At 48.0% G+C, this 576716-nt stretch overlaps 5 protein-coding genes and 1 long non-coding RNA gene across 21 annotated transcripts; 3 read left to right on the top strand and 3 right to left on the bottom strand.

Moving 5' to 3' along the window:
* The first annotated feature begins 91407 nt into the window (after positions 1-91407).
* Positions 91408-130159, top strand: CTNNB1 (catenin beta 1). 4 transcript variants are annotated; one of them, XM_070391539.1, is made up of 16 exons: positions 91408-91589; positions 116398-116458; positions 116890-117120; positions 117320-117573; positions 117685-117923; positions 118011-118212; positions 119539-119683; positions 122948-123051; positions 123130-123468; positions 123706-123864; positions 125751-125870; positions 126653-126803; positions 126893-127014; positions 127931-127991; positions 128860-129080; positions 129561-130159. In XM_070391539.1, the coding sequence occupies exons 2-15, from the start codon at positions 116446-116448 to the stop codon at positions 129066-129068; spliced, it is 2349 nt and encodes a 782-aa protein (XP_070247640.1). In that variant the 5' UTR covers positions 91408-91589; positions 116398-116445; the 3' UTR covers positions 129069-129080; positions 129561-130159. The 4 variants fall into 4 exon arrangements, with proteins under 4 accessions (XP_070247640.1, XP_070247639.1, XP_070247637.1 ...); XM_070391538.1 differs by having other exon boundaries at positions 129402-130159; XM_070391536.1 differs by having other exon boundaries at positions 128860-130159.
* A 3103-nt stretch (positions 130160-133262) lies between these two features.
* On the bottom strand, positions 133263-386011 carry ULK4 (unc-51 like kinase 4). 4 transcript variants are annotated; one of them, XM_070391530.1, is made up of 38 exons: positions 385674-385749; positions 383423-383616; positions 382063-382162; positions 380088-380227; positions 376559-376721; positions 375533-375634; positions 374676-374759; positions 372759-372834; positions 369730-369822; positions 367659-367777; positions 367450-367519; positions 366539-366635; positions 365805-365909; positions 363332-363392; positions 361328-361509; positions 360457-360503; positions 356650-356728; positions 345776-345883; positions 343950-344033; positions 338938-339099; positions 330422-330604; positions 322412-322539; positions 315303-315439; positions 313822-313943; positions 313361-313417; positions 305510-305561; positions 305310-305404; positions 298777-298828; positions 298538-298682; positions 286303-286395; positions 266761-266809; positions 246886-246991; positions 221848-222014; positions 218857-218955; positions 199877-200062; positions 144609-144707; positions 136885-136970; positions 133263-134429 (listed from the first exon to the last, which is right to left on the bottom strand). In XM_070391530.1, the coding sequence occupies exons 2-38, from the start codon at positions 383558-383560 to the stop codon at positions 134366-134368; spliced, it is 3930 nt and encodes a 1309-aa protein (XP_070247631.1). In that variant the 5' UTR covers positions 383561-383616; positions 385674-385749; the 3' UTR covers positions 133263-134365. The 4 variants fall into 4 exon arrangements, with proteins under 4 accessions (XP_070247631.1, XP_070247632.1, XP_070247633.1 ...); XM_070391531.1 differs by lacking the exons at positions 144609-144707; positions 385674-385749 and adding an exon at positions 385942-386011; XM_070391532.1 differs by lacking the exons at positions 133263-134429; positions 136885-136970; positions 144609-144707; positions 385674-385749 and adding exons at positions 193777-193825; positions 385942-386011.
* Positions 386012-402940: 16929 nt separating this feature from the next.
* Positions 402941-406942, top strand: LOC138992670 (uncharacterized). Its single transcript, XR_011468118.1, has 2 exons — positions 402941-403388; positions 406332-406942. It is a non-coding gene; the product is annotated as an uncharacterized lncRNA (long non-coding RNA).
* A 48935-nt stretch (positions 406943-455877) lies between these two features.
* TRAK1 (trafficking kinesin protein 1) lies at positions 455878-546690 on the top strand. Of its 10 annotated transcripts, none has more exons than XM_070391527.1 (16): positions 455878-456144; positions 477057-477251; positions 506699-506775; positions 514066-514182; positions 514959-515059; positions 515916-516024; positions 518318-518396; positions 519621-519751; positions 520609-520683; positions 521177-521314; positions 523677-523753; positions 525747-525983; positions 527503-527819; positions 533933-534280; positions 540961-541063; positions 543877-546690. In XM_070391527.1, the coding sequence occupies exons 3-16, from the start codon at positions 506725-506727 to the stop codon at positions 544673-544675; spliced, it is 2682 nt and encodes an 893-aa protein (XP_070247628.1). In that variant the 5' UTR covers positions 455878-456144; positions 477057-477251; positions 506699-506724; the 3' UTR covers positions 544676-546690. The 10 variants fall into 10 exon arrangements, with proteins under 10 accessions (XP_070247628.1, XP_070247629.1, XP_070247621.1 ...); XM_070391528.1 differs by lacking the exon at positions 455878-456144 and adding an exon at positions 470303-470368; XM_070391520.1 differs by lacking the exon at positions 455878-456144 and having other exon boundaries at positions 533933-534088.
* Positions 546691-554406: 7716 nt separating this feature from the next.
* On the bottom strand, positions 554407-559335 carry CCK (cholecystokinin). The gene is made up of 3 exons (XM_070391048.1): positions 559270-559335; positions 558076-558309; positions 554407-554823 (listed from the first exon to the last, which is right to left on the bottom strand). Exons 2-3 carry the CDS (start codon positions 558287-558289, stop codon positions 554684-554686), a joined length of 354 nt encoding a protein of 117 aa, XP_070247149.1. The 5' UTR covers positions 558290-558309; positions 559270-559335; the 3' UTR covers positions 554407-554683.
* Positions 559336-569096: 9761 nt separating this feature from the next.
* On the bottom strand, positions 569097-570010 carry LOC138992333 (GATA-type zinc finger protein 1-like). Its single transcript, XM_070391057.1, has one exon. The coding sequence runs from the start codon at positions 570008-570010 to the stop codon at positions 569126-569128; it is 885 nt and encodes a 294-aa protein (XP_070247158.1). The 3' UTR covers positions 569097-569125.
* Positions 570011-576716: the final 6706 nt, after the last annotated feature.

Raw genomic sequence — 576716 nt, 5'->3', positions numbered from 1 at the left:
CGGACACAGTCCCGTTGCCTACACCTGACCTGCACGCTCTTCCACGCATGATGCTGTGACTCCTGTCTAGCACACACACTTGCGCATGGATGAGAATGCAGGGAGAGGAACACTGACCGGACATCTGATGAGCAGTCCTAAAATCGTAGCCTTGGTCAGACATGGACCGAGGTTTGGCCAACAATGTTATTAAAGGTGTGAATACTGATGCTTTTCAATGGGACGTGCACTCCCCAGTGCTATTATCACACTCCTCCTAACCTCCTTCCCTCGCCTCGCCCAGCTCCCTATCCACCACAGCTGCACTCGCATTTACACACCCCACCAGGCCAGCAAAGCATTGGAGTTTGTGAACATCAATTTCTTGTGCCTATCGGAGAACAGAAATAATAAGAGCGTTTCCTATCCTTTCCCATGTCACCGCCGCTCTCCCAGGAGATATTGCACCGGCAGTGAGGGCTCTGAGAAGCTTGTCCTTCCTACCGTGGATTAATTGTATCCCGATGTAACACAGGAAGAACTGGGCTTGGAATGAATAGACCTGGCCCCAGATGCCAGCTCCATCCTTGGCTTCTTTATCCAGAGCCTCCAATTCTTCATTTACTTTCAAGATTTTGCGGTGATCAGCAAAAGCGTCTGGCACAGGGGAGCACACAGCGGGAGCTCAATAAATGCTAATTCCTTCTCTCATCCTGGTGCAGAGTCAGCCTAAACCGCTCTCCAATTTCTTCTCCGAGGAAAAGATCTCCTGGGCCCACCCAGGCTGGGCTGTGGTGTGCAGCGCCTCATTAAGAGATGTGAAGAGCCTGGAAATCGAAGTGCCATAGAGGACACGGAGTGGGGCTGCCTATTTTGTTTCGTTTGCAATCCCACATGACCGTGGGGAACAGCACTATGAACAGGGCAACTGTGACAGCAGCACAGGTCAAATGCAACTGCCCTTCCAAAAATGCCCCCATTTTGGTAGCCCCCATTTTTTTTTCTAATCAAGGCAAAGATTTCTCAAAAAAACTAAAATAAATCACACAGCAAAGAAAGCCAAAGGAATGTTGGTGCCTGTCCCTAGAAGCCACATATATCTATTTTTGGTTCCCAGTAAAGCCCAGTACACTGTAATTAGTATAATAACATGCTCTCTGCCATAAGGACACATGACACAGATGACCCCGGGTCCCCATCTGGGCATAGGACGTGTGCTGTGGGTTGTTTTGTCAGCTGTGGACCTGGATTCTTTGTTGGTACTCTCTCATCTAGTTCGGTCTGTAAACCAGGCATTTGCAGGAAAGGGGGGAAAGATGGGTGTGGGGTCAACCAGACCTCCGAGGAAAGAATACTGGGTAGACTGGAGTCTGGGGGCCTCATGGGTAAGAGGAGCATTCATGGATAAGAGAAGTCACTTCTGTAAAGGCCAACTGGCCCCTGACCCCTTCGAGAGTCAAACCCTTTACGTTGGCCTTTTCACCTGAGGCTGGTGGACTCAGTGCAGGCTCCCTGCTCAGCCACTTCCTAATCTTGGGAGCTGGCTTGTCCTTGGGGTTACCCTCCACCCAGGACACTCTAAAGTGCAGCCTCCTGGTGAAATGTCAAATATATACTCTCAGGCCCGCCTCCTCAAGCACAGTAAAACCCAACTACCCACAGGTAGGCATCCACAGAACACTCAACAGGAATGAAAAATGCAGGAAAAAGTGTCAGGTAAGCTCAGGTGTAAAGCTTTCTGAATACCCTCTAAGGGATAGCACTGTCCAGCCACCTGAACATTCCCTGCTTCCCCCAGCCGTCTTGATTGTCTCTCTGGTTCCAGTCTGCTTCTTTCCCACCTGGACTGGGTTTTTCCTATCACGTGACCCAAGCTTTCCAATATTACATTTAAATGTTCCAACTCTTTTGGTCCCTGCCTACCCATGAGTCATGAGTCTCTAAGCCTCAGTGTCATTCTGCTTGTTCTGGGGAAAGTACAAAGAAATCTCTTACCAACCTCAATGTCCTCAGTTGTAAAGTGCAGAGGATCTCGTAGGCCCCCTTCAGTTCAGAAATTCTAATCCTAAAAATGGCTTGTCCGATTGTGAGTAGCCTACCAACACTGGATATACATGTATGTGGTATTTGTGTGTGTTGTATATAGACATGTAGAGACAGGTAAAGCCATCATAACCTACAATGTTAAGAGATGTGAAGAGCCTGGAAATCGAAGACCTTAGTCATACACTATGTAGCATTCAATCTTTATCATAAACTTGAGGCGGGCAGGGCAGGTGTGTTGCTACTCACATCCAGATCATCTGCTATTAGGGCTGGGCTGCCTTGGTGACCCCACGCTGCATTCCTGGCAAGCAGAGGTACTGGGGGTGTATGTGCCTCAGAGAGAATAGATAGGTGGGAACTCCCCTAGGTTCTCTGAGCTGGTATCAGGCAGCAGTTAAGAGCTTGGGCTCTGCATTGGACTGATCCGGATTTGAGTCCTGGCCCTCCCATTCAGTGGCTGTACACTCTTGAGCAAGTTACTTAACTTCTCTGAGCCTCAGCTTTATCTTCTGTAATATGAAGGAATTAATAATATATACATCCTATTGAAGTTATGAGGATTAAATGACTTAGTCCATGGAAGGCTTAGCATAGATATGGTACACTAAGTAATATTATTATTCATCTTGATACTAACATGCACTGATCCCCAAAGTGTATATGGCTGCATATGTTTAGAATTGTTTTAAGTTTTAAAACCCACTAGTAATACACCATTCCTAATGAAAAGCATAAACCTGAGGTGAGGTTAGATGAGCAAGTTCAGAAAAGACACTTGAGAAAGCTGATGGAAGGCAAGGCACCTCTTATAAAATTCTGTGGTCTTCCAGATTGTAGGAATGCCCGTGATTCATGCATAGCTAACACAGAGCAAATCGTATGTCCATAAACAGAGCTGCCCACAAGGAATGGCTCACATGTCCCTTTGAAGGAGCACCAATCTCATAAAAGACCAAATGAAAGCATGAACAATAGCAAGAACCTTGGCTTTCAACACACGACACATTTCCAGCAAGAAGCCTGCTCTAACCGCTTAAGAATCCAGCTGGAAAGGTCATTAGGGGAAGTGGGGCCTGCAGCCAGGTCAATCCAAGTAACCTTCATGCTGAGAGCTCCGCTCCTTTGCAGGCAGAAGGTTTGGGATGAATCTGCTTCCACATCCGAGATAACCAGCTGCCTGCACATGGTTCCTGGGGAAAACGTCTCCCAAGCTCAGAGTGAATGAAGCATTTGTGCCTTCATGAGGGGTTAAGTAGTAGGTTCCCAAGTCCAAATACAATGGCCTCTTCTTCTCCAATGCCCACAGAAGGGTCTCATTCCATTGTGTTTGCTTGTTAAGTGCATCTCCTGGAGCCCCTGGGAGCCTTCTCTCGGCGACATCTAGGTTTTCCAAACCTGTTTCATCTTTTAGAGAGAAGTGGGAGGGTGGAGGCTTATGTATCTCAGGAGGAAAATCTACGGAGAGATGGGATGGACCCAAGTGAAGAACTCTGGCCAAGTCTGGGGAGCCCTGAGTTTTGGCTCTGTCTCTGGCCTGAGTGATCTTCGTGTCTGTGGCCTGGGTTTTCAAGCTAGACTGACCCTCCACTGTGGATGTGCTCTGGGGCAGTGCCAAGCTTTCAAGGTGGGAAGGGAAGTTGACCCTGCAGCCCTTCATACTCTCAGGCTCTGCTGCCCTTTCTTTCTCTGGCCTAATCTATAAAGCAGGAGCCTGGGCAGGCCTCTCCAGGCCATGTCTTCTCAACATGAATGGCATTGTCCCTAAGGGGGTAAACATCGGCTCATAGGGAGGAGTCTGTGTGTGAAAACTTCTGACACTTTTTATGTACATATCTATTAAATATAGTACATAAATACCTATGCAATATAGATATGCAGGGTGTAACATAAATGTTAATGCCACCCGCAGCCTATCTCATTATTTGGGGTTCCACAGAGGGAACACTTTACCCTGTTTGTAAAGCTCTTGAGACCAAGGGGTCACCAGACACCCTGTTTCTTCAGCCAAGCTCTGGCCTTAAGCAAAAGCCTCTACTCACTTTTTAAAGACTGTGCCTGTATCACGGAATGCCCTGATGTTCAGCCCTGGTGAGCAGTGGGATCTGCCCATGGCACCCCCCGCCCACCCTCCACCCCCTCCCACTCAGTAGAAGCTATTCACCATCAGACAAATGAGCCACCTTCAGACAAGGAGTTAACTCTGGGAAGACACAGTAAGCACCTGCACCTTTAGCCCAAGTCTCTGCTGGGCAGAACTATGACATGTCTAACCATTTCTTAGTGGGGTCTTACATTTAGGGTAACCAAATGGTTTATTATCCAAACAAGGACACTTCTGACAGGGTGCTATTAATACCCACATCTAGATAAAACTGTATTTAATTGTAGTAATTCTTTCTCATGAGACCCTTTCCGAACTGTAACATTGGCAATGCCTTGTTTCAGGGAGTCCTGGGTATTATGAGTATTATTGTGGTGACTTCTAATAGGAGGACGTAAAAGCTATTCATTCTGAGATGTAGCCCTCACAAATGTAGTCGTAGTCATCATATTTGAGGCTCTGTGACTTTTTGCTGTTACACTGCTGGTGTTTGTAGGCTGAGGTTTTGTGGCCTTAGAGATAGGAGTTGAAAGTTTCTTTGTTCTTGCAGAATGCTCATCTTTGGCTTGTACAGGTTTTCTAAATGAATGAACCTTCGATTGAACAGTTTGGCCACGATAGGATCCAAGCACAGGTTTCTTGAGCACGTTAGCATCTTGCTTTGGTTTTCCTGTAGTCCCTTGTTTCTTTTTATTATTGTTTTTAATGTGAAACGCTTGGCTTAATGTCATACGTTGACCTTGGTGATCATTTGTAGTTGGTAACAACTGCAGAGTTTGATTATTATTCTCCAAGTTACATGTATCAGTGGCTATAGTTGAATTGGTTAATTCATTAGCAGGTTTTAACGGAACACAATTGTTCCCCATTGTTACATTATTTTTGCTCCTTGTAGGTCTATGGACATTTTCTTTATCAGCCATTTTTGTCTTAAGTTTCAGAACTTTTGTCTCTTCTTGGACCAGACCCTCAGATGTCATCATTCCCTCATTTCTACTACTCTGAAGGCGACCTGGGCCCTCTGACTCGGGGGAAGCTGCAGGTCGCCTGGAACCACTGGGGAGCTAATCGCAGGGAGACGCAGGAGGATGCGTCTCCTCGACCTGGGGACATTCTTGACATTGAGTTAATGGGGACGGAGAATGCTAAGTGTCCTGCAATGCACAAAATAGCCCCAGAAAACAAGGAGTTGTCTGGCCCCAAATGCCAGCTACTACTGAGAAATATTGATTTACATGGTAGCATGATGGTCATTGTAAATCATATAAAACTCAGGATGACAATCTTAAATGCCTCCAGGGCCCGTCAGGGATTGAAGGATATATGCCCCTTCCTAAGACATTCAAATTCAAGTCTTTAAAAGACACTCTCAAACAAGATCACCTATGCACTGAATTTGGCTTTTGGTCTCCAGCCTGTGACCTTTTAATAAAGGTTTACTGATCAAGAAAGATGCTTATCATATAGTATGGGAAAACAAAAGGCTGCTAACCCATATGATCTCATTTTACATATGTACATATATGTATATAGATAAGTATATGCACACAAGTATCTCTTCATGTATACACATACATATAAATGGAAAGTGATACATTCCTGTGTGTATGCATATATATGTATATATATGTATATATATATATATACATATGTATATGTATATATATATAAATGCATATATATGTATGCACATACAAAAATTCTGGAAGAATATGGAATGATATAGGGCAGCGGTTCTCAACCTGTGGGTGACGACCCCTTTGGCGGTTGAACGACCCTTTCATAGGGGTTGCCTAAGACCATCCTACATATCAGATATTTACATTTTGATTCATAAACAGTAGCAACATTACAGTTGTGAAGTAGCAATGAAAATAATTTTATGGTTGGGTCACAACATGAGGAACTATATTTAAAGGGCCAGAAGGTTGAGAACCATTGATATAGGGGATGACAAAAAGAATAGACAACCCAACGCTTCAGTGTTTTCCCTTTAAAGTTTTCTAGAGCTATGGAGAAATATGCTGCTCTGAGCAGATATTGGCAACAGCTTAGGATGGAGGCCTCCTGGGAATAGTCTATGAAAAGAAACAGCAGCCACAACTGTAGGGTCTGTGCCTGTGATTGTCATCACATCCCAAATGATGTCTCCTAACCCTCAATCAGGCTTCTGATGGACGTAAATCCACAGCCCGGGCTCAGCCTGCAGACCCACAGGAATTGGAGCAATGTTGAGGGCTGGGGGTGCAGACGGGGACAGAGGGGCAGGAAGCAGGAACGAACTAGATGCAAATGAGCAAATCAGTCCCTACTCATATGTTCTTCTGGGGAAAACACATACCCTGGCCACCAAGACAATCATTTCTGGGCTCAAAAACAGGAAGGAATCCACTAAACACTACATCGCCAGCACAAAGAGCAGAGATGGTTTGCCAAGAGCACAGCCCTGTCCTGACCAGGACATCAGCTAAGCCTTTAAAGGCGGGACCCACTGCCAGGTGCATGATTTCTGAGCAAAGGGGAAGTCCCACCTGCCCCAGATCTTCTCAGATGGCTCTGGGATGATCTTAACTGAGGCCTGTACCTGGCAAGAAGGCATTGGGACGGTCTCCTCATTCAGGTGGGAGGACGCATCTTTTCTAAGCTCCTCAGTTACACTAGGCTTCCCAGCTCGACCTCCCAATCCTACAGGTTGCTGAGCCCTGATCACGGACTATCTCATTTAATCCTAACAATGACCCTGGGAGGCCAGTATTGCTGTTCCCACTTTACTGATGAAGAAACTGAGGCTCAAAGAGGTTAGTCAGTGTCAGGTTTCAAGTCTAGTCTTGTCGGTGCCACAGTCTGCCTTCTATGCTTTTCCATCCTTGCACACCTCCGAGGAATGGCAGAAGGAGCTAGGATAGATCCTCTGTGGTAGGGTAGCCATGGGTGCTGTCTCTCCTTGGGGATAATGTCCAAAGATATGAGGGACTATGGAACTAGGCTTTTGGAATTCATCAGCTCTGCCACTGACTTAGCCATTAGCCAGAAATGTCCCCCTATAATAGCTAGTAAAATTAATTAAAAGACAATAAAATTATTTGCACTGATTGCTAAGTGTAGGGAAAGGAACACACATCACCATTTCAGATTCTCAGACCCCATCCAACTTTGTTAAATAATGTGTTAGTATCTATTGCTACATAACAAACAACCCCAAAACTAACTGGCCTAAAACCACAGCATTTATGTAGCTCACACGATATTGTGTAAGGTCAGTCCTCACTTAACGTCATCTGTAGGTTCTTGGACTTTAAGGGAAACAATGTATAATGGAACTAATTTTACCATAGGCTGATTGCTATAAACCAGAGTTGAGTTCCTACAGCATCTTATCAATGTTATAACAAAATGGCATTATTCAAGAACCTGCTATCCTGGCATTGGGGATGGGCTCAGCTGGGCGGTCCTTCTGTTCTTGGCGGGGCTCCCTCACACATCTGCAGTCAAGTGTGGGTCAGCTGTTGGTTGGCTTTGCTGGTATTCACTGAGCCCTCACATTTCTGAGGCCTGCCCTGGACAACTGGACTGACTCATTTCCTATCCATTTCGTCTCTCATCGTCCAGCTGGCTAGCCTGGGCCTGTCCACATGACTGGACTGGTTTTAGGAGAGAGAAGTCCACAAAGCCTCTTGAGGCCTAGACTCAGAACTGACACAGTGTCACTTCTGCCACTTTCTATTGGCTACAGCAAGCCTTAAAGCCAACCCCGATTCAAGAGGTAGGGAAACAGACTTCACGTCTTGATAGAAAGAGCTACAAAGTCAGAATGCATAGCAACACGGTTACGTGAAGGGGGAATACTTGTGGTCATTTTTGCAAATGATATACCACAAGTGGATTAACATAAGCTCTATTAGTAATCACTTCATGCTTCCCTAGATGGTCTTCTCTACTGCCTCTACCTCTTCAAGCTACCCTGAAGAATTGGAGGGAAAAGGAGGTGGGACAACTGACACCTGAAATGAACCCTAAAAGTGGTGAACTATGGGAAGGTGCTGTGTGGAATGGGAACATCATGAGCAGTAAATAAAAGTGGGGACTAGCGTGATGTGGGCTGGAAAGCAGAGCACTTCTGTGCTTATTTACTGCCACACTGAGCAGCAGGGGCAAGCGCAGCCTCTGAAGAGTGGGGGAGTGAGAGTCAAACCATGGAAGATGTAGACACACTTGGGAGGTAAGGAACTGAACTATAGGAATGTCCCCTCAGAATGACAAAGTGGAGACTCAGCGAGAAGGGAAGTGGGCAGAGCTCTTCCAGCTGCAGACACCCAGAGGGCTATGGGGAAGACGGAAGACGGAAGTCCAGTGGCTCAGCTGAAACTCAGGCTCACACGGGTGCCTAGACAGGACCCTGGAGTATGGGGCCATGGCTCCTTTCCTCCTGCCAAAGACATGGACCTGCCCTCCAAAGTGGCCTTCAAGGGAAACCTGGCTGCTTCCCCCCAGAGCCAGGCAATACCAGCTCCTTAGGGAGATCCTGTTAGTTCCCTGGAAGTGTTTGCCCAGTGCACCAATTTATCTTCATTGTGATTCGGCCATTATTCACGGCATTCCCACGGGTGCAGCACCAGCTGGAGCCAGACTTGGTAATCGTTTCCTGTCTTATCCTCAGCAATTGTGTATTACATTCCAGCTGATGGTATGTACACTGACATAAATTGTTCACCAATAAACATGTCTCTTAAGAGCCTTATTTATCTCTGGGAAGCGTCATGAAATAATCATACAGATTCATCATGCCATCTTCTGCCCGTAGACTTTATAGGCGATTCCCCATTAACTTTAATGGGGAAGGTTGTTAGGTGTCTTTCCCCCCCTCCTTTAGCATAGATCAAGGTTAGTGCATGGCCAATAAAAGACATATTTTCAAAAGACCTACTGGGTTGTCCCTACGCACCTTCCTAGTGACTGCAAGAGTGTCTTCTCACAGGATGGTTTCTCCCATGTTGCTGCCTCCACAGTAGAACATCTTCCCCTCTCAGCTTTCTACCCCAGCCCCCACTTTCCAGTTCATATTGGTCTCGTGCTAACAAATTCTTCCTGCCTTAAAACTCCACCATTCTTTTCTCTGCTTTACCCAATGTCCATCTACTCACTATTACCAGTATAAATCTGTTCCCACTGTTTCCACCTACAATCCTGGCCCGCCTTCTGTCGGTGCGTCCAGCTACTGGACAGTCCTTTGTCCTTGGTCTTCCTCTATGTGCACCTGTGTAATACGTTCTGATCCTTTAGGCTTCCTTCCTCAGTTGGAGTAGGTCACTTTCTACTTCCTGATTTCTGTTGGTTGGTTGGTTGGTTTTGGAATTGGCTCTTATATTAGCTAGGGTAAAGGTGAAGCTGCTGTACCAAAAAGACCCCCAAGAATCTATGACCTAAAAAATATTGTATTTTCTCTCATAAAGCAGTTCTAAGGGAAGTAGTGAGGGGTAACTGCTCTATATGATTATCTCAGAACCTTGGCTTTCTGTATTTTTTGGTCCACAGTTCTTGGCTCATGGTCAACGCCAAGTCCTCGGCACATCTGACATCAGGATTTGAGTTTGGGGGGTAGAGGGAGAGGAAAAATGTCTTCTCTTGTGTGGCATTCACCTGGCAGTGGTACTTTCACTCACCTTCCCTTGGCCCATACTAGGTCCCAGAGGTACATCTAGCTGCCTCATATCTGACGTAACTTCTGCTGCTATGTATAAAGTAAGGGGAGAATGGATTCTACGGACCTCCAGCATTCTCCCCACAGTTTGTGCTTGGTTGGGTTACTTAAAACTGAACTGCTTGGTATCACACATAGTCAAAAAGAGATCTTTCCTCAGAATAAGATTTGTGTAGAAGAATGAAGTATAAATCAAAGAACTGGGTATAGATTCTGCCACCATGCCTTATATTTCCCTCAACTAAAATACTTTCTTTAAGATTAATATAAGAAAAGGCCTCGACAAGTATCACATGATCTTACTTATATGTGGAATCTAATGAACAAATTAAACTGACGAACAAAACAGACTCAGAGACATTGAAGCATGCAACAGACTGACATTTCAGAGGGAAGTGTGGGGTGGTGGGGTGGGAAGGAAGAGATGAACCAGATAATTTATGTGCATATATACATAACCCATGGGCACAGAAAATAGTGTGGTGAAGGCCTGGGGAAGGGGTGGGACTGGGGTGGAGGGGGTCAATGGGGAGAAAGAGAGGACATCTGTAATACTTTCCACAATAAAGATAAATTTTAAAAAATAAAAAATGTTCTCCAACTTTAAAAAAGAAAAGAAAATGCCTCAATAGAAAGGGGTCATCCTGATTCTTTAGCACACACAGCATAACGGATCCATCAGCAAATACTGTGGGTTCTTCCTTGACGATGTATTCAGAATCTAAACATTTCTTCACCTCCACTACCAATCCAAACCACCATCAGCTCTTTCCTGCTTATCTCAGTCGCCTGTTAATGATTGGAATTCTGCCCTCCTACAGTTTTGCTCTCAACACAGCAGCCAGGGCAATCCTTTTACAACATAAATCAAAACTTGACACTGCCCAGCTCAAAATCCTCCAGTGACTTTCATCTCAAATCAGGAGTAAAAGCCAGAATATTTACAATGATCTACAAGACCTACATCTGCTCTTATCTCCTCCCAGTCTTCCCTTTACCCCCCCTCATCATTTAGCACCCTTCTTCCTGCTCCCCACCATTTCCAAATCTGCTTCAGCCACACTGGCCTCCTTTCTTTTTCTAAAGCATGCCAACCACAACCTGCCTCAGGACTTTGCACTGGCTGTTCCCTCTATCTGGAATGCTCTTCCCCAGATACCCATATGTCTCCCTCCCTCACCTCCTCCAGGTCAAATGTTATCAGTGAGGTTTTCCCTAACTAACCCATACAAAATAGCAACCCCACGTCCAGTTGTGTGCTGAGAAAAGTTTAACAACCAGTTGTTCCTGAATGGTAGTATTTAATGTGTGTGATATAAATACTTCCATCATGGCCAATGTCAAGCTGCCAACAGGAGATAATTAAACATGGGCTGGAAAGAGATATACACACAAATTTCAGGAGCTGGTACACATCAGCTCCAGGACACCATTGCCCACATTTCTCCAGCATTCTCTGTCCCTTTACCCTATTTTTGTCTCCTTGGCACTTATCACTGCCTGATATATTATTCACTCATTGAATTGCTTGTGAATAATGTGTCCCTGGAAAAATATGATGAGGGCAGAAACTATATCTTCACTCATATCTGTACCATCCAGAATATTTTAAGCACTCAAGTAATATTTGTTAGAATGAATGAATGAATGAATGGCAAAAAAAACATAGACAACTCCTGTTAAGAGAAGACACATTATAATCAAACCTATGGGGAATGTTCTTCCCTGCTAGATGCACTAATTGTCTAAATCAGTGCTCACCAGCAGGAGGAGGAATGCTGTCCAGAGAGCATGGAACAGTAACTCCGTAATGGAAACAACTGTAGGAGTTAACTGGACAGAAAATGTGCCACACTAGAAGAATGTGGAAGAGAATCAAATCTGGCAGGAGCCAGAGGCAGCCGGGGAGACTCCAGATCTGGTTTAAGAATCAGTGAAAACAGATTCAGAATCAAGTTGGTGTTGTAGGGATGTTCTAAAAAGCTAAGGCCAGCAGGGCATGGTGGATTGCAGATCCTCCTGGATGAAAGAGTCCTGTGCAGGGAAGACGGTAATGATACAGGAAATGCACTTGAAGCACATGTGGGGTACTAAGGTTTAGCTATAAAAATGAATAATACAAATTTGAATGGCAACAGCCAACATGAGAGAAGTTGGGAAAGAAATAGTACCATGATACATAGCCAGTAACATTGGAAATTGGTTCAATCCTTTTGGAAGATAATCCATGGTAAGAAGAAGAAAAGATGTTCACACCTTTCAACCCAGTAAGCCCATCCCCTATATTTTATCCAAAGGAAGAATTTAATAGGAGAAACTGACTATAAATAAACATGTTCCCAGAGCAGTCACCATCACAGACACAAGTTGAAAATTATCTAAATGTCCATTAACAGGGAATGACTAAACAAATGATGGTCTAGTAACTCAATGGAATATTTGTCATAAAGCTCTGAAAAATAATTATGAAATCATATAGCAACACTAATGACGCTTATGACATGATGCTGTTGAATGAGCACCAGACTGCATGGTGTCCATTATATTGGTTTCAAATCTTTAAAACTATATTCACAACATGACTAAGACTGAAGGGGAATGTGCAAACGTAACTGTGTGAGGGAAGGAGATTTTCTTTCTTTTTCTAAAATTGCCTTAATTTAATTATTAAAATTTTAATGTCATTAAGCTTTTGACAATAAAAAAAAATTACACACAAAAAATGGAGGGTTGAGGTGTGGGAAGAACACCCCTTGTCTTGGTGGCTGGTCGCCTTCTGCACGGAGTACCATCCAGCCTGGTCACCTGGGAGCTACAGCTGTCCTACCTATCGTGGGGGGCAGAGAATCACTGGAATATTAGGTTTGGATGGCCTCTTGGGGTTCTAGCAGTCCCACTGCATTTCCTGCCTATAAACAAGGATGACAGCTTAAGACAATGAACTTCATCAGGATACTTCCGCCTCCCAGGCTAAACACAGAGCAGCAGCCCCAGGCTCCAAGGTCAGGGTGAGAAAAACCCAGCCCTCCTCAGCTAGCAGCTGCGGAACCCGCTGCCCCTGGAACCTCTGCTGCCCGAGGAGAGCTGGGGGCTCCTAGCCGCCCTTTAATTAGTCTCTGAGCCTGCAGGCCCCTTGCTCTCAGAACCACCAGAGTGCACAAGTACAAGGGGCATAATTTCTTCATTTTGCAACTTGTCTTTTTTTAATAGCTCAAACTCCTCCGTACCCCGTGATAAGAGCCATACAAGCTCACAGAGACAATACTCGTCCAGGTTAAATCATCTATTCCCCTGATTCTGGGCAAAGCTACATTTTAAATTCCCCATAAAAATAGTTGTCGGCCTTCACCTTAATCTTACCCACTGAAAAATACTCTCCAACCTCCTGCAATCATGCTCATTTGAAACGCAAAGCAGTGTCCCACAGCTCCACCGGTCTGCAAGTCCCAGGAATTCAATTCCTCCTACTCCACTGCAGTTGTACCATCCACATTCCCTTTCTTCCTGTCAGAACGATTCTCGCCTTCTTCACCACTGTGTTTAAACTTTACTCATCCACTTAATCTTCACAACATTCTAGGTAATAGTTATTGGTTTATTACTCCCATTTGACAGATGAGGAAACTGAGACACAGCAAAGTCACTGGTGCAAGGTCGCACAGGGCGGGGCAGAAGGAGGATCTGAGCTACTTTAGCAGTTTGATATCAGGACCCGCCCATAGCCGCTATGTCCCCTACCTTCCTGTACATAATTATTGACACCGAAGAAGAGAAACACAGCATTCACAATGGAAAAGTTGCCCAAATTCAATTTGCCTTCTAAAATACGTCTGAGTTGCTGATGGCCAGCCTTGGGGAAGGCTGAAAAGCTTCCAGCAACAGCCCAAACCAGCATTTCTTTCAAAGTGAGCCTCAAATCCAGCTCTGTGCTCTGGGAGGAAAGTGGTGGATCTCAAGTTAAAAAAATAAATTAGTTTCATTGTGAACCTTCAACTTCTCTAAATAAAAAGTCTTCGTAAAGAGAAAGCGTGGCACCCCGGTGATACTCGTGGGGCGAAGTCACCCTGTTGTGGGGCCATCTAACAGGACAGATCACAGAAGCAGCGCAGGACAGATCACAGAAGCAGCGCCCCTGCCTGCGGCAGCGGTGGGCGCAGGGGGTCTGAATGGAGGCTGAGAGCTGGGAAGTAGCCCAGCAGCAACAGACGCTGGAATTACCAGCAGGAGGCGCCCCACCCCCGCCCCCGGGGTCTCCCTGAGACATCTAGTCCGGTTGGGGTCCTTCCGCAGGCGGCAGGGGCGTACAGTCAAGTGCAGCATAGTGACCTCTCAGTGGCCGACCAAGTGCGCATGTGCAATGGTGGTTCCATAGATTATCATGGAAAATTCCTACCGCCTAGTGACGTCAGCTGTTGTCAAGTGCTGACGTCGTAGCCGTGGTAACGTGGTAACGTCGCAGTGCACGCATTCCTCAGGTGTTTGTGGTGATGCTGGTGTAAACACACCTGGGCTGCCAGTCTGTCAAAGTATGGACGATTATGAACAGTACATAATACACAATAATGACAACGAACGACTGCTATTGGTTTATGTATTTACTGCGCTATACATTTTAGAGTTATTGTAGAGTGTACTCTTACAAGAAAAAAAAAGTTGCCATAAAATAGCCTGCTGGGTTATGCTGGCTACAGCCTCATACATCAGGAGTTTACTATGTCCTTTAATGACATCATTTTCTCTTGTGCTTGATTTCATTGCATGTTGATTTGTGCCGTACATGCTTGTAGTGTGGGAGCAGTAGGCTCTACCATGCAGCCCAGCTGTGTAGCAGGCTAGGCCATCTGGGTTCTAGACCCAAGTCTATGTTTGCACAAGTATGAGATCACCTAAAAATGTACTTCTCAGAGCACATCCCTGCTGTTACGTGGCGTGTGACCGTGTGAAATTACGAAAGTGAAACAGATCTCACCATCAATGTAACTTCATTTATACACACAGGACTGTGAGGAAGGAGGAATTCCCAGGGCAGTCCTAAAAAACAAAGCGAATCACAGAGCTTCCTGTTCAAAGACCTCTGCTGTCCCCACGAACCAACCGAAGAAGCTCTGACTCCTCTCTTCGGGACACAAAGCCCTTTGTGATCTGACTGCTGCCTCCCTCTCCATCTCAGCATATATGGGGAAGACTCTAAGTCAGTAGGCAAAGTAACCCTGTGTCTACATAACAGAAGTCCTTCAGGAATCCTGCCAATGCTGTGTGTTAAGAGACTCGGGGCCAGGTGACCGAGGAAATGAAAATGAACTTGTGTGAATGCTGGTTGAAGCCAGGCTTTCCACTGGCCCTGACTTCTTGTGCCCCAACGAACAAGACTGTGTTTGCACTTGCAACCCCACCCTATGAGACTAGGACTGTCAGAATTTCCCTAAATCACTCATGGGAAAACTCCTTTGAAGCATAAATACTAGTTTTTCATTCAAGAAACTGGGAGAATTGGGTTGAGCGTTGACCTATGAACCAGGAGGTCACCGTTTGATTCCCTGTCAGGATACAGGCCCAGGTTGCAGGTTTGATTCCCAGTATGGGGCGTGCAGGAGGCAGCCGATCAGTGATTCTCTCATCATTGATGTTTCTACCTCTCTCTCCCTCTCCCTTCCTCTCTGAAATCAATACAAATATAATTTTTTATAAAAAAGAAAGAAACTGGGAGAATTGGGAGATATTAACGAGCTGGGTGGTATCCCTTTACTATGTCCCTATCCTTGCCTACTATGTCACTGCCACCTTCGGCAATCCCTCAGTCCCTGGCTGCAAGAGGACCCCTGGCCTTCCCCGCCCCCCTGCTCCTCCTCACTTTCTTCTGCCAGGATCATTTACTAGGCCAGTTGGTTCCACCTCCCTGGCCCATAAAAAAGGATGGTGTTCAGAGCACCAGCCGTTTCTATGAGGCAGGTCACCTCACTGAGTCATCCCTCACTGTGTCATCGAATACACCACATTCTGACACTTGCTCCCAACAGCGTTGCTGGCTATTCAGGTTTCTAAAAAGGCTCCTCTGGGAAATTTATTTTAGGGCAGACACAGAATTGCCTGGCCTTCTCCGTATTTTAACAAGGTTTGATACAGAAGCTTCAAGAAAAGAGTTCGGAATGGGCTTTTTCAGTCTACCCCAGAAGACTCGCCGCTCCGAAATGAATGCGTCCCTGGAAATTAGCCAGGAAGCCCCAGGCCAGCGTTCCTGGGAAGGCCTGCCTCCTTGGCACCTAGGGAATGCAGTAGGATTGCCTGAGGATGAGAGTGGGGGTGCCAGGGCTGGAATTCCTCCTGTGGGACAATCACCTCAGGTCTGGCGTGGTAAGCACCAGGAACAACTCAGACTCGGGCACACCTCAGCAAACGGTGCCTTGCTTCTTCGGGAGGGGACCAGGTTGAGGCAGGTACAATTCCCCTTCCCTGGTCTGGCTGCAGGACATGAAACCACTCATCTAGAGAACCAGCGGCATGCCAGTCACAGGTAGGCTTGGCGCAGGGCCCCCGAGCACTCCCTGGGCAGTGGGTCTTTGGCCATGGTCCTCAGAGCCTCAAGTTATATCTTCCCAGGGTTCCTGTCATCAACTGGGCTCCCTGTGGACACCTGGGGTTTGAGAAGACCCTCCAAGACCTGATCTGTGCCTGGCTCTCTTCTAATTTCTAGGGGGTCAATTGCTCCTCCTTGCAATTCCTCTGGAATAAAACCAGCTATCACCCAGTATTTTGATGTGGGAGAGGAGTTGACTCTCTGTTGCACCCCAGGAGCCAGGCAGGCATGGAGCTGTGTGCCAAACCGAGCTTCCCCTGAGCACTCCACAGCCACCTGACTAACAGCTAGGAAAGAGGGATGCCTGGCAGTGGGTGTCAGCCAGGTGTGACAGGGAGCCACTGGGCAAGGCAGCAGAGAGACAGCCAGCGCGGGAAGGACGCCAGGCAGCCAGGTAGAGGGCCAGGCCTGCTAAGCGAGCCTGGAGTCAGGAGCTGAGCCCTGGCTCTGAGTCAGCTTCTGGGACCAGACAGCAACACCTGGGGACAGGGACAGGGGCAAGCAAGGGCAAGAGCTATGCAGAGCCCACTCTAAGCCCGGGGCACAAGCAGAAGTGACCAGAACAGGGCCTGGGGCTGGGCAGGCTCGACTCCCATTCTCTCCAGCCTGAGGGCAGAATTAACAGGGAACCTCCTGGGCCTGCAGGGGGGTGACAAGGGGCCTCCTTTGAGGAAGAGAGACCAACTCCATGCGACACTAGCCAACCATCGGAGGGGAGAATCAGCCCCTGCATGGGACAGACAGTGACATCTCTTCCTGTGCCCACATCAGTCCCCTGTGCCTGGACCAGCCATGAGTGTTTGAATTCTCCAGAGCACCTGGGTGGGGAGGGGTTCCCTCATCCACGAGAAGAAGGACGGCACCTCGGAGACCCTCCTTGCCTTCTGGTCTTTTAAGGAGTGAAAAATGCCTGAGGCTGTCAGGATGGCAAGACAAATACCAACCTAAGGGTGAAATTGTGCAAAACTAGGATTTTGAAGGGAAAAGGCTCTCTTGTTTTCAAGGTTACAGAACTTTCATACCCAAACTAACTCTGTCCCCAAAAGCATCCCTCTGAAAAGCCATACGCAGCTTACACCTGCTGACGCCATTGCCGGGGATGTTCCGAGACACCTCCTGTGGCCCCTTCAGAGACCAGGCTCCAAAGAGAAGCAGCAGCATTGCCATAACACCGCACCTTGTTGTCGCCCAAGACTGCTTTCCCCAGTATTTTAGTCGGGACGTTAACGTTACCAGGGTGAGAAAAGCCGACTCAAATTCGTTTCCCTTTGTTTGTTTTTCCTAGTTTTCCTAGTTTCATAACTTTACCTTTTATATTTAAGTTTGTGATCCTTTTCCGGGTAATTTTTGTATAAGGTGTGAGACATCAAGTTGTGTGGTTTTGGATTTGCCTAAGGGTGTCCATCTAACGCTAGCACCATTGGTTGAGCAGGCTATCCTCTTTGGAATCATTTTTGTACCTCCGTCAGAAATCAGTCAGGCAGGTTTGTGTGGGTCCAATTCTGGGTTCTCTGTTCTGTTCCATTGATCTTTACGTCTATCCCTCCAAAATGACCAGGCAGTCTTGACCGGTACAGCTACATAGAAGTCCTAACAATAAAGACGTATTCCTCCCATTTTATTCTTCTTTTTCAAAATTGTGTTCGCTATTCTAGTTCCTTTGCTTTTACTTAAAAATCTTAGAAGAATCTTCTGTATCTAAAAATAAATCATCCTGGGATTTTGATAGGAAATGTGTTAAAACTAAATGTCAATTTGGGGAGAATTGACATCTTCACGGAGCTGAGTCTTCCAATCCGTGAACTATGTGTGACTCTCCATTTATTGAGATTCTCTAATGACTATCGTTAGTGTTTTAGAGTTTTCCGCATACAAGTTCTTTATGTGTTTTGTTAGATTTGCACCTCAGTATTTCATTTTTCGGTAGTGATTAAATGTTACTGCATTTTAAATTTCACATGATCACTGCCAGTGTATAAACATGTAGTTGATTTTTCTATGTTTATCTGCTATCCTATGGTTTTGCTAAACTCACTGAGTAGTTTTACGGGGTTTTCTTTCTGTTTGTTTGGTAGAGTCCTTGGAATTTTCTACATAGACAATCATGTCATGTGCAATAGGAACAGTTTTATTTCTTCCTTTTCAAACTGTATGCTTCGCCCCCTTTTCTTGCTTTATAGAAATTCCAACACAATGTGAGAGGCAAAAGCCAATGCCATTGCCTGGTTTCTGAACTTAGAGGTAAGGCATGCGGTCTTTAAGTGTAAGGTTAGTTGTAGGGTTTTTGTAGATGCTCTTTTTCAAGTTGGGGGAGTTCCCTCTATATCCAGTTTTCTGAGACGTGTGTTTTTGTTTGTTTTTTTAATCACAAATTCATTATTGAAGTTTGTCAAGTTCTTTTCCTGCATTCATTGATATGATCATGTAGTTTTTTTTCTGTAGCCTGTTAATATAATAGATAACACCAATTGATTTTTTATTATTGAATCATCCTATACCCTTAGAATAAACTCCACTCCATTTTGGTATATACTTTTTTCATATATTACTAAATTCCATTTGCTAATATTTTGCTACAGATTTTTGCATCTGTGTTCATGAGCTATATTGGTCTATAGTTTTCCTTGTAATTTTTTTGATTGGTATCAAGATAATGCTAACTTCATAGAATGAATGAAGGAATGTTCCCACCTTTTCTATTTTCTGGAAGAAATTTGTGTAGAATTGGTATAAATGTTTGGTAGAATTCTCCAGTGAAACCATCTGGGCCTGGAGGTATTTCGGGGAGAGTTTTTAAATTAAAAATTCCATTTCTTTAAGAGTTAAAAGGCGATTCAAATGATCTATTTCATGGTGAGTGATGTGTAAGAGTTTGTGTTTTCAACAAGGTGATCCATTTCCTCCTCCCAGTTGTCAAAATGATGTGTGTAGAGTTGCTTCCAGGGTTCTATTATTATCTCTGATGCCCACAGGGCCTGCTGATAGCCTGGTTTCATTCTGGATATCGATAATTTGTGTCTTTTCCCTTTTCTCATTTGTCAGTCTTGCTAGAGGTTTATCAATTTTATTGAGTTTTTTTTAAAGGACCCTCTCTCTTTGTTTTATTCATTTTTCTCTGTTGTTTCTGTTTTCAATTTTACTGATTTCTGCTCTTCTCTTAATTATTTCCTCCCTGCTGCTTGCTGTGGGTCTGTTTTGCTCTCCTTTTACTAGAGTCTTTTAGTGGGGGCTATATTACTGATTTGAGATTTTTCTCTTTTCTAATGTATCTATTTGGTGCCATAACATTTTTTTCCCATCACTGCTACAGTTGTGCCCCACAATCTTGATATGTTGCATTTTCATTTTCATTCAGTTCCATATATTATTTTATTTCTCCTGGTACTTCCTCTTTAAACCATGGATTATTTAAAAATGTATTTTCAGTTTCCACATATTTGGAGGATTTTTCCATTATCTTTCTGTTACTGATTTCCAGTTTGGTTTCATTGTGGTTGGAATTATTTTCAATTTATTTTCAAATTGTTGAGATTTGCTTTAATGGTGCAGGATATGCTCCATCCTGGTATGTGCTCCACGGGCCATTGAAAAGGAGGTGTAGTCTGTTGTTTGGGTGAAGTGTACTGTGAATGTCTATTCGATCCTTTTGGTTAATGGTGTCAGCATCTATTGATTGTCTTTTTTCATTCATTCGAGATTTTCCTGGTCTTGGTAGTACAAGAGATTTTCTATTGAAGCCTGGACATTTTCCTGTTATGTTGTAAGTCTCTGGTTCTTATTTAAATCTTCTGTTTTTGTTGGCTTAGGGGCGAGAGGCCTCACTACTGGCCAGTGGGGATGAAAGTCCTGGCTCCCTGCTTGGCCTCCCTAGCACCACCCCTGTGGGAGGGCGTGGGATTCCTTGCTCCAGCCTCCCGGGGGTGCAAGTCTAGGCTCCCACTTGGCCTTTTCTGGCATGGGTGGTGGTGGGCCGCACCGTTTTCTCTGTTGTTTGGCTAGAGTAGAGAAGTTATTGTTTGCAAGGTTTCTGTCTTGCCAGTCCGCCTCTTTCCTGTTTTGTGTTCTCTCTCTCTCTCTCTCTCTCTCTCTCTCGATTTAATTGGGGCTTTTACAAATCTGGACTCATTGGTGTTTCTGGGCTGCTGACTTCTTTAGCTCCAACTGTGGTGTCTATAAGGCAAAAAAATAAAAAAAATAAAAATGAACAAACAAAAACCAGAAAACTCATCAACATATCACTCCTCCAGTCCTGAGACCCCCCTAGCTACTCCTCTCCACCTTCTGGTCTCCTGGTATTTGTTTCATATAGAATGTTAGAGGGAGATGAAGTCCATGTCTATATCATCATCCCAGAAGCAGAATCCAATGAAACTCTCATCATTCATGTTCCTTCAGTCTTTTGTCTATGCATTGTTTAAGAACGTGAGAATTTTCCGTAATACGATTCTGCTTTTTAGAAAGTTAGCATTGTAATGTAAATATGGTTTCAGTGGTTGCAGACTATCCTATCATATTGATATCATGCAATTTCTTAGCCATTTTCTCCTGAACTATTTGAATCGTTGCCAACATTGCCTTGCGTAGTTCCTTCAGCCCTTCTCTTAGTAAATATGGGACAAGGGCCCACTGATGCAGATACCACTATAACTAACATTTCTGTGTATAAAACACGATTTCTTTATTTGGGAGGTATTTCTATCCCAGGATAACATTCTAGAAACGGGGTGACTGAGGTAAAAGGGAAGCATATTGTACACTGTATACTGTTCAGAGCACAGCTTGGGGTGTGTTTACAAGAAACGACAGTGGACTTGTCTGCAGCGTCTGGATGCAAAGGGGCCCGGACACTTTCACTCCCGGTTCAGCAGGAGGCTGAGAAGATCGCCAGCTGACCTAGGGCAGAGGGACCACCGTGGTCCTCCCCGCAGGAGCCCTCACCCACCTGCAGGTCGGGCACCACTCATGGGTGTTCGTGTCGTAGCCACTCACCTCCAAGGAATACTCATCAGCTCCTTTATTGCTCCCATGCTATTCTCCTTAGCTTTATGGGGATGCGTATCCCAGCAGTAAATCGTGGTAGAGCATTTATGTGTGCTGTGCTTAAAGGTTTGACAGCCTCCCTAAGCCATGACGAAGTGAGGGCTTGACCTGCGCGGTGCAGATGCGCAGCCTCTCGCCGCCTGTGGGTCTCTACATGTAAAGGAGCCAACATTAAAAATGGAGGTTCTCGCCGAGGCCGGTCTGGCTCAGTGGATGGAGCGTCGGCCTGCGGACTCAAGGGTCCCAGGTTCGATTCCGGTCAAGGGCATGTACCTTGGTTGCAGGCACATCCCCAATAGGGGGTGTGCAGGAGGTAGCTGCTCGAAGTTTCTCTCCCATCGATGTTTCTAACTCTCTATCCCTCTCCCTTTCTCTCTGTAAAAAATCAATAAAATATATCTTTTAAAAAATGGAGGTTCTCATCTGCCCTCACCACCCGTCAAGTGCTCCAGAGCCCACGTGGCCGGCAGCTATGGTGTCGGACAGGGAGGGGGACAGAAATCTCCCAGCAGCATGCAGAGTCCCAGGGGACGGGGCTGCCTCCACTATTCCTCTTGGAGCTCAGCTGTCCCAGGAGGCTTGGTTTCATCTGACTTTTTCCACAAACGAATTCAGACTTGGAATGAAATCGCTCCTCCTCCTCATGGAGGACATGCAGGAGCGCCGGCCTGAGGGGGCCGGCGGCGATGATCACTCACAGCGACGGAGGACGCACCGGGTGCCAGGCTCTCTGCTAACCCTGGCACCTCCCCCTGCCCTGAGAGGTGGGCACTGTTCTAAGCAGAAGGAGAAATTCAGTGAAGAGCTTTTCCCCGTTCGCTATAGGTAATTTGATGGGGAGAAATGCTTTGCTTAATATGCTGCTCAGGGTCGAGAGAGAGACTTAGAGATTATGCCCAAGAAATAAAAGGCACCCATCGAATTACTCTATAGTAATTTGGTTTTCTTCGAGGGAGCAGGCAGAGCGTAGGAAAAGGCATCATCCTCAGGGTATGAGCCTGAAGTGGTCATGGAGCGCCTCGATCCCTTTAAAACACCTCAGGTGATATAGAGCAGAGCCCCCCACCCCCAACCCTACCCCCATACACAGGGCCTGGGGGCAGCAGCCTTAGGAAAAAGGAGAGGCAGTGTGGCCTGGTGTCTCCCAGACAGAAAGCCAGCGATCCGCTCAATGCTGGATGCCCCTTCTCACTGGCTGAGAGCTTGCTCAAGCCTCAGTGTTCTCACCTGCAGTATGGGCACAGCACCAGCTCATGTGGACATTTGCTTGAAGCCTGCATTGAAGGAGGGACAGCGGCTTCAGCAGTGCCACCTCCCAGGTCACTCCGAGCTGCATGCCTTTGTGGCCTAACTGAGACGGGTGCCAACAGAGCCAACAAGATGGCATTTACACTCCATGGCCACCTGGTGCAGACCACGCAGCAGAGAGGAGGGGCTTGCCTCTGCTCTCCAAGAAGCCACTCCAACGGTGGCTTCTAAGCCTGGGGCTGGTGGCTCACCCAGGGCTGCTGGGAGAGCACACAGGATGAAGTCAGCCCTGCGGGGACTCCTCTCCAGCACCCCCCCCCCCCCCCCGCCCCAAATCTTGCTCCTAGAGCTGAGGAGATGATGGGAACTTGTAGTCAGTGAAATGCTTGGTGCGTCCAGGAAGCAGCGAGGTGCCTGCGATTCTGTATTCTGCGGGGTGGGAGCCCCGGTGTCGCCCGAAATGCTGGGCTTTCAACCTGTCACGGCAAATAGTCAGGAATTAATACACCAACTCCTGACTCTGGCGGCGCAATTTGCCATCGAAATTGTTACCTTCCGCCGACGGGTACGTAAACCAGATGAGCAGGGACTTCTCAGCAGCCGGTGCTCCCCTTCTTCCCCAAGAAGAGGGAGGGAAAGAGGCAGAGAAGGGAGGTGGCGTTTCACAGATTCCTGCTGTGGGCCGAGCAGGAGCCAGGCGCTCGCTTAGCAGGTGCTGCCTTTTATATCTTTACGGCCACCCCGGGAGGGAGGAACTGCCATCCCTTCCCCACCAGCCAGCGTGCCAGTGAGGAGAGTGAAGGTCAGAGTCACTACTCAAGGTCAAAGAGCTGGGGAGTTGAGGAGTCCCCCTCTGCCTTGGTGGTTCTGGCTCCAGTTTCAGGCTTCTTCACGGACTCAGGTCTCAAAACAGTTCCAGGGGATGGAGTCCACGCGGGCCTGTGGCCGGCCCACGACTGAAGCGGGACCATGGACAGACCCCAGGGACATCCTTTCGCCCGCCCTGTGAACCCCACCCCCAGCAGCTGTGGTCCTTGGCTTTGAACAGCCACACCTGCCCCTCTCCCTTAGGACTGTGAGGGCTCCTGCGGCTCTCTGCTCACAAGAGCTGAAAGCTGGGAGTTTCTCACCTCCCAGGTGGCCCTGCGCCAATGACCGGCTGACTGGGGACCATGAAAACCCAGCTCCGTGGCCTGGAGTCAGGACAGACTCTGAGGTGTGACCTGCAGAGCACGTGTGGACCCGGTGGAGGCAGGGGCTCTGCCTGGGCTCACCGTCTGGCTGGGCTTCCACCCTGCGCTGCTCCCCCACCCCTTCCTGGTGGCCTCTGGGAGCACCTCCCTGCTACATCCGTTCCCACGCATCCCTGACTCACGGTCTGCTGCTGAGACGCCCACCCGACACGGACAGGCAGCCGGCCTGTCTCTGGGCCAGGGCTCGCTGAATGGCTGTCTTCCCCTTCATGAATAGTCCTGGAGGCCAATGCCTCTCCTTCCGCGTCCACCAAAGCGCCTGCCATTGAATCTTTGTCCGACCCATGAGTCCAATGGGTGCATTTGGATGCATAGTGAGTCAGAATTTTAAAACCTCACCTCAAAAAAGTGTCTGCTAGCCCTGACCGGTTTGGCTCCGTGGATAGAGCGTCGGCCTGCGGCCTGAAGGGTCCCAGTTTCTATTCCGGTCAAGCGCATGTACCTTGGTTGCGGGCACATCCGCAGTAGGAGGTGTGCAGGAGGCAGCTGATCGATGTTTCTCTCTCATCGATGTTTCTAACTCTCTATCCCTCTCCCTCCCTCTCGATAAAAAGTCAATTTAAAAAAAAAAAAAAGTGTCTGCTCTTCCCAAAGAGACAACCAGCTTGGGGTACAAGTCAGTCATGTCCGTTCTGTTCTTCAGTCACTCAACTCCCACCTGCCCAGCTCATTGGGAAGACAGTTCCTCCTCGGGTCCTGCTCTGTCTCCATCTCCCAATACCCCTGGGCCTTCCTCAGATGGGAAGGTCCATCCAGCTTTTAAATGCTGGTGGAGAGAGAACCAGAGTCCGCTCGCCATCACTCGTACTATGGCTTCTGTGGCTGCCACGTGGTCCTTCAGGGCTGAGTGGATGCCCCTCTACTGGGTCAGGGCCACAGTGGCCACGCAGGCTGCAGCCCAGCTCCAGGGGTGCTGTTCCCACACACAGCCACGTGACAGCGGGATGTGAACGTGCAGTAAGCAACTTGTGCGACTGCGCACAGCGGCCTCACCTATGCAAGGCTCCGCATGGGTGGCAGTTCTTTAGAGCTGCGTCTCGCTCCCCTCCCCGCCTTCACCCTCCCCGACCCCCTGCTGGTGAGCCTGGGGCAACAGCCGGGCCTCCCTTCCTCCTTGGGGAGCTCACCTCTTGGCATCCTCTGGCCAAGGGGCCTCAGTCAGGTGACCCAAGGCACCTTTGAGAGCCTGACACCTCTAAACACCAGCCGCTTGGACCACAATCAGTAGCATCCCCTCTATTCTCCTGTCATCCAGCTCCCACCTTCTCATCTCTCCTCTCAGCCCATTGTAGACGGGATTGTGTCCTCCTCAAAATTCAAACGTTGAAATCCTAATCCCCAGAACCTCCGAAGGTGACCTTCTGGGGGAGAGGGTTTGGAAGGCGTAATTAAGGTCAAATGGGTCCTGTGGTAGGTGGGGCCCACCCCAGCACGCCTGGTGCCCTTATCGGGAGAGGAGACTAGAATGCAGACATGCAGAGAGGAAAGGCCATGGGAGGGCACAGGCAGAAGACAGATATCTACAAGGAGAGAGGCCTCGGAAGAAAGCAAACCTGCAACACCTTGACCTCAGACTTTTGGCCTCCAGAGCCGTGAGACCATCCATTTCTGTGGTCATCGGAGCCCCGCAGTCTGTGGTCCTCTGTGGTGGCAGCCGTAGCAAACAGACAGAAAGCTCCTTGCAAACTTTCCTGCCACCTTCCCTCCGTCCAGCTCTGCCTCCCCAGGGGTATTGGGAAAGATACCCATCGGGTGTCCGCCCCTGCCCTAGGACATGAGGGCCTATTCGCCTGGCATTTTTATGACCAAGAGAAACTGTTCTCACATTCAAGGTAGCTTCCTTCATCCCCCAACTAGAGAAGGGCTGCCAGCTTCTTCCACCATGTTCCACAGTCAAAGCCACCCCACCCCCCAGCAACCCACTCCCCGATTCAGGTCTAAGAGCTTTTACTCTTGCCTTACTCTGTGAAGGAAGAGTTGGTTCTCCCAACGTTGAGCGATGAGTGTGGTAACAACACCACTTATTTCTCTGTTTCACCTTCTGGAATCGGAGAGGAAATCTACTGAATGTTATTTAAAAAAAAAAAAAATTTTTTTTTTTTACCTGCCTGGAAGGAAGTCACTACTCTCATACGCAGAAAAGTAACATGAATATTATGTCCCTCACGTTTGGAGCTGTCTCAAATGCCTAAGGGACTTCCCCCAGAGAGATCCAAAGCGACACTGGACCCCAGAGATGGGAGTCACTGCTAATTTGGTTCCCTCGGTCACATAGGAATGGAAGGGGGTGGCATGGGGAGAGGGAGGCTGGTGCTTCCTCTCCGTGCACAGGGCTGCAGCACACTTTACATTTCCCAAAGGCCATAATTATTTCCTGGAGAAGAAATTCAAATGACCCAGATAGTTAATTCAGTGAGATTGGCCCAAAAAGTGTTTACTTAAAAGGCAGTTTTGTGGAAAAGAACATCACAACACAGTCAGGGCTTGCTCTCATTGTCTGAAAAATGCAGGTGCCAGAGCCAAGGCTGAAACCTGTTGTAATTAGAGAGAGCAGGAGGGTAGGGAATTTGGGAGGCAGAGAGAAGGAGAGGGAGAGACAAAGAGAGGAAGGGAGAGAGGGAAGGTAGGAGAGAGGGAGGGAGGACAGTAGGAAAAGAGGGAGGGAGGGGAGGAGGGAGGGAGAGAAAAAGGGAAGGATGGAGGGAAAAGAAAGAAGGGAAAACAGAGAGAGAAATTTCTCATGAGCTACCCAATGTGATGACCAGGACAGGGCTGTCCATGAACCCCCTGACTCCAGCTGAGGACAGGCCTCAAAGACTTAGACCCATCATAGACTCTCGGTGAAGGTCCTGGGCACACAGCGAAGGTCAGACACACTCAGCGAAGGTCAATCACACAGTCTGGCCAATGAGAGTTCGAGGACTCAAGGCAACATGAAAAAACAACAACAACACATCCTACCGACCCATAATTTGAGGCATTATATTTCTATCCATAGGAAAGTGCATAAAAATGTTTATTCAAATAGGTATCTGTGAAGGCGGGTAGGTATGTAGGATTTAAGTCTGAAGGGAAACCTTTCATTTCCTAGGATTCCAGTCTATTTGTGTGCCATGTAGAGGAGCCAACATTTTTGCAAATCCAAGAACAGAGCTGGTCTGCCAGCGTCTTCCACACACTAAACCAGTCCAACTCCTGCTATGGCGACCCTAAGTGTCAGGGACCACATAGGATAGAAGCTCAACTCTCACCTCACCCAGCTTCCGTTTCCTCCTCTGCGGAGCGCAGAAGCACGAGGGGCCTGACTGAGAACGTTGCGCATCCAGTGCTGCCTGGAGAGGAGGCCACAGCAAAGCAAGAACACTTCCACAGCCTCCTCGGGGCTCCAGGAGCGGGCCGGGTCACCGAGAGGAAGGCCGGGTCTTGGTGTTCAGCCTGCACCTTCCCACGCATCCAAGTATTAAAAGCATGGCTGGGAGGTCAGCAGGACCCCGGTTCCACGTGTCAGTCTGCCTCCCCGGTCAGCACACAGGCTCCTTGTCCCGCACAGGGCACCTCTGTGTGTCCTCGGACCTGGGCACAGAGCCGGCAGGCAGCAGACCCTCGACAAATATTTGCAGATTGTCTGCGGGGACGAGGCTTCACTTAGGCCAACTGCGTCACAGACCTGCCACCTCTCGGCCTGTGGCCACCTTTCAGTCCTTGACGCCACAGACGGTATGGACTTCTACCAACTGTGGGTGAGAAAAAACCCTTTTCCTGGGTCCCCCAAGGGGGGAAAAAGCCCAGGTGGGTCTCTGGAAGGCCAACAGGCCACCTGGAGGGGCTCTGTGGACACATCGCTGACCTGGCCTTTCTGGAGACGCCGAGCAGGGTCGGTGGGAGCTGATGTTCCTTGCTGGCGGGGCCATGGTCACTGGGGATGTTCGCAGCGGGGCCCACAGGAGAAAGAGCGGAAGGGAGGGCAGGAAATCCCTGCAGAGCCCACACTCTGTGATGACGTGGAGCCCTGGCCACGCCCGGCCACCCGGCAGCTCCAGTGGGGAAACAACTTCCTTTTGTGGTCTGGCCCTGGCCGGCTGCCAGAGCTTCAACAAGAGCCTTGTGATGTGCACTTTTGAAATGTGTTGGTGGCGCGGAATGGCATGTCTAACTCGTGTTTAATGGCCGTCAGCCTTTACGTCTCTTTCCCACGCCCACGGATGCAGACTGGCTGCCTGTGGGGAGCGGTGGTGTCCAGCCGTCTCAGTGGCTGACCATGTGGCCGGGGCTGTCTCAGGTCACACTTCCTTTTGGCCTTAGCCTTGCCCTCAGTCAGGCCATGGGCGTGGCTCCCTTGGAGGAGGATGGAGAGAAAGCAAAGGAAGCTGTACTTCCTCCAGCTGCTGGACATGCTGCGTCATCTTTCATCTTAGTGTGATGTTGTGGCCTCTGTTTTACAGGTAGGAGAGCTGAGGTTCAGAGAGGTTAAATCTTTGCTCAGGGCAACACAGCTGGAACATGGGGGAGCAGGGCCTCAACCCCAGCCTGTCTCCTACGCCCGGACTCTGCGCAGGTACGCCACCCCCCTCTTAGGAGGACCATTCTCCCCAGGGTCCTTCTCCTTCGGGACAGAGGTCCACTGACCACACCCGCCTCATAGTTAACCACTGGCAACCGGAGCCCGAGAAGGGCCAGGAGAAGCAGGTCAGCTCACTCGAAGCTCGCGGCTAGCTACAGGGCATTTGGCTTGATCTGCGTTGTCAATTCTCCAAGAACAGAAGCTATTGGGCTTATTCTTTCCCCACTGTTCTTGTTGTTGTTTTTCTATCGCTTATTCATTAAGGCGGCTCCTGCCCGCCAGTCCTTGTGGAGACACACTTTGGCTCCAGCCAGGGCCCTGGGTGGTCTCCAGGAAACCCAGACCCGGATGATGTGTGATGCTTTCTACCGTGGCGACGCTGCCCTGTACGCTCCCTCGATTCACACCAGCTGGGAGGAACGGCTCCAACCACACCGCCCGTCTTGGGCTCAGTTCCCCGAGAAGATTAGACTAGGCCGGCGCTAGGTTCACCTGGGGGTGAGGGTGGTATCTCAGAAAGCCCCAGGAGGGTAGCAGGGAAGTGAGATGGGGAAGGAAAGAAGGGCCCTGTTAACAGGGAGTTGTTAACCAGCAGGTCACCCCTGTGGGCACTGCGGTTCTTTGGAGACCGTGTGGGACACTCCTCAGAGTTGTGCCATCCCAGGGACCAGGAAGCGGGGACCTCTATCTGCCAGTCATTGGGTAGGACTGCTCCCAGACAGGCCAAACCCTCCTGTGGTCCAAGTCCTCCGGCAGAGAGAGCCCCTCAGACCCGAGATCAGACCCTGGCAGCCGGTCTGGGGACGGTGAGTGCCACGGGGATATGAGCAGGGGCGCCCCATGGCGGTGCCGGGCCGATCCCAGGAGTACAGGACCGAGCTCTCGCCCGCTTTCCAGGCTCCTCCTGGTGGGTGTCCATGTGGACGATACTGCAGCCAGAGCACCCTGTCTGTCTGCACACACACCTTCTCGGCATCTCAGGCCAGGGGGAGAGGAATCCGGGGTCAGCGCCCTGGTCAGGGGTGTCTGAGCGAATCTAGTTGGGACACTTGGACTTGGAATCAACCAAAGGCCAGCCTTCCAGCAAGGAAAGAAGGTGGACCCAGAGAACCTTCCCTGCACTGGGCAGAGGAGCAGAGGCTCGGCGGCCGCTGGCCACGCTGAAGGCCTGCAGCAAAGGCCTGCCAACGCCTGCCCGAGCCGCAGGACTTGCACGCTCCCCCTGGGAATGGTCCCCGAAAGCAAAGCTGACCACCAGGAGGGCGGGGGCACGGGAAGAATGGGTCTCAGAGCCTCGGGAGGCTGCTGTGCCCCTGCCTTCCCACCCCCAGCAAGACACCCAGGGCCTCCTGCTCCTCCCCTCCCCTCTGGCTGTGTCTGTCCGGCTTCTCTCTGCTTCTCCCTGTGGGCTTCTGCCTCCATTTGGTTTCTCTTCCTGCCCCCACCCCTTCTCTCTCCCAACTCCTTATCTCTGTGGGCCACTAGGTTTGTGAGGATGCCCAGGAGTGCCTCTCTCTCTCTCTCTCCCTCTCTCTCTCTCTCTCTCCGGTCTCTGCCCTTTCCCTGGGCTCCCCTAGGTTCCCCCGCCACCCCGCACCGTCCTCTGCTAGAGACTTGTGCACATCTCCGGGGAGACTTGGAGTTTCGTGGTGGAAGCTGTTGTAATAACCAAAGGAAGGACCCTGGCAGGGTGCACGCATCCAGGCAGCGTGCAGGCGGCAGGCCGGCCTGCCCGGCCCGTCGGCGGCCAAGGACTGCGCCCAACGCCAGCCGCCAGCAGCCCTACCATTCACCCGCCTCCTGTCAGCCCTGATCAACATTTCAAAAGCCCAGGCCTACAGTAGGTTCCTGTACTGCGCCAGGGCTGCGCCTGCCACGGGAGACAGGCCGCATTCTTCTCTCCGAGCGAGCGAGCGAGCTATTTTTAAGAATGCCCCCCACCCCCTCGTTTCCAGTCCCCATTCCAGCCCAGGCGCTGAATTAGATTCTTTCTTCGTTTTGCAGGCTCCCCGTCTCTGTTATTATATAAAACGGGTTCAGCCCTTGAGGAGTTGGCATCTGACACCCGCAGCTTCGGAGTCCTCAGAACAGGGGAGGGAAGGAACCAACAGAAGGGAGGGGAAGAAATGTTCTGTTTCCGCTCCAGCGACAGGAACCGTCAGAGAATTAAACGGCAACAAAGTATTTGGAGTTCATCTTTAATATTCCCAGGAACTTGCCACCTCCTCCTTCGATCCCAGGGCTGCCAAGCTCCGAGTGATGCTGGTGCCGCTCACAAGATATCACACCTCCGATTAGGCTCTAAATAAAAAAGTACCCACCACGGGGAGTTCTTAGTGATTAGACTGAAAAAAAAGAAAGGAAGGAAGAAATTTGAAGTTGCTCATTGCTATTTACAGGGAAATGACTGAGCGGTGAGCTGAGCCATCCTTGTTGCCAGTCCTGCCTGTTTTCCACAGACCCCGCACCCTCTGATGGATCTCTCCCTTCCCCGGCCCCAGGGCCAGGGGTGGTGTCTGACGAATGTCAAGGGATGCAGGTGGCATCATAGGGTGAGGTGGAGAGAGGCAGGGTGCCTGCCGCCCTGGCTTGTGCGCCCCCCCTGACAGCGGCCACTCCCACCCCACAGGAGAGGAGCCAGGCTGTAAACGCAGATGACCAGGTTCTTCCTCTACGTCGTCCGAATGTGGGTTCGTCCAGAGGTGGAGCCTGAGACCAGGACGCCAGTGGGGGCAGTGTATCGGGGAGGGGACCCCTGGAAACACCTGCAGGGAAGCACAAAGTGATGGAGAGCAGGCAGCCAGCCAAGGGCCTGTTGACAAGCAGGTCACCGCCACGGGCACCTGGGGCTTCACCCTCCTGGGCACCTCTGTGAGCCAGTGCAGAGCCCACGTCTCAGACCTATTACACCAGAAGGGCGAGGGAGCTGGAGCATTTGTCTACCACTCCGGCCCGTCCTTGGCTAGGGCTTCTGGAGGAGGGGTGCCTTCTCACACTTGGAGCTTGCGCACACGGGCTGCAGGGGACACGTCCAGTGAGGACGGTAACTCTTGGAGCCCCTTGCAATGGTGCGCCAGAAGGCATGGTGCCCACAGCCAACCTCAGGGCCCCAGATCACGCGTGTGGGGGTCATTCGCTTCACAAGGAAGAGTGGGGATCTAAACTTAGGATTGAAATTCGGCCCTTCCTACACCAGTGCTCTTCCTGTTGGGTTTCCAGGCACCAAGCCACAGGGGGTCCGGAGGTCTTTGCCCCAACACCTGAGTCACAGGGGGGTTGATCAAGGAAGGGTTTCTCCTCATTTTGCAGGCAGAGTTGCCCAGGCCTAAAGCCCCATCCTCACCCCAGACTGCCTGCAGGACTTCCTGAAGCTGCCGAATCCTTCGTCCTTTCCTCCAGCACCTGTGGACCAAGAGCCTCATCCAAGCAAAGCAGAGCATGAAAGAGGAAGGACATGAGTCACTCCCCACCTGCCTCCCTGCCAGGGCTCCTCTCCCATTGGCGTTTCTTCCCCAAATGAGCAGCATTTGCAGAAGCCCTTATTGTTACAGGGCACGACTCTCCCTCCTGGCTCCACGTTCCAGAAGTGTAGCACCCAGACCCGCCCTAAAGGTGGCAGATGCTCAATAAGCTTTTCTTAAAGGCATGAATGAGTGCCATTGACACTTAAGTTAGAAATTCTTTTGGTCCCCCATTACCCACAGAATAATATGATTATTCCAGGCCCTTTCCAGTTCTACCCACCCAAAATTCATGCCTTACTATTCCTCTTTGTGGGGCTATTGGTCATTCGGCCAAAAAAAGTCACCATTTTCAGTTCTTTGGGCTCTGCATGTGCTATTTCCTCTTCCCGGAATACTCTTCCCCTTTCTCTGCCTGTTAAAGGGCTACTCCTAACACTTTAAGACCCACCTCAAACATCCCCTCCTCCGTGATGTCATTCCCAACTCCTCTAAGCGGTAGGAGATGACCAAATAGGCAGACCCAGCATGTGTTTGGGGCAAACAGAGACAACCAATAGCTCTTTTAAAAACACTGTTGACATTTACAAAATATAAAACAGCTAAGTACCCAGTAGGGAAAATGATCTGAACTGGTTTGGCCTCGTTTTAAGGAATCGAGCTTGGAGCTAAGGGCCTCTGGAGACCTTATTATTTCTGGACTTCCAGACATTAAAATCATTGATTCATTCATTCATTCAGCACACTGTGCAGGGCATCATGCAAGGTCTATGGCCTGGGAGATGCAGACACTCATGTGGCCTAGGCCCTGTCCTCTAGGCCACACACTCTAGCAGTGGTTCTCAACCTGTGAGTCGCGACCATCGGAAAACACATATAGCATATCAGATATTTACACTATGATTCATAACAGTAGCAAAATTACAGTTATGAAGTAGCAATGAAAATAATTTTATGGTTGGGGTCACCACAACATGAGGAACTGTATTAAAGGGTCGCGGCATTAGGAAGGTTGAGAACCCACTGCGTAGGGGAAGTGGCCAGCATATTACAGATCATTAAGATACTGTCCGGTCCTTGACCATTGAAAGGGCCTTCTCTAGAAATATAAATAGTGACAGTCATGGATTATAACCCCCAACATAAATTAGATAACCAGGAGTCCACAGTGATATAAATAAATATTTGCATAAATAAATCAATGTCAGAGGAGGGAAAGCTCTTCCTTACAGTAGAATTCTAATTAATAAATACACAAGGAACGATGGAAAATCAACATTTGTCAACCACCACGTTCATAATGGATGTAAGCCATAATCAAATGCTAATGCTAAAACTAGTGGACAAATGTATGCTGAGAAGCAGGATATTTGCAGACGCCCCCTTCAGTGGTCAAAGCTAGCATCGCCAATAAGCTGACACCGTGCTCCTCCTGATACGATGCAGAAGGGCAGACTATCACTTCCGTGGTATTTCTGCCAAAAATGCATAACTTCCATCCAATCACACAAACCCATGTTAAGAGACATTCTACAAAATGACTGGCTAGCATTCTTCCAAAGTGCCATGGTCATAAAAGGCAAAGAAAGACTGAGAACGTGTCCCAGATTAGAGGAGGCGTGGGAGACAAGGCAGCTAAACACAATGTGGGCTCCTGGACTAGGAAAGGATATTAGTGGGACCATTGGCCAAAGAGGAATAAAGTCTGTAGGTGGGCTAATAGCGTTCTGTGGATGTTAATTTCTTGGTTGTGATCATTGCACTGGGTCATGTAAGATGTTACCATTAAGGGAGGCTGAGTGATGAGTATGCAGGAACTGTGTACTATTTTGGCAACTTTTTTCTAAGTCTTAAATTATTTCAAAATAATAAGTCAAAAATACATTGGGGAGAAAAGTACCTGCTCTGTTCCCTCACCTCACATTATCGCAGCTCTTGGGGATTGTTTTGGAATATTAGTTTTACTTATTTCCATCCCCACATGCCTGTAAATATCTCCAGGGACTGCCTAATTCCCTCTGGGATCCCTGTGGAGCTGGTACGCTGAGGTTTCCCAGCATCCCCTCCTCCAGCACCCATTGCTTGCACTGTGGGGACTGTTGCTTGGAGATGGAAAGGAAGCTGTAGAGAAAGCCTGGACTTAAAAAACAGTGCTGCTTAACTATCACCATGCCTTTTATGATGAGGAAAGTCAACGCAGAGGTAGTGTGATTCGTAGGTTATCTGAGAACTGGCCACAATTCTCCACCTTCCTCTATCCATGTCCCTTTGCACTGTAATGTTCTAGATCCTCTGTCCCCTCCCCTGGAATCAGTGCTGACTTTGTACTTGCTAGGACCAACAGGCAGCAGAAGTGACACTGAGCCAGTTTTAAGCCAAACAAAAGAGGCCTTGCATATTTCTGCTAATCCTCCTGGAACCCTGCCCACCAGCAGTGAAGAAACCTGAGCTAGCTGCTAGAAGATGAGAGGTCATATGGTGCAGAGACAAGCCAACAGCCAGCCAACCACCAACCAGATGTGTAAATGAAACAATACTTGATCAGTGAGCTTGCCAGTTGACCACAGACTCTTGAGTAAGCCAAGACCAGAAGAACCACCCAGCTGAACCCAGTCCTAACTGCTGACTCACAGCACCATGGACCAAGTAAATGATTATTGTTTTAAACCATCAAGTATTGGCATTGTTTATTACATAGCAATGGATAACTGATATAGGTAGCTGACTCTTATATCTCTACATCCTGTATCTCTATAACTCTAGGCTCAGGGATTAATACTGATTATCTTCTCCTTGCCTTAAATAGACAAATGCAAAGACATTTTAAACAAAGGCAAGCGCCAAGAAAAATAATACCAGAGGGGTCTTCTCTCCTAAGAGAAAAAATTTGACCTCTCCCCCCAAAAGAAAAGGAACCCTTAAAAAGCAGTCTCACTGGATAAGGAAGCAAAACACAGTCAAGGTCAGCTGGCAACTTCTAGTAAGGGACCCTTGATGTATGGGGGGAGCTGCAGGGCCAAGGAGGCAAAGGGGATGTTGGTGGAGGAAGGTGGTTGGATAGTCTCCCTGCACAAAACTGTCCACACCTCTCCCGGAGGGATGGCCAGCACAGTCTCTAGAGGCTCAAGTTGCATGAAAAACTCCTAGAGGAGTCAGATAGGCTGGGCTGAGGTCAGCACAGTGGAGAAATGCACCCCAAAGGGCTTTCAGAGGGCAGGAGGGGGACATGGGCTGACGAAGGGTTGGCAAGGATGAGGTAGGAGGGTGCATCAGGGCCGCCGCGGTCACCATGGCAGGCTGGCAGGCACCAGTCACAGTCACAGTCACGGGGCCTCTGGAGCCTGGGGTGCCTCCCAGAAGCTGGAAACAAGATGAGCAAGACTCTCAGGAGATGGGACAACTGGCTAAAAGTCCAGGTTAACCCCACCAGGAGCTGGCTTGGTTGAGCACCCCTCAGTCCATCGCATGTGCCGCGGCCCCTCCATGGCAGAATCCAAGGGCAAGGCTGAAGGGACTAGGTGGGCCTAGTGCAAAGGGGTTGAGGTTCTGGATAGTCAGGTGTACCTCCTCCTAGAAACGGGACTGTGCATGCTGTAGCTGTCCTCCCCAGGGAGAGGCTCCGTCACTGCTTCCATTGAAATAACTTTCTAGGCCCCAAGATGGAGCCCCTCCTGCCAGGGGCACCCCACATCTGCAAACCAAAACCGAGATCATGTTCATGTCCATGTCAGTGCTCGGCCCGACCAGAGATGCGGTCTATCCAGTCAGCTGATCCCCAAGCGCCACGCCAGCTCCGGGCCTTCTCACCCCAAGCAAGGCTGACCACGTGGTCCAGCCAATCAGGTATTTTCTGTGTTTGTCTTCCTTGTTCTCTAGGAGAGAAAAAAGCAGGACGATTCCTTCTTCCTGTCTCCTGGGTCAGGAACCAGCCTGTCTTTACCTGCTGGGGACACGGGTTCACTTCCCAAGCTGACGGCAGCTCGTCTCTGCTCCCAGGACGTGCCTCCTGGCCCTGCGCACAGAGGAAATCGCCTCTGGTGCTCCTTCCCCAGCTCTGCCCCCTCCCAGCAGAAGAGCCCTTTCCAAGAACTGGCTGTCAGAGCTGAGGCCCACAGCCCAGCTCACGGATCATGAGAAAACAGTGCTCATCCAATGGCAGACTGTCCCAATATCTGAATCGAGGAATGTCTGTGTGCTTCTGGGAGGAAGAAGAAGGAAGACAGGGGGGAAGAAGGGGGGGAACAGTCAAGATACATAGAATAGTCACTAATTCTTACAGCAGGCAATAGACCACACAGAGGGAGGCGTTCCTGACAAAGGTCATCTCAGCGGGCAGGAAGGACCCGCCCACACCCCTCACCTGGGTCTCCTTCCTGCACCATCCCAGGCCTCCTCTGTGCCACCAGCCCGCTCCCCGGAACGCCGCATGCTGCACTTGGCTGGGAGCGAAGGTTGGGTGTATGCCAGCCCAGCTCAGCTCTTTCTCTGTTTTCCCCACAAGATGTAAGACAGCTATTAAAATAAACAGCAGGGCTCTCAGCCACACACCCCCTTGTTAATGCCCATGATTAACCCTGAAGGAGCCAATAAAGGATAACCCTGTCATTAATTGATTAATGACGATCTCCCACTCCTGAGCCTGAGCCGTCCTGCTCCTCCAGGCCACCATGAAGGGTCTAATGCAGTGGTTCTCAACCTTCCTAATGCCGCGACCCTTTAATATAGTTCCTCGTGTTGTGGTGACCCCCAATTTCATTGTTACAAATTGAACATAATTAAAGCATAGTGATGAATCACAAAAACAATATGTAATTATATATGTGTTTTCCGATGGTCCTAGGCGACCCCTGTGAAAGGGTCATTTGACCCCCAAAGGGGTCGCGACCCACAGGTTGGGAACCGCTGGTCTAATGTGAGCTGGAGGGGGAGAGCTGCAGTCCCTGGAGGCCCATCTGCTTTCAGGGGCTACCCGTGGACAGGTGGGCGTGAAGGGGGCCAAAGCTGATCCTGGCAGAAGGCAGGAACGGTCTAGGGTGGCTCAGATCCGTGCCAGGCTCCTTATCACTGGAGAAAGACCCTTGTTCACATGGTCCAGGCCTCACGCGTCCACGGGCCATGCCGTCACCTGCACCTCCCACATGAGGCCACATCCTGTCTTTGATCAGAAATACCCATGCAGTAGGTTCAACCCTGAAACTTGCTTCGTCCCACAGGGATGGAGCAGACTTTCCCCAAAGAGACAGAGCCTCCTCACGCCACCGTTTACAGGGGTGTCCCCCACGAAACTGAGAAGCCTCACCTAATGCTCCGTCAGACATCAACCCCTAAGAAGCTGTCCCTGAGACAGGATTCAAGGGCAAGTGGTTCATTTTGGAACAAAGGAGAGTGGGAAAGCTGGACAGGAAAGGAAGAACAGCCGGTAGATGGTGCCGTGTTGACCACTGGACTATGGGTCACCAGCGTTTAACCCCCTTGGACAACTGGGAGCTGGTGTAAGAACACAGACCTCAGATTTTTCTCAAATTACCTGGGGCATGTTTACACCAACTCCTGCAGTCTCGGCTGAAGTGTGTGGGGGTGGGAGGAGAGGGAGTATTAATTCTCAGCATGTACAGCCTTTCACATGGATGGGTCAAGTGGGCTTTGGTGGCTAGAGGAAGCCTTCAGGAAAAGCAAGGCAGGCCCCAGCAGCTGGGAATGAGGCCAGCACGCGCTGGAGAGTGCAGACCCGGAGAACCAGCAGGGAGACCCAGCACGCCTGCGCAGGCCCCTCCGTGTGAATTACATCAGCAGTGAGGACTTTAAATAACACTGAACTTGCACAGGCAGGTGGGGAAGGAGCCAGCGTTTCCTGGTGAGGAAATGGGGGCTCAGGGAAGTCCTGTGACTTGTCCCCGATCATACAGTTGATCCAAAATTCCAAATGTTTGTGACTTGATCACTTGGCCAGAATGAAGAAGTGGGGAACAGAAGGATGGGCGTGGGGTGCACAGAGGAAACCCTCAAGGACATGTATTAACTACCACTTACTGAGCAGTTATTATCTGCTTGGCCTTGTTCTATGTGCTTTACCTGATTTTTCTCATTTACTCTTTATAATACCTCATGAGGACAAGACCATTATCTTCCCCACTTTACAGATGAGAAAACTGAGGCCCAAGACCATACAACTAGGAAGGGATAGAGCTGGGGTACCAACCTGGGCAATCCGGCTTCAGAGTCCATGTTCCTAAGACTACCCTACCCTGTCTTGCTATATTCCTAACAAGCTTGCTCTTAGCTGTGCCTGCTCCAAGACTGAAGCATGATTCCTAGGATCTTTTGGCATCAGCAAAGAGGCCATAGCCAGTAATTCCTAAACCATCTAGCTGCCCAACTTGCCAGAGGCAGCAAAACACATAGACAGATCTGGCTCTGGGATCTGTAGTCTGGCATTTGAATTCCAAGTTCTCCGTTCAGTCATCCCACCAGGATTTTGAGGGGCAGCCATGTGCCTGGCACTGTACTAGGACCTGGGGTTACAAAGATGAGAATGGTGAGGAAAACCAACTGGAATTTCTATGTCTAGACAGCCAGTTAGGTATGAAGATAGAATAGAGACACGTTCACATAGAATGACTCAAACAATTTATCTACCAAGTAGCCTTTGTTAGAAAACTCCTGAAAGATGTGTCTTGGCAAAATGAAAACATAAATCCATAAAGAGAAGGAGCAACAGATAAACTGGGGGGGGGGGGGGGGGGAGGGCAGTGGCAAGACAGAATAAACAGATTCAAACGTAGAAAGAAACTAGGATAGAGGGGGACAAAGAGAAGAGAGCAACAATAGAGGGCTGGAAGGAGAATGATGGATTTTTTTATTCATCTGAGAGAAATAATGATGAGACTGGCAGAGCTGTAGAAATACCGGAAGGGGTAGCAGATGGAGGAATTGCCTCGGATACACAGAAAATTAAACAAAGGGAAAAAAGAGAGCATACAAGCTGACACATCCAGAAATAGTATATTTGATTAAAAGGAACAAACTTCCAGTTCTAAGATAAATATGTCGTGGGGATGTAAAGTACAGCACGGTGACTATAGTTAACAATGCCGTATTGTAGGGGGATAAATGCCGATGGACGGGGTCTTGACTTGGGGTGGTGAACACGCAATACAGTGGACAGATGACCTGTTGTAGAATTGTGCACCGAAAACCTGTATAATTTTGTTAACCAGTATCACCCCAATAAATTCAATTAAAAATGCTGTATTGTATATTTGAAAGTTACTAAGAAAGTAGAACTTAAAAGTTCTCATCACAAGAAACAAATTGTAACTATGTGTGAATGTTAACTAAACTTTTTGTTGTGATCATTTCCACAATATACACATATATCAAATCATTATGTTGTACATCTAAAACAAATACAGTGTTATATGTCAATTATATCTCACTTAAAAAGGGGAAGAACAAATTTCTTTAAAAAAAAGAAACACTGCCGAAACCGGTTTGGCTTAGTGGATAGAGCGTCGGCCTGTGGACTGAAAGGTCCCAGGTTCGATTCCGGTCAAGGGCATGTACCTGGGTTGTGGGCACATCTCCAGTGGGAGATATGCAGGAGGCAGCTGGTCGATGTTTCTCTCTCATCGATGTTTCTAACTCTCTATCTCTCTCCCTTCCTCTCTGTAAAAAATCAATAAAATATATTTAAAAAAAAAGAAAGAAACAGTACAATAATATGATGTATATAATAATATACATATTACTTAGGGCAAAAAAAAACCTAAGAGGTTAAATTGGTTATTTTGGGGATTTGGGGACCAAACAGGGGCCAGAGAGGGAATTCCTACTTTATATTTTAAGTTTTATAGTTCTATATAATTTTTCAACCTATTGACTTTTTCAATAGGTAGAATTTACTTGAGATGAATTTAAATTTATTTCTTTAAAAAGAACACCCATGCCCGGCCGGTGTGGTTCAGTGTTTGAGCATCGACCTATGAACCAGGAGGTCACAGTTCGAGTCCCATGTCCGGGTTGTGGGCTCAATCCCAAATGGGGTGTGCAGGAGGCAGCCAATCGATGATTCTCTCTCATCATTGATGTTTCTATCTCTCTCCCTCTTCCTTCCTCTCTGTAATCAATGAAAATATATTAAAAACAAAAAAAAGACAGTCAGGAAAGAGTGGAAAAAATTTTTGCTGACTTTCTTTAAACTCTTGACCCAGTGGGAATATGTGCATCTCTCTTTATGCAAAACTTTTATTAAGAAGTCAATCTCTCCCTACCCTTGCTACATAAACATTGAACAGATCCTTAAGAATACTGGTCTGCCGGAACCGGTTTGGCTCGGTGGATGGAGCGTCGGCCTGCGGACTGGGGGGTCCCAGGTTCGATTCCGGTCAAGGGCATGTACCTAGGTTGCGGGCACATCCCCACTGGGGGATGTGCAGGAGGCAGCTGATCGATGTTTCTCTCTCATCGATGTTTCTGGCTCTCTATCTCTCTCCCTTCCTCTCTGTAAAAAATCAATAAAATATATATTTTTTTAAAAAAAAGAATACTGGTCTAAAGGGCTGCTAAGTGGACAGTCAGGCCAGGGCACCCACTTGGGCCAACGAAGGCTAGTTTTGCATGAAAAGAGAGGGCACCATTATAAATAATGATCATGAAAAATTATGGCTGATTATTGGGGGCAAACTGGACTTTCCTCTGTCCCTGAACTGCCGCCCTTGACCAACTCACCAGTGGCACTTGCGGGAGTGTCCTCAGCTCCTTAGATGTGCTGAGGCCGACAAAGACCCAGATGAGTCCTGGGGAGTATCCACACTGGTAGGAATACAATTCCAAAACCAGCCCGGGTCACGGAGGAGATCATTTCGGAGAGGTGCTGACACTGTGTCAGATCTGATAAAGGAGAAAGGAGTCCCCAAAGCTGTTTAAAAGACAAACATGGCATTCTTATCCCCGGGAAAATACAATTTTTACAAGGTAGAGCAATGTCTCTCTCCAAAATGTTATTACATGGTAAGATGGATGGCTATCTGAGAGGAAATGGGACAGATCTCATGTAAGAAAGGAGGCCCTTAAAATTACTTCTCTCTTTTCCAGGCATTTTGTTTTCCATCAGGACACCAGGGTGAAAAGGAGTGCTGAAAAGATCCTGGACAGAACCTGGCTACAGAACTTTGCTGAAGAACCTAGACAGAACATGGCAAAAGAACCTGGCGACAGAACCTGGCAACCGAACCTGGCTGGAGAATTTGGAAACCCTGGCTGGAGAACCTAGCAAGAGAACATGGCTACAGAACTTGGCTGGAGATCCTGGCTAGAGAACCCAACTCTGCTGATGAACTGAACACTGCCTTCATGTCATTCCTTCTTTGCCGACTCCGTCCACACCTTGGGGAACCCCTGGACCCACTGGGGTTGGACCCCAGCAATGTTGGAATGATCTGATTCCCATACTCCTGGGAATCCAAAGCTTATCAGATAAGGAAGGAAAGATTTTAAGAAATCAGTTAAAGAAGAGGATTTTTTTCCTTCCTTCCTTCCTTCCTTCCTTCCTTCCTTCCTTCCTTCCTTCCTTTCCTTCCTTCCTTCCTTTCCTTCCTTTCCTTCCTTTCCTTCCTTCCTTCCTTCCTTCCTTCCTTCCTTCTTTCTTTCTTTCTTTCTTTCTTTCTTTCTTTCTTTCTTTCTTTCCTTCCTTCCTTCCTTCCTTCCTTCCTTCCTTCCTTCCTTCCTTCCTTCCTTCCTTCTTTCTAGTGAGGCAATATCTTTAAATTTTTCAGTAAAGTTTCAGCAGACCCTGGAGTGTCTAAAGTCAGGGATCAACTGACAGTAGAATTGACAACAGAATTTAAGAGGCTGATTCCTGAACCTATGTTGATGTATGAAAATGGTTATAATCCCAAGTCTGTTAAAATAAATATTTCCAAATCACCATCAAAAAAAAAAAAAAAAAAAAAAAAAAAAAAAAAAAAAAAAAAAAAAAAAAAGAAAAGGAGTGCTGAGTCAGGCCAACTCCCAGAACCATGACTCAGCCTCCCCGGCCTTGACCTGGAGAGCAGAGAAGCTCTGAGGTCTGTCCTGCGGGCCTCCCTGATCCTCAGATCGGGGTGAGAGTGTCTGTGTTGCCACAAAATGTGGAATCCTTCTGTTCGAGAGCCCAAGTTCAACCAAAGGCCAGCACTGACCACGGGAAAGGCTGATCCCCAGTAGCTTCGCAGCAGCCGGAAGCAGCAAAAGGCGATGTGAGTTCAGACAGGCCCAACGTTGAAGGCCCTTCTCTCCCGATTTTAGAAATAATCACCTCCCCCTCCTGGTTTCCCCTCTCCTGTCGCTTGGCTGAATTCCAGAACTAAAGGAAAACCTGCATGTGTCTCATCCAAATATTGCTCTTCACATGCTGCTGCTACAATGTGCAATAATACTTGGTGAGATTATATTGCTGTAGAAATCCCTCTCGTGCACATTAATTTACTTGACCCTTCAAACTACCCAGCGAAGTCGGCAGGGCATTTCATAGAAAACTGAGGTGCAAAGAATTTCAATATCTTGCCTGAGAATACCCAGTAATAACTATTAGAGGAAAGGCCATGTTATTTCTACCCAGCTTCTCTCCATAAGGGAACAAAGTGGATAATAGCAAATACATATAATAAAATAGTGCAATAAGCAGCACAAACAGGAACAGATAGGAACTGAGGTAAGAGATATGGGCTGGGAAGAAAAATATCATCACAAAGTCCTGCACAGTTGCTGTAAGTCAAGATATCCCGGCAGTCTAAGTGAAGAAGGAAACAAGGTTAGTCACATAGTTCTGGTTATAAATGATGAGCCAAAGCCGAACTCCAGCATTCTACACAGAACTTCCCTGGAAAAGACTTGGATCCATTTTCTAATCCCAAGAAATATCCTATTCAAACCTGCCCTACTCGGGAACCACCTGGAACCACCAGCTAAGGTCTCACCCCTTGAAATACACAATCCTGTCGCCGGTGCTGCACAGGTTCTGAGAACCATGGCAAGGCTCAAGGTCAAAATTTCCCTACCTGAGTCTCAAAACAAAGGTGGATCTTCCGAATGGAGCCACCAGTGCTTTTTCCTCAACCTGCTCGAGAATCAGTTCCAAAGTCGTAGAGTCAAGAAATGTAGGTTCCATCACAGTAGAATTCTATCAAGGATTCCCCCTGAAAAGGGTGGCGTCTTGTTGACATCTCAAAGACTTGGGCTTCCATCTGCAGGTAGGAAATATCGCTCCCCCCAGTTCTCCTAAAACAAGCCAGACAGTTACATGGGCATCTCCTGTTTACACTGTCCCAGCCGTCTTTCCTCCTCCCTTGCTAACAGAACTCAGTTTGTCCTCTGGGGTCCTATTGGGGCAAGAGTTCCCACCACCCCTTTTGGTGGAGTAATGGGGGACAAGGCTCAATCAAGATCACTGGGATTCTTCTGGAAATTAGAATTTTGAGTGGAGAGACACAAAGCTGAGATCAGATGGAAAGACCCCAAACAAGATGGCTCACCAGCTTCCGACAAAGATTTTCATGTTCCCATAGCCTGCCTGCCCAGCCTTTTCTACGATTCCGTCAACTACCCAACATCCTTCCAATAAATCCTTTTTTAAATTAAACTAACAAATGTCCGTTTCTGTTGCTTACTATCAAAGAACACTAACAGATACATAGAGAAAGGCCAACTCTTACTACAAGCCAATGCAATGTAAGCAAACCAGCAGTGCTTATCAGAAACACCTGCAGGGCTTTCCGACAATTCACATACGCATTCTTCCAAAGCTTCCCTGGCGATGCTGATGCCAGCGCACCATTAAGAACCCCTCCTTCAGTGGGTGAGACCAAATAAACCTGAGCTCTAATCCTGGACTTTCTCTAAGTGACTGGGGCCAGCCCTTAACCTCTTCAAATTTGTTTCGCCATCAAGTGGGTGAGGTGGCAGCTGTGAGACAAAAAGTGAGTGGGGATGATGCTGGAAGCCTGCCCACCTAGAGCGAGGACCACTCCTCTGCAGTGAACTGTGGCCAGACCTTCCAGCTTTGCAAGAGAAGCCAGCATGCTGCATCATTTGCCGGAAACAGAAGGTAATCATAAAAAAAATAACTACAAGCAAAACAAAATTACTGAATTTCCTCTGGAAATTTTGCCTGCTTCAGGCTCTGAGCCTAAGACTGCAAAGAGATTCGAAGGATGGAGTAAAGGGTTTCCATGTCAAATTGAGGCTTTCTCCTTCATATAATCAATAAGAATATTGATAAAGACATGCCTTTGTTATGGTGTGACCCGATGCTATCCAATGCTGGGTCTATTGAATAGCATTGGGTGGTGGGACCCCTTCCCCTTGTGCAGTTGTCCATCGCATTGACCATTCTCGAGCTTCCGAATCTCCCCTCATGCCCAAGTCGGACACACTCGCTGGTGAGATTTCTCTGCCTGCTTTGACACAGCCAACTTGGAGGACGTTTTTCTGCCATCTGACCTGGAGGCCACTGTGAGCCAGCACTTTCTACATCATTCCTCACTCTCCATCTCTTCAAGTTTTCTGCCTCCTTCCTCCACACCTGGGCCCCTCACCCATCCCATGCAGGGTCCAGGATCTTCTTATCACCTTTTGCCCCAAAGGAGAGGAAAGCAAAATGCCCAGCCATGACTGCCGAGCCCAGGGGGGTATTGTCACCTCCGCATGGAACAGATGGGCTACTCAAAGGGACCAACTGCCCAAAGTCATGCAGGACACAATTGGCAGACCCGAGGGGCGTTCACTCAGCTATTCATCCAGTATGCACTGCAGCGCTCTATTATATTCTAGGCATTTGTTCTAGGGATGAGAGATAGAGTCGTGAAAAAAAACAACAAAAAAACAAACAAAAAAAACAAGCAAAGAGCTTGCTCTCCAATAGCAAAAGAGAATGTGGGATGCTGTCTGGCTGTGGTAAGTGCTGGGATATGAAGCCCAGCAGGTGTGGAGATGAGCTCCGGGGACAGTAGGTAGACAGGCAGGCCGCTCTGAGGAGGTGATATTTGAGCACGGGGCCTGAATAGTGTGTGTGCAGGCCTCTAGGGGAAGAGCATGCCAGGCACACGGGGGAAAGCCCGAGGAAGGAAGGCACTTGGTGTATTGGAAAAGCAGCAAGAAGGCCAGTGTGACCGGAGCAGAGTGAGTGAGGGGAGGAGACTTTGGAGATGAAGACAGAGCATTCATAAGGAGCTGGATCCTGTCAGCCAGGTCATAGGGCAACAGGAAGGGCTTCCACTAAGACAATGATACATTCATTTCGGGTGTACGATAGAGCAACCTGACATTTTTATACCTTAAATGTGGTCGCCTCACCAAGGCTAGTAATCATCTGTCACTCTGTAAACTTATCGCAATATTGTTGACAACACTGCCCTTCTTCATTCGCACTCACCCCCGAGCCCCTCCCCTCTGGCCACCATCCCTTTGGTCTTTGTTGCTGTGTGTCCATCAATAGATAAAGAAGATGTGGTACATGTATACAATAACATTATGCAGCCACAATAAAAGAATGAAATCTTGCCTTTGCAACCACATGGATGGACCTAGAGGGCATTATGTTAAGTGAAATAAGTCAGAAAGAGGAAGACAAATACTGTATGGTTTCACTTATATGTGGAATCTAAAAAAACAAAAACAAATCAAACAAAACAAAACCAGATTCTGATCAGGTCACCAACTACATTGCAAAAGGCAACTCCAAATGTAGCTGCCTTTGCATCCACCCAGGGCACTGGCAGAGAGATGCTTAAGCAGGTGGCTTGTCTGGACCGAGTGTGCGGCACATGGGAGCAGCGCCTGGTTTTTCTGGGGATGCTTGTCCTCACATCACTGGGGTTCGGACCCGAGGCTGCCAGGAAGAGCTAGCATCTCACAGAAAGCTAATAAAGCTCTTGAGCAGGGAGGTGTCATTGTCACAAACCCATTTTTAGAAGCCAAGCAGTTAATCAGACATACCAGCTAAGTAGCTGAGCTGTGCGAGGAGCCGCATATACATATCTTGCTGGGAGGATTAGAGAGAAATTGCAGAAGGAACATAGCTGTTCCCTCCCCAATGCTTTCTGCAGCGAGGACACAGCAGCCCAGGGCCCACCCTACCTACAAGTCACCATATCCCTCAGGTAGCTGGCAGCTTTCCCACTGCCTCCCAGCCACACAGAGGTGCCCTGAGCATGTCCTTCCTACTGGGCAGGTGCACCTCTCTGCTCAATCTTATGTCCTGTGGGGGAATCTCCTTAGAGTTGGAATCTCAGTCCAGCTCCTGTTGTAGGCATCTATTGCTGTGAAACAAACACCCCAGACTTAATGGCTTGAAACAAATGACTATGATCTCTTAGGAGTCTGTGGGCTCAGTGGGGTAGCCCTCCCTTGGCATCTATCCTGTGGTTCCACCAGATGGCAGCTGGGGATGTCTGAAGGCTCAGCTGGGCTGGACGTCCAAGTGGCCTCACTCACGTGGCTGGAGGTCAATGGTGGCTGTAGGCTGGGAGCTCAACTGGGGCTGTTGACTGGGGCCCCTACAGTATCTGCCCCATGTGGCTTGCGTTCTCACATCCTGGAGGCTGGATTCCAAGAGGGAGCAAGAGACCCAAGTGGAATCTACTGGGCTTCCTATGACCCAACCTTCATAGTCAGAAAAGCACTGTGCCGCCCTCCTCTAGGTAAGCGGGTCTCTGAGTCCAGCCCAGATTCAGGGAGGGAAACTAGCCCCTCCCCCTTCAGGGGAGGAAGGACATGTGTGATGGGGAAGGGAGAAATCAATGGAGGTTACTTTGGGAGACTCTACAGTACAGTTCCCCAGACACAGGCCACATGTAGGCGTGTGACAGCGGAAGTGCTCCCAGGAGCTGGGCAAGAGAATAGGGGAAGCAGCTCGGGGAACAGGAAGAAGCCGACCCTGGGAGATTTCAGGCAAAGTTCCCGTCTCAACCTGAATCCAGAGGTGCGTGCTGGAGTGTAAGCTACGCCTGAGAGTTCCACCCAACGTGAGAGAAGGAACCGAGCCTTCCTACTTCTACCACCGCCGGCAAAGGGCTGGTGGCCACGAGGGGACATTGCGGGTGTGAATATCGAACACTTTCCTCTCCCTACATGTGGACAAGGTGGCTCCAGTAGCCCAGGGCAGTCCCCTGAAGTCCCCACAGCTGTCCTGAAAAGTAAAAGTGCACAGATGTCGGGGGAGGGTGCATAGAAATGGTAAAGGGGCTCATGCTGACCTGAGCAGAGGACCTGCTCTGTCTGCTACCACTGGCTCAGGCAGCTTGGGGAGAAAATGGGGACGGTAAGGATTTGTCATTAGCCTATCAGCGTGCTTTAGCTCATGTCACCCTCCTGAGGTGGGTCCCGGAATCCCCATTCATGCAGAGAAAACCAATGCTCGGAAGGATTAGGTAACCTTCCCACGGAGCAAGATCTGAGCCCAGAACCATATGGCCCTGAAGCTGGTCTCCTTCCTTAAACCACACTAAAGTCACAGAAAAGTAGGAAACTCCAGCTCACTGCTGCCGCTCACCACAAAGTCTTGCTCGGATGGCCTTCGGGTAAAAGGCCTGGTTTCCCACCAGCATCTCACAAAAGCGCACCGTTCACAGAAGGCACCGGCGTGGGGGACGTGGCAAAGTCAAGCTGTTCTCAGAGATGCTGAGTGCTCTGTCCTCCATCTAAAGCGGCGGCTCTCCATGTGGGGGGTGGGAGGGCGCCCCCCAGGGGCAGTTAGCAATGTCTGAGACATTTTGGATTGTCACAAAGTGGGAGGTGGGGGGAGGCACTGCTATTAGCATCTGGCAGGTAGAGACCAGGGATGCTGCTAAACATCCTCCGATGCACGAGGCAGCCCCCACAAGAGGACTGTCCCGCCCCAAATGTCAGTAGTGCTGAGCTCGGGAAATCTTTTTTTAAAATTGATGAGAGAGAGAGAGAGAAACGTCTATGAGAGAGAAACATCGATTGGCTGCATCGTGCATGCTCCCTACCAGGGATCAAGCCTGCAAGCTGGGCATGTGCCCTGACCAGAATCCAACCTGGGACCCTTCTGTACACAGGATGACACTCAACCCACTGAGCCACACTGGCCAGGGCTGAGTTTGGGAAATCTTGATTTAAACGCACAAGAACCTCTCTCTAACCAAGCTGAACATCCAAGAGAGTAGAGGGGGGAGGTGCAGAGATTCTTCCGACTTCCATGTGACTCAAATTAACAGTGAAAACTGAATTTTAGATGGTTGGTCTTTATCATGGACTGGCTGGAGTTACTGAGTCATTCTACATTCTATACTGTGGAATGATAACGACCCACTGACTTAGGACATCCTTGTGCCAAAAAATATCTAACCACCTTCTCAAGGGGGAGAGAAGAATGGTAGCAGATGACATTTAGCAACTGTAAAAGTGAGAAAATGGGGAGCAGGCGATGTTGCCATCATGCTCTGCATTCTTCGCGTGCTGGTCTGTGGTTTCTTAAACACAGAATCCATTCAGAGAGAGAGAGAGAGAGAGAGAGAGAGAGAGAGAGAAAGAAGTGAATTGTGGCCATAATTTCCTATGACTGATCGTATTAAACATACTTCAACATCCAAACAACTATTTTCTTTCTCAGTAGTTGCCTTGGGAAGCTGCACAGTTATTTCTTAAAGTATCTCTTTTCTTTCAAATGTGGTCAAATACACATCATAACATGAAGTTTACAGCCTGAACCGTTTTTAAGTGTATAGTCAGCGGCATTAAGTACATTCACAGCGTTGTGCTACCATCACCACCATCCATCCACAGAACTGCTCTCATCTTGCAAAGCCGAAACTCTGCACCCATCACTGATAACTTCTCATTCCCTCCCCTCCAGCCCCTGGCAACCACCATTCTCCTTCCTGTCTCTATAAATCTGACCACTTGAAATACCTCACGTAAGAGGAGTCATACAGGGTTTGTCCTTCTGTGACTGTCCTTTATTTCACTTCGAATAATGTCCTCAATGTTCCTTCATGTTGCAGATTCAGAACTTCCTTCATTCTGAAGAGTCAATAACAGCCCACTGCATAGACAGACCACAGTTGGTTCATTCATCCTCTGATGGACACTTGGTTTATTTCCACCTTTTGGCTACAGTGACTAATGTTGCTAGGAACGTGGGTGGATAAATATCTCTTTGAGTCCCTGCTTTTAATTCTTTAGGGACTATACCCAGAGGTGGAATTGTTGGCTCATATGGTAGTTTTATTTTTTTATTTTTTTATTTTTTATTTTTTTTATTTTCCTCTTAAAGTATTACAAAGGGTATTACATAAGTATCCTTTTTCCCCCCCCCCCCGCCCTTGACAAACCACTACCCTCCCTTACCCCCCAGTGTCTTATGTCCATTAGTTATGCTTATATGCATGCATACAAGTCCTTCGGTTGATCTCTTACTCCCCTCCCTCCTGCCCCCCAACTCTCTCTGGCCTTCCCACTGCAGTTTGACAATCAGTTTGAGGCAGCTCTGCCTCTGTATCTATTATTGTTCAAAAGTTTGTAATGGTCTTTATTATCCATGAATGAGTGAGATCATGTGGTATTTTTCCTTCATTGACTGGCTTGTTTCACTTGGTAGTTTTATTTTTGATTTTTTTTGAGGAACCACCATACTGTTTTCCATAGTGGCTATACCAATTTACATTTCTACCAACAGTGACCAAGGGCACCAATTTCTTCACATTCTCACCAACACTTGAGATATATATATATATATATATATCCTAATAGGTATAAGGTAGTATCTTATATTTTTAACAGATCGCCCATTGCTCAAATTACTTTTGGACTCCATCCTTTAGAAATGCATTCCAGTGAAGCTTTGAGCAACAGAAGAAAAAAGTCATTACTTCAGAGTCCTATACCTTATTTATAATCCCAGTCTTTCTCACTTTGAAAAACGACGAGAATTTGCCAGATTTATCTCTGAACAAATCTAGGTCATTTCTTAACATCAAATCCACTCTCAAAGAACCAAAGTTTGTGAGATATTACCTTCAGAACCCAGCTTTAGAATGTATTCAGGTTACAGTTTAGAATAAGATTATGCCCAAGGTTAAAGGAGAACTTGAAACAGTCACTGTTCAATTCAGCCTTCAGCCATGTGCACAATAGTCAGTATCTGACTTTAGCCAAGCTTTGGTTAACCTCGGTATTCAATGGATCTTTTCATTTTGACATTACTTCTGTTTCTGGTATCGAGTTGCTAAATGTGGCACGCCCTGTACTGGGCAATGGGAATATAAAAATAAATAAAACAGTTCTTGCTGGAAGGCACACTGATCTGGTGAAAGACAGCCATGTGGGCAAAGGATTACAATCAAGGGCGATATTCAAAATAGTTTACAACCAATGGGACATAGGCCCTCCTTGACCAATCAGAACAGACTTAGAACTGGAGCAGGGACCTGCTGGGCCAGGAATTAACCCGTTAGTTGCTGGCTCATGGGACCATCCAGAGGTCCTAGAGAGAGAGGCGGAGGGCTGGCATGGGGCTGGGGTGGCGTTCTCAGTTCTGTGTTTGAACACCTGGTGCACATCAGCTGAACAGCAACAATGGTACAGTGCAGGGTGGGAGGCACACCCGGAGGTGGGCCAGAGGAGGAGGTTGCTAGCTGTACAGATAGATGCTTGGGAGTTCCACCCCATCCCTTCATCCCACCAGTGATATCAGCCGTGACTACGGCGGACAGTCCCACAAGCTGACAGTGTCCTACCTCCAGCACCACTGTCTTTCCACTTGCAGCCTCAGAGCTGTCAACACACTCCAGCTGAGCCCAGAAGTGAAGGCACAAACACACCCCGAGTCAACCCTTAGCCAGAGTGGGGGAGGGGGAGACGTGCTGGAGAGACACCCGGCCTCATTTCTTTCAGTGGACCATCCAGGCAGGCTCTCTGGCCTTTGCAGTCCCAGGAGCTAGCTAGGCCTCCGCAAGGCACCGGTATGTCAGCTCTTTCTCTTTCCTGTCCCACTCTCCCTGCCCTCACCCCTGAGTCCTTATCTCAGGCTCTGCTTTTGGAAGAACCCAAATCAAGGCAAGAGGAATCCATGAAGGCACCACGGAGAAGACCAAGTTCAGGCTGCCCATTGCTTCAGGGTCGATTAGGGCACAGAGATCCCAGACCCACAGTAACCTCCGAGCGTTTGACCTGGTTTGTGGTGAAAGCTTTTGTGAACACAAGGCCGCCCAGCTCCTTGCAAAGGCCTCGCCATGTGGACCACCTAGTGCTGTCTTTCCCTAAATATGTGCCAGCCTCCAGGTGGATGCAGTGACAGGGAAGAAAAATGGGATGAGCAAATGGAGTTCTAAAATCTTATGGGCAAAACTGTTATTGACATATTTTTATACTTTCTGAAATTCTTGTTCTCCAAAAACCGTATTTTCTTATTTTATCCTTATCTTTCTTTGTTACCCTTATCGTCCTGACATTTTTGCTTGCTCATCCTTCTTAGGACCAATTTTCATCACCAACTCGAAGCCCTGTCAATTCCCTTTCCTTCCCGTCACTCACGCCCCCACTGCCATCTCCTCAGCTGAGACCTCATCCCCGCGTGATGGCCAACAGCCTCCTGCTTCTTGCTCCCACACAGTTTTGTCTCTGGCTCTCTGGTAGCAAAGAGCAAAACTGTACCCTGCATGGTCTTGGCAAGAGATCCTGCGCACAAAATGAGATCATATTCTGTGCAGAAATTGGTTTTGATAGAAACTCTTACTCTACAAAGATCTGATCTTCTCTCAGTCAAGCTTCCACACAGAGACTGGAATCTAGTCTAGGCAGGTTAAGGAATGAATTACTACAGGATATTCACAGTTTATAGGATTACTGGGGGGACTCAACAAACAGGTTGAGCTTTCCAAGATGACTCCCAAAGCCGCAGGAATAACTGGGCCACCAAAAGAACTGCTGCTTCTCCTATAGTCAGAAGACATTGGAGACATCACCAGTGCCACAACTAGGAGATCACCACACTTACTACGGCCCACACCATCAGAAGCAGGCCCTACCTACACCCTGCCTCTTGGCATCCTCAAAGATAGTAGCTGGACCTCAGGACCAATGTGAACGGCTCCACAAGCATGCCTGGCAACAAAAAGAGCAGAAGCTAGGTACCTGCTCACTTCATCTCTCTGCACTCATGTCAGTGCATCTGATAAGTCAAATCCAAATCTTATATCCAAAATTCAACCTGCAAAGGAGTCTGGGAAATGTAGTTCTTGGCTTTCCAGCTCTGCAAGAGAGGAAAACACTAGGAAAAAAAGATGGGAATGACTATTGAGAGTCAGCCCATCATATCTACCACGAATCGATAGATATATTAACCTTGCCTCTGATCTGCACCTCACATTCACACAAATTTGAATTATCTGTGCTGTCTCATATTTTAGAATTCATTTTGGTAACTACAATTCACACCAACTGTCAAAAAATTAATGGTTTATAATTTGCAAATGAATACTTCGGTGCACAAAGGCAATATTTCACAAACTTTAATAGAGAATTATTACAGACCCCTGGTATTGATCAAAATAGTCTTTATTATAATGTTATTTAAAAGGTAGAAACCCGAAAATAATATAATACTCTCATGGTTACAAAAGCTTTAAAAAAAAACACTATTAAATTTAATCTGCAAATTAAACACAAGCAAAACTCTAAAATGAATGAAATTCAACTAGCAACATTCCTTTAGCATGATTAACGATGTTGTGTTGTTCAAAGTAAATTACCAATAGTAGGAAAATTCATTTGCATGTTTTACATTTCACATGTTAATGGCCTGTTTCTTTTGATTTTCGGAGTGATGGTCCATTGTTTTAGTCACTCTCCGTATCATTATCATTATTTTTCCTTCTTAACAACGAACTCATTTTTAACCACGAATTTTTAATGGGCCTATCAATTTAATGGAGCATTCCCAAATAGAGTGCTGAAAATTTAAAGCACCATTTAATGGAATTTTCTTCCGTGCGTAATTACTAATACACTTACTGTTAATGAACTGTTGTAGAAAGAGGTAGTGCGTGCAGCCCAGCCCCGTGCTGTGAGTACTGTCCCAATGGCCACGACATGGGCTCTTGGGGGTTCTATCTGCCTAGAATACTGTGGGGATCACTCCCACCTCCCACCTCTTTTCTTTATATGAACTAGCATGAATCCTTACTTCTTGTGGGTTTGCGTGAGTTTTACTTGGTACCAAGTTCATAAACAGAAATATAAACAGGGATAGTACCTGGTTAGAACAGTTCCTGTGACAAAGGGAACACCTCCCTACACCCACAGGGAGCACCCTCCACCAGTGAGGAACAGGGGTTCGTGAATAAATAGTCCCACTTCCACCCCTGTAGCTTGAGCTCCACCTGCCCACAGAAATGACCTGATCATTAACTCCACCTGGGTCCCTTCCCTGTCTCACTTCCCCAAGCCCCTACGAGCAAGTCCTAGATCTGCTTTTGGGGGGACTCCAACCGAAGACAAGACCTCAAAATGCACTCTGCAAGTGTTAGGATGACCCTGCCCCTATGACTCCACACTTTTGCTGAGGGCGCGTAGGGCTGGAGGCCACCCCAGGGCCCAGCCACAGAGGATCTAATCCACACTCCCGCAGCTGTGACAGATCATACTGTTTCCTCAACGTAATGCCCCACTGAGCTGCAACTGCAAGAACCAAAGCAGGAGAAAGGAAGAAAGAAAAACCCCACCGGACAGTCCGCTCCCGAGAAAGAAATCAAATCAGTGTCTGTGCACTGCACCTTCACAGGCCACGCCCGTGGCTCCTATTAAACGAGAACGAAACTGAGTGATAATGATCCTCCCTCTCCAGGGGCTCAGACCTGGCTGGGAGGAAGAACTTGGCAATGCCAGCAGAGTGGCCCCCAAGGCAGGAAGGCAGTGCCTCCAGGGACCCTGGGCAGCACTTTCTGGTCCTCGGTGCAGATTCCGCTCAGCACCTGTTGTCCCAAGTGCTCCCCGGGAAAACGGAGCCACGCAGGGAACCTGGCCTTTAGCTCATCACTCCCCCCAGCTTTTGAAAGAAGCCCCGTTTATCAGAGCTGCCTTCCTGGGGGCAAACACCTCTGAGGAGAGAAGTGGCCTTGAGGTTGAGCTTTAATGCTTCAAATACTGCCTCCATCTAGATCTGAAAGTTTGGTTTAACATTTAAGTCTGCGTCCATGTTCTAGAAAGCAAAACAGAGAGAATGGCGAAGGGCTAAAGAAGAAAGCCTGCTCCATCCTAACTCCCCTCTTGTGTCAGGGCCTGAGCAAGGCCTTGAAAGGGGGGGCACATTTCCATCCACAGGCAAGGAAGCTGCAGGGGTAGAACCGAGCCAGGAGGTGGAGGAAATGATGCAAAGTGAGGTTCTGGAAAGTTCCTTGTAGGGATGGTGTGCTGGATGGGCGGGTGGGGAACGAGGGAAGAAGGGGAGCAAGGGAACTCAGGTGGCTGCAAGAAGGATTTAAGCCTCAGGAGCTGGGTGAACCTGAGTCCCTAGCTGTGGCCTTTAGGGGCTCACATCACCATGGGGGGGCCACGTTCCCACCTGTATCTAAAGAGCTCTTGACGTTTAGCTCGGGAATTAAATGAAATGGCACCTCAGTGCGAGGCAAATAGTAGGTGCCTGATAAACATTCGTTTCTTTGTCTTCCCCGATTACTCCCACTACTCAAGTCACCTCTGCCTGCCAAAGGTGCACGACTGGAACTGTGACTCCACTCATGGTTGTCCCAGCTCTTTAACTTCAGCCCATTTCTGCATGGGGCGGTCCATGCAGGAAGCACATAAATGTACCAGGCTGGGGATGGCGGTGCGATGACCAGACTGGAAATTTCAGGTCAACATGTAGAAGCCTGTAAGGTTCTACCTCCCCTCCCGGTTTAAGAGAGCGCACTGCTCAGATCTGCTAGAAAGACTCCTCTCATGTATTCATTATGCCCCCCACTAATTACACAGAAGGGTTCGGCGGCATTATGAGGAGGGCTGGGCGCCGAGCAGCCAGAAGGAATGATGATCTCCTGCTTTTGCTTCATACTTGAGTCCAGTCTGAATTTCAGAGAAGAGCTGGACAATTCTTTCCTTTCTTCTCTTCCTAATGGGGGTGGGGTGGGCTGGTCCAGCCCTGAGCTGGTGGGCCAGCTGCAGGGGTGATGGGGCTGGAGGTGAAGGCGGGTAAAAGAGGAGCATCGGCGTTCCCTGTCTCTAGGCCCCCGCCACCTGTATGACGCACTCCCTAGTTAATAACAGGCTCCGGAAAGAGCCAGCGGGTGGGACACTTCCCACTGCAGGGGCATCCCTAAGTAAAAGGAAAATGGGCATCTGAACATGGAAGCAACGTGGTATCGATTTTGCAGGCACCAGAGGGAGAGAAAGTCTAGAGGACTTGGGAGCCCAGCACTTGGGCCCAGGCAAGGGCCTGCCCTCCCCACCTGAGGAGCTGCCCTCTGACGCCAGCAGCCCCTACTCCCTCCGGAAACCTATCAGGCCCAAGCTCCAGAGGAGCCCACCCCCCCAACTCGGGGAAGTCTTTAGCCCTTTGAAGCCTCCCCAGGAGTAGGCAGCAGGAAAGGCCTCAGGTCCCCACTGTCTGTGGAAAGCGGCCATCCGGAGTCATGTAAGGACAGTCCACCCCTTGGACCCCCTCGAGGCTTTGGCCCCGCAGCCTCCTCCCCTGACTCCTGTCTGCTGCTCTGGACCAACGAATCTGTAAAAAATATGTGTGGCCCAAAAATATGTGGTATTTATTTACAAGGTGGTGCTGGTGAATAGCTCGCTTATCCTGAGGAGAATAAAATGGGCCAACTGAGTGGCTTCAGGGTGTTGGAAAGAGTCTAGTGGAATCTTTTAATATGTTTAATAGCATTTTAAAATAATCCAATAACACGTTTATTGTAGAAAACTCAAAACCAAGAACTCTTCTGCATAAAGGCGCGTACGTGACCACAGGGGACGTGTACAAAGATGTTCTTTGCAATATTGTTTGAGATAGTAAATAAGTGGAAGCTCCTTAAATGTCCAGCCAGGGTTAAGCAAAGGAGGATACCCCCTTGCAGCATGGAAAGAGGTTAATGAAAGAGTCAAGTGAATGATGAAGAGCGAGAACTATATACATGGTATGACTCCACGGATGGGAAAAGTACTTTAAAAATTTTTATGCGTTTAAAACAGAGAAAAGAGTCTGGAAGGAAACATACATAGTGGATATTTGTCATCTCCAAGAAGGAGACAAGGAGGGGTGAGAGGAGTAGAAGCCTTTATTTTAGCTTATATTCCTCTGAATTCTTTGAAAGTTTGAAAGTATTACTCGCCTAACTCCGAATAAGGAAAATGAGAAAATCCACATTAGCAATAAATAAATAAAAACCATGCATAATAAAACGATGCAGAAACCTAGAGATGGCCTGGTTGGTGTATATATACTCCACCAGGTTTCATGGAGCAAATGAGATTGTAGTCATAGCTGAAATCTGTCTCTGAATAATATATCATGGGCATCTTTTCAAGTCTATCAGCAGACATATTTGTAAGGGCCACCTCATATTCCATTGCACGCATGTACTATATTTATTTAAACAATCTTCTATTTAAAAAACAACAACAACAACCCCCTATTGCTAGGCATTCAGATTGTTTCTAATTTTCTTTTTTTTCTTCAAACAAAAACAATGCAGCAAAGAACATCCTCCAGGCTAGGTTGTTGCAGAATTATTTTCTTAGAACTAATTCCGAGAAGTAGAGTTGTTGGGTGAGAAGGTAGGTATATTTTAAGATTCCGAGCACACATTGTCAGATTGCCCTCCAGAAAGGTTGCAAGGTCTCCCACACCTTACCCACGAAACTATGGAAATGGAAAACGCTTTAATAAGTTTGGTATCTAGAGCCATTGGGTGGCGGACCCTGACCTGAACAGACAACAAGGCAATTACAGCCTTAATGTATTCCATTTCATATGAATATTTCATGTAGACACACAGATGTGTGCATTGCCCTAGATCTTGCAGGGAATGTAATGTACTATACCATTTACACGTCATATCGCCTTTTTACAAATCCGAAAACATCTAAGTTCCAACACACTTCTGGCCCCGGGGGTTTTAGGTAAAGGGCTGCGGGCCGGTGTTCACTGATGCTTCCCCGACTATATATGCGCATGACATTTTCTCCCTGTGCTCACCGGTTTTCCATGGTACACGTCCTTTTCATCTGCCAGTTGGATTTTTAAAAATCCTAAGTGAGGTGGGCACTTTTCCTGAGTGACCTGGCCATGGGATGCCCCCTTGCCTGGCCTGTCAGCTCTTGTCTGTAGTTCTGGGGCCCAGCTGCCCTTGGGGAGGCCTTGGGCCGCTGGGCCTCTGCCATCTCTTCACGCCCCCTACGGGGACCCCTGGCACAAACCCCCGCATCGGCTCCTTCTCGCTGTCAGGGGGACTTTCTCACCCCTCTGCTTCCTGACTGCAGTTGTCGCTTCCAGCAGGTGGGACACCAGCTCACACAGCTCCTGGATGCAGAGGAAGAAGAGGGGTCCCCCGGCAGAGACGGGGCCCCCTGGTGACACTGCTACCTCAGGAAGTTCTCTTCTCTCTAGGGGGTCTGGACCCTGAAACGGGTGCTGAGTTGGCGTAGATTCTAATGAAGCCTCACACCGACCTCTGGCACTGAGGCCAGCCCATCCTGCCAGCATCACTCTGCACATGGGGCTCTCTCAGACCATTGTCATGTACACCAGGCAAAATAGCCATGAAATGATACCTAGAGACAGCCAAGGAGACTGATCCCAGCAGTGTGGTCCCAGTGGACCACCTGGCATCGTTGAGGTCAAGAAGGCTATAGGCGACCCAGGCAGGCTGACTCAAGAGAGCACCCAGGGAGAGAACCAGGGGCCAAGCTATGCCAGCAGGAACGTGACACCCACATTCTTGGACCGTCATAGCTGCCCCAGGTCACTTGAGGTTGGTGGCTATGCCTGGCTCAAAGGTGTGCTTTTCCATCTGCCCCCGGCAGATTCCTTCTTCCAGCCAGGGCCCCGAGCACGTCACGGAGTCACCCGCAGGCTGGGCCCACGCATCAGGAGCACAAGGGAGAGGCTGCCGTCAGAGACGCATCTCAGAGGGTACAGCCGGGGCCTGGGGAAGGGACATCTGAGTCCCCGAGACCCTGCAAGAGCAGCCGCGGTGGATATAGACAGTGACAGCCAGGCAGGGTCTTGGTGCAGAGCCTTCGAGAGGATGAAATGAATCCAGATCCTCACAAACAGTGTAGGGAACCATCTCAATGGCCAGGACCATGAAGCAGGCTTTGGGAAGTGGACCAAAGGGATGGGCAGGTATTTCTAAACACAGTATATTCCAGTTTGCTGCAAAACAGCGTGCCCGGTTTCCCTGGCAGCAGGCTCCGACATCTCGTGTTTATCTCTTAATTGCATAGTTTTCTTTCGTGCTTGATTTGATGTCTTGGGCAGTAACATGCTGTACAGGCTTGTAGCCTAGGAGCGACAGGCTCTGCCATACGGACGAGGTGTGTAGTGGGCCAGGCCAAATATGTCAGTCATGGAATTCTTCATGGTGTGACTATCGGTAGGTAACTATCTCCTTTTTTAACTTTTCTCTATTCTTCCCGTTTCCGATGTGTTTGGTTTGGACGGGCTTTGTGTGGTTTTCTTTGAGAAGGTGTTAGATCGCAAGGCCCTGCCTCCCAGGGGCTCCTTGACCCCTGTACAAACCTGCCTCCTTGCCCTGAGCAACCTCACCTGAGGCATATGTGAGGAGATGCGGCAGCTAAGCCCCCACACGCCCTGCGACACCTTTCTCCCTCTCTGATTGTTCACAAGACAAAAATGATCATATGTGGAATCTAATAAACAAAATAAACTGATGACCAACAATAGGACCAGAGACATAGAAGCATGGAACAGACTGTCAAACCTCAGAGGGAAGGCAGGGGAGGGTGGGTGGGAAGAGATCAGCCAATGAACTTGTATGTGTATATGCATAACCCATGGGCACAAACATTAGGGTGGTGAAGGCCCGGGATGGGGGGCAGGGGCGGGCTAGAGGAGGTCAATGGGGGCGTGGGCAGGGGCAGGGGGACATAGGTAATACTTTCAACAATAAAGATTTGAAAAAAATAAAGTAAAATAAAATGAAATTTTCCATGGTAGCCTACAGCCTCTGCCGTTACACACAGGGGCCACTGGAAACTTCTCAATGGCAGCCTCCCCACCTCCTCTTCACATCCGGGTCTTGAGAAAAACACGCCTGGAAAGGGCACGCCATGCTGTTATGACTGACGTGTCACTACAGCGACCACGGGCAACTGGGTGGTGAGAGCAAAGGTGATTATTATCCTTTTTTCTACACTCTTGCTATAATATGAATTTTAAAATAATTACATAGATATGTTATATCGCCATACCAAAAAAATAGTTTTATTTTTTGGGGGGGGAAAAAAGTAAAATCACATTGCTGCTCCATGCCCCGGGAGAAAATTCAGCCTCTTTTCACAGCTCATGTGGCCTTATCCTTGCCTAGTGACATTTAAAGGATTTGGTTGAACAGAATGAAATTGTTGTGTGTGTTTTTGGCAAAAATGGTCAGTGCTTGGCAACTTTATGTGGTTGAACCTACCCAAGGCCCTCATCCTCTACTGCGTGCTGCTGTTGCCTTGGCCTGCAGAACCCAGCCCCTTATCACTCCAGGGTCCCCTCTCTCCTTCTGCCTCTTCCCCTCCCTAAAGGCTACTCTTTCTGCAAGTCTTGAGTCTCCCTGTCATTTCTTCCGGGTCGCCTTGAATACTGGATTAGGATCCCTCCCGTGAGCTTCCCAAACGTCCTATCCTCATTCACTCTTTTTTTTTCTTCACTCACTCAGCAAACAATTACTAAGCCCCAACTGCATGGCAGCCAACATTCAGGCAGTAAGGACACAGTATAAAGACAAAGTCAGTGACCCCTCAGCCATACTGGACTGTAATCTCATCTACCCCGGCTCTTATTTCTAATCATCCTTTGAGGTCAAACTCCACGTCTTGTGCACCATTAAACAGCCACAGCTCCGTGTCCCTGGCACGTCACAATCATTGCGTGTTGAGTGAAAAATGAATGAGTGCCTCAGTTTCATCACAGTAATGTACAGTATAACTTGTCTCTCTTTTGTTCCAGTTTTTAAGGCTATCACTCTTCCAATTTATCTTTGACAAAGGAAACAGCTGATAAAAGAAGCCCTCCTTTGTTCTGGATTTCCTGGCCAGGTCCTGCAAGTCCTGTTTGCTTTGACCGTGTCTGGAGTGCTTGCTGGGTGAGGTCAGGGAAGGGAAGGCGAAGACCGCCTGCCTGTTGTTGGACTCACAGGAAGCCAACCACAAGCTCCCGCTGTGTGAAGGGCAGGGGGATGGGAGGAAGAGGGGAATGAGTGGCCAGCCAGGACAAACCCCACCTGAAGAGAAATGTGTATAAATGCCCAGCAAACGCAGCCCATGTGTGTTTAGGTCACCGAATTCCAGGGGAACCAGAGGACAGAGGAGGAAGCTAATACACCAAGCAGAGTTGGCACTTGCCAAGATCACAGAACCAGGCCACAGCCAAGCTGAGTCAAACCCGAGCCTGCTACCCCGAAGGCCTTGCATTTTCCTGGCGAGGCGGAGATGGCGCGAGGGGAGGCAGGCTTCCACTCCACTAGAGTGGCTTTGGGTGATGAATCCACCCACTATTATTTACTGAGCACCTATTACGTTCCAGCACCTGTCGAGGGAGGCAGTAGTTGGGGAGGCAAATTCCCACCCTTGAAAAGCCCCACGATGAGAGTGATCCAATTTGTGGTGGCTGTAAAGTTGTGCAACTTGCCTGAGTCAGAGTCTGAGTCTGAGGTTCTGGCAGCCTGTGGAGGGGGAGGGGGCCTCTTCAGCCAGCCCCTCCCAGAAGCACAGGCTGGGCTCCTGGAGTCCCACCTCCTCGGGGTGGAAGCTCTTTGTTGGCAGAAGGAGGCAGGAGTCCTGAGAACCGAGAAAACACAACCAAGGGGGAGGGGTTATTCCGACGGAGCACCTACTGTGGGCTCTGTGCCAAGGCCTACAAACTCCGTGTCCTTTGATCCTCAAAACAATTCTCCTCAGATTAAGAGACCGAGGCCTCAAAGAGAGGATTGTCAGGACCGAGGTCTAGAGTGTGTGCTGCCAAGCCCTCATCACTGGACTGCTGCCTTACCTTCATTCACTGGGATCCCTGGGCTCAGGACTAATGAATGTAAGGGAGCTTAGCCCAGGAATCCCAGCCACACCTTCCACAGCAGTGGGCCAAGGCACCTGGAGTTTGTTCACATTGGCCAGCACGGATTTTCCAGAGCGGTTCTGTCATCTCACACAGTTCTATGAAACAGCACTGACCTAGCCATGTTCTATCATCTCACACAGTTCTATGAAACAGCGCTGACCTAGCCATGAGAGCTGGCAGCTCATAGAAGCTCTGTTCCAGCACCCTCCATCTTCCACTCTCACCCTTTCCAAAAACAACCATGGAGCAGGGGACGTAGTAGGTGCTCAAATTGCTGAATGAATGGGGAAGGTGTGGCAAGAGCGAAGAGCAAGAGGGAAGCGGCTGAGGAGGTGGTGGGCCTGATTTATTTGAGGAGTGTTCACTACCTGGTTGAGGGCTTGCGCAGACCACAAGATCCGTCCTTCGTCACCCATCCCCACCCATAAAAACACAGAAATGAATGGTGATATAGTTTATTGGAGCAATAAAATCCATACCTACGCATTACGCCTTCAAATGAGTCATGTCTGACAGTGTGTGCTCACCGTAAAGCACTTCAACCAGCCCCACTGTGATCAGCACTGATGGGGGCAAGAGCACCTTTTGAAAGTGAATGTTTTTGTTGTTCTGCTTAGGCCAGAACTTGAGAGCTAAAATCCTGGAGTTCCTGTAACCCAGTTCCTTTAAGGTGCAAGTGCGGAAACTGAGGCCAAACAAGCAACCAGCCCCTGATCACACAGCTAGGCTATTCTCCTGCCCACTTGCCACCTGGAATTTAGGCCGGAATTCCTAGGGAGCAGACACCTCTGGACAGAGTAAAGGGACCGGGCAGCAGGAAGCTCAGGTACTTAGAGAGCGAAGGTGGAGAACCAGGAGCAAAATAAAGCAGTAGGTGAGGAGCAACCCCAGAGCAGTAGGGTCAACCAGAAGCACAGAAGGAGGGAAAAGCAATGAGCAAAATTTGAAGTTGGGCAGCATCACGTGCTGGCGAACAGGAGGGAAAGGGGCACGCTTATACACTACGGGGGGGTCGCATATCGATAGTGCCCTTCAGGGGCACTTTAGCGTTGTCTGTTAGACCTTAAAATGTGCATCCCTGTGATTCAGCCATCCCACTGCCTCTCTGGAAACACCAGCCGCTGTGCACACAGAGATGTGTACAGGGGTGTTCATGGTAGCCTTGCCTATGACCGTGAGAAACTAGAAAGAACTCAAATGTCCAACCATGGAGATGGTCGCATGAAATGCAATATGTCTACACTATGGACTACAACGAGGCAATTCAATAGAGGAGAGAGGATGCACCCAGGATCACCACAGCACATGCCAGAGCTTTGAATGAATTAGAAAAAGATGGTCCCTTCTGGGTAAGCAAATGAGAGAAAGGCGGCCCTTCCTTGAGCTAAGCTGGCGGATATGGGCTGAGCTTTGGACTCCCTCATGTTCCGCACCCTCAACCCCCCAGCTGTGCAACCAGAGCGGTGACTCTGAGTCCATAACAAGCACCTGTTGAAAGGAAAAGCAGGTTGCAGAACCGTGTAAAGCAGGATAGCTTTAATACAGCTAATCACACATTCTTCATGTTTTCTATAGGGACACAGATGCCTGACACGGATGCTATGAGTGGAAAAGGAACTAGAGAGGCCCATATCCTCCTGCAATAGTTTTTACCTCTTTGGGGCGGGAGGGGACACTGTTGGTCTCAGTGGTCTTTAATCTTATCCAAAGGGTTTTGGTTTCCTTTTTCACAAGGAGGGCATATTTCTCTATAGTTTTTAAGTTAAAAGCTAAAAAATGGAAAGGTGGGCCTTTGGGGCAGAAGGAGAAATTGATGTCATCTAGGTGATACCCACCACCACTAGATTGAATGGCACACTGTTCTGTGGGCCCAAACCCCACATAAGTCCATTCTGGACCTTAATTATGACCTCAATTTCTGGGCTATAAAGATTCAGCTAGGATGAAAGAACTTTATAAAAAATCAGTGAAAAAGTAAGCCCAGTGAGGCTGTCTCTCTCAGAGGCATGCCTGCAGGCAACCTTGGTGACATCAGTCCCAAGACTCCCAGCTTTGTCCCCAAGAGTGAAAAATAACTGGAGAAAATGGAGGGAAAGTGTGGAGCCTCTTTCCCCATTCCCTCCCAGAGGCAGCATTTCTCCCAAAGCAAGAAGCACCTTGATAGTGAGAAAGTCAACACACCAACTTGGGCAAGATCAAAAGGACTGTCCAATGACCTTGGGGGCTTCATCACAGTGCAAAGAAGGTGAGGGAAGTTGACTGGTCTTGAAATTGTTTTTTAATGGTTTGATTTCACGGTCTTCTTGTTCCTTAAGTACCATTCATCTTCCTCCAAATCTCTACTGGGAGCCTCATATGGCTTGGCAGCTCAATTTCCTCTCCATCTACTGGATGAGACAAAGGTCCCCTGGTCACTTATTTAGGGAAAACACATTGGGAGGAGCCATTGGAACCTGCACCACCGGGTCTCTGCACCCCTCTCTTCCACATGGATAGCCCCCATGGGAATGGATTTATATCTCAAAACACTTGCTGCTCTTGTCATCTCCATTCAGAAGCAAGCCTTGTATTGACTGTCCCTGCTTTGAGTACGGTTTAATTATCTCTTAGAACAATTGGCCACTCAGCCAAGAAGACTTCACTGAAATGACAATGATGTTTGGCTTGAATGAGCAACTCTAAAGGAACGAAGAGTCCCAGCCAGTTCCCCATTTCTGGGTCTATCTTCCTCCTTTGTGCGTAGACCACCCACTGTCATACCCACCCACCAGCCAGTCTATCTGCCCCGGGGCACCAGGTGGCATTTCTGTGTGGGGCACTTTCTGCCCAGGGAGGGCCCCCTGTGGCATTTTCCAAGTCTCTCTCCACACAAGAGAGATTTGGCTCTCACAGCAGAGCTATAGTTTCTCTTCCAGGGATTGAGAGAGAAGGGAAAATCTGAAATGAAAGGGTAGCAAACAGAATGATGAAAAACCAAGTCTAAATTAGCATCTAAAAGCTGTGGCCGTGAAGGAGGAAATATTGGCTCCAAGCTGATATGTCTGTCAGCATAGTCTTGCTATTAGTAAAGCTCGAGTTTAGACACATCTCACAATGAACTGCAGTCTGGCCTCCGTTTTAGCTTTTGCTCCAATCTCTCCATCTCCTCAGGGTTGCCTGGCATAGTCCAGCCCCTTTGTCCATGTTCCTGCTACTTCTGGGACCGCGACTGTCTCAGGTGCTTCTCCCAGGAGTAGATCCGAGCCAAGGATTCAGGGGAAAACAGTTTGCTTGGAGAGTGATCTCAGGAAACCCTGCGAGGGAAGTGGGGATGTCAGGGAAGGGAAAGAAGTCAATCTCAAGGGAAGGGGATGGAGGAGCAAGAAAAGATTAACCAAACAACTTGTATGCATATGTGCATTACCTACGGACACAGACAATAGGGTGGTGAGACCTGGGGTGGAGCAGGAACCGGGTGGAGGGGGCACAAGGGAGGAAAAAGGGGGACATCTGTAATATTCTCAACAATGAAGATTTTTTTTAAAAGGCTGTGTCATCAAGCAGGTTATTGCTGTGGATGAGGGAGGCTCCGTCCCTTTTGAGACTCTGGGCCAACAACACGGACCTCACTTTCAAGTGGTCCCACTTGAGGGGCAAAGAAATTGGGGCCTTTACCCTCCAACTCCCACCCACCTTTGCTGAGGGCCTCGCTTGGGCACCTATTTCCTGCCTGCCTTGCACACTCCGGAGAGAAAGCCTCAGGCCACGAGTTGACTATGCATGCAACTGGTACCATACCCTGGAGGGTGAATCCCACAGAAACTGCTATAAGTCTTTATCCCCCTTTTGCCGGACAAACTCATTTATCTCTCAAGGGCCAGGTGAAATGTGACCTCCTCTGAGATGTCACCTCCTTCCTCACCGTCTCTCCACAGGGAAAAAGTGAATAGCTTCCTCCTCCAAGCTTTGTTAGCACTTGCAAAACCCTTCAATTAAACCAGCAACCACATTTTGTTCTGTTCTGTTTGTCTGATCTTCTTCCCAAACAAATTGCACAATTTTAGTTGTAGAGACCAAGGCTGAGCCATCCAAGCGGTATCTTAACACATTTACCCATTTATAATTTGTGTTTACTGAATATCAACTGTGTGGCAAGCAAACAAACAAACCACCCCCGCTCCACACACACACACACACACACACACACACACACACACACAGCAAAAACACAATGTCCCTACTTCCTCAATTTTAACAGTTGTGTATATGTGTAGGTCAAGAGTTGCCCACTAAAAACAAAAACAAACATGTCAATAGTGATAAATACAATGAAGAAAAGCAGAGCCAGGTATGGAATAGAAACTAAATGTGTGGAGGGGTTTCTTCTCTATGGGGCGGCCGGGCAAGTCCCCTGATAAAACAGCATTTGAATGCTGGATGCTGGGTGAAGTGAGGGAGTGGTCTATAAAGATATTTGGGGGGAAAAAGTCATCTGGGCAAAAAGGATCATATATGCAAAAGCTCAGGTGTAAAAGCATGCTGGGCAGGAAGCACATAGCATGGAGCCCGCTCCTGGCTAATTGAATGGCGCCTGGCCGTAAGTTCTACCTTCACGTAGACCACTCCCTCACTTTTGAGTTACAACCCTAAGTCACATAGCTTTTTCTCACAAGGACATTGGATTGGCTCACAGGGTTGAAAGCATTTTACAGGCTGACCGGGGTACGTTTTGGGTGCTAAAAATGATGTATGACATCCTTCATGGATGAACACAGACTGGGCCTTCAGAAACCGCCGATGTTCTAGCTCCCATCCTTAAGCAGAGGCAGCAGCAGCCCGAGTGGTTGTATTTTAAGGAGGTAACAGAGGATGGCATATTCCAGAAAAGTATGCCATCAGCCTGCATGCACATTAAGAAGCACATTTGGGGCCCTGACCGGTTTGGCTCAGTGGATAGAGCGTCAGCCTGTGGACTCAAGGGTCCCGGGTTCGATTCCGGTCAAGGGCATGTACCTCGGTTGCGGGCACATCCTCAGTGGGGAGTGTGCAGGAGGCAGCTGATCGATGTTTCTCTCTCATCGATGTTTCTAACTCTCTATCCCTCTCCCCCCTTCCTCTCTGTAAAAAAAAATCAATAAAATATATTAAAAAAATTTAAAAAAGAAGCACATTTGGGGTTGCAAGGACACTAGTGTTTTGTGTGCCCAGCATGCTCTATCCTTCCTGTGCAGAACTGTACCTTTCCTACTCCCAAGCATTAAATTGGAGGGAGGGGCTTGGTGACCGGGTCATGACCCCATGAGATAAGTACTATCGATGTTCCCATTTAATGGGTGGATAGCCCAAGGTTCGGCAAGATGAAGTCTGTGCCCCAAATCACCTAGTTAGAAAGTCACAGGGTCAGGGGACAGAATAGATACAGAGGAAATGAAGCTGAAAAGTGTGGGGAAGTTTGTAATAAAAGGAAAATGGAGAAAAGAGACGGTAATAACAATAGCAACTTGACCTCTGGTTGTGCAGAGTCATTTTTTAAATATACTTTTTAAAATAGGGAGGAAGGGAGAGAGACATCAATGATGAGAGAGAATCATTGATGGGCTGCCCTCTGCATGCGCCACGCTGGGGATCGAGCCCGCAACCCGGGAGTGTTCCTTGACCTGGGATGGAACTGGGACCTCCTGGTTCATAGGTCGACGCTGAACCACTGAGCCACGCCGGTCAGACTGGTTTGTGTGCAGAGTCCTGAGCACACTGCCAACATAGAGTGTTTACACTCCAAATGGCAGTTATAACCATAAATAACCTAAAGCTGTACAAATACCTGAAGCTCTCCTTCTAACACTGTGAAGGTTGTCCCCTTTTATGGGTGACAGCAGTGAAGCAACTTGCCTACAGTCAACAGGCACCCCCCCTTCCCCCACCCATGCTCGGTCCCAAGGACCCAGCTGCCTCTTGACAAAGGGCACAGCGAGGGGAGGCCTGCTTTCTCCTTCCCGTTCAACCGTAACATCGCATCTATCGTGAGCTCCTACGACCAAACTTCAAAAAATCTTCATGCCACCCTCAGTGTTTAGTCAGTATCAGCCGATGGTTATTTGCTCAATAATTTTCTTTAAATCAACCTAATGTATTATTTTGATAAACTCAATGAGAAGAAACTATTGCTTTTTTATAAAAGAGCGAAGAACTGCAATAAACACATAAAAACAAACACACTTTGACTAAATTCAGATATTAATGTCTGAATTTAGCCTGAGGCCTGCTCTCTCTGTGTTAAAATAGAAGAAATACTAAAGGAACTTCTTTGTAAAAAAATAATCCCAGGTGGGAGGAAGGAAGCAAAGGAAGAACTACAGGGCACCTACCAGGGTAAATAGAAAAACTGTTGACTATTTAAAGCAACAATAATAATACCATATAACATACATCAAAGTAAAGTATATGAGAACAAGAGAAAAAAACCAGGAGAGGAATAAATGAATTTAAATCGATATAAGGGTCTTGCATTGTTCAGGATGTACCGAAAGAACTAATTTAAGGGAGACTGCAATAAGGTAAGGATGCACTTTGTAATTTCTGGAGTAAACACTGAAAGAATAATACTAAGACCCAGAACACAAAAGCTAATACAGGAGATAAGATGGGAGGCAGAAAGGAAATTAGCAAAGGCGTGTTACCGAGGTAACACCAGAAAAGAGGCCAGCACCAATCTGAGACTTCAGTAGGTCTGAAAGAAACTTGGAGAGAATATAAGCTTTGGGCTTTGAATCCAACGTTTTCTAAAGCCGTACCCACGGCCCACCTGAAATCCTCTCCGTCGTCCCCAACAAAGAGGGTGCCGAGCTTTGGCATCTGGTCTACCCAGTGGATATGACAAGGAAGGCCATTCCATTATCAGGAATGGTGCTTGGAGTCAAGTGCCCAGCCCTTCCCCCTTTTCTCTTGGGACAAATGTCACAGCAGAATTTGGCTCTACATATTGTGTATTAGAAAGCCAGCCACCACGTCTAACCAGAGGACTTCCTTCTAAACAGTAATTCCCAAGTGAGGGTGATTTTGCCTGCCAAGGGGTGTTTGGCAATGTCTGAAGACATTTTTTGGTTGTCATAACTTGAAAGAGCAGGATAGCTACTGACATCTCGAAGCCGGGGATGCTGCTAAATATCCTACAAGGCACAGGACAGCCCTGAACAACAGAGGATGATCAGGCCAACGTGTTAGTGATGCCAAAGCAGAGAAACTGCTTTAGGGCACAGCTAGTCACAACACCAAACTGGACGCTGAGTCGGAGCCAAGAGGAGGGGCATTGGCATCGTGGGAGCACCTGCCCTGAGCTCCACCCTGGAAGGAACGGCCCAGCTCCACTTCCCTGGGCCGGAATCAGATGCATTATGAACACCGAGGCTCTTAGAGAGTTTGATGACTGATTCTAGAGCACAGAAAGAGCTCTAGGTTCACAAAGATGAGGTCCTGGAAATAGCGTGAGGATCTTTCCTCACATCAAGTACCAGAGAGACAGCCTTGTGGACACAGTAAGACAGATAAGAGATGTTGCACGTTCACAGGTCCTACGATGAGTAAATAAATGGCATCCCTCTCTACAGAGGACCCCATGGTCTACCTTGTGCCTTAAGCAAGTTCTCAGGGAGACTGAGTCGCTTTACCCATCTTTGTTTTGCTTGCCTGTGCGGGAACAGCCTGCTCTTTCTTTGGCTACAATGGATGCCACCTTCGCATACTCACCTGTGATCTGCCACCAGGCACAGCTGCCACCCTTGCCTCCTCCTTCGCCAGAGCAGAGGCTCCTGGAGCCAGTGTGCTTCCTCCGTGGTAGAGCCACGCCTCAGGGAATGCTGCCCTCCCGTCTCCTGCTGACAGCCGGGCGCTGCAGAGCCTCAGAGGCAAGAAAGCAGAGCTCCCCAGAGGCCCGCTCATCCCTGGCAGGCATCCCCAGGGATTCGGGGCAGGCAGAGGATCCTCGCAGGGCCCCACTTCCCTCCCACCTGATGGTGGCATTGCAGGATGCGGGGAGGGAGGGGCAGCCCTGTGCAAGGCCAGGGAACCAGAGGGGAGGGCTAACAACTCTGAGACTGCGCATCTCCCAGCCTCTGGCCCATCGCTTCTCCTCCAAGCTGTGCAGCGCAGCAGCCTTAGACAGTGCAGCTGGGCCCCTGAGGACCCTCTGCCGGGCAGTCCATGGCCACACTGAGGCCATGCTGATTTGTTACTCGGTTGTCTGGATGGATATCAGAGCTGTTTCTGTGCTGGAGGTAAGTCTTCCCTCCCCAACACCTCCTCCTCAGCTGAAACTAGCTAACCTAGTGTGACTTCACCGTGCTCAGGGCCTGTATCTACAGGGAGGAGCCAGTGCCGGGGCCTCCCACCAGCATCTTAAACTCAGCTTATCTTGCTTCAAACTTGCTTTTCATCCTGCTTCAGCCAATGCTATGTTCAGGCCAGAAACCTGAGACCGCTCCCCAGCGGGCCCCATTCACCAGCACAGCGGATGACCTTTGACCTCGCTTACACCCACTGCTCCTCTTAGCCCCTCCGCATTCGCATTGCCCCGTCTTGGTCTACATGGGTCTTCTCTTACCTGAGACTGCGAGTCTCCCACTGGTCTCCCTCGCCTCCTGCCTCCTGGTTGACTAGATGACCCTCTACAGCAGCGGTTCTCAACCTGTGGGTCGCGACCCCTTTGGCGGTCGAACGACCCTTTCACAGGGGTCGCCTAAGACCATCCTGCATATCAGATATTTACATGACGATTCATAACAGTAGCAACATTACAGTTATGAAGTAGCAACGAAAATAATTTGATGGTTGGGTCACCACATGAGGAACTGTATTTAAAGGGCTAGAAGGTTGAGAACCACTGCAACATCTTCCCTTGTGATTTTTCAGAAATGTAGTTCTGATCCCATCTTGCAAGGCTTACCCTAGCTTCCAGAACACTCCAATTCCTTTGTGCTGGACAGAAAGTCCTATTGGGCTCCTCCTTTCCTCTCCAGCTCATCTCTAACCAGTCAAACCCCGGGAAGCGCAATAATTAGGGGAAGCCAATCACAGAGAGAACAAAACCCCATGCCCAGGAATGAGTGTGCATGTGAATTTAAACCTGTTGCCAGGGCCCTGCTAGGGACGGAAGGGTGTGCGCTCTGGCTTCTCAGAGACGGCAGCTGCGTTATGTAGGTTCCATGTCTCCCCTCTGATGTGGAGAAAGCCTCGTCACCTCCTGCAGACAACAGGGGGTGAGACCATAGCCCAAAGCATGCTGGACAGAGGGGGGGGCCCTCAGGAGGAACTGTGGGAGAGGAGTCGAGTTAAATGTGAGGACCCGAACTCAGGGGCAGAGAGGGATTCTTAAGGGGGCTGATTCCTTAGAGCGGGGACCCTCCAGCTGCCTTTGTCATCCTGTAGCTGTTCTTCCACTGTTTGGCTTGGTTTTAAGGTCAGTGACACTGTACGGCACAGGTTGTACCTCTGAGGGCACGGCTATTCCTTCAAAGTGGTTACCACGGCCTTCCACGCGTGTTTCTCCCTCGCCGCGTGGCAGAGCTGGACGGGCAATGAACCTGAGAGCGGGCAGAACGCTCCGAGGGGACGTGTCTGCAGGAGAACACGGCTCCCTGGAGATTTGTGACTTTGTTTTATGTTTTCATGCTTCCTGTCAACATCCCAAGCGGCTGTAGTGACCGATGGGAAGGAAAAAAGGTGGGGGGGGGGGGGAATATTCCAGGTAGTGGAAATAGCACAGATTTAAAGTCTTAAAGTGAATACACACTTGTTTAGCAAATGTTTACTGAGCACCAACCACACCCCTCTGGCTGATTCCCAGACAAATGGAGTTCAAGGCCACATTATATGCAAGGACACTCTGAAGGCTCCTCAGTGCCTGCCCTTTCCCAACCAGGGGGCAGGGAGCGACATCCTAGTGGAACCCCAGTTTGTGCCAACCCCTTCCCAACCCGCAGTAAGGCTCCAGAAAAGCTGGGAACGTGAAGGAGGTGCGGAGACAAAGACCTGTTCTTTGCTCTTTTCCGGTGCAGAATCCTGCAGGTCCCCAAGCTGCTGGCACAGCGACACACACGTTAGACGTGATCCTGGCCCTGCTCGTGTCTGCCCGGCCGGCCTCCTTTCTCTGAGACCAGGACATTCTACCCAGAGGCCACCGAGAGCCTCTGGCAAAATAGCCAAGAAGCCCGAGAGGTCCACAGCAGGCCCTCCCATTTCCACTTTCCAAACTCCAGCCTCTCCTTTGAAATAAATGGATTCAATACAAAGGTACAAAATGGTGGAAACGCTTGTTTTTAAAGGCTGATTTCATGCCCCCCCTCCCCCCCGCCAAAGGCACTCTTTTGTTCTTCGGGTAATTTTTACATCAGATGGGCAATAACAAACTCTAGGGCAGACTCATCAAAGGAAAGTGGTAATTACTAACTGTACATTTCATTTTGTTCATTATTTTGTTAACACCCGATTCTGAAAAAATGCTCCTTCTGAATGGGCTGGAAACTGGCATAAAATGATCAGCAATAAAGAGACTGTTTGACACAGAAATAGGTTTCTGACCCGCCAGCTGCAGGAAGTGTGTGGGACCTGCTTTGTGGCAGCCAACAGCACCTAACCACGCCTGCCTCCAGGTAAACGAACATTTTATAGCCTAAGGACTGGGTTATATTTTGCTTCGCAGAAATGGACCCATCTTGTCTTGGTTGGGACTCCATTTGGGTGGTGGTGTCAAAAAGTGGGCTTGGGCCAGCCCCCAAAGGGCAACAAGGAGAGGGCTATCCTAAGGGTTGGCTGGGGGGCCCACTGACTCATCCCACATTATGAAGGACTTCCTAAGTGCACAGGCTTCAGGAGAATTCAAATGTGGGTAAGCGGTGGGTGTTGGACACTCTGTATGCCTCCCAACATCCTTACAGCCCCTTCCTTATCTTTGGAGAAATTCCCTGGTTCGTGAGCCCATGCCTCCTCGAGGAAGAAGCTAGAAGCTCTCTTGCCCGGCTACCTCATTGCTAAGGTGCGGGCAGGAGATTTGGGTTTCCCCAATCAGACACACCCACAGGAGACCCTGTGGAGCAAGTGCCGTGAAGTTGGTGGCCCATGGAAGCCACTCTGCTGAGCAGAGCTGCAGAGTGTCTGGCTGCCAGTGACGGAGATCCCAAGCAGCATCCAAGCCCCAGACTCAGTGGTATGAACACAACTTTTGTGTCCTATTTGTGATAGAATCTGGCTGCTGTTCTTTGCTGCTGGGCTTCAGGATTGTTCCTCTGGGCCTTTTCGATTCTATGAGTTATCTAATAGTCAAGTTTCTTTTCTGCTTGAATGGGCTAGAATGAGTTTCTGATATTTGCAACTGGGAACCCAGACCATGATCATAGCTCTGTAAGCTGCAAAGGACAGAAGCCCAAAGGAAATTTGCTGGGTTGTGGAATAACAACAATGGGGAAAAAATAATCCAGGAGTATGTAGCTTCACGTATGGTTAGATCCAGGGATCGGGACCAGCTACCTAATTTTCAGGGCTCAGTACAAAATAAAAGTGCAGGCTCCTTTTCCAAAATTATGAAGACTTTCAAGATGATAATGGAAGAGCATTAACCCAAGGGCAGGAGCCTTCTAAACAGAGAGCCCTTTGTGACCGCACAGACTGCATGCCCATCAAGCTGGCCCTGCCTGGCGCTCAAACAATATCACCAAAGAACCCAGAACCTCTTGGTTCTGCCAAGCCCCACCCGATCCTGTGCCTGCGCATGCACTACAGTATTCCAGGGGGAAAGGCCTGTCTGGATTCATACAGTCAGTGGAGACGCACAGACCAGTTGTACCTATAGTGAGAGTTAGGGCTCCAGGCATGCTGGCCACCAGCACACTGATCAGCCTGATATGTCAACTATAGTTTTAGTTCAAGCCCTCAAAGCAGCCTTGAAATGAGGGTTGGTATGCAGGTCATTCCTAAAGGAAACGCTGCCCTGGCCGGGTAGCTCAGTTGGTTAGGGTGTCATCCTGATACACCAAGGTTTCGGGTTGGATCCCCAGTCAGGGCACATAAAGAATGCAAAAATTAGTGGAACAACAAATCAATGTTTCTCTCTCTTCCTCCCTCTTCCTTTCTCTCTAAAATCAATCAGATTTAAAAAATGCTGCCAGGGAGACCTGTAAGAATACAGGGAGAGGATTTTGAAGACGGTGACATAGGTAAACGCCAGTATTCACCGCCTCCCACAACCACATCAAAATTACAACTAAAATACAGAACAACCATCATCCAGAACCGCTGGAAAGCTGGCTGAATGGAAGTCCTACAACTAGAGGAGTAGAGAAGAAAGCACACTGACACTGGTAGGAGGGGTGGAGATGTGGAACAGGCTGGTCCGGCACCCATGTGTGCTGCTTTTTTAATCGGGAGGGAGCTTGACTGCCGGAGGCCAGTCCATCCTTGCTGCTTGACGCAGTCGCTGCAGGAAAGAGGCATCTGCACAGCATGTGTTTCAGTGGACCTGGCGTATGTAGCATACTGTTTTTAATATGTTTGCTCCCTTTAGCGCCATGTGTTTTAACCAAGGTCACCTCTCCGAGAAAGGTTGTTTCCCCAGGTGGGGATCTTTCCCTGAGGTTAGGGAGGGGATACAACCCCTTAATTAAGTGCCAGGCGGGTAGTTAAGCTACATGGTCTTTACTCCCTGGAATGGAGATGAGAAACACCTTGTAATAGAAATTGACAGGATTAAAATCGGCTGGTATAAATACGGATGTAACAAGACAATAAACGTCAGATCCTCATCAGTTCCTGACCAGAACTCCGACCAGAACTTTGGCTGGAGATCCTGGCTATAGGTCCTGACTAGGCTGCTGACCAACTGAAGGCTGTCTTCGTGTCATTCCTTCTTCGCCGACTCCGTCCACACCTTTGGGGACCCCTGGACCTGCTGGGATTGGACCCCAGCACTTGACTCTGCAGAGGCGCCCAGAGGAGCAAGGGGTCCCAGCCCCACACCAGACCCCCAGTCCAGGGTCCCAGAGCAGGAAAAAGAATTCCCTACAGGCAGTAAGGACTATGGGCTGTAAAAACCAGTGCGATTGGGGCTCAATGACACAGAGGCTGCTGGAGACCCAGCTGTTCCTCTTAAAAGGCCAGCACCACGAACTGAACTTACAAGATCCCACTTCCTCTGGGCTCCAGCACCAGGGTGAGGCTCTGGGGAACTGGATTGGCTGACATCATGGCAGGAACTTGGGGGAAGGCTTTCTCCCAGACGGAGGTGCTCCAGGGATCGTTGTTCCTATGCTGGGAACTCCCCAATTGCAGGGCTGACTGGCAGCCATTTCTGTTTGCTCCGCCCTGGTGATTCCCTAAGACAGGGATCCTCAAACTACGGCCCAAGGGCCACATGCAAATACAAATATTGTATTTGTTCCCGTTTTGTTTTTTTACTTCAAAATAAGATATGTGCAGTGTGCATAGGAATTTGTTCATAGTTTTTTTTTAAACTATAGTCCGGCCTTCCAATGGTCTGAGGGACAGTGAACTGGCCCCCAGTTTAAAAAGTTTGAGGACCCCTGCCCTAAGACCTGACCTCATCCAATTTACAACCCCACCCAAGCTGCCTGCAGCAGCTTTTGCATATGAATGGCCTTTTCTTGCTCAGGGTAAAATCTCTCAAACAAGCTGCAGCTGGGTCAGGGAGCCCCAAACCTATCAATAAAAACAGTGGTTCTCAACCTGTGGGTCGCGACCCCCTTGGCAGTTGAAAGACCCTTTCACAGGGGTCGCCTAAGACCATCCTGCATATCAGACATTTACATTATGATTCATAACAGTAGCAACATTACAGTTATGAAGTAGCAACGAAAATAATTTTATGGTTGGGTCACAACATGAGGAACTGTATTTAAAGGGCCAGAAGGTTGCGAACCACTGAATAAAAGGCCCAAGACTTGGGACCAGCCTGCCTTGCTTCACAACTGTTCCTCATCTGGGCACTTCCACCAAATACAAAGAGGAGAAATTTCAGACCTCTCTGTAGCTCCTACTGGGTGGCCCCAGGCAGTGGCTGACTTTGCACCTCCCTGGAGACCCAGGAGTCAGTGTACCCAGTGGTCAGTGTCAGACCATACCAGGCTACAACTCTACACATCCATAAGTGACAAAGCCCCACTAAAGCAAGTCCTGCTCCATAAGGGTGTCCCCTGCACAGCAGCTATCCCACTGTAGTCCCAGCTGGTCCTCACAGCCAGTTGGCCTGGAGGTCAATTCCTCCCAGTGACACCAACAGCAAACAAGTCTCAACTACAACAAGACTGTGCTTACAGCCCACAAAGGGGTGCACCTAGAGCTCTCAGCTCAGGTGACTGGAGAGGCTGAGCCACCGGGCCCTATAGAACACCTACTACACAAGGCCACTCTATCAGCTCTAGGAGACATAGCAGCTCTACCCAATACATAGAAACAAACACAGGGAAGCAGCCAAAAGGCGGAGACAAAGAAACATGTCACAAATGAAAGAAATGGAAGAAAGCAAATTACTGGGTATAGAGTTCAAAACCATGGTTATAAGGTTACTCAAGAATCTTCTAGAAACCTCCAAAAAAATGGAAAAGAACCAGTCAGAAATTAAGCATACACTGACTGAAATAAAGAATAATACACAGAGATTTAACAATAGAGTAGAGGATTCTGGGAATCAAATCAATGATTTGAAATTTGAGGAAGCAAAAAATAAACAAAAAACACCCAACCAGAAGAACAAAAAGAAAAAAGAATCCAAAAATATGAAGAGAGTGTAAGGAGCCTCTGGGACAACTTCAAGCATACCAACATTTTGCATTATGGGGGTGCCAGAAGCATATACTATAAAACTCAGATTCCCTATTTTGAAATGAATGAATTGCAGAACAGTGTCTATAAGAACTGTATGAGCTGCTGAGTCTGTCAAGGGAATGAACTTTGCACAAAGTCTGCTCATGTCTTTTGACACCTGCACTTAGTGACAGGTGACTACAGGTGGCTCTTGAGAAACGCACATCATTAGCTTCATTAGGGATCGGATCCTAGAAGAATAGGATTAAGTGTTAATCCTATTAACAATAAGTTGTGAATAAATTTTCATCACAGCTTTGTTGACATATAATTCACATGCCATGCAATGGTCCTATTGAAAGTGTACAACTTAGTCCTTCTTAGTATAGTCACAAAGTTGTGCAACCATCACCACAATCAATTTTAGATTTTCATCACTCCAAAAAGATGCCCCAGCCAAGCTGGCATGGCTCAGTGGTTGAGTGTCAACCTATGAACCAGGAGGTCACAGTTCAATTCTTGGTCAGGGCACATGCCAGGGTTGTGATCTCAATCCCTAGCAGAGGGCATGCATGAGGCAGTTGGTTGATAATTTCTCTCTTTTCATTGACGTTTCTCTCTCTCTCTCCTTCTCCTTTCCTCTCTGAAATCAATAAAAAAAATATTTTTAAAACGATGCCCTCATATCCATTAGCAGTCATTCCTCATCCCCCAACCCCAAAGCCCTAGTCCCACGCAAAAAGTAGATCGGACTTATGTTCCTAATTTCCAGAACCATCCACAAAGCCTTATGGGAAAGAGTAGCTCTGGAAAGTCCTCCATTGTACGCATGTACCTGGGAGACTCATGTCTCTGGAGTGTGTTTCTGATTGGCAGGTTCAGTGAGTGGCAGATCAACAGAAAGGAAGAAAAAGGGAAGCCTGTGACAACTCAATGGAGCCAGCCAATGAACGGCCCACTGATGGTGTCACAGCTCAGGAGAACGTGAGCGTGTGCATTCATGGCTATCCTGAGAGGAGCACACGAGGCAGAGGTGTGAACTGTTTCCTTCCTGAGCACCAAGGGGATGTCAGGTCATGCCCTATGGGGTCCTGGATCTCCAAATGCAAGCTTGAGGAACGCAGAACATTCCTTACACAGGGAGCTGGCCCTGCCGGTTACCCCAATTTATGCACCATCTGTAAAAAAAGCCACCTTACCTTTCAGAAGAAGAAAAGGGCAAGGGAGTACCCAGCTAAGCATGTTAGGAAATCCTTCAGAAATAATTTAATGCTACTAAGAAGGGATGTCTGTCTGGCCATATTTTCATTCTTCCAACAGAGTCAAAGAGTGTAGAAAAAGTCACCTATGGGACCCAGGGTTAGTAAGTCCGTTAAACATACACCCGCGTGTCACTTTGCTATCGAAAAGTGTGGTGTACGTGTGGAGTTAGGTCCATTAGGTAAACACTCATTTGAAGACCGTTTTCACTGGAACGTAAGGATAAGGCCCTGAAAAGAATACATTTTTCTGAACATCACACCGGCCCCATTAGGAGAGCTCTGTGATCACGTTATTATGTGCGTTGTCTTCAAACAGAGGCTTCCCGGTCTTTCTCACCCATAAGCAGAAAAAGTCCTCTCCATGCTCATTATCGGGCTCCGGGAGCCCGTTCCCTCTGATGTGCCTCCCTCCCTCACTTTGGAGCTGTACTTCCTGAGATCTGTCATTGTCACCTTTATTATAATGGAGTCTTACAATCCCACAGCTCGGGACACTCGGGGGAGGAGTATTCTGATGAGGAGGGTGGGGGTGCCCGGGGGAGACGTCTGTGATGGAAGTTTCCACAGAGGCGACACTGAAGACTGTCGGAGAGAATGGAGGACAGGTAGGGAGGTGGGCCCTTCGCCACCCAATTTCACTGCCCCGGTCTCATGTAAGAAAAACGCCAGGAAGGCCGAGGAGAGAATCCATGAAAGGGGGTCTTGGGTTATTCCCATTGCTGCGAGCAGGACGATTCCCTTCCCAGGCAAAGCAAACGGAGCCTGGTACACAAAGGGGCAGTGGAGTAAACAGGTCGAGGTGCTGATACATTTTCTTCATATCAGATGTGGGCAAAGGAGCTTAAAACTGCGGTGGGCAAGGGGTGTGACATCCTTTCTCACATCCAGCAGGGCCTCGGGGGGAACCGTAGGACCGTGAGCCAGGCTAATAGAACGTGATGGCCTTCTTTCAGTCTACTCGGCGAAAAGAAGGCCAGAGATCCGGGAGCCTGAGTCGCCCACACGAGAGGGTAGAACTGGGCTCAGATGTCATAAAAGGCACCAGAAGTACAAAAGCAGTATTTTTAGAGGCACCCCTAAGAGATGACCAAACGGATAGGCAGCAACAAATCAGAAAAGATTTAACTCTTCCAGGTTGCCTGCTTTGGCCAAAACAACAGAATTTAATCAAGTTCATGACTAATTTGCATGACAGTTCTATAGATGTATGGATCAGGCCTACATATCTAATCTATCACCTATCCACCATTCATTTCTCTATTATTTTGATATATTTCTCCCTAAGAGTGAACAACTGTCAAGAAAAAAAATAAATTTAAAATAACGACAGCAATGTGCTCAGTTGCAGAAGAACCCCCCAAATTTATAAATTTTTTTGTGGCCCTCTTAATCTTTTCCATGGCTCTCTGAACCTGTAATTAAAAGCACGCTGCAATCTTAGGAGGGATTGGGTTCAATGCCAGGTGAAAATGGCACGCAAGTTGCCCTGCCATTTTGAACTGAACAAAAGAAAACAATTAAGAGTTATGGGAAAGAAAGAACATATGCACTTTTCGTTGAGATAAAATATGAGCTCAGTAAAGAAAAAAAAAAGAGACAGGGAGCTATTGCAGATAGAGAAAGGCTGTAAAGCAGGAAACTTTCCCGCTAATGGCGTAGTAAAGGCCAAGTTAAGAGGAAAGCCAAGAGACCCATAATCATTTGCAAGAGGAAATAGGTTGGGGCAGTGAAATAGGACACCTTGCTCTAAGTAACCCAAGGGCAGTTTCAGAGAGGTGGGTGACTCCAGGAGAGTCCACAGCACAGAAAAAGCACAAGGAAGGTAAAAGTTGATGAGCACCCAACTGGAATAAGTTCCAAGTGGATTAAAGGTATGAACCTAAAACATTTTAAAGTGTTATTAGGAAACATGGAATTCTTCTTTTATGACTTAGAATGGAGGAGATCATGTCTTAGCATGGCTCAAAATGCAGAAGAGACCAAAGGAAAGATCAATTAATTTATCTACATAAAAATAAACACTGTGTGGCAAAGAAGAAGGAGGAGGAGGAGGAGGAGGAGGAGGAGGAGGAGAGAGGAGGGAGTGGGAATGAGAAGGAAGAGGAGGAGAAAAAAGAAGTAAGCCTTGACTGGTTCAGCTCAGTGGATAGCACGTCGGCCTGCGGACTGAAGGGTCCAGGTTCGATTCCCGTCAAGGGCATGTACCTTGGTTGCGGGCACATCCCCAGTGGGGTGTGTGCAGGAGGCGGCTGATTGATGTTTCTAAGTCTCTATCCTTCTCCCTTCCTCTCTGTAAAAAAATCAATAAAATATTTTTTAAAAAGAAATAAAAGATTTTTTTTAATAAAAAAGACAAACAACAAGCTGGAAAAAAAAATATTCTTATTACTGACAAAGCACTAAGCTTACCATTATAGAGAAATTTTATAGAAACTGAAAAGAGCAAAAGGCAAAAAATATGACCCTCGGTTCACAGAAACAGAAATCAAAATATCTCAGAGGTATGAAAATATGCTCAGCCTCATACATAAGAAAAATGTGAACTCAAATTACGCTGAGATATTATTTATGAAATCCCAAAAGTTTGATGATAGACAGTAAGGTTTTTCTCCCCAGAAGCAGAACTGAGACAAATATTTTAGTGTAAGTCATTTATTTGGGAGGTGATCAGAGGAAACGTCAGTAGGGAAGTGAGGAGGAAAGGGAACGAAGTTATGACAGGGCGTGTTACCCAGCCAATTGCCGGTGTAGGGCACCTGGGTCTCAGTCAGGGAACTATGGAGATGGCACACAGCATACTGCAGTTCTCTCTCTAAGGGTGAGAAAGCTGGGCTATTGTATTTACCCACCAACCCCCTGACCATCACTGGTTGATGGCTGCCCGTGGGCATTAACTTTTAGGCATTTCTGCCCTCTCCATCCCCCATGCTCACACACAGGCTAAACCTGCTTCCTGAAGCCAGAATAAGGCTCTGGGCAGACAGCTGCAGCTGACTGGGTCTAGGGTGTGGGTGGGGCACAGCAGCTTGCCCACACCCTCCATTGATGGCACTGCCAGGAACAGGCACTCTCATACACTGCTGTGAGAACGGACACTGTTACAACACCTTTGGCAACTGGGATTGCCAAGTTATTGGCAATCTGACAACATCTAATACTGAGTCTTTTCTCCTGGTGCATATACCCTTTGACTCAGCAGTCCCACTCCTGGGAATTTATCCCAGAATAAAGATTTGCACATGTAGTAAATGACACAGGTGCAAGATAATTCACACAGTCCTACTGGTAATGACAAACACTTGGAAACAACCTAATATTCACCAATGAGAATGAGCTGGTTAAATAAATTAAGAAGATATATATATATATATATCTAAAAATATATATATATATAAATATATATCTATATCTATAAATATATATATATAAAATATTACTTAATTCAATATATTGCTGTAATACATTACTTAATTCAAAAATTAAATTTAGAAATGCTGATGAATATCTGGGGGCATGGAATTATGAGGTACTTCTTCATTGTGATATATTTCTGACCTGTTTGAATGTTTTATGTGGTGCATGTATAGCTTTGCAATATGAAAAAAAAAATAGTAGTGAAATAATGACCAAATACAAACTAGGGAGACAGAGAAACAGTTGAAAGTAATCAGAATGGCCTGGCTGGCGTGGCTCAGTGGTTGAGCGTCGACCTATGAACCAGAAGGTCACATATGCCTGGGTTGCGGCCTCTACCCCCAGTGTGGGGCGTGCAGAAGGCGGCTGATTGATGATTCTCATCATTGATGTTTCTGTCTCTCTCCCTCTGCCTTCCTCTCTGAAATCAATATAATATATATTTTTTATATAAAAAAAAATTAATCAGAATGGAAGGTTTACTGGACCAGGTGTTGAGCTGTAAGCAATAGAAAACAACTGGCTAGTTGAGGCCAGAAAAGAATTTGCTGGATGGATAGTGGATAGTTCACAAAATCACTCGGAAGGTAGAAGCAACGGGCTCCTAATAAAGGTAGAAGCTCAAGGAGGCGAGGCCGCGATACCCACAAACCCAACCAACAAGGACACTATTGTCATCACCCTCCTTGGACCTGCTTCTCTCTGCTGTCTGCAGGGCACAGGAAGTCAGCCCACAAGTTCCAAAGACGGCACCAAGAAATGGCAGCTTCTAGACATCAGGGTAAGGTGTGAGGCCCGTCACCAGGCAGAAATGTCAAAGCAGATGGCCCAGAACTGGGCAAGTGAGGACATCTAAGAGACTGAGCTTGGAGGCAGAGCCCTCCACCACAGCTGACCAGGGGAGCAGCCGGCAGAGCGTTCCAGCAGGGAGCTGCCCAGGAACCCACAAAAAATGTCCATGACATTGGTTAGACCCAGACAGCAAAAGCGAGTTTGTGACCGTAACCAGTCTGTAAAGAAATGCCGCATTCCTCTTACCTTTCCTCATGGCTCCAAAGGGTCAAAGATAGCAGAGGGCGGGGTGGGGGGAATGTGAGAAGAAGGAGTCAACCTGCCCTCTTCAAAGCTCTACCTGGGATCGGAGGAGAATTTTACCTTCAGCTGAAGATAGAAGTGTGGCTCAATAAACAGACACCATATATTGCAACTTAACGACCATAGGACTTTGTTAGCTGACAAAGACCATGAAGGCCCTGAGCATTCACTTCATGTGGCACCCAGGGCAGGCCCACCCCATGGAGGAGGCTTAAGGGGGTGCTCAGGGTGGAGTGGACAAAAGTCAAGCTGCCTTTAAGATTACCCGTTGCAAGTCCAGTGAAGGGACAGTTGCACAGAGAGTGGACATTACTGCTACAGTCCCTGAAGTAATGAAGTCTGTTTTGGCTTTCTTGTGTCATCTGCTCCAGTTTCAAACCCCCACAGAGAAGCATCTGATTGGCTGAACTGAGACTTCATGCCCACGCTCCAGCGGCCGCGGCCCATGTTGTCCACAGTGCTCTGCCTGAAGAATTCACGCGAGTTAGGAAAAGGGTTTGAAAGTGCATAGACAAAAACAAGACAGGTGCACTGCAATGGGAGATTGTACGTTCACTGCTAATGGGTACTGCACTGTGCTAGGTGTGTGTGTGTGTGCGTGCGTGCGTGTGTGCGCGCGCGCGCGCGCGCGGGTCAGGGACTCCAAGAAGATTCCAAGGATTCCAAGAAGAGAACACAGTCCCACTATTATAGCAACTACATCAGGAAAGTATCTCATTGTTATCTAGAACCTTACAGTTTACAAAGCTCTTTCATGTCTGTTTCGTTTGATCTTGACAACACCACAGTGGGATGGCTCTCCAGCGTCCACCCTGGCGCCTGGCATGTAGTAGGTATTCGGTAAATGTTTGTTCAATGGAGGAACAAGTGAAGGGGTGAATGGGTGAGAAGGAATTAGGTCCACTGGTGAGAGCACAGGCTTTGCAGTGGGCCAGTTCGGCACGGCCCAGGGGCGCTGACTGGGATGATGGTTCGTTATCTGCGCGCTGTGCAATATGGTAGCCACGCAGGGCTACCGAGGCTGGAAATGCGCTAATGAGACCGAGGGGTGAAATTTTCATTTCCTTTCATTTTCATTCCCTTACATTTGAATAGCCACAGGCTGCTAATGGCTACCGCCCTGAATAGCACCGGTCTAGAGTTCAAATTCCAGCTGATAACCGGAGTCAACTCCTTCATCTCCCCAGATGTGACCTGGGGGAAAATACTTTACTGGTTGTGATGGTTAAACGAGGTCTCACGTGTGAAAGGTGAAGTTCACTGGGATCACTGTGACCCGCCTGGCCACTGCTGTTACTGCCACTGCAGGGGGGCGGGGGTTGCGGAGACCAGGAGGGTCAAAGAGCCGTCCGGGTCCCACGGCTAGAGCGTTCTGCTGTGAAGTTTGCTCCTCCTGCTTTGGGACTGCAGTGGCTTTCTAACCAGATGCCCCAAACAGGCACTGAGGATCGTCTATGCCCTGAGAAGTGAGTCTTCCGCCTACGTGTGTGATTAGTATTCAAATTCATGTAAATTCCACCGGGATTAATAAAAACATAAATTTGTTTAAAAGCATTTCTGGCTTTAGAGCAGCTTTTGGTCATTATGAGGATTCCTAATCAACAGACACGGAAAGTACAGCTATTATCCTGTGAGGTATCTCAGGATCTCCTGACCCTGAAGAGGTATCCTCGTCCACTGTTGAAAATGCGAACATCTCTTTGTTAGAACAAAATCAAAGAAAGGGAAGACTTGGGATACAAAACACACAAAAGAGTTAAATATCAAGAGAAAATGGTGATGGGAGAGACTCTATCAACCAGGATCGATTCTAGGGACATTTGCTAGAAACACGAATGGTGGCCTGTTGGTTGTTTTTTTGTTTTGCTTTGTTTTTGTTTGTGTGTTGTTGTTTTTTACCAAAAAGGGGTTTCTTTAAAGTCAGTTAATAGAAAAGACCAATGTGTAATTCACTAAAGGATTCTGCAACAATCAGCAACTATCAGAAATAAAGCTGAGTTTAGTTTTAAAAAATGAATCGCACACACGCAGAAAGGGTGAGACAATGCTTGAAAACAGATCCTGTAAAAGACTTCAGGATTTTAGAAGCGAGGTCCTGAGTGGGGTGACTATAACCAAAAGGTGCCCACGAGGATCCCCTGGGAGAAGGAAAGAAAATATTACAACTCCTATATGGACTTTTTATCTTAAAAAAGAAGCCATGCTTCGTAGATATTTAACATATGCACGGACAGAAGTACATGGATTTCATTTAAATAAATATTCATCTACAGGGCACATACCCAAAACTGTTCCATTCAGAAGACAGCATCATTTAAATGCTTTAGAATTTTTTTGTTGTTGTTCTGAAGACAAACAGCTCAGGATAAACCTGCAGTACGATGTAATTATTAAAAACAAGCCGACAATGGAATCGTCGTAGCTCTATCAGTTAGCTTTTCCTATGTAACAAACCACCCCAAAACAAGCTGGCTCACAACCACGGTTTTTTACTGTTTAAAACCTGCCCAGTGTCGCTTGTACTGACAACCTAAGAAAGCTAAGTCATGGGAGGAAGGCTTCAAAGAAGCCGGTCCCTGTGCTACGCAAAGAGAACATTTGTAGGAAAGAGGAATGTGTGTTAGACATTTACTACCTTGATTCCTTACAGCTCAGATTCTAACACAACTTATAGTGATCAGTAAAAAAAAACAGTTTGAATAGACAATCCCTTGAAGCCAGAGAAATTAAAGCACTTTTTCCTTTTCCCTACCTGATTTTGTAATGACAGAACTCCATGACTTCAGAGTTCCATTTGTGTGGAACGACAGTAGGCTGGCAGACAGATTGCTGCAAAATCCCAGAGACGTGTATGTTCCATACTTGTCCACTTTTCTCATTTTTATCAAAGAATCGGCTAGTTCTTTTTCCTCCTTTGAAAGGACAAACAATATGGTCTTTGTTCTTTTTTCTCCCCACCCCTCCCAATTCAAATTCTATCATGTAAATTCAAAATATGAGCAGATTTGAAAATGGATTATGAAGAAAGAGCTGTAGTATAAACAAAAGGAAAACGGAGTGAAGTCCATGTCCGTCACTGCAGGAGATGTGGGGTGACAGATGTGCGCTTACCCCTGCATAGAGAATGGAGGTGGCTCAGAGCACTGCTGTCCCCCGGAAAGAATTATATGAAATAAAATATATTTCGAAGAAAACCCATGCAAATGCAGTGTCCCTTCTGAGTAGAGCTGCAACAGTGTTCTGTTTGAATAATTTTATATCTTCTCCTAGAACTAAAATTTTTACAAAGTTAAATCAAAATCCCTGCATTGCACAAGAAACTTATCCAATTTACTGTAAGATTTAGAATGAAAACTTAAGATCACACATACAATAAATTTTAATAACCAATACCCTTGAAAATGATGCAGTTTCTATTTCCTAGCTGTTGAACAAACAACCGATTAAGGCTGCAATGAAAACAAAACTGTCATATCCTTCAGTGGCATTCCTGGGAGAAAAAATCAGAAATGCTGATGTCCTTACTCTAAGAGAATTTTGAATCAAGTAGTTTTTTTTAAAAAAAAAAAAATTCAATCTGTAAGTTCCTCCACTTTTCTGGACCCAAAGTTACTTTTTGCTGAGTGGAGCAAAACAGAAAATGGACATTTGCTTCTGGCACTGTGACCTTCTCCAGGCCCTTGTCCGAGCTGCCCTGGTGCACACCCCTTGTGATACAGCCAGTGACATTCTCCATCAACACTCAGCGCGACAGCGCGAGAGAGTGAAAATCTCTCTCTTTCGCACCAATGAAGACTGCCACACTACAAACACATCTCCCTCTTCTGGGAGATGGATGATTTTTAAAAATATATATATTAATTCAGATGGGCAACTGCTCAACACTGTTATTTTCCTTCCAGCGATACACGTAAATACATCTAATTTTTGTTTTAAAACCAACAGAGCTTGCAAATATGATAAACCACCTCCCTATTTTCTAAAAGAAATCTATAGCGGGTCCATCTGTTTTCCAAGACTTAGCATGAAACCTCCATTTGTTTCAAAATGTCACACCCGCCACCTCTGTGCATACACACCCATACACATACGCACCCGCTCCAAGTCCACACGCATCCACTGGTGTCTACGCTACTTGAGATACGTTGGTGGGGATTGGGGGGAAGGGGCTGGGAGGATTTATTTTGTTTCAATAGGCATGCATAATATTTACTGAACAAGACATTTTGCTCTGGATTTTGCTTTTGTATGTGGGGGGGGGGGGTGGTCCTAATTGTATTTATACTTTCATGGCATGGGTGACTCAGTTCACAGCAGAGGCACCTGCTGCAAATTAATTTGTTGTAGCACATTAATTATCTCATAGCTTCTATTTAGGCTGCAGCTGTTGCTATTATGTTAATGATATTTTTTTTATCACCACTGTATACAACAGGTTATGGCAAATAATAGAAATATCTCCCTTTTTGGCTGCCCCCCTCCCCAACCCCCCACGTTTCCATTTGTCTATGTGAGAAGGGAAGACGGAAAGAAATTTAGGCAAATGAAGCCCCAAAGCGCACTGTAATTTTCTATCTCTGAACCGATTTGTAAGAGAATGGGTGAGTGAAATTAGCAAAGAATCGCCCCACACAAAGATGGCGCGTGCAGAATTTGTGAAAGCGGAAAAAAAAGGCGACGAAGGAGCAGCATGAGGGACGAGACACCGCATTGCTGGGGTGGTGAGTGTTTGGATGGGGGCGGGGGGGATGCTGCAGTTTCCATGAAATAATAAGGTGGGGGAAAAAGGCATACAAAGAGTAGGTTTTTCATTGTTTGTAAAATATAAACACAGATGAATTCTGTCTTTGGTTTGTTCATGCTTTTCACTCTGCACAGCAGGGATGTTCTTAAGAAGTTGCCCTCTGCGAAATTTCACTAAATGGGAACCGTGGACCCTGCATGATGGGATTATAATCACACCAGCCACTCCTTTTACATAATTTTTTGTTTAAGATCCAGTAAGGCTCCCTGTTTTTAATATATAGAAAGCAATAGACATGCCTATGTTGATAAACTGAGGGCGTGCGACCCTAGAGCCTAGTGCCAGCAAAGACAAAAAACAACAACAACAAAACAAAACAACCACCGGTGATATCACATCTACAAATCTCAATGGATTCAAAAACAATATGAAAATTTTGAGCTGACAAGAACATGTCTGCTGCCCGCGGTCCCTGCACTGGCTCACCATGTTGCCTATTAACCGAAAGATCAAAAATTATCGATTTCATGGCGCTCCGTGCTCTGGAAAGAAAGGCTACTTTAAAATTTGCATTGTGTAAGAAATGAGTTAAAAGAAAAGAACCTTTTTTTTTTTCTTTCCTGAACACTTTGGAATGTGAAAATGGCTTGTTTTAATCTTATTCACGATTTACTATAATTCCATTATTTTTAGCAGCTGGAGTCCAGAAATGATTTTTTTCGATGAATTTTAGGATTTTGCCGCAGTATACATCTGCAGTCCCAGAATCCTCGGGTAAGTTAATCCTTCTTGTGATGGGAAACGCCTTTAACCTTCTGGTGAATGAAATATCTGCAACCATTTTGAAATTTTTAATAGAGAGGGTGTGTGTGTGTGTGAGTGTGTGTGTTGGAGGGGTATGTCTCCACGGCATAATGTCTTAGCAATGCAGCGGTATCTGTTTCAGTTCTTAGAGACACCGAGAAACATACACTTTGTGCTTTTGAATATCACGGATGATGTCCCCACTGCTTCTCCTTCACACTTTCTGTGGTAGCCATTAACGTGTACTTTCGTATGGCAAACTGTTGTGTCAAATCAGTGAAGGCCTGGAGAACACCCAACTCCGATGATGAAGACTGACGCTGCTGTAACTGAAGCGGCCATGAGCGTCCCTACCACGGCTGCTGCCACGGCCACCACCATGGCCATCGCCTCCCACCACCTTGGCCGCCCCTCCCTCGCCCTGCAGCGCACACCAGATGCGAGCCGTCCGCGGTGGCTCTCCGCCGAATTTGCCCAGTGGGTTCCTAGATGACTTGTGTGTGCGAGAATAGCCAACCATGTAGTCTGACGAGAGGTATTTACAACTCCTTAGCCTGTTCGGCTGGAGAGAAATCCAAAGATAACGCCGAAGCCTGAGATGATGTATTGCAAATCAAAAGCTCCAACCCATAAATAGCCCACTTGGTGAACTGCTAAATGCAAAGCGGATCCTGATTACTGTCCAGTGTTTGCAGGCTGTCAAAAGAAGCATATTTAACTGGCGTTCTTAGAGAGTCGGGGCTTATTGTTTATAAATGCATGGAGTAATTACTTCGTCTTACCTTTCTGCTGGGAGAGGATTCTTCCCAAGGAGATGCGACTATAGCGTCCAGAGGAGACCACACCCTCCTTGCCCTGTTCTCTATTTGTTTACTTTCAAGTAGGGCTGAATAACAATTACAATTATACAGTAATTTAAGGGAACTAATTAAAAGGAGCCAGTCAGCCCTGGCCTGGGGGCTCAGTTGGTTGGAGAGTCATCCAGCACACCACAAAGGTTGTGGGTTCGACTCCTGGTCAGGGCTCATGCCTAGGTTTTGGGTTTGATCCCTGGTGCATATGGGAGCATATAGGAGGCAACCGATCAGATGTTTCTCTCTGTCTCTCTCTCTCTCTCTCTCTCTTCCTCTCCTCTCTCTCTCTCTCTCCTTTTCCCTCCCTCTCTCTAAACCTATCCTCCAGTGAGGATTAAAGAAAAAGAAAAAAGGAGCCAGTCATCCATTTTCTTCTCTCTATAGGAAGCTCACTGTTTTAGTGTTCAATAAATGTTTCATGAATAGATTTAAGAGTTAACTATGCAAAAAAAAAGTGAATGGGCCTTCTTTAAAGTGCTGCTGGCTGGATTAACGTTCCTGTCCAAAATGCAAAAACCATCTGGGCATTTATTTCTTTGCCTGAAGGTCATGTGAACGCGTGTGTTTTGGAGAAGGGACACTTTTTCCTCAGGTTTTGTGTAGACGCTGCTTGATGTGCCAGGGGTCTGATAGCATGATAGTAATACTTCCTCTGCTCAAATAGCTGGAGACACTTTTGGTTTCTAGGAATAAAGCCTGAAATTAAGAACCATTTGTCCTTTGCATTTTCACAAAATGGATTAACTTATATCAAACCTAAGTTTGATATAAGGAAAAGGCATAGAAGGATAACCAAATATTTTTTATGAAATGCATTGCTCAAGGCCAATTTTTAAGAATAATTTTTACAAAATCTCTTATTTCACAAACTCATCAGGTATTTTGATGTTCGTATTTTTCATTAGTTTAATGACAGTAATTGCCTTCATTTCACAGAAGTTATTCATCTCATATTTTTGGTAAGACAATTGGAACAATTTCTATTTTGAGAGAAAGAAATAAAAATTCTGAACAATTTGTTTAATTCAACTAATTTGTTTTAATGCTAGTCATTCAGTAATTCTTCATTCAGTACAGTTAAATTTGATGGGAAATCAGCTTGTTGCATTGTTGCAAATTTTATATTTCCCTTAGTGTGTGTTTGCTTAAAGCATTATTAGGGATTTAAAATTCTTCATTCTAAATCTAGATTAAGATATCTAAATCACAGAGGAATGTTTCAATTATTTTGGCACCTAATGAGAAATACAAATATAAAAATTTTCATTCTGTAGATGTTCTAATAATGTAAATATTTCTTAACCAGCTTTAACAGTGTTTCTTATTTAGCCAAGAGAAAAACCAAAAAGCAAAAAACAAAACAAAACAAAATCCCCCAAACCAAGAAAACCCTAAGACACAAAAACTGAACATAGAAAAAGGGAACATCCGTAACAAACAATCTTCAATTGATTAATCAGACATCTGATTTTAAGCATATGACTTTAATAAAATCAACGGTATATCCCTTAATTCTGTGTACGAGAATTAAAATTAAGGGTCTGGACCTGGGAATATTACTTACACTTTTGAAAACACTTATATTAGAAATACTCCTTTGATGAAATGGCTTTTCTGCTCGATCTGTTTGAATTATGACTAGCTGAGTTAACCACCACCATCGGCCACACTTCCAAAGAATGACTAGCGAAGATACAAAAGCGAAAGCCACTCTAGACAATGGACCTCATGGAACATCATCTTAGTGTGTGGACTTTCTTCCACGGCAGAGGCTCACGTGTGCTGTGGTGATAGGCAGCAGTAGACATTGCCACTGTATATAATAAAATATCTTTAAGATGAGAAAAAAGAATTATTTAAATTATTTAATAATTTTTAAATAATTATTTAATTATTTAAAGAGCATTAGCTAAGCCTAAAACTACGTATCTACTCCATGAATGAATAGGTTTCCTGCCTGTCCCTATGTATAAAGACCTATTGTTTGCATGCATTAATGACAGGGATAGAAGCCTCAAGGTAACTTTCACCCTTGCTTTTTGTACTCTCTCCCTTGTTTTGGAGGGGAAAAAAAAAAACAAGCAAGCAAAAAAACAACAGACTAGAGAAAGTGAATCAATAATTGTTTCAGCTTTGATAGATGTCAATCTTGCTGGATTACAATGAAGACATTTCCAAGGGACATGAAGACCCAACCTCGGCCTATTAAAACGAATTAGAAAATGTTTTTGAAGAATAGAAAATTAGTTAAAAAAAAAAAAGCTGCCTAATCGCTAGCTCCTTCCACAAACAACATATTTTGATTTCTCAAAAAATGCACCTCCTCCAAAGAAAAATCCCCCCCCCCCCAAAAAAATCTGTTGATTCTTAGCACAGTGGCACCGGATAAAAATGGAATCTACACGAATTAACCCAACTGGCAGGGCTCTGGAGCTCATCCGCCTCCACCACTCATTCAGTCGCAGGAGGTCCTGCTAAGGACTTGTTGAATTGCGGGCTGAGCGCCCATTCCGAGCAGAGTTCACAGCCTTGGGGAGTGGGGACAGCGGGCGGTGCGACCGCGGGTGCACTCCCAGACACAGGCTGAGCACCCAGCTGGGATGCGGGACCCACGATCCGGACCGTGGGGGGTGGGGTTGGGGGGTGGGAGGGGGTGCAGCTGGGCAGAGCCACGTCCTGCAGCGGGTGTGTGGCCCAGACCGCAGCGGCGACGGCAGCCCTAACCCGCCGGAGTCCCCGCGACCCGCAGGGCCAGGAGCCGGGCGGGCCGCGCATTTCCGCGTCCTCCGAGGACTTGGGGTGGCTCCCCGCGCGGGCCCCCCGACGATCGGGGCCGAGATGTGGCCTCCCGCGGGCTGCGGCCAGCGCGCAGCAAGCCCAGCGTCCGCTCTCACGGTCGGGGCACGCGCAGGGCCGGGGCGTCGGGGTCGGGACAGTGGCGGATCCCGGAGGCCCCCTCCCCGCCCCTCGGACTCCCCCCAGCTGCCCCCGGGTCCCAGGGCCCGGCAGCCGCGGGGCTCCGTACGGAGGGGCGCCCGGTGAGTGCGCGGGCGCCCCGCCCGGGCCCGGAGCGGTGGGACGGCGGCGGCGGCTCGGCGGCGCGGGGACTACTTTCCGGCGCCCGCGCCCCGCCCCTGTCCTCGCGCGGCGGATCGCTCCGCGCGGCCGGCGGCGGCAGGATACAGCGGCGCCTGCGCGACTTATAAGAGGTCCTTGTGCGGCGCCATTTTAAGCCTCTCGGTCCGTGGCAGTCGCGCTAGACCGGCTCCGGCAGCGGCGAGCGAGGGGAGGCGGAGACGGAGGAGCGTCCGAGGAGCAGCGCCAGTCCCCGCCGAGCCGCCACCGCAGGCCGAGGACGGCCGGACGCCCGTGGCGGGAGGAGCCTGTTCCCCTGAGGTGCGCGGCGCTCCCTTCCTTACCCGCCGGGGCTGCTCCCGCTCCCTCTTCGGAGCCAAACTTCGTCGCGGGCGCGCGGTCCCGGCAGCGGCCGGGAAGCCGGGCCCGGCGCCGCTCGGAGGCCCGGAGTGGGGAGCGGGCTGGGGGCGCCGGGAGGGGCCGCGCCCGGGGGCGGAGGGCGGCGACCGGGCCCGGGTTCCGGTCGCGCGGCTCCTCGGGGGCCCTGGGGGGCGCCGCTGGCGGGGAGGGGGCGCCGCGCGCGAGCGAGGGCGCGTCCGGGAGCCGGGCTGGCCGGCGCGGGGGGCTGGGGCGGGGGCCGGTGGTTTCCGTCCGGGGCTCCGGCCGCGGCCGAGTTTGGGGGAGGGACCCTGCGCCTCGGGATGCGCCGGGGCCGGGGTGGGGGGCGGGGTGGGGCCGGGGGGCTCCGCCTTCCCAGCGGGGAGTTGGGGTGCGGGCGCGGGGCCTGGGACGCCACCCCAAGTCCCCGCTGCCGTGGGGATGGGGCCGGTCGGTGGACTTTTCTCTCCGGATTCGGTGTTTCGGGCTTCGGGACGAATGGTCAGGAGTGTTCGAGAGGATTTCGTCTTTTCGCTCGTGCCCAGCCTGTGTGAGTTTATTGAAGCCGCAGCAACTTTAAGCCTTGGGCTCCGAGGGGAGCCACACTGAGTGCAGCGGGGCGATGCGCCGGGAGGGTGTGCACCCCGGGGTCCGGGGTCCGTGCAGGTGGCGACAGCGGCGCGCCCTGCACCGGGGGTCCTCGGGGGTGGGGGTGAGACCCGCTGCCAAGCAGGGCGGGGGCGACTGGCGTGCTGTTCCTCGTCCGGTGCCCCACGGGGTTCGGCCTCGGGCGGCTCCGAGCATTTGTTCGTGGAGATGACTTTGCTCGCGGGGTCTTGGAGCCGCGCAGCTGGGCGTTGAGAGCCCGTTTGCTTGGCGGCGGAGCGAATGTTCTCCCCCCTCGCGACGCAGTTGGCGAAGTGAAATCCCAGCGCCGCAACTTCTTCCTCCCGTGTGTTGTCTGGTGGCGAGCGAGGACGTGGGACGGAGACTTTCCAGGTCCCGTCCTCGCCGCCCGCGGCTGAATGCGCTCGTCCTGAACGCGTCGGCGGCGGCGTGTCCGACGGCGTGTCGCCGTCCGTCGGTTCCCCGCTCCCCGTCGCAGGGAGCATTGTCTCCGACTTTGTGTCTCCCCGACGCCCGTGGCCGCCCCTCCCCCCGCCTGGCGCTGAATGGAGGGGGCCCGGCCGCTGGTATGCAGAGGTCGGCGGGAGGAAATCGAGGAGTGGCTGCAGGGAAACGCGAGCGTGGTGTCGCCCGGAGCAGGGGCTGAGGCTAGACTTCAACTTGGAGACGGCTCTCCTTGGGTAAAGTCGAGGCCGGGGTGTCGGGTCGCTAAGTTACGGAGTGTTTGGTCTGGAGTTTAGAAAGCGCTTCTTTATTGGCACTGGCGCGCACGCAGCACCTTCCCCTGTCTGCGTGGGGACCAGCCTTCGTTCTAGGAAATGTTCGGCGTGGCTGCAAGTGTTCCTCGCGTGATGCTGCTGGTCAGTATCCGCTTCCTTTAGGGACAGACTTACACTTGGGAGGCTGCTACTACACTGATTTTACTTTTACACGAAAGTCCACAAAATCTGGACTTGGAAAAGTACCATTGAGGTTTATTTGATAATATCCTTTCGCACAATGTGATTGACGTGCACCCCGTATTCATTATTTTGACCGAGTCTTTGTTTTGAAGGCCTCATGCAAGGACAAGGCCCTGAAGTGATTGCAAAAGTAACTTGAAAAACTTGCAGATCATTCTGTAGGATTAAAGGAATGCTGAGACTGAGTCTGAAGTCCTTGAGGGGAAAATAAAAAACTGCATTAGGAAGTTTAGTGTAGCATGTAATTTAAAGTCCTTGTCGAGTCCCAGGCCTGAGATTTTCCCAGAGGTCAGAACAGCATGTTAAATAGCTTTCAGGAAAAACCAAGTTTGTAAAAATAAGGTGGCTAGCTTAAAAAATGAAGCTTTAAACAACAGTATCGATGTGTCAAGAGGCATTCAACAAGCTTTCTTTTGAACTCATTATCTGACTACTTCCTTTACCAAGATTATAATGTAGAAAAATATATATTCCAATATTAAACTGTGAATAGAGCTTCCTATTGTTAATAGTGGTCATTGGAATAAAAATTGTCCATGTTAATGAAGTTCTGTTTTCATAGGTAGTTAGTTCCTCTCCCTCAGCAAATTTCTCAAAGGTATTTTGAGGTGTGGTTTATAGGAGGAACTATCTGCAGATATTCTTTTTTGTTGTTGGGAGAGGTGGGAAGAGGAGTGTAAGTATGTTTAGACTATGGACATGGAAAATTCAAAAGTTTGAATATCTCTCTTTTATAAGTTATAAGTAGCTGTGAAAATAAAACCCCAGAAATGGACTGTATAAGTATAATCAGCCAATTGAAACTTTAGTTATTGAAGAAACAAAACATCTGTTGGGTCATAACATGAATTTGTTTCTCTTTCGTGGTTTACTAATTACTGATAATCAATAATTGTAGATGACTAGGAAGGTAAATGTTATTAAGCTTGTACTTCGAGCTTGGTTGGAAGCATGTGTGATTGCTAACCCAGGGCAGAAAGGATGAGTGCGCAGGGCGAACTTCTAGTATCGGCAACTCTTTTGTCATGCTGCATGTTGATTTGTAATAATTGTTTTTGAAAAAATTAGTTGTATTAATCTGGGGGGGGATTGGTATCCTTTTTCTTGGGAATACAATATTTTTGTTGAAACAGCTTTTACTAAAAACATTTTTATACCATTGAAGTACTAGTATGTGGTAAGCACACACTAGGAGCTGCTTCTTAGCCAGAGCAGGTAGCTATTGCCTCCTGTTACCCCTCATTGAAGGGATCCTAATTTGCAGAATCGGGGCTCATTCTTTAACAGACTATTGTTTACATAATATTGTTTTAATTATGAGTGTGATAGATTAATTAGGATATTGGGCTAAAATAAATATATATCTAATTTCCACAAAAGGAAAATAGGTGATTTGTGTTAATTGAAAATTAGTAGGACTTAACGCATATAGTTTTTCATGATGTAAACTCAGGAGAAAGTTCTTCATTTCCTTTGTTAACTTAAGAATGCTGCTTTTGTGTTTCATGCAAGACTGAGCCTGACTTAGTTTGAAACTTAGATCCGGCTGTTGAGACCTGAACCCTGCTATCCTTGAAGTATGTTTATAATCTGCTTTCTCCTGAAGGAAAAAGCTGCTTTTAAAAGAGAAAATCAGTCACATTAGGAATCCTTTTTTTTAGAATCCAACTACCTTTCTTTGAATTTTTAAATTGTGGGCATCTATTCTCTTAAGCGACATTTCCCAACTCCCAAAGTCTCTCTCGAACCTGATGGCAGCAGAGTGTTAGGGCATGTTTTTATTGCATGCTTTGGTCATGTTGAGTGCCCTCCAGTGGATATAATGTAATGCTTGTGATTTTCCCCCCTAGTAAGTTTGTGTGGAGTATATTTATGAGTAGTTATGAAGAGAAAGCATCAGTAAGGAACCTTTTGAATTCTAGAATAGTAATTTATTCATATCAATGCTCATTAAAAGGTTGGCTTGAGAAAATGTCATCTAAACCAATATTTGCAGCAGAAAGGTCAGAGTAAAATTAGGGATTAAAATTTTATTTGTCACTTTAAATAGGCAGTTCAGCCTAAATATATAACAAACAAAAAAACTCAATAATTTGGGAGTAAAACTTAATGTTTAACCATGTTAATGAATTATAGAAACAAATTCTCAGAAAAAGTTAATGAAGTGAATTACTAATTTGTGTAAAATGAGTTACACAGTAAAACATGAGTCAGTGCTTAGCTCATTTATATTATTGATGAATATATGTCTGTATTCGACTCTAGATCAGCGGTTCTCAACCTGTGGGTCGCTACCCCTTTGGGGGTCAAACGACCCTTTCACAGGGGTCGCCTAAATACATCCTGCATATCAGATATTTACATTACGATTCATAACAGTAGCAAAATTACAGTTATAAAGTAGCAATGAAAATAATTTTATGGTTGGGGGTCACCACAACATGAGGAACTGTATTAAAGGGTCGTGGAATTAGAAAGGCTGAGAACCACTGCTCTACACAGAAACAGCTAATTGAATCAGCTAGAAGAAAATGCCCTAGTGCATGGGTGGGCAACCCCTGGCACGCGAAACCCTCTCTTATAATCTTCCATTTACAATTGTGAGTCTTTGTTCTCAGTGATGAATTTTGTTAAGTCTCGTAATAGGAGTAGCCTGACGGATGAAAGTAGTAGCTCGTGCATATCTCTGAAGGTCATGAAATATAAACCTGATGTAAAATCTCTGTCATCAGTGATGCAGCAGCACAAGTCCCACTGATAATATCAAACGGAGTCAGAAAGTTTTCTGTCGGACTATCAGTGTACATGTATACATTAAAAAATAAATGTATTTTTCATCATCATATACTGTGTTTTTGTCACTCGAATGAATTTTATTATTCAAGGTTCGCATACATACACCTTAAGAGATAACAAGTAGGCGTAACATGTTCTCAAAAAATTAGGGTTGGCACGCAGAAGAATTTTGAGTCAGAGATTTTGCTGGTTTTGGCACGCACTCACAAAAAGGTTGCTCACCCCTGACTATAGGGTCTCATTTGTATGTAATTGTGGGCTGTGGTGCACCAATTGTTTTGTTTTAAATAATAGTTTATGCATTTTTAGAGAGGGGGGGGAGAAACATCAGTGTGAGAGCACAACATTGATAGGCTGTTTCTGCATACCCCTACTGGGGATGGAACCTGAAACCTAGGCTTGTGCCCTTGACCAGGAATAGAATGGGTAACCTCCTTGTGCATGGGACAGTGCCCAACCCACTGAGCCACCAGCCTGCCCTGTCAAGTTTTCAATAAAAACCTTTCTCTATGGTTCTGTGTTAAAGCTCTTGCTAGTTCTATTGGTAACATTATTTTTTGAAAATAGTTATCTCTAATTGGGTTCTGATTAGTAATAAGCATTAAACCTATTATAAATTAAGCCTTTGGAAGTCAAATGGTCATTTTATGAAAAATTCTCAATTTAGATTTATTTTTCTTTGTTATATGGGCAGTTCAAATGAAATTTAAAAGTTGAGAGAGTAGGGAAGGAAAATGAAGTCTTACTGCTCCATTTTGCTCTTGGAATTGAATATAATTTTGTGGGATCACTGATAATGATCTTTGACTAAGAAATGTATCATAGATATTTTTTAACAAGGAGGCAAGAATGTCTCAATTGTGTTCTGTAAGTGATTATCTCAGAGTGGATTGTGGTCCTTCATAAAGGATCATATTTGAGTAATGTCCAAGATGATGCAGCATTTATTGTCTCTGAGTCGAATAGCTTCTGTTTTAGTTTTCCAAGATTTTATGAGATAGGAAAATGGATTTGAAAGTTCTTCAAAAATTAGGTACATAAAGCTTACCTATAAGGCATGTATTTTATTTATTTATTTATTTATTTTGAAATTGGCTTCATTAATATAGCGTACATCAACTTGACATTTATAAGTGACTAAAGTAAGATTCACAAACTATAGGATTGACCTTATACTACAGTGGAATGGCTACTCAGTGTCTCCTGGGCCAGGCAGGTATGGGGTAACTAGGACTCTGTTGATTACAACAAATTGGAGAGCACATGTCCCATCTAAGCAGCCAATCTTTGGCAGCTCCCAGCCATTGTGTGGAAATATAGATGGAAATGTAGTTCATGTTGCTACATCATCTGGTTTTTTCTCTAAGAGAAGCAGGAAATCCAGATTAATGTGCATTGCTTGATTTGCACATGTTGGTGAATGAAATTCATGTTTTAGGATGTTATTCAGCATAAATTAAATACACTATTGGCAGGAAGATACCTCCAGTTTGTAACATTTGGAGTTCATCTTTTTTAATAATGTTTCTAATAAATGACAGGATAATATGATTCTGTGGATTTATATAACTTAGGAAATAACATTTTTAATAATTCATGTTTAGGCATTTGGAAAATGCCTTGTATCAATCAATTATAGATTGGGAACTTAAAAGTAGGTTCATATTAACTTGTTTGTGAAATCTGGGAAACCTGCACTTTCAAGTTTAGAAATTAAGGTGATTTGGGTTAAGAAAAAGGAGAAAGAAATAACAATTTGCTCATTACTTGATCATCTTAAGGATCGTTTTTATAGTCTTTTTTTAAAAAGTGGTCTCAAACTTAATCTGTGAAGACACTTAAAATGCTAGACAAATATTTGCTGTGTATACACCATCATGTCAGCCTGAAATTTTATTGACATCTTTAAATCATATTCTGGTTTTCAGCCAAAGTCTGTATTTCTAAGACAAACTATTATCAGACTAGACCCAAAATTTAAAAACCAAGTTTAGATAATGAAAAACTAATTGAATATAAATTTTGCTTAAATTAATGACATATTGCTATTTGGTCAGAATAAATTTATGCAGTCAATTAAATAGATTTTGGTTAAGTCTTTAGCTGCTAGAGCAAAGTTTTTCATTTCCAGAGTTAGAAGAGTTGGGTGTTTAAGTGGACTGGAAATGCAAACTGTAGGCCAACACTGGTTTTAAGAAGCATCATCTGAAACTAGTGTTACAGGCTGCAGTTTTTATATGATACTAGAGGCCCGATGCACGAAATTTGTGCAAGGGGCTCAGGCCTCACAGCCCCGCCTGCCTTGGCCGGCCCTGTCAGCCCCGGCTTCATCCTGAAGGTCGCATGGATGGTCATTCTGCTGTTCTGTCTAATTAGCATATTAGCTCTTTATTATATAGGATGGTGTAGAATGCAAGCAAAACCAATCAGTGGACTTTCCACAAAACATTTATCCCAGTGACACTCACCCCGTCATCTGTCACCCAATTCTCGTGTAACTTGACGGAGGTACTGAAAAGTTTCTTGTAATATTACAGAAATTTCCTGCCTCTGGTTTCTTTTGAACTTGTTGAAAAGTCTCCTCCCTGTCCCCCATAACAGTTTGAAAAGTGTGAACAGGTGGATGATGCTGGGATGAAACTGCTTCATAGCTCATCCCCTTTGCTCCCCTCTTTATTTCCAATTTATCAGTCCTCATGTAGACAAACCATATCTATAATTTATAAATCTTCACTAATATTCTCATGGTTTTAGTTGTAATTTCGTAATTTACATGTTGTTGGACTGATATTTTCCTTTTATCTGATTTGTGACGGGTGTGTTAAAGCAAGTACAGTAAAACCTCAATAAAACAATGCACATGGCTGGGGCGTGGCTTCGCACACGTGGGGACATGGGCCAGCAGGTGTTACAGCTGCTGCAGAAAGCCACTCCCTGAGACAATAGAGCCAGTTACTGCTCTTGATGCATTGTGACCCCGTGCTAATCAGAGAACATTATTTATGAGCGGTGACTGGGATTTAAATATGTAGACTATAGCTGTAGATACATAATATTTGTTTATGTAGGCAAAATTACTATAGTGTTTTTTCCAACATATGGCCTATTTGCTAAAATTTGTTAAAAATAACTGAATTAATAAAAAAATAACTCAATTTAGTTATAAGCAAATCTTGTTTAAAAACATTTTAAAATTAACAGGGTGTTAATTTTCACATATAACATACCAACCTGAAATTTTGTTCATTAGATCTGAGGTCTGTTAAACAAGGTCTGAAAAATCAAGGGTTTACTGTAGTTTAAAAAATTTGGAGTGGGAAAGATGATATTTTTAACCTCTTTAAGTTCTTTCATATCTATCAGTCCTCATGGTAGACAAGTCTCATCTATAATTAATCTTATCTTAAATGCTGGTAGTTGATCTGGCTAGGAAGTCAAAGATGTGCAAAAGCTGAAGGGTTAGTTTAAGAAACTTCTTTTAACAGGGTTTTATGGTAGCTGAAATAATTGTGACATATGTACAATGTATACACACTGAATTGTATGTTAGCCATATAAAAGTGTTAGAAGTTAGATTTACTGCAAAAATTTCTTGGGAATTTAATTTGAAGATGATCTTAAATGATTGTAGTAATTTACTGCTTAGAGGGGTGTGGTTATAAACTGCCTCCCCTTCCAATTTAACTATAATTAAGTGGTTTGGGGGTAAGGGTGTAGGGAGTGAGTCTGTCTTTGAAGTTTTGCATATACTCAATGAATGCCACATGTATAAGGGAGGAACAAGGGTTTCTTGAAAATATTTTTTAATCCAACTAACTATAGAGGTTTCTAAGTAGAGTTCCACTCCCCCGTGTAGACAGTGCTAATGTGGAAACCTGAATTCTTTTTTGAGTTACTGCAAGAATGTAGCGATGTCAAAAATGATTTATATCTAATAGTTCATTTAGATACAAAAGTAGACAATGTTATGTAGGAAACATAGTATGCAGACATAACACTACAGATAGATACGTAAATTTAGTTTTCTGGCATTTGGCTTAATTTTAAGGTTCATTTCGTGTGTGTTTTTTAATACATTTTTATTGATTTCAGAGAGGAAGAGAGAGAGAGATAGAAACATCAATGATGAGAGAGAATCATTGATTGGCTGCCTCCCGCACACCCCCTCCTGGAGATCGTGCCCACAACCCAGGGAATGGAACCTGGGACTCTTCAATCCACAGGCCAACGCTCTATCACTGAACCAAACCAGCTGGGCCATTTCGTCTTTAAGTCCAAAGATTTTTATCTGCTCATTGTCCTCTGTTGGTCACTATTTCTTGCCTTAATTCTGCTGTTATTTTTCCTGGATCCTGTGTCAGCCATTCTTTTCCCACAGAAATAGAAATAACAGGCTAGAAGTTCAAAGGGTTAGAAGTCCGAAATACCGAAAGCCCATGGGTCACTCATGACGTAGCATAATGATAGTTAAAATAGTATTGCTGATAAGTTGGAGCTGGGAACTAGTAAAGTTGGATTTTTTTGGTAAGAATACTTACTAATCATGCTTGAAAAAATGCCAAGACTATATGGTAAAGGGCCTCCAGTTTCTCCTACTGGTGTAATGCACCTCAGATCATATTACATTTCTCTAGAAAGGTCTAAGAAAGACTTTCTCTCTGCTCCTCAAGCTAGTTCCCTTTCCCCAATCAGACGCTAGGCAGTACCTCCTTTACTTTCTTATTCTCAATCTGCACTGAAGGTCCATCTTTATAAATGGAGGAAGTATATTCTGGTCAGAGGTCAGTCCTGATGTATGTGTTTTAGGGACTTTGTTCCTTTAGTTGTACCTTGCTCTTCTGTATTCTCCTTACCTCTAGATTCTATTCTCCATTTGCTATTTTGGTCTCCATCTCCCACCTTTTATCATCTCCTGAAATCCATTTGTGTGTTTTTTCTAGAACTCATAGTTGTCAGCAAATCCCTTTTATTTTCAATCTACTTCCCTTGCAGTTCTCAAGTGGTAAATGTGTTCTCTTCATGCATACCTTTTTCTCTAGAATCAAGAGGTAAAGTGTCTTCTTTGTTCCTCATTGTCACTTCTTGACCATTCTTTTCCAGATATTCAAGCTCTGACTCTTACACCTTCAAATTATATCACCCACTCCCCTGGATATTCCCTTCCTTCCTTGAACACTTAATAGCTCCTAGCTTCACTGTCACCTTTATTTCTGTCATAATTCTTGGTTCTTGGTGATTTCAGGGTCCATGCAGAGCACCACTACTCAGAATGTCATCTGGCCTGTGAACTGTTTGTTACCAGTGTGAATTGCTATAAGAGATTTGTGCCAGAATTTAAAACACCAATGTCGCTAAGTTCATGGTTTAGTTCATTAGTTCACCTGATTCTTCCTCCCTCCCTCCCTCCCTCCCCCCTGCCCTCTCTGTTGCAAGACTTTTTTTCTTTTGATGAAGGAGGCAGTCAGTGTATCAATTTATAATGTGGCACAAGCTCATTAGGTTGTTATGGTCTGGCACTTTGAGTAACAGGGATACAGAAGATGCTTCCAATATTGTGGCCTCTTTTCCTTGATTTCTTTCCTCTGCTGGTCTTACTCTTCACTCTGATTCAACCACACATTCCCATTGTCATATCCTAGAATACTTTGACTTTTACCAATAATTCCTCCCCTCTCCAATCCCATTTCAAGTGCCCCACTCTTATTTTTCCAGTAAATACTTCAATTCCAGCGGTCCATCAACCCCGCTGGAACCTATAGTCTGTCTGTCTATCCACCCATCTAATCTTTTCAGTATCCCTCACTTCAACCCAGCTGAAATTTCACCTTGAGTTATAATCACTTTCTTATACACACACTCAACAACCTGTCTCTCCCTGGCTTCATGCCCAGAGGTCCCTGGGCTATATTAGTTTACCCTCTTTTATGACTATACTTTTTTCTCTCTTCTCAAACCTTCCAACACCTCCTCCATCATTCTCAGTCTCATCTTACGCCACTGCTTTCTATTTCACTAAACATATTGAATAGGAAAAATTCCTGCACGCTTCCCTATCTGTGACTGTGTTCTTAACCTTCTCCTCTGTCACTGGATGAAATGCAGTGTTCCAAGATAAGGAGAGCCAGAATGTAAGCTCAAAAAAGGGATTTTTTGTCTGTTTCCTTCACTGTTTTATTCCTAATACTGAGAATCATGGCACATAGTAGTTGGTAAAGTAAATGTGTTGAGTAAATGACTTTTAAATCTTATCACCTCATTGTGGATCATTCCCAATAGCAACAAATATATTCTATGACTTCCACACTGAGGCCCTCCTGTTCACCCATTTTACTCTATCAGATTACTCTCTTATTTGGTGTGTGGCACTTAGTCATAGTTGCAAGTAGTAATGTTTGTTTACTTGTTTTTCCTACCCTCCTCTCAGGGACTTCTCCTGATTTTGTATTCCTGGTACCCAAAACAGTGTCTAGAAGTTATAGGTGCTCAATAAAGGTTTGTTGAACAGGTAAATATTCTAGAACTGGGTAGTCTTTGTTTCCCTCTATCTAATGCCCATTTTTTTCTCTGTGCCCTTTACAGCTTGAAAAGGATATCCTATGGATGGTCTCTCTACTTTGTTTTTTTCCCCTTTAGTTTTTTCCATTATAGCAAAAAAACCAGCTTTTTAAAAACTCAAATGGGATCTTGTGATTCACCTGTTTAGAGCCTTTCCTGGACTTCCAGTGGCACTGAGAATAAATAAATGCATTTCTTGCCAAGGGCTAGAGAGCCCGTGTGACCTGCCTGTTTTCAACCTTACCTTGTTGCACTCACCCTTTCCCATTATAGTTGAATCCCTCTGTCTCAAGGTTTAGTTGTTAAAAGATGGTCAGGTCTTTCATGATGCTGGGCTTTTTGCACATGCTATTTCTTGTTTATGGAATATTCCTGCTCATTACATACTGTCTCTTTTGCATCCTTCTTCAGGTCTCAGTTTGAAGGTTACCAACCTCAAGAAGCCTATGGGGGCTCAAAGTTAAGACCTTTCACTTGTTCTTATGTCATTCCATTCCCTTCTTCCACTTGTTACTTATGCACTTACCGTTTTTTTTGTAATTGTTTATTCAGTTGTCTGTCTCCTTATCAAGAACACAAGTACCATTTCTGTTTTAATCACCACTGTATACCCAGAATCTATTATACCTCCTCCTGGCATGTGGCAGTTGCATAAACATTTGTTGAATAAATTAATGAAATCTGTACATACATTGCATTTATGCTATTGGAATTGCTGTGTCCTGGAACTATTGAGTAAATACAGGAATTGTGGGAAAGCTTTTTTGTGGAACAGAAAAATCTCTTTTGATTGATATCAGAATTTGGTAAATTGAGAAAACAATATCACCACAAGGGTCATGCATATATAGTGCCAGGTTATGACTCATTTATTGGTGTGTTTTTGGAATCACAGTGGAAGAGAGATTTAGAGTTGCCTCTTGAAGTTCTTTGTATTGAGATAATGAAAGCAGGCACATTTTGAAAATAAAAGCTTCCTAGCCAGCTAGCTCTACTTTCTGAAATACTCTATTACTCTTCCTAAATATAAGAAAGCCTCATAATTATGAGGTCTGTTACTATGGTAAGGCTGTCAAAGACAGTAAAATGTCCGTCTCCTTGTGAGAGTAACATAAACTTGATATGCCTAGCCCAGTGATGGCGAACCTTTTGAGCTCGGCGTGTCAGCATTTTGAAAAACCGTAACAACTCTGGTGCCGTGTCACATATAGAAATTTTGTGATATTTGCAACCATAGTAAAACAAAGATTTATATTTTTGATATTTATTTTATATATTTAAATGCCATTTAACAAAGAAAAATCAACCCAAAAAATGAGTTCGCGTGTCACCTCTGTCATGCGTGTCATAGGTTCACCATCACTGGCCTAGCCCATGGGGACAGAGGTTGTTGAAGATTAAGTAAGGCTCTGTGTTGTCTTAATGAATAGCTGCTTCTAAAGGAGCTGGTGCTTGGGTTACTCTGTGGTACCAGGTTTTTGGTTGTTTTTTGTTTTTTGTTTTGTTTAAACTTGGGTTACTATTGTTATATATAGAGTGGATCATATAGTTTGTCTAGAGCTTTGCCGGGGTAGCCATGTCAGCAACATGTATGACGCTTAAAAAACAAAACAAAAACAATGCCAGCCCTCACCAGTTTGGCTAAGTGGATAGAGCATCAGCCCTTGGACTGAAGGGTCCCCAGGTTTGATTCCGGTATTAGGCATGTATCTCATTTGCAGGCTGGATTCCCCGACCCTGGTTGGGGCATGTGCGGGAGGTGACCAGTCGATGTCTCTCTCATATCAATGTTTCTCTCTCTTTCTCCCTCCCTTCCACTCTCTAAAAATCAATGGAAAAATATCGTAGAGTGAGGATTATCAAACAAACAAAATAAAATACAATGACAGGGGTCCTATCCCAGCTTTACTGATATAATTACCATGGGGATGGAGCCTAGTCATGGGTATTTTTAAAAGTTACATTCGATTTATTGGAAGGATCTGATTGCCAGTTTAAAGGGTTCTTCAAGCAAGCTTGGAAATCTTTACAGTAAATAGTAGTCCTCCTTACCTGCAGTTTTGCTTTCTGTGTTCTTGGTTACATGGTCCAAAAATATTAAATGGGGAAATTCCGGAAGTAAGAAATTTGTGAGTTTTAAATTATGCACCCTTCTGAAGTAGTGATGTAACCTTGCATTGTCCTACTCCATCCTGCCTGAGACATGAGTCACCCTTTGTCCAGCGTATCCACTCTGTATACTCTACCCGCTTATTAGTAACTTAGTGGCCATCTCAGTTATCAGATTGATTGTCACAGTATGGAGTGCTTGTGCTCAAGTCACCCTAGTTTTATTTAATAGCTAGAAGCCCGATGCACGAAATTCGTGCAAGAGTAGGCCTTCTCAGACCCTGCTTCGTCTGGAAGGTCGTTTGGATGGTCGTCCGGTCGATTTACATTTTACGCTCTTATTATTATAGATGGCTCTAAAGCTCAAGATTAATGATACTGATAATTTGTACATGACAAAGAGAAGCCATAAAGCGTTTCCTTTAAGTGTAAAAACATGAGAGTTCTCAGCTTAATAAGGAAAGAAAAAAATTGTATTCTGAGGTTGCTAAGATATATGGTAAGAACAAATCTTGTATGTGTGAAGTGAAGGAAAAAGAAATTCGTGTTGGTTTTGCTGCATCTCAAACTGAAAAAGTTGCAGCCACTGTGAGTGATAAGTGCCTAGCTAAGGTGGGAAAGGCATTAAATTTGTAGGTGGAAGACATGGAAAATGTGTTCCGATTGATAGCAACTCCTTGGGCCAGAAAGCATTGAGCCTATACGAAAACTTCAGCAACGGATCCCCTGAAACAAATGAAACCAAGTGATGAATAGGTTTGGACTGAGAAATATAAAAATTACTGGAAAGACTGCGTCTGCTGATGAAGAAGCTGCTGCCACATTTCTGGCAGAGTTGAAGTTTAGTAACTCTATGGTTTCAGGCATCTACTGGGGGTCTTGGAACTTATCCCCTGCTGATAAGGAGGGATTAAATACTGTATTGAGGCCATATTCTGGTTTACTACTTTCCTGGTTTTAATGGCCTGGTATTTTTCTGCAAATACATGATCTTGATGTGGCTTTCGCATGCCATTTGTTCTCATTTATCTTTTACACAAACCAGTTTTTTAAAATACTGTAGAAAAAAGGTGTTTGACCTCTCTTGGTAATATATCAACCCACTTAAAAACCCTTTTGCTTACTAGTGGTCACATTTAGGTTTAATGTACTTAATTAAAATATAAATTAACTTGCCTTTAGTTTTTAGTAGAAGTATGTATTAAAACACTTGGAGTGCGGGAAACGAGTTAAGTCGGCTCGCGTGAATTGCGTGTACTCCGCGGGAGCCGTCTTAACTCGGTTCATATAGATTTGCGGTGGAGTGCGGGAAACGTGTAAACTCGGGCCGATTGTAACTGCGTATTACCAAATATTTGTTTGTTTGCCGTTCACAAAGATACCTACCTGCGTATGCGAACCGTTTCATACCCATTGGGGTAATAGGTATCATAAAAATCCCTGATTTTGCGCGGGAAACCTAAATAATTGCCCGCGCCATCTTATATTTTGGCGGGAAATTCACCCGACACCGTAGTGTTAAATAGATGAGGGGGTTGGCTAACTATTGGCCATCAACTGTTTTTGTATGATCTGCAAACTAAGAATGGTTTTTATGTTTTTTTTTTAATGGCTGATAAAATATCAAAGGAAGGATAATATCTCATGACACATGAAATTTCAAGGAACTATATTTGCAATTTCAGTGAATACAATTTTATTGGTGTGCATAATTGTGGCTGCTTTGTACTATAACAGCAGAGTTGAATAGTTGCAACAGAGCTTATGCTCTACAAAGCCTGAAATATTTACCCTCTGGCTCTATACAGAAGGTTTGCGCTGACCTCCCTTCTAGATGAGACACTTTCTTCCTCCACGAGTCTTTCATGTTCCTAAAGGCACTTACGAAGTATCTTAGGTTGTATGTAATTGTTGGCTCTCTAACTCATATTACATTTTATTTGCTCTACTTTTTGAACATTTTTCTTACTGGTACATTCAGTCCCTCAAATCTTTAAAAGCTTTATATGTGCTTAGTACTTTGGAAACAATGAGGAACTAAAGGTATAGTCCCAGCCATCCCACAGTTCATTCATTGAGCTTAAATTTTTTTTTTTTAATGTCAGCGTTCTTGGTAAAAAGTGGAGAAAAGGAATATCATTGTTTATATGGGATATAAAGCAATGCATTACTGCTAGAAGTCATTTGAGTCCCTGCCATTAATTATGCCTATATCCTAAACCTAGAGATTAACATCTATAAACTTTCTTGAAGTAAAATCTTAACATTTTCTTGGCATAATATACTCATGTTTGAAAATTCTACATTTCTTGTCAGCAGTAGTACTATAACTAGGCACAAAAGTAAAAGTATGGAGTTGGTAATCATTCAAATCTTAGCAATATACATATATGTTTATTTTTGTGTGTGTTTATGTGTTTTTGCTGTGGTCACTGTTCAGAGAAAGTAGTTCTTTAGTAGTACATATGATACTTTTATCTAAAAATTGCTAACCCTTCTCTTGGATTTATCTGCAATATTGACTGTTAAATACTATTTGCCTACAACTTTTGGGGGTATGATTTGATTAAAAGGGCACATGATTGAACTACACAGACCTGGGTTTGAATTTCAACTGAGCAGTTTATTAGCCATACGCGTATATTATATACTCTTACATTAATTGCTGCTAGTCAGTTTTTTCATCTGATAATTTGGGAAATTATCAGCAGGGGAAGATTCAATAAGATAACATTAGGCTTAGAACTGAAGTTGCTAGGCATTTAATTGTGCCACCTTGTTAGATATGTCAAGGGTGAAATTAGATGGTTACCTAATATTACAAGGCGCAACATCCTAAAATTATGTTGTGAAAGATACTATTTAAGCCCTAACCGGTTTGGCTCAGTGGATAGAGCATCAGCCTGAGGACTGAAGGGTCCCAGGTTCGATTCCGGTCAAGGGCACGTACCTTGGTTGCGGGCACATCCCCAGTAAGGGGGTGTGCAGAAGGCAGCTGATCGATGTTTCTCTCTCATCGATGCTTCTAACTATCCCTCTCCCTTCCTCTCTGTAAAAAATCAATAAAATATATTAAAAAGAAAAATATACTATTTGAAACTATAAGTAATTTGATGAGAAGGCTGGCATTACTTTGTAATGCAGTTGATTCTTAGAATACTGCCACTTTAATAGAATAAGAACTGAATGAAAATCTATGTAAATAACTAAAAAGTAGGGAATCTATAAAAGCATAATATGCAAATCGACCGAACAGCTGAACAACCTTACTGACGAAGCCAGGGCTGTGAGGGCCAAGCCCTTTGCATGAATTTCGTGCATCAGGCCTCTAGTTCATTGATATTAAATACAGTGCCATTTGCCTAAATATAAAAAAATTGCAATAAGTTTTATTTCCTTATTTTTAGAAAACATTGGTTATTTTTTAAAGAATAGGTCCTTTTTTCTTTTAGCAATTTGTTTTTGCCTTGAGGTACTAATCATTGGCTGAGTAGTTTTGCAGAAAGTCCATTTTATGCGTAGGAACATTTCCTTAATGCTGTCTCTCAGAGTTTGGCTAACATAATGGGGCTAAATGATATAAAATATTTTCTTAGACAAGTATTTCTAATATCTAACATATTCTATCCATTAGGTTCTGCAAATATATGCAAAAACTTTTAAAGTACGCAAATCCTTTAATACATATATGTTGAATATTTTTTCAGTGTGCCCTTTTTCATTCTTTTTAATGACTACAATAGTGATCCACTATGCCCCCTCACCTGGATGATTTATAGTAGCCTCCTAACTGGTCTCCCTGTTTTGCTTTTGTTCCTCACGGTCCTTTTTTCCCCCATACAGATGCTAGAGTAAACTTTAAAAAGCCCAAATCACAGGTCATGTTACTCCAGTGGCTTTCCAGCACACTTTAGATTTTATTTTACATCTTTATTGATGTGGTTCCCACCTCTCTTCATGGTTCCTTAACTTACTGCACTGGTAACCTCTTACTTAGTACCTTTATGAAACAGCTCATTCCTTCCTTTGCACTTGTTCTCTGCATGGAATGTTCTGCCCCGTCTTTACCTGGCTAGTTCCTCCTCCTCTGCTCAAATGTCCCTCCCTCCCTCATTACCCACTCTACCTAGACTAGCCCTCCTCCTCCGCCAGTCACTGTATTCTCACCTTGTTTATTTTCTTCACAGTAGTTCTCACTCTTTAAATTGTTTTGTTTTTATTGCCTAGCTCTCCAACAGTAGAATGCAGACTTTACTAGATGTATGACCTTGATTCTTTCTCTCATTCACGGGTTATTGCAATGCCAGTAACAAAAGATGCTTAAATATTTTTTTAGTGGATGAATATATAGTCCACTTAATGGATAAATTATTTCTTATTCATTCCCCTGTTGATAAGTACTAGGGTAATTTCCAGCCTTTTCTCTGTAAATGCTTTACTGTGCAGACGTCTTGGCATGATTCTGTAAATATTTCTGCAGAATACATTTCTATTATAAAAATGGATTTTTTTTTAAAGCCAAAGGGTATTTACACCTACATTCAATGGATAGTGCCAGCCCACCCTCCAAAAAGTTTCTGCCAGTTTCACTATATCCTTATCAGCTATGGGCATCATTAATCTTTTCCATCTTTATCAGTCTGATAAGCAAAAACTACATGAGTTTAAACTCTTATGTGTATATTTATTGTTTCTTTTCTTTGAAATGATGTTTCCTGCCTTTCCCAGCTATTTTTTTTATATTTGTCCTCAGATCTGTGTATACATATGAATATTAGCCTTTAATCTTATTTTATGTGTCTTATGTCCAGTGTGGCATTTAAAAAAATTTTACTGGATTTGTGACCGCCCCCCCCCCCCCCCGGACTTAAAATTTTTATACACATACACACACCTGCCTTTTCTTTTTTGTTTTCAGAGTTTCAAGTCATGCTTATATTGGGCTTTTGACCATGGTTTTATTTATGTATATACCACCCTTGCTTGTATATATCATATTTTATCTCATTTATTTTTTACATGTAAATATTTGACTAGTAATAGGTTTAATTTTAATATAAAGTAGGATGAAAAAGTAATCCAACTTTCACTTATTGAAATATCACCTTTTTCATTTATTAAATTGCCACATTATATCTGGGTGTTTTCTGATTACTATAGTTTTTTATCCGTTCCTACCCCAATACTGCTATTCTTTAATTGCCGATGCTATTGATTTATATTGTGTCAGTATCTGATATAGAATTGGTTCCATCTTATACGTGTTTGAGGCTTTTTTTTTACTGTCATACCTCCATTCCAAATGTATTTCAAAATCATTACTCCTAAAGAAATCTGAGAGTATTGTTGGGAGTACATTGAATTTATAAACTAAGAGGAAACTAACATCTTTATATAGGACAAAGTTTTCTACTCAAAAAGACCTTATTATTGCTATTTTGAATGAAATCTTTTTGTAATTATATTTTTCTGACTATCCTGTTTGTATTTAGGAAAGTAGTTTGCATATAATTTAACTATTGCTTTTATTAAAAATGTAATTAAATTAAGAACTTTTCTGTGCAGCCTTATTCACACTGTAAAATCCACATAAAATGGGTATAAAGTGTCTTTAAAATGTTAACAAAAAGTGTTCTCAGCTTGAAAGTATTTAGCCAAGCATCATGTTGTGAACTCATTTTGAGAAACAGGATTCTCAATTCCAAGATGTGATAGCAACAAATCTTTCCACATAGCTATATTGCTTTATAAAATATATCTGTAGCCTGTTTAGCCTTCTATGACTGTTCCCTTTTTAGGGAAATGGAAATATTTTATCCTCATATTTGAGACTCAGGTTTGTGAGGTTTAGATGATTTGAGAAAATGCACATAAAGTACTCATGTCTTTTTTTTTTTTGTAACTCCATTTTGTTTTAAAAGATTGAAGTACAAAGGTTATTTTAAAATCATATTTGGAGTTTATTTTTATCTGAAATGTTCATATACAGCTATTTTCTTATTTTCATTGTTATTTTTGCTATGCAAAGTATAGAGAATAATGTCACAAACACCTGTGTACTCACCACCCATATTAACAGATGTAATTTTGCTGTATTTGTTTCATGTTTTTTAAAAAAAGCAAAAACTGCTGAAAAGTTGAAGCCATCTCTGATACCCTTTTCAGCCCTATTCCCTTTGCCCCCAATTATTAGGAAGTTAGTATGTATTTGTACTTTTACTACCTATGAATTGTTTTGTTTTTTTAACCTAAATGGCATACAGTTATGTTTGGAAATTATAAAAATGTTCCTGTGTAGAGAAAGGCTATTTGGTATGTACCTTGAAGTAGCATGTTTTTTAAAATATTAATATATACTGGAGAAAATCTGTCTGCTTTTTGTATAAAGTGAAAGTTTGTGGGGTTTTTTCTGAAGGATCAGGACTATTTTAGGATTGTGTCACTGATCATAAATTTATTGGTGAGACTAACAGTATATCATAAATGTAAAGGATATTACCATAATTTAATTATTTTAAAGAATAAAATCATATTCTCAGACATACACAGTTGGCCTGAGTGTGTTATATTAGTGATCATTGAAGAGAATTCTTGAGTATGCCCTAACTGGTTTAACTCAGTGGATAGAGCGTCGGCCTGCAGACTGAAGGGTCCAGGTTTGATTCCAGTCAAGGGCATATACCTTGGTTGTGGGCTCGATCCCCAGTAGGGGGTGTGCAGGAGGCAGCTGATTGATATTTCTAATTATCTACCCTACCCCTCTTCCTTCCTCTCTGTAAAAAATCAATAGAAATATGTATTTTAAAAAACAATTCTTGAGTATAACATATACATATACTCCATAAAAATATGAAAGAAGATTACATAAAAAATCTGGGAAGCCAAAAAGCTACATATGTGTAGCAAAAAATTTTTAAGCATTCCATTTTCTCAGAATTCAGAAAAACTTGCAGTAGGGTGGTGACATATACATTAGATGGCTGGACAGAGCTATTAAAAAGTGTCTGAAATAACAGTTGGTGCTGATAAGCCCTTGGTAAGCTGGCCATGGGTACAATAATACCTTCTGTGAAAATTGTATCAATTTATGCTCCATCAGTATTTTGGAGCTATGTATCAAAGGCCTTAAAAGTTCTTGCCCTTTAATCCAGTAGTTGAAGCAATCCCTGGGTGAGAGAAATTAAGAGAATTATTTGTATTGTTCAGCATTGTTTGAATAGCAAACGAAATGGGCAAGGACAAACTAAATATTCAAGAAGGACACATCATATGCTATACTACAGATGATAAGGATTTGATAAGGGTCTACAATACATGGAATTGATTTTTATATTAAAAGGATGCCTAACAGTAAGTTTAAATACCAAATATATCAAAATGTCATTGACTGCATATCATTATGGTAATGGCAAAGGAACATTTAATACTAAATATATATATTACTTTATGGATAAGATAGAGAAGAGAATAAAATGAAGAAAGATCATTTGGTGAGCATTCTAATCCTTTCTAGCTATAGACAGTTCATGATTCTAATAGTCATTTTGCACCTACGTATTAAAAGATAATGCCAAAGGCATTAATGTTAGGTGTTTTGGAGGAACAAAAGTATTATTAGATACTAGAAGCCTGGTGCACGAATTCGTGCATGGGTGAGGTCTGGCTGGCCCGCCCCGATCGGGCGATCGAGGCTGGGCAGGTGGGCGGGGGGAGGAGGGTGGACCACGGGAGGTTGGCCGCCGCCCCCGCCCCCGATCTGGCCAGTTGGCTGGCCGCAGTGCGTGTCATAGTGAATGGTCATTCTGGTCACTTAGGCTTTTATATATATAGATGTATTTTTTATTGGCCAATCTAGGAAGACTCCTCTCAGAACACATGCAGAGCTGAGGAGAAAAGTAAAAGCATAAAGGAAACTAGAGTGAGTTATGACTTAAAAATTAAGAACTTTATTTAATCCCTGAGGCTATATCAAAAATTTACTATGCTCCTGAGCTAGAGTTGCATATTCTTACTTTAAAGCAGAATAAACAATTGGCTTTGGGTCTTCCAGTGCAGATTATTGGAAAAGTGAATTTTTGGCATGAACTGCCAGTATGTATAAAACTGGTTTTTATAATAGAGATGCTTTGTTTTTATATAGCAAAGTTACTTCCAGTGAGTAATCCTCAAACTTCTTGAAATCTTAGTTAATCTTAGTCATGGGAACTGCAGAAGTAACTTTAGTTTGAAATCTGTATCATGTCAAGAATTATCATGTGGACTTTGACAGAAGCCCACTTAAAGCCGATGGTGAAGTAGAAGCTCCAGCCCTCCTCGTGAAATTGAGGATCAGTTAGTCATGCTAATCTTGTATAATAATGTGGAATGGGAGAAAATGTCCTTAATTCTTATAGCTGCATGAGGTACTACTGTATGTAATTTACTTTAAAGTCATTCTATAGGAAGGCACAAATATGGCATGATATTAATAGTTAAGTATAGGTGATGTGGGTGTTCATTAGACAGTTGTAGCTACTCTTCTGCATATTTGAAAATTTCCATAATAAAAGAAAAACCTGGCTTGCTTAAGTGTTCCTATTAGAAAAGCTGAAGGAAAAATTACTCATGGTAGTACTTTGAGTAAGGTATGGTTCAGGATGAACTTACTATGTAGATAGAAATTATTACATATAAATGATATATATTTTTAAACCTTTATAGAGTTTAAATTAGAAATAGCAAGCTGAATTTTGAGGTTTTCTTTACAAAAATATATAATTGAAAACATATGTTTAGCAAGAATTAAAAATAAAAGGAAGAATGCCTGTGTCCATTACCTCCTTAGACTGGATAAGTTGGCCATCCTGGCACCCTCTTCCATTTTCTAAGCACCACTTGGTGATGACAAAGCTGGCAGAACACAAAGTATTCTGTAGTGGTCTGTAGTTAGTGGTCACTTACCTCAGGGAACATTTAATAAGTCATAATTTTTAAGCATTTCCCCCCTTTATCGTTATTGGTACTTAATAGACATTTCTCATTTTGTTTCATAATTCTTTCTGGAATACCTATTAGATGAAGCTTTGATTCCCTGGATCCATCTCCTTATTTCTTTTTCATATTTTGTGTCTCTTTCTCCTTTATACTCTAGGAGTTTGTTTTTTCACTTTCAGTTATCTATTTAACTTTTTGAATTTTAAATTTATTCTCTTCAAACTTTGTGAGAGTAGTAAATTGAAACATTCTGGTTTTTTCTCTATTTTTCAGTTGTCAAAAAAAAAGTCAGTTTTTCTTTGTTGAAGGTTTTCCTAAGTGTTCGGCAAGCCTTGCTTAAGTGGGAGCTTGTTAGGCCCTTAATGATTGGCAGGGTGTAGTGGAGGGTAGCTTGGCTGAGAGCTCTGGAGGGCTTTCTGTTGGGGCAAGATTCTGCCTTGGTTCTCTCTGGACAGTATATTTAATTTCCTTAGTAGATAATTCTCAGGATTTTTGTAAATTTGAATTTATCTGTAGAGCAGTGTAGGGAATGACGTGGTATATACTGTTGCTTCGGGAGAGCTTCATTTTCACTCCTATGTACTTCCCCTCTAATTGACACCCTCCCTCAATTCCTAAAGTTGCAGTGAAGAGCAAAAGTAATTTTCATGTATTTTGCATAAATTTTAGAATGCTATAAAAATAATAGTATTGAGAAGACCCTAACATACAAATGGATATTGTAAGTTTTGAACAAGAACTTGCTTTTTTCCATAAAAACATTGTAAATCATGGTCAGGTTACTAGGTCAGCCCACATAAATATGGCTAAAATATGCTGCCTTTGCAACACTAACAAGGAAACAATACTATCAATATTTTTTCCTTGAAGCCAGATATACCAGAGGGCTTCTTAAATAGCTGCACAGCCTATACATGTGACTAGTTGGTTTCTGAGCCCTGTGGTATTGGCTAAAGGAGCAGCTCAGTATAGAACATGTTTTAAATCCCCTTTCCCAGAAATACACTGGGAGCTGCAGTAGGGACCCATTTTCCTGAGAGTTGGAAAAGTGACTAAATAGCCAGTCACAAAGATACCAGTGAAATACAGCATCAGTGGACAGAGAACCTGGGTTCTTTCCAGCATAGTATATCTGAAAGTGTAGTCCGAGGATCATTCGCTGCATCCTAGAGTGTTAATTTAAAATGCTGGTTTCTGTGTCGCACTCTAGCCCTAATGACCTACAACATTCAACACATAATCCTGCTGAGTAAGTTAGAGTTGACCCGAGGACAACATGATCTTGAACCACATACACACTTACACACTGACTTTTCAGTTGACCTGCACAGTTCAAACCTGCATTGTCCAAGATCAGATGACAAATAGGAATCTACCTATAGATGCCGACTTAAGTTATATTCAGATTTTCAACTCTGCAGGTGGTCAGTGCTTCAACCCCCTCATTTGTTCAAGGATCAACCGTATTTTATAATACAAGATTCTTACTGACTGGAATCACTGAACTTTTACTCTTTTCTGTCCTTCACTTTGCCTTGTATATAAATTGTCAGTTGTTTCTTCTGTGGACATTGAAACAATTCTGTCCACAATTCTTGTCAGCTTTAAGTGTCAAGTGATCTGTGTGGTGGTAAAAATCTAGTTCTGGAAGAGCAATTTTAGGGATAATCAATACATGCTCCTTTACCTAAGAAAATAGGACTTTAGAGGGCAGTTTCAAATTTCCTTAAACATATTAAACTCCTTTATACATTGGTACAAACCAGTTCACACTTAAATATCTTAGTCCACATCTTTACATGTTGGTAACTCCAATAATTAATATATAATGAAGATGAACTTGTTTAGGGACAGACTTTGTAATGAAGTTTTATTGGGATTATCTGGCTATGAGCCCTTACATTGCTCTTATCTGCAAATAGTTCCCTGTGTGATTCATTGTTTTCCTAAATATTATGCAATAAAGCTAAAATACAGACATAGATGCTAAGATTGTTATACATGTATATGAATGATTACATTTTTATATTGATCAAATAGCATTACAGTCAGTAGTACTTGTATTTATAATAAATCATTGCTACAAATTTAAACTTAGAAAAATTTTACTAAAAATCATGCTTTTGGTTTGAGTTGCAAACTTTTCATTTGAAAAATAACTTCTTAGTAAAAAATCCATTGCTCTGATTCAGTCAACAAAATTACTTTCTTGAAGGTATTTTAGATTGATCATATTATAACAGAAAACAATTGATCCTTCAAATGAAAATGTGATGTTTTTTAAGAATCCCATTGGACTCCTGTCCAAAGAGGGTCTATGAATTTTTCAGTGAGAGTTAAAATGGGAGAGGCCTTTTGGAACCCAAGGAGGAGTTGATTTTGAATAGTCGCCTCCTACCCTTGGCTTTCATTATTAGAGCTCTTATGCTTTCTTCGTGATCTTCAATAATTATGCTTTCTGACATCCTGAATATCTGTAGTTTGTATTTCTATAAAAGGAAGTGCTTGTTAAAGAGGAGTTTTCACTCATAGGTTCAGCAGTGATAGAGCTGTGGTTGAGGTGTCTGAGGAGACCATAAGGTCTGTGTTTCACTGTGTCACGTGGTAAAAGATGATTTGTGGCTTTTTGTGGCTCTAGTCCATGATGATTAACAAGCCATCCTAGTGACTTATAATTATTAAAATCAAATTAATTTTAAATCCTAATGACTTCCGCTTTTCTCTTCTAGGGTATCTGAAGTACACCATACAACGTTTTTGAAAATTTTGCGTGGACAATGGCTACCCAAGGTTTGTATAATGAGCCTTTAGTTACTGAATTGGGGCTCTACTTCGTTGCCATTAGCCCAGTCTGGCTCAGATCCCCCTTGCTTTCCTCTCTCCCTGCTTACTTATCAGGCTACCTTTTGCTTCATTTTCTGCTCACTCCTAATGGCTTAGTGAACTAGCAAACAAGCCACCAGCAGGAGTCTAGTCTGGATGACTGCTCTGGAGCCTGGATGCAGTACCACTCTTCACTGATTCAGTGAGTAACTGTTAGGTGGTCCCCTCAGAGTGTAGATATTTCGTCACCAAGTGAATCCTGGCTATCATTCTTTTATTCTTGGCTGTCTTTCAAATTTAACTTTATTTCTAAAAATATTTCAATGGATCATATCACAGATTTTTTTAAAACTAAACATTCCTGTGGTAGTAATGCTGATACTATTTGGTTTTTATAGCTGATCTGATGGAGTTGGACATGGCCATGGAGCCAGACAGAAAAGCGGCTGTTAGTCACTGGCAGCAGCAGTCTTACCTGGACTCTGGAATCCATTCTGGTGCCACCACCACAGCCCCTTCTCTGAGTGGTAAAGGCAATCCCGAGGAAGAAGATGTGGATACCACCCAACAAGTCCTGTACGAGTGGGAACAGGGATTTTCTCAGTCCTTCACTCAAGAACAGGTAGCAGGTAAGAGTATTACTGCGTTACTGGGAGTCACCATGCAGCTTTGAGAATTAGTTACTCTACAAGCTAAGGTGTAATGCTAGCTTAAAATGGTGTGGTAAAGAAAAGGGAGTGATTGCAATGTCACCTTCACTGTTTAGAACAGCAGATATTCAGGGGATGCTGAACTGTGGGTAGTGAGTATTGAATTTACCCTTTCCAGATATTGATGGACAGTATGCGATGACGCGAGCTCAGCGGGTACGAGCTGCTATGTTCCCTGAGACATTAGATGAGGGCATGCAGATCCCATCTACACAGTTTGATGCCGCTCATCCCACCAACGTCCAGCGTTTGGCTGAACCGTCACAGATGCTGAAACATGCTGTTGTAAATTTGATTAACTACCAAGATGATGCAGAACTTGCCACACGTGCGATCCCAGAACTGACAAAACTGCTGAACGATGAGGACCAGGTTAGCGATGACACGGCGAGCTTTTTAATCTGCTTTGAAGGAGTCGCAGAATGTCTACCTAATGTTCGTGTTTGAAGACTAATGCTGTCTCTTAATTCCTGTACGTTATAGGTGGTGGTTAATAAGGCTGCAGTTATGGTTCATCAGCTTTCTAAAAAGGAAGCTTCCAGACACGCCATCATGCGTTCTCCTCAGATGGTGTCTGCTATTGTACGTACCATGCAGAATACAAATGATGTGGAAACAGCTCGTTGTACTGCTGGGACCTTGCACAATCTTTCCCATCATCGGGAGGGCTTGCTGGCCATCTTTAAGTCTGGAGGCATTCCTGCCCTGGTGAAGATGCTAGGGTAAGAAAACGTGGTCAGAATGTTCGAAGCTTCAAGGAGAAGAATGCAATCACACCATTTCTGATGAGGCTTTTTTCTTCTCCTCAGCTCACCAGTGGATTCTGTATTGTTTTATGCCATTACAACTCTCCACAACCTTTTATTGCATCAAGAAGGAGCTAAAATGGCAGTGCGTTTAGCTGGTGGGCTGCAGAAAATGGTTGCTTTGCTCAACAAAACAAATGTTAAATTCTTGGCTATTACAACAGACTGCCTCCAGATTTTAGCTTACGGCAATCAAGAAAGCAAGGTAAAAGAATGTTCTAAGTGTCGTTGTCATGAAGCATTGGAGACCCCCAATGTCATGCCCTCTGTGGACTCTTGGGAATTCATTGTATGCCTCACCCTTAGTATAGATCCTAGAAAAGTTAAACATCTCGGTTTCTTTAAATATTTGAGTGTCTTTGTGTAAAGGACTGAGCCAGGCAATGGGGATATAGCAGGCAGGCTTCCCTTATGCAGTGGTTCTCAACCTTCCTAATGCCGCGGCCCTTTAATACAGTTCCTCGTGTTGTGGTGACCCCCAACCATAAAATTATTTTCGTTGCTACTTCATAACTGTAATTTTGCTGCTGTTACGAATCATAATGTAAATATCTGATATGCTATATGTGTTTTTCCGATGGTTGCGACCCACAGGTTGAGAACCGCTGCTAGAGCTTTCATTCTTGGGTGGGAGATAGACACTGAAATAATAGCCAAGTTACTATTTAATTCATGTGTTAGGAGAAAGTAGGGGCTATGAGAAAACATAAGTGAACCACACCCAGTTCTGAGGGTTCAGGGAGTCCTCTTGGAGGAATAATAGTTGAGTTCAGCTCTCAAGGATGAGAGAGATTGACTAAGTGAAGATCATGGACAGGAAATGGCATCTTTGAAAGTCCTACTGAAGGAGGAACATGACTAATTTTGGAAATTCAAGAAAAGCAAAAAGTGACTAAAAGCAAAGGTCTGAGGTAGAACTACTGAGATAGAGTAGGTCCCACAGAGCCTGGTAGACCATGCTAAAAGAACAGTGTGAGGCAGTCAAGTAAGTTTCAGCAGAGGCATGAAGTGATAAGATTTGTTTTTAGAAAATTGGGGTAGAGTTGGGAGGTTGGAGTATGTAGGGAAGTAAAGGGCAATAATGGATGCTTATGGTATATCATCTCTTTGTAAGGTAGATATGATTAGGAAAAGCAATGAACCAAATCATTAGGAGTTTAAGTGCCTACTCTGGTATAAATTTTCAACAAATGAGCTTTGATGTAATTTTCATAACTGGGCATTACTGTTGCATACCAACATTGTTTCTTTTTTTCTCTTTTCTTTTTCCTTTTGCTATGATTTGTGGGAAGAAGAAAATCGGGCCAGAGTTGCTATATTCTTGGGAGGACTAGGATGCCTGAATTTGAGTGGAATGCTATAGAAGGAGGGGTAAATAGGACCTCAATATGAGAGTATGGGTTATGTGGTCCAGGAATACATAGGAGTCAATGGCAAGCTGGCTGAAATTTTTGTATAGTAAGGTATGTTGGTAATATAATATGGCAGATTCCACAACTAACTATATATATATATATATATGTCCTTCTAGCTGATCATCCTGGCTAGTGGTGGACCTCAAGCTTTAGTAAATATAATGAGGACCTACACTTACGAGAAACTACTGTGGACCACAAGCAGAGTACTGAAGGTGCTGTCTGTCTGCTCTAGTAATAAACCAGCTATTGTAGAAGCTGGTAAGTATTCTTGTCTATTCTAAGTTCTCATGTGCATAGCATCTGCAGTTCTAATTAGATTACCTTTCTTAGGAAAAGGTAATAGAACTTAACCTTAATGGGCTGCAAGTAGATGGTCCTTATTCAGTTTGTAGCCAAGATCACATTCAGGCAAAGTTTGTGTTCTGCTACACACCTGCATTGGTGCTCTTTAAGCCTAGTTTAGGCAGAGTTCTTACTAATCATAGAAAATGACAGTGAATACTTGGCTTGATAAAAGTTGTTTTTAATTTTGGTTTTGGGCAAATCTGCATTGCTAGTAGACCTGTGAATATATAGGAGAAATTATGTTACAACATGTTCTATTCGATTATAGTTGTATGCAGCAAAGTGGTTTTCTTGATTTGCTAGTGGATGCTCATGAGCAGTGTTTTGCACTGGTATTCTATAGACAGTGAGCAAATGTTCTCATATGAAAAACAGTTTTTTTCTTTTCCCTTTAAGTATTTTCAGTGGAGCAGCTTGTATGTGTGCATGTTGGTGGCAGAGGAAGGGAGTAGGTAGTCTACACTAGGGCCTCTTGCTTTTCTCTATAAAGAAACAGTTACTCTTCAACTACCTAGCATCCTTTTTCCTTCCCATAACCCAGCTAACTACATGTATCTGGATTCAGACCAAGCTTCAAATTAAAACTGTAAGAGGAAAGATGTAAGGGCATTTAATAGAAAAAATTGGAAGTGCAGGGTTGGAAACACCCATTTTCTCACTTGTTGAGATTTTACTTGAGAATCTATGGGAGAGAAAGGTTTTATGATTGTTCAGGATAGCTGCTGGCAGTGCAACAATTGGCCTGGAGATGGACAAGTGTGGCTGGGTTCATAGAACAAGGATGTAAATTCTGCTGGCTATTCCAGAAATACTTGGAAAAATACAGAGTTTTAGACTTAATTTAACCAGAATTCCTGTGGTATTGAATCTGGAAATGTATGTGACTGGAGGCCTAGGAATATTCATTTTAAGAAGTTCCCCCAGTTATTCTGATGTTCTAGTTTATTCTAAAAATATTCAGTAGTACCTGTGTTTCAAGCACTATAATAAACACATGGTTTCCATTGGCTAACAAAACATACAAGTCTCTGTTTATTCTTACTGTCTAGTGAGGTTGATAGAAATACGCAATGATTACAAATTAGAATGTGTGTTATGAGAAACAAGCAGCAAATAGGAATACAGAATTAATGGGGTGGGGATTAAGAGAAAAGATTGCTGCATCCAGCTACTGAAGAGTCTGTATAATGAAAACTTAGTAACTGGGATGAATTGCTAGGTTACTGAGGTTGATGAGCGAGGCTGGGTCATACCGGGAAGAACTTTCTTAGCCCCTATAAGATGTTTATTCATGCTTTATTTCAGCTTTGAAACTATAGGTGTAGAATGTTGAGGCCAGTTTGGAATGCTAGGTGGGATTCAGATTCCAAAGGGTTCCTTAACGTTATGCTGAAGAATTTGGCTATTATCTTATAGATAAGCTATTGATGGTTGTTGAGCAGTGGCATAGCATCACAATGGGGTGTTTGAAATATTAACACTCTGGTGTCGGGTGAATTTCCCGCCAAAATATAAGCTGGCGCGGGCAATTATTTAGGTTTCCCGCGCAAAATCAGAGTTTAAAATGCCTATATCTTTTGAAGTATGGGTTCGATTGAAATGGGTATGAAACGGTTCGCATACGCAGGTAGGTATCTTTGAAACAAATATTTGGTAATACGCAGTTACAATCGGCCCGAATTTACACGTTTCCCGCACTCCACCGCAAATCTATATGAACCGAGTTAAGACGGCTTCCGCCGAGTACGCGCAATTCACGCGAGCCGACTTAACTCGTTTCCCGCAACCCAAGTGTTAATACTACATTGTATGACAGTTTGGATGACAGTAGGCAAGCAGACCAGTCCTCTGAGATGTATTACAGGCTTCTTACAGGCTTCTAGGAATGAAGTAGTTTGGTATAAAGGACAACAAAAGATGAATGTTTGAAACTTATGAAAGAATACATGCAATGTGACAATGTAGGGGCTAAAAGTGTAACCAGAAGTGGTATGTGGTGGGGAGATCATGAATACCATGACAATAAATGGAACTACCAGAATAGATTGTTTAATTTGAGGAACAAAACCATTAAAGAAGGTGACATACTCAGTGACTCAGATGTCAGTAGATAGCTGGAAATGTGTGGTACTAGAATACGGGGAGACTGGGCTACAGATTGGGGAGTTGCCTTATTAGTTACGGGGGGGAAAGGCCTCAGTGAGGAGGGAGCTACCTCAGAGTCATCTGCATGGGACTTTAACCCTAGACCTGCTGAATCAGAATGTGTGTGTAAAGTCTGGTGGGCATCGAGTTAAGATCCACTTTCAGAGTTAAGCGTTATAAAGAAGGAGGGAATGAAGTCTCGGAGGGAAAGAAGGTAGAAGGGAATCTAGTCACTTAACAAATACTGAGGGTCAGCCTTGCTCAGGTCACTACTTGTAGCTGGAGCTACGAGGAAGGAACCAGGTAGGGATGACCTTTGTCTTGTTGGGGAGGTAAACTCAGAGTTGGGATAAATACTATGAAGGAAAAGTACAAGGTGCCATGAGAATTATGGCAAGTAGGTCTAACCTAATTTGAGGAAATAAAACATACCTGAAAAATTAACAAGGAAACAAGAGAAAGTATCTCACCACATTCAGAAGTGATTTTAGTAGGAGGGAGATGAAGTTAAGCCAGCATGTGGGGAATTGAGCTTCCATTAGACACCTGCCAGTGTAAATGTTCTTCGTTAGGGTCCTAGGTGAGGGAAGGTTGTGAACCTTGAGAGTCAATGCCTTTATGCCGTCCCCAGTGAAAGTGTTCAATGCATTCTTTCTGATTCTTCTTACCTAGGCATTTACATGCTCAGATGTCACCTTCATCTCGAGGTTACCTAATTATCCTAAATGAAATTGTAATCCCTTACCTTGTTTTTTCCTATAGCACTTAATATCATCTGTCACACACATTACATAGTTTAGTTTATTAATTGTATATTTGTTTATTGTTTGCCTCCAACTAGACCACAAGCTCTATGAGATGAACTGGCAACTGGACAGTATCCTAGAAAATAAAAGGAAATAAAGGGTTTAGATGGAAGAGGGAATACACTTTGGCAATAAAGAGGAACACCCTCCAAGACTAGAGAAGACACGTAGTACTGATAGAATTGTTAGCTGATGGCATTGCCTTAGATCTTTTTTCATCTTCTAGGTGGAATGCAAGCTTTAGGACTTCATCTGACAGATCCAAGTCAGCGTCTTGTTCAGAACTGTCTTTGGACTCTTAGGAATCTTTCAGATGCTGCAACTAAACAGGTAAATTCTGGGTAAGCTGGTGCCTTAGTGACAGAGTCAAGATGAGTGTGTACTGAGCATCTGTTTCTGTTTCCATAGGAAGGGATGGAAGGTCTTCTTGGGACTCTTGTTCAGCTGCTGGGCTCAGATGATATAAATGTGGTCACCTGTGCAGCGGGAATTCTTTCTAATCTCACTTGCAATAATTATAAGAACAAGATGATGGTGTGCCAAGTGGGTGGTATTGAGGCTCTTGTGCGTACTGTCCTTCGTGCTGGTGACAGGGAGGACATCACTGAGCCTGCCATCTGTGCTCTTCGTCATCTGACCAGCCGACACCAGGAAGCAGAGATGGCCCAGAATGCTGTTCGCCTTCACTATGGACTACCAGTTGTGGTGAAACTCCTACACCCACCATCCCATTGGCCTCTGATAAAGGTAATTTGCCAAAGTAGGTCACAGAATTAAAAATGAGCCACCTCTAGCTATTGGATGGTTGCTCAGCATGAGGGGTTGATGCATAGGAAGTATGGCGGGGATGGGGTTCTGAAGTGTTGGTGTAATCAGTGCTACTTTTAAGTGATATCAGTAATTTTAGTGTGGTGGGAATTTTAGGCTAGAAAATGGTTTTGTTGAGTTGTATGCCAGTTCTTTGTTGTTCTTTCTTATCTACAGGCTACTGTTGGATTGATTCGAAATCTTGCCCTTTGTCCAGCAAATCATGCACCTCTGCGTGAGCAGGGCGCCATTCCACGGCTAGTTCAGCTGCTGGTGCGTGCACATCAGGATACCCAGCGTCGTACATCTATGGGCGGAACACAGCAGCAGTTCGTGGTGGGTAAATCTTAATAGTGACACCGGACATAAATCCATCATTTGCTTCCTCCATTCTTTCCTGCCTGAAGGGCTGTTTGCTAATGGCCTGAAAAAACTGACATGTTTCTGTGGCTGCTGAGAAGATAAGTGGCCCCTAGTGATGTTTCCTATGACATCTCCTTTGCATCTTTGCATTATTAGGCTTACAGAGGGAGAGTGAGTGTAGGTACTTCATGCAGTGTTTTCTCATTTCATCCATACAAAGGCTTACTTCTTAGGAAGTAACAGCCATAATTTGAATTTAAGTCTGTCTGATTTCAGAGCCTCTTCTTCTCCATTACAACATGAGTGTTACCTTACAAATATTTAACACACCATTTACTGTCTTTTCCAAGGGTGGTTTAAACTATTTCCACAGACGTAAGATTGCCAACAGATTTTAAGAATAATAGCATTTCTGGAATCTTTACCCTTAAAGCAGCGGTTCTCAACCTGTGGGTGACGACCCCTTTGGCGGTTGAACGACCCTTTCACAGGGGTCACCTAAGACCATCCTGCATATCAGATATTTACATTACGATTCTTAGCAACATTACAGTTATGAAGTAGCAACGAAAATAATTTTATGGTTGGGTCACAACATGAGCAACTGTATTTAAAGGGCCAGAAGGTTGAGAACCACTGCCTTATAACTTTTGATGCCAAGTTTGCAGTCTTAAAACTAACTTCATTACAAGTAAAAGACATTTGTGAACCCTCTGAATTTAAGACTCAGACCTTCAGAGAGTTCTCTTCTTTAATTCAGTTACTTTAGGAAATAAGGATGGACCTTCCCCTAACAGATTTTGAGAACCCCTTCTTGCTAGTTGCTTTGTGTGTGCACTCACTCGGGGGCTTTGGCTTTCTCCATTCTTTTGGTATTGGCCTGTGTCTGTGAAGTGGCTTATTAAAGTGCAAAGGTACCTTTTATTTTCAATCTCTTTAGGAAAAAAGGTTTTGTTCTAAAAAATCAGTTGTGCGTGGCTAGTGTGGCTCACTGGTTGAGACTGGACCCATGAACCAGGAGGTCATGGTAAAAATATATTATTTTAAAATACAGTTTCTAAAAGTAGCAGAATTATAACCTTTTTTATTTTTTTTTTTAAATATATTTTTATTGATTTCAGAGAGGAAGGGAGAGAGAGAAACATCAGTGATGAGAGAGAATCATTGATTGGCTGCCTTCTGCACGCCCCCTATTGGGGATCGAGCCCACAACCTGGATGTGTCCTTGGCCCAAATTGAACCAGGGACCCTTCGGTCCGCAGGCCGATGCTCTATCCACTGAGCCAGACAGGCTAGGGCATTATAACCTTTTTTAAAATTCAGAAACAGGGAAAGCACATAGCACTTATTTTGCAAAAGCTAACGTTCTTCTCTCATACAGGCCTTCAGTTGAATAGTCTGGGGAGGTGAGGCGTGGATTTTCTGCTGGCAGCTCAGTAGAATTTTAGTAGTTGGTGATAAAACTTTGCTAAGTTTTCACCAAATATACATAGGTGTATAAAAATGGAGCATGTGAAAGAAAACATTGACATAGTCTGAGCATTGCTTTCTCGCCTTTCAGTTTCCCTTTTACCTAGAGTGGTGGGTGCCCTCACTGCAAGAAAGTTCTCTGTGGGATTCAGAGGCGTATGGAAGCACTGTGTGGGGAAGGGCTGCTGCGTGGACTTAATGCTACCATGAGGCCCCTTTCAGTGACACTCAACTTAATGGAATCCTCCTTTATTCCTGAACTGCAAATTCCTGAAAGCTTTGGGTGTATGGTGTGACTAGTCTAGTAATTGCTACTCAGAACAGAAAATCTTAGTTTAAAACTTTAGGAAGGAGAATGCCCTATTTATTAACCATGTTTCTTTTGGTAGGAGGGCGTCCGCATGGAAGAAATAGTTGAAGGTTGTACCGGAGCCCTTCACATCCTAGCTCGGGATGTTCACAACCGAATCGTAATCAGAGGACTGAATACCATTCCACTGTTTGTGCAGGTATGTTGGTTTTAAGTGAGGTGGTGTAGATTTTGGTTGTCATGATATTTCAGGATTTTAACAATAAGCAATTTTTCAGGAAATTAGAGACCAAAATAAGAGTACAGACATTTCATTTTTGTTTATCACCATTCATAAAACAACAATACTCTGCCCATGTCCCCCTGCCAAAGCATGAAAAGTAGAACCTCAACGTGTGAGGTCCTTTATGTGGAATACATTTAATTTTATGAAAATTCCCTTCATTAAACACTTTGGAAAATAATTTAGAGAATACGGTCAAGTGCTACATAATGATATCTCTGTCATCAGTGGTGGTACCATAAGATTATAATGAACTGAAAAATTCCTGTCACCCCATGATATCGTACTGTTACAGCACAACATGTTACTCACGTGTTTGTGGTGATGCTGGTGTAAGCAAATCTATATATACCATTGTGTTACAAGTCCCCATAGTATTCAGTAGAGGAACGTGCTGTATAGGCACGTGGCCTTTCAGTAGAGGAACGTGCTGTATAGGCATGTGGCCTTTCAGTAGAGGAACGTGCTGTATAGGCATGTGGCCTAGGGGTGCAGTGGGCTGACCATCCAGGTTAGGGATGTGCTCTGATGTTCACATGCACTGCTCAGACTTACCCCTTCACTAAGCAGGGTATGATGATGCTTTAATACAAGTAGTGCAAACGCCATTTATACTCACTTGGGATCGTTTGTACCACAATGTGGGGTGCTTGCTGTGCTTTAATTTAATTAGGCTTTCATGTGTGTTTTCTCCTTAGCTGCTTTATTCTCCCATTGAAAATATCCAGAGAGTAGCAGCAGGGGTCCTCTGTGAACTCGCTCAGGACAAGGAGGCTGCAGAAGCTATTGAAGCCGAGGGAGCCACGGCTCCCCTGACGGAACTGCTGCACTCGAGGAATGAAGGTGTGGGTAAGTAGAAGAGGAGCCAGGACCTCCAGCTGGTGCGTACAGTGATGCCTCCATTTTTCCTAAGAGCCTTTGTTTCTGTCCTCTCCTAGCAACATATGCAGCTGCTGTTTTGTTCCGAATGTCTGAGGACAAGCCACAGGACTATAAGAAGCGGCTTTCAGTGGAGCTGACCAGTTCTCTCTTCAGAACAGAGCCAATGGCTTGGAATGAGGTAGGCAGTGCGAGTGCGTGTATTTGGTAGTTGGCCAGAGCAGTTCATGTTTTCCCTCAGAACACTAAGTATATGTGCATTGTTGCCGACTGTCCTTAGCTTGAATAGTCGTTCATCATGCTATGTGGGCAACGACTGAAGGAGAACTACAGCTTTCAAAAGCCTGCTCAGAACGAACTAACTGCTGACTTAACCTTAGAATTCACAGGGAGGGAGATGAAAATTCTCAGAGTAAAGAGGCAATCATTAAACACTGTGAGTTGGGGGTCATTTTGTCACTACATTTCTGGCTGAATTTCTATGAATTTTAGTGTATGTCCTCCACAGTTATTCATTGAAAATTAGGACTGTCAATTATGGTACATAGTAATATACAGTTGAAGGGAAAGAGATCCTACATATTATTGGTTAAAAAGAAATGCCAAACAGTGAGTGATGTGTTACTAGGTTTTTAACAGGCAGCCTTGACATGTTCCAACTTGAGCTCTGAACTTCTCCACCCACCTCCTCCCCAAACCTGTTCTGTCCTTATTTTCTCCATCTCAGTTCATTGCAGCTTCCGCACAGGCTCAAGTCCTCTCATGTCATATGTCCTGTTGGGGGGAGACACTTTGCCTGTTTTGTTTTCTGTTGTATCTCTAGCACCTAGAACAGTGCCTGGCACATAGTAAGCACTTAATGTATATTTGCTAAAAGGATAACTTCGTGGATTTTTAAAATAATGTGTGCAATGGGAAAACATGTTTCTCTTGAGTATCAGTGGTTGGTCTTCGTGGAGTGGAGTTTGACGTATCTATTACATACTTCTGTATTTTGAAGTAATTCTGTATTTTCTAAGTATTTCGGTAATGTTTAAGAGCATACTTTAAGTTGAGAATCTTCATTTTGCTTCCTTGTTTTGTACCTATTTATCTAGACTGCTGATCTTGGACTTGATATTGGTGCCCAGGGAGAGCCCCTTGGATATCGCCAGGATGGTACGTGTCTCATGTTTCTCGATTAACTCTAGATCAGGCTTTATCAAAAGAGCTAGTTTGCTTACCTGGGAAGCCAATGTTGGCAGGAAAGCAAGCAGTGGCAGCAATTAAAGTCAGTTCTTCAACAGTATCACGCCACCAACACTTGTCTCTCCTGCCGGGTTTCTGCTTATTCTTTTGTGTGTGTGTGTCGTCAGAGAAGCTCTGTTACTGGGGTCTACAACCCACCCAGGAAGTGAGAGCGTGGGAAACTTGTGTCCCCAAGCTCAGGTCTGGGTGGGGTATTTACCTAGTGGTATGATCAAGTTTTTCTGAAAAGCTAATTCAACTCTTGGTAATGGAGATGGAGCATGGGGTAGACTACCAACAGCTATAACTATTCATCTTAAATTTGTTTTTCATAAACAACTAAAGCCCATAGCTTCTTTCCTTGACAGACATATAACCTTTAAGATAACACATGTAGAAGTTCCATTGGAAACGATGTCTTGCATTTTCTCAGTACCTTTGTGGGCATCCCCTGGACTTCTCAGCAGCTAGATCTGCCAGGCTTCCTTGTTGCCTCACCTCCTGCCCATGGCTTCTTGGTGCCTGGGTGGTCGTGTGCAGTGGGAGCTGCTCTTCTTCCTGAGGAACTTGTCTCTGGCTGGGGAAATGCAAAACGTTGAGGGTGAACTGAAGGCGGGACTAGCACTGCGTGGGTGGCCTGGCCTTGGGTGATTACTTGGCTGAAGAAAGCTAGAAGATGGAAGGGGCTAGAGGAGTGCTTTCCAACAAGTACATAGTCCTCCGACGTCCCTAACCTCAGTGGTAACCTCTTTCTCCTCTCACTCCCTTGCCCGTTTTGTTGCCACCCGGACTCCTGTAGATCCCAGCTATCGTTCTTTTCACTCTGGTGGATACGGCCAGGATGCCTTGGGAATGGACCCAATGATGGAGCATGAGATGGGTGGCCACCACCCTGGTGCTGACTATCCAGTTGATGGGCTGCCAGATCTGGGGCACGCCCAGGACCTCATGGATGGGCTGCCTCCAGGTGACAGCAATCAGCTGGCCTGGTTTGATACTGACCTGTAAATCGTCCTTTAGGTAAGAAGTTAAAAAAGCCAGTTTGGGTAAAATACTTTTACTCTGCCTACAGAACTTCAGAAAGACTTGGTTGGTAGGGTGGGAGTGGTCTAGACCGATTTGTAAATCTGCCACAAAAAAACACACAAAACAGCTACATACATACTTTGAAAGGAGATGTCTTGGAGCATTTGAATGTTCTCAGATTTCTGGTTGTTAACGTGGTCATGTGTGGAAGTCATTAACTTTAATGTTTTTTGCCACAGCTTTTGCAACTTAATACTCAAACGAGTAACATTTGCTGTTTTAAACATTAATAGCAGCCTTTCTCTCTTTATACAGCGGTATTGTCTGAACTTGCATTGTGATTGGCCTGTAGAGTTGCTGAGAGGGCTCGAGGGGTGGGCTGGTATCTCAGAAAGTGCCTGACACACTAACCAAGCTGAGTTTCCTATGGGAACAATTGAAGTAAACTTTTTGTTCTGGTCCTTTTTGGTCGAGGAGTAACAATACAAATGGATTTTGGGAGTGACTCAAGAAGTGAAGAATGCACAAGAATGGATCACAGGATGGAATTTATCAAACTCTAGCCTTGCTTGTTAAAATTTTTTTTAATATCTGTAATGGTACTGACTTTGCTTGCTTTGAAGTAGCTCTTTAATTTTTTTTGCAGTAACTGTTAGTTTTTTAAGTCTTGTAGTCTTAAGTTATAGTGAATACTGCTACAGCAATTTCTAATTTTTAAGAATTGAGTAATGGTGTAGAACACTAATTCATAATCACTCTAATTGTAATCTGAATAAAGTGTAACATTGTGTAGCCTTTTTGTATAAAATAGACAAATAGAAATGGTCCAATTAGTTTCCTTTTTAATATGCTTAAAATAAGCAGGTGGATCTATTTCATGTTTTTGATCGAAAACTTTATTTGGGATATGTATGGGTAGGGTAAATCAGTAAGAGGTGTTATTTGGAACCTTGTTTTGGACAGTTTACCAGTTGCCTTTTATCCCAAAGTTGTTGTAACCTGCTGTGATTCAATGCTTCAAGAGAAAATGCAGTTATAAAAATGGTTCAGAATTAAACTTTTAATTCATTCGATTGTGTCACCTTTTTTCCTTGTTAGCAAATGGTGTTGTGAGGGTAACAAGTATATTCGCGTACATAGTGAACTCAGTGGTCAAGGTAGAGCCTTTACCTTAGATGGGAACGTTGGCCAAGTTTCTCCAGCAGTGGCACCAACAATGGTTTCAGCTGTAAACACGGATTCTGACCTTGAGTGAGAGGCGAGATTCCACCTTCTCCAACTGAAGGACTCTGGGCTTAGACCCTGTGGCCAAGACTTCACCTGGCTTCTGTGTAATCTTACCCAAGTGACCAAAAGGCATCTATCTAGTCCTTGGGCTACATAGAGCAAAACTGAAGCCAATGGGAATTCCCCACCCCACAGTTACTGTCTTAAGAATGAAAAATTAACTACCTGGGCTTTAGACCCCAAGCACCTTCACATACGTGTGACTCATTTGGAGAGGGGAATTCCTTCAACTCCACTTTGAACTGATAATTAAGTTGGTTTGAGTGTAGATGTTTATCTGAACATAGACCCAGAATGGGCCTTTCCAGCTGCCTGCCAGGTGAGCCCGTCATCCTGGCGGTAGGTCCCCCAGCTTTCCTCCCTTAGGGCAGAGTCAGTAGACCTGTTAAGACTTGTGATTTGGTCTTTTAAAAAGAGTGGTTTGTGCTTAGGGAGGGCTGTTTCTGATTTTCTGTGGGTGGCCATTTGGATAAAATTGAAGTTAATGCAGAAAAACCACGACCAACAAACTATCAATTTTAAATAAAAACAATATCGGTGTTTTTCTTTTGCCTCAAGCTCCAATATGACTGGTAGGGCACTGTGTGATCACGTGCCCAATAATCGCTTCCTTCATACATGAGAGTGGCCATCCTGCAGTTAAAAACGATACCTTTACACAATAGTTTGACGATATCTCATAATATTAAACAAAAGAAAGTCATAAATGCATACTGAGGGGCTACACTGATCCAAAAAAGGGCAGTCTATTTTAAGGAACTCATCCATGGATGGGAAAACTGAAAAGCAAGGAGTTCTTAGATTCTTACACAAATCAGGCTAGTGGTTACCTGGGGATGGAGGTCACAGGACATTCGATCCCACTGCACTGAGCGGAAGAGTGACGCTTCATGTTGGAGTAGATGCTTTAGACACGAGACCTTGATCTGGTTATTTGAATCCTTGACAGTGAGAGATCTTGAGGTGAATAAGCTTTTTAATTCTTGTTTTGGTTACTGTAATAAAAACAAGATCTGACTTGTGTTGTTTGGTTTAATTAGCAAAGCTGAGTAGATGGCTGTGGTGGTTTTGTTCCAGCAGGTGAGAATCGCACTGCTTTCCTTGACTTGAGTGGATCAGCCCCCCAAGGCAGTTACAGAATGGAGGGGTGAGGGTGGGGCAGGGCAGAAAAGGTTGCGTCTCCTTTTCTCCTCGCTCCTGTGTGCCCACTCAGCAGGTGAGAGGGGGTGACGGGCCTCCCTGACGCCTCCCAGAGGCAGCAGTGGGCTGTAAGCCAGTCTCCCTCCAGGCCCCGCAGCACTCCACTCCCTCGTTCTAGGCCGAGGCTTCTTGCTTTTGTTCCCACACTTCTCTTCAGCTCCACCGAAGCTGGAGCCTAATGGGGCCTCCTAACCTTTGTCCAGTCTGTTTCCATCCCACTCCAGACAGCCCTCCATGGCCAAGCCCCTTTCTTTGGGCATTGGTAGCTCCTCCCCCACCCTCCTTCCCAAGGCTCCTACCTCAGTCGCTGCAGAGATCCGAGTGCAGAGATTTATTTCTGCGTCCTGTGTGTGTTGCCAGGGGAGGGAGGGAGACGGGCGTCTTGCTTCAAGTGGAGGCAGGGAGACCTTTCCTCTCCTCACCTTGGACAAGAGCCTGAGCTACACTACAGTCACAGAGCTGACCTGGAACCTCGTCAGGTAACAGAAAACCTCATGTAATAAGGAATGCCAGGAGCTGGACGCATCCAAAGAACCACCAGGCAGTCAATTCTGTCGCTGCACCCAGCAGACCTACCTCAGCTGCCCCCGTGACTCTCTCTTCCTCTCTGACCACCTGGAACCAGTCACCCAACGGTTCTTCACAGGCACCGTCCTCGGACATTCCTCTCAGGCAAGAGTTGGGCAAGGTCATGCCGCGTTAGGGTGTAAGTCGAGGGGAAGGCGGAGGTCCTGTGCAGCCACTCCCCGCCCGAGTGCTCTCGGCTGCCGACTTCAGTGACACCAGTCGTCCCAGTAGTGTGTCAGTTGACGAGCAAATAGCTGAGGCTTGGAGGTGGTGGGAAGGGGAAGCCAGCAGGTACCTGGGTCTGGACCCCTTACCACTGTCAGAGTCCTGTGAGCTCCAGTCGGGCTGGGGCCAGCTCCTTTCTCAGCACTGCAGCCATCCTGGGAAGCCAAGACGAGGGCATGGGCCTCTCGCCTGGAGAAGGCAGGGAAGGGTCTCTGCCGCCTCCCAGCCAGCCTGCTCTCGCCCTACCTCGATTGCATTATACTGTGGCTGCTGCTTCTCGTTTGACACTGTGAGAAGAACAAAAAGGATCCCCTAGGTCAGAAGGACAGAGCCTCACACAGGGTACAAGGCTTGGCATGGGCCAGCTTCAGTGCCCGGCACCCTGGGCTGGGCACCTTGGAGGGCAGTAGCCCTGCCGGGACCGTCAGCTCGTCCTGCTGACTGAGATGCCCTTTTCTCAAACACGCCGTGCTGTGGGCTCGGCCAGGCATGGTCAACTCAACAAGGTTTGGGAACGTTAAATCCTACCTAGTTTACTTTAAACAGCAAAGACTCCTCCCTGCTTGATGGAAAGGGGGAAGTCGCTTTTCCATTCTCTGAAATGCCTTCTCTGAGGACTCTAGACCCAGAACTCAAGTGGTTCCCCAGGGAGAACAGGTTGTCTGGGAAAACAGATTTGTGCCTGCTCCCTGGGCCCCGGAGGCAAAGCAGCTGGAGCCAAAGGCCAGGCCTCTGGCTGCTCCTTATGTTAACTCCCCACCCCACCCCACCCAGGAGCACAGGCCATTCCAGCCAGGCCAGACCCCTCGGGATGCAGCCTCCTCACCATGGGCAGTAAGTAGGCTGTGAGCAATCAAACGAAACTGCCTCCTGCTGGGGGGGGGGGGGGGGAGACAGCCTCTTACACCCCAACTGGTTACAGCCAAGCTCTGGACACCCACAGGGGACACAGGGCTATGGAGTCAGTCCTGAGGTCAGCCAAGCAAGTAGATGGCCTGAAAGGAAGCGGAGAAGGCTTGCTTCGCAGGTTGTGGTGGGGACTGGCAGACATGCCTTTGAGAGCTGGCACAAGCTGCTTTCTTTATAAAGCCCAATGAACTTGGCAAACTACCCGATCACTGTGGCACAGTGGGCCTATGACCTCTGCCTGCCCCACCCGCTCTGCAGGGGACAGCCCCACCTAGGCAGGGGCCATGTTTATTTGGGGCGAATCCTCTCTGAGCAGTACAGTCCCACAGATGGGAGAAGGGTAGCAGCTGTTGGCCTGGTCTAGCCCTTTCCTTTTGCAGATCAGACACAGGCCCCAGAGACAAGGGGATGCATCCACTTGCTCACCTGGTCAGAGCTGTCCAGGACCCATCCCACCTTCCAGGCCAGATGCCTCGGCCCAGCACCTCTGCACTGTCCACCAAACGTTTTCATGGGCATGACGCTCCCAGGAGGTTCTTGGCATGTGTGTGAGGGAACATAGGGAGAGGCTGAAGAGGTTCAAGGATTTGGGAGTAACTGGTAGAAGTTGGGGGGACAATTCTACTTGGATGTCATCCACCCATCCTGATGGGCAGACCTTCCCGGAAGCCAGCGTTCCTGGAGCACTGGCATTTCTGCAGGCAAACTCTAACTGCCTGTGCCTGCAGGGGGTTCTGGGACTCAGTGTGTCCCTGAGAGGAAGGACGGCCAGGCAGGTCAAAGTGGGGGGAGACAGGCTAACCCTTCCCAAGGCTGGCTGGGCGCTGCCTTCAGTCTCCGCAGGCGGGCTGGCCCGCGCCACACAGGAAAGGACGTTCTGAGCCCGGGGCAAACCTGGCTTCCCGGGTGCCCCCAGGACGAGGCTCTATTCGAAGGCCGTTTCCAGGGCCCACGGTGAGGGAGAGCACCACGGCGCAGGCTCGGGCGTCAGCTGGCTTTATTGGGTGCGGGGACGGCTGGGGTGCCGAGCGTGGCGGGGGCTGGCCTTGCCTGTGCAGCCGAGGTTGGGCCTGTGTTCGGTGCCTTCTCGCCTAGTGTCCAACCGTTTGGAGGATTTCCAGGGCCAAGGAGGCCACCGCACTGTCGGCAGACGAACTGTGAGGAAAACAAAGTCAGGCTGAAGAGCCGCCTCGTTCAAAGGGGCTGGTGTCCGATGCACCAGCTGCTTCTCCTAGGGCGGCCCCTCCGCAGTATCTAGAGACGCAGAAACCGTGTTCCCAGGCTGAGGTGCGAACCCGTCAGCCGCACCCCCAGTGGGGCTCAGAACTGGCCCCACCAGCACCCCTAATCGAGGCTTGAGCTCCTGGCCCACCAGCTCTCAGCATCTGAACGCCCTGGGCCAGGTGCACTGATGCTGAGCTGTCAGACAGCAGCCAGACTCTGCTCAGCCTGTCCCGGGTCCCACGGGGTCCCGCGGGGGGGCCTGCCTCCAGCTGACTTGTACCAAAGACCGAAGATCCCAGACCCACCCAAAGGCTGACTCTCCTGCTCCGTGTTGCCACTGGCTGGCCCATCAGCCATGAGTCTTGGGTGTCTTATTCCCATAGGTGTGGATGTGCAATTAAGAGCTTAACATGGAGACTTTGTTACCAGAGCAAATTGAGACACATTTAAGCCTGTGCGCTAACAACTGTTAGCAAAGAAAGAGTGACACATAGCAATGTTCACCTTGAAGTATGCAATTAGCTGTGGCACCTCCCACTACACAGAAATAGAGCTGTTGTCAAATAATCAGGTGGGGGCTGCATAGACGGTGGGCCCCCAGGGGACAGGGCAGGAGACGGGGCTGCACAGCCAAGGTCCAGAGGGTCTGCCCTGCCCACTGAGCTGCCCCGGAAGGCTCAGCGACTGGCAAAGGGCACGTCAACCTGTGGCAGAGCCAATCAGAACCGAGAGCACTGCCATTCCCTCCTTGGTCACCATTAGAAAAGCCTTTCTTCAGCCATCAGAGCAAAGCCCAACCTCCCACCTGCTTGGAGTGTTGGGGGCCGGGGCGGGGGCGGGGGAGACCACCAGCCCCTCGGAGCCCTGAGCCTCACTTGACATTTGGTCAAGATTTAGGTGCATTCTGCGGCCGCACTGGCCTGGACCCAAAGGCAGGCTGAGGGCCTATTAGGAGAGTCCCACAGGCAGCTGGGGGAAGGGCTCTCAGGAGCCGGCCACCAAACTGTTTGCTCAAGGCTGGGGTCCCTGGGGGTGGCTGTGTGCACAGCCCGAGTCCTTGTCTGCACCTCACACCAGGGCTGCCATGGTGAGGCGGGGCCTCCCTTCACGTCAGCCTGCTCTTCCCTCACCCACAGGAACCATGGGGGGTGGGTAGCCCAGGAGGTGGTGTCCCCCTCCCCTACCCAACCAGGATTAAGTACAAAAAGGATGGAGGGAGCCCTGCTTCCACCACAGACTCGCCTCGGCAATCACATGTATTTCTTCAAATTAATACCATCCGAAAGCACCGAAAACAGACTTCACAGAACCCTGTGGTGCTGACAGCTACCAGAAAATGTGCAGTGAAGGCCTTCAAGGGGCGGCCTTCTGCCCAGGGTGGGGACGGACAGCAGCGGGGGCTCAGGACTGTGGCCCCCACACCTCTGGCTACCTCCCTCAGCACAGGGATGTGGCCTGAGGGAGGAGGGGTCACTGCATTCACTGACCACTCCTCAAACCTCCCAAGCCCCACCACTTGCCAGGCTTGGTGCCGCCACACCGGTGAGCGGTGAGCCGTGAGACTGCCAGCCGGCGGGAAGCATGGAGGCCTGGGGACAACTCTTTATCCCTGTGTTTCCCCTTGTCACTTGGCACTAACATTCACATAAACAGTATAAGCTCTCCCCCCACCAGCTGCCACCACCTCTCAGGTGCAGGGGTGCGTGTCATTGCAGAATGAACCCTCCCTGCAGCACTCACCCCACTGAGCATCCGCATGACGGTGGGGCTGGCGCTCCTGGGTGACAGCGCTGCCTGGTCTGCCCCTCAGTTCTAGAATGTTCTAGACGTTGCACAGCTGGGGAGTGGAGGCAGAGCTAACCTCACACTCCGATTCTCTAGATTCCAGGTTTTCCTTCTGGCCAAGCGGGGCAGCCTGGTGCTGCCGGGCAGGCTGAGCTGTCGGTTCTGACCCCAGCCCTTCCTTGACCTCCAGTCCCTCTGCCAGGTGGCCCGGGCTGGCATGGGGGTGCGTGTACACAGGCTGGTTACCGACCACCTTATGAGGTTCATCACATCTCCCACCTGTTGTCCCCTCCCAGCTAGTCACAGTCCACTCCCCCCGCTCACCTCTATCCCCTATAGATGTGATATTGGGGGGCTTAGATATCCTGATTTTTACCCCTCTTCCTGTTGATACCCCTCATTTGGACAGTGGGGGGTCCCCAGGGGGTAGAGACACAGCGACCATGCTTCCCCCGCTGGGAGGGACCTCAGTGGCAATGACCGAGTGGAAGACGGTGGTCCCTGGTGTGTAGAGGGAGTGGGGGGACAGACGGAGAGAAAAGAGTGCGTCAGTGTTTGCTGAGCCCAATAGATTGCACGGGCCCTTCCTGGGCCGACTCACCCGCCAGCCGGGGCCAGCCGCTCCAGCGCCCGCAGGAGGCTGCCCGCACCCTTCAGGCTCTCCAGGTGCTTCTCGTTGGAGGTGACCTGCAAAGGCGGGAGAAGACAGTGGTCGGTGGGCCCAGCCCCGACTCAGCCCACTGGGTGGGCACCCTGAGTGTCGGGCTACCTGTGGCCTTGGGGAGCAAGCCTCAGGCCCACCCCGCAGGACGCTGCTGACCATGGGGACAGAGGCAGACGGTGGTGGCCCTTGGGGAGTCTCGGGCGGGGGATGTGCCCGGTCACGGTGGGCTGCCTCAGGTGGCACCGGACTTTCGGAAGGCTCTGTCACCTCCTCTTTCCCACAGCCACGCCTTGCACGGTGAGGTCACCGGGGCTCAGGGAGATGCAGGGGTCACCACGGCAGGACCTAGGGAGCCGTAGCCTATCGTCCTCTTGGAGGCTGGCCCCAGGCTGGCCTCAGGTGACCCCCTGCTCAAGTGTCCTTTCCCCTTGACCGTAGCAGCCCAGGCTGGACTGCCTTCGCCCAGTTCTAAGAAGAGGCTGAAATTTCTTAGCCACAGGGACAGGAAGGTCACGGGGGTCATTAAGCTTGCAGGTGGACTCTGCACCTGCGCCACCCCACTCCCCACGTGTGCCTCACCCACTGCCAGCTCAGCTGTATGGGATGGGCGTGCTTGCTGCAAAGACCTGCATCTTCAAAGAGCTGCATGTAAAGGCCCTGAAATCACACCCGACTGGGTGAGCTCTAGAGGCTGCTGTCCGGAAAGCCAGCTGTGGTTCACTTCTGCCTGAGGTGAGCACAGGCTTACACTGGCGGCCGGGCCCTTCGGTGAGGTTCCCCAAAATGTGCCTCAGGCAGGTCCGCTGAGCTGCATCCACACCCACTGCCCTGCCCAGCCCTCCCATGGGACTGTGTGCTCCCATACAACCGCCCAACAGGTTCCAAAGAGACAGTAAGACCGCATTTACTCACAAGGCTAGTCAGAAGGTGCAAATGGAAAATACAGTGAGAATCACACAAAGGAAGGGACTAAAATAGCATCACCTGAAATGGACATAAGTGTAGGCATCAACAAAGCCAAAAGAATTAATGGAAAATTATGTGATTTGGCCACTTAATGGGACTCTTATGAACAACACCAACTGTTGTCCTGCACATAAAGACGAGTTAATTAGAAAATAAAAATTGTAATCAATATCAGAGACTCCAGTTCTGGCTGAGAGAGAAGAGACATGCTCCCCTGCTCTCCCTCCGAATGCAGCTATGAAACCTGGACAGAGTACACAGCTCAGCTACTGGAGAACAGTGAGAAGCAAACAGCGACAGGCAGGCGGGGAAGGACACTGGATCCCCTTCTCTCCTTCCAGGAAGGCCAGCAGGACTCAACCAATCCAACCCCCGGAGTGAGCACTGGGGGCGAGGAGAGAGCTCTGGAGAAGCCCGGCTTGGGGAAGGGAGAGGAAACCCCAAAGCTCAGAGAGAGGAGATGAAACTCGGGCATTTTCCTTCCTTCTCCTCAGCTCTCTGGTGGCGATAACGGCGGTGGGGGCGGCAACAGCGGCAGCCGAAACCCTCTTCTCTGTCCTCCCACTGCTTGGCCCACATACAACAATTGTGGAAGTCAGCAGTGTATGGCCAGACAGAGAGTGGGAGACCCAGGGAACCGGGAAGAGCTCGAGAAAGCAACCCCATTAACTTATTTATGAGTTCCTAGGCTCACCCTTAACTTGTGCTTGCGTGGAACTGGTCCAAACAGCACACCCAAAACTCTGAGAACTGAGCTAACAAACCTCTGCCCAGACCCCAGCCTGACCCTTGGAGGACACACAGGAGAGATCCGATCAGCATTGCAAGTGCTTTGAATCTGATATTGAACTTACAATTCCAAGCTGCAGCCTGAACCTAACCAACATAACTGCTTACTAAAATAAAAGTATCAATATTCTCTGTAGGGTTTCGACACGACACAGTGCCTTATAAAGTAATATTTAAAACAGGATAAAATCCAAAAGGTGGGCATCCAAACAACCACAGAAGTCTCAACTCACATGAGACAAGACAATACGTAAGAAAATGACACAGATGTTGGAAGTATCTGACAAAGACTTTAAAGCATTATAAAAATGCTAAAACAATAACATTTGAAATAAGTATTAAAATAGACTATAACACTCTTGAAACAAATATTAAAATGGAATAGAACAGTATGAAAACAGAATAAAGTATTAAAATAAAATAGACTATAAAAATTAGAAAATATAAAAGAGAACCAAAAAATATATATTAACAAAAAATAAATAAAAAGCCACACTGAATAGACTCTTCAGCAGAATGGAAAGAGGCAGCGAACTTGAAGACAGATCAATAGAAACATCCAACCTGAGCAACAGAGGAAAAAATGTTGAAAACACAAAGGACAGAGCCTCAGGGAACTGTAGGACAATAACAAAAGGTTTGTGTCACTGGAGCTCTAGAATGAGAGAACCGCATAAATGGATGAAAAGGTATTTGAGGAGATCATAGCTAACACTAGTCCAAGTGTGATGAAAGACATGAACCTATAGATTCAAGGAGCTGAGAAAATGTCCAACAAGATATCCAACGAATCCACACCCAAGCAGTTCATAATCAAACTTGAAGCCAAGGAATGTTGAAAGCATGCAGGAAAAAAAAAATGATGCATTACTTAGAGGGGAACAATGATTTGAATTACTGTGGACTTCTCTTTACACTGAGATCAGAAGAAAGTGACAAAACATTTTTAAAGTGCTAAAAGAATTATCAAACTAGAATTCTATATCTAGTAAAATATTATGGAATTAAAGTGAAATAAAGACATTCTCATATGAAGGAAAATGAATGGAGGCAGAACTGTTTTAAAAGAATTGCTAAAAGTTGTTTTGCAGAGAGAAAGGAAATAATACCAGGAGGAAACCTGGAACATCAGAAATGAAGGAAGAGCAACAGAAAGGGTAAATACCTGAATAAATGTAATAGAATATTCTCTTTCTTTAAAATAATGCTTGATGATAGAAAAGCAAAACATATAAATTGTCTGATGGGGTGCTGCTGTACATAGATATTTTAAAAACCCTGAAGCATATAGGGGGAAGGAGCCTATAAAGTGTTATGGTTTCGATATTACAATTAATGATTATAAGAAGACTGTGGGAACTGGGTGGAGGGGAGTATGGTGGGAAAAAAGAGGAACCAATGTAATAATCTGAACAATAAAGATTTAAAAAAAAAAAAAGACTGTGAAAAGTAAAGCATTTTATAATCCCAATAGCAACCACTAAAAAAAAAAAAACCTTACACAGGGATAGTAAGAAAATACATTAGGTAGTAAAAATATAATAGATTATAAAATGTAATGCTAGTAAAAATAGTTAAAGAGCTTTATAAAAAGGCAAGAAAGAAAAATGGGGGAAAAACAGACATCAAATAAAAAGGTAGATTATATCCTAACATATCAAGAATAGCACTAAGTGAAACAATCTAAATGCAACAAATAAAAGAGATTTTTTTAAAAAATATATTTTATTGATTTTTTACAGAGAGGAAAGGAGATAGAGAGTTAGAAACATCGATGAGAGAGAAACATCGATCAGCTGCCTCCTGCACACCTCCTACTGGGGATGTGCCCGCAACCCAGGTACATGCCCTTGACCGGAATCGAACCTGGGACCTTTCAGTCCGCAGGCCGACGCTCTATCCACTGAGCCAAACTGGTTTCGGCATTTTTTGAGTGATTAAAATATTACCCAAGTATATCCTATCTATAAACAATTTAATTTGTATACAGTATGATAGATAAAAGGATGAAACATATACTATCAAATATGAATCAAAAGAAGACTACGTTACAATCAGGCAAGGTAGACTTCAGAACAAAGAAAATTAGGGATATATAACATTGATAAAAGGATTCTGTTAACAAGAAGTTATAACAATAAGTGTGTATGTTTCTAACAATGGAAATTAAAAATACACAGAGCAAAAACAGGAAAACAGACAAGTCCACAATTGTAGCTAGAAACTTAAAAATTACTCTCCTAGTAATAGACAGCATGAGTACACAAAAAATCAGCAGGATGTAGAAGGGCGGAACAACACTATCAATGAGCTGGATCTCACTGACATTGTAAAGCACTAAACCCATCAATGACAGAACATACATTTCCCCCCAAGAATCCAGGAATATTCACCAACATGTACAATATTCTGGGCCATAAATGTTAATTTAAGAGAACTGAAACCATATGAATTATTTTTCTGATCATAATAAATAGAGAGCAATAACAAAGATAACAGAAATATCTCCGATCACTTGGAAATTAAATAACACACTCCTTATAATCCTAGGATCAAAGAGGACAGACATCCCAAGAAAAATGAGAAAATATTCTTAACTGAAATTAAATGACTATGTAATATACCAAAATATGTGGGATACAGCTAAAGCAGTGCTTAAAGGGAAATTCATAGTACTAAGTACTTATATTAAAAAAGAAAGGTATCAAATCAATAATCCAAGCTTTTGTGTTAATAAACTAGAAAAAGAAGAGCAAGACATATGCAAAGCCAAAGAGGAAAGGAAAACAAGAGCAGAAATCAAGAGTAATATGATAAATGTAGACCCAAATATATTAATATCTACATTCAATGTAGATTTAACAAATATTACAAGTAAAAGACTAAGATTTTCAAACTAGATATAGAGAAAGTAAGACAGAAGTATATGCTGCTTACGAGAAAAATACCTTAAATAGGAGGGCACAGAATAGCTTAATGTGAAAGATATGCTACACAAGCAATAGCCAAAGACATCTGGTGTAGCTACTATCAAAGCAGACTTTAAGGCAATAATCATAATGACAGATAGACGCATTTTATGTTTATTCAAAGATCGATCAACCAGGAAAATATACCGAGTCTAAATTCTAAATCTAATACCAGCCTTAAAATCCACAAAACAAAAAAATGACAGAACCAAAGTGAGAATTAGGCAAATCCATAATTATGGTGGGATACCTTTCAATTTCTCCAGTAGCATGCCCACAAAAATCAACAAGGACATAAAAGTTTTATACAAAATATGAACAAATTTGACCTAATTTACATATATGTAGAGAAAAACACCCACCTAATAACTGCAAACTATATATTCTTTTCAAGTGTTTATGGAGCTTTTTCAAAATATACCATATGCTGGGTCACAAAGCAAGTTCTGACAAAGTTCAAAGGTATAAATCTAAACAAGTGTACATACTATATTCATGGATTGGAAGACCCAGTATAGTAAAGATATTTTCTCCAAATCTAGGTTTAAAGCAATTCCTATCAAAATTCAAGCAGGATTTTTTTTTTTTGTAGCTATTGACTAGCTGATTCTAAAATTTAAATCTATAAGTCTTAGGAACTAGAATAGCTAAAACAATTTTGAAAAGGAGAATAAAGTTGGAGGAACCAACTGACTCACTATATAGCTACGGTAACCGTCATGCTGTGGGGCTGGCAGAGAGACAGCTACAGAGATCAGTGGAATAGAGTCGAGAGCCCAGACATAGATAATTGAGTGAAGGACAGACAGGCTTTTGAACAAATGATGCTAGAACACAGAGGCACATGTGTAAAAACATGAACCTGCACACATTTCTTACAATTACATAAAACACAATCCAAAATGCATCACAGATCTGAATGTAAAACACAAAACTACAAAACTTCTAGAATAAAATATGGGAGAAAATCTATGTGAAATTGGGTGTGTTGATGAATTTTTAGATACAACACAAAAAGCAGGATCCCTGGAAGGAAAAAAAACAACTGACAAACTGGACGTGATCAATATTAGAAACTTTGTTCTTTGTAAAATACTTACTGATAAGAGAATAAAATAAGCCACAGATTGGGAGAGAAAATATTTGAAAATCATATCCTATCTAATAAAAGGCTAATGTGCAAGTTGACCGAACGGCAGAATGTCTGGTCTCTATGATGTGCACTGACCATCTGGGGGCACATGCTCAATGCAGGAGCTGCCCCCTAGTGGTCAGTGCGCTCCCACAGGGAGAGCACCGCTCAGCCAGAAGCTGGGCTCACGGCTGGCTGGCGAGCACAGTGGTGGTGGCGGGAACCTCTCCCACCTCCACGGCAGTTGGACATCCTCCGAGGGCTCCTGGACTTCAAGAGGACGCAGGCTGGGCTGAGAGACCTAACCCCCCCTACCCCCTCCCCAGTGAATGAATTTCATGCACCGGGCCTCTAGTATCTGATAAAAGACTTTTATCCAGAACTTATAAAAGAACTCTTAAAATTCAACAATAAGCAAGCAAATTTTTAAAATAGGCAGAAAATCTGAATAGACACTTCACTAAAGAAGATATGTAGGTGGCAAATGAGCCCTTGAATAGATACTCAATATCACTGGCCATCAGGGAAACATGTTAAAACTGCAGTGCAATTCAGCCACATACCTATTCGAAAGGCTAACGGTTCATAAACAGACGGTAACAGACGATAACAGACACCAGTAGGACCACAGCGAGTCCCCCTTCCTGCTGGTGGGAGTGCAGAACAGCACGGCGCTTTGGAGGACGGTTTGGCAATTCCTCATGAAATTAAGCACAACCTCATCCTACAACCCAGCAATTATACTCCTGGGTACCCGCCCACGTGAACTGAGAACTGATGTCCACGTAAAAAGCTGCGTGCGGAAGTCCACCGCAGCATACACCCTGGTCACTAGAGAGCGAAAGGAACCGAGATGTCCTTGGACAGGGAAATGGAAAGACAGCGAGGAACGCACGTGTGCTACCTGGTTTATACGTCTGATTGGATCTGCAGAATGAGATGTGACTAAAGATAAATCTGGGATATTCTGAGAAAACAGGAGTTCCCATTTGCCTTGCTAAATTGTTTTGTCCTCCGGCACCAGCTTTCTGCAATTAGTCAAGTTTGCAATATTCAGATTCCAAGTGGCTTTGAACGGAGTGATCCTTAGGCGTGAATTTCTCCTTTCTCCCCGAGTTTGGCCACTGAAGCGTACACATTGAGATGGACACCAACCTTCCTTCAGAAGCCCCCGCTGTATCCACCACACAGTGTGGCCTTCAACCTTCCGTTTAAACTTGCCCGAAAGCCAAATGGCGGCTCACCTACTTCTCCTTCGAGCTACATGTTGAGCAGAGAGCGTTGGCCGCACACTGAGACCCACAGAGGAATCTCCTTGCCATCGGCAGGAGGCATGCTCCCCGCGGGCCTGCGTTCATGGCTAAGCGACTCCTGGACAACCTCTCTCGGCTGAGGCGACTTTCAGAAGTAAAGGACGCAGGGGCTGGCGGAGGTGCCCACACAGTACCACTTCCTGTGGTTACGACTTTCGTTGCTAGCGGCCCCGTCGTCCCCACAAGCCACGGCAAGCGGCAAGCAAACTCGATGTTATTTTGCAGGAAGGTGCGACTGGAGCAGAGGTTCCTGGGACGCTGAAGAGTCCACAGCGGGGTTGTTTCATTATTTTAAAACCTTCAGGTGGCAGGTGGCCGTTTCCTGCAAACAGCCCTGCCGGCCTGGCGTTTCTCTGCTTTATGCCGAAACCCGTCGACCGGATGTGGAGCCCCGGCGCTACCTGGTGCCGCAGCCGAGACGCCTGCCCGGGAGCCGCCCGGTGAAACCCATCCGGAGGGAGACGTGGGTCCTGCCAAAGGCGTGCGGCTCACCTGCTGCCAGGACCGTCCACAGCCTGGTCTTCTCGGGGGAAATGACTGGAGCGTTGAAGCTGGAGCCAGCTGGGAAGCGGGGCCTCCCCTCCTGTGAACCTGACGGACGACACACAGAAAAGCTGCTCGTGTGTTTGGGGTAAATATGTCGCTTCATTCAGCCTCCCACACGGTGACCTGTCAGTCGGCATTCAGGCATCGCACGTGTAACCGGAACTCTCAAAGTGTCTAGAATTATCCCTCGTTTCCCACCGGGATTTGCACCCACCTGTGGGGACTTCGGCTTCCCAGGTGCACGCTAACCACAGGCGTGTCCCATGTCCTGATGGTGGCAGGACCCTGACGCCACAGCCTCTTCCGTGTGTAGCTGAGGCTGCAAGGACAGCGGGGACAGTGGCCTGTCTGGGACAGGGACAGAGCGGCCACTGAGGGACAGAGCCAGGCCTGGTACCCACCCACCTCATCGGAGGCCTGGAAAACGTGTACGTCAGATGTGCTGCACCGTCCATCACCATGGCCCGTGATGGATCCGCATGAGCTCCATCCGTGCTCCGGGCGAGCTGCTCCGTGGAGAAATGGTCTGGGGGATGCGAGCGGTGGCTGCACGCGAGTCAGGTGTGGGCAGGCCGTGGGGCCTCGTTCGTGGGCGTGTCGTGATGGAGGTCTAGATCGCAGTGGTCCTGAGTGCGTGTGGCTAAGGAAGCTACGTTAACCCCGGTTTTCTAATCACGAGCTCCCCCGGACAGGCCCAGGCAGCACCGAGAGATGCAGAAAGAAATCGGGGGCCCACAGGGACCCCAGGAGGGCAGCCCAGGGGCCTGTTGGCACCGACACAGACTTCACGGGGGAGAATTACTTTAATTCCATGGGCTTCAGATCTCAGGAATACAAGTAAAAACAAGCAGGTAACTATGACAACTCTACTTCAGAGAGTTTAAATCCCCAAAACAAACCTCCCCACCCAGCCCCTTTATTTTGTTCTCTTAACATATACTTTGCCTTCTCTCCAGCTGAGGTTCCTCTGTTACTTCAAAGCCACTTCTACCCACTGCGAATCGAGACATGCTACCCCCTGCCACGGACACCGGGATGGGATCTGGCAGCCCCTCCCCTCCTCTACCTGCTGCTGCTCATTCTGGCCCCTCCAGAAACTTCCCCAGCTGCTGCCAGGGCCCCACCTTTCCCATCAGATTAGAGCGAGTCTGGAAGAGCACAGCCCAGGTGCTCAGCATGTCTTCCTGGGACGCTGAGGGACCCTCCCGCACAGCCCTCGGCTGCCTCGCAGGGTCTGTGCCTTCCCTGGGGCCCTTCAGAGACGTAATGTTCCTGCACAAAACCAAGTGAGGCCTGTCCGACCAGGGCGAGCCGCGGAGGCTGATGTAAAAGACATGGAGAGGTGTCCCCAGGGATTCCTGTCTCGGGCCTGATCCCCAGGGAGTGACGGGGCGCCCGGGGGAACTCACTCTGGGGCATCCCAAGGGAAGAGGTGGGGTCTTGCCAAGACAGGCCCCGTCACAAAGCCTGGCTCCCCCAGGTCTGGCCCCGATCCCCGTGAACAAGGTCATCTGGAGGGGACTGCACGATACCGGGCTAAGGAGCATCGTCCTGGTGACCAGGTGGCCCACCGTGGCGCCTTCTGCCTGTTCTGCGTGAGGCCCAGCTCGGCTGGAAGTCGCAGTGAGACCTGGCAGCACGGGGCCCTGGGACATCGTGGCATCGGAACATGGCGACTCCTCGGGGTGAAGAGGGCTGCGCAGGACAGGGAGACAATGACGCACAGAGGGAGAGCCGGGCCCTGTCTGGCTGGGGAAGGCGAGATGGCGCCTCCTGCAGGTAAGGAGGAGGCTGCCGTTCTGCCCGGAGCCCAGGTCCCCAGGGAGTGGCTGGGCCTGCAGTCTCCCGCAGTCCCTCCTGGACTTGGAACAGGGCGAGCAGGGCAGGGTGACGTGAGCACCCCGAATGCTCGGAGGCAGAGGCGAGCTGCCTTCAGTGAGGACACCCGTGGGAAGGACTTTTCCTCCTTCGAGTGACTTTTCTCTCCTCCTGGGGTCTGCATGCTCCCCAGCATGGCCGGACAGACACCTCCCTCCTCCACCTGCACCCGTGGCACCTGCTCTCCGGAGGCCCTGGCGGGAGCCCCTGAGCAGTGGATGTTTTTCCTTCCCGCGCCATGTGAGACAGGGTTATTTTCTAGAAGAAAATCACCCACCTCCCTTCTTCCTGTCAGGCCAGCCAACTCCCTCGGCTCTCTGTGGGGCAGTAAAAAATCCCCTCTCGCTTAGAAACTGTTCATAATTACACTGGTTTCTGGCCATTAAGTCCAGTAAGTTTCAAATGTAAAGACAATACTGCTGGTTTGGGAAACCTTTAGCCTGACCCAGCCAACGACCCAGCAGAGAGCAGCTGTAATTGGCAGAGTTAGGGAGGCAGACCTCCAACCGGAGGCATTTCCCCAGAGGACCCGCCCCCGGCGCCGAGACTGCGGCACGACATGCTCCCCGAGGCGGTGGCCCTGGGACGCCAACCCCGGACGCGCTGAGATCACCTCCTCAAAAGGGAAACTGTTCGCGTGGCAACTACCCACGTGCGACGGCGAGTGTGAGAAGGCGGGTCCCGGGCGGGAGGGGCCGTGTGCGAACCTGAGCCACAGGCCCCTCGGCTGAGCTTGGGAAGAGTCTGCGTTCACACTGAGGCGTCTGTGCGGAGGGATCACTCAATTTGGTGTGTGCGCGCGCGCGTATCCGTGCGTGTCCGTGTGTACACATGGGTGTGCATGCGTGTGTGTGTGATGGTGGGGCTTTGAGATGAGGGGCTTAATAGCACCGGTTTCCAGCTCTTTCCCTGGACTACATATTTCAGGGGGGTACGGAGGGGAAAATAGAGCGATTTCAGTCAGCGAGGCTAGACAAGTCCTCACGCCACCGAATGAGGACACGCCGCCCACCGAGCCACTCTGCCGGGGCCCGGTCACTGTGAATAAGGACGACAGGGAACGCTCACAACACAGTTAAGTAAGAAACACCAACTATACAAACACGTGGACGTGAGTACAGGTACGGCCGAAGTTTGAGGCCTCTGGTGGGAGAAGAAAATTCACACCCCGACCTGCTCCCGAGGCCCTCGGTCTAGCGAGAGGCGGGCGGAAAGGGGGTCCCACTCATTCCGAGGTGAGCGCCCCGAGCAGCCCGGTCCGCTCCGTCCAGGGGCCCACGGACACCAGCTGGTGTGACCCTGCACGTGCCCGGCCCTGCTTAGATTCAGGGGTCAAGTCAGCGCCTCCGCAGGGAGACACAGCCTCCTGGGGCTCAGGGGCAGGCGCCTCGGGGCCCCCCACCAGCTCAGCAGCCTCCGCGCCCGGGACAGGACCAGCGGCAGCGGAGAGCTGAGTCTGAGCTCAGAGCCTGTCACCGCCTCTGCCTGGCGCGTCCTCCACGTCACCCGACACTGCTGGGACCCAATGAAGCAAGCGGGGCGGCGCGAGTCCCCACTGGTCACACTGGGAGGAAGTGACAGGGGAAGGAAAAGGAAAGCACATTTGTTCACACGATTAGAGCCGTCAGGCACCACTGAGTGAAACGCAGGCCGATGGATGGAACCCAGGCCGATGTCGGACCACTGGCTGCACGCTCCCTTGCGGCTTGACTTCTGTTGAGGGACTTGATCAGACACTGAGAGACGCCACGGGAGCATGTTAACAACGATCGCTGTGAGGAAGTGAGCAGCTCCTCGGAGACGCCGCCCGCCCTCCTCGGGCCGGACCACGGAGAAGGGAGGGGATCCTGAAGTCCCTGGACTTCCACCTCAGACAGACCGGTCAGTGGTCGGCTGACCCAGAGCACCCATCATGCACAGCGGGTTCTGACAGGCGCTGTGTGTGTGTGTGGGGGCGGGGGGAGGGAGGGCGGGGATGGGGTTGGGAGACTCCCAGCAGAAGTCAGCAGACCCAACATCCCGCTCTGGACCGAGTCCGAAGGACCACAGCGCCGAGCAGAACTGGCTGCCTGGGAAACAGCGTCTGGACGCGTGTCCAATTGGCCAGGATGATACTGACGGAGGCAGGTCAGAGGCTCCCGGGACCATCAGAGCCGGGCAGCCCTCTGTGCCAGGTCCTGGCAGGCTCAGCGGGCCAACCTCCATGGCCCTGCCCGCGTCCTCGTGGGGACCCAGGGGGAGTGGGACAGGGAGGGGAAGAGTGGCCGGTGCTGGTGACAGGCTTGGGGCCCGGCCTCAAGGGAGCTGTGCCCCCCGCCCCTCCCCCCCGTGGCCGTCACGCCAGCGGCCTCTGGGCACCCCAACAGGGATGCAGGGCTTTGGTCCCAGGGACTCCTGGTGGGTGAGTCTGGAGCACGGCTCAGTCCACGTTCACTACCCCCGAGGCAAGACCTTGCTGTGCATGACACACCCGCCTCGTGAACCAGCAGTTTCTAGCCTGGCTGGGGGGACAGGCCTCGTGCTGGCCCTGGGCGAGCACTGGGGCCTCCCACACGCACTGGTCAGGGCCCTGCCGCCCGCCGTGGGGACCTCTCCACCAGCCCAGGCCTCCCCACGCAGGGTTCTTGGGCATCGTCTGCCTCCTCGACTCTCGGCTCGGCCTCCTCAACTCCAGGAACCTCCTGGCTCCATTGCAGCTCGGCCTCCACCTGCCTGGCCTGCAAACTCTCGAGGCCGTCAGCTCGGCCGACCGCAGCTTCATCTCCCTCGGCGCTGCCCCGCGGGACCCCTGCCTTCCGCAGCCTGCAGGCCAGTGCCCGGGAAACGCCTGCTACACGCAGTCTTTCTGTGTTCCGTGGGGAGGGCACATCGGCGCCCATCGCTCCATCTTGCCTGCAGTGGGTCCCTGCGTAGTCACCTGAGTGCTCACGAGTCCAAAGCTTATCTGGCCGTCCCCGGGCGGTTGGAAACCGGCGTGCTCTACGTTTCCGTCTCTGTTGCCATCCTGAGGGGGCACAGCAGGCGGACGGCCAGCACCACCCTGCAGCTCAGTCACAGGGGTCACAGTTTTCTTCAAAAAGCACAGGTAATTATCTAAAAAATAAAAATTAAAAAAGCCGGGGGACTGACTCATGGACTTAAAGATGGGTGGCAACCACGGGATCTTAAATCTTACTCATGTTTTGGCACAGATGTAGCCGAGTTAATTATAGGCCTGGGCCTAGAACACAGGACTGTAACTAGCGTGAACCAGAACGGAGTTCTGCTGGACTTGGCTCACGGCAGCCACGCGGAGTTCTGAACCCTCGACAGGCAGTCGGTACCGTCCCAGGGGGCTGGGCTCCCATTTGTTGGGAATCCTGTGTCTGTGGCTTGCGGCCTCCTGTGCCCAGGGCTCCTCTGTGTGGCAGCAGCGGAGGTGAGGGGCGGGGGAGGCCTCCACCAGAGCCTCCCAGCTCCGAGACCAGGACGCGTGCTCCATCCACGGGTGACACGGAGATGCCGTGCTCGGCACTGCCCGCCACTCTGGCTCCAAGGCCCACGTGTCGCTGGTGCGGAGAAGAGCTGACTGGGTCGTACACACCTCGCTGGAACGTCACAGGGAAACCGCACAGCCCGGGGCTGGGAAGAAGCAGCTTCCCTACCACTTCCTACAGGGCTGAGGGTGGCGGGGGGAGGGGCGGGGGACAGAGCAGCAGAGCTGCTGATGGGTCCTTGGCTGCGTGGGCTTCGGGTCATCAGGCCCGGGAGCCACTGGGAAGCTCTCCGCTCACCCCCTGCCAGGTCCTGACCAAGGTGTCAGTGGCGAAGAACAAGGCAACAGCACTTTGCTAGGGGCTGCAATTAAGCGTGGGTCTGGGCTTTGCTTTTGAAAGTATTTGTCTGATTTGACCTTATGTTTAGGTGATTTGGAAGCAAACCATTAAGTACACAGAAACAACATCAGATCAAAAGATCAAACTTAAAAAGATGCCTCCGAGATCAAAGCCTCCTGCTCATCTTGGCTCCGGGGGTGTTTCTCAGAGGGAGAAAACATCTCTTCTAAGAAATATTCTTTTCAAGGAGAGCTTAGAATCTGGCTTTGAGGGACTGGCCACGGGGCGGGGAGACACAGGGCGGGGAAGAGGCGGCAGCGGCTGCGCGTCTGGACAGGTTGGTGCCTCCGTCAGACGTTTGGCGGCTCATGAGAGAACAGCCAGCTGCTGGCAAACGTGCTCAGACTCCCTCCTACCACCTGCAGGGTCCAGGCCCAGGTGACTCCGCCCCAGGAAGCCTGTGGCTCTGCCACGCCCTCCCTCCAAGACGGACCCCGCTGCCGCCGCCGCCTTGGCCCCAGGAAGAGCAGGTGGTCGTGAGCTGTCCTCACTGGACGTGGGCTTGGCCGCAGCTGCATGAGGGAAGGGACATCGATGCAGAAAACACAGCCGGTTTCCGAGCCCCATTTCAGGACCCAGCGGACAGAGGGGTACACCCTCCCCCTGGCCGAGGGGAGAAGCTTTGGGGGCTCCTTCTCGGTACGACCGCTGCAAGGGCTGCCCACGTCCTGCAGCGACAGTCCAAGGAAGCAGCTCGTGGAAGGAGGATGGCGACTCGGAGGAGGAGGAGGAGGAGGAGGAGGAGGAGGAGGGGGAGGAGGAGGAAGAGCCTGCAGAGCCTCGGGGCCCCCTGGACCTCTGGACCCTCTTCTGTGAGATGTAATGCACTTCCTGCTGGAACCACTTTGACTCGGAGGTCCTGCGATTGGCTAACGTCATCAGCAACTAACACCGGGCCCTAAGAATGCTCCGAGGGACCTTAACGTACTGTCCCAGGATAGCTTCCGCCGAAAGCTTGCCAAACCCAGTGTGCCCGGCCTGGAGGCTGTGCTCCCTCGGAGCAGAAACCCTCCTCCAGTAATTCTCTGAACGGCCAGTGTCCAGATGCCCTGGAATGTGATGGTCACGGACGGCGAATTTTTGAGTCCCGCTTTGTTCGGTTCACAGCAGAGCAGGCCCGCCCTGCCTGCCCGAGACCCACAGCCTGAGCACACTGTGGGTGTGGAGGGGCTCTGTGTCAGAGAGCTGGGGGGGGGGGGGGGGGGGGGGCGAGGACACCTCCTTGGGCGTGGACCTTTCTCCATTAGAGCTGCGCCTCCCACACATTAAAAACGTTTGGTTATTTAACACATTTAAAGTGTTTTGTTATTGCTGATGTTATGGCAATTATAAACCACCCACTAAAAATGTTCCTATTGCAAGCACACGCCATCACCGGAGGGCGCCGGCCCTTTGAAATCGGGGGTGCTACCCCGCTTCAGGTGCTGGAGGGGGAAGTCGCTGCACTCGAATGACCGGAATAATGGATGGGACCCCAAGGCCACTCTGTCCTCCGAATTCTTCATTACATTTTACCACTGTCTGGACCCGGTACCTGCTGGCAATAATAATAAATACTGTCCACAGCTCCCTCCGAAATGTCACATGAGTGAAAACAGCCACGAAATGCAAGGCGAGTTTAACAGGCTCTGGGGGCCTGAACACAAACATTTTATACGACAAAAGGTCAAGGCCGGGGCGAGCTTTCACCGGATGAGCCCGAGCGCCTGGGGGTCCTGGAGACAGCGCAGGGAGCCCTGGGGGCGTGCGGCCCAACCTCTCCTCGCTGCTCAGGGCATCCGGGCAGGTCTGCAGGGCGGACGCCAAGGAAGCGGCCAGTGCTGAACACCAGACCCAGGCCCCGGGCCTCCTCTTCTCCACGCGTGCGACCGTGTTTGGTACGAGATCGGGTGAGGTCTCTGCTATTATAGATGGTGGCACACGAGGAGGACACAGCTAAGTTATTAAAGATTCACCACGTACCGAGCACCTGATATCCCACCTCCCTTAACCACACAGCAGCTGGACAAACAGCAGCTGGACGCATAGCACCTGGCGACCTAAATAAGCTCCACTGAGCAGACGGGGAGGGGAGATGGAGAGGGAGGTTAAGTGACCTCCAGCTGGCAAGTGGAGGGCGCGGGCTGAGCCTCTGCTCTTCCTCTCGGGGTTATAGTTGCATCTCTTCCAGGCTCTGTCACCTTCCACGGCTCCCATTCCTCAGCGAGCCCTTTCGAGCTCCGTGGACCTGCAGAACCACCGAGCTGGCCTGCAGCTGCCCGGGATGCACGAGCCCAATTAAGACCCACAAAAGGTCAGCGGCAGCTCCCAGCCTCAGTCGCTAACGTAGAATCACGCGCCATGAAAGTGGCTGGTTTTGATTCAAAGTTTGGGGGTGACGGGCTAAGGCAGCAATACGGAATTGTATCTGGAGGTCTCCGAGGAATCTGGAAGGGAGGTCCTTAGGTCCTGTGATCCTCTGCTCAGGAGGAGCGGTTTGTAAACCCAGTGGATACACTATTTTTGTGACACTTTTACTTTGAACCATTATAGCCCACATATTTTTCCACCTTGCTAATCTGTATTTATGATGATAATTTCTAGTGACTACAAAATATTCCACTGACGGAGGCTAATATAATTTGCCTGATCATGCCCACGTTGATGGACTTTCGGATTACTTGTAAGAATAAATAATTTGACGCATATACCATGTCTCCTGTTCCAGCCCATTACTGTGGGATAGAGTCGTAGGGCCAGGATTGCCGAGTCAAGCTTCTTAGCTGTAACAGGGCCCCTGAAGCAGAAATGCAGGTGCCTCGCCCACGGGCTGGGCCAGGTCTCGCCGCCACCAGCAGAGCCTGAGCACCAGTTTCATCGCACACTTGCCAGCACAAGATTTATTTTCAGGAGGTACAAACCGAGTCGGTGAAAAATGGGAAAATAAGGCTTTGGTTACATTTCTCTGACGGGTGGAAGCCTGGGGCACCCGCGGAGCTGTCTGATTCATGCCCGCTGGGGCACCCAGGCTGGCATAAAGCCGCGAAAATGCAGGGAACTAAGGAAGAGGTAAATGTCAGTTAGCCAGTATTTATTTCTGGGACATTCACGGCAGCTCTAAGTGATAAAAACAAACGGGTATTGGCTCTTCTCAAACAATTTTTAGATGGGAAACCTTTATTACTACAGAGAAAGCATTTGATGATGTCTAACTTTCCTCTAAATATGTGTTTATAACGGGCATTATTTAACACAATCATGTTGAAGGGATAGCAATAAATGGGTAACAAATAAACTCTACAGGATTTGCAGTAAGTTCTCACTGATTTCTGGATGGAAGTTATTCTGAGGTTGAAGAACACTTCCCAATTAATACGAAGGCCTTAATCAAGGCCTAGCGATGCCCGCACAGCCACACCCAGGCACCGAGGCCCCGTCCACGTCCACAGCACACACGGAGGTCCCAGCCCGGAGAACGCTCTGGTGACACCCTCCCTCCCGGGCATGGCGCCGGCGCTGTGTGGCTAATAGTCGGTAAAACACCGACGTTTATCAACAAGTTACTTTCTCTTCTTAAAAACAAGTAAGAGGCTCTGGGAATGCTATGCTCGCCTGCTTGCTTCCGGTAAGCTTTTGAGTGGCCAGCTAAGGACCAGGGTTATGCTAACACTCCAGGACCGGGCCTGGCTCTCAGCTGACCCCATCTGTGCAACAGCAGAAGTCCCCGGGATTGTAGCTGGGAGCCACGTGGGAGGGCAGGAGGTGAGAGGTGATGACCAAGAGGGGTTCAGAGAGCCCCAGGAAATCTAGGGAAGACCTGGGAGGGGCCTGGATCTCCTGCCGTCATGACAAAGGGGTGATACGCCTGGATGTGGATGTAAGGAAAGGGGCACATGTGAAGGCCTGGGACAGGGGGCGGGGGTCACTTGGTAACCTGGGTAACGTGCGAGCGATCTGCCTGGGTTTCCTGCTGCCACAGCACATGGACTCGGCCCAGCAGAAATGGGAACTTTAACGTGGATAAACCTAACACTCGGGTTCTTGGAAGCAAGCCCCTGAGATGAAGCCTCGCTGACGGAAGCAGAGGAACATTCTGGGGGCTCACAATTTTAGGGGGAGCTGGAAGACTTGACCTTAAGCTTCCAAGGACAAAGCCCGCACCAATCACCACCACTCCAGCCGCCTCTGACCAGGACTCAGGACCGGCTACTGCTGCCTCTGCTTGGTAGAGCCAGGAAGCCAATCTGGCAAACTGGGATCCCTGCTCCTTATGGCACTCGCTCCTGTGTCAAAGTGTCCGGTGAGGAACTGTGACAGGTGGAGCTGAGGGCTCCTGTCGGTGTCGTGCAAGGGAGGCGAGAACAGAGCACAGAGTATGATACTACGTGAAGAAAGACGCACAAGGCCACAGATTGGATGATGCCAATTATATGAAATATCCAGAAAAGAGAAACCTACAGGAACAGGAAAATCTGTGGTTGCCAGGTGCCAGAGAGAGGGGGTGGGGGGAGGGAGAGGGAGGGAGGGAGGGAGGGAGGGAGAGAGAGAGAGAGAGAGAGAGAGAGTGAGAGAGAGAGAGAAGATGCGCCTGCTAATGGGTATGAGGTCTCTTCCTGGGGTGGTAAAAATGTTGCAAAACTGACCGTGGTGATGGTCGCACAGCTCCCTGAATATATATTTTAAAAAACTCCACTGAGCCCGGCCAGAGTGGCTCAGGGGCTGGTCGTCGCCAGAAGGTCACTGGTTCAAGTCCCAATCAGGGCACATGCCTGGGTTTTGGGTTCGATCCCGAGTAGGAGCGTGCAGGGGGCAGCCCATCAGTGTTTCTCTCTCTCACTGATGTTTCTATCACTCTCTCCCCCGCCCCTTCCTCTCTCTGAAATCAGTAAGAACATAAAAAAAACAACAACCCACCGAACTGTACATTTTAAATGGGTGAGTTGTATGATACGTGAATTATATTTCCACAAAGGTGCTATTTACCAAACACACACACTGGTTTGCTGCTCCCCTCCCTCCAGCTGCCGTGAAGCCCATGAAGGCAGGAACCGCCTACTTGGTTCACTGCTGGGTCAGCGCCCACCAGTGTCGCGCCTGCGCCACTCGAATCTTCACGTGAACGAGTTACCATATTGGAATACCTCCCTCTAGTCTTCCGCTCTTTTCTCGTGTATTTTTCTATGCAATTTAAAAATATTGATATTATATCAGATTATATTTTAATGTTTCGAAAAACATTAAAATTCTCTTTAAACATTCTAAGGTCTGAATGATTGTGTATTTTAACATAAAATTGGCAATTACATCTATTTTTTCCAGTAATTCTAATTCATCCCTCTGATTTTGGAATACTGATATTTCACTTTTAAAGTGTTTAAGCCAGTGATGGCGAACTCATTCTTTTTGGTTGATTTTTCTTTGTTAAATGGCATTTAAATATATAAAATAAATATCAAAAATATAAATCTTTGTTTTACTATGGTTACAAATGTCAAAAAATTTCTATATGTGACACGGCACCAGAGTTAAGTTAGGGTTTTTCAAAATGCTGGCACGCCGAGCTCAAAGGTTCGCCATCACTGGTTTAGGCCCTGCACACTGACTCCTTATGAAGTCAATGACCCGACACGAGGATTTGCTGAACTTCTGTGACGAAGGAGGAGGTGAACGATCTATTTCCAGCCTCGCGCCCCGTCACCACACACAATTTTAACGACACACAACCACTTTTCTTCTTGGTTAAATACGCATCCCCTGAAGCACAGACTACTGGTTGTACTACAGTGGGAGTCTCGGGATAAGCCGCGGGCCCTGAATGGAACTGTAATTCCCACGGCTACATTGACCACAGTCCAGAAGGTGTTCCGAGTGTCCCGCAGCTAACGGCTGTCCAGGCCGCAGACTGGGGCCCGGTCACCACTAGAATGGCTTCCAGTGATTACAGATGGGAGGTTCACTCTCTGGTCCTGGGAGGAGAAGAGGGGGTGGGGGAAGGTGACCTTGGCCGCCAGCTCCTCTCCCGTGACATCTGCTTACTGTTAACTCAGAGGCGCTGCAGGGAATTCCCACTTGACCCCACCTTCCTGCTGATGACCCTTTATCTAATGGGCATGTCTGTTTCCCAGGGGCGAAGGTAAATTATTAATGAGTTTAAAAGCAGAAATTGCTCTCAACTGTTTCTTATCTCTTGAGGAAATCCTAATGGAAGAAAATATAGGTGAAAAAATAAGACAAATTTTAGGTCCTAGTAAATAAGAGGTCTTTGCGTGCATTGTTTTACCAAACACATCCTGGTCTGTGGTCAAAGCAAGTGCGTATCCAGTCTGCCAAGGCAAATCCCATCAGACAGACCACCATGTTCATTTTTAAAATATCTAATATTTATTAGGTGTTTTACCACGTGCCTGATACTTTTCTAAATACTTTATATGTATCTTGTCCGTGATCATCCTAGGAACCAGAGAAAAGAGGCATTGCTACTGTGTCCAATGAACAGATCTGGAAACTGAGGTCAGAGAAGTTAAACAGCCCCCCGCCCCCCACCCCCAAATCACGGAACTAATAGTGGTGGAGCTGGAGTTACAATTACTGCCTGAAGAACCCAAGCTTTGTCCATTGATTCTACAGTGGTTTCTTCAAGTATATAGATACAAAACTATCTCATAACCCAATAGAACTTTGTGGTAATATAAATATGCTCTATTTTAACTGTCTAAGGCAGTGGTTGGCAAACCGCGGCTCGCGAGCCACATGCGGCTCTTTGGCCCCTTGAGTGTGGCTCTTCCACAAAATACCACGTGCGGGCGCGCATGTACAGTGCGATTGAAACTTCGTGGCCCATGCCCAGAAGTTGGTATTTTGTGGAAGAGCCACACTCAAGGGGCCAAAGAGCCGCACGTGGCTCGCCAGCCACAGTTTGCCGACCACTGGTCTAAGGAATTAAACAAAAATAAACGTGTAGTTTCTTTAAATGACCAGATAGTCTGCACAGGATTGGGGAATCTGCAAACTGATCTCCGATTCCAGCTCTGTCACTTACTGGTTATGCAACTCACAGGAAATTCTCCTGGTGCTGTTGAGCCAGTTTTTCCCACTATAAAGGCACAGGTTTCTCGGGAGGATTAAGGGTAACGTGTGTACAGCAACCATTTCGTTGTGGGCATTCGACTCAGGGCCATCAGTCTTCTGAAGAGATCACAATCCGGGGGAAGTCCTGTGTGAGCCCTGCCGTGTGAACCCGAGGGGGTCACTTTCATTACCCTAATGACGGTGGTGAATGTCCAGATCACAACACCTATTCTAATCACAAGAAGAGCAGCAGAGGAGTAGTTAGGTCCCCCGTTTCCGTGGGACCCCAGGAAGCAACCGGTCACCTTGTCCAATCCCACCACCCAAGGCTGGGCACCAAGATCCGCTTTTGCCCACCACCGTGCTGGGCAGGACTCCTCCGTTGTGAATACGCCCCTGAACTCTCTCCGAGAGCCCCGACCTTTACATAAGCCGCGGAGGCTGCTCTGGAACGGGTTGTAAGGTTCGCTGATTTAATGCAAGTATATCTTACTGTCCTTTTTTTTTTAAGGCTGGAAACTGTCCAAGGTCTTTCTGGTTCTAACTTTAACCCTTCATCATTTCCTCCCAAGATCTCGTGTTCCCATTCCTACTCCAGGGGGTCCTTTAAGAGGAGAGGTGTTGGCTAGGGTGGTAATGGGCCTGCACAGCCTTTCCCAGGCTCCAGTGCCCTTCAGACGCTCAGCATTCCTGTGAGAAGGGCTCGGGGCATAAGATATTCAACACGCTGGCATGCAGCTGGCAGACAGCCGCCTGCTCCCTCACCCCAGTGACCCCCACTCCAGCGAGTGGGCCCCAGAGGCTGGACTGGGGCTGCAGGTACACTTCCGTTGCAGTCCCTATCTGGACTGATGCAAATGGTGTTTCGTACAGTGATGCGCCGCCACGACTGGAACCCCTCTAAGATCGTCTCTCTCAAAGCACCAGCTACCGGCCACCTGCGTCAGAATCACCTGGACCTGCCTGCAAAGCAGGTGTCAGCGCCCCGCCCCCGACTCCATGGACCAGAACCCTCGGCAGGGGCCAAGAACCTGCCCGTCCACAAAGCTCCCATGAACAGGAAAGTTTGAGAACCGACGGTTAAAAAAACAAAAACACGGATGCTTACTTCTAGCCAGATTATCCAATGCTCAGCACCACCGCTTGCTAGATAGACTACATCGCAAACGCATCAGAACTACATTCAAGAGTTCTGCTTCCCTCAAGTGAGAAAGAAACAGAAATAACTGTGCACCCAAGACTTACAGGATGACATTGCCACCATGAAGGTGAGGAGGACGCACTGTAGGCAGCAGTCTTTATGACTGTGCACTCGGGAGACTTCTCCAGCAAGGCTCCCACGGTGCTAACCAAAGGCAAACAGTTGCTAGTTTCATGGTCAATAAAGGACATCACAGGCAAAGTTAACAAACATGACAGGCACGGAGGTAATATCTGCCATGGTTAGATCTACATACAAATATCTGGATATAAATCTATGCTGTACCTGCACATCAGCCAGAAGAAGCCACGGATGGAGGAATGGGGAGAGGATATGAACAGAAAATTCACAGAAGCACTTGTGGGCAGGGAAAGGCAAATTGAACTTGCAGTGATATACCACTTTCCACGGAGCAGAATGGATATAAAGGGTGTGCTGAAGGGCTGATGCTTCAATCCCTGGTCAGGGCACATGCCCAGGTTGCCGGCTCAATCCCTGCTGGGGGGCGCACAGGAGGAACCCTATCTATGTCTTTCACATGTCGATGTTTCTCTCTCTTACCCCGCCCCCCATGACTCCCTCCCCTACAGTCTCTCTAAAAAAAATCAGTGGAAAAAACATCCTTGAGGATTAAAAAAAAGAAGTATAGTGTTAGGTGGAAAAAAGTTTTAAAAAAGAACAAGATCAATAGCACACAATCATTGGTGTAAATTAAAACCAGACACCTACATATATAAAAGAGCTCGGTGCATGAGAAGATATTGAAGGGGAGAAGAAAAATAAATAAATCTTGACCCTAGCTGAAAAACAGCCAAAAATCAGAGGGCCTGGGCACCTAACTAAAGAGAGAAACTTTACATTCAGCTCTAAGACAAAGGAAGGAAGATGCAGGCTAATTAGCGCCCGCAGTTGTGCTTTGATTAAATCCCCCGTGGCCTGGGCGCTCCTGTTCCACAGAAAGCCAGTTCTGCGCCAGCCGGCCCGGAGCGGAACCCGGAGCCTGCAGCCAGGCGCTCAGCCGTGCCCGCTGCCCCTCGGGCAGGGCTGGCTGCAAAGACACCTGCACACCTGCTGAGGATGCACCCCCACCCTTGCCCTCGCTCTCAAGAGCACTAGCAGGTGGAGAAAAAGGCAGGGCCAGGGTAGGGGTGGCAATAAGGGTTTTGTTTACCGAGTCAACACAAAGGAGCAAGCAAACTAAGCTGCAATCAGGAGCACCGAGGAAGAGAGACTTCAAGATAAAAACAATAGAAAAACGGGAGGAGAGTGGTTTGAAATGCTCCCCTCTCCTGTGGGTGTGCAGGTCAGCTACCGCCCTGGGTGCATGGAAGGGGAAGGCGACAAAGCCTGCGCCCGGCCATCTCGCGCTGTTTTGTGATCCGCCGCATCTCGGTTTTGGTGCTTTGAGGGGTTCAGACCGCGTGTCCCTGCGGGATGAGCCAGCAGAAGCCCGGCAGCCCGAGCTCCGGGTTCTGAGGTTGCGGTTACTCCCACGGGGGCCTTCCTGTCGACTCAGCCAGAAGATTCTGAGACTCTCTGGTGTGCCCAGCCTGTGCTAGGGACGCAAGGGGGACACAAAGAGGACGCGGGCGTGGCCACCCCTGGGGAGGAGACATCCCGTCTACTGTCCAGCAGTCAGCAATCAATGCTCTGCAATCAGAACGCTAAACTGAGGGAGGGGGGCTGAGCCATCTGCTGCATTCATGAGATCCTCAAACAAATCCAGTGCACGCCCTGAGTGCCCACTGTGTGCACAGGGGTAGACAAAGGCCTGCAATAGAAGACCCTGCCTTCACCTGGCAGGGGACATTTACCAAAAACTCAATAATCAGAGAAAACAAGGAGGTCCCATGAGGGATAGCGCATACAGGCCAGTTAGGGGAGCGACCACTCCCACTCAGCATGCGGACGGCAGGGGGCTGACCGCTGTGGAGAGAGCAGGCGGGCAGCGGGTCTGGAAGGAAGGCTTGGACCAGTGGGGAGAACAGTGGGGAGACTGTGTAAGCAAAAGCAGAGGTTTGAGGCGAAGGGCACCCTCTCTGCCTGGGCCTCCACGTGCCTGAGTTTCCTCTTTATTTCACCAACCGCCCCTGGAGGGCACGGCCTCCTTCCCCTGCAGCCCTCGTCTGGGGACTCCTTTGGTTTCTTGTTTTCCAACCTGCATCTCAGGGCAAACCCTACGTTTCCCTCCTGAGCGGAGGAAGCCTTGTGCTGAAAGAGGAGGTGAGAAAACCGTGAGCGCCGCGAGAGTTCAAACAGGGTCGTCCTCGCCAAGGAGTCACTGCCAGCCCAATGAGCTCACTCCCCGGCAGGGAGAAGGAAGGACCAGTCAGGCCTGTCATGGTGGTGAGAATGCCCCTCATCTCCTCACAGCGGAGCCTGCACTTTTCTGATGGTGCACATGATAGGCTTGTTAGAAAAGTCCAGCTTGACACTGCACGCTTGGCCCCTATGACTACAAGGTGAGAATTGTGCCAACCGTCTACCCCAAATCCACAAGGGAAAGCTCTTTTCAAAAAGTGACAGGATCAGTCTGGTCGCTCAGAACAGTGAGCGTGTCTGAAAGAAGCCCAGGAGGGGCGGGGTCCTGGGAGCCGGAAGAGTTCAGATGAGCTGCAGGTGGACTCGAGATAGAAAACACTTTCCCCCCAAAATATTTATATTTGAATTATTCATTGCTTTCAAAAAGACTTAAACTCCAATTAAATATTAAACAATTAGATTTTATGTTATAAGGTAAAGCAGATACTGTCAATGCAAATACCCTTAGGTAAATTCTAGATTCTAGAATTTTTACTGTCTTGGTTGAAAAAAAATTTTTTTTAATTAAAAAAAATTTTTAATTGATTTTTATTGAGAGAAGAAGAGAGAGGGAGAGAGAGAGGGAGAGAGAGAGAGAAACATCGATGTGAGAGCAAAACATAGGTCAGCTGCCTCCTGCACACCCCTTGCCAGGGCCTGACACCACAACCCGGGCATTAACCCGGGCATTAACCCGGGCCCTGACTGGGAATCCAACCAGAAACCTTTCGGTGCATGGAACGATGCCCAACCAGCTGGGCCACCTCAGCCAGGGCGGAAAATGGTGCTGAGACACTGAAATGGCATGTGAGAAGTTCCTGCCACTAAAGCAGGTATAATACTTAATGAAAGAATGGGTTTTATTTTATATATAAAATATAAATAGATATAAATATACACACACACATATATAAAAATATATTTGAATATATATACAGGGTGGGCAAAGTAGGCTTCCAATTCTGAGCATGCAAAACACAGAGCTTATTCTTGTGTTCTTTACTAGTTACTGCATTATTTTCCATATGAACAGCTGTAAACCTACTTTTGCCCACCCCTGCACATACATGTGTGTCTGTATCTATCTATGCAGATATATACAATAATGCATGTATATACGTAGTAAATAAAACCAGGCCTTTGTCATGCCCAAGTAAAAATCACTGTGCACAGTGGCCCCCACACCTGCCCGCCCAGCCTGGGACTCCGCTCAGCACACCCGGCCTCCCCCAGAGCTGACGGCGCTGCCCTCCTCCGCAGCAGCCAATCCAGCATTCTGCTCACAGAAGCACCATCACCTCACAAATCAATACGGACAACGCTTCAAATTCGATTCTTAAATACAAGTTTGCAGCTAATTCCGGCAGGAATTTCATTATGAACGGAGGGACCATTTAGAATCTGTGATGGAAACGCCTGCCTCCTACAATTCCCAATTCTCTTCAACTAAATTATGCTACATTTGTTGGAAATGTAATCATCTTAAGTTTAAGAAAGTTACATTTACATGCTTGGACATACCCTAGGAGAATTCGAGTAGTAGGATAACGGGGTATGCTGCCTCCTCTGTCCACAGAGTAAAAAGCACGAATGTATTAGGCCAACGGCAGACTTCAGGCAAAGGAAGCTACAGCCAATAGGGAACAAGGGCGGGACTCTGGAGCAGAAGAAAGCTCACAGGAAACCTGTATTTGGTGGTCAGGAGTAAAGGCCGCTTCATCCAAGTGGCGAGGGCGTCCTGTCTCGGTACTTGCGGAGGCATTCAGTACGTTTTTGTGAGCTGTTTTTAGTAAGTTTCTTCTCTCTCCGTAAGTCGCTTCGCCCTGATTGGTGTGGATGGACCCGTTTTACTATGTCAAGGTCGTTTAGGAACGGTTCACCCCGACAGTGTCTGATGCTCGGAGAACAGCGGACAGAAGCACTTGGCCAGACCAGCTGTCGGAGGGACCACCATCCGGAAGCAGCCCCCACACCAGCTAGCTGAGGAATAACCACAAAGGACAGGTCAGTGCCGGATGACACGGCATGGTAAGCCCACCCTTGGGTAAGACTTTTAGTGAGGCCAAGAACTTTTGCGTTAGGGTGATTTTATTTTTTCCTTTTTTTTGGTGAAATGAGAGAGAGAAAAAAAGATGTTTGGAAATAAAGCCCTGGCTCTGGGGAGGGGAAGGGAAAGGACAGGCTGTCCCTCCTCCGTTTACCCTCACACCCTGGACACTCGGTGGGAGACGCGCTGGACAAAGTCCGTGGGACACGCTGTTGAGGATCAAATGACACCAACTCCCTGGCCTGTTCAATGTACCACATTGTAATAGTGCACGTGAAAATATTCTTATTGATTTCAGACAGGAAGGGAGAGGGAGAAAGAGAGAGAAACACCAATGATGAGAGAGAATCACTGATCGGCTGCCTCCTGCACGCTCCACACCGGGGTTGGAGCCATAACCCGGGTATGAGCTCTGACCGGGAATCAAACCGTAACCTCCTGCTTCATAGGCTGATGTTCAACCACTGAGCCAGGCCAGTCGGGCTAATAGTACACGTTTTAATCACACCAATGGCCACTTTTCGTTGCTTTTCCTTTGCGTGTTTTTCTGCAGTCTCCCTTCCTCTTACATCCATTCGTCCTTTCCTGCACCAGGTCCCTGGCCACCTGCCTTCCCTGTCATTCCTGGAACCCACACCCTTCCCAACCCACCCAGGGAGGCTGCTTCGGGATCCCCAGCTATTAGCGTAATTAACACCTTTTCACTCTCCTGCAGGCCGTGGTCACCTTTCCGGTGCGGCGATTATGGAAATAAGACATCCATGTGTGTAGATGTGTGCAGTCATTTCTTAACAACCACACACCTGAGAGGTGCCAGAGGAGGCCCGGCTTTCAAACCCACTCGAGGACGCAGCGATGCTAATTAGGATGATAACTGGTACTTAAGTGGCGCCATCCTGCCCCGGCAACCTCCCCTGGCACCCAGGCGTACAATTAGCAGTCACGTCTAAAGAGTGACGACATCGGGACCGCGAGAGGGATCTCTTCCAAGAGGGACGCGGGCGGAGGAGGAGGTAAGGCGTGTTGGCACTTCTCCTGCGGAACAGCCTAGCCCAGTGAGTCAGAGGGGACGGCGGATGGAGCCCGGCTGGCTCCCCGCCTCAGGTCCTTATACCACTGACGGGATGGAGACCGGGTGCGTCTGAACCCAAGGCCAGGGGGAACGGGGACGAGCCAGATGTCAGAACCCCGCAGGCTGCAAAGGGATCGGGAAAGTTAGGGGTGGCCACCCTAGAAAGACACAATGAAGAGGATGAGTGGGGAATGAAAGACAGAGAACCCACCCCTACTGAACACGCTGAGGCTTCGCGGCCGCATAGGCCAAAGAACAGTGTTTGCACACTCCGGTCCACAGAGCAACGCGGCTTCCAGAGACGGCGATGTGGCCATCAGCGCCACTAACCAAAACCCGTGTCCGGGTCAGCGAGAGGGCAGACCGGCTGCGTGCTCTGCTGTCAGACCACAGCCAGAGAAGCACGGCGACTTCTGGCCAACGCATGTGCAGAGGGACAGTGACAACGAGACAGCAGGCAGAAGGCCAGGCACTGGGAGGGTCTGGAAACCAGGCGGAGCGGAGCCGGGTCAGCCAAGAAGCCGTTTCAAGAGGGGGGGTGCCGACAGCGCAGAGGTCAGACTGCACACACGGATGTCCCTGGAGCTGCGCTACAGACGAGGCTGGGCCTGAGGTGACACGGTGCTGGCGCGCAGCATGAAGCTCTGCTGGGGGAGTACAGGGAGGAGGTTACACGGAAGGCATACGTGTGCTAGTGAACCCAATACAATTCCTGGAAGGTGCTGAGCTTCCTGATACGAGCTTTGCTCAAGCAGAAACTGGACAATCCCTCGTAGATGCTGGGTGGAGGCCCTGATGCCCGGGCAGAGGGGAGGCTGAGGCAGCTGCTGGGACTCAGCCAAGGAGAGCAAGCCGGGCATAGAGGGTGGGTCCGGAGTGCAGAGCCACAGCCATGCTCCTAAGTGTGTGAGACACAATCTTCCTTGGCTCCCTATTCCTTTATCTTCTTGCTTTAAAATTTTTTAAATATTTAAATTAGTTTATAGTAAAACGAGAGGCCTGGTGCATGAAAATTCATGCACTGGAGGAGGGGTCCCTCAGCCCAGCCTGCCCCCTCTCACAGTCCGAGAGCCCTCAGGAGCGGGAGGCGACCAGGCGATCAGGGGAAGGCGACGCCCCCATCACACCTCTGCTGCTGCCACTGCCGGCAGCGCAAGCCTCGGCCGGCCCTGGTTACCTGAGCCTCGGGTAGCCCTGGGTGGCTGGGGGGCTGAGGGGACTGGGGGACTCCAGAGGCAGGCGCGTGGCAAGGCCAGGCCCGCCTGCCGCTGGCAGGGCTGAGGGACTGGGCGCTGCCATCTTGTGGCTGTGGGCACTGCCATCTTTGAGCACATGGCAGTCAATTAGCATATTCCCTCCTTATTGGCTGTGGGCACCGCCATCATTTTGCGATGGTGTGAGGGTCAATTAGCATATTCCCTCTTTATTAGACAGGACTTTTCTATGTGTCATTCTATGAAATTTAGCATGTTAATAGCATGTTCACCACTCCCCCAGTCAGGATACAGGCTGATTCCATCACACACACACACACACACACAGCCCTTCCACTTCCCCGCTTCCCCAAACCCTGGTAAGCAGTGATCTCCCCATCACTGACGTTGGTAGTTTTGAGAATGTCGGATAAGTGGAATCACACTGTAGGTAACCTTTCGACACAATGCCTTTGGGTTCCTTCCAAGCTGCTGCACGTACCAACAATTCAAGTTCTTAAAGAATTATAAGGAATTTCAATTGGCTACGTTGGCTACTTAGAAATCTCAGGTTTTTCAGGTTTTTCCAAATATCTTGGCTCAAGCTGGAGAGCAGGGAATTCAGTGTAAGGAATTTATAGAACCTGGTGCCTCTGGTGATTTTTTTCTCTCTTTATGAGTGTTTAACCTCAACGGAATGTGAATTCTAAAAAATAAAATAAACACACGCTTACTATAAAACTCCAAATACTACAGCTCAATACATAAATACATAGATAAGGAAATACAATCTTCTCTCGATAACTTTTACCATTGGAGGGATACATGGTGAATGGTTTGATGCCTTTTTGGTACACTCTTTTCTAAACTTACATTATCATATGTATTTAATGCTTATAAAAATGTGAACTCACTATAAATACAGTTATACAACCTGATACCATAACATCTTTTCCTATCAATAGATTTAGTTCCACCTCATTATTTCAAAGAACTAAATTGTATGCCTTTATACAGATGGGCCAACATTGACAAAATAGGTTCCCTCCGGACAAACATTCAGACTGTTTCCAAGTTTTCACTAACACAATGCGGCAAGAAACACCTTTGCTTATACAGCTTAGGATAGTGATGGCGAACCTTTTGAGCTCGGTGTGTCAGCATTTTGAAAAACCCTAACTTAACTCTGGTGCCGTGTCACATACAGAAATTTTTTGATATTTGCAACCAGAGTAAAACAAAGATTTATATTTTTGATATTTATTTTATATGTTTAAATGCCATTTAACAAAGAAAAATCAACCAAAAAAATGAGTTCGCGTGTCACCTTTGACACGCGTGTCACCTCTGACCCGCGTGCCATAGGTTCACCATCACTGGCTTAGGATTTTAAACCGTTCAAATGAAAAAATAAAACTCTTCGGCAGAAAGAGTGTCTATTGGAAGAGCAAATTAGATTTGACAAAGGGAACTGCACTTGGGAATAAAAAAACACAGGAACACGTGGGATTATTAAGACACAAGAACCAAAATTAAAGTTCCCTGACCTGTATGAGCACGGAGGAGTTCCAGATGAGTATCACACAAATCGGCCTCCTCGCCACAGGCCAGGGCTCCTCTCACAGTTCAATGGTTTCTCCCTGAAGCTAAGAGCTGCTTCCTGTCACGGATTTTACAATCCTGCCGTCCAGCTTTCTGGACTCAGTGCACTCGTCGATGCCACAGTGACCGGGACCGGCCAGCTCAAGGGCGCTCTGCGGTCCCGCATCCCCACGCGCCCACTTCCCCCATGTTCCCTTCCATCAGCGACTCCCAGCTTCCCTCCTCCCCACGTGTCCGGAGAGGGATTTCACTTTCTCCAGGAAACTGACCTCAGGCTGACTGCTTTTTATGGGTTTTGCAAGTGATCTGACATCCTGAGCGCCTTTGGACCTTCCCCAAGGCTGGCCACGGCTCCCACCTCCCACTTGGTTGCGCAACGCTCACCTGGGCGGTTCGTGCAGGCTGGACCTCAGTTTGGTTAGGCCTCACTGTCCCTGTTCTACCAGCCCATCCAGGAACGGGGTCAGGACCACCTGAGCACGGACAGGCCATGATGCGGTGAGAGCGTGTCCATCATCAAGGTGAGGGGTGACGGGAGTCCCGGGCTCAGTGCTGAGTCACAGACCGAGCGACGGTTCGCCCCTAAGTCATCTAAAAACTCCAAAGCCCCTTCGCCTCCAGCACTCAGGCTTCGGAGGCCTTCTGTGCCCCAATTTCACTTGGGCCTTAACAGTCCCGGGCAGTAGAGTGGGAGCCCACACACACAGGCCGGCACAGACACAGCCGGGCGTTCGGGCTTTTACTAAGCATCGCTGTGAGCACGTGGCTACAGAGGTCGGTGAGAAACGAGGTGAGGAGGCCACAGGAGGCCAGGAGGAGGGCCTCGCTGCCAGTCTCCGTAGGGACTCGCAGAAGATGGGCAGTTTAGCCTGTGACACTGCAGCTTCCCAAAGACTATAGGGACTGCTCACCACACCACCCCTCCCAGAAACAGCCAAGCAGCCTGGGGGCCCCACTCGTGGGCTGTTATTAGACTCTTTCAGCCACCACGGGGGTAAAAGTCGGGCATTGCCCCCCAGACAGAGTTAGGGACCCGTTAGCTCTGCGGGTCTGACCATCCGTTAGGGTAGGAGTTAGCCTGGACTGTGTCAGGCAGGACTGTCCACCGGGGGACGGGCAGCTCTTTGGGGCCACACCGAGGAAATGCACCGCAGCGATGCGTGTCGGGGCTCATCAAGAGGAGGATCATTTGGGAGCGTCGATTCCACCCGGGCAAGTACTCCCGCGTTCTTGACAGCTAATCTGCTCCAATCACCTAAAGAAAATGGAGTGTTCTTGGGATGACAATGTGCGCCATGAGAATAAAACCAGGCTGTTTAATATTAATTCCATGCCTGCCTTCAGAGCCTTGGGGGGGAAAAGTGAAAACATGGAAAAATGTTGCTCCTCTGCTCTGTCTTTGGTCCACGTCCCCACCCCCAGGTACCAAAAGTGTCATGTAGGATTCCTCAGGTCCTCCTTGTTTTATATTTACTCACACACTTTATGAAGTATTTTACAGATTCAAGGCAAAAATGAACTTCTTCACTGCAATCCACTTTCCTCATCTCTCCCAACACCTTTGCCAAACTCGGAGTCTCCGAAGTTGTTTGAGACAAACTTCTTAGCACTCTGTTTTACCCATTTGCACGTAATAAAATTTCCCTAATAATTCAATTAATCTCTGCTTGACTGACTGACAGTAACTTCAACTCTTCCTTAGTAAACAGCAAGTGATCAATGAATATTTGTTACTAGGGAGTGAGTGGATACATGATTAGGAGGAAACATACAAAAACTATAACCAATAATTTCTCTGGGACTATGGCATAATTTTTCTTTCCCCTTAAATGTCTTTCTAAATTTTCTATAAGCTGAAATAAACAGCTTTTCTTAAAATATATTTTTATTAATTACAGAGAGGAAAGGAGAGGGAAAGGGAGGGAGGGAGAGAGACAGAGAGAGAGAGAGAGAGAGAGAGAGAGAGAGAGAGAGAGAAATATCAATGATGAGAGAGAATCACAGATCGACTGCCTCCTGCACGCCCCCTATTGGGGATTGAGCCCGCAACCCGGGCAAGTGTCCTGCCCAGGAATCGAACCGTAACCTCCTGGTTCATAAGGCCATGCTCAACCACTGAGCCACACTGGTCGGGCTGAAATAAATAGCTTTTAAAATAAAATAGAATGTGAGAATGTGTATGTTGCCACAGTACAAGGTCATGGAAGCTCATGAGCCTGCCTTTCGGACCCACTGGACATCTGACCACGGCCACTGTTTGGCCTGAAGACAGGGCTGATTCCTCCAGGAAGAGGAATTCTCCAGCCAGGGTCGGGGGGACATAAAACACAGACCAACAAGCCTGCACGTCCATTTCAAAGCTGGTCCACTCCCAAAGCACCAATTAACTACAGAGCAGGCCTGGGGCCACATCAACACTGGGAACTCCAAACAAACACTCAATGAGTTTAGAAAAATTCTACACAATAGTCAGGTCCAAGCAAGAATCAACTGCACTTCGTCATGATTAATGGCACTTGGAGGTACAGAAGGACAGTATTTGGGGCGTCCGCTCGCCCCCAGGACAGTCTGGGTCGGAGGCCAGACATCCCGGCTGCTCAGTGGACCGACCTGCACTGCGTGGCTCTGAGTGAGTGGCCAGGTGGCACTAGGCAAGATCAGGGCAGTTTAAGATCCTTTCTCGACGAAGGTTGGTACCAATCTTTAAACCAACCTTAGTCAGTCTTTAAAAATATTTTATCATCAATTCATCTGGAATTTCTGAAACAAATCTCTTTTTCTCCTTTCTCCAAGCAAAGCATTGTGCACTAGGGCCCGAGGGCAGGGTGCTGGCACCCTCTGGGTGACTCATGCGTGGCCTTGACAGATCCAGACACCACGAGAGAGAATCTCTCCTGAAGGTTCCATTCCGGACTGTATCGGCGTCAGGATGAACTGTGAGGACACCGGGAGACGCTTCAGCTCATGTCGCTGAATCGAACCATGCAGACCAGTGGGGCCTGGGCCATTTCAATCTGCAAACTGATCTCCAGTGAGGTCTATGGATGCTAACGTTATAAGAGCAGAACCCGACGGTGCACACAGCCTCAGCCGACCCGCATTCGCAGAGGGAACCTGAGCGTCTTGGCTCCCCTCGTTTCTGTGATACCTGTCACATCCCTTTCGATGGAGATGCACCGGAAATCCCCAAAACACACAACCAGAACTGGGGAGAAAGCCAAGATCACAGGTATTTCACACCCGCCTTGCCTGCATTACCCTTTCTCTGCCGTGGTGGCTGGTATTTTTCCATTCCCCAATCCTTCCTATCTTACCTATGGGTAGCTGAGAGCAGTGCCGTCCTGTGATCATCTTCATTCCTCTCTGTCTAACACAGCTGCTGTAGTTTCCTTCCGTGACCCAGGCAAGGCCTGACCTGTGCAGGACCTGCAGACGGGCTCATCGGGCCCCTCGCAGCATCGGCGGGGAGCATTTAAATTCCGATTCCGGGGCACCGGGATTAGAGATTGCGATCCCGCCGGTCTGGACGGGGCCTAATTGACTCGCAGCAGCTGGGCCGTGGACTGGCTCTCGGGAACCACTGGTCCGGGTGACATGCTTAGCGCCAAAGGATTAAAGCTTCCAGGCCTGGCTTTCCTATTTTAATGCCAGGTCCTATTTATTATAAGATGCTTATATCTTGAGAGGAGACTAAAAGTTCACAGGACAGGACAACTAAGGAAAACCCCCCACACACATGGGCATAACTGAGGGTAGGAGAAGGTCACATTTGCAGAATTGCTTCTTCCCCTCTAATCGTTTATTAGAAGTGTGTTGCCATGGTGATGGGAAGAGGCCTGAACATGGAGGTTTGTGAAAGGGGCTGCAAATTGGAGAGGGCCTGACCTACGGAAATCTTTGTTAAAATTATGTCTGACTTGGGTTGAGAGGCTGCCTCATCTGCTGTCAGAGGGAGGCCTGTCAAGTCTCTTACGGTTCGATTGGCCACTCGGTTCTGTTTCTCCCTGTCATGTTGGGGGGACCCCGAGCCTTGACGGCAGAGAGGGGGAGTCCCACCAGACAGCCTAGGTTCCTTCCAGCTCTAAGTGTCTGGGCCTCTTTGATGACTTTGGAGGAATTTTTTTTATGAACTATTTTCCTGTCTAGGCCATGAAAATAGATCAATATAAATAAATATACTTGAAGAAATCAGTACACCTGCTTTAAGCATCTTTGGAGGCTTCATACTTGTCCATAAAGTCATGTGACAGTGAACCATGGGGGGGGACACCACGGAGGGCTCGGCACCCCCAGTTCCCCACTTCCACACGCCCAAATGGCATGTGGCCACAGACCTTGTGCTGCCACAGACCATGTGAGTCATGAGAGAATTCTGGGTCTTTGGAGTTTACTGCCTACAGAAAGGCATCTGAATGTGTATATTAATACATGAGAATGGACTGAATGCTCAGGGAAATAATTAAATACAAATAGTAAAAAAAGAAAGTTTCATATGTAACTGACTTATGTTTTAATTCATCCTTTGAAGGAGGAGAAATAAGGAAGATTCAAGGGGGACAGAAAACTGAACAGGGCTCTGAATGTCAAGACCAGAGGGGAAAGGACGGTCAAATGATGGCCCGTTTCCCAGGGACGGAGAATGAAGGCAGGATGGAGATGTACAGACGGGAGGGTGAGAGAGGGAAAGGTCCACAAGCTAAATTAATATCTATACAAATGAGAAACAAAAGTTTGACAATTCTAAATTGACATTTAAAAGGTGTGCAGCAGTGGTACAGGATCCCTTCTTTATAATAGTGCTCTTTGCAAGACAAGTAGAATGGATAATTACGTCAGGAATTGACAGTATTAAGTACTCTGAGCTAGGAACTAAGCAAGGCCTTTTACCGCTGGTTAACTTCTTAGTAAAATGGTCTGAGTGGGAGGAACCCCACCTGAGGACCTGGGACTCACAGACTGAGGACAGAGTTCATCAGTGACTCTGAACACTCATCAATGTTTATTTCCACGCATTCAGTAAGTTCCTCGTTAGGTAAGAATAGCTTCACATGATCAAGTTTCATGGGATTGGAAATTATTAAAATATATCTTGGTAGTTGCTGATGTTTCTTGGGAACAGACTAAAAATACAGGAAATAGAGAAAATGAAAGACTTTTTCCTGTTTTGAAAAATGTCCCAACCACTAAAGACACAGATGTAAGAAAATGTTGGCCAGAGATGTACTGGTGAGCAAAGAGTGGTCTTGCTGAAGAATCCTGCGCCTGGTGCTCACCTGGGCTGCGGGAACCGGTGGTTACACAACCGACACGTCCCGGAGGCAGGAGGAAAATGAGAAATCTGGGTGTCAGGAGCGTGGGGACAGAAAGGAAGGTGGATTTGTCTCTGAATGTCACCCACATTCTCCTCACAAACGATCTCTTATTTTAGGTTCTTAAAAAAGTGTCCATCCCTAGGTCCTAAGCGAATATATTTTTAAAAAAAAGGAAAGGAACACCTCGACATGAGGTAACCCAGATAAAAAATGCTCTATGTTCTTGTAAAGAAATACTCCACCTGAAACAGGAAAAACGGTCACCTGTTCTAGAACAAACAAGGCTTTCAGAGAGACAGACAGACAGACAGAGGGAGGAAGGAACCGGCTATGTCAACTGACCACATGGATGGTCTTGGCCTTGGAGAGCACAGTCCCTCCTCCACCTGGACTCCCCTTCCCCGCTGGAGACCAGGCCGGGGGAGGGCAAGTGGGAGAACCGGGCTCAGGTCACCATCTCAGCGACAAGACAAGCCGAGCCCCAGCCTCAGGCACTCCCCACAAAAGCACCCCAGTGTTCTCAGCTGGAAAGCCACCGCAGTGGTGCCCTGCGGCCTACGTAAAGGGCCCTCCTTACTCAGTTCAAAGCTTGTCAGGAAACGTTACAGACGCTGATGTGAGTAATCTTCTAGCCCCTTCCGAAACCTCCTCCATGTTACCCGGGTCCGGCTCAGGAAAGGAAAATGGGCCTCCCGAGGTCTTGCTGCATCCTGGGAGCTCGGGAGCCCCCGCTATCCCTGCCGTCCGCCTACAGTACGTGGGTACACGCACAGGAAGCCGTGGGGTTGCCGGCCCATCGTCCTAACCTTGACAGAGGACCGTGGAGGAGTGGGAACCAAGCTGGAGCTCTGCTTCCTCATCCCTAGAACATGTGTGTGTGTGGGGGGGTGGGGGCACCTGCAGCTCCAAACCGCTCTATGACCGGATCTCCCACAGCCCTGCTCAGGCCTGAGCCCCACTTCCTCGAGGGGAAGCCGAGGCCACATAATGAGGCAACAGCTAAGTCGGGTGTCAAATCCAGGTCTTACTGCTCAAAGTCCTAATGACAATTTTTTAATTTTGAATTTCGTATTTCTGGGCTCTAAGGTATATACTTACTATATTTATTTAAAAACTTCATTTTGGTAAAAACCGACCTTGTTTTAACAGACCCCTGTGTGGCTGGGGCTCGGGACTAGGAGTTGCTGCCCCCTCACAAGGACGGGGTTCTCTACTTCCCCGTCCTGCCGGTGGGGTGGGCTGCCCCCCAAGGGGCACACCAGTACCAACCACACTTGCTCAGACTGGCATTACATGCAGTGCCCAGTGGACGCCACATCCATGTGCACACAAGTGCAAGCGTGTACGCGCACACAGGATTCTGAGCCCGAGACCCAGCATCCGCCCCCACCACCGAGCACTGCCCAGCACTTCACAGCTCACAGGGCACCTCCGCATGGGGTGTCGCTGTCCTCACTTCCGAGGGTGGGATTCTCAAGGCCGGTCAGCGGCAGAACCAGCCCCCGGGATTTATGTCCAGATTTGGCTCCTCTCCCACTGCATGGGGTCCAGCTAGGCCCCCAGCGGCTGTGCCTTCCTAAGAGAAACCCCAGAACCTCAGGCAGCAATGGGCACGGCAGCCCTGGGAGCTCTGTGCTGAGGGGCCCGGAGAACCGTGGGGAGAACTGGGAGCCTTTCTGCCCAGCCTCATCCCTGCAAACCAGAGGGGAGATGATGGGCTAATCCAGTTCCCAGAGCCACGCCCGCTCCTCTCAAAGGCAGAGAGGCTCTCGAATGGAACAAAGCAATTTCCTTGCCAAGAGAGCTTTTATGTTCACCTTCAAAACAGCGTTTCTGCTTTGCAGAGAGCGCCTTCAGAGGGACCCCTTTGAAAGGGAGGACGGAAATAAGGGAGAAAGTGTTTGGGCTCCCATTTTTCTCCAGGAGGATGAGTGCCTCGACATGAGGGCACTCGGCATTCCATCTCCTTTTCCGACTGTGCGGCCCGGGCCTGGGGAGGCTGCTGGGGGACGGCTGGAGACGCTGCTGCTTGGAGCCCAGCCCTCGATGTCTGCCCAAGCCCAGGTCAGAATCCCTGCAGCAGCCCCAGGTTCAGAAGGAAGTCCCCAGGAGCTGAAGAAGACCTGACAAACCTTAACTTCTGGATCCTGCGGGTTTGTGATTAGCAGGCCTTGCTTGCAGTAGCGGGCTTTGCCTGGAGTAGCGGGCCTTGCTTGGAGTAGCGGGCCTTGCCTGGAGTAGCGGGCCTTGCCTGGAGTAGCTGGCCTTGCCTGGAGTAGCGGGCCTTGCCTGCAGTAGCGGGCCTTGCCTGCAGTAACGGGCCTTGCCTGCAGTAGCGGGCCTTGCCTGCAGTAGCGGGCCTTGCCTGCAGTAACGGGCCTTGCCTGCAGTAACGGGTCTTGCCTGGAGTAGCGGGCCTTGCCTGGAGTAGCGGGCCTTGCCTGCAGTAGCGGGCCTTGCCTGGAGTAGCGGGCCTTGCCTGGAGTAGCTGGCCTTGCCTGGAGTAGCTGGCCTTGCCTGGAGTAGCGGGTCTTGCCTGCAGTAGCGGGTCTTGCCTGCAGTAGCGGGCCTTGCCTGGAGTAGCTGGCCTTGCCTGGAGTAGCGGGCCTTGCCTGGAGTAGCGGGCCTTGCCTGGAGTAGCTGCCTTGCCTGGAGTAGTGAGTCTTCCTTGCAGTAGTGGGCCTTGGCTGGAGTAGTGGGTCTTCCCTGCAGTAGCGGGCCTTGCCTGGAGTAGCGGGCCTTGCCTGGAGTAGCGGGCCTTGCCTGGAGTAGCGGGCCTTGCCTGGAGTAGTGGGTGTTGCCTGCAGTAGCTGGCCTTGCCTGGAGTAGCTGTCTGAACGCCTCCCTCATTGGCCTTGCTACAAACTCCCTCCACTGCCCACCAGCTGGTTAAAACTCGGAAGACCACTGTTAAGATGCCAATGTGATCTGACGAGCAAAAACCATTAGGGAAAACCCCCAGTTGCCTGGACATATGTACCAGGAAGCTTCCGGGTGCCCCGGGGGGGTGGTAGGAAACAGGGGCCATGTGTGCTGGAGGCAGAGCGGCGAGGTGGGGTGCCGGCTGTGGGCAGGGCCCAGGGTGAGGTGCTGGTGGACGTGCCAGAGCTCTGCCCAACGCCCTGGGTCACTGTCCCCAGGTCTGGGTGCCGTCACAGGCAGGCACCAGCCCACCAGCCGTGCTGCCCAACTCCCAGAGCCTGGGGACTGATGCCCACTAAAGCTCTTGCCAACGGCTGCCTGGGGTGCCAGGTGAGATGGCCCAGTCCTGGTCTTGAGTGGGGACAGATTTGGAGGCGTCACTTACATCAGTGTCTGCTGTGGAATCAGGGTGAAGCCAGGGACCTTCCCCAGGCCTGGGCTGAGGTCTCACCCTTGTATGGCTCTCCCCTTCCACGTCCTACTCTCCCACCCCCTCCATATGCTTCTTGTCCCCACGACCTCATCTCGGGCCCTGCTTCTGAAGGAGCCACCCCAGGACAGGGCTCCTGACTGGGATGGGCCCATGGCTCGGGGCTCCTGGGGGCAGGGGAGGGGACGCAAGACAGTCTATGTCCCCTCTTCAGCTGTCTCTGTGGCCACCCCTTGGGCAGAGGTGGGAGTTGGACGCAGGCATTAGAATTCTCCGTGCGGCTGGCGGAAGGCCGTGCCCACCAGTGCATTTAATCACATTCCCAGCGAAAGACCCGTCGAGCCCCGCTGCCTCACACTCGTGGGCAGCGGGCCTGGTACGCGGCTGCTGTTTCTCTTAACAGTGATTAATATTATTTGCATAAATTTGTAGAGGCACTTATCACAAAGGAGTAAAGTAGCCACCTAGGCAGTGCAGGAAAATCAGCATAATATTCACCAAAGAAGGAAATTAAAAAGGAAAATGTCACCGAAAACTTGGGCTTATCAATCTTCATTCTTCCCCTTTCAATGTTTCCCTGCTGCTTACATTACATTTGCATAATTAAATTGCTGGGAGCGTGCGTTTTAATTTGGATGGAAAGCCTATATTATTTCTACTGTGTAAAAATTATTTGATGTTTGATTGAGTTTTTAATGCTCACTCTTCAAATTATAAAGACAGAAAAAAAACAGTTTTGTTTTTCTGTTCTTTTATTTTTTTCTTCCAACCTATTTGACCATGAGAAGTTCGGATATTGTTAGAAAGTTCCAAGTGCAGAAGTAAGGCCAAACTAATGCTGGCAGATACAGGCCTAGTGGGGGTGTGGTGTAGGGTGAAGTGGTGTGGGGTGAAGTGGTATGGTGTGGGGTGGGGTGGGGTGAAGTGGTGTGGGGTGGGGTGGGGTGAAGAGGTATGGGGTAGGGTGGTGTGGGGAGGGGTGGGGTGTGGTGAGGGTGGGCCGAGGGAGGGTCCAGGCCAGCCTGTCCAGGCCCCAGGGTCCTATTTTGGCTTTCCCACGAGTTAGCTGTGTGACCTTGGGTGGGGGGTCAGTTCTCTCTTTCTCATTCATTCTCTCAAGAAATACCTACTGATGTCTACTAGGGCCAACAAGGGCACCTAGGTCTGCACTGCCTCAGACAGCAGTGAGCAGCTACATGCGGCTATTTAACTATGGGTCTAAACCAGTGGTTCTCAACCTTGGCTGCACATGAGAATCACCTGGGAATCTTTTTAAAATCCTGATTTCTGGGCCTCATCCTCTGGAAATTCTATTTCTTTGTTATTAATGTTGTGGCCTCACCCCATAACAAAGAAACAGAATTTCCAGAGGATGAGGCCCAGAAATCAGGATTTTAAAAAGATTCCCAGGTGATTCTCATGTGCAGCCAAGGTTGAGAACCACTGGTCTAAACTAACTAAAGTGACGCTCCTCATCCCCAGACGCGTGTGCAGTGGCTCCGGGACTGGGCAGCACAGACAGAGCATCTCCAGCTGCAGGACGCTCCGGGCAGCGCTGGCCGAGGTGACTCTGGGGTCCTTCACCCACTGGTGCCCACAGGGCAGGGCGCTGTGCGGAGGAGGAGGGTTCCTAGGCTGAGGAGGGGACCAGCACCCCACGTTTCCTTTTCCTGTAAAGAAGGATGTTGATACATGGAAATGGAGATGATCACAGGCAGCTCAGCAGGTGGTGAGGAGGGGCGAGGCGGTGTGCCAGGCCAATGAGGAATATACAGCAGTGACCCAGAGGGATCAGGCTTTGCTCCAAAGACCTTATGCTCTAAGGGGGAAACAGAAGGTTTATAAAAGCACAAAAAAATAAAAACATGGCACGTTGTAGTTGGAAATTGAGTTATCTGATGGAGAAAAAAAACTCATTACTCAGAGAAGATCCAAAATTAGTATCCCATATTGCTGGCTCCAACTTGTTCACTTTAGGGTTTGGACAGAAATAACTTGTGGTAAAAAAGCAACAGCAGTCTCCTAGTCAACTCCATCTTCCTCACGGAAGTAATGGTCTAATAGAGGAAGAGACTGCCCAGAGAATTCAGAATTTATTGACGATCTGCTCTAATAAAAGTAGGTTCACATGTTTTAATTAACCAGCTGATGCTTCCCCTGAATGAGTTCACTGTTATCAACAGGAATTTAACACTTGCCAAGAGAACAAAGAAAAAAAACATGATGCTTGAGGAGCCCACAGATAACTAAATGAACTGCAATGTGCATTAGAATTTTTCCTCATATTGTTTTAGAAATGAAATGGAACCTGAAGCATCAGTAAAATAGTCTAATGTCAAAATAACGTTTCCTGAACTATTTAGAAACAAATGTTGCTATATTAGAAGTCAAAGAAAGCACACGTTTTTAGCAGATGGGCCAAGTGAAGGAATTTATGCAGAAACAATGTGAGCATGGCCAGTGGTAAGAAGCGGAGCAGGTGGACTAACCCGCCATGCTGGCTGAGGACGCTTCCCTCTCTCCATTTAAGTTCCCGGTCGAGGGAGCCAGGAGCACGTGGGGAGCAGACTTGAACGCGCTGAGGGTTCAGAACCAAGCTCCTCTGTTTGAGTTTTCACGCGTGGAAACGGGCTACGCGCCCGTCATGTCGGAGATGTGCAGCCACGGGCCACCTGGCAGCCACAGGAAGAGACCAGAGTGGAGGGAGGGACTGCCGCCAGGCCAGTCCATCTCAGGCTCCATCTCGTTCCCATCGAGCCCGAGGGTCCTGCCAGGTTCCCCTGGTCCATGTCACAATCAACCCTGACGCAGAGGCCCTGAATAACTAGGACTGAGCTACCGTTATTAGAACTAAGACCGTATAAGAAATACACACACAGCTACTGTCTGACATAAAGTCAAATGAACAAAAAAGGTGAACCACGGGCAAGCTGTGGTCTGGTGTTCACCTGCATCCTCACGCGTTCCCACCGCACGACCTAACAATGCATGAGCCTCCGCAGAGGTGAGCTCAGCAAAACGCTGCCCGTGTGCCCGGCAGTGCCCGGAGTGTGCGGGGAGAGGGAGAGAAGCTGGGCGGGGCAAGGAGAGGAACCCGCTGTTTAACTTCTTCAGGCTTACTTCAAGACTTTCCAGGTTTTTAGATTATGTTAATTTTCACTGTGAATGACTGTTCGTAACTACCGTAGAATCAATGAGAAAGAAGTACCTTCTTGTGTGTGTTGTGGGAATTAAAACAAAATAGCTGGAAAAGATGACAGCAAGCAGAGATGCTAATGCCCTTGACGTCTCTTTTCCTAAAATAAGTCATTTATAAAACACCTCCAAGGACGTGTAGGGCTACAGGGCGGCCGTGACGACAGAGCCCGAGTCCGCACTGGCTCCGAGGCTCTGCTGCAGGCGGACCCACCGCTCTTTCTGCCGAGCCCCCGACTTGAAAGGCTCAAAAGCCTTCACTGGTGAGTCATCGCTCAGGATTTATCTTCAAAGAGCGCCAATTAAAGAAGTCAGTCTCAGAAATCCCCCCTTTTTAGACACAGGAACAAGTATTTAGGAAAAGAATCATAGGATTCACAAGGAAAGATTTATACTTTTTTTCTGAATGGAACAGGCTCTAGCGGAGTTCAAAGGCACCTCGTATCAGCTTTAAAGTTTATCCCAACAGTAGACTCAGCCCCCCAGTCACACCCTGCTACGGCCTTGTCACGCACACACAGCTCTCAGGGCTTCAGCACGCACATGCCTCTTCGCTTTCAGGCAAATCACAACATAAAAGACTCTTATTTTGCATGTTTCCAGTACAGAGTTCAGAGTCTAAGAAAGGGAGACCTGCATTGCAGCAAACCAGATGGACGTTTCCTCGCAGCTCTCAGACCCCAGGGAGCCAGTCCTTCCCAGGTCAGGCTCTGGTTCCTCTCACCAACTTCCTTCCTTCCTCCCTCCTGCTCCCACTCATGCATTTCACCCTCCATCTAAAACTCCCGCTCCTTCCCTATGCGTGGCTCTCCCCTTTCTGCCTCCACACGCTTGCTCGTGCTGTTCCCTGCATCCGGAATGCCATTCCCTCCATATCTGCACACCCAAGTCGTACACACGTGTTTCAAACTCATCTCAGGCAGCACCTTCTCGAAGCCGCCTGCCCCAGCATCCCCGGGAAAAGGGGCGTCTCCAGCCAGGGCGTCGTTCGGGCCGAGGACCACGGGCTGCCTCGCTTGCACCATCTTATTCTGGGCTCGTCCGAGGGAACCTGGTGCACGGCGTGATTTACTCGGGTACCTGTTCCCTCCGTGAACAGTGAGGTATTAGGACCACACGAACAGGCTGATTTGCTGATAAGTTAAAAAAGGAAATGGACCGAGAGGAGGCAAAAAGAATAGGGTCTCAGGTCTGAAAGAGGAATGTTCTGGACGGGTGCAGCCTCCGCCGCCAGCAACACGACTCAGGCCCCTGCATAACCCGCGGCGTCCTAGAGAGCGGCAAAGGCACCCTCTGCACGCCTGCGTGCCGGTGCTCACGCAGGGCCTCACTCACACGCTTTGTTCTTTCTCGAAGCCCGAAGCCGTTCTAGAACGAGCGTACTGTCATCCCCGCTTTGGAGGAGTGGGGACCAGAGAGGCTAAGTGAGCTCGGAGAGGCACAAGCAGCTGAAATTCCTTCTGCCTCAAAGTCTGTGTCCACGCCTCCTGCTGCCCAAGAACATCGGATTCTAAGAGAGAGACATGGACCTGAACACACACACCAAGCCCAGGGCAACAGGGTCCATGTACGGGGGGGCCTGTTGTACATTTTACAGCAGGAGAAACCGAGAGAGGTCAGCAGAAGCCCCTCAGTCCGCGTCGCGCATTCCACTTCCCGGAGAGCTTCCGCGCCCATGAACTCACACCCTGTTGGTTCAGCATCATTTAAATCCATCAGATGTAAATAAACGGGGTCTGGCGGGGCCCTGCCAGAGAGGGCCAGGGTCCTCAGTCCTCCGCGTCACGGCGCTCGGAAGGCTCGGAGACCCGGGAGCCAGAGCGCCTCTGCCCTGAGCCAGGCTCTAAGACACGGGCCACACAGCGAGGGGCGTGGCGAGGCTCTCTCGTTCCCAGAGCTGCTGTGAGCACATCTGGAGGACCGGGGTCTCCAGGGGCCAGGCCAGGCTAAAGGCCAAACTCCCCCTGCACTCACCACAGTCCCCTGCTCTCACGGTCCCCTGTACAGAGCTTACTTTTCTCCACAGCAACGGAACTATCCACCCATCCCTCCGTCCGCATCCAATATAACTCCTAGAAGGGCCTGGCTTGACCAGGGGCAAAATAAGTACCTGCTGCGAAATGTGTGCTCGGACACGGCAGACCCGGGTCATCCTTAGGGAAGCCTGACCTGGCGGTTGGGGGGGGGGGGGGTTCCCGAGAGCTGGCCTCGGTCCACCCCACGTGGGACGACATAAGCTAGACACCAGCCCCACCCCGGGGACCCAGGCTTCCTCGGGGCCAGCATGGAAACGCCCCCTTCACCAACCCCAGCCTCTCGGGCAGACAGATGAGAGGGACCTTTAGTGGCAGGAGTAGTAATGGCAGTAGTATTACTAGTAGCATTAATAAGCACTGACTTCTAAAATCCTGCCCCTCGGGTAGAAGCGAACTCTAAGGAAAGGCAAAGTCAGGGGTCAGAAGGGACAAACTGAAGTGGGGTCTTTTCTACACTCAGCTCCTTTATCAAGTATAACACACAACGGACGGACACCGCCCCCCCGCCCCAACCCCCGCCCAGGGCTCTGGGCACACAGGCTGCTCCTTGGAGGCGGTCTCACCACGAAATGCGGGGCCCCTGCTATCAATGAAACAGCATGATTTTTCTTCATGTAATTTTGTTCCTCTGTAAAGTGAAGGAAATATCACCACGGCAGCCCTGTCAAGGCCACACATATCTCTTTGAAAAATAAGACGTAGATTACTTTATCCATCTTGCCATTATTAATATGGACATAAATTCTCTAAGCCATTCCATGGGTATATTTCCAGGCACAAGGTATATATTTTATAATTTAATACCCCATTGTGATAAATGCAATTTGTGAACGTCATTCCTTCACAAACACAGACCTCTCCATATTTTATGCAAACCTCCCATCCATCACATTCAGCGATTCTCACGCTTAACCTAAGGAGATAATAACAGCGTAAGTGGAAGGAATCTTCCTATAAAATTCCAGCCTGGCTGTCTGTCTCTGCAGAGGGGCGGCGCCGTCCTCGTCTTGTGTTTTTTATTCTGTTTTAGGTCCTCGGCCTTTTAAAGAATACAAGTGATGGATCCGGTCTCCAGATCAGTGTGCAGGAACAGAAACGCACGCTTTCATATAATTGATATCATGTCATTGGAAGTGTATTTCCTTAACATAAACACTGTGGAGAAATGATCTTTATAGAAACTTATGTCTTTCACTGTCTTTCTTATGTGCTTATTATGCATATAAACCAAAAAGTAATCCGAATTATGAATAAGCTTCCATTTGAAGGCCTGCAGTTATTTAGCTTGAGTAAGAAACTCAAATGATGGCTTGATGTTTGCTAGCCAGAGGGGGGGGAGTGTGTGAGCGTGGCTTGTGTGTCTGTGTGTGCATGCATGCATGTGTGTGCATGCATGTGTGGCTTGTGTGTGTGCATGTGTGTGGCTTGTGTGTCTGTGTGTGCGTGCATGTGTGTGCATGTGTGTGTGGCTTGTGTGTGTGTGTGTGTGTAGTGGGTGTTTTCAGAGCGGCCTAGGCTGGGCTTGCATCAGGCAGCTCCAGAATCAGCCAGCAGTCTTTGCGGTGAATCATGGCTCACTCTCGACTGTATCTTTCAAGAAGTGTCTTTGTGTTTGGCGAGGTCTGCCTCGCCGGGGCTGCCTCTGTCATCAGAGAAGATCCAGAAACTCGAATTTCCACTTTAAACTCCCTGAGCTGGAAGAGCCCTCAAAGGAGCTGGGTGGCGTTGGGAGGCGCGCAGACTTCCTTTGCAGAGAAGTCGGCGAGGCTTTGTCCTGTGGAGGCTGGGCTGCAGCCTCCTCCCCGGCCTCCTCCCCCAGCCCGGGAGGTTCCCAGACGCTGCTCCTGCCTCTTCCGGAAGGAAAGCGCTGGCACCAGAGCTGGGGATCTCTCAGGAGCACTAGGCCTGGGAACGTTGGGGCCTGTGATGAGAGATTCTTCTCCTTCATGTTGCAAAAATCAAATAAAACGTAAACATTCATGGGATAACGCCTCCTTTCTGATGGCTCTCAGAGGGTCTTCCTTTTCGCCCCAAAAGGCAGGGCTGCGACTGCATTTGCCACCCCATCTCAGAGCTGCTCTCTGCAAAGCCAGCAGGCTTCTGGGTAGCTGACATCCTGTGCCACCACGCCAGATCCCTTTAGAAGCTGAGGGTCCAGACCTCGGCTCTCCTAAGAGACAACAGCGCAGCAGGACATACTTCTGAGGGGTGGTCGGCAGAGGCCCGTGCAGGAGCCTGTGGTGGGAGAGACTGATGGCCCTTCCTCCTTCACAGTCGGAGTCAAACCAGGAGCCAGTGGATGAAAGCCGCGGCCTGGCCCCCCGGAAGCACACCAGGAACTCCATCCAGCGGCAGCTGAGGAAAAGTGGCCGGACTGCCGACGCTGAAATAATGAGGCGGCAGCAGCTCCAGGCTCCGGGGTGGATGGCATTGGACCGGGCACGACTCCGTCCTTTCCCCTCCATTCAAGCTGCAGACACACCCCACCCGGGGTCTGGGATGGCTACGTGCCTCCCCCGCCCCTTACAGGTAAGGCTTCTTCTTGGGACCACTCCAAGCTCTGCCTTTACAAATGGAGCCAGCTCCTCGCAGAGAAGAGGCCACGGCCTGGGAACCCCGCCACCTTTCAGGCGTCCCTTTCAGGCCGCCAGTCTCGCAAGTGACTACTGATCCCAGGGGAGAGGGTCTGCACTCCCCTCCTCCGGCCACCTTCCAGGACACGGTCATCTTCCAGGACACATGTCCATCCTCAGCGGAGACTGCTCCCAGCAATGAGAACCGCTCCGGGAGGGGAGGGGAGGGGACTGTCCGTGCTGCAAAGGCCCCGGAGGATGCAGTGCAGAAGCTGGCGCAGGACATCGCGGCATTAAAATTTCATGGGAAGAAGCAATTAGGAAGAATGTCTGGAAAGACTCCTTTGGGTGCATAAGGAAAAGAAGATTCACAAGCGCTGCTCCCGTGTGGGGTGGGAGTCTCCGGACGGTTCCCACGGCGTCCGGGGACTCCCCAAATGCTGTGTGGTGACCTGCCTCTTGCCCAGCGGTCGCCAACCTTTTGGACATCACGGACCACCAGTTGGCGACCGCGGCTCTTGCCCATGCCTGGGAGCCCTCTGAGGTCAGACACGACAAGGAACTCTCTGTTGCACTTGCTGCTCGTGAGTCGGGATGAGGCAGCCCGATAGAAGCTGCTTATGAAAGGGCCCTGGAGGCCCAAGAAATGGCTCGGCTCAGGGACAAAGCAGTACCTCTGCTCGGCTCGGGGACAGAGCAGTTCCTCTGCTCGGCTCGGGGACAGAGCAGTTCCTCTGCTCGGCTCGGGGACAAAGCAGTACCTCTGCTCGGCTCGGGGACAGAGCAGTTCCTCTGCTCGGCTTGGGCACGTCCACCAAAGAAGCTGTGAGCACTAACGGAACCTGCTTTCCAAATCTGTACTCATTCCAGCCACACATAACTGTACACAAGAACTACCGTGCAGTCCTCCAGCTCCACACTGGGCCCCTGACCCACCCCCACCTGGGGTCATCTCTTTCTCTTCCCGGGCACGTGTTGTTACAGAATTTACCAGGCAACTGAAAAATACGCAGGAGCACCGGAGGCACAGGAAAAACCCACTTATTTCCAGACATTGCACATGTACCGGTACAGTGACTCAGGGGAGTCTGTCTCTCTCCAAATCCTGAGTCAACCAACATGGAGGAAGCTTTCCCTTTGTACCCCTTTGGTTTCTTTGTCCCCCAAATATGGATTACACTTCCGGACCTTTCTCGGGCTTTGCAAAAAGCCCCTTGTGCTGGGATGGGGGCAGTGAGACCATATCTCACGGCCTGGCCTGGCACCAGCACGGATAACTCCGTCTGGGGTTTGTATTATTTATGGCCCCTCTAAAATGGGAGTAAACAGGTCTTGCAGGACCAGACAATTAAAGGGGCAGTGGCTAGACTATAGGCTAACAAGAATGTGCATCAGGTTAATGGCACAGATTCAGATTGCTAGCCCCCTCCCCCCCCCCCCCTCCCCGCCCCTCAAAATGTCTCATTTTCCCCATCAGTGTCAGAGCTCCGTGTGTTCCTACTGTGTATATCATTCCTGGAGGAGTGCTCTTAGCCCTCTCCCCCTTCAAAAACTTACATTTGCCCAAGAACCAGCCAACTTTATGTTGAGGATAAAGACAGCATCTTTCCAAGCGTGTATGCCTACGAATGGGAGTGTGTTCCCCAAGGAAACTCTAGCTGGTGGGATTTCAGGGACCGTGGATGAGTTTCAGGGAGACGCTCTGAGGTGGAAAGGTATCCCCAGTTCTCCTCTGGGATCCCAGAATGGCGGCTGTTGGTCTGCCCACATCTAAGACCTGCCCTGGGAAGAGAGATCCAATCCCAGGTCGAATCCCAATCTCCAAACCCAAGAAGGCCCTTGGGCTGAGCAAGCGCCCTGCAGAACCTAACTTCCGCTTACAGCCAACTACTGAAGACAGCGATGTTTTATGTCATCCTCTCTGTGGGTGCATACCTCTTAGAGATGTGGGGTAGAAAGTCTTCAAGGCAGCATTCATAACCAATCAGCGCTCCCTTATTGTAGGAGGGCTGATTGTCAAGATTGCTGGTTGGGAAAAATATCGAGGACGGTCTCAAATCAAACCGTACAATCAGCACTCGTGTCTTATGCAAATTGGAAGATATTCTCTTACACTCCATCATAGGGACTGATCACGCTGGCACCGCCGCACACGGAGAGCATCTGCCACTCGAAATTTAGAACAATAATTCACCGTCCTGGCGACCGTGCGTCAGCACGGATTAGACTTGTCATAAATTTATAATGATTTCCTATAAAAACATTACATTTTCATAGTTTCACGAAATGACAGGGTAGGGCTGGTGTAAATGTTTAACTAGCACTGTCTCGTATTTCACACTTTGTTTATTTCATTACTGAGGATGCTAAAATGAAAACCGCCAGCTTAAAATGCCATCAAATTCAAAACAGGAAACTTGGGAACAAATACTGTATGCAAACCGGATTTCTAGCCCCAAGGCCATCCCACAGCCTCTGTTAGATAAACACCTGGATGTTTCATTTGACTATCAAGGGCTTTTTCCTTACAGCTCCTGTAACTTGTTTATCAGGTGCACCTTGGTGAGATGAAACTACAGGTCATGGCCCCCGTTAGTGTCCATGTGGGAAGGCCGCCATGGAGGGGCCCTGTCCCGCGTGTACTCCACGTCATTGGCCCTACTGTGACGCTACGTGCTTTTTCTACAAAGGAAAGAGATTCACTCAAAAACCATCGGCCCTTTTTACTGTGAGACTGAGACGCGACAGTCACTGGGCCGTGTCAGCCACACGGGGACCGGAACTGCCTGCAGGAAGGCGTGTGATGTGTCATCTCGTGCCCTTCACCTGACAGTCCCTCTTGTCTCCGAGTCCTCAGTGATTCGGACCGTCCTCTCCTGGTGCAGCCGCTCCTCCAGGTCTGAGGGTGTGGTGTTCCGGATCACAGTGCCAGGCACGGTGTGTCCTTACAACTTGTTAGCCGCAGACGAACCAGACTTAAAACTCTGCACCAGAAAGGCAGCGGTGGGCACTGTTCTAACTGCTTCTGCAGAAGTAACTCGTCTGATCCTCACAGGGGCTCGGCGCGAGGGGCGAGCACTCTTAGCATCCCCCGTTACCGGCGAGGACCCTGGGGCACAGGCAGGTCAGGACACCCAAGGTCGCGGGGCCTGCAGGTGAGCTATTCTGGCTCCAAAGCCGAGCTGCTCACCATGACGCCTCGCTGCCTCTTGCACCGCCTCCAGCAAACACCACGGGAGAGGGGGCTCCGCAGGACAGCTTACGGCTTGAGTCTGTCCAGAGATGAGCAGGCGCACAGTTTACAAAAACCATTCATTTATTTAAACAAAGTATATGCCCAGTGCAGTTCGAGGTGCCAGGGATGTAGTGATGCTAAAAACAAATTCCTTGTCCCTGTAGCACTTATGTCCAAGTGGGGAGGATAAACAATAGAAAATAAGCAAATAGGCAAAATGCCAGGAAACCCCGAGTGCAGCGGGGAAAGAGAGAGCGGGTCGGGAGGCAGAGGAGACAGGGTCGGGGGCGCCCGTCATTGAAGCTGGCCAGGGTGACACCTGAGCAAAGACCTGGAGAAAGCCACGTGGGCTTGGGAAGAACCTTCCAGAAGAGGGCACTGCACATACACAGGCCTGGAGGTACAGGTGTTGGGTGTGTCTGAGGACCAGTTGATGCGTCTAGATTGGCGAGAGTGGGGGGAGGGGAGGTGCAGGAGGGAGGCCAAATCCCAAGAGCCGAGAAGATCAGGACCGGACCGGATCCTCCCCGCAGAGGAGAGCTTATCTCCCTGAGCTGCTGGAAGGATCGCCGGCCGCTGTGCTGAGAGCCATGCAGGAAGCAGGAAGTTACAACGATTCACCTGGGAGGCACTGGATGGGGCGGGGGTTGGAGGTGGTCAAAGAGGATCCTTTCTTGGTCTGTGTGTAAAGTAGAGCCAAGAGAATTTGTGGACACAGGAGGGTGGGGCGAGAGGAGGAGTGTGGGAGGACTTGGTCCCTTGCTGCCTCTGGGCTCTGCTCCAAGGTCCCCTCCTGCGGAGCCTCCTTGCCTGTGAGGTCCGACTTGAGACGCTGAAGCTGCCGTTGACCTGGCCACCCTCCAGCCTGCGTGCCCTGGGGCCACGGAGGAGCCTGCTTCCAGAGGCTGGGCTCTCCCTGGCCATGCAATTAAGCCTAACAAGGCACCAGGAGCTCCTTGGGGGGCACACAGAGATGCCCACAGTAATTGGCAACAGGCCTCTGTTCCCCGGGGGCTAAGGATTACGTGCTGGCAGCAGGAAGGGCCACGAAGGGTCGAGACCTCGAGGGAGGCCAGATGGGGTCACCAAGCATCATGCATAAAGCATTAGCAGCTCTGCCGGCTGCTCCCAGCAATCCCGAAGGAGCACAGCGAGGACCCTCCCTGGTCCGGGGGAGCGACAGGAGGCCTGCCCTGTGCTGGGAGACCGCGGGCCCGGGATGCTCCCCCACACCTGACTGTGGCTCCAGTAGAGCTGACCCCAGAGCTCCGGATTCGCGCAGAGGAAGCAGTGAAGACGTGCTTTCTGCAGGGGCGTCCCGGTGCAGCGACCGAGGCCTCGGCAGAGGAGTGTCAGTGGCAGGAAGGATGTGCATCCGCAAACAGAAACGGCCTCCACCGAGGAAATAAGAGGACGAAAGCCAGAGTCTGGTGGGGACACGTGCTGTGTCCTGGAGGCTGAGGAAGCCGCCTGCCATTTCCGAGGTACGTAACGGTGTGCATCTGTGCACCCGGGCCTTGGTGACTTTCTCTGTGCTGATAACCCTGCACGGCGCTACGGTAAACCCTTCGATAACCATCTCCTGTCATCTTCAGACAAGGGCCCTGACCAGGTCAATTCGCACTCAGCTCTGAGGTATAAGGGACTGGTCCAAGGATACACAGCAGGTAAAGGGCAGAGTCCAGGTCTGAGCCTATGTCCGTGGGTCCTCTCTGAATCCAGTGCCTGGTACCGACTGTCTAAACGGCTCACTCAATACTCCTCAGCCCCACTCCCGGCCTCTGCGCCTGGACTCATCCATCAGCAGCGATGTTGGCCCGCCTGCCCTCCCCCGACCCGAGCAGGCCGTCTGCCCACGTCCCTGCATTATTCATGCACTGGTAGGTGGATATCATCGCTGTAACTGTTACAGTGTAACCGACAGGAAAACACGGTGCTTCCTGCCAGCCGGGTCACGGGTCTACCTAATCAATATCCTCTGTCTGAGGCTTCTCTTCCAGTGCCGCTCCGAGTCTCGTGTGAATTCTTTACTGGGTAAGCTCGCCTTCAGAGACAGAAACCATACACACACACACATGTCGATTTTGAATGTCATTACCATTTTTAAATACAAGAAAATTGAAGAAATAAAAAGATTTTCAACAGTGGATGTTACCGGACTTGCAGAAATAAATTGACAACACAAACTAGACTCCAGTCCTCTTCCCAGCGAACGTAACTGAAAGCCTTCGCAACTGGCTAAAGACAGGCGGGACCCAGAAAGGAACTGTCTGGGACCCAGGTCATCTGCGGCTTCAGTAACTGTGCGTTCTGGGCTGTCAGAAGCAGCCTCTGGAGCAGGGGTGGGGAACGTCCGGCCCGCGGGCCACATGAGACCCATGAAATCATTTGGTCTTGCCCTGCCGAGGTCTTAGGGGCGAGTTATTAAGTATCTGACCAAACAGAGCAGCTCATCGTTAAGCTGATAATTCTGTGCGGCCCGAGGATGATGTTATAAATATCCAAATGGCCCCTGGCAGGAAAAGGTTCCCCACCCCTGCTCTTGAGCTTCTCAGATGTGCACCTGGGACCATGTCCAAACACCAATTCCACGCAGCAGGCGCAGGACGGGGCCCGAGACTCTGCACTGCCAACAAGCCACCAGGCAAGGACGCCGCGGCGGGTCTGGGGCCACATTTTGAGCAGCAAGGGGTCAGAGGTCTTGCTCACTCTGTCACACCATCAAACCACCCCTGCGATGGTGCTATTTCAGCAGTTCCGCAGCATTCTAGAGTCTGGATCCAGATACCCCCAGTGTCTGCTCTGGGCAATTTAGTTATCTTCCTAGGGCATGCCATGAGCGAGGGCTTCTCCACGTCACAGGAAACAGTCACACTTCCTCATGCAAGAGGGAGGAGGAGGGAATAAACAGAAACTGACAATCTGTGACAGGCCGCCTGAGCTTGACCTTTGAGGAAACAAACTCAAAATACCTTCGATAACCAGCACATTATTTCCTGTCCTAATGCTTTCACAATTATGTGGGCAGAGAGTAATATGTAACATGTAATAACTCCATTTTCTGATGAAGCCAGGAAATGAACATAACACAGGAATGAAAGTGAGGAAGAGGAGGAGGTTGATAATCATGATGATTGGCAATAGTTACACTGAGAAGTTACCGTATGTTTCTGTGTATAAGACGCTATTTTTTTCCTAAAATCGTTAGACTGAAATTGAGGGGCATCTTATACACTGAAAAATACCGTATGTTCCAGGCACATGCAAGCACTTTGCTTTCATTGTCGTGTGACCCCCCACGACAATCTTATGGTAGAAATATTATTTCTGTTTTTTATATTAGGAAACCGAGACTCAGTGAAGAGAGATTACTTATCCAATGAGATTTATGCACTGGTGGGGTCCCTCAGCCTGGCCTGCGCCCTCTCGCAATCCAGGACCCCTCGGGGGATGTCGGGCTGCCAATTTTGGCCTGATCCCCGCAGCCCAGCCAGGCCGAAACCGGCGATCCGACATCCCCCAAAGGATGTAGTAGTGCGCAAAGTGTCAGGAGGCCAGGGAGGAGCCTGAGCTCAGGCCAGGCGCCACGCTGCTCCCACTCATTCCAGCCCCACTGTGCCTGCTGCCACTAGGTAAGCTCGCTGAGCGGCGCTCCCCCCACTACCCTTGCCCCCCCCCCCCCGCCCCCCGCCCGTGGGAGCGCACTGACCACCAGAGGGAAGCTCCTACGTTGAGTGTCTGCTCCCTGGTGGTCAGTGCGCATCACAGCGAATGGTCAAATGGTCAACGGGTCACTTAGGGTTTTATATAGAGAGATAAAAGAGGGGGGGGGGGCTTAAACCCAAGGCTGCCCAAACCCCCACATCTCTTCACCACGAAGCTACCTGAGCTCCTTCATCTGGAATACAGAACAAGCTCCTATCTCAATGAAAGGAAGACGACATCCTTAGGCTATATTAAATAAAGGCTTCAAAATAGAATCAGGACAACTGCTTCTCTTGATTAAAGACACAGATCAAGCTGGACTGAATCAAATACTCCACGTCGCAAAGGAATCAGTCAGGAACCACTTGGGTGGTTGTTCATCTCAGCAAAAGGATCCGTTGAGTACACATCTGAAAGGCTGCACAGGTTAAATATTCTAATCTAGAAGAGACGACAGGCTCTCACATGGGGCTGACAAGGGCACCATTGCAAAAAGGCCAGAGACGCTCTCAAAGCAAAGGCAAGCAGCACCCGCCCCAGCGAGCCGTGAGGTCCAGAGAAGGAATCCCAGGGAGGACTCGGGGGATGTCAGCGTAGCTTGGCCAAGCGTTCCCTCCCTCTTCCTGTGCCCAGGGTATTTCATTCGGGTGGCTCACCAGACCTCGGTGCGTACATCTCCCAGGAAGGGCTGTTGGGTTTCCCGGATCCAATGGCCACAATTCTTAACATTTCTCTCCCTGTGTTCAGGAAGGACTTTTTAAGTTGGTTTCACAAATAATTCACTTGGTTTTGCCAGAGTTTAATCTGTTACTGAATCCCTCTACTGGGTTTTAAATTTGAAAGTCATGCCCTGTTTATGAATGTAATAATCGTTCGAGTCTCTGTGAAGATACTAATTAGAATTCTTTTCAAAGTCTTGTTTCTCATGTTTGTTTTCCTGTGGCCATTGGTGTTTCCGGTTCACCAGCGGCCACTCCTGGACTAGACTTTCCTTAGATGTCCGGCGATTTCTGTCTGCTCAGCATCATAGATGAAGACCGATAGACGTGAGCACCGGGAGCCTGAGGAGCTGCCTGGGGAATGTTTAAGATCTCCCTTTGGTTTCCTGGGGGAATCTCCTCTTAAAGTGGATGCTGCTGAGAGCTGTGGGCAGTTTTCCCCTGGGGTCAGTGAGAAATGGAGGGGAAATAAAGACTTAGATTCAGAGGACAAACAGGGACAAAAGGCTGAGCATCCACTTGGTGGCGGGCAGTGGCTCTGGGCGGCCGGGCAGCCCAGCCTGGAATTCAGTGACTCTGTGCACCGAGGGGCCCTCGGGGAGGAGCCCGGCTGAGCGGGGAGGGGCCGGGCCCTTCCTCTGAGCCCCCAGGGCCGGAGCCCGGATTCTTCCAGAGCTGCTCAATGCGCCTGCCTCTTTGCCTGCGGTGGGGTCTCGTAAACTAACTGCACCTTCTGGAAATTTCCCAAGCTAGGCATCTAGGACTGAGACCTCTCCCTGTTTTCAGTGAGACTATCACTTATTTTTATACTTATTTTGATCATTTCAATGGAATCTAGGGAGGCAATCAAGGGAAAGAAATGAACTTTTCACCATCACGATTTAAAATCTCAATTCATTTAGAAATAATTATCAATACATGTGTATGTGTTTATGTGCATGTGTGTATACATACATACATGTCATGTGTCTATCTAGAAATAAAACAAAATGTTAACTATGGTAATGTATAGGATAATAGTGTAAGGATGACTATCTACTCCTGGGGGGGGGGGGGATTAATACTGTGATTTTTTTTAGAACAAATTCACATACCATTTTAAAGGGTACAATTCAGTGGATTTTAGTATATTCACGAAGATGTGTAACCTTCACTACAACCAGTTTTAGAACATCTTAATCATCCCCTAAACCCTGAGTCCATTAGCCATCACTCTCCACTCCCCTCTCTCTCTCCCAGCCCCTGGCAACCACTACTCTCTCTGTCTCTATAGATTTGTCTATTTTAATAGTTCGTATCAGTGGAATCTAGTAGGTCATAGAAATGAAATCGTGCAGTATGTATGTTTTGTGTCTGGCTTTTTAAAAAAGATTTTTATTGATTTTTAGAGAGAGAAGGGGAGGGAGAAGGATAGAGAGATAGAAACATCAATAAGAGAGAAACATCATCCGATCGGCAGCCTCCTGCAGGCCCCTTACTGGGGATTGAGCCCGAAACCCAGGCATGTGCCCTGACCAGGAATCAAACTGGTGACCTCTTGGTTCATGGGTCGACGCTCAACCACTGAGCCACACCGCCAAGCTGGCTTCTTTTACTGAATGTAATGCTCTCAAGGTTCATCCATGCTGCAGCATTTGTATCCCACTCCTTTCTGTGGCTGAATGATAGCTCATTGCGTGGATATACCACATTTTATGTTTCCATTCATTAGATGTTGAACGTTTGGGTTGGTTCCACCTTTCTGGCTATTAAGAGCAATGTTGCTATGAAATTCATGTACAAATTATTATTACTTTATAATTTAAAAAAATACAGCTTCAGAAAAATTACAAAAATATCTTTCCAAAAATGGTCAATAAATCAAACTTTTGGCTCATGCAGACTGGCTCTGCTCCCATTACTCTAAAGCATATGGTTTAGTGTATGCCTACAACACCTAATAGTGCAAATACCTGGACGGAATAAATTAACTAGGAGCAAGCAGACATTCTTGCATCAACTGGTGGTCAACTAATAAATCTAGTCTCAACATGGTGGAGGCACACGGATGTATGTTAACAATTTCTATGGTTTCTATAATCATTGTTTCAGAGCAGTAGGCCTTCCTTTTAAGAATATCATCTTAGAACATATTTCATTCGGTCACATGCAACATTCAGAAAACAGTACTTGTGCACTGAATTAAAACAGGCCCAGACCATGAAATGAGGGGCGGCGGGGGAGAATCTGTTTTGCTGCCCCCTCATAGACTGCAACCTTTAGAAAGGGATTATTTCCATTACATTTTCATCAGGGACTAGCAAAGAAAAGTATATCATGTTATTACAGAGCCTGGAAATGTAATGACTTCCAGGTTGCTAAGCAACACTCAATGTTAAAGGCCCCAGTATCTGTGATCTCTAGAGACACTCTCAAATTTCATTAAAACCTGCTCATAACCATTACCACAAGGTCCAAGTGGAGTTTATAAATAGGCTTCGTTTCTTGACATAATAGTGGAGGAATGGAAAAAGAAAACAAAAAGCAAGAGGCATCAAAACTTCTGTGGTGCTTAAAACCAAATATTTTGGACACCCAATTAGCAAAATCTATACAGCTTCTAAGGGTGTTTCATAGAAAGAAGCCAAGTACTATCCATTTAGAGTAAATAAGTTATTTATTATCTTGGAAAAATGGTGCTGTGTAGAACTTTGAGACCTTCTTTGAAGAAAGGATAAATACGTTCTGTGTATAAATCGAGAAGGGAGCCCAGGGTAATTTGAAATGATGGTCCAATCATTATTTGCTGCAAGGAAGGTCATGATCGGGGTACGCTTTCACCTGAAATAGGAAGGAAGGATGCTGCAGGAAATAATTCTGAGGAACACTTTCAAACTATTGCCTTTAGCAATGGTGCTGGGCAAAGTCAATCCCCGGAACAGAAAAGGTTACGGCAGATCGAAATCACAACACCCCCGCCCCCCCCCCGCCCCTGTGTGTCTCCCCAGGGTGCTGATCGAGATGTTGGGCTCAGCTCCCTAAGATGGCGAAGAGACCTGGCTTCTCGTACCAAGAGCACACCCTGGTGCTCTCCCTGCTGCAGCTATCTGTGGATCCCTCGTTCCCAGCTCTCTCTCCTGGTCTCAGCACCACCTGGCAATATCCACGCCCACCGAGAGGGTCCTTCCAGCACCACCGTTCTTTGGTTTTCCCTCCAGTGACCACCACACAGACACTCACTGCTGGGGCCATTACCATTACCTGGCTGCCCTCCGGAACCCAATTCAAGCTTCCCACACACTGATCACCACTTCCCACCGTCCCTCTCTCCCGTCCAGACCTCTCATACTTGCAATTCCAGAACTACAGATGCAACAGCCGACTAGGATGTCTGACTGCATCTCAAATATCCAAGTCCAAAGCGGAGCTCCTCCTTCCCCCTCTCCCTCCACACCAGCTCCTCCCGAGTTTTGGCCTGGATGGATCGGAACTGTCTACGGCTGTTCTCCGTCTCACAGTCCATATCCCATCGGTTGGTAAATTCTACTGGGTCTACTTTCAAGATCCAAAACATGACCGCTCCAAGCCACGGTCAGGCCTCTCCCACATCGCAGGAACCTCCTGCATCTCTCTTATCCCTCACCCACGTCAACGACTATTCTGAACGCAGCAACCGGGTCACCCCACGCCTCTACTCAGAACCCTCCGAAGGAGACACTCACTGCACTGTTCCAAAGTGTTCACCACCAGACATCTGCCTCAGGCTCTCACAGGAGAGAAGGCCAGGAACTAAGACAACAGCAGTTCGATTCAGACTGAAATTTGGCTTTAAAAAAGCTTTAAAGTCATTTTTTGACCATTAGGGAAATTAAATATGAGCTGGATATTAGTGACATGACATTTTTACTAAGTTCCTTGGGTGTGGTGTTATCTTAGGGGCCAAGTGTCACAATGCCTTTACTTCCACATGATTCTTAAAACACACAGATACCCAAAACCTAAGCAATTTTATCACCCAATAAATTCAATACAAAATAAAATTAAACCATCTAAAAATTAAAAAACCACACAAATAGAAATAAAAATATCGCGGCGACACCACCTTGTGTGAATAAACTATATGGACACTTGAAAAAATATGGTAAAATGATAACAATTCTGATTATTCTTGATTACTCAGGTGTTCAAACTACTCTTTCAACCTGTGTTGTTGAAACTTTTCATCATAAAAAGTGGGTACAGCGTCATCAATGGCAGTGGGCACTGGAACTAGAAGGCTCGTTAGAGAAGACAGGGAACGGATTTTATTTGACAGAAGAATTTCAGGAAGGGGTGGGGGTGAGGGGGGGTTGAATCTCTTAAGAAGTCAAAACAGAAGGAAAATGATGCTGCCTGGGGCCACCCACAGGGACTGAGCGAGGAGGGGGTGCTGGCCTGTTCACCGGGAGCTTCTGCGGGGGGCGGGGAGGAAGTGGGGAGACCCCTTCACAGCGGGTCGCTAAGGAAGCTTTCTCTGCCACCTGCGCATCCTCTGCCAACTTGGGGCAACGCTGCACACGCTTCCTCCGCCTCTTGGGGACTGTTTCCCTGCCGGCCACACACAAGCCTCAGTCCTGAGGGCCGGCTCCATCCCCCTGGCCGTGTGCTTCCCGATTCCATCTTGCTCAAAGCCACAGAAATGTTTCCTCAGGGAGTGAAGTAGGAACTACAGGCAGGTACTACTTTCCATTGTTGGAAATTTACAACGAAACCATTCAGAGTTCCCAGGTGTTATGCCCAGATTTCAAGATCCTCATTAGACCACACCAGGGAGCTAGCCGAGTCCGATGCAAAAGCAGAGAATCTTTTATTCGAACTAGTTCGGCTCCCCAACCACACTCACCAATGCAACGGTAAGCCAAGTGGCAGAGAGAGACCTAGCCCGGCGTGAAGAGGAGTTTTATAGGGGGGTGGAGTCAGGGTAGGAGAGGGGACTGTGGGCCCTGCCGATTGGCCAGGCGCAAGTCGGTGTCTTGTTCCTGGGTGTGGCTAGCAGAGGCTTAGACTTCCGGGAAGAAGCTCCTTGCCAAGCACATGGCTGCCCCAAAATGGAGGACACAGGGTAAGATGGAGGGCGTAGTCCTTGCCCTTTCATCAGGGAGCTTGTGACTATGGCATCGCTGGCACAGACAGCTTCTCCGGGGTAACAAACGGTGCGTGTGAGTCAGGGATCGATTCTGGGACAGGAACTCATCAGAGCATCCTCTCTGAGAGGCAGGAGCACCTGAATCGGGGCCGGTTCCACGAGAATTAATCATGTTCACTTTTCACTCCTTTGGGTACATAGGGTTTCTTTTTTAGGCCACTGGTTTCACACCCATCTCCCGCCCCCTTTGTTGTCCTTTAAGAAAATAATCAAGAACAGGACTTAAACCACCAGGAAAATAAGCTGGAGAGAAAGAGGCATCGTCTTACCTAAGTGTTACATACCTCAGGGAAGGAATACCTCGTTACCTCTCTGCTAGAAATAGTCCCTTCGGATTCTGAGTCCAGACTCGTTCTGTTTCTAACGCTGAATGGCTGCAGAACTCCTACTTACCCCATTTGGCCTCTAAAGGCTTTCCTTTTCTTTTTGTAAAATGTAATTTTATTTCAGAGAGAAAGGGAGAGGAAGAGAGAGAGATAGAAACATCCATGATGAGAGAGGGAAACATTGATCGGCTGTCTCCTGCATGGCCTCTTCTGGGGATCAAGCCAGAAACTGGGCATCTGCCCTGACGGGGAATCGAACTGTGACCTCCAGATTCATAGGTTGATGCTCAACCACTGAGCCACACTGGCCAGACTAAAGGCTTTTCTTTACATGAAGAAATCCAGCAACGGAACATCTCTGTTCTCCCGGTGGAATGAAAAGGACCAGGGGACCTACACGAGCATCTAAATTTTAGATTCTAAAAGGAAAGGGAAGTGAGCACAGTAAGACGTGCTGAAAGCCACCAGGAAAAGAGTCTCCCAGGGCTGGATGCTGGTAATAATCTTTCATACTATTCACCCCGATCGCACCCCTGCTGCAGGGTAGCTGGGCGGGCAGCGGGGAGTCGGGACATCAGTTACCATCGCCTCTGCCTTCACAGTAGCCAGGGGTACGCGCTGAAGCCAGTTTTGCAGAACAAGGCTGTGGTGGTTTCTGCGCAGTCGATGCGTGAGTGCAGGAGTAAGGCAGCTTTAATTAAAAGACAAGCAGCTAATCTGCAATCATCACTCTGGGAAAACTCCCATTGATAGGGAGTTCAAGAGAGAGGCAGACTGGGGAGCACCTTGCAGGATGATTTCCATCACAGTTTTAAAGCTACAGCACAGAGTATAATTATAGAACCGCCGACTTCCTGGCAATGACAATGGATAATTAAACTCTGTGGATGTTCTAAATACAGACTCAGTGAGGAAGCGCACCCTGGGGGCAGCACCATTAGCACCGAGTAAACTTCCTCAGTCTTTCATCTGTTAGTGAACATTGCAGTTTTAGAAAGAAAAGCACAAAACTGGGACTTGAAACAGGTATTTCAAGAATGGTGGTTACCGGGTGCTGGGGGGACCGGAGGGGGGGGGGGGGGGGGGAGTCATTGTTAAAGGGCGGGGTTGCATCTGGGAGGAAGGGGCTCTGGAGATGGATGGTGGTGATGGTTGCACAGCCATGTGACTGCACTTAATGCTCCTGACTGAACAATTAAAAATGGTAAATTTTATATGAATTTTACCATAATTTTTAAAAAGAGGTAAGTTGTTTCCCCATAAATGGGTAAAAAGTCACTTACATTCAATTTTTCTTCCACGAACACCATCTACCTGGTCCTTTAGGCAGCAGGTCAGAAACTCTAAGGACATCATTTCAGGCAGTAAAATAAACTAAAAGGCGGCGGCGTCTGGTTACTCTGACCAACTTGGGGTCTAATTGGCTTGCTGCATGATTAATGCGACCAGTATTTTAGAAAATGGTGTCATTTATTTCCAAGACAGGCCCATAATCGCCTCTCTGCAATCCTGAAGCGCTCTGACACCCAAACTTGCTTCCCTAAGTTTGGATCAAGAACGTATTTGGTGGCAAAACCTGACCCGAGCCCGCACGGGCCCACAGAGGCTGCGTTTACCCACCCGCTGCGCACACGCACACACGGGCTGCGGAAATATTCCCCTGGTGGACAGCGTCACTGCCCCATCGTTCCACCTGAAAGGGCGCCGTCTCACATGTAGTGCAAGCGCCACGCCACAGCGATGGGAAAATTACCCGTTTCCTAACAAACCTGGTTCTGAACGTTTCAAAGAAGAGGCAGTGGATCTCTATGAAATTAATCACATCCGATTTAGATCAATATTTCCCAAGCATTGATCATTCTCTACCAAAATCACCATTTTGCCAGATCCAGACATCACTCGTGTTATTACATTCCCTAGTACTTGCCCTCACGGTGACTCAGCTTTGTTTATTTGAATAAAATTCCAATTTTAGAGAAATATCTCTAACTGTAAAAGCCGAGTTTCTGAGAGGTCTACCCTGTGGGACAAAGGAGATTCTGAAGAAGCCCAGAGGTGTTAAAGGCACAGGAGTGCCAGACCGAGACTTTCACCCTAAATCATCGGAGAGACAAAGAAAATGGAAAGGGAACCCCTGCCTGCCCATGTGACTCAGTGTCCCCTGGGCCAGGCTGGTGCGCAATCTCCTGTCTCCCGTCACCACTCTGTTTCTCAGGGAATGGCTCGCTGAGACGGCAAGCCTTGTGGGGGTGGGGGACCCGGCTGTACAAAAGCATAAAGTAGCGGCGGGGGGGGGGGCGGGGGGGGGGCGGGGGATAAACTCTGTGTCCCACTTCCAGGCTGTCACCACAACCCGCCAGGCAGACTGAGCTGGGCCATGCACCGCCATCTGTTTATCAAATTGGCACCAAAGTTACCCTGAGTGCAACCCCCTGGCTCATCCATAGCTGCGCTGGCCGAAGGCCTCCTCAGATGCCTGTGTCTAGAAGCGAACAGACCGACCAACCAGAACATGAGCCAGACCAGCAGGACCCTCAGCCCTTCATACACTTCAACAGCAGCCACTGCAAAGAACAGCCTTCAGAACCAGCAGAGACAGATTTGTTAGGAAAAGAAAATCAGTCCGTCTTCAAAAGTACCTTCAGCATCAGCTCCCGGAGCACAGACACGGGACAGCAGGGAAAGTCTTCCCGCACAGAGGACTGAGAGTGAGGAAATCTCCACTGTGCAACTACCAGGAATTTAAAAATAGTAAGTGTACACTGACTGAATGCGGTGATCAAAATGACCATCACCCGCCAGGGGCAGACAGACACCATGAGCCTCTGAAGGTGCTGAACTGAGAAAGACAACATCCGTTCAGGAGTTTTCCTGAATCGAACGGACGTCAGACAGACACAAACTGACGGTGATTCCGCAAAACACCCAGCCTGCAGCCTCCCAAAGTGTGATGAAGACGAAGAAAGGTTGCAGGACTTTCCAGATTAAAGACACGTGTCTACCAAAGTACGTGCTCCCAGCTGGGTCCCACCCAGAATAAAAGGCTGCAGAGGGCATGGGCGCCGCTGACAGAATCGGGATATGGAGGGCAGGGAGGTAAAACAAGGGCATCAGGTTAAATTTCCCGCTTTTGATGACAGTGGGTAAGTGAGAAAACGCCGGTTTGGTTAGGAAATGCACACGTACGAAGGGGCCAGGGGGTGCCACGCTCTCTAACTCTCCAGTTCAGAAAAGCTATGCTGGCAGGCAGAATCGGATACAGGGTGACAACAGGTGACTATGGGGACAGGCGGCTGGGACGAGGTCCAAGATGACACCTGCTCCCTGCCCACCGGCCGCCACGGAAGCCGCCGCCCCCGCCCAGCTCCCCGGCGGACTCACCATCCTCCTGAGAATCCGCAGCAGCAGCTTCTGCTCCTTGGGGTCCTCCTTGGATGTCAGTGAGTCGGCAAAGCTCTCTGCGTTCTCCGGGGACAGGCTGTCCGGGTTTTCTCCCCCGTAAAGCTGAACCAGGATGGACAGACACTTGGATGAAACCTCAAAAATTTCAGGATCCTCAGCAGGAAGCTGAAAAGGAACACACAGGACTGCTTAGGCTCCGTCAGAGAGGGCGCTGGTGTCCCTCAGGAACCACAGTAAAATCTGCCTTCACGGGGAAAACGTCGGTCTGAGCACAACATTGGACTAACTGAACGGCGTGGGGGTTTTTAAATGGGTCGTTTTCAAAATGCACTCAGTGACTCAAAGAAAGCTCACACCACAAAATCCAAAGGAAGTCGTGCAGGACTTCCTGTACTCCACAGCAAAGAAAGCCTGGAGCAAGCAGGGGCCAGCATAGGTTTTACATACATATATTTAATGCATATGTTCATACAGGGCTGTGTGTGTGTGTGTGTGTGTGTGTGTGTGTGTGTGTGTGTGTCTATGGGTGTGAAAACTGTATGAAATTTTCTGAGGCATGCCCCTTACAGTGTTGCTTACTATTAACTTGCTTAGAAAAATTCACTTCCTAGAAGATATAATGGAACACTTTGAACTCGTCTGTGTCCAAATCCTTATCAACTAAATAGGTAGGACATAAAGCATTGTTTTTGCATGTACTCAAAGGTTCTTTTTTAAAAAGTTGGGTGCCAGAACTAAATCTAAAACTTCTCAGAAAAATCATAGGCAGAATCTTTTTGACCTTGAGCGAGGGAATGATTTCTTAGCTAGAACTGAGAAAGTACAATGTACAAAATGGAAAATGGACTTCATCTAAATTTTTAAAAAAACCAACTTCACTTTGAAAGACTGTCTAGTTCATTAAATGCTCAATACAAGGTGGATATTACACCACCACCCCCATCAGAAAGGGTCCCTTTAATGGAGACTGTGAAAAAGTGTTGCATCAGACCCCCAAACTAGACCAAGCTTCTTGCCCCAAGTAAATGTCTCCCCTCTATACACCCCACTTTCTGGATGATGCACATCTTGTAAGTGATTATATGTCCATTTCTGTCCAGCAACCAGGACTCAAGGCCAAGACCATTGCTCAACTTTTGCAATTATATTAGATTTCATATTTGTACTGAAAACTCACCCTATCCTACCTTCATTGATTTACTCATGTTTTCTACTTTATAAAGGATCTCCAGGCTTGAAAAAAAAAAAAAAAAAGGAACACCCAATTAAGTTTGAATTTCAGGTAAACAATGAATCTTTTTTAGTGTAAGTATGTCCATTTGGCATCTTATATTTTATCTGTCAACCCTAACTTTATTGTGAACATTGTTATTAGCTGAATCCAATGTTTTGTGGGAGAGATGAGATCAGAGACACACACATATATACACATAAAACTTGGCAATATCTCAAAGTAAACATTTTGAATTTTAAAACTGTATTAAAACAATTTCAAATCACATTTGTACTGCTTAGTTCCCTTTATGTAAAAGGAGAAAGATTTTGAAATGCAATCTACACAGTACAATGCATTTCAAAATCTTTCTCCTTTTACATTCCATTTAAAAAATATTGCCTGGTGCAGTGTTTTGTCAAAAAATTATATAGGAATATTTAATGTCAGAGAATATATTAACCAAGAAAAAAAAATAACCACTTAATAATAATATTTCCCACCCTTTTTTGCTATCTAAAAGCACCTGAGGAAGTAGCCCCTCTGTGTTGCTGGGACATCTTTAAGGAGAATTCACGGCAGCCATCCATCCTTACTCCCCTGCATTTTAATACAGCCATCGCTCTCGCCCAAATCGGCTGAAGAGGCAGCAGAAACTATCATTACGCTGATGAATGGCAGCAATTCTGGATGACATCACCCAAGGAAACACCGCTGCCCGCGGCCCTGACGCTGCCCGCTTTGCCTTGAGAGGATGCTCTCGTTTCACTGACCCCAGGCTCATTGTTACTAAACGTAGAAATTTAGAGGGAAGAAAACCGGCCACCGCCATCACTGATTTAGTTATTAGTCTATAAATCATTGAAAGTTTTTTTAAAAAAACAAGTTGAAAGACACTGGTAGGTCAACTCAGCCTTGACCTCTGGGCTTCTGGCACTGTCCCGACTTTACTAACGAACTTCACATTTTCCTGGCCAGGCACTAGAGAACGGGGCAACGTTCACTTCAGAATCGTCACCAGTCGATTCTCTCAACCAATTCTCTCAAAGCAGCGCAGTTGCAGGAACCGGAGAGGGTGAAGCTACGCCAGCGCTGACTGTGACTGCCAAGGTGCGGGGCTTCGTGTAGAAGCTCTGGCCTGACCACGTGTCACTTGCTGCTCTTCCCGACTTTCCACCTTGGATGTGCAGGTGGAGCGTGCTGCCACTGGCTGGGAGAAGGATGCTGGAGAAAGTCCTCCAAGAAATAACCCAAGTCCCACGATTCATCTTCCACACAGGAGCCCCAGCGGTTATTCTTAAACACTTTGATCAGATCCCATCACCCTCCTGCTCAGAACCTCCAGTGGCTCCTCGCCATCTTGAGAAGACAGTCCGAGCACCGAACTGTGGCCCACAGACCCTGCCTGAGCAGTGGGGCCCTCTGCCTGCAGGACAACAGTCTACAGTGAGGCCAGGGGAGGGCAAGACGACAGAGTCTCCAGAAACGTAGGTTGGGTCATCATTCACCGCTGGGACCACCATGGCTTAGATGTTCTCATGATGACATTACAGCCAGTGGGTAGACCCATGCGCATGGAGCTTAGGGGACAGGTCACAGCTAAAGACACACGTTTGGAAATCCTCCAGGCACGGCTAGCAGAGTAGGACGCAGCCCCCACCCTGGGGAAAGATGGAGGACCCAGCCCTCGCCCTCCCAGTGACACCCAACCATAAAATTATTTTCGTTGCTACTTCATAACTGTAATGTTGCTACTGTTATGAATCGTAATATAAATATCTGATATGCAAGATGTATTTAGGTGACCCCTGAGAAAGGGTCGTTCGACCCCCAAAGAGGTCGCAACCTACAGGTTGAGAACCGCTGCTTTAAAGACATTTTGGGAGGCAGGACTGAGTGTTCGATAAAGAGCAATGAAAAGAGGCCTTCCTGCTAGGATTCTTTTGGCAAACCTCACACTTATTCCACAGTGTGAGGATCATTTTAATGAACTAAAAGCGTGTGAATGGAATTACGATAAAAATTACTTTTAGCCCAGTTGGCATGGCTCAGTGGTTGAGCATCGACTTATAAACCAGGAGGTCACTGTTCGATTCCAGTCAGGGCACATGCCCATGTTGTGGGCTCGATCCCTAATAGTGGGTACGTAGGAGGCTGTGGACCAATGCTTCTCTTTATCATTGATGTTTCTATCTCTCTCTCCCCACCGCTTCCTCTCTTTGGCACGTCTCTCCATCCATTTAGGTCATACTTTACGTCTTTCAAAATGTTCTACAGTTAGCATCATGATTTGCATTTTCCTGTTATATTTATGTTTGTCCTTTTTTTATGAGATGGTTTTAGTCACATCTATAAAAGGATTTCCCATCATTTCTATTTCTATCAGACTAATACCAGTATATTAAAAAAAAGCTATTGGTTTCTGTGTATTATGTTATATGCCATGAATTACTGAAGTTTGTTTTTTAGTTTCAACAAGTTTTTTATTTTAATCTCTTATCTAGGTAAGAAAATTCTCGCAACTGCAAGTAATAATCAGTTTTAGTCTTAATATTTATTTTTCTTATCTGTAATCTACCACCACCCATCGCTGTTGACTATTAGTGGTGGCAGAAGGGACTCCTCTTTTCTCAATTTTAATGAAAATGCTTTCAGTGTTTATTAATTTTCTAGGAAATAACTTTCAACATTTTGGGAAGATTCACTCTATCTTAAATAAAGTCTTAAAAAATTAAGAGTGGCCAGTTGAACTTTTTTAGCATTGACCATGTTTTTATTCTCCTTCAATTTCTTAAAATTATTAAATTATACTTTTCCAATGCTTGAACTATTCTTGAATTCATGGATCAAACCCCATTTGGTCATATTGGTCCTTTTAATACATTACTAGATTTGATTTACCTTTTTTTAAAAATTTTACCTATATTCATAAGTAAACGTGATCTTCAATTGTTCTGTATTATTTTAAAGTAGGCTATGGCTTTAGACTTATTACAGCTTTATGACAATGAGCCAGGGAGCTTTCCATCTTCTTCTACACTCTGAATTATTTACATAGCATAGGAGTTGTCTAGTCTCTGAAAATTTGGAACTCATATGGAAAAGCACTTAGTCCTGCACTATTGCAATGACAGATCTTGGAGATGCGAAATAACACATTATGACAATCCAGGTGTCTGGTATCTTTTTTTATATTACAAGGTGTTGTTTTTTTTCTTTTGATAGCAACTAATGGAATTCTTGTATTTACCCTGCAAGCTGGCAGTCCTTCTCCCTGGTTGTGAAAGAAATCTTAGCAGAATAAAAGAGGAAAGTGTTCCTTTTCCCCCTCAGCTGCAGAAAAGCAGGTTCCATTTCGTGTCCTAAAATCGTCCTTGAAAATGTCATTTCTAATAAGGCAGTCCTGTGAGACATCTGGAAGGCAGAGAGGGTGCCCGTGCCCTGGGTGATCAATGTTCAACTTTCAAAACAAAAATCATTCTGATTGGGTCTCTTACTAACAATGTTTGCTTTGGTGATGATGCTTGTATTGACAGCATTGAATTTCTACAGGATATACATACTTATAAGATTTCTTTGTTGGATCAGCAAATCCCTCTTTTCTACCTGCTAGTGGTTAAAACCAATTAGACCTGTATTCTTTCCTGAATAAAGTGGTCGTGCGGCTTACATCATTGGATGGTTAAATTTTAACTTCCTGAAGTTTGATATTTTTTGGTCATTTATAATTTTCTATAAAAGTATCCCCTCTATATTTCAAAGGTTCATGCATTAGTATTATACATATTTCACATTTGAGTGGTTATATTTCCTTTTCCCTTTCCTAATGCTATAGCCATAGAATCCAAATTAAAACTGTGAGTTATCTCATCTTTACCTGTCAAATGGACCCAAAAAATTTTAGGCTCAGAAGATGCAGTGCTGGTGAAGATACAGAAAAACAAATACATTTAAATACCTTTGACTTGAATGTAAACTGCTAAAAATCTTTTGGGAAGTTATATGGTAATTAATGTTTATTAAAATTTAGAAGCACCTTGTGATGGAACCATCTCACTTGTGGGTACTTATCTAACAAAAGGAAATGCAGAAGCAGCTAAAACCAATCATGACTGCTGTGTCATTCTTATAATAGCCAACCAGTGGAAACAACCTGATTGGCCATCCACCAGGAAATGCTTGAATTAAATAAATAATAGTACACGGATACCATAAATACGATGCGGCTGTTAAAAAGAGTAAGATCAATGTATAAGTATCGGCTTAAAAAGATGTCCATAATATTGAGATAAGTAAAAAGAAAAGTAAGTTACAAAATCCCTACACTATGGCTCTATTTTTAGAAATGAAAGCCAGAACAATAAAAAGAAACTCAATGATACAAGTGCAGGTGCTTGTAAGCAGAGTGAAGAGAATGCAAGGACACATCAAAAGTAACCACGGTGCCTGGCCAGCATGAACTAAGTGGTTGAGCGTCGACCTATGAACCAGGAGGTCACCAGTTCGATTCCTGGTCAGGGCACATGCCCAGGTTCCAGGCTCCACTCCCAGTGTGGGGTGTGCAGGAGGCAGCCCATCAATGATTCTCTCTCATCATTGATGTTTCTACCTCTCTTTCCCTCTCCCTTCCTCTCTGAAATCAATAAAAATATTAAATTAAAAAAAGTAACCCTGGTTACCCTGGAGTAGTGCCGTGGTAAAGGGAAGGGACACTCTTAATCACCTGTAAATTTTTTTAATTCTTATAATGTGCATATGGCACCTTTTGTAATTCAAATATATGAAATAAATCTGCCTTCCTTACTCCGAACATTTTTAAAGGGGACATTTCCTGGCACCCGCTGCAGTGACAATCATGTACTGACAAACGTCAAATGCAAGATCTGCTACAACCAGTGACCATGGAGAGGCGTGAAGGGCCAATCTGCCTTTAACAGCTCCAGTAACAGACCGTCCGGATTTCTCATGACTGTCAAATAATGAACGAAGGAAACTTGGAAATGTTACTCTTTGGTTCTAAGATTCAAAAATGTGTTACAGAGCTATATAGCTTAGAGTTCTTAAAATTACTGTTTACTGGATCCGGGTTATGGAAAAAATACATGAAGTCCTCTCTATGCTAAAATAATCCCTTCTGAAGAGCTCCTATCTGAGTGATATAGGTTTGAGGTAGAGAATGTACCCCAAAGGAAAAAGAACAAGAGATAATACATTTATTCCTGAAAATGGGTATTTCCATTAAAAGAATGGATATTTAAAATTGCAAGGCTATTAAACTTTTAAAACCACTTCATAACTCACCAAAGTAGGCAATTTTTACAACTGGAAAGAAGAAAAGTCTGTCTAAAATTGGTTAAACATAGTTATGGCTTTATTATCTAGACATTTAGAATACATTCCATAAGGCTGTCTTAGCTTCACAAATTACCGGTTCATTTATTCAAAGAAACTGATCCAGAATTAAAACTAAAAGGAGATTGTTAGTCTACGGTTTTACTCTGTAGGACGCCATGGCCCCCAAACCCCCTTTACCCACAGCTCGGCCTCACACACCTTCGTGCCCCATGAGGCACGTGGGAGACTCGACCACGGGAGCTGACGCGGCCGTTCCCCACCAATAGAGCCTAATATCAGGGCGACTAATTGCGGAGCCACAATGGAAATGCTGGGAATACCCCCGGGTGCATTATCTCAGCACTATTAATGAGGCCGCTCACAAAGTGAGTTTATTACAGTGAGATAGATGTTTATTAGATCAGTAATATGATTACAGGACATACTGTACGGAAAGGGCCTCGGGGAGCCGTAGACAGGATAATGTTGCAAGCATTAAACGAAACAAAAAAGCCAAACATCGTTACCAAAACTGCACACTTCACTGTATCCCAGTTACGGGTAAATATCCACACCATTAACTATACACACTCTTGTTCTGCTCCAAAAATGATGCGCAGGCATGCTTTCTGAGGTTACACGAAATTACAGGGCTTTTTTCAAGGTGGCAAAAGTAAAACACAGCGAACTCAGGAAGTCTACTGCTCATCTTAAACATACCCCACTTCTACAGACAACTGGGAGTTGTATTTTGAGACTGTAGCCAATAATGGGTTTCTCGCCGCACATGTAGTACTACTGAGTAATAGAGATAAACTGCTGAGTAACACATCACTAACCACCATCACTAACGATACTACACAGAGACAAGAGCAAACACTCGGGTGGGGGACGTAACAATGTGCCAAGTGCTGACACGCCGAGCTCCAAAGGTTCGCCATCACTGCCCTATCATCTCTTTGACTTAATTTGATGTCATCCTAATGAAACCAAACAACAGGGGATGGAATGACAGTGACCTCTCTCGCCGCAGACATGGGGGTGAGTCGTGGTCTCTAGGTAGGCGAGCTGCTCGCCTTAGGACTTAACAATGTGCCATCGCTCTCTTACTTCTCCCAACAGCCCTGTGCGGTGTTCCACCTTTTCCTTTCCTGGCCGTACAAACGGAGACTTACCCACGTGCCCACGGTCATTCACCTGATAACCAATGAAGCCAACTCAAACACCATTCAATGAACAGGTGTTCAGAGATGACCCCACAGAATCATGGGCACATCCCAGTGCCTTGCCAAGCAGCCTCCCATGAAATGTCAAACTAATAATCGGATGACACTGTTTTGTGTTCACTTGTTAAAGGCGCAAGCATCTCTCTTTTTGTCGCTGTAACCTGTAAACGCACAGCTCCGTGTTATGAGGAGTGGCTAACCCTAACCCCTGCCGCCAGGAGCGAAATGCAAGACTCACTACAACCAAGGACAACGGCTGGGAAGACGTGCGGGCTCCGCTGCCTTTAACAGCTTTTCCAGCTTAAAAATCTGGCATAGATTTTGCGAGGCTGAGATATTAAAGAGCAGCATCGACAAAATAAAATGCAATCAGTATGACCTTGAAGGAGAGAGAAAATAATGCGGGTATAGGCATGGCAAGTTATCTGTTAGCTATCAACATCTCAGCTTTTTAAATATGGAGGTTTGTGGGGGTTTTTAAATTGATTTCAGAGAGAGGAAGGGAGAGGGAGACAGAATCATTGATCGGCTGCCTCCTGCAGGCTCCCTATTAAGGATCAAGCCAGCTTCCCAGGCATGTGCCCTGACTGGAATCAAACCGGTGACCTCCAAGTTCATAGGCTGACACTCACAGGGCAAGACCTCAGCTTTAAATGGAGTTTCCATCGCCCCAAAAGAAACGACATGCCTTACGTTTGACTGTTTCTCTCTGATGAACCAGTTGAGAAAAGGTGCCTTTCCACAGGGAAAACACAGCCCTAAAAATGCAGCTTTCTCTGGAGGGTGACACAACGGAAAAGCAAAGCTCTCTGTGTAAACCGTAGGAAACACACCAGAACAGCTCGCCTACCTAGAGACCACGACTCACCCCCATGTCTGCGGCGAGAGAGGTCACTGTCATTCCATCCCCTGTTGTTTGGTTTCATTAGGATGACATCAAATTAAGTCAAAGAGGTGATATTCCATAGGCCAGTGATGGCGAACCTTTGGAGCTCCGCGTGTCAGCATTTTGAAAAACCTAACTTAACTCGGGTGCCGTGTCACATATAGAAATTTTTTGGTATTTGCAACCATAGTAAAACAAAGGCTTATATTTTTTATATTTATTTTATATATTTAAAGGCCATTTAACAAAGAAAAATCAACCAAAAAAATGAGTTCGCGTGCCACCTCTGACACGCGTGTCATAGGTTCGCCATCACTGCCATAGGGTATTCTTTGCTATTATCTCCTAGGACCCAAACTCCCAATTATTTAAAGATTATGGTGCCAAGAATAAATACAACCCACTGTATTCAAAGGAATGGTATTTTTATAAATATGCAGGTGCTGCTCCTACTTATCAAATAATTTCTTCGCAAAGGATAAACAGAACCAATGAAATAAAATCTCAATAGTACTTGATATTGAAATCTTTTACAAATATACCAACCCACAGATATCAACCTAACTCCTTACAACAAAATAATCCTGAATAAAACAAATACCTAATGTCAAAACAAAAACACACACACCTGAAAAGAAATAAAAGAAAAAGAAAAGTTGGGTGAATATAATCCTAGAATGAGAAGGTGGGAAGGCTTTTAAACATGACATAAAACTCAAAAGTCATGAAGGAAAACACTAAATTTGACTACTAAATGGAAACTATCTTTATAGCTAACGCACCAATAAAAAAGAGAGAGAGAATGGAGAAAAAAAGTCTTTCTTATGACAAAAAGATACACTTCTTAATATACAAAAAGCTCTTAAAAATCATTAGAAAAGGTAAACTAAGTAGGAAAAAATAGGCAGATTACACTAAACCAATTACAGAAAAAGACACACAAATGGCTAATTAATCCACAAGAGATGCTAAACTTCACTCACAATAACATAAACACAAAACATCAAAGACAGACCAGGCGTCATGTATCAGAAGCAAAGATGCTACAATTCCATGAAGCTGTCGCCAACACAGGGAAACCGGCTTCTCTTTCGGTGAGGACACTGGTACTCTCTGCCTTTGAGGAGGACACTTCAGAAATATAGACCCAAACTAAACACGGACAACCCTTCTATCTGGCGTATTACATGGGGTTCTCCAGAGAAATGCGCCAATGGCGATCTATGGAAAGAGAGTTACCAGGGAGGACTGGAGCACACGATTTGGAGGCTGAGAAGTCCCACAGTCCACCACTTGCTCCCCGGAGGCCCAGGAAAGCTGGTGGTGTAGTTCCTGCCCGAGCCCAGACCCGGGGAGCCCGTGGTCTAAGTCCCAGTCTGAGACTAAAGACCCAAGAGCCAGGGGCTCCAGAGGCCGGTGTCGACGGCCCGAGTCCAGCAGAGAGCAAATCCGCCTCGCTCAGCCGTCGTGCTCTATTCAGGCCCTCGGTGGATTGGGTAATGCACCCCCCACATTGGCCAGGATAGACTTTCTACACTTAGTCTGATGCCATCTCATCTCTTCCAGAAACACCCTCACAGGCACACCCCGAAATAATGTTTTACCAGCTATCTGGGCCTCCCTCAGTTAAGTAAGCAAACCACCTAACAATTCTGCTTCTAGGAATTTATTCTATGTTCCTATAACTATAAATAAGCATAACTATATCTAACAAAGATATTTGGTGTAGCTCTGTCAGAACCCCCCCTCCCCCCAATAAATGTCCATTAATAGGGGAGCTAACCAACTTCATTATGGGATATTCATTCATACAGTGCCACGGGCCTCAAAAATAGTTAGGTTTATATTTTGCTCAAACACATTGAGAAGGGGGGAACCAAGTTAGAGATTTGTATGTAAAAAGGGGACATGTATACACTCATTTATACACATATATGTAGATATGCACATATATACATATAATTATAACAGCATACTTTTTTCCCCTGTGGGTCTAGACGTGGAGAAAGATGTTTACTCTTTATTTTTTAACCCTTCTGAAGAGTTTGAGTTACTTTTTTTTAATTAAAAAAAAAACACCCCTTTATTGTTGAAGATATTACATAGGTCCCCTTTTCCTCCCATTACTTTTAATGTGTATATATAATTGTTATGATTTTAATAAGACACTAGCACATCGAATCTCTATGTCAAACGCAAAATATTTGGAGGAAAAAATGTAAAGTACTATAAATTGTGCAAAAACATTAAAAAATCAGAAAGTTACTGTTAACAATAAAAATACACTTTTTAAAAAACTCAGAAGGGAGCTATTCTGCCAACATATCAGGATGGCAGGCTATTTCTTCATTTTTACCTTTTGATATTATGTATGTGAATATATATTCATGAAAGCATGAAAATATATTCATTTATTTTATTATTGTTTCATATTTCAGTATTTTATATTTGCCCGGGTTAATGGTCCAAGTGTTTTAGTTTGAATTAATTTTTAAGCAATGATCTACTGGAAAATGGATTTCAATTCTTAAATATTCCATTTATTTTTCTCCAGTGATAAATTAAGAGAAAATGATCACTGGGTTAAACAGTGAGTTTTCTGTATTTGCAGTGTTTCTGCATGACGGATTTTGTAATTATCTCAATCTCCACGTTCTAAACAGCTTTGAGGTGTCATTTAGATGAACTGAGTGTCCTATTTTGCCTAAAGTATATCTTTAATTATAAGCTAAACCCTAATTATACAAAAGTTACATGTCTAAAATTTTACCCCTCAATTCACACTGACAAAAAAAAAAAGATAGGATTAGCTTAACCAAACAATTTACACTTACATTTCCTTCTCTGTAAAATGAGTGCTCTCTGCTGTGTTTGAAAGCCTTCAGCCCAACATCCATGCCCCTGATGGTAGAATGACCCCAGGAAATGAAGTGATGCCACGCTATTGCTCCTGAAGACGGCTTAATCCAAAGACAGACAGAAACTATGGAAACGGAGCTACTAATGACCCCAGGGAACCCAATCCAAGAGAAAATGAAAATACCTGGAAGACACACACATGCTTCCAGTCCAGAATGATGATGCACCGATATCTAAGAAGTATGCTGATGAGTTCCCATCAAGGCTGATGATTCTTAATCTGCTGGACCAGATCATGTAGGCATGATCCCAGGTAAGCCAAAGATTGCTAAACAAAATTGTACATGAGAGTAAGTTGTAACTTTGTACTTAATATGAGTACAATTACTTTAAGAGTGGGAAGACAGAACTGCATGCAACCAATATTCCTTAAGAGTATTTCTGGTTGATACACTTTAAAAACACTGTCCCATGTCAAACTGATTGTTCATTGTCCCTTGAGTGAATTTTAAAATGATGGAGCTTGCAGGGGCTGGCACAGATGTTCTAATCCAGCCACTGGCTTGTCGGCAGGAAACAGTCATTTTAACTCCCGGTGAAGCTTTCGAACGAAGTGGGTGAAGCGGTGCCTTACGAGCTGTGCCAACGGGCTGCACGGGGTCTTGGATAAGGACATGTCAGGGGCCATCTGCCCCGGATGCCGGCTTGGGAAGGGGGCCGGGCAGCCATGCTCTCTGACTGTACTTAGAGATCAGATTCGGGGCTGCTGCTGGTGACGTGTCCTCGGCAGAGGGGGGCACAGGCCCGCTCCCTCAGGCAAGGCCTCGAGAATTAATTACGATCGGCAATTGTCGTAAGTAATATAGATCCAAAAACCCACATCTGCTTTTTTGTACAAGAAACTGCTATTCTTATATTTCATGGATGTGGCACAGGTGCCAAGACATGCAGCTGAGTATGAAAGCAGAAGAGCAACATTTTAGAGGTCAACATCGAGTTTTATGTTCTGCTGAGTCACATCTACCTGCCTGTGTTGGAGGACCAGGTAACAGCTCATGACAGCCCAGCAGAGCCCGCAGGCGGGCCACCCACTCAACACAACAGTATGCTGGCCTTTCCTGGCAGGGTCACGAGTGGATTCTGTTGACAGCAGCTCCGGTGAGAAACTCGGGGTGCAGAGCTGGTGGACATGTATGACCTTTTCCCACGGTGCCGGCCGGGCAAAGAGAGTGGGGTGGTCGAATCACCTGGGAAGCTTGGAGTCACCTCTCCAATTTCACTCTGGGATTTCGAATCCAAATTTAGGAAAGAAAATTTGACTGTTCACAAAACAAGGATAAGGTGTAGAAGGCATATGAAGCTAAATGATGTTCCAGAGACTTCTCTCCATCTGAGGGCGAGAGCGTCGGGACCTTTGGCAGGAAAAGTGCTGGCAGCGAGCCTCGCTTCGCCGCCTTGCACACCGCACTCTGGGCAGAGGCCAGAAGTCCCCGTGGTCCCACCTCACGAGGGTGACGGACACATCTGAACGCTCCTGGGTGACAAAGGTCCTCAACTCGGGAAGAGTCGGGTCATTCATTGTTCATTTGTCTACTTTTTTCAAGATAAAAATAACTTTATTGCATATTCTGAAATCCATGTTCATTATAATAACCACCCCCCACCCCAAAAAAAGGGGGAGGAGACAGCACAGGAAGCCATTTATTTTTAAGTAAAAAACTGCTGAGAAATACAGTTAAGCCCTTGGTATAAATCACTCCACCCTTGCTTCTTCTGTGCACTTTATATAAACATACGTGGAGCATGACATAAATCAGCTCACATCATAATTTAGTTCTGTATATACTAGATTTACGATATCCTGGGTTTTGGGGCCTTATTCGTGCATCCCACAATTATTTATTGAGCACTTGAAAAGTGCCAGGGAGAGGGCTGGGAACTAAACAGACATGTGAGTTCAGTCAAGATAGTGGGTGAGACTTCAAAATTCACACCACTACCTCCATCATAACCAAAATAAACATTTAAAGATACAGATTAATAACTCTGTGGACCACACAAAAGCTTGAAGTTCAAAAGCAGTCAGAAGGAGCGGCCAGGAAATGGATCTTCAATGTAACGGGGCCACCCCCCTCCCCCCAAGGGCAAAGATAAAAGCCAGGCACAGAGTGGGGGCTGGGATTCCTGGCCGCAAGAGGAGGCTGACCAGCCACTCCACCCACAGACCCCGGGCCAATCCCCTGCAGGCTCGGGCCCGGATCTGTGATGAAACCCAGCGTCAGCACGCGATGGACACCTGGGCATCAGATACGCGTCTGCACTGGGGGACTCGGGAGAGAAACGAGGTGACTGTACCACCTGGATAGGAAGGAAGCCTCAAACGAAGACACAGAGCCACCAAACACAATGACTACCAGGGCACCTGACTCAGGAAGAAAGGAAAACAACAGAGCAACGCCCGGATGACTTGTGTAAGTTTTCTTGAAGCACAGCTGACATGCCATAAACCGCACATACGTAAGTGTACCACCATCAAGATACTGTACATATCCGTGACCTTCAAGTATCTCTGCACTGACACCTCACTACTGACTACAGCAGCGTCACAGCCATTTGCTCTCCTATTTCTAGCCTCGTAAGGTAGAAGCTGAGCTCACAGAGCCCTTTCTCCTTTCCCCACACAAGAGTGACTGAGGGCTAAAAGCTTCCCTCCCCCAAGTCCTGCTTTACAAGCATCCAGCAAATTCTGATATGGAGTGTTTGCATTTTTATTCAGTTCAGGAATGCTTTCTAATTTAATTATTTTTTTTATTTGGTCCATGATTATTTGGTACTGTGTTATTTAGTTCCAAATATTTTGGGATTTTCCAAAAATCTTTTATTGATTTAAAGTTTAATTCCATTATGGTGGGAGAATATAAGACGGGAATCATGATAAATTTTTAAAAAAGAAAACATTTTTTAAAGTCTCACAAATTTGTGAGTAACTTATTTAATTGATGGAGCAGGAGGCTGTGGCATAATTTCTTGCAGGAACTATCTGTTACAAAATGTATCTAGGATATAGAGTCTGGCTTCCCTTTTTCTCCTCTTAAGAAATAAAATATTTAGGTCAAACAATTACCTTGTTCTATCTTTTCTTCAGGAGACATGGTCAACTTGTTAAATCTTTCATTCGCCATGTGTTATACCACAGTTCCCAAGTGAGGGTTCAAAGAGCCCCCTGAAATAGTGAATTGTGTGCATAATTTACATATAAGTGATTCTAGGCATTTTTCTGAGAAGAGAGTTTGGAATTTTCCAATTCTCAAAGCAGCTCAGAAAGGACTAAGAATCACTGTGTCATACCTGCATTTCACTGTGATCCTTCTGGTGTATGGTACAAATTCAGGTCATAAATTATGGGCTGACGGGTTTCATCTCCTAAGGATAAGTATGTTTACTTTGGTTTCTGGAAAGAACCTCAAAAGCTAACAAGTTCATTCACCTGCCTTCAGGCAAAATGCTTCCAAAATTATCTGAGTCAGATGAAAACGAAAAGTCTGTTTATATTTCCCTCTGGGAATGAAATTCCAGCTGCGCCCTCGGTAACCTATTACATTTTTTAACCACCACTGTAAAATGTATCTTTGGCTCTCAATAGCATATTACTTTTCCCCACTTTGTACACAGCTGAAAACGTGTTAATCTTTTCCAGAGGAGACATATTGCAAAGGTCTTGCTTTCTAATGCTTTCTAATTTAATTAGGGTTAGGGTTAGGGTTAGGGTTAGGGTTAGGGTCATTCTCAAACCTAAGGACTCCGGGGATATGTGTGCAGGTACATATCTATCTCACAGTTACTGCTCACACACCATTCTCAAACCTAAGGACTCTGGGGATATGTGTGCAGGTACATATCTCACAGTTACTGCTCACACACGTCAGGCAGACATCAGCCAATACATTAGAGCCCAAGTATGAGCCAGTTACTAATAACATGAGCACAGAGTCGCAGGAAGCTGGGAAACCCTCGGATAATACACTGCAGGGAGGGGCTCTGCACTGTCGGTCACAAGTGTGGGTGTGATGGCATCTGGTAGGGATGTGACCTAACTATGGGCCTCAGCAACCTTCACCCGCCTGGCCTGTGATCAGCCTTGTCAACCGCCCCAATGCGTACAGTGCACTCCAGGCTTCCCACGTGCACCCCCTTACCTGTCTCTTGCACATGTCTGTGGTCCCCTCTGTGCAAACACTGGACACCCCAAACCCCCCCACTAGCAGCGGCACCTGCTTCCCTCTGAGAACCTGCCCCCTGGCTGGGATCCGGCTGTACCCTGAAGGGTCACTTCCTGCATGTCCAGGGACATGGCCCGCTCTGGCCTGAGCACCCCAGCGAATGGCTCCACGGCCTGTGGGCTGCAGCAGGCCTTCTCCAGTGAGGTCTGGCCTGTACCCTGGGGAGGGGCCCCTGTCAAGTTTATCCTTCCGTGGGCACTCTCCCTGAGCTAACGGTTTCCCAGAGAGTCCCTTTAACATCTCACCGTTACTCTCCTGGCATAGCTTACTCATTCTCTGTATTAAAATCCTCCTGTTTACATCGCTGTGTGGTCTCTGTCTCCTGATGGGACCCAGGCTGACAGTCACGACGTGTTAGTCTTGGATCGTACTCACAGGGAATATCTGCTAACAGTGCATCTTCCATTGTTTGTAACTTTCCTTCTAGTTTAATTGTATTACGGTTAAAGAATTCCTATGCTTTGGAATTTATTGACATTCTTATAACATAACGTATGGCTAACTTTTTTTAAAAATGCTGCCAAAAAACTGAACAGAAGGTACAGTCTCTATTTTCAGGGTACAGAGGTGGATAAAATTCTATTAGATAATCTTAGTCAAGTTTCTATTAGAGGTGGGTATGTTTTCTATTAGATCAATCTTATTCACGTTTTTGTATTTTTTATAGAGGAGTTAACCAATGTTTTATATAAAAAGCCAGACAGTAAATAACTAGGCTTATGGGCTTTAAGGATTCTGCTGTAACTCAACTCCACCACTGAGGTGCAAAAGCAGCCACAGGCGATGTGTAAACAAATTGTCCCTGTGGCTGTATTCAATAAAACTTTATTTACAAAGCAGGCAGTGGGCCAGAGTTGGTCCACAGGCCCTAGTCTGTCGACTCCTGATCTACATTATTATTTTTATCCACGTGGCTGGTCGGGCAAGGAGGAAGATGTGTCGCATCTCAATACTCAATACTACTGTGTTGTTGCTGCTGCTTATTTCTGCCTGCATGCATCCTGCCCTTCTGATTGCGTTCATCTGTGCCTGTGCACTTTCTTCCTTACCACTGTGACATCCTTCTTTGTCCTGTTAAAGGTTTTCTGTGTGTGTGTGTGTGTGTGTGTGCTCGCACGCATTAAATCTTATATTCAATACAGAAAGACATTTAGAAAGAAAATATAACATAAGACAATGAAATTAAGACCAAAGATACGTTTAACAATAAGAGCAAACAAATCTCAGAATGTGTAAACATCGAAACTTTCACAAACATGAGTGTGAAATAGAGTCCTAGAAATTTATCTATAATGAATTCTCCATCTGACTTCCTTAAACCATTTTTTATCTTATTTGCTATAAATACAATTACCATCCTACATAATATATTGTATCTATCTGTACTAGTATACGCACACATGCTGTTTTCAGTCTTTTATACAAGAGCACGTGGTTGTGTTAGAACCTTCTCTCCGGTCCATGGAAACTCCCGTTTCCTGCCCTCACGAGAGCTGGCTGCCAGAGTCCAGCCCTCGGGCTGGAGCTGGAGCAGTTGGTTCCTGCTGCTATTTTCCCGTAACTTCATGCCAAGCTCGACACCAGAGATTCTCCCACTCTGTCTGGGGCACGGCCAGTCCCCTGGGGTTCAGGCTGTTCCCCCACGTCATTGTGAGCCCACTGCCTCTCTGTGACCCTCTATTCCACATGCGTTATTATTTAATACTAGAGGCCTGGTGCACAAAAATTTGTGCACTGGGGGGTGGGAGGGGGGGGGGTCGTCCCTCAGCCCGGCCTATGCCCCCTTGCAGTGTGGGACCCCTCGGAGGATGTCCACCCCAGTGGGGACCCTCACCCCATGGAGGTTTGGCCAGCCTGGGTGAGGGGCTGATGGCTATTTTCAGGCTGGCCAAGCCCCCTGGTGATGTAAGCTCCCAGCCTCTCCTTTTTTTTTTCTGGGATTTATTTACCTTCTATAATTGAAACTTTGTTGCCTTTAGCAGAGGCCTGCGGAAAGCTTGGCTTCCTTCATCACCAGGGGAAACCCACGCCTGCTCGCTCCAGCTCCATGGCCACGGCTGGCTGAAAGCAGGTATCTGGGGTTTGTTTACCTTCTATAATTGAAACTTTGTTGCTTTTAGTGGAGCTCAGAGCTGGCCGTGGCAGGCGGGGAAGCTTGGCTTCCTCCATCACTGGAGCAAGCAAGCCTCCTGCTCGCTCCAGCTCTGTGGCTGCCGGCCGCCATCTTGGTTGGGTTAATTTGCATATAGTCGCTCTGATTGGCCGGTGGGCGTGGCTTGAGGCATAGTGAAAGTGTGGTCCATTTGCATGTTTGTCTTTTATTAGTGTAGCTAAGCCAGCACTGACTGGTTCCCCCCTTTTTCTTTCTCGGTTAAACCAAACCTTTATTTGATGAATGCAATTAAGCCCATAGAATTTGTCTTCCGAACTGCACTTGCCTTCCTTCAAGCCAGAGGGCAGGAAAGGGAAACCTTCGCAGCCTTGGAGAACTGAAGGGTGAGGCCACAAATGATTCGTTCCCTTGGTCACCTGCACCCCTAGTCCTTGGATCCCCAAATCTGGAGAGGTTTTCAGGGGGATTTGTGGAATACCATCCGCCGGCCCTCTGACTGACTGCTCTGGCCGGTGAAGGGGAGGGGGCGGGTGGCCACGTGTCTATGTGGTGAGTCCTCTGAGTTGGCCCAAACTCCAAGGTTCTGTTGGGCTCTTTTCCTGTATTCCGTGGTCTTATGTAGCCTCGCCTATTTTTATCTAATTCCACTTATTTCATCCTAATTCTGCAGAATTGGGGGACATGCTCCCCTTCTTTGTTTCTGGGGAGCCCTGCATGCCAAGCACAACCCTAAAAACTGTTTTGAAAGAGAACTGATGCCCATAACAAAATCTTTTCCTTCCCAGAACTCATTTCCTGCATTTTTTTAAAACCTCACATTCATTAAGAAGGATCTGAGATTCTGCTTTCCTTAAACATCTAAGCCACCTGGTTTTAAATAAAGTAGAAATGTAGTCATTCCAAGCCAAATGAGCCTCTGAAATTTCTCCTGGCTCTAGTTTTGAAAGGAATTAAAATAGCATGAAGACTCCAGACATCATGAAATTCAAATAGCATTACTTCAGCCCCGGCAGTGTTTGGAGAGACACATGAACAGGTGAGCCCTTACCAGTGGGATGAGCAGGCTGACGAGGTCTGTCAGGGGTTTGCTGAGCAGCAGCAGGTCCTCCGCGGCCTGAGTGTCGCCCTCGGAGCCAGACTTCTGCGCCTTGAAGGAGGGAAGAGGAGGGGGTCTTGGAGATTAGTCAGCTTGGCCCTGGAGACAGCTCCCCCCAGCCGGGCACATAAACACGGCTGCGGAGGTATTCCCCCTCGGCCCCCTGAACAGAAGGTGCACACGTGACAACGGGTGCACCACGGCCACGGCCACCAGCTCGGGCCGCAGAGGCAGACCGGGTGGTCCACAGAGAAAGTGCCAACAAGGCTGTCCCTGGGGAAGTGATGTCCACAGGCTGCAGTGGACACCAGCCTGAAGGAGGGGCTCCTGTCCCCGTTGTTCGGGTGAGGAGACTGACGCGCAGAGAAGTAAAGCAGTTCGTGTGAACTCCCACATTCCGTGGGGACAAAGCCGGAGGATGAGCGAGGCTCTACGACTCCACATCTCCCGCGCCTCTGCCCGGGCATATTCTGCACGTTAGACGATGCACACCTAATGCATCCTGCCGTATTTCCTTCTCCGCAGGCACACCCCCCCACAAGTGACACCTAGAATACGTGTCCAACAGAATACTGCATGCAAAGTCTTCAGAGAAGGTCTAGAAAGTATAGGCTTCAACTGAAATTAAAATCAGAGATGGGAAGCGAGTGACTTTCATTCTAAGTGTGCCTCCTTTTAGGAGTTCTACAGAACTGTCTAATTCCAGGGATTTCTAACACAGACAGGCATAGTTTCATCCTGGAAAAGACACCGATTAGTAATTTTGTTTGCTATAGAATACACATATTTCATTCAATACTTCCTCTGTGTTTTTTTTATTTCACTGAGCGGGGTGGTAGCAGCCGGGTTTGAAAGAAGTGGCTGGATTGGTTAGCAACATTACAGTTATGAAGTAGCAACGAAAATAATTTTATGGTTGGGTCACAACATGAGGAACTGTATTTAAAGGGCCAGAAGGTTGAGAACGACTGCGTTAGACGTTTAGGAATGCGGGAGACCCTCCGGTGTGGAGCGTGTGTATGATGGGAGAGGTGGCTGGTGGCTCGGACAGTACCGACGGCTCCGTGTTCCAGGAGACGGTGTCTTTGGTGCACACTCTGTTTCTCTTCCCAACCCTTTCCCCTCACTTGGGCTCAAGGACTCCCCTCTCTCAGACTGACGCCAGGTGCCCTGCAGATCAAAGTCGGGAGTGAAGCCAAAAGCAATACATGGCAGATGATAGAGCAGAGGATTTAGAAAGACGACAGCAGTAAAGTATGCAGTGGTGTTGAAGAAAATGAGAAAATTAAAAACAGTGATCTACTGGTACACTAGCACAGAAAGAAAGAATTAGAAAATAATTCTATTAAGGAGTTTTCTTTTTAACAACCTTGACTATCAACCTAATAATCACTTCTAATAAGAGATTTCTGTTGCTCTGGAATTTCTGAACTTCTGATTCCTTAAAAAAAATTTTTAAATATGTTTTTATTGATTTTAGAGAGAGGAAGGGAGGAGAGAGAAACATCAATGATGAGAGAGAATCATTGACTGGCTGCCTCCTGCATGCTCTCCTCCTTGGGGATCGAGCCCCAACCCAGGCATGTGCCCTGACCGGGAATTGAACCACCTCTTGGTTCATGAGTTGATGTTCAACCACTGAGCCACACTGGCTGGGCCTGATCCCTTTTATATGTACAATCTACAAAACATTTCTTTCACAGATTGATATCATCAACGTATCTATGAACATAACTAGCAACCACATCCTGAAGATTTACATAAAACTCCTACAGACACTGAAATAAGAACAGCTATTCTCTGAAGAGACACGAGAGGAAAAGCTAAGAGAAACCTTAATTCAGGATTCCACAAGTACTTAACAATGCTCTGCTGTTCATTCAGAAAGATTCCAGATGAGCAAAGAAAACAACTAAATAGTTCCGAGGCCATTTTCACCCACTGGCTTTACAAGTGTGCGGCAAACACTAACGACCATGTTTGTCGAGGAGATCTTGGAATGACTTACCAACCACACTAGATAGGCTAAACACTCGAGCAGCTTCGCTGGAGGTAAAAGTTACCAGTTATCACAATGATGAGTAACAGAGCCTAAACCAGGCTCGCGGGATTCATTCTTGGCTCTGCTACGCTGGCTCTTGGCGAGGTATCAAAACAGTGTGGTCTCCCCGCTAGCTTCTGCATCGACTCAAGCCAACAGGCTATCGCTCGACATACGCCTCTTGCAATCTACCAGGATTCGGAGTGTAACAGTGGATTCATATCAGCTGTGTGCTTTCATGCGACCTAAGTATCAGCTGACTCAGTCAGAGAGGGAGCAGTACATGAAACAGACATGTGGAGGCATCTAACATGGGAAGTACTTAACAAACCCATGTCCCCTTCCTTCATAGAGCACAGAACAGTTTGGGGCACATGGACTGAATACACTTCTAAGTCTCAAATCCACCTGCAATTCCGTGTTACTGGTCATAAGGGAGAGCAAGTGTGTGTTTACAAGTTGCGTTATGGATGTGTGTACATGTGTATATAAACATGTGTGTGTGTGAATGGATGCATGGGCCTAAAATCTTGACCCACTGCTCCTGGCAAGCTGACGTTTCCCACTGGGGCGGCGGGGCCCCATCCGTGGGCAGGAAAGGCGGCACACTGCGTGGCCAGCCCCGGGTACACGTAGGGCTACTGATCTCAGCCAGGAACGGTTCCCCGATTAGAGATCGTCAAGTCTCTGCTGAGGCCCCTCCCGCTTTCCTTTCCGATTTTGTAATCACATGATCTGTTCTTGGCATTGGTCACCAAAGATGGCTTATTTGATAGTCTCTCTCTACAGGACATAAGTGCTTTTTGAAAAGTAAAGACACTTTAGAGGCAGAATAGCAAGACGAGACTGGCGGGGGTGTGGTGCGGTGCAGGGCTGTGCCAGACCTGGGCCGTGGCCCCTACCTGCAGGGCCAGCCGCACGACCCCAGACGTGTAGGTCAGCATGCCGTGCAGCACGTCCAGCAGGGAGCAGAGCAGCGCGGCGGCCGTCTCGTTGTTGTTTCTATTGTCCACGTCCAAGCACAGTGTGGCCGTTTCGGTGAACAGGTTACAGACATGATGGACCAGCCCTGAGGGTAAGAAGGAGAAGGGCAAAATAGTCACCATCATATAAAAATAATGTGTCCCATAAACCCAACAGAGCAGGTCTCCACGACGCATAAATGCTAAGCAGCCCTTCAACTCTGCTGTGTACCAGGTACACGTGGGACAGTTTCATAAACTGCAGGTTCCCAGGCCTCACCCCAGAGAGGCTGCTCAGGGGCCTGGGATGGGGACTGGGAAGGTACGTGTTAAGCGAAACTACACTTTGGAAAACACATCCTACAGGGTCAGGCTTCGCTGGGGCGGAAGACTCCCCGCCACGGAGGGAAGCGTGCTGCTTGGGAACAGACTGTCCCAGGTTCTGCTGGAAGGTCCAGCTCTTCATGCTAAGGATCAGGAACCACCCAGGGCTCTACAAATAACTGGGTCATTTCTAGAGGATAAAGCATGTTTTTTTCTGCGGTATTCCAAAATAATTAAAATGCGAGGTTAACTGTGATTTAAAGAACTGGACATTGAGAAATGGCAAGCTTCTATCATTCTGTCCCTGCAAACCTCATATGAAGGATTGGTCTTCGTTAACTTTTAGTTTGACGTAGCCTGTCACAAATTCATTTCCACATCTTGGGGTGTGTTATTGCTTATATTTAACTATGACATTTCTACTGTTACTGTTACATAGAATTAAACTTGGAATTCACAAAACTGATTCAGATGTAAATGTGGCGAAAATACAACATGAACAATGGTATAAGCCTAAATGGTAAATGGGACTTAGGCACAGATAGTCTGAATGTTCTAGAAAAAGTGATGTTCAAATATAAATATTTCACACAAGCAGATGGGGGGGGGGGGGGCATGGTAAGGAAGTCTGACATGTACTATAAACTGGATGCTACTGCACCTGCAATCCATTCCTCCCAGTTCCCATGAAGATCGATTAGATGGAAACTCTGCCAAGCAGAGGCATTCAAGCTCCGGTCTCTCTTCCAAACGACGCACCCTCTGTCGTCTCCAGTAAATCTATCTGGTTTCCCAGAGGAGGGCAAAGCAGTTCTTAGACTACAAATGCAACTGATGTTGTCACTAAAGGCGGAGAAAAACCAAACTACACAGTTTCTCCTTGTGGCAAAAACTGGTGCAAGTCACAAAGCTGAAGATAAGCACAGCTGACGGAAAGCGGAATGAATTATTATTGCCCAGTTTATCAAGCGGCAAGGTCCGACAGCTCATACCATCAGTGGCACGCGGTACAGAAAAGCAATTATTGCGACATGGGCATTACGGCCACAGGCCTTCCCCTCCCAGTGAGACCGCATCACTCGTGGGCTAGGAGTCAGCCAGCCCCTGGCTTCCGAGAGCTGCAGACAGGGTAGGAGGGCTGTACAACATGGTCTTTAAGAGAGAGATGCTTTCCTTTGGGGGGCCCACGAAGACTTGGTGACATGTTGTAGATGGCCCAAAGTCCAGGGCAAGGGGCCGAGTACAGGTGAGGTCCAGCTATGGGATCAGTGGCTCTTCAGAAGGCAGAGGCAGATCCTAGGTCCCCATGTCCCTGCTGCTTGATTCAGACTGAACAGCTGGGGAGCAACAGTGAACCTGACCTTCATTCCGTCTTCGAGGAAGGAGGGCGAGGCTGGGATGGCATTCTCTCCCGCCGGCTACAGGAAAAGACGGGCACCCAAAGCCACGCCCTGACTGGGCACCCTGACGTCACCGGCTGTCAGGGAAGGTGCTTGTGAGATTAGAAATGAAATAGGACGTGAAATATTTCTTCCCAACAGTGGCAGGGCCAGCAAAGCCAGCACAGCATCTGGGAGAGCGCGGCAGTGTCTCCCTGTCCTCTGCTCAAACGCCATCAGAACAACTTCTTAATACTCCGTCCTAACACCTCTAAGGGAAGCCAACATTCATGAAGCCGAATAATCCAGCAACTATTTGCATTAATTATAACCAACTCAAAATAATACAAGAATTACTTTGTATTAATTATATGCAAATCTCTAAAGGAGTCACCCTCCCTCCCCCAGTTATTTTCAAGTGTTGAATGTTCTGGGAATATTAATGTGCATGAGCTATTCCCAGCTCCAGCTCCAGTCACTGTGTCCTTATTATTACTTTTTCAAAATCTGTTGGGAGTAGCGAGATGATATGAGTACATTTTGAAATGCCAAGCTTTTGAAAATACTTCATATTTCTGTCATTAATGATTTGGACAGAACGCTCTGAATCCCAAACAGAGGCTTCCTTCTAGATAAATTGACATCTACGCACACAAACATGGGGTGGCGCCCACTAGGCTCATTCACGTCGACTCCACAGACGGCGCGGCAGAGGAGGGGAGAAGCGATTGGGAAGCTGTTCTTTCCCACACTGATCAACACTTAACCAGCAAAACCAGAATCGGCCACAGCAGCTGAGTCTCAGGTCTGCTTTTTAAATAGAAAGACATGGAGGGTGACTGAGGCCGTGCTGCTCTCGGACACACTGACAGGGTACATGGAGGAGCCTGTGAACTGCGGGGTCCTGAGCCACAGCTTCCAAGCTCGCTCGGCCTCTTCCGGCCGAAGGGTAATGAGCAGCCACCCACACAGAAAACAGCCCCTGCAAAAACATGTCCAAACATCCCTCGGGTTTCAAGCCGATGAACCATCTCAGGGCAGGTCTTTGCCTCTGTTAGTCCAGCCCCCCCATTAGAGGCCCTGGGAGTCTGCACAGTGCCCTATACGGGGCCAGCGCCTTTCCCTGGCCGCCTCCTCCTCCTGCGGCACTGGCACTGCCAATCCTGCACTCCCTCTGCCTGGGAGCTCTGGCTTCCGCCCTTCATCTGCGCCTCCCCTCACACGGGGCCCCAAGACCGCGAGCCCCTGGAGTTTAGCTGTGCCCACAAGGAGAGCGACGCTGCACAAGTTTCGCAGATGAGTGTGACGAGCCAACTCACAGTTCTGTGCTCGGATGAGATATAGGCTGGGGACTTCTCAAATATGACAGAGGCGAATGCTTTCATTAAACTTTTTCTTCCAAAAGCCGGAAGGGACTCTGTATTCAGAGCACTCATTTTGAATTACATTCCTAAGAAAATTGTGTATAGGGGAGTATCTTAAAAACAAACTCGTCCCAGCCCCCCTGAGCCCACACTGGTCCCTGGATCCTCCTATGTTTAGCACTTAGATCCAGAGAGGAGACCACCGTATTGAAATATTCCCAGCATGTGATTTATTTAAAAGATTTGACTCTCATACTAGCTGGTTTGGCTCAGTGGATAGAGTGTTGGCCTGCGGACTCAGGGGTACCGGGCTCGATTCTGGTCAAGGGCACATGCCCAGGTTGCAGGCCTGGTCCCCAGTGGGGGTCATGCAAGAGGCAGCCAATCGAGGACTCTCTCTCATCACTGATGTTTCTATCTCTCTCTCCCTCTCCCTTTCTCTCTGAAATCAATAAAAATATATTAAATAAATAAATTAATTAATTAATAAATTAATAATAAGACTCAACTCTCATGGCTTTGGGGAATGTGGTAGAATGAATAATGCACCTTCCTCAAAGATGTCCACATCCTAAATCCCTGGAAACTGTGAACATTACCTTACATGGGAAAGGGGACCTCGAGAATGTGATTACGGATCCTGAGAGGGGAGATTACCCAAGTGGGCCAAATGCAATCACAAGGTTCCCGTAAGAGGGAGGCGGGAGGTCAGAGTAGTAGGAGACGACAAAAACAAGAGGTTGGAACGATGAGAGGAAGGAGCCCCACCTAAAGAAGGCAGGCGGCTCCTATAAGCTGTTCAGCTTGTGTTTTCAAGGCAAGGAAGTGGGAGCCTTCAGAAAGAAGGAAGCCCTGCAACATCAGGACTGTAAGACAATACATGGTCGTGTGTGTTAAGCAAGTAAACTTGTGGCTTTGTTGCTATGACAACAAGGAACTAATACAAGGAGGGAACAAGAGTCATTCTCTTGGCTTGGTCTGCCCTCTTCACCAAGAAGTCAGCCACTGTTCCTACTGATGAGATGCACTTCTAAGTTTGCAGCAGCAGGTGGACCAAGAACTCGGCAAACCCAATTGGACAGTATATTCACTGCATTGTTTTGTGGAAAAAGTTTGTGAATTGGCTCATTTTTGTTTAGCCAAAACTATGGAGGGACACTATATCATCCTATCTAATAAAAGAGTAATATGTAAATTAACCATCACTCCACGACAAAGATGGCAGCGCCCATAGTGGCCAGGGTGGGACACTGGCGGCGGCGCCCTGGCAACACAAGCCCAGCGTCTGCACCCCGGCCACGCAGAGGGAGGGGAAGGGAGGGGAGGAGCCTCGGGCCGGAGGCCAGGGTGAGGGACGCTGGCATCATTGCAGGCCAAACTGAGGGACGACTCCCCCCTGCCCCCGCACGAATTTCGTGCACCGGGCCTCTAGTTCAAATTATATTAAAGAACCTTCATTGGACTGGGAGTCACACACCTGGTCTTAGTGTTAGTGTTAACAGAGGGCCAAGGCCCCTCATTCCATTTACAGAGCCTAATTCCCTCCTTAGAAAATGAGGAAGGAGCCTGTGTGATATCGAGGTTCCATTAGCTCTGATATTTTATAATTATGTCCAGAATGTGGCAAATGAATGTTATTTATTCCAAACCTATTAAAACTCTTCATGGAAAACCATCTCTATACACTTTCAATAAAAATGCATAATAATAAACCATGACTATTATTTATAAATCAATACTCGAAAGCTAAAAATTAGATATTAGAGTAAGTCAGTACAGAAAAACAGTAATGATAGCAAAAAACCAGTATGGCTCTTACCATGTGCCAGGTACTATTCTAAGTGCTCTAACAGGTATCTAACCAAAATCCCATTAACAACTCCATTTCACAGATGATAAAACTGAGGCTCAGAAAGGTTAGGTAACTTCGCCAAGGCCATCTGGCTCCACAGTCTATGCTAGCACTACGGTGTCGGGTGAATTTCCCGCCAAAATATAAGATGGCGCGGGCAATTATTTAGGTTTCCCGCGCAAAATCAGGGATTTTTATGATACCTATTACCCCAATGGGTATGAAACGGTTCGCATACGCAGGTAGGTATCTTTGTGAACGGCAAACAAACAAATATTTGGTAATACGCAGTTACAATCGGCCCGAGTTTACACGTTTCCCGCATTCCACCGCAAATCTATATGAACCGAGTTAAGACGGCTCCCGCGGAGTACGCGCAATTCACGCAAGCCGACTTAACTCGTTTCCCGCACTCCAAGTGCTAGTACCCACTATGCAACATTGCTTTTCTGTAATCGAAATGACAAAAAAGGAAAATAAGACTATTAAGTTGAATGTGTAAATGCAAAAAACGAAACAAAAAACAAACAAACACCTCACAACAAAAAGCAAAATTTGTTTTCAAAAGATGCAATGAGAAACAGATAAGGATAAGAAAGGTAAGGGGGAGGGCTTCATATACGAAGTCGAATCTCTCCCACCACCAGAGAGCTATGAAGGGCTAAACGACAAGGAAAGAGAAGAGGTGGGAACTGCCATGGCACCAAGACATCCTGCCTTGAAAATAAATCTGCTTCATTAAAACCTTATTTTGCAAAAGTGCTTTCAGCATTTGTGCACAGCGGGTCTATCAAGTCGTGACAACCTTTTTGCTTTGGTGACATCTTTCCTCATTAGTTCACTGGCAGGTGCCAGTCGCCGAGCAAGCCCATCCCAGCTGCCACTGCAGGAGACGCAGAGCAGGATCAGATATGCAACACGAACGCCGTGACGTAAATGACAACCGCCAGCAAGCGCGTTTTGGTTCAGTTTTCTGGCGGAGGAAATAAATTCTCGTGGGGAACATCTCCACATGCAGCTTTTACATATCAAATTTCTGAAAAACCTGAAGTCACACTGGACAGCGATTCAAGCTATAAAGGGACTGGCTAAGTGCTCACTTAAATGCGGACGTAAAAGATGAAGCTGCAGAAATAACCACAGAGGAAAACAAACGAGGGAACACGGTTAAAACAGAGGAGCACGAACAGGCATGTCCAGTTATAACCAGAGATTCTCAACACTGGCCTCTTGGTGATAGAAACACACACAAAAAATCAATATATAGAAAATCCGATTAAAAAATCTGAACAGCACTCCCTCCCAATCACCTTGAGGCCAACGATTTTCAGATTATTACATCCACAACCGCAGAATATACATTCTTCCCCAATACACACGAAACCTTCAAGATAGACCACATGCCAGGCCAAAATATTAAGTCTCGATAGATTTCAAAAAAACAGAAATCTTATAGAATGTGTTCTTTCAACACAACTGGAAAAAGGTTAGAAATCAATAAATATAAAGTATTTAGAAAATCCCCAAACGTATGTGTATTAAACAATAAACTTCTAAAACACCCATGGGTTAAAGAAGAAATCACAGGAAATTTTTTAAAATGTGTCAAAACGATGATAAAAATATAACAGTGCTTAGAAAGAGCTCTGTAGCTATAAATGCTAGAAAAGAAGTAAGCTTTCAAATCAATTCTATAAATTCCCATCTTAAGAATCTGGGGTGGGGGGACACCAATTAAGCCAAAATAAATAGAAGGAATTAATAAAGAGAAAAGTAAATACCAATGGAACAGAAAATAGACAAATATTCGAATTTCTCCTATTCACTGTACTTTTAACAGACTTTTACCAGACGCAGAAGACTATGTACTGTATGACCCCATTTAGGTGAAATGTCCAGAAAAGACAAATCTACAGAGAGCACACGCTGAAATGGGAAATCTGGCCCAGCAAAAATCTGACCTAAATCTTGCGAGTCTGTATTACTTTCTGTCTTATGAAATTTGGTGACAAATATCAGGCTCAATTAAAATGGGCTCTATTACATGCCTTTCCCTGGGCGAGCTCCATTCATTCATCCTGTCATTTTCTTGCCACTACTGTTATTGAGCCAGGAACTCAAGTCTCATAGGTAGAATGTAACAGAACATTGGGTTTCAAAGTTGTTTTTATTGTGAACAGCCAACCACTCTCAAGACAGAAAATGGAGAGAAAGAATGGTTTCCTATAGACCCAGGTGTCAGACCAGGGTGCATTTTACCTCCTTATTTGTTTAACATGTACACAGGACATGGTATATGAAAAAGTGGACCAGACTTAGGAAGGAGTAAAAATTGGTGGAAGAAGTAGAACTTAAGATATGCTGATGACACCATGTTAGTGGCAGAAAGTAGCAATGATCTGAAATGACTTTTGACAAAAGTGAAAGAAGAGAGAGCCTAAGCAGAACTGCATTTAATAGAAAAAAATAGGCAATTTTAACAAAGGCAATGAAGACGAACGAAATTGTTAAAGACGTTGCTTACGTAGGTTCCGTTGTCCATTTAAACGGAGCCAAGAAGCCAGGAGAAGGCTGAGACTCACAGGGCACTGATGGAAGAATTAGGAAAGATCAAGAGCAAAGGTGTGTGGTTGGAGACCAAGGCTAAGATCATCCACACCCTCATACTCCTCTTTACTAGGCACGGATGTGAACGCTGGCCAGTGATGAGGGCTGATGGGAAAAAATGGCGTTTCATCTGAAAGACGGTGAGGGAGGGGAGCTCCACAGACACCCTGGACACCAGAAAGATGAATACATGGGTCCTAGAGCAAATTAAACCAGGAACATTGCTGGAGGCAAAGATGACAAAACTGAAGCTGTCCTGCTTTGGGCACGTCATGAGAAGGCAGGGTCCTCTGGAAAAGACGGCGATGCTGGGACCAACAGGAGGCAGCAGGAAAAGAGGAAGACCACGTATGAGACGGATCGGCTCCATCAAAGCAGCAGAGCAGGAGTTTACAGGAGCTGAGCGGGGCTGCTGAGGACTGGGCGTTGTGGACATCGCCGATTCCCAGGGACACCAGGAGCGGAGCTGACTCAACAGCACGCAACATACACACCTACTTATTTTAATTGCACCGGTCACACACCGATTAGAGCAGCGGTTCTCAACCTGTGGGTCGAGACCCCTTTGGCGGTCGAACGACCCTTTCACAGGGGTCGCCTAGGACCATCCTGCATATCAGATATTTACATTATGATTCATAACAGTCGCAACATGACAGTTATGAAGTAGCAACAAAAATAATTTTATGGTTGGGTCACAACATGAGGAATGTATTTAAAGGGCCAGAAGGTTGGGAACCACTGGATTAGAGAGACTCCATCAAGTGGGTGCGCCATGCGCTGCTACAGGGAGCACAAAGGCAAATAAAGGTGAGGTCAAAACTTAGTTGTTAACCAATCAAATCTGTGTAAACCTTCCAGGGATCATTTGTAAAATAACCGTGACATCAGCTCTTCCTCCACTACAGGCACACCGTGACCTGAAGCTGACCCAGGAAACTGACGAGAGGGTGTTGGTTTTGGAGTCTCCACCCTCCCACCCTCCCCCCTTCCTCCAGACCTCCCGACGGACGGTAAGGAATCAGATTGGAAGGAGCTCCAAAGGTCCTGTCCACTCTACAACTCCGGAAAATGCCTGCTAAGGTCACAGGATACCTTTTTTAAATTGTCTCTCTAGGTTAGAATGTTGAAAAAGATAAAAAACACCGTGTTTGACTAGCTGAAAAATTAACGTAACTACTAACATCTCTTTTTCACATTATATTTAACGTAAAATATAACATATGTAATTAGTATACGTGCTTTATAAATCCTGTGGTATTTTTTAAAGAAAGAAGCAGCCTGATGGTTAAGAGCTGGCATTTGAATGCCCTACATCGCCAATGCCATGAAACAGCACTCTCTTCTCCTCCAAACATCTGGGTCTTCCTCGCGATGGAGATGCATTTCAAACGTAAGCAAGGGCTCTGCAGAGGGCAGCTGGGGTGAGGAATACGGACTTCCAGAACCTCCACACTCACAGCGAGTCGTCTGAGTCCGTGCTCGGATTGCAGCCACAGGAAAGGCCATGCTGGCTGAGTCCAAATAGCCGAAAACAAAGCAAAGAAGACGGAACAGGACAGGTAGAGAGATGTTTTTGTAGTAGAAAGGTATTTTTAAATCTTTTCTTTTGGGCCATTTGACTTTGAATTAAACTGGGAAGTGCAATGGGGCAGGAAGAGAATGCTCGCCCCCTTAAAACCGGTATGGCTCTCCCTTTCTCCCTCCCCATCTCTGCGGAAATGTCATCTTACAAGAGGCCTTCCGTACCCAGCCTGTGCACACACCTCGTCTCCCAGGTCTGACCCCTGGCTGTCCCTGTCACATACATGACCTGACACACTTTGGACACAGATCATTTATACTTCCTCATCCAGAGTGAATTAGTTCTCAACAAATAGTGAATATGGGAATTGCCAAGTGGATGGGAATAAGAGCCATTTCCCTTATTTTGGACTACGCTGCCTCCGTTCCTCAGATGGATGTATGCAAATATAGATGTGTAGAGCATAACTGTGAATTTCATTTTCCATCAATGTCTGATTACCTGCTGATTAAATCTGACAGGCTGCAAAGGGAGAAAAATCATTATTAGATCCCATCCTATCATCTCTAACAACCTAAATGCAACCAATGATCTGTTTTATTACACATAATAGCTTTTAGACAGAAAAAAATATATAGCCACAATCTCACTGTAAAAATTAAAAAAAAGCATTCAATGAACTCTGCTCCATAGTTATACTTTTATGTAAAACGTAAACTGAAACTATATTTAGAGATAACACTTCATTTTATTTTTTAATATATTTTTATTGATTTTATATAGAGAGGAAGGGAGAGGGATAGAAAGTTAGAAACATCCATGAGAAACATCAATCAGCTGCCTCCTGCATACCTCCTACTGGGGATGTGCCCGCAACTGAGGTACATGCCCTTGACTGGAATCGAACCTGGGACCTTTCAGTCTGCAGGCCGACGCTCTATCCACTGAGCCAAACTGGTTAGGGCAATAGCATTTCATTTTAAAAAGATCATTTTGAATCTTACCATGAGTTGTAATATAAAATTCACTGAGTTGTTGCAATCTATCATAGATGTGTGCATGGGTATATATACATACAGTTTTATGTACACACACATATACATGTATGTAATTTTTGCATGCACACACACCCATACACACACACATTGTCCATTAAAGAGAAGGAAATGAGCTTTCCTCAAAGGCATCTATGTGCCATGTTAATTCTCAATGTAACTAAACAATGATGATATTATACCCATTTTACAGATGAGGGAGTAGTTCACACAGGCGCCCTGTCTGAGTGTACAAGGTCTCACAGTTACCATGCAGTAGTGTCAAGTGGCAAACCAATCTGACTTACTCAATCTAGGGCACACAGACACCGAATGTTTACATACCATCTGCATGTATCATCGATGTGAAACATTTTAGAAACACTTCTTACTGATATGTAGTAGACACATAAAAAGGTACAGATATCAGTGCACACCTAAATGAACTTTCCCAAACTGAGCACACCCACAGAGCCAGCCTGCAGCTTGAGAGAAAGGTGCCAGCACCCAGACTCCTCACACACTCAGCACTCCCTCACACACACCCCCTCCCCAAAGCCATTACTGCTCGGACTTCGCGCATCAAGGATTAGCGGCCTGGTTCTGCAGCTTGTGTAACTGGAATCACAAGGTATGTTCCCGAGACCCACCCGTGCCAACAGTAGTTGTGGTTGTCGAACCACGGCAGTTATTCTTGTGGCTCTGAAGCCTTCGCTGTGTGACGGCACCGCAGCACGGACTAGAAGGAATTGTATATTCTGAGAGGCTGGGTCACAGTGCAGCCATTCCAAAATGGACTCGACTCACGGTAATTCCAGACTCTGTTTCTATCAAGAAACAGGCGAGTAATTACTTTTTCTGTGAGTCACTAAAGAAAAGATATGCTACAGGAGATATATTCTGGACAGCACATCATTTACTAGAAACGTTTTTATTAGAACCCACGTAAGTGAAAGCACTAATGGAATACATGCTTTGATCTGAAATTTTAAAATAATTACTCTCGGGGTAAGGTTACAAAGATAACCCCGCAAGTACGATTTGTCCTCAGCATCACTCACCGGCAAACTACTGCAGCAGGGTCCTTCCATGGCAGAAATGTAACGTGCTAGAGTAACAATAACAGCAAAATTAAATACACACACACACATACACACACACACACAGCTGTACGCATGTGCAGTGTTTGTGGAGCACGAACTTCGCACAAGACAGCATTGTGACCTCTTTTATACTCTTTGCCATGTCCTTGCAACAAGCCCCTGGCCTGGATGTGACAGGTGGAGCCACTGAGGCACAGAGAAGACTTGCCCGAGGTCACAGACTGTTCATCTCCGAACCAGGACTTCAACCCAGGTCACGGGGTCAGGAGTGCCCACTCTCAAGCACTAAGCCGGCGATGTGATTATTTCTATAAAAAAAAATAAAAATCGGCAAATCTTTATAATGTTTTGTGATGAGATGCAGAGTGATCAGAAGAACCCCAATTCAAGGGCTTATCTCGTGGCTGAGCCCTTAAAAGAGCTGCTAACCTTGAGGCTATCTTACGCAGTTTTTGCTTTACGAAGAGATACTTGCTAAGATTTTGTGTGATGACAAACAAGTTGTCAGTATACTATCTAACAGATATTCACACACACGCACACCCCTCTTAACATACACATTTAACCCGTCCCTGCAAGGAGAAGAAGTTTTAACATGGATGTCTTCCATGCGATTCAGCATTTCCAAATAATTGTGTACATATGTACGTGTGTGTCTGTACGTGTGTTTCTGTATGCAACCAAAACAAATGAGGGGCTGTGTCCACAAAAAGACACGTAGAAGAATGTTAACAGCAGCTTTATTCATAATAGACAAGCCAATGTCCCTCAGCAGGAAAAGGGAAAAACTGCAATATATTCATAAATTGGGATACTATCAAGCAATATTTTACATTTTTTTAAATATATATTTTATTGATTTCTTACAGAGAGGAAGGGAGAGGGATAGAGAGTTAGAAACATGGATGAGAGAGAAACATCGATCAGCTGCCTTCTGCACCTCCCTCCTGGGGATGTGCTCACAATCAAGGTACATGCCCTTGACCAGAATCGAACTTGGGACCCTTCAGTCTGCAGGCCGACGCTCTATCCACTGCACCAAACCAGCCAGGGCAATATTTTACATTTTTAAAAAAGTTTTATAAAGAACAATGTTGGTAACTCTCACAGAAATTATTTCATGAAGGTAGCTAGCCAATAAGTCGATATATTTTGTTTCCTTCATATGAAGCACAAGAACAGAGAAAACGAATCAATGGTGACAGAAATCAGAATACCGATTAGCTGTGGACATGAGCAAGGAAGGGGAAGGGACTGGAAGGAGCTTCTGGTGGGTCAAGTGCTCCCTACCTAGATCTGTGTGCTGGCTGACACGTTTAGTCATGTTAAAAACCCATCACTGTACTTTATTACTGCCTGCGAACACTCCATAAAAAGTTTACAAAATGTCAAAAAGTTGGAAGCTATTTTCACTCCCATTTAAATGTTTTTTTCAAGTATATCTCAGTAGGTCTTGAATCTATATAAGAATGCAACATGTTTCAACTAGTTTGTAAGAACAGCAATATTTTGGGAAAAATGAAAATTTACTAGGCAAATTATGTAAATGCCTTTGCATAACTGGTGTGTGGTTTTGAAAACAACTATGACTTCGGAAGCAGAGTCAATGCGCACGCCCTCCACGCAGACGCGCTCACGGGTTCGGGGCTGGCTTTTCGGCCATCACAGCCGTTAGAACCAAGTATCAAAACGAAACGGGAGGGAAATGAACAGGCAGGCCACAGGCCGAGAGAGCACATTTGCAAAACACATCTGAGACAGGACTTGTATCCAACATATACAGAGAATCCTCGGAGCTCAACAATAAGAAAACAAACAACCCAATTAAAATGCGGGCCAGGGCCCTAACCGGTTTGGCTCAGTGGATAGAGCGTCAGCCTGCGGACTCAAGGGTCCCAGGTTCGATTCCGGTCAAGGGCACATACCTTGGTTGTGGGCACATCCCCAGTAGGGAGTGTGCAGGAGGCAGCTGATCGATGTTTCTAACTCTCTATCCCTCTCCCTTCCTCTCTGTAAAAAATCAATAAAATATATTAAAAAAAACAAAAAACAAAAAAACGGGCCAGGGATCTGCACACACCTCATCAAAGGAGATGCGCAGGTGGCCGACAAGCACGTGACACCCTGCTCCACAGTCTATGTCAGTGATGGCGAACCTTTTGAGCTCGGCGTGCCAGCATTTTGAAAGACCCGAACTTAACTCTGGTGCCGTGTCACATAGAGAAATTTTTTGATATTTGCAACCATAGTAAAACAAAGACTTATATTTTTGATATTTATTTTATATATTTAAATGCCATTTAACAAAGAAAAATCAACCAAAATAATGAGGTGACACGCGTGTCATAGGTTGCCATCACTGGTCTATGTCATCAGGGAGCTGCAAATCAAAACGACGACGAGATCCCACCCAAACGTACTGAGGGGCGGAAGCCCAAAACGCCGACTGACAGCGCCCATGCCAGTGAGGGTGGGAGCTGGCGGGCATGGAAATGTCCGGCCCCGCGGAAGACAGCTGGGCGCTTTCTTACGAAACTCGGCACAGGAATCCTATCCATTCCGGCGATGGTGCGCCTCGGTTTTTACGCAAATGAGCTGCAAACCGCAGTCCACACAGAAACCTCACGCGCATGCTCACGGCAGTTTTATTCATCAAACCTGGCAGCGACCGAGATGTTTTCCAGTCAGTGGATAAACAAACTGCGGTGATCCAATGGAATGTTCATGGAATATACACGGTAAATACAATGGAAGATCAATTAGCAATAAAAAAAGAAATGAGCTAGCAAGCCACAATTAGCCTTTCTCCTTTATTTTAAATATAGCCTCTCCGGTCTCTCTAGAATATTATTTGAAACTTTCCCTTACAGGAAGTACCAGGCTTTCCGTAGCAGGTGCACACCAGGGCCCAGCGTGAACACTGCGTCTGGCTGGAACGTGCATGTGGGGGGAGCCCAGCAGGAATGCAAGGCCCTGTTTCCTGGGCAGAGATGCCTGTTCTAAACATGGCCAGAGGTCTTAGAAAAACACCACGGTACACACATGCCATTGGCCACCAGGACACCAAGGCAGGAGGTGCTGAGCTGTATCGAGAGGAACCCTGAGTTACCAGCAATATTCAGTATTAGCCTCAAAGGGAGAGGGCAGCTTCCAGTCCAAAACAAGTTGTCCAGAAACAAAGCAAAAGCAGAAAGGAATACCCTGCTTGCTTTTCTGAAGATGGGGGGCGAGGGGAGCCAGCCCTTGGTGAAGACATAAGGAAGGTGGCTCAAGTTCAAACCTCTAAACCTCATGGTCATCCAGCTGCTTTCCAGCTGGGGGCCCCCAGGACAAGTTTCTGCACCCCATGGCCCTCGCTTTCATCACCGGTGCAATGAGGGGTTTGAATAAATGAGCTTTATGGATACTCCAACTCTAAACACTCTGTAATTTTAAAAAAGGGTTATTGAATGAAACTGAAGGAAATAAAACACAAATCACAACAACTGTCTCCAACAGGAAAGGAAGTCTGGGCGTGGCGCAGGGAAAGAGGGCAGTTCGGAGGGAGGGGAGGCTCAGTTACGGTGGAAAACGTTAGCTAAAGGGAGATAAATGGCCTGGGATTGATTGAGCTACTTATAGCCGATCTCCAAGGGACACCTGGAGAAAGAGACTGGATCAAGTCCAAAGTTTGGTGCTTAGATAGACAGAATCTCATTTTACTGTCTGACAATCACTCCTCGACGTACCTGTATATGGAAAGAGCTGACACCTTACGTTCTATTAAAAACGCTAATGTGAGATCACTGCTCTTGGAGGACTCTTTTTCAAGTGTGCAAACTTCTCTGGGCTTTCACAGCAAGATGCACATTTAAGCGCATCCGACACCTAAGTGATCTCTTGACATTTGACTGAAGGTCAAAGCACTGGACCTCGGGACGGAGCGGACACTTCACCGGGGAAGGCGGACGATTAGCTCTGCTCCGTGGTCTGGAGATGAGTGATTAAACTCCTCTATAAAGTTTTATTACTCTTCTAATCCCATCAAGAGCTGTCCTCACTTTACACATCCCACTGCTTGCTGAATATGGCAGCAACGTGCTACAGTAATTGCTGCTCGGCGTTAGATTTCTTTTCCTCTAAAGCTAAGGGTATAAAAGAGAAGGCATCAAAGATATGATACAGCCGCTGATTGTACCATTTAAAGGAAAAAAGAAAGAGCCAGATGTTAGCTGTGCCTCTTTGTGAGGGAATAACCTGCGTGATTCCCCATTTCCACCCCGAGTTCTGAGTGTCCGCGGCCCAGACAGAAGGGAATGAAAGTAAATGTACGTTTCAGCACTTTGGGAAAGCACTTACAGAGAAAACAATTTACATCTTAATAGCCTTCTTTCATTTCATTAACTCCTCCTCTGCGTTTCATCCTGGAGGCGGCAGGAATGTTTGCAAACATGTGAGTCTAAGAAAGAACCACAGATGATCCAGAGCGGTTAAGGGGCCCCGGAGGCCACAGGCCAGGCTCCCACCAGCACTGGAATCGCTTCTCTGTGGGGCCTCCCTTCAAGGCTCCCGTCACCCACAGTGGGGAGCACTCCCTCCTGCCTCCCTCCGTCCAGAGGTTGACCTCTCACCACTTCAGATCTTTGGGAAGATCATATCTTGAACAGGAAGTGGATGCCCTGGCACTCTCACCTGGACAAGGCCTGCATTTTGGAGCAACTCGCGCCATGAACCGTCTCCCATTCCGCGGGAGAGGAGGACACACGTGTGAAGACGGTGCCGGGAGCTCCGAATGGTCTCCCCCACCCTTCAGAAGGAACGTTTCCACCGGCCTCACCAGCGTGGCTGCTTAAAGCTAAGCAGCCTCTAGTGTGATCTGCAACGTTTCCTAACGTGTCACCCAGAAGGAAACCCGGCGGAATCCTCACACGGAGAAGACCTCTGCCACCGCACAGCTGGGACATCAGTGTTCCCTCCTGAAACTCAGGGTGGGAGGCAACTTGAACTTGAGGCTCAGCCAGGCACTCCATGGCCCAAACTCCCTGCATCCTAACGAGACCATGAGCCTCGTTCTCACCCACGGCATGTGGGCAACGGGGACGTGGGTCATTTCCAGGGTCGAGGGTAAAATATACATAAAACTGACCATTTTAACTGTCTTTAGGTATACAGTTCAGTGGCATTAACTACCTTCATAATGTTGCATAAACCACTGCCATCATCCTAAACAGAATCTCTGTGCCCATTAAACAGTATCTCCCCACTAGCCCCCCTCCCAGGCCTCAGTAACCATGATTCTATTTTCTGTCTCTACAAACGTGTCTATTCTAGGTACTTTAATAAGTGAAGTCATACAATAGTTGTCCTTTTTGTGTCTGGCTTCTTTCATTTAGCAAAATGTTTTCAAAGTTCATCCATGTTGTTGCATAAAGCAGGTTATTCCTTTTTATGGCTAATATTCCATTGTACGTATATACCACATTTCATTATCCATTCATCTGTTGATGGACACATGGGTGGTTTCCACCTTTTGACAACTGCGAATAATGCTGCAATGAATTTGTAAATATCTGTTTTAGTCCCTGTTTTCAATTCTTTTGGGCATATACTGAGAAAGAGAATTGCTGAATGATGTGGTAATTCTGTATTTAACTTTTTGAAGAATCACCATATTGGATTCCATGACCACTACACCATTTTACATTCCCACCAGCAATGCATGAGAGTTCCAATTTCTCCAGATCCTCACTATCACTTGTTATTTTCCTTAAAAAAAAAAAAATCATCCTAAGGTGTGAAGTGGTATCTCATTATGGTTTTAAAGTGCATTTAATGACAAATAATGTTGTACATCTTTTCATGGGGTTAATGGCTATTCATACTTCCTTTGAAAAGAAACGTCTATTTAAGTCCTTTGTCCATCCTATGTAATAAAAGCCTAATATGCTAAGTGTCTGGTCATCTGGTCATCTATTCAACCAATCAAAGAGGATTATGCTAATGATATGCTCAACCACTCGCTATGATGTGCACTGACCACCAGAGGGCAGATGCTCCAACCGGTAGGTTAGCTTGCTGCTGGGGTCAGGCCGATCAGGACTGAGTGAGATGGGCCAGACATGCCCTGGAGCCCTCCCACGATCCCTCCCTGGCTGGCCAACCTCCCGTGTCCCTCCCCGGCCTTGAACGTGCACCGGTGGGGTCCCTTGGCCTGGCCTGCACCCTCTCGCAATCCGGGACCCCTTGGGGGATGTCAGAGAGCTGCTTTCAGCCCGATCCTGCTCAATGCAGGAGCTGCCCCCTGGTGGTCAGTGCGTTCCCACAGGGGGCGTGCTGCTCAGCCAGAAGCCAGGCTCACGACTGGCAAGCACAGCAGCGGTGGCGGAAGCCTCTCCCACCTCCAAGGCAGCACTAAGGATATCCGACTGACAGCTTAGGCCTGCTCCCTGTGGGCTCCCAGACTGCAAGAGGGCACAGGCCGGGCTGCGGGATGCCCCCTACCCCCGAGAACACGGATTTTGTGCACTGGGCCTCTAGTCTATATATATAAAAGCCAAGCGACCAGAATGACCAGAACAACCGGTCACTATGATGCGCACTGCGGCCAGCCAACCGGCCCGATGGGGGTGGGCTCATGTGGCCAAACTTCCGCAGCCCCTCTGGCTGGCTGGCCCCAATTGGGGTGGGCCGGCCAAACCCCACCTGTGCACAAATTCATGCACCGGGCCTCTAGTTTTATAATAAGGATTTTTGTTACTGTTGTTGACTTGTAGTTTTTTATGTATTCTGGAAATTAATCCCTAATCAGATAAATGATTTGCAAATACTTTCCCTTCTAGCTGGGGTTCTTAGGAAGCAGGTGTGCCTTCTCCACGGTGTTACCCTTCTGCCTGCTGGATAGAGAGCATTTCAATATCCAGGGAAATGATGAAGCCATGAAACGGGAGGAGATGCAGCAAAGCCGCCCACTGGCCAGAAATGCCCCGGATTCTATTATACAACTGATAAACTTTTTTGTGTTAATCCACTGAAATTTTGACTTTTTTTTCCACAAACCGAACATAGTCCTCTGTTCATTTTTCTGACTGTGATCTGCAGGTTCATGACTTCCATCCCCCAGATCTCATCCCTGTTAGTGCATCTTAAGTAGGGCTGCAGGCCTTCCCTGACTAGACCCTCCTTTTCTTCATTACCACAAACTGGCAGCATATTCATTTTGTTAGACAGACTTAACTTGCCTATAGTTCTGACATCCCTCCATTCCTCTTTGTGTAACTGAGATCTTTACCATCCTAAGATCTTGGGCACCCTTGTTTCTTTGTAACTTCTTAAGAACAATGGTTCTGAGTATCAACTTCCAGTAATCAGATGAATAGGTCTGAGGACCTAGTGTACAGCACGGTGATTACAGTTATTAATACTGTATTATACACTTGAAAGTTGCTAGGAGAGTAGTACTTAAATGTCCTTACCACAAAAAAAGAAATCGTAATTATATGATGTGATATAAATCTGCAATAAATAAGTGCATCAAATCAGCACATTGTATACCACAAATTTACAAAAAACCATGCCAATTATATCTCAATAAAATTGGGAAGAAAGAATATACAAATAAATAATCTTTTCAAATGGCTCTGAGATCAAACTTGCAGATATTTTAGTAATCTGCATTTCTAGTATAACCTCTTTGGGGTGATACAGTTTAACTCATTTAAAGTGGCTGATACCACCCAGCTGGGTGTGGCTCAGTGGTTGAGTGTCAACCCATCAACCAAGAGGTCACTGGTTCAATTCCCAGTCAGGGCACATGCCTATGGGCACGATCCCAGTAGAGGCGTGCAGGAGGCAGCTGATCAATGTTTCTATCTCTCCCTTTGTCTCTCTCTAAAAATCAATGAAAAACAATCGTTTTAAGTGGCTGATACTATCGCAATAATTTATCTTCAGTTTCATTTCTCTCCCTCTAATGATCTGCTTACATGGTCCCATGAGAGGACCACTTGGCTATTTTTAGGGCTTATTTTTAAACACTTATGCTAATTTTATTAATTATACATGACAAATTTATATATATTATCATTTAATCCTCAAGACAAACATACAAAATAGGTATCATTATCCCAGAGAGATTAAGACCCAAAAGTATCTCATCAAATTGCAAACTGAGGATTCAGACCCAGCTATTTCAATTACATACCACGTTCCTGTTCATTCACATGCTAGCTTCTCCAATTCTCCCCTAAATAATGAACTTTTCACTTCTTTTCTGGAGCACGGCTTCAAAGGGCTTTCGGTAGCTCCTGGAAACATTTTTAGGAGGCACAGCTCATTGTGTGCTGTTCCTTGACGCTATTATAATTTCACACCTTCTGTTGCAGGTCCCTCCTTGCTATTTTTAACATGTTTTTAATCTGACCTAGCCCAGAAGCTTGTTAAACGTCTCCCTCTTTTCCTATATTGAAAAATCCTTTCTGAAGGGTGATAATATGGCTTTGATGCTTCAGAGAATTGCAGACATTAAGAGGCCTCCCCGAGCCCTGGTGAGGAGACACGTGGGCAGGGGAGCGGCGACACAAGGGCCATTCCATCTCAGTGAAACATTAAAGGAAGACAAGGGGACATTTCTATCTGCCTAACACACAGTTCTCCATATTTCAAAATTAAGGTCGGACAAAATGAAAGCTTGAAGCAAAAAATAAGACCACTGCTTATAAGGTTTCAGCTCCGGAAAATCACTCCGCCACATCCAAGCTGACAATTTTGTGCCCCGGGGACAGGACTGCCCCTCTAAGACCAGCCAGCCGGGCTCCAGATGTGAGCAACAGGGTGCGAGCTGATAAAAAGTCACTCAGAGGCTCAAATGCGGCTCATTTTGGTGGCCTTAGAACAGTGGCTCTCAACCTTGTGCACATGAGAATCACCTGGGAATCTTTTTAAAATCCTGATTTCTGGGCCTCATCCTCCAGAAATTCTGTTTCTCTGTTACTAATGTTGTGGCCTCACCCCATAACAAAGAAACAGAATTTCCGGAGGATGAGGCCCAGAAATCAGGATTTTAAAAAGATTCCCAGGCGATTCTAATGTGCAGCCAAGGTTGAGGACCACTGCCTTAGAAGAATCCAGCTCGTAATGTCTTTTGTACATCCGGTTCTCTATGAATACACCGTGAAGGAAGAAAGATACGAAGCACTAGACGTGAGGTCTGAAGTCGGATGACACATTGGGGCAGGCAGCCAGGGGCTGAGGCTGGACAGGGTGCAGAGAAGTGAGGCCCTTATTCTGGAAATGGAACGTGAGGTCTGCCCTGAGTGTCCCCTGTCATTCATCTGGGCAGTGCCCACCTATAGAGCAACCGCTGTGCGCCAGGAACTGTGTGTGTGTCGGGGGCGGGGGGAAGGGGGGGCCACAGAGGGGTCAACAGTGAACGGGACAGGGGGCTCTCCTTCCAGCAGATGACATGAATATCAATCAATCAATGACTTCTCTTTTAGACACTGGCATGTTTATTGAGCCTACAGATTAAAAGATGGCTGCTTCCAACATCTGGGCAGCAAGTTGTGGGGATGCAACGAAAATTCCTGCCCAAGAAAACAGCAATTGATGACTGAGCCCCTGGCATGCGGAACTGAGGAGGAGGACTGTCCCCTCTCCCCCAGGGAGAGGCTGCAGAGCCTGCGACCTGAAGAGCTAATTCTATACCTGCTGCTCTGGAAGAACCTGGGGGCTTGTGAAGACTTCCACAGAAAACTCAGCAGGCGAGTCCATCGGGACATCATTCCTATTTTAATTACAACTGTGATAAGTGCAACGAAAGAGAATGTGGGCTTTCGAGAAGGGCTTCCTGGAGAAAACGGAGTTTGAGCCGTGCTCGGGAGGAAGCAGGAGGGTGAGCAGGATGGGGACAGGTACGTGGGAAGGTGCGGGGGAGAAGGAAGGGGTGCGTGACAGAAACTGCGATGAGGTGAATCTGACCGTGCCCAGACAGCACAGGGAAAAGTGCCAGGCAGGCAGCAGGGGAAGTCAGGACTGTGTGCTGTTAATGAGTCCAGCCCTGCTCCTCAGAGCTGGCACAGGGAGTGACAGGCGGAGACTGGCACCCGAAAATGACCGTTCTGGCGGGTGCTGTGTGAAAAATAAATCAGAGTTCTCTTCTTATCTCCTACGCCAATATTCTCCCGTTCCCAAGGTCATCCCCCGCAAATCATCTCTGAAATGCCTAGCAGAGAGCAATGCAATGAAAATACTTGAAATCTTCTTAAATTCAAGCAAAAGAATTTCTATCATGCTAAAAAGACAACCCAATCTGAATAGACAATGTGTCAAAGAAGCTGTACAAACAGCCAATAAGCCCACGAAAAGCTGCTCATCATTAGCCGTTAGGAAAATGAAAATCAAAACCCCATGAGGTACCACCTCACTCAGGATGGGCCTCATGAAAAAGCAACCCTTTCTCTGTTCTTTATGCTTAATACTGTCACCAGAATATGACACTTTGTATCATCCCCCGACCCCGGATACAATGTACCTTTTAAATCTGCATCTTTACTTATGGAGCATTTTCTTCTATCCTGTTTAAAAGTATTGTATCTGTTCAATTTGTTCAGCCCTCTTCCATGAGAGCACCCACCAGCCATGGCTCGGACTTTTTCACCAGGTGGCGGCAGCATTCACGAGCTTGTGGGGAAGCTGCAAGGCCCCTTGCTGTCCGGGCTTGGGAATCGCACTTCACTGCCATCACATTCTGGTTGAAGGAAATCACTAAGCCGCCGTGGATCCCGGGGTAAGAAAGAGGTTCCACCTCTTGGTGAAAGGAGCTGCGATGAGTGCGCGGCCATCTGTAAGCTAGCACGGTTACCCAGAGATGGCGAATGGGCTTTACCCCACACCACAGCCGGTGCATGGGGGAGGGGGGGGGGGGGGGGGTTGCTCCCTGTGACTTCCCGAAGCCGGTCCCATCCATCACTTCCCTGTGACGCTTTCGGTTATGTCTAGATGGTCTCTTACACGCCTGGATTCCCAGCGACTGCTTTCCTGCTGCACTGGCAGTACTGAGTAGTACGAAGACACATGGCCTGCGAGTCTAAAGTAGTTCCTGCCCGGTCCTTTACAGGAAAGGTCTGCCAGCCCCTCCTGTTCAACACGAGCTGGAATGTTCCACACGAGTGAGAAACCTAAGGTGGCTATCAAGTACACGTCAAGGCCAAACAGCTCTCAGAGTGACTTTCTGCTCTCCTGAGGAAACACCGATTTAGGCAGGCTTATAATAAACCGCGTAAGGAATGAGTATGTTGATTTCTGAGACACCATACACCGGTGGAGACAAACATGGCTTCCAATGCTTCTTTGGCAGGATCTGCACGCTGCGCGCCGTGGAAATCCGTTATTCTGACGGCTCTGCTGGGAACACTGGAGCTGGGAAAACATCCTTCACTCAAAGGTCGGGGCATGGCGACCAGCCAGAGGCCCTTGTGAATGTTAATAACGCTAATATTTTCAAATGTAAACAAGAGGTCTTTCTTTGTTTTATCATTCTTTCCCTGAAGGGCTCATTTAAAAATGACCACTTTAAAACAAAAAGCCTGAATTACGCCATGCAGCTGCATGCTGGTGACGGTCAATGGCCACTTATCAGAGTCTGTGTCCTTGTGGCCGCCCTACTGAGTGGCACACGACACCGAGGTCCTTGTGTCTGTTCCTACCAGTGCTCTCTGAGCCAGGCACCAGGACCGCATGTCCCCCTGATGAAGAGAAAGTGCTGCCGCTGACACTGTCCCCGCCTCCTCAGTTAGAACTGCATCTTACACCCAAGGCAGGTGCTCTCTGAGACTTACTTTGACACAGTTTTTCTCACATATTGCTTTTCTATATACATAAAAAAATATATAAATAGAATGAATTGGTATGAAGATAAACAACTTAAAGATACTCAAGAACTTAAAAGAAGAATGTAAAACAAACTCAACAAAAGCACAAGGAATGAATTAAGAGATAAAAGCAGAAATTGACTTTTTTTTTTAAAGTAGGACTAACAACTAAATTCCAAACCAGTCTAATAAAATTAAACAACCATTATCTTAAATACTCACTAAAAACTCAAAATTGAAAATACATAATATAAAAAAAACGGTAATAGGGAGATAATTTCTGAAGCCAAGAAGATAGAACTGTGAACACCTATTTTGTCCAAATCTATGGCAATAGATTTGAAAGTGTGTATGAAATGAAAGCTTTCTAGGAAAACTCAATTTCCTAAAACTGATTCTATAAGAGATGGAAAAATGTAAAAAGATTAATTACCTTTGTAGAACTAGAGAAAGGTGTTAAAGAGCTACCACTACTAATATACCTCCTAGAAACAGCAGAAGCCAGAGGGAATTCCACTAAACTTTTAAGGACTAGATCATTTCATTGATTCTTGAATTGTTCCAGAACCACAGAAAGAGGAAAAACTTCCTTTTATTGTAAATACTAGAGGCCCAGTGCACAAAATTCATGCAGGGGATGAAGGGCCTCAGACCGGCCTGCACCCTCTCGCAATCCGGGACTGCTGGCTCCTAACTGCTCGCCTGCCTGCCTGATTGCCCCTAACCACCTCTGCCTCGGCCCCCACCGCCATGGCTTTGTCCAGAAGGACGTCAGAAGGTCGTTCAGCTGTCCATTCTAATTAGCATAATACACTTTTATTATTATAGATGCAACTTAGTGTTAACACCAAAATCTAGCAAAGAATATATTCTATTAAAAACAAACAAGAAACAAAACCACAGACCAATCACACTTATGCATGACAATGGAAAAATCCTGAAAACAAAATTAGCAAAGAACTTAAGTAGCACAATTAAAGAATAATATATCACAGTCATGTGTGGTTACTGACTCAAGTGCTCGGATGGTTTAACACAACATAATCTATTAAATACAACTCATTACATAAACAGATCCAAGGAAAAATCATTTGATTATTTCCATAGAAGCCAAAAGTAATTATTTATTCTTGCTTTCAAGGATAAAATTAAAATAGATGAGTCCTTCCTTGAACAGAAAAAAGATTGAGGCAATACCAACACATCCTCTGTCTGGGGACAGGTAGGGATTATGTGGGAAATCTCTGTACCTCCCCCTCAGTTTTGTTTTAAATCTAAAACTTTCCTTAAAATATAAAGTCTTAAAAATTGTTTTCAATTGTAAAATTAAAGATATGTGTAAGATGCAAAGTAAACTCAGCCTCGACCCATTCGGTCTCATGTTATGAGGTGCTTTGGACATATACATTTTTATTTTGACTGACAGCAACACGTCTAACTGCCTTGCTTACACTTGCATTTGTTTTGTTGTTGTTGCTGTTTTTATTATTATCTCTAAGCAATGCTACTTATAGTGTGCCGTGTAGAAAATAAGTTAGTGTAGAGAAGCTATCACAATCATACCACACTTTCCCTTTTGGCTGGTAATATTATTTATAGGACCCTAAACATCTATTTTCATTGATCAACTTTATTTTTTTTTAATTATGCTTTTATTGATTTTAGAGAGGGAGGGAAGGAGAGGGATAGAGAGAAAAACACCAATCGGCCGCCTCCTGCACGCCCCCCACTAGGGATCGAGCCCACAACCCGGGCATGTGCCCTGACCAGAAATGGAACTGGTGGCCTCTTGGTTCACCGGTGGACGTTCAACCACTGAGCAACACCAGCTGGGCTGACTGATCAACTTTAAATAGTACTTCGTGACTCCCGACTATATAAGATGAGAAACTTACAAACAGGCAAAACTCAACAGAATCTAAGCGAATTCTAAGAAGCGCTTACCGTGTTCATACAGCAGCTGCATGTTCGAATCCTTGCAGGCAACCAGGTTGTGGAGCAATGCAATCACACTTTGCATGGTGTTACCCAGAATGTTCTCCTGGTGGGCCTGCAAGAGATGACAGTTTGCATCATAACTACACAGAAATACAATCACATCATGATAGAGGCAAATGAGCAAATGACCTCCATCCCCTCATTCTTCGCACAAGGAGCCATGAGGACCTCTGCACTGCAGGGGAACAGGTGCGCCCGCGCTCGGGCACGCCCCCTGGCGAGTTAGTGAGCTGGGAGGCGGCCTGAACCTGGCGGAGCACTAGCTGCACGCAGCCCCCTGCCCGAGCTGGACAAGCACACAGCCCTCTGTGCTTAGACGGGGACAACGGGGTCAGAGGGACAGAAATCAAGCCCTGGGGACTGAGGAGACCACGCCTGAAAGATGTTTTGAGATGATAAAAGAAAGCTTAGAGAAACTGTTCTGCACATATGATAAAATTATGCACAGCATTCTTTTATATCTCCACGAATCTCCTGTGACCTGAGCCTTCTGCATCGCCTTGCACACTGTCTCCTCCCCTTTCTTGTGGCTCAGACTCGCCAAAGCTTAGTCTTATCTCATTGGTCCTTCAAGGAACCAGCCTCCCATTTTAATGATTGTCCACATTTTTGGCTTTGAGTTAGTCATTACAAAGGTATACAAACTGCCACCTCTTCCTCCTGGGAGGTCACGTCCCTGCCCACTTGTGACTAGAGTTGACCAGGACACTTGCTTTGGCCAATTAAATCCTTTGGGCAGAAGCTTTAAGGACCAGCGAGGGCTTTGTCATCCCTCTTTCCCTCTGCTCTGGTGACAGGTCATGCTCTAGGTCCGTGGTCGGCAAACCGCGGCTCGGGAGCCACATGCGGCTCTTTGGCCCCTTGAGTGTGGCTCTTCCTAAGCCTTAGGAGTACCCTAAGTTAATCACAATGTACCTACCTACCTATAAAGTTTAAGTTTAAAAAATTTGGCTCTCAAAAGAAATTTCAATCGTGGTGCTGTTGATATTTGGCTCTGTTGACTAATGAGTTTCCGACCGCTGCTCTAGGTGGAAGAGCCTCCAGTAACCCGAGTCTCAGAGTGAGGATGTGCGGCAGAGCAGCCGGAGTCCTAGGGGGACACGTGGCTCCAAGTCTGACAGAAGTACCCACACGGCACCTGGCTCTGAAGCTGCCCGTCGCATCGTGCACCGCCCTGCGCACAGCCACGGGAGTCCTGGAGGCTCATCTGCTAGGTGTTTGTTGATACAAGTCAAGGAGTTTGCCTTCCAAATACCGAAGCTGAGAGATTTCTAACATTCTTTAGACACACACGCTTAGAAGTGGACGCTAGTGTTTGCCTATTTCGCTGACACCAGCTTACAAAGATTAATGTGGGAGCAACGGTCTGCCCCTAATTTCATCTCATTATTCCTACAGTGAGTTGGAAGGAGAGGGTGATTAATAAGCGCCAACTTGACGCGACACGTTGTACTCACGACAAAGTAACTGATGCTACGCAGGAGACCTGCTTTTGTGATGAGAAGCTAATAAATCTTTCCGTTTTGTCCCATACAGTGAAACAACTCGTACCATTCCCTGTTCACAGACCAGTCTGTGAGCGCGTGCAGGTCAGTCTCACTGGAGACAGAGCCACGTGCCTTCAACGCACAGCTTTCGTGGTGACAGGTGCCTCTGCTACGCTGCTCCTGGCAGTGTCTTTGGCTCGTGCGAAGCCCACGCTTCCGGTTCCCTCGTGCTCTCAGGGTGAGAGCCCCTGACGGACACAGGCATTTCCTTTTGTACAAAAGCCCCCTTCCCAGACCCACGTCACCCTGAACACTGAGAACCCAGGAGCGTACTCCAGCCAACTGGGCCCGAGGCTCCTGGCCTGGGGGTCCCGGAGCCCCGCGGACCGAACGCCTCTGCCAGCCCCTGCCCAGGCTGCAGGAGGGCATGGGGTAAGGGACGCCCTGGTGAAAGCCGCCCCTCCCCTCCTTGCTGGGGGCACCCAGGACCAAACACTTGGTGCGGAGAATGAAGGAGAGATCGATAAGCTTGTAGCCAGACCGGGAGAGGTGGTTCCTTTCCTGCTGCAGCCTTCGACGTACAACCCAGGAAGCAGGATGTGAGTGTCAGGCAACTGCAGCAAAGGAGAGAATGAGCCTGCGACCCCTAGAGCCGCCACGGGCAGCCCCGTCACTCGGACACTTAGAGTCAAGGCCGGCTGTTGCTGCCGAAGGACGCTGAGCTCGGGAGACAAGGCCACCCCGACATCCCACCTCGCCACCGCGGGCCGTCCCAACGCCCTGTCCGATCACGAGGAGAATATTTCACTCCTTCCATCCGTAAGCCAGCGGCGAGCACAGCTGACCTCATTTGTGTGCCTGACGCCACGCTGTATGGACATTTGACAAACGGAGCCCTTGCGGGTTCTAATAAAACATAGCGTTTGCCAGCAGAGATAATTAGAATTGAAGCAGCAAAAATCTAGTGTTGGGCAACCTCGATGAAACAACTTCATTAAAATGTGCAGCGGCCTCAGCAAATGAAAGGCAGGCGAGCACTGGACCCTGAAGAGTCAGCCTTCGCCAAACTAATTGCTTCCGAGCGGAGAACGGCCCCGAAACACCAAGGGCGCAGCAAGGAAACGCGGCCGGTCGCCCCAGCGGGCTCCCTGCAGACCCCGCACTGCCCTCTAACACGGGGAGATGGGGACGCACTGAAGACCACAGCGATCCGGGAGGCCGGCAGAGGTCCGAACGGTCAAGGCAGGAAGTACCTGGGCCAGAATTCAAAGGACGAGCGCCCATCGTCAGGAGGTTAGAAACCGCGGAGAGAGTGAAACGCAGCAGCTTGCACAGTGCCGGGCGCACGGAATCGACACGCTCAGAAATACACACGCGGCTCACCCTGTTCCACGCATTTAGGGTGTGTTCCGGGGAAGGATGGGTGTGCTGGTCTGCGGGCGGGCGCCCACCGCGCACACGCTCCCTGGGCACACGGTGCCGCGCCCGGGCACGGCGGGCGTCCTCCCTCTCCTTTCCCGCGTCTCCCGTGGGGCTGGGTGCCAAGGGGTCTGAGGCCACAGGAGTCTGCGGAGACTCAGATGACACGAACGTACTGGAGGGGAAGGGCCACTTTCCGGGTCACGGACCCTCACGAGGCTGCCCCACAGGCAGCTCCAACTCACCGGGCTCCCCACTGAGTCGTCGTCTCCTTTCCCCTCCTCTGTTTCCTGTTTCAATGACGGCCCTACACGCTGCCCAGCCACCAGCCATAGCTCTCGGAGTGACCCCGGCACTGCCTCGCTCTCATCTCCGCATCCAACACCCACCAATTCCCTGGGCCCCCCTGAGCCCCTTGGGAATCTGTCCTCTAAGACCAGGCGATGTTGCCACCACCTCCTAAGGGTCTTCAGTGCGTCCACATCCAGTATCACCCCCTCAATGGAGAGGCAGGCTCCTCGCTCCAAAGGGGCAGACTCACATCCATTCCTGTGGCTCCGATCCGGGCCTACAGGTCTGGGGAGCCCGTTTGCGTCTACGGCCGGCCCCAGGCGGCCACGCTCCCCGTAGCCCAGTGTGTGCCCAGACCCGGTGGATTCAAAGGCCTGGGGAGGGCAGGCCACAGGGCCAGGAGTGGCAGGAGCAAGGGCACCTCCAAGGCTTCCAGTCCCAGAGGAACACGATGTGACTGTGGAAATATTCTCACGACTTATTGAGCCAAATACCGACCCCTGAGGATGAGGGGCAAGGAAGGAAACGAGCTGAATTACACTGAGAGGGACTGATTAATTCAACATGAATCTGCTCATTTACCCCACAAATATGTGCACGGGATTCCCTGGGAAGGCCGCTATCTGGGCGTCCAAGGTGGGGGTGTTTGGGGTGCATGAAGTTGGGGCCGGGGTAACTGGCCCCGGACACTGGCTCTGCCAGCGGGGAGGCAGCCACAGGGCTCCTGGGCCTGTCGCCAGGGCTCTGAGGGCGCAGCGGGCTCGGAGGCGAAGGGAGAACCGTGAGGCCCGCTAGTCTCCCACCTGCAGCCAAAAGCGCCGGCGCCCTCACCCCGAGAGCCCAGGGTAGCGGAATGAGTCCCTCCCCTCACTTGGGCCACCGCCACGTGAAGGCCTCCATCTTTCTGCTTAAACACAGGAGAGAATAAAACTCTAATTATTTTTCCATTTGACTGACAGACAGGGCAGAGGCCCTTTGGCAGCAGCGAATACAAGCTGTTAGTGACCCGTTCCAGGTGGCACCGAGGGAGGGCCTGGGCCAACTGGTGCCATGTGCCCATCCGGGTGCCGAGCCAGCTTGAGGGCGGCAGCGCCGTGGATGCCCTTCCGCGGGTGAGTGTGCCGTGGCTCCCCAGCCCGTCCTCCCTCATTACTTAGGGCCGGCAGGAAGCTTCCTTCTTCTTGGCTCCGACAGGGCGCTGTGCCTCAGGGCAGGTGCCGTGGGCCGGAGCCAACACTGCGCTGCCCGGGGGAGAACCCTGGCAACGGAGCCCAGCGAAGCTGCCAGCACCAGTGTCCCTGGGGATGGCTTGTGCCCTGTGCTGCGCCTGCCTGGAGGCTAGAGACGGGCCAGTCTGCCCTGCACATGCTGCCCGAGCTACGTAGAGGCCCGAAGCAGGGGGACATGAGAAAACACAGGCGTGCGTCCAGGCACACTCCTGCCTGCTCCTTGCGTCCCTGCCCCTCTCCAGAAGTAAAACAACCATCGGCATCATCATCATCATCATCATCTCACAAAAATAAAGCCTGGCAAACTAATATTCGCTCTCAGAAATCCAGGCCAGAAGCTGGAGGCCATGGGAGGCTGCCCTTTTCATGGTGGACAGTCTCCATCACCTCCCTGTGCCCCTCCGTCACCTCCCTGTGCCCGCCTCCGTCACCTCCCTGTGCCCGCCTCCGTCACCTCCCTGTGCCCGCCTCCATCACGGCACCTGCCATGTGCACTGTGACTATTGGTTCATCCACTCCTCACCGGATGCCGAGCCCTTTGAGGGCAGAATTGGGGCTTTGAGCAGTGTCCCCAGGGCCTGGTCCACAGTGGCCTCTGGGAAATTAACAGAAAGACAATCCTGCTCACAGTCATCGGGTGCACACAGCCGGGGAAGGGAGATACAGCTGCCTGGGTTCTCCTTCAAGAAGTTAGTTTGTCAGGAACAAGCAATTGCCTTCCATTGAGCCATCGATAAATATTTACTGAGCATTAAAATTTGCACATAATGGTGTGAAACAGAACCACACAAATGATTTTCTTCAAAATGTCGTTTTCTATGGGTACATGTTTGTTTTTGAATAATGTTTGCAAGAGATGGTAAATTGAGACCCTTTTACTTTAAGGACAGAAAACCTCTTACGTGCTACATATTTGTCAAGGACCCGTGACGCACTCGCATGGAAAACATGCACTTGGGAAGTCCTGAACGAGGTTCACACGTCTCAATGGGACCCTCCGTTAAAGGTAATTGCCCACAAACACAAACACCCCCTTCCCGAGGAAGGAAATACTGCACGCGGTGGAAGGGAGTGGGAAGATCAATACGCGCAATTATCACAAGGCGTGTTCAATGGCAGCGCTCTCACTGCTGGCCCTGCGACCTCTTTGCAGAGGGAGTTTACGGTCTCGTGGTTCCTGCTGCAGAGAGGTTCTAGAAAATCCTGCAGGAGAGGGATTTTAGTGGGAAGTGGCGCGAAGTCCTTCCAACCAGGGCTTTAAAGCGACAAAGGAAAGCACAGGAAGGGCAGGGAGGAGAGGAGACCTCAGGCCGCTGGAAGCACATGTCTAAAGCCAGGATGAGGGCAGGAAGCCTTTCTGCCACATGACGGAGAGGGGCCGGGTGCCGGGCGGCTTCGTCCCAGCAACAGCTGCCTCGCCCAGGTGCGGGCTGGGAGCCTGCAGCAGCATCAGCAGCAGGAGAAGCCCCCCTGGACACAGATGTGGAAACGGATGCCCAGGGAGGCGGGATCTGCCTGGAGACTCCAGCTAAGATTCTTCTCTGCTCTGCCACCCTTTCATGTTAAACCCAATGGCTACATCTTTCCAAATGCATCTTTGAATGAGAAGTTAAATAATGTCAAGCAGGTCTAAACGTTACGACTACACTGAGACACCACAGTTCTGCACAATCTTAAATACTTATTGGTGGATCCTGGCAAAGATCACTCCAATATGAGTTTTAGCATTAGATTGGCGCCCCCCCACCACCCTTCCCAGAATGTTCACTAATCAACCAAAAAACAATATGAAGTTGTGATATAGAGAAAAGCATCCTCGGTCCTGCTTGTCCTCAGCCCCTAACAGAACCCCACAGGCCAGAACCCAGCTGTCACCAGGAAGCCCGACTACAGGACATAAATGTGGGAGCGACGGGGGAGGGTAAGTCTGTAAATTACCTTCCTCTCCATCAAGGGTTTCACAAGAGGTAACAGAACTGACTCTGATGAAGTGAATGGATTGTAGCGAAATTCCCACATGAAAAATAAAAACTCACAAGAGGTTTTAATGGGAAATTGCATAAATGTTAAAACATATACACAATCACAGACATAATGAAAACCTTTACAAAGGAATATGTGAACAACTTGTTATTACTCATGGGAGGAGTCTGCCCGGCTGATAACCTTCTGTGTTACAAGGGAAAACAGTCCACTATTTTCACGAAGGTCAACGATGAATAATCTCTCCGCACACAAGTGAATGTCATTCCTTCCACACTCGGCATCGAAGGCCAGCTCGCCAGGCCCACTTAGGTCTGACGAAGAGCCCCAAACCTGTGCCAAGATACCTGCCCTCGGGGAGCTTCCACCCAGGGGATGGGCTGGGCGGACGTGGGAAGAGCTGAGGGCAGTGCAGGGTGCTGATCAAGGCCGGTAGTGACTCAGGGAGCGAGGCCTCGAGTGAGACCTGGTGGAGCTGGGAAGGTCAGGAAGGACGCCAGGCAGGAGCTGGGAATGGGGCTGGCAGGAAGCAGCAGCAGGCGGGGAGAGGCCTGGAACCCGAGGAAGAGCACGGGCCCTGGGACCCAGGACCTTGAAGGTGAGAGGAACTGAGCATCCCCGTGGCCAGCACGCTGAGGCCGGTTACTCTGAACACCTGCCTAAGGTTTTTCCGATCCACACACAGTCTTGGTTAGCAATCAATGCCTCGGATATTAATTTATCTCAGATTCAGTGGAGTTAAACACAAACCGGAAATATGCGGTCATTACAAATCCGGATACCAGGGGTACCATCCCTGCCGCCCTCATGGACAGGGCCCCGGGCCTCACTCCCCGCAGCTTCTCTCAGCGCCCCGCTCGCCTCTGATCAGCCTTCATCACCTGACCGCCGCCTTGCTCTCTGCTTCTGCACACAAGTGAATGTGTGGGCCTCTGGGCATGGACTTCAGACGGAACTAAACTAACGGAACTCGACTTCTCTGGAAAGACCAGCACAGTCCCCCCCAGTTACATCAAACAGCCCACAGTACCCTTTGGGGGTTTTAAGATATAGATTCTTACCTATCCCTACCTATAAAGTTCTACGATGAGTAAAAAGACTAATGCTGATTCTGTTTTGTTTTGTCTTTTATATGTTTTTATTAATTTCAGAGAGGAAGGGACAGGGAGAGATACAAACATCCATGAGAGAAAATCATCCATCAGCTGCCTCCTGCACGCCCCCTACTGGGGATCAAGCCCACAACCCAGGCATGTGCCACTGAGCCACACCGGCCAGGCTGATGGCTTTTCTGTACAAATATGACTTGGCTGTTGATAGGCTTGAAGACAAAGGAACAACCAGAGAGATTCTTTAAACCCACAGCATCTGTGCACCTCAGGGACCTTCATCAGGAAGCCAGGAAGCCTCCGTTTGTTTTCAATTCCAGAATCAAACTTCTTTTGTATGAAAGCTCTCAGGTAATGATACTGATGGTTTTCAAGAGATGGGGTTAGAGAGAGAATCCGTGAGACTCTGCATGTGACACACGGATATCAAATAGCAAAAATGAAAGAACAGCACATTATCAGCTATTTTTGTATTTTAACGGGACTCGCAGGCTTCTATGTGCTACCACCAATGCCTCTGAGTGGCGGTGTGGCCAGAAGCCTAAATGAGGTCTCAGAAAAGATAATGGAGCTTTAATGATGGAAATAGTAAGAAAATTAAGTGTAATCATGTTCCATTACGCATACTCTTAGCTCCCATTTTCACTAAATTATTTTATTATGACTTTGCCTCTGTCTATTGAAACAACCTTTTATGGCAATTTGATCTGCAAGCACAAATAAGTCTCATTTATTTCCCTCTATGAAGCCCTATGGGATTAATAAGAAGAGATGGAGCATCTAAAGTTTTACCCATTCTGCACTCAGGGAGCAACCACTCAGAGAGATGAATGCTTTGTTTTCTATTTATATATGTGAGGAAAGCGTTATGGTGTGAGCAGAGTCTCACTGGACATCAGTGTATCTCCTGCTAGAAACCCTGAGAGAGGAAAGGGGAGGGGGAGAAAGAGAGAGAAACACTGATCAGCTGCCTCCCCCATGTGCCCCAACTGGGGATGGAAGCCACAACCCAGGTATGTGCCCTGACCAGGAATCGAACCCATGACCTTTCGGTGAACCGGGTGACGCTGTAACCGAGTCCCCCGCTGGGGCTGGCGAGACCCCCTCACCAGGCAGCTCCTCCACAGCAGCTTCTCTCACGCCTCCTCTCACCTCTGAGCAGCCACAGTGAGTCCATCAACTTAGGAAACAACTTTAACTAGAAGCATGAGAAGGGTGCCACAACCATCCCCACTCCATGGGCTGGTGGGTCCTGCACTACTGGTCACTTCACCTCCTCAGGCCTTAGCCCTCCTGCTGGCCGTCCTCCTCCCTCTTAGGCGGACTTTTCTCATGTTCGCGCTGACCTGTTAGCACTGACCAGGGCTGCTGGGCTGTTTGCGCCCAGCAGGCCTCTCCCGTGCAGCCATGCAGGTGTGAGCCCTGAGCCAGCCCCGGGGGGGAATTCTAATCCATCCGGCAGGGGGCGCACAAGCAGCGGGTGTGCAAACGGAGGCGGGGAGCACTCCAGCAGGGGGCACAGCGGAGGAAGGCTGAAAGGCTGCTCACTCGGCCTCCACAGGGAAGGACGCACCTACCAGGATGCGCAGGCGGGGTTTGAAATACTCCTTCCAAGCATGCTTCCTTCTACAAAGCATCACGAAGAAAAGGCTCTGAAGCTTAACTGCAATCACAACTCACTAATTAAATGAGTCTCTGGGCCAGATCCTGGCGGAGGCTACGAAGAAGTAAAAGCTCACCTTCAGAAAGAATGATACCTATGGGAGGAGGAGGGGGAACATCTACAACGACCAGACATAAATCCACACCCAATTCCCACTATAAACTTGTATTAAGATCTAAAGAGAAAGAGACAGAAATATTATAAAGGATAAACTTATAAAATTTTAAACTAGAAATAATAAATTTTAATAAATCTGTTTATTAAAATGTAATAATATATTACACCCAATAACACAGCAACAACTCTCATAAACCAGAAGTGAGAGAAGTACACAGAAACACCCTAATAACAGGGTACTGTAGTCCCCTCCCTCAATCTCAGAGAGATTAAAGGAAGAATTACTAAGGACATTTATAAAACATACTCCATAAGATACACCTTATACATACAGGTCAAACTCTGAACTCCAGAGAGACTAAGAGAATAATTTTTAATTGTACACCGAGAATTCATGAAAATTCACCACAGTATACAACAAAGAAAACATCAATAAATTCTCCCCAAATAAAACCAAAAATTAATTAAAATACCAAACAAGCTCTTCGTTTTCTTTTCCAATTACAGTTGATGGTCGATATTATTTTAGATTAGTTTTAGGTGTACAGCATAGAGGTCAGCTCTTGGCCACTTTGGCTACAGGTCCATTTAGAGGTACCATTCCATCGAGGTAATTACCTCCATTGACAGTAGGTAGACTGGGGTCCATTAAAGATGCATAATGTAGACCCTCCACCAATCACCAAAAAGAAAATACTCAACTGAGCCAAAAGACAACCGGAAAAGACAGAAATAAGAAAGAAGACTAGAAGGCCCCAGAGAAAACTAGTAGTAAGATGGTAGATTTAACTACATTAATAATTACATTTAATGAGAATGCTCTCAACACCTCAAATAGGAGGCTAATCTTGTCAGGCTGGAAAAGGCAAGCTCCAGATGCATCTCTCTTCGAGAAAACAACTTGAAATATAAAGGTGACGAGAGTTCAAAGGTAAGAGATGGAAACATGAGCCTCACCAACACAAACCACAGACAGCCGTGGGCGATACTAGCATCAGGCATGACGCCTTCTCCCTGGAAGAAAATGAGTGTGCTCCATCAGGGAAGCCAGGGGTCCACAGAGAAAGAGAAAAAGGATCCACACCTTACTGCTCGTGTGTATAAAATTCTAGAAAATGCAAACGAGTCCACAGGGGCTGAAAGCAAGTGCACAGCTGCCTGGGACTGGCATGGGGGTAGAGAGGGATGCATGACAGACAGGCACAAGGACATCCTGAGGTGGGGCGGGGTGGAGTGGGGATGGATTTGTTCATTATCTTGACTGAACGTGCATATGTGAAAGCTCATCAAGTTATACCTAATAAATATCTGCACCTTACTGTGCATCGATACAGATAATAGGCCACATACGGAGGTGCAGGGAAGGCATGATAAATACGGTATTTCAAGTCCCCGTAATGACCGCGCACTGTTGGAATGACTCAGGGATGGGGGGAGGGAGTGTTGGGAAGAGAACAGCTGGCTCTGTACTCACTCCTGGCGACAAAGTTATTTTGGAGCAAAGATTTAGAATTTAATCATGAAATCCTAAGGGTACAGAATAAAAGATAGATTAATATTTAACAACCTTGCTGGAGAGAAGTCCTTTCCTAAGCATAGTGGAAAACACAGAAGCTATCAGCAAAAAAGTTGATCAATGTGCCTCAGATATTAAAAAGCAAACAGCTCAAAATACAAGCCATTAACAATCTGAAAGACCAGTGAGTGTGGCGAAGCTGCTGCTGTTTGATATCCGGCTGTGTGGGAGATTTCACATTAGTACTCGGGAGAGTAATACTAAAACACAAAAGATGCATAGACTTTGGTGTAACAATTCACCTTCAAACATTTATCCTATCGGAACTTGCACAAATGTGTAGGCATCCTATTCAGAGTTGCTCACCTTAGCAGAAAATTGGGGTAGTGGGACTTACAATGTCCATCGATGGGGGCTGGCTACATCAATTCTGCTCACTCAATAAAATATTGTATGGCCATTAAATAGAATAAATAATACATATGCATATATACACACAATCCCTCCCAGGGGCCCTATGAAGTATGATAGGTACAAAGTAGAATGGTGTGGTCCCATTTTTTTTTGGGGGGGGGGGGGGGAGAAAGATGTGAAAAATAATGAGAATATGTGTACAGCTGTAAGCTGGGTATCATGGAAGCCTTCACATTCTCAGTGAGACATTTCTGTACTGTCTGAACCCTTTACAAGTATGTATTGTTCTTGTTAGCAGAAAAAAACAAACCTAAAAATCCTATGCAATCACTTGCCCTACTGGCTTCTCACACCGTCTTTCTCCAATTTGGCGCCTCTAATAAATCCAAAATCCAATTTCACTCGGCAGAGCTATTTACAAAGCTCTCCTTTTCTCATACATCTGTAAGCTGCTCCAGTGCGTCCGATTTCCCGGCTCCTTCTGAAAAGCCTCCGCTGCTCTGAGGAAGCACAGACCGTCTGCTTCTCCTGGCTCATCCGAGAAAACAAACGCAAAAGAGCATCCAAGGCAAACGCCGCCGATGCTGGCTGCTTTATGCGATCGAAACTGGCAACTTCTTGCTGACATCTCCACTTCCTTAAAAAGTGGGTGTTCTCCACTGTTTTGTTCCTGAGTAACCTTTATGGGCGCCTACCTCTCTGAAGCAGTCTGAGAAAAGTAACACTCAGAGGTTGCACACTGAGGATGAGCAATCACTGCTCACGCCCTGGGCTCTCCAGTCCTCCTGTGTATCTACCCAGAGTCCTTCTACCTGTTCCATCTATTAAAGGGCTCCAAACGCACAGGGCTTTGTAGTGAGACTGAGCGACCCCCGATACCCACAGCAGGCCTGTTAGTTTTTAACACAAGCCTGAACCTAAAGGTGGCTAACGACTGGGTGCCCCACAGAGTCCAGAGTCAGAAACTAAATAAACTCGAGTGGCGTCACCAGCCATGGTCAAGATCAGGGGAGCTGCCACCAAACTGCCTTTGGAGCTGTCACACTGGAGCACACTGGCCCTTCCCACCATTTCTCCTTCCAACCCCCATCGGGGGAACGCCTTCCAGGAAGGAGGGGTCTAAATGTAACAACCATGCCTCACCTCCCTCTAGCTCAGGGGTCCTCAAACTACGGCCCGCGGGCCACATGCGGCCCGCCGAAAACATTTATCCGGCCCGCCGGGTGTTTTTGCCGCCGCTGCCTGTTGCTTAGCAGCCGACTAGTTGTTTTTTTTTTAAACTCTAGTCTGGCCCTCCAACGGTCTGAGGGACAGTGAACTGGCCCCCTGTTTAAAAAGTTTGAGGACCCCTGCTCTAGCTCACTAACAAACTCATAGAAACTGAAAGGCAAAAAGCTGGAGGGCGATGCGCTGGGGCGAACACACAGCATGGTTCCCTCCCTAAGGGAGACTCGGGTGTAACTGAGGATGCAAGAGGGGAAGTCACCTACTGCAGCTCTAGCCAACAGCAACATAATGCACACCCTGTATGGTAAATGTTCTGAAAGCTGCAGTGAAAAAGTAAAAACAAACAGATGAAATTGACTCTGGTAATACTGCATGTAGCCCCATGTATCCAAACTATGAGCATTTTAACACACAGTCAATACAAGAAAACTAGAGGCCCCATGCACGAAATTCGTGCAAGAGTAGGCTTTCGCAACCCTGGCTGCCTCGGTCCTCGCAGCCCCAGCTTCATCCGGAAGGTCGTCCGGAAGGTCGTCCAGACAGTTGTACTGCTGTTCAGTCATTTGGTTCATTTGAATATTACGCTTTTATTACTATAGATTAAGCAGCTACTTTACACTCCTTTTGTTCTTGGAAACCCAACACATGTTTGACAGAGAGCATCTCAGCTTGGACTGGCCATCTTTCAAGTGCTCGTTTTGCTCTATGTGGCTCCTGGCTAACATGCTGAGATGCAGGTCTGCGGGAGAATCGAATCAACAGTGCAGGCAAGGCGTGGGGTGCAGGGCAGGCTCACACAGCCCCCAAGAGTCACAGCCCTTTGAACAGAAACACTGCCTTTTCTTTTAGAAACGTTTTACTTCTTCTAAACTTCATGCAGTGGTTTGGTTCCTCTTGCATCTCCCTCATGCCACCTTTCTGGACCCTGTCTCTCTCTTCACTTGTCTGTAGTTCACACAGGTGCCTGCAACTCTCTAGCTGTGCCCTAATTTTACCCTTCCTTCTTCACCAGTCTAATTCTACAATCAAAAACAAAAACCAAGAAGAAAAAAAAAAGCTTACACTCTTGGGAAGGACATTACTTAATGCCCTATCACTTATCTACGTCTTTACTTTTTAACTTGGCCGTCTCCTCATCGAGAAGAAGGAATACTGCTTCCCCGAAGCGAAGCCCAGGACCCAGAGCAGAACCAGAAACAAGGATGGTGACGATAAAACTCAGGATTCCACGTGGGAGAAGCCACATGGAGCACACGCCCACTATGTGCCCTGTGACTGGCCAACGGTGTCCTACGCTCTGTTTCAGCACTTTTCTTTTTAGTGGGTACAATATGTGGTTTTTCTCTTAATAAAGTCCATCTTCTTTCAAACTAGTTGGGCTGATTATGCTTTAGCCCAGGTTTACAAATATATTTGTTTTACATAGCTTCAGCCCACTTATTCAGCTAACCAGGAATTAATCATGTTAATAACATGGCACTAAAATCATTTGTTCAGGTGTTATATTGGGCAACTTCATTCAATCCAGTATCAATAGATTACACCCTATGACACAAACTACCAAGAATAGATCCATACAAATCCCAAGAAAACACCTCAAAACACACATTTAAATGGCAGCATGTATAAGGTCATCCTATATAATAAAAGCCTAATATGCTAAGTGTCGGGTCACCCAGTAGGCTGTTCAGCCAAAGTGTAATACGCTAATGATATCCTAAAGCTGCTCAACTGCTCACTAAGAAGTGCACTGACCACCAGGCGGCAGACAGCTGACCAGCTGACCAGTCACTATGACGTGCACTGACCACCAGGGGGCAGATGCTCCGACTGGTAGGTTAGCTTGCCCCTGGGGTCCAGCCCATCAGGACTGGAGCCCTCCCACAGTCCCTCCCCAGCTGGCCAACCTCCCACATCCCTCCCCAGCCTCCATTGTGCACTGGTGGGGTCCCTCACCTGGCCTGTGCCCTCTCGCAATCCAGGACCCCTCAGGGGAAGTCAGAGAGCCAGTTTTGACCCAATCCCGCAGGCCAGGCCGAGGGACCCCACTGGTGCACGAATTCGTGCACTGGGCCTCTAGTCTTTGTATAATTGGTTACAGGGCTCTGTTCTGCAATCTACAGAAGTCCTGAACAGGTGCACCGGAAGGTGGAAGAATGATATTTGTCTCCTGCAGCCAGTAAGTACTCCTTGCACAACTTTGAAAGTATCTTCCTAAGTCAAGCATTTTAAAATTTTAATCAAAGCTTGTCTTCCAGTTTAGAAACTCATGCCCCTGTGTGTTGCAGAATCTTATTAAGGGCCTATTGGACACAAACATGCAGATTCATAAACTCATAAGGAACTTGCCATTTTAACACACCCTATGCACCAATCCACATGAGATGCATTGCAACGAGAATGGAGCAAAGTAATTTTAAAGCCTAGACGGGTTAAAAACACTCCTTCAATGTAACGGGACTGCCAGTCTGCACCGCGCTGGTGTCTCCGTGGCTAAATCCTCAGGCTCCACGGGCCCGTAAAGAGACTCTTTCCTAAAGACACAGTTGACTTGGAAGATTTACTGCCGCTTACTTCAACAGCTATCTTCGAGAACTGTTAAAACAATATAATTGTCAAACTAGTGTATTGCAAATCTCATTTTTATTGTTAACATTTGCCACTGAAATTGCTCTTTAATTGTTTGTTTTGGAACAGACACATAAAACATCATGACAGCGATACTTTGGCACATATTGGAAAATCTGCCATGAATAAAGATTTTCCCCCAATGAAATACAGTTTGCCTCTATTACTTGGCATTAAAATGATTTACTGAAATAGGCCAAAACATAAACCGCTGAAATAAAATGAAGAGAGATTACAGTCACAGCAAAATGCAAAGGCCGATCTATTCAGACGCATAATTGAGGCACGTTTAAATGCAACTTTGACTCCTTAGAAAGTGGCCAAAAGGGAAAAAGGATGCCTTCCGTCCTGCTCACCCATCAACTGGACACTCTGAAACCAAACCCTCGGGCACTTGTGAGGACTCACTTCCTCAGGAACCACATGTATTAGGCAGATCCATATACAAGGTCGAAGTGTGGACCCTGAAGACTGTAGGAATCCATTCAGCTAACCCACTGTGTGCCGCCTGAGCGTCCACTCCCCACCCAGCACAGCTGCTATATTGCCACAAAAACCCGGTGTTCTCACCCAGGTGGCCCTGCCAGGAAAGCAGCGCCGGCTGCTGTGACAGGCCCTTTTTGTAAGCGATCAGCTACCTGGCTTTCAGGGCTTGGCCCGCCCAGAGCGGGGCACAGCGCAGGACAGAAAACGCTCCACCCTGACTGTGGTGTTAGCGCTCCCGGGCCCTGGGATCGGACCTCGGAGACCAGCTCTGCCTTTTAGGCTTCCTTCCTCTCAGCTCTTTGGCTGACCTCAAAAGCCTCATTGAAGGAGACCGGCAGGGATCTCCCAGAGTTCAGCCGTCAACCTGTTTCAAGTTTCCAGTGTAACCCATGACGCCAAGCCTGATTCTCTCCCGGCCTCACCGCAGTGGCCAAGTGGCCACCTCCTCATTGCTCATAGCTCCTGCAGCGCCGAGGCTCTGAAGGCTTGTTTGAAGTAGAGGACACTGAGTTTAGAGAACAAAGCTATGTGCATGGAACCACCCAGCACAAAGCCCTGCCGGACCCTTACCTCTCTCTCTATGCTTCCCCGTCGTCTCCGGCCCAGGCACACCAAGCCGGACGCCCCCTCTCCGCATGACACCTCCCTCAAGGCCCCATTCAAAGGTTACTTCTTCTGTGAGATTCCTCTCCCCACACTGAGCAGTGGGTCCCTCCCTCCCCTGGGACCCACAGTGTCTTCTCCCCCCTCCATTAAGTCCCACGCTGCTCCCGACCAATGATGTGCCCACGCCAGGCTTTCTCCCTGCCCCACACAGGGCACCCAGACCAGAGGGCGCACTGTGTTTCCTGAGTTGGCAGTTACAATTGTAGATTACTTTCATCTTTTTAAAAAGATAATAAAGACTACTTTCAATGGGTTATGTATGTAACCAGTGCGATCCATACTGGGAGCTCTTGCTTTTTGCGCACAACCCCAGGAATCTTTTCTTAAAGTTTGTCCGGGGCTATTCTGTGCCCACGGGACATGAGATTCAGAATTCTGCTCTCTTCATCTTCGCTTTCCTCCAGGCCTGCAGGAGAGACATACACGCTGCCTGCAATCCCAGCCCATCAGAGGAGAAAGGCTTGCTTTCTCAATGAAAATCACACTGGGGAGGAGGCACTGCTGGTAAGAGCACAGCATGTGTGGGACTCCAGAAAAGAAGAAAGAAGCTATAAAAGCCTGTAATTGGGCTCCAAGTACATCAAATAGAAGCTGGAAAACAGTTAGGAGCGAAGAGTAAAGGAAAAAAAATCCAGAGGTCACAGTGGACCACCAGCTGAATGATTCGAATGCTGTTTTGCTTTCTGAGTGGGTGGCTAGAAGATACAAGCAGTAGACAAGCATGCAGGGCCCTGCACGATCTTTTCATTGTGTCTCCTCCTGATCAAATCATTGCTGAAAGCTGCTACCTATATCCAAACCCCACATATGCTCTTGAACTTAGAAACCAAACCTAACTAAAGAATATCCTCTGTCTTCTTGAAACTAGGAATCCAACAGTTGTAAGATGCACCATTATTTTATCAAACAGTAAGAAAAACGCTGCCAATTAAACTATGACATGCTTTTTTTATTACCTCAAATTTTTATTTTATTTTTATGGGAAGAGCTATTTTAGATTTATTCAGACATACAACCTTATAGCATATCTTTCTTGGGCACATAAAAAGAAAAATAAAGGTAAAATAAATTGGTTAAGGCAATGACAACCAGGTCACCTGGCTGAGAGCAATTGTAAGAAGCCACTGATTTGGAAAGTACATCCCATTTTCAGAAATGCTAAAATATGAAAAAAAAATTGCACACACCATAGAATCAATAAAATACTATTTTATGCCTAGTTCAGTGACAACATTTAGAAAGGACATGGTAGTTTACAGAATAACTGCTACAAAGATATTTCATTGATTAGGAAATGTACTGCTACAGAGGGGAAAAGTTGATATTTTTCTTCGACTCACGAAGGACAAAAGTAGAATAGGGGTTTAATAATGTTCTTCAAGGACATCTATGTCCTGTCCCCAAAAGCAGTCGTTTCCAAATGTGTGTTTTTTTTCTTTACTTTTTTAGCAGCGGGACGTCTTTATAATGCACTGTCCTGTTTAAATCATGCACCACGCCCTAACCGGTTTGGCTCAGTGGATAGAGCGTCGGCCTGCGGACTGAAGGGTCCCAGGTTCGATTCCGGTCAAGGGCATGTACCTTGGTTGCGGGCACACCCCCAGTTGGGGGCGTGCAGGAGGCAGCTGAATCGATGTTTCTCTCTCATCCATGTTTCTAACTCTCTATCCCTCTCCCTTCCTCTCTGTAAAAAATCAATAAAATATATTTTTTTAAAAAATCATGCATCACTCAACTAAACACGTACTGTGGCCTGTAAAATGCAAAGCCTTCCTAGGTGCTCACTATGCGGAGATTAATTGAGTATGGAGGGGTTTTGTTAACCTGCAAGAAGAAATTTCCTATGTGCAGACTTCAGACCTTGAGGTGACTGCCAACAGGTAAGAATTTATCATCAGTGACCCAAGGAGCCATATTGACCTTAACAGGGTAGAGGCCCTCCCGCCACAGCAAGGATGAGTCCCACCCACCCTTAAGGCCCATGGCAGCTCTACAGTCTCTCTGTCTGCAACACGCCTCTCTCTCTTTCTTGTTTTTGTTTTGTTTTGTTTTATTGATTTGAGAGAGAGGAAGGGAGAGGGAGAGAAGAGAAATTCGATTTGTTGTTCCATTCATTTATGCATTCATTGATTGTTTCTTTTGTGTGCCTTGGCCAGAGATTGAGGCCACAACCTTGGTCGACACTCTAACCACCAGGCCAGGGCTAACAACAACTCTTCTCAAATGCAAGACAGATGTGGCTGAGTTTGGACAGCACAGGATCTTGCCACTGTGCCCAAGTGTGTGGCCAAACGCAGCAGCTTACCACCCATTGCTCTCAGAAACGAATCTACCTCCACAACAAACTAGCAAGCGAAAAGCTTCAAAATCCCCATTAGAAAGCTCTTGATCTGCATATGTCTTCACCCCCTTTTCCTCCATATCTTCTCCTAATACTGCTTCTAAAATCCCCTTTTACTATTTGCTTTTATTTTGTTGTTTTGGGGTGTTTTTTTTTTTAATTTTCTCAATTACAGATGACATTCAGTATGATTTTGTGTTAGTTCAGGTGGACATCAGTTACGCCCCTCTACTATTTGAAGCGATTTCAGTCCAGGCTCTAACCCACAACCACTCCTCCCAACCCAATTCACACAGCTCAGCAGCTCCAACCAGCTCCCCTGAAAGCGAAAGGGATCTGGAGCTAAGAAAATTACTGTTTTCCCGTGGAGCCACAGCAACACACAAACAACTTGCAGATTAATGTCTCAGGAGGAGTGAAGAAAGCTGGTTTTCCATGTGGAGGGTTAGCAGACCATCCCGGTTATTGCTCCGCCCACGACCAAGGTAGGTTAGGCTGGTCTGTCCCCCACTTGGCCCCTGGTGCTGTCGGCAGCTCTGGAGGGAAAGTGTTTGGCAAAGGGGGTAACTTGTCGCAATTCCCCTCCCCCCCACCCCCCCCCCACCCCCTACAGGGAGGCATTTCTTTGGTCAAGGGCACTCCCTTGCTATAAGCACCAACTCTATTTTCACCCTGATTTTCCGATCCGTACTTATAAGTAGGGATTTATCAGAAGTGAGAAAAGTCAATCTGCATCCCATTTTATTCCCTCCACGTAGAAACCTTAGGTGGAAGGCTTTCCTGAACAGATGGCTTCCAATTAAGTTGCATTCTGTGAAGAAACGGTGTATGGAAGCTAAGCTATTCTACATTCGGAAGGAGATTCTGCCCACAGGCCTAAAACTGTTGATCTGACCCGCGACTACAGAGGGCTTCACACTGAACATCAGAAATTCATACTAAGGAATAGTGATCATTGTTCTTCCCTTCCTCCACAAACCAACCTCAGAAAAAGTACTTTCCACATTAGACAACATATGGTTTTTAGTCAAGAGCAATACAATCAAAGGACTTTGAAAAGAGGGCAGTGTCCCTATACAATCTCAGAGCGGGACAGAGCTCAGACAAGGAAACTGAGGCCCGATGAGGTGAAGTCAGATCATGAGGGACACACAAAAGTCTTCTGGGCAGTTAGTGTTAGCACTCAAATACACATCATGGTCAAAACCTTAAACAGCTTTACATTTCAGATGCATGTTTCCTTACCAGGATGACTTCAAAAATGAGTGGGATCAGTTTGCTTTCCTCCACAAGTCTGTTAAGAAACAAAAAGATAACCACACATTAGACAGCTCGGGCGTCAACTGCCACCCTGCCATGCAGTACCGCCGACCCACGTGTTACCGCTTAAATCCTGCGACCGAGAAATCATCTGATTAAACATCACTCGTTTTTAATACACTGAACTACAGCCATTTAAACACGAGAAATATGAAGCCTCTTTGCAAATGACTATTAGTTTAGCCTTATTGATCCGCAGCAAGCAAAGTCTCAAGAGGAGTATTTGTAAATGTAAGATTTTATTAAAATTCACTATTATTATGAAGACTATCAAACTGGGCAATGCCAGCCAAATCGTGTAACCCATCATCGCTGCGCAGTTAAATTATGAGCCTGTCACACTGTAATTGTTCATATGTGCCTCATCAGGTATCTTCTCAGCATTAATGATGTAATGTACAGTGATTTTTAAAAAATCATCTTTAACGTTAAAAAAGGTAGGCACCAATCACCCAATAGAATCTATGCACTTGCCACCATTAAACCTCGTTTAAAAATGTCATCTACTAGAAGAATTTTTCCATGCAATTTAAGAGAAAATAGCCTTGATTCAAAAGTCACTTCGTCTCTAAATAGTCCTTTAGTCCAAGGATCAGTAAACTTTCTTCTGCAAAGGATGAGACCGTACATATTTTAGGCTTCGCAGGCCACACGGTCACTGTCATGGAAAAGCAGGCAAAAATAATACGGAAACGAGTACGGATGGCTGTGCTCCAATGACATTTTATTTACAAAAACGGGCGGGATACTGTTTGGCCCACAAGCTATAACTTGCTGATCCTGATTCAGTTTAAAAATCAGATTCCTTCATTTTATTGGAATTTACTCTGTATGATAAACTGCAGCACTTAAGCATGTTCCCCTCGTAGATACGCACTGTTTATCTATTTCACACACTATGCCAGGTGGATGGGAAGGGGATTTATCACCTGGCCTCCCTCGAGCTTGTTTGTCTATGATAATATATTGATTAAAAAAAAAAAAAGTCTGTGAGACTAGCCCCAAAAAGGATCACAGTGTTTACAAATATGTGTTAAGGGCAAATGCGATACAGAGCGAGTTCCAAAGACTGAAGCTTGAGAAAGCCCCATCCTAGTGTCAAGCAAACGGAGCGTGATTATTTCTGTAGGTTCATTAGACGGGGGGGGGGGGGAGGTTTTGACTACAGACGTTAAATTCATTTACATTCTCTCACTTTCCTGGACAACTGCAGGCTCAGATCTGAGTATGAAGCTCCTTACCCCATAGCAGAACGGGACAAGCAGAGGCTCAAGACCAAGCACAGCTTCAGGCCGGCACCGTCCCGGTTTTCAGCCTCAGCTTCCTAGCTGTTGACAATCTCTTTTCCTAAATTGGTCTTTTTCATTTTTTCTAATAACACATACTCTCACTAGGCCTGGGCTGACATAGCCAAGCTCCTGCATGTCAGAGTTGCCTAGCAACCAAAGCCAAGGAAGTCACAGGGACAGACACCACTGCTCCTCCACCGGTACCGGGATGTTACAGGTCCCGCCAGCAGTCACCCCAACATCAGATCCAAGCATCCACTCCCGACACCAGACTTCTCATAACAGTATTTTAAAATACAGCCCCGGCCAGGGTGGCTCAGGTGGTTGAACGTCGTCCCATTCACTGAGGTCACCTCTTTGATTCCCGGTCAGGGCACCAGCCTGGATTGCAGACGCGATCCCCAGGAGGAGGTGTGCAAGAGGCAGCCAATAGATGTTTCTCTCTCACTGATGTTTCTCTCTCTCTCTCTCTCTCTCTCTCTCTCTCTCTCTTTCTCTCTCTTCTCTCTCTCTCTCACTCCCTCTCTCTCTCTCTCTCTCTCCCTCCCTCTTCCTTCCTCTCTCTCTAAAAATCAATTTTAAAATATTTTTAAATAAAACATATTCTATTATTAACATATTACTACCTTAATTCATTCTTAATCAACAACCTCAATTCATTCTTTAAAATTATAACGCGTACTTCTCCGGATCTCCGCAGGATGAGCAAGCTGACCCGAACCACCTCCGAAATCTCTTTTAACTAAATCCTAACACTCCAGTCCTTACATTCTTCTGAAAACAAGCAACCATAACAACTTTGCTCTTTGATTTGACTAAGGGGCAAATCATGTAGGGCCACATCTGGTAAATAAAAAGGGAACCCACGCTGAATAAAGCTACTTTTCATTAAAAAAAATTTCTATGACATTTTCTGTGATTCATGGACCAACCCCAAATGTAATTCCAAAAGCACGCTAAAGCAAGGGCTGACCGAGAGCGGCTGTAAACACTGGCCATTACACAAGGCACTATTTGTCCAGATGGCGAGACGTGAGCAGAGATGATCCTACTGGGTATTGACTGGCATCTTCTTAATAAAAAATAATAAAACAGAGCATACCCAAGGGTGTTGCGTTGATATTTTTGTTTCAGTTCTGGGTATACATATAGGGTGGGGCAAAAGTAGGTTTACAGTTGTTTGTAAGGAAAATAATACAATAAGAAATAACAATACAAGAATAAACTCTGCTTTGTATATTCACAACTGTAAACCTACTTTTGCCCCACCCTGTATGTGCACTGGGTAGTGATGTAAAATGCTTTTTTTTTTTAAACCACGAGTTATAGATAAAACTTCTGAAATCCACACACTGCAGACTGCTGTAGAAACAAGTCATTTCCCTTCACTACGTTCTGAACATTTGATTTTTAAAACTCGGTCTCCTTCCTGGAAGCCTTTCCGCTCCTCCCAACGAGTGGCTCCTGCCTGCAGTGCTCAAGCTCAGCTCTGAGCCGCGGGCACCCAGCTCTCTCCTCCCCTGACTGGACACCGCGGGCCGCTCCGGGGTCAGGCCTCTGCAGACAGGGAGGGCCAGGCTCGCCTCGAGAGAAAGCTGACGTGGCCGACTCTCAAGGAGTGACTCCGGCAGCAAGTCTTCCATCGTCACAGCAGCCTGGAGAAGCGTGATGCAAACGCCATCTTACTTTAGGGCTCTGTTGCGCTGGCCACCATGTGTTTAAATCAGCAGGATGAGCCTGTTATATCCTAAGTTCGAAAAGAATGAAATGTCTGTGGTTTATGACGAGCCTGGAGGATGGGAAGTAGAGAGATTTATCTGAAAAAATGTTTAACCCGAAACAAACAAAATAGGGATCTTTTAAAAATGTTCCCTAATCTTAAAAGGACTGTGAAGATATTAACTGAAATACAGCACACTTTTCTTCCTTTATTTAGCCACCTCTGCACTGTGTCTAAGTGGCTCAAGAAGAGGACACTGAAATATACAGTCTTCTCAAACGTATTTCCTGGGACTACTTTACTGTGTGGGTTATTTCATTGTTTGTTTTGTTTTGTTTTGTTTGGTGTGTATGTGGGGGTGCATTTTCTCTTCATTACATCTCCAATAACCCTTCACAGCAGCACTAAATGACTATTGACTGGATATCGAGGAGAAGGTGTGGGAATCTTAAAGGCCATCTTGGAATTCTGCCCACCACAAGCCTGAACTTGCCCTTCACCCCAATTCCATCTTACCCCACCTCCTTTTTTTAAAATCCTCACAGGGGGGTATGTTTATTGATTTGAGGAAGAGAGGAAGGGAGGGAGAGGAAGAGGAAAGGGAAGCGGGGAGGGAGAGAGAGAGAGACACCCTGACTGGGGACTGACCCAGCAACCTAGGTTTACGCTCTGACAGGGAATCAAACCCGCAACTTTTTGGTGCAGGGACTATACTCCGACTAACCGAGGCACCTGGCCAGGGACACCCCCTCCTTTTTAAAAAAACAATTCATATTAGTTTCTTCAAATTAGCTGCTTCGGGGCAACTATGTAGAAACCCAAAATAGATGCTGGACTTATAAAAAAATTTCCCCAAAATGCTGCTTAGGAGATTTAGAGTTTGTATTTGTCCCTAACGGAGCGCTAGATGGAAAACAAAGCTCTTTCATTTCTTATGACTTATATAATTTGCCAGTCTAGTAGACCAACAGTCATTTTTAAATAAAAAAATCTCTAACATCAGCTGAATTTCAAATTATTGGTTCAGTGAATCAGCTTCAAACAGAAATGGTTTCATAATGTTTGGCTATAGCATGATATTATGTCTACCCTGAAAGCAATAATATTGGTAACATTTCTCTTTGAAATGTCTGCCCTTGCCTGCAATGTTGGCTAATTCTCTTGCAGAGACCTGCAGAAGTTTCCCCAGTAAAGGTACACAGATAAAAAATGATTTTTCACACAAACAAGGAGGGGGGGCAGGGTTGAGAGTTTTAGCAGCGTTAGCACATAGAATAGTTAGATCTGGCTATTTTACAAAGATCTATAGAATCCTCCTTATGGGCAGGCGTTATACTTCTTCCCTGAAGAAGTTTACACCCCGGTGGGCAAAAAACATATACGATACAAAAATAACCCAAGTTGTAAAGATGAGGTCTTAGAATTAAGTTAGAAAATGAGGCTCCTCCAGAATGCACCCCCGATGTATGAAAACCTCCCCTTGCCTAAAGTAGTATGAAAAAGATTATTGTGCCGAAACCGGTTTGGCTCAGTGGATAGAGCGTCGGCCTGGGGACTGAAAGGTCCCAGGTTCGATTCTGGTCAGGGGCATGTGCCTGGGTTGCGGGCACATCCCCAGTAGGAGATGTGCAGGAGGCAGCTGATCAATGTTTCTCTTTCATTGATGTTTCTAACTCTCTGTCTCTCTCCCTTCCTCTCTGTAAAGAATCAATAAAATATATTAAAAAAAAAAGAAAGAAAAAGATTGTTGTGGTTTTTCAGTAAGAGAAACTATGGTGAGTGAAAAGCAAGTGTTTTTCCTACAGAAAGGAGATTTTAGATGGAAATAAAAGAATTGCATGCTACATTAGCAACTTTGCAAGATGCTTTTCTACCTATTACCTCGACAGATGCCCAACCAGGCCTGTGGTGATGCATGAAACGAGGCCACAAAACACTATCACAGAAAGTTAGGCCGGTGAGACGGAAGAGCTGGGCGGCTCATTTACACACGTCCCTGCCCTCTCCTACCTCCGCCTGCTACAAGGTGTCTGAAAGGCCTGGCTGTCAAGGGCTTTCGGGGAACTGTTCCTGCATGGCACCCACACTCTTGTTAGCCAGTGGGTTGTGGATTGTCACTAATGTTAATGTCTGGTAAGAACCACCAGCCTGCCCGGCCGGCATGGCTCAGTGGTTGAGCGTCGATCTATGAACAGGAAGTCACAGCTTCGAATCCTGGTCGGGGCACATGCCCAGGTTGCAGGCTTGATCCCCAGGAGGGTGCATACAGGAGGCAGCCGATCAATGATTCTCTCATCATTGATGTGTCTGTCTGTCCCTCCCTCTCCCTTTCTCTCTGAAATAAATAAAAATATATTTAAAAAAAAAAAAAAAAAAAAAACAACCACCAGGCTGTGTGTGTGTACTTAATGAACTGATGTCTTCCTAATTATAGAAAATAATTATTAAAAATCGCAATGATTTTCTATAACTACTTACATAAAATAATTTATATAAAATGTAGTAATACCGAAGCATAAAATATATTTTATAGAGTGCTATGTTTGAAAAAATAGAAAAGCATTATAAGGAAAATACTATAAGAAAATCATTAAGTTTTGACGTAATATTTACTTGTCTTTTTTTTTCTATTCACTCTCATTTTTTTTTTCTCTATTCATATAGGTCACTCTCATCTTTAGCCACCATTTGTGCATGTCCTCCATGTCACTCGGACAGCCTTGCCCTTCAAGGGTCATTTGCTGTCTAATGACCCTTCAAGGTAAAGTCCATTTCCCAAAGCTTACTCTGGGGAGGTTTGCACTCGCTGTCAGTCACTAAACCCATGATGGGTCTGGGATTAGAACTGGAATCTGCCTAATTTCAGAGCCTGTTAGAGACACAGTGTCAGGAGAGGGGGTGGGAGGTCAGGAGACGGGGTGGGAGGAAAAGTTCAGATCATAACACAGACGTTGGGTTTATTAAAAACCTTTCCTGTGTCATTACATAGTCATCTCAAATACGAGCCCTTACGCCGGCATAGTTTTCTAGCCTACAATGTTTTTAACTAGTCCTCTTGATGGACCCTTAGTTCTCCATTTTTCATTAGCTCCTTAGAAAGCAAACGAACGTAGTGGTGAAAGGATCACTCCTAACATGCTCAGCTCTTCACTGGTCCTAGCTCCGTGCTTCCTTCAGATGCAACAGCACCGCCTGCTTCCCTCCGCGATGGTGAGGCAGGGACATCAGGCTGTGAAGCGGAAGCAGCCCGCACTCTGCGGCCCACAGAAAGCCCTCTGTGAAGACACACACTAGCTGTCTTCACTATTATTGTTTTAAATGTCTTAACGAACATTCTTGTACATGAATATTTGTGCGTATCTTTTACTATCGTCTTAGGATATATTCAAAGAAGTAGAATCAGCGAATATTTGAGGTTTACTACATACTGAGAGCCTGCTTGTCACCAAAGATGGGCTAAGTTATGAAAGTGCACGTTCCACTGGGCTCTCAGCAAGTGCTATTCAAAACCTGACCCATGTGGTGACCGGACAATAGGCTCCGGGTGGTGAGCACACAATGAGGTATGCCGACGCGGTATTTAAAGCTGCACCCCGAAATGTATGGAATGCTGTTAAGCAATGTTACCCCCATCGATTCTATTAAAACAGTGCTTTAACTTTCCTTTGATATTTGTATTATTTTAATGGAACTTTCTTGTATTGCTAATAAAGGTGATGCTTTTTCGTGTTTATTGTGAGAAATGGCCTTTTCATTCCTTTGTCCCTTCTCCCTTTGGGCCTATCCTACTTTAGAATGTCAAGATACTCGAAGACGTCTGTCTCCCAAAGCTGACCACAGTGTGCACTTTGCAAACAGCTGGCTTGTGCTCTATTTGTGACTCCACGCAGAAGAAAGACAAGCACGTGATGGTGCATTCTGAGGGTGCAAGGTGTCTCGGAGCATGACCTCACTGAAGAACCCCGGTTGGCCCACTTCCCTGCCTGGGTTTCTTCCCTCTGTAACATGTGATGGCAGAGACCGCTAAGGGATAACACATGTTGGAGATGGTAATGGTGTGCCCAGGAAGTCACAGAACATTTGCAACTCAGACCACTGTTTAGTCTGACAGCTCTCGTGCTCTTTAATTATTCGACAAAGGCCCTGTCTGTATAGCAAACACTGCAATATAGTCTGACCAATAGCTGTCTTCACATAAAATCAGAGGACTTGACATTGAAATGGAGGACTTGGGGAGATGTGAGAAACGCACGGGGAGTCTATGCCTTAGGCCGCATGTTACACTCCATTCTGTTGGGCTTCGCTTGTTCCAGAGTTGACTGACAGTGACAGGTATACGAAAACTGTTTACAGGCAATGCACGACTTTATCAAGAGTAGATAAACAGCAGCCAACGTCTGCAGCACATTGCTGATTCTAAAATGGTACATTACCCTGGTAAACCACCAAAAGAAAGTGCAAACACTGCAACGGAACTGTGATGCTAAAACTTGCCAAATATTATATCAAGGGATTGATTCTTTCAGACTTTAGAAGGCACAGATCAAATCAAGAGACTTTATTATGTCTACGGTTAGGATGCTATGAGCTGATGGCTTTGCTGGCTGTAATGCCCAATGTTTAAATGGTCAAGAACTGAAACCTTGACCTTGACTTCCCATCCTGATAGCCCAGGCTACACCTCCTGCAGTAAAATCACTATGGGACTTGAGCACTGCTGGTTTAACAACGCTTTCACCCACCTCCACAATGGCCACAGACTTTGTACAACAGTCTCTAGCTCTATCTAGTGGCCTGGGAAGCCTAGGGCTCTTGACTATGAAACGTGAGGAGGACATGGCCAGAGACCTGTGGGCCGCATCCACTGCCCACCCCTCCAGGGCTCTGGCAAGCTTCACTGGGAAAGACATGCAGAGTCACAGGCCCAAACGATGTGTCAAAGTACAGGTCTCAGCAAATAATGAGCAGGTGGTAAAGTATGGCAGCGGCATGGCAGACCTGAGATTCCACCACCATTCTAGGTACACAGGTAGCAAGGAACTGGATGATACCCACTTTAAGCAGAACACACAGGAATGCGCCAATGATAGATACAACCCTAGCTCATAAAACCCCGCCCCTGAAGCCTGGAGGACCAGCTAGAACCCACCTCTCAGAAGGTTCCAGAGAGAACTGGGGGATCCAAACAAGTGAGTCCATCTGTCCCAAACAGCTAAACATAAATCATAATTCTGAACATACTTAAATGATTTATTTAGGAAAATGTAACATTTTCCACAGGAAAATGTCTTAATCATTTTTTAAAAGGCAACTGTAAAAAGAGGAACTTGTTAAAACAATAACCACGATAATCACAATACATAACCATTTTTACTATCTATTATCTTAAAATAGGAAACAAAGGACAGTAATGAATGACAAGCTCCAAAAAGAAATATGGAAATAACAAGGCAATAGTATGGCGCTAGTATCTATCTATCTATATATATGAAAGGCTAATATGCTAAGTGTCCTTCCCACCATCTGACCAGCCGCTATGACATGCACTGACCACCAGGGCAGACGCTCAACACAGGAGCTGCCGTAGTGACTTGGCAGCGGTGGTTCTCGGGTAACGCACCCGAAACCAGAGAAAAAGGAGCCCAATTCCTCGCAGGGCCACATCATTCCACCTTTGGCCGTGGGTTACGTTGTTGCTGGGGCACTGTCAGCCCTGAATCTGGTTTACCGTACACTTGCGTTTGCGTTCCACAGACTGTATGACAGCAACTTTGCAGAATGCCCTCTCGTACTCCGGGACCCCTCAGGGGATGTTGGAGAGCTGGTTTCGGCCTGATCCCCACAGGCCAGGCCAAGGGACCCCACCTGCCGGAGGGACCAGGCTCACTCCGCAGATGCTTTTCAAGCCATGGTGCCATCCCAGGTGCAGCTGGCAGGGGAGGGGCAGAGGGAGGTTGGCTCCAGGGCATGTCCGGCCCCTCTCACCCAATCCCACCCTGCTGGCCACCTTCTAATTAATTTCCTTTCAATGTGCACAAATCCGTGCACCGGGTCACTAATTGTTTCTATAAATATTATAAAAATAGGTGATTTCCAATTACCCAAGTAAGAATTTAATTCATTGCCTTATCACTTTCAAAGTCTTTTCTCACCCCACCCTCAGGTGCCCAGTTTCTAGATAGCTTTGTGACTACTAACGGCACCACCACTTCCCAAATCTCACTTTCAAGCATCCCAGCTCCCCAGCTCAACGGCCCTCCCTCCGCATGGCAGTGCACTCACACTTCCCCTGGGGGGAATGTTGCAGGAGGGAACCACCAGGGGGTGCGGACATCCCCCTTCCTCCATCAGTTACCCGTCCTGCAAGGTCAAGGGTCGGGGAAGCTTTTCCTGTAACCTGCCAGAAGTAAATATCTCTGGCTTTGCAGGCCACATGGTCTCTTTCAAAACTGCTCAATCGTGTGAACACAAAAGCAGCCGCAGAAGATAAATGAACGAATCAGTGCGGCCGTGTCCCGGTAATATTTTATTTACCGAAACAGGTGGTCGTGATTTGGCCCACCAGCCTCTGTGCTACATCATTCTCATCGACGAAACGTCACTAAAATACCCCTCATCCCATAAACAAGCAAAGAAACACTCCTCTGACCCGCCGTCTCCCTATTTTTCAGCTGCCCTTTATAGCAAACTCTCCCTGGAATTATTGATCTTCCCGGTGTCCACCTCACCATTTCATCCCCAATGAACTCCCAGAGGCTTCTGCCCCCACGTGCCATGGGAAAGAACCCCGACCCAAGCTCTCCCGCGGCCGACTGTAATGGTTCGTTCTCCGTCCTCACCTTCCCGACACCCTCAGCAGCACGTGGCACTGAATCATCCCCTGCCTCTGAACGTCCCTGGAAGCCAGCGGCCTGTTCCTCTAATAATGAAGCTGCACTGACACAGGCAGCCAACTCCCCCACGTGACCCTTGTGTGTGCCCTTCCCCAAGAAGCTCCGACCAGCCTCTCCGAAGCAGCTGACCCGACCCCTCACCCTCCACTCGCTCACTCAGCTGCTCTGTCCTCTGGGCCGCTCCTCGCTGGCTGGAACTGAGGTTTCTCAGTGGTTTTCTGGTGTACTGTCTATCCCCCGTGCCATCATCAGCTCCTGAAAACCGGGCCCTTGTCTGTCTGTACACTGGGCTGAACAGAACGATTTGTGGAGTGACTCGCTGAGGGAGTGAATAATATTAACTTTTCCTGCAGGTAGAAAACTATCCAAAGCTGATGTGCTCTCAAGTTCCAGGATTCCACGGTGGAAACAGACTCTGAAGAAGAGAAAAGCAGCAGACGCCTTTTCTTGTGGGCAAGAAACACGTTTGGGGGAATGGAAGGTAGCATCCTGTTAAAAACCATGATCTCCGAGCTCCTTTAAACACAGAAGGAAGGAACTGTGAGTTCTGCTGACTGCAGCCCCCGAAATACCAGGGCCGCTCTGTGCAAAGACTTCAACTAAATGCTGGTTTCCGACATGTCGTGTAGTGAGTGGCTCCACTGACAAAGGGACGTCTCTGCCAGGCCTGGGGCCACTCCCTGAGGAAAGCTGTCGCTAAGTCCACGCAGGTCACAGGAGGAAAACTAGAGTGACCGGCCTCCAGCACACCGGGCTGGCATGGGAATACGGATTCAAAAGATTAACTTGTTTCTAACGAGAGAGATGAACGGTCTCAGCGAACCCACCTGACGCCCGGAGAGTAAGGACAGGCAATGAAATGTCTACCAGGTCACCCTGACTTCAGGGGAAATGTCTATCACCGCAAACAAGATAAAGGTCAACAACAGATTCAAACAATCACAAATAAGGTTAAGAAAAATGGAATGCCTTGGAAGGTCTTAGGTCGGTGTCCTTCCATAATTCTATCAGGAACAGAATTCAGGGGCAGGATGGGAAAATTGATTTAACACTCTCTCCGGGGGTGCTTCTGCAAACACGTAGCCGAGTTGCTGTAGGAGTCACGATGACGAGCTATGCCCTGATCGGCACAATGAGCAGGGATTTCTACCCTGTGAGGGTGACTTACATCGTGAGCAGAGGAGGGTTCAAAAGCTAGGAGGACGAGGGAAGGAAGAGGTTGAACTGAACCAGGAACCTGGGTTGTCTTTCTAATCAGAACTGTCCCAGGAGCTGCCACAGTGATGAAAATCAGAGGAACAGGTGTCAGACCCTAAGGATGGAAGCAGAGGGAAGCCAAGGAGAATTATGGGCCGGCTGCTATCGGGGCCACGAGGCTGAAGGTGACTGTGTGGGGGAACTGGACCACTCCTAGGAGTAGATGCAACACCATGACACTTAAAACCGTTCAGCTTCAAAGTGGACTGTGATACCAGCTCAGTTTCCTTAAAAAGGTGGCTCTGCAGGGAGGGGCAAAGAACAAGGCACCAGAAAGAGGTCTGGATCCTAAGTCTTGTTGCTTTGAACTGACCCTGGGGTTTGGAGCACAAATTCCTTTGAGGGCCTTCATGTCCTCGAGTTTAAAATGGAGGCAGGGTCCAGGGTACTAATCACACCCTTTCTTCTGTATTGCTGACTCCAGAGGGAATGCATCTTCCCCAGCTCCCTCCACCCCCACCACCTGCTTTACACTCCGGGTCACTATTCCCTGCTCTGACCACCCCCAGGCTAGGGACCAGCCCATGCCCTCCAGAGCCCAGAGAAATTACTCAAACTAGCTAGCCCTCAACCAGCTTACCACGCCCATCCACTCCTTCATTTGTAAACTACAATAAAGGCTCTTGCGCATTTCCTCTCACTTCCTCTGCCTCCCGCCCGCCCCTGGGGCTTCCTCCCAGGGCTCCCTGGGGCACAGTATGCCCCCTCCTCCTGGGATCCAGGAGTCTACAGTAAAATATCTCTTCAAAGGCAGGTGTTTCCTGATCTTTGACCTCCCAGCCTGAATAATTCAAAAGCCTACATTTTAAAACACCCAGGATCTCCAAAGTCCCATACAGCTCAAAAATTCTAACATTTCTGTCTTCACATGAATAAAGAAAAAAAGGTTCTATTCCCTTAGGTCAGGGGTCAGGAAACATTTTCTGAAAAGGGCTAGACAGTAAACACTTCAGGCTTTGCCAGAAACAAGGCCTCTGTCTCATATCCTTCTGTTTGTAAGTTTATGTTCCTTAAGAACATAAACACCACTCTTACTGGGCTGGCCACACAAAACCAGGCTGCAAGCCAGTTGACCAAGTGGGCCACAGTTGGCCAATCTCTGCTTCAGATGACACGGGAAAGTCTACAGACCTAAGGATGCCTTGAAAACACAAAAAGTCTTACTGAATCCCTACTCAGATTAACACCAATTTGCAATACATAACTGGGGAACCACCCTTTGTAAAGGTATACAACACACTCCAAGTCAGTGGTTCTCAACCTTCCTAATGCCGCGACCCTTTAATTCAGTTCCTCATGTTGTGGTGACCCCCAACCATCAAATTATTTTCGTTGCTACTTCATAACTGTACTTTTGCTACTGTTATGAGTCGTAATGTAAATATCTGATATGCAGGATGTATTTTCATTGTTACAAATTGAACATAATGAAAGCATAGTGATTAATCACAAAAACAATATGTAATTATATATGTGTTTCCGATGGTCTTAGGCGACCCCTGTGAAAGGGTCGTTCGATCCCCAAAGGGGTCGAGACCCACAGGTTGAGAACCGCTGCTCTAAGTGGTTTCCTTGAAAATGTCAAGCCCAAATAGTAATCTGAAACCATCCACTCCTGACCCAGAAATGGCTGCTAAGTGGTCATGCGACCATGAACTCACATCTGTGTTAAAAGAAAACAATGAGAAAAGATCACCTTGTTGAAATAACCATCCTGCCTAGAGTCCAGTGCACGCAAACTCAACAGGGTCACAAACCAAAAATCCTTTACAAGAAAAACACATCACTGTTCTAATTCACTTAAAGACTCTGGATTTCTAGAACCAGACAACAAGGCTAAGCGACCGAATGACCAATCGCTATGATGCACACTGACCACCAGGGGCAGACACTGAACACAGGAGCTGCCCCTGGTGCAGTGTGCTCCCACAGCAGGAGTGCCACTCAGCTGACCAATGGGGAACAGATGCTGGACTCACGGTTGGCAAGCGCAGCTGCAGCAGCATGAGCCTCTCCTGCCTCCGCAGCAGCGCTATGGAGTGGTGGCGGCGGCAGCAAGCACAGCAGGACCAGAACGAGTGGCAGGGCGCCGGCCTGAGCTTGGGCTCCTCCCCGGCCACCTGCCACTTCACACACTACTACATCCCTCGGGGGACGTTGGACTGTGGGTTTTGGCCCCGTCCCTGCCTGGCCTGTGGGGATCAGGCTGAAACCGTCAGTCCAACATCCCCCAAGGGGTTCCAGATTGTGAGAGGGCGCAGGCCAGGCTGAGGAACCCCACCGGTGCACAAATCTGTGCACCAGGCCTCTAGCAACATATGTACAGCCAACTCTAAACTCTTCTTAAGATGAAAGATGCTATTTTACTGAGTTTTCAAAGACAGTTAACAATCACTAATGGTAGAACCAAGAAACAAGACTATTGAAAAATAAGATAAAATGCCAAACTTCCCAGAGTAAAACAAAATTTTATGCTCAATCTCAGTGGAAGTGCACAAAGACCTGAGCAAGAGTAACAATTGGGACAATTTTAATTTAATTTCCAAATTCTGCTTAAGCAGTATTTAAGTCCCAATAATACGTGTTGAACAAGTGTGCAGCAGCACTATAATCCTAAACCAAGGTAGAGAGAAGGGAAAACAAAAGACAAAATTAAACAAAGAAAGTTTTTGATTTGCAGGATAATGAAAGGAGCTCAAGATGTGCTCAGTATTTGAAATCTTTTACACTTGCTTTATCCCCTGAAATGACTCTACTTTAGCAAAAAGGGCAGAAATGTACCCAATTTGAACAAGTGGCCAAGACAGTAACCATGGACGATGTCCATCAAGGAGGAAAGAGAAGGTAAGAATGGGTGCTCAGAGGCTCGATGCTGCTGGAGAAACCCTGCATCTGATTCTGCGAGTGCGGGGAGAGGATGAATGAGGAAGCCACGTCATAGTGGCCCAGGAATAAAAATGGGAGCCTCAGGGACACAGAGATTGGCTTGCTTCTCATTATGAGGCTTTTTTAAATTCCACAGCCACCTGGCGAAGCAGCAAATTATTTCTGGAGAAATCAATTCATTCTAATTTTAACAAAATTTCACTTTATTAAAGCTATTGCACTCATCGAGATTCCATCAGAGGAAATACCTGTGGAAATTCAGCTCATTGAAGGAAAAAGCACCTACCTGGCTAGTTTAACAACAGGAAGACATTTCCAGTGATTTGGGCTTTTTCTTTTATCGGACTACAAAGTGTCAACCAGAACCTATCAGAAATATGGCAAAACCTAATTTTATTAAACTATGTAAACTGAAAATAAAACGCAAATGGAAGCCCCCTGTGCCTGGGGTGTTTTCTGATGGCTCCCACAATTGCCATCCAATGTCAGACAAATACCACATTCTTTTTCTTATTGAAAATATTTTTCCCATTACTTTGTAGGGTGTGGAGTTCCGGTTTCAATCCGCATCATCAAACATTTCTATCTTCTGTCAAAGGGGTTATCTCATCTAGAATTATTCCTTCAATATTCCTTCCTCTCCTCAGAATGAAAAGGAAGAAGAGAAAAGAAGAAGGGAGGATGAGGGAAAGGAGGGTGGTTTTACAGGATTTCCTGTAGACCATTCTCCAGCTGAGGGAACTCGGGTACAGACAGGTTCAGCAATGTGGCCAAGATCATACAGCTAGTTGGGTTAGGTCTTTTTTTTTTTTTTAATATATTTTATTGATTTTTTACAGAGAGGAAGGGAGAGAGATAGTTAGAAACATCGATGAGAGAGAAACATCGATCAGCTGCCTCCTGTACATCTCCCACTGGGGATGTGCCCGCAACCCAGGTACATGTCCTTGACCGGAATCGAACCTGGGACCCTTGAGTCCGCAGGCTGACGCTCTATCCACTGAGCCAAACTGGTTTCGGCTGGGTTAGGTCTTTTAGGTTCTCCCATAACCTCTGACCATGACTGTGCCTTGGAAGTCATTACATCTATATATATAAACCCCTACTCTGCAAATAGACTGAATGGTGGTGGAACATCCCAACAACTGGTCACTATGACAGGCACCGAGTACCAGGGGGCGCGTGTGGAACATGATGGGCGTCGGCAGCAGGCAGCAGAGCACGGAACATGGCAGGTGTCAGCCGCGGCGGGATGTTGGAGCAGGTGAGCAGGGGCGCCAGACCAAGGTGGGGTGCCCGTTGCTATCATCAGGGCAAGCCTCTGGTGGTTACTGAAAATTCTTTGCTCCCACGCACCGCGGTCCTGCCAGGCGCTTGCACCTGCTGCCAGCGTCGGCCCCGCTCACATCCGCTGCCAGCGCCGGCCCTGAATGCTCAGTGCCATCAGCAGGTTCGAGCAGTGGATGCAGCCCAGATCGCCCCTGAGGGCTTCTCCACCTCCCCCTGCTCCTAAGGGGCAAAAGGGGCCGGCGCTGTCAGCGTCAGTGCGTGGGAGCGGCAGGAGCAGGAGCAGGGCTGGCCAGCAGAAAAGGGATCCGGGCCGAGACAGGAGGGGCCGGGCAGGGGCACAGAGGATGGGCCAAGATCCACCCCTGTGCCCACCACAGCCTCACAGCCCACAGTTCCTTTCAAGCTGCATGAATTCATGCACTGGGCCCCTAGTTGTTTCATAAAAGTCTATAGATAAGTCTCTCTTCTCCACTAAAACTATAAGTACCTTAAAGGTGAGAACTTTATCTTAATTATCACTTATCCTGGTTTTCACTCAGTACTTGCTGAATTAGATAGATGTTGGTTGGTTGGATGGATGGATGAATGGGTGGCCAAAAAAATGAATACAAAACCAATGAGAGAAGTCGGCTGAAGTCTGTAAGGGCAGAAGTATTTTTCATTGAAGGTTACACCTTGGGTTCACATGGGCTCCATTTAAGAGACCCCTGGAATTTCATTCTTTTAAAAGACACTTGTGAATCTTGCCATAAAACAAACAGCTCTAACATTTTTTCAAGCCAATTAAAATGATAATTCTTAGATAAGAGCATAAACATTTTTGGTTTTTTGCAGTTCAGGAAGAGAGGTATATTTTGCTCCAAACGAACTCAAGAAGTTAAAATTTAATTTGTTTGCTAAGGAAGATTTGCCAAAACGAATTACCTCTTAATGGAAACAAGCTACTAGGGCACTGCTCTCTCCTCGAGCAACGGTTCGGTGCAACCTACTGTAAAATTAAGCAGAGAGAAAAGGGCAGCGCTCAGGGGAGTTTAACACATTCCTTCTCACAGTAAAATTGGACCAATGTGGTAAGCAATTTACCTTTCTGCTATAAACCCAATACTAAGCTAGAGTCACCAGGGCCATAGTGTTTTTTAAGAAAATCCTTGTCAGGTACAATGCAGATTTGATCACCCTCTTGTTCCTTATTTAAGGGGGACAGTAAATTCTCATTTGTACTATGACTACGCTTTTGAAGACTTCTTTATCCACTAAGAATCCTATAAGAATAAACCCGATAAGATAATAAATGCTTCACTTGACGTAGGATGGTTTAATGTTCCAACAGTTATTACTTGGCACTCTGAACCCTTAATGCTAAATTAAGATGAAAATCCTTCAAAGAACACAATGCTGAAGAATCCAATAAATGAGCTACATTTATAACAAAAGGTTCATGGTTACTTTTATAGTACTAGAAATCAATTTGCCCATAACAATAAAGGAATTCCACTCTTAATATACACTTACAATTAAGTATTTTGCCTAAAACCTCTGCCCCTAAGTCACTGAGGGAAATGTCATAGGTTACCATTGTACACACTTTCCAAAATTTGGGTGGGTGATACTCTTTTCAAGGTTAGGCCTAACTTTGGGTTAAAATAAACAATTAAACATAGAACATTCATAAAAATTGACCACAAATAGTAATAAAAACTAGAAACATAACAAAAATATGATCTGATCACAATGCAATAAAAGCCACAAACTAAAAAGCAAGGGACCATTTCCATCTATCAGAATGGCAATGATGGACACTAGAGACACTAATCTAATAAAGGTTTGGCACCAACGGGCACTTTCCTACACGGCTGGTGGGGAGAACTAACCTCCTAGACTGAGGCAATTCCTCACCTTTCAAAATTACAGAAGCTCGGACTAGCGGTTCCCAAACTTGCTTTCATATTGCATCACCTGGGGAACTTCAACATACCGGGTGCCTGTGTCCAGCCCTAGAGGTTGGATTTAATTGGCCTGGGCTGGGCCCTGAGTCTTAACACTTTTCAGAAGATCCCCAGAAGATAACTAATGTGCAGACAAGTCTGGGGATTGTGGGCTTATCCACCCGTTCTTGAAGCAAATCCAGTTCTCGTTATTTACGAGACACATACATGTTCACACGTGGTGAATGACCTATGGCATCACTCACAGCTTTGTTTTGTAATACCAAAAGATGAGGAACACATAAATGGAACACAAAGGAGGCTCGCTAAATAAATGCTGGATATTCATAAAGTGCAGTACTATGTATCTCTTAGAAAAAGGTGCAGAAGTGTGTGAATTACATCTCACTAAAGCCATTGTGTATGTCTGAAGAGGTGCAGATGGTGTAGGCAGCATGCTAATGTCTGCGGGAGAATGAACACACACGGTGGTAAGAGTGGCCATCTCTCGAGGTGAAAGTTTGCTTTTCTCTGCATACCCTTTCAAATACTGACATTTGTACTGTGTTATGTATTAACTCTTTAAAAATGTATTTTAAAAATTAACATGACATCGAAAATCGACCAGGTCATATCACTATCCAGCCAAACGGAATGTATAAGCCAGCATCCCAAGGGGCAAGAGGGAATATTTGGGGAGGACGGGATCTTTAGAGTGGTGGCGGCTGCACAACCGTACGTGGCTGTGGAAACACAGACTTGTATTCCTAAAATGAGTGACTTTCACTCTGTGTAAACTAGACCTTGAAAACCTGACTTTAAAATAAACCACTTTTTTAAAGACAACCGGACCTCTCGCACACCGCTGTGAGGACGATAAATAAACCAGTCTGGAAAACTGCTCTGCTCTTGACCTCTGGAGCCGCACTCAAAACTGAGCCGGGACCACTCCCACATTAACAACCAGCGTCGGGAGAAAAGGCCCCGGGACAGAACGGGGAATCCAGAAACAGACCTGCCGCGTGAAGGTGGCCTTCCGTGGAGGTCGGGGAGTAATTAATTTCAGTTAACAAAATTCTTCGGGTATCTTTGTACTCAAAATTTACCTTGCCCTTTCAAACTGCTCCATGGAATTGTGTATTATGGCTGTAATATTAATTGAACTCTTTTCTCATTTAAAAAATTAATTGCCCAGGTGGAAATCTGTGTGCCACATGGCACAGGGGTAACGAACAGGGTACTGTTGTGTGCTGCCCTCCGGAAATGAATGAGGCTGCTCACAGCAGAAGCAAATGGCCTGAGGGCTGCCTCCGCCCAGCACTGCAGACGGCCCCAGGGCCAGAGCACCTGGGAGCCCTGTGAGTCCGTTAGGCTGCACCCCGTGCATTGGCACAGCCACGGGGAAGGCTATTTGGGTCAGACTTCCCCAGGGTGGATTCTCTCTACAAACAGCCTTTCTTGTGACAACAGTGATGGGGCGCACTACTGCGCGGGACTCTCTGTGGCAGCAGAGCAGACCAGGTGAAACTCAGCTGACTGGGACTGTGACCCAGTGCCTTAGCTGCTGAAGACCGACTGGCCACTCTGCCGGTGCACCGCGCCTACAGGTGGCCTAAACCCAGCAGCCCTCCTGGGTCACCGACGCAACCACAGCTACTTTTCTTGCTTGAAAGCAAAGAGACCTCCCTTCTCTTCTCCTCTGTGGACTGGGTGCCCCCTAACAAACTTCTCAGGAGCCTGAAAGCTGTTGCCATCACCCTAGAAACTAGTTCCAAAAGCGTGGCATCGTTACACGCAGGGCCTTCCATAAAGGCAAAAGCTCCCCATTACTTACCACAAGCGTGTCAACTACATACAATGGTGGGAAGTAATAGTCTGCAAATACCGCAGCGATGTAATAACCTGTTCAATGCAATATGAGGCAACCACTGACATTTTAAAGAGGACAGGTGCCAGTTTTTTCTCTTTAAAGAATTTATCATTTTAAAGCATCAAAAATGCCACAGGATGCCAACCCCGATAGGGGATAAAAAGATGACAAGACCCCAAACAGCCTAAGTGACAGACATTACAAACCATAAAACGTGAAAATGACCACTCTGGCAACTCAAATGTCGGACTTGCAGAATCTCATCATCTTTAACATTTGCAGAACACGTAAGTGCATCTCGGAGATGCGAAGCGAGAGAAAGACCTGGGGCCTGTACCTGGTGAAGGCGGGGCTGTGCGCGGTCATCGCCACCAGCAGCTTCAGGGCATAGGCCGGGACCGGGCCAGGCTCCGTGAGGATGTGCGCGTACCTGGAACGACAGGTGATGGGAGAAGCGCTCAGTGATTTTCCTCCCTGAAAGCCTCCTCTCCACGACAGAAACAAGAGGCTGCATGGTGCACACACCTGACAAAGCACAGATGCTGAAACAAAGGTATGAGCTACAGGGTCTGCGCTGGCCAACGGACGATGACACTGCCCACCTCCCAGTGTTGTGGGAAGTTCAATGAGACAATCCACTTAGGGCCATTAGGACTGAGCTGTCCACAGAGCAGGAAACTTTAGCATTAGGGATCTGTGCCAGGGGTCCCCACGATGACCTGCACACTCAGAGATTTGCTAGGGGACTCACAAGACGCCCATACGGTCAGATTCATGATGAAGATTTAGCGCATGAGCCCCCTTACCCAAGGCGGGTATGTTCCAAGACCCCCTGAGGAAGCCTGAAGCGGCAAACACTACTGAACCCTATATATACTATGGTTGTTTCCTATACATACGTATATACAGTCTATGGCTTCTCTTTGGCATATCCAAACTGCCAGCATCACTACTCACACTCTTTGGGGCCATCGTTAAGTAAGACAAGGGTGGCGTGAACACAGGCACCGCGATACAGCGACAGTCCATCTGCTAACCCAATGGTCACTAAGTGACTGACGGACAGGTAGCGTGTAGAGAGTGGATGCGCCGGACACAGGGAGATTCGCATCCCCGGGGACAGTGCAAGACTTCATCACACGGCTCAGGACGGCCCGCAACGTAAAACCTGTCAATTGTTTACCCCTGGAATTTTCCCTTTAATATTTTCAGACCCTGGTCGACCAAGGGCAACTGACAGTGTGGACGGTGACACCACAGATAGCAGGGGCTACTGTGTAGCTGCGCAGCAAGGACGCGCAGCTGAGCTGAAGGGAAAGGCGCAGGCGGGGTCTGGAGGGATCTGGGCACAGATCTCCTGGGGCTCGGGCTCTCCCTCTCCCACGAGGGCGACACGGAGCACTCTCTCTCCCCAGCCGCAAAAATGCAGCGTGCGTGTGTGTGTGTGTGTGTGTGTGTGTGTGTGTGAGAGAGAGAGAGAGAGAGAGAGAGAGAGAGAGAGAGAGAGACACGTTTCTGTCCAAGGAAGCCCAGCAGAGTCTCCAGTGACCAAGGTTTTTATTGGGGGCTGGTCACAGAGGGAACCTCTGTCTAACGAGTATCAAAAGCCCAGACTCGCGAAGGAAAGCAGGGGTCCACCATAAACCACGCTGCCTGCACAGTCTGGGTGCCGCCGGCTACCCCGGCAGGCGAATGGCCACTGGGAGCACCCGAGGTCACGCTCTCAGATGCCAGCCGTGGGCCGCCTGCACGCAGGCCTGGAGAAGGACGGCAGTCTCGCTGCTGTGTTAACTCTCCCCACAGCGTTCTTCTTATTAAAACTTAAACATCTGAAAGGAAAATCACTGTCAGAATCAACTCCAAAGTTCGTTACCGACAGTTCCCACAGCGAGGAGGGGACTGCGCGCCCATGTTCACATGCGGTGTCAACCTAGGTCAGCTGCCCCGTGTACAGCTCCATGCAGATGCTTAAGTGCTGGATGGACGGATGGAAGGACGGACGGACGGATGGATGGCCAGACAGACGGACAGATGAATGAACATACAGATGAACAAACTAACTAACCAATCAACTATGACTTAACTATCTGGAACCACCAACAGCTAGAGGCAGCTAATTATCTTCAGAAAATCCAAAATGTATCTTTTAAACCCATGACAGGAAGCAGATGCTGCACATGGAGAGAATGGGCCCCAGCTTATTCACAGCCTGTTCACTTTCGTGTTGAAAACTGTTATATAACAAGCCTAGTTAAGCAGCCCCTAAGCCCACAGCCATCACAGAGGAGCCGACTAACAGGAGGAGAGGGACCGGTACAGAAAGGCAGCCTGAGAGTTACACCAGGACTGGAAAGCCCAGGAAAAACCCGGGGGCAAACCCGGACTCCAAACAGCAGACGGCATCGGGCGCAGAGGAAACCGCTGCCGGTACCTCCAGGGGCCCAGGAGCCCAGCACACGCCACGATGTTCAAACTGGGACAGTGGGTCAAGAAAATGTTCAGCTGGGGAGGGCTCTGCTTAGGGGGGTGGGAAGAACCATGTTTTAGAAAGTCTTCTTATAAAATATTTTTAAATTATGGCAATGAAAAGATATGCCCATGTAGGACAGATAAAAGACAACACACCAGATCATTCGTAACAAAGTCATAAACAAAATGTTAAGAAACTAAAGGAAATCCGTGTGTTTAAATAAACAGCACAACCAAGCATGATTAATTTTAGAAATGAAAACAGTCAAATTTAGGAAAACAATACATTTTATCACATGAATAAAACAAAAATTAAAGAAACTTTTTTAGAAGTGATAAAAATGCACTTGACACCTGAATTGAACTTTTTTTAAAAAAGGAACAACTCAGCATACTAGAGAGAAATCGTTTTTCCTTTCTGGAATAGACTTACAAAATACAAAGCCCTGCCTGGCCAGTGTGGCTCAGTGGTTGAGGCGTCAAGCTATGAACCAAGAGGTTATGGTTTGATTCCCGGTCAGGGCACATGCCTGGGTTGCAGGGCTTGATCCCCAGTGTGGGGGTGCGTAGAAGACAGCCGGCCAACGATTTTCTCTCATCACTGATGTTTCTCTCTCTCTCTCCTCTCCCTTCTGCTCTGAAATCAATAAAAGTATATTTTTTAAAAAAGAAAACACACTGAGGAAACATTATTGACTGAAATACAAATATGTTGAGGTTGTGTGAGGTTACCTAACCTTGAAACAGGAGGGAAGAAGGAAGTCTATACCAGCCTGTTCATGAGAACTTTTGCAAAGAATATTGCTATGATTTTCTCCCCTTGGAAAATGAGGGGTAAAATTCACATTTGTTCAGAATACAAATATTGAGTATTTTGAATGTTTTTTAATCAAAGAGAGGTTTGCGGCAAGAACTAGCCAAAACGATGCTGTGATTTATTAAGTTTGTCTTCCAGAGAAAGATAAAGCAGCTGAGCTGATAATAATTGGACCTCGCACTCTTCTGAATGCCACTGGGCAGGAAAAAAAACAGACACAAAACAATGATAAGCCAGGGCTCCGAAAGGGCTTCATAGGAGGATGACCAGTGAGAAGCTGCCCACCTGACAAACAGGCACTGGAGAGGAGGACTCCAAGGGCATGGGCCCAGCCAGAGTGAGATCACCGTCCACAACAGAGCACACTGCCCAGATAGTGGCCCAGACCCCCCTCTTCCACCTTTAGGGTCCTCCCCAATCAGGGCCCTTCTAGGTCCCAAACCGCTGGAACCCAGGCAGGACAAGCCATGCACCCTAAACTCACATCTGCCCCGACGGAGAGGAAACTTCCAAAAGTCACCTTTAGGGACCCAAGGGATGGACTGCTTCCTGTCTTGTCAAGTACCTAAGCAACCAGCGCCCAGGTAGGTAGGCTGCAGAAAACTGACACCGGCTATGTGGATAATTGAATTACTGAGAAGCTGTTCTGGGGATTTGGCCCCAGAACTGGCCACATGGAAAGAAGAGCCTATTTTGCTGGGTGCTGGGGGGCCCGGGAGTCGGGCAGAGGTACCGTGTCATAAGGATCCATTCTGTTGGGATCAAGCCACAGACTCACATTTCACATCTCCATGGAGTGGACTCTGAGAATTTGGGGGGGAAAGAGTGAGTCCAGATTATCCAAGAAACTCTAGGGGAAATACAATAAGATTCTAAATAAAAAACTAAAGTACTTGGCAAAACCACGATAATTATTACCTGTGGGGAGAGACCAAGAATACGATATGAATGAAAAGGAAAGAAAGATGGCAACACTGGACAAGAAAGTAATCTTAGAAAGGGAGTGGGAAAGAATGGTCAGGCCACACCTTATAAAAGTGCACTGGCAATAAGTAAAAAATCTAAGCAAAAAACTTGTAAATCTGTAAATATTTACAATGTGGAAATATTCACATATTCTTGGGTGAGAAGACCTCTATGACATCACAACAAATGAGAAGTGAATAAAAAAAAAACAAAACATTTACTGCTTTTTCAGGGCAAGTTTTTAACTACTACATATTTCTCAATGACAAACCACCATAAAGAAATCAAAATAGGGAAAAATTTTTTGCAGAATGTTGGTAAAATAAAGAGCTAATATTCTTAATATATAAAGAATTATTGCAAACCAATAAACATCCCACCAGAAAAGAGGACAAAATCCAACTTATAAGAATATCAGTGGCCAAAAAGCATGGGGAGCGGAAATGATCAGCTCACTAACACCTGAAGGAATGAATGCGAGTCCAGCTGACAAGGAAGAGTAACACGGGTCACCTCACAAAGGAATGCCGGTCGCACAAGCTGGTCGTCATCGTTGAAAATAATTTGCCAAAACATATTCAAAAGCCCTTACCATGTACATAATTTTTCACACAGTGACTCTACCCCCGGACATTCAACAAAATGAATAAGTCTGCACCCAAAGATGCAGCGCTGAAAATGGTCTTTGTAGCCATTTCTTTAACAGTGAAACACTGGGAAAGCCTAGATGATCAGGAACTGGGAGTTGTTTAAATGATTTCCAGCGCATTTATAAATGTAGGGGTAAGTAGATTACAAGACAGTCAATAAAGTTGTGTTATATAAGCACATATACCTAGATAATAGATCTATGATAGATAGATAGATAGATAGATAGATAGATAGATAGATAGATTCCCAGTATGATGTCTGGGAGTAGGCAGTTCTGAGAAACTTATAAGAAGCACTAAGTAAACCTCACCAGAGATGGAGAAAAGGTAGGGGAGCAGGCAGATGTTGACATGAAATGGTGGACTAGAAGCAAAACATTGAGTGTCTTAGATGGCTGGGTAAGTATGTTAATGATACTTTCTTTTGTTTGCTTGGGTTTTTTTGTTTCTTTGTTTCTTTTAATCCTTGTTTGAGGATATTTTTTCCATTGATTTGAGAGAGAGTGGAAGGGAGAGGGAAAGACAGAGAGAAACACCGATGTAAGAGAAACATCGATTGGCTGCCTTCCACATGCCTGACCAGGGCTGGGAGCCTGCAACCGAGATACATGCCCTTGACCAGAATCAATCCCAGAACCCTTCAGTCTGCAGGCCAATGCTCTATCCACTGAGCCAAACTGACTTGGGCTGCTAAAGTTACTTTCTACAACCTATACATGTAAAGGTTTCTGAGCAAGGGAATGATGAAGAAGGCAGTGTGCTCAAATGTGTATCTGACAGCATGCAAGATGGATCTGAGGCCTAAAGAACGGCTGGACACGTGTGGGTTAGAGAGAGAGAAGGCTGTCAAACAAAGTGTGGAGGTGACCTCTGCCTTTGGGGAAGGCCGAGGCGTTCCCCTGGACGGCTATAAGAAAGGGGTAGATAGCTTACTCTTTTAGGCATTTTCTCTAGAGTCTTCTCCAAAATTTGAAGTAGGTAATATCTTTAGTCAACTCCCAGATTTTATCAAATGAGAGTGGGTATAAATCAAGTTAGTAGTCAATATTTTGATACCTTTCCTGTCTTGTGATATTATGTAACCTGAGTTCTATATAACACTGCTGTCTTGCATGAATGCATGGATATTTAAGTATATCAGTAGTTAAATGGATATGTAAGTGGATGGAGAAATAGACATGTGGGTAGAAAGACTGATAGATAAGTAGATAGACAGATAGATAGATAGATTTTTTTTTAAGTGAGAAGATAGATAAGACTTCAAAGTATTAAATTTTATTTCAGACATAAGCCCTCATCTCTTCTGAACTCTTCAATAAACTCAACAGCAAATTTTCATTATAAAGGTATGAAAGGCTAAGAGAAACAACTTCAAAAAATCAACACTCAAGGTTTACAAATTTGGATAATTTGGAGCGAGATAAGGATATTCTTTCACCCCCGATCAGAATAATTCTAGCATCCTAGTTCTTTGGATAATATTATGACGCTTCTTTCTGGTGCAAAAATATTTGACTTAAACTTTATATGCCAAAAAAAAAAAAATTCCTAAGGAAAGACTATAAATGAAATACTCCCAACTATTCTGATTGCCATCAAAGACGGCCAAGCTCATGCCTATGCTGACATAGGATACTTGTACTAAGGGATGCAATACAGAACCATCCAATGTTCCTTGACCGACTGGCATAGAAACCAAACTCATGACTTTTGCTGGACATCATTCCAGAGGCAGATGAACAACCCTACAGTGTGTTGCCATCGAAAGGACAAGACAATCCTAATCTGTAAGGAACGCGATTCTCAGATTCTGAAAAACAAAGCTGTAGCGTTTATGGAGTCATTATGGCGCTGGTAATTGTACAGGCCACCGGAGAATAATAAAAAGGAAAGACGTGCTCATTTTCCCCAGGAGGGACACGCTGAATGCCATATTGTCATAAAAAACATTATTAGCACATTTCTATCAGCATGATCTCTTTTCAATACAAAACACTCAGAGCTAACAGAAAAGATGAAAACTGAAATCCTCGTTGCCAAAGTGGTTCCAGTCACCAAAGGGAAACTGCCCAGCAAATGTTTCCCACGGCTGCCGCCTGGCTTAAGGCCTTCCCCGACTGTCCTACTGAACACAGCCCCTCCCCGCTCCCCTTACTGTCGCTCTCTGTCCCCTCACTCGGTTTTTTCTTCACGGCTCTCACAACGAACTGAAATCATCTTCTATATGTATGTGTTTACTGCTTTGTCGTACCCCTGGAATGTCAGCTCAGTGAGAGGCAGGAATTCAATCTTGCTCACAATAGTACTCCGTATATATTTATTGAATGAATTAACTAAGAAAGAAAGGAGGGAAGCGGGGGGAGAAAGGATTTCAAACATCATATGCATAACCACACAAGTAATTATATTCCTTACATTTGTAGGAATATTAAAATTCCCTCTTCCCCAAAATAACAACGGTGTGTTTCCTGAGTGAAGAACCTAGTTCCACTCACAGTTAAATATCGCAAGAGAAATACCCTCACCTTATGTAACAAATCCCCTCACCCCCCAAAAAAATGTTCAAACAGTCAGCAAAAGACTGCTTCAGTGCTAAGATTTCACTGATAATGACTTTGATATTAAACTTCTGAGAGGTGCCAATTTTAATTAATAAGGTCACTCTGGGCTTAAGTTCCATTAAAGATTGCCTGTTCTCTTCGGCATGAACCTTTAAAATTAAATCCTTCTCCCTGCTGAAGAAAAAGTCATGGTAATTTTCTGAGGATGTATGGTTCTCTTTCTTCCCAGAAAAACACACGTTTCCTCATTGTTCATACAGATAACTCAGTTACATTACTGGCACTCCGACTATCTTGCAGAGAGGAGGCGAGACTGAAAGAAGGGGAGGAGGAGGAAGTGAGGACAGGGCCAAGACATGAATATCAACATATTCGAATCACAAGACCCAGATTAATCACCAATGACCAACATCACCAACTTTACCATGCATAGTTTCATAGTTTCCTCAAGCTGGTGGCAGGAGAGAGAAATTGCAAATATGAGGGGGGTTTGGCAAACTCTTGCTGACTTGAAGATGGAGGGGCCACGTGAGAAGACACATGGCCACCTAAAGGAACATAAGACTGCACAGAACAAGGACTTCCATTCCACAACTAAGTACTGGGTAGGAAGACTGCAGAATCTCAGAAGGAAGGTGGGTACGGTGGGTGGGCGGGAAGTGATCAACCGAAGAACTTGTATGCACTTACGCATATCCTATGGACAATAGGGTGGTGAAGGCCTGGGCTGGGGGGCAAAGGTGGGCTAGAAAAAGTCATGGGGGGGAAAAGGGAACACATGTAATACTTTCAACAATAAAAATTAAAAAAAAGAAAGTGCTGGAGCCGAAACTGGTTTGGCTCAGTGGATAGAGCGTCGGCCTGCGGACTGAAAGGTCCCAGGTTCGATTCCGGTCAAGGGCATGTACCTGGGTTGCGAGCACATCCCCGGTGGGGGATGTGCAGGAGGCAGCTGATCGATGTTCCTCTCTCATTGATGTTTCTAACTCTCTATTCCTCTCCCTTCCTCTCTGTAAAAAATCAATAAAATATATTAAAAAAAAAAAAAAAAAAAAGAAAGTGCTGCATGGGATAATGGTCTGAGAAACACAACAAACGGCCTATCTGAGTCCTAACTCAGGGCCTGTGAGTGTAACCCTATTTGGAGAAAAGGTCTTGGCATGTAGTTAAGGATCTCAAGATCAGATCACCCTGGATTAGGGTAGACCTCAAATATAGTGACAGATATCCTTATAAGAGAAAGGCAGAGGCAAATCTGAGACAGACACACAGAGGAGAAGGTCAAGTGAGGACTGAGGCAGCCACGGGGGTCACGCTGCCATAAACCAAGGATGGCGGGCAGCACCAGAAGCCAGGAGAGAGGCGTGGGTTCTAGGTCAGACTCTCCAGAAGTAACCAACTCTGCTGAAGGTTGATGTCAGCCTTCTGGCCTCCTGAGCTTGGAAAGAGGACATTTCTGTTGTTGTAAGCCAGTCCGGCGGGGTCCTTTGTTACTGCAGCCCTAAGAAACTAATACAAACTGCGAGGAACCATCCTGCCACCAACCTGAATGAGCGGGGAAGCAGCTTTCTCCCAGGCTTCGGACCAGGACTCGTCCAGGTGGACAGGCACCTGCTTCAGGCAGCATGCGCTCCGAAGCAGAGAACCACGTCCCACGGGATCTGTGGGCCTCTGACCTAAGGAGCGTGACTTAACAAACAGACGTTGCTGTAAGCCACGAAGCGTGTTAACGTTAGCGAATACTGACAAGCCAAAGTTAAAATCTTGATGGTGAGCATCCTTTCCTTGGAAATGCCCTTGAGTAGCATTTCAAAACTGTGATCAAAGGAGCCCCAGAGTTCCGGGAGCTGTTAATAGCCCCTGGGAAAGAGTGTCCGAAGGTCATCTAATTTTTAGAAACGCTGAGCTGTAGAAAGTTAAATGTGTGAACTGAGAAACGCACAAGCCAGGGAACAGGAAGCACAGAAAACGTGCGGATGAACATCGAGGAAGCCCGCGGTGAGGAAAGGCGGCCTCGATACTTATTCCATTTATATTTAAGTAACATTTCTATTTGCATGACTTACAAACTTCTTCGGTAAAAAAATTATTATTAATGTCTGAAATACTTGGCTCTTCCCGACAGTACATTCCATAAAGGCAGTGGCTGAGCCTCTCTTGGTCACTATTATATCCCAGCAACGAGAAATATGCCAATGACATAAGGCACATTCAATTAGTGTCCATGAATATCAAATGAGCCGGTGAAGAGAGGAAACACTCTCTCCCAAGCTCGGATCACGTAACCCTCACGTGCAGACTCTGCTGGAAAGAAGCCGGTCAGCTTGTTGCCAACTCCTCTGCCTCTTCCACACCCTGGCCTCCCCCATTCTTCCCGGGGTGCCCACTCGCTTTCTACCCAATCATACCCAGGTTTCATAACTCAAATACCATCTCCCTATCAACGGCAGTATAATCCTCTATGTACAAAAGGCACAAATACTTGTAACTAAAGTCCATCTCTTTAGAAAGCAAAGCATGCACGCTGAGAAGAGGTGATGGGTCTTGGATATTAATTCACAGTTTATAGCAGTGGTTTCCAAACTTATTTGGCCTACCGCCCCCTTTCCAGAAAAAAATATTACTCAGCGCCCCCTGGAAATTAATTTTTTTCAAATTTTAATAGCAATTAAACAGAAAGATATATGTATTAATGTTTCTACCTTTTTCGTAAAATATAGTAAAGAAAGGTGTAAATTAGAAACATTGAAGTTTGAAATTATGAAACTATTTATTGAACTCAGAATAGAAAGGTAATACAAAAAAAGTTAAAACAAATGCACCTGTGGCCATCACCGCCCTCCTGGATCGCTGCAGCGCCCACCAGGGGGCGGTAGCGCCCACTTTGGGAATCACTGGTTTATAGAGTCATTCATGGTATTTATGATCGGTATGGGGATGTCCACCTGACCTGGTCACAGGATACCCAGACGGTGGGTCAGACGTCAGTCTGGGCGTGTCCCCGGGGTTTTTCTGGGGAGATCAGTGTGTGAGTCAGCAGACCAGTAAAGCAGTGGCTCTCCCGAACGTGGACGGTCCTCGCCAGTAAAAGTGAAGACCTACACCGAGCAAAAAGGCTGAGGACGAGGGAACTCCTGCTGCTCCCACTGCCTCCAGTTGGGACCCTGATCTTTTGCTGCCTTTGGACTTGAAACATCAGCTCTTCTTGGGTGTCCAGCCTGCCAGCCTTCAGACTGGGACTTCACCAAAGGCTTTTCTGGGTCTCGGGCCTTAGGCCTCAGACTGGGACTTGTCAGCCTTCATAAGCAAGTGAGCCGATTCCATACAGTAAATCTCCCTCTCTCTCCATATATGTACATGCATCCTATTTGTTCTGTTTCTCTGAGAACCATATCTAATATTTAGCTTAATAAGGTATTTATTCTCACCACTGAGTTTTCATTCACATCACACAACAGTTCTGATAAGCGCCTTGAACACAGGTATTACATGGTCTTTAACAAGATTAAATTGTTATCCTTCCTTAGAATTTTGCCCGAGCTAATAGAAAAGACACCTGCTCTTTCCCTGGGCTCAGCGCCCAGGAGCCGTTTCCCAACAAGGAAGAACCTCTCTGAGAGCAAAGCCATGCAGGAGTGGGCAGCCGGAGCGATGGAGACGGAGACGGAGACACACACACACACACACACACACACACACACACGGACACACACGCACACACACACCTGGTTCCGCAGAAATGAACTCAAACCCCCCAAATCCAGTTTTACTTGATGCCAGTGCAAGTCCTGGACTTTTCAATGAGTAAATAATTGTTTTCCAAGTTAGAGTCCAGGGTTACTACTTGCAAATAAAATACTAATACAACACTCTCCTGTAAAAAACTGAGGGGCCAGGAAAAGCCTGTCGCCTTGGCTTTATCCAAAGTGTTAAGGTCAAAAAAGGATCAAAATGTTAACAAAATTGAAAGTACTGACAGGATATCTACAGTAGCCCCCCCCCCCTCCCCAACCCGTTTCGCTTTCTACGGTTCTAGCATCTGTGGTCATCTGCAGCTGAAAATATTAAGTGAAAAATTCCGGAAGCAATACTTAAGTGTTAATTTGTGTGCCCTTCTGAGTAGCATAACAAATTCTTGCACCGTCCTGCCCAAGATGTGAATCCCCCTTTAGGCTGTCAGATAGCAGCTATCCTATATATCTTTTAAAAATCACAGTTGGCACAAAAGTCACATTATTAGGCATTAGTCAGGAAGATGCTTATGATTATGTATAACCAGTTTGTTAGTGTAAGATGGCATCAAAATTAATCAACCCTATGACACAAGGCTCTAAGCTTATATTTACCCACATACGTACATGCCATTCACACGCTGTCATACACGGCCACGTGCCCCTCAATGGCGGGGATAGACTCTGAAAAACGCGTTGGGTGATTTCGTCACTGAGCACACATCGGAGGGCACCTACACAAACCTAGGTGGTGCAGCCTGCCACACACCGCAGCCACAGGGACAGCCTGCTGCTCCCCGGTCCCAGCCTGCGTAGAACGCTACTGCACAAAACGGCGTGAGGTTAGGGCTCTGTAATCATCCTGTGTGCTTGCCATGTGAGTAATAGAGTAAAAAGGAAAAAGATAACCTCTTTCTGATAATTACTACTTGTTCCTCCACCCCCTATCTGTATCTAAACTTAATTTCCATTACAAGAGTTTGGGGGGAAGGAAGATTTCCATCTCTATCATTTCTGAGCAGGGCCCGGAAAGTCCCAATTTCATCTTCCAGCAGTCTTATCATGTTGACCTTGAAGAATAAACTTCACCCCACCCCCACCCTCAGCCATAGACACCGTTAACTCTGCATAACCTCAGAGTCTGTAGAAAACAGAACCACCTCTAAATGGTATTTTTCAACATGGACGGAGATTCTCCTGGGTCCCAGGCAGTGTAACAGTTACTGCCTCTGGTCCTAGCTGCCTCACGGTGAGCACATTAGCACGTGGACATGAATGTAAGGACAGGGAGACCCCAAGGCCAGCGGTGCCCCTCATCTGGCCACTGTATCCTGGGTAGCCCACAGGGCTCTGGGTGAGTGCAGAGCACGGTACTTACTGGGGAAGGAGGACATCTCTAATGAGAGCCAGAAGGTTGCTGTCGGAGTCGATGGGTGCAGCCTCCTTGCCATCCCCGCCCTCCTGGTTCACCAGTAGAGATGTGGTTTCTGAGAGCAACCGCAAGCTGAAGAGCCTCCACTCCACTTGAAAAGAAAGAATGCCAAGAGTGTGACTCCATGGAGATGGAATGGAAACAAATGTGTAACCGATGGAATTCTGGGAGATGTGGTCACTTACCATTTTGGCTTTGAACCAAGGAGACCAAAGGTGGCAGAATATAATCAACAACCTACAAGAAAAGGTATTAAAGACCCGGTTCAGATCTCCATAAACACGGACTTGATAACAACCACTATCTATGTTTTTTTGTCCACTGACAGAATCACCAATCAAAGGTGTGGAAAAAAAGGCAACACCTAAATTTATCCTGGATCTAAAGTCTGCATGACATTTAATAAACCACCAAGCTCATGTAACTGAAAAAGTCCTCAGGTCAAAATGACATTACGATCATCAAAACCTTCAGGGTTCATGAAAAGAACTAGTATTTAATGCAAAATCTGATTGGCATGGGTTGACATTAAACCATCAAATTAACAAATTAATATATAAGCTGGTGATCATTTCTCAAGTTGAAGATAAACAACAATCAAAATGTTGGGGGGAGGAAACAGATGTATAATCCTCATGTTTTGTCAAATACATCAAAGAGCTATGACAAGTTAATCCTGGTTATTTTTATAAATAGATACAGAAGATATATATCCACTATACAAAACAACTCTACGATTTCCTAGTAATATCAGACAGAGCACAATCAAATATGGTTTGAAATCTCCAAAATAAGCTTTCCCCCCCAAATAACAATGGACAATGAAGAAAGGACAAATCACTCCCATGGTCTAATTTTGAAATCTACTATCTCATTTGATGAGCTGTTTTGGCAACAATACACAAAATTCCTGCCTACGCTGATAAAAAGGCAGGAGAAACAATTCACAGCCCAACACCACCACCTGGCTGCCCAAACCAATGGAATGATGCCCCGCACAAGCAAAGCCCACCACACCTTGCCAACCAGAGCACGGCCCCTCCTGTACAATAACGCAGAATGGTCACTGACAGAGCTCAGGCACCAGCTTTATTTAGGAAGGAATTCTTACGGAGACCCAAAGCCAGGAGCAGAGACAAGAACAAGGACCTTAGAGGGGATATTAGCTTCTGAAACTAACAGCTGCAGCAAACAGTAAACACAGCCTGGCTGAGGAGAGCCAGCCAGATACACATAAAATCTCACACTAAAGGCTCATTTATCTCAGTTCATTCCATCAGGTTTGTTTCTGTACTGGTTTAGGTGAAGCAATCCTAATATGTAAAAACCCTGGGTCCGTCACATCCAGAACGACTGGAGGCTGGAGCTAATGCCCAGGCTGCATGCGCAGCAGGCTCTTGTGGGTGGGGACTTGTGGCAACAGAGATGGGGACAGGGGAGGTTGGGCTGGCACTCACACTCACTCACAACCGCACATATGCACAGACACACACAGCACCCACCAGCTCACAGTCTTTTCTCCCTTTCTTTCCCTCCCTCCCAGCTTGCTCTCAGAGCCTCTCTCAGAATAAGGAAACAAAACAGACTGGGCCTGAAGAGGCCTGGATGGAAGGGAGGGCGGGCAGAAGGTGGAGCAGCCCCCACTGGCCCCGCCCCCTCCCAGTGGGAAAGAGGAAAAGGGAGACAAGGGAGGCAGAGAGGCCTGGAGGACTCCTGAGAAAAACAAAGAGAGACAGAGACTGGGCGAGATCAGGCTGGCAGGGGAGGGCAGTTAGGGGTGATCAGGCAGGCAGAGGCAGTTGGGGGCAAGATCAGGCTGGCAGGGGGGAGCAGTTAGGGGCAATCAGGCAGGCAGGCAGAGGCAGTTAAGGGCAATCAGACAGGCAGGCAGGTGAGCAATTAGGAGCCAGCGGTCCCAGGGATCAGGCCTAAACCGGCAGTCGGACATCCCCCAAGGGGTCCCCAATTGAAGAAGCTGCAGGCTGGGCGGAAGGAACCCTCTCCCCATGCACAAATTTCGTGCACTGGGCCACTAGTTGTGTAATAATTTTAGAAGTATTAGGATTAAGCAATTAAGAAAATAGGCTAATGTTGTTAGAAATCAGAATTTTTACAAAGGAAGAAGGGACATGCAAATATGGAATGGGGGAAGGCAAGAGAGAACTATGTGGGAGAGAGAACTATGTAGATTTGAAGACACTGGTGTGAATACATGATTCCAATATATATACGTGTATATACATATGTGTATATACATACATGTATATAAGTGTGCATATGATGGGTTACATGTTTGTGTTCATAGATGTATATACATTTCCCAGCTATGTCTCAGAACTACAAGACAATAAATTTGAAAGGGCCTAGAAGCTAAGACATCTCAGGAAATAGCACCTTAGTCCCCTGAGTATGGTCTCTAATGCCATTTCCCACCAAAGGGAACCAAGGGCTCCTCAGGAAAAGACTGATTCCAGGGCCAGGCCAGGGTAAGTTACAAGCTGAGCCAAAAATACCGTGTTGTGCCAGAAAGTACAGAATAGCTCAAAAAATCAGGTCCTTTATCACAAGGACACATGAGCCAACTAGACCATATCTGCTATACTCTGAGCACCAAAATAATTACAGTAATGAAGCCATTGATAAAAATAGGAATCTGTGACAGACAGAATGCTGACAGACAGAAGTCCACATCCCTGAAACCTGTTGATGTGTTACCATACACAGCAAAAGGGATTTTACAGATGTGATTAAGTTAAGAGTTTTGATTTGAGGTGTGCATCCTGGATTACACAGGTGGGCCCCATGTATGAGCAAGGGTCCTTATAAGAAGAGATGTGAAGAGATGCTGTGCTGCCAGCTTTGAAGATGGAAGAAGGGGCCATGAGCCAAGGAATGAAGGCAGCTCTAGAGGCTAGAAAAGGCAAGGAAACAGATTTTTCCCCTTAGAGCAGCAGTTCTCAACCTGTGGGTCTCAACCCCTTTGGGGGTCGAATGACCCTTTCACAGGGGTTGCCTAAGACCATCGGAAAACACATATATAATTACATATTGTTTTGTGATTAATCACTATGCTTTAATTATGTTCAATTTGTAACAATGAAAATACATCCTGCATATCAGATATGTACATGACGATTCATAACAGTAGCAAAATTACAGTTATGAAGTAGCAACGAAAATAATTTGATGGTTGGGGGTCACCACAACATGAGGAACTGTATTAAAGGGTCGCGGCATTAGGAAGGTTGAGAACCACTGCCTTAGAGCCTCCAAAAGGAAAACAGGGATGCTGACATCTTGATTTCACCCCCAAAGACTTAAAAATTTACAAAATGGCAGGTTCTTTGTAAAAACAAAAAAAGGATATTATGGTTTAGTTTATTGTTTTAAGTTAAATGAATTGAAATATATTATATATTTTGGGCCACTTATGTACATTATTACCAGAATTTTCTAATAAAGAATCACCTTTATTTTTCCCATTGCTATCATAACGTATTTTGGAAACCCCATGAATGGAACAAATTCTCTGTACAAATCAAATCGTTCTGGTATTTCTAACTGCTCTGTAGGCCACACTGATGATTTCCAACTCTGAGGCACTAAGTAGTGTTAACTCTGGGAAAATCTGAGTTAAGCACTTGTGCTCGGCGAGAATTAAATGCATGCATCCACTTCCATATAATAAGTATTGATCAGCGGCCTTGAACATAGTTTGTGTAACATTTCAAACAATGTTATGCTTCTTGGGAAGCTGAATCGTCAATTTCATGTATCCCAGTCATGCTCCTGAAGTGGTAGAGGATTTCCCATGAGTTACAGCATTAAAGATTCTTTTATGAAGCCCATGAGTTGCAGACACCATTCCTATCATAATACACGCTGTAGTTTCAAGGATTATTATGATAGCATCTCATGATTAGAAAATAAACTACTGAATGTCTATTTAAATGTAAGTACAGGTTTTTGGAACTACTAGATCACAAAAATTCTCCATTGGGTTATTGCTCATTAAAGAAAACAATCAATAAGAAACACTTAAGCAAACACTATCTCAATGGAAGACCGAGAAATCATTACTCAGAAAGTGATCGTAACAAACAGGGTTTCTGCTAATGTGGGTATTATTTGGGTTAACTTTCTCACTGAACACAATTTAAAAATGCCAGATAAAATATAAATTAACAAAACCTTAAAAATACGCAAGATCTGAAAAGACAATGGGGGAACTTTCAGACCAGGTTCTGAATGAAACCTTTACCCAGAGAGCTCAGCTGAACTCAACTCTCAGTATGAGCATTTGTATCCAATTATCTTAGCACCAGGTATCGTGTGCCCTGGAGGCACTTCCCAGCAGTGCAAACACAGGGCTCCAGGAGGGCCCACTTGGGTAAGAGAGGGAGGGCTGAGTCCAGGTCTTCCCACATGCGGAGGTCTGTGAGTTCGTACCCTGGGCCAGTCACTGAAGAGTGGAGATTACGTTCAGATAAGGCAGTGGTCAGCAAACTGTGGCTCACGAGCCACATCTGGCTCTTTGGCCCCTTGAGTGTGGCTCTTCCACAAAATACCACGTGTGGGCGCGTATGTACAGTGCAATTGAAACTTCATGGCCTGTGCGCAGAAGTCAGTATTTTGTGGAAGAGCCACACTCAAGGAGCCAAAGAGCCGCATGTGGCTCACGAGCCGCAGTTTTGCTGACCACTGATAAGGAAAACCAGGCTGAGAAGGCTGCCCTAGGAAGCTAGGATCTCAGACTACAGTCTCAGGGATTTGCAAAAGGGGTGCAAAGGACCTGCGTCTAAGGAGCCCTGACTGACAGAGCCCAGAACAAGCCTGAAGCCTCTTGGAGGAGGGAACACCCACCCACGGCTTCAGGGAGGCCATGGCCAACAAGCAGTGGATGTAAACACGGCCTCCAAGAACACAAGGTGATGTGGACACAAACAAGATCTGACAGACACCACAGCGCACCGCAGTCTTCTGATATTGGAATTATCACAAACAGTGTAAAACAACTACATCCAACAAATGTGAATAAATCAATCACAGACTAGGAAATATGTAGAGGGAAAAAATTATTAAAAATATAGTAGATTGAAAAAAAACAGATAAGCAGAATTTCTAATGATAACAAAACTTCTACACATGAAAAATAACCAAAATTAAAAACTCAGTGGCTATATTTAGTACCACCCTGGACATGGAAGACAGAAACAGAATTAGCCAAAATATAAACAAAATTATCCAGAATATAACCCTAAAAGAGAAAAATGATGGAATATATCAAAAATATAGTAAGAAAGTTTAATGTACACGTGATCTGAGTAGCTGAAGAAGACAGAGCAAAGAAAAGAGAGAATAAGCAGAGATGATAAGAGAGAATTTCCCAGAAATTATGAAAAAGGACAATCCAGACCTAAGAGGCACAGAGAATCCTAAGCAGAATAAATAAAAGCAGGTCCATATGTAGCTAAATCACGGTGCATCTACAGAAAGCCAAAGGCCTTCCCCTCCAAAGAAGTCTTAAAAGGGGACAAGGATCAATGGGGGCAAAAAGGGACATTTGTAATACTTTCAACAATAAAGATTTTAAAAAGCCAGGCCAGCATGCTCAGTGGTTGAGTGTTGATCAATGAACCTGGAGGCCATGGTTTGATTCCTGGTCAGGGCACATGCCTGGATTGTGGGCTCCATCCGAGTAGGGAGCATGCAGGAGGTGGCCGATCAATGATTCTCATTCATGTTTCTATCTCTCTCTCTCTGCCTCTCCCTTCCACTCTCTGAAAATAAAAAAAAAGACTTGAACAAGCACTTCATAAAAGAGTACTCCCAGATGCGGGAAGAGACTGGACAAAAATCGTGCACCTATGGATGAGGACAGTGGGTGGGGAGTGAGGGCAGAGGGTGGGGCGGGAACTGGAAGGAGGGGAGTTATGGGGGGGGGGGGGGGGGAAGAGGAACAAATGTAATCTGAACAATAAAGATTTAATTAAAAAAAAAAAAAGAGTACTCCCAAATGGCCAAGAAACATTTGAAAAACTACGCAGCCTCATTAGCAGTCTTGATCATACAAACATTTAAAACTATGGCGAAATACTGCTGGATACCTACCCATTACAAAGTGTGAAGTAACAAGAGTTGGGGAGGATGAGGAGGAGGCCAGGTACCACACTGCCGGGTCAATGTAAACTGGCCCCCCCTCTTTGGAGAACACTTCGGTATTTTGTTCACCAGCTGAGTTTATGTATGTCCTAGACCCACTGATCCCATTCCTAAGTATATGCCCTAAAAGTAGTGCCTTCTTATGCAGAGCAAAACACATGAACAAGAATATCCATCAATGTTTGTAAATGCCAAAAACTAGGTATAACTTAATGTCTATCAAAAGTAAATAAATTGCCGAAACCGGTTTGGCTCAGTGGATAGAGCGTCGGCCTGCGGACTGAGGGGTCCCGGGTTCGATTCCGGTCAGGGGCATGTACCTTGGTTGCGGGCACATTCCCAGTGGGAGATGTGCAGGAGGCAGCTGATCGATGTTTCTCTCTCATCAATGTTTCTAACTCTCTATCTCTCTCCCTTCCTCTCTGTAAAAAATCAATAAAATATATTTTTTTAAAAAGTAAATAAATTATGATATATGCACATACTCAGATTTCTACAATATGCAGAATTCCCAAGTAAATGAAAAGCCTATTTTTTAAAAGCTGCCAGGACTGACCGTAGAGCAATAGTCCTTCAGTAAAACAGGATACTGTATTATTGCTTCAAAAGCCGACAACGTGATCTTGATAAATTCTTCCGATGCCATCAGTCCTAGAAAGACAGGGGATCATTACAGGTGTTTGTTTACATGTTCAAAATCACAGTATCAAAGTACCTCAGTCAAGGATGTAAAATGCCCCTATGGTGTCTACTCACCTATGGCTCCCTCTATGTTAGTTTCTCCTGAGTCTATCGACTTAATATGACTCTGAAAAATAAAAACCCTAGTAAGTGGGGGTTTCAAAATAACTCTGAAGTAAAACATAGATAACAATTGGCCCCCAAACCACCTACCATTCTTAATGAAACAACTCATGGAAGGCATTCAATACTATACACAAATTATAAACACCATCATCTTCGTTTTAAAATATGATCATCTGAAACTGTATATATACATTATTAACTATGATCATTTTTAAACATCCCAATCACTATCGATGAGACTTAATGTTGGAATAAATTCAATAGCAAGGTAAGTCCAGAAAGGACAACCTGCAAGAGTGAAGGTAATCCAACTGACACATAACCATCCCCAGTAACAGCCACACTCACTCACCAGGAGAGACAAGTCTTTTGACTTAAATCTACCCGAATGTCTCTGGGTTACTAAGGAAGGTAAGACTGAACTGTGTTTATACCGTGATCTTTCTGGAACAATTTTAAAAAGAATCCAGAGACAAAGCACAAACATAGATGTGAACATAAAGGAAACCCCTGGAGAGGTTCCCTTTGGGGAAGGGAAATGCTGAGCGCGGGGGGCGTGTTTTCACTTTCTGCCTGTCTGCACTGCTGGAATTTTCTAACCATGCATGTGTATTCATTTTTTCTTTCTAAATGTCCATCAGAGTACTATGACTTCTTTTAACTTCTTTTCTCCCTTATACCTCCCCTGTTTGATTTTTTTTAAGACCCTACTTAATGTCTCATTGATTTACCAATTTTAATGTCTTGATATGTTTCTTCTTCCTTCTTAGTGTGATGGGAATTATTCAGGTGAAAGTGAGGACAGAGTAGGAGGCACTGGAAATTCAAGAGGAGAGAGAACTTGTAAAGGGTCATGTAGGTGAGCGTGCAGGTACATAAAAACAGGAAAGTGAGCTAGATGCACCCCCCAGTCTGCAGAGAGGGTGCACCCGACAGGAGCAGGCATGAGTTTAAAGTGAGACCCGCTACTCACATGGTGTTCTTCTCTAGTTATATTTAGTCCCTCAGAGCAGGGGTGGATACATAGAGAACTGAATCGAACCAGGATTAGGCTCTGCCAGAGGAGGGCAAAGGAGAAAACGGAGGGAAGGGAGGTACAAGTGAATCCAGGGCAGGGAAGGGGGCTGGAACTCTAGGGAACCCTAAGTTGAGTAAAGACCAGAGGCAGCTGTTGGGCCATGAGAGGGCAGGATGAAGAGTGGAAAGACCAACTGAAGTCGCAGAGGAATGAAAGGGTTGTTGGAGATGGGGAGCAGAGGCACTGAAAATTAGGAGCGATGGCCAGTGTGATGCTGCAAATAAGTTCATGGGTGTTGGCAGCTGTGGAAGGGAAAGACAAGAAGGTGGCGGAGGAGCGCTGAGGCCGTGTTGGCAGGGCCCTCCGTAGGGATATCCAGTTCTCCAAGAATGGTACTAGGAGCAGCATGGAGAGACTGACAGTGGCCCAGTGAAGAAAGATTCGGAGGAATGAGGGGCAATGACCAAGAAATCTGTACATGACGTCTGTGTCACAGCACAGGGGTAACGCAGGCTACCTTCTGATGGTGCAAGTTTCAAAGCTGGGAGTTTTAGCAGAGGAGCTAAAAGGATGAACGCCTCCCCACAGATGGGCTCATTGGGTGAAGGAGTGCAGGGCAGAACATGGCCCCATCTAAAGGGGAAAATGGAAAGCTATGGCTCCAGGGCAGGCGGTGCTATTCAATATCATTTAGTACTACACTTCGAAGAAGCTGAAAATAAGTTCCTGTAGCAAATTGAGAAAATGAATTCAAGGTTTGTAGAAAAAGGAGAAAAAACTCATAACAAGAACATTTGCTTGGCAATGAATAATTATATATTTGTTTCAAATATAAGATTGCACTCTCTCTGCTTTATTTACTGCAAGTGAAGTAAAAAAAAATCAATCAACAAAGCAACATTTGCTTAAAATAAGAATCTGCAGAAGGCAGGAAGTATGTCTTTTCTTAGAATAACTATCTCAGTGCCAGGGTACGTAAAGATTCATGAATGACGGAGTTCATAATTATATTCTTGCATGAAAATCTATCAAAATAATGTTATCATTTCTTTCTCCTCTTTTATTTGAATTGTGATGCCTTTTTGTAGAAAACTATAACCACCACACAACCATGACGCTTTTATCAACTAGTGAGGCCAGAACTTAAGAACAACACAACAGAGTTCTCTTCCTCAGCTCGTTAATCAAGAGCATCTTCAAAAGGACAAGAGAAGCACAGTGCACACCATGAGCTCCCGAACATATTTCCTCAATGTCATCACTTCCTGTTTCCCAGCACAATTCAATGGAGGCCCCCAAAACGACAGTATTCACCGTGGAATTTCCCCATCGCACCGGCCAGACACTTTACTGCTAACAGTGTCCTTAGGTATCTGTTTTACTGAAGAGGACAAGTATGATGACACACTGCTTCTGTCAATAAGAAGTGAAAAGAACAATTAGCAGCTGTATAGCCCTCTTTTGCCTGGAGCCTTTGAAAACTTAATAATGGTTTACAAGCATCCTACCGATTTTTTTCCCAGATACTAGCCTCTTTTAAATATAAGAAGACCAAAACTTTGTTTTACTTGGGGGCAGGGGGAGGTTAATTCCTATACTCGTGCCTCCATATATAAGAAGTATCCTAAATTTTTCTACCTAAAAAATAAAAATGTCCACAGATCAAAGAGGCAAACATGTGCTGGTACCAGTACAGAAATGGAAGCCAATGGGAAGCACAATTCCAAAGCCCCCTCCAGCCTGCTCCTTTAGGACCCTTTTAATGAGGGGAGATCACACCAACCTTGACTGCCGTCTCCACGCCCACCTGAGGCAGGCCAACAGCTCCTGCAGAGCTGCTGTAGCAGAAGCCTAGAAAGTTCTTGGCAGCAAGTTGTGCTACTGGATAGTTACTAAAGGTGGACCAAGTTTGAATACTTCAAATTAAGGCATATTTTTAAAATATGAAAAGATAATAGACCTGCCATAGTACATACAGTAGCTACTCAACCAGATAAATCTTGAAAAATACAGAAAATGGTGTTTATCTACAGATAGACCAGTAAGGCTTCCCGAACATCATGCTAAGTATCTACACATGAATGGAACATGCCACCAAGACAGAGACGCATTGTGCTCAGGATACTTTCACAAAGTCATTCTATGGGCTGGGCTACAGACATTTATAGCTATGCTGCCCAACAAAACAAAAACAAAGCCTCTCAAACAAGTTTAGGAAACTTTTGTTTAAATAAAATTAAAAAGAATACTCTTAAAGCAGAAAACTCAAGAGGCAGTAGTTTGCTAACCAGCACTGTGAATTTCTAAGGGGCTCTGAGACATGGGAGTAGACTGTGCCTCATGGTATCAGTAGGTCACCACTGCCTTGAATAATATCTTTGGCGTCTTCTGTATAGATTAGGAATCAACTCATAGAAGCAACATCCAACCTCAATGGCTCATAATAACGTGCACAGAACTGTGTGGATAACAAAATCCAGGTCTTTAATTTGAGTTAATACTTCTCTCTCTTTCACTAGTATTTCATCAGTGCCAACACACAGCTAAGGCCGGATAACAGATGTGATAAGAACAATAACAAAAGAATTATGGGACTGGCCCAGATTCCATCTAGGAAAATATCCTGAAGAGAGCTCAAAGACCTTTCCCATTTTATTGGCCTACACTTCCTCTATTTGAGTGACATTATAAGGAGGAAAAAACTGATAAAAATTTTCCAATATCATAGTTATCTTTGAACCAAGTAAGTTATTTTCTTTCTCTTTTTTTAATATATTTTTATTGATTTCAGAGAGGAAGGGAGAGGGAGAGAGAGATAGAAACATCAATGATGAGAGAGAATCACTGATCAGCTGCCTCCTACACGCCCCCTATTGGGAACTGAGCCCACAACCTGGGCATGTGCCCTTGACCAGAATCGAACCAGGGACCCTTCAGTCCGCAGACCAGTGACACTCTATCCACTGAGCCAAACCAGGTAGGACCCAGGTAAGTTATTTTCCATTCCTAAAAGGGCCTCCATAAAGAAGCCCCTACAGAATACCCCCCACCCTCACAGAGTACACCCACATCTGGGAGAAAGTTAGGAGACCTTTCCACATTATGCCTCCTCCCTTGTTTCTGAATTTCGTGGAGCAGATGAGTTCCCCCCTAAAACCCATGTAATTCCTGAAAGTCCATAAGGACCTTCATGTTGGAGACACTTGGTAGTTCTCTTGAAAACTACAGTATACTTGGTGAATGTAGGCAGAGAAAAGTATTACCCTTGAGAAAAAAGTAAGAGAAGGAACGCAGGGACAGTTACACCTGTCCCAAACAAACACTGTGCCAGAATATTCCAAGGTGGGCTCCGCAAGCAAAATTACCGTTTCCACGCACTGATATGGAGTGCAATGGGATTATAAATGCAGAATCACAGTCATGTTACAATGATACCCATATTGTACATAGAAGCAGATTGAAGAGCAAATTAAAGAAGGTGGTAAACAATGTTCTAATAATTTGCAAACTTATGAGTGTATAACAAAAATTATGTACTTTGTAGAATTTGGATTCGAGGCGCCAGGGTGATAAAGATTTGAAACTGAGCACAAAAGCTGCCAGGACTGACTGTAGAGCAAAACACATTAAAGGCACAGAGACATGGACATTTAGACTTTTTTGGAGGGGAAGGCCTTTTGTCCAGTAGTTTTATGATATCTGCCTTTTAATGCACTTATTTCTTCTTCAACATCAATTTCTGAACCAACTGTGTCCACCCAACTGTGTCCACTGCATTGCCTACACTACACACACCTCTTACTAAAAGTCAGTGACCTGCACTCCACATCTGTACTTCAAATCATTCTTCGCCCTATGATGGACCGTCTAGCCTACAGCGGTTCTCAACCTGTGGGTCGCGACCCCTGAAAATACATCCTGCATATCAGATATTTACATTACGATTCATAACAGAAGCAAAAGTACAGTTATGAAGTAGCAACGAAAATAATTTTATGGTTGGGGGTCACCACAACATGAGGAACTGTATTAAAGGGTCGCGGCATTAGGAAGGTTGAGAGCCACTGGTAGGAAGTTCTATTCTCACTTGTGGGTGACAATCCTTTTTTTATTCAAAACAAACAAACCAAAAAACAAAACAAAACAATAACCTTGAGATGTTTGCTTCACTTAACAGACACCTCTACAGCATTTTTAAAATCTCAGTTCAGTGTTCATAATAAACACGAAAGCAAAAGTGGAAGAGCTGCATGACAGATGTCTTAGCTTTCCCTCTGAAAAGCTCCCCATCTCATGGAGGATACATACTGTAACTGCCAGGCAAGGGCAAAAGATAATATAATTCACGGGCCACAATCTGAACACAAAGACTATTTTTTTTTTTTTTTTTTTTTTTTTCCACTGAAAAATCTATCTTTCTTTTTTTTTTTTTTTAAATTAAATCTTTATTGTTTAGATTATTACATTTGTTCCTCTTTTTTCCCCCCATAACTCCCCTCCTTCCAGCTCCCACCCCACCCTCCACCCTCACTCCCCACCCACTGTGTTCATCCATAGGTGCATGATTTTTGTCCAGTCACTTCCCGCATCTCCCACACCCCTTTTTCCCCCAAGAATAGTCAGTCTATTCCCTTTCTATGTCCCTGATTCTATTATAATCACCAGTTCATTCTGTACATCAGGTTATTTATTCACTTGATTCTTAGATTCATTTGTTGATAGATGCATGTTTGTTGTTCATAATTTGTATCTTTACCTTTTTCTTCTTCTTCCTCTTCTTAAAGGATACCTTTCAGCATTTCATATAATACTGGTTTGGCGGTGATGAACTCCTTTAGCTTTTCCTTATCTGTGAAGCTCTTTATCTGACCTTCAATTCTGAATGATAGCTTTGCTGGATAAAGTAATCTTGGTTGTAGGTTCTTGGTATTCAGCACTTTGAATATTTCTTGCCATTCCCTTCTGGCCTGCAAAGTTTCTGTTGAGAAATCAGCTGACAGTCGTATGGGTATTCCCTTGTAGGTAATTGAGCCTCTTTCTCTTGCTGCTTTTAAGATTTTCTCTTTGTCTTTTGCTCTTGGCATTTTAATGATGATGTGTCTTGGTGTGGTCCTCTTTGGATTCCTTTTGTTTGGGGTTCTCTGCGCTTCTTGGACCTGTAAGTCCATTTCTTTCACCAGGTGGGGGAAGTTTTCTGCCATTATTTCTTGAAATAGGTTTTCAATATCTTGCTGTCTCTCATCTTCTGGCACTCCAATGACTCTGATATTAGACCGCTTAAAGCTGTCCCAGAGGCTCCTTACACTATCTTCACACTTTCGGATTCTTTTTTCATTTTGCTTTTCCAATTGGGTGTTTTTTGTCGAATCTTTGGTTTGATTATTGTACTCCTCTGGTCTGCTATTGGGTATAATATTCTTTATTTCAGTCCGTGTATGCTTACTTTCTAATTTCTTTATCGTAGCATCGAGGGTCTCATTAGTTTTCGTGAGGCTCTGCACAAATTTATGGCAAGCCCTCAAAATTGCGATTCTTAGCTCCATATCCTCCATTTCTGTCATGTTTTTTTGTCTCTGCATCTTTTATGCTTTCTTGGTGCACCCCCTTGTGGTCTCTGTGCGCAGTCTTGTTCTAGCCAAGCCTTAATTGTTGTAGTTAACACTAGAGGGGTTTGACCACCAGGCCGGCTGGCTGTGGAAATCAGCTGTGTGGAAAACGTCTGCCTTCTGGGGAGGCGCTAATCCAGCCTTTGCCTGAGGCACTCGGCAAATGGCTGTGCGCAGGCTTTGGGCGGGGCGGGATCAACAGGGCGGGCGGAGGGAGCAGTTATGGCCACGCTCAGTCCCGTTCCCAGAGGCTCTGCTTCTCAGAACCCCGGCAGCCGCTGCAAACCTCGGAGAGAAAGCTGCCCTCAGGTCCCAACTGATGCCGGATAATCCCGCTTCTCCCGTTTGAGTCTGGGTCCCTAGAGACTCGCCCGGATCTGGAGCCCAGAGTCTGAGACTCACTCCCGGCAGAAAACGACAACCGCGCCCTCAGCCACCAGCCCGCTTTGCGCGCGCACCTCGGTACCTTTGTATTTTCCACACTGCGCCGCCTCTGAGCCTCGATTTGCTGTTCTCTTTCCTTCTAGTTGTAGAGTCTCTCTTCAGCCAGCCTTCCTGTGGTTCTGGGTGATGTCCGTTCAGTCTTTTAGTTGTATTTTTGAAATGGTTGTTTGCGGCAGCGGTCTCCGGTGTTTACCTACGCCGCCATCTTGGTCTCTCCCCACAAAGACTATTTTTATAAGCAAAAACTGGAATGAGAGAGAGCACACTGATTTGTTTTGCATTGCTACCCATCTCATCAAAATTAAAGAAAAAGTTAAATGAAGCTTCACTTAGAGAAGTGCCATCATAAAAAGTGACTGCACAGAATTGGGCAAGGTAAGCCAATGTAAATAATAATGACAATGCATCCCCAGCATTTCCTTTCCACCAGTTTTATTATTTAAAATTTTCTCAGAATGTGTAATACCAAAGTGGGTAAAAGTGTTTGCTACGGACTTGCTTACCCTACTTGGGGCTGTCTGTGAACAACATACATTATCAGGAGAAAATGCATTTTTCTCCAAATGTCAAATTTTATTACAGTCAACAGATAAAAATAGAAAAAGGTCGCTTCCCTAGAGACAAATAAATGCCACGAGAATTTTAAAATTATCTCATTCTGACACCAAATTCCACCAACAGTAGAGACAGCCACATTTTTATTAGGGACATGAAAAATTCAGTGTTACTCACAAGAATGGTTCCATAACTGAAAAGGAACTCTTCCGTTACAACTCGAGGTCGAAATACCTGCGTGGTGAGAGTTTCCATAGATTAGATCCTGAAAGTCATGGACAAGGGGAAAAAACGAACATGTTTTGTCTGAGTTGGCGTTTCTCAGCTCTAGTTTACAAAGAAGGTGAGTCACGGCCTCGCCAGAGTGGCTCAGTATTTGAAAGTCGACCCATGAACCAAGAGGTTGCTGGTTCAATTCCTCGTCAGGGCACATGCCGGGTGTGTGGGCTCGATCCTCAGTAGGGGGCGTGCAGGAGGCAGCTGATCAATGATTCTCTCTCATCATTGATGTTTCTATCTCTCTCTCCCTCTCCCTTCCTCTCTCTCTGAAAATTTTAAAAAATCAATAAAAACATATTTAAAAAAAAAAAAAAGAAGGGAGTCGCAGTCATATTATTTTTCTCTGGATAAGATCATACCTGGGAGGTGACGAGGTGAAGCACCACGGGCATCAGGGGGAGAGACAGCTTCAGCTGCTTCGCCTGAACTGTTGACGGGTGTTTACGACCGGACACATTAGCCAGGGCGGTGAGAATGTCACCTGCAGAGGTGAAGGTCACGGATACTCAGGGACCACCCATCATGGCTGGAAAACCAGTAAGATTGCTGAGGGAATGAACCTCCACATAAATGGAGTGGAGAGAAGCTGAGATATTACTGACAAATATTGAGACTATAACAAAAAGCTGAGGCTTCTAAATCTCTCACCTAGAAATCTGATTTTATAAACAGCACAGTAGAGTGGGGCGGGGGGAGGGGGGGGTCCTTAGAAATAATTTTCCTTCCTTTTTTGTGTGTGTGTTTTCCAAATTTCAAGCATAAGTGCCTATTACTTTGGTAAACAGAAAAAAAAATTAAAGACGATAAGTGAACAGATTATATATCACAATTTCTAATAGAATAGATGGAAATAAAAAACAGGTCAATTCATAAAACTTCTCATTGGATGATAAGCCCAATAGTAAATAAAACGTGTGTTGTGGATATTTGAACCGTATCATCATCTCCTAAACAGAATGAGTCTAGTAGTAAGAAACTCGACTCACAAAGCCTTCAGACTGAAGATTAAAGAAAGGTTACAATCCAAAATAAATTTTGAAATGCTCCATTTTCAGTCATTAACAGGCAAAAAATACCTCCCAAAGTATCAGTAAGAAGCAGAGGCATATCGTTCAGCCATGAAGATATTTCCATTACTCTGACTTCATATCATGAATTTCAGAGTCTAAGTATGTTTTACCATAATGGGTGGGATCAGTTTAGCATTTACACATTCCTGGTTTCATGCTACATCTGCTGCAAAAGCATGGAATGGGATTTAAACTAAATGTAAGCATCCCTTAGATTTTAATTTCTGCAAATAACAACGAAATAAGGGATTAGCTGTAATAAACATCTTTTGCAAATCATTATGAGATATTTTTTAATTTTTCAAACTATAGACAGTTTTCAATTTTAATATCGAAAGCTGCTAATATTAAATGTTAATGGTTATGCATTCCTAAGTCCTTTTAACAATAAATTAATATGTGGTTCTCATCTAAGAGAGTAAGTTTTTTAAGCAGAAATTTGAGAAAGGCTACCCAAGATAAGAGCCTAAGTCCAATTTTGAGCAATTAAAGTGCTTTTCTTTTACTTATTTTTCAAAACCACCCATTTACCATAGATGACACCCCAACATAACCTTTAGCCGGCCCCTTGCCTCCATCACCTCACTGATGCAAAATAACTAGGAAGACAGATAAGGCACGTGGAGATCTTGAAACTACACATTCAAGACAGAGTGGCACTGCACTCGCCTGCAATCACACACCAGCGAGAAAAAAAAGGGGGCGACGCCGAAAAGCCAAGTCCCAGCAAGGTGAGCAGCGAGGGGCCTGGGGAGGAGACCGCAATTTACCCAGGAGGCGCGGCACTTCCCGCACCATGTGGCGGATGAGGAGGTCCAGGCATCTGGACAGGTACTCGCTGCCGCTTGGCTGCCGCTCCTTGCCTGGGGAGGTCTTCCTGCTGTCCCTCTCGATGTGCATCACCAGTCTGCAAGCAGAAGAGTGCAACAGGTCACCTCGCAGGAGGAGAGAGCTGATGGCATCTGTCTGAAGATGCCGCCGAGGCACCGGCTCCAGGGGGCGGGCGGACCCAATCATGTTGTCATTCAGATGGGTAGCAACAGGTCAGGCGCAGCCCATTTTGGTCTCAGAAAAAGTCTCTCATTTATGCAGAAAGACAGACAACTGGCATCTCCGCCAGTATATGACAGGACAGCGCCCTGAATACGTCATCTGCCCTGGGCCCATGAAAAGAAACCGCATTCTCCAGGTGACAGTGAAAGGCAAACAAAGGCATCTGGACAGAAGACGGTTCTTGGAGTTTCGAAGATTCAAAGTAGAACCAACCACAGGTTGCCTGCACTTTGTCATCAGTATTCAACATATTCAACTTGCTTGGAACCTCGGGCCAATTGCATGAATTCCAGTTCCTTTAGTAAATTGTGTACATAAATCCAAAGAAAGAGTTTCGCTCCATCACCAGGTTTCATGTCCTTTTGTCCAGTAGTTTTATTATATCTGCCTTTTAATGCACTTATTTCTTCTTCAACATCAATTTCTGAACCAACTGTGTCCACCCCAGAACGCGGGATCATACTGGACCATCACTCTAGATCAGTGATGGCGAACCTATGACACGCATTTCAGAGGTGACACGCGAACTCATTTTTCTGGTTGATTTTTCTTTGTTAAATGGCATTTAAATATATGAAATAAATATCAAAAATATACGTCTTTGTTTTATTATGGTTGCAAATATCAAAAAATTTCTATATGTGACACGGCACCAGAGTTAAGTTAGGGTTTTTCAAAATGCTGACACGCTGAGCTCAAAAGGTTCGCCATCACTGCTCTAGATACTCAGGATGCTGTTTACAAGTTTTAGGCCCATATCCATCCCCTTTGCTAGACCCACCAGTCGTCTTCCCGTTCCCCTCAATGCTCTAAAGCAGTGGTTCTCAACCTTCCTAATGCCGCGACCCTTTAATACAGTTCCTCATGTTGTGGTGACCCCCAATTTCATTGTTACAAATTGAACATAATTAAAGCATAGTGATTCATCACAAAAACAATATGTAATTATATATGTGTTTTCTGATGGTCTTAGGCGACCCCTGTGAAAGGGTCGTTCGACCACCGAAGGGGTCGAGATCCACAGGTTGAGAACCGCTGCTCTAAAGGCACAGAGCCCACTGACTGCATCAGGCAGAGGCCCCTGAGCAGCCTCCCTGGCCGCCATCCATCTCCCAGCTCTGTTCGCACACTCATCCCAGCCAACTGCTACTTCTCAGGGAGAACTTCCAACCAGCTCCCACTGCCAACTGCAAAGAGGTAGTTTACACGTAAAGAGTACTGAAAGCTTAACCCTTAGAATCTTTGTGGCTCTCTTAGCAGATTTATTCATGGTTTTGCCTTTCTGCTTATTATTATTTGGAGCCTTATGTGTGAACACATGGGGATAAAACTAAATCAAAAGTCGTAAGTGCAGCCCTGGCCGGTTTGGCTCAGTGGATGGAGAATCGGCCTGCGGACTGAAGGGTCCCGGGTTCGATTCCGGTCAGGGGCGTGTGCCTTGGTTGCAGGCACGTCCCCAGTGAGGGGTGTGCAGGAGGCAGCTGATCGGTGTTTCTCTCTCATCGATGTTTCTAACTCTCTATCCCTCTCCCTTCCTCTCTGTAAAAAATCAATAAAATATATATTTTTTTAAAGTCGTAAGTGCCACGTAAGCCGGTTAGCATCCTCTGTTCTAGTTGCAGATGACAGCCCAAGCTACACTCTAACGAGTATATGACATTGGTCAAATGCAGAGAAAATAATGCCTAAATCAGCAGAAATAGATCAGTACTGCTTAAAGAATCTGACCACAAAACCACTTGATTAATGAGTAAACCAAAGAAATAGGACTCCACTATTTCATAAGTGAAATCCAAAATTTGCAGAGTATAAAAAAAGTAAATTCTCACTTGTCTATAAGGAGTCATATTTTTCTCTAAAATTTAAACGATCTATGACAAAATTTAATAACGTGCAGCTTAATTACCATAGTTTAAAATATCTTTAAGGCAAAAGCTACTCGAATAGTTTTCAAACGCTAGTACAGGCTGTTAACACATAAAAACACTCACTGGCTCTGCTGGGAGAAATAACAGACTGACGGGCTCCATAACAATATGAAAGGAACTCTAGAACGACGCTCCGTTTCTTCCTTCCGGGACGCTCTCCCCAGTGCCTCCCATCACAGAACGTGTTTACACAAGCTACAGAATAAATTCACTTTGCTGACAAGGGAACATTAGTTACTAAAAGAATTCACAGTCTACGAAAGGAATCAAATATGGGAACATTTGAGGGTAGTATCCATAAACACTTCACCACTGCTCTACAACCAAACTGCACATGATATTTCCTGGTGTCCTACAAGGGTATCAAGTTAAAAAGATCAACAATCTGAACAGTAATCCGAGTAGACCACAAATAAATAAGACCCCTTCTTTTTTTTGCCTCCAGGGCCTTTAATAGGATCATTTCTCCCCAGGATTGTGTTTCCCAATCTACTCCCACCCCCATTTTCCCCCCGGATTCATTCCCACTAACCGGACCACACTTTCCTTACTCCCATCTCTAAAGGAATCCTTATGCTCATTCCACACACATCCACCTCTGTGCTTCCCTCCCTGCCTTGGAGAATGTCCACCTACTGCACCTCCATGCTTCCGTGGCCAAACGTGCCACGTCCTATACTTGTTTCACCCCCTAGTACCTACGCCAGGGCAGCGCCTATCGTAAAATGAGCTCAGTGACAACAAGGATGACGACATCTCATCCACTCACTTCGTGAACATGTGCAGTGTCTGAGCATGTTCCTCGTGGATGGGTATTCAGCTCATGGAATGCAAATTCAAGTGGGAAGAAAAAGGCCATTAACAAACAAATACCTAAGAAATCGTTAAGGTGATGATAAGCCTTATAGCAAAGATTGAAGAAGAGTAAGACAATTAGCCACAGGTCAGAGCAGGCCCTCTGGCGGAATGTCCTGTAAACAGAGGTCGGGAATGTGTGGGAGGGAGGGCCACACGCTCCAGGCAGCCGGGAGGTACATACAACATCCCGAAGGCCCGGCCATGGGTGGTGTGTTCTTCTGGGGCTGGAGCACAGTGAAGGAGGAGATCAGAGAGCAAACCAGGCTCTAGCCCAGCCGTGGGCAAACTACGGCCCGCGGGCCGGATTCGGCCCGTTTGAAATGAATAAAACTAAAAAAAAAAAAAAAAAAGTCCGTACCCTTTTATGTAATGATGTTTACTTTGAATTTATATTAGTTCACACAAACACTCCATCCATGCTTTTGTTCCGGCCCTCCGGTCCAGTTTAAGAACCCATTGTGGCCCTCGAGTCAAAAAGTTTGCCCACCCCTGCTCTAGCCCTTGTCAGACCTTAATTTGATATTACGATGGGTAGAAATAATATTTGCTTATTTCAATTTGCATTTTTTATTACTAAGGAGGCTGAAGATCTGTTCACATCTTTATAAATCTCTTTACAGTACACAGATTGCTATATATGATGCAAAAATGTACAGATTTTGTAAGCATGAGATTTTTGATTTATGATTTCGGGGGAATATAAAAGTATCTGATCTATATATAGCCCCAGAATTTCCTTTTATGGTTTCTTTCGTTATGGTTTCTACTCAAGAAAGCTGGCCTTACCCATATTCAAAAATATTTTTTTTCTTCCAGCTGTTCATAGTTTCTTTGGGTACATAATTCTTTAATCCATCTGGAACTGACTTTCGTATGGTGTAAGCTGAGAAGATAGTTTTTCCCCACACAGTTAACCAATCACACAGGGTAAATATTTTTTTAATTGTTCTTTTAAGATCAAAGCAGCTTTTTTTTTTCACTCGTAACCATATTAACAGCAATGCTATGGAGGGGGCAACAGCTCTAGGAAGACCTGATCCATCAGGAGGCACTGGCATTTCAGGATCACAGCAAACCCATACAATGGACATAAAAGACTGTTCATCCTCTAAAAGGGTTATCATTTCTAGAGACACACAGGACCCTATTTTATCACCCGCCATATTCAGTATGAGCATGAAGCCATTTGAAAAAATAGGTGGAGATTCAGGGGCCATCGTATCATTTTTATCCGATTCTGACAGCTCCATTTCACTGCTGCCACGCTAGGAAGACTTGAGATCTGACATCATAAAAAATGTGCTGAGATTTAATCCATCAAAGGCCAACGGTGACGATGGTAAGCAGGAAAAATATCTACATAATGCAGCAGGGGTTATCGTGGGCTCCTGATGTGAGCTTTGGGGTCTCGGCACACGGCAGCACGCGCTGAGCTCAGAACTCCAGCGGCTGGTGGAGTTTCAGGAGACAAGGAAGGAGGGGGAGAACATTTTTCCATATAAACTCATCACAGAGACTTTTAACATCTCTCTGGCCTGAGTCTGCCCCTCGTTTCCATACCTTTCTATTCACCCTTGCATTTTATGTGCCTACCAACTAATACGTGGGCTGCAGAGCACCAAGGAACAAATAGAAACCATCTTTGCACAGTCTGTACTGGTGCCTGTGTGTGTCTGGGAGTAATTTTATTACCGAATTTAATCTACAAAGCCTAAAAAATTTGAGCTTTGACTGCCTTAGGGGTTCTCCTTCAAAATTCACTGGTACCTATTGCTAATATTTTTTTTTAGTTTTAAGGGGCTGTTGCTTCATTAAATATTTTTCTTAATTATAGGAGTGAAATGTACTTATTGTAATAAGGCTAAAAATAAAAATGAATTGAGATACATAATATACTCATCCCATCCTCCTCAGATAACCTGCATGTATATCTCTCCATGCAGGTTTTTAAAAATAAAATTTTATACAAATACACACAAATAGAAGAGTTTTGCCATTTTTATTTGTTGTTTTCTAAAAATAACTTCATAATCCTATATAATAAAAGCCCAGTGACCATAACGGCAGAACAACCAGAATGACCAGAACGACCGCTCGACCAGTCACTATGAGGAGCACTGACCACCTCTCAGTCCCTTTCCCTGGAAGGCAGGCTCCCACCCCCGATGGCTAATGAGGAACTGGGGTGGGTGGCAGTGGGGGGTGGGACTGGTGAGCAGGCGGAATGGCCAACCTCTTGGTCCCTCCCCCAGGCTCCATTCGCCGATGGCAAACGGGAACAGGGGTGGGTGGCCGGGGATGCAGGTGGTGCCAGGCCAAGGGCCCCCGGTTACCCCCCACACAGAGGGCGACCCGAGGTGGGGGTGGGGCTGGTGAGCAGGCAGCAATAGCCGACCTCTCGGTCCCTCCCCCGGCCATCAGGCTCCCATCGCCGGATGGCAAATGGGGAACCGGGGTGGGTGGCAGCGAGATGGCCCTGATCACAGACTGGGCCTAGGGACCGTACCTGTGCATGATTTCGTGCACCAGGCCTCTAGTTAATAGTTCATCAAATGAGACATCAACTTCTAGTTTAGCTATACCATCATGTGTTGAAGTATTTCGATACCAATGGACATGAACTATATTTCCAGATATTGACCACTAGAAACAATGCTACATTAGATACCCTCATGCATGTTTCCTAAACAATTCATACCTCTATTTTTAGCAGCTAAATATCAAAGGCAGACCTGTTAGAACCAAAGTGATGGGTACTGTTAATAGTCCCAAGTGTTTCTGGGTTACTTTCCAAAAAGTTAGAGCTACTCACATTTCCAAGAGCCATGTTCAAAAGTGACTTTGGATTTCTAGTTCTGCTTAAGTTGGCGCAAGCCCAATCCTCTCAAGTCCCCCATCTTAAAAACTAAAAATCCCTGGGCATACTATTTTTAAAAGCACAGGAATGCCCGGCCGGCATGGCTCAGTGGTTCAATGTCAACCTATGAACCAAGAGGTCATGGTTAGATTCACGGTTAGGGCACATGCCCAGGCTGTGGCCTCAATCCCCAGTGGGGGCATGCAGGAGGCAGCCAATCAATGATTCTCTCTCATCACTGATGTTTCTATCTCTTTCTCCCTCTCCCTTCCTCTCTGAAATCATAAAACTACATTAGAGATCAGCACTATCATGAACACTTGTCATTGCTTTGATGAGGGGACATTAACTTTGACCCCTAATTAAGCAAAATGTTCTCTCTCCCCACCCACCAAAAAAAATTCTATTCTTCTCATTATACCTGTATTATAAAATATATGTACTCAATTTGTTTTCTCTCGTTATAAGTACCTACATAACATTCACAATTTTGCCTCTTGATGCACAAATCCTAAAATATTTACTCTCTAGCTGTTCACAAGAAAAAGTCTGTCAATCCCTAATCAAGATCCATCTCAACAATGCCAGGCTCTCCTCCACATTCTATAATAATTATAATGCTAGATTGAGAAATAGATATTAGACCATGTCTTTAAGGTCTCTCTGTGATTCAACAGTACATATGGACTAGACAGTTCAGAAGATGCTACTCAGGAAGCACTGAGTGTGAAGAGAACCGGGTACATGCAGGACGGCTCCGGGGAGGTGAAGCCCAGAGAGTGAGAGACCTGCCCGTCCTAACAATCCCGATCCCTGCCCTGCTCCTTCCTCTACTTCACCAGGCTGTCCTGAGGGCTGGAAACGGCACATTCCAGAGTCCTACAATGATGAAAACTACCACCAAGACCCTGGTCCAGGAAAACCTCCCAAAGACGCAAGCCAGAGCCACCTCAACACCAGCCTTGGCTCGTCCTCAGACCTGGGAAACTCCAGCTAGTTCCCACCACCTGCTTCGTTTCACAGCCTCCCTGGTCTCCAGGGTGTCCAAGCTGAGGCTGCACATGAAATATTAAACCGAGAGAAAACCGAGAAAAAAATTCAATTCCAGATACACAGAGGCTAAAAAATAATGAAACGGGCACCAATCTGAAGACGTTGATGAAATCATCAGAGAAAGTCATACCTTGCTTGGCAGCTGAGCAGCAGCATCTCGTGGTTATGGATCAAAATATATAAAAGAACCAGGAAGGCTTTGGCTCGAATGGAGGTTGAGGGGCTGTCAAGCAAACGGATAATTGTAGAGACAAAATCCTGTGGAAGACATTAACATCTGCTTTAGAAAACAGGAAATAAATAGGGCAGTCAACTCTCAAGGTTAATGGATTATAATAACCAAACAGAAAGCAGGCAATAAAATAATATCAGCTACCATGTCTGCATTCTTAATTTGTGCCAGATGCTATAGTAAATTTTTAGTATGTATGATCTCATTTAAACCCGAAAATTAGCCATAAAAAGTTGACAATATTCTCCCTATTTTGAAAAAGAAAAATGAATCTTTGAAAGGTTATGTGATTTGCCCAAATCCACAAAGTTGGATTCAAATCCCGGCCAGTCGGACAGCAAAGCCTGCCTCTTAACCACTCGAAGACACAAGTGCAAGTGTGGCCATGATAACTAGAACTGGCGGCCACCACTGCAGGCAGACAGGAGCCTCTGAGCAAACCTGCACACGCTCAAGTCCTAGAGACGTAAAATAAAAGCAATACCCCACACATGGCACAAGAGAAAACATATACCCTATGTAATTAAAGGTGTAATGCAGAACAGAAGAATAAGTATTACAGGTTTTCTTCCCTTCTAACAAAGAGATTGTACATCATTTCAGGTGTCTATTAATATGCAAAAGAAAACACAGAAACACACACACAGTTAATGAATGTAAGTAGGCAAGAATATGGAATTGTGTTGTCACCAAGATGGCTGCAGAGCAGGAATACAAATTCCTAAGAGTCCTTCCCAGAGGCAGCACCTAGCAGTGACAGCGTGTCCCAGGCAGATGAAAGCAGCTCGGTTTTTTGCCATGCCCCAGGCCTTTACAGTGGGTGCGATATTGTCAGACAGGAAGAATGTACACAGATGTACACAGTCAGGTGTACGTTTCGCTGAAGGATGGAGACGTATCTATGTCTCTCTACCTATGCATCAGTCTCACCTAGTTCCTGGAAAAAAAAAAAAAGCCAATTCATCACCATTCTATTCAAAACAGAATCAACACCAAGATTCCCTGAGTAACAGATCTGCTTCCACCTTATGTCAGTCAACTATCCACCTTTCCAGCACAGACAGTAGAAAGCCCGGTCCCCACAGTCACCTTCCAGTTCTAACGTAGACTCTGTGGTCCAAGGACCATGATCACAAATCTGTTTTCCACACCAACACGACCCTACACACACACACACACACACACACACACACACACACAATTCCAAAGCCATTCAAACATCCACTAGCCGAAGACTGAAAGACTACTCCAGATTCTAGGACACTAAAAAGACATGGTAACTGACTACAATTCAAGATCTGGAGGTTTTGTTCTGCATAAAAGGACATTACAAGGACAATTGCAAAATGTGAATAAGGTCTATAGATTAGCTAATAATGATAAATTAATGTGAACTTGATTTTTAAATCCATGGCTTGTTTGGGGGGAATATTCGGTGAAATAATTGAAGGAAATATCTTCTATAATTGGTAAAAACACACATGTAAGAGATAGAGAGAAAAACTATAAAGCAAATATGGTAAAATGTTAGCCTTTGGTGAATGTGAGTGAAGGGGATATTGCAATCATTTGTATTACACATCCAACATTAAACTTAGCACCTAATCAAAAGGAGATCTACTCCAAGGATCATTGACCCAATAGCTAAAGTTAGAATTCTGAGCATCTTTGACTTTCTCTTCCTCCTCCATCCCATGTCCAATAGATTCCCAATTCCTGCGAGAACAACACCCCACCATCGATGCCTTATTTCAATGCACCATCTTTCCTGAATTACTGCAGGAGGCTTTATCCATCCTTGCATTCTTCCATCTATTCTATAAGATGCAGCTGCAATGAGCTTCTAAGACAGCAAATACGATTATGTTAGTCACCTATAAGTTGACTATTATGTTCAACTATTCTCAACAGTTGCTGCGACCCTTGAGATTAAGTCAGTACTAAGATTCTTGCAAATTAAAATGATACACTTAGGATTTTGAGTGAAACCAACCAGGCAAACTATAGCAAATACCAGAAATAAAGGAAACGGGATTCTGAAGAAGACTGCCATTGGGATCTAGGCCTAAAAGCATCTCGTGCCCTAAATCAATTCTCATTTGGCCACTTCAGAAAAGCTGAATGGGCAGCACTGACCACCTCCCTACAACTAGTTGCCCAGGGCGCCGTGTTTAATCTTACACAAGGGCACCACACTTCTAGAACAGTTACTCTTACAACACCCGAGGAGGGGAGATTACAGATTACATCCAAGGCTTAATGCCACAGAAGACTAATCAAACGACCTTCAGAGAAGCACAAATGACCTCGGGTCACTTCGGCACGCAATCCACTGTGTACTCAGCTTTGACTGAAATCCACCCGGCCATTCGGCTCAGCACACCTAGAAATTGCATGTGGGAACAAAAAGTAGAAGCCAAACCACAGCAGGATGAGTTTATGTCCAACATTCAAATGGTACTTGACAGAGATTTCAGAACGGACATATCTATCGAACATAAAGATGATGGGACGGAATATTCAAAATGTTAGGAATGGGCCCACACAGTGGAAGCATCCACCACAAACAAAATGTTACCCTTATCAGAATTAAGCAAAAGGATGAGCCATCCCTTAAAAGGGGAAAATTGGAGGTGGATCAAAATAGTGATGAGGCAGAACACTTCAGAATTATCTCTTGTAAATCTCAAGCTGTGAAACTGATCTGCTTCAATCAGCTGTCCCAGGAGAAAATCGAGGAGGACAGCCTGGCCATCCCTGATAACAGCCTCCAGGAAAAGCAGTGAGAAATCACGTGCATAACTACACTGACACAATTTTCACACTAACGGAAATGAAAACCACGCTGATTAAATCTAAGATGGCTTTTGGATTCACTTTCCTTAAAGAAGTTTAGCCAGGTATCTAATAAAAAATGTCTCAAGCAGAATATATTTATTAACGAGGACAAGTTAAAAATATAATACGCACTCCTAATCTGATTAGCATGCATAAATTACCATCTTTTAAAAGCTTGATTAGCAACCATTGAGTCTATATGCCTAGTGATTTGTGAGAAATAAAACCTTAGTAAACTTAGCGTTCAGATTTTTCAAAATTCTGCAGGCACGAAATTTCATAGTGATCTTCCACAGTGCTTACAAATAACAGAGGTCTGCGGCTTCTAGTTTATTATTCATCACTGTTGTGCTGCTTGGTCCAAATGCTAAACCTGAAACAAGGCTTCAGTCAAACCAGACTGCACAAACGGAGAGAGACAGCGGCTCCTGTCAAAATTAATAAGCAAAAAACTTAAAAGGCAGAATCTCCGTCAATGGCACTCAGAAGGAAGCCGTCTGACCGGCGAGCCTGAACAAATTCACCTGTGGAATACAGTAGGGCTTTAAAAAATTCGTGTTATATCATTAAGTGACTCCCAAAGCAAACGAAGTCCAAAGGATGCATTACTGATGATCCGGCTACGGAGTCCATTCGAAGTCACAGATGCCAGGAACAAAATGACTGAGGCAGGAGTTTGAATCTATGTAACTTAAGTTGATGTGAGTTTTTTAAGCTCAATTAATTGAAATGCAGCAGAATGGGATTCCAGAAGTTTCATATGTTTTCGATTTCCTAACATCAAGAATCTGGCACTGAGTTCTTAACATAAGCTCTTCCTGTGTATTTTTTTTTTAATTAAATCTTTATTGTTCAGATTACATTTGTTCCTCTTTTTTTTCCCCCCCATAACTCCCCTCCTCCCAGTTCCCGCCCCACCTTCCGCCCTCACTCCCCACCCACTGTCCTCATCCATAGGTGCACGATTTTTGTCCAGTCTCTTCCTGCATCTCCTCCTCCCCTTTCCCCCCCAAGAATAGTCAGTCCATTCCCTTTCTATGTCCCTGATTCATTATAATCACCAGTTCATTCTGTAAATCAGATTATTTATGCACTTGATTCTTAGATTCACTTGTTGATAGATGCATGTTTGTTGTTCATAATTTGTATCTTTACCTTTTTCTTCTTCTTCCTCTTCTTAAAGGATACTTTTCAGAATTTCGTATAATACTGGTTTAGTGGTGATGAACTCCTTTAGCTTTTCCTTATCTGTGAAGCTCTTTATCTGACCTTCAATTCTGAATGATAGCTTTGCTGGATAAAGTAATCTTGGTTGTAGGTTCTTGGTATTCAGCACTTTGAATATTTCTTGCCATTCCCTTCTGGCCTGCAAAGTTTCTGTTGAGAAATCAGCTGACAGTCGTATGGGTATTCCCTTGTAGGTAATTGAGTCTCTTTCTCTTGCTGCTTTTAAGATTCTCTCTTTGTCTTTTGCTCTTGGCATTTTAATGATGATGTGTCTTGGTGTGGTCCTCTTTGGATTCCTTTTGTTTGGGGTTCTCTGCGCTTCTTGGACCTGTAAGTCCATTTCTTTCACCAGGTGGGGGAAGTTTTCTGTCATTATTTCTTCAAATAGGTTTTCAATATCTTGCTGTCTCTCATCTTCTGGCACCCCTATAATTCTGATGTTGGTGCGTTTGAAACTGTCCCAGAGGCTCCTTACACTATCTTCGTATTTTCGGATTCTTTTTTCATTTTGCTTTTCCGGCTGGGTGTTTTTTGCTTCTTCGTATTTCAAATCTTTGACTTGATTCTTGCGCTCCTCTGGTCTGCTGTTGGGTGTCTGTATAATATTCTTTATTTCAGTCAGTGTATGCTTAATTTCTAGTTGGTTCTTTATCACAACATCGAGGGTCTCATTAGATTTCTTGAGGCTCTCATCAAGTTTGTCGGCAGTTTCTAGCAAATTATTGAAAGCCCTCAAAAGTGCGTTTTTTAGCTCTATATCCTCCATTTCTGTCATGTTTTCTTGTCTCCGCATTTTTTATGCTTTCTTGGTGCACCCCCTTGTGGTCTTTGTGCACCAGTCTTGTTGTAGTTAAGCCTTAGTTGTTGTCAGCAATACTAGGGGTGAATTGACCTCCAGGCTAACTGGCTATGAGAGTCAGCTGTGTCTGCAGTGGGAGAGCTTCTGTGCTGAATCTCTAGGGCGGTGCTAATCTAGCCTTTGCCTGAGGCTATCCAGCAAATGCCTCTGTGCAGGGCTTGGGCGGGTCCCAGGGGATCTACAGGGAGGGCGGAGCGAGCAGTTATGGCTGCTCTCAGTTCCGTTCCCAGTGGCTCTGCAACCGCTGCAAACCTCGGAGAGAAAGCTGCCTTCCCGATTCTCCCGTTTGAGTCTGGGTCCCTAGAGACTCACCCGGATCTGGAGCTCAGAGTCTGAAACTCCCTCCCAATTGAAAACAACAACCGTGCCCTCCGCTGCCGGCCCACTCCACATGCACTCCGCACCTTAGTATTTCACCTCCGCACTGCATCTCCTCTGAGTCTCGATATGGATTTCTCTTTCCTTCCAGTTGTAGAATCTCTCCTCAGCCAGCCTTCCTGTGGTTCTGGGTGATGTCCGTTCCGTCTTTTAGTTGTATTTTTGAAGTGGTTGTTCGAGGCAGCAAACTCCGGCGTTAACCTATGATGCCATCTTGGTTCTCTCGTGTGTATTTTTAAGCCACACCAGTGATTTAATTATATACAAAGCAGTTATCTAGTTAAGTGTAATATTCACATACTTTCCCCTTCTCTCTATATGCATACACACACACACACGTATGTATAGACACAGTTGTATTTATATGTGAATAAACCTCTGTGTGCATATGTCAGTGCAGGTTTAGGACAACATACTATCCATCAACCTTATTCTCATTTCTTGGCTTTAACTTATTCAAACAATAGGAAAAGTATGGATCACCAAACAATATACAATTGATCCCATTTCTGTAAAAAGATTCTAATGGCATGTGTGCGTGGCAACAGGAAGGAGGGAATTCAGCGGTTCTCAACCTGTGGGTCTCGACCATCGGAAAACACATATAGCATATCAGATATTTACATGACGATTCATAACAGTAGCAAAATTACAGTTATGAAGTAGCAACGGAAATAATTTGATGGTTGGGGGTCACCACAACATGAGGAACTGTATTAAAGGGCCTCGGCATTAGGAAGGTTGAGAACCACTGGAATAGATGAATGTAAGTGTATGTGCACATATACTAGTATATTCGCAACAAATGTGAATTTGAAAGATACATATCAAAATTTTTAAAGAGATTATCTTAGGGAGCTAAGTACTTTATTTTAGTCTTCTCCTCCCTCCCAACCTCCTGCCATGTCCTTTCATGCCTGCTGCTTACATACAGCTTTGCTGGCCTTCTTTCTCTCCCCAGGTCTCCCCAACACATCCCACACCTCAGGAAAGCCCAACTACCAAGTTCTTAGTTGACCAGCTTGTGAAATATCATTTTGAAACTAAATTAATTCATGCCTGTGCTCGGGTGAAAAAAGAAAAGCTGCTAAAACTCTCAGCCTCTATTATCACAATTTACACAGTCAAACTACTCGAGTGGTGCTTTTTCTAATACACTGACAACAACATTAATGACTTGGAAAATTTAGTAGCAAAAATTAGATATGCAGACTGGTGGAAAAAAATACTTTCTCTGAGGCTCACATCTCTTAGCAAAGTCTAAATCAGACTAATTAAAGGCAAGCAGCGGCTTGCTCTCTGTCTGACTTTCACAGACCAAGTTTACTATGCAAACCTGACCATTATTAACAGTAACTATCGAAATTTTAACTTTTAGGATGAAAATCAAAATTGAACATGCTGCATGCGATGCAGAGGAACCACGGGAAACGCGTAAGTGGGTCCATTCACACTCAGCGGCGTCACCGTCACTGTTCTGCAAGCCCCCAATGTACCAAGCATTTCCGTCCGAAAAGCGATCAGTGGCCCCATAAGGTATAAAAACGCTGCACTGAGATTCATAAGACACATGAGCACATGAAACAATGGGCAAGTCTGCTCACTGAAATTCTCTCTTTAATGCGCTACTTTCCAAATGTATATATAACCACGGTCCACTTTTTCACCTGTTAACACCTCATTGAATTGAACACTAATACTCTAGGACAGGGCTTCTCAAACCATAACGTTAAAACATGTCACTTATGTTTACACGACCTCAGTAAAATGCCGATTCTGATTCTGCGGGCCTGGGGTGGGGCCTGGGGGAGAGCCTGGGGAGGGGGCCTGGGGTCTGCGTTTCCAACACCCCCCAGAAGACACCAATGCTGGCCCAGGGACTCTCTTCAGCAAGGAATAGAGAAGACACTTTTTTTTTACTTTTTATTCTTGTATGTGCCCTGACCGGGATCGAACCCGCAACCTTGCTGTCTCCGGATGATGCTCTAACCAACTGAGCTACCCAGCCAGGGCCTAGAGAAGATACTTTGAGGAAGGCTACCCTACAGAGCCTTCTTCAGAGCTCTACAGTTTTGTGATGTGATTTTACAAACGACTGTCCATGAATTAACTGGAAAGCAAAGCAGAAGGGGACTAAGTTAAAAACAGGAAGAAGGGGGCTCTCAGGGTACGTGGCACTGACCGAGAATTAGACGAGAGAAGGAATAAAAATGAGTCCCTAAGGCAGGCAAAAGAGATGGAGGGAAAGGTGGAGGAAGAGGAGGAGGGGGATGAGGAGGAGGACGAAGAGGACGAGGGGGATGAAGAGGGGGAGGGGGAGAAGGAGGAAGCTGAGGGGGAGGCAGGAGAAATACTACTGTATAGAAAGGACATTTTCTAGCTTTTCATTACTGACATGGGACCAGCAGGCAGAGCCATTTCCATTTTAATCACTAAAAGACTCTCCCAACATCTTCGGATGAGCGGCCTACGGTACACAGGTTTGGCAAAGTTCAGAAAGCTCCCTTGAGATGAAAATTAATCCTACAGAGATGATATTCCTTGTCCACTAAAACTGCGGAAGGAACAGTTTTAAGGCAGGGCACTGGGCGAAGGGGATGGCAAACCTTTTCCTGGATTAGTCTCTGCAGGTGGATCCCACAGGACAGCATGGCGGTGAACAGGGTCAGCAGGTACTGCTGGACTCTGCAGATGGCGGAGGCCAGGGCGGCGATCACCGAGGTCAGGCCCACCTTCTCAATGACGTTCTGGAAGGCGGACGGGGAGTGGCGAGTGATCCTGCACAGGGCCTGCGGAGACAGGGGACCGGGCCTCAGTCACTCCAAGGGCAGCAGCCAGGCCTGTGCAGCGTAGAAGGCACTTACCTCGCTCCTTCGTCACTGCTTTTGGCTTAAGTCAATAGGAAATTATCAACACATTTAAAAATAAAACAATAATCCAGCTGCTAATGAAAACTAAAGTTGTTTTAAAACATGCGCTACTCTTAAAGTAATAGTCATATAAGTTATGGTGAGCTAACTATGATAAACTAATTCATAACTCTAGATAGGAAAACTTCCCCTTAAGCAATGAACATCATTAAGTGCCCTCTTTTGCAGACACTGAGCTAAGGGCTGGGGAAATAGACACAAAAGTATGTATCTAGCATTTATTGTTTAGTATGTGGAGAACACCGAGAACATCTGCAGACTAGCTCATTTGATTCTCCCAACAATAGGTAAGTAAAGTATTATTATTAACCCCACTTCATAGACGGTAAAACTAAGGCATAAAATATTTAAGCCATTTGCCCAAAAACATATAGCTAGTAAGTGGCAAAGCTGGAATTCAAACTGAGGTTATCAGACCCCTGGGCTTTTCCTAAATTGCTCATAAACTATTAGAGATGAAGCCTGTAATTAATAAACTAACAGAATGTAGTACATGTTGGAATAGGAGTGGGCTCAGTAATCGTGCTCAGAAAGGCAGGAAAGGCCACTCAGCCACAGCTACCTCAGCAAGGTGTGCTGAGCCAGTTCCTGCAGGGGAAGGAGGAAATGGACGGCGGGAAAGGAAGGGAGGAGAATTCTAGGCAGAGAGAGAGAATGAGGATTCCCATGGCGAGGGGAGAGGAAGAGCGTTTGTCTGATGCAGCAGACCCTGCTTCGGAGGAAGGAGGGCAGGCAGAGAGTAGGAAAGAGGAAAACAGGATCCATCTGCAAAAGTAGGCCCAAGCCAAAGAAGGCCTACCAAACTAGGACCTTCTAGTCGTATGCCGTGAGCCAGCGATTTTACACTGGGATGTGGCAAGAATTTTTAGAACATGCATTACCTGACTATTTAGTCCCTTAGATTGTCAAATAAAAGGTGACAATGGCCAACACAACAGGAGCTGTCCAGTGTGAGTGAATCAAAGTTATATCTATTTTTTGTCATATCGGCAAAAATATATTTTTTGGCGTGCTGCAGAATTTTGGTAATTAGTTTATGTGTGTCATGAGATGAAAAAGGTTGAAAAACGCAGCCATAAGCAAAGGGAAAACCTCAAAAGTTTTAAGTGAGAGAGAGGCATGGTCATATTCCGTGTGTCCATGGGAGACTTCAAAGAGAGACATAAACTTAGGCCAGAAATAGTTTTACAAAAACATTCCTTATAATTAATGTCATAACCTCCTTCCTGATTTATATTTAAAATGGATTTATAGCCTTGATTATGAAAAGATCAAGTATAAGATGAATTGCTATTATGAAAAGATCAAGTAAAAGATGAATTGTTAGAAATATTACGATGTCAAAAGAAAGGACGCCAGGCGGGAGGGAGAGAAAAGATAAAGACTTTGAGAAATATTTTCATTTTCTTGAACATCTCAGGAAAAATTTTAATATTTGTTCCATCTCCAAGAATGAACTTCCTTTAGAAGGTATTCCTAGTGATGAAATAAGGAAAACAAGTGCTGGCTGGCTTAAAGTCAATCTCCCACCAGAATGACATGTTTAAAGTGGATGTATTTCTTTTATGCCAAACCACACTTCCAGTCTTTATGAAAATGCTAATGTGACCTATTGCAACCAGAAAGGAACAGGTAACACACATAGCTGTCCTCAGGAGTGAGAAACGGAGGTGAGAGGTAGAAAAAGAAAAAAGGGCACCCGGCCAGTGTGGCTCAGTGATTGAGTGTTGACCTAAGAACCAGGTGGTCACGGCTGGATTCCGGTCAGGGCACATGCCCGAGTGGCAGGCTCATACCTAATAGTGGGGACACAAGAGGCAACTGATCAATGATTCTCTCTCATCATTGATGTTTCTATCTCTCTCTCTCCCTCTCCCTTCCTGTCTCTGAAATCAATAAAAACATATAAAAAAAAAAAAAAAATTTTTGAGGGAATCGAAGATGGCGGCATAGGTAAACACCGGAGACTGCCGCCGTAAACAACCACTTCAAAAATACAACTAAAAGTCGGAACGGACATCACCCAGAACCATAGGAAGGCTGGCTGAGGAGAGACTCTTCAACTAGAAGCAAAAACAACAGCATTCCGACGCACAGAGGAGGCGCAGTGTGGAAAATTTAAAGGTACGGTGGTGCGGCGGTGCGCGCGCAAAGCGGGCTGGTGGCTGAGGGCGCGGTTGTCGTTTTCACTCAGGAGTGAGTCTCAGACTCTGGGCTACAGATCCGGGCGAGTCTCTAGGGACCCAGACTCAAACGGGAGAAGCGGGACTGTCTGGCTACGGCCCCTCCGAGGTTTGCAGCGGTTGCTGGGACAGGACTGAGAGCGGCCATAGCTGCTCCCTCCCCCCGCCCTGTTGAGCCCGCCCCGCCCAAACCCTGCACACAGCCATTTGCCGATCGCCTCAGGCAAGGGCTGGACTAGCGCCTCCCCAGAGGACTGAAGTTTTCCACACAGCTGATTCCTACAGCCAGTCGGCCTGGTGGTCAAATCCCTCTAGTGTTAACTACAACAATTAAGGCTTGGCTAGAACAAGACTGCGCACAGAGACCACAAGGGGGTGCACCAAGAAAGCATAAAAGATGCGGAGACAAAAAAACATGACAGAAATGGAGGATATGGAGCTAAGAATCGCAATTTTGAGGGCTTGCCATAAATTTGTGCAGAGCCTCACGAAAACTAATGAGACCCTCGATGCTACGATAAAGAAATTAGAAAGTAAGCATACACGGACTGAAACAAAGAATATTATACCCAATAGCAGACCAGAGGAGCACAAGAATCAAACCAAAGATTTGACAAAAAACACCCAATTGGAAAAGCAAAATGAAAAAAGAATCCGAAAGTGTGAAGATAGTGTAAGGAGCCTCTGGGACAGCTTTAAGCGGTCTAATATCAGAATTATTGGAGTGCCAGAAGATGAGAGACAGCAAGATATTGAAAACCTATTTCAAGAAATAATGGCAGAAAACTTCCCCCATCTGGAGAAAGAAATGGACTTACAGGTCCAAGAAGCGCAGAGAACCCCAAACAAAAGGAATCCAAAGAGGACCACACCAAGACACATCATCATTAAAATGCCAAGAGCAAAAGACAAAGAGAGAATCTTAAAAGCAGCAAGAGAAAGAGACTCAATTACCTACAAGGGAATACCCATACGACTGTCAGCTGATTTCTCAACAGAAACTTTGCAGGCCAGAAGGGAATGGCAAGAAATATTCAAAGTGCTGAATACCAAGAACCTACAACCAAGATTACTTTATCCAGCAAAGCTATCATTCAGAATTGAAGGTCAGATAAAGAGCTTCACAGATAAGGAAAAGCTAAAGGAGTTCATCACCACCAAACCAGTATTATATGAAATGCTGAAAGGTATCCTTTAAGAAGAGGAAGAAGAAGAAAAAGGTAAAGATACAAATTATGAACAACAAACATGCATCTATCAACAAATGAATCTAAGAATCAAGTGAATAAATAACCTGATGTACAGAATGAACTGGTGATTATAATGGAATCAGGGACATAGAAAGGGAATAGACTGACTATTCTTGGGGGGAAAAGGGGTGTGGGAGATGCGGGAAGTGACTGGACTAAAATCATGCACCTATGGATGAACACAGTGGGTGGGGAGTGAGGGTGGAGGGTGGGGTGGGAGCTGGAAGGAGGGGAGTTATGGGGGGAAAAAAGAGGAACAAATGTAATAATCTGAACAATAAAGATTTTTAAAAAAAATAAAATAAAATAAAAATTAAAAAAAAAATTTTTAAAAAAAGGACAAGGAAGAATCTTCAACCTTTTCTGTCTGCACTGTTCAAATTTTTCAAATAAATGCCTATTATTTTCTTAGGATTTTAATTACATCCCAATGCCATGACTGCATTAGACATTTTTAAAATTACTACAAGGAAATAAGCATTTACAGGAAAAGCTGACTTTATTAGTAATGTATACATTTACTACCATTTCTGAAGTTACTAAGCAAACAAATATATTGAAAAATTAACATCTGCAAAGCACTAATATATACTGTTCCCTAAAAAAAAAAAAAGTGTCCCTTTCTTCATGGAACTGATTAGCAAGTGGGATCCTTATAAAAGTCCTATTTTAATCATTCAAAAAGGACAACAGACAACAGGATCTCAAACTGATATCTGCACTCCCATGGTCATTGTAGCATTACTCACAACAGCCACGGTATGGAAACAACCTAACCACCGGCAACAGATGACGAGGGGGGAAAAAAAAATGTGGCCCAGACATACAATAGAACGTTATTCAGCCGTGAGAGACATGAAAATCCTGCTATTTGTGGCAACATGGATGGGCCTTGAGAACATCCTGCTGAGTAAGATAAGTCAGGCAGAGAAAGACAAATACAGTATGAAATCACTCACATGTGGAATCTCAAAAAGCTGACCTCATAGAAACTCAATGGTGGTTGTAGGGAGTAAGAGGGTGGGGAAAAGGAAAGATGTTGGTCAAACAGCACCAACGTCCAGTTTTAAGATGAGCAAGTTCTGGGAATATAATACAGAACATAATGATTACAGTTAATAATACTGTGATGTATATTTGAAAGTTGCTAAGAGAATAGATCTTAAATGTTGTACCACAAAAGAGAAATGACAGTTATCTGATGTGAGGGGGGTGCAAGCTACCACTATAGTAGTGATCATTTTATAATATACTAGAGGTCCGATGCACAAAAATTCGTGCAAGAGTAGGCCTTCCTTCCCCTGGCTGCCAGCACCGGCTTCCCTCTGGCACCCAGGACCCAGGCTTCCCTCCACCCGCTGGCAGGCACCCAGGACCCAGGGCTGGCTTCCCTATGGCCCTGGCTTGGTTAGGAAGGACGTCCGGAGACGTCTGGTCAAATTAGCATATTATCCTTTTATTATTATAGATAAGGACCAAATCAGCATGTTGTACACCTTAAACTTACACAGGGTTACATGTCACTTATCGTATATAATAAAAGGCTACTATGCAAATCGACCAAAGAGCAGAACGACCGGTCGCTGTGACATGCACTGACCACCAGGGGGCAGATGTTCAACGCAGGAGCTGCCCCCTGGTGGTCAGTGCACTCCCACAGGGGGAGCACCGCTCAGCCAGAAGCCGGGCTCACGGCTGGCAAGTGCAGCGGCGATGGCAGGAGCCTCTCCCGCGTCCACAGCAACACTAAGGATGTCTGCTGAGGGCTCCTGGACTGCAAGAGGGCGCAGGCCGGGCTGAGAGACCCGCCCCAAGCTGAAAAAATAAATCACTGACTCCATTTCAAACTTAAACCAGAAATCTGTCTTCATTTACAGGCAGCCATATCAGAATGATATTCTGTGATATAAACTCTACTGTAAACAGCTTTCAAGTAACTTTTCAGTCTCTCCTCTTTCTTCCGAGGGAGTCACAGGTGGCTAGGTTGGATGCCACAGTTTGGAAGCTATGAAAGTAGGGTTCTTCACGTCTACAGCCCACACTGTATCTGTTTCCATAGAACAGGAGCAGCTAGTATCTGGAAGCGGGAACAGGAAACATACATTCACTAAAAACAAATCTTGTTCGGAAAGTGAACGTTTTAAAAATTCATTTATGATAATCCTAAGAAAATTGCTGTTTAGAAAATCAAAACAAAATTGTTTCATTATTTTTCTAATCCAAGGATTTAAAAAAAGAACATTTTCAATGGAGTCCTTAAAGATCATGCTACAGCCAGAACTTTTCAAGCAAATTAAGGTTCCTCCCAACAGTGACTTCACTACAGAGAAAAACTGACTTTTTATCGATATAGAACCCCTACCCAATCACAATGGGCACATTTCGTGATCAGAGACTTCTCAAGACCACTTCTAAGCGTATTCAGAGCAACATAAGGGCGACTGGAATGGTCTGGTCTTTGGAATGCTGCTCAGAAGCCCAAGGCTCTCCATGAACTGGCCGCTCTGGATATTAAGCTCTGGTACAGGGCTTCTTGGAGGCTTAAGAGCACATAAGTGCTCGTATTATCTGAATTTTAAAATAAAATCAGATCTCAAGTGGTATGGTTTTGAAGTATTTATTTATTTTAAAATAGAGTTTGAGACGACATTCTAAAACTGGGAACAATAGTTCCAGTTCAAAATTTGCTTCCAAAAGAACATTGCATTACCTTCAGAATTTCTATTCAATAAAAAAGCTCTCTGAGAAATGGACTAATTCAAAAGAGAAGGCTGTGTACATATTAGATATGTGAACAGGATCACTGCCGAAGAAATTTAAGAATCATTCCTCTTTTTTTTTGTCTTTTGAATGTTTTACATGCCATATTAAAACCACCTTGGAAGTTTTTTCAAACTACACACACTCTCCTCCAACCAAGAGATTTGAAAACATAAGAAGACAGAAAAGAAAAGAAAAGAAAAGAAAAGAAAAGAAAAGAAAAGAAAAGAAAAGAAAAAGACATTTTTTGTATAATTGGCAAAATGTCAGTGAAAAATTATTTAGATGAATGCTAAGAACAAAATACCAGAAGCCCCAGATGAAAAATGAAGCTTCATGTGTCAGATGAAGAAAGGGCTAGAAACTACAAGACTTTGGTGCGAACAACTGGAAAAACTTAGCCAGGAAAAGAAACCATGCAGATATAAAGATGGATGTGAGAACATGAACCCAATTAAAGCAAGACAGATTTTTTTTAAAGGCCAGGATTAAAATGGATGCCTTAAGATATAATCCCAAGACGCCTGGAGAAAGTTCACTGGCATACTCTGTGACTAACTCTGACGGCTCCTCCATAATTACTCACGTGGTAATTAGGTTTTGTAATTTTGAACTCACATGGCTCCTGAAGCGGGGGAGGAGGAGGAGGAGGGTGTGTGTGTGTGTGTGTGTGTGTGTGTGTGATGCTATATATCCTTTGCTTAAGATACTCTGTGAGCAGGATTGCTAGCCCTTTATTTTCAAAACTACATAGGTGAATTAAGATAAGAACTAAAAAATATCCATAAATACCCACAGGATTTAGCAACATGCAAGTCATTACAGATCTCAACGGGATCAGCTTCAGTGACATCTTTAGGACAGATAGCAGACTGGGTGAACAGGAAATAGGCCAGAAAGGAGCGATAATTTGTAATGACAACTCTGTATAAACAAGTATGATGGCGGTGAAGAGGGATGTGCAGCCGGGAGTCCTTTGGACATATTTGTGTGCTTTTGTTTTGGTTTGTTTTGGTTTTGTAATGGGGCAAAGAATACCTGAATGCTGATTAGAAAGCTCTGGAAGGACAGGTTAGAGATTTAGGAAAGAGCAAAAATAACCACCAAGTGAGGTTCCCAAACAGGGCCCAACACACAGGCCTGGAGATACCCGAGCGGTTTGTCTGACAGGAGAAGAGACAGTCAGAGGCAGCAGGAGGGGAGAGCTGAGGAAGGTGTGGATGGGAACACACCTCTGATGCGCAGGCTCAAGTGAGGGGAATTCCCCCTGGATGCCTCACCTTCCCCTGGGGAGTCATTTCCTGAGGGTGCTGAGGGAAGGGCGGGGTTGGAGATGTAAGGAAGCGGGAAGTTAGGGAGCAGCCACAGTGGCGAGTGCACGAATGAGCAGACGGAGAAAGGCAGTGAGGCTGCCAGGCAATGCTGAGCGGTCAAGGGATTAGTGTCCAACCAGGGGACAGAAACTAATGTCACGAGGAAGGGCTGTATTTCTTCAAAAGACTAGTAAACGGATACAACCCTGTTAACACGTCTTCAAACATAATTCTCCTTTAAACCAAGTTATTATGACCTTGTGCGCAAAGTAGCAGACAACGAATCAAAATACAAAACCCGAAAAACCACAGATGCCTGGGGATGAATTCATTTGAACCACGTGATAAACCCATTTAATATAAAATCCAAGAGAGGGAGCTGACGGGAACACTAAAAATATGCCAAACCAAATCCTGCTTTTCCACTATCGCCTCCATATAGTTTTGGTCATATCATGGTTCCTCCCCTCCCCCAGGTCCCAACAGAATTTCCTGACAGTGCCAATGTTGTCCAGCCCCTGCTATGAAACTTCTACTGTAGGAGAAAATCAAGTTATTTTTCTCACCAACTATTACTCGGAGGTTCCTGTTTCCTACCTATTCAATTACTCTATTTCTCGCATAATTTTTGCAAGCTTGGTGTTTAAATATATGCGAATGTATCCCCCAAAGACGCTCCATCTTACCGATATTGCTGTGATCCTGAGAGAATCGACAGTGGAGTGTTTGAAGAGGTACCATAAGACGGGTCCAATCTCTGCCGTGATGAAGCCCTGGGCCTGCGCAGAGCAGGTGGTGCAGACGTTCTCGATAATCTTCGCTGCCATGTGGTTCACCACACGTTCCTCCTGCAGGAGAGCAGAGAACGAGGAGGAGGTGAAAAGGGTGTTACTTAGTATGGGAAACAGACATGTCACTTTTTCATGACCACTGCCAATAAAGGCCCGACACCAGGAGGGTGTGAGCTGCCCCTGGATGGGTTAGGTGTTTTAGGAGGTGTGACCATGCTTTCAGGCAATTATGAAGCTATTACCAATAACCTAGCATAATATAACATATTTTAATAAAAAAGCTGAAATAATATGGAAAAAACACACACAATAAAAGCATAACGAAACGGGAAGGTGACTTTAAAGACACAAGGAGCAGGCAGAGCAATCCTCAGAAGTCACTCAGGGCCGGGAATAATTAGTGAACCAACTGACCAAAGACCATCTACAGATGAGGCATCGAGGAAAACCTAAGAAAGGCGTAGCCTCAGTAGTGTGACCAAACAAACCCGTAAGGCGGTTCTGGATTGTCCTAACAGCGCTTAAAATCCAGCCTCCAGAAGGGTCAAACTGTTTCCAAGGAACTCAAATGAGTCCAAGAAAAAGGACAAAAGTACTTAAAGGAATTCAGAAAAAGTCCAGCACCCAACAATGTAAAAATCAAAGTGTCTGAAATCCAGTGACATGTTACCACACATGCCAGGAAGCAGGAAAATGTGACTCAGAAGAATCAGTAGATTCGCCCTGGCCGTGGGACTCGTTGGTTGAGCATCATCCCGTACACCAAACGGTTATGGGTTCAACCCCTGGTCCGGGTGCATAGGGTAGGCCACCAATCGATGTTTCTCTCTCTCCCTTCCTCTCTCTCTCAAATCAACCAAAAGCATATCCTTGGGTGAGGATTAAAAATATATAAATGTTAAAGTACTGTATGTCTGATGTAATCCCATGTTTGTTTAACAAAATGTATATATTTTTATTAATATATATACACATATGTATATATATATACACACACACACACACACACACACATATATGTAAAAGAAGGGCATACAACACTCTGCTCACTGTGATTACAACCGGAGGGGGTGTGGGGAGAGGGATGCACTAATTTGACTTTAGACATTTGTACATCGTTTGCATTGTTACAGTATGAGTGTATTAACTTTTCAACCCAAATTTATATATTTTTCATGAAAAAATATTTTTTTTAATGAGAAAACATTGAATTACATCTATTTTCAAGCCATAGTTTTACGCTCTACTAGCTATATATTCCTGGGCATTTTGATCCCTGTGCCTCAGCTTCATCATCCATAAAACGGAAATAATAAAACACAAGGCAGTTTAAAAATTAAATGAGGCAACATACAGCCCTGGCCAGTTTGGCTCAGTGGGTAGAGCGTCGGCCTGCAGACCGAAGGGACCCGGGTTCAATTCCAGTCAAGGGCACGTACCTTGGTTGCAGGCTCCTCCCCGCCCGGGGCCTGGTCAGGGCTCGTGCAGGAGGCAACCAATCCATGTGTTTCCCTCACATCAATATTTCTGTCTTTCCTCCTTTCTTCCACTCTCTCTAAAAATCAATGGAAAAATATCCTCAAATGAGGATAAAAATAAAAAATGAGTCAACATACATGAATACTTAATCTAGGTCATAAAAAGTAGTAAATTCTCAATGTGTGAGCTTTACTTCCTATTATTATTTAATGCTATGTGGTACGAATTGCAAGGCTGCTAGAGAAGAAATGTCAAAGATATTTGAACTCTCTCAAACTCTGACACATTTTGTCTCTCAGAATGAGCACTGGAGGGAACGCTTCTCCCCATTCCTGATGTTTCCTTCCACGTAGCTAGGATACATCAATGTGACACTTGTAGCCTCTATTCCTTCACTCAGCTCTACCCAAGGGGAAATACAAGGCTTCATCTAGTTGCTAACAGGATGTGCTAGGAGCTCAGTTCAGCTCCTTCCCTTTTCCCTGACAAAGGCCACCCACAGAGTTGTCTTCTTTTACCCTCCCCCATCATAAGTCCCTGGATAGGGACTCTGCTTGAAGAGTGCTGCTTTTTTTTTGGGGGGGGGGGGGGGGAGGGGGAGGGGGACCGCTATGATTCCCTAAATATGGGAGTTCAATATAAGGAAGCCTATTTGCCCATAGATGTAGCTATGTCTTCCGCCCTAGCTCTCATTATGTACATATTAGTATATGCCCTAGTTCTATTCATGTACAGATATGCCTAGTTCTCTTTATGTACAGATATGCCCTAGCTCTCTTTATGTACATACTAGAGGCCGGTGCACGAAAATTCGTGCACTGCTGGGGGGGGTGGTCCCTCAGCCCAACCTGCACCCTCTCGCAGTCCAGGAGCGCTTGGGGGACGGCTCCCCATGGGGAGTGGGCCTAAGCTGCAGTCTGGCCTCCCTCTGCAGGAGGCAACTGGCAAGGTGACCTGTGGGCTGATTGGGGGATGGCACTGGCTGGCGAGCAGTTGGCCCCACCTCCAATCGCCCCTTCGTCACTGCCAGTCACTGTCGCCCGCCTGCCCCCTCTACCCCCACCCCCCCCTCCCCCCCCCCCCCCCCCCCGTCTGCCATCCCCTCTCCCTGCCCGCTGAAACCTGCCTTGGCTGGCCTGGTGCCACCCACTTGCTGGCCCCGCCCCCCACTGACCTGCCTTTCCAACACTCAATTGATTTGCATAATAGGCTTTTATTATATAGGATATGCCCTAACTCTCATTACATATATGCCATTTTTGTCCCATATGCCTTGCTCTGTCTCATTTCTCATTAGGTTCTGAAACTTTTCCCCTGAATGTGGGGGGAGAGGAGCTATTATGTGGGACCTCTCAAATACCTTACCATGTGCTTTAGAGCGTAACTGTCAGTCAATTCCTAGAGGACTCACTCCCAGTACCAGAAGACCACACCTACTTGAGCACCCAGGTTGGAAAGGGGCCATGTGTCACCCAGTGTTCTACAACTCAGGGAGACTGTCAGGCCAATTCAACTCCCTCCTGCCATCCTGGTCCCTCTGGGATCCCCTGACGGACATCACACAAGCACCAGGATTGGGGCTATTTTCTGCTTAATTAACTCTTCAGAAGGGATAGCGGAACTAAACTAATATCTGTCATTTAAATCAAAGACCTACTTCATCATATCATGAGGATAAAAGCTACGATGATTAGAAACTGATCCTATGAAATAAGCCTATGATAATTAGGCTTTTAATGAATAGTTGTACTATGTTTTAATGGTGTTGAGCAGATCTAATGTACTGCAGGTGATAGGGGAAGAAATAGAATATTGAGGATCAGCTAGAATTGTAAGAAATACTAATCATGCTCTGTTAACTGTGATTGGGTTGTTCTGATTAAAGGAGGCACATTCTAACCAGGCTGGGAATTGCATGTGGGACCTGGGAGCTCACCTGGAAATGCAGTCCATCCTCCCCATCAGGGAGCTGCCTATTATCATGGAAAGATTAACAACCTCCTTGCAGAAACCAGAGCTGTCAGCCCTTTGAAGACCCGCAGGCCTTTGCATACCCACAGGCCTTTGCAAATCTCCAGCCCCCATTCCCTGTAAACCTCACATTTGGCCTACCCTTTGCCTCCTTCCCCATGTAAACTCTGTCCTTCTACCCAATATTAACATCTGGCTTATAGTGAGGTGGGGGGCAGAGCAGATTTTTTGGATGACCTGCTGCTCTCTCATGCTGGCAGCAGGATTGGGATAAACACTCACATAAGATTCAACCCTGTCTCTACTTAATTGGCTCAAGTAGTGACAGGCAGCCTGGACACCTTGGTTGTCTGGTTACACAGGTAGTCTTGACAAAAAAAAAAAAAAAGTTTTGGTATCAATATAATTATAATTTACATGCCTACTTTTCCAAAACAGAATAACAAAATTAACATCTAAAATAAAGGTAATGTTAGCTGTGAAGGATAGGACCAAGCTGGCTGTGGTGGCTCAGTGAATTGAGCATCGTCCCTGGACCAAGAGGTCCCGGCTGGATTCCCAGTCAAGGGCATGTGCCTGGGTTGCGGGCTCGATCCCCAGTGGGGGGCGTGCAGGAGGCAGCCAATCGATGATTCTCTCTCATCATTGATGTTTCTATCTCTCTATATCTCTCCCTTCTCTGAAATCAATAAAATATATATTTTTTAAAAGAATAGGACCTATATCTGAGAGTTAACTTAAGAAATAAATAAAATACATTCGCTGACTGCCATCAAGAATTCAAAATCAGCTGTCATATTATTCCAGTATTTTTTTAAAGAAACAAAGGTCTTTTTCTTATTGTTAGTCTCTTCACTGAATACACCTTTCATTTTTCTAATATTAACCAATTCTCCTCAAGTTGATTTACAGATGTATTCTTTTTAAAAAATATATATGTTTTTTGGGAGAAACGAAGATGGCGGCATAGGTAAACACCGGAAATTGCTGCCTCCCACAACAACTTCAAAAATACAACGAAAAGACAAAACGGACATCATCCAGAACTACAGGAAGGCTGGCTGAGTGGAAATTCTACAACTGGAAGGGAAGAGAAAAGCACACTGAGACTCAGAGGAGGTGCGGAAGTAAAGTGCAGAGGTACGGAGGCGCGCTTCCCAAACTGGTGTCTCCGTAGCTTTCAAAGGCGGGAAGGATTAAGAATACGTTATTACAAGCTACTTATGTGGCTGCTATTTGTTACCACCTTTTGAAAACGAAGGAGAACGCTGGTTCGCTTCTCCGCCTGCTCCTCGGGAGGGCACTTGCTGAGGGTGGCTGGTGGCGGGATTGAAATTCAGGAGCAATCCCTGCCTGACAAGCTCCCGCACCGCTGCAGGCTACAATCCCACGCACAGCAGCGCTGCCGGGAGGGTTATTACAATCGAGGGCGCAGGGAGGACAACAAAGGGCCTTACCCCTTCCCGAAGGCACCTCATTAGCACCGTGTACGCAGCCAGGGGAACGGCCCAGCATTCTCGGGGGTGCTTTCTTTTTTCTTCCTAAAATGAAGTGGAAGAAAAGGCTGTGACGCTCGCAGCACAAAAGATATTAACCCATTCCAGAGAAAGGTGCAGTTTCAAATACACCAACTCTCTAAAACTTCCTAATATTCTCTTTACAGTACGATTTACCCCGTCAATTACGATCTGACTGGGGGGAGGGGGGGGGGCAGTCCCTGACTGCACTGCACAGACTGGGACTGCGCCTATTGCTTGCTTTGTTTCATATGATGTTGATCGATCCCCTCATCAGAAGCTAGAGGGGAACTGAGAAATGGCAACAGGATCTGGCTGACAGAGAAACCACCCTATTGATGAGCGCTATATGGAAAGCCACAGCAGGTAAGGGGATAGAGCAGCGGTTCTCAACCTGTGGGTTGTGACCCCTTTGGCGGTCAAAGGACCCTTTCACAGGGGTCGCCTAAGACCATCCTGCATATTAGATATTTACATGACGATTCATAACAGTAGCAACATTACAGTTATGAAGTAGCAACGAAAATAATTTTATGGTTGGGTCACAACATGAGGAACTGTATTTAAAGGGCCAGAAGGTTGAGAACCACTGGGTTAGAGGAAGGCTAGACGGGTGGCTCCATCTCACACGGCTTACAGCCAGGTCTCTAAAGAGACCCATGCACAGGGAGAACACGCAGACACCTGGGAAACCCCGCGAGCAGGAGGAAGCGCAGGGGCGGAGGGAGGTGTGCAGGCAGGAGCAGGCACAGTGGGTGCGTGCGAGGAGCTGGGGGAGGTCAGCATGACGGAGGGAGTGAGCGAGTGGGGGCGAGGGAGGCTGAGGTGAGGCAGGCACGGGGGCCTAGAAGCAACTGGAGGGACTGATGACCGTGAGCAACACGAGAGGCACAGGGCCTCTGAGGAGCGACACCTGCCGTCTCTCGTGTGTGTAACAGGCTCGCCATGGCTGATGTCTGGAAAACACACTTTTACCAACACAAGAGCAAAGCCAGGAGACTGTCTGGGAGTTCTGACAACAAGCCAGGTGAGAGATTATGGGCTGAACCAAAAAAAACGCAAACGAACACCTGGACTAGGGCGGGAGGCATCCCCGACAGAAGAAAGGACAAAAGCCACACAAACTGCAACTGCGTTGCTCTGTAACGTCCTCTGCAGATCCCACTCCGCCTTCCGCCCTCCTGGTCCCCTGGGTGTGAGCAGAGCGCCCGCAGGCGGGCTAGGTCTGTTACACAAGGTGCACCATCACTCCGGGCCAGCCTCTCCTCGGTCAGCACGGACTTGAGATTTTGCCGTTGACATATATTCAAAGTGACAGGCCCACAAAAGCCCTCATCTCCTGAAAAAGTACGGGTTTTCGTGGACCCGGGGGCAGAATCCCCTCGTCAGGTTGGCTATCATAAGATGCGGTCGCCTGTCCTGGCCACAGACGTGGGCTTCATGAAAACAGCCTAGCTTCCGTCCAAGCAGAGTAAGCGCCAAGGAAAGCGATTCTCGACATCTACTTTCAGAAACAACCGGAATATTGCGGCACACCGGCTGAAAATTGCTGCTCTAAAGCAAAAAAGGGGAGGGAAGATGACAGCCAGACAGACGGGGAGCGACCGACAGCCTCTCTCCTGCAGAGCAGCATCTCTCCTGAGCTCCTGCGGCGAGCTCTCAGCGGCAGAGTCAGGGAACTTTCATGGGCTATTAATACTCGCCGGCCGGGACATGTCAGAGCGCGTCCGCGCGCAGCAGGGCTCATCTCAATCAGACAGGCTCACCTGGGCGGCCACCAGATACAGCAGCTCCCCGAGGACTGGCAACAGGCACTGTTTTAATTTGCTGTTCCTGAAGTTTTCCCTAATTAATTCGGTTAGGAGAGTAATTGCCTGAAAGGAGAAAAAAAGAACAAGTATATTATTTGATATGTATCTCTCAGTTCTCTCACCTGTATGTAAAAGGCAAGACTCTCTCCAGAACTCAACTTCCATTTTTAAGAAGCAGTTTCCAAATGATTTTCAAAATATGGGCCTTATTCCTGAAAGAAAAAAAAAATAGTAACTGTCCCCGATGACAGTAAAAACGCCTCCGGGAAAACGCACTCCGGTCAGGAGGGCACCGGTCAGCTGCCAAGCACTTTCGCCGCGTCACTGACCCGGGGAGGCAAGTGCTGCGCTCACTGTAGAGACGGGGACTCGGGGGGAGGGTCCAGCAAGTCCCCGCCAGCTCCCCGGACAGCCAGGATGGGCACCAGCGCGCCCAGCACGCCCCCGTTTAAAAACTCTCACATTGCCCTAACGGGTTTGGCTCAGTGGATAGAGCGTCGGCCTGCAGACTGAAGGGTCCCAGGTTCGATTCAGGTCAAGGGCATGTACCTCAGTTGCAGGCACATCCCCAGTAGGGGGTGTGCAGGAGGCAGCTGATCGATGTTTCTCTCTCATTGATGTTTCTAACTCTCTATCCCTCTCCCTTCCTCTCTGTAAAAAAATAAAATAAAATAATTTTTTTAAAATAAATAAAAACTCTCACATTGCATTACACTTTTAAATGATTCCTTCAAAAACCTGAGAGTAGAAATATTTTCCCAAAGCTTCAATACGATCCACGTTGACCCTCAGCAGCAAGTATCAAACATAGTTCATTTCCCGGGAGCGATGCTAAGACAGTGCCAGCCCCTTGTCGCCAGAAGGCACACACGTCACCAGAATGCACACACGGTGACCAGGAAGCGGGGGAGGAAGTTTTCCGATGGCATGTGAATCCCGGCCCCATCCTGAGAGGGAGCTCGGAGCAGGTAAGACAGTGCAGAAACCTGCTCCAGGTCAACGTGGCTCCGAGTGTGGTGCACAGACAAGACTACTTACCGTCGGCAAAGACGGCAGCACAGACACTGAAAGGAGGCATTTGAAAGCTTCCAGAACCACCTGACAAAGTGACACTACCCCAGCACGTGATCTCTGGCCCTTTTGTAAACAAGAACCCGGAGGAGTGGTGTCCGCGTGGGGTGAGCTCACAGTCAGTAGTCAGGTACTGGAGGACACTGTGGGTGTGGTATTTTTTTATAAACGGTTTTGCTAAGTTACAACTGACATACCATAAACCACATCTATGTAAAGTGCACACTTAGATGCTATCAACACAGGTAACCATCTGTGACGTCATCACCTGCAGCCCCGATCAAAATGGCAACACCCTGAGTGTTCCCTCCAGTTCCTTTGGTAACTAATCCCTCCATCCGACTCCTTCCTACTCCCGAGACAGCCAGCAGTGTACCTTCTGTCATTAATCCACATTTTCTAGAGTTTATGTAAATGGGATCGCATAGTACATATTCCTTTTTCTGGCTCCTTTCTCTGGATGAATCTTCAGAGAAATATGCTAAACATGAAAAAAAGCCAATCACAACAGGTTACATACCGTATGATTCCATTTATACAACATTCTCAAAATGACAAGAGTATAGAAATGGCAAACAGGTTAGTGGCTGCCAGGGGTAGGGGTTAGGGGAGGACACGTGACAGAGGGCAGTGGGCGTGGTTAAAAAGGGGCAGTCTGAGGGGTCCTTGGGGTGTTGAAACTGTTCCCTAACTGCTTTGATGTCCATATCCTGCAGTAATATTCTATTCTAGTTCTCCAAGATGCAACCTCTGGGGGAAATGGATGAAGCGTACCCAGGATCTCTCTGGATTATTTCTTACAACCTCATATGAATCTATTAATTATCTCAAAATAAAAGGCTTAATTTTTTTTTTTTAAGTCAACCTCACGCTAAATTCAAAACCCATACCCAGCTCGCTGCTTCGCGAAGCTAGGGACAGGGACTCACAGCTTTTCTCAACCTTATAGCCCACGGGCACTCTGGGTCAGTAAGCATCACTGGAAATTAAAACATCCTAATGCTGCAGATCCTGGAAGAGATGAAACTGTCTGAACTGCCTCCAGCACGACAGGACAGCGCAGACAGACACGCAGCACGTAGTCGATGCTAGTAACCCCGCGGCAGCCTGACACGGCGCTGCCTACGTCAGCTTTGGAGAGCGGTGAACGGTACGCGGCGGACGGTGTTTCCCTGCAGTGTTGTTTGGATAGTTTCCCCCTTGTTATTGTAAAACTTTAAAGAAGTATTATTAGTAAATTTTCTAAACTTTACTAAACTTTAAAGAAATATTACTACTAAAAAGGAAAACTATAAGAATAGTGAACAAACATACCGTATGAATGACAAATACCATGGAGAAAAATAAGTGTTTGATGACCTAGGCAGACTGGCATTTAAAATGCCATTACTAAACAGAACAAAAAAGGTAAAATAGATTTGCTAAGCTCTTCTTCAGCTTCAGAAATCCAAGTAATATATGGATATTGTTTGTTTTTTAATATGTTTTTATAGATTCAGAGAGAGGAAGGGAGTGGGAGAGAAACAGGAACATTAATGGTGAAAGAGACTCATCAATCGGGTGCCAGACATACATGCCGGTGCTTCCCCACCCTCCCGAAGGTCCTCCCTTCTGCACCTACGGGCAGGGGTTTCATTTACATGCCAGGTGGGACAAAAGTAGGTTTACAGTTGTCCATATGCAAAATAACACAATACTTAATCCTATATTATAAAACCCTAACATGCAAATCAACCAAACGGTGGAACAACCAGCGGAACAACCAGTTGCTATGATGCACAATGACCACCAGGGGCAGAGGCTCAACATAGGAGCTGCTCCCTGGTGGTCAGTGTGCTCCCACAGGGGAAGCACTGCTCAGCCAGAAGCCAGGCTCACGGCTGGCAAGTGCGATGGCAGTGGAGGCAGCCTCTCCGGCCTCCACTGCAGACAGGCAGTACGGAGAGAGGGGTCCTGGACTGCGAGAGGGATGTCTGGCTGCTGGCTTAGGCTCGATCCCCAGAGAGATCAAGGATCGAGCCTAACATTTCTATACACCAACAGTGAACTTTCAGAAAGGGAGATCAGAAAAACAATCCCATTTACCATCGCACCAAAAAAATTAAGATACCTAGGAATAAACTTAACTAAAGAGGTTAAAGACCTCTACTCAGAAAACTACAGGACGTTGAAAAAAGAGATAGAGGAAGACATAAACAGATGGAAGAACATACCATGTTCTTGGATTGGTAGAATCAACATCATTAAAATGTCCATACTACCCAAAGCAATCTATACATTCAACGCACTTCCCATTAAAATACCAATGGCCTTCTTCAAAGATCTAGAACGAACTCTCCAAAAATTCATCTGGAATAAAAAAAGACCCCGAATAGCTGCAACGATCCTGAGAAAGAACAAAGTAGGTGGGATCTCAATGCCAGATATCAAGCTGTATTACAAAGCCACTGTTCTCAAAACTGCCTGGTACTGGCACAAGAACAGACATATAGATCAGTGGAATAGAATAGAGAGTCCAGAAATTAGCCCGAACCAATATGCTCAATTAATTTTTGACAAAGGAGGCATGAACATACAATGGAGCCAAGATAGTCTCTTCAATAAATGGTGTTGGGAAAATTGGACAGACATATGCAAGAAAATGAAACTAGACCACCAACTTACACCATACACAAGAATAAACTCAAAATGGATAAAGGACTTAAATGTACGACAGGAAACCATAAAAATTCTAGAAGAATACAAAGGCAACAAAATCTCAGACATATGCCAAAACAATTTCTTCACTGATACAGCTCCTAGGGCAGTTGAAACTAAAGAGAAAATGAACAAATGGGACTACATCAAAATAAAAAGCTTCTGCACAGCAAAAGAAACCATCAACAAAACAACAAGAAAACCCACCTCGTGGGAAAACATATTTGCCAACGTCATATCTGATAAGGGCTTAATCTCCAAAATTTATAGGGAACTCATACAACTTAACAAAAAGAAGATAAACAATCCAATCAAAAAATGGGCAAAGGATCTAAATAGACACCTTTCAAAAGAGGACATTCAGAAAGCCAAGAGACATATGAAAACATGCTCAAAGTCACTAATCATCCGAGAGATACAAATCAAAACAACAATGAGGTACCATCTCACACCTGTCAGAATGGCCATCATCAACAAATCAACAAACGACAAGTGCTGGAGAGGATGTGGAGAAAAAGGAACACTTGTGCACTGCTGGTGGGAATGCAGACTGGTGCAGCCACTATGGAAGGCAGTATGGAGGTTCCTCAAAAAATTGGAAATGGAACTCCCATTTGACCCTGTGATCCCACTTCTAGGAATATATCCCAAGAAACCAGAAACACCAATCAGAAAGGATATATGCACCCAGATGTTCATAGCAGTACAATTCACCATAGCTAAGATCTGGAAACAGCCTAAGTGCCCATCAGTAGATGAATGGATTAGAAAACTGTGGTACATCTACACGATGGAATACTATGCTGCTGTTAAAAAGAAGGAACTCTTACCATTTGCAACAGCATGGATGGAACTGGAGCGCATTATGCTAAGTGAAACAAGCCAGTCAATGAAGGAAAAATACCACATGATCTCATTCTTTCATGGATAATTAAGACCATTACAAACTTTTGAACAATAATAAATACAGTGGCAGAGCTGCCTCAAACCGATTGTCGGACTTCAGTGGTAAGGCCAGGGAGGGTTGGGGGACAGGAGGGAGGGGAGTAAGAGATCAACCGAAGGACTTGTATGCATCCATATAACCATAACTAATGGACATAAGACACTGGGGGGTAAGGGAGGGCAGGGGCTTGTCAAGGGTGGGGGGGAAAAAAGGACACATATGTAATACCCTTTGTAATGCTTTAAGCAATAAAAAAAAAAAAAAAAAGGATCGAGCCTAAGCCAGCAGGCGGACATCCCCTTAGGGGTCCTGGACTGCGAGAGGATTCAGGCCGGGCTGAGGGACCCCTGACCCCGTGCATGAATTTCGTGCACCGGGCATCTAGTAAATAATAATACAAGAATAAACTTTCATACACTCACAACTATAAACCTACTTTTGCCCTATCCCGTATATTGAGGGTTTTTAAATGACTTTTATACATATATACGTATATATATATATATATATACACATACATATATATTTTATTGGTTTCAGAGGAAGGGAGACGGAGAGATAGAAACATCAATGATGAGAGAGAATCATTGACCAGCTGCCTCCTGCATGCCCCCCTTCGGGGGATGGAGCCCACAACCTAGGCATGTGCCCTTGACTGGAATTGAACCCTGGGCCCTTCAGTCTGTAGGCCGACACTCCATCCACTGAGCCAAACCAGCTAGGGATAAATGACATTTTTATTTGGAATCATAACACAATTATGCCCATTGTACAAAGTTTTCTTTTTTATTAAAAATATTTTTTTATAGATTTCAGAGAGGGAGAGAGAGAGAGAAACATCAATGATGAGAGGGAATCATTGATCAGGTTTCTCTGGCACAACAGAGGATCGAGCCCACAAGCTGGGCATATGCCCTGACCTGGAATCAAACCGTGAACTCCTGGCTCATAAGTCAATGCTCAACCATTGAGCCACCGTGGCTGGGCTACATGTTTTCTTAAGAAACCAAATCACATTGTCCTTTATGAAAACTGAGTCTTTTCGATGTTGGGATATGTCAAAGTTATGACACAAAGAACATATCCCCAATACTGTTTGAGCTTTCTATTTATAACTATTACTTACTTGCTACTATATTCTTAATAGTCATCTCTTCAACACTCCTCAAATAACAGAAATACAAAGGAAGCTCATTTTAAATTGCATTTTTCTGCTTCAGGGATCAGCTCTGATTAGTTATGTTTGTGCAATTCTTTCCACCAAGTCTCCTTCTGTGTTTCTTTCATCTAATAGAAAATTAAATGTGGCATGTGCTGGGTTCGCAAGGATTACTAAACACATCACATTCCAATGAATAAGCCCCACAGCTGCTGCTCTGAAAATATTGTAACAAAGGTGTGTTCACAGCTCGGGTAAAACGAGCAGGCAAATTAGTCAAAGCAAGAAACACAAAAGGTACAAACTGCTCTACAAGATGTCAGGTAAGAAAGTCAATGAATTCCATCATTATAAAAAATTAGGGAGCATGCCGTTGAAGAATTCTTTAAGGTGAGATGTTTCATTTGTATGCAAAAGTGATTAAAATATGGCGATGCCCCAAATGATATCCACTCGGCATCCTGGCCGAATATTTGCTCTACACAGAAGCCTGAATGAACTCATTTCATCCTGTTCAATACATTTGCCTCTTGTGCTGTCCAAGAACTAACCAAAACACAAGTTTGTTTAGCAGGGAGACACAAGGGCAGATTCACCGACACTAACAGTGTAGAGGATTATAAATGACACCGGGCCCAGCCGGTGTGGCTTAGTGGTTGAGCGTTGACCTTTGAACCAGGAGGTCATGGTTCGATTCCTGGCCAGGGCACATGCCTAGGTTGTGAGCTTGATTGATCTCTGGTGTGAGGCGTACAGGAGGGAGCCAATCAAAGGTTCTATCTCATCATTGATGTTTCTATCTCTCTCTCCCTCTCCTTTCCTCTCTGAAATTAATTTAAAAATATTGTTTTTTTAAATGACATCAGTCTCAGCTCAGGGCTATGAACAAGCCAGACATGGTCACAGTGTTGGCCCTGGCCCAGTAGTCAGCTGGTTAGAGCTACACCAAGGCTATAGGTTTGATCTCCGCTCAGAGCACATACAAGAAGCAACTAATGAATGCATCAATGAAGCAACTAATGAATGCAGTGCAGGAGAAAAGGAAGGTGGTGAGCAAGGAGCCACATCCTCAGTGGACAAGGGGAGTGAGCAGGGGGTCAGTAGCCCAAGGCACTGTGGGGGAAGGTAGTGTCATGTGACCTGTGAGACCCCGAATCACAGGTCCTTGGGGAAGCCAGAGTGTGGGAGTGTTTGCAGGAGTGAGGACACACCCACAGACACAGGGGCCCTGACAGTGCCGCCAACACCTCTCAACTTCAAACACTCTAACCTGCACGCACATCATGTCAAGAGCCTTAACCAGAGCCCTTCAGCTAATAAGTTTTTAAACTCAACAAGACCATTGAAGCCAAGCCCACCACCTTCTCTCCCACCCAGCCTGGGCTCAGGGGGTAAGACGCAAACCCTGGGCCGTGTCGGAGAGCGTTTGGAAGTAGCCACTCCCGCCTTCCCACGGGCTCAAGCCCTCCCTGGACTGGAACCCAAACATCTTCTGGAGACCACCCCACACCTGGGCAAATCGGCTTCTTCCACCTTAAATTCTTAATCACAGCCTTGGTTCCTATGAAACCCTATGGCAGCTCTCCCATTCTCTGTGATGACAAGCTCCCTCATCCTCCCACCACCAAGCCTTGCCCCCCGCCCCCCCCCCCCCCACTCCATCTACCTTTACTCACCCTCTCTTCCTGTTACAGCAGAAGTGGCCCTTCCCTGGTCTAAGGTCATTCCCTTCTACCCACCATACACCTCCAGTGGCCCATGTCTCACCTCTATCCTCAATGCCTCCCTCTGCAGTGGCTCCTTTTCGTTAGCATTTAAATGTGCCTCACACGCACAGCCAGACTTCCTGACCTAGATACATCTTCACCTGCTCACCCCTGGTTTCCTATACAGCCTCTCCAATCTGGTTTCTACAGCACGAGTCACCAAAACCCTCATTTCCCACACCCGTCTTGCCAAACCCAATCCAAATGTCCATTTTCAACTTAACCTAACTCTCAAAAACAATTTTTTAAAACGACCATTTCCTCCTCCATAGCACGGGATCCCCTCTCCCTTCCACTAAAGCAACTCCCCTGTGTTTCTTCCCACCTCACTGTTCCCCAGACTCTGGTATTTCCTCCTCTCTCTGTGTTTCATGTCCGCTGTCCGTTAGAAACCCCAGGAGGAGGAGACCACACCTGTTTCGCTCATCACTGTGCCTCCAGCGCCTATCCCAGTACTTGGCTCAAAGAACGTGCTCTTCAAATATTTGTTGACTAGATGCAAATAAATAAATAAATCTCTGTCTACACCTAACACCCTATGCAAAATTAACTCAAAATGAATCGTCAGCCTAATTATAAAATCTACCATCACAAGAATTTTAGAAACTTTTTGTGGCCTTAGGTGTGATAGTGGTATTGTGGTTACATTTTTTTAAATCCTTTTCTGCTAGATACATATACTGAAGTATTTATGAGTAAAATGTCTCCTTTTTTTTTTTACTTTTTAAAATGTGTTTTTATTGATTTCAGAGAGGAGAAGAGAAGGAGAAATAGAAACATCAGTGATGAGAGGGAGTCATCGATCGGCTGCCTCCTGCACAGCCCCTGCTAAGATTAAGCCCACAACCTGGGCATGTGCCCTGACCAGGAATGAAACTGGTGTGGTTGGCTGGAATTTTTAAAAAATAAATACTATAGTGAGAGAAGGAGAGGAGGGACCAGAGAGGAAGGAGAGGGGAGAGGGAACAAGATGGGAAAGAAGAAGGCAAGAGATGACAGACAAATAAGGTTGGCAAAGTGCTAATAATTCCTGGAAATGAGTGATGTCTCATATTCCAATCTCTCTACCTTTATGTATGTTGAAATTTTCCACAATGAAAACATTTAATGAAGGGGTCAAACTAGTACACCTGTTAATATTCCATCCAGTTCTAAATTTTAGGGTTCTATAATCAACTTCCTAAACTACATCCACTGCATGCTTGAGACTACAAATATGTATCAAAATCCCAGGACTACTTCCTAAAAGTTATTACACACAGGAACCCCAGTGATTACTGGGTGGTCAATGGTTGATCTAGTAGGAAAAGCCTAAGAATCAGGCCATATTTTTCTATGAAAAAAAATGAAGAATTGAATAAACACTTCTAAATACATACAAGAGGTGGTGCTCAGCTCCTTCCTGTAGCCAATAACGAGAGAATGAGATGAAAGAGATTTAAACTACATCCTAAGGATAGTACAACAGATGTCCCCCGATCGCTTCTGCCTCTTTGTAACAAATCACACCAGCATATGTTCCTACCATTGTTTTAATCATTTATTAAATCTTCTGACATTGACTAAGTGCCTGAAATACATGTAACCTTGCTGCTAGGGACTGTGGGAAACAAAGATGAATAATAAAATGAGGTTTTATACCGTTAAAAGGTCTATAGCATCTTCAACCACAGTTTTTAGTATCTGCTAACAGTAAACCGACTGGAGAAATCAGAATGTATCTCATACCTGAAATTTTATTAACAATTTACTGAAAAAACGATCTACAAACACCCAACTGGGAGTTTCACAGAAAGCTGTCCAAGGAGCCTTGCACTAAGGCTCGCAGCCGGCTTCCTGGGGGGCCCCACACCCTGGGTCACGGGCAAGGTGCTGACTGCACTTTGCTGGAGAGGCTGTGCTGGTTTTCATTCATCTCCTTTGGTCTTCATCACCAATGGAATGCAACTTCATTTCACACCGTGGAAACTCAAAAGGAGAAGGAAAAAGGAGGAGGAGGAGAATGTAGGAGAAGGGAGGAGGGGGGAGGAGGGGGAGGAGGGAGAGAAGGAGAGAAAGGAGGAGGGGGAGGAGGGGGAGGAGGGAGAGGAGAGAAAGGAGGAGGGGGAGGAGGGGAAGGAGGGGGAGGGGAGGGGGAGAAGAAAAAAACAGGGAAAAGATGAAAACAGAAAAGCTCTATCTGCTAAGCCTGCTTCTTCCTGAAGTTGAAAGATAAATTCTTGAACTTGCGAAACTTCGTTCCCAGTGTTTGGGTGACCTCTAGTGGCTGCTTCCATTATCACAGCCCATTGAGTAAAGATGGCATCACAGGGAACACCCAGCTCCACATTGTCCGACAGGACTTAGTTCACAACACAGTGTGCTTAATTCAAAACAGGTGTCCAGACGGCCAATCTACACTATCGTGCCTTTTTAAATGACTTTTCCCGAGCGTCACTTGGGCAAATGTCCTAAAGGGGACAGTGCAGGAACGCAGGATACAAGAGGCTCAGGGATGGACGCCCGCCCCTCCTCACCCGAAGCCGCATCCGGAATGCAGTGATTAATAAGGGGCAGCGACAGGAGGTGGGAGATACTCTGAGAGATGCCCAGTCGGAGGAACAGGAAGTACTAGCTCAGGACACAAGGACAAGGGCGGTTCAAGAACTGCCAGGTCAAATGCTCTCGGTGGCGGCAGCAGCAGTTGCGGGGGATCAGGCCACAGGCACATCACCCAGGGCGACTGACAGGCCCGGTGACTGCAGATGCCCTCTGCCCAGACCTGCAGGAATTCCCACAGCAGCAGCCCACACTGTCTCCAGGCACAAGGACCCCACAGTGGGAGTGGGCGGCCTCCCGGCTCCAGCCTTGGTGACGGCCTGTCTTCCTGGCTCTGTCCTCATCGGCAGACCCCCCGGGACCTCTACCTACATAAACCTTTCCCTCGGGAAACGGGCCTCCTCCAAACATAAGTGACAGACGATAGAGCCGCAAACCCGTCAGTCTGCCGTCCCCCTTCAATTACAGAACATGTTTTATATGCCCAGCTGGTGTTGAGCCTGAAGGTCTATGGAGGTCATCGTTTTATAGCAACGGGACAATTCCACCGAGAGAACTTCGTGAAGGACAATGAAATCTGCGTATTCCAAGTCACAAAATGAGGGACACTCCCTTCTGTCATTCGTAACACTTCAGGACTAAGAGCAATTACCTCCATAACAGGTGTATGTTCTTGAAGTTCGGCTGTGTGTGAGGCCAGTAGACCAATCAGGCGAGCGACCTTGGCCCGTCTGTAAATGGAGAGAAAACAGTCTGTGAGCAGGAGAGTCAGGGACTGAGGAAACCAACCCCCGGGAGAGTTCCATTAAGTAAGGATGAGCACTGACAGGAGACAAGGCGGGGTGAGACAGGGTGAGCAAACACTCCCCCGTGTACAGAGCCCAGAGAAATTCCTGCTCACCCCATGTAAAAGCTGAACAACTTGTGCTCCTACAGTCAAGTGGAAAACATTTTCCAAAGGCTTAACCAGAGAGACGGACAGAGTAATTTTTATTTCTGAGCACAGAGGTATTTGGCTAAAGGTCTCTGTTCTACCTCTTAGCAGACGGGTGATCATATATATATACACACATATATATATATATATGTGCGTGTGTGTGTGTAGTAAATAATACTACTTATTATTAGTGTTAAACATATACAGGTCAGCGCAAAAGTAGGTTTACAGTTGTTCACAGGGAAAATAATACAATAATTAACAAATAATAATACAAGAATAAACTGTTTTGTGCACTCACAACTGTAAACCTACTTTTGCCCCACCATGTAAATCATATATCTGATAAGGGGTTAATATCCAGGATATATCAAGAACTCCTACAAATCAACGTAAGACAAGGAACCCAATTAGAAAATGGGCAAAGGACTTGGGACAGACCGTTCTCCAAAGAAGATACACAAATGGCGATGAGCACATGAAAATCTAGATGGTCACCATTACTAGTCACAGTGAAATGCAGATCAGAGCCATGAGCTACCACGTCACACCCATTAGGATAGCTACTATCAGAGGGAAAAAAGAAACAGAGAAAATCGGGAGAATGTGAACAGAAACCCTCAGGTACAGCCGGTGGAAGTGTCAGCTGGTGCTGCTATGGAAAACATGGGTCCTCAAGGTGAGCATGGGATTATCATATGACCCAGCAATTCCGCTCCTAGCGTACACCCCGAAGAACTGGAAGCAAGGACTGAACAGATGCTTGTACACCAATGTTCACATGGACTAATATTCACATGGAATTTATTCAACCTTAAAAAGAAATGAAATTCTGGTATATGCTACAACATAAATTAACTTTGAAAATATTAAGCTGAATGAAATAAGCTGAACACAATAGGACAGATACTGTCTGATCCCACTTACACTAGGTACCCAGAAGAGGCAAAATCAGAGAGACAAAAAGTAGAATCGAGGTTACTGGGACTGGGAGGAGGGGAAACAGGGAGATATTGTTTAATGGACAAAAGCTTCTGTTTGAGATGATGGAAAAGTTCTGCAAATTGATAGTGGTGAGAGTTGCACAACTCTTTGAATATACTTTGAGATACTAAAAAATGGCTAAAATGGTAAAATTTATATGATGTATATTTTACCACAATTTATCAATTTAAATTTTATAATTATATGCAAATTATACTTCAGTAAAGTTGATTGGCGAATCTGATAAATACCCACTGCTAAAGTGCTAACTAAAGGGAATCTTTATACACACTGATGGGGAATAATGCTGAGACGATCTTCCTAAAGAGCATTTTAGCAATTTTAACAAAAATATTTTATTGCCTTTTAGCCACTCATTCTAATTGTACAAATCTGCCCTAAGAGGTCAAAGAAAACAGACTTAAACACAAACATGTTCATTATTGCATTGTTTGTCATTTTTACTACCCCAAAACAGAGAAGAGTGTAAATGAACTGTCAGGCATTCGTAGCATATTAAGAAAGAGGCATATCTTTAAAAAATATCTTAGACAAATAACTAATGACATTAAAATACATGTTATAATGGGAGAGAAACTTATAAAGGTATATGATGTTATTCTATTTTGTTTTCCCGTATGTGAACAAAGCCAAGAAATAAACATACCTACTTCAACAGCGATCTCTCAGCTAAATTACGGACCTTTATCAAATGCTACCAGGGTGATAGGGCCTGGGTCAGAGAAGGCCTCGCTGGAGGAAGTGGTATTTGAATGGAGAGAATAAAAGAAAGCTTTAAGCAGAGGACTTGTCTACCTTTTCCTCAAAAGTGTTTAACAATTAAACTTCAATCTTAGAGGGAAGGGGGGAGAGGGGAGAGATTAACCAAAGAATTTATATGCGTATCTGCATAACCCAAGGGCACAGACAATGGTGTGGTGAAGCCTGGGGGTGGGGGGTTATACACAAATGGCTGGTGAGGGAGGGGGGGTTGATGGAGGAGAAAGGGGGACATCTATACTACTTTCAGCAAAAAAGATATATATTTTTTTAATTTTAAATACAAAAAAAAGTTTTCTATTAAAAAAAATGTTTTAAAGCATTATTTGGAAAGGATTAAGAGAGTCTATTTTAAGAAGCCAGCAGGGGGCACCCCTTTCAAGGATATAATTTAAGTTTTAGCTGAAGTGTCAGGTTTTGTTTTCTTTTTAATGACCATAGCACAAATCTTCTCAGCGTTTTCCATGCTCAGAAATTACCTAAAAATCCTACTTTGTAATGCCAGATTTTACCTTGGGAGAGTGACATTCGACGATGTGTAAGAGTAATTATCCACAAAAGCCTCTTGTGAACACTAGTGGGGCCCCACATTTTGCCAGCCTGGAAGAACAGCTACTATCCGACAGCCCCACACTTCACAAAGCCCCTTCCTCCGCATGTTCCCACGGGCTTCTGCTGACAGTAACACAGATAAGCTTGATGGTAACTACAAGTTCCACACCCGATACCCGGACCCCCAAAGAACCAGGCACCGTGCAAGGCATCGCATGTGCTTGCCTCATTCGAAGTGTCATTCTTACCAAAAACCGATGAGGTCGATACACTCCCCCCGTTTTGCAGATGAGGAAACTGAGGCTCAGCAGTTAAAGCAAATTTGTCCAGGGGGGCAAGTCTCTGGTCCACACCCAGGTCTGTCTGCACCCGAACCCATGCGACTCCATCGTCCCACACGGGCTGCCCAGGAACCTGAGACTCGGGAAGAGGTCGTCACCTCATCAAGTCTCATTGGCAACCAGAGCCCAGAGCGGTGATGGCGAACCTTTTGAGCTCGGCGTGTCAGCATTTTGAAAAACCCTAACTTTACTCTGGTGCCGTGTCACATACAGAAATTTTTTGATATTTGCAACCAGAGTAAAACAAAGATTTATATTCTTGATATTTATTTTATATGTTTAAATGCCATTTAACAAAGAAAAACCAACCAAAAAAATGAGTTCGCGTGTCACCTCTGACACACGTGTCATAGGTTCGCCATCACTGGCCCAGAGCCTTCTAACGCTTTAGCTGAGGTGCTTTTCACCACGGCGTGCCGTCTCCATAAGCAAGTACACATGCTCCCATCAGGAGCTGACAGATCATAATCCCACTCAACTTTAAACAACATCGTAAGGAAGGTAGGTGCTATGTAAAAGAAAGACAGTAGCGAGGGCAAACTCCTTAGGAGGCGTAACTAAATTCAAGCACAGGATCAGGGTTAAAAGTACTCGATAAAGAAGACTCAAAAGAGTACGTTAATAATGTCTCCAGACAAGCTTTATATAACCCGAGAATTATAGTCATATCAGGATAAGGACTATTTTGAGATCTTGTTACACTTACTGTTGGGATGTCTAGAGAAACTGCCGGTGCTTCAGTCATCATCACTGAGAATGTTTTATGACTAAGTGTTTAGGACAACGTGCTTTTGATAAACATGTATGCTGTGACTACTGAATAAAATAATGAAGAATAAGTTATTAAAATATGAATGTTACTTACATATCCCAGTTTGGAGCCATTCGCAAATGCTGGATTAGCAAGTGGAACTAGGATAAAAATGAAGACGTACATTTCATTCATGAAACCGCATAGAAAGTGACTGCATACAACTGAGATGGGAATCCCGCACTAAGAAGCTAATTATTCACAAAAATGCAAAAGCACTGAGGATATGAATAAGCTAGAAATAAAAACTAAACACTACTTTCAGTTTCTCATACCCACTCATATTCCCTAAATGTGCCATAAACACACACCACGTACCAAAAAAGTAACCTTAAAACTATCCTGAAAGCAAATGACTTCATTTTCAAGCCAGTTCCCAATGAGGCCCCACTGTGGAGAAAGCCCAGACACTGTAACTTCCTCCTGGGGTGACTTCCAAAGCTCTGCACAACTCCTAGGGCCTCCCCCATGAACCAAGCCAGCCCGACAAACAGCATGACCAGGGGGAAAGCCTTAGGACTCAATGTCACCCTTCACTGTCGGATCAGAAGCCTTGGGGTTTACCAGGTGGCCCAGTAAAGGACCCTCTAGTCCACAGGGGCAGCTCATTCCACAGACTGATCTCTGTCCTCTGATTTCAGATGTGAAAAATATCACACAATTATTACAAGTCAACATAAAATGCAAGCCAGAGTATGGGCAAAACAAGTTCAAAATCACTGTCTATGCAACTGCTCTTAGGCTTCAGGATGAAACAGAGGATAGTTTTGACAAACCTATGATCTTGATAAATCCCTTTTTCATCATAATTGGAATTAATAATTTAGCTCTTGTTTCAATCTCTATAGATACACATGAGTGACATGCAGAAGGCATGCTGCAAGGACCGTGCGAGGGGTCTTGCTGTCACAACGTAACCACCTACCAGGGGGGAATGCAGGAGCCTGGTGGCCACCTCCCTCTGACCGGCCACCACGCACAGGTAGCACAGGAGGTTCAGCTTGACCCGGGAGGCACCCATGGTCTTCTCGGCGCAGTCGATCTGTGAGCACACTTGTTGCAGAAAGTCATTCCAATCCTGGTCTTTCAGGGACACTAACCTGTCCACTGCAGAGGAAAGGAAATATTGAAAGTGGGTCTCGTGAAAAAGCACCGCGAAAATATCTCGGGAGAAATGAAATGGAACAGGACTTCGATAGCTGAGGACAAAAAAGGTCGTAACTTCACAATGTCAAAATCAAAATTACTCCAAAGCTGACACTGTTCTCATTTACCCTTTTATACTCATTTCACTTTCTTCCACTGGAGACTTTTGTAACTATGCTGAGGGGAAAAATGAGATGCCTCAAGGAGAATTATCCAGCAAATGAGAATAATACAAAACGCCAAGTTAAATAACATTGCATTATGAAAAAAACAAGTCTTTCTGTAAATAAAGCAATCTAGCCTTAGAATATTGGAAAAGCCAAAGATTTTACAGTTGTTAAAAGGTTCCAATGAAATTACTATTCAACATCACAAGGTGAATACGGACGCTGAAGTCACCTGGGATCCTGCCTCCACGTCGCTACACAAACACAGGCCGAAACGAGGAAAGAGAGGCCATCCCCAGGTAACGGGGCTGAGCAGATCTCCGCCTTCAAACAAGATAAACTGCAACAGCCATTTCCCAGAATAACTCAAAGTAAAGGGCAAAGGGGAAGGAATATTATTTTCTAGTAATCCTCTACGTTTTCATCAATAGTGGTTCTATTTGGCATGGCTTATTTAAATTTGCCTATAGTTTATGTTTTTAACTGACTTTGATTTTATTTCAAATCAGAGATTCTACTCTAGCCATGATGATGAAGTTTTTCCAAATCTAGTTCAATAGCTTTATCAAATACAATACACCCAAATTTATGGTATAAAAACATTTCTGCCCTGGCCGGTGTGGCTCAGTTGTCTGGGCATTATCCCATGCACCGAAAGGTTGCTGGTTCTAGTCCCAGTCAGGACACATGCCTGGGTTACTGGCTCAATCCCCGGTAGGGGGTGTGCAGGAGGCAATGGATTGATGACATCTCTCTAAATTTCTTTTTTTAAAATATTTTATTGATTTTTTTACAGAGAGGAAGGGAGAGGGATAGAGAGTTAGAAACATCGATGAGAGAGAAACATTGGTCAGCTGCCTCCTGCATATTCCCCACTGGGGATGTGCCCGCAACCAAGGTACATGCCCTTGACTGGAATCGAACCTGGGACCCTTGAGTCTGCAGGCCGACGCTCTATCCGCTGAGCCAAACCGGTCAGGGCAAATTTCTTTTTATTTTTTTAATTTCTGACGTTCACCCTAAATCAGACTTTCCAGTAGGTGAAAGGAAACATAACAATCTTCTTTTAAGTATCTCCATTTGCCGGACGCCAGTCCAACCGTGCTGCTTGACACAGTGGCCCTTCTTCACCAACTCCATCCACACCTTTGGGAACCCCTGGACCTGCTGGGGCTGGACCCCAACATCCATTCCCACACCATCCCCACAAAAGTGAACCATCTGATCCCATTCTCAACTGCCCTGGCTTCCCTGAGTAGACTCTCAATTCTTCATTGTGGTCTCCAACCCTCCACACCCACAATAACACCACAAATGTTGGAAATTCAATGGGCTCCACCAGGGGAAGGGCAGGAGAAGGGCCCACCCAAGTAACAGGAAAAGCCACCCAGCTTTTCAGGAACTCTCCCACCCACAAGAGCACAGGGCAGCCCCGACTCAGCTGGGTACCGTCAAAAGCTGGCACAAATGGATTACAGGTTGTTTACAATTTGCATAGCACTGCCAAGAGGACAACCAGTTGGCAAGAAAACAGAAATTTAGCTATTCGTGAATAAAATATTCCATGTGCTATTAAATTGTCTGTCTGCAAAGTGTCTAAACCTTTATGAGCCTACCTGAATATGCTGGTAGATGCAATACTTTTGGATCAAATTTAATGGGTGGTTGCTTCATGATCTGTGGTTTAAAAAAGAAAAAAAAAAAAACACCTTTTGAGACAGACATTGGCTCCTGATTTATCGCCTAGATCAGATTATAAATTAGTGAGGACAGAAAGGAATGCTGTAAAATTTATCACCCATAAGAACTCAACAGTGCCCTTTCGGATTAAAATATACAAATATGGATGATGATTTATAAAAATAAGATCATTTCCATTGATATCTGCAGCAAAATTAAGCTTCATGAAAGAGATGCCCTACTATGGCTTACGTGTAAGCTAATTTACCTCTAGGTGAGAAATTTGGTCACTGAACAAAACACGTGCTGAGGACCTGCCAGAGTAGGTCCATGCTCAGTGTTAGGGACACAGACACACACACAGAAGACGTGATCCTGTTGTCAGAGAGCTGCCACTCGGGTAACATGACAGACATTTGTTAAATAACAAAAAAATTGAAGTAACAGTGCGGAACAGGCAGGACATAATCAGACAAAACATCTCACGAGAGGAGTGTTTTTAAGCATCAGAGAAGGCAGCAAGCCCTTCTGGCCGATGTGGCCAGGACAAGGTTTATGAAGAGGTAGGAGGTAGACTGAGGTCGTAGGAATGGCCAGGACTTGAAGGCTGAATTCAAGACCACATCGCTCTAGGAAGCTGTGACAGCCTCAACAGGAAAGCGCATGAGTCTGGAGCAGCTGGAGTCCTTCCTCTTGAGGCTTTTAATTAAATATTCAACCATCACCTTTCTATGTCTCACTTCTCCAAAATCCATAGTGTGTTTTTAAGGCCTTGGCTGGTAGTATTCTTGCCAGAAACAGACAACCTCATTCTCATCAAGAGAAAGCCTTCGACAAACCTAAGTGGAAGGACATTCTACAAAACACCTGACACTTCCAAGTGTCAAGGTCATGAAGAACAAGCAGAGGTCAGGAAATGACCACAGGGCCGGGAAAGACAAGGAGAGCAAGGAAACATAAACTGAAATGTGGGTCCCGGAACAGAAAAGGGGCATCAGGGTCACAGCTGGCAAAAATTCGCACCGTGCTAATGTTAATCCCCTGGGTCTGCTAACCACCTGCGGTCCTGCAGGATGCTAACATTAGGAGAAACTGGGGAAAAGGTATACAGGGAGGAACGCTAATATTTTCTAACGTTTTTCTAGAAGTCTAAAATCAGTTCAAAATAAAAGCCTATAGTAAGAATGTTTAAAAAGCAGCTAACATTTCCCAGAAACAACCCAATGTGGCTATAAGATGAAATAAAAAAATAGAGAGAATATGGTTTTAAAAAATTCACAAATTGTTCTAGAAGGTCCACTGGGAAAACGCCCCGTTACCTATTAAATTTGATGTAATGTCCAGTTATTCTGCCAGATATCTAAACTCATAAAAAGAAGTCGCTCTGTTGTGAAAATCGCTGGGTCATCTATATTAAATGCTGTCTTTGTAGCAAATACGCACACATCCGACAACCCATTTACTCTAAACCAGAGCAACGTTCCCTGAAGATGAGAGGAAGATGAGACGAGAGGAAACGGTCACAAATTTACACAGAAAAAGACAGTTTAAAAAATTCACATACAGAATAGATAGTGGAGGAATGTGTTGGCGACTAGGCGTCAACAGAAAACAAAGGGACTGAGAAATGACATTTTTTCAAGGAAGGCACTCATCCCTAGTAACAGAGCATTGCTTTCCAAAGGACAGGAAGCGACAGGATTCCCCTGGGGTAGAAGTGAACCCAGAGTGCCCCAGCGCCCAGGGTCTGCCACCGCCCACCTGCGTCCCGATAACCTATGAGAGGGCGTGGTCTCTGTGACCGGCCCACCCAGCCACGCCTGGTGAGCGGTGCTCACTGCCATCTGCCTTCCTAACACCATCAACTACAACAGTGGCTCTCAACCTTCTGGCCCTTTAAATTCAGTTCTTCATGTTGTGACCCAACCATAAAATTATTTTCGTTGCTACTTCGTAACTGTAATGTTGCTACTGTTATGAATCGTCATGTAAATATCTGATATGCAGGATGGTTTTAGGCGGCCCCTGTGAAAGGGTCGTTCGACCGCCAAAGGGGTCGCGACCCACAGGTTGAGAACCGCTGAACTAGACCACCTGGCGTGATCCACGTTAAGCACGTGCTGAGAAAGGAAGGCCTCGAGGACTCAGGTCTGAGGTCTGAGTCAGCAGCCACTCCTGGGCCTGCTGGACTGATGGGAGGCAGGGGGGGTGCGGGGCAGGAAGAACACGGCCCAGGCAGGAAGGAGAGAGGGTTACAGACAGGGCGGGAGTTAGGCGTGTGGACATGTGTGTGGTTCAAACGAAATCCAAGCGGATGACAAGAGGAACAGAAATGAAAACATCACCCAGACTTCAGTCCTCAGTGAAATGGAAAACCCAGCCCTCGGAGGGTGGGGTGCCTCTCCACACCTTGGGATTGTCAATAATGGGCGTGACGACGAGTTCTGCGTCTGTGTAGATAAGCTCCCTCATCTGGGATTCCATGTCCTGCTGGCTCAGGTGCCCACCTGTGGTCTGAAACAACAAAAATTACACTGTTTCTGTGCCGAATGAAGAGCTTTGAAAGACTGAACTAATAAGATGCTGAGCAAGGTCATCTCTAATGTACCTCAACTGATACTCAAAACACTTGCACAGGGAGTATTATTTGATCTTCTATGGGTGAATTAAATGGGTGAATTGCATGGTACGTCAATGATAGCTCAATGAAGCTGTTATTTAAAAAAAAAAACAAAAAAAACCTATATGCCCTAGCGGGTTTGGCTCAGTGGATAGAGTGTTGGCCTGTGAACTGAACGGTCCCAGGTCCGATTCTGGTCAAGGGCACATGCCCAGATTGTAGGCTCGTTCCCCAGTGGGGGACTTGCGGGAGGCAGCTGATCAATGATTCTCTCTCATCGTGGATGTTTCTGTCTCTTTCCCCCGCTTCCTCTCTGAAATCCATTTAAAAAATATATTAAAAAAAAACTATAAAGCACCTTTCTCTTAAGTGTGCTAACTAGAAAAACCAATGATAAGGCAATGACTTAACTGTAAATTTTGTAATCACCAACATAGTTCGGAAACCAACCTGCAATTATTCTTTAGAATCTCTGTATCTCATGTAAAAAACAAAAAACAAAAAACAATCCATCGCTGTTCACCTTGGTCAAAGGAGGCGCCTTCTGCGGTGAACTCTGGGCCACATCCTCACCAGGACTTGACCCCACGGCAGTGCTGGTTCTCGGTGTAGGACGAGAACTGAAACACACACACCAGTGCCATTACTCACACGTCAGAAACTTTACCCTACGCTTACTGTATGCTGGGGAAAATGAAAACAGGTCTCCTGAATAGGGCAGAATATGTTAATTCTCTGTGATCTCATCATATAAAAAACATTTAATCTTATCTGTGTTTACATGACTATTATTTTTATAACTTTTTAAAGTAATTCCCTGGCTAATTTGTTGTGTGTGTGTGTGTGTGTTTTGTTTACAGCTTCTATGCTCCACGCAGTATTTTCTGTTTTTACTGGAAACCTTACAACAATGATTTTATTATTCTTTAAATGTCTGCTGGTGTGAGCAGGATTAACGTAACAAAATACATCAGATACTCCACAAAGGATGAATAATATTCACAATCTTATTTCAGATGATGTTCAATATGGAAAGGTTTCTTGGTGCCTGCTGAGGAGTGATATAAACCCACATCCACTTGTAATGACTCCGCCCACACCTGTCAATGGCCTCCGTGCCCCTGATGGCCACTCCATTCCTCCTCCCCCCCAGTCCCGAATCTCTGATTTTCAGTTTTTCACATTTTAAGAAATTCACTCAGATCCCCAGGGTCTTCTTTAGTAAACTCCTTCAAATTCCCAAATATCAGGATTCCCATTTCTCTTTCACTTACTTATCCGTTTGTTCATTCATTAAACAAGTACTGACTTAGCTCACAGGAAATGCCCGGGAGTCTACAAAGCTTTTTTAAAATCCAGGACAACAGATGCTGTAATAAGATGTACCTTCATCCCCCGGCCGGGGACCCCTCACTGCTCTGTCACTTCACCCACCTGAGAAGGAACATGGACTCGTTCAGTTGACCCCCAAGAGTATTCTTAGGCCGCAACTCAGCTGGATCTTCTGTGGCAGGAAAGGAGAACGTTAGCCATGAAGGAACAGGTACCATGAGCGGGGCGCCCGCAGACAGGGACTGAGAGAGAAAGACAGCACGAACGCGGAGGGGACTCTGGGCCGCACACACGCTCGGATGGAAGCCCACCTAGTCTCCAAGAGCGACTCGGCCGCTGACCACTCCTCTCCCCTCTGGCCTGTTCGCTCGGGGGGCTCCTCACAAGCTCCTTGGCATCTTGTGACCCGGAACATTCCATCATGTTTCTGCTGCTCAACAGGAGAAAGTCAACACAGTCAAACTTACTTGTGAGCTTTCTACACAGCTTTCTGTGTCGAACAAGAGGTTGGAAATGATAACTAAATTACATGTGACATTTGGCAAAGCCATGGAGAAAAGCAGTATTTTTCATGGAGCAGTGACCATGAGCACCGCTATGAGCAGGGCAGTGTGTGAAGAAGTCTCTACGCCTTCTCCCAGAAAAATAAATAACAGCTGGCAGACTGGGGACGGAAACCAGAACTCAAAGTAGCCGTGACCCAACATGAGTCTCCCTAGAGTTTCCCCTCCCAGTGCTGCCCAGCCTGGGCTCGAAGGCAGCGAGTAGACAGAGGAAGCCCGTCAGAAGCCCTCTGTTTCTGTTCCAAGGACAGGAAAGGGACCTCTTGGGTCAGAGCAGGGAAATCCCCTAGGTGTTCCTTTTCTCTTCCGTCTGTCCTGGCCCGGCCCCAGGGAACCCTGCAGCAGCAGGCTGGGAACAGCAGCAGCATCTGGCCAGTGCCTAACACTCACAGAGGGGGTCATCCTCTTCTCTAACCAAAAAGCTCCGGTCTCAAGAATGTGGGGCAAACCCCTGGGGCTCCGCTCTCTTTCTCAGCCTCTCTCCCTGTCCTCCTGCCACTAGGCCACAAACACAGCCAGCAAGACAAAAACTGTCACACACAATAACTTTATTGTGGGAATGCAAGGCTGGTTCAATATTTGAAGGCCAATTTATGAAAGAGTCCATAATGAGGATCTACAGAAGAAAAACCACATGATCACATTACCCAATACATAAAGGCATTCAATAAAATTCAGCCTTCATCCAAACTGACAAAGGGCAGCGACAGAAACCTCCACCTCATCGTTCTTAATGGGGAAAGGCGCTTTCATCCTACAAGCAGAAACCAGGCTAGGATGTTCGTTTTCATCACTCCTGACTCAGTATCTTACTGGGGAAAAGTCTCAGCAAGGGCAATAAGGCAGAAAAAAGAAATAAAAGGCAAGGAGGTTAAAAAGGAAGATGACAAACTAAGGTCGGAGGTATTCTGTGACTTGCTGACACTGCGGACCAGCCCCCAGTTCTCTGTAGCACCTGATACAGTAGTGAAAGCATAACGGAAGCTCACTGGCTCAGAGAAACTCAAGTTTGGGAAAGACTTCAAATAGAATTCAGACTCCCCGATCCAAGACAATGAACTTGCCAAGATTAAAATGAAGGATCCGACAACCATTTATCACAATGAGGTAAGGAGGGGAAAAAGTCAATTATCAGAACTTTTATTCAGCTACTTCTCACCTGTTCTTTTCCAAATACCATCAATTTTGTAAGGGTCCTGGGCTAAGAAGATTTTGATAAGAAAAACAAAGTATATTAGTTAAGGTGAGCTCGGTTATGCTGTGGTGACATACAACCCCTCAAACGCCAGTGGCTCAGAATCTCGTATCTGTGTATCTTCCTCAGGCACAGACATGCAGGCTGCTGGGAAAGATACGCTCAGCAGCGTATCTTTTGACAGTTTTCTTCCCAATGAACCCACCAGGAAAAGTGCAGCAGATCACACACTGGCTTTCAAGTTTCTATCCAGAAATAACACACGTCACTTCTGCTCACATTCCATTAGCCAGAGCAAGTCACATGACTACACCGAACTGAAAAGGGGGCAATGAGACCCTACCCCATGCTTGCAAGATGGGAAGCCACTTGTAGCTGGTAAACAGAACTGATAACTACCATACTAAATCAATGACTCGAGTTGAAACGACTGACCGGAAAATCCGCAAAATCAAGAACACAAAAATGTCATGACGAAACTCTTTCAACAACCCTTAAACAAATGCTTGATTTTTCTACTAGGAAAGCACAGAAATTCTTGTCATTGATGCCGAATCATTAGAACACTAATGCGTAGGAGTGTTTGGCAGCCATGCCCGACACACAAAGATAAGCTGATCCTACCTGATGCTGGAGTCCTCGGTGCTCGAATCCTGATCTCTTCTAGAAAAAGCATCCTTCCAAAACGGATGCCGCAGCAGGCCTGCCCAAGTTAATCTGCATAAAACACAAATGTTCAAACTCTGTTAACGTGATTCCCAGGGGGATGTCCCAGGACATGTCCCAGGTACAGGAATCAGGTCTTATCATTTATAAATATCTCCATGTAAATGCACCTCTGAGATCATGCGATACTTTACTCTTTCATTCCAGTTGGCAATTGACCTCTCAAACAGCAACCGATAATTCAGAAATAATTCAGAAGCCTCACATGGTGCAGAATGAAGGGGTCTGACAACTAAGCATTGGAAGTCTCGGGGTTCATATCCAGGGAGCCCGATGGAAACATTTTGGGTTCTCAATGAAGAAATCTAACAATAATTTAAAAATGTAAAGCAAATAGATCACATATTACCAACCTCTAATTCTGCCCCACGACAGCTTGATTATTCTAGGGCACCCTGCCTGTTTGACACATTTCGTTTGTGGGACTTTACTCCTATTCAGAAATAAACAAGAATATCAACTTCATGACTATATACAGTCACATCTCTATTTAGGTGCCAAAATGTTGTCTAGCTACATTAACTGTTGTCACCCACATGAAAGTGACTTTTGTCTCTATCTAAAACCCAGACTCACTCTCAAAGCATTACGTTTTACTACTAATAGATTATTATACCTCCAGGTATACTCATCAGATTCAAAAAAGGTTAAACTTGACTGAAATTTTAAAACAAAAGGAGAAAATAACTTATATTTAATTAATTTAATCGTTCAACATTTCTGAATTGAAGTGAAAACTACTTTAATCAAAATTAAAACACTAATGATAAAGAAAAAGAATTTACAACTATATATACAAGGGCTCTTAAAATTCACTCATGGACTAAGTGAAATAAGCCAGTCAATGAAGGAAAAATACCACATGATCTCACTCATTCATGGATAATAAAGACCATTACAAACTTTTGAACAATAATAGATACAGAGGCAGAGCTGCCTCAAACTGATTGTCAAACTGCAGTGGGAAGGCCAGGGAGGGTTGGGGGGGAGGAGGGAGGGGATTAAGAGATCAACCGAAGGACTTGTATGCATCCATATAACCATAACTAATGGACATAAGACACTGGGGGGTAAGGGAGGGCAGGGGTCTGTCAAGGGCGGGGGGGGAAAAAGGACACTTATGTAATACACTTTGTAATACTTTTAGCGAAAAATAAAAAAATAAAAATAAATAAAAAATAAAAAATATAAAATAAGAAAAAAAAAAAATTCACTCATGGAGAAATAAAATTGCCAGTAAAATGGAATTTCTTTTCCATTCATAAGATTGGCAAAAACATGTAAGATCAGCAAAGCCCATGGCAGGTAACTGGTGGGGAAAGAGCTTCCTAGCGTTGCTGAAAGTGGAAACCATTTCGAACATGTTCCCCAAACACAGCAAACCTATCACACTTTTAAATGCTCTTCGCGTCTGGCCAGCATTTATCCAAAAGGGATAACTTCCCAAGTGAATAACAAAACATACTCGAAGGCTATTTCCTGTAGCAGTGTGTGTGGTATTCTAAATCAAGACACTCTCAGTGTTTATTGCTATTACAGGTTATCATGTATACACTGCAGCCAGTCAAAGTGCCTAAGTAGATATAGCCCGGCCGGCGTGGCTCAGTGGTTGAGCATCAACCTATGAATCAGAAGGTCATGGTTTGGTTCCAGGTCAGAGCATATGCCCAGATTGCAGACTTGATCCCCAGAAGGGGGCGTGCAGGAGGCAGCCAATCAATGATTCCCTCTCATCACTGATGTTTCTCTCTCTCTCTCCCCCTCTCCTTTCCTCTCTGAAATCAATAAAATATATATTTAAAAATGAAAAAGAATGACTAAGCCAGTGATTCCCAAAGTGGGCACTACTGCCCCCTGGTGGGCGCTGCAGCGATCCAAGGGGGCAGTGATGGCCACAGGTGCATTTGGGGGCGATGAGTAACTGCTATTAAAATTTTTAAAAAATTAATTTCCAGGGGCTGAGTAATATTTTTTCTGGAAAGGGGGCGGTAGGCCAAATAAGTTTGGGAACCACTGGACTAAGCAAACAGAGAGAAAAAAGTAGCTTATCGGGTGGTCCCATTTATGCAAAAAAAAAAAAAAAAAAGCATACAATATAGAGATATAAATAGGTAGAAATGTAGGTATATCATCCTAAATAAAGTATCCTTAAGCCTATCAAAAGATGTCTGGAAGATTACCAACCAAATAACACTAACCCTAAAGGCATTCTATTACAAGCATGGAAGGTTTGTCCTACAACTTATACAAGAACAGCTTTTCCTTCTGCAAGTTCTCTCTTACATTTAACGAAGATGGAGAACGGAGTGTTTTATTTGCTATGTGAAATATTCTCATTATTTTACACTGAGGCAGAGACCCAAATACTTGCTTCACAACCGTGTCCCCACTCCCTTTTCCCGCAGTTACCTAGTGGCAGAACCCGAACTAGGAACCAACTGCTCTTGACCCCCCAGGCCAGGGAAACCCCCTCCCGACACTGCAACACAGAAATGTCACACTGTGCAATTTTCCTGTCACTTAGAGTTCCCATGATGAGAGGAGTATCATAAAAATATAAAATACCACCCAGTTAGTGTTATTGCATCAGCCATCTCGACAGTACCCTCCCTAGTCCGACAGTCAAAGGGAGCGTTAGCCTGAAGTCTCCAATGGAAAGAACTAAGCTGCTTGGATTCAGGAGTTACAAGAAAATCCATCAAGGTATTCGGCAACTACTGAATACATGAAAGGAGAAAATGACTTAAAATTCCTCATCATTAAAAACACGGGCAAAGAAAAACCCTGAGTGTCAGCTCAGATTTCCTTTTGTAAAAAGTACTTTGAACCCCTCTGTGTGCATGAAGAACAGTGCTATTCCAGAAGTGCATGAAAGAAAAAAAATAGATCCCGCTCATCGTTCATAGTACAATACCATCCATGCAGACCTTTTCTGAGGATCCTTTTGAAGCAAACCATCCAGCAAATTCATAAAATCTGGAGACGCTTTAGGAAGAGAAGGATCTGCACACAAATTAAGTCCCAAAAATGAAAAAAAAAAAAAAAGTGATAAGGAGATGAATACGTACCCTACATCAACATTTAAAGTCATGGTATCTTAAGCACATAAATTCTTTTAAAGAGAACACTGAGTCTATTAATAACAATTAAGCTTCCATTTACATAGAGGGGAGAGGGGCACAATTTTTTTTAATATCTTTTCCCTATACTACAGAAAACTAAGTTTCGACCAACTTCTAAAATTACTTGGTTGTCTAACCCCAGGTAAGGATTACTGGCCTAACAAACTCATACCCTTGTCTTCCACTAGTAATTATGCCCCATTTTCTGAGGCATTATTATTAATTTGACCAACTTTGCTTTAATATACTATGATTAGTATACTTGTAATTCCTTTTAATTTTAGCAGGAAAAATAATAAGCATCACATTACGATATTGTCCAATTGTCTTAATCTCCAAGCTTTGCCTTTTTAAATTACACAGATACACACACACACACACACACACACACACACACACACACACACCATGGCCCAATTATCAGTCATGGTTAAAATAAGAAGCCATGAAGACAATGGCCAAAGACATGGCCAGGCACTGTCCGGCACTCTGGCCACCGCGTGATGAAGGACTGTGACACAGCCAGCTTGGGCCACCAGTGGTACCCTGACCCGACCTTTGGCACCTCATTTCCAGGTTTCTTCCCTGCATAAAAACCTTCAACTTATAGGAGAAAACAATAATCAATATTGTATTGAAAAGTCATCAGAAGAAATACGAATGACTGATTTCTACAAAAAATAAGACTACGTTAATGAAAGGGAAAAAATGCATGATTTTGTTTTAAGAAATACAGATTATTTTCAAAATATCAAGAGTTTTGTTTTTTTCACCTGGGGCGATTCTTGAAAAATTGAAAATATCCTGTATTCCTATTTCTTCCATGAATGACTTCCAATTTTTTTTTTCCTCTTAAAAACTCCCACTATAGCCAAAACCGGTTTGGCTCAATGGATAGAGTGTCAGCCTGGGGACTGAAGGGTCCCAGGTTCGAGTCCGGTCAAGGGCATGTACCTGGGTTGCGGGCACATCCCCAGTAGGAGATGTGCAGGAGGCAGCTGATCGATGTTTCTCTCTCATCGATGTTTCTAGCTCTCTAGCTCTCTCCCTTCCTCTCTGTGAAAAATCAATAAAATATTTTTTTTAAAAAAAACTCCCACTATTATTTTTTGTAAAGTTCCGTTTTCGTTTCTGTGGCTTAAGATTCACTTTTTTTGTGGTGTAGAGCAAAGTGCTTTATTACGTTTGTACCTGCTTTTGTTTTTCTTTCCTTTCCTTAAAGTTAACAGTAGATGGTTATATTAACCACAATTTGTGTGATTAAAATCCCGACACTTAAAATACTACACTATCTCTCCTTCCAACGGCTCTAACAACTTGTCAGGGCAGCATTCCGATCATCAAGACAAGGGCTGAGAACGCCCGATTCGTTACTATGCAAACACGAACCAGGCATAACTACAAAGGACATGAGTCCAAATTAGGTAAACGACACAGAGACAAAATAATAAATAAAAGTCTGACTTCTCAATCTGTAAGCCAGACATCTCTTGATACAGGAGGGCAAAGTAATTCGTGATTTTAAATGAGGGAAACTACTACTTTTCCATTTAAGTATCTAAAAAAAAAAATGGCAAAGGGAATGCTAACATTTCTAAAAATATTAGGGAACATTTATAAAATGTAAATTGGGACGTTATGAATCAATAAAAATAGACAACAAAAGTGCACCTGTAGTCAGTGTAAAGTGTAAATTAACTGCATTTATAACAAAAATCCTACCTTTTGGAATAGGTGGCGAAGGATCTTTATGAATAATCTTTTCAATTATTTCTGAAACACTTTCTGAGAAGAATGGAGGTTTTCCTGAAATTACATGAAAACTTGTCAGTTAAATACGTCTGCCATCACCAATAATTCTAAAAAAAAAAAAAACCCAACTGCAGATAGTTCAGCATTACACAATTTACAAATGCATATATAGCGATAACTAATTACTGAATGTCTAGTATACACCAGGCACACTAGGTATTTTTATATTTCTATAATTCAAAATCTGTCACCCCAACCAATATACAAATTCACATATGGAACCTACCAGGACCCACGGTTTACGTGGGCTACTGGACACATGGGAATAATTCAGTCACAGGTACCTTTACAAGAATTTCTACTAATAAGCACAGTTCTTTAATAGTTCGGCACATTTCAACATTCCAGATCATCACGAAAAATACCTATCGGTCAAAAAGGTCCTAGGGACCTGAATGTGCCTAGACTCCAAGCACTCCAGCCAAAATCATATAGACAGAAATTAGAAAAACCAGCCTTTGCCCGGCTGGTGTGGCTCAGTAGTTGAGCAGCGACCTGTGAACCAGGAGGTCATGGTTCAATTCTCAGTCAGGGCACATGCCCAGCGGGGGACGTACAGGAGGCAGCCAATCGATGATTCTCTCTCATCATTTGATGTTTTTATCTCTCTCTCTCCCTTCCTCTCTGAAATCAATAAAAAATATTTTTTTAAAAAATTAAGTTAAAATAATAACCAGCCATTTATAGAGGTAAAATGTTTACAAACTACAGATTTCATCTTTGTGTTTATCCAGCTGTAACTTGAAAATGAAGCAGAAAGTAATCACCTGAGAACATCTCATACAGCAGACAGCCCAAAGACCAGAGGTCGCTGGCGACGGAGAAGTCGGTGCCCTTCACAATTTCGGGTGCTGTGTAAGCAAGCGATCCTAAACACGAAGCACAAACAGCAGCTTCCTTAGGCGTTTGTATTGTTCTCACCACACACCCACCTGGGAGAGACTCGACGAGGTAAAAATGAGGAGAATATGCACGTGCACATAACTTCATGTGCATTTCACACGTTTTAATGTGTCCTAATGGTAAGGTTCCATTTTACCAGGATATGTCAAAATATAAACATAGTTATTTCAAAAACCCAGCGATGTCAGAGGCGTGGCACATATAGGCATATTTATCCTCTTTGAAATTAACCATTTAAATAGTCCAAAGAAAAGCAGCTCTGGTTAGAATATCTTGGACAGGATGCGTTAAGTTACGCAGCAGTAACAACCCACATTCCCCCCTGAACTTAGAGCAAAGCTTATTTATCATGCAAACCACAGTACGGCCCAGGTCGGCGAAGGCTGATGCTCAGGCACTCAAAGACCGGGGCTGACGGAGGCTCCGCCCCCAGACACCCCCCTCAGTCATCGGGGCAGAGACAGCACCCAGCACTGCACACTGGCTCGACTACAGCTAACACCCCAGGACGCAGCTCACTGTCAAAACCACCGCCCAAGAGTGAACCCCTAAAAGTCTTCCTTAATTGCAAGTATCAGCTGCTCAACCATGTGAAACAAATAACTACGGAGCCACCAGCGTGGGCCAGGCACTGTGCCAAGTGCTGAATACGGCCAGGAGTGAGGCCAAACCCCTGCTGCTGATGTTCTGACGTGTGGTCAGGGACATACAGAGGTCAGGATGAGATCCGGGCTGTCAGGGGTTCCGGTGCCTACACAGCATTCGATCCTCATGGAAAACCTTAGGCCGTCGACAAAGCCATCCCTGTCAGCATAAAAGGTCGACATCACCCGCTAACGTGACTTGGGTGGCCCACAACGAGCGTTAGGATCTAAAAACTCTCCACCTACCTCGGGTTCTACTTTTCATGTTTTTCTTCAGTACATGTTCCCCACTATCACCTCCTCCTTCTTCTGTTGCCATCAAAGCAAAGAAGTCTTCCAAATTTTCACCTTCCACTTTTGCCAGGCAGAAATTACTAAATTTCAACGTGCCGGGCCCTTCCAAGAGAATCTATACAGATTAAAAATGAACATGGTCAGCACCTGACCCAACTTACACTTCCCACAGCACCTCGTAATCTCACTAAAGCACTTTGAAGCATTTCTTGCTTCATCACAACTTAGAAAATTAAATGCTTACTTTGAAAAAAAAAAAAGAAGAAGAAGAAGAAGCTAAAGAGCCCTAGTCGGTTTGGCTCAGTGGATAGAGCATCGGCCTGCGGACTGAAGGGTCCCAGGTTCGATTCCAGTCAAGGGCACATGCCCGGGTTGCAGGCTAGATCCCCAGTAGGGGGCGGGCAAGAGGCAGCCAATCAATGATTCTCTCTCATCACTGATGTTTCTCTCTCTTCCTCCCTCCCTCTCCCCTCCTCTGAAATCAATAAAAATATATTTTTAAAAAAATTTTTTTAAAGCAGCTAAAGAAATCCAACATTTTAATAATAATGGAATCAAATATTAAACTGTTCGCTCTCAGATGTATATAATGAACACATCACATAACCACAGAGGGAAACCTCGAGCTCTTAAGAACAGTGTATATGGAGCAACCCGCATGCTCTACTGACACTGAGGGAGGCTCTGAAAGCACACCTGTCAGGTGGTGTTTATATAATGTATGGCTAAGACTAAGGCTCTGAAGTTAGAGACCTAAAACTCTCACAGGCAATCTGACCTGGAGAATCTACTTAACCTTCCTAAATCTCACTCTCTTCCCCTATCAAATGAAAAAAGCACACTTAACTCTGCAGACCGTGGTAAGGAATAGCTGAGGTTACGCGTGCAAAGGGCTTTGAATAGCGATTGGCATGTGCTAAGTGCTCACGTCTCTAATGTAAGTTGTGACTAGAAGTCATCTGTTGAGTGTTAAAACCATGCCAGGAACCAGTGTCCTGTTACTTTTAATTTTTTCTCCAGAGCCATTAAAAATATTTATGGGAAGTTGCAATGAGTCAGCTGGCTTTTTGTTTTTAAAGACAATTTAAAGTTTGCCCTTAACTTCTAATCAGAAATACTAAGGATGTCTGTTACAAGTCCCCAGTGACTTTTAAAAGTGTTTGAGCACCAGAAGCCCCTGGAAGATCTGTTAAGAAGAACCACTAGTCCCTACTCCCAGAGTTTCTGATTCCACAGGTCTCAGATGGGTCCAAGAACCCACGCTTCCAATGAGTCCCAGGTAACACTAATGCTGCTGGTCCAGGGAACACACTTTGAGAACCAGTGAGAGGGGTCAGCAATTTTTTTTAAGTTAGTAAATCTTTCAGACTTTGCAAGCCATAAGGTCTTTGTCCTGATTACTCAACTCTGTAGCCACCAACAATACAGAACGAAAGGGTGTGGCTATGTTCCAATAGAACCTCACTTACAGGAACGGGCATCCTGCCCGGACTCTGCCAACCCCAGATCTGGAATAAAAGTTACATCACAAGTCAGCCTGGATGTCCCATTACTAGTATAAACAGCTGACACTAGACCTCACCAAACACCTCCCACACAGGGGTTGGCACGCCTCGGCCCCTCGGTCAAATCCCAGCCAGCACCTGTTTCTGCACAGGCATGAGCTAAGAGTGGTTTTATATTTCTAAGTGGTTGAAAAAAACTGCAATAAGATAATAGTTTTTGACGTGAGCATTATATAAAATTCAAATGTCAATGTCCATGAATAAAGTTTTATTGAAACAAGCCACACCTGTGCATTTATAGACTGCCTATGGCTGCTTTCAGGCCTGTAACCACAATTAAATGGCTGTAGACTTCAGGCAAGTATATGAATATTTCAAACAAGGATTTTTATCTGTTATGAGGAGTTTTATGGATTTTTTTAAGGTTTAATTATGTTCTCATACAGACGGCTTCTAATAATGTTTAACAAGGAAACATTCAATTTTCCATTTCATTGTGTACACATTAACAAAGGGACAGTAGCAACTCAGAGCCATAATCAATACAATCCCTAAGAGTATGTCCTTGTAAATAACTGCCTGATTGAGGGCACACTGTGCACCAAAAAGGGTCCCCGAAGCTTCTCCTAAAAACAACATGTGAGCCTTACACTCGCCCTGAAATTCCCATTTTTATATTAGAGACAATAAACTAAGACAGAGAGAGAGAGAAAGAGAGGAATTTGTCCCTGGAACAGGGCTCCTAAATGTCAGTGTCAACTGTGACCGGGAAACTAAGCAGGTTTCATGAACAACTACACTGAAGCACATTTAGTTATGGATGATTAGCTTAGCCCAAAAAGAAAATATATGATCCTTAATAGCCAAAAATGCCATTAGCAAACTAAAGTAATGGCTCATAATTGTGTACTGTAAGAATTAAGAATTATTTCATAGAGCTATGGACCTCAGCATTCACAATACAGGTCAGCAGCAATAATAATTACTCACAGAGCTCTGAAAGGAGGGGAAACTGCATTCTACAAGGACTTCAATGGGTAGCTAACTAGGTAGCTAAAATACAGTTTCCTTTTATTAAAAAACTAGTGGCCCGGTGCACGAATTCATGCACATTGAAAGGAAATTAAGTGGTAGAAATATTTTAATATTGCTATTTGCCCTTTCTCCATAATAGAAGTGTCAACCAAATTCATGATCGACAATGACAGATGGAAACACACGTGTGCAATTGGCACCAGTGAGTGTTTTATAAGTATCGTGCATGCGTGAGTCAACTTAGCCTTTTATAGATATAGAACAAACTTATTTAATTAGACCTGCTTTCTGACTTAGCTAAACTTTTTCCAGCCCAGTGAAGCACCCCAACTTCTCTTTCAGGTCATTATCAACAACACAGCACTAAATATCAACACAAAGCAGATTATTATTATAGATCATGCAGGGAGAATGAAGGGTAAAATATTTAACTGCAGCAGTGTTTTACTATATTCTGTGCAGTGAGAACACCTGGAGTCATTTTTAAGGTCCACCATTTCCTACTTCTTTTCAGTCGGGTCAAGTTTCTAAGCTTTCTAAATCTCCGTTTTCTGGCTAACGAAAAGAAAATAGGATTCCACCGAGTCTCCTATCTACCTACTCCAGGACTTCTGTGAAGATCAAATGAGATGAGGCACGGGAAAACACTTCACAGACATTTGGTTACAGTGTGAAATGTTCCCACCTGGCTATAAAGCAAGCCGTGTTCCTGGGCTGAAGAAACCAAGGAGGCTAGTCACTAGATAGAGGAAGCCGGGCGTTGCTATGTGATGTCATTACCCGGATGGACACTTAGCATATTAGCCTTTTATATATAGATGTTAATGCAAAATTTCAAGATGTTCTATACCTAAAATTATATCTAAAAATAAACGTACCATTGAGAAAGCACCGTTAACTAAGGCACAAGCGATTAGGAAATCAAAATACTGATGAATTACCTTCCCAGGAGAAAGGTCACAAAAGAGAATGCCAAGTTGATGAAGATGATGCAATCCAGTAATCAGGTCAATCCCAAAGCTTCTCACAACATCTTCCGGGAGGTTTTCATCTTGAGCAATGACCATTTCTAAGGAACCACCTGCAAGTCGATTAAAACCACCCATTTTAGCCCCTCAGCATTACACGGTGCCCCCAGCGGGTTCCATGGTGGGAGACACTGAGCATCAAAAACACGATCACATCAGGACTCCTGGACAGCCTCGCAGGGGAAGCACACCTGTGAGGGAGCACCATGGACAAGCGCCCTATCAGACTAGCAGAAACCTGTGTCCTTGCTCCAGGCCAGCTCAGGGGACCGACTGCTCAGTCTGCACGGCTGGTCAGTAAGGAGGTGGGTGGGATGCAGGGAGTGACCATCAGCCTGGTGCTGTGATGTCTCACTCCAGCTCCCTCGGGAAATGAATGGCTGCAAAGATTTGTGGGAAACACTAACGCAAACTGCATTTAAGTCACATTATGCCAAGTATAGTCACATTTGCTTCTGTACAAAGTTAGGTCGCATTCTGCAAAGTACTGCATAGCAAAAAAGATGGTGCCTTTCCTTAACCGTTAGAAAATCAAGCCCTGATGAATTAAATAATGGGCCTAAGGCAGTCACGTGGGGAATTCTATTTCTATACCCTTTGGAGGTCCCAGTCACATTTCTATCATCTAAGTGCCAGAAACAAGCATGGGGTTTTTCTTGTTTGTTTCTTTTTTTTTAGGGTCAAGATTAAAGCAAGAGCCAAATTCAGAGACAGTAAAGACTCAGTTGGCATCTCGAAGTTCAATCAGAATTACTGTGACAAAGCTAGCAGGTGTTTTGGGTTCTGTTTATTTTATCTTGGTGGGTGAGGAACCACGGCAAACACAGGCTTAAATTAAAGTTAGGTCACTACACTGGTCATGGGGCAGAAACAGCAGCTGAAGCAAAAAAAAGGAACACAGAGGAAGTCCCCTGCTCACCTAAACCGTGTGCACGTCTGTGGAAGTAATTTAGACCACAGTAAACTACTGATTCAGAAAATGAAATGACAAAATTATTCTATGATTCAGTTTTATAAATTCCAAGTGCCAATAGGTAAGACTCATAAAGCTAGTCGGTGTATAAACAGGAGTACACTAACCATGGCTCTTGCTACATTTTTTCCCTGAAGACAATGGCACTAAAAGCCCAGATAATACCTACCTAGGTAGTCACCCTTCTCCCTGTACATCAGTGATGGCGAACCTTTTGAGCTCGGCGTGTCAGCATTTTGAAAAACCCTAACTTAACTCTGGTGCCGTGTCACATATAGAAATTTTTTGATATTTGCCACCATAGTAAAACAAAGACTTATATTTTTGATATTTATTTTATATATTTAAATGCCATTTAACAAAGAAAAATCAACCAAAAAAATGAGTTCGAGTGTCACCTCTGACACGCGTGTCATAGGTTCGCCACCACTGTCCTAGAGAGCTGTATCAAACAAAAGCTATAACATGTGATCTCTGATTACACCTACGTGATGGTATCTGTTGATTCATCCTTGTGCTTTTCCACATTGCTTAAGTTTTTATAAAGAGCAAGTATTCTGTTCATTAAAACATTTTATAAACTAATTAGCTAATTAATAGCTAATTGACCTAAAATACTTAGTTTCTACTGAATGGAAAAAGTTATTTGATAAACTAATTACTACTCAAAAATATTTCTAAGTTTTCACATAAGTGATTTGGTAATATTTTATACCAAAGTTAACCCCAAATTGAATATTATATAAATCTTCCTCTTATCAAGTATCTTAGCCCTTCCCCTTCCCTAATATCCACTGAACAACAGATTTTCAAGTTAACATAGTCAACAGTATCAACATGTACCTGTAAAAGAAGAAAGGAAAATAACAAAACCTACATCTGACGTTTTTTTTAAAACCACATAACGTGGCTTACCTGTGCAGAGTTCCACTACCAGCCAGAGATGATTGCTGGTTTCATACCATTCGTGAAGGGTTACGATATTCTGGTGTTTAATTTCTTGGGTGAGACGGACCTATAAAAACACACAACATACACACTTTTTAAGAAAAGTTCTTAAAACCCATGCATCTATTAAAAAATAACTAAATAGCCCAGCCAGGTGTGGCTGAGCGTCGACCCAGGAACCAAGAGGTCACCGGTTCAATTCCCTGTCAGGGCATATGCCTGGGTTGCAGACTCAGTCCCCAGTACACAATGTGCACGAGGCAGCCAATCAATGATTCTCTCTCATCACTGATGTTTCTCTCTCTCTCTCCTCACTTCCTCTCTGAAATCAATAAAAATATATTCTAAAAAAATTTTTAAAAAACACCTAAATATACAATTAGGAAATGGATAAGGAAATAATAGAATTCATTGGGTGGAATTCTTTATGGACATCAAAATGATGGTTATGAAGGCTGGTCACATGGAAACATACAATCTTAAAAATGATTTTTTTCAAAACTTGTGTAATATAGTTTTGTGTATTTTGAGTAAATATAATATTGCAAAAAAGGAAATATTATTCATAGGAAAATGGCCAAAACGTTTACATCAAAAAAGCTATTGTAGCCCTGGCTGGTCTTGTTAAGTGGTTAGAGTGTCGACCCATGCAACAGAGGGTCTCAGGTTCAGTCCCTGGTCAAGGGCATGTACCTGGCTCACAGGTTTGATCCCCGACCCCAGCTGGGGCGCATACGAGAGGCAACCACTTGATGTGTCTCTCTCACACTGATGTCTCTCTCTATCTACCTCTCCTCCCTCCCTCCCTCCCTTTCTCCCTTCCACTCTCTCTAAAAATCAACTGAAAAAACATCGAGTGAGGAGGAACAAAAGCGAAAAAAAAGGTTAAGATGGTAAATTTTGTGTTCTGTGTATTTTACCACAATAAACAAAGTTGAGGGGAAAAAAAAAAAAAGTCAGGTTTGGTCCAAGGAGCCTGGGCTGTAGATGGCACAGCTAATTCAAACCCAAGTCACCCTCGCCCAAAGTCCTTCCTTTGGAAAGCTTCCTCATCACATACTAAATTTAAAAGTAAATGAACCAATCCAGGCCGTATTTTCCCCGACTCTCACCAAAACAAACGAAACTCTTACGCTGTTGATGACGCGGGCGTGTTTATCAGTCATTAGTCAGGACTGGCGGCGCTAAACAGGCACAGAGAGGTCGCCCAGTCGATTGAAAACGAGGCACCTGCTATAGTGAGGTCCACGGCTTCTATTTACATACTACTGATTCTACCACGTCAGAGCTGTCTTTTGCTAGAGGGAAGGAAACATACTTGACTTACCCAGTTCGTTATTTCAGGCCTTTTGCACTTATCTGTGCAAAAAACAGCTACAAAATTGATCGTTCCCTTCCGTCGCCCTTTATAGACAATGGTCCTGCTTCCTCTGCCGATCTCCTCGTACAGAACGAAGTTTTGCATCTCCGGGCCCACTTCTCACATTTGATAGAAGGACAGCCTGATAGCATCTCTAGCTCCTAAAATGTAAACAAAAATGACACACATCAATGCAAGGTAGTCGTATGATTAATTAGCCCAGGATATTTAATATGTAAATAAATCTAATAATTCTATAAATTCGTAAGATTCACTGGTATGCAACACCTACAAGTAAGTGTTGAATACCAGCGTCTTTCTTTTTGTAGGATGAAAAAAGACATGGGAAAAATAAATAAAAGAAACAGTTCACAAACCAATATTCAACTTCCTAAAGATCTTAACAAAAAGAATGAAAATGACAGCTGTCTCCAAAACAACACAAATCATGAGCTGGATGCAATTTCAGGCAGTGTATCTTGATACCTTTGCTACAATGGAAAGCATATCTGTAGAGAAAGACATGAAACAATGTACGCAAAAATATTTCATAAACAAATATGGAAATGACAGCATTTCCATCTACTCCACAGATACTGTACAAACCAATATTATTCGAAGTCAGAGCTCAGCAAACTACTGGTTCCTGGGCCAATGCAGCCTGTCGCCTGTTTTTGTACATAAAGTTTAACTGGAGCACAGCTATGCCCAATTCATTAATATATTGTTTAAGGCCACTCTCACGCTACAATGTCAGAGTTGAGTAGCTGTGGCGGAGACCACATGGCCTGCTCACACACTCAAATGTTTACTATCTGGCCCTTTACAGGAAAAGTTTGCTAAATCAAGATTTTTTAATTTATGTTTTAATATTTTCATTGATTTCAGAGAGGAATGGAAAGAGGGAAAAAAATCAATGATGAGAGAGCGTCATCAATCAGCTGCCTCCTACAAACCCCACCTGGTTCATAGGTCGACACTCAACCGCTGAGCCACACCAGCTGGGTGATTAAATTAAACAGTGTTAAAACACATTGCGTACCGCATAGAAATCTCTAAGACATACGCCAGGGACCGCACGTTTTGGGGCCAACTGCACGTTATTTAAATCATCATAATGCACTTTAGGTGTTGTTTTTCAATAATTATAACATTTTTATTTACAAAAACAATTAAACAACTAAAGTTCTTAGTACTTTTTTAACGTATGGTACTGCGTAACACATTTTCCTCTCTGAAAAGGGACCAAACAAAATTTACATAAGTATCTAGATTCGCTTTTTCCATGGGCGTGAAAAACGAGAACACTCGTGAGCGGTCCTTAACAGATGGCGCACAAGACACGAGAAAACTCCTGAGCGGTACGAAATGTGTTAAAATGAAGAAGATATTAAACCAGAAATAAAGAGGCCTTACTTACATGTTTACAAATTGGCTACATCAGGATACATCCAGATAAAGATGCTTAAGTGTTGATGCAAAATGAATAACTGATTCCTCAAACTCAAGGTGATCGTCTAAGTTATCTTCCAAGTTTGAAATTCCATGAATTTAAGATTTTTTTTGACTCAGTCTAAGGGCCTGCCTCACAACAGACTTCCCACTATGAATTTTAAATTTTTTATTGCCTCTTAAGTTGTAAAATAAAACACAAATACAGAAAACCACACAAAATAGAGTTTACCGAATTATGGTAAGAGGTACACCGCTGTCATCACCACCCGGGCCAGGAATAGCACTTGGTGGCCGCCCCAGAAATCCCTCCATGAGCCTAAGGCAATCACAGCTCCGCCTGCTCCCCAAAAGTAACCGCTCTCCTTACTTCCACAGTTAATCACTCCTTGGGTTTCTTCATAGTTTTCCCACCCACGTGTGGAATCCCAGACAGTTTAGTCTTGCACGTTTTCTAAAAGCGTGGTGCATCTTTTCTCTCTCTTTTCATCTACAAGTTCACCTAGATATCATCCGAAAAGCCAGAAGTCAGGGCAAATCACACCTACAAGCAAAGGCGGCATTTACGAGCCAGGGGCACGCAGGTGAAGACCGGATTCTCCCCTCCATCAGCCCCGCCCTTTAACTCCCGCACTAGCAGCATCAGCGACACCTGGGAACTGGATAGAAACCAACTCTCGCGCCCCATTCCAGACCTCTGGAATCAGAAACTCTGGAATCCGGGCCTGGCAAGCAGTTTTAATTCGGCCTCGGGATGCTCGCTCACCTTTGCGAACCTCGGGCCGTGTCACCCATGTCCCAGGACCCAAAAGGCGGCCAGGCATTTTGCTAAGTCCTTCAACAAGTGCGCCTCCTGCAGCACTTTACAGACCGCATTCCCTGCAGGCTGAGCTCGGTCTGACTTCGGGCCGAGGGATGGCGGGAGAGGGAAGAAGAGTGAGTAGGCGGGCAGCGCCCCTCCAGACCCACAGTCTCTACCGCGTCGGCTGAGGGAGTCGCGAATCCAGACTTACGCGCCTAAAACTGCCACTCACCGGGTCTTTGGGGAGATGCCGCCGACCAGCCAGACTGCTCCCCCTTGTGCGCAGGTCTCGAATCCTAGCCCCCTCGGGACGGGTCCACTGGCCCCAAACCGGGGGCGAAGCAAGGGAGCAAAGCGGGACGCGTGGTAGCAGCGTAAGGCCGTGAGCGTCCGGCGCCCCTCCGCGTTTGGATTCGCCCATCCCGTCTCCAGGGCAGCACGCAGAACGCCAGAAAGAGCGCAGGGCACTGACTGGCTGAACAGTTTCGGTTCCTATTGGCTGGAAGTGGCGGCTAGAGCACCTCCCTCAACACAAAGGGCCTCGCGCCCAGCCTTCGGACGAGTCCACCGACGCTGGACCGGAGCAGAAAGTGGTGGAGGGAGGCGGGGCTCTAAGCGTCAGCGTCGGGCCTCGCGAACTGAGCACCCCTCCGCATTTGGATTCGCCCAGCCGGTCTCCAGGACAGCACGCAGGACGCCGGAAGAAGTCCCTGGCGCTGACTGGCTGAGCAGTTTGAGTTCCTATTGGCTGGAGCCCGGAAGTAGGAGTGGGTGACGGGCGGTTTGTCTATCCTTTTACGGTGTGTGGGGATTGAGGTCTTGGACCGATCGGGAGGACCTACCTGGGCTGTAGTGGCAGATTTGGGGGCTCTGGGGCCCTGGGCTCTGGTCATTTCTTCACTGCCCTCTCCCCGTTTCCTTCCGTCCTTTTTCTTCTGACGCCCTCCGAAGCCCAGGTGGACGTGGGTAACCAAAGGGCTCAGAAGCCTGCTCCTCGGGTTGCCCACCCTTTGGAAAAGAGAAGGCTATGGATTACTTCCTTCTTGTACCTGAGAAAACAGACCAGATCCTCTGATCTCCAGATGATTGCTTATGACTTGGGAAGCTCCAGGCCCTCAAATCCAACCACCAGATACCCGAGCGCCAGCTCCCCACTTCCTTCCATTTACGTTAGCGCAGTTCTTCTCAAACTTTAGCATCAGAATCACCTAGAGTGCTTGAGAAAGCATTTCTGGGCCCCACCCACAGAACTTCTGATTCTGTAGATCTTGATGAGGCCCAAATGTTTGCATTTGTATCAAGTCACCAGGTGAAATAGATGTTGCTGATGAGGGACAAACTTGTAGACACTGTGTCTCTGATCTCAGGTGAAACACGCCCTGTTCTTTGACTTCTAACCCGTCCTGCCTTCTCAGTAATCTTATTATTGTCAGTTTTGTGTAGAGCAGTGGTTCCCAACATGGGCCCCACCGGGGGGTGGGGGGGTAATTTGATTTTTAAGGGGGGCAGTTCGAGACTGAGTTAACAGTGAATTTTTTGCATTTCTTATGGTTCTAGGGGCCTCATATGCAGTATATAAATACATATTGTAATATATTTATGCATTTCAGTTCTCTCTATGTTTTGAAACTTTGCTATTTTTTCATATCACTTTGAATTATGATTTTTTTAACAATTTCTTAATTCTTTCTTCCTCAGTACTTCAACTGTCCTTTCGTTCTTTTATTTTTCTCTTTCCTGGAAGCTTGTTTAGACCAAGTTAATGCCCTTTTAGGCTTCCTCCACGTGAATAGGAGTTCACTTTTTGAATAATAAGAATTATTTGTCACGGGGAAGAGGAGCATCAGGATTTTAGAGATGTTTAGGTGGGGCATGGCCCAAAAAAAGGTTGGGAACCGGTGGTGTAGAGGCACACCTCATTTTATTGCATTCCACTTTATTGCGTTTCACAGGTGTTGCTTTTTTTTTTTTTAACAAGGCAAGACCCTCCTCCAGCAAAATGACTGGGGCTTGCTTTATTGTGCCACTCCCTTTATTATGGTGGTCTAGAACCACACATGCAACATCTCCAAAGTATGCCTGCTCTTAACATTTGATATGAAAAACCTTTCCTCATAGGTCACCCCCTAGTTAATGGAGACATAAAATGAGATTTCGACTAGTTCATTCCGAATTTTGATAAACAGCTTAAGTGTCAATGTCAGAAACTATCAAATCCCAGTACATCTTAGCCTAGGTTCCCTGGATGCCTCCAGCCCATACGTGAACCTGCTAAAATGGTTAAAATCTTGTGAGCATGTGCATTTTTCTGGCTAGGGAGGACATGGGTTTGGTCAGATTCTCAAAGGTACTAATGACCCAGAACATTTTAAGTTATCCTGCTATAAACAATCTTGAATTATAAGCCCAGATTTTTGAATAACAGAATTAATCATGCTAGCATCTATCACACGTGTTGTAGCAGCTCCCAGGCGGATTAGATTTTTCAGGGAAATCATGTGGATTTTGGGGGGAGTGAGGGGTCACTTCTTGTAACAAGTTTCTTAAGGCTTGTTCGTTTTTACCATCTTATCTCCAGCACATGCTATTTGCCTCTGGCCCTGCTTCCCCTCATGTGCTTGATAGCGCTTTCTTCTTCATTCCCAAAGCCCATGTTACTGTGTGATACAGACTTTTACTGACATAACAGAGGGAGGTTACAGCACAGAAAGGAAACAACTTAAAAGTGAGTGTTACACATGGTGGTGGTGGTGGTGGTAAGGGTGTGAGAAAGCAGGCACTTTGACATGACTGATGGGAGAGCACTCTGTCAATATCTGTCAAAATGACAAATGCACATCTCCACTGACCCGCAAGTCCACGTCTGAACATTTGTCCAGTAGACATGCTTACATTTGCAAAATGGCGCCAAAGTATCCATCGCAGTCTTGCTTGTAATTTTAAAAAATTGGTAACAACTCCAATGTCCATCAGCAGGAGACGGATTAAATTAGAAATAAATGTGCTCTTTGTGTATGACATGAAAATATCTCTAAGGCTTATTATTGCAGAGAAACACCGAGGCGCATAACACGTGGTATAGTATTACTACCATTTGTGGAGGATAAAAGAAAGGAGGGGCAAATATATATATATACGTAGGTGTTTGCATATTTGTGCCAAGAACAGCTCCGACATCTCCTAAAGGAAGCTGCTGACGCTGTGGAGGGGAGGTGGGTGCGTGCAGAACTGGGTATCAGAGACGCAATTCACACAGTTTGCATTTGGAACCACATACCTACTACCTATTCTATCTGTACGTCATAAATCTTAACTGAATATATTTCAGAATTATATATTATACACACATATATTTAATATGATGTGTATGGTTATGTGTATATTTACATGTGATAAATTTTATATGTGTGCACAAATATCATTTAAGTGGATGAAATGGAGTGTGGCACCTTTTGTTCTGCACACCCTGAGGCCTCCTTCCCACAAGTCGCCATGCACCACTCTCCTCCCTAGGACTCTGCCTAGAGCTCTGTTTCCCTTCTCGCCTCTTCTGCGAAGCCCAGAACTCTCCTTCATTATAGATCAGTTCCTTCATATGCACATTAAGGTCTGTCTCTGGCTTATTGGTTTTGTTCTGTTGAGCTCTCTATTTTTGAATGAGTTGGAGACGGTTCTTAATAACTTGGGTGTTAAAATTTTATAATAGAGCGGGAAGAAAAAGTATCTGCAGAGAAGGGAGGGGCGGAGATGACAATGAAAACCTAAAGAGGGGAAATGGTGAGGACAAGGCAGCGCAGTATGTGTGACCGGGAGTCTGAGTCGAAGCCCTGAAGCACTGAGCTGCACTAACAGCCAGGCTGTGGCTGCAAAACATCAATTCACGAGAAAAAATGACATCAGAGTCTGACATCATGGCTCTGGAGTTCGCATCACCCTAGGGCAGTGGTTCTCAACCTTCCGGCCCTTTAAATACAGTTCCTCATGTTGTGACCCAACCATAAAATTATTTTCATTGCTACTTCATAACTGTAATGTTGCTACTGTTATGAATCATAGTGTAAATATCTGATATGCAGGATGGTCTTAGGTGACCCCTGTGAAAGGGTCGTTAGACCGCCAAAGGGGTCACGACCCACAGGTTGAGAACCGCTGCCCTAGGAGCAGGAGCAGAAGGAATCATACCTATTACCCATCCATTCATTCACAGATATATACTGAGGACCTACTCTATGTCAGGAACTACATTAGCTCTGGAGTCTAAAGCAGTGGATGAAGAGATAGTATCCTTCCTCCTAGAGCCAACTGAAAGGAGAGAAATATTGTCCCTGGAGTAGGATGTGTAGTTGGAGAATACTGGACACTAATACCAGGGGTCCCAGAATCTACTGTGGCCCACCAATCAGAATGAGACTGCGGGATGTTAGGTGATAAATGAGATTTGTCAATGTCCATCCCCCTGTAGGCCCAGCAGGACTCCAGACCTACCCAGCGATTATTCAACCAGGTCCTAAATGTGGAGTTGAGATACAGTTAGCAGCGCAGAATATATACTCCCTGAGCTGTAAAATGTGGGACATTATGGTTAAAATGTCCTACCCACTGAAATAGCAAATATTGCCTCCACGTGGGATTTGCTACTATCAGAGATTGCAAGAGACGTAACACTTCCCATCCCATTCCTATTTAATCATCAAGATCAACAAGGACACACGATCCTGAAAAATGACGCCGGATTACCACAGGCTTCATCAGCTGGTGATGTAAATTGCAGCTGCTCTTCCAGAGATGGTCTCCTTCCTGGAGTAATCGGCCCGCCTGGCATCTGGTATGTGACTTATTTGGCAGACGCGGTTTTCTCAATCCAGGTACGTAGCAAACACAAAAAGCAGTTTCCTGTCACCCGATCGAGTGAGTGGTATACTTTTACATTTTCCATCATCGGTGACGTCCACTCTCCAGCTCTGTCCCCAGGTTAGCCCAGAGTGACACTGGCCATCTCACCATCCCACAGAACATCACGCAGGAGCGCTGCTTATGAATTGGCCAAAGAGCATCCTCTCTTCACCACGTAACTCCCTTTGAGAAACAGGTCTTGCCTGGTTGGGGGGCCCTGGTAGACACCAGTGGACCTCAGGTGCCCTGGGGATATGAGCTGCTTCTCATGAACTGAGTTATATGATGCACAAAGCCATAAAGATGGGCGTGCCCAGTGTTACCGCGTCACTAATTGCAGCTCCTGGTGGTACTAGTAAATTCCTGAGTAGGCCGGTTACAGTCCCCGCATGCCTACCCTTGATCCGTGCGAGCCCCATCCCATCTGACGGCTTTTTCCTCTTGGGCAGTTCCCTTTGACCGGCTGACTAAGGAAGGAAAATGCAAGCCTGGCTGACAATGTTCTCTGCAAGGTTTCTTGGAACCAACAAGGAATGGACTGCTCCGGCCTTTCAGACATGAATGACAAAGAGACGTGGCTGTGGAAGACTACAGAAAGGAAATCCTTCCAGTGAGGGGACTTTTGAATAGCAAACCCACTTTTCTGGAAAGAGAGAAGGACTAAAGCGGAGAGCAAAATGCTTCATAGGCAGGGACTAATGACCACAGAAGTGAGAATCCCTAAGCCATCGCTCCTCTCTTCTATTCCCGATACACTCAATGCAGCAGTCCCCCTTCCACCCTCCCACTGTGCCCTTCCCAGTCCTTCCATCATGACCTCTGGGTGTAAAGACCCCTGGCTGTTCCCTGAAGACATTGCTTCTCCTGCACCCTCTCCAGGCATGGCTCTCTTCTCACCTCAAAGGGTTTTTTCATTGTCCACCTCGTCCTTCTTGCTTTCACTTTCCCAATCACTACAGCGACTCTCTTGTGTATACTCTTTGCCTCCCTCTCTCTCTCTCTTTTTTAAATGTATTTTTATTGATTTCAGAGAGGTAGGAAGAGGGAGAGAGAGATAGAAACATCCAGGATGAGAGAGAATCATGGATTGGCTGCCTCCTGCAAGTCCCCCAGGCATGTGCCCTTGACCAGAATCGAACCTGGGACCTTTCAGTTTGCAGACCAAGGCTCTATCCAGTGAGCCAAACCGGCTAGAGCAGTGGTTCTCAACCTTCTGGCCCTTTAAATACAGTTCCTCATGTTGTGACCCCAACCATAAAATTATTTTCGTTGCTACTTCATAACTGTCATGTTGCTCCTGTTATGAATCGTCATGTAAATATCTGATATACAGGATGGTCTTAGGTGACCCCTGTGAAAGGGTCGTTCGACCGCCAAAGGGGTCGCGACCCACAGGTTGAGAACCGCTGGGCTAGCGAGAGAAACCTCTCTTTCTTCGTTACGCTCATCTGAGGAAAAACAACCTTGGTTCAACCCACTTTCTCCCTCTCTTTTATGTCAATATGCGAGCGGTTGTGGCTGGAGAGAAACACAGCCCTGCTGATCTAGCCCTGCTCTAAATTCACAACCCGCAAGTCTCAAATGGCCTCTCAGGCTCCAGGAAATCCGACATTTCCTTAGACAAATCACTTTTTCCCAGGGAGCTGACCATTTCACAGCTCCTCTCTCCTCCAGCCTCTGAATGTCTCATCACTTTCAGCAGAATCACTAAATCAACCCATGTACATATCTCCGAATCCATCACTCTCTTCCCTCTCAGAGGATGGAGGAGCCGCCTCTTTGTGAGACCAGCCCCTCCCACTGGTCCCCTGGACCCATCCCCTCACCTGCAGGAGACCTTTGCTCCTCCACATCTCCTCCTCTTCTCTAGCAGCATCAATTTCCTCCTCCAGCAGTAACCTGCTGATTCCAAATGGCGTCTCTTGCTAGGTGCAATTTCCTGAAAATGAATTAGAAAACTTGATGAAACTGATATATTTTTAGCAACATTCAAACAAATAGGATCACCTCAAACAGAGAGAAGAAGTAACAATAACTGAAGAAGAAATTAAAGATTTTGTGAAAGATGGCCAGTCCTCAAAAACGCCAAGTCACAGCTAATTTCGTCAACCCAACTTCAATAAGAATATGTATATTTTGGGTAACTTGTCATAAAAAGACTTCTTATATTTTAAAGATATACCATGAAATATTCGTGAAGTTAAATGTCTGGGATTGGGATTTGCTTCAAAATAATTCAAGGGATGAGGGAAAAGAGTGAGGATAGAGATGGATTGGCTCAGCCCTAATAATTGTTCAGGAAGCTGGTGATGAATGCATGGAGCTCATTATGTGATTCTATTTTTATGTTTGAAATTTTTCATATATAACTTTTTTTAAAAAAAACTGCTGGATGAATTAGTGATGGCTGAGAATCTTAGAATATCAAAGGATGAGACAGTGCTCCTAGAGCTATATTCTCAAGATCATCTCGTTTAAAAGAGGAGGAAGAACTGAGAAGAAATTAGAGAAGAATGGAACATTGAGAGAATCTTTTCAAAAGTTGTTTTCTCTGGATTGCCCCAGGATTTTGCCTAAAGCCCATATCACAGTGGGTACTGTATAATTAATCAAACCTTTTTACAGTTTTCTAGTAAAACTGTTTCTGTTTGATTATCCAGGACCCCCAAAGAACCTAGACTACTAAAACGAAGTGAAAACAGTGTCCCGCTAGCTATAAAACTAAATTCTCATAGCTGCGTTGTCCTGTTTTTCAACTCTCAGTTCTGCACAAGTGGTGTGTTGGTCTATTCCTATGACAGAAATAATCCCTAGTTACTGTCACTGTATGCCATATTTTGCTTTCTGGTCAGGATTAATACCCCTTGATTACTTTATAAAGATTGTCTTGGATATTCTTATGTATTTATTCTTCCGTATGAACTTTAGAGTACATTGTCATTTCCCTACAATAAAATTCACTTGACACTGTATTAGAATTACATAAAATTCAGCAATTAATTTGAAGATAAATGACATATCACAACATCGAGGCCTTCTGTCCGGTTAGCTTGGCTGATGTGCAATCACTAACGAGACATGACAGCCTTGTATTAGCTGTGCCTGGGGAGCCAGCTGGGACGCCTCAGAGTGGCACTGACTAGAGCAGTGGTTCTCAACCTTCTGGCCCTTTAAATACAGTTCCTCATGTTGTGACCCAACCATAAAATTATTTCCGTTGCTACTTCATAACTGTAATGTTGCTACTGTTATGAATCGTCATGTAAATATCTGATATGCAGGATGGTCTTAGGCGACCCCTGTGAAAGGGTCGTTTGACCGCCAAAGGGGTCGCGACCCACAGGTTGAGAACTGCTGGACTAGAGAGTTGCACGGACACAAGAGGCCTGCAGTGACCCATCAGAGCCCCAGCACGGAAGTGCCAGGAACAATGGCATGGACTTTTGAAAGATGAACACGTTTTTCAGCGTCCTGAGGTTTACTGGGAAACAGGCAGCGCTCCTACAGTGGGGCCTGCTATGGATCCGGGTTGTGAGCTGAGAAAGGCAAGTCCAGAGATGTCGAGGACAGCGCTGCTAGATTGATGGTGCCACCGAAGCTTCCTTTCTGCTTTTCCTTTTCTTAATTTAGTGTGCATCCTTGGTTATATTTTTGCCCTTCCCATTCTTTTTGACTTTTTAAAAATCATGTCCCTTCAGTAAACACCAGAAAGACCTCGTTTTTTCACTCAGTCTGAGAGTCTTCTTTTTCTAAAGAAGGATTTAACTTTTTTTAATAATTTTTTTATTGATTTCAGAGAGGAAGGAAGAGGGAGAGAGATAGAAACATCAGTGATGAGAGGATCATTGATCCCCTGCCTCCTGCACACCCCATACTGGGGATCGAACCCACAACCCCAGCATGTGTCCATGCCCGGAATCAAACCTGGGACCCTTCAGTCTGCAGGCCGATGCTCTATCCACTGAGCCAAACCAGCCAGGGCGGATTTAACTTTTTGATGGTTCCTATAACCCTCCATTACTCATTGGCCTTCTTGTCATAGTTTACGTTCTGACTTGATTATGCTTTACCGTTGTTCCCCTCTATTGATTTAGTATCTTTTTTTTTTTAAGAGCGTGCTGTTGCTGTGTCTTCCGTTTAATTGGTCCATGTCAGCTGGGTTGGGGAGAAATGAAGTAAACTGCTTCCCCCACCCCATTCCCTGAGCTAACTCAGCTCCAGTTGGCCCTGTTCTGTGCCCGCCTGGAGGCTGAGGTTGTCGGCGTATTTATTTCTAAGGCCCAGTCATAGAAATAGGAGTCTATTCGCATTGGGTAACCGCTTTATACTGCTGAATGTGATAAATTTAGCAACACCGGGAGGAAGTGTTCTACTTGCTGATGCTGAGCCAGGCAAAATTGTTACTTTTCTTTTCTTCTCATAGTCCTTGCAGCACCGAAACCGCTGACCCTCCTGTCCTCACCTCATCTCCCAGTGTGACATAACCTCAGCGTGTCTGAAGAAATGTCCTTAGAGCAGCGGTTCTCGACCCCTTTGGCGGTCGAACGACCCTTTCACGGGGGTCGCCTAAGACCATCCTGCATATCAGATATTTACATGACGATTCATCACAGTAGCAACATTACAGTTATGAAGTAGCAACGAAAATAATGTTATGGTTGGGGTCACAACATGAGGAACTGCATTTAAAGGGCCAGAAAGTTGAGAACCACTGCCTTAGAGGCTCTTGGCTTTGTTTTGAGTTTCCAACAGTCTGTGCTAAGCACCAACACTGACCACCATGCACAATAGTCAGGGCAGGATAGGCGGTGTCTCAGTGTGGGTTCCCCCAAAAGAAGCCCCAGAGGTATGCAAGCAATTGATTTGATGATCCCAAGACACATGGCAGGACAGCAGAGAAGTGAGACAGGAAAAGAAAGTCAACAAAGGATGTTTTATCAAGCAAAAAAAAAAACTTGATCATGTGGAGGAAGTCCCGGAGCCAGCATAAAGCACACATCGCCCTAGGGAACAAGGGAACAGGGACTTCTGGAACAAAGTCTTCAATTCCCTGGAACGTCCAGGCCTCTGTACCAGAGGAGGCGGCTAATAAAAGATACGCACGTGCTGGCAGCGGGTACTGGCTACACTAAACTATAAGGCCGCAGAGGTACGGGTGGAGCCCCAACAGGGTCCCTTACAATAGATTTTACTCAGTTCTTATGATTAAGAAATTATGTCAGATGTCATTGCGTGGTGTGATGGTATGATGGTTCCTGACCATGTGTGCTGGCATCTTTCCTTGGTAACAGACCCCAATCCCTTGTCCGTACAGTCCTATGTCCCCGTAGGGCCAGTCATATCACCTCATGCTTCCTAGTGAAGCATCAAGTGAAGTAAAATCATAAGCTTATCGCTTGAACCAATAAAGCAATTTTTCTTATATTTTTGTAAATATGTTTGTTTATTTATTTATTCATTTCAGAGAGAGGAAGGGAAAGGGAGAGAGAGATAAACATCAATGAGAGAGAAACATCCATTGGCTACGTCCTGCACTCGCTCCCCTCACCCCCTCAGCCCCACCCTGGATCAAGCCAGCAACCCAAGCATGTCCCCTGATCTGAATCGACCTCCTGGTGCATGGAACGATGCTCAATCAACTAAGCCATGCCAGCAAGGCTATATTTTCAAATAAACACAAAATAAACTGAATAAAAAAAATATATTTTGTGTGTGTGCACCCATTTCTTAGATCCCCTTTGGAAGAAAATTCCAGCTGAGCACCAAGGTCTGTGCTCTCCTTCTTCCTGGTAGCTCACCTAGACTACATTTCCCAGCCTCCCTTGCAGCTAAATGTGGCCATGTGACTAAAACCTCTAGTGGGTGAAATTTGAGCCCAGTGAGGTTTTCACTCCGCAGGCCTGGCTCCTGAAACCTCCCCTGCATGCTCTTCCATGCTCTTTACCCCAGGCCCTAATGGAGATGGTCATGCCCATGGCTGACCTAAGATGGCAGAGCCACAATTAGCCCAAGTCCTTTAATGGAGCAGAGCTCCTCTATCAATTTGCAATCACGCTAGGCTGTGCCTGAGCAAGAAATAAACCATGGTGTTGAGCCATTACATTTTAGGTTTACTTATTACATTACTTTAGTCCACTCTAACATTAATCTGGCACCTACCCTTGGACCTCCATGGACCCTGGGTAAAGAATCCTTGCTCAGGGGGAAGTAAAACAAAAACAGATACACAGCACTAGGAAAAAGGCAGCTAGGAGAACATTGCAGCACTTACAATGAGTTCATCTACCAGGAACTCAGAAAGGCATATGAATTCGAAAAGATTTATATAGGAGCAACTAAGGGATTAAAAGAGCAAAGGTGTTTTTCTATCAAGATAAACTAAGATCGCTCTAGCTGGTTTGGCTCAGTGGACAGAGCGTCAGCCTGTGGACTGAAAGGTTCTAAATTAGATTCCAGTCAAGGGCACATGCCCGGGTTGTGGACCCGACCCCCAGTAGGGGGCGTGCAGGAGGCAACCGACCACTGGTTCTTTCTCATCATTGATGTTTCTATCTCTCCCTCCCACTCCCTCTCTGAAATCAATAAAAATATATTTTAAAAAAAAGATAAACTAAGATTAAGACTCTAATTTAGAAAGAGGAGTAGATGAACTCAAAGTCCATCAGTGGTTGTCAACAGTCATCTAACGTAATCTGGAATTCTAGAACTTGGAGATAAGAAGTAGTTGTATGGCCCTGGCTGGCTTGGCTCAGTGGATAGCGCATCGGCCTTCGGACTGAAGGGTCCCAGGTTTGATTCTGATCAAGGGCACATAACTGGGGCACATACCCGGGTTGCAGGCTCAATCCCCAGTGGGGGGCGTGCGGGAGGCAGCTGATCAATGATTCTCATCATTGATATATTTTTTAAATATATTTTATTGACTCATCAATAAAAATATAGTGAGTCAATAAAAATATTTTTTTAAAAAAAAGTAGTAGTTGTATGACAAAATAATCCAATTTGAACAAATATGTCCTAATCAGGAAATAATAAAGGACACTCATTATCCCAAGAATATGTATATCTTGGAAACAAATAGAATCTAGCAGGGTTTTGACAGATAGTTCCTTCATAATGGGTTGTGGAAGGGAAGATAAGGATGTTCAGAGGTCTTGCTGGTGGCCCTGGTGGTAGAGGTGGAAGCCGTGGGAGCCAGTGTCCCTGGCTGGCCATGAAGTTATCTGGCCTTCCTCACAACCTCCACAGCTACTTCCTGTTCCTGATTATTCAAATGAGCCCATCTTACACACAGCGTGTGGAGGGGGCTTTGAAAAAGTGCATTTAACAATAGCTAAGATTTGGAAACAACCTAAGTGCCCATTAGCAGATGAGTGGATTAAAAAACTGTGGTACATCTACACAATGGAATACTATGCTGCTATAATAAAGAAGGAACTTTTATCATTTGCAACAGCATGGATGGAAATGGAGAGCATTATGCTAAGCGAAATAAGTCAGTCGGAGAAAGATAAATATCACATGATCTCACTCATACGTGGGATATAAAGATCAACATAATTTGATGAACAAGAATAGATTCAGAGACAAATGGCAGGGGAGGGGGGTTAGAGAGCAACCAAAAGACTTGTATGCATGCATATTAGCAGAACCAATGGACACAGACACTGGGGCGGTGGGGGCTTGCCCGGGGTGGGAATGGCTGGGGGGAGGGGTTCAATCAGGGAAAAAAGGAGACATATGTAAAACTTTAGACCAGCGGTTCTCAACCTGTGGGTCGCGATCCCTTTGGGGGTCGAACGACCCTTTCACGGGTTGCCTAAGACCATCGGAAAATACATATATAATTACATATTGTTTTTGTGATTAAGCACTATGCTTTAATTATGTTCAATTTGTAACAATGAAAATACATCCTGCCTATCAGATATTTACATGACGATTCATAACAGTAGCAAAATTACAGTATGAAGTAGCAACGAAAATAATTTTATGGTTGGGGGTCACCACAACATGAGGAACTGTATGAAAGGGTCACGGCATTAGGAAGGTTGAGAACCACTGCTTTAGACAATAAATAAATAAGAAAAAAGTGCATTTAACCACATCACTCCCTTGCCTAAAACTCTTTTCTCCTCACCAAAATGGTCACAGGCCCGTGGTCTGACTCCTCCCGTGGCTCCAGCCACTGCAGGTCTTTCCTGGCTGATGCGGTCCCCTGCCCTCTGCATGGCTGGCTCCTGCTCTTCCTCTGGACCTCAACTGAAGTGTCACCTTCTTAGACAGGTCCTCCCCAACCAACCCATCTTTCAGAAATCCTCCTAGGATTCTACTTCCAGCACCAGCATCCTTCTCCTCATGGCACTTGTCACAAGCTAATGGAGTGTGTGTGTCCTATCATCGGACTCCTCTCCTTGACTGAAAGGTCCATTTGGCCGGGACTGTACCTGTTTGTTCACTACGCCACTGCCCTAGTCCCGTGGTCGGCAAACTGCGGCTCACGAGCCACATGCGGCTTTTTGGCCCCTTGAGTGTGGCTCTTCCACAAAATACCATGTGTGGGCGCACGTACAGTGCGATTAAAACTTCGTGGCCCATGCGCAGGAGTCGGTTTTCGGCCTGGGCGAGTCTATTTTGAAGAAGTACTGTTGATATTTGGCTCTGTTGACGAATGAGTTTGCCGACCACTGCAGTCCATCCAATACCTGGCACAAACCGACATATACACACAAGTTGTTGAAAAATGACATGTGCACACACTTTCTTTAAAAAATTTTTTCCAGCTTTGTTGAGAACAGGCTTAATTCTTTAAAATATATATATATATTTTTCTTATTGATTTCAGAGAGGAAGATAAAAACATTAATGATGAGAATCATTGATTGGCTGCTTCCTGCACGCCCCCTACTGGGGATCAAGCCTATAGTCCGGGCATGTGCCCTTAACCAGAATCGAACCTGGAACCCTTCAGTCCACAGGCCGACACGCTATCCACTGAGCCAAACCGGCCATGGCTGTGCACATACTTTTTAATAATGTGTTCTATTGTTGACCAGATATTTCATCGCTTTTGTCTTTATTGTCTGGGCAAGTACTGTGAGTCAGGCGCTGTTCCTGGTGCTCAGAGTGCAGCAGTGACTAAAGCAGACAAAATCCCTGCCCACAAGCTGCCTTTCTGCTGGTGAGTCAGGCATGGTTTTATGGCATGTCCCTGTCACACCCTCTCAGTTCACGCTTTCGCTCAGCCTCCACCTGACCAATGGGAGCTAGGGGCTGCTGGGTAAATGCTCCCTCCTTCTGTCTTGCGTCCTACACAGCATCTCAGAGGCCCCCGGGGGCCTCGCCCAGTTGCTCATGGATGGACCACCTCGATCATGCACGCTTGGGTGGGCTTTCTCCCCTTCTGGCTTCATTCTTTCTGGTTCTGATTCCTTCCCTGCCCCTTTCCCACAGGATCACTTCCCAGAAGAAGCTTCCTGCCCTCAGATCCCTCCCCAACACTGTTTTGGAGGAGAACCCAAGCCAACAAAGCCAGCATTTTCGTATTTCATTTGGGTTATTTTCTACATTTCTGTACTTTGGGTTCCTAAAGAGCAGGGATCAGCTATTCTTTTTTATATATATATTTTCCCCCAGTTACTAATTCAAGGCCTGGCAAAGAAGAATAACACGTGTTGATGTTGATGTGATTAGACAAAAAAGAAAGAAGACAGTGAGTATCTGTGGCCCAAGGGAGGCCAGAGCCACTTTCGGCACAGAGACCTCTGCCTGATATTGGGTAAGATTGGGACCCGCCAGGGCAATTACTGTTTTCTCTTCTGTGTACCCATCCTGCTCTCCTCGTCCCCTCCCCTGCCTCCTCAGCAGGTCCCTTCACCCTTGACTTCCAGCAGCAGCAGGGGTCCAGCTGCTGAAGTAGCGTAGGGCCCATAGCTGGGGGCTCACTCCGGAGCTCTGCCTGCCGCCTGCTCCCTCCAAGTTGGGAGTGGCTGAGGGAGCCCAGGCCCTCCTTCCCAGAGGCGGGATCCACATGTCTGTCATCTGGTGCTGAAAATGACAGGATCCTGCTCCCACAAGGCCTCAGTCAGAGACTCAAAATGAATAAACGAATGACTTCAAAATTCAGTACCAACCCTGACTGGTTCTCATGGAAACAGAGAGTGACAGGCCCCAGGGAAAGGTGAAAAGAGCATTGGACAAGAGTTGTAGTTACGGGTCTACCACTAATTTGATGCTCCTGTGGTCATGTACCACTTTTCTGCCCACAGTTTCCTGAAAATGAGACCGTTGGACCAGATGATCTCAAAGATCCCCCAGCTCTAGGATTCTTAAATTACAGAACTGGAAGGAAGCTGATCTGTCAGTTCAAATAAACTTTCCCCCCCTTATATGACTCTCACTGTTGGTAACAGCCCCATGCCTCCTCTAAACCCACTAGGTTCGGCTCTAGCACACTTGTTCTTACGGACTCCCACGCTCCTTTGATACAAGCCTGGCATATGCTTGAACATATTTTTGTAATTGACATATTTACTGAGATTATCGTGGATTCATATTCCATCATAAGAAACAGTAGCCTTTGCACAGTTTCCCCCAATGATAGCATTTTGCAAAACCTTAATATGCTCTCACAACTAGGCTTTGATACAAGCCACCTATCTTACTTAGATTTCCCGTTTTACCTGTACTTGTGTGTGTGTGTAAGTTCTATATGAATTTTATCATCTCTTCTAAAATCACAAGAATCCCTTATGTTGCCCTTTCATAGCTACACCTTGCCTTCCTTCCATCCCACCTCATCCTCCGTTTGATGGTTTTTTCAACAATCTTCTTGTTTGGAAATAATTTCAAACTTGCAGAAACGTTCCAGTACCTCTTGAACCCAGACTCGCTGATGGTTAATATTTTGTCCGTTTACTTTATCGTTTTTTCCTGTTGACATTTCCCTCTGAGTCATTTGAAGGTACTAGTAAGTTGCATACACCACGCCCCTTTATTCCTTCACGATCCTTCAGTGTGTATTTCCAAGAATTGGGATATTCTTCTACATGCCCATAGCGCACGTTACCAACTTCAGCACATGTAACATTGATCCAGTACTTTAACCTCTCAGGATCCCAAATTGTCCCGATGTCCTTTATAAGCACTTCCACCCCTCCGGTCCAGGACCAGGTATCACCTTTCGTTGCCATAACTTTTTGGCACTCTTTAATCGGGAACATTTCCCAAGCCTTCTTGTGTCATTTATGACATTGACGGGCTTGAGGAATATAGCCCCTGCCCCTCTTTAATAGACGTTCCTCATTGTGGGGTTGTCTGAGGTTTCATCATCCGTAGATTCAGGTTATGCATTCTACCTGGGAACACAGATAGCTGTGTTCTGAGGATGTGAAATCCATCTGTTCCTATTGGTGATACTGATTTTGATCAAGGTGCTGTCTGCCTACCCCTCTATCAGTGTTCCCCTCGTGCTATTCATAAGCCTAAACCACCTCTGGGAGACAGAGTAACCCATGCAAATATCTTCTCCCCAATAAACCCTACCCCTAGTGTGAGCATCCACTGAGGAGTCTTGCTTAAGCCCATCTTGGTCTCTTGAAGTCCCTCTTCCAGGTTTTCTACTGTTTCGTTTCCTTGCGTCTTTGGTTCTGGTCCGAGTCTTCTCCCTGTCCTTTCAACATCCTCCTGTGGCCTTTGGGCAGAGACTAGGCCAGAGCAGTAAACTCAGCAACCTGGACTGGAAATGAGCTAATGTGGGCTGTTCCCCTTCAAACCGTCCACCAGGGATTTGCATAATAGAGTCGCCTGTGAGCGCTCACTTCCTGGATCGGTTCCTGCCGCCTCTCACCAAGTCCCCTCCCTCTCCCTGGAGTCCCCCTTCCCCCCCTCCGGCTCTGGCCCCCCTCTGGCTAAGCCTAAGGGGTACTTTCTACGGGCGGCCGGGCCTGCAGAACCCGACGCCTGGACGTCCACTGCGCTCGCGGCGAACGGGCCCGGCGCGAGTCCCACCCTCGCCTTAGTCTGACCGGCCGGGAGCCGAACAGAAGCGCTAGAATAAATCATCGCGCGGGGGAGGGAGGGGTCCCGGTTTGGGTATTTTGTCGGTACTTTTCCGTGCCCAGCAGCGCGGGGAAAAGCGCAGGGGCGGGGGCCAGCGGCAGCCCCGCGAGGCCGGGATGCGCGCAGCCCCGCTGGCATCCTGGAGGGCGGCGCGCAGGTGGCGGCGCGGGGGCCGGGCCGGGCGCGGGAGGGGGAGGGCTCGGCGCGCGTCGGGCGGTGACGGCAGCGCGGAGGGGAGGTGCGAGCCGCCCTCCCGCCCGCCCGCCGGGAGCCATGGCGAGAGGCCGCGCCGCGGCGCCCGCACCAGTGTCCGCTCCCGCAGCAGCGCCCCCGCCCGCCGCCCCTGGGCCCGCCCGGCCGCCGCCCGCGCGCGCCCCGACCCAGTAACTCCCGCGCCCCGCGAGCCAGGCGCCCCCCTCCCCCCGGGAGGGAGCGGCGGAGCCCCACGACCCCCGCGTCCCGGACCCCGAGCCCGAGCCCGGGAGCGCCGAGCCGGCGGGCGGGCAGCAGCAGGAGGAGGCGCCGAAGCCGAGCCCGCCGCGTGCACCCCGCGCCCCCGGCCCGCTGCTGCTGCACCGGGACCCCGAGCCTCCGGGCGGCCGGGCCGGGCCGGGCCGAGGACAGCCAGGCGGCGGCGGCCGGCAGAACCGAGCGCCGGGCAGTCGGGCGCCCGAGGCCCCCGGGACCGCGCCTGCTCTCGGGCCGCGCCCCGTGCGCCTCTCGCGGGTAAGTCTGGGGTCCCTCGCCCGGGCCTCGGATGCACGGGCCCGGGGCTGCTGGGCAGGACCCGGTGTCCTGGGAGCGCGCGCACGATGTGGTGGCGGCGGGAGAGGCCGGGCGCGGGGACCCGGGAGGGGTTTGGGGGGGGGAGTCCCCATCCTGCCCCCGCCGCACCTGCGGGAGCCTCTGGGGGCCCAGAAAGGTGCCCATAGAGAGGGTGCCCTGTCGGCCGCGCCGTGGGGCCTGGATCCCGAGCGCTGGTCCTCGGAGGTGACAGTGAGGCGACCTTCAAAGAACCCCGAGCTGAGCCAGCCCACGGCGCGAGCAGCACCCCATTCCCCCTCGCCCGCAGAACGAATGAAAATGAGATCTGAATGCATTGGGGGGCCGGTCAGATGGCGTTTGGGACCCTCCGCCCTGCATTCTGAGAGTTAGCAAGTTCACTTGGCCACTTTTTCGACGTGTGAGTTTTAGGATTCTCTGCGAACCTCCAAGGTCAGCCTCTTGCGGGTTCAAGCAGACATACTGAGATGTCTTGTCGCGTCTTCTGTAAGGTTGTGCTTGGGGAGGGACAAGTCGAAAGCCCAGCTGCTCGCGGGGCTGGGGCGGGAGCCCCTCCCGTTACGCCTCTGGGTTTGAGCCCCCTTCGCTGCACTTGTGCAGACACTGAAATCCATGTCCGCTCTCAGCGCCCCCTCCGTCTGGGTGTTTAAGCCTCTGATTTTTTTCTTTAAGTTTTTTTTTCTGATACGCTCCTCTACCAGAACTTAATTGCTTCTAACCAACGTGTAAACGTTGTCAATGTTGTCTGTGCGTTTGGAGGCAGGACGGGTACTTTTTCCCCGGAGCTCTTTTGGTGGTAGGGGTGGCAGACTAGGGAAACAAGCTAGGAACAGGGTTTTTCCTGGTTTCCAGCTACAGGATCAGCAGAGAGGGCGGTGGTCAGGCAGGGCAGTCTGCCCTGGGGAGGGTCACCCCACTTCCCCAGCGGAGGATGACGGAGAGGGAGCTTGGCTGGCAGGGTCAGAGGGGAAGCTGGAGTGACAGATGGCACGTCTCTCTTTCTCTTTTCGTTTGGAAAGGTCACACTTGCGTGAACTTTGATCCCTGACCCCTCTGTTATCACAGAGGTGTCCAGACGAGTGTAGACGGGCTACCTGGACAGCTGAGCTGGTCTCTGGGATGCTGAGCTGGCTTAGAAAGCCATGGCCCCAGGGAACGGTCTTGGCAAGAGTTGTGTTACTGCTTGACCCCGGCCTAGCCATTTCCTGTTCCATGCCCCAGGGACCTGTGAGGTTTGGTTTCCCATCCCCAGTGCTCCCTGAAGAGTGTCTCCACCCTGGCTGCCTGCTCCTTCTGAAAGAACACTGTCCTTGCAGTGGGAAACCTGGGTTCAAATCCCAGCTCCTCTTTTTCTCTGCTGGCTGTGACCTTGGGCCCTTATTTAACCTCTCCGACCTGGCTTTCCCTTCTCTGGGATTGCCCCCCCCCCCCCCCCAAAGCAAAAAACAAAACAAACAAACCTCATCAGACTGTTGTAAGGCTTAACGAGTTTTTTAATTAAAAACACTTTTTAATTGATTTGAGAGAGAGAGAGAAAAAATACATCAATTTGTTGTTCCACTTACATATGCATTCATTGGTTGATTCTTGTCTGTGCCCTGATGGGGGATTGAATCTACAACTTTGACATATCAGGACGATGCTGTGACCAACTGAGCTACCCTGCCAGGACACAGGGTTTTTTGTTGGTTTGTTTGTTTTATTCTCACCCCAGGATATTTTTCCATTGATTTTTAGAGAGAGTGGAAGAGAGAGGGAAAGAGAGAAATATCGATGTGAGAGAAACACTTTGATTGGTTGCCTCCTGCACAACCGATGGGTTGCCCCGGGCTGGGGAGGAGCCTGCAACCAAGGTGCGTGCCTTTGACTGGAATTGGACCTGGGACCCTTCAGTCTGCAGGCGGAAGCTCTATCCACTGAGCCAAACCGGCTCGGGCAGGGCAAAGAGTTTGACTGAATGACCTGTGAGAGTTTCCAGGTCTCATTCCAGCACGACTAGGTTTGTGAGTTGGCTTTGAGCCCCGAAAGGGATAATAAAGAGATATTACAGTGGTAATTATTGTCGTTCTTATATTGTGAGGGTCGAATCAGGCCATGTAAAATAAAAGAGCATTATTTGAATTGAAAGGAGTTCTTAAACTTTTTTTCCCCCGTTTCCCAACTAGCAGCATCTTAGTATTTGCCATCCGATGGGGACTTGCTTCCTGTGTTGCATTCTGAGCCCCTGCCTCTGACCTTGCACATAGTAGGTCTCTAATTGTTAGATGAATCTGGGCTCCGCGTGCTCCCATGATGGACAGCAGACCTTGGGCCTTCCCTGTGCCAGCAATCATAGACATGATTGTTCTGTGGCTCCGTGCAGCTCATAAACTGCCCAGGAGGGCAGGCAGGCAGGTGGCCACCTTTCCTACAAGGGGCGGTTCTTTTTTCCCCCTTTTAGGACTCAGTTGAGAAAGGCATTGGAGGACGTGTTCATTGAAACTCAGAGGTTTGCAGATGTTAAATCCAGCCTTTCACCTGGGGTGCAGTTTAACACTACGCTGGGAAGTTTAATAAGCCCGGGGATAATGTTACAACAACCAGCCTCTTCAGACATATGATTACTTGAGCCTTGGTTTTGAAAACGTATTCTGATCTATTTAACGCATCCGTACTTGGCATGCGCCATGACGTTTGTGGGGGAGGACAAAGGGATGCGCCTTTTAGGAGATCAAGGTGTTAGGGGAAGAACCGTTCCCACTAACCCCAGGGGTCTCAGATTTAATTTTATAGTCTTGGGTGAGTGAGTCTGTTGTGAGAGACAGACTGTTGAATGGGTCTTCTGGCTCCTCCCTTCCTTTTTCTTCTTCTCGAACAAATGTTTCCTATTCTCACCTGTCTTATTAGGTGTATCCGAGTGGAGGCCACCAGCAGTGTTGAAAAGCTCCAAGTTGTAGCCAGGGGACAGTAAGCAGTAGCATACGTGTAGCTCTGGATGCCGCTGAACTACATAGGACCCCAAATGATGCGCAGCAGCTTAAAGGAAGGCTTCGGCGTACGTCGTCTGAAGGGCCGTGTGGCGTTATTATTCATGGAGAAGCTCACGCAATGACGTGTTTGTTAATAGGGCACCTGAGGTGGAGAGGGTGGAAGGGGTGGGAGGTGAGCTCTGTTTGGGCTTCCGGTCCAGCATTCTGGGAAGGGCCGCTCCTCCCAGTCTCACCCGGTGAGCGGTGCGCTTTTCCGAGAAGCTGTGAATCCTTTGGTGAAGACTGGTAACTGGTGATTCCTCAGGCCGCCACGCACAGCATTGGGAGTCTTTTGGCCTCCATGTCTCGAGCTGTGAAATGGGTTCTATGGATGCTTCTCAAACTTGCCTCGTAGGACCCCTGGGAAGGGGGTTGGGGAGCTCAGCCTGAGGCTTCCAGCACTTTTCAGTGTTAGTCCAGTGATTCCTTTGGTGAAGGCCAGAACACGGTTCGTCTTGTCTGTTTTAAAAATAAAGTCATGTAAACTGCTACCTTGTATAAAACTCTCTCAAGGAAGATGCACCTTATTTCCCTGGGGCTCTGGGGCTCCCCCCAGCTTAAGGGTGTGTACTCCCAGTTTGAGAATCTTGGAGCTGGATTATTGCAGGGGCCGATTCTAGTTCCAACTTTATGAAATGCCGGGACATTTAAAAGCTAAAGGTGACCTCCTTCCTCGAGGAAACGGATTGTGTACTAACATCTGCAAAGGATGCCCCGGTACTGAAGGCAAACAGGTAGATCAGTAAATAAAAGAGCCACCGGAGTAGACATTATCTGGATCTGAATGCTAAGGAAGACCATACTCTGAGTATTCAGGGGACTTGGAAATGCCCCCCTGCCCCCCCCCCCCCCCGCCCCGGCAAGAATGAGTTGAAAGGAACCATGATATGTGAGTGAAGTGGTTTGACTTTTTCTAAACCAGAACAGTGACGAGACAGTTCTCCCCACATTCTAGTGAGTAGTTGAAGCATCCACCCGCCCACTCACCTACTCTTTGTTGAGTAAATCTGAAGTGCAGGTCAAGTGCACTGTGCATGGGGAGAGCACAAGATAGAGTGACAGATGGAAGATAGATAGAGGGGAGCGGACCTGGCCCCGGGGCGGGGGGGGGGGGGGGTGTAACCTCTTCCTCGCCCTCCTCTCTTCCCTCCTGCTTTCCCCGCAGGTGCAGGGCTCTCACCCTGCCGTGCTCCTCCCACAGCCTCATGCCGGGCAGGGAGCCCCTAACCTGTCTTTGCCAAATTCGTCTTTTTTTATGTTATTTTGCCCCAGAGGTGCCCAAGTCTCCCCGTCTGAGAGATGAAAGGTCAATTCCCGAATATAATGGCCATCTTTTATTTAAAAAAAAAAAAAAACGGTGGTAGCCCAGCCAGCGTGGCTCAGTGGTTGAGCATTGACCTATGAACCAAGAGGTCAAGGTTGGATACCCTGGAGGAGCACATGCCCAGGTTATGGGCTCGATCCCCTGTGTGGATGGAGCCTGCAGGAGGCAGCCAATTGATGATTCTCTCTCATCGTTGATGTTTCTCTCTCTCTCTCTCCCTCTCCCTTTCTCTCTGAAATCAATAAAAAATATTTTTAAAATAGTGGTAAAATATACGTAACATAAAGCTGACCATTTTAAAGTGTACAGTCTTGTGGCATTAAGGACCTTCGCCTTGTTGTGCAGATCTCAGCACCACCCATCCCCAGAACTTGTTCCTCTTCCCCGACTGAAGCTCTGAACTGATTAAACACTGTCTCCGTCCCGCTGTCAGCCTGTGTGACAGTCCGAGGAACCTCTCTCCTAAGAGGAGTGATACCATATTTGTCTCTTAGTTGACTGGCTTATTTCACATAGCATAGTGTCCTCAAGGTTCATTCATGTTGGAGCGCGGAACAGAATTCCATTTCTTCTTGAGGCTGAATAGTATGGCACTGCGTGTGTATGTACCAGTGTATCCATTCATCCTTAGACGGACGCTTGGGTCGCGACAACCTTTTGGCCGTTGTGAATAGCGCTGCTCTGGACGTGGGTGGACAAAGATCTGAGACTTGCTTTCACTTCTTTTGGGGCTACAGGCTCCTCTGGCAATTCTGCGTTTGATTTTTGAGGACTCGCCATGCTCTTTCCTCGGTGGCTGCACCATTTTATATTCCTACTAGCAACGCACAAGGGGTCCAGTTTCTCCACATCCTCACCATCACTAGTTATTTTCTGAATTTTGGACAACAGGCATCCTGATTGGTGTGACATGTTATTTCTCTTGACTCACTTTCTCCCTCTTCGTTCTGTTATTCTTTCAACACCGGCCGAGGTCTTTGCCTTCCTGTGAGCTGCGGGGAGGCCCTGACATGTTAGGAGTGCTTCCTTCTACGCTGGCTCCTGGCTGCCAGGGGATTCTGGGGGCATCACGTTTCATTTATTTAGTGAGTGTGGTGGGATGCAGATTCCGGAGGTTTCCAGAGGCCGCTCTGCCCCTGCGTTAGGATCAGTGTGTCTATGGCTCTCCTTCCACCCTCCCCTCGTCTTTTTAATTTTGAATGTGAGTTGGGGGACTCAAGAGGATAACAGTGGACCAGCAACTCAGTCAGACAGTGCTTGGCCCTTTGTGACTCTGAATGCAGGGTTCTGGGAGTAAACTGCTTTGCCTGTGGACCTTGACTGTGAGTGGGGTGTTCGGTGGTCTGACATCTGCTGAGATCTGGCGGCAGAATTACAACATCAGGGGCAGTATATATTATGCATACATACATCTACATACACCAACACACACATGCAGAGGTCCAAAGATACCGGCCTTGCCCGCATTGCTGAGTCCCAAACCTGGGGAGGAAATTGGAGGTTTATTTAAACTAAGGGCAGAGGCAGAGTCTTATCAGGTTGCAGAGTTGGAATGGGTCAGCCTTGTGCGGAGGGATTAAAACCACCAAACAAACAGACAACAAACCAAAGCCGTGACTCAGGAATAGCAGTGAAATGATGGAGAGACACGGGGGGGGGGGGGGGGGGGGGGGCGGGGGGGGAGCAGGAAAATGAGCAATTGGTGGCGGGCGTGATTCACTGGGGCTGTGTCCCCGAGTGTTTCACGTGGGTGCGGAATTTCTGCGACAGTTTCCTGGCGCTCTCAGTAGAGAGGAAAAGAGTGTCATCCAGATGGTGGGTATTTCATCTCTACCTTTGCACCTAGAAAATGTTTTCGATGAAATGCTGAATCCCGTGGGAAGTGTACAGTTACGTTCTGTGTAACTGAGTAGGGCACAGCCTTGTTGATATTCATTTCTTAAAACATAAAAATCTCCGTGACAGTCGGTCTCAACTGGAACACACTACTGATGTGTTTAAAGCCTCGGAGATGGGTGCTTTGTCCGTTTTGAACCATGCAAAGAATTCCCATTTATGTTATCATAACCTCACGTGGTTATTAAGAGGATTCCGTGAATTCATATGTGTGCTTGGCTCAGAGTGAGCATTTGGGTTAGCCATTATTATTGTTGTGATTGAGCTCCTTAGGATCCATCCACTCATGCACAGATAATTTTGGAGCACATATTCTGTGCCATGCCTTCATTTTTAAAAAATATGTTTTTATTGATGTTATAGAGAGAAGAAGGGAGAGGGAGGGAGAGAGAGAAACATTGATGAGACAGAAACATTGATCAGCTGCCTCCTGCCCACCCTCTGCTGGGTTTCCAGCCCGCAACCCTGGCATGTGCCATGACGGGGAATCGAACTAGTGACCTCTTGATGAATGGGAGGATGCTCCATCCACTGAGCCACACCAGCAGGGCAACCAGGCCTTCATTTTTATGATGCTAACAGGACTACTTCCCATGGCCTAAGGCAGTGCTGTGGCCATGGTTTTGGCCCAGCTGACAACTAACTTTCCTCCTTTGGCTTTGAGGAGAAAGGCCTTAGAGAAATCCCTTTAGACTTGGTATTTGGACACCAATATCAAGACATCTGCAAGGTCTGTTGTGGAAGAAGTGTTTGCTGTTAAATATTAGCGAAAATATCTTTCTATTTGAGAAAACAAGCAAAATAGTCGTACGATCACAGCAGTGGATAAGAAAGTGTGACAATATAAGCATTGGGAAAATAGACTCACATGTTGACTGATGCTGTAGATGTGTTTATATTGTACTTGGAAGGTAGGAAAGAGTTTCTATTATTAAAAGAGAAATTACAAGTACAAGAGGAATGTTAGAGCCGTTCCTGAATGTTCCCTGAAAAAATGTTTAGCTGGGCTGCCTCTTGGGACTAGAAGAAAAATGATACTCATATGGAAGGGGATAAAGGACATAAATATTCTTGAGAGATTGGTGATCTTATAATCAGACTTTTATCCTGCATGGTATACTGACCAGCATAATCAAACCCGAGAAGTTCCCCCACAGACCGGAAGTTACATCAACATTTGGTCACTAGGGCCGGAAGACGATGCAGGTTGTAGAGTTTCCAAAGGGAAGGTCCATGGCAGGCAGGGTGTCATCAGCACAGGTGATGGCTTTCCCTTGTGGCCCAGGCCTGTTGGTCCCAGGCCTCCTCCACGTTTAGGATGCCTGAGGCCTGCAGCGGAAGCTCTGACTTTCCTAAAGGTGAGAGAGGGCGGCGACCTCAACTGGGGAAGTGAGTGAGTGTGTAGAATGGGAAGAAGTGGAGTCCTTCGAGTGATGTCGAGGAGATAAAGCTTGCTTTTGGAAGAAATAGTGATAGGGTGAGGGAGGGGCGGAGTCAGGGATGAGGTTGAGCTTTCCAGATTGGACTCAAATCACTCAGTTGTGCAGGGGTGAGGACCTGGAGGGTCCTGTTCTGAGTGGGCTTGTGAAATTTCCAAGTGGAAATTTAGGACTTCATTTAGGGCAGTGGGACACCTGGGCCTGGGGCTTGGAAGAGAGACTTGAATGTGAGGTAAGGGTTTGGGGTGTATACCTGTAGACAGTAGAGGTATCAGGTATGGAAGAATTCACAGAGGACTGACCAGAGGTTGACCAGAAGGAGATCAGAAGTGCTGGGGGGAGAGAATGTTCCTTCAGTGAAGGGTGGGGCTCATGGGGTCACCGTGCTGTGAGAGGCCAAGTAAGATAAGGGCTACACTGTTCTTTGGGTTTGTTTACACATGGTAGGTGTGCAGATATTTGTAGAGTTGACTGCTCAGTTTTCCATGGTTCGGAGGAGACACTGGCTTAGCTTTGTAAACATCTTCTAGTAACATCTTGACCATGAGGGTCTCACAGTGTTCATGAAAGTTTGCACATGTCCTTGCCAAGTATCGTGTGTCCATATTCTACGAGTTCCTGGAACGAGTGAGCTCAGAATTAGAGATTTTACTATACTTTCTTGTGATTCTTACACATCTCACTTGAGGGTTTATCTTTCGTACCATCAGAATTACAGACTCATGGTAAAACTGGGAGGAAATTAGAAATTGCTTGTTTTAGCAAAGATACTTCTGCAGCCCCATTAGAATGGATAAAATAAGAAGTTAACAATACCAGCTTTTGGTGAGGATGTGGAACCAAAGGAAGCCTCATGCACGACACACAAAAAAGACCAACCACTTGGAAAATGAGTATTATTTACTAAAGCTGAACCTGTATTTTGTGACCCAGTGATTCACACTTGGGCTTATATTCAACAGAAACAAGTGCTGTGTACTTGGTTCACACAGCTTTACTCGTGATAGTCCCAAACTGGAAAAAAAAAAACCCCAAATGTCCATTAACTGGTGACCGTATGAACCAATGAGCGTATATCCACACGACGGAATGCTACTCAGCAACGAGAAAGGAATGAAACACTAATACATGCAACAAATGGATGAAATTCACAGACAAAATGTTGAGCGAAAGAGGCCAGACATGCCCTGGCTGGTGTGGCTCAATTGGTTGGAGCATCAGCTTGTGCCCTGAAAGGTTACTGGTTTGATTCTCAGTCAGGGCACATACCCAGGGTGTGGGTTCCATCTCCGGAGGGAACACATACGGGAGGCTACTGATCGATGTCTCTCTCTCTCTCTCTCTCTCTCTCTCTCCCTCTCCAATAAAAAAACATATCCTTGGATGAGGATTACAAACAAAAGAGGCCAGACATAAAAGCGTATATATAATGTATGATTTTATTTTCAGGAAGCTCAAAACAGACCAAACTATCCTGTACTAAGTATCAGAATACTGATGGTTACCAGTGAGGGAGTACTGAGGATACAAGGCGCATATGGAAGTAAAAATGAATAGAGCTGAATGCGTAAGATAATGAAAGGTCCATTTAATTTGGTGACTGTTAGATTTGAATGCAACATGGTATGAAATATTTGTTCTGCAGAATTTCCCTGTGCTCCAGCTTCTGTGTTCATCCCATCCTCCCCTTTGGAGTGATTTTAATGAAGCCCGGGTGTTTATTCTTTCTTCCCTGGTTTACCAGGACGTATGGAGTGCCAGAGCTGGGACGAGGATGATGTGACTGAGGTGCTTATTTAAGGCACAAAATTTAAGGGGTCAGGAAGAACTGTTGCCCCCAAATTTAAGTCATCGAGATACAGATTTTAGTGCAATATTTGAAAAAATCTAAGGCCCAAAATGTGAACCAAATATCAACATTTTCCATGAAGATGGATTGGTGTTACTGAATTTCCCTTCTGCATCAGGTTGTACGAGTGCCCTGGTGAGGCCCTGTCGTGGGCCCGGAGATGGAGCCAGGAGGACTCCCGAGGACTTGAGAGCCACAGACTTGGCCTGGGTGGGTGACCTCACGAGTGAACGTGAAAGAACAAAGCTGATAAAGACTGAAATAGAAATTGACCACGTTCATGCCTTTAGCGTTTCGTGAATGGAAGCAACTCTGTTGTGTCTTGGGGAGGATTCTTCTCCATCTATTAACCCTTTGCACTCCGAACCATTCTGGACATTGGCTACCAGCTACTCGACGCTACTTTGCGGCGGAAACGTGCATTTACAGACCCTCGTATTATTTAGTATAATTTTGGAACCAAGTAACGTATTATAATGATATTGGACTTATATGAATTGGGTGACATCGAGGAATGTATATTTGCAAAAAAAACAATATTTTATTGTTTATAATTTTGTACAGTATGATAAGTTTTGTAACACTCCCCAATATGCATTGCAGGCTGATTAGTGCATGTTTGACAGTAATAAGTGGTTTGACGCCTGCCACCAGGTGTTTTCCTGTTAGAACACACAATGCAGTCCCTTTTTCTTTGTCCCACATCGGGAATATGTAGTTTATTGTTTAATCCGACACAAAACCCGCTGACATTTCTTGTATATATCTTAGTAATTTTACAATATTTTGATTTAATTTCATGTGCCATTTCAAGATAAAACTTCAGGGAAACATGCATGTCTCAAAAAGTTGCCTTGAAATAACTCAATTCCCCGTAATCACTAATAAACTGCAATGTCCCCTGAGAGGGGACATCCAAGTGATATGCTAGAATTCCGATGTCCCCTGAGAGGGGACAGCGGAGTGCGAAGGGTTAAACACCCCAACAAAAGGGAATAATACTGTGGGAAAGGACTCAGAGTGCTTAAAATCCAGTAATAGTTCTCGAAGTTTTTGTGAATTTTGCAGTGGCATCTTAACTTACGGCCAGAGTGGCCTCGGTGTTACAACAGGAAGTTGTCGAGGCTTAGAGAACTCACTGGCGGCATTAACATGGTATAAAAACACTGTCTTTCGTGTGTAACAGTGTTTAGCAGTAAAAAGAAGTTAATGATTGCCCACCGTTCAGGAATCATGCGATTGCAGGTGACATAATTACCTGGTAGGCAGGGATGGAACCCAGCAATTTCCTAGCCTTGGTCCTGCACGCCTGCCAGCACACCCATGCCTCCAAGCACGGTTTCCGAAATGCGGCCTTCTTTGTCTTTTTCTGGTGAATAAGCAAGGCCGTGTGTCATGTCCGATTGGCTCTTCCTTGCGGTCAGGATGTGTCACCTGGACTGAGAGAGAGAGAGAGATCCAGATTTTTCAGCTCCTCTTCCAATTGCTGTGGAGACGGTATCGGTGCGAACTGGACTCTCTTCTCCATCACTTTCCGCTCAGCTTCCCCTTAACGCTGAAATCCTCCCCCTTCCTGATGTAAGGCGCAGTGCCTATAAGTGCCGGAGGGCTTTAAAAAGTGTGCAGCTTCGGGAATAAGTTTCAAAAAAACCACACCAGAAAGGGTTAACACTTTTCCACTTTGTAAACCCCAGTTCTTTGTTCACATCCCCGCCCCTTTCCCCTTTCCAACCTCACTGTGCATGGTTTCCTCCTAGCAACAGGCCCTGGTTGGTGGGGAAGTCAAGCCAGGCTGACAGCCTGCCTGTCAGAGACTGTCCTCCCCTCACCGTGAGTCACCGGGGTCTCCCGGAGGGGCCTGTGCCCTGCACCCTGGCTGCAGGACACCCTGGCTGGCTTAGCGGCCTTTCGTGGCCTGTGGGTTTTCATTAGCAGTTCCATTTCTGTAATAGACAGTGGACGGCTCAGATCTGTGTGTGTTAGCTTTGCTAAGTTGTACATTTCAAGGAGTTGGTCCATTTCCTCGAAGCTGTTGAATTTATTGGCATAACTGTGATCCTCGTACTGTCTAGAAGGTCTGTAGTGATGCCCCCATATTTTATTTTTGATGCTTGCCTTTCGAGTTAAGAACGCATCTGTTCACAGCATCTGTTCACAGTGGCTGGGTCCAGTGACTTAGCTCAGGAAGATGGTGGGGGTGGTTTAAGGAAAGGGAGCCTGGAGGTGTGGGGGGTGGGGGGCGGGGGAGAGGGGAGAAGCCGGCCTGTGGAGGAGGGCAGAGGGCAGGACAGGCCCTGCCTTGGCGCCTCCTCTCTCTGGAGAAGGAGTGGTCACGTGGGTGGTGAGCTCATTAGGCTGGGGACACCAGCTGTGCTATTATTAGGGCTGTTAAAGTCCTCTGCAGATGTTCTCCGCCGGGTTCCAGCCTTGTTCGCTTCCCACATATGGCCTAATACAGTGCATGGCAGAAGAGCCGCTCGGGAACAAATAGCTTTTCCATGAAGCACATCACGCTTTCTTCCCATGAACTTTTTCCTTTTCTTTCTCTTTGTCAATTTTCTGTCTCTGTGTTCTCTGTGTTTCCTCTCTCTGTGCCTTTCCCCCTCTGTCTCTGTCCCTCTGTCTTTTTCTGTCTTTCTCTCTGCTCCGTCTCTCTTTCCTCTTTCTATTTCTGTGTTCTTCTCACCCCCCGCTGTCCCCCTCCCTCCCATTCTTCCCTTTTTCCTCCTTCACGGGCCTTTTTATTTACCGTAACCCTGTGTGGACATCCTGGGGCATGAAGAAAGCTTGCCCATTTTGAGTTCACAGGGAACCACGACCTGTTGTAGAAAATAAAAGGAGTGCAGGTAAGTCCGAGGGTGACCACACTCTGGAGATTGTTTTAAACGGCACAGTTAGCTTCTGTGGCTTCAGGGCCCAACAGCCTGATGAGCCGGTGCTGGGGGGCACACGGGTTATTTTTATTTATCCTCACATGTGGTTTGTGCGTTGTTGGTTTGGCTGATGACCTCTCTTGCCACTGCTTCCTGGATCTCATCGAGCAGCTTTTATCAGGAAGCTGCCATGTGGCCCTTCCCTGTCCCTGCATTTTCATAGGAACCCACATCTCCACCTATAGCACAAGGTGCAGTCAATGTCAGATGGACTTCGTTGTTCTAGGGAACTGAATTTCACCGCAAGTATGCTGTGAGGTGGCATGACCTCAGTGCTAGTTTTCAAAGCTCAGGGTCATGCAGGCTTCATTATAGAAGTTTCCTCCTGTTTATTCCAAAGGACTGATCTTTTTATATATTTACATTATGTTTGTGGCTGTGATGCCAACATCTCATATTGTTATCCTATATAATAAAAGGCTAATATGCAAATCGACCAAACAGTGGAACGACCGGTCGCTATGACACCCACTGACCAGACGGGGGCAGATGCTCAACACAGGAGCTGCCTCCTGGTGGTCAGTGTGCTCCCACAGGGAGAGCGCCACTAAGCCAGAAGCCGGGCTGACGGCTGGTGAGTGCAGTGGTGGTGGCGGGAGCCTCTCCCACCTCCACAACAGCACTAAGGATGCCCAACTGTTGGCTCCCCCAAGGGCTTCTGGACTGCGAGAGGGTGCAGGCCGGACTGAGGGACCTCCCCCGCCCCCGAGCACCAATTTCATGCACTGGGCCTCCAGTTAAAATATAATGAAGCAATACATGCATGCATTAGTGTCATTTCTTACTCCAGTAATGGCTACAGCTATCAGAAGTAGTTTTAAGAAAAGCTTCTATAACCTGGGCACTTTTCTTTAAAAGAGAAAAAATTCTCTTTCGGATTTTAAACATGATTGAGTTGTAAAAAGGATTTTTTTTAAAAAGCCCAAAAGCCAAACTCTGGCGTGAGATCAGCATGAGCGGAGAGATACTGAACTGGGCAACTAAATTTTCACAGCGATGTCTCTGCTAATTCAGAGATTGGGATCGAACAGCAGGAACGGCCTTTCTTCATTTCCCCAATTAACTTAATCTGAGGGAGGGGATGATGAAGCAGGAAGCCCGTTCTCACAGCGGCAGCCCCCGCCGGTGGGTGCAGGGAGCGGAGCTCCAGGCCACACGGGTCAACATGTGTCCGTGTGCATCCCTGTGTGTTTGCTGAGTGGTTTCTGCTTATTCCAGATGATGGCTGGATCCGCTTTCGTAGGTTTTCTACAGGTAAGAGCCACCTGTGGCGGGAGGCAGGGCGTTCTTGGCCGAAGGAGGAGCTGGAGATCGATTTAGGACAATTGCTGAGTATGTGTTGAGTTTCTTTTTTGGGCCAGGCGTCGAGGCAGGACAGTAAACTGGACCATCCAGGTCTGGGGACAGGAGGACACAAAAGAGTAACAGATGTAGGTACGGACGAGGGAAGATAGATGTGGGTAGGGGGGTGGCCGCAAAGGCATGGGTAGGGAGGCTATGGCTGAGCAGGCACCTAATAATGGTGGTGAACCTTGGGAAAAAGGGAGGCAGAACATGCTAGGCGAAGCAGACAGCAAATGGCGAGGCCTCTGCCAGAAGGCCAGTGTGGCTGGAGTGCAGGGAGCCCCTGGAGAAATGGACACAGATGGGGAGGTGTCGGTGCAGGCCTGCCTCCCACTGGCCCAGTGGTCAGGAGTTGAGGTTTTAATCTGAGTGTGATTGGAAGGAAGGTGCGGAGGGTTCTGAGCAGGGGAGGGACATGAATTGACTCACCTCTTTCACGGGTCCCCCTGCTGCTGTGCGGAGAGCCAGGACATGGGAGCAGGAGCAGAAGCTGGGAGAGCCAAGAGGGTTTGGTGTGGGTGCAGGCCCAGCGGAGTGCTGGCATCCAGTGGAAGGGGGTGCTGTGTGCTGGGTCGCGGCTCAGCACACCTGGCTGTGGTTGAAGAGCCGGGCAAAGAAGAATCTAAATGGTTTCAGGATCTGGGGTTCCTTCTCTCCCTGCAAGGCCATGGCCGGGGGAGCAAGTCTGAGCTGCGGAGGGAGTGAGGGGTTCTGCTCCCCCAGCCGCTGCCCAGGAGGGACGGAGCTCGGAGTGTAGCAGGTTCCCTGGCACCGCTGGGCTGATGCTCGAGTGAGTCAGCTGCTGAGGTTTCCAGTGAGGAACCTGGAGGGTGCGTCCCCTCGGAATTCGAAGTGTTTGAGGACAGAAGATCATGCCGTTCCTGGTGGAGCGTGGTCAGAACAAGCGACACAAGAGCCGGGTTTATTCTGGGGCTGCAGGAAGTGAGGCGGACGGGGCGCGTCGGTGATTCCAGAATGTGCCGTTGCTTTCCAGGCAGTGGCCTCGGGCCTGTGTTTCCTGTGCGCAGCCCAGAGGGGCTGCCGAGGCCCGTGCTGTGTACGGCCAGGCCAGTCTCGCCCAGGATGGCGTGAAGTTCTAGGATTACGGCTCCAGTTCACCTCGAGTGTGTCGCCTGGGAGGAAGTGACACTTCTTCCCCACCTCTGAACTCTTCTAGGCCTTTCCACTCTGTCTTATTGGCATCTGAACCAATACATACCAAATTACTACGAACCAAATGACTGCCGACGACTGTTTCGCCTATTGATATTGGCCACCGGCCTATCGTACTGTTTTCTTTTCTTTTTTTTTTTTTTATCACCCCAGGACTGTGACACCGATTTTTTAAAAATTTATTATATATTTTTTTATTGATTGCAGAGAGAAAGGAAAGGTGAGGGAGAGATGGAAACATCAATGATGAGGGAGAATCATTGATCAGCTCTCCCCTGCACACCCCCCTACTGGGGATCGAGCCTGCAACCTGGGCCTGTGCCCTGACCAGGAATTGAACCGTGACCTCCTGGTTCATAGGTTGATGCTCACCCGCGGAGCCACACCGGCCGTGTGACACCGATAGGTTGTAATTCCGTTAAACCGGTGTGCTGGGTCCCTATCCTCCTTCACGGGAAGCTCCGTTCTCATTGCCCTGCAAACACTGGCTGCTTTGTTTGGAAATGTGGGAAGGAAGGGATTTTTCCTGCTGAGTGTGATCAAGTCAGCTCTTTTAGAAATGTGAATTCCGGGCGCCCGCTTCCTTAAAAACTGCCGTGCCCACGTGTTTGTTCTGGAACTATCAGCGCGGCGCACTCCAGGCTCTTTTTAAAGGGCTCCGGGTAATTACTTGGCCCCGTCTCAGCGAGGACAGTAAGCCATTCAGGAGGATGGCGCAGCTCGGTAGCCAGCAGCGGGTGGCCTCTGACCAGACCCCTCCTCCCGGGAGATGGGGCGAGGGGCAATTAGAGAGCCCTCGCCGGGGGACAAGTGGTTGCTGGGGCATAAGTAACGCAATCTACGCTGTCTGTGCATGCCACGGGGCCCGGCGACTCGGTGTTGGGAAGCCTGAACCTCAGCTTTGGGGTCCGTGGCTTTGGGGAAATTCTTAGGCACAGTCTTCCCAACTATAGAGTAAGACTGTGTAGTGTGACTGGGGGCTCAGGAGGTGACTGATGCACGGGAAGGCGTGTCTGGTTCTGGTTTGTTGGCGGCTGCGTGAAGGGGGCCGGGGACGTTTTGTTACATCATCGTCTTCTTCCTCTTCCTCCCAGGCTCTCTGCCTGGGGAAACGGAGCCCCGGGCATTCCGCTCAAGGTCATCTTCCCTTGTCCTGCTTCGGTGGCATTCTGGATTCTGATGACTTACCTGCGCCTTCGCCATCTCCTCTTCAGGGGTGGCTCCTCTGCCCTACTCGCCCAGCGCCCCGTCTCCTGGAGTTACCCGTCCCCCCTCTGAAACCCTGAGCATAACCAGCCTGCCCCCCCGAGCTCCGGGCCTCCCAGCCCTTTGCGCACACACCCTGTCCGTCCAGGCTTCTCCCCTCCACGCCGTCTTGTCGCCGGCGAGCACCGTTGTCCTCCCGTGGCCCCGGCTGGCAGAGCCCTGCCCCTGCCTGGGAGGGCAGCTGGGGAGACCGCACGGTCACCTGTCGCCCAGCAGGAGGCCTCTGTGACACAGCGGCTGGGCCGTGGGCTCCCCCAGGGGTTGTTTTGTTTCTTTACGCTTCTCTCTCTGCCCGTTGCCACAGGGACTGTTCCGGATGTTTCATGTCTTTCTTTCTTTTTTTTTTTTTTTTAAATATATTTTAATGATTTTTTTACAGAGAGGAAGGGAGAGAGATAGAGAGTTAGAAACATCGATGAGAGAGAAACATCGATCAGCTGCCTCCTGCACATCTCCTACTGGGGATGTGCCCGCAACCCAGGTACATGCCCTTGACCGGAATCGAACCTGGGACCTTTCAGTCCACAGGCCGACGCTCTATCCACTGAGCCAAACCGGTTTCGGCTCATGTCTTTCTCAAACACCTCCCATCCTTGCCTCTGGTAGATACTCTGCACCAGTGAGCTGGAGCCATGACATGCCGTCTCCCAGCCTCCTGTCCACTGTCCTTTCTTTCGTCCCTCTTCCTGTTGAGTGAAGGGGGACCCTCTTCCTGCCTGCGGCTGATTGGCTCCTGGTGGGTCCCATCCTCGGCCACCTTCTCAGGAGTGGCGCTTGCTCACTCAGCCCTTTTCTCTGTCTTTTGGCCGCCTCCTGTCTGTGGACTCCACGCCACCGTCTGTAACTGGCTCACTCCTCCCTGGTCTTTCTAGACCCCATGTCTCTCCGGCCATAGCTCCCTCGCCCCGGCCACTGCCAGCCGCTCGGAAGCGTCCCCTGCCTGTTTCCCTGGCCCTATCGCCATCAGGCACCCGTGCCCGTCCCTCCACCCCCACCCGCCCAGTGAACTGGGTGCTAAGTCCAGGGCACACCTGCTGGTCCTGGCATTGACCTTTGCCAGCACAGTCTAGATTACTCGCGTCCTTCCCATCCCGCAGTGCCCTTTCCCTGGTCTTCTGGGAAGCTACGCTCTCCGGGATTTCCTACTGCTTCCCCCAAGGCCTCATCTCACGGGCTGAAGGCACCCCTGCCCCCAGTTAGCCTTCGAATGCTGGTGTCCGCTGGATGTGGCACCTCAGTGAGCCCCTTGCCTTGCACCCGTTTGCCTGCTCGGCACCCGTTTGTAGCTCGGGACCCGTTTGCCTGCTGCCTGCCCAGGGCACCCCTCCAAGTTCAGGTGCACAAACACTGCTCAGCTCCTCACCACCACCACCATTGTCGCTTCCCCTCTCCCACCCCCTCCACCAAATAAAGGGTCCCTGAGCGCAGTCACATGGAGGGCACCACGGAGCTCAGCTGCCCGGGCGGGAACCTGGGCCCTTTCCCGACTCTCCATTTCTCACTCCTGCTCCTTCCCAGCCATGGCCTCCCAGATCTCCCAGAATGCCCTGCTCTGCTTGGCTGCTCTGATATTGATTCTACTGCTGAGTGATCTTTCCAAAGTGCAGATCTGATCCCACCACTTCCCTGCCTAAAGCCTGCTCAGGAGCTCCCCAGGGGGCCCAAGCGGCTGCTGCCCCTCCCTGCCTTGCTTGAAGCCCTTCCCAGCCTTTCGTCCCCTGACCTGGTTCCCTAACCTGCGTCCTCTCCCTCCTCTGGGCCTTTGTCTCTGCTGCTACCTCTGCCTGAGGGTCCTGTACCCCCACCCCGCCACCCCTTCTCTGCGTGGCCTGTCCTGGCAGCCTGGCTGATTCCTGCTCAGCTTTTAGGTCTGGGCTGAGGTTGGCCCGGGAAGCCTTTCCTGACCCCAGGTGACCCATCTGTGTCAGCAGTTTTCCCCACGGCTTATCACTGCTGATATTTTTGCCTCTGGCCATAGAAGGTAAAGAGCATCCGTGAGAGGCTTCAGTTGGACAGAGCAGGGCATGCAGGCATCTGAGCCAGCCCTGGGCACCTGACCCAAGGGCCCGTTCTTGTCTGTGTGTTGCAGGGAGCAGCTTGTGGGGACCAGTTCCTCCCCACAGGCTGCGAGTCCCACGAGGACAGGGATTTTTGTTGGATTCGTTTTCTGCTGTGTTCCCAGTATTTACACACACACTTCAACAGCTGATAGCTCAACCTTGAAGATGAAACGTATTTTAATAAACTGCTTGACAACTATTCAAAGTGTGTGTATACATTTTTTGGGATACCATAAATATGTATTTATTATATATTATATATATTACCGATGTTAGAGAGTGAGAGAGAGAGAAAGAGGAACATCTATGTGAGAGAGAAACATTGATCAGTTGCCTCCAGAATGCACCCAACTGGGGTGTGTGTCCTGACCAGGAATTGTACCGTCACCTTTTGGTGTACAGGATGACGTTCCAACCAACTGAGCCACACCAGCCAGGGCTGTTCCCAGCATTAATAGAGGCACACAGTAGTGCCTGGCACATAGTAGGTGCTCAATAAATAGTGATCGAGTGAGACTGAAGAGCCGAGGTGAACTTTTCCATCTAAACCCGGGCAGTTTTCGTGATGCCAGCTGAAGCTGCTGTGCCTCCGCCAGGCAGACAGAAGGGCACAGATGTGGAAATGGGCCGGTCCCCTGGGGCTGACAACCTCTGTGCTTTTCTCCCGCTTCCTGGACCTTTTAAAATCACAAGTTGTAATCACCAGAGCCGTGTAACGAATTCCTGGGGCATGAGATAGCCGTGGCAGCTCTGACTCATGTGGCAGCGGGGGGAAATTGACATGTTCCTGGTCCTGAGAGTGAGAGGCAGCGTCTCCTAACTTCCCCACAGGCCTACCTCTGTACCTCCACGTGTCTCTTAACCGTCCGGGGCGGCGATGCTCTCTCGAGATGCACCTGGCAGACGGCGCAGTAGATAGCGCTGTGGAACCGCAGAGGGGAGGTGCTGTGTGACACAAACGGAGCTGCTTTTGCAGTTTTAGGATCCCAGTTACCAGTCAGGGGAGGTTCTTCGTCATTCACTCATTGGACATATATTCACGGCGCGCCCGCTTTCTACCCATTTTCTTTAATGAGCTCCTTCCCAGGTTTATGGGCTTCGTTCTCAGCCTTTTCTCCAAGTTGACCCGAGGCTGCTGAAGGCCAGGGCTTCATCTCTGATGTTCCCTGGGGAGGCCGAGCCCCTGGCCCAGTGTTTTTGTTGGGTGAGTGGCAAGCAGGGTGCTGAGCATGGTGGGCAGACGGGCAGCCCCTCCCCTGGAGGGATGGGCAGGTCATGAGGACGTCCATGTATGCGATTTCACAAGCACTTGCAGGGATGTGACTGTGAGCGAGAGGGCACTGTGCTGGGAGTTTGGGAAGGCTGCCCTAGAGGAAGGGTGCCCAGCCCAAGAGAGGGGGCAAGGCCATTCAGATGGAGGAGCAGCACGGTCCATGTCGGGGGAGCTGGTAGAGGCACCGGCCAGAGCGAGCTCTGCAGAATCTCCCTCTGCCTCTCCCACCTGCCTCTCCTGTCTTCATGACAAGGACAGGTAGCATTTACTGTTGACATGGACTGCAGCATTTTTATCCTCCCAGTTACACCCCCTCTCCCCCCTCCCCCCACCCGAGGTGGGTCTTGAGAAACCAGTTAGGGTGCGGGGTTCGAGTCCTGGTGGCCTCACTACAGAGCCCAGGCCACTCCTTCCCGAGATGAGATGCGTTGTGTGTGGTGGGACGGTCTGAAGATGCCGGTGGTCCTGGGTTTCCGAGAGGTGATTCGAAGGGAGGCTGCAGAGAGAGCTCCGGGACCATGCGCAGCGAAAGACGAGGTTATACTACCCTCAGCAACGTGCCTCACCAACGCGTGGATGCATTGCCTCATCTCAGGGGGGACCTCCAATGGGAGGGAGACAGCAGGTGAGAGCTTCACAGAGGTTTACAACCTGCAGGTTAACACAGAAGCTTAAAATATTTCAAATAGGCCCCTTCTAGGTGTTGGGGTCGGGTCAGGAATGATGAACTGGATTTCCCTGGACCACAAGAACAAGGGTACATGGATTAAAAAGTAAAATAGGCCCTAACTGGTTTGGCTCAGTGGATAGAGCGTCGGCCTGCGGACTGAAGGGTCCCAGGTTCGATTCCGGTCAAGGGCATGTACTTTGGTTGCGGGCACATCCCCGGTGGGGGGTGTGCAGGAGGCAGCTGATGGATGTTTCTCTCTCATTGATGTTTCTAACTCTCTATCCCTCTCCCTTCCTCTCTGTAAAAAAATCAATAAAATATATATATTTTTAAAAAGTAAAATAGCCTTGAGATTTAATTCACATACCTTACAACTCATCCAGTTTAGTGATTTTAGTATATCACGAGTGTGACCTTTTACCGTTCACTTCTACTTTGTCTAAGTATAAGCAGCCACTGTCTAACTTAAGGTCACGAAGGTCTATTCCTGTGTTTCCTTCTCAGCATTTTATAGGTTTAGCTCTTACAGTGAGGACTCTGATCCATTTTGAGTTAGTTTTTCTGTGTGGTGTGAGGTAGGAGCCCACTTGTTTGTTTTGCAGGTGGATATCCGGTTGTCCTGGCAACATTTGTTGAAAAGACTTTTCTTTCGAAAATCTGTTGACCATAAATGTAAGGGTTTATTTCTGAGTCCTCATTTCTATTTCATTGATCTGTATATCCTGATACCAGTAACACACCTATTGAATGCTGTGGCTTTGCCATGAGTTTTGAAATCAAACTGTGAGCCCTCCAACTTTTTCTTTTTCAAGATTATTTTGGCTATTCTGGATCCCTTAAAATTTCCATTTGAATTTTAAGATTAACTTGTTAATTTTAGTAAAAAAAGGCAGCTGGGATTTTTGAGCGGGGTTGCATGGAATCTGTAGATAAATTATGGGAGTGTTACCATCTTAGCAATATTAAGTCTTCTCATTTATTTAGATATTCTTTCACATCTTTCTACAGTGTTTGTAGTTTTCAGTGTACAAGTCTTGTGCTGCTTTTGTTAAATTTATACCTAAGTATTTTATTCTTTTGGATGCTACTGTGTAAATGAGATAGTTTTCTTAATTTCATTTTTGAAATGTTTATCGCTCGTGTACAAGGAATACAACTGATTTTTGCTTACTGATCATGTATCCTGCAACCTTGCTGACCTTGTTTATTCTCATAGTTTTTTAGTGGGTTCCTTAGGATTTTCTATATGCAAGATCGTCATATGCAAATAGAAATAGCTTTACTTCTTCCTTCCCAACCTGAGAGTTGTTTATTTCTTTTTCTTGCCTACTTGCTGTGTCTGGAACCACTAGTGCAATGTTGAATAGAAGTGGCCAGAGTGGACAGCCTTGTCTTGTTCCTGATCATAAGGGAAAACGGTCATTCAGTCTTTCACTATTAAGTTTGATGTTAGCTGTAGATTTTTCATACATGCTCTTTATCAGTTGAGGAAGTTCCCTTTTAATTCCTACCTAGTTTGATGAATGTTTTAGCATGAACGGTTGTTACAATACGTCATTTTCGGATCATTACCTTACTACTTTTTTATATTATTTTCCAGGACTTCCATTAAGTGAAAATATTTCTCCCTGAAATAGAGACTTCTGAGAAGAAATCGCCTCTGCTTACACATTGTGTTTTCTTGAACGAAAGCTCTTTGTGTTTTCTCTTTTGAGAAACAAACCGGTGAAAGTGAGTGCTCCACCAAGTTCATGTCCCAGAGCAGGAACACAGTTCTTCATGTTGATGGTCAATGGCCTGTTCCACTGTCTAGGGCCGAGCATCTGTTGTTGCCACTGCTCTGATTCCTGTCTCTAATATTTAAGTGGACCCTAACCTGTCTGGTCTGGAAGTGTTGCAAATTCTACCTATCTCCTTGTCTCATCTGTTAAAAAGAATGAGGGTGCCCTGGCAGGTTTGGGTTAGTAGATAGAGTATTGGCCTGAGGCCTGAGTGGTCTGGGATTCGATTCTGGTCAAGGGCACATGCCCGGGTTGCAGGCTCGATCCCCAGTAGGGGGTGTGCAGGAGGCAGCTGATCCATGATTCTCTCTCATCATTGATGTTTCTATCTCTCTCTCCCTCTTCTTTTCTCTCTGAAATCAATAATATGGATATGATTATGATGGTCCTGGGTTCTTTTCACCACAGGATGTTGGCCTCCTTTGCTAAGAAAGCACTAGGAAGGATGCTTATGTGGAATTTGATCCCAGGAAGGCTGTTGAGAGTTCTTGCTGATCTTTCCTCCCGTTTTGGGGTGAGGATTAGTGTATCTGCTACCTTTCTTGTGGATTTATGGGCCGCAGCCTAGCAACCATTTCATGCCACTCAGCTGTCTGTTTCTGCTTTGTTTCCCCCCTCCCTCGCCTCCTGTCCTTTCCCCCTTCCCCTCTCCCTGTCCTCCACCTACCCCTCTTCTTCAGTCCTTTACCCCATTGTCTCTTCTTTTGCTCCCTCCCTGCTCCCCCTCCCTCCCATCTCCCCTTTCTCCCCTGGCCCCTTCTTTTTCCTCTTCACAGTCCCCTCCTGACCCCTGCCCTCCTCCTTCCCTCTCTATCTTGGGAATCCTTTGTCCCTGCTCTGACTCCAGCCCCCTCCACCTGCCAACCCCCCAGCCCTGTGAGCAAACCTCTCTAGTTTCTGATGAATGTTGTCTTTGGCTTTTTGCCTGTGGGTTTCTCCAATGCAAGCCTGTGTGGCCCATTTTCTGTATGGAGGTGGGGAGTAAAGGGGACCCCAGGTTTCATGGCCTCAGACAGGCTCTGTCTGCAGGGTTTGGCCATTTCTGAGCCAGGCCATGGCTTTGCTCCTTGCTGTCCCCAGTTCTCACAGTGGCAAGTGAGGGAGGCAGGAGCTCCCCTCTCTCCTCCCCCAGGCCACTCGGATTTGGAAGAGGACCATGCGAAGGTCTCTAAGGAGCTCTTGATAACTTGATGGACAGGTGCCTTTGTGGCCCTTTAAAATGCCTTTGGTTGGCAACATGCTGTATATCTATATCTATATCTATATCTATATCTATATCTATATCTATCTATATATAGATATATATATATATAAAAGCCTAAGCAACCAAATGACCGAACGACCAGTTGCTATGACGCTCACTGACCACTGGGGGCAGACACTCAATGCAGGAGCTGACCCCTAGTGGTTAGTGTGCTTCCATAGTGGGAGTGCCTCTCAGCTCATCTGACCGATGGGCGCCAGACGCAGGGCTCACAGCTGGCCGCTGCAGCCTGGAGACCACAGCAGAGCGGCAGTGAGCCTATCGAGCCACGGCAGCAGCAGGTGCAGCAGGGCCAGGATGAGCAGGAGCGGCAGGCAGTGTTGGACTGCAGGTTTCAGCCCAATCCCCACAGGCTATATTGAGGGACCCCACCAGTGCACAAATCTGTGCACCAGGCCTCTAGTTTTGAATAAAACAAAATGTTTGTTATGACCATAATTTAATGTTTTGCAAACGGAAACTCAAGTGTTCACCATCTGGTTGTGATTTTTCGTCCTGATCTCCCGAAGTGGGTTGATTTGGGATGAAAAGGGTGGCCGCTCACCAGCTAGTTCTCTTGGCTCGCTGGAGCCCAGATGCTCCCAGGCTCTGGCCTAGGGAGAAACCCCACCATTCAGGTGGCTCCAGGCACTGGGCTGTCTTAGATTTTGAACCTTAAAACTGATGTTGGATTTTTTTTTGTAATTTATTTTCTTATTAAATTTATTGGGGTAATATATATATATTTTACTAGTTTAATTTAAAAAAATGCTTTTATTGATTTTTAGAGAGACAGGGAGGTAGAGGGAGAGAGAGTTCGAAACATCAATGATGAAAGAGAATCATTGATCAGCTGCCTCCTGTACGCCCCCTACTGGGATCTAGCCCGAAACCCCAGCATGTGCCCTGACCAGGAATTGAACCATGACCTCTTTGTTTATGTGTCAATACTCAACCACTGAGTCACACCGGCCGGGCTATTGGGGGTGATATTGATTGAGAAAATCATGTAGATTTCAAGGGTACAACTCTATGATACATCACCTGTATATTGTATTATGTGCCCGACACCCAAAGTCAAATCTTCTGCTGTTGGGATTTTAAAATAATGTTTTATCAGTTCTACTTCAGTGTCTTACTCCCCTCCCCCATCTATTTTTCAGGCTTTTTTTTTTTTAAGGCCATTCAAATATTGTGTTATGCGGAAGGCGTTTTCTCCGTACAAGAGAGCAACTTTCCTAGAAAGTAGCGTCCATAAATCGGATTCGGCAGCACACGTTTCGACTTGCTGTGCCAGGAGGTTGGACTGTGGAGTCAGGCCGCCCAGGTCCAAGCCCCCCTGTGCCCCTTGCCAGCTGTGTGGCTGGTCCCTAAGCCTGTGACGTCTCCTCCTGGGTAGGACCCCGTGGGGGCCGTCTTCCTCGGGTGCTGAGGGTTAGGTGCTTACTAACAAATGCTCTCTACTAGTCATTAGGAGACTATTAGGGACAGAGGCCCAGCCATTGAAACAGCCACGCGTTTGCTGCCAATTATTTTTCATTTTCTTTCCTGTGCTCTGTTTTTTCACGTGAATTACATGATTTTCTGGATTTTCAAGTTAGCCAAGTTGCAGAAATTAGAGCCGTGAAACCAGTCTACCGGGAGAACATAAAATCTTTACCAGCGGATGCCAGCACGTTTCTCAAGTAGTTTTTAAGAGGTGGCAGTTTTGAAATGTGATGACTAAAATTTCTGCACGCAGAGGCCTATGGCTGCCGTCAGCCCCAGGCGAGGACGCGTTGTATAGCGCATCGCGTCTCTGTAAATGTTTATCTTTCCGTTTGTATCCTTGATCAGAAGCTAGACCCGTACCTTCATTTAGGGAAACCTGCCGTGGAAACTGTTCCAGACAGAAGTTTCAAAGGTGGAACTACAATGCCACTCGATTCTTTTAAGCAGGATCTGAATGTCCTCCGTGAGGGTGGGGTAGCCATGCATCTAATCCAAGGAGGGGAACAGCCGTAGCTCAATGCGGATGCTTCAGGTGAAGGTCCAGAGGCTGAGTCTCCTGGATTCTGGATTCACTGCCCTGGTTGGGCCCCAGACGAGGCCCCAGATCTCACCCCGCACCCCCCCCCCCCCCCCCCCCGCCCCACCTGCAGTTGTCCTGGGAGCCCGAGGCCTTGCCTTCTGGCTTCCACTCTTAACCCTCCTTCACCTGGGAGGGTTAGAAATCAGGCCATTGGCAGTCAAAGGAAATACTGCATTATGTGCTTCTAATTCAGTGGTTCTTTATTTTATTTTTTTAACTCTCATCTGAGGACATTTTTTTTCATTGAATTCTAGAGAGAGTAGAAGGGAGGGAAGAGGGGGGAGAGAGAGAAACATTGATGTGAGAGAGATCTTTTGCGTGCGTAGCAGATACCAAATTTGAAACTGGAAGCTTTGCGTTTTGACTGAGCAACTTTTACAACTTTCTTTCTTTTTATTGATTCCAATGTGCCATCAAGCGCAGTTGAAGAAAAAAGATCAGACATAAGTTTTGCACCGTTCAGGAATTTCTAAGAGACCCTCCGGTAGCTTGGCAAGGTAGGTGGAGTGAGCCGGCGAGGGCAGATGGGGGTTCTGGTCCGTGGCCCTCGGCCATCCTGCTGCTCGGCGGGGCCTGTCCCCTCTGGAGGCATTTGCGGGCTCCAGCACCCGCCTGCAGGATAAGCCTGCGGTTCCTCTGGCTCTAGACCCCACTCCTGGGAACATGGTCTTTGTTCCGGTTGGATTTAGGTGAAGGCACAGTGTCCGCTAGAATTTACAGACTCGTTTTGGGAGGAAGAAATATAAATGTTTTCCCCTAAGACTAACCATATTCCCATCATAGACCCATAAGCACTAATGGGCCATATTTCTGGTGCTAATTGAGTCATTTTCTCCTTCTTTTCAGTAAGCATATGCTTTTCGATGATCGATTCTGAACATCATGAGTTTTGCTATTTCCCGAGGGCCCTGAAATCACTTGATTTTTTTGTTCGTTAGGATTGCTTTAATTTCATTTAGTTTTTAAGGGTTGATGGAAACTTCGACGGAAATTGGAGATACTCGTATGTGTACTTTACCTAATTCTGAATAGTATTTCAGTGCAGAATGTTTACATTTATTCTCTATGTTAATCAGGGTCAAGGTATTAGGTTGCTTTTGAAAAAACTATAGCAGTTTATTATATTTCTGAATTTTCTTTATATAGTTACTGGAGACAAGGGGACATATAAATAGTTCCATACGAGCCAATCTTTTGACAGATCTGGAAACTAGAAAAATGGGCTCATTTAAAATGTACCTTTTCCCATTTTATCCTTCAAATCTGTGTTTGTCATTACTCATGTAAAATAGAGAAGAAAAAAAGGAAGAAGAAAACTCCAGCACCTGCAACTTTGGAACATTAGTTCATAGCTACCTAGGGCTGACTTTTAAAATTTAAAATAATGACTGTGTGTGTGTGTGTGTGAGAGAGAGAGAGAGAGAGAGAGAGACTGCTTTTAAAGTTCTAGGCTTTAGGAAAAACCAGAGATGAAAGCAGGAAACCATCCCAAATCATACCACTCAGAAATACCCAGTGTCTCGATGAACAGAGAACGTCTCGCCAGAAAATTCTCTGTGTGTGATGTCGATTAGACTTCATTTTTAAGTAAATCGTTTTTATCAAGACAGTATCGTGCACATAACGTTTTAAAACACTTTTTAAAATTATGAAATGAAACACAGATGCAGACAACCACACAAAACACTGAATGGCACAGTGAACGGTCATCAGGTAAAAACCTTCTATGCCAAAGAGTTCAGTGTGTCGCTCCTTAGGGATGCCTTTGGCTTGAAATCACTTTTTAGTTTAGAGCAGTGGCCCTCATTGCGGTCCCCCAGCAGCAGCAGCAGCAGCAGCAGCAGCAGCAGCAGCAGCAGCAGCTTCGCCCGAGAGCTTGTCTGAAATGCAAATACTTGCACTTACTTAACCCACCCACACAAACGCAGGCCCGGGCCCCGCAGTCTGCATTTTAGCAAGCCCCCCCCGCCCCCCCCCCCCAAGGTTCTGATGCACACTAGCTGGTTTCCATGCTCTTGTAGGCACACACAGAAGACAGGTGTAAGGCTTAAGGGTCCGTCCCACAGAGCCTGAGGGAGCAGTCGCCTGCCCTGAGGCTTTGGGGGAAGGCATCCCTCCAGCACCACTGCCTAAGGCCCCTTAGGCCATGGCTGAGGGTTCCGGCCTCTGACTTGGTTAAGTAGCCGACTGGACCAAAAGCATGATTAGATCTTGAAGGAAGAGAGTAACTGGTCTTCTTCCGCATCACGTGGAGAACTGAGGAGGTCCGTGCGTGTGGACGTGAGTGATAAGAGCAGTTGGATTCTGGGGTTTGTTTCCAGTCTTTTACTTTATTATTTTTATTCATTTCAGAGAGAGAGAGAGAGGGAAAGAGAGATAGAAACATCAGTGATGAGAATCATTCATCGGCTGCCTCCTGCACACCCCCTACTGGGGATCGAGCCCGCAACCCCAGGCATGTGCCCTTGACCGGAATTGAACCTGGGACCCTTCAGTCCGCAGGCTGACGCTCTATCCACTGAGCCAAACCAGCTAGGGCTCCAGTCTTTTTAAAAAATATGTATTTTTATTGATTTCAGAGAGGATAGCAGAGGGAGAGAGAGAGATAAACATCAATGATGAGAGAGAATCATTGATTAGCTGCCTCCTGCACACCCCCCACTGGGATTGAGCCCACCACCCGGGCATGTGCTCTGACTTGGAATTGAACCATGACCTCCTGGTTCATAGGTCAATGCTCTACCACTGAGCCATGCTGGCCGGGCTGTTTCCAGTCCTTATTCTGTGTGCATATGGGTAGGGGGTGTGTCTTTAACCTATTTGACAGCACACTGTGCATTCTCCTTCCCCCTTCATGCGAGAGCCCTAGGGCCAAGGACCAAGGTGGTGAGGGGCCCCAGGATTTGAGTTCCAGTTGTCAGAGATCCCTGTGCCCTGAGGAAATGGGGGCAGGGTGCACTGGGACCCCCAGGAGTCGTTTTTCCATGGCATTTGGCGTTGTTGGGGCTTCTGGCTTGAGCCTCTGTGATGGGGGACAGGCAGGGGAGCTCACAGGCCCGACCACTCCACTGACATTTAGAGTCCCTGACGCTGCAGGCGGCTGAATGTTGCTTTTTCATGTGCTGCCTGGAATGGGGCCGTCTGAGCCTCTCCTCCGGAACAATGGCTGTTTTGATGAGTTCTTGCTGCTCGCAGGCAATGCCCCGTACAATGAGATCCTTTCTCTGCCGTGCGTTTAAGCTGGTGGGCCTTATGGGCACTGTCTGGTTGACTTTTATCTGATGTTTACAGTTAGTGTAGTGTGATAGCTCAGCTCATTCTTTGCATGAAGAAAAAGAGAAGGTAGATGATGCCTCCCCTCCCCCCCACCCCTCCCCCCCACCCCCGTTCCCAGAAAAATAAAAAAGAGAAAATCCTATTGTTCCATTGAGAGGGATCACATTCGTAGCAAAGAAAGAGGGTAAAAGAGGACCCTTGGGGCAGGTGGCTGCTTTGGGGTAGGGGGAGTCTCCCCGCAGTGGGGGAGCTGGGTACACTCTGCTGGGGCTCCCCGCTCTGGTGTGTGGTCTCCTCTCCTCCTGGACCCAGGAGACACTGGAGAAACCCTTGTCAAAGGAGCCAGCGCCCTGATATCCAGGCCCAAAGGAGTCAGCAGAGGCCGGGTTGGCACCTGTGCCAAAGGCCTGCTCTGAGCCAAGTTCACACTGACCCCGCTTGGCCCGCTGGCCAGGCAGTGGCGGCCTGAGCTGGCCCAGCAGAAGGTATCCTGAGTCTGGGCCACTGCCTGTCCTCCCTCCCTGATTCGTCTTTCCTGCGAGCCCAGACTCAGTCTGCTTTTGCAGGACCGGTGATGGACTTACTGCTTAACCCACGCAGCTGGGAACAGAACTCTCGGTCCCTGCAGACAGCCCAGCCCGTCCTGACGCTTACTTAAGCTGTGACTCGAGATACTGTGATACACAAAGCTCTGCTTTCAATTTTTATTTTTATTTTTTATTTTTAAGCTTATAAACAGAAGTGTATTTCTTAAAGTTCTAGAGGCTGGAAGTCCAAGATCAGGGTGCCAGCAGACTTGATGCCTGGTGAGGGTTTGCTTTCTGCTGCTTAGATGACACCTTCTCATGGGGTCCTCATTTGGTGGAAGGGGACCTGCCTTCCGTTTTGGTAGAACTTTTTCTAAATACTCTGGCTCTTCCCGCAGCATCTTCCCTCTGTTCTCTGAGACCAGCTTCACACAATCAGCGTGTTTATCGAGCATCTGCTATTGTTGCTGTTTGGGTGTTGACGATGCAATGTACGCAGGGAACTGTCCTTACCAAGGATGTATATATGTACGTATATGCTCATGTGTGTAGGATTGTGTACGTCTGTAACAGTAAAAATAGCTTCCATTACTATTTACTGAGGGCTCATGTGTGCCCAGTACTGTGCTAAGTGCGGAATCAACACGATCCACAAATACTTATGGCATGATGGTCTCCCTTTCCTCCCTTTGGCTGGAGAGCTGAGCCTGGCTGGCGTCCTGGCCCAGCCTGCTGTCCTGCTTTGCCCTGGCCCCTGGCCCTGGACAGGGAGGCCGATCCATGTAACATAGCGAGAGCCGGCCGGCCAGGATCAGGAACGTGGTCTTTATTTTCTCAATGAGTGGGTTTTAAGCAGGAGGATCAGAAGTTACTTGGCCCAGGTCGCCTGCTCACCAGCTAACCAGTCGAATAGCCAGGCCAGGGACTTCCCACTCCTGGCCTGGTGCCTGGGAGAAGCAGCAATATCTGGGAGATTCCGTTATTTCTTCTAAAAATGGCCTGCTGTTTCACCACCATCGTACTTGTGCCCAGCGCGGCCAACACATTCGAAGGTGTGGTCCCATTTACGTATGGTGGAAAGTGCAGGTGACTTGGTTATTTCATTCACTGACACAGATACAGCCATGTCCGCGGGAGGTGAATCATTCTCCGTTTTCCAGACGAATCATTGACATGATGATCTCTGAACACTCGCTCCTAATATATCAGCTGTGGGCGTCCAAAGCCACGCACTTATGAACATGTTTATTTTTCATAGCGTCATCAGTGAAATAAACTTTTGGCAACTATCACTTCGATCAGTTTTGAACACTTTCATCACCCCGGAAAGAAACACCATGCCCGTCAGTAATTACCCCATAGTACCCCCAATATTCCAGCCCCAGGCAGCCCCTGATCTACTTTCTCTTTCTTTGGATTTCCCTGTTCTGGACATTTCACATAAGTGGAATTATACAACATTTGATCCTCTGTGTCTGACTTCTTTCACTTAGCTTGATGTTTTCGAGGTTCCATTGTATGGATATACCACGTTTTGTTTATCCGCTGATCCTATTGAGGAACTTCTGGATTGTTTCCACGTTTGGGCTGTTATGAATAATGCTGCTCCGAACATCCACTGACAAGGTTCTGTCTGGCCATACGTTTTCATTTCTCTTGGGTAGATTCCTATGAGTGGAATTGCTAGATCACATGGTAACCTCTGATTGTAGCCATCCTGTGGGTGTGGCGTGGTGTCTACCTGGGGTTTTGATTTGCATTTCCTTGAGGGCCACTGATGTTGAGCATCTTTTCATGTGCTAATTGGCCATTTGTCACACAAACTTGGGGAATTGTTTTATCTAATTGAAATATATATTGGAATTAGTATCCTTGAATAAATGCTTAAAATATTTCAACATAAGCAGAAATACACTCTTTTTTCTTACATCATTGATTTTATTATTTTTTAAAGATCTAATTGCCTTTATTAAGCGATTCATGAATTGGGCAGCATCCCATCCAGCACTAGAAGGGCATCCCCTCATTGATTGTTAAATGACATTTAGTGTACTGATTAACTTGATTAAATAGATCCTTTCACCCAGGTGAATATTAGAAATTGTAAGATTAAAAATCATCATTTTTTTAAATTTTGTTCACTCAGAAATCTTGTAGAAATAAGGTAAGGGTTTTTAATGTCCCAAATTCAATGTATTTTTCATATCTTAACCTCTCAGTGTGTACCATGTGAGGATACAATATTGAGTACTTGGGATTTAAAAAAAAAAATTCTTGTAAGGCCTTCCTTTTTTTCTGGCCCTAATTGTAATAATAGGCTGCTCCGCATCCTTTCTAATACCTTGAACATTGACGTTTCTGTTTCCAATACCAGAGTTTTAAAAATAGAAATCTCGCATGAGAGACACAGCACCCGCATGGCCCCAGTCAGAGGAGCCAGTGTCGTACGGACTGGAACCAACCTGTAACCCGAGTCGCACACAGCTGCTGTTCCCGGAACGGGGCCTGGTGAAGGGCACCTTCTGCGGCCACAGCTGATTCAGACCCAGCACCTTCCCACCCGGCTGTGATCGAGACGAAGGGGAGCAGGGCGCCGGTGCGTTCTAAGTACAGTCATTACAGTCACTCCTAGAGCCGGTGAATTACTCTTTGGCACTTAGGCCACCTGGGATATCCCATGCTCCTTTGCAGGTACAGGAAATGGAATATTCTTAGATAACTCTTCTTGTGCACTATGAGCTCTCGGAGGGCTAGAATTTTGGGCGAGTGTTTTCTCCATGTAGAAAACCGGCTCCCAGGGGTACTTCTTGAATGAAGGAATGAATGAACGAATGAACGAATGGTGGAGGTAGCAGAAACTGATTGCCAACCCAAATAGCCATATTTTGCCAGGCTTTCCTCTTTCTTAACACAATTCGATTTTGTTCTACTCTTTGCAGCATGTGAGGGAGGGTGAGGGCGGGAGGCAGCAGGCGGGTGTTGTTGATTGGTCCAGGCCCAGCACAGTGGCCCCACTCCCCCCGCCATGGTTGTGACATGGGCCATTGCGATGAGGACACGTCTGTTTCCGTCTCCTGAGGAAGCTTCTCCTCCGGGGTTGGAGGGAGGCCTGTGAAGAGACTGCCTCTCCTCTTCCCTTGGACGCTGTTGTGTCTGCGGGTGACGCTGTGTCTGCTGCCTGAACATGTCATTGAAGGCCGAGCTCAGACCTTGCTTCCTCCTTGACTCCTCCCCACACCTGCCCACTGCCCAGGTTGGGGGTCGTGTGGCCCCTTTGAGCTCTCCTGGTAACAACATGGGAGGAACCCTTAACGTGACCCTCTGGTCCTCTGTCCTACCTGATGCCAGGATGTCCCCAAACACCCAGTGTGTCCTTGCCCCTCTTTTTGTTTGTTTGTTTGTTTTTTAATATATTTTATTGATTTTTAACAGAGAGGAAGGGAGAGAGATAGAGAGCCAGAAACATCGATGAGAGAGAAACATCGATCAGCTGCCTCCTGCACATCTCCCACTGGGGGATGTGCCCGCAACCCAGGCACATGCCCCCGACCGGAATCGAACCCGGGACCCTTCAGTCCGCAGGCCGACGCTCTATCCACTGAGCCAAACCGGCTTCGGCTCATTTTTTTTTTTTTTTGGGGGGGGGCCACTTTTGTTGAGCTAACCTTCACCTCCAACATCTGGTGAAGTGACGTATGTGCATTGAAATGAGTCCATTTGACTCAGCATTTTATATCTAGTAGCCTATGCTCTGCTTTCAAAACATACTCACACCCCCGCTACCTGTGGTCCAGGGATAGTCACTGCAGTACATGCAAAAGATTGAAACCGGTCTAAATCCCCACTGCCAGGCTGCTGGTTCCGTTATGGTTTGTCCGTTCCTTGGATTACTGGCCTCTGCAGAAATCGAAGAGACATCTGTGTAGCCATTGATAAGGAATCATCCAGGATACACTGCTAAACAGGAAGGGCAAAGTGCAGGGCTGTGTGTATAGTGTGCTAATGAAAGACATGTGGATCTGCCGTATGTCACCAGAAGTCAAGATCATAAGACACACCATTGCCTTGTGTATCTCTAAGAAAGAAAAAAAATGCTACAGAGTAGTTGTAAGGTACCCGTGGCTGTAAGACACACCTCAATTTCAGAGATTTTAAAAATGTGAAAAGCGTGCATCTTAGGGGAGTTACTCTAACAACTGCCCTTTTGTGTTGTGATTTAAAAAAAAAAGAAGTGAATCCAGGTGTGTGTATACATATTCATACACATGCACACATACGCATATACATATACACATACATGTATATAGGAAATGTAAGTAGGTTTTAGGCTTCAGGAACTTTCACACGTGCTTCTGTTTATGTATAGATTTTGAGATCCCTACCCTCTCTTCCCACCCCAGGATAGGAACTGAAATGACTCTATCTGAAAAAGATTTATACTTGTCTTGATTGGTAGGCTCTCTGGTGGTCTTGATGAATCCTAACAAAATTTTGAATATAGTGTCTTGGTGACAATCGTGTACCTCCCAGCAGGGCTAGCTCTTACGTTGGCTTTTCATCTTCCCTTTTGTGGGCATTTTCCTACAAGAATATATGTGATAGGTCATGGATAATTTTCTTTAATATTTATGTTTTATTTAAAAATTATCCAACTCAGAAATATTATCTTATGGGGAAAATTTTAAAGTGAATGATAATAAGTGCTCCTCCTCCTTCACAGTTTGGTGAGGAGTGAATGAGATATAATTTACATAAAAGTGACATAGACGTCGTATGGATAATGTAGATAATGTAATATCTAGAAGCACGAAGGAACAGTATCACATGCCCATAGCAGTGCACGAGGAAGCCCTCGATTGGTGTTAATCACTTTTTTTCTGCATAAGAAATGCCCATTCCTAATTTAAAATATTCTGTTCTGGTTGCGGTGATGCCAGAGAACCATGTCATTAAGACTAACATCTTGACAATAGGGAGTCCTCCTGTCCGTGAACATGGAATGTCTCTCCATAGAGGGCTTTAAATAAATCCCATTAGCAGTGGGCAGAACATCGACAACCACACCCACATGGAGCTTACTAGCAATTTCTACTTGAGGAAGATGGACACTAAGCAAACGAGGAAATTACGGAATATTAGGAGGGATAATTTCTAAGATGCCGAGTGTTGGGAAAGGCACGAAGTTTTAAACAGGGTGGTCAGGAAAGCGCTCGCTGAGGGGTTGATGTGTCTGTAACATCTGGGGGGGGGGGGGTGGGAAATGAGAGGAAAGGTCATGAGGATCCCTGGGGAGGGGATTCCCAGGAGAGGGAACAAGTACAGAGACCCAGAGTTTTAAAAAAACCGAGGAGGCCAGTGTTTAATCACTTCTTTGGAAATATTTGCGTAAATATTGAATAGGCAGCTCCGTGGAAATGAAGTGACTATTGCTTTAGGTGCACGAGCCACAATAAAGGGCAGCCAGAGGCGCATGCTTCAGTGCTTGCTGTCTCCCTGCTTTGGCCGCATTGAGAAATGGGGTGGCATGGTAACCCGGTGAGTGGGTGACCGCCTGTCCCCAGGCGTGGCCGCTCTCAGCCGTCTCATGGTTTCGAGTTACACCCCGTCACGGGGAAAACAGCCCCAATCTTCACATTGAACGCTCAGACCGTGTTTGTCAGGTGCATTTTGCAGGCCCGAGGGGATCTTATCAGCTTCGTTTCGGGGCTACACAAAGCGACTTTCCGGGGGATTTAATGACTTCTGCAAACGGAGCCCGTGAAAGCGAGGGTCCCAGGCTCCAGGCCTGTAAGTTGACCGAAAGTTTATTTTTAAAGGACAAAACGAAAACTCTTTATGGTGGCATAATTTTAGATTTACAGAAAAGTTGCTAAGAGGATACAGAGTTCCCATATACCCTTGACCCAGCTTCCCCTCATGTTAACGTCATACGTGACCATTGACCTTAAGTGATGGGTTTGTGTGTGCTTACCCCCGCAGATTACACACGCACTCATGAACACACACACACGCACACGGCACACGGCACACCGCGTGAGAGAGGCAGGTCTGTTATCTGTTGGTCCTTGGGTAGCTCATCACACGCATCGACTCCGGGCGCAGAATGGACGCTGGCCATGGAAAAAGCGGGCAGGGAGCTCCTTTGAAGCTCAAGTTCTAAAGCCGGAGACACGGGGAGGACAATCGGCTGTCTGGAAGGCTCCAGTGTCATGTGAACTCATTGCCACTTGAACTTTATTTAGTAGAAGCTTGGCCTGCGATACTTAATATAGACATCCCAGCCATCATGTGAGGATTCCATTCTGCTCAAGTGCAGATACGAGGGAGTTGGGGAGGGTTCGCTTCTGGTTCTCTCGATGCTAAGTCACCTGACTTCCTTCCCAGCTAATTCCTGAAGCAGGCGACCAAGAGTGCGTTCTGATGTATTAACTGATGAATTGAGAGCAACGGGGCCATCCCGCCATGCGTTGGCCTGGATGCTGGCTTCGTGCAGCAGTGCTTTCTCTGGAAGCGGTCCAGGCTGTTTTGGAAGGGGACATTCGAGACAAACAAACGGTGACAGCCGTCGGCACGCACTCTGGGGCTTAGGAGGGAACCCACACCCTTCTAGGATGCTGCTGGCGCCATGGCTCCAGGACACCAGCTGTCTCTCGGGAGGCCGGGGCCAGCTGCTCCGGGCTGCCCAGCTGTGGGAGGCAGGGATGTTGAAGCTGCCAGTGGGTGTCATTGGCCGAGAGGCGGCTCAGGTGTCTGCAGCAGGAAAAGCCTACAGTGGACAAGGTTTTGTCCTTGGGCAAAGTCACTCGGCTTCTGATCTCTCCGCTTTCCTGTGGATGGAGCGGGATTTTCCAAAAGCAGGAGTACAATTCCAGCTATTTATGGGGAATACTCTCGGAGGGCTGTTGGTACACGGAAGGGCTTCCCTCTTAGTGGGGATGCAAACACAGGACTTTAATTCCTTTTGATTAAGGATAGATTAAATTTTTTTTCAATATTTTTTTCTACAAAGGCCAATTTCAGAAAAATCAAGCTTGTACAAAAGTGCTTTTAGTGTTTAAAAATGTATACACTTGTTCCAGAGACTAATATTTTACCCTTTCAGAGGCTACAAAGCCGGCTTCGGTTCAGTAGATTGTACGGCCATACCTCTGAAGGAACTCTGTGTTTGAGTAATAACCCTTCTGAGGCTTGCTTGTTTGGGTCTTTTTCTGTTCAGACGTCCACGTACGCTACTTGTTTGTGAAATACCGGTTATGTCAATGCCATCTGTACGCCTTAAAACAAGATATTTTGTTATCGAGAAAGAACAGAACAGTGCCAGGTCTTTAACAAAGACTGGTCAGTCCTCTGCAGAATGTAATTTTCATGAGCGAAGGTTCCATTTCACCGGGAAACAGAGCCGGACAGTCCCTCTCTCCGCCCACCTGGGTTTTTCTGTGACCTTCCCTCTGGGGAGCCGGTTTGTGTTACTGACGGGTGGGCTGTGCCCTTTCACGTGTCACTCTCTCCAACCACCTTGGCCCATGGATGGCATCACCCTGTGTTTTAGATGCGGAAGACAAACCGCAAAGTGCAAGAAACCCAACCCGAGTCACATGAGCAGAGAAGTCAGAATCCCAGGCCCGACTTTCCATTCTCAAATCCAGAGCCCCTCCTCCTGGACCAGGGCTCAGCACGTGACTCTGCCTCCCCCCACCACCTGTTGTAAATAAAGTTTTATTGAGACGCAGCCACATCCTTTTGCTCACACATTGTCTATGGCGGCTTTCCCCTTAGGGAGGCCAGGTTGAATGGTTGCCATAGAGACCGCATGGCCCTCAGAGCCTGATGGGTTCCCTGTGCTGCCCTGTGCAGAAAGGGGAGCGCAGCTGAAGAAGGGCAGGGTGTGTGTTCCCAGCTCTTCCTTGCAGGCCAGCCTCTGTGACGGAGTCCTTGCTCCTTTGAAACGGTGTGACCCACGCAGGGTAGGGGTGCAGGGCTGTGCCTTTTTGTCTAAGACGCCCGAGATCCGCTGGCCACGCCCTGGGCCACACATTCTTGCCACATGCCCGTGGAGAGCTGGGATCTCTATCTGTTCCCCTGTGAATCAGGGCTGGCCTTGTGACTTATTTTTACCCAGAGATTGTAGCAGAGGTGACACTGTGCAAGTCTCAAGACCGAGTCTGAGGTGGGGTGGGGTTGGGGAGAGTAGAGGGATGAGCAAAAAAGAAAGAGAGAGAGAACTCATGGTGATTGCAGGGGTGGAGGGGATGGGTGGAGGTGGAAGAGGACATAGAGGGAATAAATGATGGGAAAAAATAAAATTTAAAATTAAAAAAAAAAGATTGAGTATAAAGAGCTTTGCCCTTTCTGCCTCGTACTGTGAACGCCAACCCTTGGGGTCTAGCTGTCACCTGAGAAGCCTGAGGATCCCATGGAAACAGTATGTTTCCACTGGAGGGAGAGGGTCCCATCTTCCAGCCACAGCTGCCAGGGGCTAGAGGTGTGAGGGAACCTGTGTGAGATGCACCAGCCCTTGCTACCCTTCATGGGAGACCCCGAGTGGGAAGAGCAGGACCACCCAGCTGAGCCTCTGCCACCCCTGCAGAATCGTGGCAAACAGTTGTTTTTGGCAACTGTGTCTCCGATTGGTTTGATATGTAACAATAGATGCCTCCCAGACCAAGGTGAGATGGAGCCAATGCCCCTCATGCCTTCTGGATTGCCCAGGGCTGACACCTCCCCAAAACGTGACTTCTCCCACAGTCAGTCCCACGTCAGGGCCGGGCGGACTCGGACGTATGAAACAGATATTTGAACTCGCCGAGTTCCCCAAAGGTCATCCCTAAGGACTCTTAGAAATATTCTCAGCTGGGACCCGGGAAGCTACCTTGCGATTCTAGACCAGAAAGGATAGAACGCACGTTGCTTTATCATGAACTTTTCATGGAAAAGCCATCGGATGGTAAACATTGAAAGCAGCTTACAGAACGTTTCCTAAAATAGTGAAGTGAAAATATTGGTGCTGACTTCTTCTGGGAAACGAGGAGCTTTTCTGAAGATGATTTATGACCGGTTCTGCCTTAGAATACGAAGCGCATATTTTCAGTGAGTTGAGTAGCTCTGCCTCTGCCCGCCCCCTTCCAGCCCTTCCCCCCCCACCCCCCAATAGTCAGGGTGGGTAAAGGCTGTCCAATTGCATGTCGCTTGATTCCCGTCAGGGGTCAGAGAATGTGGAGGTGCTGGCACGGGTTCTAAAACACGTGCCTTTCTGCAGGCTTGAACCGGGGTGCTTGTTTGTGCTGCACATTCCTGACCGCCCGGCCATGCAGCTCTCTCCTGTGCGCGCCCAGGGTTTCACTTAACTCGTTGAGTGTCTCGCGATGAGCTCTGCGTCCCAGGGACCGTCGGCCACGGGGGATTCTTTGCGTCCTGGATAGAGGCCAAGCTCTCCTGAGCCTGGGGTGCGAGGCCAGGGCCAGCGCGGTGTACAGTTACGTGGGCTCCAGCGTGAGAGGTACCCCGGGAGCGTGGGAGGAAGAGGCCTGCCTCCGCCCCCTGCCTCTCCAGCTTCCTCCCTTGAATCTTAAGTTTCACCCACATGGAGCCTTTTTAGGGTTTCCTTGCTCCTTCTGCCAAAAATGCCCTCCCTGCCCTTGTAACTGAGCACGCAAACAAACCCAAACCCCTGTTATAGAAACACCTGCTTGTGAACAGCAGCAATATATTTACACATCGCAGCCCAGATAATTTTAAAATTGGCTGTACCCCTACCACTGCCATGAACAAGCCTACTTACTCAGTAAAATTCGAGATTTACTGTTTGCAGTTCTTTTTTTTTTTTTTCTTCTTTCTCTTTAGAATATATCTCCTTGAGTGTGCGCAGGAGTGACTTGGGTGCTTTCTTTTCCTCTTCCCAGTGTAATGTTACTAGTCTGCCCTGTGATGACGCTCATTTCTTTCTGTTTACGTGCAGCGTTGGAGTCCTCATCTTCGTTGATGCAATTTAATTCTTAGATTAGGTGAAACACTAACTAGGATTCAAAGTCCAAAGTGTAGAAGAAGGTGTACCCAGAGATGGCTTATTACCATCTTCATTCTCTCAGCCTTTTTCTGCCTCCCTGCAAAGGTAATGGGTTTCCATTGTTCATCCCACGTTTTTTATAAAACTACGCAGCTACTTATGTGTGAATATTTTATTCCCCCTTCTTTCTTGGACAAAAAGCAGTCATCTTTTTTATGCCTTTCCTTTTCATTTAGTAGGATATTATGGAGACTGTTCTATAATCGGTTTAGGGAGATCTTCATCATATCTATATTAATTGCTGTGTAGTATTCCCCTGTTTGGTCGAACAAACTCCTATATGTAAATGCTTTAGCTGCTTCTGATAATTTACAAGTCATGTCACGTTGGAGAACTTTGTGAGATTTTTTTCCCCAGTGTTTTCCATGTTTCTTGTTCAGTGTATTTATGAGTGTTTTGCTCTCACGTATGGAATTTTACCTTCTAACTGGCTGTTGTTCATGGTTTTGAAAGCCGTTGGTGGTTGTGTTAATAAATCCTGCTACTTGACTGAGTTTTGGTCGTGTGGGTTAGTTTTTGAGATCATTTCTCGTGGTTTTCCAGGCATATGATCATTTCAGCAGAGATCTTTTGCTTCTTTTCCCATTCTTACGCTGCTCATTGCTTTCTTTTATCTAATCGTATCCATGGACCCCCCAACACATTGTGACCCAGCAGTGGAGAGAGTGGGGGCCTAACCTTATGAGGGCGCTGCTGGCGTTTCCCTGTGGGCTGAGACGGTAGGCTTTAGGGTTCTGTGGTCTGTGTGTTTTTGCTGAGGCAGCACCCATCCATTCCTATTTCATGGAGTGTTTTTATTAGAAGTAGGTTGTTTAGTTTTATTGAAGGTTTTTTAATATTTCTTTGGCAATGATTACGATTTTCTCCTGAGATCTAGTAATAGGCTGGATTATTATACTCATGGATTCTAAAATGTTTTTACATTTCTGGAATAGGTCCCATGGTGTGGGTTTTCTTCTTTAATATGGCAGTTGATCTGTTTTGCTCATGTTGAGATTTTTTTTGTTGATATTCATGAGTGAGATTAGTCCTTATGTTTTTGTGTGCTATATTTACCTAGTTTAGGTGTCAGTGTTATATTTGCTTCATAAAAAGAAATGGATTTTTTTTTAAGTTTCCTGTGCTCCAGAATCATTTAGTGTCATTGGGATTATCAGGTCTTTGAAGGTCTAAGAGAAGTCCTCTGTGAAATTCTAATAAAATTGAATAGTGGAATTTGATGGAGAAAACTGATTCTGTGAAACTTTAAGGATTATAAAAAGAAAATTTTCACCATGGGTTATATGTTCACAATTATAAGTATAAAACAATACGCTAACCAGAAATTTATCTAACACCAATGTTATTTCCAGAGATTCCTTTTAACTGGAATTTTGCAAAATGACATGGATATAAAAAACATGGGACCTGCCAAGACTGGACACGTTCTGTGTTAGTGGAAGCAAAGCTACTCTAGAGTTTTGCCTTTTTTCCTACAAAACTTGCTAATAGAGGTCAGGCAGGTAGCACAAAGGGGTGAGACCAGCTACCTGGGTATCAGGTACTAGGGAGTAGTGGGGACTGTGGCAAATTGGAGGGCAGCTGCCTTCTTGCTGCCCGACCGAGTGTCACGTCTCAGCGACGTCTTAGGAATGTGAGCCTGGCGTTGCCAGATCTGCAGAGTTAGAGCTCCACATTTTTTTTATGTGAAAACTTTTGACTTTTAAGATTTGTCAGTTGATTCAGAAATTAAAAACATGCTCGAGGCCAAACATAACAGAGTCTGGAAAACGTGACCCCGTCCGCTCTCCTGAGGCCATGCAGGTGGTGCAGTTGGGAAGCTCTGAGCAAGCTGTCTTCGCTGGGTCTGCTGTTCCACTTTCTGTCGTGAAGAGGAAGCTCTGAGATGTGTTAGACACCCCCCCCCCCCCCACCCACCCGAGGCCATGGAGAGAGACCCCGCGTGCTCTGTGCTGGAAAGGGGAGTGGCAGAGAAGGAGACCGCCCAGCGTGGGAAAGCCGCATGTGCGTACGGATCCCCCCAGCAAGGTCCCGGCTGTGCAGAAGTGGTGCCCCGGGGGTGACTCAGTCCTCTGCCCTCCACCGTCCAATCCCCAGTTGGCATGTTTCCCCATCTCTTGTCCAGTCTTGTTATCGTCTCTGTGCCTTGTGCTCCTTATGGCCCGCTCATCCCAAGGAGATCTTGCCATCTGCAAAACTATGTGGCCGCAGGCCCAGCTGTCAATATTTACTCGGTGTGTACACGGCTGTTTTGACCAGTTCCCTAGTAACGGAGCGAGGAAGACTCACTGAGTGCCTTTTTCTGGGGGGAAAAACGTGCTCCCTTCCGCCCCGCAGTGGCTCTGGTCTCTGACCTCATGGCTTCCTAAGATATTTGGAGACTTTTGGCTTCTCCCCTCAATACCACACATTCCTAATTATTTGTGCTGCTTCTTAAGCCATCCCGAGAGCTGCTTCGGATTACTGAGTTAACGCGGATGATAAAAACTGAGCGCTGGTTTCCCATTCCCTTCTTCCCTCCCCCAGAGGCCTGCCTTGGCGCTTTCTGGAGAGTCTCTGTTTTTGCCCTCAAACTGGTTTAAGCCCAGAGTCTGATTTTAACGTGGATCTAGTGCAGTGGTTCTCAACCTTGGCTGCACATGAGAATCGCCTGGGAATCTTTTTAAAATCCTGATTTCTGGGCCCCATCCTCCGGAAATTCTGTTTCTTTGTTGTGGGGTGGGGCCACAACATTAGTCACCAAGAAACAGAATTTCCGGAGGATGAGGCCCAGAAATCAGGATTTTAAAAAGATTCCCAGGCGATTCTCATGTGCAGCCAAGGTTGAGAACCACTGGTCTCAAGAATTAAAATCGCAGGGGCTTGGTTTACGGATCGCGCTCAAGAACATTTTATGGGAAAGAGCAATCTGTGAGGCTACGTAGCTCTGTCCGAGCTGAGGATGTGCCCTCTCGCTCGGTACCGCAGAGCAGTCAGGATACCGTGACCACTCCTGTGGCCATCGCTGTGGCATCTGTTTCCAACAACACAGCCCCGACTTCCCCGTGGTGTCGTGCCCGTCGAGACGCCGACATGACATAGACACGAAGCTTTGTTCAGGACTTCCATCACAGACACAAAGTCCTGCCCTCCCTCCTCTGATGTGTAGATGAGACTCATTTCTCTCTTGCGAGCTCCCCAGTTTCGCAGGCTGATTTCAGAGGGTGACCCTGATTCTGTCACTCCGGAGGCCCCTCAGACACTTCCTTCTCATTTTCCTAAACGACAGATGACGCGGTGCAAGTCCGTTGTTCTTGCGGTCCCACAGCTGTGACCGAGTGAGCGTGTAGTTGTCGTTCAGACCGAGTTGGCCTGGTTACACTAGGCAGGCTAGCCCAGTGGTCGGCAGACTCATTAGTCAGCAGAGCCAAATATCAACAGCACAATGATTGAAATTTCTTTTGAGAGCCAAATTTTTTAAACTTAAACTATATAGGTAGCTACATTGTTATTAACTTAATTAGGGGACTCCTCAGCTGGCCTTTGCTAAAAACGTCCTCAATCTGATTGAGGTACGTCCGCTGAGGTCGGCCCCTTCCAACTCTCCCATCCACACTCGTCTTGTAGACTGGTTTCGTCTATCTCCTTTCGTTCATCCTCTCTCTATGTCCAAACCATCTCAACAATACCTTTCTCCATCCTCGACACTACATCTTCTTTCACTCCACAACGTTCCCTAAAACGAACTTAATAAACTTTCCTTAAAGTTTATTCAACTCCGCACTGTACGTGCGCGCCCGCACGTGGTATTTTGTGGAAGAGCCACACTCAAGGGGCCAAAGAGCCGCATGTGGCTCGTGAGCCGTGGTTTGCCGACCACTGGGCTAGGGCATCAGTGGGGAGTCATTTAATTCATTCCGCCCGGAGGACAGGACAGTGAACAAAACCTGCAGAAATGATGAGTATTTTAGTCAGTGGCTGCCCATGCAGCCTGAAGCAGGAATATGAACCGAGTGTGCTTGAACTTTCTCCATAGCCCGATTGTTGGGAAACGCCTGTTAAAATAGGGTTCCCGTCTCCCCAACAGATGAAGTCCCACTTATGGGGCGTTTTCCCAGTGTTCTCGGAGCATTTACTAAGTGCTCAGAGTGCGTTTCACTTTTCGCACATGATCTCGTGGCGGCCTTAACGTCAGGCAGCCCTGCACGCTTAGGCGCGGTTCTGACCTCCCATTTTAGAGATGAGAACACTGAGGCTTGCAGAGGCTGTTAACTAACTCACCCAACATCAGATAGTGACTAATGGTGACTGTGTCTTTCTGCCTCCAGAGGGTTGAGCTTGGAGTGGCAGCGCTTTCTCTAGGAAATGCGTGCGTGCCTGTGGGGCCGTGTTGAGGACGTATGCTCAGATCCAGGCTGTTGGACGGCGCGGGCTGGCAGGATGGTTCAGTGGTCCTGCACTCACCCAGCCATCCAGAGGGAGGACGGCCAGGGACCTGATACGGAGGGTAACAGCACTGTTAGCTGTCGTTCTTTTTTTCTTTTTAAACATGTTTTGTTGTTAATCCTCATCCAAGGATATTTTTCCATTCACTTCTAGAGAGAGTGAAAGGGAGGGAGGGAGGGAGGGAAAGAAGAGAGAGAGAGAGAGAACATGACATTGATTGCTTGCCTCCTGCACGTGCCCCCACTGGAGTCGGGGATGGAACTGCAACCCAGATATATGCCCTTGATCAGCAATTGAACCCGCTACCCTTCGGTGTGCAGGCTGACGCTCTAACCACCAAGCAACACTGGCCAGGCTGGAGTCATGATTTTCAAGAGGCTGACTCCTCTCAGAGTGCAGTCAAAGCCAGGCCCTACCGAGGGGTCACGGACAGAGAGCTACCCTTCCTCCCCCGGCTCTTCCACCTTCCCCCCACATTCCCGGGCCTCTTTCTCTCTCCGGTTATTCTATTACCTTTATCCTAGTGTGACAGCTCAGCAGCCACTGTCCCGGGAGTGGCTGCTGAGCCACTCAGGCCTGCGCATGGGGAGGGCGGGCGGGCCAGGCCAGGCCTCACTCCCTCTCCCCAGATCTCAGCTGTCTTGCTCCCCAGAGACCCCGTGGGCTCTCCAAAGTGATGACACATGGAGCGAGGGCTCAGGGCTTCCTAACTCAGGACATCTGGCTTTTCTCAGGGACGCTTTTCTCTTCCAGCTGCAGCCTTCCAGCCGGCAGCTCAGATTTCCAACAGGCCGCCCTCAGGGACGAGGCCTGAGGTCACCTCTCTGGCCAGCATCTCTGGCTCTGGCCAGCCCCCCGGTTTCCTTCCGGGGTCCTGGGAATGTGAAGAGAGCTCCGCCGCAGGTTCTGGTTGGGGTGTGAAGTGGGGCAGGGGACGCACAGGTGCAGCTGGGATGCAGCTGAGATCCGCCTCCATCCTGCCTGCCCCTGCCAGGCCGGCCTCCCCCTCCCGGGCTGATGAAGTGTCCAAAGGCTTGGTCCTGAGTTGCTGTGGGCGCACAGAGCAAGCCCGCAACCTGGCCCGCTACCATCTCTGCGCTGACCTGGGCACGCCGGGGCTCAGGACCCACGGCCTGGCTTTGAATGTCTGGCCCAGCTTTTGGGGTCTCTCAGGTGCCACATGTCTGTGCTGGGCCAGCTGGTTGCACTGAACTCGTTTTGTGCTGGAAGGTTCCACTGGGGACGAAGGAGGAGAGGCAGGCTGTAAGGGAGGCCGTGCAGCTCAGCCCCCAGCCTGGGCTCTGGTGGGAGAGGGAGCTCTTCATGGCGGTTACGAACCTGCTGCCGCCAGCTGGGGACAGTTACGTAAGGCTGTGGGAGCTGCTGCCTCTTTATTCTCTCTCCTTCCTTCTTCGGAGAGGCAGGGATGGGCTTGCGGAAGGTAGCGCGCCTGTGGCAGCAGGATTATTTTTGGAAACGGGGGAATTTGGTCACATGACTGCGGTGTTCATTCATGAGATCTGATGGATGGAGTGGGCTTGGCATTCCCTGGGGCCAGTGTGTGGGGTGGGCTTGCTTCTGCCCTCAGCAGGTTTAGGAAGGAGAAGGCTGAGTCATGGGAGTAAGCTGGGTTGGAGTCATTTTTCTCTCATTGCCTTAAGTTATGGATATTTTCTTGGAGTGATTCTTGATTAAAAAAAAAAAAAAACTATTTAGGAGGATTCACTTTCTTCAGAGCCAGAGAATGGTATCACCTTAAAAATGTCATTTATTGCCCGGCCAGTGTGGCTCAGTGGTTGAGCGTCATCCCATGCACCATCAGGTCGCTAGTTCTATTCTTGGTCAGGGCACATGCCTGCGTTGTGGGCTCGACCTCTGCAGGGGGTGTGCAGGAGGCAGCTGATCGATGTTGATATATTGATGTTTCTATCTCTCTCTCCTTCTCCCTTCTTCTCTCTCTCAAATCAATAAAACCATATTTTAAATTTAAAAAAATGGCATTTATTGCCTTAGCCGGTTGTTTAGTGGTTAGAGCAGTAGTTCTCAACCTGTGGGTCGCGACCCCTTTGGTGGTCGAACGACCCATTCACAGGAGTCGCCTAAGACCATCCTGCATATCAGATATTTACATTAGGATTCATAACAGTAGCAACATTACAGTTATGAAGTAGCAACGAAAATAGTTTGATGGTTGGGTCATAACATGAGGAACTGTATTTAAAGGGCCAGAAGGTTGAGAGCCACTGGGTTAGAGCATCAGCCTGTGGACTGAAGGGTCCCAGTTTCGATTGTGGTTAAGGGCACATACCTCAGTTGCAGGCTTGATCCCCAGCTCTGGGGCGCGTGCGGAAGGCAACCAAATTGATGTGTCTCTCTCACATCCATGTTTCTCTCTGCCTCTCCCCCTCCCTCCCACTCTCTAAAAATCAAAGGAAAAATATCCTCAGATGAGGATTAGCTGAAAAAAAGGGCCTTTTTTTTGGTGAGTGCATATGTGCACATGTGTGCATGTCTGTGTGCACATGCATGTGTGTGGGAGGACATGAGGGTGTGGAAAGGGATAGCAGGGCAGGGAAGGCATGCATGACCGCCCATGAGTGCAGTCCCCATTCCACGCCGTAAGACATTCTAGTGGGAACCGTGACCGCATCTGCCTGCAGGGTCCTGGCCTCTCCCTTCCGAGGGGCCCTCCGAGCCCTCATAGGAGTTCACAGAGGCCTGACCGTCGCCCTGGAGACCATATGGCATCTCCTTCCCTGGGCCTTGGTTACCCCAGTGTGGCTCTCCCTTTCCAGCCGTGGCGGCTGGAACTGGCTCCTCCACATCCTCTTTCCGTTCTGCGTGCCCTCTCCCAAGATGCGCCTTCCTGGTGCGGCAGGAGTGAACATCGTTCGAGTGAATGAGAGAGGCGTCCCAGTCCCGCCTCCGTCATGATCTGAGATAAAATTGGGAGCCAGTCACCTAACCTTGGCTCACCCTGCCTCCTCCCCAGGCCAGGGGGGTTCTGCCCAGCTCTGGCGTGGACTTGCTTTCCTGGGACACGTGGCGTGAGGCGTGAGAAAGCGCAGGGAGCAGGGCAGCAGGGCAGTGGCCGCTCCTGGACGGCCTTGCTCTCTCTCCCACCTGGCGCCTCCCGCAGCCCTGCAGCCCATCTGCCGCTCACCCGCCGCCGTCTGTCCGCCTCTGCCGCGCTATTTCCACTATTAGCCTCTTGCGCGGTTATTTCGGGAGCTGGCCGGGACTGCTGGGACTGCGGGAAGGTCAGATGAGGTAGGAGAGAAGAGGAGGAGCAGACCTGCAGGGCCGCCCCTCAGGTGTCCGCCAGCCCCGCAGGGCCCTGGAGGTGGGGCCCCAGCTTTAGGCCGGCTGGTTGTGTGTGCGAGTTCTCCCCCGGGCCGGAGTGGTGGCAGTGGGGCCTTTGCATTTTGTTCCTTTGCCCCTGTTGTGGCAAGATGGCCGTTTTGAGAGACAGTGGACGGATGTAGGAGAATGGCCAGTGGTCAAGGATTCCATGGAATGTCTGATTCGCCACTAGACTGTGAGTATCTTTTTTTATCCTCACCTGAGGATATTTTTGTATTAATCTGAGAGAGAAGGAGAGAGAGAGAGAGAGAGAGAGAGAGAGGTGAGAAACATCTTTTAAAAATATTTTTTAATTGATTTTTAGAGAGAGAGGAAGGGAGAGGGACAGAGAGATCAGTTGCTTCCCGTCTGCTCCCTGACTGGGGATTAAACTTGCAACCTTAGGTATGTGCTCTGACCAGGAATCAGACCCACAACCTTTAGGTGTATGGGGCCACGCTCCAACCAACTGAGCCACAGTGGCCAGGACTAGACTGCGTGAGCATCTGTAAGTAGAATGTGACTCACAGAGAGAGCAGCATCCATTCAGACCCAGGTTCACATCCTGGGCCAGTTCTTTCATCTCCCCGAGCCTCTTTGCTCTCCTGTGAGAAGCAGACAGTGGTCGTATTTATAGGTGGTGAACCCTAAACGAGGCCATGCATGTACCTGGCTGAGCCCTGCGCCGGGCCTGTAGCTCATTTCACAGCTACGGGAGCGCTGGGCTGCCTGCACTTTCATATGGCACATGTCTCAGCACCGTCCACGCAGACAGCAGCGGGCTCAGGCTCGTAGCTGGAGGACGGCAAGAAAAAGAAGCGCCCGGCCGGAGAGCGGGAATCCCCAGCGCGGGTCTTACCTGAGTCGGGGTCCTTGGTGAGCAGTGCCTCAAGCAGGCATCGAGGTCCCGGAGTGTTTCCCATGATTCCAAGGGGCTCCTTTCCCTTGGGGCCCACCCACAACCTGCAGTGGCCTGGGGTTGTTCCTAAGATAATGTGTTGAAAACGTTCTCCCATTGTATGTTCTGGTGCTGAATGCTCATGGTCCTAAGAGCAAGTCTCAGTAGTCTAAATATATATAATTTTATTGATTTCAGAGAGGAAAGGAGAAGGAGAGAGAGTTAGAAACATCAGTGATGAGAGAGAATCATTGATTGGCTGCCTCCTGCACGTTCCCTATTGGGGATCGAGCCCGCAACCCGGGCATGTGCCCTTGATGGGAATCAAACCTGGAACCCTTCAGTCTGCAGGCTGACGCTCTATCCACTGAGCCAAACCGGCGAGGGCGAGTCTCAATAGTTTTGATTTGTCTCAGGCCTGCTTCCTAGGCCTGACAGGCCATCTGTGTTCATCATGTCTGCTTCAGCGAGCACCTTGACAACCAGGTGGCAGGACCCGCATTTTATAGAAGAGAGACGTCTTGGAACCTGACCAAGAGGCTGCAGTCAGTAGGTGGTGGCTGAGCTGGGACTCAACCCAGGCCTGCCTGGTCCCCAGCGTTGGATCGAAATCATTTCCGCTGAGGCAGAAAGCGGGGCTGGGTGGCTGTGGGCTGCCCTCTCACGGGGTTTGGGGTGACATGGGGGCTCCTGAAGCATCCTGTGTCTGCAGAACCAAAGGCCACGGTGGGAGGCAAACTTCTGATTTCCTTCCCTCCCGATTCCTATCCCCTGGTTAATCAGTCAAGCACTGCTCTAGGGACGGCTACAAGGGACTTAAGATGGAATCAAGGTTATTGATTACGAGACTTGAAGATGGGGGGTTATCTGGGATTACCTGAGTGTAAGCAGATGAGCCCTTAAAAGCAGAAAAGGAAGGCAGAAGAGGCGGCGGAAAGCTGTGGCAGGAGGGATGGTAGGTTCCAAGTGTGAGAAGGATTCGAGGCACCAGTGCTCCGAGATGTGGGGGCACAAGCAGGGACTGGAGACAGGCCCCAGGAGCTCATGGAAAGTGTGGGAAGGAACATGGGCAGCCTCTGGGAACAAAGACCAGCCCCCCCCCCCCCCCCCCCCGTTTACCCCCATCCCAAGGGAGATCTCAGTCCTGCAACCACAAGAAACCGATTGTTTGCAAACCAAACGGATTGTTTGTGGACATCCTGAATAAGCTTGAATACAGCCTGCTCACCTATAGGGCTGTGAACTGACAAGTGGGTGTGATTTCAAGCCACATGTGTGGCGATTTGTCACAGTAGCAATAGAGGGCTGATAGGATCTGGGTGAATAATATGTCGTGTTTTGGAAACTTTTGCTGTAGTGGGACCTGTTTGTCCAGAGTTGCTGAACTGTGGCAGCAAGTCACAGTCCGGAGGTTTCTTGGATGCCTCTGCCCAGAGAAAGGAGCCCTTGAGCTCAGGCACCTCACTGGCCAGGGAGGGCCACTCCGGCTTCCCCTTGTCCCCTGTGGGGCCTGCAGCCTGGAGCTCGGGTCTGGTTTTCTCCTCACGACCTCTGCGCTGGTCCCCGAGGAAGCTCCTTCTGTAGCCAGTGGGAAGGAGGTGATCTGTGTTCGGCTCTGTCTACGCAGTACCACTTGGCTCTCCTTCCTGCCGGGAGTCGGTCGCCTGTGTGTGGGTGGGAGAGGGTTCATGCTAACAGCAGCCGGGACATGGGGGAAGGGCTGACGCAGAAGGCCCCCCACAGCTCTGCCTTCCCTGATTTTGGGGTGCCTGGCGTGGCTTCGCTGCAAGGCGGCTGGCTTGTTGATGAGGCATCGGAGGCCCAGAGAGAGGAGTGGCACCACCTCCGGTGTCACACAGTTCTTTGGGTGTGAGTTTAGTTTCCCAAGCCACAAAAATCCCATGCCGGAGGGGGGCGGGGCTTGCACACATGTACTCTCAGCACAGTTGAATTTGGCAATGAACTGGAATCAGCCTGAGCAGCCTGCCCCGCCCTCTGACCACCGGGGGCTGGGGGTCATTGGCCAGGGGCTGGGAGAGTGAGGCCGGGATCCCGGACCCCCCCCCCCCCCCCCCCCCCCCACACACACACACACCAGGCAGGATTCTCAGCTGAATGCAGAGCTGCCCCTGTGTGTACTTTCTCCCACCGCTTTCCCGGCCCCTCTCTTTGCTGGGACATGGACCAGGTTGCAGAATTTCTCACTCCTCTGCTAGGAAACAGCCCTCCTGCCTGCGGGCTCCCCGGCAGGATTCAGCTTGTAGAACAGAGGCGCTTTCATTGCTCCAGCCCGGGCCACCCTCACTTTGCTGGAGCCTCCTTTGTGTCATGCCTGGAAGGAGCATGGGCTTGGAGCGCCAGGGTTTGCTGGCGCCAGAGCGCACCGGGCCGGGCGCGGCTGCTTTGTTCCTGAGCCCCGCGTGCAGCCTCGGAAATGCCTGCCTGGGTGAGAGTGAGGGAGGCAGGAAGCACGGCAGGCGGCCAGGTGCCCAGATTCCTTTTCCCATTGGGGTGTCATCACTTGGCTCAATCCAGGCCTGGATTCTCCCTTTTGCTGGCTGTGTGACCTTCAGAAAGTTACTAACCCTCTCTGAGCATTCTTGTCCTCAGCTGTAACAGTACCCAGCTGAGAGGGGGAGGTGGCAGCAGTTACAGCTCCCAAAGCACTGGACGGCTCTCTAGCCGCAGGGAGAGCCTCATCGTCTTCGCACCAAACCCCTTGTTGCCTTCACGATGCTTATTCTGCAGATTCACTCGGCGCCTGCCAGGTGCCAGGACCGGCTCATGCTCCCAGGAGCTCATACACCACCTGTGAGAGCTGAGTGCGCACAGGTGCTGAAGGAGGCGTGTGTGTGTGTGTGTGTGTGTGGGGGGGGGTGTCAGATACCGAGGGGCTCTTCCAAGGTGCACCCCGGGAAATAAACGCCACTGGCTAGGTGTCTGCAGAGCAAGGTTTGCTGGCGAAGGAGGCTGGGAAATGCTGGCATAGGGATGTTACGTTGGAACCAAGAGAGGGGCCAGACTCTGAGAATCTGGACATGCTCACGTCGATGGCAGTGGTTGTTCTGAGGAGTTAATATGTACCTGGCACGGAGGTGAGTGCCTTCCGTGGATTCTCTCATTTTGCAGAATCCTGTCGTTGGGATAAGCCGTACTTTGTAACTATTGCTGTCGATGGACATTTAGGTTGTTTCTTTGGAGGGGCTGAGGGCTGGGCCTTTCACTTCAAGGAGGGCATCTCAGGACAGTGGACTATTACTCAGCCGTAAAAAGGAGTGGCGTTCTGATGCGTGCTACCAGACGAAGGAACCCTGAGGACCTTCTGCCACGTGAAGTAAGCCAGTCAGAGAAGGACAGATGCCATACGATTTCATTCAAATGAGGCGCTGAGAGTGGTGGATTCATAGAGATAGGAAGTAGGCTGGCCCTCGCCGTTTTGGTTTATTGGCTAGAGTGTCGGCCCACAGACTGAAGGGTCCCAGGTTCGATTCCGGTCAAGGGCACTTACCTCGGTTGCAGGCTCGATCCCTGGCCCTGGTCGGGGTGTGTGCAGGAGGCAAGCAGTCGATGTGTCTCTTTCCCATCAATGTTTCTCTCTCTGTCTCTCCCCCCTCCCCCTCCCTCTTCCTCCCTTCCACTCTCTCTAAAAATCAATGGAAAAATATCCTTGAGTGAGGATTAAAGTAAAAAGAAAGTCAGCTGGTTGGTTGCGTGGGGCTGGCGGAGGGGAGGAGGGGGAGTTGTTGAAAGGGGACCGAGTTTCAGTTCTGCAAGATGCAACGCCTTCTGGAGGTTGGTTGCACAACAGTGTGAATGTACTTAACACTACCGAGCCGTACCCTTAATGATGCTTAAGACGGCACTTTTTAATGTTATGTTTCAAAAATCAGAATAAAACAAAAATGCTACTTTGACAGAAGAAAGTCGTGTGAGAATTAAAACCCACAAGTCATGCAGAATAAGGTCCGGAGTTGTCATCATATTCTTAAGGGAGTCCCCCAATTTCTCGCTGTAGCTTAAGGTGGGGGCATCCTTAAAGTTCCTGGAGCGTGGAGCAGGTATCGAGGTGGAAAGGGTTTAAGAGAAGTGCGGCGTTACACATAAGTCAGTCCTTGAATAACACATTTGTGCATCCTGTCGCGGTAGATCGATGCGTGTCTTCCACAGACCGGGCACGCACAGCCCTTCCTGCACTCAGCGTGGCTGCCAGGGGTCCCGGGCATCTTCCTTCTGGGGGAGGTGTCATCCTGTGAGCTGTGGTCGTGTGTTTACTTGCTCAGCGCTGTTTCCAGGCGGGTTTCAAGACAGGTAGCGAATGAGACCAGGCGCTGCATCAACACCTGGTCATTCGGATGGGACTTCGCCGCAGTCCTGTTTCTGAAACGAGGCATTTGGTTGGCAGGACCCCGGCTCAGCTCGCAGGACGCAGTTGTCAGAATTTGCAACCTGAATGCACATCCTCTCGGGGCCCTTATTTCCTGAGGGTTTTGCCCCTTGTTTCAGACTCTGAGTAACTCTGCTCCTCTCTGCACTGTCCGTAGACGCCCCGTGAGGAAGCCCCGCTGGTGTGCCGGACCCACCGGGGGCCGTCCGCCCGACGGCGCCAGTCTCTGGCAGCGGGACCCCCGATGGCAGTGGGCACCTCCCCGTGAAACCTGCCAAGCTGGACGCCACAGCTCTGCACGCCGACACTTTGGCCAACCCTGTGCCCTCTCCGGAGGCGTGCCAGCATGCAGTCCTAGCCTGCAGCCCGGGCCTCCCCGAGGAGCACTATGTGAGCGAGGCTGCGGAAGATGCTCCCAGCTACAGAGGGTACCGGGATGCCTGCACCATCACAGGTAGGGCCCTTTTCCTGCCAGGAGGCAGGGAGGGAGCGGGGGAGGACTGGGAAGGGGGCAGCCATGGGACTGGAAGAGGAGAGTGGGGGGTGGGGAGGAAACCACTAGACTCTGAGCTTCGGGATGGTGAGACGGGCCATCGGGAACCGGCCTGTCTGAAATGGAGACAGCCCTTCAAAGACTTGTCCACAGTGATGCTCGGTGCAGTGTGGCCCGTGCCCCTCTCTCCGAGTCTCGGTGTCTCAGACACACGGTGGGTGTCATGGGAAGGAGACACGGTGGTGCTGTCGGATGCAGGAATGGGGACTGCATGCAGGGCCCTGTGTACACCAGCCAGATTTTCCCCCATCGGTTCTTCCGGATGCCTGTCAGTGCCTTCCAGTGTCCCGGGAACAGGGTAACCCCTCCCCGTGCAGGCAGCGTCGCCGGTCGGCACCTCATGCCAGCGCTCCCAGGGAGGTGCTTGGAGCCCGCGCCAGAGGACCCCGGTGGCCGTAGTGGAGGCTGGTGTGTGGAGTGGCAGCCAGGAGTGTAGTTAAGTTAAACCCAGTTGCATGCGCATTGCAGTTTGCTTTGTTCCTCAGTGTTGTCTGCAGGGTTTGCTGTCACCCTCCTGTTTGAAGTAAAGCCCAATGACAGTTTCACACATGCAGGTCTGCCGCATTCTGACTGTGGCCTGCCAGGGTCTCAGTGACAGGTGCCCCTGGCCCTGTGACCTGGCTCCTCTGCGCCCACCCCACCCCGGGCACCCTGGCCTCCCCGCTAGTCCTCGGACCCACAGGAGCCTCCCTCCTCAGGGCGTCTGTTCTGGCAGCTGCCCGGCATCTGGGTCGCCCTACCCCCCCGCCCCATGTCCCCATGATTCCCTCTTCACTTTCTCCGAACGGCATTTCACTAGAAATGTGAGCACCCTGCAGAAAAAGTGGTCCCCCTACCTCTTCCCACCTCCCTTTCCACTTTGTCTTTCTCCCCAGACTTAGCCGTGAGCTGCACTCGAGGAATGTAAATAGAATATAAACTGACCTCAGGGCGAGGACCTGTGTGCTGCTGCAACAGTGCCTGCATGTGGCCAGTGCTCAGGAGACAGTTGTTGGGTAGATAAATTGTCATTTAATTATTACTGCATCCCCGTGAAGGGGTGGGCAGGGGGCGTTGTCCCCTTTTTACAGGTAAAGACTAAATCATGAAAGGTTCAGCATCCTGCCCAAGATCCCTGAGCTCTGAGGGGGTGGGACACGCATCCAGGTCACAACCCTGGGGCACCTGTCCTCTGTCGTCCAGGAGTTTAGTCTAGTTGGAGTGGAAACTGGGTGTGCACTGTGGTTAGTACAGTGATGGGCACGGGCACACGGGAGGACACCAAGGAGGGTGCCTGGCCAAGCCTCAGAGGGGAAAAGATAGGGGAAGACCAGGAGGGCTTCCTGGAGGAGGCGGTGTCCCAGCTGCATCTTCGTTTGCCCAAACATGTGAACGAATCCCTGGGATTCGTGCGGCGTCTGTGCCAGTCAAATCCAGGAAACGCCCAGCCTATTGGGCAGGTTCGCTTTCTCTGAACGTGACAAGCGAGGGCGAAGACATGGCCGAACGCAGAGCCGAAACCTCAAACCGTGCAGGGCGTGGGCACGGGTGTGCCTCGCTGGGACACCTGTGGCCAGCTCTGCTCTCACGTTCGGCGGCGGCTCGGTAAACAGGAGGGCAGACACGGGCAGTGTTACCTGTTGGAGGCGCCGGCAGCCAGACCCTGCAGATCACGCTCGGGTTCAAGTCTCAGTAGATGCTCGTTGAGAGAAAGACACGAAACGAAAGACGTTCCGGGAGCCACGGGAGGGAGTGGCCCCGAGGACGCACGGGTGGAGGCCGAGGGCTTGGCCACGGCCGGGCCGGGGAGACCACTTGGCATCTGGCCTCCGCTAAGTACACTCCGCCCCCCGTTCCCAGGGAGCGCTGAGCTGGACAGGAGACTTTTTGTTCCTCTTTGATTTTTCGGCCAAGCCCAGGGCCCATCACCCTTTTAACCCCTACCCGGGGATATCACATTTTCGGGTGCGTCATCTTCTGTGTGGGGCGGTTTTACAAGATGAGCCGATAAGGTGCCTGGGCCGCCGGGAGTTACGTAACCCATTGTGCGTCCGGGGCAGGTCCCGGGCTCAGGATTTGCCCCAACAGGCAGGCTGGGAAAAGCGCTGAGGGAGCGTGGGAGTGGCGGTGCCGAGGCTGCCCGGCTGGGCTCCCGCGGAGAAGAACCCTTCCCTCTCGGCATCGCCTGTGGAGTGTCTTTCTGCACATGGCCTTGGTGTTTCCGGACAGGCAGCCCATGGGGGCCCAGCCCCGACCAGGCCTGTGCCAGGGCGAGCCCGCGCGGACAGACTCTGGTGGTAAGTGTGTGTGTGTGTGTGTGTGTGTGTGTGTATGTTTGCCTGTGGGGCCGCTGTTTTCACTGTGATGTGGCCGGAAAAGAGAAAGGACCACAGGGGCCATCGTCTCTCTCCTGCTGTGTGCTGGCCAGGTTGTCCTCGAACATGTGACGGGGAAATGGCCAGGTTGAATCATGGACGTGCAGAGCAGAGGGACCTCAGTGGCTGTTCACCCTCATCCTCTCATCCAGGCTCGGGAGGCAAGGGATGCGGGGCCAGGGGACCAGGTCTGATTGGGACCAGGCCTGCCGGACTCCCACTGCGTTCGCTTGACAGTCTTTGCAACGGCTGAACGGGGTGTCCAAGGTCCCCGCGATTTTCCTAAATCCTGTGTCTTTATCCTGGTTTCTTAGAGCCCTGGTTGGTGTCTGGGGCACCAAGGAAGTTTCCAAAAGGTGAAGAAAAGCATTAGACTATGCCTCCCTCCTTCCCTATTTTCCACCCTCACCTTTAAAAAAAACCAAAAAACAACTACATGTGCTTGGCCCTGGCCCTCTGACCCACCCCCCGTGATGGAGAGCTTGCTAAGCAGTTCTGCTCTGGCTCGTCTCCCGGTGGTGGTGGGGCTGATGTTCCTCCTCGCCTCCTCGGAGCTGATCAGAGTCTGCTGCCGAGCCATCTGGCTTCTGTCCTGTCTAGATGCCGTCCCCCCAGGCTGTCTGGGCCGCAGAGCAGTGAATCCCTAGGAGGGGTGAGCTCTTCTTGTCCCCGTGTAGTAGTTTTCGGTGTCAAGACCTACGAGACCTTGCATGAAAGAAGCTATGGAGATGTTGTGAGTGTGTAAGTGTGTGTGTGTGTGTGTGTGTGTGTGTGTGTGTGTGTATGCATGGCTTCGGGTGTTTTCTGTGATTCTGTTCAGCCAGCGTCTGTTCAAGGCCAGCTTTTTCTGGGGGCCACGGAGAACTGGTCGGGGTCCCGGAGCCCTGGAGGTGGGCACAGGTGTGAGTGACCAGCTGTGACCCGAGGAGAATGACTCCGAGTGCCTCTGGGGCCAGTCCTGCCTGGGCGTCCTCTTGTTCACGGGGCCACCGTTTAGGATTGGTTCCCTGTCTCTCATCCGTTAAGCCGTCAAACTCGAGGATTTGTTGTCTGCCAACATGCACAGATAAAATATCATGGACTTCTTTTAAGAGTTAAATTTAAGGTCTTGCTCATCAGTTCCTGTCTAGAACAAAATTCTTAATGTGTTTTCCATTGGAAATTCACCATCTAATTGCTACTTACTTGACTAAATCGAAACAGGAAAGAGTGGACCGCTGAAATGCCCCTTTTTTCACGGAGGGAGAAGATATGAATTAGAGTTTCGGGCGGAAGAACTTCACTCTACATTTGTGACTTAGAAATGTTACAGATGTAACTTAGAAGTGTGTTTTGGCTCCTTCTCTCCATGGAACGACCCCTGCTTAACAGTTGATTCCTTTCTGCAGTGGCGATGCTGGAGAGGGGCCCTATTATGTGGGTTTCTAGAGCTCACTAATCTTTAGCAAAAATGCAAAACACGTCTCTTAAATGTGTTCTAACTGATGTTGGCATCTACCAGCTTTTTGCCTCTGCTCAGTTCCTCTTCATGAGGTAAGCGAGTGGGACTTTGCCACACTGGGTTTTTGACATAAAATGGAACATTTGGTGAAAATGTATTAGTGAGATCCTTGACATTTGATGCAGGTGGGGGGGGGGGGGGGTAAGGGAAGGGGCCACATTTCCAGGTGTTTGATGCATTATCTTCCTCCTAATTGGTTTTTGTTCTGGATTTGCAACAAGTCTTGAATGTATCTAATGTGTTGGTGTTAACCTTTGCTCCCTTCAAACCACTTTGGGAAGCTGACAACTAATACATTCTAATAAGAGCATTGAAGAGTAATCTTATTAAAGAATGAATCAGGAGTGCTCTGCAGGGCTTCAGAACATGGACCCCAGCCACACATACTGGTAGCATTCCCGATGGTGTTCCTTAAGACGCCAGGTTTCATAATGGATTGACATTCATTTGATTTGCAAGTACGGGCGTGAGGGTCACCCCGGAAACACACACGCCGTGTCAAGGGCTCTGTCTCTTCTCGATGTGACCAGATCAGGGTCCAGAGGCCGTTGCTGGGCAAGGGGCCAGGCACGGGCCTGGGCCTTTATTTCGCCCCCCTGTACTTCCCACACAACCGAGTTCTGCTGCGGGGCTTCCCGGGGATTCACTGAGGAGGGTGCAGGGGCGCCTCTGCTGGGATCAGGCCTCCCAGGTGGGTCTGGGTGGGCCCCTGGCCACACGGTTCACTGGTGACTCGGTCTCATGGCCCCGTGAGGAACTCGGAGTCAGAAACCTGTCGGTCTTCTCTGAACCCTGCTCTCTCGTGTGAACACTGGCAAGTGGGCACGCCAAGCTGAAACGGTCATGAACTGAAACTTTATAGCGGCCATTAGACCTGGAATGAATCAGATTTCATAAATCCTTTATTAGGGTTGCCCAGAGAAACAGAACCAACAACACACACACACACATGCATGCATGCATGCACACACACACTTTTTAAAAAAAATAAATTTTATTGATTTTTTACAGAGAGGAAGGGAGAGGGATAGAGAGTTAGAAACATCGATCAGCTGCCTCCTGCACACTCCCCACGGGGGATGTGCCCGCAAGCAAGGTACATGCCCTTGACCGGAATCGAACCTGGGACCCTTGAGTCCGCAGGCCGACGCTCTATCCGCTGAGCCAAACCGGTTAGGGCACACACACTTTTATTATAAGGAATCGGCTCACCTGGTTATGGAGGCTGATGTTTTGTAACCTCTTCTTTATTAATCTGAAATGAATAGATACCGAGCCCCGCTAAGCACATACTTTCACAAGAGCCAGTGCAATGCCTCACTGTGACATAACGGAGACACTAAAGGAGGAGGCTGGAGCCTGGGCTTCAGTTGTAATTGCGAGGACCTGCCCAGGGCCTCATTGGGACGCATACGGAGCAGCCCCTGCAGGCACAGTTGCTGTGGAGGTGGCAGCCGTAAAGGCAACTAGTTGTACTTGGCCGTTCAGGGTCCAGGAAGCGGCCACTGTTTCCGGCAGTCCCCGCTTGAAGGATGCTTTTAGCGTCTGCTGTTTGCTTGTTGGCAGTGCTCTAAGGCGGCGGCCGCCAACGGTGGTCCGCGGACCACCGGTGCTTCGTGAGGCCCAAAAGGTCGGGGGTCGCTGCTCTAAGGGACATGCTTGCGCGTGTATCTCTTGGGTCACTTCTCCTGGCGTCTGTAAGCTGACAGAGGGGTGGATGTGCATTTAGGATTTGGTGCACATACGTCACCACACGGCCCCCAGGGAGCCTGCCCGGGTAAGTGCCGAGCCCCCGCCGCGAGGCAATGGCAGTTTCCGGCAATTTCTTTCCAAATCTGGGTATTATCGATCCTTTTCCTCTTGGTTAATCAGATAGTCATGAGAAATGGTATTTCATCTTGTTTCCTACTTTTACATGATGAAGGCGCCTGTGCCTCCATTCTGTTGTGTTTCATTTTCTGCCAACAGCCTGTTTTTGTCTTTGCTCATTTTTCTAGTGGGTTGTTGGCCTTTAAGAGGTAGAATTGCATTTCTGTTGTGTGTACAGAGGGTAGGGCGTTGTGCCAGCTTGAGATTCTTTTCTTTGTCGGAAGAGGGAACTGTCTTAAAAATAGTTACACAGATTTCTATTTAACCATGACTCTGTTTGATATTCATAGGAGAAGTGCAGGGTGCTAAGAGATTGTGTAAAGGGGATTTCTGACTTGGCATTTCCGAGGAGGCTTCTCTGGAAAAGCAGCATTTAAGCAGAAGTCGGAAGGACATGTAAGAGTTAGTGGGGTAGGGAGGGAGAGAAAGAGTGTTCGAAGCAGTGGAAGCAGCATGAGCAAAGGCCCTGTGGTAGAGAGATACTACCATGATGATAATAGCTGACATTGATAGAGCACTTACTAGATATTGTCCTAAGTGCCTTTTATGTCTCACTTTGTTTAATTCTCTTATCTTAGCCATCTATGGCTGTGCAACAAATTTCCCCCAAATTTGGCAGCTTTTAAAACAACACTTGCCTTTGTGGAAAACAGTCTGGCAATTCCGCAAAGGTTACACATAGTTACTGTGTGACCTACCAATTCTACTCCTTGTTATAGACGCAAGAAATGAAAACATAGGTTCACACCAAACCTTATACGCAAGTGTTCCAAGCAGACTAATTCCCAACAATTGCCAAAAGGTAGAAGCAGCCCAGGTGCCCATCAGTTGAGGAGTTGCTAAAGGAAATGTGGAATACGCATACCGTGGAATACTGACCGGCAGTTTGCAAAAACAGAGGGCTGCAGGGGATGTCTGTTCCCACACAGTTGAGCAAATATGTGATGAGCATGCTGTGCGAATTCCTCGCGTCAGGACTTGAGTGGCGATGGATGTTGCCAGAGAAGTCGTACTTTTTGTTTTGTTCAGAAAATGTGAGAGAGCATCTGGGCCCGCACCCCAGGCGCCCTGGGCATTAGCAGACGCCTTGCTCTTTGCCGGCCGAGATGCAGAAAACAGCCTCGCGTCTGGTCTCTGGTCTCTGGTTGGTACTCCTCCCAGGGTATGGACGTTGAGCATCTTGTGGTGTTTCCTCGAGGAATTTTTTTTTTTTGCTATGACCTGAGATAAATGCCTCTTAATCGTTTCTATTTTTAGTTCATGGACTACTTACCTCCGTAACCCTAAATAAGATGATTACTATTTATACTTCAGTTGCCAACTATAGAGCGGGCTCATGATGGTGCCTCACTGGATGGCTGCGAAGATTACATGAGTTCCTACTTGCAGAGTCCTCAGCGTGCTGTGGGCATGTAGTAAGTGCTCACTTATCAGTTTTCTTTGTCACTATTGTCTGTCTCTCTCATCAGTCTGTCATCAGTCTATCTGTCTGTCTACCTTCCTACCTGTCATCTCTCTGCCTGCCTCTCTGTCTGTCATCATCCATCTGGTTGGCCTGCAGGGAAATCCTGGGATTCCTGCTGCTGGGTTGTGGGTGGAGGGGTTCGGGAGGGCTGGCAGCGGGTGGAGATTTAACGTTGCCCTTCAGTCTCCCTCCTCCCCACACTCCCCTGCTTCCCGGCCCTTCCCCATCGGCTGTCTTTCTAGTCTCTGAGCCTGGACCCAGGGCCCGCCTCCATGTTCTGGGCCCAGGTGCGGTCTGTTCTTTCTTCCATCAACACTCCCCACCTGTGTCTCAGAAATGTGCTCACCTTTACTCACCGGTGACTCTTCTCTCCTTCCGCCTTCCCTGCCCATGGGGTCCGTTGCCGTCCTCTTCATCCTCTTCCTCAGAGGCTGGCTCACCATTGTGAGATGCTGCAGCTCGCACTGGGAGTGGCGGGGCTGGGGCCGCGGTGTGTGGCCTCAAGGAGCACAGGCTGGCCAGCTGCTGAATCTGCAGGGGAGGCACAATTCGCTTCTCTGTTCGTCTAATGCAGTGGTTCTCAACCTCCCTAATTCTGCGACCCTTGAATACAGTTCCTCGTGTTGTGGTGACCCCCAACCGTAAAGTTATTTTCGTTGCTACTTCATAACTGTAATTTTGCTACTGTTATGAGTCATAATGTAAATATCTGATATGCAGGATGTATTTTCATTGTTACAAATTGAACATGATTAAAGCATAGTGACTCATCACAAAAACAATCTGTAATTATATATGTGTTTTCCGATGGTCTTAGGCGACCCCTGTGAAAGGGTCGTTCGACCCCCAAAGGGGTCGCGACCCCACAGGTTGAGGAACGCTGGTCTAATGGGAATCATGGGTTTATGGGGGGAGCAAGGGATCCATTGTCGTGAAAATACTTAGAAAAGCCTGAAGCCCTGTCGGAAGCCCAGCAGAACCTTCTGCGAGGATGCAGCTCCTCTCGGTTAACACGCCTTCACAGCCCTGTAGCGCTTGTCTCAGAAGTTCCCTGATGAACTCTTGCGGTTTGTGCTGGAACTGTTCTCTTTTCTCTTATGTATGCTTTTCGTTAGATGATGAGGCGTGTCGGGTGTGTGTGTGTGTGTGTGTGTGTGTGTGTGTCTTTTTTGCTTTGGCTTCTAGGAGGCTCGATTGCCTGAGGTTTTCATTGAGGAGCAATTCTGGTAAAACTCTGTCCTTTGCCAGCTCCCCCATCCCTCTCTTTCATAAACATACAGGTTGCTCTTTTGTGCTTATTCTAAAGCAGTGATGGCGAACCTTTTGACCTCGGCGTGTCAGCATTTTGAAAAACCCTAACTTAACTCTGGTGCTGTGTCACATATAGAAATTTTTTGGATATTTGCAACCATAGTAAAACGAAGACTTATATTTTTGATATTCATTTTATATATTTAAAGGCCATTTAACAAAGAAAAATCAACCAAAAAAATGAGTATGTGTGTGATAGGTTCGCCATCACTGTTCTAAAGGCTCTGTTGATATCCTGTTGGGCATGCGTGGGCTTAAGAGGAAATGAATGAATGGCGGCCCACTGCGGTTTCTCAAGGCGCCGTGGGCTTGCTCTTGTGGGCGGCTACCCTACCCCCATAGTTCAGCCCACACGGTCCTGTGCCCCCACGGTTGGGGCCTAGAATGTTGGCTTTGGGGCAGAGAGGGCGTGACTCCGGCTGTGGCACTTACGGGGTGGCCTCGGGCAAGCCTTCCAGTCCCAGAACCTGTCTCTGCATCTCTAACAGCGGGTGACAGCGGGGACCTGGGGCTGTCCTGGGTCCTCAGTGTGTTCATTCCTGCCCAGTGCCCGGTGCAGTGGGGTGTGGAGGGCGTTCCATCCTCTTAGTAACCTTTCTTACTTAGTCTCAGCTTCACTCCCAGGTCTGCCACGCTGCCTCCAGCAGCCAGTGTGTCTTCTTCCTCCCCTCACCGTTTCCTTTCACTTCTCTTCTCTCCTCCTTCGTACCTATTTCCCCTCTTCTTTCTCCCCCTCCTCTCCCTCTCCTCCCCCCTCCTCTCCCTCCGCCTCCCCTCCCCCGCCTAATAAGAGAAATAATTTCTTTATCCTTTAAAAAAATATATATATATATAATGTTTATTGATTTCAGAGAGAGGAAGGGAGAGGGAGAGAGAGAAACATCAATGATGAGAGAAAATCATTGATCGGCTAGCTCCTGCACACACACACACAACACACACACACCCCACTGAGGATCGAGCCTGCAACCCGGGCATGTGCCCTTGACCAGAATCGAGCCCCAACGTCCTGGTTCATGGGTCGATGCTCAAAATCGGAACTTCAAATGCCCCCTCCCCGACCACAACCCCCATTCCCTGATCCCTCCAGTTTGCCTCCCACAGAATTCAGCCGTCAGACCTCCCCTCGGCTTCATTCCCGGTGCACTCACCTGCGAGTTCCCCCTCGCTGTCTGCTGACCCCTTTCTCGTCTTCCCGCCTCTGGCTCAACCCCAGTGTGTCCCGAATGGCATGAAGCCCCTCTGTCATCACAGGACGTGTGTCAGTGTGAGAGGGTGCCTGTCACCCATACACACGGGGAGGGGAGAGCTGGGAAAACACCGAGGAACATCGGCCCAGCGCGGCCTGACCCCTCCTGTCTTCACCTGGGGGTTCTGCTTGAATGTGGCAACGCTTCCGAGGTCTGTGCCAGCCTAGCTCTACCTTGGTGGCGACATTTTATTAAAAAGGAACAAGAGCCCAGCCAGTGCTGCTCAGTGTCACTTTGCCTCTGTCTCTCCCTAGTGATGTGGGGGTTTGTGGTGAGTAGAAATGGGAAGGGGCCAGCCTGAGTTTGAAGAAGGGCCTGCAAATCTGGTGCCAGCTCTTCCTTTGCCGGGACCAGGAGGGAGGGAGTGGGCCTGCCCAGGTGCGGGTGCAGCACCACCTAGTGGGCCCGGGAAGCACTAGCAACGGGAATGGCAGCCTTCACCTTGAGACCCCATACCTGCAGAGTCCTGGCTTTGCCACTTTTGAAAGCGACTGAGAGATTGTCCAGAGAGCCCGACAGGTAAGGCAGGCAACTTGAGTCGTGTGGACAGAACAAAAGAAACCCTCCCTTCCTCACCCAACCCCTTCTCCTGTTTCGATCCATCTACCTTTATTTTATTCGACTCTCACCTGCCTTTTGCTGGAGCTAATCCTGGTTGTCTCTAAGAGAGCATGTGATGAAAGCTGAGTGTGGCCATGTCTGTCTTGTGTAGACTTCTCTGGAGATCCCAATGGTGGTGTAATTTCAGTCCCGTGTGGTGAGCTCTATTCTTCTAGTTCTCAGTGATTGTGCCTCACTGACATGATTTTAAGATGGGTGCGTATCCGTCAGGTTTGCTGTAGAAATGCTGGGTAACAAGCAGTCCCCAGATCCACCTTGGCAATGTTTATTCCCTGATCCTGGTTGTAGGTCGCTTGAGGAGGATGGCCTGGCCTTCGCTTCAGGTCTGTCCCCCTTGTCACTCATTGGAGGCTTTGGGCTAAAGGGGCAGCAGCTGTGTGGGGCCACACTCTCCCGGCAGAGGACAGGAGCTCAAGGGGACGCGCTCAACCACACAGGCACAGTCAGAGCCTCTGGTTCGACATGCAGTCATTCTGTCCACTCACCTGTCACTGGCCTGAGCAAGTTCTGTGGCCTGGCTCAAAGTCACAGAGCTGCGAAGTGGTATTCCATTCCCAGCAAACCATAGCAAGGCTGGGAGTGAAGGAAGGAAGGATTGTGAGCAACGTGAACAGCTGGATTTTAGAAGTTCCTCGGGTAACTAAGGAGCAGCCTTGAATGGCGGAGGTGCACAGGTGGTCTTGAGGGAAGTCCCATGGTGTCAGCGACCTCCGGGCCCTTTGCTTATTCTTAGCTCTGCTGGACCAGAGGACTGCGGTGGGCGTGGGGAGGGGAGGAGGGGCGTGGGCTCCTGTGGCCTGGAGCAGGAGTTGGCAGACCTTTCCGTGAAGGGCCAGAGTGTCGTTATTTTACTAACAAGTCTGTGGGTCCCGTGATCTCGGTCACAGCCATTCATCTCTGCCGTTGTAGCGGAAAGCAGCCATAGGCAGCACCTTTCAGGGCAGGTGTAACTATGTTCCAGGAACATTTCATTTCTAAAAACGGGCAGGGGCTGGGGTCACGGTGGGCCATGGTGTGTGAACACCTGGCCGAGACCTTCTCGGCTTGACCTGTACGGGGGCATCAGCTTAACAATAGGAGAGAAATAGCCCTTTGTGGTTGGGAAGCCAAAAAAAAAACAAAACCCCAAGACAAAGGACCTCAAAGGACTGTGGGTATGTCCAATAGTGCCCCACCCACTCAGCATTGTTAAGCTGTAAATGGTTGCTCTATAGCAGTGGTTCTCAACCTTGGCTGCACATGAGAATCACCTGGGAATCTTTTTAAAATCCTGATTTCTGGGCCTCATCCTCCAGAAATCCTGTTTCTTTGTTACTAATGTTGTGGCCCCACCCCATAACAAAGAAACAGAATTTCCGGAGGATGAGGCCCAGAAATCAGGATTTTAAAAAAGATTCCCAGGTGGTTCCAATGTGCAGCCACGGTTGAGAACCGCTGCCCTATAGCATTGAATTCCCTCCACAGCCAACGCTATTGTTCCTGAGCATGAAATCTCATTTCGCTGAACCCGTTTTCAGTAGAAATGCCTGCAAAAGGCATTGCAAGCTCCGTGGGCTCTCCGAGCAGTTGCTGTGGAAGGCAGTTTGCCTTCCATGAGCAGTGTTTCTGTTTTCGGAGGAGTGACCCTGGTATTCAGTGAAGTGAGTGCGCTCCGGGACCCTGCCTTCCATTCCTCTGGTTGTGTGCGTGCGTGTGCCTGCTTCCTTGAGATGTAATTCACACACCGTATAATTCACCCCATAAAGCTTATCACTCGATGGTTTTTAGTATGTTCCTAGGGTTGTACAGTCATCACCACAGTCAATTTGGGAACATTATCATCATCCCAAAAAGAAACTCTAGATTCTTTAGCTGTCACCCATCCACCCCCGCCCCCATCTGCTTCAGGCCCCCCAGTGTGGCTGCATTTTGAATAAGTTTTCAAAAAGTCAGCTCTTGGTTTCTGCTGCCCTTGTTTTCTTTTTAAAAAAAAAATATTTTATTGATTTTTTACAGAGAGGAAGGGAGAGGGATAGAGAGCTAGAAACATCGATGAGAGAGAAACATCCATCAGCTGCCTCTTGCACACCTTCTACTGGGGATGTGCCTGCAACCAAGGTACATGCCTTTGACCGGAATCGAACCTGGGACCCTTCAGTCCACAGGCCGATGCTGTATACACTGAGCCAAACCGGTTAGGGCTGCCCATGTTTTCTTAACTCAAGGCTCAGCTGTGCCTTGCGAACAGACCGAGGGACCTCCTCGAGTGACGGTCGTGCTATTCAGGCGCACGCCTACCAGACACTCGCATTGCTTCTGACGTTTGCATATTGTAACTGCGTCACCTGCTAACTCTATCATGTCCCCTATATTTTGGCTTTATGCTTTTCATTTGTATTCTTTGTTTGTTTTTGTTAGTCCTCACTCCAGGATATTTTTCCATTGATTTTTAGAGAGAGTGGAAGGCAAAGGGGGAGACAGAGAGAGAGAAACATCCATGTGAGAGAGACACATCATTTGGTTGCCTCCCACACTCGCCGGACCAGGGCCAGGTTTGAGCCTGCAACCGAGGTACGTGCCCTTGACCAGAAATGAGCCTGGGACCCTTCAGTCCACAGGCCGATGGGCACTCCGTCTACTGAGCCAAACTGCTAGGGCTCATTTGTATTCTGTGTAGGAGGTTGTCCTCTGTAACTTTCCAAGGTTTGAATTTAAGTCTGTGTGGCTTTGAAACCTGGCTCAAGTAACAGGGACCGTTTCCCTGCCAGGTTTTCCTCGTCTGTGTTGTTGAACTGTTTATTGTCATCTCTGTAGTCATCTGGGAAGGATGAGTTTGAAGTCTTTGAATATCCAGATGATCTCACTGGATGTTTTGAAAAAGTAACCATTGTTCACATATAAGCAGAATTTCCTGTTCAGGAAATCATTTCGATTAACAATAAGACAGCTGACTGCATTGAATGGTGGCGGCACAGTAGGTACTATGGTTTCACAAAATTTTGTTCTATTAATAAATAAGTTCTCCTGATTGTGCTCTTAACTCATTGTCTCAGAGTTTACCCTTTTTTGCTAACTGCCCTCCATTGTCCCCCAGTAAGGACTAACTTTGGGGAGAAGAGGACAGATGGGGGGCATGTGTGTCCTGAACCCGGCCAGGCAGCTGCTGAGGCCTTAGAGCAGTGGTTCTCAACCTGTGGGTCGCGCCCCTTTGGGGGTCGAACGACCCTTTCACAGGGGTCGCCTAAGACCATCGGAAAACACATACATAGTTACATATTGTTTTTGTGATTCATCACTGTGCTTTAATTATGTTCAATTTGTAACAATGAAATTGGGGGTCACCACAACATGAGGAACTGTATTAAAGGGTCACAGCATTAGGAAGGTGGAGAACCACTGCTCTAGAGGGTTGACTCTGGATTTAGACACATGAACAGAAAAGAGGAGCCGGTGCAGTTCCAGTTGCATGTCTTACGCTTAAGGTCCGTCTGATCTGGACGGGAGCGTCGGAGATTCCCCACACCAAGCCCCCGGGAGCCACCATTTCTGAAAGCCGCCGAACTTGGGGTTGACCGGTGGGGGCCTCCCTGGCAGGGCCCTCCTCCTCGGCGTGGCCCCGCCTCTCCTCGCCCCTCGTTGCACAACACACTGGCCTGCCCCAGCGGACGCGGCCTCGCCCCGTTGCACAAGCTTGCACTTTAGCCTCTCGCCGAGACCCTGCTTGGGAAGGGGCCGCCGGTGGAGTGGCTCCGTGCTCCTGTCCGCTCCTTTCGGGGTGAGTATCATCCTTGGAGCTGGTGTCATGTGCGATGAGGCGATCGCCCAGAACCTGACACCCAGCCTCCGTGGCATCGAGCCGGTGTCATTGCTGATCCGTTTTCTTAGAAAGAGTCGCTTCTGGTGGCAGGTAAGGCCACCGCGATCCCAGAGAGCACCCATGTCGGCCTCTGTGTCCGCCTCGGGGGCACAGTGGGCCTTTGCTTTCCTGTTCACGCCCTGCATTCTCTGCTTGGCCTCCCCTCTCCTGGGGACACCCCCACCCCTTTGCTGCTCACAGCAAGTGACTGTGCCTGGCCCCTCCGGGCTGGGATGTGAGCTGGGCGGTGGCACCGAGGATCTGAGGGGTGGACGCCGGACAGGAGAATCGGGGCTCCTAGGTCTGTTCCCGCCGCTGCTCAGCCGCAAGGCCGCGCCCACATCCCTGACCGCTCAGGCCTCAGTTTCCCCTTCTGTAAGGGGCGGAAGAGGACTGGCTGGGCTGTGGGCTCTGTGGGGAGTCCGAGAAGCCTTGTGTGGAAGCCGGGAGAGGGCGGATGTGGGGGGGGGGGGCGCTGGCCAGGAGACCACCTCACCCTTTCAAACTGTTTAATGTTGATCCACGTGCTTTTTACTTACTGATTTTTAAAAATTAAGCCAATTTAGTTAATTAAAACCTCCAAGGGCAAACTGGCAACTCTTGTGTCAGTGTGCAAGTGCCCTCAGAGGCCGAATAGGAAAGCCAGTCCCGGTCCCGCCGCATAGACCCTGGGTCAGGGGTCAGGTGGAGCCGCAGGAGCCATCGAAAGAGTGGAGAAGCCGGGGTTTGCACTGCACGGTGACGCCCGATGTCACCGTCACCCAGCCCCAGCCCCGGGAGGGTCCTCCGTTCTGCTGAAATCCCTACAGATTAACGGGGGTGGAGAAATGCCTCCTGCCAGGTCCCTTCCCTACAGGGTCCCCCGAGGGGGCCAGGGATGGTGGGAGTGAGTCGGCGAATTAGGGTTGAGAGGATGCGGCAGGTGTGGGGTCCGGTCCAGCCTCAGGTAATCTTTGGGGCCTTGGTTTCCTCGTTTGTGAAATGTGTCCCCAGTCCTCACCCTGCTCTGCTGGCCGGTTCGTGAGATGATGAAACGCAGGAACCGATCCCAGTGTTTTGCGTCGTTTAGCGAGTGTTTGTTGAGTGCTGACTGGGTACCGGGCAGGTGCGGGCAGAGCAGTGAGGAGCCCATGTCGGGTGGCCCTGCTGCTTCCCGAGGCCCCTCGGGTGGCGGGCTGAGCGGTGGGCTGAGCAGCGGGCCGTGCACCGGTCCTGGGTCTGCTGCTGGCTGCTCCGTAACCTGTGGCCACCTCCCCAGCCTCTCCGAGAGCAGTGTCCTCTTCCATCAGATGCGGTGGTTGGGCCAGAATTTTTAGCTCTAATGGTCCCTTTGTGGATTATGAAACCACAGCTTTTCTAGGGGAGAGAGCATTTACACAGAGTTCCCTGGAGATGCTTAGGTAAGGCTCTAAACATGGGACTTTACGGTAGGGAGGAATTTTCCAGAAGGACGCCTGTCGGACAACAGTTACAAAGGACTAGAGGCCCGATGCACGAAATGTGTGCAAGGGCCTTGGCCCTCCCAGCTGTGGCTTCGTCTGGAAGGACATCCAGAAGGTCGTCCAGAAGGTCGTTCGGCTGTCCGGTCTAATTAGCCTATTATACTTTTATTATTATAGATCACTCGTGGCCCTGGCCTGGTGGCTCAGCTGGTTGGAGTGTCGTCCCGTACACCAAAAGGTCGCGGGTTCAGTCCCAGTCGGGGAGCTTGTAGGAGGCAACTGATCTATGTTTCTCTCTCTCTCTCTCTCTCTGAAATCAATAAAAACATATCCTTGGTGAGGATTAAACAACAAAAACACAAAGTATCACGTGTGTTCCCAGCACCAGCGTGGTCTCTGTGTGAGTCTTTGTGCCCTTTCATCTTAATAATTTCATAAAAAAGGAATTGCTTCCAGGTCTGTACAGGGTGGCTGGTGTGTGGCCGAGTAGGAGAAGGGTCTTGTCTTGTGAGATCTTGTCTTTAAACCCGTGGGTTCATGGTCACTGCCAAGTAAAGAAATGGGGTCGGGTTGGGATGGGGAGGAAGAAAGAGGAGACGGTGGGCTTTGGGAATATGGCCGGTTTCGATGTGTTAAGGTTTCTTGTGTTGTCCTTTGACTGTCACCTGTGACGGGGTCTAGAACATTCTCCTGAGGCCCGGAGTGAGACCCCAAGATGGGGAGATCCCAGCATGCAAACTGGAGCCCCGCCTGTTTACTTCAGGCCTCAGATGTTTACAAAGTTCAGAATTCGTGTCCAACATTTAAAAACCAGAGAATCTCATGTAAGAATACAGACCCCTGGCCTCTCGGGAGAAGGCGCACACCTAGGGCCACGGGGCTTCTCCTCGGTGGAGCGGGTGTGCGAGTGGCGGCTGCCCTCAGACACAGCCCCGGTCTAGCCGCTCACAGACATTTGGGGTAGAAAGAGAGCTTTCCTGCAACCTGACCCTTTGTTCTACGACGAGGAGACTGAGTCCCAGGCAGACCAAGATGGGGCTTGCTGGGGTGACAGGGTGAAGTTGGGTCCCATTCTCCCAAGTCTTGGAGCAGTGCTCTTGCTGCACGCAGGCCTGGCACCTGCCAGCAGGCGGCAGTGTGGTGCTGCCTGGCCTCACACTGTCTCCTCCCTGACTTTTGTCTCCTTCTTTCCTGAGCCCTTCTGTTCTCTGTCTTTGCCCGGTGTTTGGTGGGGAAAGCAGGATTCTGGAAGGCTTTCATCCCATGTTCACCCAACCTCAGGCCTCGGATGTGTCTTCTCCATGAGCCAATTGTGGCGTCCCCTCTGCAGGAGGTCCTGGTATTGGCCCTGTGGCCATGGCCAAGGGCAGCTCCAAGAGGGTCTCTATAACCCTCTCCTATGCCCTAGTTCTCTGGACCTTCCAGGCAGCTGCAAACTTGCTGATGTTTATGTGGCTGGTCATGTTATAGAAAAATAGAATATTCAGGTTTTTAAAAAAATATATATATTTTATTGATTTTTTACAGAGAGGAAGGGAGAGGGATAGAGAGTTAGAAACATCGATGAGAGAGAAGCATCGATCAGCTGCCTTCTGCACACTCCCTTCTGGGGACGTGCCTGCAACCAAGGTACATGCCCTTGACCGGAATCGAACCTGGGACCCTTGAGTCCGCAGGCTGACGCTCTATCCACTGAGCCAAACCAGTAAGGGCTATTCAGGGTTTTTTTTTTAAGGCATTTTGGCACAGCCTCACCTTTTGACACTTTATCTCACTGGTCATCATATGCTTTCAGGAAAGTGATATCCCTTGGGCACGGGGACCCACACTGTAAATAGGTTGACCTTCAGCCCTGGAGACATGGAAGGGAAGGTCAAGTCTCGGCGTTTGAGCAGCTGCCAGCGTGCTCACAAGTGACACATTATTCTTAGAAGGGATTTTATTTATTTATTTTTTTGGACACGGTTGCCTTCCCCACCAGCAAGTAGCGGTGACAGCAGAAGGTTCCAGTCTGGTGTGTGGGTGCGTCGTGCAGGAATGAGTGGGCCCACTCCCCGTTCTAGGACGGGCTGGCGCTGCCTGATGGGGAGCAGGTCCGTGTTTATCTCAGAGGTGCCGCCAGTTGGGCATCAGCCTCCCGTGCCCCCGAGTCCCCTCCGTCAGCTGGCAGCTGCCTTCTAGCCATGAGGCCTCGCCCCGAGATGAGCTTCCTGGGAACTTTCCCGGGATGGTGAGCGGAAGAAACTAACCATGGTTCCATCTGGAACCTGCAGATGGTGCTTGACGTTCGTGGGAGATGAGAAGAAGTAGGAGACACCTTCTGTCTCGACTTGGGGCCGTTGGCTGGGGCTGGGGGAGGACATGAAGCCTCGCCCAGTGGCAGAGTTGGCCAGGTGTGCCCGCTGTGACATTTCCCACGGGAGGCAGAGAATCCCAAGTGTGCAGCTGTTGTCTTCCTTCCAGGAGCGAAGAGGTTCCCGGAGGCTCCAGCTAAACCTCTGAATGTCTTCACTCTCTACGTCAAGCCCTTCTCCTGGGCTCTTGACAAACCACGGGCTTCCTTGGCTGCGTGTTCTGCAGTGAAGCGTTGCATGTGAATTGAGTGAGACGGTCGTGGGGCGGGGGGGAGCCAAAGGGAGACCATTGGTCTCTCCACCTTGTGATCCCATATATTTTTTGCCTGCTCTGTGGCTGTCTTTTTTTTTTTTTAATTTAATATGTCTTTGTTGATTTTTACTTGAGAGAGAGGAAGGGAGAGGGAGAGAGAGATAGAAGCACCAATGATGAGAGAGAATCATTGATCGGCTGCCTCCTGCACCCCCCCTACTGAGGATCGAGCCCTCAATCCGGGCATGCGCCTTGACCGGGAATCGAACCACGACTTCCTGGTTCATAGGTTGATGCTCAACCACTGACCCACACCGGCCGGCTGTGTGGCTGTCTTATTGAACAGGAAAGAGACGGGGACTTGGGGAGCCTTTGGATAGCTGTTCTTCTGGGCACAGGTGTCTCCACAGTCTACCTGAGCGTGAGCGGCCCTGCGGTCACTGCCCTGCTGCCTTCGTTGCCTGGGTTCGAGCCAGGAGAGGAGCACAGGGACTGGGCCTCCCTGCTGTGCTGCTGTGGTGCCCAGGCCCTTCCTGCTCCCTCTCTCGGCTCCCCCGGCCTGGAGCTCCCGGGACTTACCCAGCCTTTGCGTGTCATTTCCTCCGTGCGCTTCCTTAGAGCTGGTCCTTTCTCCTTTAATTTGATGCCAACGTCCATCCTTTAGCAATACCCCATAATTTTGATCTCTTGTCAGCATCCCCTCTTTATTTTCCCCTGCTGTTGGGTTTTATTTCTCTCGAGAGTGTTTTGTTTTTTGTTTTTCCCATCCTTTCATACATGTGCAAGAGGAATGGGAGACTGAACTGGTCTCCACCCCGATCCACCACCTTTGTTTTCTGCTTCAAGACAGGAACTTGGCGCAACCACCTTCTTAAGAATTGACTCCGTTGTATTCTTCTCTTGTGAATGGTTTTTCTCACTGAAGGCTCGTTTCTAGCCCAGTTAGCTCTCCTCTCTGGTCCAGCTGTGTGCACCGCGGGCGCCTTCATTTTTATGGGTTGACAGAACCACCGCTGCTCACATGAGTCATGTACCGTCATGGGTCCCAAATACTTCCTGTGAAATGGGCCGACGCAGTGATCGATGCCAGAATCAGTCGATCGCTACCCATTAGCATTTATTTAATTCATTCCTCCTGCGGGTAGGAAGTCATGTAAGGCTGGTCCTGGGAACACCTGGAGGTTGTTGCCCCGGTTATAATTTATTTAAAGGCCTGCGTTCATATGCTTTGTATGGATTGAACCGCTGTCGCAGGCAGTATCTCAGCCACTGAGCACAGTCTGGGCCAGGAAAGTGGGGTGGATTGAGGACAACCCTGTGTGGAATGTGATGATGTGAGACGTTGGGTGTGATGGTGGTGCGATGAATGTGAGCTGTTTGCCATCTCACAGGGAGATGAGTCAGATACTGAAATACCTAGAAGAAGGCAGAGCTTCATAAGTGCAGGGATGGACGTTCTGACAAAACGCTGTGAATGCAGTGGTCCCTTGCTATCTGTGGGAGATGATTCCAGGACCCCCTCAGATACCAAAGCCCAGAGATGCTCACGTCCCTTAGAGGAAATGGCATAGTACTTGCAGGTGACCTACGCACATCCTCCCTTATACTTTAAATCATCCCTAGATTACTTATAATACCTAATACAGTATAAATGCTATGAGATACTTGTTATACTCTGCTGTTTAGGGAATAATGACAAGGGGAAAAAGTCCATGCCTGTTTGGTACAGATGCAACCTTTGTAGGCCTAACCACAGAGTACTCATCAGCAATAGTGTAACTACCCCCCCGCCCCCCGCAAATATTTTCCATTGTGGCTGGTCGAATCTGCGGATGCAGAACCTGTGGCTGTGGAGGGCTGATTGTATAGAAGCGGGAAGACAGATGAATTCTGCCCCGAGGGCTCAGAGCACCAGTGTGTCGGAGGAGAGGTGGCATTCGAGCTGTGCCTTGATGGAGAGCCACCTGGTGCTCTTCTGGTGGGAAGGCCATGAGCACCCAAGCTTTGCAAGGGCAGGCCCATGGCTGTTGCATGTACCATTGTGTCTCCTGTGTCTCTGGTACCCAGGACATGTTTGGATGGATGCATGGAAGGAAATGTAGGTGAGTGAACAGATGAATGAATGAATGAATGAATGAAGTGAAAGCAAGACCCTATGTGGAAGGGACAGCTTGAATGGTAAGAGAGCGGCAGAAAGAAGGTAGGCATCTTGGTGCAGTTATAACTGGTTTGGCTTAAGCTAGGAGTCATGGAGAGAGAGTGGCCAGAGGAAGGCTGGGAAAGAAAGACTTGGCCCAGACGCCGAAGGCACAAGATTTTGCCTTTTCTTCGCAGGAAGTGGGCAGCTAAGGGGCAGGAATGTTGCAGGCAGTGCTTGGCACTAAGCGTGCATAATTCTAATCGTGAGAGTGGAATTGAGAGTTGATAAAGACCCTTGTCTGGCCACTCCGTGCTGGGGGGGAACAGCCAGAGACACCTGCTCTAAGCCACAAGGTTAGTTCAGTAGCAGCAGCAAGGACATCACCGGGTCTGGGCTCATTTCTCTGTCTTCCCTCCAGACGTGTGCAACAGCACCGACCTTCCGGAAGTGGAGATCATCAGCCTGCTGGAGGAGCAGCTGCCCCATTACAAGCTGAGAGCTGACACCATCTACGGCTATGACCACGACGACTGGCTCCACACCCCCCTCCTCTCTCCAGATGCCAACATTGACCTCACCACCGAGCAAATTGAAGAGACGCTGAAGTACTTCCGTAAGTCGACCCGCTCGCGGGGCACCATGACGACCAGTTCTTAGCCAGCCTCACCTGAGGTCGTCCTGGTTACAAGGCCCGTGCCGGCCGGCCAGGAAAGATGTTCGTTCAGGAAGCATGGCTGTAAGGTTTAGCCCCTTAAAAGGCCTGGAGTTTGAGTGTTCTGATGAGAAATTTTAGAGTCGTGGGGAACAAGTACCAATTTCCTTTTTTTTTTTTAGTTAATCCTCACCCAAGGATATTTTTCCATTGATTTTTAGAGAGAGTGGTAGGGAGGGGGAGAGACAGAGAGAGAAAAACGTGGATGTGAGAGAGACACATCAACTGGTTGCCTCCCGCATGTACCCTGACCTGGGCCGGAGAATGAGTCTGTGACTGAGATGCGTGCCCTTGACTGGAATCGAACCCAGGACCCTTCAGTCTGTGGGCCCTCGCTCTATCCACTGAGCCAAACCAGCCAGGGCCAAATTTCCATTTGAACTGACTTTCTCTTAACTGTACAGAAGAATCTGAAAATGCTCCCTTATCCCTCCAAACCCAAAGTACCCCACGAGTTCTTACTGGGAAGGAGTATGTCAGCATTTAAACCCAAGCTATGGGGAACATCTTGGCCGCTCCGTACTTACATGACATAGCAGGACCAAGGCTGATGGTTTCTGTGTCAAAAGCTGGTCCTTCAGGAGAGACCCACAATGGCCCTGGGGCAGCGAGCCAGGCCTGCGGGGGCCCCAGAGCCCCGCCTGGGAGGGTGGACAGTAAGTACACTGGGTGGGTTTTCAGTGTGTTTGTGATAACAAGGGCATGGGGCCTGACTTTGCAGGCTTGAAAAAAACATAATGATTTAGAAACGCCTACCAGTGCTCTTTCCGACGTTCATTCACGAGGTGCCTTTGTAGAAACATGTCACTCTGGAGAGAGTCGCGGCAGCCCGCTGACATGGCTAGCACAGGCCAGTCTCCTTTCAAAGTGACATCGTTACCTACCCGTGTGTCATTGCGTCGCCTTAAAAAAGGAGCACAGCGATCCTGCGTCTACTTGGAGATAACTTGGTTCAGAACAGGCTTACCCGGCATCTGTGAAGTCTCCTGTTGTTTTCTCCGTGGATGGGTCTTCCGTTTTCGTGAATTCGTGAATTCGTGAAATCACTTATAATCAAGTCAGAACGACCAGTTTCTCCGTTAGTGTCTCCCGGGGCCGATTTCACATTCTCTCTGTCAGAGGTTAATAGGAAAGGAGTTCTGCTTAAACCGCCCCGTGTTTTCATACCAACACACGCCCCACGGACTGTCTGTGGGCACCGTGGACCGTCAGTTTCAATGGGAATAAAATGAGATGAGCCCACAGCAAGGCAGCCGGGAAGCACGCTGGGCTGGTGCTCACGTTCACGTTGGCGCGGTGGGCCTTCTGGTGTGTCTTGTAGATGCAGGCGTCCCTTTGCGAGTTGCTCCCGGTGTCTGTGCTGACAGGGACCTGGGGGACGAGAGCAACCTCCACGGTAGGCTCCGGATTTGCTTCCTTCCCACTGCCTCACAGGAGAGTTCACAGCAGGATTATTTCTCTGGAGATTTCTGCGTGTTACTTTCTCTACCGTGAGATTCGGCAGGCGCCTCATGGCTGTGTCTGCCACAGAAGAGGCTCCTGAGTCCCTCCTCATACTTGCTGATCAGTCATCGGGTTCATGGTGTCACTGGAGCAACGTCGTGCGCGCTATCTCACTGTTTCCGGAGAACTTTCCCCCGAATTGCCTGATGTCATCCTGTAAAGTGTCTACTGTTTGGGCGGGGCTGGTTTTATTCTAGGGGAGGTGCAAGCGTGCGGGACTGGCGGTATCTATCCATGCAGCTTCTAAAATCCGTGAGCAGCAGACTTGACCAGACCCTGCGGCTTATTTTTGGTTGGTTTGTCTTGCTTTTAGCTATCTATCTTTAAGAGAGAACAATAAAAGAAATCTTGGTAGATTTGGAAGTGGGACAACACAGATTCTAATAAAACTGGAGGAACCAGGATAAGCACTGAGCAGAGACTCTGAAAGTTCTTGGAGGACAGTTGCACCCACGTCTCACCTTCATCCCGCATTGTCCCCTGTGGTGCCCGTGCTTAGAGCAAAGGAGGGACTTTCTAGATACCGATTACATGAGTGATCAGGTGTTAACTTAATCATGGCGCTCCCGAGAGCAAGGCTTTCGAAGCAAGTTCTGGGACCCTCAGAGGATCTCTAGAGAGACAGAGGAGGGGTTCTGCGAACTTGTAAAGGAAAAAGGCACATCTTTAGTTCCATTAGCTTCTAATTGAAAGGCAGTGTTTCCTTTTATTATGAACGTAGTAAACGGCACCAGGGTATTAGCAGAATCCGTGACTTTGCCGCCAGTAGAAATCACGGATATTTTCACATCATGCTAAAGGAGAAGCTGATACATTGAACTGTCACCTTGCTCCTCATTGCTTCGACCATACATCTGTTGTTGGATGTTGGTATTTCTTGGGCTGACAGGGAAGCCCTGCATTCACAGGCTTTCTTCCGCCCTCAGTACCTGCCCACAACGCAGCTGGTTTCCTTGCGGTCCTCGGCATTTCGTCTTCACACCTTTCTCCCGAGGAGTGGCCTGGGAGCCCTGCCAACCTGGCCGAGGGTCGCTGGAAGGCACAGGCTAGCCACGCTCTGTCTGTGGCGGCTGGGGTTTGTTTGTTTACACGTGTGTCACCCAGGAGATGCCGTGACCCACAGCCCTGTGACTCACAGGTGTGTTAAGTCATTGGTGAGGTGTGTGAGAAGATAACAGCACCCTTCCTTCAATTTAGATGTTTTTGCACTGATTGGGGCAGGGGTTCTGGGTGGTGGGTGTGAGTGGGGATGAGGGGGCTCCGGTAGCTTCCCCAGGTCCGGACCACTGATGAACGAGTCACCTCTGCTGTTTCTACACAGATCAGAGCAGGGAGGAAACTCAACTCCCTTCCCTACCTGTCATCCCCTAGAGAGGAGAAACGATGCTTTGCCTTTGAAATCTGGCCCTCACCTGGAGGAGAGAGAGGCAAGGAGCTTCGGGTGTTCACCTGACCACATGGTAGAATGGCCTTTTTAGAAAAATTTCAACACTTCCACAGTCAGGTGGACTTTTTGGCTCCGGATGAGTCTGAGACACACAGAAGGTGAACATGATGCACAGCACAATGTGCCCATAGAGATGGGGCGGTTAGGGTTAGATGGTCCAACAGGAAGTAAAAAGAGTGAACGTTTAGTGCTTACTGTGGCCGGGCGCTGTTTTTAATGCTGTATGTGCCGCTCGTTTAATCCTCATAGTGACCTTGATTTTAATAGTCTCGCTGTCCCCATGCTACATATGGGGACACTGGGGCTCCTGCTCAGTCATACAGCAAGGTGGGTGCTGAGCTTCACACCTAGGTTGACTGGTTTGACTCCGTATCTTAACCACTCTCAAAGCAGCTAAATGAGAAAAAAATTCTAGTTTAAGCATAGAGCTCATTTGGAAAAAATGGAAAAAAAACCCACCCTCAGTTTCTGAATATGTCAGTAGCTTCTTAATTTGTGAAATATATACCCAACATAGTCAACATTTATTTGTTAAATATGTTTTTATTGATTTTTGAGATAGAGGGAGGGAGAGAGATAGAGAGATAGAAACATCGATGAGAGAGAAACATGAGTCGGCCCCTACTGGCTATCGAGGGCATGTGCCCTGGCCGGGAATCAAACCTGTGACCTCTTGGTTCATAGGTCAATGCTCAACCACTGAGCAACACAGGCCGGGCTAAAATTTACTTTTTATTCAAGGTCACTGTTCCAAGGGAAGCTCGGCCTGATGTAGCTGGCATTCACAGGGAGGTTTCCTTCTTCCCTGTGAATTTTGCCTCCCTCCTATGGCCTGCAGGTCACGCTCCCCTGACCTCAGGTGGGCACAACACTGTGCTGTAGATCTTCGGACATGTAACATTCAGCAGACAGCAGACATGAAGGTCGCCGTGTTGATGTATAGGTGGCTGCGGCTCCTTCTGGTTCCTCTTTCCATGGGCCACACTATGTAACTTTTGTTTGAGGAACATTGATCAAGAAAAGAAATTTCTCTATGTACGATCCACTGGCCACTCACCTCTGAGGGCACCCAGACAGTTCCTTTCCCAAGGAGAAGAGAAGGTTATGAAGCAAAGAAGGGTTTTGAGACATCATTGCGTTGTTTGCTTTTGCTGGAATGAATCAGCCAAGTATTTATCGAGTGCCTGGTATGCACCCGTAATCTTTTGTGAACTTGATTTGTTTGAGTTCCAGCTGAGGTTTTCTGGAGGAGGAAGTGAAATTGTCTCCGGGACTATTGACTTTCGTTTCTTTCCTAACCAGGGACTTTGCACTGGGTTGGGTCAATGCAGGAAGGTCTCCAGGCCTTTGGCTAGAAGTTTGTACCTTAGAACCACCTTCCTCTAATTCGCCCTCTCTGCCCTTTGCCTCTGATAACCACAGGTCTTATTTCTTTTTCTATGAGTTTGGATTTGGGTTTTAATCCCCCCCCCCAAATATAAATGAGATCATAGTAATATTTGTCTTTCTCTCTCTGACTTATTTCACTTAGCGCAGTGGTTGGCAAACTGCGGCCCCTTGAGTGTGGCTCTTCCACAAAATACCACGTGCGGGCGCGCACGTACAGTGCGATAGAAACTTCGTGGCCACACTCAAGGGGCCAAAGAGCCGACCACGACTTAGCGTAATGCCCTCAAGGTCCAGCCGTGTTGTTGGAAGTGGTGGGACTGCCTAATTTTTCATGGCTGAATAATATTCCATTACACACCACACACCACACACACACACACACACACACACACAACTTCACCCATTCATCCTTCAGTGTCTGTTTCTGATTTTCAGAGTCAGAAACCAGGGGTGCTTGGTACTACTTTATGGATTTATGGGGCCTACCCCATATCTCAGCCTTGGTGCTTGGCCTGTTAACGAACATGGTTTTTAAAAGAGTTAGGTTTTAAGAGGGCACCCCAAAGCCAGCACGCACGGCTCAGAGTGCAAGCCTGGCCCAAGACCAGGCGGAAGGAGTGGTTTTTTTAAATGAACTTCTCAGAGTTTCAAAGATTTCTGCTGGATCCCTTGTCAAGATGCACCCTCTCCGGGGAGAAGGGGACACGAGCAGATCACGGTCATGTCTTGAAGAAACACTGCTGCTGCTTTGTATCATGGGGGCCCCAGCCCGTCCCTGTGTGGGTGGGGGCGCTTGGATTTTCCTGACTTAAAAATTCAACTCCTGTGTGTAACAGGGTATGGAAAGCTAAGTCAACACTGTGTAGCATTGCAAAAAAAAAAAGAGTTAGGTTTTAAAAATAACATATCTTCTGGTCATAACAGCACACTAATTGTAGATAACTTGGAAAATAAAGACAAAAAGATGACTAATTTAGCAACCACAACTTATATTTTTTGAGATTTTTTTATTGCTTTTTCCTCTCTAACAAACATGTTACATATTTGGGAACATAAGGCTTTTTTACTTAATGGTGTATTTTGACCATTTTCCCATGGCATTTAAATTCTTGAAAATCCCTATTGCTTACTGTTCCATCATTTATATCTAACCATTTGGTCTATTATAAGGAACCTCAGTTGCTTCTAATTTTTTATCAGTAATACATAAGTGAACATCCTCCTACATATGCATTTGTCCACCCAACTCATGATTTCTTTAAGGTGTATTTCTAGAATTGGTTTACTAGGATTGAAGAGGTGACGATTTCTAAGTCTCTTTGATCTGTATTATTAATAGATAACTTATGCCGTGATCACCCCTGACAAGTCTAGTACCCACCTGGTACCATACATAGTTATTACAATATTATTGACTGTGTCCCCAACGCTGCACTTGACATCCCCATGACATGAAATTAAATACAAATTGTCGCCATGGCCATGACCTTGAAGAACAAGAACAAAGGGAGGGGAGCTGTTGAAGGGTCTGCTTCACTGAGGGCAACTAGACGAACAGAAATTTGAGAAGAGGCCACATCAGACATCGAGAAACTGCTGGGGAGCTGGACTGAAGACCAGTCATAGAAGTGCATCCCCTCAGCACCAGCACGATCACAGCCAAAGCAGAATGTCTGTGCGATGCTAGGGAAAGGGCTGGCCCGACTGCAGTGTTGAATTGACTGTTTTTAGCCGCACAGATGTCTGCAGAGCCGAAGGTGGGAGCAAAGAAGCCCTGGCTGCACAGTCATTTCCCACATGGGAGCCACACGTGGTCACGGTGCCACATGAGGTCACGGTGCCTCACGTGGTCATGGTGCCTCATGTGGTCATAGTGCCTCATGAGGTCCTGGTGCCTCACGTGGTCATGGTGCCTCATGTGGTCATAGTGCCTCATGAGGTCATGGTGCCTCACGTGGCCATGGTGCCGCATGTGGCCCTGGTGCCTCACGTGGTCATGGGGCCTCATGAGGTCATGGTGCCAGATTTATCCACCCACGTGGTCCCTAGGCTTACTTCATCACCTGCCACCTGGCAGCTTTCATTCTTTCTCATCAAACCCGATTCCAACATTATTTTTTTCTCTTTCTTTTAAAAACAAAAATGCTTGGCAAGTGATTCCGTACAGATTGACCGTTTTCCTTTTCATGTTCAACCAGCATCTTTAAGACAAAGCTGGAACGGGCCCAGCTGGGAAATTGACATGACGGCTCAGCTTGCACCCCGTCCACTACTCCTGGGCACTGGGCTCAGGCCACAGCCGTCCAGAGTCACAGCAGGCGCACGATCGGGGACCCTTGGAGTTGGTGTTTGGAAGCCTGTGACATCTGCTCCGTGACCTGCAGGTCCCAGGAGTGAGGTGCCCAAGCGGACCCCCCAGGCTGCAGGCGGCAGACGTGGGTGTGCGGCACGTCCGAACCCTGTTCCTTCTCTGCCCCTTCTCCGACACACAGCGATTTTAGTAACCACCCCGAGGCCAGGGGCGCTTGGCTGTGCGGTGCTCCACCGAATGCTGTGTCCCTGCTTTGGGGTGTCTTCTCTGAAAGCCAGGCTTTGTCCTCCCCAGCACCCCCTTCCCCCCCGAGGTAGGACAAGCGCCTGAAATGAGGTGGAGGGTGGTTGACAGCAAGCTGTTCGTTAGCAGCCTGCCTTCTGCCGCGGGAGCTCCGTGACTGACAGCCGCAATGTTTTTTAAAAATCAGAAGAACGCTGCAGAAGCATCCTGTTAGGGAATCTTCTGTAGCGAGTGGAGGGAAGGCCTGCGTGGAAGGCAGGGCCCCGCCGCTCCCCCTGGAACGGAGGGTCAGGCCCTTTGGGGCTTCCCCTCTGCCTTAGGCTCCTGGCTGTCTGTCCTCTGCTGCAGACGGAAGACCAGCAGTACTGTTTCCTGGAGGGGGAAAGCCCTGGAGACTGGGAGCATGTTCCAGAGCGGGGAGAGGGTTGCGGCCTGAGAGGCTCAGCTTCAAGCAGGAGGGAGAGGCCCAGGAGCCGGCCTGGCACCAGCCGCTGTTCACTGGGCAGCCAGGGCCTCGGCTGGCCTGTGCTGATCACCAGGGGGCACGGAGGAAGGTGGCCTGCGGCAAGATCTGTCGCGTCTGGGACCCTTTGGGGCGAACTCATAATTCCTAACTTTGATCCTCAATTGTATGTGTCTACTCACTTCCCCACTGTATTGAATAACAAACTATTGAACATTGTTCCCTGTATACCTACGAGTATATGTATAACATTGTACATACGTATATGACTTTAATGCAGATGCTCACACAACTAATCATTAGAAACTTGAAAATCTTATTGAAGTCTTTTAAACATTTAAATTCGATGACAAATGTATGTATTTAATTAGATTCCCCTTACGATGGCAGACAGGATCTATCGAGTCTCTGACAAAAGGGAACATAGACTTTATCCGGCTGCACGGCAGGGCCAGGCCCTCCTCCTACCTGGTGTGGTTTGTGACCACAGCGTCAGGCTCTCTGTTCTCTTACCTGCCTCCTCGTTCTCTACCCGGCAGCCTCCGCGGGCACAGAAATGCCAGACGGTGCTGCAGTCAAACAGACACACGCCCACCCTCCCCTGCTTCTTAAAGTGGATTAAAAATATCTTCTATTCCCTTTCCCTTTCTATGTCACTTGCCCTTTCCGTTTTGATGTTCATTGATATTCACGGCCTTTCCAGACTCGGCTTGTTTCCTTTAACAATTATTAACTATTTCCTTTTCGATGTTCAAATTGTCACCACCTGGACCTTGGCTGTCCTTTGAAGCTGGCTTCTGTGCTTCTCTCTTCTCCCCCAGGCCTGTGGGGAGCAAGTGGTCTTTGCCTCCTTGCGAGGTGGTGGTGCAGACCCGCCTTGATTTTTCCCGGCCGTGAGCATGGAATCAACAGTAATCCGAGGAGCCCTGTTAAGGTTTAACTCAAAGTCTGGGCACTACAGTGTTGAGTGCAGTGAAGCGGGGAGTGGCTTCCTTGTTGGGCTAATTTCTTGATGGAGCTGGAAGTCACATTTCTTTTTAAAACCACAAAGCCACATCGATATTTCTTCTTTTTTTAATGTCTTTTTATTTATTCAGAGAGAGAAGGGAGAGGGAGAGAGACAGAAACATCTCTGAGAGAGAAACATCGTCAGCTGCCCCCTGCACGCTCCCTACTGGGGATCGAGCTCGCAACTGAGGCGTGTGCCCGACCGGGAATCAACCAATGACCTCCTGTCCCCTCTGTACTTATTCACACACTCACTGCTTTCTCTCTTTCTCTTTTCCTTAAAAAGTCAGTGGGATCTGTGTAGTCGCTGGACTTGATGTAAGTTTTGTTCCGTAGCGCATTACTGTTGAGAAATGTCATCCCTCCCCACCCCACGGTCACCCCTGCTCATCACTGCAAACTCAGTGCCTTTGAATTAATTATGCTGGGAAAACCTAATAAATGAGGTTTCTAATTCATTTCCCTAATTATAGCTTAGAAAATGGTACTCTCTTTTTAATAGCTCACACTGGCTTGTTTCCTATTTGAAATAATTAGTGATGGAGATGATCGCAAACTCGCTTTGTCCCGGGCACTGTGCTAAACGCTGTGCCGTGCATTCATTCATGGAAGCCTCGCCCGTGTGCTGCGGGCACTGTGGCCACCCCATTCAGCAGGTAAGACTCGGGGGTCTAAGAAGGTCACAGGGAAGGTGAATGAGGAGCCTGGACCAAACAGGTCATCTTGACTCCAAAAGCCCTCGCTCTTAACTATGACGTTAAATCGCCTGCCATTAGTCTGTCCATCTGTCCTTCAGTCAGTCCTTCCATCTGTCCGTCTGTCCATCTATCCATTATTTTTTGATTTTATGGTGATACAGTATGACTAGAACATTTCCTTTTAACACACTTACACACACACACACACTCACACAATCACTATCGCTATCACTATATCCCTCCCTCTCTCTCTCCCCCTTCCCTTTCCCCTTCCTCCCCCTCCCTCTCCCTCTCCCCCTTCCCCTTCCTCCCCCTCCCTCTCCCACTTCCTCTCCCCTCTCCCCCTCCCTCTCCCTCCCCCTTCCTCTCCGTCTTCTTCTCCCTCTCCCTCTTTCTCCCCCTCTCCCTCTCCCCCTCCCTGCCCCCTCCCCCTCCCCATTCATTCAGCCTACCAGCCTTTGAAGAGCCTTGCCATTCACAGCAGGGTCTGGAGACCAGCAGCAGTGCCTTCCCGTGGGGCCTAGTTGGAATGCCCTAGAGCAGTGGTTCTCAACCTTCTGGCCCTTTAAATACAGTTCCTCATGTTGTGACCCAACCATAAAATTATTTTCGTTGCTACTTCATAACTGTAATGTTGCTACTGTTATGAATCGTCATGTAAATATCTGATATGCAGGATGGTCTTAGGCGACCCCTGTGAGAGGGTCGTTCGACCGCCAAAGGGGTCGCTACCCACAGGTTGAGAACCGCTGCCCTACAGGGATGTCTCTCCCTACAAGTTTATTCCTCGAGGCACTCAGTGCCTTGGGAAGAGCAGGGGGCAGTGGCCCATGGGTCCCCGTGGGAGAAGAGAAGCACCCGTACCGGGCGTGGTGGAGGGACCTGTACTCCGGCCCCTCTGCACGTTACACAGTCCGCAGTGGGAAGTTAAGAGGGAACCGGCACCAGGGCCACACTGCGGTCATGGCCCCGACACCCAGCGACCGTCCTCGGCCAACAGGCCGTGGGGTCTGTGGCAGTTTTGTTTTAGGGCAACGGCTTTCAACCCGGACGCTTTCGCCCCGGGGGACCTTTGGCAGCATCTGGAGACATTTTGGGTGTCACATCTTGGAGGAGCGAGGACGGTGCTCCTTGGCATCTAAGTGGGTACAGCGGGGGCTGCTGTTAAACACCCTACGATGCCCAGGACAGCGTCCTCGCACCCCCCCCCCCCCTCCCCAGGCACAGAATGATCCGACCATAAACGTGAGTGGTGCTGAGCTTCAGAGATCCTGCCTCAGGGAGGGTTTGACCTGCAGTGGCTCTCAGGTCTGTCTACCAGCAGCTCATTTTAATGAGATATTTCAAATATGCCAAACACCAAGAACTAATAACTGCTAACTCCATTTTTTTAAAGGAACTAAAACATTACAGGTGTGTTTATAAGGACAGTTTCAAAGCCCCATCCCCTCCCTCCCTCCCTGGGGGCAACCACCTTTCTGAAGGCGGACCGTCCCCTCCGGGTGTGTGTTTTTGTATGAGTGCCTGTGACATCGGGTACGACGAGGCACGGGCCCTTTACGTGGCGGGCTGGGTTTCCCGAAGTTTGAGCAAAGGCGCGAGCAGAGAGCAGGACTGTGTCCAAAAGAAAAGGTCTCCCTTTTCCAAGCGATTGACGTTTTCTTCGGTGGCAGGCAAACATCTGGAGAGACGCTTCCCCTTTGGGTTCAGATCGAGGAAAGAAAGCGCGAAGGAACGGCCGCAGATTTTCGAAGGTGGCCCAGAATCGAGCACCTAAACTTGTCCTGGCGTTGTTGGCGGTGAAGCCCCGGCCCCCACCCCCCCCACCCCCGCCTGCACCCTCCCTTCTCCCCGAGTGGCACCTCTCAGCATCCTTGGGAGACATTGCCTCCATCTCGACATCATTTTTCAGAGCCGGCCGGTTTCTATGGCAACGGAGAGATGGAAAGATGAGCGGTGAGCGGCGCGAGGCTGGAGTGAGCGCTCCGGGTGGTGGTGGTGTGTGTCCCTGACGTCACCCCCCATGCGCCTGGATAGGATGACTCGGGCTGCTCCCATTCAGGGCTGCTGGCCGGGCTGCCAGGGTCTCGGCCAGCTCTGCACATCGCCTCCCTGCCTGCTCCTCCGCCCACCCTCCCCCCGGAGTTCCCTTTTCCTCGCCCCTCTCCTGGTGGGGCTGCAGGCCGGCACTGAGCATGCACAGCTTATCTGGGGCGCCTTCCCGGACGCTCTCCCGCCCCGGGCTCTGGGAGGGCAGGGCGGCAGGGCAGCGCTCTCCTTGATGTGGATGGCGCAGTGAAGCCCACCCTGGTCTCGGCAAGAATCCCGACTATGCAGAAATTCATCGAAGCGGATTATTATGAGCTAGACTGGTACTATGAAGAATGCTCGGACGGTAATGGTCCCTGCACAGCACAGCACAGCAGGGATGTGGAGGGCATTGTCTCCCGGGAGGGGGGAGGGAGACGGGCAGAGGGAGGGGGCCCTGGGAGCAGCGCCGCCAGCAGACATGCGTGGCTCTGACCGGTTCCCAGGCGCGGTGGGGGATGGCAGGTGGGCAGGGCTCACGCCCCCGGGAGGCTCCTCTGCAGCAGCGGCTGGTCTTGGCTCGGAAGGGGAGATGGTGTTGCGGTGCTGGGCTCTCGAGCATTGTAAGTTGCATTGGATTCTCTCCGGGGTGAGGTGTGAGTGTGGCGTTGGTGCATGTGTGTGCAAGCGGAGCTGTGTTTGCTGTGCTCGCGCTGTCGGAGGGGCGAGGGGACCGTGTGTTGGAGAGGTGGCTCTCTGGACTGGCAGCAGCAGGCCCGGAGGGACCGCCCTTCCCTGAGCTCAGACCTGCCGCCCAGGGAGACCTGAGAGGATGCGGCAGCAGCTCCCAGGTAGCAGGTGGTTCAGAGGAATTTGCTTGTGGGATCCACAGAGATGGGGTATGTGGGGTGGGGGGTGTTGGGAGGGGCAGGGAGAGACCGCATCCTTCCGCCAGGTCTCAGTTTGTGCCCGGAGGGCGTGGCACATTCCAGAGGACGCTGGGTGGAGCTTGTGTGGCCCCACCGGCCTCTGCAGGGTTCAGGCCACAGGGGAGGGGTCCCCGTGGTGCTGGGAAATGAAATCGTGTCTGTCAAAACTCATCCGTCGTCTTTAAAATGACCCTTAAACCACACACCTTCACATGCACATGCAGCACACATAAAGGACACAGTGCATATGTTCACGTTGAGGGTCTGTCTCCCAGGGAGCCCCTGTTCCCAGCCCCACGTGAGTCCTGCATAGGTAAGGCGACTGCTGTTGAATGGAAGGGGGAGGTGCAGATGGCACGCACTGGTACCTTCGGTTAACCTGAATGATGTAAGAGGCTGGGAGCTGGCCTCATTAGGAAGCTGAGCAATTGCATAATTATCTCTGATCTGCGGATGTCTGCCCGACCATGGGCTCAGCAGAGGGGCCCCGAGGCTCCCCTGGGTTGCTGGGGGGGATTGAAAGGTGCCAAGCAGCCTCCCCAGTTGAGCCCCACCGCCCCCCCCCCCCCCCCCCCCCCCAGCGTGAGACGAAGACAGTGTCGTGTCGAGTCTGTGTCTGTTTTTAAGTATCTTGAGTCATGATGGTGGTGGGCAGCTCTCGAGGTCTTGGGGGACAAGGTGACTGGCTTCTTGTTTTCTTTTGCCTCTATTATTCTGGAAGCCAGTTCCCATCCCGCGACCTATAGTGGTGCTTCTTTCCGGAAAGCATCATTGAGCTCTTGTTGTTTCCTTGGTGATTTGTGACTCACTGAACCCTCCATAACTTTAAAAAATATATATTTTTATTCATTTCAGAGAGGAAGGGAGAGGGAAAGGGAGAGAGAGAAGCATCAATGATGAGAGCGAATCATTGATTGGCTGCCTCCTGCACGCCCCCTACTGGGGATCGAGCCCATAGCCTGGGTCTGTGCCCTGACCAGGAATTGAACCATGACCTCCTGGTTCACCGGTTGATGCTCAACTGCTGAGCCACACTGGCCGGGCTCCATAACTCTTTGAAGTGTGGGCCATTGGCTACAGCAGAGCACCTGTCCCTGGGCCTGTGGGTGTGGCCATGGCTCATACCGATCCATCCGAGAAGCGGGGGAGGAAGGTTCCTTACAGTCTTGACCCAGTTGCTATGCTGTCCGGCTCTCTTTACACCCTCGTCTGTGGAGATAAAGCCGGTCCCCGGTGCCGGTCAATCTGGAGGGTGAGAGGAGGCTGCTTTATCTGCGCGGCCGTCAGAAGGATTTTCTTACCCAGTAGTTTCTCTGTTGAGTCTTTTGGCCCCGAGGCAGCCGGGTCTCTCTTCTTGCAACAGGAAAGGAAAATGGAAGAAGAGGTGGCTCATCTGTTGACGGGTAAATACATGTTGCTTGTAGTGACGGTGTGGATGTGTGTTGAGCAAACTGCATGGCCTTTACCCTCCACCTCCATTTGGAGGAAGGGAGAGAGCCATTGGGACGGGATTTCCTGGGACAACTGGCATTTTCACAGTCCCGTTGTACAGAGAGTTAGCAAATCACACCACGGCTTATTGGGCACCAAAGGGTTGCTGGGCACCGAAGGGTTGCTGGTTTGATTCTCGGTCAGGACGCACGCCAGGGCTGTGGGCTTGATCTCTGGTAGGGGGTTTGCAGGAGGCAGGCGATTGATGTTTCTCTCTCTCCCTCTCCCTTCGTCTCTCTCTAAAAATCAATTTTTAAAAAAGATAGCAAATAGGAATGGAAGGAGAACAAAAGCCCAGAAATACATAGTTCAGGAAACCCACCAAAAAAGGGTGGCTTTCAAGGACACACTAACATTGTCATCGTTCCCATGGCTCTAACCCAGCGGTTCTCAACCTGTGGGTCGTGACCCCTTTGGCGGTCGAACGACCCTTTCACAGGGGTCGCCTAAGACCATCCTGCATATCAGACATTTACATTACGATTCATAACAGTAGCAACATTACAGTTATGAAGTAGCAACGAAAATAATTATTTTATGGTTGGGTCACACCATGAGGAACTGTATTTAAAGGGCCAGAAGGTTGAGAACCACTGCTCTAGTCTGGAAATGCCGTTTGCCTCTGTATCTGTCGCTTCTTTGAAATTGCAGACCAGCCCTAACTGGTTTGGCTCAGTGGATAGAGCATCGGCCTGCGGACTCAAGGGTCCCAGGTTCGATTCCGGTCAAGGTCATGTACCTTGGTTGTGGGCACATCCCCAGTGGGGAGAGTGCAGGAGGCAGCTGATCGATGTTTCTCTCTCATGGATGTTTCTAACTCTCTATCCCTCTCCCTTCCTCTCTGTAAAAAATCAATAAAATATATTAAAAAAAAAAAAATTGTAGACCAGCCTTCACCTCCCAGTCCCGACCTTCCCGGGGAGGAGGCCGGGGGTGGGAGCAGACACACAGCTTGGCTGAGCCTCCTGTGTCCTTTGGCATTGGAGTCCTTAATGAGGAAGACTTCTAGGGAACTTCCCATACGAATACCAGAAGCTGAGTCAGATATTTAGAAAGAGATGCGAAATCATCACCTGTGTCCCAGTTACTGACTGGTACTTACCTCGCAGGGTCAGCCCTGAAAAAAGCAGTGGAGGTGGTGGGACAAAGAACCGCAGGACAGTTCGGGCCCCTCCTTGAAAGGTGAAATGAGAAGTGGCTGTCGCCGTGTTTTACCGCTGAGCTTTAGGGGAGTTTTGCTCCGTGTGGGATGGCTGTAGGCTCCTCCCTGCCCAGTGTTGGCTGTGGCATCTTACGCCCCATCCCCCACCCGTCAAACACACAGGGAGACCCCAGAGGGACGCGAAGGGCCGGGTCTCAGGATTTTAAGAAATCGGAGGGCTTGGCTGCCCGGCACCTTAGGGGAGTTTGAGAGATTTGAATTAGCCAGCCGTCACAGAATGTCCACCGTGTACAGTTTAAACTCTGGTGCCAAACAGGGTCATGGTTCTAGACACTGCTCGTGTCCCATCACCGTTGGCAGAACCTCGAAAGCCTGGCAGATCATGAAAAGCACCCGCGCATTAATAAAGCCGGAGACCACGCCAGAGCAGGAGAGGCTCTGAGAAATCTGAATTTTTAGCACCTGCTTTCGGGGATGCTGACATCCGGCGTGTGGCGGAAACTTGGGGCCGTTGTCAGTGGCGACCAGCCCCAGGCACGGGGGTCTGGAAGTAATTCCTCAGGTCTGCTGCAGAATCTTATGTTGTTTCTTGGCTATGCTGGCCACTTAAAAAAAAAATGTATTCTTATAAAGAGAAGGAGGGCTTTTTAATTTTCAAAAAGGCTTGGGTTTAAGCATGTGCTCTTAAAGGAACAAGGCGCACTTCTGCCGCTATTTGAGAAAGAGATGGGATAGCAGAGCACTGGCCTGGCGTTTCATTTGAGGTCTGTTTTGTGCTCTCCGTGGCTGCAGGGTGGGGACCTCCCAGGGCCTCAGCGAGCCTCTGTCAACCCGGATTCTCCGTCTGGCAAACGGGGGTAAGAATTCTGAGGATGTCGCGAAGAGGGTAAAGCGTGCCCATGAAGCAAGAGCTCTTTGTAAGCAGTGGCGTGCCGGGCCAGTGCGTCATGGTATTTCCTCAGAAATGTACTAGCTATTAAGTTCCTTTAAAAAAATCCCTTTGGAAAGGTAAAGGGTCGATGGAAGAAGGTATAGTATTTTGACTACCCGTTCCTTGCTGCAGTTATTTTAACCTTTTAAATGGATTTTTAGAGGAAGAGGAAGGGAGAGAGAGAGAGAAGCATTGATGTGAGAGAGAAAATGTGGTGGGCCGCCTCCTGCATGCCCCCTACCAGGCATCGAGCCTGCAGCCCGGGCACGTGCCCTGACCGGGAATCGAACAGCAACCTTTTGGGGCGCAGGACGATGTCCCACCCACTGAGCCACGCGGGCCAGGGGGGCAGTTATGTTTGCCATCATCCAGCCTCCTTTCCTCCTTTGACATGTTATAGCTTTGAAGGTCGGGGCAGGAGATGGCGTAGCTAATCTTGATTTTCTAAATGGGGAGACTCAGGTGGTTGGAGCTGGTCCTGTGACCTCTGGCTTTGCGGTGGAACTCCACGGCAGTGCGCAAGGGCAGCCAGGCGTGCCGTTGCTCACCGGATGGCAGCGACCTCTAACACGCCACCCCAAGGTCAGGGTGGCGGGCGTGTGAGGGAAGCTTCGTTAGAGGTATTGTCAGCGTGAATTGAGAAGCTGTTACGGGGTCTTGGAGATGATTTTTCTAATTTCCCTGCACTCTGTGACCAACACTGTCAGCAGGCCTCACCCCCTTTTTCCACCTCGTGTGCTGTGGAGGTACCTTTGGAGGTAGGGCTCACGTCTCCCTTCCCAGACAGCACTCTTCTGATGGCTGTTAAGGTAATTTTTTTTTTTAAAAAAAGGGAATGAAATGTAACTGTAAAATGTAACTGAGTTTTTCATCACTAGCTCTGCTAAAGGGGAAGGGATGTTTTCCTGAAGGTGTAGAAGCGGAGGTCTAGAGGGAAGCCACGGTTTTAGAGCCGTGTTTCTGTAGAGGACAGGTGTGTGTGGGGGGTGTCAGGTGGGAGCAGAGGCCGAGGGGAGACCCAGGCAGGGAGGCCAGGGAGCGTAGACCTTACCTCTCGGGAGGAAGGGACCTCTTTGTGACGACAGAAGTGTTCTCCCCTGTGCTGTTCAGAGTGGCTATGGAGCCCTTGAAAGGTAGCTGGTGTAGCTGCATTCTGGATTTTGTTGATATTGAAACACGAATGGCCCCAGTGGCTTGTGGCCGCTCTTTGGACAGCGAGGGGTCGAGTGGATCTGGAGAGGGACACGCACGGAGGGACATCCCTCTGCCCTGCGGGAGGTGGGTGGCACCTTCCTCCTGGGCCTTCCCATGGGAGCCGGTTAGGAACTCACTCCCCGCCTCCCTGCTCTGGGCCCCAGGGCTGGTCCTCGCTCTGGGGCAACAGTCACACCGGCTACTGGACTCTCCCAGGGCTGGGCTGGGCCGGGCCACCTGGGCTGTCACGCCCTGTCCTGGTCTCTCCTTGGCATAGAGCCCCAGGCTTTCTCACTGGTCCTCAGGGGTCACGTTTGGCTTTCGAACAAACTGCTCCATCAGATAGGATGCTCCCTGGCCCCTCTCTGCCTCTAACCGTGAAGTGAATGCAGTTATAGATGAGGTTTGAGAATTCCCTCACACCCCACAGGGAGCGGGGGAGGGAAGGAGAGGAGATTTGGGTGGCGGGGGGGTGTGGATAGCCTGAAAAATGATGAAACCTAGAGAAATGGGGTGACGTGGAGAGTCTTGTGTTCAAAATGCCACATCCCAAATGTTTTTCTTTAATGTGATATATTTAATATATATTATGTAATAATATACAGAGGCTTGGACACCATTTGTTCAGGGGAGCCTGGATTTCAGTTAAAGGGTGAATAGAACCAACTTGGTTATGACTAAAATCAGTTAACACTGATATGAAACCAGCCCTTGTTTTCATGAACCCACAGGAGGCCCCGCCCAGTATCCTGTGGGCCTTACCGCCAGCCTGCTCCTCGCTGAATGAGTCATCCGCACGGGGAAACTCCCCCTCCTCCCCTCCCAGGGCTCCAGCCCCACTGCCGTTGGAATTGAACGAACAAGTCCAATTTGATAGCATTTATTGAGATGAAAGAGAGATCGTTTTTCCTGAACGTGTATCTTTATAAACATTCTGCCTAGAACGTATGCAGGGGTTTCCAACTGTGATGGCTGAATTTCTACTAAACCTCCCTTTTTCCCCACAAAGAATGTGTCTTCAATGTGATAAAATGTAGCAGTTGTTTTCAGGTTCCGAAATATTAAGCGGGCATGCCGCCGTCTCTGGGTTTTCATTTTTAAATAAAACCTGAATTACATTCTGGCTCTCCACATAGAGGCCTCGTCTGTGGTCTCCCGTTCATTCTTATGGAGGTAGCAAGGCGATTTAGCAGGCGTGTTTAGCTGCCTGGGCAGCTGCTGGTCCGCAAGGACTCGTGGGTGAAAGAGACCTAGGTGCTGAACTTGCACAGAGAATTCCTCAGGATAAGGGAGGCGAGTGGCAGAGAGGCCGAATAGGTGTCTCCGTGTGGCTGTCAGGAGCAGGGAGACCTCCCACCGTGCAGCCGGGAGGTGGCAGAAAGCCCCAAATTGCAGAATGTGCAGTGATGCTCTGAGACACGAGCGCCCTTGGGCCGCGTTTTACCGGGTTTGATGGAGGAACCTGCCACCTTCGCTGTCACAGACAAAGCCGAACGGTGCTGAGGAATCGGTAATGAGATCCGTGCTTAAGCTGCGGCTTCCTTTTCCAGGCAACGTGGCAAGCCGATAGGCTATAGATTTTTGTTTTTTTCCTTATCCCAGCAATTAAAGCGCCGTGAATACACCAGTTGAGGGTGAGATTTATCGGAGGCATTTTAAAAAAGAGCACATGCAATGTATTATTACCAAAGGAAGACTGGGAGGAATTACTCTTAGCACGGGCAGTGGTTAAGTGCCGTTTCTTTTTCCTTCTGCCGGAATTCAGAATGATCGCTTCCTTTTCTGTTCAGCACGGAGCCAGGCTGCTGTCAGAGTCAGGTTTATGTCTGCTTCTGAAGCAGCCCACGGGGAAGCCGTCATCTGAGGGCGTGGGGCAGTCCCCCACGGGCACCTCCTCGCCAGAGCCCCACTCGGTACAGGTGAACCTGCCTGCGGCCGGGTTGATGTTGGCCTGCGCAGTTGCTATGAGACTTCCTGGAGGCGACTGTTCGTCCCTGTGTCTGGCTGGGGAGGAGGGGGTGAGGACAAGCCTCAAGGCGGAGAGCTTGCTCTGAGATCCTCACCTGCCTGCCTGCCTCCCCTCTGAACACACAGCACCTGGCAGGGTCACCCCAGGGCCGGGCAGGGCATTTCCATTCCAGGCAGGTGCTCTGCCCCACCCTGCCTCGCCCCTCCTCCCAGCGCAGGGGAGCCACCCCCTTCCGGGTCTGTCTTGGGCGATGCTGGGCCAAGGGCCCTGTGCACACCCTCCCCTCCAGCCCAGCCGGGGCACATCCCAGGCCCCGGCCAGGGCCCAGCGAGAGCCCCGGGGACCTGCGCCCCGATGGCCCAGCTGGGCGGGCAGCCAGGAGCTCCCTCAACGACAGCCCCTTAGGGCCATGTGTTGGCTTTGGGGCGACTTTGGCAATGTCCCTGAGAGACGAGGGAGGGGAAGAAGAATGTTTTGAGTACGACGGCCAAGAGGAAGAGAGGGAGCTGGCCCCGGCGCAGCAGGACACCCTGGATCTGGCGGAAGAGGGTAAATTCTTGCTTTGCACCCATCGGGTGCTTTTGCTGTCAGTGTGTAGGTGGGCTGGCTGCTTTGCTGAGCTCACAGCGCTCTTTGCTTTTCTTATTGAGCTCTCACGTCAAGCACAGGGAGCTCCCGTGGAAAGGGGCTCAGTGACGCTCATGTGAAGCCACCGTGGGAGACGCACATGCCTGGCCCCCGGGGAAGTTCCCTGGCTCACACCTGCCTCCTGGGAGACCATGTCGCACTTGGGTCACCTGAGGTTTGTTCTGCCTGTTTTGGGGATCCCTGTAAATGGAATCAGACCGTGTGTGTTATTTTTCAGGCTGCTGTGGCTTAACCAAGGTCTTTGAAATTCATACGTGTTGTTGCAAATCTCAGTGTTTGCCTCCCCGCCCCCCCCCCCGCCCCCCCGCCCTTTGTGGCATTCCAATACTCCATTTTAAGAGTTTTAATTGTTTTCTTGGGACTGAACGAGTTTTCATGTTAATGGGCAAGAGACTGAGTCATAAATAAAGCATGTTTTTGTGCTGGCGTTATTTTAAAAAATTATTAATGACTGATTTGAAATTGGGATTAAAAAAAATTTAGAAATATTTCAGATAGAAAAGTCCAAGGGCTGACACTGATGTCACCTGGGAGCCCACCACCAGGCTGTATTGGGGTGCTGTGCTGTTCTGTATTGGGGTGCTGCTTTTGGCGAAGAGGGAGGGTGTTAGTTAAATAAAGGTGTGCCCACGTGTTGGGTGTCAGTTTCCTAATTGGGTTTGTGGGGCTTTAACCCACAGCCCGGAGAAAGGGATTTGGGGGGTAAAACAGGACATTTTAACAGTGACTGCATAGATGTTCTTTAGGTCTTGAGTAGACACAGTTGGAATACCCTTTCAGAATTCTGCACTGTGGTGGCCTATTTTCATGTCTCAGCACAACTTTTACTTTTGAGATTATTTATAATTGGCCACATACAAAAAGTATATATTTTGAAAATATTACTAATGCTTCAGGACCGTTAAACGGATTGAATTGGAAAAAGGGGGGAAGTGGGGACAGCAGCCAGAGGCGAGCCAGGGGGCTCCGTGCTGAGGGCTGGCGCCCCGCCTGGCCTCTTCATGAAAGAGATGGAGGCGGGGAAGAAGGCAGGAGTGACAGACTGAGGGGGACTGTGCATTTGCCGGGTTCCTGGAAGCGCTCAAGGGAAAGGCACCCATCTGCTCCGCGGAACCGGGGCCAGCCGTGGCACGGATCAGCTTCTGCCCCTCAGAGCCAGGCTGCCTCGCATGCCGCCCGTATCCCCGTGTCACCCGAGAGCTCGCTAGAAATGCAGACTCCTGGGCCCCACCCGGCCCCCTGCATGTTAACAGGACCTTGAGCGGGTCCTTGTGTACGTGAAAGCGTGAGATGATGTGCAGTTGCCTTAAAAGATAACTGAGATGATTTGTAAAACCCCCATCATTGGACCTGACGGTCCTACACTGAAGGCTGCGGTTCTGAAGTGTTAATATTTTCAGTAGGGTCACCTTAAAAAAAAAAAAGACACTTCGGTGCCAACCTGCTTCGCTTTCTTTGTAAAATGGAATTCGCCAGGCTTGCTCCTGGCCGGAGGGAAGCCTGTGGCGTGGACCGGGAAGGTGGAGGTGTGGTGTGGAAGGATTGGTTTCTGTGGCCAGTGCTCCTGGGAACCTGAGCAACCCGTTTTCCTCTGACACCGTCACACCCGCCTTTGTTGAGTTCACGGGAAGCGAGTCCCATGTGTGGGAGAGAAGTGCTCTGTGAACCGTGAAAACGTGTGTGGGGTGTGGACATGCCGTGTTCTCAGGTGGTTTTCTACACTAACTGGTTGAAAAGAGGTGCTTTAGGTTGAACACCAAAGGGCAAGATGAGTGTTTGGGTTGCTCTGATCGCTACGGGTTCCGGAGACACCCGTCCTCTCCCGGTCACCTTGTGGGGTGATAGGCACTATTATTTTTAAAATATATTTTATTGATTTTTTACAGAGAGGAAGGGAGAAGGATAGAGAGTTAGAAACATCGATGAGAGAGAAACATCGATCAGCTGCCTCCTGCACATCTCCTACTGGGGATGTGCCCGCAACCAAGGTACATGCCTTTGACCGGAATCGAACCTGGGGCCTTTCAGTCCGCAGGCCGACGCTCTATCCACTGAGCCAAACCGGTTAGGGTGATAGGCACTTTTTAATGTCAAAGCAACGGAGGTTTGGTAGGTTGTCCCTGTCCAGAGTCCCAGAGCTGCAGGCACAGAGCAGGCCCTCACCCAGCCTCCTGCCACCCCCAGGCCCTACGCGAATGGAGTCCCTTTCCTCCCCACACCTCAGTCTTCAAGGAGAGAGAACATCCTGCTCGTGTCTTCTCCGGAGACTGGCAGGTGCAGAACCGGAATTGACCTCAGGCGGGTTCCTGCAGAGTGGCGCCCAGGAGGGTGGCCTTTGCTTCGCTTCCCCAGGCCCCGTGCTCAGGGGAGCTCCAGCCGGACCGCTGGGAGTGAAACTGCAGGTCACACCCCTGGGTCCCAGCCCCACCCCTGGCGCCAGCAAAACACTGGCGGAGAGTGAATGTTGCCCTCAGTGCCTGTGGTTTGCGCGTGGCAGATTCCCAGGGCTTTCTTAAGGAAGCTTGGTGATCTTTCCCCACCTGGACGCGTCTGAGGCTGCTACCCAGTGGCAAGAGCAGTCACTCTGTCCCTGGCAGGACTGGGGCAGAGCCCGCGGATGGTCTGCGTTTCCCAAGTGCCCCGATCGCAGGTTTAGGTTTTCTGAGCCGTTGGCTGCAGGAGAGAGTGGGCCCGGCCCTTAGAGGTGACGGAGAACAGGGGGCGGGGGGCGGGGCGGGCTGCATCAGCCCTTTGCACAAAGGGTAGCTCTCAGGTGTTGAGTACTAGCCAGACATTGTCAAGAGAAGCAGAGATGAAAAAATGCCAGTTGGCACCCCGAGCCCGAGGGCGTGCCTCAGTCCAGGCCCACATGTCTCTGTCCGCAGCTGCACCTGCTGGGCCATCCACGTTCTCCAGTGGGTTCCGAGGCCAAGCCTGAGAAACGGCACAAATGGAGCCCACCCTCCTGTTTGGAGGGCAGCCCTGGCCTCACTGATGGGGCTGCATGCGGGTGTGCTGAGTCCCAGAGGTGATGCCTCTGGCCCTGTGGAGTGGGAATCCACCCCAGAGAAAGAGCCATCGGCCGCCCTGGTGGCTGTGTTGACAGTGTGGCCAGCGGCACATGCGGGTGTCCTGCAGGACTCTCTCCCCTGGGGTCACAGAGGAGGAGAGAGCTGACCCCGCTTATCAGTTCTGCCCTCAGCACTGTTCCAAAGGTCTCTTTGCTGATGGTGTTTATCACCTGGGTCCAGCCTGGGGTTTCATTGTTAGTATCCATGGCAACTCCACGCAGGGCGTGGAAAATTGGAAAATGATGTCAGTTGCTCAGGGCGGTCCTCTTCCTGGGATGCGGGTACCAGTGTTACCCCAGGGCTGGCCATGAGCAAAGCTCACCCATGGTCTGTGTATGCTGGGTCCTCTTGCTGCTCTGCCCGCGTCTGGCACCTGCCCCCTGCCCCCTGCCCCCCTGCCATTCCCAGCCTTCTCTGAAACTGCCCTCACCATGCACTTCCTGCTAGTGCCTCTGAATTATGCTAATTTATGCATGTTTACCTTCTCAAGGAGGCCAAGAACTCCTTGAGGGTAGGATTCATTTATTTACTCAGCAGTTTAGAGCGTCAGCTTTGGGGTTAAACAGATCAGGGCCCTTCCCTAACAGCTCTGTGACCTCGGGCACTTTCCTCAAGTCTCAAATGTGGACAATACTAACACTTTCCTCCCAGGATGAATGTGAACAAGAGCCCTTTGTGCCATAGGCAGGCCCTCATTAACCACCCTGGTGGTGCATGGCCACCTTAGATCAACACTGAGTGCCCCAGCCTGGGCGGGGAGGAAAGGATTGGGGCATCTAATAGACCAGGTTCAAGTCCATGGCTATATCCTGCCTGACCTTGGACAAGCCATTTGGCCTCTCTCTCTGTCTGGTGTGTTGAGTGGGGATCATATTTGTATAATGGGGTTGTCCTGGGTTTTAAGTAAAATAATATTTGTAAAATGCCCAGGGTGGCAGTTGGCACATTGCAGATACGCAATAGTCATTTCGTTTCTTCTCCCTGCTTCAATGACTTGCCTTGGGGCCCTGGCACGCAGGCTGCCGTGGCCTCTGCTAGTGCCCGTGAATTATGCTATTCTTGCATGTGTCTTACCTTCTCAATGAAATCCTCACACTGAGATTTCAGCCAGTGATGCTCATGAGCAGGAAAATGTAGCCAGAGCTGTCTTGTCAGGTCACTTCCTCTGGCATGTGAGGCCTCTCTCCTGCCTCCCAGGGCACAGACCAGGCACCGTGAGGGCCCAGCAGACTGCCGTTGGTAGTGGGCCGGCCTCGGGGCTGACTCTGCCACCTGGGCATCCCAGAGGCTGCCGTGATAAACCAGCACCTTCCCTCGGCCTGTTGGCTTCTGGCTTCAGACCACAGGTGCTCATCCGTTGATGCCTTTCTCGTTGATGCAGCTTCTTTCTTAGCAACTGTCTGCCTCCCCGTCTGTCCGTGTCACCTTGGACCTGAGGCTGCCCCTCTGTTTTTTTTTTTCAGGACTGTCCTGGACACGTGCATTTTCTCGGGGTGATAAGAAACACACCCCTCTCTGGGGTGTTGGTTGGAAGTGAGCCTTTCCTTGCATAAACTGGTCTGAGAGCAAAACAAAATCTTACTCCCCTTTTTAAAACATCAGGTGGGAAGGGACACGGGACACTAGTTATATTTTGTTTGTTTTCTAAACCAAATAACGTAGTTTTTATGGGTGTTAGTAGTTACTTGGGCTATTGGGTCACGTCTACATTATTTTGTAGATATGGGAGGACAACAGCTAAGGGAGGGATCGGCTAAACCTCCCAGAGGTGGCCCTGACTTGGGAGAAGGCAGGAGAGTGTTGTGCCTGAGAAGAGAGTCCAAGGTCAGACTCTCCTCAAAAACCCGAGAGAGTCGGCCCATGGTTTTCTTCTGGATCATGAAATTGTTCTGCCATCGGAGCACATTTTGATGACAGTTATCTAATTAACAATAGCCTGGTGTCTGTGGGCCAGACTAGTAACTTACCTGTGTTTCATTGGGTGATTGGCTATTCCTAAAGTTACCTGCAAACACCGCTGAGGAGGGCTCCGTCGGGCTTGAGGTAATAAAGAAAGCTTTCACACTGTTGTGTGATAGGGAAGTGGTTGGGATATGGCACACGCAGCTCAGGGTGGCTTGTTTGCGTATTATTTGATAACTTAAAATATCGAGGCACATGCCCTAACTGGTTTGGCTCAGTGGATAGAGCATCAGCCTGTGGACTCAAGGGTCCCAGGTTTGATTCCGGTCAAGGGCATGTACCTTGGTTGCAGGCACGTCCCCAGAAGGAAGTGTGCAAGAGGCAGCTGATCTAGTTTCTCTCTCATCAATGTTTCTAACTCTCTATCCCTCTCCCTTCCTCTCTGTAAAAAAATCAATAAAATATATATTTTTTAAAAATCGAGGCACAATGTACATACCATAAAAGTCACCCATTTTAAAGTGGATAGGTTGATGATTTTTAATAAATTTACTGAGTTGTGCCACCATCACCACTTTAATTCTGTTTTAGGGCATTTGTATCCCCCTCCTTCTAGGACAATGATGGCGAACCCTTTGAGCTCGGCGTGTCAGCATTTTGAAAAACCCTAACTTAACTCTGGTGCCGTGTCACATATAGAAATTTTTTTATATTTGCAACCATAGTAAAACAAAGATGTATATTTTTGATATTTATTTTATGTATTTAAATGCCATTTAGCAAAGAAAAATCAACCAAAAAAATGAGTTCACGTGTCACCTCTGACACACGTGTCATAGGTTCACCATCACTGTCCTATGAGACCCCTCATGCCTGTTTATAGTCCATCCCATTCCCACCCCCAACCTAGGCCACCATGGATCCTCCTTCTGTCCCTCTAATTTGCCTGGACTGGCTGGCTACCTTATACAATGTACGGTCTTTTGTGTCTGGCTTATGAGCAGGAGGTGTTTGAGGTTCCCCCATACTGTCGCATGTATGGGTACCTCATCCTTTTTGTGGCCGAGTACTATTCCACTGTGTGGATATACCAGATTTGTTTATTCACTCAGCGCCTGGGGGTCATGTGGGTGGGTTCCACTTTCTGGCTATAATGAGTCATGCTGCTGTGACATTCGTGTGCGGGTTTTTGTGTGGACACGTTTTTGTTTCTCTAGGGTAGGCGCCCAGGGGACTTCTAAAATTTTTGGAACCTTAGGCGAGTCATCTGACCTCTCTGAGCCCAAGTTTCCCTGCCATCAAATGGGGGAGACACGTGTCCCGCCCACCAGCACGGGTCTGGCGGGATAAGCGGGCCTGGGCTGCTGTGCGGTTGGGTGATGGCCCCTCCAAAGCACTTTGCCAGTTCGGCCCCGTCCAGATGTCTGCAGGTGGCTTCCAAGAGCCCAAGGGGCCTGTAAACGGCACGGGTTTTACAATAGTGGACCCCAGAGGGGAGACTAGGATAGGGGTCGACTACCCTCTTCCTACTGGGCCGTGGGGAGGGGCAGGAAGTCCCCGGATGGGGATGTGAGAGAAAGTCCCCACAGAAGGAAATAGTAGTGCCAGGCCAGACACCTGAGTGGCATCATGGGAGTAGATGAGCTGGGGTGGAAAATGGGCACAGGTGGCCAGTGAGGAGGCGAGAAGGCTAGACTGGGGCCAGGGAAGGGTGGTCCCCGGTCTTAGGTGTTGAGGCTGCCGCTTGTAGGTGGAGAAGGTCTGTAAGCAGAGCATTGACACATTCGGTTCAAGAGCGTGGAGGCAGCTTTGAAGGACAGCTCGTAACGCCCGGAAACTTGGCATCGGGGCGGCTCATTGAGAATTTATGGGAAGCTCTCTAGCTGTGGCTCTCGGGTTGGGAGCCTTCCACCCCTTGTTCCTTTGAACAGGGCAGACGGTTTTTACGAGGTGCATTTCCTGCGGGATCAGGGGCCAGATTTAGGGGAGCTTTTTCTCCGGACACCTGCTGCTGCTGGTCAGAGTGAGAAGGGATAGGTCACTGATCTGTGGACCCTGCTTTGCTCTGACACTCAGGTCCCAGCTCCTGTCTCGAGCAGACTCGTCAGAATTTCTAGGGGGTACACGACTATTTTGAAAGTTATTCAACATGCCTATACTTGTTTTACAACAAAGAGTGTAGAAAATGAAATGTACTTTAAAAACAAAACACGGATGCTGAGGCACAGAAGATAGGCCGAGAAATAACTGGGGAGGGGAAACTGGAGGTCGGGTTCTAAAAAGTGGAAAAACAATGTTCTAATCAACTATTGTCGGTGGCCTAGGAGTCTTCACTGAAAGATTTCTCAGGACCTCAAACTGATGAACTTTTTACAACAGTTTAAGCTGGACTCCACCTCCATCAAGTTCAATTCTGGTTGAAACCAACCCTTACGCATTCTCCTTGCCTTTTCCACCCTGGCAGCTCCAAGGGAGGTGAGGGGAAGGAAAGGGCCTGCGACTGGGTGGGGAGAGAGTCTGCGTGGGGGACAGGCGGGGAAGGGGAGCCCCCACCTCTGGCTGCCAGGGCTCTGTGTTGCTTGGGTTTCAGATTTGGAACCAGATTTTAGGTCACCTTCTGAAAGCTGGAAAATCATGCCAGCGGGTCAGATTTCTCTGAGCGCCTTCCCTGAGATGATCTCTACTTGGGTTTAATAAAATATTTAGAGGCCGATTGCATTTCACTTGCAGCTGCTCCTAAGGTTGGCAGGTAATACAGTCCCCAGATGCCTCGCGTGGGCTGTCACAAAGCCGAACTCTCTAGCATCCTAGTTGAGAAGAGTTAACGAAGAAGTGATTAGTTAGCCCGAAAGTGGCAGGTTTCAAAAGAGTTCATACTTTGGCCCTAAATCCGTTTGCATTCACTCCTTCCTCCACCGAATAAAACGCGCGCTACCTTCTTGGTGTTTGTCGAACCGCAAATCAGTTCCTTGCCATGGACTTAAAATAGAACAACCCTGAGATTTTTCATCAGAATAAAGTCCTCTTTCATTGCATGAGCCTTTTTCTCCAGTGGAAGGGAGAACAAAGCCACACCGTCCCAAAGTGGCCTGCACGGAGCCTCCTATGAGCCCAGTAACTTATACATGGTATGAAACATTGCTGTGTTTGTGTGTGTGTGTGTGTGTGTGTGTGTGTGTGTGTGTGTTTCCGATTCAAGGATCATGTGCCTGGCCTTTCATAAAGGCCAATATTCACAACATCAGAGTTTGGAGTTAGGAAAAGTTTGTTGACCAAGAAGGCTCCAGCTTGAGAAGATGGGAGGCAGTTGCCTTAAAGCATCTGCAAATCCATCTTAAGAGAGCCCAGAATTCAGGCTTCTTTTATGTCAAGGGAAGGGAGCATGGGCAGGGCAAGAGTGTGTGGCACCTCGGTACCAACAGGGATCCGAGGAAGAGTGTGAAATTTGTAAATCTCCTAGTTCCCTGGTCCCTTGACCCCTGCTGATCTGTGTCTGGTCTTGAGGCTCCTGCAAATCTTTGCAGAAAGCTCAGCCTCAAGCAGAATTCCTCTGTAATTAGCCCATCGATAGCAGGAGCTTCTTCCCTGAAGGCCCTGGAAGAAATGCAGGCTGGAATTAAGATGGAGTCAGCGAGGGGGAGCGTTTCACTCGGTTACATGTGCCGCAGTGATAGTAGAGGTCTTTGGGGCGTGGATTAAAAACCTCTGTCACCCTAGTTTTCATGGTATGGAAACTGGTTGCAAAGCCTTAGAATTTAGGCCATTTGGGGAGGGGGAGGGCTGTGCCATCATGAAATGACCAGCTAAGACTGTTGTTTAATGATTGTACCAATAGCTGCTTTCTGAAGGGTCCCTCTCTGTCCCTGGGGTTGGGTCCCTGTGGTTTGTGAGGTCTAGATTCCTGTTGGTCTTTGTGATGATTTTGGTGGCTGTGCCGCTGACCCATTTTTGTTTGCTCAGTTTGTATGAGGCCAGATCCCTGTCCACCTAGTGCCTTAACCCCAGTCCCACCTCTAAGTATGTCACACACCATGTCAAGGCCATGCAGAAATTTGAGGTCACCCCCACTCCCTCACCCCCTCAGAGCTTCGGGCTCTTCCCTGGAACTGGGAAATGAAACCGGATGGTGCTGAGTGCTGTGTGGGTTGAACTTGGCAAAACCAACATCCGTTTGTGCCTGACACACAGGCACAGTTTTGAAACTGCTTTTTTAGATGGGTCATTGGTAGTTTCATGGTCATTCATTTTCTTTTTAAAAATTAAATGTATTGGGGTAACTTTGGTCAATAACATTATATAAATTTCAGGTGTACAGCTTTGTAACACAATATCTGTATATGCCATTATATGCTCATCGCCTGAAGTCCAGTCTCCTGTCACCATGTATTTGACCCCCTCTACCCTCTTCATCCTCCCCTCACTCCCTTTCCCCTCTGGTAGCCACCATGCTGTTGTATCTGTGAGTTTGTTTTATCTGTTCACTTGTTGCTTTTTGTTTTATATTTCACATAAGAGTGAAATCATATGGTTCTTGTCCTTTTCTGTCTGACTTAATTAATTCACTTAGAGTGATACTCCGAAGATCCACCCATATTGTCACAAATGGCGGCATTTCATCTTTTTCATGGCCGAGTAGTATTCCATTGTATATCTGTACCCCAGCTTCTTTGTCCAATCATCTGTCAAAGGACATTTAGGTTTTTTTGCCATGTCTTGGCTACTGTAAATAATGAACAGAGGGTACATAGAATTTTAAAAAGAAGTGTTATCAGATATTTCAGGTAGATACTCAGAAGAGGGATTGCTAAGTCATATGGTAGCTATAGTCTTAATTCTTTAAAGAACCTTCATTTCTGTAGTGGCTGCACCAATTTACATTCCCACCCGGATTCCCTTTTCTCGACATCCTCACGAACACTTGTTATTTCTTGTCTGATCATCGTCCTTTTCATTTCTTGCAGTTTTATGTGCTGAAAGAGTTGGCCAGATGACTAAGACATATAATGACATTGATGCTGTCACTCGACTTCTTGAGGAGGTAAGTGTTTCGGGGGAAGGGAAAGGGTCGCTTAGAATTGACCGATTGTAATTGGTATTGATTAAAGCATGCGTTACCGTGAGTCTCAGAGAAGAACCTCAGAAATGGGACCTTCTCAGGGGACTTAGTGGCTTTCTTTTTTGTATCGATAGCTTTGTAGTTCTTTGTAGCGGTAAGCTTGTTTATGGTATTTCAGGTTTTACAATGAATGTATGAATGATACAGCATTGGATAAGCATGGAAAGACTTGCTAGAATACCCAGTTTCAAGATTTTTAAAAACCCCTAAAATATATTCCCACAATATATTTTCAGTGCATCCAAAGAATATCAGAAAAAAAATATATCATTACCCATATCTTTGTAATGTATTCTTTTTTACTTACATCAGGTTAAGGGGATTTTATTATGTAGTGTCACGTGGAGACCACCAAAATAAGCACGACAGGAAGAACTTAGGAAATTTGTGTAGGTTCCCGTGAGCTGCGGGCATGTTAGAGACACGGTCTTGTCGGTTTCTTCTTGGCATTCTGTTGGCTTTCGAGAATTGTGGAGCCATGAAGGGACGCCTCTAGAAACAGATGAGTATAATGTATGTATTCCCATGCCTAGAGCAGGCCAGAACACGGCAGGTTCTTAGGATGTATTTGCTGAATAAGTGCCCATCTTTAAACATTATCATCCCAACCCCCAACCCCCAAATCAGGCCTTTTAAGGCACTTGTAGATCCTTGTTTCTGCTCTGGAATCAAGAATGAGTTGGGGTCACGTGACCATTCATTAGCCCTTCTCCAGGCGAAGAATAGAAGGGTGTGGGAGACACCGGAATCTTTGTTGGCATTTTCAACCACTAGCAGGACAAGGTTGAGACACAAGACCAAGTGGCAATAGTGAGAACGAGTTGGTGTTTTTTTTGGGGGGGGGGAAGGGGGCATCTTTTTACCCCAGTTTTTGCCTCTCCTTTCCTGTGTTTTTCCCTTTTGCACATCAGCATCTCCTATCTGCTCTGAGGGTCTGAGATTGATTCTCTCTGGGTTCCTGGGGGCTCGCCTGCCCTGCGACCCCTCCCCCACATTTTCCTGAGGGCCACCCACTAACAGGCCCCGATGAGTGGAGTCGGGGCAGGAGCTGAGACCCGCTTGACCACCTGCACCGCAGAGAAGATGCAAACTCAGCCCCAAAGGAGTGATATTAGGTGTTTTGGCTGTGACAGGGCCGGTGGTGGAGCATGGTAGGGGACAGGCCTTCTGGGGGTGCCCCAGTCACCGCCATCTTGGTGGCCGGTGTTGGCCAAGTGGGAGGCTGGCGTGGCACCACTACCGACTTTGGAAAATGGTGTGTTCCGGACGCCTCTCTGCCGTGTCCACTTCCCCAAGAATGCCAGCCCCCCGGGACCCTCTCCAGGTCGGGGTGTTTCCAGCCACTGCTCCTCGCCCCATTCCCCGTGAGTTTCCAAGTCTGTTCAGTTAGGAACCTGCGTCTGAGGGAGCAGAGGTACGCTGGCTGGCACGGCTGCTTTCCCGCCCAGGCCCCTCCCTGCAGGGTGGGGAGGCGCGTGACTGTCGCTTTGGCCGTCAGGTTCAATGCTCTGCGGATTTAGTTTTGGGGAACATGGTTCGTTGAATGTCACTGGAACATTTTTACTTTAAAAACAGGAGCCGAGTAGTGTGTTTTAGGGGGTGTCCCCTGCCCGCATGCTTGGCTCTGGCGGAGTTTGAGCTGGCAGTGCTGGGGCCTCTGACCAGTGACCAGAGAGGATCTCTTCCCAGGGAGCCTGGGGCTCCAGCCCTGTATGCAGATGCTGGTTAGAAATAGTTCACTTCCCCCAGCGAATTTCCTGACTGTGCCAGCGCGTAAAGAGTAGCTGTTGTCTTATATAACAGCCGAGGTACTGGAGAGAGTACCGTGGGGCCGTTTTCAGGTGGCTGTGTTGTGCCGCGTTGGTTTACTTGTCATTGGCAGTGGCTCTTCGCCGCACGGATGTATCGGTGTGTTTGGTCTCTGCCGTTCTTCCCCTTGTCCTGATAAGAATCACATCTGAGTCGCTGCCTTTCTTTGGAAGAGGCCGGTTTCCTGGTGAAACGCCTCACTGCCCCAGGCGTGTGACACCTTGTACTGCGTGTGCTTGTCTTGGCTTTGGTTCCGTTCCCTCCCACCGTGATCGTTTGCTTTGGTTTGCACGCCTGCCACATGCAGATGGGGTGCTGGGAGGTGGCGGGGGGTGAGGGGGGTTGGGGAAGGGCGCACAAGGCCCCAAAGCACGGCCAGTGTGGAGCGTTTGCGTCTGGGGGTGCGGGGACAGGATTCGCAGCTTGTACCCTAGCTCGGTGCTGCGCGGAATTTACCTCTGGGCAAAGCTTGCCTCCTCCCCAGTTACCCAGAGGGCTATTCTGAGGGTGAGGGCTCGTTAGTTAGTCACGCTTTTTATCCTAAAATTGGTGAATGGGATGAGTTAGCTGCCTGGTGTGGGGGGCAGGGTGCTCTCCAGCTCCAGGGTTGTGTTCATTGGATAAAGGGGCTGAGACACAAGTTTCTGTGTGTTTTTAAACAAAGCCTATCTGGTAAGAGGGAGTGAACAGTGAGAATGAGCCCCCCAGCTACCTTTCCTGGGCACTAAAAGAACCCATTCTTTAATAGCCCATTTCCAAGGGCCTGCGTTATTTAGTTGTAGTCTTGTCTTCTCGCCGTATTTGAATCCAGTGGTCATTTCCTAGCTGCTTCCCTGCATTCAGAAGTAAACGTTGTTGGCTGATGGTAAGAAATGGGAGTTTTTTCGTTCTTATAATTCTCCAAGAGACACTCGGCCAGCCTGCCACCTTAGAAAAGAGAAGCCAGAGACACTACATACAGGAACTTTTGTTGTTGTTGTTTTCATTTCATCCGTAACTATTTTTACTAGAATGTCTTGCCCTTTTATTCCCCCCGCTCCCCCCTCCCCCCCCGCCCAGCAGAGTTTTCTTTATGTTCCTATAAGGATTAGGTTTTTGGTGCAGAGGAGGTGAGAGCTCGGGTCAGTGGGGCAGGGCCGGGTGGGGACTGGGGTGCAAAGAGGAGGGCGAGGGGCGTGGTTGTTGAGCTCCCACCCACTTGCTCTTCTTCCCCTTCCTGTTTCCTGGTCCTCCTGGGCTCTGGCCTCCCCCTGCTCTCGCACTGCCTTTCCCAGCCGGTCTTCCTTGTTATCATTTCTGCTTGACTTGTTTGCAGTGGAATGTGAGTACAGAATGTGGCTGAGGCTTAGCCAGTGCCTGTGCTTGTTGGAACTCTGCAGCTCGGAGGTGTGGAGAAGGAACAAACTTCCCTCCACCCTCAGGGTTCCTCTGGCCGGCCTAGTAACCAAGTAGACGTGAGACCGATCAGCAAGAGAAAATAACCCAAGCGAATACCGACATATGTACGGGAACTCCACATACACGAGAGAGTCCAGGACCCCACCTGCAGGAGAGGATGGCAGACAGAAAGGGACCATGGACATATAAGACATCCTGAGCTAGGACGAGCCTGGGTGCTTCAAAGGGTCATTGTCGGATGAGAAGAAGAGCAGATGCTTAGTAAATAGAAGTTTGTCCTGCACTTAGTTATGTCAAAAGAGGTTACCTCTCATGACCTTTTACTGTGGGCAATGCCCCTAATGTAAGTTCTCGATAGTTAAGGGAGGGGCAGGAGTTGCCTTTAGCTCAAAACAATCTGCATACTGCAAAGGCACATCTTGGGGTGACTCGTTCTGAACCCCTATGGTTGCATGATGGAGATGCAGAAGAGTGAGGCAGCGAGCCAATGGACATGAAGCCCCTGTTGGGTACAAGTCTGAGGACTTGCTCTAGTAGTGAAATCGAGTAGACCTGAGTGAACTTGGTGGAGACCACACTTCTAAGGGACATGGGCTTGGTGTTGCAGTTTTAGCTGAGTGTCCTCCGGCGGAAACCACTTGGACTACAGCCTCTAGACAGGTAGGTGTGCAAGTTCCCTCACACAATCCCTTTGAGTCCTTTCCTCCAGGTGCCAAACAGGCACCACTGTTGAGTCTGAGAAGTGATCCAGGGCCATTGAGGGAGGACCCTCCTTGGTAGACACTGTAGCTGGCGTGGATGCCCACACAGAGATGAGCATCTCGGCTGAGTGGGCAGACTCCCTGGCCACCTTTGTCCCATGGGAGGGAGTGCTGGGGAGACACAAATTGTGGGAATGAGCTGGGGTATTTACGGCTCACTTCACATGACACCCGGCTGGCTTCTGGGACAGTGGAGACAGCAGTTACGGGCCTTAGCACTGTCGAAGACCTGGGGGAGGGGGGGCAATTCCCTGTCAATCCAAAGTCTTCCAAAATTACACTCTGACCTCTAGTCATTCAGTGGAACACCTGTGATAAGCCAAGGGAAGGCGTGCTGCTGTTGCACGGAGGAGTTCGGTGGATGTGTAAGAAGTTAGAAATGAAAGCTATTGATTTTTATTTATTTACTAGAGGCCTGGTGCACGGATTCGTGTACCAGTGGGTCCCTTGGCCTGGCCTGCGGGGATCAGGCTGAAACCGGCAGTCCAACATCCCCCGAGGGGTCCCGGATTGCGAGAGGGCGCAGGCCAGGCCGAGGGACCCCACTGGTACATGAATCTGTGCATCGGGCCTCTAGTATTCATATAAGATCTTTGGTTACTCTCTTCCCACCCTGCACTCTACCCTCTTCCCCTCTTTCCTCTGAGATTCATCAGTCTGTTCCATGTTTCCATGCCTCTGGTTTCCACTCCTGCGTTGAGCATCTGCCCCCTGGTGGTCAGTGTGCATCATAGCTACCGGCCAGTCAGCCGGTTGCTTAGGCTTTTGTATATATAGATTTTTTTAATGATACAAGTCAATGAATCATTAAGCTGGAAGATTTTTTTCAAGGGTATTTCAGCTAGTCTGCCCCTCTGCCCTCCTCCATCTGACAGACAACCGGGCCCAGGGATGTTCCATCAGAACCCGAACTCTCACAGTTTCAGAGTTGAACAGTTCACCAGCAGCAGGGAAACTTTGGACCTGTACCTGCTGTAAGAAATGCATCTTAGGTTGTGGCCCAGGACTCACATAAGTAAATACATGACAAGCAAAAGCTTACGTGTGAAATCGTACCCTTATTACGTGGAAGGCACTTTGGTATTGCATTTCTGTGCTGTTGAATTTCTTTAAACCAAATTGTCAGCTGCCACTGCTACAGTGACTCTCAACCTGCTCAAGGGTTATTGCCTGTCTTTGGAGAAAGCTAATCTGGAGTGTGCCTGATCCTCACGGAGCGGGGACATTGACCTGAGGCCGTATAGTTAGTTAATAGCCGATCAGAAGCTACAACTGACTCCTGCCCAGCTTTTTTTTTTTTTTCCTGATCTTAACTACATGAACCTAAAAATAAAAGGCTTTTCAAAGTGAGAGGCAACAAGCATTTATATAAGATTTTAAAAAAATAGACAAAGAAGAATAGCTATTCAGGAAGCACTGATTTAGGCAGAAACCCAAATAAAGTTCCAGTTTAGGGGTATTTATGAGAAATGGGGATAGTGCCATCAGTAGAAGGAAGACACTCTTTTTTAAAAAAATATATTTTATTGATTTTTTACAGAGAGGAAGGGAAGGGAGAGAGATAGAGAGTTAGAAACATCGATGAGAGAGAAACATCGATCAGCTGCCTCCTGCACATCTCCCACTGGGGATGTGCCCGCAACCAAGGTACATGCCCTTGACCGGAATCGAACCCGGGACCCTTCAGTCCACAGGCCGACGCTCTATCCACTGAGCCAAACCAGTTAGGGCGGAAGACACTCTTATTGGTGCAGAAAAGCTAACATGGGATGTTTATTCTAAAGAAGGGTTTGAGTTTCCAGTCCAGTCGTCCGTCAGTCCTGTTGTCATAATATCTGCTTCCTTGTTACCCTGTAAACAGTTCTTTGGGACACGAGGTTACCTAGGCTCGTTCTAAAGGGGATTGTGCCCTGTTTTAACATCTCAGAGGTTTGAGGCATGAGACGTGCAAGGCAGTGCCCGTGGGGTGGCAGCTCCGGCTCCCTTTTAGAGTGGCTCCGTTTCCGTTGTGTTTCTTAACAACTACATGCTCCCATTCCTCTGCTCGTCACGCCAGGTGAACAGAATAATTAGCACAGGCTTCTGAAATCATTTAGTTCCCAGAGGTCTCCTCCCCTTGCCAACTGCCACCTAAACGTGAGCAAGTTGAGTCTGACCCCGTGGCCAACAGCCGCTCCGGCGGCTCAGGGAGTCTGCTTCTGGCGATGGCGGCCGCCCACCGTCTCCACTGTCGGGACCCTTGACAGGCCCCGCAAGGTTTTCCTCAGCGTCCTGCTCTGAGAGATGTCACCAGCTGAACCAACAGACACTTCTGTGTCAGGGACACACCTCTGACTCTGAAGTAGGGCAACTTTTATGCCTTGTTGCTCCCTTTGGAAAGTATTTCAGAAAAATAAAGCCTCGCCCGGCCAGCGTGGCTCAGTGGTGGTCGAGCATCGACCTGTGATTCAGGAAGTCATGGTTCAATACTCGGGTTTCCGGCTCCATCCCCAGTAGATGTGCAGGAGGCAGCCGATCAATGATTGTCTCTCATCGTTGATATTTCTATCTCTCTCTCCTCTCCCTTCCTCTCTGAAATTATATATATTTAAAAACAAATAAGTATAACAAAGCCTAAGTAGATTCCCATTAAGTAAAAGAAACATGTTGCTGCATTTCAGAGTATCCGGAAACATTTTTGTTTCACAGGAGGCAAGTACAAGGAACCAGGTCAATTCCAGCTTAACATGTGCCGAAGAGGCTGCCTCCCTGCTTCTATACTTGGCTCTCTCACAGAAACACTTTGGAATTTCTGGGGCCATTCATTCATCCAGCAGCTGGCCACTGGGTGTTTCCATGTGCTGGTACCTGGCCATACAGGTAGCCCGCCTGCAGGCCTCCCGGAGAGATGGCTGTCAGGTGACTACACGAATACCAAAAGCAGCTGCAGAGAAACGTTCTGGAAGCAGGTTTTTCCTGCTGGAACAGAGACTCGTTTTCATCAGATGTCAAGGTTTCCTTCCAGGGCCGGGGTCTGCGTAGCTCCTGCAGGTTACGTGGGCAGAGTGGACACCTCTTTGAACGGGTGTCCGGTGCTGGTGAATGGATGGTGAATTATTAATCCCTTTGTCATTTCTAAATGCCCTTGTTTTCCTCCGTGGGCTCCTTCAGGACGCCTGAGGTTTTTTTGTTTGTTTGTTTTTGTTTGTTTGTTTTAGGACGCCTGCGTTTTTTTTTTTTTTAAATCTCTGTTCTCCCTCTGCAGAAAGAGCGGGATTTAGAATTGGCTGCTCGGATTGGCCAGTCGCTGTTGAAGAAGAACAAGACCCTCACCGAGAGGAACGAGCTGCTGGAGGAGCAGGTGGAGCACATCCGGGAGGAGGTGAGGAGCCGGCGCGGTGGGGCCACAGGCGCGGTCCAGGCTGGTGGAAAGGGTCCCATTCAGAGAGGCCCCCGAGGGCTCGCCCAAGCCCTGAGCCAGAGCCGCCTGCTCTCGTGTGGCCACCTGGACACAGAACGCTGCCTTCCTGCAGCTCCCGTTCACTGTGTCTCCTGCCCACGGTGGGGCCTCGTCCCCCATCTGGTAAGATGACCCATGTCTCTGGGCATTTGCCCAGCTACTGACTTGCCAAGCTCTCTGCCCCCAGACATCATTTTAGAAACTTCTGGTCCCCTCTCACCTCTTCTCCATACCAAAGTAAAAATTGTAAATTGAGGCAGAGGGATTTTTTGGCCAAAGAGTAATTCATTGTATTTTTCTCAAAGAGGATGAAATGTAACTGTTTGTTTTCTTTGAATAGAACAAAAATCATTTACAGGCCTTCACTTTTAAGGAGGATCAATGTATTTTTTTTTTTTTATTGATTTCAGAGTGGAAAGGAGAGGGAGAGAGAGATAGAAACATCAATGATGAGGGAGAATCATTGATGGGCTGCCTCCGGCACGGCCCCTACTGGGGATCAAGCCCGCAACCCGGGCGTGTGCCCTGACCTGGAATCAAACCGTGACCTTCTGGTTCAGGTCGACGCTCAACCACTGAGCCACGCCGGCCAGGCTAAGAAATTTTTAAAACGCTGTCACTGAGCAGCAGGCGTTTGAGCACGAGTGGGGACGTGGTCCTGTGTGGGGCGTGAACGACAGGCCCGGCTGTTTGTGCAGGTGTCTCAGCTCCGGCATGAGCTGTCCATGAAGGATGAGCTACTCCAGTTCTACACCAGTGCCGCGGAGGAGAGCGAGCCTGAGTCTGTCTGCTCAACCCCGTAAGTCCCTGGGTCCGGGGTCACAGCACAGGCTGGCTGCCGTCCATGTCCGTGGAGCTGCCAGGGCAGGGTCGGTCACCTTCTCCAGCAACGCAGGTCAGCCGCTCCGGCCTCCTCCGACCAGGCACCTCCCAGTGCCTGGCACAGACCGTGTCACCGTTTCAGTGGGACGTGGAAGGACAGGTTTTTGTTTTCCTCTGACTGGGGCTTCTTGTTCATTTGTCAGTTCAGACTGACAGGGCCTGGCATGTTGGTAGGTGACAGGGTGGGCTCTGGTGATGGGGTTCTGAAGCCTGAGGTGCTGTGGGGGGACCTGGGGAACAGGAGGTGTGGGGGCTTCTCTGAGAGTCTGCAGAGCCTCATGTTAGCGGCACGAACTCAAAAGCTGGATGGTCTGAGCTCAGTTCTCGACGCTGTGGCTTCTTAGCTGTGTGTTCTTGGCTAAGTTACGTAACCTCTCTGTGCTTGTTTCCTTATTTGTAAAATGGGGATAATAAGACTAGCACTTAGTTCATAGGATTATGCGCATTAAGTGACTTAATACCTGTATTTGAAACAGCAGTTGGCACCCAGAAGCACATTATACATATTAAACTCCCAGGCATTCAGAATTGTGAGGGCTTCAGATAGAGCCGGTTTCCCTGAATTCTGAGGCAACGTGACAACTGTGAATTGTGGACAAGGGCTGGGTTGTAAGTCTGAAGTGGGAGCGAGCCTGTGTGTCCTGGGGATGGGCCATTGTCACGCCTGCGCGTGTCCTGACGCCCCTGCAGACGGGCTGTGTGCCTCCCCGTGGTGCACCAGGTGGCGGGAGGAGTGTGTCTCTCCCTAGAATGCGATCTTACCTTCTCCCCAGGTTGAAGAGGAATGAGTCATCGTCCTCAGTCCAGAATTACTTCCATCTGGATTCGCTTCAGAAGAAGCTGAAGGACCTGGAAGAGGAGAACGTTGTACTTCGATCCGAGGTGGCGTCCGCGCCCCGCTCTTGTCCGCTCTGGAGGGTGGCGGCCCTGTTCCCCTTATCTGCCCTTCTCAAAGGTTCTCTGTCAGAACCACCTGAACCTTGGCTCATTCCTGTGCTGGGTGTTGCCTCCTAGGGCTGGGGCGGACCCGCTGGTGAATTATGCAGCGTGTGGAGGGGCAACCCGTCCCCCTTTGCAGGGTAGAAGGGGATCTTTCCAGGGTGTTCTCCAGCTCTACGGGCATGACGTGGAGGCCTGGTGTGAAGGCCTCGTTTTCCTGTCCCCCCAGGTGACACCAAACAGTACCCGAGGAAATAGTGCCTGAGAACTCGGAGACACATTTCTTAGTTGAGACTGAGCAGAAACACACTGGGAACTCCTGCTTCTGAGGGACCCTAATTGGCTGGGTTTTGTGCTCGGTACTTTGCCTGCATTATTTTTTACTTTATTTATTTATTTTAAAAAAATATTTTTAATTGATTTTTTTTTTAGACAGAGAGGAAGGGAGAGGGAGAGAGAGAAACATCGATGTGAGAGCGAAACATTGATTGGCTGCCTCCTGCACACCCCCTGCCAGGGATCGAGCCCAAAACCCCCTGGGCATGTGCCCGGTTCGGGAATGGGACTGGCAACCGTTCCGGGCACGAGGCAGTGCCCAGCCAGCGGAACCACGCTGGCCAGAGCTGCCTTGCTTTTTAAACTCTCCACAGCAAGGCTGGGAGCTGGTGACTTTGCGTCTCATTTCCGTTGGGATGATAGGACCCCGGCTGCCGGGAGTTTTGATTTCCCAAGGCCGTGCATGTCAGTGGATGACGGAGTCCGGATTTGCAAGTCTCCGTGACTCCAGACCCCACACTGCTTCCCCTCACCCCCCGTCTCTATCTAGAAACGCTGCAAATTCAGTACTTTTTGTCTTAAGCATCAGTGCGTCTTTGCTCTCTAGCCAGAGGGGTGGTGCAGCCTGTTCATCAGGCCCTCGTTTGTCAAGTTGGGGCTGATTCCCACCTGAGCTGGCTCAGCCCTCTCCCCACCCCACCCGCAAAGCTCATCCCATAGGGCAGACCACCCGTCTCCTTGAACTTGCCCACACGTTGGAAACAACCTCACGTCTGGGCTGAACGGGACACTGAGGCATGAGGGTCACGCTGTCTCAGAAGTCACCTCTTCCAGCCCCTCGTTTACTGAGCGGTTGTCTGAGCGCTCTCTGCCAGCCAGTGGCCCAGCCAAGACTCGCCCAGAGCTCCCCATTCTGAGTCTGGTGCTGCCCCTCCCAGTGTCGTCTGCCCCAGGTAGACACTCTAGTCCTGGGCACACAGCAATGGCCCCTCCGTCAGAGTCTGCACCTAAAGCAGCGGTTCTCAACCTTCTGGCCCTTTAAATACAGTTCCTCATGTTGTGACCCAACCATAAAATTATTTTCGTTGCTACTTCATAACTGTAATGCTGCTACTGTTATGAATCGTAATGTAAATATCTGATATGCAGGATGGTCTTAGGTGACCCCTGTGAAAGGGTCGTTCGACTGCCAAAGGGGTCGCGACCCACAGGTTGAGAACCGCTGACCTAAAGCAACCAGGGAACCTGATCCCAGCCAGAGTCCGCTGCCCCCCCCCCCCCCCCCCGGCTTTCAGGAGGGTGGTGTCTCTGTGGGGCCAGGACCTTCTGCCTAACTGGGGTGTTCAGATCTCTAGCCTCCCACCTTATTAGCCGGGAGCAAGCTACACAGAGTCCTGGGATAGCTCCTGGGCCTCTGAATTTTACTGCTTTCATCTTGTACCTTGTTTTTGCTCAGCAGAATGCAAGAGATTTAACTCCAACTTAGTAGAACCTCATAGGACAGTGCCCAGCACATAGTAGGTGAATGTGTTAGCCATTCTCCTTGCGGCTAGCCTTAGAACGCCTGTGGTAGGCAGAGCTGTGTCCTAGGCACTTTTTGAGTCACAAAGGGGTTCAGGCTCTGAGCCAGGACAGACACAAATGAATAGACAGACAGACTGGACACAAGGATGGCTCGTAGAGTTTGGGTGAAGCGGGGTGTACAGCTCCTGTGCGCATGGCTTTGAGGGGCGCCCTCTAGTGGTACGTTTTCCAGCTTTGAGAATCTGAGATGCACTCACTAAGGAGGGGATGCAGATGGACTTTCTGTATTTGAGGGTGCAGCAGGTGACAGGTGGGGAAATGCTGAAGGGTGACTTCCCAGACCCAGGTGACCCCTTGCTCCATGGCCCAGCCTCGCCTGCCCCAGCTGTGCAGGTGTGAATACGGGGCCTCTCACCTGGGCCTTGTCCACACACAGGCCTGCCAGCTGAAGACGGAGACCATCACCTACGAAGAGAAGGAGCAGCAACTGGTCAACGACTGCGTGAAGGAGCTGAGTATGTCCCTGGCCCTCGCCCCACTCCTTTCCCTCTTTTCCTGCACCTGCCCGCGTTATGAGCACACAGGTTCACATCCCCTGACCAAGTCCAGTCTCCCTGCCAGCTGGGGCTCAGTGGTGTTTTCCTTAAAACTAGAGGTGCCCCAGATCTTCTGTGGCACCCTCAGAAGTCACCCTATTTGTGAGAAATTGGGGGGCTAGGTTCTCAGTCATACGTTGTCTTAATTTCTCGCTGGTATTTAATTTTAATTTTGGTTTCTACTGGAATGTTGGAATTATTTTTTTAAAAATATTTTTATTGATTTCAGAGAGGAAGGGAGAGGGAGAGAGAGAGAAACATCAATGATGAGAGAGAATCATTGATGGGTTGCCTCCTGCACACCCCCTCCTGGGGATCGAGCCTACAACCTGGGCATGTGCCCTTGACTGGAATCCAGCCCAGGACCCTTCGGTCTGCAGGCCGATGATCTATCTATTGAGCCAAACCAGCTAAGGCGAATGTTAGAATTATTGAGTTAGGTATAGCTTCAGAGTCCTGTGTTGGAGATACGGAAAAACTGCTTTCTAGCCATCTGACTTGTGAAAGTTGAGGTGAGAGTTTTTTTCACCCTCTCCATTATAAGTTAAGGTGAGACAAAGTAGTAAACAGAATATTTTGAGTTTCAGCAACATACCAAGTGAATGAAACACACCCTCTGTTCAAACCGAGTAAAATGAGTTATGGCTCTGATTGTGGGCGGAGAACACCCGAGGGGTTGCCTTGGGCACGGCCGTATTTCCTTTCCAGAGCAGGGTCGATAGGAGTTCCTGGGAATATAGGGACTTGTTCACGGGTGGAGAGTGGGTTTTGGCCAAACACACCTTCGTACGGGTGTGGCACCTCCTGGCTGGCTCCAGGAGCCGCCTGATTTCCTCTGGGGAGGCAGCCTTGGTCAGCGGGTTAGGCCCTCACGGTGAGCCCGGGAGCCACAGCTGGGAGCCAGGTTCCCCTTCATGGCGGAAGGAGCCAGGCGGAGCCTCTCTGCTCTGCTTCACCATCGAGCAAAACGGGCACTCTCAGTCCCTTCTTCATATGCCCTGTTTGCTCCCCACTTCCCCCGCCCCACCCCCATCACAGAATAGAGGGGCTTTCCCTTGTACAAGCCACAAAGCAACCACTCTCTCTCGGTCTGCTCTCGGGGTTTTCTGACTTCGCCTTGCGCTGGTTGTTTCTGGGTCAAAGGGGACGCCAACGTGCAGATCGCCAGCATCTCGGAGGAATTGGCCAAGAAGACGGAAGACGCTGCCCGCCAGCAGGAGGAGATCACGCACCTGCTGTCTCAGATCGTGGACCTGCAGAAGAAGGCCAAAGCGGTAAGCCGCCGCTCCTCTGGCCGACACCGGGGGGCCGCTCTGGGGTTGAGAGGGGCCGCTGACCCGGGAGGCAGTGCCCTTCCTTTCGTATCTTAGGAGTGGCTGCCTTTTGGAGAAAGCTTAGCGCATCGGTTCTCAACCTGTGGGTCGCGACCCCTTTGGGGGTCGAACGACCCTTTCACAGGGGTCGCTGAAGACCATCGGAAAACGCATATATAATTACATATTGTTTACAGTAGCAACATTACAGTTATGAAGTAGCAACGAAAATAATTTTACGGTTGGGAGTCACCACCACATGAGGAACTGTATTAAAGGGTCCCGGCATTAGGAAGGTTGAGAACCACTGGCTTAGCGGCTTCAATAGCAAACTCCTCATCACCACTTTCCTCCTCGGAATATCTTCAGATTGATAGGATCCACCACGAAAGCTGCTGTAGATGCGGCGTTTGGGAATCGAGTCATCTAGTCTCGTAGTTGTGGTTACGCCCGCACCTGTGTGCTCTGCAGCAGCCCGTGTCCCCTTTAGCTTGGAGGTGAAGCAGCCAGAAGACAGTCTGGTTTCCCGTGTTTGGCCTTTGCTGGACACGTGGGGTGAAGCTCTTCCAGAGAACAGCTGTCTGTGGGGGAGGGGCAGGGAGAGGCAGGAGTAGGGTGGGCCACAGAGAATGAGCATGAATGTAGGAAAGACGGCCTTCAAAATGATAACAGATGGCATGTCCTCGGTGTAAGATGAGGGTCCCTGTAGGAGGGCCCAGGGTCCTAAGGGAGCAGGTTGCTGGGGGAGTGGGGCGTTTCTGAGCCGCCTGCGGGAGCAGCCTGCGGGACAGGAGGAGCTGACCGCCTGTGCGTTTCAGTGCGCGGTGGAAAATGAAGAGCTGGTGCAGCACCTGGGGGCCGCCAAGGATGCCCAGCGGCAGCTCACGGCCGAGGTAAGCGGCATCCCTTCATTTCATCGGGGCCCCCGATGCCAGGTCGGGGTCAACAGCCTCTCCCCCTGACGGGCCGGGGGTTGTGTTCCCCTCAACAACCATTTTTATATTGAATGGAAGGTTGTTTTGACTCCTAAGCTGATTCCCGCTGAGGCACTTACTGGTTTCGAGCACCTGCGAGGCTGGGCTCTATACCTGCTCGCTAAACAGTCCAGAAAGAGACGACACAGAGCACCCCCGTGAAGGGAACCCATTCAAAGGCACCCTTGAGACCGGGGTGTCTCGATGAGCTCTCCCGTTCGGATGTGGATGTTGCTCATCTCAGTTGCCCCTGGTTAGAGGTTTGGGAGATTTCGGAGTCGGAAAGCGTGCTCCCCGTGAGGACTCGGGTGTTTGGCTTCAGGGGCCTCCCCGAGTGCACGTGTCTGGCTGGCTGTGGGGGTGGGCGGGCAGGTGCCCGGTGCTCACCAGCTGCCTCCCTGGGCCCCTGCAGCTGCGAGAACTGGAGGACAAGTACGCCGAGTGCATGGAGATGCTCCACGAGGCGCAGGAAGAGCTCAAGAACCTCCGGAACAAGACGGTGCCCAACACCACGTCCCGGCGCTACCACTCGCTGGGCCTGTTCCCCATGGTACGTGCCGCCGCCGCTGCTGCGTGGGACACCTGGGCCCACCCAGAGGCGGGCGGGGGTGGAGCCTGGTGGGGGCGGCCTCTCGTTTTGCAGCATGGATCGGGTTCGAGCTGCAGGCTCCTGAGACCAGCCGACGGCCTCTTAGCTATGTGAGACATGCGGGTTCTTCACTTTCCATCCTTCTCACGCTCACATTTTCTCCGCCTGCTTTGACGAGAGAGGTTTTAGTAGGAACTAGATGGAGTAGGAACCTCAGCTGTTGGGAAGGTGTTATTTATCCATGATTTTTTCTGATCTGATGAGGGTATGGGCTACTTAGACTGCACCAGTACATCCCAGAATTCCCGAGTGGCCCGTGTGGTGCTGCTGGCTCTCTGTCGGCTGGTTAATCGTTACGCTGGTGGCATCAGTGTCTGTGATCTAAAAAGATCTTTCTCTCTGTTCCGGGGAGGTGTGGGGGGGGGGCGTTTATATTGTCCATATTTCCCCGCCGTCTCATTGTTCAGCCCTGGCCTGACTTGTTCGCTGTTGGGCTGTAAGGAGCAGGGCTGAGAAGGGGCTTGGCAGGAGGTCAGCTCTCCCTCTGGTGCTTGGGCAGTCGGCCTGGCTGGTCACGTCCCTGTGACACGTGGCTCCGTTTCCATGGTTTGATGAAATACCGGATTCCGAGGAGAGAATGTTTGAGAGAAACTCCCCTGAACATGGTGGGAGTGGACGGCCGTGGAAGTGTTTGTGGAACTCGGTCCCTTCTGAATTTTCCTTGGGGCTCTTTCCCTTCACCTACCCCTTGTTGTCTGGTCCACTCTTCCTAAATCGGGGTGGGGAACCTTTTTCCTGCCAAGGGCCACTTGGATATTTATAACTCATTCGCTTAATATCATTCACTTAATATAAACTTATGCTGCTATGAAAAAAAAAAAAAGCTCCTAAATTTATTGAATTTCAAGTCCTGCTTGCAGTTGCCTGGGCAGGGCCAGAACAAATGATTTCGAGGGCCTTCTACGGCCCGCAGGCCGGACGTTCCCCACCCTTGTCCAAGATCATGACCTCTTTTTCCTTGTTGCTCTCATATATCCAAGTCAGGCTAGAGCTCTTTCTCTTCTTCTCTCGACCTGATTGAAATCTACTGCGACCAAAAAGGCACACAATGTAGCCAGCTCCCCAAGGAGCCGGCCGGCGATCCAGGATGCCAAGGATCCCCGTGAAGAGCGTTCTGTCCCCCAGCTCTCGACTAGAGCTGACCACACCGGCTCCCAGACGCGCCTGTGTAGCTTCTCACACTTCTCGCCTCGGTTTCCCTCCTTCCTGGCTTCTCACCGGGGCGCAGTGGTCTCCAGGCCCTAGGACTCTCCCCATTGCATTCCCCACCCTCCGGGACAGACCTGTGTTTTTTCAGATCGAAACCATTGCCTGAGGAAAGTGGGGTTGGAAATCTGCGGCTGGGTTTCCTCTGCAGAGTCTCAGCGTTCCTGTTCGCTGAGATGAAGCTTTTGTTTGTCTCTTTCTGTAGCTGATGGCACAGCTCTGTGTTTGAAGATGTCTATCTTTAAAGTGCATGATGCATTAAAGGTACTTAAATCAATCTAACGTCAATCCATTGTAGTTAAATGCAATCAAGAATTCAGTTCCTCAGGCACAGGGGCCCCATTTCCAGGGCTCAGCAGCCCCGGGTGGCTGGTGGCCCCTCGCTGGACAGAAAGGGAACATTCCCGGCATCACAGGGATGCTGGTGGTCAGTGCGGCTTTAGCCCTTAGGTTGACCTCCTCTGAGGCCTTTGCAGGTGCTTTTCTGCCCACACCTGGTTCTGTGGGCGTCTCCTTATATCTGTGTGTGGGATTGTCCGTAGGGCTCTACCTCACACAATGAGAAGTGGTGGGCGGTTCAGAACCTGTGTGAGCTGAGCAGTTAGCAGCCCCCAGACGGGGAGGACAATAGCTTAGTGCAGCCCCCGTGGGCATGACCTCACCTGACTGCTCAGAAGCGTGGCGGTCCATGGGAACTTGCCCATCAGTGTCAGGCCTCTCTCCCTCCCTAAGTTCCCCGCCTCTCCTGTGGCCACAGTTGGTGTTCCGTGGTTTGGCCAAGGGAGCGTAGGATTTGCTTTCAGACCCTCAGCCGCATGGAAGCAAAGGGGCTTTAGTACACTCGGTGCCGTTCGGTGCCTGTCGTGTTCAGAGCCTGCCTGGGGATGGCTCAGCCGGGGCCTCTGACCATGGCAAATGCTCTCAACCTTGCACTGTGGGATGTTTGTGGGCTCTGAGGCCTCAGTTTGCCCTTCTGTGGCCAGCCCGAGCACGAGCCTCTTTCAGAGATAGAGCGTTGGAGTTGCAGCTCACACGGGTGTCTTCTGGCTTTCCCCAGGACTCCCTGGCAGCCGAGATCGAGGGGACGATGCGGAAGGAGCTACAGTTGGAAGAGCCCGAGTCACCAGACATCGCGTAAGGCCTTACTTCTGAGCTTCCCTAAGGGACCACCTGGCGCCCGGTGGTGGTCAAAACGAGCCATGTTTGGGCCTCAGGCACCAACAGTGATCACTGTGGTCCCTCCACAGACTAAGGGAAATGAGAGGACACAACTAACATCACCCCCAGCTCCTCTGGTGACGTGTTAAAGATAGATTATGAACTTCCAGGAGGTTGGGACCGGAGAGATGTATTTAACATTTCTTTTTTAAAATATATTTTATTGATTTTTTTACAGAGAGGAAGGGAGAGGGATAGAGAGTTAGGAACATCAATGAGAGAGAAACATCGATCAGCTGCCTCCTGCACTGCCCCCACTGGGGATGTGCCCGCAACCAAGGTATATGCCCTTGACCGGAATTGAACCTGGGACCCTTCAGTCCGCAGGCCGGCGCTCTATCCACTGAGCCACACCGGTCAGGGCTGTATTTAACATTTCCACACAAGTGCCGTCTTGACACCTCCACTCATTTCCATCTTCCCTCTCAGTGAAAACCATTATTTTAAAAATGTTAACGTCTTTTAGGAAGAGGAAAAGTAGGATGTGAGACACACCTTCAGGGGTGTGAGCAAGGCGTCCACTCCCTTCTGGGTCCGTTTAGGGATGTTGGCCTCCACCATCTCTCTCCCTAACTCGTGACCTCGTGCTGAGGTGCGAGGAGGAACCCGTGGGTCCGATTTCATCACGTTTTCTCTGTGCCGAAACCCCAGAGGCAGAACCGAAGAGGGATGGATCCTGAGCGTGGGTAGTGTCCAGAGCCTCGGCCCCATCCCAGAAAGATGCGTCCGTTATGGAAACGTGCCCTTTTCTCCTTAAAAGGGAACAAATGAGCATCAAAATGTGTGGCTCTGCTCTTAGAAATAGCGGTTTCTAAAAACAGACTGATCTGATGTTCATCATCTCAGAAGTTTGACTAACTTGAAGTCTTGCTATTTTTATACAGTCATGTGCCACCTAATAATGACTTTCAGTCCGTGACAGACCACACATGCGACGGGGGTCCCATACGCTTAAAAAGGAGCTGAAAATTCCTACCACCTAGTGACATCAAAGCTGTCAAAACGTCACAACACAACGCGTCACGGTCGTGGCGGTGCTGGTCTAAACAGACCTACGGCACTGCCACTCGTATAAAAGCATCACATACAGTTATGCACAGTATTTAATGCTGGACAATGACAATAGAGGACTTGGTTCCTGGTTTATGTATTTATTATACTTTTTATCATTTTTAGAGGGTACCCTCTCTACTTAAAGAAGTAAGTTTGCTGTTAAACAGTGTGCCGTGTGACGCCGGCAGCAGCCTCACATACCCCCGTTGCACCGCATCTCTTGATTGCATTGTTCGCTTGTGTTTGCTTTAATCTCCATTTGTTTTGCACAGCAGCAGGCGGGACAGGTTTGCAGCCCAGGAGCACTAGGCTCCGCCACCTAGGTGTGTGTAAGTGCACGCCACGATGTTCGCGCCGTGACCAAATTGCGTAACGAAGCATTTCTCAAACTGTGGCCCTGTCATTGAGCGGCGGTGACTGTGTGAGAATAGTCAGGACGTACTCCTTCTATAGATACTTGCTGAGCCCTGTTAGGTGCAGAGCAGTAAACACTGCCTCCTAGGGTTTGCCTTCGGGCGACGCTCATGAAGAAAGAGAACTAGTTGGGAGACAGGACGACTTGAGTATCTTTATTTGGAGGCCAAGCTGGAGGGGGATGGGAAGCAGTATCGCTCCTGCTAGCATCCCTGTTAGGACACAAGCATGTGTGAGAGCCCCGACGTCAGTGGGTGGTGAGTCTCCTGCACTCCAGCCAGCACCCTGAGAAACCCATGGAAGGCCCAGGAGGGCAGATTGTTGGGTGCTCATGTGGGCCAGCTACCTTCCTGGCTTCCCCGTTGATCCTTTCAGGAGGGTTTAACTCCAGGGTCGTTCCTACACTTGCTCACTCACGGGTGATGTTGTCCATCCTCCCCAGTCACCAGAAGCGAGTCTTCGAGACCGTGAGGAACATCAACCAGGTGGTCAAGCAGAGGTCCCTGACGCCCTCCCCCATGAACATCCCCGGCTCCAACCAGTCCTCGGCCATGAACTCCCTCCTGTCCAGCTGCGTCAGCACCCCCCGGTCCAGCTTCTACGGCAGCGACGTCGGCAACGTCGTCCTGGACAACAAGACCAACAGCATCATCCTGGAGGCAGAGGCGGCCAACCTGGGGTGAGTGGCGGGCGTTGGTGCTTTTGTGTGTGGGAGACGGATGGGTGTGGAGTGAACGCAGGGTCAGTCCTCAGAGGAGGGAGACCGATAGGAATCACCTGGAAGATTCAGGCCCTTCAGCTGTCAGATGCGTTTCACCGACCCGCTGGGCCCAGGCTCAGCCCTGACGCCGGTCTTTTCACCAGTCTAAGGGGTATGACAGGACGCGGCGGGAAGTCTGCCGCTCTGTGAAGTGCCGAAGGGCCGGATACGTGAACGTGTGTTTCTGTTCATCTTCACGGTGAAGGCTACAGCGGAGACATTTGTTTCATGGGCCCTTTGGTGGCTGGGATGTTCGGAAGGTTGAGGAGCACCCAGGCTCTATCTCATGACCAGAATCTGGTTTGCTTCGGAAGGTGGGGTGCGGGGCGCCCCACAAGTGCCCGCCACACCGAGTGTCCCTGGGTGGCCCTTCCTCCGCAGGGGTCGCCCCTCTCCAGCCTGAAGCCCTTCAGAACCCCCCCCCCCCCCCGCGCCACACACACACACACACACACACACACACTGTCTACTGCATGCACACGACTCCTGTGACTTCATAACATTGTTTTTTTCTGACCAGTTGGGTCAGACTGTTGGGAAACTGCTTGGTCAGAACAGCTTTGAGCTTTGAGCTCCTTAAATTCAAGTAGAAAGAGGGGAGTCCCTTGAGCCTGCGGCCCTTCCTCTAACCAGGAGCCGCAACTGAAGAAGGCTTCTTCCCCAGGGAGGTGTTGAGAGGATTGGATTACGTCGTGTATGCAAGTTTTCATTCTGCCTGAGTGCCTTCTTCTTCTGTTCTCCCTTATCCCCCCCCCCACAAAAAAACCCAATAGAGCAGTAGTTCGCAACCTTCCTAATGCCGCGACCCTTTAATACAGTTCCTCATGTTGTGGTGACCCCCAATTTCATTGTTACAAATTGAACATAATTAAAGCATAGTGATTCATCACAAAAACAATATGTAATTATATATGTCTTCCTGATGGTCTTAGGCGACCCCTGTGAAAGGGTCGTTCGACCCCCAAAGGGGCGCGACCCACAGGGTGAGAACCGCTGCAATAGAGGGAATTAGTTCTTCAGGTTAAGCATTGTTTCTCTTTTTGGGGGTTAATCCTCACCAGAGGATCTTTTTTCCATTGCCAGAGAGTAGAAGGGAGGGAGAGGGGGGAGAGAGAGAAACATCTGTGTGAGAGAGAGACACTGATTGGTTGCCTCCTGCATGTGCCCGGTAGGGGCTGGGGAACGAGCCCGCAATCCAGGTACGTGCCCTTGACTGGGAATCGAACCCAAGATCCCTCTGTTCCCAGGCCGACGCGCTAACCACTGAGCACACCGGCCAGGGCTGTTTCCCCATTTTCGCCTACATCTCAACAGCCGGCTGTGGTTTCCTTAGGATACCCACAGCCACCCTTGCACATGCAGCAGGAAGGCCTCGTTGTGTGTGGTGCAGCGCCCCCTGCTGGGCGTGCCACGCTCACCCGTCTCCCCCTCCTTCCAGAAACAACGAGCAGAGTAAGAAACCAGGGACACCGGGCACCCCAGGCTCCCACGACCTGGAGACGGCGCTGAGGCGGCTGTCCCTCCGCCGGGAAAACTACCTGTCGGAGAGGAGGTTCTTCGAGGAGGAGCAGGAGCGGAAGCTCAGGGAGCTGGCGGAGAAGGGCGAGCTGCTCAGCGGCTCCCTCACGCCCACCGAGAGCATCATGTCCCTGGGCACGCACTCCCGCTTCTCCGAGTTCACCGGCTTCTCGGGCATGTCCTTCAGCAGCCGCTCCTACCTGCCCGAGAAACTCCAGATCGTCAAGCCGCTGGAAGGTGATCACCGGGGCCCCCGGCCCCTCTCTGTCCTGCTCGGGGACTCCCTGTGGTCTCTGATCCACCACGGGCCCTCGGGGAGCGTCTGTCACGCCTACTCCTTCTTCTTCCGGGACAGCCACCCGCGCTGCTGGTTTGAGTTCCTCTGAGGGACTCTGGCCCAGGCCCCCGGCTCTATCAATCCCGTGCGGGTTGGGATAAACAGCACAGGCGCCCATGTCTAACCTTGGCCAGGAAGCCAGCGAAAAGAATGTGCCCATGTTGGCTCTCCAGTTCTCTTCGCTTTTGCATTTAGATCCTTAGCAATACAGATATTGTTGAGAGCCAGAGGCACTGCTCACGGACTCAGACACTCCTTAGGCCCTGCCCCCCAGGTCTGAGCAGCGTAGAGAATTCATGCTTTGGCTTCTCAGAAATGTTGGTGTCAGGGAGGGGGTGCAAAGCTAACGCCCTACGTTTTCTCAGTAACCACAGGGAAGCGATTTGCCCTTTGTCTGTGCAGTTTGTCGGCTTATGTTCTGCTTCGACCTTCGAATAGGGTGGCTTTCTTCCTGTGCCCTGTTCTGAGCAAGGCCCCCAGACCACCGCTCTCTGGGGGCCAGGACGGGGTGGCTGTGGAGGCCTGTGAGTTCTGTGCCTTCTTGATCCTGCCTTTTCCTGGGGCAATTCCCTTTTTTGCTACCAGGGACCCCCCCAGGTGATTAAACTCCTGGAAAAACGCACCTGTTTCTCTCTCTTTTTCCTCTGAGCATTATACAATGTCTGCCCTTTCCCCACCACTCCCCGGCCACATCTTTGTATTTTTCATTTTTTACCCCCGTAGTTTGGGAACCCAGGTGAGTTTGAGAAGGTGTCTTAGAATTCTGGATTACATTTCTGGTGAAAAGCCAAATCAGAATTTCTGTGAGGCAGTATTTCTCAATTTTTAAGAAAAATTCCCCCCTTTAAGGAGCTGATTTAGATATCTATTCCCCCTGAAAATGTAATACCACAGGTATACCATTCATGTACGATATGTATATCCGGGCTCTGTGCCTAAGAAGAGTAGATTCTTTTCACCCCCTTGAGGGTAGTATCTTCCCTGTTGGGAATTCCTGCCATAAGATGAGGTTCTGTTTATTAAAGACCCGAGACAACTGGGGTTCTGTATTCTCCGAAGGAAGGAGGGTGGGTTATGTTCTTCTTTTCATGATTATTTTTTAATTGTGTAAGTGAGGTCCTTCTTAGATTTCAAAAAAGGGACGGCCTTTTTTTTTTTTCTTTTCATGTTTATTCAGTTGTAAGCTTGGTGATTGTTTTCTGATCCACGATTATGTCTGTTTTTCTTTCAATAAAATCTTCCATTTCTGCAATTTTGCTTTCTGCCTATCTTTTATTTATTTTTTTCTCTTTTGTCTCTCAAAGATCATTGGTGTTTATCATCTCTATCTTGTCTGCTTTCTATATTTGACTTTGTGTTTCATTAGTTCATCGAAGAATATGTTTTTGGATCCATTTTCCAAGCATTATTGCAGGAAGAGATTTTTTAAAAAAATTCATTTTGACCAACGCATCTTTTTTTTCCTTTTAGTCTTGTGACTTAGGCAGCAGTATTTTTGTGACAAGTTAATGGAATAAGAGGGAATCCCTTTAGACTTGCAAGATAAGTTTCATCTATAGTACCCTGCTTACCCGAACACTAAAACCACTACCATTAAGAAGTCATCTCTTATCGCTATGGCCTGTAACACATCCGCATGATAGAAGTCCCTCTGGCTCCATTTGGTAGTTCTCGGTCTTTTTTGTTGTTTAAAATACAACCAATATTTTATTTCTTCCTCCCCTCCACAATTATTTTTTTGTGTTACTAAGCTTACTTTGCTCAGGTGTACGGCTGGCACGGAAATCTGCCCGACCCTGAGTTCAGCGCAGCTGTAACCGTGACCTTGGATAAGCCACCTCACCTTTTTGAGCCCCCTTCCCCTTATCTGTGAAGTAGGGCTCCCGTCTCCCACACGATATTGGAATGAAGAGTAAACGTGATGTGTTTTGTATTACGCTCAGCACCCTAATTGGTGCTAATGAAAACTTGGGCTCCCCAAACTTAGCCCTGTTCGAGCAGCTCAGGTCTGACGGTGGCCTTACCAGTATTGAGACCTGTGTTGGGGCCATGCTCTGGCATCACCTCTTTCCACTGGCCCACTAAGAAGCTGGTAGGATTCCCGTCACCTCCAGTGACCCAGGTAACTGTACCTGCGGTGAGGCCCCTGGAGACGGTGGCTGGGATCACAGCAGACAGCCAATCTGCGTCTTCCATCGGCATCTCCCTGCCTGCTTCATCAATCTTGCTGTCTGCTGGTTGGAGTCGGCCAAGATCGCCGGCTCGGTGTTGAAGCCCGCGGGCTACTCTTGTTTCCTCCGCTGACCTTACGTGTGTTAAGCAGGTGACAGACAAAACAATCAGACTAGGAGAGAGCTGTGTTGCAAAGATGAGTCGGGCAGTGTATTTCCCTCCCTGGGTTTTGCTCTTCCTTTCGGATTAGTTATAACCAAGATAGTATTTCCAAATAAACAAGATAATATGTAATTAGGGAAAAGCGCACACTTGTAAGCTGTACGTTACCCAGCAGGTTTAGTTCTAACTTTTAGGCCCCGGGTGCTCCTCTGACATAAATGGATTTGCTTTTTTCTTCTTCGATGACGTGAATACTTTTTAGTTTGGACAGTGGGGTGTGAAAGGAAACGGGGAAAGGGGCGGTGACCATAGCTGTGTTCTCTGTACTGCCCAGGCTCTTGTTTCATAGAATTTCATCTTGGTGCCAACTAGAAGCACAAAAGTTCCACTCTCCACCTGCCCCGTTGTCTGACCGCAGCCTCATTCTCATGGGGCAGGAGGAGGCGGGGTGGGAAGTAGCTGATAGTGCAGTCAGTCCTCACTTCACGTCGTCCATAGTTTCTTGGAATGGCCGAGCTGGTGTGTCGGTGACCTGACTCCCGAGACTCGCCTCTGTGAGGCCCCTTGGCCACTGGCAGAGACGCAGTCTGTGTGGTTCAGAGGGTGGGCTCTGGAGCCAGCCTGGGTTTGAATCCCAGATTGGCCATTGGCCAGCTGTGCAGCCTCTGGCAAGTTACTTCACCTCCCTGTGCTCGGCTTCCTCCTCTGTAAAGTGGGGACAACAGGGTTATCGTGACGATGAAGTGAGCTCATAAATGTAGACCTCTAAGGAGAGTGCCTGGCACTTCGCACAAGTTAGCTGTTTGATGAGTAAGGGAGGCCTGAGTCTTGGGGTAAAAATCCAAGGCCATGCATCATCTTACAGCATCATCTTTCATTTGTCATCTCACTACCTTTCCCTGGCTGTGCATTGTCAGGGAATGCAGATAACCCCCCGCACTTCCATAGCCTCTTTAACCCAAAGCAGACCGGTTGCAGCCTCATTTCCCTCGGTAGCCCATACAGAGGAGGGAGATGGGGGCAGTCCGTTGAACAGGAAGATCGAGGTGCATGGACTCTGGGCCCATCCTCCAGCCTCACCGAGTTCTTCCCCAGAACATTGCAAACGTCTCGAGCCCCTTCCTTGACACAGTGTCGACTTGCCCGTTTTTCCCCGTCCAGAAGTAGAGGTGACATGGCCACGCTGCTCCTGGAGGTTTCTCATCATCCTTCTAAGACCCATACGTGCAGTCCGAGCTGGAGGCCATAGTCCCCATGTGCTTTTGCTGCAGGAATGTGTCTGTGCCTCCAGCAAACACATAAGCAGGGACCATTGTGGGTGATGAATGGGGGTCCTGGGGTGGGTGGGGCATGAGAAATCCCATCAGCAGAAGTGTGTGTGTCTCCTGGCGGGCACTGGGCACCCACCTGGCAGTTTTACTGCCCACCGCTGGCTGGCGCGCTGATGTCCTTGCTCGTTTGCAGACCTGTGGATCGGGGTATCGGGGGAGGGGGCAGAGATTTCTGAAAGAACCTGGCCTTGAGCACTGAACCCTGGCGGTGCCACCCCTGGTTCAGTGACTTGGCAAAGTCACGTCCCTTCCTTGAGCCTCAATGGGTAATAATACTCACCTCGTAGGGCAGGGCAGCTTTGAGGAGTGAGTTGATGTAACACCTCTAAAGCTAGCTGTCACACAGGCGCGCCTCAGCACAGGGGAGCTTTGTAAACGTGCTGTGCGGTCCCTGGGACTCAGGATCCCACCACCGGGTCTCGGCGGGTGTGCAAAGCCCTGGCCCAGTGCACACAACGGCACTTCTATGTGAGATGCCTTTGGGGAGAGGGTCCATGGCTGCCTCCAGGGTCCCAAAGGATCTGAGAATAAGGGCCACGGGCCGAGGCCAGGGTTCCCCATCGGCACTGCTGGCGTTGGGGGCCAGGCCATCCTTTGTCGCAGGGGCTGTCCTGCATGTGTGGGATGGACAGCAGCGTCCCCAGCTTTGCCCACTGGATGCCGTGAGCATGTTCCTCCACGGTTGTGGCAACAACAGTGCCCCCGGGCAGTTCCAGATGTCCCTGTGGAGAACCACTGCTCTAAGGAGAGACCAGCTGTGTGGTGCCTTCGGTCACACTAGGCATCTCTTTCTTACGATACTACTTCTCCTTTTTGCATTTGGAATATTTTCTACTTATGGCCAATAGATGCCGGGAAAGTAGGCTGCTGCTGTTCTTATGCGAATGAGGCAGACCTCAAAGCGGGGTCCAGGGAGCCTCCTAGACATGTGCAGGCAGCGCGGGCCAGTTTTTCCCTCTCTTACGTGGATCTGAAATGGCCCATTGACGAAATTCCTTCACGGCTCCTTGGCTGAGATTGCCCCCCGGGAAGTTACTTTCCAGCTGTGATGAGAGATGGGGCCCTCACTGAGCACTGCCCGCCGCCCCCCCCCTGCCGCCCCCAGATCTGGAGCTCCTGATCGATGAGCTAGGGTTCTCTGCTTCTTGGTCACATTCCTGGTTGGCTTCCTGACCTCACCGCCCGCCTGTCCCTTCTGTTCCATCCTGACTTCCTGAGCTGCTGGCTCCTGCGTCCTCCGCTCCCCTTCCTGACGGGGCAGCCTGGTGGCCTGGAGGGGTTCTTGCCCACCCAACAGAGGACACCATTGGTGACCCAGCGGTGACCATCTCAGGCCATGTGCGCGGAAGGCTCTTGCTTGCCTGGGCCCGAGACCCTCTCACAGTCTGCCTGGCGTGTAGAACATGTATTAGTGTGGTTAACTTCATCTGGAGCACAGGGCTGGACCGCCCGGCCTCCCGGGCCGTGCACCCGGCATACCAGGGCCACACCAGGTGTAGCAAGTGTTCCCAGGGGGGCAGAATCGCAGCCCAGAGCAACGTCCGAAAGGTTCTGGGATGAGCCTCCGTAGATGCACCTGGTCTTGGAACGCTTCTCCCTGCGAGCACCTGTGACACCGCCAGGTCCTCAGGGACACGCGCTGGTGTCATTACAGACCGTGCGCGGTGTCATCTGAGTCCCAGGCTCCGGTGTCACTGAGGAGATCGGCTCCTCGGCCTCAGGCCTCGTGAGGACTGGCTGAGGGCTTCCATCACAGCCCTTTAGGCCGGGCCCCATCCCTAGACCGGAGGTCGCTGGCAGATACAGAACAACTAAGAAAAGGAGGCCATGGCGGTGTCCTCCCCCCCGTCCCCCCGCATCGCGTGCCTCTCTCTCCTTGTGGCACCTGGGCTCGGCCTGGCATTGCCCAGCCTGCTCTGCTGTGTCCCCCTGTCCCCCCGCAGCGTGTGCTCCACGGTCAGACAGGCTGTCCCCGCCCCCGACACCTTTTGTGTCGGTTTTGCTTATTTTTTACCGCTTCTGTTTCTAAAGTGATTCTGTGTTGGATCTGGGGGTTGACATCAGTTGATTTAAAATAAAGGGTTTGTCCCAAACACAGTATGGCATGAATTTTACTTTAAAAAAATGTTTTTTAATTCCTTAAATCGGTGCCCCTTCTGGGTGCGGTGGGTCTTAGCTACTGTTACAGAGGGAGGGGGAGGCAGCGCCCCCGTGTCCCTCCCAGGGCCCGCCTGCTGTGGGACTCGGGTCCTGCTGGGGCCCCAAGGGTGGCGAGCGGCCAATGGCTTAGACGTGCATCCTAACCCTCTCTTCTCCCTGCCTCCGTTGTCCGCCTTCTCTCCTGCAAGGTTCCGCCACCCTTCACCACTGGCAGCAGTTGGCCCAGCCTCACCTCGGGGGCATCCTGGACCCCCGGCCCGGTGTGGTCACCAAGGGCTTCCGGACGCTGGACGTAGACGTGGACGAAGTGTACTGCCTTAACGACTTTGAAGAAGATGACACAGGTGACCACATTTCCCCCCGGGGCCTAGCTACCTCCACGCCAGTGCAGCACCCAGAGACCTCAGGTGAGAGGTCCCGAGCGCACGTGACTGTCGCAGGCGGCAGAAGCTCCCCGAGCCGGCCTCAGGCTTTCCCAGAAGAGATGCAGGAGCCAGCGGCCGCAGAGGAGCAGGAGGAGGAGGAGGAGGGGTCTGGTGAGGGCACCGAGATAAGTCCTGTACACCCGGCACCTTCACCGGAGGCAGAGTTCTGGGCCATTCTCACCTCTGTTCCGGGCTCCATCCGTAGTGGCTCTCTGTCTGTAGCTTCCGCGCGTCCGTGTGGGTGATGATGGAAGCATTCCCATTGCGCAGCTCTGTTTCTAACACACAGTCTGATGCCTCCTTTCGTAACACGTGGGCACAGCTCCCTGCCCATCTTGGAGGCACACGCCCAGCGGGGCTCTGGACACCGGAGCAGGAAAGGCTGCTAAAAAGAAGTGGATTCTTGTCCCCACCCAGCCTCCCCAGAACACCACCCCTCTCCCCCTGCTATGGGTCTCTCCCTGTGTCAGAGGGACTCTCCTGGCCATTTCCACACTGAGCTGAGCTGAGCTGAGCTGGGCAGTTTCAGGGAAATGAGTTCCGGATCGTTCCGAAGGTGAATGAGACCCCGTTACCTGCATGCTGCATTGGAGCAGGAGAGAGCCCAGAAAGTGTGCAGGATTTTAGACGCCCCTCGGTCAGCCTTTGTCCTTTTCTAACTTGGATGCAGGTATCTGTGCCCCTGCCCAGCATGTTTGTTCGGAGTGGGTTTTTAAGAAGTGTTGTGGCCATGCTCCTGAACCACACCAAGCCCGAATGACAGCAGGAAGCTGTTCCAGAGAGAGGCGCAGGATGACTCTGGAAAGCTCATGGCTCGTCTCCCCTCTAAACCCTCCCACACTGTCCCAACAAGCATGAAAGCCATGGCCGAGAGTTGATAGAACTGCCCAGTCCCAGGTGCACTGGCTTGAAAAGCTTCGTGCTCGGGGCCTGGGATCCAGGGGCCATGGGGTTAGGATTTGCCAGACCCCCAGGACCTCCTGGCTGCTTGGCTAGGAAGGCAGGGAAGCTTGTATGGGATAAGGGGAGAGACCCAGAAAAGGAAGGATCAGCCAGTGTCTTCCTCCTCATGACAGTCCCGAGAGACCAAGCCTGAAAAGAGGATGTTCACTCATCTTGGTGGGTCTTGACTTTCATTCGTGAGGGCCGCCACATCCCCTGTGCAGTGCAAGGCCGGACAGGGCCGGGGTTCCCGGCGGCATCTGCCAGCCCCTGGCTGAGTTCAGAGGCCTATGGCCAAGGGACGTTAGGGGGGACCAACTTTTTTTTTTCCCTCTAACATAAACTTTAGAGGTCTCATCGAGTTCAAAGGATTTGTTTAGCAAACAGGTTTCTTTGTGGTTTATTGTCTTTTCTGTAGCAATTAAGTTACCAGATTAAGCCTGGAGGGGACGACCATGCTTGTTGTGTAGGATCTTCACACTTAAGAGGGGGAGCCCAGCGCTGTTGTTACCTCCCTTTGTTAGGGGCACCAGGAAGGCAGACAACAGTTCAGGAAACAGCGTGGGCTGATCCTGGTGGCTGACGTGGGAGGGAATCCTGTCGCGTGTGAGGGCCCCTCCCTGCAGCCCTACGCCTGGAACAGGGGTGTATCCGGAAGTGGAAAGAAGCACCTTTAAGTTGTACAGAAGGAGTACAGCTCAGCAAGTCAGCTGAGAACTGCTCTCGGAAGATGGAGGGAGAGAGGGGGCCAAGGGCCTGAGTCCTGATGGCTTTTCTCACTGAAAGGGAGGAGTAGTTCTTGCTTCCTCCCTCCATACTCAAACCCGGCAGCAGATCCATCCCAGCCCCTCAGGGCGGTTGGGAGTGAGCGTCCAACAGAAGTGTGTGGATTGCTGAAGGGGATTTAGGAAAGGTCTGATTGTTTAGACCAGAGTTCTCAGGAGCTTGTTTTCTGGGTGTGACCCGTGAAAAGCTCAGTGCAGAAAGGAAAGGCACAGACAATGGTTTGGCTCTTTTTTTTTCTTTTTTTCTATTATTGGGAAGGACAAGACCCTTTCAGTTCCTGGAATGAAAGAAGTAGTCACTCTGAATATGACCCCAGAGGCCCCGAGGGGCACTAGGCACACAATCTTGGAGTCAAGGGTAGACACTGAGCTTCAGCAGGAAGGCCTGGGCATCTTCCGTCTTGGCGTTTGTATCCAGGCTGGTCTGGTCCCCACCCTGGTCCACCCTCCATGCTCCGGCTCTTGTGTCCCAGGAGCTGCCACCTGCCTGGAAAGACTGAGTGGGGAGAAACTTAGAAGTGATTCACCTTTTTTTCTTGCAACTGATGATGTAAGGAAATTGGGAAGTCTTTACAAAATTAGGCACTTTTGTCTAGAGTCTGCTGTCTCATGGAGAAAAAGTTTTGAGTGCATATTGAAAAAAAAAATTAACATATTTTCATGTATTATTTTTGTATCATTATTTGCTGTTTTTTTAATAATCCCATGTCTTGAAAACGATGAGTCCTTGTTTTCATATTTGTAAACAATTTAGATAATTAAAGTGGATTGTTTAAAACAATTTTAGATTATAGTTTTACTTTATTTCAGTGACATTTTGTGATTTAATTCATCTAGAAAGGGCACTTTATCAGAAGAAGGAGTTTGCTTGTCTTGCTTGTGCTCTGAGTTTTATGTAGTCATGAGCAGGGAAGAGCCTGTGTGCGGTAAAGGATTAGATCAGAGTTTTTAAAGTACGCAGCTATGATGGTAGATGTTTGGACAGACAATTTAGTTGAATTTTCTTGGATGCCTTGATCTTTAAAGGGAGAAGGAGGTGAGATAGAAGAAAGTGAAGATCAGTTTAATACTCAGACATGTGGAGCCCATTTAAAGGGGAAAGGGGTATCCTAAAATAGGCTCCTACAGGTATACAGATCACGGCAGCCTTCGGACAGCGGCCGTGGGGGGCTGTGCCTCGTCTCTGGTTGCATTTTCTATCTGGCAGCTGTGTGGGCTCACGTGAGGGGTCCTTTAAGGACCAGATGCCACAGTGGACTTTAGAAAGGAAAGTTTCTGCTCTCCCAGCACCTTACCAGCCTGTCCTCCCTGTGGGTGAGGGAGGACGGGCACCATTCAAAAGGACTGACGTGCATGAGCTGGTGTGTACACATCTGACCTCGTGGCTGGCCAGACTGAAGAGTTCCAGGCGTCCTCAGTTCCCCACCAGAGTGTACTTGCCTTGTCCTGTCTTCTTCTTCTCACCATTAGTGCCATAGGCCATGGGGAGAAGGTGGGCTTTCCTGCCCATCCCCCCTGGAAGCCCGAGTTCCATCAGCAGCAATCACCAGGTCTCTGTGTCAGTCACCAGGTCTACGTAGCAATCATCGAGTTCATAGCAATCACCAGGTCTATGTAGCAATTACCAGGTCTAGTAGCAATTACCAGGTCTAGTAGAAATCACCAGGTCTAGTAGAAACCACCAGATCTACTAGAAATCACCAGATCTACTAGAAATCACCAGGTCTACTAGAAACCACCAGGTCTAGTAGCAGTTACCAGGTCTACTAGCAATCACCAGGTCTACTAGCAATCACCAGGTCCACTAGCAATCACCAGGTCCACTAGCAAATACCAGGTCTAGTAGCAATCGCCAGGTCTAGTAGAAATCACCAGGTCTAGCAGCAATCACCCGGTCCACTAGCAATTACCAGGTCTACTAGCAATCACCAGGTCTAGTAGCAATCAGCAGGTCTAGTAGCAATCACCAGGTCTGCGTAGTGTACTTGCAGATAACCTCCAGCACAGTCTGCAGGGGCCTCTGGGCCATCACTCGAGATGGGATGGGGGTAGGGTACCAGGCACCCCCATGACTGGTGCAGCAGCAGGATCCCAAGCACCCAGTTTTCCAGTTGGTACCAGGTTTCACAGGCCCCCGGAGGAGCCAGCACTCCGAACCCTTTCCCTAGTGCACCTCTCCAGGCAGAAAGAGACACGTTGGATGGATCAGAGAGTGGTGGGCAGGGTGCCTGTCGCGCGTACAAGCCCTCCCGCGCCCACTGCAGCTGCCCGAAGGGCATGTGCTCGCGCGTGCCAGGCTTTCAGAGCAGAAATCCGCACACGCACCACCGGTATGTAGTTCACCAGCGTAGACCTCGAATAATCCAGGACTCATTAAGTGTAAAGGTGATCTCCGATCGATGAGGATTTTGTGCCAGTGTCAGGACCTGGGGAAGGAGGAACACACCAAACTAATGGAGGACTAGGGGGGGGTTAGTGGGCAGTGTCCCTTCCTTCCTGAATAAAGTCCCGATGAAGCCCGTTTACTCTCTCCGCACAGCTCTGAGGAAAAGTCAGGCTGAGAAGAAGAAGGAGGGCTTAAGTAGGAAGTCAGAGCACTGAGTCCAAGAGCCCGTGTCCTCGGAGCCCCGAGTGAGCAGCACGGCGGGCAGGGCCCCGTGCGGTGGGGACAGGGGACTTCAGCAGTGAGCCGCCCCGCCCCTGCCCTGTGTCTCTCCTATGAGGACAGCTCTCTCCTGCTCGCAGGGTGGTAGGAACCGACCCGGAGCTGTTCCGTGGCCACACAAGGAGCCCCGGGCGACTCAATCACTGTCCCTGTGTTGTGTCCCAAGGAAGGGAGGTGCTGCAGCGGCCGGGCAGGCGGTGGTGACACATGCGGAGAGAGCTGACGGGTCCCGGTGTCCCAGCGGTATTTCCATAGGGGTCGAACCTCTGGCTTTGGCACTTTTGATGCGGGTTGATCTTCCTTGGTCTTCTCAAGCCATCTCTTACTTCTGGGGGACAATGACTTCCGAATTTTAGCAGCCTTTTCCTCTCCGAAAAATCCATTTGCATTCGATGGGTTTTGCTTCTGCTGATGCAACTGTGTCTCTGAAATGTCCATCTCATACCCCCTGTTGCAATCGAAGGTCCAGATGTGATGGGGGAGGAGGAAGTGGCCATCGAGTCCCTTTGATTTGATGTTCTGGCCATGCGTTTCAATGGGGTGCGCTTCTGGTTTCAAATCCAGCCTTGCTTTTGTTTGCCATCTTCTTCAAATGTTCTCTGTCTTCCACTTCTTTCGTCTTAATAACTTCCGTGTACCGCCTTTTCCTCCCCTCCCTCCCGCCCCAATAACCCCCTGCGTTATTTGGGCGCCTTTCTCAGCTGTTCTGTTGCTTTTGTTTCTAGACCTTGTGGCAGGCAAAGACTCGTGATTGTTCGGTTGCCTTTTTTCGTAGCTTATTCCATTTTTGTTTTGCTCGCAGCAGTTTCTCGGTTATCCGAGTCCCTAAGCCATTCCATCTATTGGTTGAGCAGCACAGATTCATAAAGGCTATTTTTATGTGCCTCCCCCCCTCGCCCCCTACCTTGGCCTGGAGCTCCCTGTGGTTGAGAGTTTGCTTCCGTGGCCGTGGCGCTGGCTGCCACGCCAGGGGCCACGGAAGCCTCCCTTGACCCAGAGAGACGGGTCGGACCATAATAATCAGGACGAACCAGTCCCGTGTTGCTCCTTGAGTCACCGCCGCCATTTTTGTGCTCTGGCTCTGTCCTGCCTGCCTTCAATTTGCGTGTCTCCAACATTTTTTGTTTATTTGTTTCATCTGGTTTCCAGTTGGGGGTTTTTTTTGTTTTTGTTTTTGTGTTTGTGTTTTTAAAGACACAATCACTCATGTGGATCTGGGTCCGGAGCACCAATTTCTTCTGTTTTGCCTTCCTTTTGGACAAATCCAAGAGAAAACTTGCCATAAAGAGCTGGAAGATTCTCGTTCGCTGCCTTTTGAATCTTCAGGGTGCTCATGGCCTCTGATACTTGAATCCGTTTTCTCCCAGGAGGTCTCTGGGGGCTGAGCTGCTGCAGGGGGTGGGGGGCGGGCGGGCAGGGGGTACCTCGGTCCTTCATCATGCATGCTAGTTGGAGCAGCATTTTTTTCCTTTTTTGTTTTATTATTTTTAATGTTTGAGTTATGAACGAGGATGACCTCTACAATCATGATGTCTCCTGTAGACCTCACCGCCCATCCCTCACCAGCCTGCTGCTGCATGGTCCCTACGCTTCTGTGATCCATTCTGCTCCAGCTCACAGCCTCCAGCCGCCTTAGCAATAACTCTGGGGACCTTCAAAAGGAAGTCAATGGGAGGAAACTTGTTGCCGTCTCATTTTCGTTAAAATCAGGCACCCTGGAGACGCAGGAAAGCGGCCCGGGGTGGGGCTGGTGCTGCCGGCATCGCCATGTCAGGCAGCACCACACGCAGCCCCGGGCCTGGTCTCAGCCACGTTGTTGCTGAGGCAGCTGAGCTCTCATGTCCCCGCTGCAGACCACACACAGGCAGTAGTGGAACCAGCCTGCCCACGCCACGCCCCTTTTTGTGTCAGCAGAAAAGGGAGCCCTGTGAGCCTCGCCCTGTTTCCAGGGGGCAAGCGCCTCTCCCCACCCACCCCGCGCCCCTCCCCTCCGTTTGGCAGAGCTTGGCACCCATTTGCCAGTGGAAAACAAAGCAAAGCCACAAAGACAGAAGCCGATTCTGACCTCTGAAGAGGGAAACCAAATTGACCCCCACGGGCCTCTTAGCCCCTCACACTGGATCCACTACTGACCCGAGAACGCGATGCGCAGCCCTGTCCGGACTGGGTCGGAAGCTGGGGTCCGGTGCCCTGCACGCCAGTGCTCAAAAGTGTGGCTGCTTTTGAGGGACCGCCTTCGAGCCAGAACATTTGCGTTGCGCCTTCCTGGCCCAGATCCGGTTAACAAGGTAGCTCATCGCTTCTTGCACCTGTTGAGGGCCGAGCTGGAGCTCTCCTTTTCTCGTGGGTGAACTTGGATGCGAGAAATGTTTTGTCCCTCCCCCCCTCCTCCAATCTAGCACACCACCCTGGGAAGTGCATGTCGCAGACCAACTCCACCTTCACCTTCACCACCTGTCGCATCCTGCATCCTTCAGACGAGCTCACGAGAGTCACGCCAAGGTAAGAGACCACAGGCCTTTGGGGGGGGGGGGGGTGAGGTGGGGGCTCTCCCTGCGAGACGTAATGCCGAGGAAAGCCCAAGTAGAGAGGCTCATTCAACACTGCCTTGTCCAGCTGACACCATCTCGTAAGCGCCTGCAGGCTCCTGTACGGGGTCCCGTGTTTCCGTTTGTCCTGAGGTCCCTGTTAATTCAGATCCTGGCAGATAGAGGCTGGACCACCTTCTGTTGCCCTTTTCGTTGGTCACGGAAGATTCCCAGGCCCGAAGCCCACGTCTACTGGCATTTTACCCCCAAGTTTGCCAGTAGAGCCCGCAGTTTCTTCCCTGAGCCCCCCAAACCCTTGTGTCCCTGCAATAGACCACAGGGACCATGCCCACAGCCCCACTGATTGAAATGATCACATTTAAGGACCAGACCACGTGTCCAGCGTGGTCCATTTCCCTCCAGTGCCTCCGAGAAGCAGAAGTTGGCACCTTCTGGCGAGGGGACTTGTATGGCACGGGGTGGTCTGCGTGGCTTGATTTCAGGCCTTCCACAGCTTCCAGTGAAAGGGAGTGACCCGTTTTCTCTGTGGTGCAAGATGCCAGGGGGGTGAAGGTAAAGCCGAGAAGGAGGGAGGCGAGCAGGGCCAGCGTGGAGGGAGCAGCCGCCCCGAGGCGCACCCTCAACTCTGAATAACTCTCCGCAGGTCATGTGAGGAGGACGGCGAAGCAGCCCCATGCCCCGTTGAGCTGAGAGGAGATGTAGGGCAGACAGTGAGCCCACGGGCGAGGCAGGGGGTGAGCACACGCCAGCCGTGCCTGCCCCGGCAGGGCCGCGTGGAAAGGGCTGTGTGTGCACGCGTGGCCGCCACTAACCCGGGACTTAGGCGTGGGTGTGTCTCTGTGGTTGCGCCTGGCTAATTCGGCTTTGACGGTGGATACCCCTAACCATCTAAACCCCCCAGTCGAGCCGAGCGCCAGCACTAATACAGGCTTAACCGAAGTTCTCACCGGAAGGGATCTCCACGTGGTAGCTTATCTTCCCCATCTCCCTTCCTGCCTCCGGACAACCTGGCTTTCCCCGTCCTCTTAGGATGAGATTGTGTTTCAAACCGTGGGACAGGGTTTCCTCCAGGGGGAGGCTGGCACCTGGCCTGCACTCCCGCCTGTATCCCCAGGGCCGTGTTGGGAACAGAAGCCTGGGGAGTCAGGAGCAAGAGAAGGCTCCTGCCTGGGCTTGAAAGAATGGCAGCTCAGAACAGAAGGAAACGGCCCCTAGGAATGGCCCTGGAAACAAGGTGTCCGGTCCAGAGCCTCTTCGCCCTCCGTTGCTTGTAGATCAGTATTTTGTAGAATTCCACCTGCACCCTTTGAAGAGGCCACCTTTTAACCTTAGGAATCACTGTGGTTTCTAATCTCATGTCCCCGAGTGCCCCCCAACCACCAGCATCCTGACCTGAGCTTGGGGCGGGGGGAGGGGGGAGGGCTCGGTGTGCCTCTCCCTGTGCTGATCAGTCAGCAGCCAGGTCACCTGAGTGAGGAGCCGGATGATGCTGCAGCTTGGACCTGCCTGTGATGGTGCTGCCCAAGGGGGCGGGGCCCTGCTGTGGTCATTCCGGGAACCGGCTCCGGAGCGTGTCCCCTTCCTTCCCTTTCCCTACGTTGGTGCTTTGCCCAAGGTATCTGGTCCTTCCCCCCGTCGGGCTGAGGAGAGAGGGCCCGGCCCCCAGCTCCCGGGGACCACTCAGGTGTCCCCAGGGGCACCTGCAGTCACAGCCACATGCGTGGGTGGCGCCGGGCAGGTCTCGTGAGACTGTTGGGGTGCTGCTTGGCCCCTTGGCTGTTCCTGTAGCAGCCGCACATGGCTCCCATGCCCGAGTGGCCTCACCCCTCCGTCGCAGCTGCTAGAGGAGGCCCCTCCTGTCCTGGAAGCAGACAGCTAGGCCTTCCCTCTGCTGGGCCTCTACACTGTCTGTCCTCATTCCTGGCCCCAGCTTCTGGAACATAGTGGGTCCTTAGTCAGCATGACTCGAGGGGACGTAGGAACCTTTGCTGTCCTTCAGTAATAGGTCTAGACACCCACTGGACCTTTGTCTATGTGGCTCCATAGGTGCAGATCTGCTAACACAGCATGGGTTCCCCCGACACTGTACTTCTCTCGTCGAGTTATGGATTTGGGCGACCACGGGGAGGACTAGGTGCCGCTCTGTGCAGAGGAAAGAGCACTGTCCTGGGAGTCAGGGGGCGGGGTCTGCCACTGACTTGATATGCACCTTTGGCCTCTGTCTCCCCGTCGCCCAGGGGCCCCTTACCTGAATGTCCCGCCTGCTCTGGCCATTCCGAGATAAACTCATAGCCCGTAGTCTTGGGTAACTTCTGCCCTCAGGGAAGTGGGTAGTGGGAAGGAACTCTGGAGTTGGAGTCAATTTGGGGGGGAAAGAAAACCTCTCTGTCAAAGGGCTTCCTCTCCGATTTGGGTTCACAATACTTGGGTTCCATCCAGGGTCTTCCCTTTCCTAGCTGAGTGACCTCGAGTGAGCCACCTGACCTTGAGCCTGTTTCCTCACCGGCCAAGGGGACAGTTATGTGCACCCTGTGCAGCTTCTTGTGAACTGAAACCGTGCCCCGCCCCCCCCAAGGGAATCTGAGCCCTCCAGGTGAGGGGGGCGCAGACATGGAAGGAAAGGGCCATCCAGGAGCCTGGACGGGGGTAAGGTGGGGCATCTTCTCATCATGTCCTAGGCCCGCCCTGCGTCCCTGCAGGAAACTGCCCCTTTCCCTGGTGCTCGGGGCGTTTTCTGATGGATCACCGCTTGTCTCTTCCTATCAGCCTTAACTCAGCCCCGACTCCAGCTTCTGGCAGCGCCAGCCACTTAAAGTCCACGCCGGTGGCCACGCCCTGCACACCCCGGAGACTGAGCCTGGCCGAGTCCTTCACCAACGCCCGCGAGTCCACGACCACCATGAGCACGTCGCTGGGGCTGGTGTGGCTGCTGAAGGAGCGGGGCATCTCGGCGGCCGTGTACGACCCCCAGAGCTGGGACCGGGCCGGGCGGGGCTCCCTCCTGCACGCCTACACCCCCAGGATGGCCGTGATCCCCTCCACCCCGCCCAACTCGCCCATGCAGACGCCCACGTCTTCCCCACCCTCTTTTGACTTCAAGTGCACGAGCCCGCCCTACGACAACTTCCTGGCTTCCAAGCCGGCCAGCTCCATCCTGAGGGAGGTGAGGGAGAAGAAGCCCGTCCGGAGCAGTGAGAGTCAGACGGACGTGTCTGTCTCCAACCTCAATCTCGTGGACAAAGTCAGGAGGTTTGGCGTGGCCAAGGTGGTGAACTCAGGGCGAGCCCATGTCCCCATCTTGACTGAGGACCAGGGGCCTCTTCTCTGTGGGCCTCCGGGCCCCGCACAGGCCCTTGTCCCTGGAGGCCTGGGACCCGAGGGCCTGCCTCTTGGATGCTCCACTGTCACGAGTGCCATCGGCGGGCTGCAGCTCAACGGTGGCATCCGGCGGAACCGCAGCTTCCCCACCATGGTGGGGTCCAGCATGCAGATGAAGGCCCCCGGGACTCTCACCTCGGGCATCTTGATGGGTGCTAAGCTCCCCAAACAAACTAGCTTGCGGTGAGGGTGGCAGCGGGGCCCTTCCTCGGAGGAGACCAATCTTGTCCTTCCTCCCTCGCTTCCCCCGCTCTGCACTGCGCTCTCTCCCTCTTCCCTCCTTGCCCATCCCCTCCTGAGTTGACAAATCAACCTCGTGCCTAATGGGGGAAGAGCGGAGACTTTGTAAAATGTGTACATAGGACTTGGAGACCAGTATCCGACCTGCCCTTCCTTCAGATCCCATGGGCAGTGCCCCTGCACTGTCATTGCTCTCATGAGGACTTCACCTGTGCTGGCCTGGGGGCTGGGCAGGCCCATGTTTTTTCCTCCTTCTGTCCTTTGAGAAGCACTGAAACTCCCCAGGGCATTCTTATCCCATGGATAGGAAACCGGGGAACTTTGGGCTGGCTGCCAGTGTGCCCGTCATGAGCTGTCACACGGCACAGGGCACAGTGGACCTGCCACCCCCCCCCCCACCCCCCCCCACCCCGTGTCATTGGGCGCCTGCCTCGCTCACCCTGTAAGAGCGTAAGGAACCTCCGTCCACAGCCACATGCAGCTGGCGTGGCTTTCAGGACCGGAGGGAGAGCTGTTCTTTCTTTTCTGGGTGATCCAGCTCCTTCCAGACCTTCATACTCTGCCTCAGTGGACGGTCGCTTCCTTTTTGAGGTGTGACTTTTGCTTTCCACGCCTTCAACCTGAAGTCATCCTTCAATGTCTTGTGATCAGCTGTCAGGCCAGACACCTGACCCGAAAGAGAATGTGTTTACACTCCGCTGTGCGTGTCCGGTTCCATTTTTCTACGTTTTATAGGCAGGGAAGGCGTGGTCCCAGGTGGGAAGTCCCAGGGTATGTTCTCTCTGTGGTTCTGTGACACCGGAACATAAGTGGCAGACACACCTAGCCACTCAGGAGATAGCTTCTTTCTGGGACCCAAGTGGCACAACCCCATTGAGTAAGACCAGACCCAAGACAACCTCAGCGATAGCATTACAGGGAAAGGGGACAGGGGAAAAGGTTATGAATGAAATACATCAACAACGGAAAAAGAACCAGAAGCAAACGTCATACCAGACTGGTTCATGGGAGAAACGAGGCTTCGGCCTGGGGCTGGGTCCACTCCTTACTCTGAAACTCGAGTCTGGTCCAGGCGCGTACCCTTCCGTGGTCTTTTGTGGCAGCCATTCGAGGCCCACACATTCTGCCCCCCGAAAGCCCTCTATCTCCCGGTGCCACTTTTTATCCTTAGGAAAAGATAAAGGTGCTCGTGACACAAACATGAGTGAGCGAGGGGGCCCCGTCCCGTTGCTGTCGCTGACTGGGTCTTGAACTCGTATTTATTATTTATGTGTGCTGTATTTTAGACAAGCACCCTCTCTCCTGCTCCAGTCACAGAGTGTCTGGCACTCTCGTCTAAGCAGGTCATTTATTTATTCTAATCTGAAGACTACAGTGTACCTCATGTTGTCCCGTGGCCATTTGTTCCCGACATTTATGCAAGGATAACATCACATGCAAATGAAATTGACATTTTGCACCCCCCCCCCCCCCCACACTCCCCTTCCCACTTGGCAAAGGATGTGTCATTCAATTGAAGGAGTGTAACCTTATGTCCACCGGAGATGCTGTAAGGAAGTCCCCAGGAGCAAACCCCAGTCCCACGATTTCAGACTATTTATTCTGTGAACACGAAGGTGTTGGTCAGTTGTTTTCAACACTCCTCGTGGCTGTATGCGTGCACTCAATGCAAGGAACATATATCTTTTTATCTGAACGTATTTTAAAGCAGTAGGTAGATTAACAAAGGAACATGAAAACCATGGCTTGAATGGACCACTTTATGTATTCAGAGAGAGGAACCACCCATCATCACAAAGGAAAAATCAGCAATTCAGAGGTTGCAGTATTTAGTGTAGTAAATAAAGGATCAACATCGGGCAACCACTCTCAAAAAGTGTGTTGTAATGCATCAAAAAATCAATAAAATTTTCTTTGCTAAATGAATATCAATAAAATAAGTTCAAATGATGGGAACCACAATGGTATTCTGATTTGCATTTTTTGATTTTTCTCATTGGTAGATGATGACCTCTTTATGTAAGACTCGAAGTTTTTCAGCTGTTTGGGGGAAATTAAACAAAAGCCATGCAGTTCTTTACATACTGTTATACCTGCCCTTTATCTATCTACACTAATAAAAGAGAAACATGGTAATTAGCATACAACCGCTACCCTTCCCATTGGCTAATGAGCATATCCTTATGCAAATTAACTGTCAGCCAAGATGGCAGCCGGTAGCCAGGCAGCTTGAAGTGAAACATGAGGCTTGCTTGCTCCAGTGATGGAGGAAGCCAAGGTTCCCCGCCTGCTGCCGCCTTGCTCTGAGATCCTGATGCAACAGCTCCAAAAGATACAATGTTTCAATTATAGAAGCTAAAAATGGCGGTGAATATACCAGTTGCGAGGGAAGACTGAGGACAACATGGAGGCCAAGAGGTACAGAAGAAAGCTAAGTAGAGGCCTCGAGGACAGAAAAGGAGCCAAGGCTGCAGAGGTGGGAGGTGGGAGGTGGGAGGGCAAGCCCAGCCACAGTGGCTGCGAGGAGGGGCAGCAGCTCGGAGGAGAATGGGCAGCCCCTGGGAGCGGGAGGGGAAACCCGCCAAGGCGCCTGGGAGCTGAGGGGGAACCCGCCATGGCGCCTGGGAGCGGGAGGGGAAAACGGCCACGGCGGCTGGGAGCAGGAGGGGGAAAACGGCCACGGCGCCTGAGAGCTGAGGGGAAACCCGCCACGGCGCCTGGGAGCTGAGGGGAAACCGTCACGGCGGCTGGGAGCGGGAGGGGGAAAACGGCCACGGCGGCTGGGAGCAGGAGGGGAAACCCGCCACGGCGCCTGGGAGCTGAGGGGAAACCGCCAGGGCGCCTGGGAGCGGGAGTGGAAACCCAGCAGGAGTGGCTGGAAAACCCGCCACAGCGTGTGGGAGCTGAGGGGAAACCCGCCACGGCGCCTGGGAGCTGAGGGGAAACCCGCCAAGGCGCCTGGGAGCAGAGGGGAACCCGCCACGGCGCCTGGGAGCTGAGGGGAAAGCCGCCACGGCGCCTGGGAGCTGAGGGGAACCCGCCAGGGCGCCTGGGAGCGGGAGGGGAAACCGGCCACAGCGCCTGGGAGCTGAGGGGAAAACGCCAGGGCGCCTGGGAGCTGAGGGGAAAACGCCAGGGCGCCTGGGAGCTGAGGGGAAAACGCCAGGGCGCCTGGGAGCGGGAGGGGAAACCCGCCACAGCGCCTGGGAGCTGAGGGGAAACCCGCCACGGCGCCTGGGAGCTGAGGGGAAACCCGCCACGGTGCCTGGGAGCTGAGGGGAAAACCCCAGGGCGCCTGGGAGCTGAGGGGAAACCCGCCAGGGCGCCTGGGAGCGGGAGGGGCAACCCGCCACGGCGCCTGGGAGCTGAGGGGAAACCGCCACGGCGCCTGGGAGCTGAGGGGAAACCCGCCACGGCGCCTGGGAGCTGAGGGGAAACCGCCACGGCGCCTGGGAGCTGAGGGGAAACCCGCCACGGCGCCTGGGAGCTGAGGGGAAACCGGCCACAGCGCCTGGGAGCTGAGGGGAAAACGCCAGGGCGCCTGGGAGCTGAGGGGAAAACGCCAGGGCGCCTGGGAGCTGAGGGGAAAACGCCAGGGCGCCTGGGAGCGGGAGGGGAAACCCGCCACAGCGCCTGGGAGCTGAGGGGAAACCCGCCACGGCGCCTGGGAGCTGAGGGGAAACCCGCCACGGTGCCTGGGAGCTGAGGGGAAAACCCCAGGGCGCCTGGGAGCTGAGGGGAAACCCGCCACGGCGCCTGGGAGCTGAGGGGAAACCGCCAGGGCGCCTGGGAGCGGGAGGGGAAACCCGCCACAGCACATGGGAGCTGAGGGGAAACCCGCCAGGGCGCCTGGGAGTGGGAGGGGAAACCCACCACGGCGCCTGGGAGCTGAGAGGAAACCCGCCACGGCGCCTGGGAGCGGGAGGGGAAACCGCCAGGGCGCCTGGGAGTGGGAGGGGAAACCCGCCACAGCGCCTGGGAGCTGAGGGGAACCCGCCACAGCGCCTGGGAGCTGAGGGGAACCCGCCACAGCGCCTGGGAGCTGAGGGGAACCCGCCACAGCGCCTGGGAGCTGAGGGGAAAACGCCAGGGCGCCTGGGAGCGGGAGGGGAAACCCACCACGGCGCCTGGGAGCTGAGAGGAAACCCGCCACGGCGCCTGGGAGCTGAGGGGAAACCCGCCACAGCACATGGGAGCTGAGAGGAAACCCCCCACGGCGCCTGGGAGCTGAGGGGAAACCCGCCAGGGCGCCTGGGAGCGGGAGGGGAAACCCGCCACGGCACCTGGGAGCTGAGAGGAAACCCGCCAGGGCGCCTGGGAGCGGGAGGGGAAACCCGCCAGGGCGCCTGGGAGCGGGAGGGGCAACCCGCCACGGCGCCTGGGAGCTGAGGGGAAACCGCCACGGCGCCTGGGAGCTGAGGGGAAACCCGCCACGGCGCCTGGGAGCTGAGGGGAAACCGCCACGGCGCCTGGGAGCTGAGAGGAAACCCGCCAGGGCGCCTGGGAGCGGGAGGGGAAACCCGCCACGGCGCCTGGGAGCTGAGGGGAAACCGCCACGGCGCCTGGGAGCTGAGGGGAAACCCGCCACGGCGCCTGGGAGCTGAGGGGAAACCGCCACGGCGCCTGGGAGCTGAGGGGAACCCGCCACAGCGCCTGGGAGCTGAGGGGAACCCGCCACAGCGCCTGGGAGCTGAGGGGAAAACGCCAGGGCGCCTGGGAGCGGGAGGGGAAACCCGCCAGGGCGCCTGGGAGCTGAGGGGAAACCCGCCACAGCACATGGGAGCTGAGGGGAAACCCGCCAGGGCGCCTGGGAGCGGGAGGGGAAACCCGCCACGGCACCTGGGAGCTGAGAGGAAACCCGCCAGGGCGCCTGGGAGCGGGAGGGGAAACCCGCCAGGGCGCCTGGGAGCGGGAGGGGCAACCCGCCACGGCGCCTGGGAGCTGAGGGGAAACCGCCACGGCGCCTGGGAGCTGAGGGGAAACCCGCCACGGCGCCTGGGAGCTGAGGGGAAACCGCCACGGCGCCTGGGAGCTGAGAGGAAACCCGCCAGGGCGCCTGGGAGCGGGAGGGGAAACCCGCCACGGCGCCTGGGAGCTGAGGGGAAACCGCCACGGCGCCTGGGAGCTGAGGGGAAACCCGCCACGGCGCCTGGGAGCTGAGGGGAAACCGCCACGGCGCCTGGGAGCTGAGGGGAAACCGCCACGGCGCCTGGGAGCTGAGGGGAAAACGCCAGGGCGCCTGGGAGCTGAGGGGAAAACGCCAGGGCGCCTGGGAGCTGAGGGGAAACCCGCCACGGCGCCTGGGAGCAGGAGGGGAAACCGCCAGGGCGCCTGGGAGGGGGAGGGGAAACCGCCAGGGCGCCTGGGAGCTGAGGGGAAAACGCCAGGGCGCCTGGGAGCTGAGGGGAAACCCGCCACGGCGCCTGGGAGCTGAGGGGAAACCCGCCAAGGCGCCTGGGAGCTGAGGGGAAACCCGCCAAGGTGCCTGGGAGCGGGAGGGGAAACCCAGCAGGAGTGGCTGGGAGCAGGAGGGGAAACTGGCCACAGCCCTGTCACAGGGACAGGCTTCCTCTGGAGCCAGGCCGCTCTGAGCCTGTAGGCCCGTGCATAGGCCCAGAGCAGCTGAAGTCCGGAATGCCGGGCCTACGCTTGCTGGTGCCAAGCGGCCAGGCTTGGGGTGGGAACATCCCCAGGACCCAGGCACTCCAAGCTGGCGCACACCCAAGCGGCCAGGAACGGGGCGGGAACGTCCCCTGCAGCAAGTGAGTAGACAGCAGGGCCCAGCTTGCCCCCACAGAGAGCAGACACCAGGGCCCTGCTTGCCGCTGCGGTGGCGAGCCAGAGAGAAGACAGCAGGGCGCTGCTTGCCCCTGACCCCAGCGGCTAAGGACAGGCAGTCCCCTACAGAGAGCAGACACCAGGCCTACGGTGGCCTCAAGCAGGCAGGTCCGCAGAGAGCAGAGGACCATGGGGAGCAGGTCTAAGCCGTCAGTAGGACATCCCCTGAGGGCTCCCACATTGGAGAGGGTGCAGATCGGGCTGAGGGACCCCTCCTTCCCCGTGCATGAATTTCGTGCACCGGGCCCCTAGTATATATATATAAAAGCCCAGCCACCAAACGGCAGAATGACCAGTCAACCAGTTGCTACACAGGAGCTGCCCCCTGGTGGTCAGTGTGCTCCCACAGTGGGAGTGCCGCTTGGCTGACTGGGATGAGTGGTGCTCCCACAGCAGGCTGGTCCCTGCAGGCCACAGCCCCCCACCAGGGCATGAATCCATGCACCAGGCCTCTAGTTTTAACATAATACAATATCTTAGACAACTTTCCAATCAGAACCTGAAGGTCTTCCCTACTTTTCAGGGCTGCGTACTACTCCACCATGTGCACATACCCAATATGACCAGTATAGACCAGTATTCTATGGCTGGGCATTGAGTTAACTTTGCTACCACAGCACTAAAAAATCTTGCATATATGTAATTTTCACATACGTGAGCACATCTGCGAGATAAATTCCTTGATATTACCAAATTGCTGTAGAGTTGTTAAGAGACTTTTAAAAACCGAACACCATGGAGGATTACCAAATGGAGAATTGTGAGAAAAGGATAAAATAGAACTTATTCTGCCACCTCCAAGTTGGGAAGCAGTGAAATTATGCCAGCAAATAGTGGGTGGCGGCAGTGTGGATTTTATGCCAGGTGCACCCTTTTAGTAGTGGTGTGGCCCTGGACAAGCCACTTCTTTGGGTCCTCCATTTGTTAACCTGGAAAATGGGCACAGAAATCCTTAGGATGAATTGGCCGAGTAAGAACATTTTGAACATCTACCATGTGCCAGGTTGTTGGTCGGGGGGGATCTGGTGATAAACTAGCGAGCGGCTTCTCTCGTGGAGTGTGCCTGCCATCAGGTCACGGGAGAGAGGCAGCACTGGACATGGAAGCGTGGCATGATGAGGGCGAGCAGGGAATTACAATAGGGTGGTGTGAGGGAGTGGGTGGCTACCTTGGGATATCAGGGAAGGCCTCTTAGGGAGGTGGCATTTGGGCCAACCCTGTGAGATGTAGCACAAGAGCATTCTCGCAGAGAACAGTTGGTGCCAAGGCGCAAAGGTAGGAAAGCACTTGGTGTGTTTGGAAAGCAGAGATAAGGGCGTCGGTAGAGAAATGAATCACAGTTGTGGCTGGGAAACCATGGTGTTCACCCAACGGGCCATCTGGTCTACATGTTTCCCAGCCATGTAGTGGGCAAGGGCACATGACTGTCCTGGCCAGTGGGCTGTGAGCAGAGAAGAATCCATGCGGCTTCCTGCCCCTGAAGCCACGTGTTGAAATGGGGGTGACACAAGTTGGCGGAGACCCATCATCCTGGGTCTCCGAGGAACCTTGTGGGCCAGACTCCCTGCCAAGCCGCCTTTGATGTGATCTGAGGGAGAAACAAGTGAGTGCGGGCCCTGGGACGTAGACGCCACCCGGGGAGAAGTTGGTGGCAGTGAATTATCTGAATGGACTGGCTGCTCATAAGAGGGATTCAATCAAGATTTAGAAAAATATGAAATTCATGTTTTGCACATTTGGGCTCATGGCTGGAAAACAATATATCCTGGGAGAATGTACTTTCTGTGGCCAGTAGAGGGCGCTTGGAGACAGCAGAAAACTGGAAGGAATGGCCCTGAGCATCCAAGCCGGCAGTGGAGTGTGTTGGCTTTTCCCTGGGAAGCAATTCAGGCAGGGGGCTGTGCCTAACCGAGACGCTGAGGGAAGTCCTGAGGCCTGAGCCAAGTCTGCCTTGATGAAGGCACTCGAGGTCAAGGGGCAGCATACGCACGGGCTTGGGGTATAAGTGAAGAAATGGAGCACAAAATGGGGAGGAAACAGAGGAAAGCAAAACATAGTTTACAAAACATATTCTATACGAGGGTGTCCTCCCCTTTGGAAATCAATCCACCCCCTCTTAATGGCCCTTCCTTGCAAAAATAACTTTCCTCTTTGCTTTTCCCAGAGACATTTGAAAGTGGGTTGTAGACAGCATGGCGCCTCACTCTTTAAGACTTTAGCCCGTACTCCCAAGCTCCACACGGCCACAGCACACTGAGGGAGCCCAGGGTCGTGGGTACCTAGCCAGTCTCCCTAAGAAATACCCAAGGTTTTGGCTAACCCTGCTCTGAAGTCTCAGGGGAAATTAGCGAGGCAATATTTTTTCTCTCTTTTGGCTTGACTTCTGGTTTACTTATCTTCAGGACTAGCAATAATTTGAAGATGCTGGTAAAAAGCACCAGTATGCTAATGTGGCTCAATCTGGAAATCTAGCTAAGAGGTCAAGATTCTTCCCTTTATCGCTTAAACCCTGAGACAAGAAAAAAAATGGTGTTTCTGTGTTGTTGTTTGTTAAAAGGATAAACATAGATTTCTCCCACCCTCCCCTACCTTTTACCTGTGACTGACAACCTGAGCACAAAGGTTCTGTTGGGGGCCAGATGTTGGGGTGCATTGTGTAAAGATCCCCTTGCTTTAGTGTTACAGTCGGGTTAGGAAAAAGCGAGTCTTGGGAAAGAGTTCTGTCCACCCTCTGGCTGCTGACCGCATTGAGACCTGAGTGGTCACCGGTCAGGGCAGGCTGGGCCTCTCAGAGCTGAAGTTCAGAGCCGTCCGCAAGTGCAGGGACCACCGGCAACTGTATGCCTCAGCCGGGCCAGGAGCTGACTCCCCAGAGGGCTGCAGGCTCCATCCTCAATGCGTTGCGTGGTCTTAGGCAAGTTTATTCCCTATAACACGGGAGTGGGGGTAGGGAAAGGGTGTATGTTGGGCTAGAATGATAGCTGTTGTTTTTTTCAACTTGTACATCTCAGTGGATCAGCAAAAAGGAGCCCATAGAGCAGCCCTAATGGGCAGAGCGGGGGTGCAAAGGGCCAGAACAGCTGGAGGAGGAGGAGGAGTGGCCTGGAGTGGAGGCCCTGCCAGCTGGAGGGATTCAAGAGGGGCAGCTGGCAGAGGGGGTGGGGGAGAGGAGAAAGAGGGGGAGGCAGGGGAATCGTGGGGGTCCCCAGGCTCCCTGAAAGCAGAGCTCATGAGCTGCTGTGAGACTCACTAGCTTAGCTGCAGAAGTGCGACCAGAATCCTGAGACAGGGCCGAGGGAGAGCCAGGCTATATGCCCGGGTTCCTGGCAGAGACCAAGCAAGGCGGGGCAGTTAGGAGGGGCCCGTCCTGAATTCCGGGGTGGCGTTGAGTGAGGGTTAGGGGACCAGGGCTTCAGGCTTTCTTCCCCCGCTGCCCAGTAAGCTCCACCAGGTCCCCTCAAAGCCACCTCAAATTCCACACACACTACTGTGGCTCCGCTTCCAGCTGCCCCTCTGGGCTTTACCCAGACGCGTGGGGGCTCGCTCCAAGCAGGGAGGGTTGTCTGTCTGCAGTGGTGCCCAGTTGGGGCCCGGAAACCAGGGTGCAGCTGTCACACATGTCCGTACACACACACACACACACACACACACACACACACACACACGTCCTCCCACCCCCTGCCTGCAGCATTGAAGTCAGCTCCCTGCCCTCCCCCCAACCCCCTCATTTCTCTCGCCCTGCCTGGGACCATCTGCAGCAGGGCTTCGTCCCTGGGCACGGGAATCAGCCTTCCCTTTTCCCACCTTCTGGGGGGCCCTCTGCCCTCGGGAGACACAGGGTGCAAGGGCACAGAATGAAATCACTTTAATAGCATAGCGACACTGGGGGACCAGGGGTCATGGGGAGGGAGACATTCGCCTTCCCGTTTGTACAATTCTGCTGAGGTGCGTGGCTGTGTCAGACAATCTTTACAGGGTTTTCACATTGAGAACTTAATAAATAGGCATTTAAAATGCCAGACTTCAGAGACAATGAGCTGTGAGTGTGAGTGTTTTGTTATTTTGCCTCCTGGAGGCCAGGAGGGAGCTCCCCATGGCCTTGGCGAGGGCTGGGGCCCTAGGAGGGGTACTCGTACTCCTCCTCCTCGGCGCTGCGCCGGCCGAAGTCCATCCAGCCCATGTAGTCCCGGTCGCTGATCCGGTGGCTGGGGTCCCGGCTCTGCAGGTTCTTGATCATGGACATGCGGCCAGAGGGAGCTGCAGGAGCAGGGAGGGAGGAAACAGGGCGGTTACACCTAGAACATCGCTAGTTCCATTTGCAAAGGAGAGCAATGGAGTGAGCCAGGCAACAGGTGTGTGCACCCTCTTAAAGGTATCAAAGAGCTGTGTGTGTGGGCGGGGGATGGGGTGGGGTGGGGTGGGGGAGATCGCTGGGCCAGAATCTACAAGAAGAGAAGGACCCAGGTCTGTGTAACTGGACGGAGGGCAGAATGTAGTTTGGCTCAGTGGATAGAACATTCTGCCGTGGGCGAGGTTCGCGATCTGCAAGGATCAGGTGGATTCTCGGCTTCAGCCTCTCACAGCTGGGACCTGCCTCGGGGTGTTTCTCCTCACGCAGCTGGCCCTCAGCAGACGCCCACCGAGCCTCCCGCAGTCCTCCCCCATGTCTGTCCTTCACTCCTTTCTATCCCTCAGCACCCCTGGCTGTTGTCAAGGTAAAGGGTTGACAATATTTTGTTGTTGGAATGGTGAAAAAGAAGGGAGTCAGGTCCTATTGCTAGATAGAAACTGTTTAAAAATCATTCATTTGAAAGCTTCCTTCTTTTTTTAAAAAAAAAAGTGCTATTAAGAAAAAGGCACCGTCAGACCTCAGAACTCAGCACATCAGTAGCATCTGGAGGAGGGTGGGCAGAGAGAGAAGCAATAAAGAGGTGATTTAATCCAGCCATTTTGACCAAAATGCAATCACTGAACCTGAAATGGGCCCTTTGGGATGGCAGTTAAGTCCTTAGGAACAGAACGAGTCTCTCTGTGTCTCAGCACAGCGAGGGAGCGGGGACGTGAAGAGGTGGTTTCTTCGGGTGCATGTGACACAGTCCCAGCCCAGAGATCACACACAGTGGCCTCCTGGGAGGAAATCAGCATAAAGCCTCCTCTTGTGCAAACTCAGGGGCCTCCATGGGCAAAGCCAAGGTGGCTTCAAGAGTAGAGGGACAGCCGAAACCAGTTTGGCTCAGTGGATAGAACATCGGCCTGAGGACTGAAAGGTCCCAGGTTTGATTCCAGTCAAGGGCATGTACCTGGGTTGCGGGCACATCCCCAGTGGGAGGTGTGCTGATCGATGTTTCTCTCTCATCGATGTTTTCTGACTATCTCTCTCCCTTCCTCTCTGTAAAAAATCAATAAAATATATATTTAAAAAAAAAGAGTAGAGGGACAAAGGCCCACTCAGTGGTTCCACTGTACTGGGAACACTGTCCCCACTCTGTGACACTGGGGCCTTCTGGGCTTGGGGTTACACCCCTCATTCCCCAAGGGACCCACTTCTCCTCAGGACTTTGAAACCTCTGCAGACAAGTCCTAATGCCAAACTTCTCAGCCCTGTCCAAAGAGTACATTACCTCTTTAGACTCTTTAAGCATAATATATACCACAGTTGAGTAAAAAATCTGATTCGATCTCAAAATATGTCAAATCATCCAAGAAACGGTATAGTATTTATGTTAGTAAATATCTGTTCTTTGTTCATCTTCTTCATATGGAAGAACATGACTCTGGGCTAAGATGTGTGGGAGGAAGTCAAGGTCAGTTCTAGGGAAGTGGTTTGGTGACTAACTTCCTTCCCAGAACTGTTTCTTGGGCATCTTTCCTGCAAGTGGGGAGGAGAGTCCAGATTATGGCTCAGTGAAAAGCCAAGGACATACCAGACTGGCCCGGCTGAAATGCAACCCACATCTAAGGACAGATACTTCAATAACTTTCAAACAGACCATCACTAGGCACCTCAAAAGTTTTCAGGCTTTCTGATTGCTGATTGGTAGTCCACCTCTTTCAATTTAATTAGCAGGGAAGTAAAACAGAAGATGGTAGTTGGGCCCAGCCGGTGTGGCTCAGTGGTTCAGTGTCGACCCATGAACCAAGAGGTCCCTGGTTCGATTCCCAGTCAGGGCATATGCCCAGTCTGTAGGCTCCATCCTCAGTAGGGGGCGTGCAGGAGGCAGCCAATCAGTGACGTTTCTCTAGCCTTGAGGTTTCTATTTCTCTCTCTCTCTCTCTCTCTAAAAATCAATAAAAACATATATTAAAACAAAAAGAAGATAGTAGTTGAGACAATTTCCCAAAGAGAGGAAGAAATATAACAAATCATCTGTTCCTTCCTTCTGAAATCGCCTGCTCTAAAAGGTACTGGTCTCACCTTGGCAGGAAACCATAGGAGACTCTGGAGAGAGAAGCCCTCCATCTCCCCAACCCCAGTCTAATGGAGACCGGAGTGAGGGTTCAAATCGAGGCCCCGGCACACCAGTAGGTTAAGTGAGCCTCCTGAGAAGGAGCCACCCCTGTCCCTCCCAGCAGTGTCTGCCGTGGTTTTATTGTCCAGACCGCCCCACCCATCGCTGTGTTCATCCGCGTGGATAAAGTTGATAGAAAAAACCTGCCTCAATCTCAGTCACGATCCCTTAGGACCCTAGATGTGGACAAGCTTCCCTCTGAAACACACCAAAAGTGGCTCTCTCACCTCCTCCCTCTTTAAAGATGAGACGGGTCCAGGAAAGGGACGGGTTGCGGGTGGGTTGGCGGGGAGGGAGGAGGGTCCTGTAAGCCACTCAGCTGGCGAGCCCCTGGGTCACCTTATTCCTGGAGAAGGACTTTGCTGAGGCTGCACTTGGGGACATCTCTCCAAGAACAAAATCACAAGCGGGGCCCTTGTTGGGTAATGATGCTACATCACTGCCAAGAACTCAGAACTGCCACTGGCTCTCTCCTCCAGTTACAGACCTTGGCGGAAATGGACACATTGTCACGCCTTTCTGCAGTGGGCACTCAAGTGTGCCCAGCAGGGACCACTTCCTGCTAGAGGGTTTCGGAGTGCCAGGAGCTGGGCGCCCGGTTCCTCTGCATTTACAGAACAGGCTATTGGATGCATCTGTGAGCCCTTTTTGGGGCAGCAGTTTGTTCAGGAATTCTCTTTACATGTCTCCAGAATATGGTGCAGCACTTTATCAGCAACACCACGCCAAAAATTAGTTTAAAGAAAGCTCTTTTAAAAAAAAGTTTCCCTTACTAATAACTCTCCGTTTGCCACAAAGGATGTGCAGGAAACTGCACTGCCCGGCACAGTTGAGAGAGAGAGAGAGAGAGAGAGAGAGAGAGAGAGAGAGAGAGAGAGAGAGAGAAAACCTTTCCTCTGGAAGGTTTGCCCGCCTCGATCAGGCAGCCGCTAGAGAAGAGGGTCCGCATGGGGAGTCCCGCGCAGGGGCGCAGGTGAGGAGAGCAGGGGAGGCCGCGTACCTTTCCGGGCGTGTTGGATGTATCTGGCCAGCAGCGCGCCCAGGTGCGCTGGGGGCTCGCCGTCCACCCTCTGCACCGCCCTCAGCTGTCTCCGGGGCGCCTCCTCTTCCCGCTGCGCCCCAGGGCCCTCGGGGTCCGGGTGAGGCACGGGCTGCGCCAGGGTGCCCGCCGCCAGCGCCGCCACCAGCACGCACAGGCACACGCCGCTTTTCATGGTTGCAGAGCAAAGGGGAGCTGTAAACGAAGAGAGGAGACGGCTGTGTGCTTTCGCGGAGGGTCGGGCCACCCCGGGAACGGAGAAGAGGGCTCAGTCCACAGACTCGCGGGCGGGTACCAGCACCAGGGTTCCCCGAGCGCATGGAGCCCAGCGGCCACGGGACGCGCGTCGGGGCGCTTGCGGCTTATCTTTTGGGTGAACGACACCGCCATCTGGGAGCGGACAGAGACCCTGCCTTCTGCCCTGTTTAGCAGAAGAAACGTCCTGTTGTCTTTAACTTTGAGGACGTGTTTGCAGAGGCCTCTCTTCTAACGGCCAAAGCAAAAGATGAAAGACAGTGGGGGGACCTCCTACAGGGAAGCCAGGATGGGGATCCCAGACCCCGGAAGAAGGTAGCATCTTCCCAGGCAGCTAAGAAGCCGTAGGCAGGGGGAGTACATGGTGGGGGAAGAGAAGCACCGTTTAAAATGTGGGAGTGATAAGTAAAAGCCATCTTTACAAAGTTTCTTCAAGGTGAACTAGGGGACCGGCACAGGCAGGGTTTGAACAAAAGTCAGGACCGTGGGCTTGGTTCTGGGTGGTTGGCGAGGCTCCGCTGTGTTTTAGATCCGCGGGCAAATAAAACACACGCATCCCCCAAGGAACCGCGCCGCAGTGTTCAGCGAGATGAACTTCAGTCTTCGGCGCTCTCGGCGGTGTGTCCGAAAAAGACTATAACCACTGCCCCATCTAGCAAACCAGCCCCAAGGCGCCCTCTAATCCCAGCAGACAGACGTCCCCGCGCCTCGCTCGCATAAGGACGCAGCGGCTCAAACCACCCGCTCCCCCGACCCCCCTGCAGCCCTCACTGGCGTCTCTGACTGTCAGACCCGTCTTTCCAGATGCAGGAGAGACGGCACGGAAACAGGAACAGAGAATGGAAGGGGCTCTTCGGGGCTCGCCACTCGGCTCCCGGGGAGAGGGGAGCGGGAACCTACCTGCAGAGCAGGAGTCGCCGGCTTCGCGGTTCTGCACGGGAGCGGCGGGGAGCCGGCCAAGTTCAGGGGCCGAGCGCGGAGGCCGCTTAAATAGCCCCGCCCGGCGCCGCGGGCCAGTCAGCTCCGCGCCCAGCGCTGACGCAGCCCCGCGGCGGCACGTGCTCGGGGGCGGCTGCTGGGGCGATAGCCCGTGGAAGTGGCTCCTGCCAGAGAGGGGGCCGTGGCCCCGTGAAATCGGGTGAACCCCTCCCCGCGGTGTCCGATGCCCAGCCCCCGAGCTGCCTCCCCCGGCTGGGTCCTGCTCCCTCTCCCCTGCCCCGTCCAGCACCGGGCGCTCCAGGGTGGGGAGCCGAAGACTCGGATCTCCTCCCGGATGAGAAGCTGCCCGCGTTTGGACGCGAGGGGCCGGACGGGAAAGTGGGGGGACACTGGCCAGGGCTGGGTGTCAGCAAAGTGCAATGCTGAGCGCGAGGGGGTGTCGGCCCCTCTGAGCACCCCAGGCTGCGGCTGGTCTCTGGACCAAGGAGCTGCCTCCTGGGAGCAGGGAGGATGGTCTTCACTTTCTTCTCAGCCCCAGGAAAGGCCCTTGCAGACCTCGGGGTCCTGAGGCTGGGTCAGTGGGCCTGGCTATCTGGTCGACCCCGCTCCGCCACCGGGGCCTCTGTTCCTGCAGCTGTAGAAGGAGGGCGCGCCTTCAGGTTTTGCTCAGAGTTGGGGAAAGGGCTGGGTTCTCTTCGGGACCCAGGTGCCTCCTGGCCCTGGGCGCCCGCAGCGCTCGCGGCTTCTGGTCGCCAAGCGGCGCCAGCGAGCGTCCGGGAGAGCCCCCTCTCCCGGTCTCCCGCATCCGCCCTGCCCTCCTTCCCCAGGACCCAAGCACTCGCACCCGGCCCAGGCTCGCCAGATTCAGGTTGCTCGGCTTTGCGATGAGACCTCAGCCGTCCTCACTGGCCCGGCCCCGAGAGAGAAGGGGAGACCCCAGGCACTGGTGTGCCGTTCCCTGCGCATCCCGCCCCTGGCTCCGAAGCTGGCGACCCGAGCCAGCGAGCCGCGGGGGTCCACACCCATCTCCCCTTTGACATCTGCTACCTGGTGCCAGAGTTCAGCGACCCTGCAAGGGCTCTGCCAACCCCATTTCACCAAGGGCCCACAGGCCCCCATGCGCCCCAGCCTGGGACCTGGGGGGTCGCTACCCATCCCCTGATCTATCCGATCTATCCATCCGGGGCCCTCAGTTCCTTCCTGCCCTTCCTTTGCCTCCTGGAGAAAGATTTGGAGAATTTCTTTCAAAATCGGAATCTATACTCAGCCTCGGGTCCGGGATGGTGGGACTGTGGAGACGCTCTCCTGGGGGTGGGGGGTGGGGGAGTGGGAGCCGGAACCTTGGTGGGGAGAAGGTGGAGCAGAGAAAGGGTCTGGGAGCCTGGGCATGGGGTTGGCATGAACACATGCCAGCCCCTGCCTGAGGCCCCTGTTAGGGTCTTTGCTATGTAGACCTCACTACTAAGAAAAATGAGTTTGCTTTTTAGTGCAAATGAAGACAAGGGGAGTTACCAAGGGCTTTTACCTGGCTTGGAGGTTTTGTATGTCACCAAGTGTGAGATGGTAATTCAGTTTTACCCTATGCCATCCTCTTGTCTCAGAAAAGGGACTAGTGAGTCGTGCTGACTGGGGCCCTGATGTGGAGGGTCCCTGCCTTCACCCAGGGGGCTGACAGCATGGGAACCATATCCACATACGGCATTTGAGAGAGAGTAGCAGTGAGAGGAAACTTGTGACTGTTGACTGGCTTTGGAATCTAGAAGTTTCCATCTGATTGTGGGTGAAAAGAATTTCACATCTGTCGAGAACTGAGTGGAATTTCCAGGGACATACTAGAGCCTCCTAATTTATTATTCATAGGATTTAAACTTGTTACAAGTGATCCCCATTTAAAGGAGGTCAGGAGACTGTTTGCTGTCATTAGAGACATGTTCGTTTGAGAACTTCTATTTCGGGTCTGGAGTTTTTTTCTCTTGGACACGTATTAGAAACACCATTATTTGTCTTAGAAGTTTTCGAAGGCCCACGTAGCCAGTGCCATCTGCCAATGTAGGGAACGATCGACTGGAAAGAAAGCAGTCACTGTGGTTGTCGTGAACAGCATTTCCTTTTTGCAAGGATGAGTTCATTTAGCGTCTCTTGTCTTAGTTTGCGTGCTCACAAAAGCATGGCTGAGAGGGCATGTGGCTGCAGGAACTGCCTTTGGGAGTGATGTCATGGAGCAGGGGCGAGGGTGCAGGGAAGAGAGGAGACAACCAAGTGCATGTTAGGGGCAGTCACTGCTATGGCCTCAATCCCATGGGGACTCTCTGAGGTACCTCTTGGAACTTGCCCCATAACAAGCCCACCTGAGGCCGGTAGAGAGCCTGGGGCATCTACCCACCAACTCCCATGCACGTTGACTGGCTGACTGGCTGCTGCGAAAGGAGTTTTAGCTCTCCTTTCACTTCCAAATATGCCCCCCTGTTCCTGCGGTGCCACGAAAAGCCCTGACCAAGATGGGAGGAGGGGTGCACAGTCAGGTCCTGGTGAAATCTCTCTTCCTGGCTTACAGATGCCTGTCTTCTCGCTGGGTCCTCACATGGTGGAGAGAAAGCAAGCTCCTTGCTTTTCTTCTTACAAGAGCTCTGGTTCCATCACGAGGACCCCACCGTCCTGGATCTTAGCCAACCCTAGTTACCAGCCAAAGGTCACACCTCCTTTGGGGGTTGGGGCTTCAACATATGAATTTCGGGAGGTCATGAACATTTAGTCCATGACAGACTGCACCCTGCCTGGGTTTGGAAGAGCACCTCATTATTTCACTGGTGTTTCTATAAGGTGGGTGGACTCAAGGAATCTTAAATCTGCAGAGGACCTTGGAGACTGTCATTCCAGGGTCACAAATCCCAACGCCACCAGGAGGAGTAAAGCAGGCTGGCTTAAGAAAGGCAATAGCAACATCACAATGACAAATATCCAGTGACACGGGTGGGCGGTACTTAATCCCACTGGGGAACACACGGGGCCGGTGTGGAACATATTCGTCAGAGTTATGTCACCTTCGGGGCCAAGGGAGCTAAGGCATGTGTACATCAGCTCCGGTCCGTGGCTGATTGAGGGCAGTTCCAGGGAGGGGTCATTAATTCCCTAGCACCTCAGGCCTGCTGCTAATACTTTGTAGGTTCTCAGTGTGAGAGCTACCATATTTTACCTTCATTTCCTGGGTACATAGCAGTTGCCCATGCCCCTGAACCCTTCAGTTATATGAACATATCTGCCAATGTGGCAGATGACAGGCACTGTGACTTATTCACTCAGGGCAAGGATTATGCTGGACACATGTTTGAAAAATAGTAGTATTAATAATATAAACCATGATAATGATAAACAACTCTTGGTTCAGTTGACTGCATTGACAAGGCATCCAGTGGTGAATAAAAAGCCATTTGCTGGTCTTCCTCTGGGTCACTGACTCCCAAAGAGCCACCCAGTAAATTGTTTTTAGCACCATTTCTTACAGCCATCTGATGTAAGAGCCATCAGAAATGAGAAGTCCCCTTATGAATAAGTGACAGGAGTGGGAAGAAGTCAGCTCCCAGCCGATCGAGCTCCATGCAGAACAAGCCTTCACTTTTCAAACTAATGCTGGAAAGCCCTCCAACAATGGTTGCCGGGGTAACAGGCAGCCAGAGTCCACAGGCCCGTTTTCTGGCTCACTTTCCTTGGTAGAAGTTTTAGGGGAAGCCCCCTGGTCATACTTGGGGAAAGAGAATGGAGAGGGTGCAATTCCTTGAGGGGCAGTCTGCGTCTTTGTGGTCCTGTGGTCGAAGCTTCCCTTGGGAGCTGACTCCTTGCAGCAGGGGACAGGGGTGTGTTGCTGACCTGCGCCAGCTGCCAGCAGAGACACGTCCCACCTACCGGCCCACCGGGTGCTGGATGGCCGCCATTTCCTCTCCTTTGCGTTAAGGCTTGAGGACACAGCTGTCCCAAGACAGCCTTATCAGGAAGACTCTGTCTTCAAAATGAACTTAAAATGGCTTGAATTGGCATTTAAAAGATAGGAATGGTATAGAGTGAAAAGTCTCCCTCTCATCCCTGTCCTTCCACCATCCAGTTTCTCCTCCCTCGAGGCCAGGAGTGCCTCTAGTTTCTGGTAAATTCTTCCAAAGAGAGTCCATGCACATACAAACAAATCAAAGAAGTCTCTCTCTCTCTCTCTCTCTCTCTCTCTCTCTCTCTCTCTCTCACACACACACACACACACACACACACAACATATATAGTCTTCACATGAAGCACAGAACACACAGAACATATGGTCTCTGCTTTGAGTTTTTCACTTAAAATATGCAGTTGAGGTCATCCTGCATTATTGGCATCGCTCTGCCTCAATATCTGTAGAATACTCCATTGAATGGATGTGCCTTCATTCATCTAGCCAGCCCTATTGATAAAAATTGAAATCATTTCCAATACTTTTCAATAATAACTGAGGCTCTTTGACTATCCATCATTCTGCACATGCACAGTTTACCTATGGGATGAATTCCTAGAAGTGGACTTGCTTGGTTAAAGGGTGGGAACATTTAAAATGTTGATAATTATTGCCACGCTGCCCTCCGTGGCAGCTGTTCCCAGCTGTCAAGGTCAGCATGTTTATATCCTTTCTTGCTTTTAATGCTTCAGCTCCAGCACCTTGGCCAGCTCCTCGGCCAAGCTCCCTGCGGGAGAGCATTAGCTCTGGGGGTGGAGAGCGGACCTCGCTGAGCCTCTGGGGTTTCACCTTTGAGCCACAGTTCTGTTTTCCAAGACTTACCCATGGTATTTTAGGCCAGTAAAGTAAGAATGCGAAATATCTATCATCCAAAGCAGGCGCTGAGTCAGATGGTCTTGGGGATCCAGCCTTAAGAGCATGGACATCTTAGGCCTCATCCTTCTCTACCTGTTTCTTGCTATCCTGGCTCAATCCAGGAGAGCAGGAGGGCAAAAGCTGGGAGCAGGGCTTGAAGGCAGGGACTCCAGAATGCGGTGGAGTGTGTGTATGCACAGAGGGAAGGGAGGCAGCATGTGGGGCCCAAAGAAAGAAGTGGTGCAGAAGATCAGGGAGCGGCCATGCCTTCTTCACCACACTGCTGACCGCCGGCCTGACCACACCATCGGGGCCGCACTGGCTTCCCCTGGACAAGCCCGAGACCCCAGCGAGCGGGGACAGGGAGCTCCCAGTGGTGCCCGGAACCTACTGAGCTTCTCCAGAGGTTGGGGTTTTCGGAGCAGCCAGTTTGGGGCTCCCTCGCATGGGGATAATGCTGAGCAATGCCCAAAGGGCATGCTGGTGGGAAGGTAGCCAGAAGAAAAGAGAAAGCCATTGCGTGCCAAAAGGCAGTAGTATCCGGATGGCAGGGATTTTACCGTGAAAGTAAAAGTTCTGTTTAGATTTTCACGACTTCCGTTCCATCAGGAATAGCACAAACCTGCAGCAAGCGCAATGAAGTGCTAAAAACCGGCAGCCTGGAAACGAGGGATCTGGGCACGTATTTTCCCAGCACCCGGGATGATGAGCGAAGGAAGGCGCTTGTTTACCAGCTGCCCAGACTTCCCCGGAGATGGCCAGGGAGCTGCCAGCTGGGCCCAGGGGCTGCGGGGACTTGCAGAGGAGTGAGGATATGGTCATATCCGCCAGCTTGTGTTGCTTATGTAAGTTTCTGGAGTGTGGAGAGGGGAGGAGCAAAAGACTCAGTCTTGAAGCAAGAATATTGCTTCTAGTCCTAACCGGTTTGGCTCAGTGGATAGAGCGTCGGCCTGAGGACTGAATGGTCCCAGGTTCGATTTCGGCCAAGCGCATGTACCTTGGTTGCAGACACATCCCCAGTAGGGAGTGTGCAGGAGGCAGCTGATCGATGTTTCTCATCGATGTTTCTAACTCTCTGTCCCTCTCCCTTCCCCTCTCTAAAAAAAAATCAATAAAATATATTTTTTAAAAAAGAATATTGCTTCTATTTGGGTCCCTGTCTTAGCTTGGGTCCCCCCAAAAACAGACCCTGAGACAAAAACCTGGATGCAGGAGGTGCTTGGGGAAGGGCCTCTCAGAGAGTGAACTGAGAAGGTAGAAGGTAGGGGAGAGAAATACTGATGCCGTGTGTGCGGGTCCATAAACAGGCCACTGCAGCCGGGGGGCACCTGGGGCTCGGTCTTGCTGGGGCCCGTCTGGGAAGCTGGACAGAAAACACCTCGAACTGTCCCACTGGAGCGTTTACCCATGACTCCTCCGTGTTACTGTTGGAGGGTCCCTGTGGCAGGTGGAGAAGGGGGGCAGGTACTTGGTGCGGGCAGCCCTGGGCATGAACAGGAACGCCCCTGGCAGCTGCAGGTGGATTCAGGTGGGCTGAGGGGACAGGGGTGAAGGAGCCACAGTGACTCACCCACTCGACGTGGGAACCTCAGGAAAGCTCCCATTACATCACGAACTGCCGGAACATGCGTCACCCTAATTTGTTCTTGTTCTGGGGGCGGACATGTACACCAAGGAGTGCACATACTTTGATGTGGAGAAATGTTCAAGACACACAAATCCTTTTCTCAAGCGGGGCACGTTTCTCTTTCTCCTCTGGCCCTGGGAATCCCATCGTGAAAACGGTGCTCGCTTTAAGTCCTAGGCTTCCTCCCACCCACGGGATGAGCAGGCCGCTCTGGTTTCCTGGCCTTGCCTGGCTGCCAAACGCAGGGGTAGGTGGGGGTGTACATGTCCTGGAAGGCGGTCAGCTGTCAGAGGGGAAAGCTTCCCGTGTGCGGTGAGGCCCGGGGACAAGGGCACCTGCGTTGTCAGCCCCTCCCCACATTCAGCTCCTCTGGGAACAGAAAGACTGAGCTCAGGATGAGAGGCTGAGGCGAGAGGCACCTTGGGACGGTCGTCACACGGCTCCGTGCCAGGGCTCCCCAGGGTCATCCCTCCCTCCCTCCTCTGGGAACAGTGGCTCCACTGAAGTCAAGGTGGAGGAAGAAAAGCCCTAAAAGTTCAAGTCTACGAAAACCGTCCAGTTTTAGGAGGTCTCTCCAGGGCTCCCCGTGGACGACCCCTTGTATAACAAGAAGCTAATTTTAAAGTGAAATCCTGGGTGCAGGAGCGGGCGTGAAAGTGAGGCAACCCTAGCCCCGCGGGCGTTGCCAGGCTGCGAAAGGCCTGCGTCTGCGCTGTACACACAACTGGGAAGATGAGAAGCGAGGAGCTGGATTTGTTTCCAGCCAGGATCCTGGCGCTCACAGCGCCATCTGCTTCCCTTGGGAGACCCAGATGGACTCGTCTGGGGAAATGCTGCTGGTTTCGGGGCTGCGGTTGCGGTTTTCTTTTCCTCCACCCATAGCGGTTTTCTTTCTAGCTGTAAAGAGGATCAGGCCGAAACCGGTGTGGCTCAGTGGATAGAGCGTCGGCCCGCGGACTGAAGGGTCCCGGGTTCGATTCCGGTTTAAGGGCGTGTGCCTGGGTTGCGGGCGCATCCCCGGTGGGAGATGTGCAGGAGGCAGCTGATCGATGTTTCTCTGTCATCGATGTTTCTGACTCTCTATCTCTCTCCCTTCCTCTCTGTAAGAAATCAATAAAATATATTTTAAGAAAAAAAAAAAAAGAGGATCAGGCAGTGGGCCTGGGGTGGGAAGGAACTCGCCTCCCCAGAGCAGACCCTCGCAGAGTGTAGGTGCTCCATCAAGTGCCATGGGGGCCTCGCCTGCGTCTATTCAGCATCCACCTTCCTGACTTGCAGCTCCCAGCCCCTGAGACTCTCGGTGGAGTGTTCTTTCTGGGAGGGGGAGCCTGCTGCCAGTTCTGTGAGTGAATGCCCGGCCATGGGAGCAGCCCTCCACCAATGACTAGGGGGCAGTGGTCAACATAGCCCCTCTCTCTCACCCTGAGCTGTGTCCCACGCTGGCTTCCATGGCTCCCCGGCAGGGGTCTGCCCCCATGGCCCTTGGTGACAGCATGCTCAGGAAGACTACCAGTTCAAGAACAAGGTCCTTTCCCTTCATTCTTGGGACGGAGACATCACAGGATTCACCAACCCTGAGAAAGCAACCCGCAGCTAAAGTCAGTGGCAGTCCCTGCAACAGAGAGTTGCTTTGGGATGCTTTATACTCTCCCAGCGCGGGTAAAGGGGTGGGTGAGAGCAAGGGGTGTTCCTTCAGCGTGCTCACACTGTAATCGCTTTCATTTCCTGTACGGTGTCCTTACATTGTAGTCCAGTTTGCAAAACTAGGCCAGCGAACAGGTCAATGGCAATGCAACTCTCAAGTGCACTTGAAATTGTCAACATGGGAACAGCATTTAGGAGGCCTTTTGTGATCAAAGCATTTCTGGTATGGTTTTGTCATCCAAGTGTGTGTATGTGCGTGTGTGCGTGTGTGCGTGTGATTTATGGCACCATATTTTATCCGTTCTAAGATGTGGCTATTCTTCACATTGGGAAACAGGCCATGTGTTACACTCAATGGCATCTGACCGTCGCGGCAGGGCTGTGGTTGTCACTGCGCACCGATGCATGCATTTGGCCTTGGTTGTGCACAGGATGTCACCTCAACTAGTAATGAGGATCGTTGCCTGTTGACTTTTAACGCTATTTAAAACGTCTTTGGAGCGGTTACACCACAATTCGGCATCGTGTGCGTAAGAGGACCCAGAAACAGCAGTGACACCTGGAGATGCTGTCAGTGGAGCATATACTCATTGTTGGAGAAATAATTGCAATTCCATATTTTCTCAGCAAACAACAGTCAAGAACTTGATATAGGTCACAAAAAGGAAGACGAAGCTGGAGTGCATTTTGCATCGAGATACTTGCAAAGGATTGCTCAGTGCCCCCAGGCCATGCAACCGAAGGCAGGAGGGATGGCCAAGCTTCTTAGAACAGATAAAAGAAACGCAAAGCAACAAGAGGCAGGGGTGACTGGTACACGCATCATGCAGGATGATTATGAAGGAATGGTGTTTAATCAACAGCATGTTTTTGCTTCGGTGTTTTTAAAATAGCAGCGCATCTTCCAATCAAAGAGTCTTAGAGTCCCTGAGATACGGTATATTGGAAACGACCTACCCAGTTCATTAGCAGCAAATGTTGACACTACCCAGAAAATATGTTCAGTATATTACAACGCTTAGCAAATTATAGGCACTCCCTCCTCCCCAAGAAAAACCCCACAACGCACATCCTTTGTTTAAACCCTCCTGTAAGTAATTCTAAAACTATGAGGCAGCTGGTTTTAGCACAAGATAGCAGGCAGTGCAAGATTTTGATTCTTGAGAGAAGAAAAACTGGCATTCGAGTTTGGGATCCTGTTTGTGGACGGTCACCTCTCACTCATGGGCTTAGACTATAATCTGACAAACAGTAGATTCAGGTACCTTACTGTTGTGTGGATTGAACCAGGAAAAGTAAAAACAATGACCAAATGCCCATGGAAAAATTGTCCAGAGGATTTAAATTTGTTCCACTTCTTATGTTCCTCCATGGGGAGAGACGAGGGTAGGGATTAGTGGGAAGTGGTCATGATAAAGGAATAAGTAAAAGAGAAAAGAAGGGAAAACCCACAAAAAAAATCTGAGTCTACCCCTTTGGTTAGTTTTAAATTAAAAAACACTTAAAATCAGCTTCCATGTGTGTGGACTTATTATTTAAACTATCGATCCAAATGCTTCTCTCTCTTTCCAGCTGTCCGGGCCTGTGGTTATTATTTTTTTCCAGGTGAACATTTCAATTTCACTGACATCCTTATCTTTTTTTTTTTTTTTTTTTTTTTTTTTTTTTTTTTCTTCAGCACGAGTTCCTACTGCGAACACTTCCTGAGGGGGAGCTCAGCCAAGCAGGGGCCAAGGAAGAGGCCAGTGAACCTCTGAGACAGGGGCTCTAGGGCCTGAGGCCTGGATCTTCTGCCTGGGGTCCCCTTCCTGGGCGGGGCCTTGGTTGGGGCCCAGGAACATCCCGCATCTGCCACATAACTTCTTGGGCTGCACATTCTTCCTGGGCACCAGCCAGCAGCTGGAGCACCGGGTGCCATACTTCTTGTACCTGATACCACAGGCGTTGCAGAGAGGTGTCCCGTCTTCGGCATCTCTCCAGAGCGGGGTTCTCTGGGTCCTACAAGAAGCACAGCGCCTGGGCCCCAGGGCCTCGCTGCCTCCTGGGTTGGCCTCGGGGCCTGTAGGGGGAGCCTGAGAGCGGCTGCTGCTGGCCAGGCTGTAGCTGTGGATGATCTGAAGGCTCGAATCCGGCTTTATCTGAAACCTCAGCGTCACTCCCGTGAACCGAGGGTCCACTTTCTCGGCGCCCTGGTGCGGGTTTGACTGCTTCCGGGGCCTCCTCCGAGGTGGGGCTGAAGGGGCTGCGGAAATCTCAGGAGGCCCCAGGCTGCCTCCTCGCTGACCAGTTGGGGTCAGCATGGCCCTGGCCAGGGGCGGAGGTTCCAAACCCCCCAGGGCCTTCCGCTCCCAGCCGGGGCCCCGGGCCTGGGTGTCCTGGGCAGGGGGCCCCGCCGCTGTCTCTCGGAGGAGGTGCAGGCTGGTGACGGAGTCCTGACGTGCAGGCCAGAAGGAACTGCTACTGGGTCTGAGGCATCTTGGGGTCCTCGGCGCCTGTTGGGCGGGGGGTCCCGGGAGCGGCTCGGGGTCCAGACATGATGGCGCCAGCAGTTCTCGCAGCAGCATCATGGAGAGGTCTGGCGCTGGCTCGGCCTCCATCATGCCCCGGCCCAGCCCCCTCCCCGATCTCGCCCCGCCCCGCGGGCCCACGGATGAGCGCCACCTGGGTGAGGCGCCGTGTGCGTCACATCCTTATCTTGTGACCTTGGGTGACAGAGAAGTTCCTTGAAATTAAAGTTGGTCCCATTGTTTATGCTATTTATCACTTGAAGATGTAACCTGAGGCTGTGCTCTGGCTTTAGGCTGAATAAAAACAATATTAGGCCACCTTATCACACCTTAATAAAATTACTGACCGTTGAGCCAGGCAGAAATATTAGTTTACTGGAGCAACAGTGGTGATGTAGTATTTCTCAACCGAGGGGGAGGTTTGCCAATGGGAATAATGAAATAAACTGTGCAGGTGGGTGTGGAGGTGCCATTGTCCTAAAACGTTTGTTTAACTTCCACCAACTCTGTGTAGCTTTCCTAATCACCCCTGCCCAGTGGTCGGCCAACTGTGGCTCGCGAGCCACATGCGGCTCTTTGGCCCCTTGAGTGTGGCTCTTCCACAAAATACCACTTGCAGGCGTGCACGTACAGTGCAATTGAAACTTCGTGGCCCATGCGCAGAAGTTGGTATTTTGTGGAAGAGCCACACTCAAGGGGCCAAAGAGCCGCATGTGGCTTGCGAGCCGCCGTTTGCCAAGCCGCAGTTTGCCAACCACTGCCCCAGCCTATCATGCACTTATCCTAGTTTTCTCTTTAGCGATCCTTTCATGTATTGCTATTATATGTCTTTTAAAATGAAGGTACTGTCTGTCCAGCTCCTGAGAGTAGGGACCATGTTTTATGTCCTTTTCTATTCCAGCATCTAAGTGCCTGGCATACAAACATTAGTGCTACTGATGAGCTTAATCTCTTTATGAATATTATCATTATTAAGTCTAATTACTGTTATTTATTCAAGATATGAATGTGAGAGATCACCTGCAAAGAGACTTATTATGGCAATTTAGATGTTCAACTGAGTAATTTTATGAATAATTAAGAAGTTCATCTTTGTTTAGGTGGTTATAGAAGAACAACCATATTTTTTCAAAGCAAGAAAGGGGTGATTGTGATGACGTGGTTCCAGCATCCACTTTGGAGTCAGACAGATGGGAGGTCAACACTTGGTTTTGTTTCTTAGGTTTGTGATCTTGGAGGAATTTGTTCCCTCTTTTGCAGATGTGCACTTCCTCTCCAAAGAGTAATAGATAAAATGTGAAGAGTGCACACTAAAAATAGCTTCAATTAAAAACAAAATCTACATATCCATGGACTGGGGCTAAGGGTTCAGCCCTGATGTCCCCAAGTGCAGAGGTGAGCAACAGCAAAAAGAACTGGAGGCTCAAAGTGTGTCATACAAGAGGCAAGACACCCTATCCAGGCTCCCCAATGGGAGCCACAGGCTGGGCTGGGGTCCTCTTACCCCCAAAAAGGTAAAGAAAAAAATTTCACATCCTACCACTTCCTGGAGCCAAGGCTTGCTCAATCTACAGAGCTTCATAGGCAGGAGTGGCCAAGCCTATGTAAACCAATATGTGACATCTCATATCATCAGAGAGCTGGGTGTCCTGGGAGGCAGAGTGGGGGCTACAGAAAACCAGTTAATAGGCAGTCAAGCACTTAAGGGGTGGAGAGAGAAGGAGAAAGGAGAAAGGACCGAGCAATTCAAGCTAAGCTGACAGATAAATTTGAAAACACATGAGGAAAAACGAATTCTAAGAAAGGCAGCCAGTGAAATTAACAATCAAGAGATGAGTTCATACCAGATAAAATGAAAATAATAGAGAAATCTAAAAAAACACTTTATGCTAAGAATTCTTAGGAGATGAAGAAATAGTCATAAAAAATGAGAAATATCTGAATAAAAACAAACCAAAACAAAACAAGACCAGGTCGATAGGCTAAGGAGCCAATTAGAAATCTTAGACATAAAAAATAATTTATGGTCATTGAAGTAAAAGCTCAATAGACAAGACAAACTCTAGTATTAATATATCGAAAGTGTGTCATAAAGGACGAACCCAGAAGGTGGCCCAGAAAGAGGGAAGGATAAAACTCAAGGAGAGGCCAGGCCAGTGTAGCTCAATGGTTGAGCATCAACCTATGAACCAGGAGGTCACCATTTAATTCCTGGTCAGGTCACATATCTGGGTTGTGGGCTCAATCCCCAGTGTGGGACATGGAAGAAGCAGCCTATCAATGGTTCTCTTATTATTGATGTTTCTTTCTCTCTCTCTCTCTCTCAAATCAATAAAAATATATTAAAAACACCCACCCACAAGAAGAGAGGTTAGATTGAGGGTCTTTAATGAACACCTGAAAGGACTTCTAGAAGAAGTGAATTAGAAAAAGGAAGAAAAGTAATATTCTAAGAAGATGCTGAGGATTTTCTAGAATTAAAGAAAATCTTAAGCCATTGGACTGACAGTAGGTACCAAAAACCACGCAGGATAAAGATAAATTCACATGTAGACACAGTTGAGGAGAACTTCAGAATATTAAGGGTAAGGAGAGGATCCTTATTAATGACTTCCAGGAAACAATGGGTTACTCTCTTCAAGGTGCTGAGGAAGAATAAGTGTCAGCATATAATTCTATCTATAGCTGAGTCCCTGATCCTAACAAAGTTCTCCAGGGAAGGGTCAAGCCACCCCCCCACTCCCCAGTCCACACCAAGCAAACGTCCAAAGATACAGCTGGGGTCTAGGGACCCCCTCACCCCAGTCCAAGAAAAGACATCTGCCTCTGCCTAAGCCCAGGGTGGTAGAGCCCCCTCCCCGACCTTGTCTAGTGAGAGAGAGAGAGAGAGAGAGAGAAGAGATGATCCTGGTGCTAGCACCACGGAGGGGAGAGAGGGCTTCTTGAGTTCAGTGCTCACCCTGCCCTCAAACACCAAAGCTTGGGATCCACCAGTAAAACCAGTTCATGGCCATCTTTCCAGAACTCTTTCCACTTTAAGTTCTTCTCACGTGTGCTTTCTTCCAATGCTGGCCCCTGTGATTGCTGACCTGTAGAAATACAAGTAGGATAACCAACTTGCCCCATTGAACCCTTTGAGACTATGGTCTGTTTCCTGCTGGGACCTGGTGGATCTTCCCCAAACAAGGAGAAGGTGAAGCAGGAGCCTGAATACCACTAGGCCTTGGTCTTGGCCGGCTCCTGTTTCCACCTCATACATCTCATTCAAATGGATCGTTTAAACTGGCTTCCTTTGGCCGGCACCCCAACCAGAAAGGCTGTTGTCTGAAGGAAAAAGCCCCCTCCCACTCGCTGCCACCTGGAGGGTCACAGAACTTGCCTTCTCTCAGGTGAACCTCTGCGGTCCTCCTACATCTGGGGTGAAAGAAAGTCTGCAGTTCTGGTGGGAAGGCGAATGCCCTGCCTCTCTGTCTGTGCTATCTCACCTCTCCAGCCGGAGGAAAGGCCACTGGACTGCCCACCCCATTCTCAGGAAAATAGCGATGCCAGCTTGTAATTTATTCAGAGCAGAGAGAAACTCGACCTTCACAGAGAAGAAAATAACTCTGAGGGGAAAAGTGTTGATGAATGAAATGTCATCATTATTGGCCTTGACCTGTAAGACTTAGCCATATCGTGATAGACATTCATAGACGAAAGGGCACCTATAATCACCTTCTGTTATATGCCTAAGGTTTAAATTCTCAGAAAGTCCACAAGTGGGGATTACTTCTCCCCCTCCCTTATTCAGTGCTAGTCCACCAAAGGGAAAGGAAATTTTAGCTGATATCTTTGTTGATTCAAAAGCAAGTTTGGCTGGTGCTAACACGTCTGCTTTTACCATGGAGCCCCGTTTGCCTGCTCCCTGCTCTGCCATTTATTGGGTACGTGGCCATGGGCAAGAATTTTCATCTCTCTGACTCTTCTCTCAGGGGCAGGTGGTAATAATGATCACTCTGTAGAAAAACACACCCTAAAATGTTCCCAGGAAGAAATAGTTTTCTCTTGAGGTAAAAAGAATGTTTGTGACTAGCATCAAAGACCCACACGCCTCCTTGGAAAAAGCATGTGAGTACATGTGATCATCATCTCTCTTCTGTCTCACCTGGGCAACAATGCAATTGGTGCATTTACTCTGGAAGGTTCTGGAGTTGTTCTCCGACGCTCAGCATTCTCACCATCTCGCTTCACTGCTCCCCCGTGAAGGGGATGGGGAGAAAGGACTGATGGGGACTGATTTGGAATAAAGAATCTTAGATCCCCTTTCCTTCTAAACAGCTGGGATGCTGCTGAGGACACACGGGGTGTATCCCAATGCACCCCAACAATCCCATTCAGAATGGACAGGGCTTAGTCATGGCCTGGAGGAGGTCCGTGGGGGTGGGGGTCCACATCCACCAAGTTGAATGTCCTCTTCTGAATACTCATCCGTGAAATGGCCATTGTGCTGAGCAGGGCCCGCCTCTGCAGTGTCACAGAGCGGCCCACGCCTGGCTGAACTGCAAGCACCGCGCTCTTGGCAGGAACAAGTTGCAATCGAGCTAATTTCCAAGCCTCATTGACAATGAAGTGGTTACATGATTACAGGGAACTAAGGCCAGCTTACAAAGCAGGGCTTATGTTAGGATGTTCTGCTCCGGATTCCAGCTCTGGGGCCTAGGAGATAAGAGACTGGCTTTGCAAATTTTAAACCAAGGCTTCTGAGATTAGCCTGGGTCTGAAAGAAGTTGACCTGACAGCTCATAAGAATTTATTAAATACCTTTATTGAGGTATAAAGTACAATAAACAACACTTAGCGTGTACAATCTGATCCCTTTTGACCGATGTGTACACCCTTGCAGCCATCACCACAGTCAAGATAACAAACATTTCCTTCTCCCCTAAACTTTCCTGGTGCCCCTCCCCAATCTCCTCTCCATTCCCACGTCACCACTGATCTGGTCTGGTCCCTACAGATTTGTTCCCATTTTCTAAAATTGTTAATAAGAGTTTTAAAGTGACCTGAAAACCATGTCCAGATAAGACAGAGCTGCCTTCTTAAAACAGGTGGGGTAGCTTCCTGAACCAACCTAGGTGGGAACGGAGGCCCCTGGGTCCAGCAATACATTCCTGGAAGTTGCTTCTCACTGTCCTTTGAGAAATGAGCCATATGCTAGCCCAGGCGGTGGCATGTGACTTCGAAACTTTGCAGTAAGACTTTGCCAAGTGAAGCCAAGGGTTTCAGGTGGACAAAGTCGAGGATGAGGGCGGCAAGACGGCCAAGGCACTGATCCTGATGGCCAAGGGCGTTCATCTTTGCCAAGATTAGAACCAAAAGGCATGAAGTTTCAACTGAAGCACAAGAAATATAGGAGGAGGCCCTTACATGCCAATGTCTCTAAACAATGGAGCCAGATTGTAGCAGAAAGAGTAAAATAGTTCCTTGGGGTACTTATTATGATCACTGATTTTTAAAATAATATTCTTATCTTTATGAATTGAAATAGCCATGGACCAGCCTAAAGGCAGAGGAATCGACTAAAGACATTCTAAATTCTCATCCAGGTTGGTTCAGTCATAAAGAAAGTTTTCAATAAGCCCATGTTTCAATAGAAACATGCTTTGAAGAGTAGCCTATCACATGGGCATTTAAAAGGGTTTGAGCCTAACCTGACAAGCTCCACTTTGAGACTATGGGCAGGAAGTCTTTTGTCAAGAAGGGTCGGCACTGCGCAAGTCCTCTGATGTAGGTTGTGAATCTGCTACCCCTGGGACATAAAAAGGCATAATTAAAAACTGATGTGATTTACATCAACAAATAAATCCCCCACCCCCACTCCCACCCCAAACATCCTCGCTGAAGCCATTAATACTTAATGGATACAATTCTATCATTGAACAAATATCATCTCCCGTATCCTCGGACCTTTCAATGATCCAGGGCTACAGGTGATCAATATGTGCTACCGGAAAAATCATTTTGTTTCTCTTCTATAAAAGCACATTACAATTACAGTGGGAATGAATGTCAAATGAATGGGAAATCAATGCCCAGACATAGGGGCATCCTTTGTGGCCATCTCTATTGGGGCCAATAGAAAGCCAAAGGACCCGTATAAAGACCCTGAGACTCTGTAGTCCTGCCTAGCCAGGTCTTGCCCTGTTGGCCTCTTGTCACTTTCCTGGCCTCTCTTCCCACTGTGTTAGGCCACCTCGTAGCCTGTCGCCTCCTGCTGAGCGAGCTTTGCCAGCTTCTCCTCCGTTACTCAAGCCATCTCCTCATTTCTCTAGCGTGCTCCCCGGGGCTGGTGTTCATTCAGGCCAGTTGGTAGGTCCCTCTGCTGACATTTCTAGCCCTCAGGTTTCCCTTTCTTCTACCAGCCCTCCCCCCTTCCTCTCTTCCTGGGCGTTCTCCATCAAGGGTGTGGTGGTTCCACATGGAAAATCCCAGGTTGCCCTCTGGCAGAGGTCTACCTTAGCCTGGCCTTTGTTTCCTGAGATGCTGGAAAGGTAGCTAGGGAGACACAGCTGTGGGAAGCCCAGGCAGGGGACCTGCTCCCTCTCCCCTAGGCCATAGAGGCCTTCCATCTGCTGGAAGAAGAGACACTACCTCCTTTTCCAAAACAGTCTCCACTTTCATTTGAGTAGCATGTCTTCTGGGAGCAGAGGACAGTCTTTGGATTCCCTCAAGCTCAGTCTGTTGGTTCTTGGTTATTTCACGGGTGAGAAAACTTAACCCCAAGCTCCCTGGGTGAGGGGCATGGAGATGATGATGACTG

The sequence above is a fragment of the Myotis yumanensis genome, unplaced genomic scaffold, assembly GCF_028538775.1.
Source record: "Myotis yumanensis isolate MYYU_CA2020_CCGP unplaced genomic scaffold, mMyoYum1.0.hap1 SCAF_14, whole genome shotgun sequence".
Classification (NCBI taxonomy): Eukaryota; Metazoa; Chordata; class Mammalia; order Chiroptera; family Vespertilionidae; genus Myotis; species Myotis yumanensis.
This window is presented reverse-complemented; position numbering and strand designations above follow the sequence as displayed.

What these genes read in the sequence shown, in the direction of transcription:
- CTNNB1 (XM_070391539.1), top strand. An exon ending in TGCTGAACGATGAGGACCAG is followed by an intron (nt 117,574 to 117,684) that starts GTTAGCGATGAC and finishes TGTACGTTATAG; the next exon opens with GTGGTGGTTAATAAGGCTGC. An exon ending in AGCCAATGGCTTGGAATGAG is followed by an intron (nt 127,015 to 127,930) that starts GTAGGCAGTGCG and finishes CTATTTATCTAG; the next exon opens with ACTGCTGATCTTGGACTTGA.
- ULK4 (XM_070391530.1), bottom strand. Translation starts at nt 383,560, where the DNA reads ATGCAAAACTTCGTTCTGTACGAGGAGATCGGCAGAGGAAGCAGGACC. An exon ending in CTGCTCAGCTGCCAAGCAAG is followed by an intron (nt 315,440 to 322,411) that starts GTATGACTTTCT and finishes TTCTGCTTGCAG; the next exon opens with ACTGGTGATGCACATCGAGA. An exon ending in CACAGCCCCGCCTTCACCAG is followed by an intron (nt 266,810 to 286,302) that starts GTACAGGCCCCA and finishes GTTTCTTAACAG; the next exon opens with ACTTGTGGAGGAAAGCAAAC.
- TRAK1 (XM_070391519.1), top strand. Translation starts at nt 496,554, where the DNA reads ATGTCCCTGAGAGACGAGGGAGGGGAAGAAGAATGTTTTGAGTACGAC. An exon ending in ACGTTGTACTTCGATCCGAG is followed by an intron (nt 516,025 to 518,317) that starts GTGGCGTCCGCG and finishes GTCCACACACAG; the next exon opens with GCCTGCCAGCTGAAGACGGA. An exon ending in GGAGGAGGAGGAGGGGTCTG is followed by an intron (nt 534,281 to 540,960) that starts GTGAGGGCACCG and finishes CCTCCAATCTAG; the next exon opens with CACACCACCCTGGGAAGTGC.
- CCK (XM_070391048.1), bottom strand. Translation starts at nt 558,289, where the DNA reads ATGAAAAGCGGCGTGTGCCTGTGCGTGCTGGTGGCGGCGCTGGCGGCG. An exon ending in CATCCAACACGCCCGGAAAG is followed by an intron (nt 554,824 to 558,075) that starts GTACGCGGCCTC and finishes CTGCTCCTGCAG; the next exon opens with CTCCCTCTGGCCGCATGTCC.
- LOC138992333 (XM_070391057.1), bottom strand. Translation starts at nt 570,010, where the DNA reads ATGATGGAGGCCGAGCCAGCGCCAGACCTCTCCATGATGCTGCTGCGA.